Here is a 538,403-nt window from a genome sequence, read left to right as displayed (position 1 = left end):
GAAATGAAAGAAATAGAAAGAATGTACATAGAAAGTACCTTTTCCGACTCTCAAGTACTGGTATACACTTTTACATATATATACATACACGCATACAGGATATGGAGGCTGTACCCCGCACGTACGAGTAGCAATTAAAACTTGAGTAAATCCTATTTCACTCTCCCCTCTAGCCCCCCATGCGTTTTAATGCCACCTCTAAAAGGTTATATTCGCTTCTCCTAGCTTGAGTTGTGACTACCTTAGATGAAAATATTATCACCCTATCAAGGCCACAAACTTAACGATAAGCGGAAATAAATAAATATTTATAATGCAAGTTATCATACTTTTTAAACACCCTGTATTATTAAATAATAATAAAACAATAATTAGTGTTACTATATATAAGTTAAGTTTGTGTCGTTGATAGTAAAACATACTTTATTAAAATTTCATCGCACTTAATAAATTGTCCAAGCTTCTGTTATTGAATGCATAAATGAAATAAAAGTTTATGATTTATTCACAGAATTTGGAATTTATATTCATAGTTATAATTTAAATTTATAACATGATTTCTCTTTGATGTTTAAATACCAATTGGGATTTTGACGCCAATAATGGTAATTTCAATCATATTTAACAGTTTCACATTTATACATTTTTAGAATGAAATGTATATATAACACGTGACGTTTGATTTATATTCAAGGTAAAAAAAATTAATACCTAATTAGAAATAAATCAGAAGTAGAAGCCAATATTGGGTCAGATTTTTCAAACATTAAATTCTCTCAGTAGTAAAAGTAAATATTTAGTCAGACATTATATAATTTGTAATTTTACGTCAGCTATACAAGTCAATATTGTTTAAGCAATATTGTTAAAAAAATTTGAAATATAATTCTATTTTTCAAATAAATTTATCTTTTTGAATTCGTTTTATGTGAGAAAACAATTCCTAAACATCTCTCTTCCTTTTCTGGTAATATCTTATTCAAATCCCCTGGACAATCTGTTACATAATTTATGAGATGGAGAAAATTGAATTTTTTTAATATTCAACAGTGGTAAATTATGATTGTATCAAATTATTTTTTTTGACATAACAGAGAAGAAATCAAAGTGAAAATTTGTCATAAATTGTTTTTTTTTAACAAACTATTATATACGAAACAATATTTGCAGTCTGTGAATGCACTCGAAATAATAAATTCCCCTTTGTGAAAAGAGATTTAGAGAATAGACCATCATCCCCTTTTTCACCTATATATGCCGTTTTGGAAAACAACTATATAGAGGGGAGAGGGGGGCTAAAATGTGCAATCGAACTTGACTTGATATATGGCTATGCTTCAAAGCCGCATCGTAACGTTGAAAATCCATTTAAATATATCCATGACGTCACAAAATTCACAATTCACACACACATACGTATATATATACACTCACTTCCATCAAAAAGATAAAAATTAATGATTTTCTGAATTCGTCAAAAAAATGACAATTATTGTAAAAAAAAGGTTCTACAATTTATACTGTTACATTCGATTAGGTTATTGATTTTAGAGCCATTGGTAAATTGCGTGTATGAGAGATTTTTTTTATGTTGACCACAACATTCACTCACATATATATATATCTGACCTCGTTGCCATTTATTTTGTATATAATAATTAAATAACGGACCTAATAGCAGGGAACGATTATTAGTGGGCTATTGATCGATACAAATATTATAGTATATAGGGTTATTATACTCTATATATATATACGTTGGCTGCATCGATGCTGATGATTCTCTTTGACGATCGTGTGTATATGCGCGCACATGTACATGCGTTACGCGATAACGAATTGAGAGAGAGAGAGAGAGAGAGAGAGAGAGAGAGAGAGAGAGAGAGAGAGAGAGAGAGAGAGAGAGAGAGTATAAATCAATGTATGAGAGATTATTGTTAATAACGAATTTATGCGACATCTATCCGTTAATGAGTCTTTGTGAATTTAACCCAATTTTTCTTTTCTGATAAAAAAAATCCCCTTACTTTTTTATTCATCAACTATCACAAAACAAATACATATATTAAAAAAAAAAAAAATTTTTTCATTTTTTTACGCACTCCAATAATTGGAAAGTTGAAAATCTACATTACCCTGAGTTAAACAATCGAGAAATTCCCTCCTGCATGCTATTTAAAAAAATTAATTATTAAAAAAAAAATGATTTTCAAAATAGTTGTGTTAAAAAATATTTGCTATAGGTAGTTTAGATAGAGTTGTTCTTGTTTTTTTTAAAGCAAAGAATTAAAAATGTTTTTCATAACATCAAAGTGATATTTTTGCACAATATTTAATGCTATATATTGTGCGGTGAATGCGAAATAACTCACGCAAAAAAGTGCCGAAAGGCAAAACTAAATTGATTTTCACAAATGAAATATTGACGATTGACTTGATAAAAGACAAAAAAAAAATTAAATAATTTACGAAATACACTGGAACCTCCAACCATTGCATCTCTGACCATTGTTTGTTTGTTTGTTTGTTTTGTTTAAATGGCCTCTTGTATAGACAAATAGCCAGTACTAAAAGTCACTTCCAGTAATAAAAGTTAATGAATGTCACTAATAATGATTAATTATTTGAGATTTTGGTATACAGTTAATTTTCACGAACACTGTTTTAACGATAGTATTTATGGATAATCCAAGGCATTAAACCAGTCCAGGATTTTAAGTATAGGTAAAGTGCAGTTCACTGCAATGTATTATTGTCCACGTAGCAAGGCAGTCAAGTTGTGACTGTACCATTAGCCTCTATATCGTGTGAGGCGATTATTGTCCATTCCAATATACGAATTCAGTAAAGGTTAGATGTATATGCGGCGTTTAATAGTTACATATTACTGCTTAAGGGAAAAGGATTTGAGGGAAATTCACAATAATATCTCAATAAATAAGCTTAGATTGAAGTTTTGAGAAGACTATAAAATTATACCACTATCCTTAAAGAATTTGCCAATTTCAATAACGGAATTTAAAGTTGGCTTAAAAATTAAACTGTCCAGATTAAAATTGTCCGGATCAAAATTCAAAATTTTAGAGGACAAATAAGAGAAAAATGCAGGCCTAGAAGGAGATAATAAAGGACAATAACTTAATAAATGACGGAGGCTTTTAAACTCCTCGCCACACTGACAATTCAGAGGAAGAGTCCAATTCATTCTAGAGAAATGCTCTCCCGTACATATGTGACCAGATCTCAATCTTGTAATTAAATTAATATATCTTCTTGGCACATCAATGCCGCCAAACCAGGGTCTTACAGATTTGAAATTAACTTTTTCAAAATAGGGATTACGGGATATATTAGAACCAAAATAGGGCCATAATTTATTTGTCCACGATATTAGATCAGATCTCAACAATGAATAAAAGTCTCTCATTGGAGCACCCGCAAAATTACCTATAGGTAGATTGTAGGACTCTTTAGCCAACTTGTCAGCTTTTACATTGCCTACAATACCCTTATGTGATGGGACCCACATAAATTGGATAAGACGACCCTCGTTAATCAACTCTAGTGTAATTTTAACTATTTTAAGTATAATGGGATGCGGCTTAAGAAGTGAAAACCTATTTCCAATGTCACTCAGTGAAGTTCTCGAGTCAGATACTATAATAATCTTATTTAATTGAGTAGATCTTATGAATTTCAACGCAGAAAATATACCGTATAATTCACAGGATTCAGCAGACATGACTCCACTGAGTTTGACTGAGAAATCAAGATTCATAGAGGGAACATGATAGCTTGCTCCAGAAAGACTCCTAGTTGGGTTATGTGAACCATCAGTAAAGATGTGCACATAATCCTTAAAAGAGGAGTTCATAAAAAAATCAAAAGTTTCACATGGATTGACACTAGATTTAACTTCCAAACCGGAGTCCACATCAATCGAAATATCAAATGTAAGCTCACGCCAAGAAAAATCAAAAAAATTAGGTTTTTTTGTTCTGCCACATTTATTGAGCATAACCCCAACATCTATATATGCTTCAAGTAAAGAAAACTTTGTCCTTCGTAAGATTTTTTCATCCGGAGAACCCGTTCTTCCAAATAATACTTCATCCAGTAATTGTAATTTGGGAAATAGGGGGTTGCGAGACCAAGAGATATTTCTAACTATGTGTCTTCTACAGAGCATGGCTCTTCTGAGATGTAAAGGGGGCTCATCAGATTCAGATAATAAAATTGAAGTGGGAGTAGATCGCATGCATCCAAGTACTGATCTTAAGGCAGAAAATTGTATACGGTCTAAAATAGCTAAATTAGATTTAGCAGCTAAAGAAAATAGTTGACATCCCCACTCCAAATGAGCCCTAACAAAACCACGATAAACATTAAGTAATGTAGTTGGATTAGCACCCCAAGAAACCTTAGATAAGGCCCTGATAACACTAATTGCTCTTGTGGCTTTAGCAGCAATATTTTTAATGTGGGGAAGCCATGATAATCTTCTATCTAGAATCACTCCGAGATATTCCATTGGACCACCAACATTAATTCTACATCCATCCAATTCGATGTATAATTGATTCAAATCTTGATTTGTTCTAGAAAATGCAATTAGTTGTGATTTGGGAATTGAAATTGCCAAACCCAAATCGACCAACCATTGAGAGACTAATTTGACCGCTTCCTCTAGTCTTTTTATTCCTAACGTTGGATCACTTGTCCTGATATATAGAATCAAGTCATCAGCAAACATAAGCCATTTAACATCATGTGGAATACAAGAATCAATATTGCCAAGAGCAAGATTAAACAAAAGAGGCGACAAAACGCCACCCTGAGGAACTCCAACACCCGAGAGCCTATACTCATCAGTATCAGCGGAAAAGAACAGTCTCCTTGAACTCGTGAGAAAAGACACAAAGTTGATGATTCTAGAAGGAGCACCTAATTCTGTCAGTCGATTATAGACAGATTGAGGAGTGATATTATTAAAAGCTCCTTTAATATCAATTGCCAGGGCAATTGTATGTTCCCTCCTAGCAAAACCAATATGTATATCAGTGGTCAAGGTAGAGACGCAATCCATCGATGAAAGTCCCCTACGAAAACCAAATTGGAATCTAGGGATAGCATTGACGGATTCAACATAGTGTTCCAATCTTCTATGGACCATCTTCTCAAAAAGTTTACAGATGTTAGATGTCAATGAAATTGGTCTAAAACCCACTCCACCAGGTTTGGGAATAAATATAACCCTGGCATTTTTCCAAGTATCTGGAAACACAGATTTTGTGAAAAAGTCATTAAAAAGCCGGAGTAAAAGTCTCCTACTAGAGGTGGGCAATTTTTGAAGAATTTCATTTGAAATAGAGTCAAGGCCAGGAGATGAATTTTTCTTACATTGAGAAATAGCAGAATGAAATTCCAAATAAGAAAAAGGTTCATTTAATACATTGGGAACTATTGGATCAGGAATTAAAGGTAGATTAATAACAGGAATATTTTCCTGAACCAATTCTTCCTGAAGTTTTTTAAAAACATCAGAGTTAGGGTCATTACAAATTCCTGTCCGAAATGGTTGAGATGCGCTGGAAAATGCCTTGACCTTTCCCCATATTTCTTTAATTCCCATTGAGGGCTTTATATTGTCACAAAACTTAACAAAAGAAGTTTTTTTCTTCTGTCGAAGAAACCACTTAACTTCATTATCAATAGAATTAAATTTTGATAAGAGATCACAATTCTGACAAGCTAAAAGATCCCTTCTAGCCGATCTTCTCCTCTCCAGAGCATCATCACATTCAGAGTCCCACCAAAGTGGTTTGACCTTTCTCTTGCCTGGCAAATTTGATGGGGCATAAGCACCACAATCATATAATTCATCCTTAACTTGTAAAGCAAATTTATTGTAAACATCCCTAACATCTGCACCATCATCTAGATCATTTAAAAGAGTTGTAGATTTATTATCAATGCTAACCGAAAATTTAGACCAGTCTACATTCTTGGTATTAAGTTTATTAGTAGTTGATTTAACAAGTTTAGGTGTAATATTGGATTCAGCAATCACAAGAAGATGATCTGAAGTAAAAGAATCTGCAGTAACCTCAACCGATGAAACCTGGACAAGAGAAGATGACACAAATATCAGATCAAGATTACTCCTGACTCCATCTGATCTTATAAAAGTTGGAATACAATCATTTAAAGGAATCAAATCAAAATCTTCAACTGCTTCAGCTAAACAGGAGCCACGACGATCATTATGATTCGCACCCCAAAGCCAAGCATGAGCATTAAAATCTCCGCATAAAATTATTTTTTCATTTAAATTACAGCTCTGGATGAGTTCAGACCAAATTGATGATATTACCTGTACTCCAGGTGAGGCGTAAACTGACAAAAATTGCAGTGGACCAAACTCTGTACTAATCGAGACACCCACAACATCAATTTGCGATAAAACTTTCTTATTAATATGTAATGGTGTAATCAACAATGTATTTTTAATTAGCAATAAGGAGCCACCACCAGCTTGTCGATCACCACGATCTTTCCTATAAGTATAATAACCAGGAATCTGCCATACCTGAACTCGTGGTGAAAGCCAAGTTTCAGAGATGGCTAAAACATCTAAATCATATAAGCTGAGGATTGATTCAATTTCAGCCTTTTTATTTACTACACTACGAGCATTCCAAGTTCCATACTTAAAAACGCTCATTTTAACAAAAAGAAAAAAAAACAAAAAAAAAACACCATCAACAACAATAAAAAACAAAAAATAAAAAAACAATTTAAACAAGTGAATAAATAGCAGAATAGAGAAAGAAAATTATCTCTCTTCTCTTTCCTCTAAACCAAATAACAATGGAGAAGCTCCAATAGAATACCAACGAAAATTAAATTTCAACAAGTTTAATAAGCGTTCAGGGAACAATTAAAGTTTTAATTTGAAAGAGAAAGAGAAAGAAAAAAAAAAAAAAAAAAAAAAAAAAAAAAAAAAAAAAAAAAAAAAAAAAAAAAAAAATAAATAAATAAATAAACAAATAAATAAATATATATATAAAATAAAGAAAAATAAAAATAATAGAGATAAACTTCAACTCATCAAATCTATAGGATATATTTTATAGAGGTTCATTTCAGTCCAATAATGGACTTAAAACACTCATTTTAACAAAAAATAAAACAATATCTGGAACACAAAAAAAAAAAAAAAAAAAAAAAAAAAAAAAAAAAAAAAATAATAATAATAATAATAATAATAATAATAACAATAACAATGATGATAAAAAAAAAATAAAATAAACCAATAAACAGGTAAATAAATAAGCAAGTAAATAAATAGATGATTGAATAAATATATTTCTTCTCCTTTTCCTGCTTAAATGAATATAAAAAAATAAAATAAGTAAAAAGAAAAAACAAAGTTAAACAGATCAATAAAACAGTATGTAAATAATAAATATTTCATTCTCATTCTCCCCTTCAAAGAAAATAATGGAAATATACCATTAGAGATTCAAAAAAAAAAAAAAAAAAAAAAAAAAAAAAAAAAAAATAAAATAAATAAATAAAATTTAAACAAGTTTAGTAAACGCTAAATGAATAATCAACGAACATATAGAAAAATGCAAGAAAGTTAAAAAGACAAATTTTTCCGCATCGAATCTATAAGGTCCAACTTAGACTGACTCAAATTTGACAGTTCATCAACAGCAGTCAATTTGTTCGTCAGATTATCATCACCAAGAGACTCAGCGACCTCGAGCAGGGAAAAGGGTTTCCTGAAATTCTGATTCCCTTCAACATTTGATCCAACAAAATCGCGTACCGGTGTTGAAGATGCAGGGTTATTATTAGATTCAGTGTGATCTCCCTCAACAAGTGTAGCAATATCATTATTAAAGGAGTCAATAAGGGAGTCGTCATCCCTCGGAAGGACCTCACTAAATAAATCAGGATTTTCCGAAGAGACCATCAATCTCGCCTCATCTCTAGAGCAACCAAGGGTAGTTCTAAGTTTAAGAATACTAAATTCGAACTCGAAAATCGGGCACTCACTTGATGAAGCAATATGAGGACCTTTACAATTCTTACAACAAGGTCTTGCATTCTTTCTTGGACAAAATTTTGTAAGGTGTCTCCCTGCGCAAAATTCGCATGAAGGGAATGTAGATCGACACTGATTGAGGGTATGGCAAAATCTTTGGCATTTAAAACATCTTCTTGGTCTCGGTATGACCGGAATTAGTTGTAAATCATAGCCACTCATAGAAATACAGCTTGGGACAGCCCTAGTACAAAAAGTAAATTCCACCCGGTCAGTCGGAGTTTGACCATTAAAGATTCTCTTTATAGAAATTATGTTGCTTAATGTGGGACTATCAAAAAAAGAGACTATTTCTGGAATAGTTCTACTTATAGGAAATAGAGTAGTGAAACCTTTCTTTCCCAAAAAAGAATCTGGTATAAAACATCTAAAACCTGCCAGAGAAAGTTCTCTCTTATCAATAAGGTTGTTAGCACTCAACCAGTTATCGCATGTAATTTTCAATTGGTTAATTCCGCTTCTTGTAATTGACTTCTCTCCGTTTATAAAGGGGTTCAATAAATTGAGAACACAAACTGGATCCAACTTTCCCACATTACGACCTGAGACGGTACTCTCCATAAGAACAACAAATGGGGGGGAGCTGAATGAGCTATATCTCTTAGAAATATCACCAAATTTATCATTAAACCAGAAAGAGTCTTGATTTAATTGATTAGAAAGAATCCTATCATCATTTCGACCATCCTGTCCAATATTGGAGGAAGTCAAAGGTCTTACGTTAGAGCCAGAGGGAGCAGAAAGACCAGTAGACAATCCCCTCAATACAGTACCAGAAGAAGCTGAAGGGCCATTATCGATTTTAAATTCTGAAGAAATTGGAGTTTTTTTGCCAACAGGCCTATTGCAATCATTTGAGGTAGAAGAGTTAGTGGAATTAGAGTCTCGTGAATGACTGGTATCACGAGGTCTCTTTTTACCAATATCTCCAGAAGCAGAAAAAGGAGGAAGGGTATCAAAATGTTTTAGAAAAAAACTTTCATAATTAGATATAACTTTATCTGGCTTGGCGGCATTAGCGGCATCTGCCAACATCAACAAGGATGATGATGACTGAGGTATTTGTGTAGTGACTACACTTGGAGATTCTACATTAAAATTAATAAGTGACGTAGGAGAGTCACTCAAATCCACATTCATGGACTCCTCCTCCTGCACCCCCTTCAAGTCCGCCATTTCTCTTAAAAAAAAAAAAAAAAATAAATAAATAAATAAATAAATAAGTAAATAAATAAAAGGTTAAATTAACAAAATATTTGAATTGAAATTTGATTTATAATTTGTGTGAAAAATTAAATAATAAAATTAATAAAAGAGAAAAAAAAAAAAAAAAAAAAAAAAAAAAAAAAAAAATTAATATTGGCAAAAATTATAAGAAAAATTAAATTAAAAATTAAGAGTAATCCAAAAAAATTTTAATTTTAAATTTAAAGTTTGAAATTTAATTGAAAAAGATGAATGCTTAACTCAAAACTAAAATCTTTACAATATATTTAATAAAATTTGAAAGAAAGGAAAAAAGGTTAAATTTGAGAAGCAGACCAAATCGTGCGAAATCTGGAAGGAAAAGCAAGCAGCCAAACAGCAGTCCTCATGACAGAAATGAAAAAATCCATGTATCAATCCAATTTTATTTATGTCCAATAATCCTCATAATGCAGCAAGATATAAAATGATGTAATCCAGATGCAGAAGAGAAAAGCATCAGTAAAACCCTAAATAGACAGCATACAGTGTTCCTTAATTGACTCCAAAAATTTTGAGGTTAACCAAGAGGCCCTTTAAGGTTATGTAACCACGTGCACAAAAGTCTTGCAAAATTGCAAAATAAGCAAAGAACAAGAGAAAAATTATTCCCTGAACGCTTAAAAATTTATTATTAAAAACGATTCATATTTAATCTGTTAAATACAGATGGATTTAAAATTGATCACTGTTCTATGACGCTTCAAAGAAATGAGGCAAATTAAAGCAAAAGCACTTCAAAAAAACACTCCAAAAAAAAACACTCCAAAAACAAAAATTATCTTAAAAGCATCTAGAGGGACATTCCCTCAAAAATAACATAAAAAAAATGCAAAAACAAAAAAAACAAAAAGTTTAAACAAAATCAAAAAAAACAGACAAAATGTCCGATCTGAACAGCACAACGTCCAGAATCGGAATCACCATTGTAATTGTTTACCAAAACTTGCTGGGCAGCGGCAAGAAGAGTCAGAGGGGAAAAAATTGCGTCAGTCAAGAAAAATCAGTAACGTCACAGTTACGTTTTCTTTTAGACCCAGTTTCTTTTTCCTTTTTTCTAATTTAAACAATTGATCGGAGTTATCGATATTATAATCTGCATTATTATAATTTAAATGTACGTAATTATTTTTATATTTTTCTACTTTATAAAGAATTAAATTAATCTCAATTTTTATTCGAACATATATCCCATACATAAGTATATAATATGAACGGCCCTGAGTGTTTCCACTTTTTGACATAACCTTGACGTCAAGGGTAACCTCCATCCATTGCACATAAGCCTCGCGCGTTGCAATGGTTGGAGGTTCCAGTGTATAATCAGAAAATTATATTGACTTTTTTTTATTTAATTTTTGAGAAAATTTGCAAAATTTTACATAAATTTTCAAAAGTGTGAAAAAAAACATGAAGTCTGACTTAAATCAATTCACACTACTGATAAAATTGTAAAAAGGTAGAAAATTGAAATTTTATTATCAAAATATCAATGAAATATTATTCCTCAGGTTTATAATAATGGAATGGAGTGATTTGTCAAGATTACACTTTCTTCTAAATGAAGGGGTTTTCTTTCAGAGCTTTATTTAGATGGGGAATGTGACTTGTCGACATTGTGCGCACGTGCTTTACTTCCGGAACATTTTCAACGTTGGATTAGCGACGTGAATTAGCTGGCCTTTGGCTCCCCTGAAGAAAAGGGGAATGGGCAAGCCATAAATCTTGTGAACCTCGTCTTGATCCTTAGTATATATATATATATATATGATGATGCGAATAGTGAATTGAGAACAGCTTCGGATTTTGGAATGAGGTGAGCTAGGTCGAAGATCGTACTCTTGTAGTTGCATTTACAGAACACGGAAATAACGACCTAGCTGCTTAATTTACCGGATAATTTCTACATGAATTCTCTCTCTCTCTCTCTCTCATACTTTTCTTTCTTATACAAAAGTGAGAGACATCAAAGATATTCATTGAAATACACCTCAATTATAATCTTCAGCTGTTATGCTAAATTTTTCAATAATTCTGATTTGATTATAATTTTTTAAAAAAATTTAATATCTTATGATTTAATATTTTTTTAAGGGAATATAATAAAGAAAAAGTCGATGCGTCTAATTTTTTAAAGTGAATGATCGTTAATTTCAATTATGTTATGCACGCCTCTCACGTAGAAAGCAAGCTGACAGGGATGAGTCTCAGGAATAGAATATTCTTCCTTGGCTATATACCCTACCATCAGTAAACCAAGAAGGAGTGAATTTCCTTGAGTTTGCCACGAGTGGGGACCGTCTCAGTGAATTCCAAGAGGCAGTAATCTTAGTTATGTTTACGCTCTTTGCACACACTCTACACAGTAAAAATCTAAGAAGATCTTGAGACTTGCAAAAGACTGCTCACATACACACACATTTTAGTACATGTTTATAAAAAAACTCATTTTTTCTTACCTTTTCAGAAAATATATTATTCAAATAATTAAAAATAAAATTTTCTTTTTTTCAATGACAGAATATGATGTATTTATTAGCAGACATTGCTTTGCAAAATTGATTTATAAGAGTTTGTGTAAAAAATGTAATGAAATTCAGAGACATTTAATACACGAGGAAGCCGACCACACCATTTCATCCCCTTAATGTTGGAAGCTTCTAAGCCTTGAAGCCATTGTAATCACTTGATCACGTAGTCCGTATTAAGCAATATCACGCACGTATATTTCTCCCCTCAAATGAAAGTTATATTCAATTGAAAATGATAAAATCAATTCTTATTATAATACAGATTATATTTTAAATACTATTAAAATCTCTTTAATTTTTTTTCTATATGTGAGATTTATTTCAAATAAAAACTTTATATATGTAAATAATATTATATATATATATAGAGGAAGCAAGGGACATCAGAAACTATATGGAGTTAATTACAGAGTATTTGTGTATATACTGTTATAGTGCAAGGAGCACTGAATTCTATGTCTGTTCAGTTGCACACCACGCATATACACTTGCATCCATTGTTTTCCATGAGAGAGCCTTCATATACACTGAATTGGGCCACGTACCTCTACGGAAATTACATTTAGCTATGTACAACGCATGCAATTTTATCCTTTTGAAAAAAAATTCCTTAAACATGCACCACACCACTTGTGTGTTAAATTTTTTTTACTCCTACAGACAACCGTTTATTACGATGAAACGTTTTTATAAAAAGACAATGCAGATAAAAAAGTACCAACAAGAAATTAAAAAATTTATTTCAGTGAAAATTGTAGCTTTTTTGCTAAAAAAAATATCCTTTGTTTATTTTGGAACTATATTTAAAAAGATGATTCCTTTTTTCAAAGATTTATTTAAAGATTTTTAAAATCTGTACATTTCAGAAACAAGTCTTTATCTACAACAATTCGTGGATTTACGATGCAGAAACGTGGAATGGAATATATATCGAGAGCTTATTCAGTCCACTATATATCGATGACTCTGAGTCAATTTGAAATATTGAGAAACTTTGGCTGTATTTCAGCATGAAAAGAAGTCCAGTTACTGTACATGTCATGCCAGGTCAGCTGTGTGCTCGAGTATTGGAAAGTGAACTTTCCAGAGAGCTGTATTGGCCTCCATCCTACTTCTATTACCACTACTGCTGCTGCTACTGCTACTAGTGTCAGGTTTGTAATGCTCCAGGGATATTCTCTCTCATGCTTATTACATACGTTTTTCAAAGTAGATATATAAACATCCATTATAGTTGAAAATTCACCACAATTGTGTCAGTAAACTTTTTCCAAGTTTCCCCCGCAGATGCCACCAAAAAAAAATTGCATCTAAATAAATAACTTAAACTTTACAAGCGAGACAAGACATTTGGGATTTTAATAAAGATATTGAATAAAAATTTCCCTCAAACGTTTATTTTGATAAATTTTCATCAATTTTTAAAATTGAAATTAAATCAAGGGTAATATTTTACAAGTTTTACTAAACATTTACTTGTACTACTGTTAATTACATTACAGGACTTTATGTTTAGACTAAAAATAATTTTTACTATTTAAAATTATAACAATGTAAAGGGTTTAATATATATTTACCTGTACTACTGATAAAATTAGAAAAACTTAGATTAAACACTTTTACTAGTGGTAAAATTAGAAAAAAAATTAAATATTTATTTTTACCACTAGTCACCTTATAAAAAGAAAAAAACAAATTGAAGATCAACTAACTTTAAAATTAGAAAAAGGCAGATATATTTAAATTCCAATATAATGCAAATCCGAAGAGAAACAAATCAAAGAATTTCAAGTAAATTGAAATTTTCATTTGAATAGCTGAGTCTCTTTTTTTCTCTTTTTTTATTTGTCACCTAATAATCGATTTACAAGACACTTTCTAACTCATTCGACATTGTCTATGTAGACAATTGTAGATAACCCCTTTCCCTCTCCTTTCGAACATAACGGGAATGCCAGAAACGTTCGAGATTCAGAAACGTGACAAAATGACATTGCTTAACGAACTGTAAAGCTAACCAATCCACGAATCTCGTAGTCTATTTCCTAGAATTTCTCTCAAGAATTTATTTCTCTCTCTCTCTCTATATATATATAAAGGAAAATTTTTTACTCATATCATTTCAATTTTTTTCCCTCTTCTTGATTTTCTTCTCACAAATTTTCATGAATTGTCACCATGAATTTTTTTTTTCCTCAAGAGAACAATATTCAAAGAATCTATCTCCAACATAGGCAAAAAACGAGTCGAAAAAGTACATTTTTCTTTGTGACTAAATTTGAAAGCTATTTCATAAAAAAAACAAGCACAGAGAAAACTACTTTTGTCTTCTCTGCGGAATGGAAAGTTTTGCTATCAGCTTTTCCAATTTTCAAAGAAAACTTTCTACAAAATCCTGTTTTAGATCGCTCAACTTGTATATATATATATATATTTATTATAGAAAAATCACATTATAGAATTATATAGGAAAAAAAAGTTTTACTCGCCAGAAGAACTTTTTTCTTCTAATGCAAAAAAAAACAGTGTAATATAGTTTTGAGAATATTGTTGTTTCTCTACAGTGTTAATTTGTGAATATTGCCTCGGATGGTTAAATCAGAATGAATCGCATATTAGCTTTTTTGCAGCAGCGCGAATATGATCTCAAGAGAGAATGGAATTTCCTCTAGATGTAAAAGTGAGTTCACCTGAAGAAAATCTTTACACAGCTCAGAATATCTCAATTCAAATGAAACACACATACACATACACACATAATTTCATTTTATTTTTTCCCCTCAACAGAATTTTTCTTTTTTTATCGCAACTTATTTCCGGCCTTTATATTTTTTTTCAAAGGGTTTAAAAAAAGAACATTTTAATTTTTTCAATTTATTTATATATTTACAAAAAACACAAAAATTATGACTGGCTGCATTATGATTGTTATTTAATTTTTTTTATTCCCTTTGAATTTTTTTCCCTCGCTGAGAAATATTGTTCCAATTTAAAAGGTTAGATTGCAAAAAAAAGAATGAATAGAGTTGATTCGTGATATTAACTATATAACAATTCTGTTTTTTCTTTTTTTTTTGGGAAAATTGAAGAGATTTCCAAAAACATTGGAGTAGACTGATTGGATTTCTTCTTCGTATTCGTGACACGACATAAAAAAGAGGTATAAAAAAAGAAGGAAAAAAAAGAAATACGCAGGTGCTGAAGAAAAATTGGAATTCCCTGGTCAGCAGAATAAAGAGTATCAAACTGATCGAGGAAGATGAAAAAGAGTAGTTGGAACAATTTTCATTGATCCACACCGTAGGGTTCCAATCGCGATATATCTCGTGAAGGGAAAAACGTGTTAAAGTGATGTCGCCCGTGTGTGACGCTCGTATAAAGTTTCATTTCCAGGAATTCAATAATCGCTTACACCGCAATAACTATAGGATTCGATTTTATTATTGTTCGATGATAAGTTTCACGGTGGTTATCGTTAATCATACACAAGATTCCACTTTGTTCCGTATTTTTTTTGTTTTGGAAAAATAGTTTTTAGAAAATTTATTTCTAAATAAATAAAATAATAGATAAATATTTATTAAATTTTCTCCTTTATTTATTATTAATATTATTTATTTATTAAAAATAAATATTTTAAAAGAGAAAATTAGTATAAGTTTAAAAATAAAATACGGACATGAAGGGCAAAAAAAGAGTAACAAGACTTTTTTTGAGAAAAAAGTCAATAACGTAATTTAAGTAATAACTTTTTTTTCGTGCTAATGACAAGTTTTATTAGTTTGAAATTTATGTGTTAGGAAACTTTTAATGATCGCATCGGTTTTTATAAGCTCCATGCGATTACCTGAACGTTTAATGATGAAACGAACTAAAAAAAAATTATATTGCCTACTTATTAAATGTTAATTAATTTTAAATAAGATTATATTTTGCTGAATACTGAGAAAAATATTGCTATTGAATCAACAGCATTTTCGACAAAAGTATAAAAAAATATCATTTCCTATATATGATTTTTAATCGATCATTTTTATGTCTTTGATGAAAATTCTTTAATAGCATTTTTTTAGGTGTGCTGTGTATAAAATTAATATTGTTTTTATTGGTCCAGTTTTTCTTTAGAAATTATGTGAAAAGATGCTGAGATATTAGTTGTAATTAGACACTCACCATAAACTAACGTACAGGACCCTCTTGTGCATCAGATTTATTCGTATCTAATCGATATTTGATATCTTGACACAAGATAGCCAATTGAATTGTATTCAATACTGAATATTGTATGAGATATATATGAAATACGATGCCGATATCTCAATTTGTGAACGGAATTTATGATCTCTTCTCTCTGAGTAATTTTTGTTTTTTGTTTTTTTTAATAAATAAATTGCTTTTGCAATAATAATAATTATAATAATAATAACTTAACGATGGGTTTTTGGAATCTAAGCAAAATGATGTGCCAAAATGTTTTCCAAGTGTATATATATATAATATATACATCTAAAGAAAGTGTAGTGACGAAGTAAATATACAGTTGAGAAGGATTATTACGTACTGGAGTTATTATTTGCATAGTAACATGGTAGTAATACAGACTCCTTAGATCTTCAACTTTGGCAAACTTTGCCATGCGAGAAAAGCCCCAGGCATGTTCGACACGTTGATGAAACTTATCGAGACGAGAGCCTTCCGAATATTCCTCAATAGTAAAAAAAAATAAAGAGAATGCACCCAGAATTTCCAATTAGGAGGAAATTCTGCACAAAAAAAATTGTGCGATTTATTAGATTAAATTTATTTTTTTTCTTCATTGTATACTTTCTAAGTTTTACAATATAATTTTCTCCATCAATTTCCCCTTGATATTAAAATATTATTTTATAGGTATAAAATTTGCCTAAGAATAATTAAAAATTTTAACGTCCGAGTAAAGTTTTGATTTTTCTTTACAATAATCCTTACTACGAATGAATAATAAAAGAGGATTTTGATTACATTTGTGCAATCTTCTTTTACATTCGGTTGAAATTTATTTAAATCTCTACAACCTGCGCAGATTCTTAATATATATATATATATATATATATGTATAGAACATCCAACGAAAATAGAAGCGTTGCGCGATTTTCTCAAAGGTAGTAGGCTAAAAGCCCGATTAATCAAATCCCCTTTAAAAGGAAAGACGAGTGCTAGTAGGAAAGACGAGACGATTGTTCCTTTGATATACTCGAAAGGGCAGAGAGACGGATATTTGAAGACGTTCAACAAAATAAGAAAGACAAAAAAATCTGAGAATCAAAGAAAAAATAATGAATGCAATTGTACACATTTCTTCTTGTCACATTTTAACATTCTCACTATACCTTATAGTGTCAATTAATTTTTATTTTTATCAGTAGTAAAAGTAAATATTCGATCAGACTTTAAAATTTTTGTAATTTAATTAGTAGAACAAATAGATTTTAGTCAGACATGATAATTAAATTAGAAAGTCAGTAGTAAAGGTTAATATTTAGTAAGACATTAAATTTTTTTTAATTTATCAGTAGTAGAAGTAAATATATAGTCAGACTTTATATTTTTTGTAATTTTTCCATCTGTACAATTAAATAATTAGTCAGATGTTCATCATTTTTTTAATTGTATATCAATAGTATAATTTTGTTTTAGCCGGACATAATGTAATGAACAATATTTAAATTGTTTTAAACATCGTGTTCATTATTTCATAAGATTTTGATTAAGCTTGTGTGTATATGTGTGTGGATTTATGTAATTAAGCTTTTGTATAACAGTGTTATAATGTTTATACAATGTATTTGTGTAACTCTAGGTTTGTTTAAGCATAACTAATGATAAACACACACATATATATTTAGTTAAATAATTCACGGGGACTGTATTATACTTGAACAAAATTACTATCAGTCTCTGTTCGATTATCGTAATAATTTTTTTTAATCAAATTTTTATTTTTCATTCCATTCTCATATATATTTTTTTTGAAAAATTTTATTACATATATCCTTACACATATACCATACACAGCAGCAAGAAAACCACACGGAAAAATTAATAAATGTTATAGAGTCGCATTAGCGAACTAAATGTCTTTTACGAGCTTATATATTTCCATTAACGAGCTCTGAAAGCCACTGATTCGTAATTTTACTTGTTTCATAAGAGTAGGTCACACGCTATTTCACACACACACACAATTTTTATTATAACAAAATTTGTACCTAAAAAAAAAGAGTTTTGAATCAAATGTTCAATAATAGATTTTCTTTTTTTTAGTCTATTTTTTTAGGGTTCAATTTAAAAAGAATAAATGGCTTTGTTTTCAAAGACGATTTTGTCAGCGAAAGTTAGCATTAAATGTAAGTTTATAGCTAGCGCAAAAAAAGACAAGAGATAGAGAGAGAGAGAGTTAATTAAAATCGATTTTTGCTTGAATGGTCTCGTAAGAAGATGGAACTATTCAAGTATGAAATCCAACCACTTTCGAAAACGCACTCAAGGAAATCGAATTTTTCCTTCCAAACAAATCCCTTCTTTAGTAGTGATCGAATAACTCGAGAAAAATTTCCAAGACATAGATTTTTCTGATTTTACATCCAATTTCATCTATTAACTTTTAGATAAAGAATTATTTTTCCTTTTTTTGACATAGAAAATATATATTTTCGTAATTTTTAATGTTTTTCTACTTTAATGATTTTTCGAATTTCTTAAAAAAATGCTTTTTTTCAAAAAAGCATTAAAAAATCAATTACAGGAAAATGGAATGTAATATGTCGTCTATAAAACGCAAATATCCGACTTTATATAAACGACATACATATCAGAAAGTAAAGTCACTTGTGGAAACAGCAATAAAAATTGAACGATTGACTTTGGAACGAAGAATTGAAGAGGAAGAAAAGATCATAAGCGTCAGAAACGTGACATGATGAATCGACATAGTTTTCTAAAGAGAAAAATTGGAAATAAGTGGATTATCTTCTTTATATATATATATATATATATATATACAAACGAGAGCAATGATAATAATAATCGTGATAAATTGTTTTTCACTAGCTTCTTGTTAAATTCATTATTATAAAATTGCGCCAAATAAAATAAATTAAGAAATAAAATTTAATAATGTAGAATTAAAAGAAAAAATATGAAAAAGGAAAAGTTGTTTCGAAATTTATCGCTTAATTTCAAGAGACGAAAATGTATTTTGCAACAGATCGTAAAAAAAATTCCATATAGAAAGGAAAAATAGAGAAAATATTTGGAACCAATAGAATTTATGCAGACATGTTGGTATTTTGTGAATTTGCAATAATGTCTTTAACGTTGAATATCATATATCAGAGAGAGAGAGAGAGAGAGAGAGAGAGAGAGAGAGAGAGAGAGAGAGAGAGAGAGAGAGAGGGGGGGGGAGACTTTCTCTACACTCACATCAAATACCGGACTAACAACAAAATGTCGTTTTAACCCATAGCAGTGGTTTATATGCAAATTTAATTTTTTTTCATTAAGTCAAGAAAAAACATATGCTTGCACCATATAATGTATATGCATACAAGTATAGATATACAAAGAGAATTTCAAACATCTTGTGCATGGAATTTTTGTGCAAAATTCCCCCTGCTTTAAATATTTTTTACCCCAAAAAAAATTGTCTCTTAATTCAACAACTTCAAAGAAAAATGTAAGATGAAGGAGAATGTTATGCAAAATAAAAAGTAAAAATACATATTAATAGAAAATGGAACTAAATATTAAAAAAATGTAATTTTATCCAAAAAAAAGGAAAACCTAACAAAAATAGAAAAAAAAACGAAAACAAATTTTGCTCTAGGTATGTCAAAAAAAAGACAAACTATATATAACGAAATCAGTCTGTTTAGATTATGATATAATCGAATTTGAATACTCAAGGTTGATCGAGTGTAAAAGAGTGACAGTTTTCACTTTGCTTTAGTGTGGGGCGTTTTCCGTCATTTTCTAGGGGGCCTTTTGATATTAAAATCCCGACGAGCTTGTGTGTCACTCTCGTAAAAACTCTGACAACTAAAAGTCGACGATTAAAAGAAAAAACCTACCGCCCCTCAAAATAAAAAAAGAACTGATATAGCATCCGGTAATTTTCATATAAAACGTAGTCATCTCTCTCATCCGAATTGCACTCTCTCGTTGCATTTTACTTTCATACACAGGCACCACTTTGAATTGAACCTTTTTTATGTACAAGAAACTTTTTTCAAATTTTATGTGTTTTTTGTTTTCTTTTTTTTAACGTTATTGCGAAAAGTTATTAACGTAAGAGTACTCACATTTTAGAAATAATTTTTTTTCAAATTATTAATATCTAATAATTATAATAAAAATAAGCAATCGAAAAAAATAAAAATTAAAATCTATTTTTATCAACACACGAAATAAATAATAATATTAATTATCCAGGTGAAAAAATTATACATTATTTTTAGGTTTGACTGAAAACGATTTATACTACTGATAAAATGACAGAACTTATATAAAGTCTGACTAAATATTTATTTTTACTACTGATTTTTTAATTTAGTCAATATGTCTGACAAAAACCGTCTTTTACTATTAATAAAATTATGTAGGTAAAAAATATAGAATCATTTTCTTTATTCTCCTCATTTCAATGTAATTGTAAATTACATAAGAATAAGATTTTTAAGAGCAATAACCTCGAACTTATAGAAAGTATAATAGCTGCAATTTAGTATTGCTTGCGGCAATGTCCTCGAGACTCGAAAGTCTCTTTTCTTTTCAGTTTTCTTTGAAAAGAAAAAAAAAACTTTTTTTTGAAGAGATTGTTGTTTGCGTGACTGAGTGGCTTTACGCTCTTGGCCATTTTTTATTATATTACACATTGTGAAAAATGAAATAAGTTTGTATACATTCTTTTCCTTTAAAGATAATTCAAATATTTTAAATAAATGAAAACTAAATGTTTTTAATTTTAAAAATGTTTCCTTTATGCATTCATAATTTTATAAATTATATAAATTTATGAATGTAATTCATATAAAAAAAAATAAAAAACAAATAAATATAAATAAAGGCCGTCTTTAATATATACAATTCTTTATTAGTTTTCTTAATTTTAGTATAGTTGCGTGAGTGAAAAATTAAAAAAAAATAATTTCTCTTCAATTTATATCAATTGAGAGAAGAATTTATTTATACAATTTTTATCCCCTTTTTTGCAAACGCATCGCTATTTGAAAGCAACAGAGCAATGCCCGAAATATTTTTCTCTTCTATTTTTTGAAAATAAATTGTGGCTTTGATATGCGGAATGTACAGAAAGAATAGAAGAGTATTACTCGGTATTTTTCATTCGAATAACATGCATTGAAAAAGAGAGATAATTTTTGTTGTTTTGATCAAAACGTGTTTGTTTGTTTTACAAAAAATATTTATACCATTAAATTTACAATATACATATATTTTTTCAGTATGAAATAAATGTTTTTTTTGACAAACAATTTAAAAATTCAACTCAACTATCATCAGATCATTATTTTCGAAATTGGTACAAAATAAAATAGTCTCTAATGACTCTGGTGTGTACTTTTTCAATTTATAGAATCTGTTTAATTCAATATCGATTTTTTTTTACTTAGAATTTGAATACTTGAAGAAGACAAAAAATTTTCCATTTTTATTTCGTATAGGTGTTTTCTAAAATAGTCAGTTACACAGCTGAAAGGGTTTTTGATTTCATTCATTGGATATACCTTTTTACATCGCAACAGAGGGAGAGACGAAAAAGGAAACGTGCGAATTCCGGCGTGAAATTATTCATACATGTGTATGTATGAGGTCGCTATCGGATTATTTCTTCGCGTCCCCTGAAACGATCTGGTTTCTCTGGTGTTGCCTTCAGGCTTTTACACACGAAAGTATGAGAGCTATTTTCCACTTTTTTGAAGAAGAAAAAAAAAAGTTCCTAGACGGTTATGTACAGGAGTCATATAACCCATGGGTGTTGGGGGGGAAAATATTCCTGAATGCCACAACTGTAAAGGCATTTCGTGGCGAAAAATAAGACGTAGTAAAAGGCAAAAGAAAGAGAGAGAGAAGTTTCCATATGCCCTACGTGTCTATTTTACCCTTGCATGAATATTCTGCAGAAGGGATTTTCAAAGATGAGATATAATAGATTATAAAAAAAAACCAAAAAGATAATGATACACAATACTGTGAAATTTATTAATAACACCGTTGCCACTGATAGTGAGTAGTCGAAGTTAATAGAGTTTATACATAATGCAAAAGTATATGATTTTGAGCAAATTTTTTTTCATACTAGGATTTTTATTTTTTAATGTTCATGGAAAAATTCTTACTGAAGGGAAAAATATTTAATTTGATTTAATAAAAGTTGTAATCTTTAGAAAAAAAAAATTGCAGTCGACAATGGCGTGAAGATATAAACCCTTTTGTTTGTTAGTTAAAAGTAGCTCGCCGTTTAAGTCTGCATTTGGACCACACTGGCAAGGCTAATGAACACTACACTTTGCAAAAGCTGTACATATATAGCTTTATTCCGTGCTTCGCATCTGAAGTGTAGTTTGGGGAGTGGCAACTTGGATTTCATTTCAAGATAAGAGTATGCTCGCTCCAGCTGCAGTTTACTTTTCACTCCCACCACTACTATTATTATACTATCCTTAACTCTCAAAAAGTTAGTTCATTGTGCCAGACAGGAGAAAATAATCCAAGAAAATCGCTTGTAAGACGAATTCAACTTGAAGTATTTCTTGTGGCGGTAAAGACATGAATCTCTTACTGACAGACAAGAAGAGGAGAAAAAAGCAAGCGAAATTTCTGCATTCTTTTTCTTTTTTTCACCTCACCAAGGTAAAATTAGTTTTCAACAACTCTTGAGAATTTCAAAAAAAAAAAAAAAAAAAAACAGGTAGTTTCAAATAATTCATATCATTCAATTATTCCGCTTGAAGTAATTGAAAATAATCAAGTGAGTGAATATAAAAAATAAAAAAATTGCCATTACTGAAAAATATCGAGAAGTGGAGTTGTTTTTCCTATCAGCATAGGCATGTACATAAAAAAATGGATATATGACTGCGAGTATAACGCTAGAGTAATTCAAGCGCGATTTATTATAGTTAAAAGACTTGTCGGAGTGGTGAAGAGGGAGAGATATAGAATAAAAAAAATAGATGCTAGGCGGATATAAATGAAAGCTGCAAATGAAAAATGAAACATCTGAAATAAATTCACCAAAGATACATGAGAGAGAAAGAGAGAATACACACAGGACGAGAGATATCCAACATGACGCACGATGCTGGCGCGAAAAACCATGTCCAAAACCTGACAAAACGAGCTTTATACCAAGAGCACGTGCGCGTAAAAAAAACCTTCTGAGAAAAAAATATTCCACTGCATTGCGCCAACTTAGTAAGCGCATGAAATTTTGATTTCTTTATATATTGCAAACTAGGATAAATTCTTTTTTTTGTTCATTAAACATTTATGCATATAAATGAGATTCACAGTGGTTACGCAAAAAATTGGATTTGTAAAAAACTGTATTTGAAAATTTGATGTAAACGAGAAGTAGTTGGATAAATTTAGGAATTTGTATATATATACTTGAATCAAATACCTCGAATCTCTTGATTGAAGCATTACTTTCTCTCTCTCTCTCTCTCTCCCTCTCTGTCTCTGTGCAATGGAATAAATTTCGATATGAAAATTTCTCATGGATATCCACGCGTCCTGAACATCACCTAAGATATTGGTTTCGTCCTCTCTCTCTAAGATATTTGAATTCCAGATTTCCACACAAGATAGATTTTCTTCCATAACATTCCTTTTTTTAAATTTATCTAACTGTAATTAGCATCTAATAAAAAACCTCTTATAATTTGGAACTTTTAAATTTGAAATTCGAATATTTCAAAAAAAAGAATTATATTTAAAGAACAAAAGGTTTAGGAGCGTGAAAGAAATGATAATGAAAAATTTAATTAACAAAGAAATGAAAGAGCAAGAGTAAAATAAAATGTGCAATAGAAGATTTATGTAACATGCTTTATATATGTATATGTGTGAAAGAGCACAAAGAGCGTTTATTTGTGGTGCATACGACATATACGGATTATATTGATTGAGCATTTGCGATTAATTGAACTTCTACTTGGTGTGTATATATTGCTCAAAAGGTATTTTGAATATTTTATATTACATCATCATTGTTCCCTATATGCAAAATGCAAGCCGAATAAATTAAATTACAGTGCAAAAAATAAATTAATTACATGGAATAATTTTATAAAAGATAAATAATTGTTTGATGAATGGTATTATAACAGTAAATAAAGACCTTTGAACTTTTCACATGATTAAAAAATAATCAAAAAAATTAATTAGGCATATTTTTTAACATACGTACCTTGAAAAAAATGTTGTTTTTAATCAAATAACAATTTTTGGTTTAAATAAATATTTATTTTTAATAATAGCGTTTATTGGTATCAAATAATATTTTTTTTATATATTATATGTTGAAAATTTACAAATTGTTTACGAGATTCGTTGACTTTAAAAAATATTAAGCTATTTTTTATTTTCCTCGCAAAAAAAGGAAAAAATACGCCGGTTCCATGGAATGAGCAAGTGAAATATCCTACAGGACAATGAAAATGAAGTACTGTAGGAAGAAAAAAAATAGTGCGGGAACAAAGACTAGAGAATCCGTGCCCACGAGAGAATTACGAGCACAGAACACACCACGAGGCGTGACTAGCCTAACCTAATTTGTTCTCATCTCTATACGTCTCTCTCTCTCTCTTTCAGTGTGTGTTGGGATCGGAAAACGAAATTACATTTCAACTATTGGCGAGACTTGCGTCCAAAAGGGTCTTCACACAATTACACCTTATTTAGGGATAGAAACGATGCCGGCACGTACTTTGGAAATTTCTTTTCGTTAGCTCAAACCCTCTGGGATAAAGTGCCTTTGAATATATATATATACAGGGCGGCGAGACTCAGCGCGAGTAATTGAATCCGATCGAGGCGATAAATTATATGTGCCTCGCAGATCTATTTATTTCTAACCTATAAAGAAAAACACAAACTTAAACAGTAATAAAATAACCTGTTCATTGACTTTTATTTTAAGGCTTAACTTTCCTTAATAAGCAATAAAACATTTTATAAAAATATTTTTTCTAGAATTTGATTTGTAAACCAAATAATTTTTACTTGATTCAAAAAAAGTACTTTTAAAGGAAAAAAGGGTGTGAACTTTTTTCGAATTTCTTAAACTGTGACTGAAATGTTTATATATATATATATATATATATATTTATATAAAAGAGAGATAGAGCGACATTGTGAGAATTTAATCGCCTTCCTTTTCCGATTTTAGCAGGCATAAATCACGAGGTAACATAAATAACATTTCCACCGTTGAAAATGGTTTACTTCGAGGGTTAACGTAAAGGAAGATTGGAGGCACTAGAATTCAGTTTCTCTTCGTCTTTAATGAACCATGAATTTCTCACCAAAAAAAAAATGCCGCAGTCAACAAATAAATTCTGATTTTAATTATATACAACCATTAATAGAAAAATTTTCTTTTTTTTAATCGTGAATTTTTTTCTAAATGAATTTTTTCCTCCTTTTTTTATATGAAACGTAAAAAAAGAAAAGATTTTTCCTCTCTTATATATGGCGAATAGCGATAATAACATTTGAAATCAATTTGTTTTCAACTTTGGGTCGCAAATCGAATTGCTGTTGATATCAACGTCGCAACAATTTTTCTCCTTACTTGTCTCTTTCCAATATCCGTACATATATATATGTATGTAGCTCGTTTGAATGCATGGCGAAACCCATAGGATAAGCTTAGCATTTGCAAAAGCAACACGTAAGGATTTTAGAACACAAATCTATTTTCCGTGTATATGTCTCGAGACATATTTTTCAAGCTATATGTATTATTTTAAAAAGCTATTTTAACAAATTCTCCCTTTTGTACAAAGTTCTATAATATTAATAATTAATTATAATACATATATTAATTGTATTATAATCGTCGATATCGCCATTTTGACTTCAAGAGGGCGTCTTACCCAAACAGTTGATAGCTAAAATATGAAGTTGGTTTTTTTATAAAGAAGTAAAAATAAAAAATTCTTTTTTTTAATTTTCCATAGATTGACTAAACGAAACTGGAAAAAAAATTAAGAATTGTAGTAAAAATTGATGTGCGGAGAAATAAATGACACTTTAAGTGATGTGAGAACATTAGGAAAACGTTTTTTTCTATTTTTTATTGAAGATATAAAATTGAAAGGGACAGACACTAAGGCAGCAGGACTTTTGACGAGTGACATAAAAGAAAATAGGATCTCAAAGGTTAGAAAGCTTTTCGAAGTGAACAAGTCAACGTGCATGAAATCGTAAGTCACGTAAAAGAGTCATTTTGAAACGAAGTCTATCACCGGAGGGAAATAGACGAACGTATTTCCCAGCTTGTTGGTAGGATTATGAAATCCTTTTTTTTACAACTCACATATATAGGAAATTGGTTGGTTATGCATGCAGAATCTCTTTATTTTCTTTTCTAAACTAACTCTCAATCAAATCCTCAGGTTCTTTTTTTTAATTTTTTTTTATCTTCTTTATATATTTCTTTTGAAAATGAATTTTATTCAAATTTTTTTTGACAAAAGAATCGTAAATTGAATTTATTTCCAATTAAATTTCAACATCTCGATATCAATTGAATTTGTTTTATTGAAATTGAAGATAATAATTTGTGGAAAAAAGACTTTGGAGGAGGGAAAAATGAAAATTTTTTTGAGCAAAGCAGGGAAAATTTAATCGTTTCCCCAGGAGCTATCTGTTAATGAGTTCTTGCCATGGTGATTCCAATGGCACTAAACTCGTTAATCTTATAATGCATACCATGAAAACTGAAACCATCTCTGAGTGATTAACGTGGTTGCTATACGCTTCTCTATCACTTTCATCTTTTACTATACCCTTGTCCCAAATGCATTATTAAATGTCCCTTTTCTCTTTTACGACAATATGCCACATTCGCTCTCTTACAGCCGCAAACGTGAATCAAATTTGTTTTACAAATTGCATCACACTATCCAAAAAAGTGAGGTTACATTTTTTAATTTTATTTGAAATATTAAAAAAAAACTATTTCTCCTATATTGAAAATTTCAAAAAACTTGTTTTAATAATTTTATCGAGGAAATTGACAGCTATAAAAAAATTTATATATCAATAAAAGTATTACTCTAAATAGAAAAAGGATCAACATTTTTCATCATATATGATAAATTAAATTAGTCTTTTTTTACAAAAAATTTAAAACGTTTCAATGTCAGTTTTGGTTTTTTAAATTTCGTCATATCCATAATTCTATTGCATTTAATTTCACTTTTCGCATAGTGTTTGCACTTTAAAAAGGCACTCGAAGAGCAGTATAGTGCATATATAAATTTGACGAAATTATTTTTTTTCCTTTCATAAAATGAACAACTCAAAATGGCTATTGATGTTCCGCGTATATATATGTATATAAATTCTATGAAGTCAAATTTAACGAGATGATAAAAAGAACTGACCATTTTATATCTCGGTTTTACTATATAAAAACCGAGCTGAATTTAACACACACGAAAGGATATAAATGCGGTAAAATAGGTTCGAATCTAAAAGTGCCTACTTTTAATTAAATGGAATAATTCAATATTCTTCTAGCGAATATTTCCTATATAATTTTTATGAATTTGTTTTTTTTCAATCGTTTTATTTCCATGAACGTTGAAATAAAAACACTAAAAAGCAAAAGAGAATACAATTCATATATTGTCAATTGTAAAATGGTTTTTGTTTTGCACAAAAGAAAATCAGACAGGAAAAAAAACCACTGAGATGTCCACGGTTTAGTAGACGTGACTAAATATAGCTTTCGTAAAAAAAATATACAAAGAGAGGATTTGACAAAAAATCCAGGAAATCCTTCGGGCGCTTTTGGTTCGAAATATCCATGTGTCTCTGGAAAATTTCGTTTACCTTGTGTACACAAAATGAGACGCGATATGCAACGGTTTTACGTTGATATGAATCCCCTCCCCTACCCTATTTTGAATCCGAAACACCGCGAGAGGTCGAGATTCATGGATTTCTCGATTAACCATATACAATACCCAAAGAGATAAGTTTTATATTTCATTCATTATATATGTATAGGAATAAATCGAAAAAGATTACATTTTTTTTAAAATGCAAAAAAAGGTTTCAAATTTTATCGAAAGCAAAAATGTGAAAATAATTTGTTCTTCTACTTTTTTTGTTATCATTTTCCCAATGTTTTTACATTAACGTCAAAGAGAAATTACGATTCCATCTTTCTTAAACTCTTTCTATTATCATCAGACGATCTTAAAACGATCCTTAATCTCTTCTAGACTCATCTATCAAAAACCTCGCCGCCGCTCTAAAGAAGATACATCTACGAAATCGAAAAATCCCATTCTAAAGATTCCTTTTTAATGGAACAAGCTTCTACTCATTAAAAACGTAGGAAAAGAAAAGTTATTTTATATCATTTTTTTATTAATTAAAAGTTATATATATATATATATACATATATATTTTCTTAACACTTTTTTTTGTAGTGATTCTGAATTATGTTTTTAACATAAAAAGTCTATAATATATTTCCCAATGCGGTTTTTGATACGGGCATTAACTGAAAATAAAATTAAAAATTTTTTTTTTTGAAACTTTTCCAAATGTGTCTTATCTTTCTTTGTCAAGAAACAGAGAGAATAATAATAATAATAATAATCTGTTTTGTGATATTTCTTGGCAAAATACAAGTCTTATCGTAGATTCAAAATAATGGCCGCTTGAATTGTCCGCATACCAAGGAAAAGTTTAAATAGTGAATCAGAATGGAGGTGGCTTTGTGCTTGCTTTACAGTTGAACGTTAGTCGAAGGAAGGAACGGACAATTAACCATCAGAAAGGACAAAGTCGTCGAGACAGGTAATTATTAGCCAGAATGCCTGTCAAAGAGATTTAAAACTTTAATCTTAAATATCATTTATTATATCATCTCTTTTATAAAAAAAAGTTAAACTAATTATAAATTTATTATGTTTAAAAACCTTCTTTAAAGAAAGTTATTCAACTTTCACACTCTTTTAATTATTTTTTATATTATCTCAACAAAAAAAAATTATTCTTCAATTTACTTTTATCAAATTTTTTCCTCTTTTAAAGTTGAAATTTAGTTTTAAAATAACGTACAAAAAAGATTCTGTCTGACTATAAACTGACTCTTACTACTTTGACTAGAGGGAATAAAATCTCTAAATGTCTGATTACAAACTGATTCTTACTACTGAGATAACAAATTGACAAATTTACGTCTGACAAAAAGAAGGAATTCACTATTTTTATTGAAGAATAAATAAATTTCAAATTCTCCTATTGAAACCAAAAATGCCCGCAAAAAACTACCTTAAAGAATTAAAATTATCATTCAAAAAAGAAATTTTATAATTTTGAATAATAAGTAAACTAAACAAATGTATATAGTATGAAATTTTCCATAAAAACCTACAGTAGGTGTATAAAAAAACCGACTGGAAAGTTCGTTGGTTAATTAACGAGACATTGACAGAACTTTAATTAAGGGCTCCATAATTATTTTTATATTCATCTCTCTATATTTTTTTTCGATTCTCCTTTTTTACGCCTTTTAAAAATTTATAAAATGTCAATATACTGAATGAAATCTGCCTGCAAACGTTAATTAAATTTTTTTCACATCATCTAAAGAATATTTAAATAAATAAACTTCAATTGAAAAAGGGATGATGTTTTCTAGATGCTCGTAGAATTAAATATATGTATACTCAATTATGCTGGGATTATAATTATTATTAATTTATGAAAAAAAATTTGAAAATAAAAAATCATTATTGGACAAGACAAAAAATCTTTCTTTGTATCAAAATAATGAGAGAGGAGGTGTCAAAGTATAACCTACATCAGTCATTTATTTATTTATATAGTTCACAGCACGTTTTTAGTTTTCCAGCGGCCATGAGTTTTTGCTTTTCGTTTTCAAAATGTCGTTCAGCCAGTGAAGCGTATTATATTATCGAGTACAGCGAAAATTGAAACACATTCAGGAAATTGACTCTGGACACATCCTGTCGCCTGGACCAGGCCATTTCACGAGAGAGTTTCATTGCTTGCAAAATGTGAAAAACTAACTCATATCAAGTTCCTTTTTTCTTTTTTTTTGAGAAACACTTCAGATCTATAATTACATGAATGTCATTAAATCACTTCTCTTCTCGAAAGAAAATTTTCTAAAATTCTTTTAACCTACCAGTGAATTTTTTTATTTATTAACAATTAGAGCATAATTTTCTTTTTTTACAATTTAAAATAATAATAATTACTTTAAAAGATACTGCAATAAATTTGAAACTAAAAACTGTAGTTTTGTTGAAAGAAAAAAAAGTGCAATAACGTTCATGAAATGAATGATACACGAAAAAGAGAAGCAGTACTGTGGATAATAATAACAATAATTGAATATCAGGTTCATTCGCGTAAAGTAATCGCATTCGTTATATTTCTAAGTTTTCAATTCAATTAACAAGCATTTATATAATAATAACAATCATAATAATAATAAAAAAATCATATATGTTAATAAGAATTTGCTTTAAAATTTTTAATTACTAATAAAATAATTTTAAATTGCTAATCAAGTGACAGAAAAAATTTTTACACGAGATAAATAAAACAAAGGAGTCTTAATATAATAGCATATCTCATAAATATAAATTGAATTCGACCAAGTGAAAGATTATGCGCGTAAACCTAGCGAAAAACATTTGTTTTCCCCTTTTTTTAAGCCAAGGCATACTTTTTTTAACAATTCATTTTCCAGTACTGCCAGCATAATTTTTCTAAAAATCTCAAAAGTATCTCATATAGATGTATATAGACGTGCTTAAGTTGCAAGTGCTGCAACTAAAAACCACTACATCGTTATTTCTCGAGAATTTTTTAGTTACGAAAAAATACTGCGCGAAAAATCCATCAAAGTAAAAGACTTTATGTAAACTCGTTCAAGCAGAAAAAAAAGCGAGAAAAATAAATTCACCTCTCATTGAAGCGATTTATACTTGGAAAAAGTTATTTGGAAAAACGAAGTGCCTTTTTTTTATTATTTGACTTTTCAGCACTCTTGAATTTGAAAATAGCGAGCTTCGTTGGATTTTTTCTGCTTTGTTTTGTTTAACAATGACTATTAGCGGAACTTTTTTTTAGCCTATTTCAAAGTACTGTCTTTCACGTTTTATGATCTTAATTGGAATTTTATTTCTCAGTTATAACTGAAAACGATGAAAAAGTGTCACGGAGTGAAAAATAAAATACGCCTTTTAAAAAATTTATTTCGTTTTCTAAAATAGTTTATGACTTTGATTAATAGCATTTTTTTCCTGACGATGACAGGCAAAAAAAAAATGTTTTCTAGCGCAAAAGCACTTTTCGAGAGGGAGAATTATATTTAATTTATACGTCTTCTTAAACCAAACCGATTACCAAGAATATAGGTTGCAATATAGTGCAGCCGGCGCCGATCGGAAAGCAATTACAGCACATGGGTCAGAGTAACGAAATGACTCGTGGCTTAAGCTAAATAAATACCGTCTAGAAAAAGATTTTCCGAATCCAGCTAATTTCCTTCCATAAATCTTGAATTGCAAAAAAAAATAAATAAAGAAAGAAAAACCTTAATATTAAAATTTATCTCAAAGTTTTAAGGAATTTTATTTAATAAGACTAATTAAAAAAAGAAGAATCAATTAATCTTGAAAAAAATAAAAGAATTATTGGTTACAAAGAAAAATTGTTTTTTTGTTTTGCTTGCGACACTATTTTTACTTTTGAAATGTTGTCCAATCTAATTACTTAAAAACTTGCCAGAGGACCTGAAAAATTGCTTTCACTAAGTTAATTCCTATAAAAAAAGAGGATGCACGACCATTTATCTTCGTCTACAATTTTTTTTTGTTTCCCTCTGCTGTCCGGTGTAATTTTTCAAGTGTGTATATATTTGGAAATTTTAGGAATATTTCTGTCTTGAATTTTTATTTATACTCTTAAAAATTTATTTCAATTTTAAGAAATTAAATAAGCTTAAATAAAAAAATAAAAATGTGGTAAATTTCTTTTCATCGAAAGAAAACTTAATGGCTTATAATCGAAACGAGAATTCTGTATAATAAATACCAATGTTAATTAGCGAATATTACTTTTGCAGGAGAACTTGTACAAGGGGAAACTTGTTGGGCGCAGAAAATGAAAAGAGGATAGAAGAAGAACCACGAGAAAGTTCGCGGATGCGCAATATGCATATGCATTGCTGCTTACACAAAATAGTATGCAAACGATGTGTAGCAAAAGTAACTGCCTGTCGAGACGACCTTCCACTCTTGGTTTCGAGTACGAAGAGAGAATAGAGGAAAAGAGGCGGAATACGGAATTTTATTCCTATACACTTCTCTCTTTCTCTCCGCCCTCGTTCAACTTCCGTTGTGTCCGTCGCCTTTGTAATTAGCGAACTTCTCCTCTCCTCTCACTTCTTTTTGTGTCCATCTCTTTTTCTCTCTTTTGTTTTTTTTTCCTAATGCCCTCTTCAACTCCTCTTTGTCGCTTTACTCCCCTTTCCCTAGATTCTCATTCCATCTTTTAAAAAAAAGCAAACCCCTCTCTTTCTCTCTCTCTCTTTGTTCATTCTATTCTCGCGACTTTTATTTCTTTGTCGACTTTATTTTCCGGTATTAAGTTCTCTTTCTCTCTCTCGTCTTAGTTTCTCTCTACCACACGGAATTTGCATCAAGCATTCAAGTGTGTCCGACGCGACGAGCCGGGAATCAGCTTACTTCTCACGACGACCTGCTTTTTGTGTGAAGATAGTGTTTCCGGGGTTTAGTTTCTTGGTTGAACTTTCTTAGATATATATATATAAATAAAGGGAGACTCTGGGTAATCTAGTGGAGATGATAAATTCCCGACAATGAATGAGATCATTCGCTTGTTTTTTAGATTTGTGGGATTTACAGTCTATTTAAGATATTGTCCAAAATGGAGTTACTGATTTACTTCCAAATTTATTCCGTTTATTAATAATTAAAATAATTATTATTATTTAAATTTTCATCATTAACAAAATTAGTAATTCTATATATTCGAAAATATGAATATAATAATATAGTGAAAATTTGAAAACTATTTTTCTCTTTGTTACCTAAGGAAACTTTTTAAAATGTTATTTATTGAATTTTCAACTTGAAAAGTGCTTGGCTTTTATAACCTAGACCTAGAGGGAGAGAGTGAGGAACCGAGTTTAAAATATCGAAATTTTATCAAGAGAAACGCCTCTATATATTGAAATTCAATATCAAATAATTCTGTTCATACAAGAAATGTAAAAATTGTTTAAAAATAGATCCGACTATATTAATAAGATAATTTTCTACCAAGTGTGAAATAACATATTATTAATACATTCTTTTATGGTAAAAAAGAATTTTTTTGATTTTTTTTTTATAAGGAATTTGAAGTATTGGCACATGCCCAAATCACCATATATGCAGATTGACCTAACAAGAATCGTTGCTCCCAATTAGATGTCAAGCATCAATACTCGAGATATATATGTATACAGCAACGCTAAGCGATATTAACGCATAATCGATATGAGTCGCGACAGCAAACATTATGCGACATATATCGATTGCAATGAAACCAATATGGCATTAAACGCAAGCAAACTATATACATAGCTCGCGATGTAGATGTCAGAATGCACGCATGTATTTAACACAGCGAACACCAACCGTTTATTTCCTCGTTATCAAATATTAGCCGCACAAGCATACCAACCTCTCATCATCATATTTTGTCTCTTGATAAATTTATAATTTCAATTTTTTTTAAAATAACAAAATTAATGGTAAAATTCTTGAAATTTATTCTGGGGCGCTGCTTTACAGAATATCAAGAGAAAAAGCCTATTCATATAATGAAACATTATAATATTATCATGCAAATACACAATGTAAATAATGTCCACTTTTTGTTTTTAAAGGGGAAATTTTATATTAAAAAAACCTTGATTTTGATGGTATTATTATTATTTTTTTTTTTTTTAATATTTCGCAATCTTGTTCCAAGGCACTGAAATTATTATTTATTTTTTATTATGTGAAAAAAAATGTAACAAGCTAGAACCTGTGAGGTAAACATGAAAAATGAGAAAATTCCGCACATAGTTTTCCGAGACATGGCATTTCAAAACTGTTCATACCGTTAAAGCTAGCGTGAAGCGCTTTCACTCACAACGTTATGTAAACATCGTTAAAATCAACAAAAATCTAAACAAATAAAGTTTACTATAAAGGTCTGCCTCTGGACAGTAATTTATTTAAAATTTCATCATCGTATTCTCTCTTTTTCCTTTTCTTTACAATAAATAAGTTTATTAATATGTGAAATAAAATTATTATTATAATAATGAATAAATAATTATTCAAAAGTTCTACATTATTATCAGAATTAAAAACAAGTAATATGAAATGAAATTAATGTGAAATTAATAATTTAAAAAGAAAAAAGAGAAAAAATGTTTTAAAAATGAGCAATATTAAGCTGGTATTTCAATAAAGAAATTTAACAAAGTTAACATTGCTGTCAAAAGATGGAAAGTAGATTCTTTATATATTGGAGATGACAATATAATTCGCCTAGATTTCCCTCGACGGGAAACGGGGTATTACTAGACTGAAGGCAAAGGCAAGACTGTACTTTAGTATAAAACCGGATAAAAGACCGGATAAGAGTCTGGCTCATATGCTTCCCTCAAAACTTATTTGCACATGGAACTACTTTCTTCCATGGGAATATATATATATAAAAACTGTGACTTTTTCCTCAGCAATATGTACATGCGCACTAAAGGAATAATTTCCCCATAATCCTGGAATTTAGTTTACAGACTTGAAAAAAAAGAAAAAAAACAAAAAGTATTATCACACAAATTTTTATTCCTTAATAAAACTTACAAATTAAACTATTTTCCTTTAATATATAAAAAAATATTTCTTTTTTATTATTTTTTTATTTTTTAACCAATTTTGTGAATATTAAAGAAATTTTTTTAATCAATAAATAAATTGTGTGTTCGTGTATAAACAGAGGGAGGGAAATACATATAATTTTGCCGGAAATTCTACCAGAATCGGAATCGCACAAAACGAGAGGAAAATCGTGTTTAGGAGTAGAGGATGACAAAAAGGAGAGAAAGAGAGGAGTAGGGGGGAAGGATATATCCCTGGAGGTGGATTCGGATAGTAATTTCCGTAATTCTACTGGCACGTGATCGAATTTCAGGTCGTCTAATCGGTTAACTTCACCCAGTCGGGTCGCCTTCTACTTCGTTTCCGGCTTTGAACTAAATCTTCGACGAAGATCATCTTTATGAAATTAAGTGTCACGTTCAAATCATAATTAATTTATTTCTATTGCAAAAATTATTTTCCCATAAAATTATATTTTATTAGAATTTTTTATTCAATTTATTATTCTTTAATATTTATTTTAAATTATAAAGAGTTGATATATGAACGCTAAAAATAAAATTTCAAACCAATTTTTCGATATGGTTTTCACTTTTCAGTGACCGCTTTCTACTTACTCTCTTTTTCTGTGAATAGAGTGTATAAGATAAAGTCAACGATGAGAAAGACTAAAAGCAATGTTAAGATTACTGCTACAGTGATCTTTTTTTCATTTTTTTCTTTTCTTGTATCTCTCTTTCATTGCTACTGAGCGTTATCAGCATCCATTTCCATATTGTGTTTTAGTTTGAAAGCAACGTTTTTAGTTGCTGTAACTTGAATCGCGAGTAATGGATTAAATTCGTAATAAATATCAATGAATTGTCTATTGAGAAAAGTCATTTTTTTCTTGATGTGACAAAAAAAATTCATTAGTTTCTCTTCTTTTTTAATTTAAGATATTTTTTTTATTTATCTTGATGTCCCCTTTTGTCGAGTGCGCTTCCTCAAATCAATGAAAATCCCTCAAGGGAAATCAGTTCGATTCTTTTCAAAGAGCTTTATATTGTGCCCGATAAAAGATAAATAACTTTAAATATGGTAAAATATCTAACGACTATTACAATAAAGGAAAAAAAAGGAAAATTTTTCCCCCACTCCTTCAATGAGCCACTCGGCCTGTTTTAATTAGCAACAAAGGTGGTCCTTTCCAAGATTAAAAATGCCTTCATTTTCTTTTAATTTTCCTTTCTTAAAAAAAATCGCAATTTTTATTCAAATTGCTGAAGAAATTTGTCACGACTCTTGAAAAATTGCTTTTACTAATTTGAATCCACGACGTTAAAAATAGAAACAGATATTTATCTTTGTCTCTCATTTTTGGGTCATTAGTTTTTCCGCAACAATATTTTGTTTTTTTCAATGTATTTAAATTTTAAATTAAAATATTAGTGATAGAAAAATTGAAAGTTTTTAGGGCTTTTTTGAAATCTTGAATAAAATTGATATTACACGCGAAACAGAGTTACATTTCCGATACATTTCTCATTCTCTGAGCGCAATAGCGCCAAACAGATTTCCAGTCTGTTGACTTCGATGACAACTGTCATTTCAATCAACGATATCACCACTCTGCAGTCGTACACTTCCTGCTTGTTGTATTACCATTATATCTACCTCTGTAAATGAAAATTATATATGTATAACAGTAACATTTAAAAATTTAACACACCACAAACTTCTCATGTTGTAATACCTGTTTTATAAAAAAATATTTTTTTTTTCTTTTCGACGTATTTTAATTTATTCCTACATTATTTATTTTAATTTTTTTTTTAACACAAGGCATAGAAATTAAAAAACATTTTTAAGAATATGGACAGGAATTTCGATATTAAAAAGAAGTTTTGCGATTTTCTTTTGGGGAAAAAAAGTTTGTTACTGGCAAATATTACAATATGACGTGGGTTAACTCATGCCAACAATGTCAGTGACTCCTGGAAGTCTGCCATTATGCGTAACCCACCGAACTTGTCCAACATTAATTATTCAGCCAGAGGCAACGTTTTATCTCCTCGTTGACTCCCCCCCCCCTCTCTCTCTCTCTCTCTCTCTCTCTCTCTCTCTCTCTCTCTCTCTCTCTCTCTCTCTCTCTCTCTCTCTCTATATATATATATATATATATATACAGGGTGATTCAAAAAAAGTATAACACCTAGAAAGTACGTATAGTGGGGAAAATTCTAAGATAGCCTTTTTTTGAGATTTTTGAAAAAAGTGAAATAATTTTAAATGAAATGTAATTGAAATTACAATAATTTTAACCAATAAGAGAGCCGCCATTTCGCGGCAGGAAGTTTATTATTTTAACAATTAACGAGCCAACTTCGCATTAGAAACGCAACAGGTTTCAAAACATTCAAGTACAGAATAATTAAAAAGTTTTAAAATATAGTGCGAAAATTATTAACATTAATAAATTGAAAAGAAAAAGTGCGTTAATGTTAAGTGATAAACTAATAAGGGAAAAAGAAATTCTATACGTTGTGTTATTCCAAGAAAAAGGTAAGTGGAAAATTAATAAAATTCTTGTAATAATTTAGGTTAAAAAAATGTAAACAAAACATTTGTACATGAATAATTAAAGTGTTTAAAATGAAACTTCACTATAATTAAAATTATTAATATAATTTTCTTAAAATTAAGTTACTCTTAAGCGGAGTCACAACCTTTATTTTGACCCACTTACATTTAAATTATTAAACGAGGTTATATTTTTTTTCTTGCATCATTTGGGTCCTGAAAACATATAAGGTTGTCAAAAAAATAAAATTTTAATTTTTGACCATTTTAGAATTTTTATTTTTTGAAAAAATTAATATTTTTGAAAATCCATGCGAGAGATTTTAAAAAGTCATTAAAAAAGCGTGGAAAAAAATTGGCGATGAAAAATAGTCAAAATTGAGGAAGATGATAGATATTTAAAATATCTATTTTTTTAAGAAATTAATTTCTAAAATGGTCAATAATTAAAATTTTTTTTTGACCATCCTGTATGTTTTTAGAACCCAAAAGATGCAAGAAAAAAAATATATCCCCCTACGATCATTAAAATGTAAAGGATTCAAAATGAAGGTTGTGACTCCCCTTAAATTTAGTTAGAATTTATTTTATGGAAAAATTTTCGAAATTATATATTTAAAATTTGTCCATCAGCTTATCGAATCATAGAACGCTTTATACGTTTTCAAAGGTTATAATCTTTTATTTATATTTCTTTATTGTAATATGAAAATAATTAAATTTTATAAAAGAAAAATAAAAAAGTTCAATTAAATAAAATTAGTAAATTCAATTATTTAATGAACAAATTGTGTTGAAAAATTAATTTACTTATGACTAAATATTTTTTTACTGGTCCGTCTTTGGCTGCCATTTCACAGCACTGTTTAACATTACTAACTAATTTTTTAATTTTGATTAATAAACATCTTTTCTTTAAATAATTACTTTACATGAATAAAAAAAATTTCATCTGCTTTGAATTCCAGTCTACTAATAAATAAAAAAAATGATCCTGAAGTCAATCCTCCCATTGATTTTAGGATCAAATTTTTTTTGAATGTCAAAATTAAATTTAGATTTGTAAGTTGAAAGCGCGTGTTCAACTCCCGGTTGATGAATTTTTTTTACTCATATGAATTGAATCAATTAAATTAAAAATGTTTAAATATTTTTTTACAAAAAGAAAATAAGAAAAAATTAATTAAATTAGGATATTCCATCATTTTTTCCACAAATTGTGTTTATAACTGATTTGAAAAAGACTACATATTAAAAATAATTTTTTTAATAGTTCGCCATGAGCTGCCATCTAACGAAACTGTTTATCATAACAAAACAATTTTTAACAACCAATAATTTGCTACAACCTATCACATGACGGGAAAAGTTTGTTTTAATATCTTCAAAAGTTTGATTCATTCGTTTCGTAGAAATCATCTCAATTACAAAATACACGAGCAGATTAACGATTAATTTTAGGACCATTTTCAGTGTAATATTTTAGATTAAGGAGACCTTCTGGTTAAAGACTGCAAAGAGACACATTTTAAAATTTTTATTCTAAGAAAAGTATTAAAGAAATTGCGAAAATTTAAAATAAATATTGTTGCACATTACGTAAAAAATTTTTTTAAAAAAATTAATTTTAAAAAGTTTTTGGGACAATTTTTCCCCTGTATAAAGAATATAGCAGGGCGTAGAAATACAAAATTTCAATGGTGTATTTTCTAGTGATTTAAATAAGGAATCGAATAAATTATTTTTAAAACGGTTCTGTAGATTTCGAGACAAGTCGTCCACAAGTTTGAAAAATGTGTTTTCAAGAAAAACGCGATTATTTTTTTTTAACATAAAACATTGAGCCAGGACTATAAAATAATTTTTCATTACAACTTTGGTATATTACATATTTTTCAAAAAACGTTTTAGGACAGTACTTTTGTAATACCAAGGAACATTTTCAAAATATGGTTAAGTATAAACTTTAAAACGAAAATGCGAACTTGGTTGAAGATAATCTTTAAAAAATATAGTGACAACATGATTGAGGGCTAAATTTAAAATAAAAATGAGGACTTAATTAAGGATTAACTTGAGAACTAACTTGAGAAAGAAAATGAAGACTAAAATGAGGACGAAATTGAGCCTTAACCTGAAACGAAAATGAGGACGAACATGAGGACTAACTCAAAAACGAAAATAAGGACAAAGTTTTGGACTAACTTGAAACGAAAATGAGGACGAAGTTGAGGACTAACTTGATACGAAAATGAGGACTAACTGAAAAACGAAAATGAGGACGAACATGAGGACTAATTCAAAAACGAAAATAAGGACGAAGTTTTGGACTAAGTTGAAAACGAAAACGAGGACTAATTTGAAAAAGAAATGAGGACGAAGTTGAGGACTAACTCAAAAACGAAAATAAGAACGAAGTTTTGGACTAACTTGAAACGAAAATAAGGACAAAGTTGAGGACTAACATGATACGAAAATGAGGACTAACTGAAGAACGAAAATAAGGACGAAGTTGAGGACTAACTCAAAACGAAAATAAGGACAAAGTTGAGGACGAAGTTGAGAAAAAAAATGAGGACGAATTTGAGGACAAAGATAAGAACTAACTTGATACGAAAATGAGGACTAACTTAAAAACGAAAATGAGGACGAAAATGAGGACTAACTCAAAAACGAAAAAGAGGACGAACATGAGGACTAATTCAAAAACGAAAATAAGGACGAAGTTTTGGAATAACTTGAAACGAAAATGAGGACGAATTTGAGGACAAACTTGATACGTAAATGAGGACTAACTGAAATACGAAAATGACGAAGAACATGAGGACTAACTCAAAAACGAAAATGAGGACGAAGTTGAGGACGAACTCAAAACGAAAATGAGGACGAAGTTGAGGACGAAGTTGAAAAAAAAATGAGAACGAATTTGAGGACAAATATGAGAACTAACTTGAAAAAGAAAAATAAGGACGAAGTTGAGGACTAACTTGAAAACGAAAAGGAGGACTAATTTGAAAAAAAATGAGGACGAAGTTAAGGACTAACTTGATACGAAAATGAGGACTAACTCTAAAACGAAAATGAGGACGAACATGAGTACCAACTCAAAATCGAAAATAAGGACGAAGTTGAGGACTAACTCAAAACGAAAATGAGGACAGATTTGAGAAAAAAATGAGGACGAATTTGAGGACAAAGATGAGAACTAACTTGATACGAAAATGAGGACTAACTCAAAACGAAAATGAGGACGAAGTTGAGGACGAAGTTGAGGACGAAGTTGAGAAAAAAAATGAGGACAAGTATGAGAACTAACTTGAAAAAGAAAAATAAGGACGAAGTTGAGGACTAACTTGAAAGCGAAAACGAGGACTAATTTGAAAAAAAATGAGGACGAACATGAGGACTAGTTCAAAAACGAAAATAAGGACGAAGTTGAGGACTAACTCAAAACGAAAATGAGGACGAAGTTGAGGACGAAGTTGAGAAAAAAATGAGGACGAATTTGAGGACAAATATGAGAACTAACTTGAAAAAGAAAAATAAGGACGAAGTTGAGGACTAACTTGAAAACGAAAAGGAGGACTAATTTGAAAAAAAATGAGGACGAAGTTGAGGACTAACTTGATACGAAAATGAGGACTAACTCTAAAACGAAAATGAGGACGAACATGAGGACCAACTCAAAATCGAAAATAAGGACGAAGTTGAGAACTAACTTGAAAAAGAAAAATGAGGACGAAGTTGAGGACTAACTCAAAACGAAAATGAGGACAGATTTGACAAAAAAATGAGGACGAATTTGAGGACAAAGATGAGAAAAAAAATGAGGACGAATTTGAGGACAAATATGAGAACTAACTTGACAAAGAAAAATGAGGACGAAGTTGAGGACTAACTTGATACGAAAATGAGGACTAACTCTAAAACGAAAATGAGGACGAACATGAGGACCAACTCAAAATCGAAAATAAGGACGAAGTTGAGGACTAACTCAAAACGAAAATGAGGACAGATTTGAGAAAAAAATGAGGACGAATTTGAGGACAAATATGAGAACTAACTTGAAAATGAAAAATGAGGACGATGTTGAGGACTAACTCAAAACGAAAATGAGGACAGATTTGAGAAAAAAATGAGGACGAATTTGAGGACAAAGATGAGAAAAAAATGAGGACGAATTTGAGGACAAATATGAGAACTAACTTGAAAAAGAAAAATGAGGACGAAGTTGAGGACTAACTCAAAAACGAAAATGAGGACAGATTTGAGAAAAAAATGAGGACGAATTTGAGGACAAAGATGAGAAAAAAAATGAGGACGAATTTGAGGACAAATATGAGAACTAACTTGAAAAAGAAAAATGAGGACGAAGTTGAGGACTAACTCAAAACGAAAATGAGGACAGATTTGACAAAAAAATGAGGACGAATTTGAGGACAAAGATGAGAAAAAAAATGAGGACGAATTTGAGGACAAATATGAGAACTAACTTGACAAAGAAAAATGAGGACGAAGTTGAGGACTAACTTGATACGAAAATGAGGACTAACTCTAAAACGAAAATGAGGACGAACATGAGGACCAACTCAAAATCGAAAATAAGGACGAAGTTGAGGACTAACTCAAAACGAAAATGAGGACAGATTTGAGAAAAAAATGAGGACGAATTTGAGGACAAATATGAGAACTAACTTGAAAATGAAAAATGAGGACGAAGTTGAGGACTAACTTGATACGAAAATGAGGACTAACTCTAAAACGAAAATGAGGACGAACATAAGGACCAACTCAAAATCGAAAATAAGGACGAAGTTTTGGACTAACTTGAAACGAAAATGAAGACGAATTTGAGGACTAACTTGATACGAAACTGAGGACTAAAAGGAAAACAAAAATGAGGACGAACATGAGGACTAACTCAAAAACGAAAATGAGGACGAAGTTGAGGACTAACTTGATACGAAAATGAGGACTAACTGAAAAACGAAAATGAGGACGAACATGAGGATTAATTCAAAAACGAAAATAAGGACGAAGTTGAGGACTAACTCAAAACGAAAATGAGGACGAAGTTGAGGACGAAGTTGAGAAAAAAAATGAGGACGAATTTGAGGACAAATATGAGAACTAACTTGAAAAAGAAAAATGAGGACGAAGTTGAGGACTAACTCAAAAACGAAAATGAGGACGAAGTTGAGGACTAACTTGAAAACGAAAAGGAGGACTAATTTGAAAAAAAATGAGGACGAAGTTGAGGACTAACTTGATACGAAAATGAGGACTAACTCTAAAACGAAAATGAGGACGAACATAAGGACCAACTCAAAATCGAAAATAAGGACGAAGTTTTGGACTAACTTGAAACGAAAATGAAGACGAATTTGAGGACTAACTTGATACGAAACTGAGGACTAAAAGGAAAACAAAAATGAGGACGAACATGAGGACTAACTCAAAAACGAAAATGAGGACGAAGTTGAGGACTAACTTGATACGAAAATGAGGACTAACTGAAAAACGAAAATGAGGACGAACATGAGGACTAATTCAAAAACGAAAATAAGGACGAAGTTGAGGACGAAGTTGAGAAAAAAAATGAGGACGAATTTGAGGACAAATATGAGAACTAACTTGAAAAAGAAAAATAAGGACGAAGTTGAGGACTAACTTGAAAACGAAAAGGAGGACTAATTTGAAAAAAAAATGAGGACGAAGTTGAGGACTAACTTGATACGAAAATGAGGACTAACTCTAAAACGAAAATGAGGACGAACATGAGGACCAACTCAAAATCGAAAATAAGGACGAAGTTGAGGACTAACTTGATACGAAAATGAGGACTAACTCTAAAACGAAAATGAGGACGAACATGAGGACCAACTCAAAAACGAAAATAAGGACGAAGTTGAGGACTAACTCAAAACGAAAATGAGGACGAAGTTGAGGACGAAGTTGAGAAAAAAAATGAAGACTAACTGAAAAACGAAAATAAGGACGAAGTTGAGGACTAACTTGATACGAAAATGAGGACTAAATGAAAAACGAAAATGAGGACGAACATGAGGACTAATTCAAAAACGAAAATAAGGACGAAGTTGAGGACTAACTCAAAACGAAAATGAAGACGAAGTTGAGGACGAAGTTGAGAAAAAAAATGAGGACTAACTGAAAAACGAAAATAAGAACGAAGTTGAGGACTAACTTGATACGAAAATGAGGACCAACTCAAAATCGAAAATAAGGACGAAGTTTTGGACTAACTTGAAACGAAAATGAGGACGAATTTGAGGACTAACTTGATACGAAAATGAGGATTAAATAAAAAAAGAAAATGAGGACGAACATGAGGACTAACTCAAAAACGAAAATGAGGACGAAGTTGAGGACTAACTTGATACGAAAATGAGGACTAAATGAAAAACGAAAATGAGGACGAACATGAGGACTAACTCAAAAACGAAAATGAGGACGAAGTTGAGGACTAACTTGATACGAAAATGAGGACTAACTGAAGAACGAAAATGAGGACGAACATGAGGACTAATTCAAAAACGAAAATAAGGACGAAGTTGAGGACTAACTTAAGAACGAAAAGGAGGATAAAGTTGAGCCGTAACTTGAAACGAAAATAAGCGAAAATGAGGACAAAGTTAAGGACCAACTTAAAAACGAAAATGAGGACGAAAATGAGGACAATCTTGAAAACGAAAATGAGGACTAACATGAGGACTAACTCAAAAACGAAAATAAGGACGAAGTTTTGGACTAACTCAAAACGAAAATGAGGACGAAGTTGAGGACGAAGTTGAGAAAAAAAATGAGGACGAAGTTGATGACTAACTTGAAAACGAAAAGGAGGACTAATTTGAAAAAAAATGAGGACGAAGTTGAGGACTAACTTGATACGAAAATGAGGACTAACTCTAAAACGAAAATGAGGACGAACATGAGGACCAACTCAAAATCGAAAATAAGGACGAAGTTGAGGACTAACTCAAAACGAAAATGAGGACAGATTTGTGAAAAAAATGAGGACGAATTTGAGGACAAAGATGAGAAAAAAAATGAGGACGAATTTGAGGACAAATATGAGAACTAACTTGAAAAAGAAAAATGAGGACGAAGTTGAGGACTAACTCAAAACGAAAATGAGGACAGATTTGAGAAAAAAATGAGGACGAATTTGAGGACAAAGATGAGAAAAAAAATGAGGACGAATTTGAGGAAAATATGAGAACTAACTTGAAAAAGAAAAATGAGGACGAAGTTGAGGACTAACTCAAAAACGAAAATAAGGACAAAGTTTTGGACTAACTTGAAACGAAAATTAGGACGAAGTTGAGGACTAACTTGATACGAAAATGAGGACTAACTGAAAAACGAAAATGAGGACGAACATGAGGACTAACTCAAAAACGAAAATATGGACGAAGTTGAGGACTAACTCAAAACGAAAATGAGGACGAAGTTGAGGACGAAGTTGAGAAAAAAAATGAGGACGAAGTTGATGACTAACTTGAAAACGAAAAGGAGGACTAATTTGAAAAAAAAAGAGGACGAAGTTGAGGACTAACTTGATACGAAAATGAGGACTAACTCTAAAACGAAAATGAGGTCGAACATGAGGACCAACTCAAAATCGAAAATAAGGACGAAGTTGAGGACTAACTCAAAACGAAAATGAGGACAGATTTGTGAAAAAAATGTGGACGAATTTGAGGACAAAGATGAGAAAAAAAATGAGGACGAATTTGAGGACAAATATGAGAACTAACTTGAAAATGAAAAATGAGGACGAAGTTGAGGACTAACTCAAAACGAAAATGAGGACAGATTTGAGAAAAAAATGAGGACGAATTTGAGGACAAAGATGAGAAAAAAAATGAGGACGAATTTGAGGAAAATATGAGAACTAACTTGAAAAAAAAAATGAGGACGAAGTTGAGGACTAACTTGATACGAAAATGAGGATTAACTCTAAAACGAAAATGAGGACGAACATGAGGACCAACTCAAAATCGAAAATAAGGACGAAGTTTTGGACTAACTTGAAACGAAAATGAAGACGAATTTGAGGACTAACTTGATACGAAACTGAGGACTAAAAGGAAAACAAAAATGAGGACGAACATGAGGACTAACTCAAAAACGAAAATGAGGACGAAGTTGAGGACTAACTTGATACGAAAATGAGGACTAACTGAAAAACGAAAATGAGGACGAACATGAGGACTAATTCAAAAACGAAAATAAGGACGAAGTTGAGGACTAACTCAAAACGAAAATGAAGACGAAGTTGAGGACGAAGTTGAGAAAAAAAATGAGGACTAACTGAAAAACGAAAATAAGGACGAAGTTGAGGACTAACTTGATACGAAAATGAGGACTAAATGAAAAACGAAAATGAGGACGAACATGAGGACTAATTCAAAAACGAAAATAAGGACGAAGTTGAGGACGAAGTTGAGAAAAAAAATGAGGACTAACTGAAAAACGAAAATAAGAACGAAGTTGAGGACTAACTTGATACGAAAATGAGGACCAACTCAAAATCGAAAATAAGGACGAAGTTTTGGACTAACTTGAAACGAAAATGAGGACGAATTTGAGGACTAACTTGATACGAAAATGAGGATTAAATAAAAAACGAAAATGAGGACGAACATGAGGACTAACTCAAAAACGAAAATGAGGACGAAGTTGAGGACTAACTTGATACGAAAATGAGGACTAATTGAAAAACAAAAATGAGGACGAACATGAGGACTAATTCAAAAACGAAAATAAGGACGAAGTTGAGGATTAACTCAAAACGAAAATGAGGACGAAGTTGAGGACGAAGTTGTAAAAAAAATGAGGACTAACTGAAAAACGAAAATAAGGACGAAGTTGAGGACTAACTTGATATGAAAATGAGGACTAACTGAAAAACGAAAATGAGGACGAAGTTGAGGACTAACTTGATATGAAAATGAGGACTAAATGAAAAACGAAAATGAGGACGAACATGAGGACTAACTCAAAAACGAAAATGAGGACGAAGTTGAGGACTAACTTGATACGAAAACGAGTACTAACTCAAAAACGAAAATGAGGACGAACATGAGGACTAATTCAAAAACGAAAATAAGGACGAAGTTGATGACTAACTCAAAACGAAAATGAGGACAGATTTGAGAAAAAAATGAGGACGAATTTGAGGACAAAGATGAGAACTAACTTGATACGAAAATGAGGACTAACTCAAAAACGAAAATGAGGACTAACTCAAAAACGAAAATGAGGACGAAGTTGAAGACTAACTTGAAACAAAAATGAGGACGAATTTGAGGACTAACTTGATACGAAAATGAGGACTAACTGAAAAACGAAAATGAGGACGAACATGAGGACTATTTCAAAAACGAAAATAAGGACGAAGTTGAGGACTAATTTAAAAACGAAAACGAGAACTAATTTGAAAAAAAATGAGGACGAAGTTGAGGACTAACTTGATACGAAAACGAGGACTAACTGAAAAACGAAAATGAGGACGAACATGAGGACTAATTCAAAAACGAAAATAAGGACGAAGTTTTGGACTAACTTGAAACGAAAATGAGGACGAAGTTGAGGACTAACTTAAAACGAAAATGAGGACGAATTTGAGGACTAACTTGATACGAAAATGAGGACTAACTTGAAACGAAAATGAGGACGAAGTTGAGGACTAACTTGATACGAAAATGAGGACTAACTGAAAAACGAAAATGAGGACGAACATGAGGACTAACTCAAAAACGAAAATAAGGACGAAGTTGAGGACTAACTCAAAACGAAAATGAGGACGAAGTTGAGGACTAATTTAAAAACGAAAACGAGAACTAATTTGAATAAAAATGAGGACGAAGTTGATGACTAACTTGATACGAAGACGAGGACTAACTGAAAAACGAAAATGAGGACGAACATGAGGACTAATTCAAAAACGAAAATATGGACGAAGTTTTGGACTAACTTGAAACGAAAATCAGGACGAAGTTGAGGACTAACTTGATACGAAAATGAGGACGAACATGAGGACTAACTCAAAAACGAAAATGAGGACGAAGTTGAGGACTAACTTGATATGAAAATAAGGACTAACTCAAAAACGAAAATGAGGACGAACATGAGGAATAATTTAAAAACGGAAATAAGGACGAAGTTGAGGACCTTAATGAGGATTTAAGGACAATCTTCGAAATGAAAAGGAGGATTTTCTGAGAATTTTAATTTGAAGAGAATTGTGACTTTTTTGACTACTTTCTGTATAACGAAAATGTGGATCTGTTTGAGGTCTATCTTTATAACGAGAATGAGGTTATGTTTCAGGACTATCTTTAAAAAATATGTGAGGACTTGATTTTTAACTAACTTTAGAATGAATAAGAGAACTGTTTTTAGAAAAAAAATGAGGACTAACTGAAAAACGAAAATAAGAACGAAGTTGAGGACTAACTTGATACGAAAATGAGGACCAACTCAAAATCGAAAATAAGGACGAAGTTTTGGACTAACTTGAAACGAAAATGAGGACGAATTTGAGGACTAACTTGATACGAAAATGAGGATTAAATAAAAAACGAAAATGAGGACGAACATGAGGACTAACTCAAAAACGAAAATGAGGACGAAGTTGAGGACTAACTTGATACGAAAATGAGGACTAATTGAAAAACAAAAATGAGGACGAACATGAGGACTAATTCAAAAACGAAAATAAGGACGAAGTTGAGGATTAACTCAAAACGAAAATGAGGACGAAGTTGAGGACGAAGTTGTAAAAAAAATGAGGACTAACTGAAAAACGAAAATAAGGACGAAGTTGAGGACTAACTTGATATGAAAATGAGGACTAACTGAAAAACGAAAATGAGGACGAAGTTGAGGACTAACTTGATATGAAAATGAGGACTAAATGAAAAACGAAAATGAGGACGAACATGAGGACTAACTCAAAAACGAAAATGAGGACGAAGTTGAGGACTAACTTGATACGAAAACGAGTACTAACTCAAAAACGAAAATGAGGACGAACATGAGGACTAATTCAAAAACGAAAATAAGGACGAAGTTGATGACTAACTCAAAACGAAAATGAGGACAGATTTGAGAAAAAAATGAGGACGAATTTGAGGACAAAGATGAGAACTAACTTGATACGAAAATGAGGACTAACTCAAAAACGAAAATGAGGACTAACTCAAAAACGAAAATGAGGACGAAGTTGAAGACTAACTTGAAACAAAAATGAGGACGAATTTGAGGACTAACTTGATACGAAAATGAGGACTAACTGAAAAACGAAAATGAGGACGAACATGAGGACTATTTCAAAAACGAAAATAAGGACGAAGTTGAGGACTAATTTAAAAACGAAAACGAGAACTAATTTGAAAAAAAATGAGGACGAAGTTGAGGACTAACTTGATACGAAAACGAGGACTAACTGAAAAACGAAAATGAGGACGAACATGAGGACTAATTCAAAAACGAAAATAAGGACGAAGTTTTGGACTAACTTGAAACGAAAATGAGGACGAAGTTGAGGACTAACTTAAAACGAAAATGAGGACGAATTTGAGGACTAACTTGATACGAAAATGAGGACTAACTTGAAACGAAAATGAGGACGAAGTTGAGGACTAACTTGATACGAAAATGAGGACTAACTGAAAAACGAAAATGAGGACGAACATGAGGACTAACTCAAAAACGAAAATAAGGACGAAGTTGAGGACTAACTCAAAACGAAAATGAGGACGAAGTTGAGGACTAATTTAAAAACGAAAACGAGAACTAATTTGAATAAAAATGAGGACGAAGTTGATGACTAACTTGATACGAAGACGAGGACTAACTGAAAAACGAAAATGAGGACGAACATGAGGACTAATTCAAAAACGAAAATATGGACGAAGTTTTGGACTAACTTGAAACGAAAATCAGGACGAAGTTGAGGACTAACTTGATACGAAAATGAGGACGAACATGAGGACTAACTCAAAAACGAAAATGAGGACGAAGTTGAGGACTAACTTGATATGAAAATAAGGACTAACTCAAAAACGAAAATGAGGACGAACATGAGGAATAATTTAAAAACGGAAATAAGGACGAAGTTGAGGACCTTAATGAGGATTTAAGGACAATCTTCGAAATGAAAAGGAGGATTTTCTGAGAATTTTAATTTGAAGAGAATTGTGACTTTTTTGACTACTTTCTGTATAACGAAAATGTGGATCTGTTTGAGGTCTATCTTTATAACGAGAATGAGGTTATGTTTCAGGACTATCTTTAAAAAATATGTGAGGACTTGATTTTTAACTAACTTTAGAATGAATAAGAGAACTGTTTTTAGAAAAAAAATGATGACGAATTTCATAACCATCTTTAAAATAAAAATGAGGACATGTTTGAGGACTTTCTTTAGAACCGAAATGAGGATTAACTTTAGATCGAGATTGAGGATATGTTTGAGGACTATTGTTAGAAAGAAGAATGAGGACTTAATAAGTATAACATATTTTTCAGCATTTATTTACGATATTTTTTTTAAAAGTAATTGTTAATTTATTATTAATAAGCTGAGAATTTTACATTTTATTAAAAAATAAAGTGTGGGGCAAAACGGGTTAGCAAACGGTGGGGAAAACCGTTTATACTCAAATACATTTCACTTTGCATATTTAAATTGTACATCAAAAGAATCGACATGTATGTCTTGTGATCGATGTTTAAGTTTGATAAGTAAATTGTTTACCATGTCGATGAATAAACGATAAAAAATTTGATAGAAATTTCAAAAATTTCATTTTATTAGTTCTAACTGCTGTTATTCATCATATTATAAAATGATTTCGCCGCTGTATCCAGCCCAAATGCGAAATCCAAACGGCCCAATACTGGCCCAGTATTGGCACCGATCCTTGGCAGACAATATTGGGCCGATTCTTGTGGTGTTAATTGCGGATAAATGTCGGCAGCCAAGTTTTAGACGCTATTACTGGGCCAATCTTAGCTGCCATTAGTGGCCCAGTATTATCAAAGTTGTGACAGAGTCCGGCTCAATTATGGCAAATCAAAATTACCAAGTACTGGTGCCAATATTGGCCCAGTAGTGTGACAGAGTTCGGCCCAATAATGGCAAATTAGAGTAACCGAGAACCGGTGCCAATATTGGCCCAATAATGGGACGAATTTATCGCCAGTACTGGTCTAGTAACGTTTGCCGTACTTCGGCAGACATTACTGGGCCAATGTTCGGCTGTATTGACAGTGTTGGTATTTCGCACAAGGTAGTATGGTTCATTCCATGTCAAGTATATCAAAGCCCTGTTTTTGTCAAGGTTAGCTTAGGTTAGGTTACATTAGAAATGGGTCATTCCACATAAAGTATAACCAACCATTGTACTATCCATGTCAAAAAAATGGGTTGGTTACACTTGATATAGAATTACCCATATATACCTATATTAGTATTTTAGTTCTAATTTTAACCTCAAAGACACAAGAAAATTGAAGTGGAACGACCAATATGTCTACTTATATTAATATTAAAACGAACATAACCTCAAAATTGAGAAATAATTTCGATAATTTTAATATATGCAAGCCTTTAAAAAATTTATTTTTGAAGTGGAAAATAAGAAGAATTTTCAACGAGACTTGAACTAATTTACTTAATAGATTCTTTGTAAACCGAGAATTACATAAGGTTACCCGGTTTTCACTAACCCTCCCCTATAAATATTAAAAAAAAATTTTCTTGCTAAAAATAATAAAATAAAACGTCTTTTTTAAAAATTGCAATTAATTTTTTTATATTATTTATTACTTTTGCCATTAATTTAATAAATTTCATTTTTAAAATTTCTTGGCGTCCTTGTCCTGGTTATAATCATATTCTTCATCTGAATCATGCATTTTTCTTTTGTATTTAGGTTCCAATTGATTAAATTTTTTCCTCAAGTTTGACAATCTTTGCTTCTTTTTAGCTTCCTCTGACAATTCCTAAAATGCAGGAATTTTAATTATTATTATTATTATTATTATTATTACTGTTACTTTTTTGATACTGTTACTATTTTTCTGTTTTGTTACTTTTTTGTTACTGTTATTTTTCTCTGTTACTGTTACTTTTTTTGTTACTGTTTTTCTGTTACTGTTACTTCTTTCCTGTTACGGTTTTTCTGTTTCTGTTCCTGTTTTTCTGTGACTGTTACTTTTTTTCTGTTGCTGGTACTTTTTTCCTGTTACTGTTATTTTTTTCTGTTCCTGTTACTGTTTTTCTGTTACTGTTACTTTTTTGTTACTGTTTTTCTGTTTTTGTTACTGTTTTTCAGTTACTGTTACTCATTTCTTTCTGCTGTTACTTTTTTCCTGTTACTGTTTTTCTGATACTGTTATTTTTTTCTGTTACTGTTACTTTTTTCCTGTTACTGTTTTTCTGTTTCTGTTCCTGTTTTTCTGTTACTGTTACTTTTTTTCTGTTGCTGGTACTTTTTTCCTGTTACTGTTATTTTTTCTGTTACTGTTACTTTTCTGTTACTGTTACTTTTTTATTACTGTTATTTTTTTCTGTTACTGTTACTTTTTTGTTACTGTTTTTCTGTTTTTGTTACTGTTTTTCTGTTACTGTTACTCATTTCTGTTGCTGTTACTTTTTTCCTGTTACTGTTTTTCTGTTACTGTTATTTTTTTCTGTAACTGTTATTTTTTACTGTTACTGTTACTTTTTTGTTACTATTGCTTTTTTCCTGTTTTTGTTTTTCTGTTTCTGTTCCTGTTTTTCTGTTACTGTTACTTTTTTTCTGTTGCTGGTACTTTTTTCCTGTTACTGTTACTTTTTTGTTATTGTTTTTCTGTTACTGTTACTTTTTTTAGTGTTATTTTTTTCTGTTACTGCTACTTTTTTGTTACTGTTTTTCTGTTTCTGTTGCTGTTACTTTTTTCTGTTACTGTTATTTTTTCTGTTACTGTTACTTTTTTGTTACTGTTATTTTTTTCTGTTACTGCTACTTTTTTGTTACTGTTTTTCTGTTACTTTTTTTCTGTTACTGTTACTTTTTTCCTGTTACTGTTTTTCTGTTACTGTTTTTCTGTTACTGTTATTTTTTTCTGTTACTGTTACTTTTTTATTACTGGTATTTTTTTCTGTTACTGTTACTTTTTTCCTGTTACTGTTTTTCTGTTTCTGTTCCTGTTTTTCTGTTACTGTTACTTTTTTTCTGTTGCTGGTACTTTTTTCCTGTTACTGTTATTTTTTCTGTTACTGTTACTTTTCTGTTACTGTTATTTTTTTATTACTGTTATTTTTTTCTGTTACTGTTACTTTTTTGTTACTGTTTTTCTGTTTTTGTTACTGTTTTTCTGTTACTGTTACTTTTTTTCTGTTACTGTTACTTTTTTGTTACTGTTTTTCTGTTACTGTTACTTTTTTTTAGTGTTACTTTTTTCTGTTACTGCTACTTTTTTGTTACTGTTTTTCTGTTTCTGTTACTTTTTTTCTGTTGCTGTTACTTTTTTCTGTTACTGTTTTTCTGTTACTGTTACTTTTTTCCTGTTACTGTTTTTCTGTTTCTGTTCCTGTTTTTCTGTTACTGTTACTTTTTTCTGTTGCTGGTACTTTTTTCCTGTTACTGTTATTTTTTCTGTTACTGTTACTTTTCTGTTACTGTTACTTTTTTGTTACTGTTATTTTTTTCTGTTACTGCTACTTTTTTGTTACTGTTTTTCTGTTTCTGTTTTTCTGTTACTTTTTTTCTGTTGCTGTTACTTTTTTCCTGTTACTGTTTTTCTGTTACTGTTATTTTTTTCTGTAACTGTTATTTTTTACTGTTACTGTTACTTTTTTGTTACTATTGCTTTTTTCCTGTTTTTGTTTTTCTGTTTCTGTTCCTGTTTTTCTGTTACTGTTACTTTTTTTCTGTTGCTGGTACTTTTTTCCTGTTACTGTTACTTTTTTGTTATTGTTTTTCTGTTACTGTTACTTTTTTTAGTGTTATTTTTTTCTGTTACTGCTACTTTTTTGTTACTGTTTTTCTGTTTCTGTTGCTGTTACTTTTTTCTGTTACTGTTATTTTTTCTGTTACTGTTACTTTTTTGTTACTGTTATTTTTTTCTGTTACTGCTACTTTTTTGTTACTGTTTTTCTGTTACTTTTTTTCTGTTACTGTTACTTTTTTCCTGTTACTGTTTTTCTGTTACTGTTACTGTTTTTCTGTTACTGTTATTTTTTTCTGTTACTGTTACTTTTTTATTACTGGTATTTTTTTCTGTTACTGTTACTTTTTTCCTGTTACTGTTTTTCTGTTTCTGTTCCTGTTTTTCTGTTACTGTTACTTTTTTTCTGTTGCTGGTACTTTTTTCCTGTTACTGTTATTTTTTCTGTTACTGTTACTTTTCTGTTACTGTTATTTTTTTATTACTGTTATTTTTTTCTGTTACTGTTACTTTTTTGTTACTGTTTTTCTGTTTTTGTTACTGTTTTTCTGTTACTGTTACTTTTTTTCTGTTACTGTTACTTTTTTGTTACTGTTTTTCTGTTACTGTTACTTTTTTTTAGTGTTACTTTTTTCTGTTACTGCTACTTTTTTGTTACTGTTTTTCTGTTTCTGTTACTTTTTTTCTGTTGCTGTTACTTTTTTCCTGTTACTGTTTTTCTGTTACTGTTACTTTTTTCCTGTTACTGTTTTTCTGTTTCTGTTCCTGTTTTTCTGTTACTGTTACTTTTTTCTGTTGCTGGTACTTTTTTCCTGTTACTGTTATTTTTTCTGTTACTGTTACTTTTCTGTTACTGTTACTTTTTTGTTACTGTTATTTTTTTCTGTTACTGCTACTTTTTTGTTACTGTTTTTCTGTTTCTGTTTTTCTGTTTCTGTTTTTCTGTTACTTTTTTTCTGTTGCTGTTACTTTTTTCCTGTTACTGTTTTTCTGTTACTGTTATTTTTTTCTGTTACTGTTACTTTATTGTTACTTTTATTTTTTACTGTTACTGTTACTTTTTTGTTACTGTTACTATTTTTCTGTCATTGTTTTTCTGTTACTGTTATTAATATTAATACTTACATTTTCTTTATCGCTTTCATGTTCCTCACTTGTGTTGCCGTTATTTTCTTGCGCACTAAAAGGAAAACGCACTCTCTTTCGAGACATTCTATTTCTGGCACTGGAAGCAGCTAAAAATTAAAATTAAATTTTTTTTTTTTGATTTTATAAAATATTAATTTTTTATTACATAAGCTTTGTTGTTTATATTCTTAAATTTTTTTTTTAAAAGCAAATTAGTCTAAATTTAATACATCATTTTTCTCAGTGTAAAAATTTAATAAAACATAACGAAGAAAAAAATAATTGCAGACACATTTCATCTGGATGTATTTTTCAGATAACAAATAAATACAAAAAAATTTTAAAACGGGATAAAAATCTGACAATTTTTTACTAATATTAAAATTTTTATTCTTAAGAAAGCAAATAGGCAAAACAAATATACTTACTTTCTTCTATAAATGCAATTAAAGCATTACACCATTTATCTTTGTCTCTACGGCATTTGACTTGATAAATCTTTTTTGAATCAAATTCTTTATTTTCAATTGAAACATCCTTCAATGGCACTACAATTGGCCTTCTATGATTGTGAGTTTTGCACTCATTAATATATTTAATGCAAGCCCACGACATTTTTAACCATAAAAAATTGTTGACGTTTGTAAATTGAGAGACTCGATGATTTTCTTTTGTTTTTTATAGTAATTTTATAGACAGTGACGTTCAATAAATTTTGCCTACCCTATCCCCGATTAACAAAAATATTTTTTTATTTGCATACTGCAAAAAGGACTAAAATTCATAAAGATTTTTTTTCTTTATATAATCGTATGTTCAGAAATAATGAATTTTACTAATGTTGCGATGAATTTTGTATTTGTTTAAAAAATTAATTATTGTTATTGATTTAACAATTTATAAACTTTTTTGTCTTTACTTAGTATTAAATCAATAATTAAAGTGAAATATATAGTAAAAATAATTAAAACTATTATTAAAATTACTATTATTTAATACTTATAATTTATGCATTTTAATAAAACTTAAATTAAATATTATTTATATAAATATGAAAAAACAAATAAAATACAAATTCGTAGGGTTAGTTGGGTTAATGGGGACAGTTTCTTTCTTTAAAAGGTAATATTTGTGGGTTTATTCTTTTTAAGTTGTTATTTATATTGTCAGGATTAATTTTATTTAGCAGAAAAAAATTTAGATAAGCTTTAAATGCATGAGACTGACTGTCCCCATTTACCCCAAAATTTGGGCTAAATGGGGACATCATAGTTATTTTAAAAAAGATTTAAGAAAAAAGCCTCCTTAAATATTTTACTGTATTAAGGGATGAAAAAACTTGAAAAAAAATTTGTATTAGATATATGATAGTTGAACCAATTAAAATTTTTTCAGTTTTTTTATTTCAGTATTTTGTCTCGCATTTGAAAAATCGTACAAAATTTTTTTCTTATTCCTTATGATTTTTATAACAGAAATTCATTTGAATTTTGGATTTTTGTTATTATTAACTAAATTGACAAAAATAAAAAATTGAAGTGAATTTCTGTTATGGAAGTCATAAGGAATAAATAAAAAATAAACATTTACTTTAAAAAAATGTGAAAAGAATATCGAATTAAAAAAGGAAGAATAGGAGGAAGAGAAAAAAATTAGAAAAAAATAAATAGAACAGAGAAACGAATAAAAAACTTATGGGAAAAGTCCACTTTATTCAAAAGAATTTTCTTTTTCGAAAAAAAACTTAATTAAAACAACTACTTATCATGTTTTTTAAATTATTTCTATAATATACACACAAACATGCGAAAAAATGAATAAATTTTAAGCCCTTTAGATAAAATTTTCTTCGTTTTTGGGAGAAAATTCATGATTTTTTCTATTATTATCAGTTCTTTCCTGACAGCACCAGGACCATCAACTCTAATCGTCTTCGCTATATTTTTTTTGTAATCTACACGTAAAAATACGTAAAAATATATAAATTTAAATTAATTTAGATAAAATTTTCTTAGTTTTTGGTCGCAAAATACATTTCTTTTCCTAAAATTATCATTTTTCTTTAAAAATTTGATAAAAATTAATCATTAACTCCAATCGTGCTCACATCTTTTTCCCTGTAATTTTCACGCAAAAATACATTTATATACCAAATCTGAACTGTCTGGGTTGAATATTGTTTGCGCTAGGGGGATAAAACCGTTTTTTTCGACATTTTTTATTTTTCCTTGACAACGGTATATAAATCAATCCCAATCAAGTTCGCTATATTTTTCCTGTAATTTTCACGTAAAAATACATAAGTGTACCAAATTTGAGCTCTCTATGTCAAAAGATGTGGCTGTTAGGGGGGGGGGTACATAGTCATTTTTAGGCATTTTTCTTAAAAATTCATGGTTTTTCCTTGACAACTCTATGATAATCAACTCCAATCAAGTTCGCTATATTTTTCCTGTAATCTACACGCAAAAATACATATGTGTACTAAATTTTAGCCCTCCAGATAAATTTGTGTGGCCGCTAGGGGGGGTACACGATTTCAAAAAAACCGATATTAATAGGGTTATTAACTGATACCGTTTCTCTTTGATTTTCAAATTATTATGCATTGAACGATATCTTGAATTATCTTGCTACCAATTGTCAAGATAAAAGCTTGTCAATACTCAGAACCTCTTGTAGGTGATCTGAGGTTAAAATATTGACGTTGAACCTCATTTTAAAACTATAAATAAACTCCAAAACCTCTTGTCCCCATTTACTCCAACTGACCCTAATTATTAACAATAATATTAACTATTTAATGATGCCTAATATTGAAACATTTTAATTAATAATTTTCCCTGATAGGTACAAAATTTTTTGTTGAATTTCAAGAAATTATTACCATGTCTTTTAAATTGTTACTTAAAATTCCACCGTCAATCGAAACCCATAAATATTGAATTTCATGATTTTTGACATACTTTAAAAAACAGAGTGACTACTTAAAAAAAAAATTCCCAGTCATTTTCCTGTCATAAATTATTTCTTCGGTCATATAAAAAGAGGTTAAACGTTTAGATAAATTTTTTTTAAATAATAATTTTTAAACAATTTGTTTGTAATTTTTAAACATGTTAACCCTCTTTTTGAAATTATTCTTATTTTATTTGTTCGAAAAATATTTTATTTTTTATTAACGCAATCAAGAGTTCTCTACTTTACCATTTCAGTCTCATCTCTTTTGAATGATAAAGCGGGTCTAATTGTCTTTTTTTTACCAACCGAGTATAATTTTAAAAAAATCTGATCGTCTTTTTTTTAACATATGTTTTAGTATAAACGAAACCTTCTTTCGTGTCGTTTTCACTTTCTTGCGTGCATTTATATTTTTTAATTTAATTGTTTGTTGTTGTTTATTGTTGTCGAATTTTATATTTATTTTTTATGGTTTTTTAATTGGACATACATATTTTTTTAACATGGCGGTGTACGAGGCAGGGGAGTATGCCGAAATGATTTTATTATATGGCCGAAACAATTTTAATGCTGCTGCCGCAGTAAGGGAATACGAGGAACGTCATCCTGATTGGAATCAACCGTCAAGAAACGTTATTCTTGCAGCAGTAAGGCGGTTGCAAGAAACTGGCAACAGTATGCCAAATCACCATGCAGCAGGACGACCGAGGGTAGCGCGGGATCCTGAAAATGTAGAGCGAGTTCTGCAACTCGCGGAAGAAAATCCGGAAGCTGGTATCCGTGGCATGGCCAGAGTTCTTGACCTGACGTACTCTACAGTACAAAGGATTTTAAAAACATCAAAATGGCATGCCTACCATTATACACGGGTCCAGAAATTACATCCCGGTGATCCAGCACATCGTCTGCGATTTTGTCAGTGGATTGTCGCGCAGAACAACCGAGATCCCCAATTTCTAAGGAACATATTGTTCACAGATGAATCCTCATTTGGAAACGATGGCCCGTGGAATTACCACAACTTCCACTTTTGGTCGCCCGTCAATCCAAATCTAACGTCAGTTAGAAATCACCAGTACCGATTTTCAATCAACCTTTTTGCTGGAATGATTGGTGATCGCTTGGTAAGCAAATATCTATTTATAAAATATTGAAAATTTTGCTCTTTATTTGATTAAAAATGTCATTATTGTTAATTATTCACTAACATTTTCTCACACTTATTAAATCTGAATTCATCACTTTTTACTAATTCAACAGCATCGATTTGACTATTAAATGAATTAGTAACAGTACCGATTAAATTTTAGTCAAAAATCACTAATTCATTACCCTTCTAGAAAAAATCGATTGAAAACGATTGAAATCAATAGGAAAGAAATTTCTATTGTCCCCAATCGTGTTCTTACAATTGAGGACGATTGACTTTCTTATTATATTCAATCGTTTTCAATCGTGTTCTATAGATTGTATTCCATGCACTATTGTTTGGCGAGAGTTTTTGAAAATTTTAAAATGTGCAACTAATTAAACAGTCTAGAAAAATATCATTGATTCAAAGATTATTTTGCGAACTAAAAAATTTAAATAATTATCAATGTATTTGTCACCCACAGAAGAAAATCAAATATTTGAGCAAAAATTAATCAAAAGTTATTTTTAATTTATCTTTAAATGAAGCTACACAAGACGAAATGTTCATAATTTATCCAAAAACTGTTTAAAAAATAATTTTTGACAAATAAATCAAGTATTGTTTTCAATTGAAATTTTTATTAATTGATGAATTTTTTTTAAATAATCGAATATTGGAAGATCTACAATAATTATAAGATTCATAAACATAATTAAATTTCCGGTGATTTGAAATTGAAAATATTTTAATGAATGAAAAACTTTATACAAATGTAGCAGGTTTCACATCCGTTTCTAGCACTAAATAAGTTTGTAAAGAACTTTAATTTGAAATTTTTAGAAAAAATTGATATTTTGAAGAGTTGCAATCAATGTTTTTAATAAAAAATAAATTTTTTTTTAAATTTATGATGAAATGTGCAAAAAGTTTTAGTTAGCATTTTTTATAAATAAAATAATTACAGAATTTTATAGAAATAATTCAATTTTGGAAGAGTTAGAATTGAAAGTTTTGACTTATTAATTTTAAATAATTGAAATTTTGTAAAATTTAATTGAAAAATTTGAATACAATTGAACTTTTTAATGAATTTGATTACAATTTTTAAAAATATTTAATCGAAAAATCCCCCACAGCACCGAAACTTTCCTAAAGATTTTCTAAAGGTTTATTTGAAATGTTCGGAATATTTCATTGCAATTTTTAGTGAAAATTGTGTAAAGATTTAAATGTCCGGATTAAATAAATGTTTAGTGTGAAACTTTCCTGAACATTTATTCAAGTGGGACATTTAAATCTTTACACAGTTTTCACTAAACATTGCAATTAAATATTCCGAACATTTCAAATAAATCTTTAGGAAAGTTTCGGTGCTGTAAGGGATGATGGTTTTTTGTTGTCACATGGAGTTCAGGTGAACTTCGAACAAAATTTATGCTGAAATTTTTTTTTGAAATTGCTGGACACCTAATGTTTAGAAAAACTAAAAATTTTGTTTTAAAAAAATGAAAATCTGAAATTATTTTAAAATGTAAGAAATAGAACTTTTTCTTATATTTATTTTTATGTGTACCTAATTATTTATTTAATTTCTGTTTATATGTATTTTTTTACGTACCTATTGATTTATTTTTATATTTTTGAGGTTATGTCCCACACAGCACATGATATTTCCTAAATATTTCATTGAAATTTTGAAATATTTCAATGCAAAGTCCTTGAAATATTGCTGAAATTAGGGAAATGTCCGCCTATTGCCGTGTAATTTTTCTGAAATGTTTCATTAAAATATTCTGGAAAATTTCCAACTTAAATGATGCGCAGTGGTCGATCTCAGTTTCTATGGCCTGTACAGCTGCGCAGTAGTTTTTAACTTTCTAGGATCCTAAGGTGTTGAACATGTTAGAAAATAACGATTGATTTCATATTTTAAAAAAGTTTCTAACTTTCTTTGAAATATTTCCTAAATATTGCAGAGTCTTCATGTGTAATATTGCAGGAGTCTTAAAGTGTAATATTTCAGCAAAATTGCACGGCAATGTTTCTTATAGGCGGACATTTTCCTGTTTTCATCAACATTTCATGAACCTTGCATTGAAATATTTCAAATCTTTCAATGAAATATTCATGAAATGTTTAGGAAATATAATGTGCTGTGTGGGGTATTAACAATTCAAAGGTTGTCATACTTGATTTGTTCATATAGGTATAGGATAAGTAAACATATTGACATTATTCATATCACTAGAAATTTTACTTCATATTTTATATATTTGACACATACGCACGAACAGAACAAACTATATATTACAAAACACTTAAAAGAAAAACATCTTTCTGTTTTATTAAAAACTTTTCTTATTCTTATTATTAACTATTTGCGTATGTGCGTTTATCGTTCTCCCGATAGCACCCGATTAAAAACAATTGAAAAAGTATAACTTATTTTGCATGATTAAAAACAATTCGAATCAATTGAAAAAATATATACTCCAATTGGAAACAATTCAAAACAATTAAGAAATTTTTGTGCTCAATCGTTCTGAATCGTGTTCAATTGATTTTTTCTAGAAGGGTAGTTAACCTTATTTTTAGGTTATGTTATATGACTAAAAAATGGATTATGACTCAAGGCTTGATCAAGGCTCAAAGATAAATTCTGACTCTGAATCATGGTTTCAGGATTGATCATGGTTAGAGTCAACATTCAGAGTTTGCATCATGGATCAAGACTTAATCATGTATCATGGATTGATTCTGAATCGTGGATCTAGGATTGACCATGGCTCGAGTAAAATTCCAATTTTTGATCATGTGACAAGACTGGATCATGGCTCAACTCATAAACATGACTCACGGCTTGATCGTGGCTCAAGGATTGATTCTGACTCTCAATAATGATTTCAGGATTGATCATGGTTCGAGTCAACATTCAGAGTTTGCATCATGGATCAAGACTTAATCATGTATCATGGATTGATTGTGACTCTAAATCATGGCTCCAGGATTGATCATGACTCGAGTCTAGATTCCAACTCTTGTTCATGTAACAAAACTGGATCATGATTCAAGTCATAAACATGACTAACGGATTAATCATGGCTTAAGGAATGAATCTGACTCTGAATCATGGCTACAGGATTGATCATATCACGAGTCCAGAATCAGACTTTGGTTCAGGGATCAAGACTTAAACAAGTTTCTAGGCTTGATTGTGACTCTGAATCATGGCTGCAGCATTGATCATGACTGGAGTCTGGATTCCATCTCTTGCTCATTGTACAAGAGTGGATCATAGCTAAAGTCATAAACATGACTCAAGGCTTTATCATGTATCAAGGATTAATTGTGATTCTGAATCAAGGCATCCGGATCGATCATGGTTCTAGTCTAGATTCCAATTCTTCATCATGTCACAAATCTTAATCATGACTCACGGCTTGATCGTGGCCCAAGGATTGATTCTGACTCTCAATAATGATTTCAGGATTGATCATGGTTTGAGTCAACATTCAGAGTTTGCATCATTGATCAAGACTTAATCATAACTCAAGGCTTGATTGTGACTCTAAGTCATGGCTCCAGGATTGATCATGACTGGAGTCTAGATTCCAATTCTTCATCATGTCACAAATCTTAATCATGACTCACGGCTTGATCGTGGCTCAAGGATTGATTCTGACTCTCAATAATGATTTCAGGATTGATCATGGTTCGAGTCAACATTCAGAGTTTGCATCATTGATCTAGACTTAATCATAACTCAAGGCTTGATTGTGACTCTAAATCATGGCTCCAGGATTGATCATGACTGGAGCCTAGATTCCAACTCTTGCTCATGTCACATAGCTTTAGGATTGATAATGGTTCGAGTCTAGATTCAGACTTTGCATCATGGCTCTAGTCTCAAACATGACTCAAGCCATGATCAATTTTTGAGCTATATACAAGCCTTAAGTCATCATCAAGCCTGGATCCACAATCAAGTTTTTTAATGTCTTAATTCTAAAAATTATTTTAATATCATTTTTAAAACAGTATTAAATATTTTTTTTCAGATTGGTCCTTTTAGAATTCGTGGCAATATGAATGCTCTCCGTTACAATCAAGTTCTGCGGAGAGTCAAGCGATGGTTAAGGGCAGCAGGCCTTACACGTGCCGAAATACGGGGCACATGGATGCAGCATGACAATGCTCCTTATCATACTGCCCGCATCAATCAGGTTCTAATGCAGGAGTTATTTCCCAATCGATATATTGGACGTGGAGGAGTAGTCAGTTGGCCTGCTAGATCTCCTGACTTGAACCCCCTAGACTATTTCTTCTGGGGTTTCATTAAGGAACACGTATACAGGTCGGAGGTAAGAGATCAGCAGGAACTGATCAATTGTATACTGGAGGCAGTACAGCTAGTCACCCCGGAGATGATACGCGACAGCATTGACAATCTCGTGAGAAGGGCGGAATGCTGCATCGAAGTGGAAGGTGGACATTTCGAGCAATTGCTCTAATCTTTATGATTGTGACATTATTAATATAGCATTATCATCAGCAATTATTACTATTATTATTATTACTTTTATTATTATGACTATTATTATTATTATTATTACATTATTATAAAATCCATAATTAAATACAACATCTACTACTTCTAGTATTACTCCATCTTTTAACGAAATATTTTATATTTTTAAAATAAAAAAAGTAATTTACGACAGCAAATTTTTACTCAAAACGTCATGTTCAAAAATCTTTTTTATTATTTAAAAAAATTAAGAAAATAAGGAGAAAAAAGCAATTCAGTGTCCTTTTTAATTTAACTTCCCAAAAATTAAAATTTACAATCATCTGTGTGCCAGTAGGTCGGTATGACTGAATGTATATTTGTCCGTAAGTCTACATGTCCGTAAGTCTGTTTGTCTGTATGACTGTCAATACGTCTGTGTGATTACATGTCCGTAGGTCTGTATGTATGTCCGTGTATACGTCTGTATGTTTGTTTCACTGTATACCCGTATGTCTGTATGTCCGAATGTCCGTATGTCTGTATGTATGACCATGCATACGTCTGTATGTCTGTTTCACTGTATACCAGTATGTCAGTATGTCTGTATGTATGACCGTGTATACGTCTGTATACCCGTATGTATGTATGTCTATACGTCTGTGTGTTTGTATGTCCGTATGTTGTATGTACGCATGTCTGTATGTCTGTATGTAAATCCGTGTATAGTCTGTATGTCTGTTTGTCTGTATACCTGTATGTCTGTATGTCGGTATGTCTGTTTGTCTGCATAGTCTGTGTGTTTATGTCCGTATGTCTGTATGTATGTCCGTGTATACGTCTGTATGTCTCTGTCTGTATAGCCGTATGTCTACATGTCTGTATCTCCGTATGACTGTCTATACGACTGTGTGTTTGTATGTCCGTATGTATGTTGTTCCGTGTGTCGGTATGTCTAAATTTCTGTTTGTCCGTTTGTCTACATGTCCGTATGTCTGTATGCCTGTATATACGTATTTCTGTATGTCGGTTTATCTGTATGTCAGTATGTCTATATGTAAGTATGTCTGTATGTCTAAATTTCCGTATGTCGGAATGTCTAAATTTCTGTTTGTCCGTATGTCTGTTTATCTGTATGTCTATACGTCTGTGTGTTTGTATGTCCGAATGTCTGTATGTATACCGTGTATACGTCTGTATGTCTGTTTGACTGTATGCCCGTATGTCTGTATGTCCGTATGTCTCTATGTCTGTTTGTCTGTGTGTCTGTTTGACAATTTGTTTGTATGTGTGTTTGTCTGTATGTCTGTTTGTCTGTATGTTTATACGACTGTGTTGTTTTATGTCCGTATGTCTGTATGTATGTCCGTGTATACGTCTGTATGTCTGTTTGTCTGTATACCCGTATGTCTGTATGTCCGTATGTATGTTTGTCTGTATGTCCGAATGTCAAAACGAAAAAGAAACTTCGATAAAACTTTTTTATTTCTACAGAAAACTGAAAATGAAAACTGTATTTTTGGTTATATTTTCTTGGAGACTTTTTTGCATCTCGAATTTGGTTTATGTTAGTCTTCGTACCACCCGTTGAAATATCAATTTTGTGAAATAATTATTTTAAACATTATATTATTATTTATTATATGGCTGCGAACTTCAATAAATCCTATAAATTTAAGTGTTTTAAATAATTTTTAAGTAAAATTTGCAATGGAAATCAGATTTAAAATTTAATTATAAAATAATATAAAGTTTAAAAAAATTATTATACTAATTTATAGTTAGCTAAAATGTTAAGGGGGTAGTCTGGTGTTTAGGCCTTTTTTTGGGAGCTTATTTCGAGATTTATTTTTCATTATAAAATAAAATATAATCACACCAAATCTTTTTACGTCGTTTTATTCTCATTATGAAGTGTTGAAAAAAATTATAATCCATTAATTTACAAAAATCTATCAGACTGATTGCTCCAATTTTTTTACAGCTTATTCTACACAAGCATGGCTCTGGCCCGTACTAGAATAAAACATTTTTGTTAATAAATAACAAAATGGCGGACTTATAAGCAAAAAGATTAAAAAATTGTCTCTTTTTTTATTGGCAAAAAGTTAAAAATAAAAAAAAATTATCATAAAAATTGCGTAATTCTAGTACGGGCCAGATCCATGTTTGTGTAGAATAAGCTGTAAAAAAATTGGAGCAATCAGTCTGATAGATTTCTGTAAATTGCCTGCGCCAGCATTTTTTTTGTTATAAACATTAATATTAAATATAAATAACAAAATCTAGTAAAAAATTATCGATTATAATTTTTTTCAACACTTTATAATGAGAATAGAACGATGTAAAAAAATTTGGTGTGATTATATTTTATTTTATAATGAAAAATAAATCCTGAAATAAGCTCCCAAAAAGAGGCCTAAACACCAGACTACCCCCTTAAGAAATTTAAAATCTTTATTTGTGAAATTTTAATATTTTGAAGTTAGTTTAAAACAAATGAATTGAAATATTGTTTTGAAAACAGTTGTTTGATATTTATGTATTGTGTTTTGACACTTCAATATGCATTACTTAGTACATTGGGTGACCCAAAAAACTTTTAGTGTTGTAGAGGAAAACGAAATTTTAAAAAAAAATCAGGATCATGCTATTGTTAAATGGGGAAACAAAACATATAAAGCAAAAATTGTGGCGATTCATGGTTAGTATTATTTAACTTAAAATTTAATATTTCTTACCTAATTATCTTTAAAGTTGTAGGAGAAAAATTTATTCTTATGAATGTAGTAATTTTATATTCTATTTGCAACTTTTATTAATTAGAAGGTTTCGTATGAATAAAAACGATAATATTCGGGCTTTTATTCAATTTTACGAAATTTATTAACACAAACAATTACCATTTTTTTAAAACATACTTAATCTGTCCTCTTACATTTAATTTGTAAATGCATCATCTACCTCTTTTTTATGTTATGTAAAATTATTTAATTATTTTTTGTAGATGACAAAGAATGGCTACAAAGTCTTATTGTCAATAAACATGGAATTATTGTAGAAAATACCTATAAATCGAGTGCCACGGGTAAATATTTTAAAACTACTTTTTATCCACGAAAAATGCACAAAAATGGCGCATTTATATAGTCAAAAGGAGGGTCTTTTCATTCTATTAGATATCAACAATAAATGTTTCAATTTAGTAAAATTTATTTGGTTATAATTTTCTTTACAGATGCATCGACCTCAACAGATACATTTCAGGAATTAACATTTTCAGATTTGGAAACAGATTTATCAAATTTAACGATTGTTCAAGAAAAAGAAAACGGTATAAAAGCAGGTGAAATTTCTTTAAACAAAGAGGAGAGAGAAAAATTAAATAAATTCAAAAATAATGCGAGGAAAATGACGACAACTCTTTTGATATTTATATTTGGCAAGGAAAGATTAAAAAAAATGTCACGATCTGGGAAAGGAGATTACGAAGAAATACCAGTCGAAACAATAGTAGCTGTTGAGAGTATTAGATTTAAAATATTTATATGTCCGTATTTCTGTATGTCCGTTTGTATGTATGTCTGCATGTCCGTATGTCAAAATGTCTGTATGTCTTCATTTCGGCATTTTGGTATGTCAGTATGTCCGCATGTCTGTTTGTCCGTATGTCTGTCTATACGCCTGTATGTCCGTATGTCTGTTTGTGTATACGTCGGCGTGTCGGTATGTCGGAATGTCTGTATGTCCGTAAGTCTGTTTGTATGTATGCCTGTATGTGTATTCGTCTGTATGTCCGAATCTCTATTTGTCTGAATGTCTGTTTGTCTGTCTATACGTCTGCATGTCCGCATGATTGTGTGTCTGTATGCTTGTTTATACGTCTGCATGTTGGAATGTCTGTATATCTGCATGTTTGTTTGTCCGTATGTCTGTTTGTATGTATGTCCGAATGTCCGTATATCTATTTGTCTGTGTGTCTGTCTATACGTCTACATGTCCGTATGTTTGTGTGCCTGTATATCTGTCTATACGTCTGCATGTCGGTATGTCGGAATGTCTGTATGTCTGCTTGTCGGTAAGTCAGTATGTCAGTATGTCTGCATGTCCGCGTGTCTGTTTGTTCGTATGTCTGTCTATACGCCTGTATGTCCGTATGTCCGTATGTATGTCGGAATGTCTGTATGTCCGAATGTCGGTATGTCTATTTGTCTGTATGTCTGTCTATACGTCTGCATGTCTGTATGTCTGTATGTCCGAATGTCCGTATATCTGTTTGTCTGTATGTCCGCATGTCTGTCTATACGTTTGCATGTCGGTATGTCAGAATGTCCTCATGTCTGTATGTCCGTCTTTTCGCCTGTATGTACGTATTTCTGTATGTCGGTATATCTGTATGTCAGTATGTCTAAATGTCTGTGTGTTCGTATTCCCGTATGTCTGTTTGTCTGTATGTGTATTTAAGATTTGTGAATTAATATTATTTATTACTTTAGAATATGTGTCCATCAATTGTACAGAAAAAATAACAAGAGATGAAATGTATAGATGTATTACAAAATTCTGTAATAACCTGAGAAGAAAATGAATATTTCAGATGAATTTACACATTGACGTATTTAGTTCAGAAGAGTTAATTAATTATTTATATAAATCGTTCTCAGAAATCAACTTATTAGAAAGAAAAAGTATTACTTTATGATATTTTAATAAAATTTTTATTTTATAATTGAATAATGAATTTTCACCTGCTCTTTCGAATAGTGCAAATTTTTTTTAAATTCTAAATCTATCCCTTTTTTGAAAAACAAAAATATAAATTTTTTTAATTTTGTCATAACTAGTGTTGTCTCCAGCTAAGATTTTTGCATAGTAAATTTATAAAATTTGACATATCGATATCATCATTTGCAACTATGGACTTACAAAGTTGAGGATTCGAGGACGCAATATTTTGGTTTACCGTTACCATCTCATTTTATTTTCCATCTCAAAATATTGATTAAACAAAAAAAGTTTCGGAAAAATCTTGTTTTTTTGCAAAAGAATTGTTATAAATTTTTTTATTTAATTATGAAAAAAAGTCTAGCTTTAGAATCGATAAGAGCGATAAATTTTACATTATAAATGATGCTTGATAAATTAAAAGAAAATTTTTCTTGATATAAAACAAGAGCCGCAAATTCAATGTTGTGTCCTGATGGTCGTTAATAGGTTAAAAAGAAGCTGTCCTTTATAATAGAAATACTATCCGTTTAATGAACATTTAATAAATAAGTGTTAATTTATTTTCTTTTTTAATTAGTTGATTGAACAATTTTTCTAGATAATAAATAAAAGAAATATTATCACTGTAGACTTATTGTACATCTTATTTGTTAAAAGAAAAAACACTGCAAATTGGATAATAAAAATATGACTTAATTACTTTCAGAAGCATTTTATTCTAAATAATTTAGAAAAATATTTAATTACATTAAAAGTAAAAGTGTAATGAATTTTTATATTATTGCTTTTGTAGGTTAAACATGAGTTAAACTATTTGTAATATTTTAAATTTTAGAAATAGTCGATTTTACACTCAAAATTATTCAATACAATATTTCTTTTAGTGTGAATTTTCTTTTTTCTCCATAGAGTAATACGCAATCTTAAGCAATACGGGTCTTAATTATGTCTTTCATTGACTTATGCCGTGTTCTCTTCAATCTTCAAGTCTACTACTACATTTTTGACTCCTCTTCTACTTTCGGTCCACTCATTTTTCTTAAATCTTCTCTCATAACCACAATGCGATATAACAGATAATTTTTATTTTTCAAATATAAATTTTTTTAATATAATAAACTATTATTTCAGATTTTGTATTAAAAAAATTTCAACAAAGTATAAAAAATGTATTACAATGTTTATAAATAATTTGAGAATTAATTAAATTTTTTATTAGATATTTAATACATATACATTTTTTAATAAAAATGATCAATGAAAACATAATTAATAAATTAAATTAAAAATAAATCAAATTTAGATTAACACAGATTAAATTTTTTTTATTTATTTGTAGTAATAGTTTTTTAAAAAATGGATGTTTACGAAAAAAAATTAAAAATTAGTTGGTAATGATAAACAGTGCAAATATTTTGTTTATGTTTTTTAACCTAAATTATTACAAAAATTTTATTAATTTTCTACTTACCTTTTTTTAATGGAATTTAATTTAATTTAATCGTATAAAATTTCTTTTTTAGTGTTTAATTTAAAATAATCGTACATTTTCTTTTCGATTTCTTAATGTTAATAATTTTCTTACTATTTTAAAACTTTTTAATTATCCTGTACTTGAATGTTTTGAAACCTGTTGCGTTTCTAATGCGAAGTTGGCTCGTTAATTGTTAAAATAATAAACTTCCTGCCGCGAAATGGCGGCTATCTTATTGGTTAAAATTATTGTAATTTCAATTACATTTCATTTAAAATTATTTCACTTTTTTCAAAAATCTCAAAAAAAGGCTATCTTAGAATTTTCCCCACTATACGTACTTTCTAGGTGTTATACTTTTTTTGAATCACCCTGTATATATATATATATATATATATATAGTATGTACTGTCTATATCATCCACTGCTCTATACTCAATTACTGTTCTCCCGTGCGAAAGCCACGCTCATTAAAATTTTTCACCCCCCCCCCCTCCCACTCCTTTTTAAAGGCTCTAATATTCATTAATATGGAAATTCATTTAATTATTACATCAGTTATCATACAGTTATACTATCATTTTAATTATAGAACTCGAAATATATATCTTAATAATCTTAAAAAAATATTTAAAATTTCTTTTTTTTAACTTTTTAAACAAAAATTGCTCTACAATAACCCAAACATTTGGTTGAATCAACCGAAAGTTTATATTTGGTTCAATTAAATTCTTTCATGAATCGAAAAATTTATTAAAATATACCAAATTTTTATTCAGATCAAATAACTATTTATTTGAATTAAATAAATATTTTTTTTAATCAAACAAATTTTGTTTGAAATAACCAAAAAATTGTGTTAATAGAAAAAATGGTATATTTAGTTGAAACAAAACTTTTCACTGAGTGCATAATTGAAAGAAAGGGAAAATCGTGTTGAAATACTTTTGTTTTAATATTCCAACAGTATAAAGTTGGGGGAGATTAACTTTCCCATAAAATTTTATGATTAATTATTCCCCGCAGCACGCAAAGTGTAGCGCACTTGAAAAAAAAAGAAAGAAATTTGTTCACATGAATTGAGATAAAAGCGAAGTACTCTCTATATGACAGAGTTCGCATTAACCGGAGAGAGAGAAAGAGAGAGATTCGATTATCTCGGATGAAGCAAGTAATATTAAATGTCACACCATAAGATCAAAGGCTTTCCAATAGGATTACGTTGGTTCACAAGAGATTCAAGTTATTCACCATTGTGATGTTATATTGGTTCTTGGACATGGTCTCGCCAGGGATTTATTGCCAAGTCGAATTCAAGACGTTTTCGTTTTCCTTCAGTATATACATATAGGAAACTGTCTCGCAAAAGAAATCTTGGCCGTGACTCAAATTTTAAACTTACAGCTCCTCTCTCTCTCTCTCTGTCTCTGGACCAAGTATGTATGTCAATTCTGCAAAAGGTATACGATTATCGGTCTCACAGAAATGTCGAGTTGTTATTTTTCATTGGAATTTTGCCAACTATTACAATATCTGCTATATGCCGAAGAGAGAGAGAGAAAGAGACTTGAAAATATCGATCCGCTATTGGCTGATTTTTATATTACCTATTTAATTTTTTTTTACATTTTGAGTATTTAGAGGGCATTCCAATTCAATGAATGAACAAAAGCGTAATCACACTCCAATTATTTACAAACGATATTTAATATTAATTTTCTAGTTTTTTTATATCTTTGGATATTTATTATTCTTTCTTTTTTTTGTCTTTGTAAATGTCTAATTAAATAAAAAATTTTTAATTTTCTAACGCTTTTATATTATATAATAAATAATAAACTAATAATTTTCTTTATAGTTTGAAATAATATGTCTGGCTCGTTTATTTTTTCATTTTTCTTTTTTTATTAAAAATTGTATGAAATAATTTGTCTTGCATGGAACATCAAAGTTGAAACGGAAATTCCAATTTGTCATTCTAGAGTAAAGTATTTGCCGGGTGTGTGTACTTAGCTATGTGTATAAAGGTCTTTTGTAATTCTGAACTGCAGAGACCTCACACATTTCATTTGAATTGGCTCATACATTTGCAAGGGGGACAGTAACGATACGGTTCTATCGTTCGCCGGATATTTGGCCACAATTTGCGAGAAGTTAAGGTATCGATGGCTTTCACATGCGGTTGATTGCTTCTATTAGATGACCCCTTTATAGCAGCAAAAATATATATATAGATACATGTATAAATTATTATAAACAAATAATATATACAAAACGTAACATGTTCAAAAAATGATAATTAATAATTATTCATAATTTATTATTTTATAATATAGTCAATTTAAATTGATTATATCCGGTGGGGTACATATTTAAATAACTTTCAAGTTAAAACAAAACATAAACGAAAAATCTATTATTAAAAGCTAGAATAAAGCTGAAAATATTTTGCAAGTTTCGAAAAATAATTTAAATTGAATCATTTACTTTCATTTTGTGTCATATTTCAATCGAGAACTTTTATGTAAGACGAAGACAAAGTTTTTTTCGGAAAAAAACTTTTTGTTTGTTTGCAGTAGATCTTTATCACGCCTTTTATCGACTACAAAAGTACAAGTTTGAAAATAGTAAAAAAAGAAAAAAAACGGATTCTTAAGAAGTAAAAGTCTGCGGGAATAACAAACATCAAACTGGAATCAAAGAAACTTTATTGAAACTGTCTATATATATACGATTGAAACTGAAATAAACAGCAATCAAAAGTTACATTTATTTATTTACTGTAGTTTCTTTTTTAAAATTTATTGACAATATTCTTAAGACTTGACTTGTCTTTCTGTCTATTAAATTCTTACAAAAAACATTTTATCTTTCTTACATCGTATCTTTTATTCAAGAGTTTTTGGTCGCTTTCTTTCTTTCTTTTTTTTGATAAATTTTTCAAAAAACTTTGTCTCCACTGCAATGACACTTGAATGATTTTGTGTTAAAGGGAAAAAATCTCTCAATTATGTGATATAGTAGAAACGCTTGTCAAAAATGTACGGAGGATTGCTATTAAATGGGATATACAAAGAGCACTTTCTATTATTAATTGGTGCAATATCGAAAAATTGCGTCGAGATCCAAATGATATAAGAGTTAATTCTCTAGAGTGCGCGATACCAACCACATTCATAATATACATTTAATACTTTACTTTTAACTTTCTGATACAACTTTTTCAAACTATATTCATCTTCTTTCTTTAATAATAAAAATATTATTTTATTTTTAAATTTTGTCAGTAGTACAAATCGATTTTAGTCAGACTTAATAAATAATAATCATTGTCTATTCATCGGAATTGTGAATTATTTTTCAGTAAAATTGAAAAAATAATGTTGAAAAATTTGAATTTTTAATTATTAAAACATAATTATATTACGTCGATAAATTCACAATTTTATATATGTTATTTCAAACTTCATTACTCTCGTAGTTTGTTTAATTTTTCTTTTTTTAATAAAAATTATACAATCATGAAATTGAATTTACGATAGAAATGTTTTTGTAATATATAAACGTAGTTTTATAGAATTGTAATTATTCCTTTATTAAATCGTTATTCATTTTAATATCTTTTGTGGATATTAAAATATTTTAAAGCATGTTAAAAATCTAAATTATGATAACGTTTCGAAAAGAATTGCATTTAAAAAAAATTACACTATAAAAACGTAAACGAAATTTTGTACAATATTTCTTTTATTATCATTTCTATAATGTAATTTAATTTTGTTTAAACAATTTCAGGAAAAATATACAGGAAATTTGAGACTTTAATGAATTATTATTGTCAAAATGAATTTCGAGTATAATTAAAGATAAACATATTATTATTAGACGAGAAATCCTTTGTCTAATTTGGATTTTGGAAATGTTTACAGTAATAATTAATGAGCGAATCGGAGGGTTGAGAATTTATCGTCTTTCTTTCCTTTTTTTGTGGGCACTAAAAAGAGAACTTAGGTCACCATCTTGAGATGGAGTTCAAATTACCTGAGAGAAGACTGTCACATATAAGACAAGTTAGTGGCTGGTGAGAGTAAGAAAGGCTACTCCTTGTTATTTTACACCAAGGACTCAGTTGACAACAGAGTTATACACACTACATTAGCAGAATTACAGAGTAAAATGTAATAATGTCGTTAAAGCCTACGAGCTTTGTTGAGCGCTTAATTAGTTTGTGAAATTCGTTTCGTAAATTTATACTCGCACACACATTTAAAGAGAGGAACACTATATGTTCTCGGATTAAAGTATCACGAGATTATACCAAATTATATTTTTAAAAAACTTATTTCTCTCAAAAAATAACATATTTTTTTATTTTAATGAGAAAATATTTACAAAAATAAAATTTTGCAAAATTCATGGATTCAACTTCTTTCTTTTTTTTGTGAATGTTGAGAGGTTCTCTCTTAAAGGAAGGAAGATGGATAAAGAGATGAAGAGAATGTAGATCTCGACACCGTTATGGGTCGTCTTGCAATTTTGCAATGAGGCCATCGTCAAGTGTTACGAGCACGTAGCAGTACTCAGGCATGCACCCGCGGTAGATAATTGCTTTGAGTCCAACTTCCGGTGGATCCTCACCTCCGGCCAATACAAATACATAGAGGCACGTGCGTTACGACGCTTTTGCGCTGGTAATGTCCCTTTTCTATATATATGTGTGTGAACGTGCTCGTTCGATTATTCCTCGGGAACCTTCCAGAATTATTCCATACAACCAATATGAGAAGCACAAATTCCATTTTGTGCAAAATTTACGAGACCAAATATCTCAGGGTATGAAATGTCGTACAACAAAGTGCCTCTTGTATTGCCCTGCTCATGAAAGATGTCTATACTATACTAACTTGCATATAGTGATGGGGGAAATAATTCAAATATGCTTGAACCAATATCTTTTTAGAAAGAAGAGAATGTTTCTTTGTTGAAAAATTTTTGGTAATAGAAAGTAATATTTTTTTACTTTTAAAATTTTTCTTAATTCTATCAGTAGATTAAATTTTGTTTTGTCCCACTTTATAGAAAAATGGATTCATCTTAATTTTTTTGGGGAAGAATTTATTGCCTTAGAAAAGCATTGTCTAGATTCTATAACACTTTTTTTCTCTATCTCTTTGTTTGCACCTTGGTTGTTCTTTTTTTTTGCTGCTGCTGCTACTGCACAAGAGAAAAGAAAACATTGTCCCATATAGTGTATTGATTTATTTTTGTTACTTTTGTTTCTTTTCAAACCAAGTGGAAAGTTTATTTGCCCAAAGAGAACTAGAACTGTTGTATAAAGAAATCTGAGAAAATTCTGCATATTTACAAGTTTTTGTATTTTTGAGACAATAGAATGAAAAAAAGTGAAATTTATACATTTATTTTGCTACCAATTATTTATATAATATAATAATTAGGAAAGGAGAATTTGGATTCGAGGTATTACATATTGGAACTTAATCGACAATATTATCAGGAAAATGATCATTAATATCCGAAATACAATAATTACAATACTCGATCCTTTGTATGTTGGAGAATTCCATACCGCATTATAACGAGCCATTTACACGCAGCTAAGCATTCTGATTTCGACGGCCAGTTGGATATACCCCAGAGGGTTCGGAGATGGTAGTATAGGCACAAATTTGAGTAATAATCGCACGAACGAGCTCAGTCTGAATCAATATAGTCCTCTCTCGGAAACCTCGCCAGACCCATTATTGGTTTCATCATATGTGAATATGAAGAGTGAGTGAGAGAGATAGTATCAATACGTTTCGAGATTCTTTCAAAGAGCCAGCCCCTATATGCGAAATTACACTTTTTTCATTACAGTTATATAGACATTTATACTCATTAAAGCAGAAAATTGTTGGCAAATAGTTTTTGCTACTGAACGTAATGAGTTTATTCAAGTATGCAAAAATGCATTTCAAATTTATAATTTCATTATATAATATTAATATTATTCAAAATAGTTGTAGTTTCCCCATCTAGTAATAATAATGAAATCGTTCTAAAAAATAAATCCAAAAAGAAAATTCAATCACTATTATGTAAAGTTTAATAATCTTCAATTACATCAAAAAAATATACTCTCATAAAAGAAAAATTCTAAGGCTAAGAAAATTGAGATCATAAAAAAATAATACCTTTTTCACAAAAGTATCAGGCCTCTTGGAAATGAAAAAGTTTCAAAAAAAAGAAAAAAAAAACTTAGTGTAAGAAGTCTGTTAGTATAGTGATGGAAAAAGTCCTATGATCATCATCATCATCGAACGAGTCGAAGAGTCCTGGGGGCAATATAACTTCCGTAATTGTGTGATTCCCGTGGCGCTGCTCCTTCAAAGGAGAGAGAGAGAGAGAGAGAGAGAGAGAGAGAGAGAGAGAGAGAGAGAGAAAAGACACTTTTTTAGATTCTAGATTCCTAACCTTCAAGAAACGATGTATCACCAGAAGAAGTAGACAGCGGATATCCCGTCGTTTCTGACCTCACTTCCTGGTTATCACCCCTCTCTTCCAAACCTATTTTTTATCTTTTTCTTTTGCGAATATAGCCAAACTCTCGAAAAAAGCGCCAGCAGGAAAATATTCCAGAGCTGCCAAAAGTTAGGAAAATAAAATAAACTTTATGACACGAGACTGCATTGAAAGAACTCGAGTCTCTCATGTTCATACACATATATATTATAGACGAAAGGGAAGTCAAAAGTCATCATCTAGACGTCTATTTTTCGATATATATATATAGAGTATATGTTGACACGTCGAACAACAAAGGCGATATTGTGAGCGTGTTGTTGACGCGCGTTAAATCCTTGTTCACTCTATGGAGACAGGCGTCTACGTAATTTCTCTCCTGTAACCTAATTATTATTATTATTATTATTATTATTATTATTATTATTATTATTATTATTATTATTATTACTATTAAAAATAAATCACCATAAAACTCTTGTTGTAGAAAAACTTTGTTTAGTAATTTTCTTAGTAGATTAAATGGATTTTAGTCAGACATACATAATTGTTAGATTAAGAAATCAGTAGTACAAGTAAATATTTAGTCAGACTTTCTGTATACATGTTTGTTATTTTATCAGTAGTATAAATCGATTTTAGTCATACATAATATCGTGTGTAATGTGTAAAAAAAATAGTAGTACAAGTAAATGTTTAGTAAGATCAATGTAAAGAAAGATTGTTTATTATTTTTTTCTGATTCAAATTATGAATTAATATAAAAATTTAAAAATATATAATTATTATTATCTATATATATTTTTTTTCTTATATATTCAATAACTTTTAACAAAGAAAAAAATCTAGTTTTCTTTAGTTTAGTTTTATTTTTTTTTTGCTTAATCATAGAGAAAGCTTTTTTTTATTTTATTTCTTCAGTAAAAATATAATCGGATAACTGTATTGTAAGCCATTAATCGTAAAAATTGAAGAAAAGAAAAGAAAGAAGATATATACCTATATATAAATATATACTTGAAAAGTGATGTTAGAAGAAGCTTATGTAAGTAAAATGTTACGGATAACTTTTCGAAACGAACAAAGTTTTAACTTTAATGCAGATGCGCAAAAAAGTTGTACATAATTGTGAATAAAAAATGCCACAGATAAATTAAATGAAAAGAAGAAAAAATTCATTATATATATTAAAAAAAATGATAAAGAATAATGTTGAAGCATTTATAAAAGTTAAAAAATTAAAAAAATATAATATTCTCAAATTATCGATTTTATGATACATATAGGTAGACATTTAGATTAGTTTTTTAATTTCTGACCTGCTTCACTGATCACTTCAGTGATCAATTATTGGATCAAACTAGCTATCTATTTGATCAGATTCTCCAAAATTATATACACTAAAGAGCAATATAACGAAGCAGGTCACAATTCAAAAATTGTAATCTATATATTGTTCATCAATATTTCTTCCATATATTTTTATACTTTTTGATTTTTTTGTGAATTTAAAAGAAAATCATTGAAATTATTTCTTTGATATAGAATGAAGAATATATATCCTTTTTCTCGCAGTATAAATTTTCTTTTGGGCCGAGTGTCTTTAATATTTTTTTTACTAATAAATGTCAAAAAAAAGAAGAGTAGGTAAGGTGACTTGAGAGAAGTCTGGTCCGTTTGATCTCTTTCTCTTTATATGAAAGAAAAAGTTCTCTAAAACAAGACTACTCAGGATCGAAAAGTAAGAGGTTTCTTTATTCTAATAAGAAATGGAGTCTGGTTTTGATGTCAGAAAATCTGAAAAGACACCAAAGCCATCCGTGAAATTGATTTTCTTTCTGAAAATCATTGACAAAAGAAAACGAGAAATTATCTGCTTTCATTTTTTTTTAATCATAATTACTAAATTTTACCAATTCGTTCTAATTACAAAAAGAAAACAAAATTCCAGTGTCTTATAATATTTTATAGAAAATAAATTATTTTTATAAATAATAAAAAAAAATAATAATAATAATAATAATGTTATTTGTTGAAACCAGAAAGAGAAAAATTTTCCTTTGGGATCTCGATTGATGAGAAGGAATGTAAATGCAGTGATGAAGAATAGATTGAGTCTAAGTAGCACAAGGGGAAAATAGTCAGACGTGAATATAGAAATTCAATGAGCATTGAGATTATTACGAAGGATGCGGAATTTATCTTGGCCTAGATACCATTTTTCAGGGAGTGAGTTTTATGTTTTTTTATTAATTTTTTTTACTACTACTATAGTTGAGGCAGAGCTTATTTACGTTATGCTTTACGAGATCGTTAACGCTTCCCTCGTCTTGTACGAAGGGGCAATGACAAGCCAGGAAATAACTACGCTAGAAAAGACATTGATGTTGACTATCGATTATGCGGAATTTTTACGATTTTCTAATAAAAAAAATATATATTTTTTTTTATTTCCTATTATTTTATACATTCGCTATATATCCTGATTTATTTACGCCACTCAACTGATAATATTTATTATCCCCTTTTTTATTTATCAAAAACATTTTAAAACCCGTTTAAAAAAAATTTTTATATTTTTTTAAAATTTAAATTCATTATTTATTAGGTATTATTACTATTATTATTAAATTTGAATTGATCAAATAGAAAAATTATTCGTTTAAATAAAGTTTTTTTGTTAAAAAAAATAATTTAAACGTGAAAAAATAATTATTTCGAGGTAGATAATCATATACAGAACTTGGTTATATTTGTATATGTGTATAACAAATTTACAGCTTGTCTTTTCGAACAGCTTCTGTTGCTGCACGTCTCTAAGAATTAAAAACGCGTTTTTAATTCGCACTCTCATTTCACGAATTCAACTTCTTTTATCCTCGCTGCATTTTATATACTTAGAATCGTTTCTTTCTTTTTACGCGTATATTTCAGGTTTCTCTCTGTGAAATATCTCGTTATTTGCACACTCCAGCCGGGTGCATGCCTTATTTTATTATATATATATATATTTATCTAATGCTTGAGCTTACATGGAGCTTTCGTTCACATATATATATATATATTTTACGTAAAATTAAAGTCCTCAAACAGTAATAAAGTACAAAACTCGCCAAACATTCTTTACATTTTTTTTGTTTCTTCATCCCTTAAAGTTATATGTACTTAGAATATATAGTCTCATTATACAAAAAAGAGTGGAATATTCTTTCAATTTAAATTTCGGTTTTCAATAAGTTTTATTAAAGACATAATAATATTTCTAAGTGTATCTGATAAATAACATATAATCACATAAATCTATATATGGACAAAATTTTTTTTTTTTTAATGTAGCAAAAATTCGAACAAAGAAAAAAGCACATGCTCGATGAAGCATGAGAAACCAATCACGAGCGAGTGATTTTACAAGAAACTACTATTGGAACCGAACCAAAATTGTAGACGACACATTGCATACATGTCGATAAACAAGATTCTGTTAAATTGACTGAAAATTTAAAATAATAATGATAGAAGAATTTTTTAGATATTCTATTATAGAAAAAGAAATGAAAAATCAAACAAGTTTTCTATGAAACTTTGAATTTACGGAAGAAATAAATTTAATGTTAATTACCACTGGTTTTTTTAACAGATAAAAAACTTTTTTTGTTTCAGTATGTACTTCTCGCCTTATATCTTTTTCATAAAACTGTTTTGATATTACTGTCAAGTTTTGAACATCTATAAACACTGAATTTGAATCCAATGGAGATTTTAATATATATTGCCCATGAGAAATTGTCTGAACGAACGAGATTTGCATTAATATGGGTTTTCAGAAAGGTATATGAACTCAAGAGTAGAGAGGCACGTCTTTCACAAAACCAGAGGAGGAAGAAGATATTTCGAAACTCATGGAGCATATCTAATTTATAAACTTGACGCCAGTTTCATTTGGAATTTAATTTTAATTAATTCTATAACAAAAAATATACATATATAGAAGAAAAAAAGTCAATTAAGATTTACAAACAAATAGAGTTTAATTCTATCAAATATTTAGAACAGAATTGAGAAGATTGTTCCGCATGAAACTTGTACTTTGGCTTGAAGAAAAAAGTTTTATCGTCGAAGAATCGACGTTGCACAATAAATTTTCTTCTATCTCTTTTACTCCTGGGCAAGCAGCCTGCGAATAAGAGGTTGCAGGTCCTTCGAAAATGCCTTGTAAGCGAGTCGTAATAAAAAAGAAAAAAAGATCTAGATTTACTCTCAAGTTTCATCTCTCAAACAAATAATTGAATCACACTAACGAACCTCCTAATTTTACGAAACTTTAAATTGAATTTGTCCCGCAGCAATACACACCAAATAATGAAGACAAAAGAAACTTAATATCAATTAGCATTCCATTACAAGAAAATATTCCTAACTAGAAATTTTAATTTTTTTCCATTTCCAAAGATTAAAAAAAAAATTCAATAATACATTAAAGTCTCCGAAAAAGACAGAACTACTCTGTCGCAGCAGAAGAAACTCTTTTTTCACTGAAAACTAATCGACAAAGTTTCAGGACAAAATTTCTCACATTAGTAAAGATTCTCTTATAATGGAATTCCAAAGTGAATTTCGCATTATATCGCTAAAGTTTCCTAACAAAGTCTTCAAAAATATATCTTCAATTTATCATTAATTTTTTTTATTTAAATCTTTTTAAAGTTTCATGAAAAATTAAATTCATAATTTGAGATCAATTATTTGTAAAGTAGAATCAAAAGTTTACATTTGAAAAACTTTTTTCACTATAACTAATTCGACAATTTTTTGCGGTTTCAACTTCAACTTATATACATATATATATATATAAAAACGAAGCAAATAGTCATGTAAAAGTTGAAACGCGTTTAAAGTTCTCGAAAGTTTTGTTCAGAAAAAAATCCATTAACTAAACGCGTGGAAAGTTTCACTATATTTTTTTGTATGTTTATTTTGAAAATCGATAACAGTGTGTACAAAAAAAGACACAACACATATGTCGATTACTCGTAAAATATAGGTGATTTCATTTTTTTTTAACATCAAAAACATTTTACTAAAAAAGAATATGAATAAAAATCGGGATTTGGTCATGTATCCTAGTTAAAATGTGTATATAGAAGGGGTCACGTTTCCATATATATATGTAGAGAACGTCGTTTCGTCAAATTTTATAGACTCTGTGCAAAAGCGCGATATCGTCATATAACAGTTTTATGACAAAGTAAAATTCGCTAGTTTATGGTGTAGTTCGACAGATTTTGCGAATCACCTCGCTTTTCTTTAGATTTTGATGTCGCGGTTTATTTTTCAAATTAATTTCCAATATTTTTTCTATATATATATCATACTGGTGACAAAATAAAAAATTTTGGAGAATATTAAAAAAATTCATTTTATTTTTCATATGACATGGTGACAGCGGTGGGATTTCAGATGACTAATTATTTAGATCTCTTTTGTTTTTATTTAGCTGTTTAGCTGTTTTCTCTCTCGTTTTTTCGTTGTTTTAAATTTACGGTCTAAACCCGGAAGAAACGAACAAAAAATTTATCGCATACTTTTTGACCAACAGGTTTAAGCTATACACAAATAAAGTTCGGATTTTCAATTTTTCAATAGGATTTAAAAATTTGAGGAAAAATTCTCTTATATTCAATAATTTTTTAACTTTTGTTTACAATGCAACAGTGTAATTTAGAATCCTTCTCTCTATTTTTGTTATAGTTGGAGAAAAATAATGTGATTCAACTCTGAAGAGGAAATTGCAAAGCATCAAATGGAAATTCCAATCTTTGTAATCCAAATGCAGAATAAACTCTCAATATAATCTCATCTGTTATTTCCAATTTGAAGGTATGGACTAAATTACAGCCTCTCGATTGAACAGCACTTTAACATTTAATTGGTTCTGCTTCATAAACTCTCGAAATATCAATAATCCTATTTCAACAATTCTCTCTCTCTCCCGAAATGTTATATATTGTTTCGCATCACCTAAAAGCATGCTTATAATTTCTAATATTTTCCCTATACATATTAAACTTTCTAATAAATAATATATTTACGATCCATAATATTAGTATTTTCATATTTAGCATAATTAGAAATTTCCAGCTAGTTAAAAATTTTATCAAGAAGAAAATTAATGATCTTGATTCTAAAATTCTTGGGAATATTAATTCTAAAGTTAAAATTTATAATACAATCTATAATATTAGTATTTATCGCAGTTAGAAATTTTGGAGCTAGTTGAAAATTTTCTCGACGTGAAAAATAAATATCTGAATTTTTAAAATTGTGTTTGAATATATTTTGATGGGAAACATTAATTATTGGGTTAATTATTGAAACACATGTTTCATTGATTACAACATGATATACCATTGAGTGTATGATTTTGATCTATTCTCGAGACTATATAGGAGGGGGATATTAAGCCTACTAGTTTGGATACATATATCGTATAGGGTGAAATCCCGTTGTTATCGCGTTGGAGAACTGACTTGACCTGATTCTGTGTCATGTCGTCAATTAAACAGCCTACCTCAGGATTACACCGAAACAGAAGCCATGTCAAGTACTGAAGGGGAATTGTACGACACGATGGAGGTCATTATTTTGTGTAATATAATTTTAGAGGAAATTTTTATCTTGTTCATCAAGTACAGTTTTATACCAGTACCTACAAAATACCAAAATTCACACTAATACGCACATATATTTCAATCTCAATCTTCATTCAAGTTTAATCTTATTCGAATGCAACTACTTCGATTCCTTCCATCAAATCTCATACCAAAACTCCTTCCTCAACTCCGCTATGCTAATCATGAACAAACAAACGTCGAGTCGAGAATAGAAGCGTTGTAATTGAAATTGAAGTATTTTAATGAATTCCTATTCCACTCACATCTTAATGAATGCAATGTGTATATACTGTTTTAATGGTCTTCTCGTGACGATTTGCCAAAAGTTTATTTTGTCAAACCAAGAGAGTAACATCTAAATTTATATGTGTGTTTTAATTTGAAATTGCGCATATAAAACGCATGAATTGAAAACTACTGCCTAATTAATATATTCTGTTTTTATCTCGATCAAAGTAATTTCACTTTTATTTTCATTTTAATTTTTCACTGAAAAATATTTAAACAAGTGGTTATAGTTATTTTGTTGATTCAACTAAAAAAAAATTATTTTTTTTTAAATTTTTTCTGACAAAAATTTAGACTTCTTTTCTTTCTAAATTTCTTTTTATTTGCAATCAGTTTTAATTAAATTCTCCCCGACTTTTTGGTCTCTTTTATAAATAGAGAGAAAAGTTACACACCTGTGCGAAACAAAGTTTTAGTTTTTCTTTCCTTTTTTATTTTTATTCACCCGCCGAGAGAAAAATAATGAATTTTTCTTATTTGAAATGAGAAGTTTGAAAAATAAAATCTGTAAATTTACTTAAAGATCCAGTAGAATAATTCTTTTTTTGATTGAAAATCATTGACCCGTAAATAAAAAATTAACAATTATTCGAATGTCATTTTTTCTGGCATTAATAGAAAAAATTATAAATTAATAATATACAATAATAATTTCTTGATTCCGAGGTGAAAAACATAAAACAATAAAAAATAATTTATCATCTTTTAATAAATAATAAAGAATGTTTTTTTATTGACAAATGATTTTTTTTAATGGTAAATAAGTCGATATGAAATTTTAATAAAAAGGAAAAATTTAGTGTTATTTAAGAATTTAAAGGGAAGTGGAAATCTCCCCAGAGAGAGTGAAGACAGCAAAAAGGGTATTTTATTTCCACTCCATTTGTCATACCTCGACATATATTATCTACTAAGTTTTCCCAGCTCGATTCTCAGCATACGGTGGCGAAAAGTTCTTTCCCTATTTTTTTTCATCCAGTATCTATAAGAACTATCTTCTTAACAGTCGTATATTTTTTATTTTCAAATAATGACAATATTATTTTATATTTTATTTATGTATCATTAAATCTATCAATAAATAAATAAAAATAATTGAGATACATGAAAATTATAAAGTTATATCAATATTTTATAATATATAATTGTAAAAATAATAAGAATTTGCATACTTTGAATTATTTCGTTATGGAAAACATACATCAAACTTCATTCTTTACATAACTGACTAAATTAATTAACTCATTTGAGTTTCAAACAGTTCCAACCATATTTAATTGGACTTCGTTCCCAGGAGAATTCATAACTAAACTCTAATGAAATACCAATGACACTTAATTACCATTATTATATAGGTAACTTCAAAACTATTGTTATATATTCCAGATATTTCATTTCATTAAAAAAAGGCATTTTTTTCATTTTCAAAAAATATTGAACATTTTTTCAAAATTGTCGCAAAATAATTTAAAAAACTTTTGTAATTAAATCAGAAATATATAATTATTACAATTTATAATTTTATTTTACATAAATAAAATAAAATTGTATATTTATAAATTTATATTTATTTTATAATAAAATTTTAATTTTTAATACACAAAATATGTGAATTGAAAAAAATAGTGAAATCAATAATCCAAATGAAAGATATATATATATATATCCAAAGTAAACAGTTTTTATGACAACAAATTATTGCGATAAAAGTCAATTTTGTACAAAGAAATATCAGATTTATATGTGATTTTTCTAATTTATCGAAAAATTGCTATAGGGAAGATAAAAATAATAAAAAAATAGATAAGGTGGATCATAACTTTTATGGTTTTTTATAACACCACGTTTTAAAGATTTCCTTCTCTCTGTGACACACACGACGTTTCATATCAAAAAGCTGCTTTTACGATACTCGTGCGGCCTCATTACAACTGATTCGATCGTTAACTGAAGAACTGGTATAACGTTCAATGATCACTTAACCTTTACGAAATCCATACCCTTTTCCTCCCCCACTCTCTCCCCCTAACCCATCACTCATTCCACGAATCAAATTTCCACTAAAGATAAGCTTTTTCCTTGCTAAAAAAAAATTTCTCCCTCATTCAAGTCCAACGAGCTTTTGATTACGAGTTCATCATTTTTTTACATAATCTTTAAAAAAAATGCCTACTACGATATTCATGTAGAGGATATATAATTTCTCTAAAAAATCTTAATGGTCCGAATTTTTTTACATTAAAAAAAATTCTTTTACTTTTTTATTTATTTATTATATATAAATATTGTAAAATATTTATTTAGACAAAATCTTTATACACATTTTTTTTCTCCTTTTAATTAATATAAAGCTGAATCTGAGAAATAATATATAGACAAAAAAAGAGCAATAGGAAAGGCTTAAAAGAAGAAATTTAAAACGTAATTGAACTTTAAAATCTTTTTAATATTCAGGTGTCTACTTATAAAACTTATTATTGAATAGGTACATTCGATTTAAGATCAATTAAGTTTTAATGGTTACTAAATGACACGAGACTTTGTATAATGCAAATTACGATGCATTAAAACTAAAATAGTTTAAAGCATTAAATTACAGAATTTTGAAGAAAAAAAACAGTTATACATTTTCTCGTTAAAAAAAATTCTTTTTCAGAATATAAGCTTTTCTCAACTTTTGTATACAAATTCACATTTTTTTATCAATAATAATAATTTTTTTTATTTACAATAAAAATGAAAATTTTAAAACTTTTAGTTAATTTGAAATAAAAATTGAATTTTTAATAATCAATGAAAAAAAAGAATTTTTATTTATTTAAATAGACTTGGAAAATTCTTTCAGCTGCCCAGTCCTGGCATTTCAATTTAGAGTTTTGATGTTTCTTGCGCTAAAAAGCTTGATTAATTACCTTTCCAACCAAACATAAAAATATTATAAAAAAAAGTAAAAAAAAGAAGTACAATAATCAAAAAATTAAATATCCTAATTTAGCAGCTAAAAAGTTTTTTATACTGATGTATATAAAAATGAAAACGAAGAAACGCAACTGTAAACAATTTTTGTTTGAAAAAGACTATTTTTAATATGAAACTTTTCAATCGGATGACATTGTTATACTTTAAAAGCATAAAGCGAGAAACTGGAACGTTTGATAAAAGCTGTCATGGTTGAAAGAGTTTACAAAATGGATACTACATTTTAGCTATATACACACACATCTATTCTTGTTCAATATTTCTTGATTATTACTGCAAACAATTAAAAGCAAAAATACATTTTTTTCTATCTGGCTAATAAAAAAAATCCAGACTTTGGTTATGGCACCTCCATTTTTACCTCCGACACCTTTTGTTTTATCTTGCGAATGGTAAAGACGAGAAAATAACGGGAGGAAAAGAAATCAAGACTAAGATATAGATATAGACTATCAGAGCAATCAGCATATTATAGAGTGAAAAAGATTTTCCTCAGAGAACAAACAGTAGAACTGGTATAATTCATCGGTGGCTCAACCCTATACTTAATTGAATTCAAGCTCTCCCCCTTCTCTTTTAGGAGAGAAGTCACGCAAGATTTCTTGCTCATCACTAATTAAACGAGTGTGTCAAGCATTGCTCTCTTTCTCATTCATTCAGAAATTTTTTTTCCAAAAACCAGCCTCTTGAGAGTCGGACGGAATTTTCACCTTTTTTCAATTCTTATTTATCTACATTACCTTGTGATATCGTATTTTCCACTCAGGTTTTTACATCAATATTTTTTTTTTATACAAATTTACTTCACACATTCACTTTTACTTATTTTGACATGAAAGCATTTTCACTTTAAATATACACTTGGAATATTTCATACATTTCGAATACTTTTCAAATAATATTTCTCAGTAAATTAATAATCAAAATTGTCATTATTTTTATAACACTTTATGATTTTTGTATTTATTATTAGCTCACAATATGAATTATTTATAAATTATTATTGTTTTATTATAACTATTATTCATATTATGTTTTCACACTTTTCTCTATGATTAATTTTGTTTTTTTTTAATATTATTTCACTTAAAATTATTATAAATATAAATTTCTGTATGCTAAAATATCACTGTGAAAACCTAACAACACTTTTTTTTATTAAGAGTATTTAATATTTTTATTTATTTTTTTTTCACACAGAAAAGTCAAGTTTGTGAGCAATTTTTGTGATTGAAAATCTCTAGGGGGGGATTTTGTTATTTTTTTTTATGAAAGAAAATTAGGGGTATGATATTCTTATATATATATATGATCGTTGTGGCGCGCGGCAAGCCACTGACTCCTTTTGCCAATTCTGATCCCCGTACCAACCCTGTAGTGTCCTCTGCGACCTCAGGCGCAAACGCTGAAGGACCGCCGCACCCATCCCCCTTTACCGGGGCCACGCGTCGAACCGCTTTCTGCATCGACTGAGCAACGGTAATTGTTTCGAGTTCACGCCATTCGCTTCTTTTTTTTTTTTTTTGTTTTTTTTCGTAACCGTGACACTATACGTCAAATCGTACTGACAACACCACTGACTCGCAATGATCATATGCATTTTTATAATAATATTTTTTTCCAAAACTAATAAATTTAACATTTTATAAATATTCAATATAATTTTAAACAAAAATTAATGTTCTTTTGATTTGTACTTATTTTTGGTCATTGATTTTTGTTCTGCCCGTATTTGCAATGGCCAGGGAAACGAAAAGTAAATCTTTCTATATATATATATACGTATGCGAGGAGGATAAAAATGGTGGAATTTCTCTTTTGGAAAAAGATTCAATTTTGGTCTGTTCATGAGATTGAAATTTAAAAATTAGAGTAGCTCTGTTTCTTCAGCCCTTAAGTCTACTACTACAACCGTAATACTACTGCAATCCTGAAATTTCAATCTCCATTTTTCCTCCCTTCACCCCTCTCAAAAAAGAAGTTTTTCCTGATCCATCCACTTTTGCGTATAGTGAAAAAAAATTACTCTAATTGGATGCAAATTGACTATGCAAGGAAATATTTTATAATAATTATAATATAGTAATTAATTTTTCAGTAATTGGGAATTATTTACTGATTATGTTATAATTAATCAATATATTTTTAATATTTACAATACCTACGTTTGTAAATGTTGAACATCAAAATTGAACTCACCTGCAACAAACAAAAAAAATTTCGTTAATATTAACGCAATATTTATTAATAAAATGTTCGGAATTTAAATTATTTTTTAAAACAATTTTTTTCTTTTAATATAAAAAATTAAGAGAAAAATTTGGACAATTATAGCCGGAAAAAATAAATTCTGTAATGGTTTGTTCATTTCAGTTTTCTCGTTGCTACAATTTTCTCCCTTAAATATATAAGAAACAAAGGCCGAATATAATTACTTTGCTGCAGTTTACTTCACATTTATATCATATTAACAATTATTTTATACGTCGTTGCACGCATTGTAATATGAATCCCCAAGCAAATTATTATTATTATTATAAAAAAAAATATATATATATAATTTTTTGAGAAACCTGCTCGTCAAAAATTTGGAAAATTGAGAGAATGAGAAATTTTCCTCTCCCCATAAGAGATCATATGGATGTTACAGAAAGAAAGAGAGAAAGAGGAAAGGGCGCCACTCGCTAAGTGCTGCGATTTATTTTATTACTGAACGTCTCCATTCGACTTACGACCCCTGTCGCGCGTGGACAGTGTTTAAGCGCAAAACGAACACTGCGCCAAGGGACATAATTCACGCGTCATCCTCCGAATTCACTAGAACCACCAAAATACACTGATGTTTTGTATGAAACTTCGCCTCTCTTTCTTCTTATTTCTTCTTCCTTAATATTATATGTCGTCGCCAAGATTCGCGCGTTGGAAAATGTCTGCCGCATATAACGACATCTCACCCATGAAACTAAATATAAATGAAATTTCACGGAAGGACAATTATGTAAACGACGAAAAAAAATGAAGGAATATTTATAAAAAGAAAAAATTTAGAATATTCTTTTTTGCAATAATTTTAATTGAATTATTATAATTATACTCTGATTAAATTGATAAAGAATTTTTTAATTATTAAATTATGTATATATTGAAAATACAATATTCCAAGCATGCTATTATAAATTGGTACGCTAATACAACAGTAATTACTTAAATTACAAATTAAAAATTGTAATTTTAACGTATGAAAAATGAATAATTATTAAAAGAAAATACAATGTTTTTTAAATTAAAATTAGGTATAATAATTTTTTTTTTATAAAAAATATTTTTTTTTTCTCAAAATTTGTAAACATTCGGTTAGCTGAAAGTAAAATTTGTTCATTCTTGTCTTTCCGTTTTTTTTTATCAAGATTATATTGTACAGCATTTCTTATATAAATGACGTCTGAATATGTATCTCCACAAAACATGACTCCTAACAGCGAGAAACAGGGGAGCTTGGTTCAAAAGGATTTTCTTTTTTACGATTGGTCGTAGAAAACGTTCGAGAGAGAGAAGATCGGTTGCCAGTATTGTAAAATGCATTCGAGTTGTGTTTTATCCATGTATACGTGTATGTGTGTGACAAACAGGAATGAATACCAAAATGGAGAGAAACAAAAGACGGGATACAACACTCGAATCTTAATGCAACTCGACCTGGAAAATTTAACTTTGAATTACTCGCGAAGAATGTAATTTAAATAATATATATATATATATATATATATATATTTAATTGTTAAATCAATTCTGACTGGAACAGAAAAAAATTTATTTAAATAAAAAAAACATTGTACATGAAAATTTTCTCTTTATAGAAAAAAAGAATAGAGGAGTAGAAAATAAATGTAAAACTTGCAAATTCTAAATTGAACAAAATCAATAATTCAAACAATTGATCTCCACGATATCCTCATATATACTTCAACATCGTGGCGTAATTTAAGAATAACTTACAGAGGAATCTCAAGAATTCTCCTGACCGATCTTAAATCGGAATTTCCAGCTCTAATTTCTTCATGTAATAGAGAAGAAAAATTGTAATTTTTAAATTTCTTTTTACAATCCAAAAAGTAGAAAATTGATTTTGTAATGTGCAAGAATTCAAGAAATATATTTTCTGACTGAAACTGACTTAGTCTACTGATAAGATTGTCTGGTTAAACTAAAAAGAAGGAGTGTTTGGCCTGACTGTGACTGTTTTACTGTTGAGTCTGACAATAACTGTCTTTTACTAATAAAATTCATTTTGTCTGACAATATCAGGCTTTTACTACTATTATTATTTTATACCAACTTTCCTGTCCAACTTTTTCTCGTTAAAAAAACAACTTATTTAAAACATTTAAAAAAAATAGTAGTGGATTCTAAGTCAACAAACAAATATACATATGAGAAAATTTACTGACTAACTGTTTAGTTTGCAGTATTAAAGTTGAACCACTGGCTGCTTTATACAGTATACACATGGTATAGAAGTAAAGACGAGACGTTGGTCGGTTCTGGTGTGATGCTGGAGGCAGCATCAGTACTTGCAATAATGATACCTCTAGCCGAGACGTAGACATTACCAACGGGCAATACTTTGACCACACAAACACACACACATATACATTGCAACTAAACTAACCCAGAGGTCGAGCCAGTGTCCATTGTGAGACCTTGTGGAGTTTATATGAAACCCCCCGGGCAACTCTCGACCTCTTAGCGCTCGCACTGTACACTCTAAGAATTTCTTTTTCCATTGCTTCCATCTATGGCATCCAATCCTACTTTTTCCCCTTACTCTTCTTAAAATCCTCCAACATCAACGACATTTCGTCTCAACTTTTGTTGCAACCAAGACTGTTATTTCTCTCAGCGTCTCATGACCGGAACCAAAGTTTTCTCGAACACATCTTCTGTCGGACCACATTAACTATCTTCTAGCAAAAGAAAATAAAAGTAACAGACAAAAAATACAAACCCTACTCGCATTTATTACTATTTTCTGTGAAAACTTTTTGTTTCCTGAGATTTCTTTTCTCTCTCTCTCTAACTCTCTCTGTTTCTAATTCTATATATTTAACAAGATAATATAACAGATTTTTTTTAAATGTAGTTTCAGATGTTCATAAAAAATCCTGTTTTTATTATGGTTTTGTTTTAGATTTGTCATAAAATCTAGTTTTTCTTCAAAGAAACAAAATAATGAAGAATTGAAGTAATATTTTTATGAGACATTATTTTGTAATAGGTGGCTTTAGATGATATACATATATTGTGTTATCCTATGATTTTTTTATTAAGAATTTGAAAATGTTTTGTCTGACAATAACTATCTTTTACTACTGAGACTCGTTTTATAAATTTTTACAAATAATAAGCCGACCACTCATACGAAGATACAATAATTATCCATTTTTAGTCTGGCTATATGCAGTTAGGTAGAAAAAAGACAATTGAAATATATACAAAAGAAATTAATATATAATTAAATGTATGTAATGTAATAAATTACAGAAATAATTATACTATATTTGAATATTTTAAAGTCAGCAAATCATGAAAGATACGATTTCCAATTCCACTTATATAAGTACGAACTAACTTAACGTACAAAAAATAGAAAAAAGATACCATTGCGACGAATGAGCATTTCACCCACGAAAATGTAAATTTTATTTCAAATGAAATTTTCAAACGTCAAAGTCAGATGTTTCGCTTACATTCAAATATATATAAAAAAAAGAACTAAAAAGAAATTTCCCATATACGAGAAATAAACTAAAATTTAAAATTAAAAAAAAATTGTCCTTCTAGCGCAATTAATATTTTTCATGCATATGAGAGAAAAACCTTGAAAAATAAATATATTTGCAATAAAAAGTAGATTTTGAAGAATGTAATTTTAATTAAAATTTGATGTTGAATTTTCTCATACCATCATATATTATAATTTTTGATTTTTACTTTCTTCGTTTAAAAAATATTGAATATTTCTTTGTTACCTCTATTTTGTCGAAATCATCAAATATAATTATAGATTTACTAAAAGCAAGCCTCTCTTCGTTGGCTTGTTTGTCGGCTCAACGCGAAGACTAGTTAACTATAGTAACTAATATTGGATTTCCGAAAGGCCAAAGTTACTTATCAAACTTATACATTGGTTTCGATAGGTCGAAGTCAAATCATGTTTTTAAAACATACGTAATTTTTAATTCCATTTTAAAATGGTTTATAATATTTTCTACCCGCGTGAAAAACGAACTATGGGAAAAAGCTATCAAAAGCTGGCAAAAGATGGGAGAAGATTTTCGCCATTGTTTTTAAGTTTTATCCCATACTTCAAAGAATTGCAAAAAGCTCACAAACCATTGCTTATGAGCCTTTCCCATACTTTTTTTTAATATCATATAACATTGCTAAAATCTTGCCAAAGTATTGCAAAAATATGGGAATAAAATAAAGTCAATTTTTTCTAACTTACTTCTTATTTTTCTCATTTTTTTTCTGAAAATCATTGCAAAACAATGGGAAAAAGATTAAGAAAGAAAAAATTTATTTTTCTCATTTTTTCATCTTTAAAAATTAGATTTTTAAAGTATTGCTAAAACCTGGCAAAAATATACGAACAAAATTAATCAATTTTTCTCGTTATTTTAGCTTTAAAAATCTGATTTTTGAAGTATTGCAAAAATATGGGAATAAGATTTTGAAAGAAAAAATAAATTTTCCTCTATTTTTCAACTTTAAAAATTTGATTTTTAAAGTATTGCAAAAATATGGGAAAAAGATTTTGAAAGAAAAAATCAATTTTCCTCTATTTTTCAACTTTAAAAATTTGATTTTTAAAGTATTGCAAAAATATGGGAAAAAGATTGGTAGTGAAAAAATCAATTTTCCTTATTTTTTAAACTTTAAAACTTTGTTTTTTAAAGTATTGCGAAATCATTGGAAAAAGATTGGAAAGAAAAAATCAATCTTTCTCGATTTTTCAGCTTTAAAATTTTGATTTTTAAAGTATTGCAAAAATATGGGAAAAAGATTTTGAAAGAAAAAATAAATTTCCTCTAATTTTCAACTTTAAAAATTTGATTTTTAAAGTATTGCAAAAATATGGGAAAAAGATTGGAAAGAAAAAATCAATTTTCCTCTAATTTAAAATTATAAAAATTTGATTTTTAAAGTATTTTCCTCTATTTTTCAATTTTAAAAATTTAAGTTTTAAAGTATTGCAAAAATATGGGAAAAAGATTTTGAAAGAAAAAATCAATTTTCCTCTATTTTTCAACTTTAAAAATTTGATTTTTAAAGTATTGCAAAAATATGGGAAAAAGATTTTGAAAGGAAAAATCAATTTTCCTCTATTTTTCAACTTTAAAAATTTGATTTTTAAAGTATTGCAAAAATATGGGAAAAAGATTTTGAAAGGAAAAATCAATTTTCCTCTATTTTTCAACTTTAAAAATTAAATTTTTAATTATTGCAAAAATATGGGAAAAAGATTTTGAAAGGAAAAATCAATTTTCCCATATTTTTGCAATACTTTAAAACTCAAATTTTTAAAATTGAAAAATAGAGGAAAATACTTTAACAATCAAATTTTTAAAGTTGAAAAATAGAGGAAAATTGATTTTTTCTTTCAAAATCTTTTTCCCATATTTTTGCAATACTTTAAAACTTAAATTTTTAAAATTGAAAAATAGAGGAAAATACTTTAAAAATCAAATTTTTATAATTGTAAATTAGAGGAAAATTGATTTTTTCTTTCCAATCTTTTTCCCATATTTTTGCAATACTTTAAAAATCAAATTTTTAAAGTTGAAAATTAGAGGAAATTTATTTTTTCTTTCAAAATCTTTTTCCCATATTTTTGCAATACTTTAAAAATCAAAATTTTAAAGCTGAAAAATCGAGAAAGATTAATTTTTTCTTTCCAATCTTTTTCCAATGATTTCGCAATACTTTAAAAAACAAAGTTTTAAAGTTTAAAAAATAAGGAAAATTGATTTTTTCACTACCAATCTTTTTCCCATATTTTTGCAATACTTTAAAAATCAAATTTTTAAAGTTGAAAAATAGAGGAAAATTTATTTTTTCTTTCAAAATCTTATTCCCATATTTTTGCAATACTTCAAAAATCAGTTTTTTAAAGCTAAAATAACGAGAAAAATTGATTAATTTTGTTCGTATATTTTTGCCAGGTTTTAGCAATACTTTAAAAATCTAATTTTTAAAGATGAAAAAATGAGAAAAATAAATTTTTTCTTTCTTAATCTTTTTCCCATTGTTTTGCAATGATTTTCAGAAAAAAAATGAGAAAAATAAGAAGTAAGTTAGAAAAAATTGACTTTATTTTATTCCCATATTTTTGCAATACTTTGGCAAGATTTTAGCAATGTTATATGATATTAAAAAAAAGTATGGGAAAGGCTCATAAGCAATGGTTTGTGAGCTTTTTGCAATTCTTTGAAGTATGGGATAAAACTTAAAAACAATGGCGAAAATCTTCTCCCATCTTTTGCCAGCTTTTGATAGCTTTTTCCCATAGTTCGTTTTTCACGCGGGTATTTACCTCTTTTTCTTTTTTATTTTTGTCTTTTAATATATATATATATGTATAAAACAGTTTGAAAAATAGAATAAGAAAAAATACGCCATTGTGGCACTTTTAAATAATGTCTGACTCGACGTGAATGCGACACGTGATATTTTTCACAGGACTTGAGTTCGACCACAGTTGCAAAAGTGATACACCTCCGCATTGTATTGTGAAATTCGTTTGGCGAAGTATACCTTCAAATCTATTTAGCGAAAAATAGCGTTACATTCTTCAAGACATGTGAAATCTATATATTAAATTTTTCACAACTTCTGCAACTTTAATTTTCGAAAAACATATACTAGTAAAATTAAGAATTAAAAATATTTTGTCTGTCTAAAACTCACTTTTACTACTGTGATATTGAAAGTTAAATTTTATAAAAAATAAAAAGATAAAAACGCATGCAAATGATTGAGTCCCCGCGTAGAAATGGTCAACCCAGGGAAGACCCTGGGAGAAGGTTCGAAGTAAGATGTAAAAAACCTTGGCGAAACCATAGGCTAGGGCAAATACATTCCCTGGGAGAACCCTTGCTTATGATCGTTTCCCATGGTCTGGGAAATGCCTGGCTGAAGAGCAGAAATACATTTCTTTGATTGTAATGAAATTAATGCACTTTAACCCTTGTAGAAATATGGATCAAGACAAAACAGTTTTTACCCTGGATGAACCATGGGAAAACATTTTTTGTCTTTTTTATTGAATTTTTGTCACTGTCTTTAACCCTTGGCGAACCATGGATTGAGACAAAAATGTTTTTACACTGGATGAACCATGGCAAAACATTTTATGTCTTTTTTATTGAATTTTTCTTACTTTAACCCTTGGCGAACCATGGATCAAGACAAAACAGTTTTTACCCTGGATGAACCATGGCAAAACATTTTTTGTCTTTTTTATTGAATTTTTCTTACTTTAACCCTTGGCAAACCATGGATCAAGACAAAACAGTTTTTTCCCTGGGTTAACCATGGCAAAACATTTTTTTCCTTTTTAATGGATTTTTGTCACTGTCTTTAACCCTTGGCGAACCATGGATTGAGACAAAAATGTTTTTACACTGGATGAACCATGGCAAAACATTTTATGTCTTTTTTATTGAATTTTTCTTACTTTAACCCTTGGCGAACCATGGATCAAGACAAAACAGTTTTTACCCTGGATGAACCATGGCAAAACATTTTTTGTCCTTTTTATAGGATTTTTGTCACTGTCTTTAACCCTTGGCGAACCATGGATCAAGACAAAACAGTTTTTTCCCTGGGTTAACCATGGCAAAACATTTTTTGTCCTTTTTAATGGATTTTTGTCACTGTCTTTAACCCTTGGCGAACCATGGATCGAGACAAAAATGTTTTTACACTGGATGAACCATGGCAAAACATTTTTTGTCTTTTTTATTGAATTTTTGTCACTGTCTTTAACCCTTGGCGAACCATGGATTGAGACAAAAATGTTTTTACCCTGGATGAACCATGGCAAAACATTTTTTGTCTTTTTTATTGAATTTTTCTTACTTTAACCCTTGCGAACTATGGATCAAGACAAAACAGTTTTTACCCTGGATGAACCATGGCAAAACATTTTTTGTCTTTTTTATTGAATTTTTCTTACTTTAACCCTTGGCAAACCATGGATCAAGACAAAACAGTTTTTTCCCTGGGTTAACCATGGCAAAACATTTTTTTCCTTTTTAATGGATTTTTGTCACTGTCTTTAACCCTTGGCGAACCATGGATTGAGACAAAAATGTTTTTACACTGGATGAACCATGGCAAAACATTTTTTGTCTTTTTTATTGAATTTTTCTTACTTTTGTCACTGTCTTTAACCCTTAGCGAACCATGGATCAAGACAAAACAGTTTTTTCCCTGGGTTAACCATGGCAAAACATTTTTTGTCCTTTTTAATGGATTTTTGTCACTGTCTTTAACCCTTGGCGAACCATGGATCGAGACAAAAATGTTTTTACACTGGATGAACCATGGCAAATCATTTTTTGTCTTTTTTATTGAATTTTTGTCACTTTCTTTAACCCTTGGCGAACCATGGATTGAGACAAAAATGTTTTTACACTGGATGAACCATGGCAAAACATTTTATGTCTTTTTTAAAGAATTTTTCTTACTTTAACCCTTGGCGAACCATGGATCAAGACAAAACAGTTTTTACCCTGGATGAACCATGGCAAAACATTTTTTGTCCTTTTTATAGGATTTTTGTCACTGTCTTTAACCCTTGGCGAACCATGGATCAAGACAAAACAGTTTTTTCCCTGGGTTAACCATGGCAAAACATTTTTTGTCCTTTTTAATGGATTTTTGTCACTGTCTTTAACCCTTGGCGAACCATGGATCGAGACAAAAATGTTTTTACACTGGATGAACCATGGCAAAACATTTTATGTCTTTTTTATTGAATTTTTCTTACTCTAACCCTTGGCGAACCATGGATCAAGACAAAACAGTTTTTACCCTGGATGAACCATGGCAAAAGATTTTTTGTCTTTTTTAATGGATTTTTGTCACTGTCTTTAACCCTTGGCGAACCATGGATCAAGACAAAACAGTTTTTACCCTGGATGAACCATGGCAAATCATTTTTTGTCTTTTTTATTGAATTTTTGTCACTTTCTTTAACCCTTGGCGAACCATGGATTGAGACAAAAATGTTTTTACCCTGGGTTAACCATGGCAAAACATTTTTTGTCTTTTTTATTGAATTTTTCTTACTTTTGTCACTGTCTTTAACCCTTGGCGAACCATGGATCAAGACAAAACAGTTTTTTCCCTGGGTTAACCATGGCAAAACATTTTTTGTCTTTTTTATTGAATTTTTGTCACTTTCTTTAACCCTTGGCGAACCATGGATTTAGACAAAAATGTTTTTACCCTGGGTTAACCATGGCAAAACATTTTTTGTCTTTTTTATTGAATTATTGTCACTGTCTTCTACCCTTGGCGAACCATGGATTGAGACAAAAATGTTTTTACCCTGGGTTAACCATGGCAAAACATTTTTTGTCTTTTTTATTGAATTTTTGTCACTGTCTTTATCCCTTGGCGAACCATGGATCAAGACAAAACAGTTTTTACCCTGGATGAACCATGGCAAAACATTTTTTGTCTTTTTTATTGAATTTTTGTCACTGTCTTTAACCCTTGGCGAACCATGGATTGAGACAAAAATGTTTTTACTCTGGATGAACCACGGAAAAACATTTTTTGCCTTTTTTCTTGATTTCCTTAGAAAATCACGGTTCGATACAAAGGTGTTTTTACTTTGGGTGAACCATGGTAATTTTTTTTTGTTTAATTGAATTTTGTTCTTTCTAACCCTTGGTGAACCACGGGTCGAGAGAAAAGCGCTTTTACCCTGGACAAACCACGAAAAATCGTTATTTTTCTTTTTTTGAATTTACTCTTTCTAACCCTTGGAAAATGATGGATTGAGACAATGATGTTTTAACCTTGGATGAACCATGGTATAAAATTTTTATACTTAATTTGTAATTACATAGTTTTATTTAAAATTTAATATTGTCAATATAGGTTGAGTATATAAATTGAACAGATTTAATATGTTTGTTATATGTCAAATATTAAATGCGTATATTATTGAGTCGTTGTTTAAAAAAAATGAAAGTCATTTTAGTACTTTGAACATAAAAAAAATAGAACAACATAATTTTTTTAAATATAATTTTTTTTCAATATGATAATTCACCCTTACATTCGGCACATTGCAACAGATGTACTATGATATTTAACAATTAATTTACATTTGCTTGTATAGAATTATAATATTGCATCCTATTATTACACATGTTTAAAGATACTTTGAATTCTTAAAAAGTTCTATAAATAGATATTTTCTCTGTTTTGCAATGCAAACTTGCAGGAAGTTTCCGTCGCAAACTTAAAGTTAAAACTTCTGCGCAAAAGTTTTCTATGCTAGATAGGGCTGTGCAATAAGTTTTTATGACCAGAAAATTGAAATTTTTTGTCTTGGAGTAAATGAAAGGTGAACCAAGTAAAATTTAGGCTTAAAAATATTGATAATATTTATGATGAGTTTGTTTATAGTAAAGAGTGTGCTCCTGATGGAATAATATTTCATTTTATTACACAGGTGTTGTCGATTTATGATTTTTATGCTTGACTCTTAAGTTTTACACTTAAATCTTAATTCTTATATTTGAGTCTTACGACTTAAGGCTTAAGAACTGCGGACGAACGCCCAAGTCTCGTAATATGGGTTTTTGTGTGCGGCCATGAAACCCTAAAAACTAACGATACTCATAGATAAGAGTTCAAAAAAGAAAACCTGAAACAAACATTGCATTTCAGTATAATATTGATGTAAAATCCGAAATCTTAAACTCCTATTTTATATATCTAAAACCCAGAACTAAAAAAAACAAAATATTGAAAAGCTGTAGAATCGAGAAATTACTTATTTTAATTCATTTAAATATTCTTACTTCAAAGTATCGAAATCAATATAAATTATTAATTGATTATATTATATAAATGCCTGAAGATCTGGATGTAGAAATATATTACTAAAGTAAAATTCATTCTTTTTCTAAAGTATTCACAGGTTCTGCCAGAAAAGTTTCATTCTCATTATTAATTAAAAAACATACTGTCTGCAAAGATTCGACGTCAATAATTTTAAATTCATTATGCAAATATTCAATTTTGTGTATAAAATGCACTCTTACGCGTGGTATAACAAAAGTAGGAAATGCTATTTCGGAATTACAAGGAATAATAACCGCGTAATGACTTGAATTTGGACAATTACACACTCTTCTACAGTCACAATTCGTAATTCTTACAAAAAATTTTATTTTGCCGAAGTGTGGTCTACCTCTTAAATGATATTTTACGTGTCTAGAATCAGTTAATTTTGACCGAGTATAAATTTCAGAGGAATATATGAGTTTGTTTTTCAATAACTTCTTAAATATTGTGAATTTTCTGCCTCGAATTCCATTAACTAAAATGACTTCCATAATATTATGGGGAATAATTTGCTTACATAGTGCGCCAATTATAAAGATATAGTCTCCTATTTGTTGTATTTTCATTTGCTTCGTCGGGGACAACAATTTTTTACAAAATGAATGGGGCTTGGTATTCGGTATTAGTAATTCCTGACTTAGTGTAAATGTATTAATAAATAAAGATGTACCAAAGTATACTTGTAATTGAGCACCTTTACTTCCATGTACTAATGTTTTTAATTTTCCATTTATATCTTCAAAATCAAAACATGAATATGCCCATAATGGACCTAAGGTGAGGACACTTGAAGGAAAATGGCGCAAAGAATGAATATTGCATGACATGTATCTAAGACCATATAAAATTTCAAACCGTGAAACAAATTTATTAAGTGCACGTGAAGCATTATTGATCATTTGCCTAGAAATACTGGGTTGACAAAGAAGAAATACTCCTGTTACAAATAATTTAAAATGATCAATGTACTCAACTTTTTCAGCACTTTCAAAGGTTTCTGATAAAATCGGTATTGAGTAATAAAATAAAAAATTTTTCAGTTCGGAAGCCTTCCAATATTTTAGATGTTCTTTTATAGATCTAGGTCGCCTTTGTACAAATTCAGGAGGCAACATATTTTTTAGCCTCTTGTCTATGCTATCTACCGATCCTGAAATAGAGAAAGGACAACGACTATATTCTGGGTTAAACCACAAATTTAATAGTGTTTTCATAACTCCAACAAAAATACAATGCATTGGATCCAAAGCCGTAGTTGTAATCCATTTATAAGCTAAAACTGAGATAATTGTGGGACCCTTTACACCACAAATTGGAGTTCGATTTACCCGTTGAGCATGAAGCGTCGTTTCTTCTTCTGTTCTTAAACGTAAATTTCGTTTGTATGGATATACCTGTACATTATTTATTCTTTCACCAGGTTGCTTACATTTATGACAGCCAAACTTTCCGTTGTACTGTTTCATATTTAGAAATAAAGCCTTTGCCGGCAGATCACAAGTACCACATATAATGATACCTCTAACTATAATTGGATTCGGAATATCAGGTGTGTTTATTTCAATGCCATTTCGTAATTCCATGACTTCATCATGAATTGGAAAAAGATACATGTTTGGTACTGGCTTCTGTTCTCCAAACCACAGTCCAACGAGAATAATATTTTCTTTCTTGAATCTTTCTTCGTAAGGTAATTCGTTTATAACAAAGTAAACTGGCCACATTGAAAATTTTGATGATTTAAAAATAGGAATTCCATCTGTGTACCAGGTGAATGATATATTGTTAGGATTATGGAGTAGGTGACCTGCAGAACTTAATTCTTGATAAATACTCCCATCATAAATATCCTCAATATTTTCTTGCACTTTTTTCGCTCGATTAAACCGATAACTTAGTTTTTGGAGAAAACCATGTCGTTTGTAAAGAGCTCGAAGCTGTTCTTTAATTGACATTGTCATAAAATATTTCGCATCTGTTGAGGCTAAACAATTAGGACATTGTTCATTTTCATTTTCTAATCCATGGAAACAATTGCTACAGTAAAAATGTCGTTTTAAAGGAGTTTGCAAATTTTCGAAGTATCTTTTAAACATGTATAATGATGTTGGGCAATTATTTGGTACAGGACAATGCAATTCTATCAAAGTTAAAATGTTTACCAAAAGTACACCTGTTAAAGAAAACCGCAAAACCAGTGCAAGAATTGACAACATACTTTCCGCGTGAGTTATTCGTGCTCCTTCATATAAAGGACCATTTTGATTTTCATCTGGATCTTCAGGATCTTCTGGATCTTCTGGATCATCAAAATCTTCGGAGCTTTCGGAGTCTTCTGAATCTTCTGAGTCTTCTACATCTTGATTAAAAACAATATTATTAGCTTTATTTTCTTCCATTCTATCATCAGAATCACCATCATTACTAATTGACATATTTTCATTCGCCTCGAAGTAAATATCAGAATCATCTGCGAATTAATAATCAATTAATTCTATGACAATCCAGTTTTACAATTTTATTTGTAATTAAATTAGAATGCTTCATTAATGTTAAGGAGGAGGGGGGTAGGCAGAAATTTATTACTTTCGTTTATAACAACGGTCGGCAAAACTTCTCAAAACGTATTTTAAACGGCATAGAATAAACTCTTTGGCTAAACACTGGGACATGGTTGGCCAGAACTTTGGCAAAGTTTCTCGAAACGTATTTAAACGGAATAGAATAAACTCTCCGGCTAAACTCTGGGCCGTGGTTGGACCAACGTTCGGCAAAACTTCACGAAACGTATTTTAAACGGCATAGAATAAACTCTTCGGCTAAACTCTGGGCCATGTTTAGCCCAAAGTTTGGCAAAACTTCTTGAAACATATTTTAAACTACTTGAAATAAATTGTCTGGCTAAACTCTGGGCCATGGTTGGCCCGACGTTTGGCAAAACTTCTTAAAACGTATTTTAAACGACTTGAAATAAATTGGGTGACTAAACTCTGGGCCATGGTTGGCCCGACGTTTGGCAAAACTTTTTGAAACGTATTTTAAACGACTTGATATAAATTGGGTGACTAAACTCTGGGCCATGGTTGGCCCGATGTTTGAAAAAACTTCTTAAAACGTATTTGAAACGGCATAGAATAAACTCTTCGGCTAACACTGGGCCATGGTTGGCCCGATATTTGACAAAACTTCACGAAACATATTTTAAACGGCATAGAATAAATTGGTTGGCTAAACTCTGGGCCATGGTTGGCCCGACGTTTGGCAATGTTAAAGACTTCTTAATAGAGGGAACTTTTGATATCTCAGAGATATCCCAGAGAGATCTAAGGGATCGTTCACATATTACGTCACACGCTTAGTGGGGGGAGGGGTCTGTTGAATGTGTGACGACCTGTAGAAAAAATGGCGCTAATGTATAGAATAGTGTGTGATGTGGGGGAGGGGGGGTTAAAAAATAATGAAAAATAGCGTGACGTAATATGTGAACGATCCCTAATATATACAGTGGACATATCTGCGGGATATATATGATTTTTTCGATATATCCGAGGGATATCTATTTGCTGTACTGGCGACCTTGAAATCCTCGAGTGACAAATTTTAAATGAATCAGATAATTTTTTAAAAACTTTTTCGCCATTTTGATCCCTTAATTTGAATTTTCCATAACGGATTACATTTTTAGAATCAGCAACAGCGAGATATTAAATCCTACATTTAAAATTTAAAAAAATGATTTTTAGATTCGTATTCTGCGACTCAAAAACCCCTGTGTGACAACTTTTAAGCAAATTTGTTTAATTTTTAATTTCATCTTTAGCCATACTGGATCCGACATTTTGAATTTGCTTATCTGGTTTCAGATTCGTAATTAAAAAGAAAGTCTTATTTTAAGACAGAAAAGGTGTCTAATTTAAGACGCAACATTTTTAAAACAGCCCTTTCTAAATCTAAGCAATTTAAAATTTTTAAAAATACCCATGATTATATGTTAATAATTGAATTGTATTACAATAAAGTTTAACCTGAAATGATGCGTTGCCGTATATATATTTGTTAATAATAAAAAAATAATATACATTAATTTGTTACAAAACTCCTAAATTTTAATTATGGAAACATAAAAATGAAAAATATATAATTGTTTAAATTTTTGCTTTAAGTTATTTTGATAAAAATTGATGGCATAAAAGGTAGTCGATATATCGACCACTGGAACTGAAAGGGTTAACTAGACATCAAAGCACAAATACAAAAAAAATTATAAGAAAGATACTGTAAAATAATTTGGAAAAGATATATGAAGGAAACAAAGAAATGTGTTGTAAGATTTTAAATCAAAAAAAGTTTAAATAAAATATTTCATATTGCACCATTATTTGAATAGAGCCGCGTATTTCTAACCAGCGAGCATTACTAACCAAAGGGGTTAAAGAGGAAAATATGCATGAAATTAAACAATTTAAAAAATACAGTTATTATAAAGTATAATTAATTACTTTTTACCAAAATGTCTCTTACTCACTGTAAAAAGATTTGCAAAATATGTATATTTTTTCCATGCTCTAAGATGGCCTAACCCCTTTATCGATTTTAAAAATGATTGAAAAAATTATTCTATCCCGAATTGGCCGCAAAATTTGTTTAGAATTATTTCTTATCCAAGAAAAGTTTTCTATTATTTTTTAATCATAAGCTTTGAAGAAGATTCTTTCTCAATTATATGAATATTGTAACTATAAGTATTGAATATTAAATTATTTTTCAAATAAAAAAATTAGTAAATTATCGAAAAATATTTCACCATCATTAGACTGATCATCATATTCGTCATCTTCTGTATCAATGTAATCATTATTATCTGAATCTCTATAATCACTGTCAATCTGATTTTCTTCGTCCAAAAAGTTTATTTTTTCTTCTTCCAAAGATTGCATATCTTCTTCATCGTCATTATTAGACTCCTATTACATAGTTTATTTTATTATTACAAGAATATATCCCACATTAATTCTTAACTTAAAAAATCAGAGAGATTTTTAATTTATAGTCATACTTTTCTTTTTTTCGTCCTAGTACAAAAATAGCAATAATTAACGTAAAGTTTATTTAACACTAAGTAGCTGAAAACAATAAAAAACCAATAATTAACATTTGGTTTTATTCTTTATTAAACAAAGTTATGTAATTTAAGATTCCCTACCTATTTTCCTAATCTGTTTTTCCTAATTTTTTATTTTCCTAAAGTACTGTTTCCGAAAAAGCAAATTCCTAATACTTTTTTCCTAATCTAAATTTCCTAATGCTATTAATTTTTTCCTAAAGCTATTAATTTTTTCTAAGTTCCAAATTATTTAAATTCCAAATGAAAGTGAGCAAAGTTCTGAAATGCTGCTTTATTGTTTCGGTTATTAGTAATGAAATTTAGATAACAATAGTGTGAGCCAAAGTTTCGAGATATTTGAAAATTCTATTTTCCTCCTTATAAGTTTCGTAATTGTCAACAATATTGTTGTTGATTTTAACTATTAATTTTGATAAACTTTTAACTTTTATAATTTAATTTTGAGTTTCGATAAACTTTGAACACATATAATTTGTCAGGTTGGTTTAAATGACACGAAATTTGTTGACTAAAAAACAATCAAATGTTTTAATGGACTACATTCATTACACTAGACAAAATTATATTGTTCCAAATTCTGTTAGGAAATATATACTTTAGGAAAATATTATTAGGAAAATTGAATTAGGAAAATGACATTAGGAAAATTGTTTTAGGAAAAAGGTTATATTAGGAAAAACAGTTGTTAGGAATATATCATTAGGAAAAATGGATTAGGAAAAACGTCGGGGAACGGTAATTTAAAGCTCATAAAATTTGTGAAATGCTATCAGTTATTTGATAATTATTTGCTAATTAATTAAATTTAAAAAAAATAAAATACGTAAGAAAAAAAATTTTATCAAAAATAAAAATTTTTACATAAATTATATATATATTTTTTTAAACAATTTAACACGTATATTATACACTTGTGAAAAATTGGTAATAAATATCAAATTAACTAACTGAATCAGTTGACATAAATAAATTATTTTCTTCATTATGTTGAAGAGCTTGTAAAATCCTTCTCTGTGTGGAAAGAGAATAATTTTCAAAATCCTTGTATTGACTCATTTCACAATATTATCAATAAAAAATTTTATTTACAATTTTTTTTAAATTAATTTATTTTCATATTTTATATTTGAAATAATATTCAAATTTTCTTTTTTTATTTTGAATTGAATAAAACAAACTTGTATGAAAATAACATTCAAATGACACAAATTGAAATTTCAGTTTTGATATATTAAGCATACTAAAAACTTTAACTTCCAATTGCAAAAAACAAGCGATAAAAAAACAAATTTTAGAATCAAATATTTTAATTTATGTGTATTTAATATAATTTATGTATATTAATGTTTTTAAACTAAACCTTTTTCTTAGTAGTTAAATTACAAATTTTTTTAATTAAACAAAATTATTTAAAAAATATGATTTCATGTAAATAAATTCGAAGTATTTAAAATATTTTTTTATAATAATTTTTATAACAATTGTTTTATGTGACAAAATTCAGATTATTGATGTGTCAATTTAGAGTTAAAGTTGATCGTAGTCATTGCACAACAAAAATGTCGACCAAAAAGAATATTTATTGTTTAGTATTCTGGAAAGAAGAAAAATCATTTAGTGTAATCGAAGAACAAAAAGAATTAGTAAATATTGGTGAAGGAAAGGAAACCGACCTTGTTGTAAAAGGAACGTCATATAAAATTATACTATTAGCAAGAAGTGGTAACTGTTTTTTCTTCACAAACAATAAACATATAACGTATAAACTTTTTTCTAATTTTTTTAAACTAATTTCAATAAGTTTTAATTTGAAGAAAATGAAATTTTTTGATTATTTGAAAAAGAAAATTAATAGAATCATTAAAAATTTTGAAAAATATTTTAAATAATGTAAATAAAATAAATATTAAGGATTAATTAAATTATTAATTAAATATTAATTTATTAATTATTATTAATTAATTAAATTATTAATAAATATTAATATTATTTTTTAAATAATTTACATAATATTGATTTTTAAAAAATATTTTGCTTCTAACCTCTGCTTTCATTAATTATTAATTTTTAATTATTATGAATTAATTAATTTAATTATCAATAAATATTAATATTATTTTTTTTTAAATATATATTTGAAAAAATATTTTACTTCTAACCCCTGCTTTTAATATGAAGGATGAATTTTTATACCTCTAATTTTATAATTATAATGAATATAGAAAATAAAAACCAACTGAAGAAGATGGAAGTTTCTAGAGAGGGGAAAATATTGAACAAGGAAAGTTTATCAAGAAATGTTTCCAAACGAAATGTCAACTCAGATGAGACAAATAAAAAGAAGCGACGAAACGCTGTTGAAAATGAAATGAACAATAAAATTTTTCAATTAGGTTCATTTGCTGATGTGGTAGATGCAACCAAAAGCTCTAAGGAAAAGAGTAATATTTATGTCAATTTTATATTCTTTTAAAACTATACTTCACGTAACTTTTTCCCTTATTCTCTTTTCAATTTCTAACCTCTACACCTTGGATTTATTTATTACATTCCTTCTTTTTATCATTTTTTTCTCTCTAACTCTTCTTATTATCTCTTTGTTACTCAATCTCTTCTGAATATTTTTGCTCTTTCTGATTTAATTTCTTTCCTCAATTTCCTCTTTTACATATTTATTTTCTTATGCCCTTCCTTTTTTTAATTTACCCTCCCTCCCTCACTCTTATCTCTTCTGCTATCTTTTTTATATTTACTTTTTTACCCACTTATTTTCTAATATATTATTTTACTTTAATTTATGTTTTCTCTTTTTCTCCTTCTTAGGTTCTCTTCTCTCCCTTGATTTTCTGGTCCTCTTTTTCCTTTTTTAAGTCACTTTCTTACACATTTACTCTTTCTTTTTTTTCTTTCATTAATTACATTTTTTTACTCATTTCTTCTTTATTATTTTTCGTTACCACTAATACAAACATGCAAAACGTTCGCCGAACAAAAAAAATTAAAAAAAAAACTTTTAGAAAATATTTAGACTGGTGCCAAACTACAATATTAATAATAAAAAATTGACATTTTTAAAAAATAGGGTAAAAACAACTCCCATTATGATTAAATACATAAAAATTAAGAATTTGACAATTTTTTTGTTCTTTTTTTCTAAAAAAATATCAAAAAATTTTCTTTTTTACCCCCTACCAAAATTCATATTCAGTATAACTCGCTTGAACCCCTAAAACTACCCTTAACACATATATCGCTTACGAGGCCATATATTGGTCAATTTGACGACTTTTCCGTTTGACATTTTTTTTTAAAAAATATCCAAAAATTCTCTTTTATTATACCCTACCAAAATCCGTATTCTTATAGGCTATCCCCATAACGTCCGTAGAATATTCTTAATATCTGGGTATGAAGGGATTTTACTTTTAAACGACATATTTTTATCCCACTATTTTCTCATTCATCCTTGTTTCATGTAAAATAATCTAATTTTATATTTAAAGACGATATGTCAAAAAAAACTGGAATAGGACAACTGGATAATAAAAAGGAATATATTATACCACAAAATTTCGGCAGCGAAAATTCAGAAGATCAACAAATTACGTCAATCCTGGATAAACGAGTGTCAAAAGTTTCCCAGCCTAAAATACCGAAAAGTAACTATTTTATCCTTAGAAACAAATTTTTCTTTTTTTTATTCTATTTTATAATTTCTTGTTCACTTTTACCTTTTTATATCTCTCTTAATCATTGTTTATTTTATTTTTATTTTACTAGTAAAATTAACGAAAAAAGATCTTTAATAAAGCAAAAAAAAATTATTTTAAATCGTCTTTCATGACAGTTAAGTTTGAATAACTGTTACCGCAAAAGGAAGTATTTTAAAGTTCACTCTAGTCACTTTTAATAATATTAAATAAACTTTCGTATCTATCTTAAATCTTTAATAACTTTATTTATTACATTTTGAAAGTGACTACAAGTTTATCTTTTAATAAGATACCTACTATTTGGAGTAGGCACTAAATCTTAACATATTAAGAAAAAATAATATTAATATTACAATTATCTTCAAAGACAATAAGTCAAAAAGGGAAGATAAAAAACTTTTAAACACCATCCCACACGATTCTTACATGGAAGATTCACATGCGAAGACAGTCCTGGCCAAAGAGAGACGCTTGCCTGAACAATCCAAACCTAAATTTCTAAATGGTAACTGTTTGAAGTTTGAACAAAAAAATCAGACAATTTATTTATTCCTTGCTCTTTCCTGCAGACATTCATTTTCTATTCTATTCATTATCTTTGATTCTCCTTCTTTCTTTTTTCATACTTTATCATTTTTAAACTATTCTTTACCTCATTTTTTCTTTTCATCACTCTTTATATTCCATTCCTCTTTCTGATCCCATTTCTTTCTTTTACCTTTTACTTGCTGTCTTTATCTCTTTCCCTGGACTTTCATCATCTTTATCTTTAATATCGTATATCGCACACTTTTCCTTTGCATCTTTCCTTCTATCATTTCTCTATTCTCCCTCTCTCATCACCACCTTTATTTTTTCTTTTGTCCTATCTCTACTTCTCTCTTTTATTTATTTCATTCTCCTTTCCTTTTTTCTTTTATTGTTTCCCTCTCTCTCTTGACTCTTTCTGATACTTCCCAGTCTTTTATTGCAGTTTTCTTACTTAATGTCTTACACTTTTTTTCGATCTTGTCTTATTTTATTAATTGTCTCAATCATTATTTTTTCATATTAATAATATAATTTAAGTAATAAAATAATAATAATTTCTATTTAAAGACGATAAGTCCAAAAAAACTGAAAAAGGAGTATTAAACAGTAAAAAAAATTACGATTGCGCAAAGAAAGAACAACGAACTGATTTAACCCTGGATAAACGAGTGACTAAAGTTTCCCATCCTAAAATATTGAAAGGTAACTATTTTGTGCTAATGAACAAATTGACTGCACTCTTTTCATATTTTAACTTTCTTATACTCCCAATTCCGCCCCTTTTTTGTTATTTACGTTTTTACTTTATCATCTAAAATAATGCAAAGTCTTTATTCAAAGAAGGTAAGCCAAAAATTACTGAGATGATAACTTTAGCCCCAGATAAACGAGTTCATAAAAATTTCCAACATCAAATAGCAAAAGGTAACAATTTCAACCCTACAAATGTCTAGACTCTCATGCATTCTGAAAAGGTAATATGTTAATTCCATTAAAAGGTATTAAGTCAATGGGAGATGAAAACGCAACATCCAATAACGATTTGGATCCACACGATTCTGACAAAGAAGTTTCAGGTGATGAGACAATCCTGGCCAAAGAGAAACGCTTGCCTGAACGATCCAAACCTGAAATCCTGAATAATAACGGTTTCAACAATTAAAAACAATTTATCTATTTCTTGGTCTCTCCTTCAGATACTCATTTTCTATTCAATTCATTCATTATCTTTCATTGGTTCATTCTTCTTCTTACTTTTTTCCTACACTTTTTTCTTTCTAAATTATTTTTCACCTCATTTTTTCTTTTCATCACTCTTCTTATTTCATCCCTCATTGTGATTCCATCCATCTCTCTTTCTTTCTTACTTTCTGAAAAAGTAATATAACAATTATATAAAAGGTATAAAGTCAAAGAGAGATGAAAACGAATCTTCTGAAAGTAATAACGATTTGGACTTATCACATGATTCTGACGACGAAGTTACGGATAATGAGTCAATCTTATCCGAAGAGGAACGCTTCCCTCAACATGTCAATCCTCAAATCCTCACTGGTAACTGTTTTAACAATAAAATCCACCGTTTCTCTATATCTTTCTGTTTTCTGCATGCCCTCATCTATTCTATTCATTTACTATTTATGTAAATTCTTACTCATATTTTATCTCAATTTTTTCTAAATTATAAAAAAAAATTTATAAGAAACATAAAAAGATTTTAAAAATTTTCTTTCTTGGTAGTGTAAATTATATGACTTTGTTCTCATTTATTTATGAAAAATAATATTTATAATCTATTTTTAAGGAGATAAATTAAAGAGAAATGACAAAAAAAATTTAAATACTGACAACGTTAGCGAGATTTCACAAGATTCTGAAGGGGAAAATTCAGAGCAAGAATCAATAATTAATGAAGATAAACGTACGCCTAATGTTTTCAAACCTCAAATGCCGAAAGGTACAATAATTTTAACCTAACAAATTAATGGAACAACATTTTTAGAAAATGACGCTATCTCAAATTTATTATTTTTTTCGGTATTTTAAATAAAGACATTATTTCTTCTTTAGTAACTCCGCAAGTTGTTACCTTTCTTCGTGAATGGTTGGCCTATGCAGAAGGAGAATTAAGTGAAAATACGTCTACTGAAAATCAAGTTCGTTATCCTTTAAAATATATATTGAATGGTTTGAGGATTCAAATACATACATTTCTACTTATTCATACTGACAAATACTGTAAATACAGTATAATATCTTTATTCTAATTACTATGAAATTTAACCTAATCGCATTTATCTTTATCTCTAAAATATAATAATATACTCATCAGTGCCTGAGCTTCCGAATCTTTGATACAAAAAACGGAACTCCCATCTTAAATCTCTTCAACCAATAAAAGTTCCAAGTTTTCCTCTCCAAACCTACATCATTACACAATCTTTTTTCTCTTCCCATCCAATATACCTAATTTTCTCTTTTTCTGAATCTCACCATCTATTGCTACTTTCTCTTTTTTCATATTTCTTAAATACCTAGACTCTTTTACCTTCTCCTACCTACTCGGTTGTGTGGACTCCTCCCTAAATTCACATATTTTTTTCTCCTTAAAATACTTTTAACTATCTTACGAATTTCCCGGTCATTAAACTTTCAGTCTTTATTCTATCATGAAATTGTTTCTGTTTAATCTACGTTTTACTTCATCCACTTTTTTCAGTCATATCCATCATTTAATAATGTAACTTATTATTTTTCAATATATTTACAATATATATAGTAATATGTTATTTATTTCAATACAGCATGCAAACATAGCAGCTAGCAAACATTTAGCATCGACATCAAAAAAAGTTTTCATAATAAATGACGAGTTAGTTATTAATAAAGCGAGAGAAATTGAATTTACCCGATTTAAAAGAAAACCAAAAGAACTGGTTCGACGTCTGATGCTCGAATTAGTAGGTAAAGAAGAGCTTAAAACTATGACCGCCCTTGGACAAACAAAATCTGGAAAGATAAGAAAGTCAATTCCAGATGGAATTAGAGTTGCTGTATATAGTGTGTATCAATATTTCTCATTACCTTTTGAATCTGAATCAGTACCGTAACAGCTCTTGCAACCGAAATATCGTAATTTATAAATTTTGAAGAAAAATCTTTTATTGTTTTAAATAATTTAATTTATTCTACAGAGTTTCACACATAGCTTACATAAGATTTTACTAAATATTTTCCACTTGTATTGTTGTAATTAATTTTTTAATTACAATAAGATTTTTAAAAACTTACGTAAGAATGGGGAGAGGGAGTATGAAAAATCATGTGTCCTTACTTGGAGCAGGAGAGGGGTCAAAATTAGCCAAAATCGTCTACTTAATTAATGAATGGGCTCTTATAACTGGTTCAAATTCAAAAGATTATAAATTTAATAATTTACTAACTTTTCGACAAATTATTTTAGATTATATTGAAAGTAAAACGAAAGGACTATCGCATAAAAAATATGTTGAGACTTTAAATAATCAATGTTGCACTTTAAGGAACCCGAAAAAAAGTAACACAATTGCAGTAGAAAGAAACGATGAGACTGAAAGAAATAAAGACAAAAATGTTGATAAAGAATCTGCAAATGATGAGTTAATTTTTAGGTAATTAAATGAAATGTTTAAGAAATGTTGAACACTGAAAAAAAAATTTTTCGTTTAAGAGAGATGTTCAATATATTCGACAGTCGAGTTTTTTTCTTATTCTTCATTCCTGATTTTTTATACACTTTTTTCATGATTCTCAACAATCAATCGTATTGATTTTAAGAAAATTCAATTTTTTCGAAAAATAAAATTTCTGAAAAAATTTTTTCTACAATCTTTATTATTTTTATGTGTAATTTTTTTGTAGGCTTTTTTCATGATTCTGAACAATCAAACGTACGGATTTTTAAAAATGTTAATAATTTCAAAAAATAATATTTATAAAATGGTCAAAACAATTTTTTTTAAATTTTGATAATTCACAATACTTTTAGATCCCAAATAATGTCAGAAAAAGAATTGACACCCTTTAACAACATTAATTCCAAAAAGTTGAAATCATCGGTCCCTCCCCTTAAAACAAGAATAATCCTCTAAAACAAAGAATAGATTTTTTAAATAATAAAATATAATGTCATGTAAAGACTCATACAATTTCTCCCTAAACAGTGGGGAACCTTCAGCAACTGATAACCAATCAAAGGCTAAAAAACGAAAAGTAATGAGCCCAAGCGAAAATTAATAATCTTTGAAGAAACAACTTTTTCCTTTCTCAACAGAAGTGCAAGAGATCAAGAACCGATAAATAACGAAAAAAACTGTTTCATTTATATTTATTTATTGATTACTCTTATTATTCTTCGTAATATTCTTATTAATTAATTAATATTAATTAATTCTTCGTCTTATTCATAATATTCATTCATACTACTCACTATATACTTACTAATGCTTATATCACTTACTTTACATCCTTTTTAAATTCGAAAGGTTTCTATTAAAAACTAATTAAAAAAAGTTTAAACAAATAAAATATTTATAAAATATAATATACAATGTCTGGAAATCATTTTAAACGCACGCATAATTTATAATTATAAGGACAGGTATTTCAAATAATTCGATACGATTTTTAAAATCATCTGAATGAAAATCGTTATTGTATAAGTTACCGTGTATTAAAGAATCTGAAAATTGTTTTCCCATGACTAAACTATTGTGAAAACGTTTGTAACTCTTGACTTGGTTTTTCGCCTGTAGAAAGCTTTAATTGAATCAAAAATTCAAAAAATTTGTTTTGCCATGGTTCAGCCAGTTTGTAAACGTTTGTGTCTCTTTCGTTGGTTAACCGCTTGCTAAAAGCTTTAATTGCATTAAAAATTGGAAAAATTGTTTTGCCATGGTTTACTACGGTTATATGTGTATTTAGTCCATTACAGAAACTAAAAATTGTTTTGCCAAGGTTCATCTAGTGTAAAAATGTTTGCGTCTCTTGCCATGATTTGCCGTAGGTTAAAAGCTTTAATTGTATTAAGAAGTCGAAAAAATATTTTGCCATGGTTAAGCCTGGGATAAAACAGGTTTGCCTTGATCCATGGTTCGCCAAGGGTTAAATGATCAAAATTCAATAAAAAAGAAAACAAATGTTTTGCCATGGTTCATCCAGGGTAAAAACATTTTTGTCTCAATCCATGGTTTGCCAAGGGTTAAAGACAGTGACAAAAATTCAATAAAAAAGACAAAAAATGTTTTGCCATGGTTAACCCAGGGTAAAAACTGTTTTGTTTTAATCCATGGTTCACCAAGGGTCAAAATGACAAAAATTCAATAAAAGAGAAAACAAATGTTTTGCCATGGTTCATCCAGGGTAAAAACATTTTTGTCTCAATCCATGGTTCGCCAAGGGTTAAAGACAGTGACAAAAATTCAATAAAAAAGACAAAAAATGTTTTGCCATGGTTAACCCAGGGTAAAAACTGTTTTGTCTTAATCCATGGTTCACCAAGGGTCAAAATGACAAAAATTCAATAAAAGAGAAAACAAATGTTTTGCCATGGTTCATCCAGGGTAAAAACATTTTTGTCTCAATCCATGGTTCGCCAAGGGTTAAAGACAGTGACAAAAATTCAATAAAAAAGACAAAAAATGTTTTGCCATGGTTAACCCAGGGTAAAAACTGTTTTGTCTTGATCCATGGTTCGCCAAGGGTTAAAGTAAGAAAAATTCAATAAAAAAGACAAAAAATGTTTTGCCATGGTTCATCCAGGGTAAAAACATTTTTGTCTCAATCCATGGTTCGCCGAGGGTTAAAGACAGTGACAAAAGTTCAATAAAAAAGACAAAAAATGTTTTGCCATGATTCATCCAGGGTAAAAACTGTTTTGTCTTGGTCCATGGTTCTACAAGGGTTAAAGTGCATTAATTTCATTACAATCAAAGAAATGTATTTCTGCTCTTCAGCCAGGCATTTCCCAGACCATGGGAAACGATCATAAGCAAGGGTTCTCCCAGGGAATGTATTTGCCCTAGCCTATGGTTTCGCCAAGGTTTTTTACATCTTACTTCGAACCTTCTCCCAGGGTCTTCCCTGGGTTGACCATTTCTACGCGGGTCTTTTTAAATGAGAAATGATTAAAATCCAATTTGCAGGTCTATTTACTCTTCCCTCATTGCATTCTTGATTGGAATATAGCAATCAATATGTGTCGAGACAGGTATTCCTCTTACCCAACGATGCTTTCTCAAGCGAAACGCAATAAGACACTTGTATGTAGCTTGGTATCTTGTTCAACAGATAGCTAAGAACAAGACAGCTACAATATCTCAAAGTAGAGTGAGAATGCACTACTCTTCAGATCCGTAGACAGCATCTTCTGTTCTTGCCACACAATAGTGACACAAGAAATCTATAGTACTCACCTGAAACAAAAAAAAAATATCGAATTAAAATTTTCAATTTCAAATATACGAATAATGATTAATTTCCTTTATCATAATAATTGAATACAAAACTAGGTTAATAAATTTTTTTTTAATGTTTAATTAAGAAAAATTTTTTGTTTACTGCTGTTACAAATAGAGTTTTGGCCCATGGGGTAAAATAAACTTTAATTGAAAACTATTTCAACGAATTTGCATTGCAGTACCGCTATGGGGATATACAATAGTTACGTATGTATATGGCTACATATATATGTATATAACAATGTAACTTCATAAATGGACTCATAGAGAGTAATCAACAATGAAACGCGTGACAAAACTTGAACAATTATGCTTTACCGCATCTATCATTATACAGAATGCATAATTGAGCAATGTTACGTGTATCTATTAATTTATTGAAAGGTAATCAACGGCATAACTTCCTGTTTACTTTGACAACGACTTTAAAAGAAAAATATATTCAAACTACTATTTTTTCCAAATTTTTCTAACAATCTGACAAATTAAATAAATAATAATAATCATTTTCTTTTGATGAAATGTACCAATTTCGAAGAAAAGTTTGGCCTGGAAAATGGGAATCGTTAAAATGTTACAGTTCATTTTTTTTATTTGTAAAAAATGCGAGTTGCTACGTGGATGCAGCTACTTACAAGGATGGTTGATCGTAAAAAGCATAGCCATGAGTTTCTAGAATCTAGACTTGTGTATATAGTATATACTATAAAGTACGAGAGAGAGAGAAAGAAAGAAGCCCGAAGAGCTTCATCTAACGCAACAAATTGAGTAGCTAAGTGTTGAACGATCCTTACAGCTTTGAACGGAAAGTACAACTGAATTTTGTATCTCACCAAACACAATAATTTACCAGATCCATCTACTCCAATTTTCATTTTTAAAAAAACGATATTTTTGACACCTTTTTTACATATCTTCTTTATTTCGAAATTAACGAGAGAAAAATAAGAATTTGGATTTGTTTTTTAAAATATTTAAAATATTTTATCTCACTAGAACAACTAAAATTTGCTGTGAAAGATTTTAAACGTTATGCCTGACATAGAATTGATCTAAACTCCTGATAGTGTTTCATATTGAGTTTTCGCCTGACTTTAAATGCCACTTACTACTGAGATATATTTACAAGAATTTAAAACTTTGTTTGCTTTTACTATTGAGAACTTTTAACAAAAATTGAAAAGTATGTCTGACTAAAATTGACTTTCACTACTGATTCTAAAATACAAGAATTCTTACTACTACTCTTGTCTGACTATATCGGGCTTTTGCTTTTCAGAAATGGTGTTTTTGGCTGACTGTCTAACTTTTACCACTATAAAATTGCGTTCGTTTGATCACAACTGTCGCTAACTACTGAGACTACCTTTCAACGAGAATTAAAAACTATGTCTGACTAAAATTCACTTTTACTACTGATACTTAACTACAAGAATTCAAACGTATTTTTGTTTTGTATCAGGCAGTGAAAATTAATGTTCACTTTAAAAAAATACTGATCACTGGTTTTTCTTATCCCGAAAAAATGTATATAGCGATTTTTTCATAAATATATATCTATATATAAATATGAAAGGTTGAGAGGAATTTCTCGTTGTCTTTTGTTAAGCGATGATAAAGTACAGTGGTTACTAATGACTCTCATAACTTTCCATTTACGGAAACGCCAACGTTTTCAGTACTATCTGCCTGCGATATTAATTGTCAAACATTAAGAGTTAAGCTAAACTCGTTTAGTTAAGTAGATCCAACCTTTTGTATTTGAAGAATCATTATTACGGAATCAGTAATACATAAATTTTTTTAAAATTAATAATAATAAATATTAAATAATATCAGTTATTTTTTCTAAATTCTCATGAATCTTTTTTGAAAATATATTAACGTGTTAAAGAATGACTATAAAAATGTGGTTTTACAATCACCTCACGTAGAAAATCACTGCCCCTGACTTTAAGGGGTTCATTATTTATTCGATTAGTCAGTGGGCAATTCCGATTAAACTGATGTAATTTCCTCCAAACTGGTCCTTGTCCGATTCAAGATAAGCCACGGATGTTCTCTGACACCGCAGACACGAGTTGCTATCTGAGAAATTCCGTTTCGAAATCGATCTCACGCTTCTATTCGCCCAAGTAATCGGTGCTAGTGACGTATTGACCAAAGAGAGAGAAAGAGAGAGAGAGAGAGGTTCTCCTCTCCAAGTTGTTCACGATCAACTTTTGACAATTTGGTTCGGTAAACCTCAGTTAGATTTAACTAACTTTAGAGAATCATCATTCTCATCCATTATTTACAACAAGTTTTGTATTCCTATGTTAATTAAATTTAAGTACGAAAATTCTAAAAAGTTCTTTTAAATTAAGAGACAATATTTTTTTACTGATTGATCTGGACTTTTGTGAAGATGTTAGAGGGATAATTTTTCAAAAAATGTCATCAAGTTCAAATGGAATAAAAAAAGTCAATTTTCCCATAATTCCAACGACTTGATTTCGTTATTCTCTCCTTCCCTTAACTTTTCTAGACGACGACGACGACCTTACAAGATGTATGCAGTGCATTACAAGAAGCAATATTTTAGAGTTTCCCGCCTTTGGGGAGAAGCATACTACCTATAAAGTACCGTTTACGACTTGCAATTTTAACTTTTCTCAAAAACGCAATGGCCCATGCTTGCTACCTCTAAACAGAAACTACGATTCATATACATACATACACAAGTGATGCAACATTCTCACGAAATCTCAACTTTATATTGTATTTAGTATCGTTAAAAAAATTTTGTCATCTCTATATTGAGATTATTATCTTTTTTAACAACAATATATTATCTCATAATAACTCTACAATAATTATGTTCGAGATGATAAAAAGGAAGAAATTGACAAATAAAATCAACTTTTAATGAAAGACGGTATAAAAATCTTTTTGATTATGTGAAGAAAAACGGATTTTTTTTTATTTTAAGACCCTGAGCCAAAGTCCTCTCTTTTTATGAGGAGAAATGAAATTACTAACGGGAAGTAAATTAAATTTTTTCCCTTCCTGCCTGTGGCATTTATATTTGTCAAATTGTTGAGCTTTTCTTTTAAAATTAATAATATTAACATTTTTGCAAAAAAAAAATAAAAATAGAAATTAACAATAATAATAATAATTTGCTAGTAAATATAAATTATGTTTGGAATGTGTTAAAAAAATAAATTATTTTCAACTTCGTTTTGTATAAGTAAAAGTTTAAAATTTCAAAAGGATTACCTAAGAAAATTTCAAAGCACTTGCTTGTTTCTTTCGTCCCATATAGTTTCACTTTAACTTTTGTTTTCTCGCTTCTATATATTGTATAGTGCAAAGAGAAAAGAAAACACGAATTGGTCTTAAGTTTACTGAAATGAGGTTAAATGTATATTTTTCTTTCTCTTTTCTAAAAAAGGAAAAAAAAGTATCCGCGATAAACGTAAAATTATCTCACTCATGTAAAGATATATGTATTTATCTCGAATAGAATGCGTGCTCAAGTGCAAAAGACCATGAGCGTGTACAAAAGAAGAAAATTCATATATACCTAAAATGAAAAATTATTTTATACCTATACTATAAATAAATAAAATAATTTATTTTTTATTTTCTCTATCATTCGATTGAAAAATAATGCTAAGGAAAAACAAATGGTTAATTGAAATTATATTTCCAGGCGCATACAATTGAAAAAAAAGATATGAAAAGAACTTTATAAAATGCTCAAAACTCATTTATTTTTAAAATGATAGCGAGAAATGCGTATATATAATATGTACTGAATGAATACTGCAATCGGAGACGATCGATTGGAGGGAAAATACCTGAAACCAATTGAGGCCATGGTACCATCCTTGCATTGGATTCGAGTCTCGAATACATGACATTCCATAGAAACCCCCTCTCAGAAGAGAGTCGGATCATTCTTCAACTATATAACGTTGATATGAAAGGACAAAAAAAGCTTTGTCAAAATTGAATGCAGCACGAGTGCAAACTTTCATTTATCTCCATATCTAAGAATTTTCGTCGCAAAAAAGAAGAGCGAAAATATACTTTTTCACAAGAAAATTTTTATACAACTTTAGAAAAAACTTTTTTTTTTTAAGAAAAATATACAAAATATTTCAATTTTTGTTAATAAAATTTTTTTAATAAATTTTATAAAATAGAATTTTCTTTTTTAAAATAAGATTAATGAGAGGAATTACATGGAATTTTACCTTTTATTATATATATATAAAATCGAGACTTTTGGAATTTTTAATGTTGAGAGAGAATAAAATAATACTTTAAAAAAATAAAAAGAGAGAACAATTTTTCCATAATCCAGACAAAGTAGACATTTTCCATTGATAAATAGATTCAGATAAAAATATATCTCGATATATTTAGACTATGTGTAGCATTGAAAGAAGGGATCAGACTTCAAAAGCCTCGTGCGTCCGCATTTCGATGTCCCTTTTTTTCCTTTTTTTTTATAGTAGTGAGAAAAGCATCAAAGAAGATTTCTTCATAGATCACATCTCTCTCAGACGTGGAAATTTTCTAAAAGATTGTCGTTTTAAGCTGAATTCATTGAAATCTGAATTTAAACCTTTTCGCTATCCTCAAAAGAAATTTCTTTTTTGAAAACTTTTTTTTCAAGAGTAAAATATATTAAATTTTATCTGTCTCAAAAAAAAAAATTTAACTTTCATTTTTTTCAATTTAATTAACAAAATTTTATTCCCTTTTTTGCAATTTAATGGAAAAAAATTTATAATACAATTCTAAATATTGGGAGAAAATTTAATTTTTACAATTCGATGTATTAATAAAAGGAATCATGAAATTATTAATTTGGTTTAATGGATTTTTTTTTATTATTAGAGTTTACACAGGACCGGATATAGTTTGTTTCAAAATTAGCTTTTAGCTGTGGATAAAACATGAAACTCAGCAAGTTTATGTTGTTATTGATCCCTGGAGAGTCAGGCAAGGGAAAAATAAAAATGAGATGGGACAAGTCACATTTTTTATCATATCACAAGAGAATAATAAATTTTCAAGTTGCTCTATGTTCGATGCATTTGATAAATAACTTGTTTAAAATCATATACAACTAATAAAATTCCCAATCTCAAAATAACATAATTAAGGAAATATACAATAAAAAAAAGTTTATCTTTATTTCGAAATACAAAAAAAGTCAAAGAAAAAAATGAATTGTCAAAAAATTGTATTTTTTTATACACAAATATTTAAAACAAATATTTTAATTATTTCTTTTTCTATAAACAAATTTTCGTTCAGTTATATATTAATGCACATCAATTTTATATTTATCCTTTAATGTAATATAAAAAAAGCCCTGAATAAATCCCATCACATCGAGACATGAAATTTACAAATTATTCCCTGGATACTATAGGATAATGGCAGTTTTTTTTATTGTGGAATCAAAATGCAATCATTTTATTTCCAATAAAGAATATATTTTTGTAGGTATCAAATTTTTATTTTTAAATTTGCAATGGAGAGAAATTTTTTTTATTTTGTTCTTTCAAAAATAATAAATAATTAAAAACAACCCAAAAATGCTTTCACATTTATAACGAAATTAATTATTTATTTATTGGTATAACATAAAAAAATCAATTTCTTTTTTTAAGCACATGTATTATTTAAATTAAAGAAATAAATTTTTGCAATCTAACATTTAGGGGGCACATATTTTTCAGAGAAGTAATAAAATTGTTATAAAAGTTTCATTGAGTATGATTAAACAGGCTACAACCATGATGAAAAATTAAAAGAACTGCTAGACTCGAGAGTACTTAAGAGCTTTAGGACTTAAAAGCTCGTCTTACAATATTCATATTTTCCAGAAGCAATGAGGAAATGCACTTTCAAGTTTGAATTTCTTTTCTTACAAAAAAATGGTATTTTTAGAGAAAAATATGTTTTTATTTAAAACAATACTTGACATATAAAATACATAGCCTAATTATCTGTCTGACAAGTCGACAAAAGAAAAAGAAAAAATTTTCACTCAACTATTTACAGACAAACAAAAAATAAAATAAAAAAGTCTCTCTCTCTCTCTCTCACTCTGTGTGATAGACGTTTTTTCAAAGGTTAAGTCGAACTCGTAGATTTGGTATTCGAGACGTGATCAGCATCAAATTCAGAGAGAAGAAGATAAGAAGTAATAGAAGCTGACTTCAGACTTCTGAAATAAGATAACTTTTCTCGGCTAGTATTTTTCTTGCCTTTCTGTACTCGAAAAAAAAGAAAAAAAAATACATGTCGAATGTGATTTTAACAGAGCCACTTGTCCAGCTTTCGTAATACTTCGTTTTCAATTGAAATAAAAAAAGAAATTGTCAAATAATTTTGACAAGTACAGATGAAAAATTCAACTTGAATTATATGTCAAGATGAATAAGGATGTGGAACTTTTTAAACATTCAACGAGCACATAAAATCAATCAATTTAAATTTATACAGGTTTTTATATTATTTGAATGTTAAATTAATTTTTTTTCACAAATCCACAATTAGGTTATTTAAATTATTTCATTTTTTCAGACAAGCCAAAGTACGAGACATAAATCTGAGAAGGACGCGTTAAATTCAAAATACGCGAAATCAATTCGCGATTTTTTGCGTAAAGTCACATTGGCCTTGGATTTGAAATCAAAGGAAGTCGAGGAATTATTTTCTGCGGCGACAAAAAAAATTGACGACTCAATAAAGGCGAATAATCATTTGCTAAATAAGGAAATTGAACAAGCAAAGCAATCAATTTTGGAGATAGCGCAAATTTCCAAACTTCAATTAGAAGCAAACAAAACGTGTTTCAATCAATATACACAATTAATTGAGAACATTAAAAAACAATTTAACAACAAAATTCGCAATTGTAGTGAACAAACTGTTATTCAACTTGAAAATGTACGAAGTAAATATGAAAATAATTTAGATGATGTTCGTGATTTAAAAAAATTAACAACACGCGCACTTAAGGAATGTTTAAATAAAAAAGATAACATTAAATTATGCGTAGAAACTGAAAATAAAACAGCGCACGAGAAATATCGAAATCTTTTGGAAAAATTAAAAAATTCGTCAAATAATTCAATTGAAACTATTGATCAAGTTTTAAAATCAGCGAATCTCTGCTTAAAAAATGCACAAATTGAAGTTACAAAAACTCTTCCTGAAATTATCGAGAAAACCACCAATTGCATTAAATATTCAAATGTCAGTTTTTCTTCTACCTATATTTATATTATAATTAAAAAAAAAATTCATAAAAATATTGAATTAAAAAAAAGTATAATTAAATGAATATGAAATGGAAATTTAAAAAAAACTTTTTTGCAGGAAAGAGATAAAAAATCTCAGAAAATTGAAAATAATTTTCAAAAAAAAAATAAAGAAAATTCATTGAATACGATTACAATTTCAATAGAATTGCCAAATGAAGAAAATAATACAATAATTCGTGATGAAAAATTGGAATGTCTTCGTGAAGCACAAAAAGATGCTCTAAATATAGTAAATTTAGTTTTACATGAAATTACAACATCGGAAAAATTTACACAAACTTTAAAAAAGTCCAATAAAGAAGATCGACATTTACAAGAATTATTTCAAGAGGCAAAACGAGTTATAGAAAAATGCAGTGAAAATGATTTTAATAAAAATAACGAAGGTAACAATTTGTTTTTAGAAAAATATTTTTATAATTTATTTATTATATAGAAAATAGAAATAGATAAATAAAAAAATTAAACAAAAATAGATGACTCATGACAAAAGATAATTATAGAAAAAACAGTTAATATCAAACAATGTTTCGATAAAAAAAAATTTTAAAAAAGTAAAAACGTTCGTTCGAGAATTAAATTATTCTTGTCTTCAATTTAGTCGATATTCTCAAGTGTCTCAGTGATATCTTTGATTCCATAAAATCCAGCAAGTTGGAGATGATAAAAAAAATTCAATCTTTAAATTTAAAAAATGATAAAAAAAAATCAAACGTTGAAATTGATAAGGCCTTAGAGTGGATATCGTCAGCTGAAGAAAAATTACAAAAGCTTAAAGAAATATTCAAAGACTGTACAAAATCAGAAAAGAAATAAAAAAAACTCGGTTCGTTAACAATTACTCATTTATTATTCTATGCTAATTCTACTGGCAACAGACTTTTAATATCAAACAATTCCCTTTTCTTGATTAAAGTTTTAATTGGAAAATTGTAGTTTTAAAATGTCCCGTTTTTAAATAACGAATTTTAATATTATTAACAATTTATGAAAATAAAGAAATTCCAACAAAAACTATGTGTAAAAACAATGGGTTTTCTTCTTAAAAAAAAAAAAAAAATCGTTTATATTTCTTATAAAAATTGAAGTTTGACGTGATTCAAAAGTAGAACAATTATAATATCTTCTCAAATGATGAGAATGTAAAGAATACAAATGTTATCAAATACTCATTTTCAAAGCGTTTTTTTTTTTTTTTTTTAATAAAAAACGAGAAAAATGTACAATGACTCGTAAAAACTAGTTTCAATGAGTATTACAAAAGAAATGGTATATAATTCAGAATAGAGAGGGAGAGAGAAAGAGAGGGGCTTGGAATAAAAATAAAAAATGCAATTAATGAAAAAACGGAAAATACAAAAATCAAAAGGAAAAAAAAGATAAAAAAATATGCACGAGATAATTAAAATTTTTTCCAACAAAGCCTTAATTGAGAGGAAAAAAAGTAAAGTTATTTAATAAATTTTGTTAAAAATTAAACTAATATGTTTATATTAATTTATTATCAACATTTTAGATCTCATTTAATTAATGAGCCATCTAATTAATATGGACGTTAAGCATTTTTAATAATAATAATCTACTTAAAAAAAATGAATAAAATAATTTTATTTTTTTTTTCGAAAATGTAAATATTTTAAGTCATTTTTTCAAATTAATAATATATAAAATATAAATTTGTTAGTGAGATTATAACTATGAGGGTTGTTGAGGGTTAAAAGCCTGGGGATGCCAAATCTCCAGTATTTTATGAAACCAGAGGGACAAGATCGTGAGACAGAAAAGGAGGATGAAGAAAAAGGGGGGAGAAAAGCGAAGAGTTGAGATATCCAAGTGGAAAAAGAAAAGGGTTTGCTGATAAACTGTGGTATAATCATTATCATCAGCCTCGAGGTTAGTAATTTAAATAAAATTCAATTTCACCTTCTAATATTAATTCCACTCTCAAAATTGAATTGATAACTAACCATATTAGGTATATGTTTTAACTGTTTTATAAAGAAAAAAATCTGTTATTAATTAATAATATTTTATATATTTTAAATAATATATATCTGTATAAATAATTTAATTCATAAAAAATATATGAAAGATAAATTGGTTCATTTGAAAGAGAATTTAGTTGATATATAACCCAAGATGATAATTTAATATAAGGTAAGAATAGATTTTAATTGAAATATAAATCGTTTTTAATTATAAATTAGTTATTCAGGAGACGATAGTGAGAAATGTACAGGTTCTCTCTAGCACACTGAGATATTTAATTGATTCAAGTACCGGAGGACTTTCCCATAGGAGTCCGAGAATGCGACCGCGTGATAGAATTCCCGGAGCACCAACAGGATCACTGTGGTCACTCGAATCACTCCAAGATACCGCTGAACCAATACTTCTCTAATTTTGGTTTCATCTTCCTCATTCCCAAGTATTTTCAAAAAATATTTATTTATAGAAATCACTGAATTATATAATTAAATTACCATTTTCTCCCAAAACAAATATAATATAGGACCTTTCACTTTAGATTTTAAATCACAATTGAAAATTTTTTCTCATTGACAAATTCTTTAAAAAAAATTAAAAATATAAATATTTATTATATTTATGTAAGTAATTAATAAATGAAATAATAAATTATTCAAATTGTTATTGTTTTTCTAAATATTGAAAATTAATGAAAGTTAATAACATAATAATAATATCAATAAAACTGTATTATAATATTATGGAAATTAAAAAGCAAGAGATAAAATGAGCAATTATTAAATTATTCTAAAAATAATTTCGAAGAAATTTAATTTAGTACTGAATTACAAAGAAGCTTTTGCAAATTACTAAATTTCTAACGACGTTTATAATTAATTAATACTTACTATCAGGAATGTTATACCTGAGATGTAAGTAGTTATAAATATTTGATAAGGCATAATATGAAAATACCTACTACAAATATTTAAAAGAAAATTAACAAATTCCCCTCATATTTTTATCAAGTTATTTTAATGTTACAAAACAATTGAAAAAGTTGTAAACAATTTTACCTTCCATTTTTAATATTAACATTTTTTTATTATATTAATTATTTATTAAAAAAAAAAGTTTTGTTTTATAAATTTTTTTAAAAATTTTATTTCACTTTATACTCACATAAACACTTTTTAAATTGTTTTCATTTTTTTATGTTTGCGTGTCGCGAAAAAAATTCTAGAAAAACGAAATCATTTTTGAACTTCTAGTAATGAAGGCAATTAGGAAAACATAAGTACCATTAACAAACACGTAATTACGTGTAATAATAATTATACGCATTACTTTTTTTTAAGGAAGGAAAAAAGGTTGTGGTTGCAGCTAATTTGTGTCATTAATACATATAACGTAAATTTTATTTGAGAAAATAAAAATAATATGTATAATGAATGAAATATAATTCAACATTTTGCAAATAAACTAGTATTTTATATATAGTTAAACCAGAAAACCTTAGATTACTTAATGCTATATAGAGAGTTGTAAAGTTGTTAAAAGCATCTAGACCACCGAGTAAACTTTGAAATCGATAATTGAATCGGTTGTTGCGGGAAACAGGATGGGCTTTTTTATTAAAAAACTGCTACTTTTCATTTAAACTTGATGAGAATCTTGAAATTTGTTCATAAAAAAAATAAATAAAATTACCATATTTGTCTCTCATTACTAAAGAAAATAGTTTCAAAAATTGTTTGAAAAAATATAACTTAAAAAATTGTTATGAAACTTAATAATTCAAAAAATCTAATTATTTCATTATTTAAAAAAATTGTTTATGAAAATTAATTTGTAATATATAATAATTTACTATATTTAATTTTCAAATAAAAAAAATAATTTTGAAAAAAAATTGTAAAACGTTTATATAAATCTAGTATAGTTATTTTATTATGTTGGCTATTTATTTCCTCGAGTCAAGTAAATTTGCATTTCGTGAAAATCCAGGAAATAAATGGCACTGCATTGTAATTTAGTCGCAAAAATTATGTATGGAAAAACGATTTACGGCATAGAATATTTCTTAAATGTGGTTCTTATTCAAATCAAACATAAATATGAAAGAGTTGCTGAAAAAATACTTTTTTTCTTTATATTAAAATCACAAATTCTTGCAATAAAACAAAATGAAATTCTATTTGGAATGTTAATTGAAAATTTGAAATCGTATTCGTTTTTCTAATTTTTCATTAAAGCTCATATAGAAGCTTCATTTTGCACCCGGAAATGGTCGTTGGGATTCTGCTCTCAAATCTCAGATTACAAATAATACATTGAATGTGTGCGTCTCTCTTTCAAAATTGGACTTTGATACAATTTCCCAGTTTGTGCTCTCTGAATATATATATAGTCGAAATTCAGAGGTCCATAATTTCAGTTTACGGCTTTTCCTCGCCTGAGACAATGCTTCATATAAGTTTCATGACCCTACACCAAACAACCATTAACGCATTTAAGGCGCGCACAACCATGCACGGAAATGAAAACCATTAAATAATTTATATTTTCATACTCTTTCCCTTTGCATATGATAAAATTCATTATACAGTGAAAACAAAATTTATTTGATTCAAATAATCGGTTACTTGACTAAAATCAAATAAAATATACTCATTCTCTTTAATAAATAATAATTATTATAAATACTTAATAGTTAATTAATTATCAATGAAAAAGTTATTTTAAAATTGAATTTTAGAAATGTACTCGAAAAGTGGGACAAAAGGTTGTTAACATTTTTTTGTTGTTGTTATCAAATTGAGTAGAGAAATGGAAGAGAATAGAAATTTGAAAATCGATCGCGTGAATATATATATGACCCTTTTCATGAGTTCGATTCACCATTTGTCGTTCACTATATATATGTATAGTTACCGGTTTCGTGCCAATTGGCCGCATAATCTGTAATTGCCACCGATACACGACCACAACCATCCCTTATGGATACGAATTCCGTGACGTGAACAGCTTATGTCAAGGTCTACTGAAAATGGAATTTACCGAGCTTGAAATCAGAGCATCCTTTCCTCCAATTTACCCAGGAATTTATTTTCAAAATAAATAAAAAAATAAATACATATGTCTATAATTATTTCTAACCAACGCTTATGTTAAATCGAGTTTATTTCGTGTTCGTCAGTGTCAAATGGAAAGAAATAAGAAAAAAAAGAAATTAATAGTGATACCAACTTTTTAAAAATCTGAAAAGGCAGAAAAGAAACAGTTCCCAAGAGGAAAATCTGAACTTTATTAATATCCGACAAGTTTCCACATTCACGAAAGATAGAGAAGAAAAATATGCACGAAAATCTTTTTTATCTATATATTAATTTATAATAAACAAAATCCCTTCAGCATGCTTTCATCTTCTGAATCTTTTTTCAAAAATATTGTTTTTAATATTTATTTACAATATTTAATATTTAATTTACAATTCTATTTTACATTGTCAAAAAAATCAAATTTTTTTTAATCGAATTTTTCTTGAATATATAATGATTTATTCGCGAGAGAATCTTGATTAAAATATTACACGTTTTAATTGCATTATTTGAAGTAAACTCATTTCTTTTGTTATGAATCAACGGGCGTCTAAAGTTATATATATATATATACTTTTGTCGAGTGGACCATTACATAAATCAATTTTGTTAGATAATCAGTTAAAATTAATTTGTGTTTTCTGCTTTCATTTAGAGGCAAAACGAGAGAAAAGTCGAGAGAGAGAGGGGGGGGGAGGAAAGTGAGAAACTGGAGTGAGAAGCTCGCTAATTAGCAGGAACTTAAGCCACCCGTTAATTATCAGAACTTTTAACACACCAGACTGGAAAGACACTAGACGTCATTTTTAAACAAGAATTTTCCAAAAATTTTACAATTTTTTTGTCTCCACACAAAAAAATACTCTGACTTTTTTTATAATAAACTAAAAATTTAACAATATATTGCAAAATACAAAGGGAGAATATTAATTATTAGCTAAATAATAAAGTTCGTTTTTCATTTAAATGCGAAATTAAAATAATTTCACTCTGATAAGAGAAATCAATATTATGTATGTTATTTTGTGAACGGTTAAATTGGATTCATCAATCAAGTTGCGCGGAGGATTGATGAAAATCGAAGATGATGAATTATGATTAGAAAGTTAGTTTGGAATTTCAGTGATACGAAATAGACTTGACGTTCTTCGAATACTGAAATTACATGAAGGATAAATATCAAGCGAGATGCTCTGAAATTGCGATGAGAGAAAGAGGGAGGGGACCTTATCCTTTTCCATCTCTCATCTCTTTCCAGTGAGAGATAATATCCATTCTGGCCAGAACGTTATCTCACGAAAAATTATGTTAAGACGAGTAAACCGACATAGTGATGATCCCATATAGAAGAAAACGTGATCAGCGTTACTTAGTGAAATATTTCACATCGTAAATATTTCCCATTCACCCCATTCACCTTTGGCAACATAATTTTTAAAAAACTATAATTAAAATCTTAAGGATAGATTTAAATTACTTTTTCAAAAAAAAGAAACATTCAAATTGTAGAGAAAAAAAAATTAAGTTCTTTTTCCTAACGAAAAAAAGTCTCGGGGCAGTGCGCAATTTATAGAAAAGTTAACAAGTACGAAAGTAAACTAAGTGGAAAAAGAAAATAAATTCTAAAAAAGAAACTTTTCTCTCTCTTTGTTCTCTGTTAACCTCTTTTATCTCGTCACGATTATTCAAATTTATATTACATTATGCAAAAACAATAAAAAAAGGTTTATTATAGAATTAAAAGCTGCTACTATTGCTAAATACAGAAAACTTTTTATTACATTATTTATACAATATTTGAATATCAAAGAGCGAACTTGTTGAAATTTGAGAATTCAACCATTTCTCTTTTATGAAAAAAAACCTATTCTCTTATTTATTAATTACTTATTTAATCACTATGTACTGGCTTATAATTTATTTTAAAAAAATGCCCTTTTATACAAAAGCACTGAATTTGAAAAAAAGCCGAAAAGGGAAACTAGTTATTTGTTAAAAATTATAAAACCATAAAATAAAAAAAATGAAGTTATAAATTTAGAATCCTACTCTGCGTGTTGGGTTATACAATATGAAATATATTATTTTGCCGATAATATTATCAAGCAGGGAAAACGCTGATATTGCTCAAAGCAACGTCCTACGAATTACATCATCCAAAACGGAATCACAGAGATGATAGCGACAAACCCTATGGACTTCGTTCAGCTGTCAGACTTCTACGTGATGCAGTAATTGCAATACGTGTGCAGAAACACGAAACTATCGTATGTACGGATGATGCATATTTCTTGCCAAAATCAATTTTGCATTTTTTACATAAAATTTTATAATAATAATAATAATAAAAATAATTTCTATAATAATGTAACAACAAAAAATGTATTTCCAATAACTGTTAAAAAACATATTTTCTTGAAGGAATATTTGTTTCGGAATATTTTTGTTTTTTTTCTACTTCAGAGTTAAAATTAATTACAGAAACGGGGTAAAATAGTCTAGTAAGGGGTAAAGTTACCCATGATAGGGGTAAAAAGGACTACTTTGTTATTTTCTCTAAAAAAGTGTGTGACGAAATTATCCAAAAAATACGATTTCGAAGACTATATAGAGGAAGCTGGTTACACTAGTAAAAAGATTAGGAATAAAAAGATGAGGGGGTGTGTACATATATTTTTAAGAGAAGAACGTTTGTTCTAGTCTTCAACTATAATATATACAACACTAAAATCAATAACCATTTCTCTAACCTCCTTTTCTTTGAAAATCCCGTTTCCTTCCACTTTATATACATATATTACCGACACTTTTTTAAATTCAAAAAGTTTTAAGATTTTCACGCAAAAATTCTCATAGTTTAAATCAGTTAAAATTTACTTGTATTTATTTTATTTTGTTTCTTAAAAATTGAAAAATTTAGGTTCATATTGTAGAAAAATGCACGCCTATGGATGATAAAATCTCTTGGCGATAGACATAATAAATGGATTGCGGATATCATTGCAGATTGAATGGAATTCATTGATTTGAGGAACAAACAAGGAATTGAAACTAGAAAAGGAGAGGTGTGGATATGGCGAGAGAGAGAGGGAAAGAGAGAAAAAGAAAAGAAATGTAGGAAAAAGTCAATTGTAAGAAAAAGGTAGGAACAATGCACTTGAAAAGCATAATGGCTGACAAAGAATGGCTCAGCATAGAAGAAAAGTCCTGCGACCGAAGGAAAGCTCGTCTTTCGAAGAAACCAATTATCATATAAATTGCACCATCACACTCTCTTCACTTCCCCTCACAAAAGATATCGTTCATTTCTCGCAAAGAACAGCCGGAATTTGAAACAAAAAAAAAATCAAAATTACGCTACCTTAATTTGCTCATCGAGATTTTACCAATAAAAAAGTTAATGAATCAATTTAAAAAAATAACAAATTACGCTAAAATACACCAATAAGAGATGAAGAAAAAATTCAAAAGTCAGACGAAGAAAATAGATAAATTTAGTTACAAAAAAAGACTAACAGAATATAAAAAAAAACAAATGAAAATAATATAAGTCTATACATGTTTTTAATACAGATGCGCAACTTTTATAATTTTCCCATTTTTCTTTTGAAAAAATAAAAAGACATTAAAAAGTAAATGAAAAATATATACAGCCGAGTGAAAAAGTACAGAACTTTTTTTTTTATTTTTTTTTATTGGAAGATAATTGTGCGGACTCATAAAAGAATTTCTAGTGCGGTAAAAACTTTTCCATTGCATATACTGTATAATATGCGTCGATGAGAATCTGATAGAAGCTTTTAACATTTCGATTTTTTCCATTGACTGCAATTGACTGAATTTCATTCTATATTAGCAATGAATATATTAACAGTAAATACTCAAAAAAATAATATTAAAACAATAAATACAATGATGAAAAATTTACACCAAAAAAAATGAAAGAATTTTCATAAATTTAATCAGACATATTATATGTCTGATTGAAATTCTATTTTTATTAATTATTAAAATAATTACAGAAAAAATTTAAAGGGTTCTATCTGACTAAAACTTACTTATGCTACTCATGTAATAATTACAAAACAATTCAAATAAGTTCTGTCTGACTAATACTGTTTTTGATTACTGATACTGAACGTAAATGAATTAAAAACTATTTGTCTGACTATAGCTTATTTCACTACTGTTAATTAGATAGAGGTCGAAATGTCCATATTTTTGATTAAAAAATATAAAAACATCTATTTATTTTTAATTTTCCTAATGTTTTTTCAAAAAGTGTATGTATTTTATATTTTATAAAAATGTTTTTCATCTAGTAAGTATATATAAATAGATGTGCAATAGGAACATATTTCTTAAATGTGCAGTTAACTTTCTACATTGACAGTTGAAAAGGAAAAGGTCATTTCAAAGAAATTGAGATCTGTGAAAAGTATTGACAAATCTTTGGAACGGAAAAATTTTTATTTTTCTCCTACATTTCAAATATATCCAAGACGGAATAACGATAATGGAATTGGACAATAAAAGATAAGGGGATATTGAAAATTTACAATTTGGCAATGACGTAAATTATTTTTTGTTGTTAATTTCTTTTTTCTAAATAATTACTTTATTAAAGGATATAAAAAAAATGTTCTAAGAAAATACAATAAAATACTTGCGTTACTTTGTATACAGTTTTGACAAATTAAAATTTGCTGAATCATCGTATACATATTGACAATGTGAAATGAAAAAAAAAATTTACAAGTGGTTTTCGACTTTTTTACAATATTGGATGGCAAAGTGCACTTTCTAAATTGGATGCACTCTAGCAGTCACATTCCAATTGGTCGAGAAGAGCTTTTAGAATTCACGTAAACCGGTAAACAATAATTTCAGGAAGACAAAAAAAAACTAATATAATAGCTAAAAATTCAATTACATTTACATGCAGCAACATACTTTTTATTTTATTCTTTGTAAAAATTTCTTTTTGTACACGAAAAAAAATATTTTTTTTACTTGTATTTGATTCAAACTATTGCAAATAAAATTAATTGACATTCTGGAAAAAAATAACAATTCCATTTAGTCTGATAGATAAAATCCATTTACCAAATTAATAAAGATAAATATTTTTTTATACAATAGAACTTTGTTGATAATTTATTAAATTAATTGTTTTATTTTAATAAAATATACCACCACTGAAATCCAAAAGTGATGTTTGAACTTGGCAGTGGTTTTTAATTATTTTCTACTATAATGGAATAATTATTCAAAGAATTCTTCGAGTAAAACTAAAAATAGGAAAAAAATAGGGGAAAGGAGAGGAAAAATGCAGCTCATTGAGTTTGATGAATCAATGTGATCGCGTTAGCGATATGATTGATGAAGAAGTCTGCTACATTGCTAGCTAGATCAAGAATTTAGCTGAATAGACCAATGATCGATGTCTGAACTTTTGAAAGTCAAAACTCATTTTCTTAGAAAATAATTTTACCATTACAATGAGAAAATTTTTATTACCACTAAAAAAAATCAACATTTTATCACATTTTTCTTCTTAAAATATTTTTTAATAATTAATAATCGAGAAAAAAAATATAAATAATTCCTTCATATGGTAGAAATAAATTAAAATAACAAAAATTACTGCGTTTGAAAAAATTGTTCCAAACTTTTTGCTATAAAAAAAATGTTTTTAAAAAATTGGATAATTTTTAATATAAAAAATATAAATACCTATTTTTGATGATTTTCTATTTATCTATTTAGAATAAATAAAATATTGTTACCATCAAAAGAAACATTGATAAAATATATTAAAATTACAGGCATCTGCTTTACCTTCAAATAGTTTGAATTGTAATGGGCGCAGCGATGAGCTTGCAAGCTCGTCCTAGAGAAGATAACACCGAAGCTTTTGATGGTAAGGTAGGTAAAAAGAAATTTCCATTATCGACCAATTGTAAGCGAGGTTTGCGCAGAGTTTATATGTCATCCACTGTTGATAATTTGATCAATTGTTAACATGAAAGTTCAAAAATTTGATACTGTTTTTTATTATTAATCTTTTTTTTATTATTAAATGGAAGATAATATTTTTTGAAATTTAGAATTTTTTTGCAATTACATTCTTGAAATTCGATAAATAAATTTGTTGACAAACTTCCAATTTTATTAAAATTTAAAAAAATTTATTTTCATGATTTTTTAAAAATGATTTGAATTTACTTTTTTTTAAAGCACAAAAAGTTTTGTTATTTAATTTTGCAATTAAAAATGTTATATTTTCAAATATTAAAAATTTTACAGTTTTGTATACTTTGAAATTTATTATATTTTAATATTTTATTGTTTATTACTAATTTTGTTCTATTTCATTCTTTTATGGTATTTAAATTTACATTCTTTCTATTTTTGCTATTAAAGTTTTTTTTTTATTATTATCTCACTGTAATAATATAATTATTTGCATCTGAATTAAATTCGTTTAATATTTTTTTTCAAAAGCACTTTTGTCTTTGTGTATATTTCAATGAAAAGAGATTTTTTTTACCGTTTATGAATTAATGTTGGCATTATTATAAATTTTCCTGAAAGTATAGTTAAAATTTAAAAAAAAGGTATACATATAATATACGAATACCTTTTTCTAGAGAAGAGAACCATTTGCTTTATGAAGCAGAAAATGTCTGTGAAGAGTCGCATTAAAGTGTCTCTATAGTACCATTCATGAATGATAGAATTAATCATACTGTAGTATATATATATATATATATATATATATATTGTTAAAAAGCAACAATTTTCGTACAGAATTACTCAGTTTAGAGGACTTCTTTACCTCTTTTGATTCTTTTTTTTTTTGTTCGGCGACTTGAAATATTTTTATCTATTATTGTTAAATCAATATTAAATTTTCAACAATATTGGTAGCTGTAATCGTAATATTTAAATATTTTGACACTGTAATAATGTTTAATCAACCATTTGTTAGAAAGGAAATTTTAGTACTGAGAAAATAGACATTGATCAAAATCATATTTTCAAATCGATAAAAAGGAGGAAATATAATTGAATTATGAGCAGAAAATGTCAGAAACAAAATAACAATTTCCTCTTTCGTCACATGAAAAAATCAATTTGAAAATGAAACCCAATCATTTACATAATAAGACATAATATATATCTTCAAATCGCTAACAATAGCAGAAGAAAATTGTCCCTCGAATAATAATGAAGGTCTATAAGCCAGAAGACGGTTTTGTTATAGTTATAGGAATCTTTACTTTACTTGGAATGTGGCCTGCTTCAATTAAACTTCCAACATTAAGGTTATATTATTAATATATTTTTTCAAAAAATTTTATTTAAATAAAAAAAAATTTCAGATCAATCTACACAATTTTTGGATGCTGCTTTCATATATTATACAACATAGCTCTTTTATTGCCACAAATTATAAATATGTATTTGACTCGTAATAATTTACACAAATTAATTGATAGTTCATTTTTTACATTCACTTTTTTCATTTATAATGTTAAATTAATTAATATTTTTGCAAAACGAAAAAAAATAGAACAACTTTTTGAAAAATTGAAAAATCCAATTTTTATGACAAATTGTTATCAACATTTGACAATAATGAAAAAATGTGCATATATTGCAAAATTAAATTCTATAATTTTTATTACAATGTGTTGGTGTTGCATTGGCTTATGGACTTTAATTCCAATGGTTGATGTCAAACAGGTGAGAAAAATAAAAAAAAAAAAAGTGATTTCGTCTTTTCGATTTCCTTTTCTTTATTTATTTTGCCTTATATAGATCGAGAAGTATATATATTTTTATTAAAAAGATCCAAGATATATTTTCCTTGTCAAGGAGGCAGAATTTATTGCACTCTTTGAATTATATAAAAAAACAAGATCAAAACATGTCTCTCTCTTTCTCGATGAAAAAGGACATATTTTTTTTAGGAAAATATCTTCATGTTTGAGGCATGGTATCCTTTCAATGCTACAATAAAACCATATTACGCCTACACATATGCTTTTCAATCTGGTACAATATTTTTAACAGCCAGTGTCAATACAATGATAGATTCGTTAGTGACTTCTTTTTATATTACTATGATGGGACAAATAGATATGTTGAAAATAGATTTTCGCGAATTAGCTGATATTATCAGTACAAATTTCACTCAAGAGGAAGGCAAATATTTGCAAAAAATATCAACAAATCATTACAATGAGAAATTATTATTAAATGATTCATTTTCCAGTGATAAATGTTGTGCTATTAAAATTTACAAGAAAAGAATAGTTAATTATGTCAATCGTCATAGGGCAATATTGACGTACGTTTTGATATCTAAAAAAAACTAAAATTCCATTTTCTCCAAAATCTTTATTGGATTTAACATTACTTCCATTTTTTTTTATTTATTTATTTTTAGTTTCATTCAAGACGTGACAGAAATTTTTCAAACAAGCATAATGGCACAACTTTTTGGAAGCTGCATCGTAATATGTTTAACGAATTTCGAATTATCTATGGCAAGATGTTATTAATTAATAATTAATTAAATGTTTTCTTTATATTTTAGCATTAATTAAAGTAACATTTCAGATGCATCCGACTACAATAAAATTCTATGTTATTGTACAATATCAATTGTGTATGTTATTTCAAATATTTATTTACACATTCCGAGGAAATGGTATTACAGTAAAGGTATCTTTGTTATATTAATTATAATTAAAAAATTGTAATATTTGTTATATTAAAAATTTTTCATAAATTAAGTAGACCTCTGAACTTTTAAACACAGTTTATGAATGTTCATGGGCTTCGGTACCAGATAAAGGATTTAGACAAATATTATGCATACTTATGACACGATTACAAAAACCAGTCACAATACGAATTTGGAATTTTTTTGTATTGTCAATCCATACTTTTATCAGCGTAAGTTAATTTTTATGTATATGTTTTCATCATTTTAATTTTTTGTATTTTTATGAATTCAATACTTATCACACTATAATGGAAAAAAAATATTGAAATTCTCAGGTTTTGAAATCGTCCTACTCTTTTTATGTTCTTCTTAAGCAATTTCAAACAAAACTATCAAATAATTCATGATACTTACATGAAAAAAGAAATTGGATAAAAGCAGAAAAATGGAAACTCACCTGCAACAGGCAAAAAGAAATAAAAATTAATACAATTTTTTATACAATTTATAATTTTTTAGTTTTGTAAATTTTAGATAAATAGTATTTATTAAAACAATAAAGTAGAATAATATAATTTATATTTTTACTTATTATTACTTATTTGTATTAAATATTTTATAAAATTTATTGTTTTATTCAATTTTCTCTAAATATTGCAGTGTAATTTTTTTTTTAAATTTGAAAATTATTTTTATAAGTTTCAAGTCAAGAAAATGAAACAACTACAATAGTTATATATAGTATATAATCGATCGAAATCTTTCTTTTGACGATCAATAAAAAGGAGGAAACCTTGGAAAATTACTGATGACTATTCTGAGAAACTGAAATGTCTCTAATGGCAAGGGCGTTACTATAATTTTCATTATTCTGTAACATAATGACAATGTAAAGAAAACCATTTCCTGTGTCTTCACATTCACAATCAATTTTGAAATAGTCCCATCATGAATATAACGACGGAGGAAGAAACTCAATAACCATATATACAATAAGTCGATAAAACAATTTACTCAAAAACAATGGAAGGTATTTATAATCCAGAAGATGCGTTTGTAATGACTCTAGGAACATTCACTTTATTTGGCCTTTGGCCTTCAGCTGTGAGACATCCCTTATTAAGGTTATTCAAAATTCAATTAAACAAAATATCGATTTTTTAAAATAATGTTTTTTCCTTTTTTTGTAATTTATATATTATATACATACCATAAAATTTTTAAAAATAAAAACTGTTAATATTGTACACTAGAGAGTTGTGACACAGACATTTTTTTCTAAATAAATAGTAGCAAATATGTTATGGATTAAAGGGTACAAGAAAAAAAGTAGGTATTTTCATTTTCTAAATAACTTTGCAGTATTTTGTATAAAATTTATGGATTTGTTTATCAGTCATTGTACATTATGGCATTGCTACCGTCGCAATTGATCAATATTTATTTAATGCGTGGAAATTTACGAAACTTGGTAGAAAGTTCTTTTTTCACATTAACATGCGCTGGTTATACCACAAAATTATTTTTATTTCTCTTCCGTCGCAAGAAGATAGAAGAATTTTTAAAAAGATTGCACAATCCTATTTTTGTGCCTCAACGAAAAGAACATTTTCATGTACTGAGAATTTGGTCCAATATTGCCAGAGATAATTCATTAGTTTATCTTGCATTATGTTTGTTCACATGTGTATGGTGGATAATGTATCCTTTTGTTGACAAAACACAGGTGATATCATGTATTCATAAATTTTAATTTCAAAATTAATTTAAAATTAATCTTAAGAAATCCTAAGAAAACGTTTAGTTTTTGTTTTAAACAGAATGTTTTCTTTTTTAGGAAGAGAGAGTATTACTTTTTGCAGCATGGTATCCTTTTGATACATCGAAAAATTCAATTTACATATACACATACATTTTTCAAACATTATTATTATTGACAACAGCTTCTATGGCGTCAATGATGGATATGTTGGTCACAAATTTTTATGTATTAATGGTGGGACAAATTGAAATTCTCAAACAGGAGTTTAAATTATTGATCGAGGAAACTGATTCTTTTTGTCAATATTCTCCAAATAACGCTATAAAAACAGTCGTTAATAAGGAACAAATATGTGAAACTAAAAATTTTACTCATCAAGAACAAAAGACATACATTGGAAGTTCTGTTTCAAAAAATGATTTTGATCAGAAAATTTTAAATTACCGTCTCATTCGTTGTATGAAACATTATGATGCAATTGTCAAGTATAGTCAATATTTTCATTTTACACTTTTTAGGATTTGTTTTAACAATTTTCTAATGTTTCATTATTTTTCAGTCTCGTTAATGATGTGACAAATTTATTTCAAATTGGAATTGCGGTACAAATTTGTGCAAGTAGTATTGTCATATGTGTAACATGCTACGAATTGACATCAGTAAGAATTTTAAAAATCAAGTAAAATATATAAACTTTATCGGACTCTATTTTTCTATTTTTTTTTTTTTTTGCAGTTATCACCAAATACATTGCAGTTTTATGTTATTTTACAATATCAAGTGTGTATGTTGATACAAATTTTCATTTACACCTGGCGAGGCAATGATATTACAGTAAAGGTAAGTTTTACATTTTTGAAATTTTTTTTAACGAAAAAAGAAAGTTATTAGTAAAAAAAAATTAATTTTAATAGACCTCTGAGCTAAAAGATGCAGTCTACGAATGTTCATGGACATTAATAACAGATAAAAAATTTCGAAAATCTTTATGCATCATCATGACACGATTACAAAAAGCCATTAAACTACGAATTGGAAATTTCATTCTACTATCGGTTGATACATTTTTTAATGTTTGTTTAACAGTTTATAATTTTCTAAAATCACAAACACAATTTCTGAAAGAAGAAAATTGAATAATTTTTATTTTCCAGATTATACGATCTTCATATTCATTTTTTATTCTTTTGAAACAAATTCATGTCACGGAATGAAAACTAAAAAAGGAAAAAATTTCACAAAATACATAAATAAATAAAATATTTGTTTAAAAAAACAAACTATATTTTATACAATTTTTACATAGTTTTTTAGATGTATAAATTTTTATAATTATAATAAATTTTTAAAACAAAATATTTTGATTGTACTTTTTTTTTAATATGGAAATTCAAAAATATTTTTACTCAAAAGCTACACAAAAACTGCTTTTCTGTTGTAGAATTAATTATGAAAAAAAATTGATAAAAAAACGCATAGCATTGTGTTTGATGTGGTTTTTATATTATTTTACAAAGCCCATTCCAAAAGATTTACCCCAGTAATCTGCAAAATGAAAGTGAACAATGCCGATGGTCTTTCTGCAAGGAGAAAGAGAGAGAGGGACTGTAAACACGTTTCCTCATCAGGGTGCACTTTTCATTCAAATTTCTGTCTAAAAGCCAGAAAAGCTCTGCCTCTTTAAATCAGAAAAGAAAAGCGTACAAGAACAAGAGAGAAAAAAGAAATAGATCCCAAGAAAACGGATAAAAGAACGAAAAAGAAAAATTTATTCTTGTAGCAAGACAAACAAGAATGAAATTTTTTTGTAAATGGCAGACATTATTTATAGTAAATTTTATACAAGTATAACAATAAATTAAAGAAATGTACAAAGAAAAAGAATAGAAAATTTCAAAAATATTTAAAACAAACCTTCTTGAAATTAAACAATTATTTTTATTAATCTTATACTTATTATTCTATTTTTTTCATTTGTTTTCAATTTTTTATTTTCCAATTATTTTTATATATTTTTTTTGTTATCAATTTTTTATTTTAAAATAATTTTCAAAATGTTTTGAATATGACAGAGAAGGAAAATAAGACACTAATGAGATCAAAATCAATATTTTTCAATCAATAAAAAAGGAGGAGGAAACGTGATTGAATTATTTAGACGAAATCGACGACAACATGTATGGGCGTAACAAAATGAATTCATTACTTTGTAATGTAACCACATGGTAGAATAAACAATTTCCATTTTCTCATTGCAATATGGAAAATCAATTTGAAATTCAACCCAATCATTTATATACATAAGATATACCTTTAAGTTGCAACCATAATCGAAGAAGAAAATTGTTTCTATACAATAATGGACATTTATAACCCAGAAGATGGATTTGTTATAGCTATAGGGATTTTTACATTTTTTGGTATGTGGCCTTCTTCAATCAAACTTCCAACATTAAGGTTATATATATTTTCATATTCTACATATAGATTTGATAGAAAAAAAAATTTGTTCAAAAAAAAAATTTTTTCGCAGGCTATTTTACAATATCTTTAGTTATTGTTTCCATGTGACATATAATATTGCCCTTTTACCAACACAAATAATAAATATGTATTTTCATCGAAATGATTTATATAATTTAATTGATAATTCCTTTTTTACAATTACATGCTTTGTGTTTTTAATAAAAATGCTAATTATGTTTCTGAAACAAAAGAAAATTGAACAACTTTTAAAAAGATTGAAGAATCCAATTTTCATTCCAAGTCGACGTGAACATTTTGCAATAGTGAAAAAAAGTGCTAATTATGCAAAATTAAATTCTGCAGTATTTCTCACTATGTGTTTGTTGACTTGTGTATGGTGGATTATATTTCCTCTTGTCGATGTTAATCAGGTAGCAACGAAAAATTTAATTATAGAACTTTTGTGTTATTTAATAAAAAAAATATTTTTTTGTTATCCTTTTCTAGGAAAAGGTTTTACTCTATGGTGCTTGGTATCCTTTTAATGTTACATCAGATCCTTATTATACATATGCGTATATATTTCAATGTAGTATGGTTTTATTAACTGCTAATCTGAATTCAATGATGGATATGATTGTAATTTCATTTTTTATCACAATGATGGGACAAATAGAAATGCTTAAAATTGATTTCAATAAATTAACCGACATTATTGACAATAATAACTTAAAGAAAAGTGGAAATCGAACAATTTCGTTATATTCAGAAAGGGATAATTCTTCTTATTTTTATCATGAAAATATAATTAAAATTTATGAACAAAGAATCATTGATTATGTTAAACGATACAAAGCAATACTAACGTAAATATTTTTTGTTAAGTTTTAATTAATTATAATTATTAAAAAATTAAATTAAATTATTAAAATATTATTTAGATATGTTCGAGATGTAGTTGAAACATTCGAAACGAGCATTTTGGTCCAATTTTGTGGCAGTTCTGTTGCACTATGTTTAAGTTGTTTCTTACTGACATTGGTAAGTTCATTTAAATTAGTATTCGTATTAGTATTAATTAAATTGAATTGAATTTCAGATGAATCCAACTACAATTCAATTTTACGTTATTTTACAATACCAACTATGCATGTTATTTCAAATGTATATCTACACGACAAGAGGAAATGATCTCACTATAAAGGTAATTTATTTAAATAAAAATTAAAAGTTTTCTAAAACATTTTCACTTTTTAACTAATTTTAACATTTCTCAATTCTACACTGAGAAAAAGAATTATTTGTTTCAAATATAAAGATCAGTTTAAAAGTTTTTGTTTAACCCAACACAGTTTTTATGCTTAATTTTAATATATAGAAAATATTTTCTACTTTGGCTTAAAATTATTATTTGTTTGAATAATTATGTTTGATTCAAACATATTTTCTGTTTGGCTTAAACTGAAAATATGTTTAAAATTTTTATGTTTGATTTAAACTTAAAAATTTATTATGAATAAATTGAAATTAACCATAATTTATGTTTAAATTAAATATATTTTCACATTGAACCAACCAGAGAATATATTTAATTTAGACATAAATATGTTTGACTGTATAACAAAGCTATTTTAAGTTTGGGTTAAACATATTATGTTTGAATCAAACATATCGTTTTCTCAGTGTATACTTTTTTAGACTTCTGAATTAATGGACGCAATTTACCAATGTTCATGGGCTACAGTGCCAAACAGAGGATTTCGAAAATTATTATGCATAATTATGTTACGATTACAAGTTCCACTTCAAATACGAATTTGGAATTTTATTCTATTGTCGCTCAACACTTTTTTGAGCGTAAGTTAAAAACAAAAATTGTTCACCTTGTTAAAATTTATTAAACTGAACCTTGATTATTATGAAAAAAATATAATTGTAAAATTTTTTAGGCCGTAAAGACATCATATTCTTTCTACGTTCTTCTGAGACAATTTCAAAAAAATCATATTCAACATATGCAAAAAAATTATTCTTAATTTTAGAGTACGTATTTTTTCGTGAGGGTAAAGAAAAGCGGTACATCATAATTTTGTGATGTAACAACATAATCATAATATATAACAACATAATGTCCCTTTCATATACCACAACTGTAGTTCAACGTTGTAATCAATTTAAACTTCTTCTACCCAGCTATCCAATAAGGTATCATAGAGGGTCGTTCCTGAACATATATATACATCATCATAAGAAGGAAATTATTGACGGTAAAATGGAAAATTCTTTTATAGACATTGAATAAGCTTTCTTATTATTTTTACCATGTATGAATTCTTTACACATTGAATGTAATAAATGTGATCATTTTATAATAATAATAATAATAATAATTACAATTACATCGAGTAGTAATAAATTAACTGCATATTTTTAATGATTCTTTTTATAAATTTTCATACTAATTTTTTACACAGTGCTTTTGATAAAAAATTTTTCAATTTTTTATTGAAAAAAAAATTAAGAAACTTGTGCAACAGGTGTACAACATATGGTTTCTGGAATGGTATTTAATTACATAAATATAATATCAATGTACTATCATAATATCATAAAAGTATAACGTAAAGTTAGTATTTACTTTAAGCTTTTTTTTTTTAAAAAGTAACTCACGCTTTTATGACACTTTGAAAGTTCGGGCTCAATTTTCTTGAGACGTAGTTCCTCTAACTTCTTTTAAAAGTTGCCTCGAATGTCAACTTACGAGGTTCGTCAGAGGCTTAAAATGTCGGGAATTCATCCAGGTACATGCCACGAAATGAAATTCATTCCTCTAAAAGTGAGATATTTTATGCTATTTTCGTATTATATAAAAATTTTAATATTCCAATCTTAACTTCTGTTTTAGGGACACAAATTAGAAGTATAATTTGTTCCTTTAGAAATATAAAATATTCTTAAAATAATAAAAATTTATATTCCTAAATTTAGAATATATTTGTCTTTAATTATTTGCTGTCTCTGTGCGATATATTCTATTTAAAAAAAGTGACACAAAATTCTAAAAAGCTAACAAAATAATGACACATCCCTCGTTAAAGATAAGAGAAAAATTCTCAACTTTAATATGGAAATGAAAAGCTTTCCAGGTCACGTCTTAAAGCTTTGATTAGTTCATATTTTCTCACGAGTCGAAGTCTTTATCCTTCTTTCAACTACCTATATCTTTTTTTTCCTCCACTTCTTTTTACTGTAATTTCTTCTTTAGAATTTTCGTCTCCCATTTGACTATATATATACATAACTTTTTTACACTCTTATTCTCATTCTTAATTTTTCCTTCGCAATTATTTTTATCATTCTCGTTTCGATTTATATATTTAAATTATAAAAGGTAAAATAAAGATTCCCCCAACATTTTTTTGGAGTAAGTACAAAATTTTTCGATTGAATAAAGTTAGAATTGAAAAATCGTTATCCTTAGTGAATCGAAAATTAGAAATCAATCTGATGTCACTCACGCTTGTCTTTTGCAAAACAAGATGCATTGTGACAAGATCCATTGTTATCTCAATGGCTCGAAGCCAAATAGGAAATAGAATTTTTTTTACCGACACATTATATGTGTCATTTATTTTCAATTGACATTATTTAAAAAACGAATATAATACTTTTTTGTAAATTATTATTTATTAATTTATTATGAATCATAGAAAAAACGCTGGATAAATTTTGTTGCTGGTAATTTTTATACCGATTGCGGAGTGAAAGATGTACTTTTTTTCGTGCGTATTAATTTATTGTTAGTTAACAGTTTTTGCTATTAAGGGTCTATTTTCCTTTTTTTCAAATAAGTGGATTTTTATTCTTCAGTGATTTTTTGTAATTTAGAAATCAACATAGAATCAACATAAAACTGTTGTGTAAACTTAATAATCATTCAGCCATTATCAGTTTGAAGTTGAATATACTGTATCAGGATTTTCCTTAAAGGAAATAGAGGTATGTTCGCTCAGCGTAAATCCTTGATTAAATACGGTTTCCTTCATTGGAAATTCACTTAACTAGCATCTCATGCTGAGTGCTAGATGTACTACTATATACATCAGCGTTAAATATTCCAGTACTTTAATTAATTATCCCTATTTTAACTTTCATAATTACACACTAATTAACCGTCAATAAAAACGAAATTTCTATTTCAATCTAATAATTATTTATCCAAGTAAGGTCGGTTTCACAATAATCGTTTTGAAGACGATTTTCAGGACGAAAACGACGAACGATATGTGAACTCTCTATTATTAGATATTTTAAAAGTATTTCTTTTTAATGAAAGCTAATAAAACGTTATAACATTTGTACTTCCTGTAGGAAATATCAGTTTCAAATAGAAAAAGATAAAAAAATTTTGTAAAAATCATTTTCTGTTCGTTGTGTTCTTTTTTTTCTCTAAGAAAGAAAAATAGTTTCGTTATCTGTTTATTACATGGAAATTGCTTTCTTTAAATTTTTTATTTTTTGAAAAATATCTTTCTCTCTATTTTTAGTAAACGTTATAAAAATATTGTGAGCCACGAAAAAAACTGTGGTGAGATTCTAATTGAAAAACTCGTTATTGAATATAACCAATAAAAATTTGATGTTAGCAGTAAAAAGGGCGATATAAATAATTGTACCTTTATGTAATTTTCATGAAATTTTATGTAATTCACGAAAAAAAATGATTTATTACTAGAATAGAAAAATTATAATTATTTCAGTTAAATCTTTCACTATTCTAGTAACTGTATGTAGTTACTGTGTTTCTCAAAAACACGGCAGATATGATGAAAAATGGTGACGATGAAATATACTTAAGAATGTGTGAGCATTTTAGAGTAAAGACCTTAGACAGCTTCCATCTCTTTTATGTTATATAGTTTTCATTGGCCTTTTGGTCGTCTCTCTTAACCCATTCAAGATAAATTATGCGGCTGAGCTCTTAGGCTACATCTTCACGTTCAGAGCCTCCAGGAATGTAATTATCGTCGAGGACACCTATGGCTGTAAAGCTTCTCTCTCTCTCTCTCTCTTGGGATATCATCCTCCTCATTTTGCCTCCATCCGTTTATGTCCCCTCATCGTTCGTTCTTACTCCTTCAACCGGGACACTAACTCCCTATTAATGTCCCACCAATTCTGTCGTTAGATAATGGCTTATCCAATGCGATAAAGCTTCTCTGTCTCTACCTAACCCCGCACTCATAAAATCAATCACTGTTGTTGTCATTATATCATCTTCCCCGTGTGGAAAAATTTCGGTATACCAATACTGTCTAAAATCTTTATAATAGATTCTGTCTACGAAACCTATTCTTAATAACATAGAAATAAGTAGTAAAGGTAAATATTTAGTCAGACTATCTAAACGTTTTTAAATAGCACAATTCGTATTGTAAATTTCTCAATCAAAATGGTAACATAAAAAGCCTCAAATTTTCCTTTTGATTCGTACATATTTCTTTGAAAATCTTTTTTTTTAAAGTAGAAATAGATTCTTTTTGTGTAAAGATAGTTCCGAAACTTATGGTTACAGGAAAGTAGGACGTATATATATTATATGTATATGGCATAGACTTCCGTCTCAGGAGGCTCCTTGAAACTTAGCACCTTCAGTGAGATACCCAGAGGTATCACAAAGACTTATCTAGTTAATTAGTTTGAGAGCTATCGACGGTTAATTCTGTCTGTGACAACTTGTCCCATTAGTAAAACTATAAGAGCTGTTAAATATTAATGAGTTAAATTTCCTCGAGTTTCACCTTATATACTATTATCGTCTGGAGGATCATGGAATTTCATTTCGACTACTTCCAAATTGTTAAACCACTTTGCACAATATTAATAAAATAAAATAATAATAATTCTATTTTTTTTATAGAAAATAATTCCTTTTTTATTGTCTTTTTTCTGTTTTCTTGAAATATGTCGACGATAAATAATGAACAAGTTGAATTCGGATACAATAAATTAGGAGAAAAAATTTATAATGTGAATTGTAACTTTCGTCCTTGAAATCCCAATGGATTCTATTCGATGGGCCCTGAGGTTGAAATCGATGGAGGAGCCAACTTGAGAGAGAAGAGGGGAGTGGAAAAGAGGAGGAAATGCGGTCACGTCAACGTGAAATAAACGTGGTAACGTTTAACTTCTAGTCCCCATGTCAGAGGTTAGCGAACCTTTGGATACGAAATTCAAGAGATATAATCACAACGAAACCTTCAAAGATTCGATGAAAATATTCATCCTCTCCCAAAAATGTACTTTTCATCTTTCTATAATTTTATCAAACGAAATTCGTAATAAATTTTATAAATTCAACATAAATAATTCATTTTCTTTTTTACATTATTGAGCAAAAGTTTTTCTGATGAAACAAAAAGGAAAAATGTGTTTAGAAAATGAAAGATTTTTTTTCTATTTTAAAGTTAAATGTTGTGAATATCAGTGGAAAATGGAAAATGCCAAAAATTAGGAAGGATTAAGTGAGAGAGACTTTAATTCCACTTGAAAGTATTTTAAAGGCAAATGGCTTATTATCGTTGTTTCGCAGAGACCTATCAAGGGATCAAAAACGGTTATGGTAATGTGTAATCTGCCTTGAATGAAATTACACACACACACACACACATTTTTGTAACTGTTTTATCAGTATCGATTGAATACAATTTTGATAGCAGTTCCATAACATAAATGTTTAAATTTTAAACAGTAAAATAAACTGATTGAATTGAAATTGTTATCCTCAGAAGAATAATAATAATTTCAATTTAATTAAACTGTAAATTTAAATCATAAATGTTTTTTCTCAATGATAAAACATTTTTATAAATATACCTATATGTTTTTATAAAAGTGATATACTCATGATATAACATTTTTTACTAAGACTTTTGAAAGTAGGTTAAAGAAGTTAAATTTCCAAAAAGCTGAAATATACTTTTTTTAATTCAGAGTGTTAGTTACAAATGCCTAAAACTATATATAAGACCCTGCGCATTTACTGCGGCTCAAAGTATAGCAAACCTTCTGAAGTTAAAGTTTCAACGATAAACAACAGTCGTGAACACTTGCGCGCCAACGTAATTCTCTCTCTCTCTCTTTTTCTTTCTTTTTTTTGATGAACGAGAAAAAAAATGTAAACTTACTTTATGGTTCATACACAAGACGCGATTCGCTAGGTGAAGTTTTCAAGAAAATATAAATATAATATGCTTACAAAAAAAATCGTAGCATTTTTATAGACCGATAAATTATCTAGTTTTCTTGAATAAATTTAAATTTATTTATTATTATAAATTTATTCAATTATTCAACTGAATTCAGTTCCACTGTGAAAAAAAGGTAGTAAATAAATAAGAAAATAAGACCATCTATGAAACATAGCAATGTAAGGACTAAAATGTCTACTTTCAGCCCTAGAGAATTAAAACCTCTCGATTATGAATATAATGATCACAATGAAGTATTTAAAGCGTTCTATTTTGACCCTATTAAAATAATCTAGAGAAGGGATAATAAATCAGAGGGTCGATTATGTAATTCACGATTCCATTTCCGCTTTTGCCCTTACTCTTCTACTTTCACTTCTATAAGTGAAAGGATGGGAGTGGAATGGTGAAAGTGAAAGCGAAAGGGTAAAAGTGGAAGTGGAAATGGTATTACATAATCGACCCCCGGGAAAGATAGATTAAAAATTTCTCAATGAAATAAAAATGATTTTACTTATAAATTTTCTGAATGTAATCAAAATATCAGCTTCACGACAACAAGACAAGGTGATGAATCCACGATGTAAACGGAACCCTTGTATGCAGAATACTGTGTACATAGAAATGTATATACGCATACGTACATATACAGTGCACAACAAATATTGTACCAATTTGGCATAGGATTTCCATCGTCTTCCCTTACCCCCACCCTCAAGTTCCATGCCAATTTTGAAGTCAGCATTAGCACTGTTTTTTCTCTTTCTCTCTATCTCTTCAATTCCCTCTTGCAGAATTCCAAATCGTCTTTTTTCTATATATTTTCATCCTGAATGGCGTACATTGCCTGAAGGAATAAATATGTATGTGAATATTATTTTCCAAAGCTATATGATTTTAATTTAACATAATTGTGGATTATCATATTTCTATGATTATATAATGACACCTCTATGCTAATGTTACCATTCTGATGCATTCGAAATATTATTAAATTTATACGTATATATATATATTCATTTGCTCTAAATAAAATTAATTCAGTTTAAATAAAAATTTTATTTGCGCTAAATAAAATTTAATTTGTTGAGACAAATATATTTTTATTTGATTCAAATAAAACTTAATTGAAACCCAAATTTTTGTTTTTTAGTAACCAAAAAGTATGCGGATAATGAATAATTTGAATGCAACTTTAATCTTGAATATCTTTTTCATATATACATAAATAGGTTACATCCGCATAGAGTAGGATAGATTAATTTTTTTCCCGACCCAGAAACTGGAAGCACCTGCTTCATTATCTTTCATTACACAGCGATCACATATTTTCTCTCTCTCTCTCTTCTATCATCATCTTGCTATATTCGTTGATATTTGGGTCATCACGGTATTTGTTCCCGGCAAGATAGATTCCTTCAGTTTATTCAATCTAAGAGAGAAAGAGAGAGAGCACTGACATGTAATTAATTTTAGAGTTCACTATTTTAATTTGTTCTAAAATAATTAGTAGGTCACTCTTTAAAGGTCAATATATATGCCAAGAATAGTCCATTTAGTGCAAATGTGTATTATTAACTTTGACTTTAAAATTTTTTTGCAATAGAAAAAAAAATTTTACTATAAATATAAATTCGTTTTTTAACGAACTGAAACTTTTTCCTTATTTATTATAGTAAAATATAATAGTTATCATCAGCAGAAAGAAATTTAATGATTCTCTTATGCGAGACAAATGACGACTAGAAAGTAGCAACAGGCAGAAACAAACCGAAGTCACCTTTGTCAATCGATGAAAATTGACTAAATTTAATCAATTGACAAAAGGTATATAACTTCGATCTCTTTAAAAGCATAAGGTAGTCATTATAACTTACTTCCTGATGTTTGCAGAGTATACACTATGCAATTATAAATACTAAGCTAAAGCTAACAGATAATTTTCTTAAGGACAAGAATAGTCATCTAAATGAATATGAGGGTGAAATATGATCGAAGCTGAAATTTTAGATACGTTGATGATAGTTTGAAAATGTCATACGGAAACCTTTGTGTAACAAGTGGAAAACTGTAATTATAATAAAACAGTTCTGGGTATTTGCACTATATATGATTATATCTAGAGACTCCTTTCATCGGCATTATTTTACACAACAATTAATACTCCAACTTTCTTCGATTTTCAATATTTCCCGAAAATATTAACAGTGTTTTGCAACATGCTTGTCTATAGACCCGAGGATGCATTTGGAATGAATCTTGTAATTTTCAAATTCTTCGGATTATGGCCGTCAGTTATCAAAAATCGTACATTAAGGTTAGAAAAAAAATTTCTTTTTCATATTTTTAGACTGATTATCGAGATGTGTAAACTCTGCATTAAATATTTTAATTCTAGATTCTTTTATACAATATACGGTTATAGTGTACAATTATTCTATGTGTTGGGAATTTTACCAACACAATTCATCAATATCTATCTTATGAGAAATGATTTGGAAAAATTAATCGATAGCTTTTTTTTCACATTAACATGTGTTGGTTATATTACAAAACTCATTGTTTTTCTATTGCGTCGTAAAGAAATTGATAATTTTTTCACAAGATTACATCAACCAATTTTCGCACCAAAACGAAAAGAAGATCTGACAGTTTTGAAAGATTTTATTCTTTCTGCACGAGTATCTACACTGATATACGTGAGCTTGACAGTTTTAACAGTTGGAAGCTGGATTTTATTTCCGTTAATAGAAGGCAAAGAGGTAATATTTGGGAAATTATATAGGAAAAAAATTATTTGATACAAATAATCGATTACTTGACTATTATCAAATAAATATTTCCTTCAACTAAATATGTATATTTAACTAAAAATTATTAGTTAAAATAAAATTTTTGTAAAACTAAATTATTTTCGAAAAACTATTTTTCTCAGTTAATTATAATGATGTTTATTTTGTAGGATAAAGTATTACTATTTGCAGCATGGTATCCATATAATGCGACAGTTGAGCCAGCTTATGGCTACACATATGCTTTACAAACAATTTTATTATTGACAACAGCATCAATGAATTCTCAAATAGATATGTTGACTGCCAATTTATATGTGCTCATGGTGGCACAATTAGAATTATTGAAACAAGATTTTAGAGAACTAGCAACAATAGTTCAGAAAAATAATAATATTGATCAAAATTATCAATTCTCTCAAATTACTAAATTTATTAATGAAGATGTACATTTCGACAAACAGGAAATAATGGAAAATACTGAAATTTATAATGATGAAAAAATAGAAAAATTTCAAACAAAATCAATTAAAGATTCCAATTATTCTGATGAAGAGAAATTAGATAAAATATTAAACGATCGAGTTATAAAATGCACTCAACGTTATCAAGCAATAGTCAAGTAAGAATAATTGTTCATTTGTTTAAGTGTCATAGAACAATTGAATAAAATTTTATATTATTTCTGTTAAATTTTTTTGTACAAGTAAAAATTATTTTTCTATTTTGTCATTATTGGATTGAAAGTGATTGTTTTGAAATTTAGATTTGTTAATGACGTAACAGATTTATTTCAAATTGGAGTTGTGGCACAAATTTGCGCCAGTAGCATTATCATTTGTGCCACAAGTTACGAAATGACGTCTGTAAGTTGTAATTTTTTTTCTGAAATGTCGATTCTAATTTCGAATCAAATAAAATAACTTTTAAATTTCTAGATTTCGCCAACTACTTTACAATTTTACGTTGTTCTTCAATATCAACTATGTATGTTATTTCAAATATTCATCTATTTATATCGAGGAAATGACATAACAGTAAAGGTGAAAAATCTAATATTAAGAAACAAATATATTACTATTATTTGGTATAAATTTGGTATAATTTGGTATAAATTTTTTGGTATACAGTACCATCAGAAATTGTACCGACAATTTCCGACGGTACTGTAAATTTTTTCATTTTCGAAAAATAACAGACTACCGAGTTGAAGGATGCAGTTTACGAATGTGCATGGATGTCAATTCCAAATTCAAAATTTAGAAAGTCACTTTGCATTATTATGTCACCATTACAAGTACCAATGAAATTAAGTGTTGGTAAATTTTTTGTTCTATCAGTCGATACTTTTTTTGGTGTGAGTATAGTTGGGGAAAAAAATATAATAATTTTACATTATTAGGAAACATTCAAAAACAATAGTTTATTCATTTTTCAGATTATAAAATTAGCATATTCTTTCTTTGTACTTCTAAAACAGATTAATTCCAGAAAAAAGGGAAATTAAAATATGAATTAAAATAATAAGATTGTTCAATTATTTACTATCACAAATATTCAACACTGAAAGTTGAATGTCAGTGTTAAAATAAATAAATAGTGTTTGAATAAACGAAAAATTCAAAAATTGCTTTTCTTATCTTTTTTATCGAATATCAAAATTACCATTTAGCCATCATAATAGTGTTAATAATAATAATTCATATTCCACTGTCTTAAAAGGAATATTTAGGTACAGAGAATTTTAGAATTGGTTTTATAAAACAGTCTTATAATATTCATAAAGGATTTCATATTCAAAGTGAGCATATATGTATATATATATATATTTATAATGACAATAGAAATGACTTTCAGTGCGACAATATAATAGAGAAAATACTGAAATACGACAAAGCTGTAGTTTCCTAATCGATTTCAATGGTTGTTAAATTATAGAGTAAGTTTCAGGAAACTGAATTCAACAACAGAAGGGTGTATGTTTCTTCAACTTGCTATTATTTTACGAGAGAGTAACAAGCTTATATTGAAACATATCAATCATTTCTCAAACTACCTTCTACTTTTTACATAAAATAAATTTAATGCAAATTTTCATGTGTACAAATTTTTTATAGAGAGAAAAAAGAAAATTCTTTACATTAATATGGAAGTCTATAGACCGGAAGCAGCATTTGATATGAATCTTTTGACATTCAAATTATTTGGTGTTTGGCCTTCCTCAATAAAACATCCCCTGTTAAGGTTTTATTATTTCAATCCTTTATAAATTTTTCCCAAACACAAAAAAAGTACGATTCTCAAATTGAAATATTTTTTCCCCCCTATTTTTCAGATTAATTTACAAATTTTACGGCTATTTAATGCATTTTTATTATATCGTTGGACATTTGTCGACACAATTTATGAGTTTATATATAATGAGAGGTGATTTAAAAGAACTTGTGGATAATTCTTTTTTCACAATGACTTGCATTGGATATGCATCGAAACTTATTGTGTTTATATTGCGACGTAACAAAATTGAAGAATTTTTCGATAGATTAAGACAACCAATTTTTTATCCAAAAGGAAAGAAACATTTTGATGTGTTGAATGAATATACAATTGCAGCTAGAACAAATACTATGATTTATATTTCTCTAGTATTAGCAACTTGTGTTACTTGGATTATTTTTCCCTTGGTTGATATGAAACAGGTATTACAATTTATTCTACTCAAAATGATTTAAAAAAAATAATTGCTGATAATAACAATACAATACAAATTAAAATGTAAAAGACAATACAATAGTACAATGAAAACAAAAAATTTGATTCAAATAATCGTTTACTTGATGAATTTACTTGACTGAAATAAAAATTATTTGGTTCAAGGAAATATTTATTTGATAATAGTCAAGTAACCAATTTATTTGAATGAAGTAATTTTTTTTTATTTTTTAGTGTAACGCCTTTTTTTGCAATCGCAGGAAAAAACGTTACTATTCCCAGCATGGTATCCGTACAATGCAACAGTAAATCCAGCTTATGAATACACATACGTTTGTCAAACACTTCTTTTACTAACGACAGCGACTATGAATTCCATGATAGATATGCTGACGTTGAATTTTTACGTTATTATGGTGGGACATATGGAAACTCTTAAACTCGATTTCAAAGAATTGACAGATTTTTTCACAGGAAATGATATCAAAAATGTTGATATTAACTTTGAAAATGGAGTAGTCAATAATGAAAATCTAACTCACATTGATTTATCAAATTTTGTTAATCTCAAAGGAACAATATCTTACGATATATATTTAAAGGCGACCAATTCAAGGGATGATGTTTTCGATTATATCAATTCATTGGAAAAAATTTTAAATAATCGAATCATTAAATGTACATTAAGATATCAGGCAATTTATAAGTAAGTGAGATTCAAAAAAATTATTAATCATTTAAGAATATTGGGTGTAAAGATATAAAGTTCAAAATTGAATGTTAAAACAATGTTTTATTATATTTAGATTTGTTAATGATATAACCGATTTTTTTCAAATTGGAATTATAGTACAAGTTTGTACAAGTAGTATTATTATTTGTACTACAACTTACGAAATGACATCAGTAAGTTATGTTTATTGAAATTTTTTTTACAAAGTTTCATTTTTTCATTCTTTAGTATTTGTTCTACAATTTTTTTTGTAAACTTAACTTTGTTTATTATTCAGATATCTCCTACTACATTGCAGTTTTATATGTTTCTACAATATCAAATTTGCATCATGTATCAAATATTTCTTTACACCTGGAGGGGAAATAATATTACCTTAAAGGTAATTTATCAAAATATAAAAATTATAAATAAAATAAATATAAATTAATAAAATCTCTAAAAAAAATTATCTGTTTCTTTTTGCCAGACAATTGAATTGAGAGATGCAATTTATGAATGTGGATGGATAACAGTGCCAAATATTAAATTTAGAAGATCACTTTATATTGTAATGTCCCGACTGCAGGTGCCTTTGACATTGTGTGTTGGAAAATTCTTTTTTTTATCAGTCGACACATTTTTTAAAGTAAGAATTATTATTATTTATTAAAATAAAGAAAAGATAAATATACATTCATATTTTCATATAGAATTTTGTAAAAATAATTCTTTAAAATTTTCTTAAAAGATATTTTTTCTTTTTAGATTATAAAAATTGCCTACTCATTTTACATTCTTTTGAAGCAAGTTAACGTCAAAAAAAATCCAACAAATTGAATAAAATGAAAAGGAAAAAAAATTACAACATTTTTTCCAAAAAACTAAATGTTTTTACAAAGAATGATTACGGTTTTTTTTGTGTCTTCAAATTTTATTCGTTGTTTGAAAAATATTTAAAATCGTTTTACATACCTTCACTTACTTTTTAAAAATATTTCAATTTTGTCAAAATATATATCAATTTATATTTTTCAGTCTATTTTATATTTTCAAATAAAATTTGAAAAATCTACACAACGAATATAAATTATTATAGTTATAGTATTTATTATTTTTCCACAATTTCTAATAATATTTGTATTTTTACATTAACATGTGGATACTTTTTCAAATCTAAAAAATCCGTTAATTGTAAATAATATCATCTTTTGAAAATTAGAAAAAATTTTATTATTAACTGTTTATTTTTATTATCTTTATAATAAATTATTATTATAATCATTATTTTCCAAATTTTTATAATCATTATCATTACAATTATTCTTCAATAAAAATTCTTTCTTTTCTTTCAAAAGAATCTTAAATTCAAAACAATTTCACATTTATAAATGTGGATTACAGCAACATATGTACAAAATAATAATGATAATAATAGTATCAGTAATAGAGAAGAATACTAAAATATTACAAAACGATGTTTTGCAATTGATTTCGAAACCTTGTTAAATTATAGACTTAGTTTCAGGAAAGTGGAGGAAACATTTCTCATTATTTCACGATACGGACATATATGGATCCACCCCCTTCCCCTTACATGAACGCGATATGCCAATCATTTCAAATAATCCCTTCCGATTATTTCCAACTAACAATTTTAATGCAACTAACTATTCGACTAAAATACAACCCTCTTTGTGGAAAATTGCTTCGAAGAAATGAAACTCTATAGACCGGAAAACGCATTTGGTATGAATTTACGGACATTTAAAATATTCGGTGTCTGGCCATCCTCAGTAAAACATCCAGTTTTAAGGTTTTTTTAAAAAATTATTACACTCGATAATCAAGTCTTAAAATAAATTATATTATATTTTTAATCTTAAAATTTTGCATACATTTTTTTCATAATATAAAAAATTTAGAATCTAACATTTTTATTCAACTGAATAATTTTTTGTTGTTTGCAGATTTTTTCACAATCTTTATGGTTATGCTATACATTTTTTTTATATTGCCATTCTATTACCGGCACAATTTATGAGTATATATATTATGCGAAATAATGTACAAGAACTTGTGGATAGTTCTTTTTTCACATTGAGTTGTATTGCATATGCATCGAAATTTATTGTTTTTATATCTCGACGTAAAACAGTGGAAGAATTTTTTCAACGATTACACGATCCAATTTTTATTCCACGACGAAAGGAGCATTTTGATTTATTAGAAGAATCAGCAGATACAGCAAGAACAACTTCTATGACATTACTCTCAATAGCAATGACAACATGTATTACCTGGATTATTTTTCCATTGGTCGAAAATAAAGAGGTATGGACTTTAATTTTTTTGTTTCTTTATAAAATTTTTTAATTTAATTTTCCAGGAGAAAACATTATTGTTTGTCGCATGGTATCCTTATAATACAACAATAAATCCAGCTTATGGTTACACTTATTTGTCACAAACACTTCTTTTATTAACAACAGCTGCTATGGATACAATGATTGACATGATGACGACAAATTTTTTTATTCTTATGGTGGGGCAAATTGAAATTCTTAAACTTGATTTTCGTGAATTAACTGATTTTGTTGTTATCAATCATTCGGAAATTACAACAAATGGATGGTCTAATGAAAATTCAGTCAAGTGTGAAAAATTTCATTCAAACAGAAAAGAATTAACTCATGAATTTAATACAAAAATACCATACGATTTGTATTTAAAATCGGTCAGCTCTGTTAAAAATGTTTTTTATGACAATGACAATTCATTAGACATAATACTAAATAATCGGATTATCAATTGTACTTTACGATACGAGGCAATTATCAAGTAGGTTTGATATAATTTTTTATTAATAACAAAATGTCTATTTCTTTAAATTTTCAACGTTTTTGTGAATTATCTTAATTTTCAATGTCAAAAAAAAGTTTGATTCAATTTTAAAGAGTGAGATGATTTTACTACATTTAGATTTGTTAATGACGTAACAAATTTTTTTCAAATTGGAATTGTGGTACAAGTTTGCGTGACTAGCATTATATTTTGTACTACAACTTATGAAATGACATCGGTAAGTCACTGGGAAAAAATTTGTTTGTTTGTAATGCGAATATATTTCTAGAGAAAGAAGATTTTTTTTCTTACTTTTTATACTTTTTGCACATATATTTTATTTTACACATTTTATTTAAATTTACCTATTTTTATTTTTTTTTTAAATTTAACCAAATTTGTTCTTGTTTATTTAGATCTCGCCAACTACATTACAATTTTACATGCTCCTACAATATCAATTATGCATCTTGTATCAAATATTCATTTTTGCTTGGCGCGGAAATACTATTACCATAAAGGTAACTTAATTTTAACAAAGAATCAAATATTAATAACGCCTTTAAAGTTAACTTTGAAAATTAAGAAAAAATTAATTTCACATTGATAAGATTTATTTTCTAATAGTCGCGAACTTTATTCTCTCGAAACAAAGATATTCTCCTTTAAGCCAAATTTTATTCTCATTTTTGAAATTGTGAGGATCTGAAGAGAAGATAAATTTTATCTTCATCAATATGTTACAAACATTATTTGACAATTGGTGTAGAAAAAATGATCCCCTTTTTTGAAATCCTTCTTTAATAGGACACATTCATCCTCTTAAATGAAAAGGAAATTCTCTCAATAGAAAAGAACCTTTTTAACCGGAAATGAAAGAAAAAGTTGCATCAAAATGAGAAATTTGCATAAAATGGAAAATTCCCTTATTTTTTGGTGAATGATTAACTTTTTAAAAAAAGTCCATTGTCATAATTTTTTTTAAACAATAACTTTCTACTAATAAGGCAAATAATTTGATTATTTTAAGAATTAATAATTTAAAAAAGTGAATATAATTTATTTGCTCTAAGACTGCAGAGCTGAGGGATGCAATTTATGAATGTGGATGGATATCCGTACCAAATGTAAAATTCAGAAGATCACTTTGCATTATAATGTCACAATTGCAAGTTCCATTAACACTGCGTGTTGGAAAATTCTTTTTATTATCAGTCGACACTTACTTGAAAGTAAGTTATTTTTCACTATTGATATACAAATAATATTTTATTAATTCTAATTCTTTTTTTAATTGAAATATTTATTTTCATATTTTTAAAAATTTACAATCTTATATTAACAAAAATGTATATAAACAAATTTTTTAATTAAAATTTTTAATTTTCAATAGTAAATAATCCAACTATAATGTTAAATTAATAAAATATAATAATAATTATCTAATTAAGATAATAATTAATTAATAAAAAGAATTTGAAAAAATCCACTAATAAATTCTGTAATTTTTACTTTTGTCGTAATAAATTTTATTAATTTTTCTTTTTGCGATAAAAAAAATCATTCTTTGACAGATAATAAAATTAGCCTACACGTTTTACGTTCTTCTAAAACAAGTTAACATCAAAAAGGAATTGCAGCAAAAATGAAACATACTTTAATATAATGTTCAAAACATTTCATCGCTGAAGTGAAAATTTCATTTTATATTAGGTATTTAGATAATATATGTATAATTAATTATTTTCATGTAAAATATCAAACGCAAAAACCATATGACCTCTATATTCTTATATTATGGTTATATACAAGTTACTTCGAAAATTTCTATATATGTATTTTTGAAATATTTGACAAATTGTCAAAGTTTTACGTTAATTTTGTTCTACCTTTGGTTTTTTTTAAATTTTATTACGTTAAAACAAATTTCTTGAATAAGATAATAAAATAATAATTAAACTATATATATGGTGTCCTTTTATTTTTCTTTTTGCAAATATAAATATTTTCCTCTTACCATTTAATTGAAGAAAACAAATTAAATTCAAGAATTTTTTTTTATAAAAAAAGTCTCTTTAGTTAATAATTGCTGACAGTAATTTCATCAGCTGAAAACTTGGAAACTTTAAAGCCTATACATGGATTTTATAATTTAATTCCAATGTAGCGATAAAGACATCTCCTGTATTGTTCAGTACAGAAATATTTCGTCAAAATTTTTTTTAAAAATCGATTCATGGGTTGGCTAAATTATAGAGTTAGTTTCAGGAAACTTTAGCTCACAATAATAAGGGGGCGTTTCTATTATTTTGCGATACTGCAAAACAAGATATAGATCCACATTTCGCATATATCGTAACATGCCAATCATTTCCAGCAACTTTGAATTACTTGCATATTAAAGGTAGTAAATATATTGCAACCCTGTGACACAAGTACATCCTCTCTTAGAGAGGAAAATTTCCCCACCAAGAAATGGAAGTCTATAGACCGGAAGATGCATTTGCTATAAATCTTCGAACATTCAAATTGTTTGGCGTTTGGCCTTCCTCAATAAAACATCCCATGTTAAGGTTGGCCATTAATGTTTTGCAAATATAATAAAACTTATATTTAATAAAATTATTTTTTTTTCATTTTTAATCATAAATTTTCATACAATTACAAAAATGTTTCATTTCATACAGAACATTTTTTTTCTGTGGTTTTACAGATTTATTTACAAACTCTATGGGTTTGCAATCCACATGTATTATATAATAGGAGTTTTTCCGCCACTATTCATGAACCTGTATATGAAGCATGATAACTTAGAAGAAGTTATAAATAATTGTGTTCACATATGTTCATGTGTTGCATATGCAACAAAATTTTTTATATTTCTTTTGCGGCGTAAAAAAATAGAAGAATTTCTCCAAAGATTAAACGGTCCAATTTTCCTTCCAAGACAAAAGGATCATTTGAATATATTAAAAAAATCTACAACTATAGCACAAGTAACTTCAATTACATTTCTGTCATTGGCATTTCTCACTTGGACATTTTGGATCAGTTTACCATTATTTAAATATAGAAAGGTATAGGTATATCAAAAACTGATTATTTATATAACGTTGAATTACTCTAAATGTAGGTGGTGACACTCCTTGAAGTAAATTGAAATTTTTAGGAAAAGACATTACCATACATTTCATGGTATCCATACAATGTAACAATGAATCCCGCTTACGTATACACATATATTACTCAAACAATTCATTTTTTAACAACATGTGCTATGGCTTCTATGCTTGACATAATGGCGACTAATTTTTATGTTATTATGGTGGGACAAATGGATATTCTCAAACAAGAGTTCAGTGAATTAGCAGATTTTAGTGCTGTAAATGATTCAAAGGAAGCGATTATTAAATTTTCAAATAAAAATTCAGTTGTTTTTGAAAGCATTGATTATAATGGAAAAAAATTAGTAACACATTTTTCAAATTTTCATAATATAAACAAAGCAATGCTAAAAAATTTGTATATAAAATCAACTCATTCTGTCAGGAATGTAATTTATAACAATGAAAAAGAATTAGTGAAAATATTAAATGACCGAATTATCCACTGCCTATTGCGATATGAAGCAATTATGAAGTAAGTGAAAAATAATTACTGATATCTTTTTCATATGATTATTTTTAAGATCCATTAATCCCTTAAGGGATAAAATATTGTTACAAAATTAATTGAAAGAATTATATATTTTATTTCATTTAGATTCGTTAGTGACGTGACAAATTTGTTTCAAATTGGAATTGTGGTACAAGTCTGCGTTAGTAGTGTTGTCATTTGCACAACAAGTTACGTAATAACAACTGTAAGTTATCTTTACAATAAATCTACTAAATCGACAATGAATTCTGTTCCATAATTATTAAACACTTTTTTATCTCAGATTTCACCAGCTACATTCCAGTTTTATAAGTACATGCTGTATCAAGGATGCATGTTATTTGAAATTTTTATTTATACATGGCGATGTAATGACGTTACTATAAAAGTAAATAATTATGTCAGATCAAATATTTAAGGATTTATGCAATTTTTTTATGTTAACCATTATAACTTACAATATAAACGTTTAACAGCACTTTTAATTAAATAATTAAATTTTAATTAAAATTTAATTGGTACAAAAATGTATTATTACAAAATACTTGTTATTAAATAAATACGAATTATATATTACAGACCACAGAACTAAAGGATGCTGTTTATAATTGCAAGTGGATGTCAGTACCAAGTTCAAAATTCAGAAAATCCCTCTGCACTATAATGTCACATCTACAAGTTCCTTTAACAATATGTGTAGGAAAATTCTTTCTGTTATCTGTCGATACTTTCTTGAAAGTAAGTTTATTTTCCTACATTGTTAATATTAATAAATAATGTAAGTAATTTAAAACAAAAATTAAAAGAGATCAAAAGTTTTAAAAAATTAATTATATTTCAGTGCTGTAAAATTTCTTTTCAGATTATGAAAATGTCTTATTCCTTATTCGTTCTTTTGAAACAAGTCAACGATCAAAATAAATGAAGTAAATTACTGAAGTACACATTAATTTTCGATGTCTAATTTTTTAGTACAAATTGAAAAAAACATGTATTTTAATTACGCAAATATAATTATGCACCAAGTGTTATATCTCAAAATGTTTCATATATTCATGTTTTTCCCAAAAATATTCTCCCAATCAGTTAGGTAATTGAAGATAAAGAATAAAAGGATTGACAGTATATAATACAATTTAATTTAATTCCAATGTAGCGATAAAGACATCTCCTGTATTGTTCAGTACGCAAAAATATTTCGTAACAATGTTTTTAAAAATCGATTCATGGGTTGGCTAAATTATAGAGTTAGTTTCAGGAAACTTTAGCTCACAATAATAAGGGGGCGTTTCTATTATTTTGCGATACTGCAAAACAAGATATAGATCCACATTTCGCATATATCGTAACATGCCAATCATTTCCAGCAACTTTGAATTACTTGCATATTAAAGGTAGTAAATATATTGCAACCCTGTGACACAAGTACATCCTCTCTTAGAGAGGAAAATTTCCCCACCAAGAAATGGAAGTCTATAGACCGGAAGATGCATTTGCTATAAATCTTCGAACATTCAAATTGTTTGGCGTTTGGCCTTCCTCAATAAAACATCCCCTCTTAAGGTTTTCCTCTTTTGCATTCGTATAACAAAATTAATGTTTAAAAATTTATGTTCAAACAAAATGAAATAAAATGTCATTTTGTTTAAACATACATATTTTTGTACAATTGTCAAAATTTTTGATTCCATATACAGAGGTAAACGAAACCTTATGGAGTAAAATTTTTATTCTACTTTAATCAAAATGAAATTTTCTCTGCTAATTGTCATTTTACAGCTTTATTTACAAACTTTATGGTTATGCTATCCATTTTTATTATATTGGAGGACTTTTACCGTCACAATTTACAAGCATGTATATTATGCGAACTGATTTAAAAGAACTTGTTGATAGTTCATTTTTCACATTGACTTGTGTTGGTTATGCATCGAAACTTGTTGTTTTTTTATTTCGACGCAAAAAAATTGAACAATTCTTTCAAAGATTGCACGATCCAATTTTTGTTCCAAGAAGAATTGAACATTTGAATATAATGAAAAAATCGGCAATTACAGGACGAGCAAGTTCCATTACATTTCTCTCTTTATCACTCGGCACTTGTGTATTATGGATAGTTTTTCCCTTAGTTGAAAACAGAGAGGTATAAATATAATAATAATAATTTATAACAACAAATTAGAAATAGATCAAATACAGAATTGCAACCAACTAATTCGCTATTGGATTTATTCTCAATATATTTAGACATACTTGATATGATTTGAATTAAAAATTAATTTGAAAGAAAATTTTTTTTTGAAATTCAAAATCACAATTTTTAGGTAAAGACATTACTTTACGCTGCATGGTATCCATACAATGCAACAGTAAATCCCGCTTATGCATTCACATACATTTCGCAAACAATTCTTTTGCTAACGACAGCAGCTATGAATTCAATGATTGATATAATGACGACCAATTTTTATGTTGTTATGGTGGGACAAATGGAAATTCTCAAACAAGATTTTCGTGAATTAACAGATTTTGTTGCAGTAAGCTCAAATAAAAATAAAAATTTAGTCGTTGATAAATCCTTAAGATCGTCCCATTCTTTAGAGAATGTTTTTTATTATAATGAAAAAGTATTAGACAATATATTAAATGACCGAATAATTCAATGCTTGTTACGATACCAAGCAATTATCAAGTAAGTTAATGGTAGTAAGTGAACATTTTTTTTATTCTTTTCTATGAATATTAGAAATTTTATTTATTTTGAGTAAACAATTAAATACTTTAATATTTATAAATACTTGTTAATGTAGATAATACATTATTTTAATCCACTTAGATTTGTCAATGATGTAACAAATTTTTTTGAAATTGGAATTGTGGTACAAGTCTGCGTCAGTAGCTTTATTATTTGTGCAACAACTTTCGAAATAACATTAGTAAGTCATTAAATACAAAACGAATTAGTAATTAATCACAACTAAGTAGGATTTTTAGTTTCTGTACTATTTATTCTAAATTTAGTTTCTTTTCATAGATTTCGCCAACTACGGTGCAATTTTATATGTATTTTCTGTATCAATTGTGCATGTTGTATCAAATATTTATTTATACTTGGCGTGGTAATGACATCACCATAAAGGTAATTAATTTTTTTAAATTAAACATTAACATTTTAAGAAGCTTTCATTAATTAATTAACGGAAAACTTAATGTAACAAATTAAGAACAAAATTTGGTGAAAAGAAAATTTAGGAATTATTTTTTACAGACAGCAGAACTAAAAAATACAGTTTACGAATGCGGATGGATGTCAATACCAAATAAAAAATTCAGAAAATCCATTTGCATTATAATGTCACACCTTCAAGTGCCTTTAACAATATGTGTCGGAAAATTTTTTTTATTGTCTGTCGACACTTTCTTCAAGGTAAATTTACTTATCAATATATGTTAAAAATTTACAAAATCTACAAAAAAAATCTACAAAAATAAGATTTTCTTTTCAGATTATAAAAATGTCTTATACCTTTTATATTCTTTTAAAACAAGTCCACTTCTGAAAAAAATAAATATATAAATTGCCAGTGTAGTTTAACTATAATTTTAAAAAAATCATTGTAAAGTTAACAGAAAATACAATCATTTTTCATTGTTAACTTATTGATAAAATTCTCCCAAATAAAATTTTGTTCACCTTTGTTACAAATTTTTAATTTTTTTTTTTATTCGAAAGAAGAATTTTATTTTAACATAGTTATAATGATCTTTGATAAACAATAAAGAAAATTCAATTTTCCTAAAAAGTCCCAATGAGATTTAAAAAAAAAATTCGGATATTCGAATATTTTAACAGAGAGAACATAACGAATCTGACTAGGAATAAAATATTTATATGAAAATAATAGTTCTCGGAGAATATAGAGGAGAATAACTATGGACTTTGGTTGTAAGGATAAATAGGGGGGTTGTGAAATATGTCGAAATTAGATTTTCAGGTCGACTAAACGTTGGATAAATTATAGAGGAAGCTCAACGAAACTAGAGTCTTTGATGAAAAGGGACGTCACCACAAGGTTCGTAACATATTTTACGATAAACATAGACAATATAATATGAATATGTCTTCGCATGCCAATCATTTTAAATTCCTTTCGATTACTTGCATATATACTAAAAAGATAGCCTTATAATGCATCCTCGTGGCTAAACTCCCCTCACATTCATAAGAAATGGATATCCATAAACCGGAAGACGCATTTTCTTTGTGTATTCGTACACTAAAATTATTCGGTGCCTGGCCTTACGCAGTAAATCATCCTTTTCTCAGGTTCATCAAAAATTAATTAACACAAAAATTACTTGAAAAAAAAATCATTTTTATAAAATTCTTGCGCACTGAAAGAAAATAATTTATCCAATTTACTATGTATAATTATTATATATAATTATCAATTTACTTTTTTAAAATTGTTTTCCTTCAATGTTTTATTTCAATGTTTTCATTTTATAGATTCATTTATAATTTATATGGCTATTGTCTTCAAATATTTTACATCTCGGTACTTTTGCCGCAATTAATAAATTTGTATGTTGTTCGCTCTAATTTGGAGAATCTTATTGATTCATCATTTGTAACATTGACTTGTATGGCATATCTACCAAAAATTATTTTAATTATTTCGAGGGGTAAAAAAATTAAGGAATTTTTGAAAAAACTACGTAATCCAATATTTTCTCCACAAACAAAGGAACAATTTATCGTACTTGAAAAATACAAAAACCTGGCGAGGCAAACAAGTTTTGTATTTATATTAATGTGTTCAATTACTGCCACTATTTGGGCTATTACTCCACTAGTGCAAAGCAATAAGGTAAAATAATTTTTTTGACACTTGAAAAAAAGTTTTTTTTTGAGAAGAAATTGAAAAAAATAATTTATGATATGTATATGTATAGAAGAAAGAATTATTACTTGCATCATGGTATCCCTACAATACATCAGTAAATCCCATGTTTGCCTATACTTATTCTTCACAAGCATTTTTGCTAATAAATACAGCATGCGTGAACTCAATGATGGATACAATGATAACAAATTTTTATATTCTCATGGTGGGTCAAATAGAAATTCTTAAAATGGATTTCAAACAAGTGGCGGATATTGCTGACAAGAGTGGTGAATTATTTTTGAAAAAAGTGGAAACAAAACAGTTATCTAATTCAAAAGAAACAATGTCATGTCAAAATTATTTGCAAACATTTAACAATCAGGAATCACTGGACAGACTTTTAAATAAACGAATTATCAAATGCACCGAACACTATAGAGAAATAATCAAGTAATTTTTACACAGATATTTAACAATAATTAAAAATTATAATGAATTTATTATATTATTTTCAATTTAATTATAATATATTTTATTTAAATTTAATTAATAATATTAATAATAATTAAATTTCTTTAAATTTAAATTTTCTTTTTATTGATGCAAGATCTGCGCGCGCAATATACAAGAAGTGGGGATAGCGTTCAAAAACCAATCACGACGCTTTATTTCCACCAATGTTGCGCGCGCATTTTTCTGAGAAAAAATAAGCTACTCTCATTATAATGATAAAAACTAAATATTTAATTAAGGATTAATTAAACCATATACAAAAAAAGGTTCAAAATAAAAGAAGAATAAAAATCGCGTTTTTTTCAAAAAACCTTCATTAAATTAAATTTAGATACGTTAATGACGTTACAAATTTCTTTGAAATTGGAATTGTAAGCCAAATGTGTGCAAGTAGTATTGTCATTTGTACTGCAACTTATGAAATGACATTGGTAAGTAATTTTTTTTTAGAAAAATAGTTAACTAATCTTTTTTTAAAAAAAATTTAATTTACAGATTTCACTATCATCTATAGAATTTTATGTTATTATGCAATATCAAATATGTATGTTAGTTGAAATATTTCTCTATTGTTATCGAGGGCATGATTTTACAATAAAGGTTAAGTATCTGTTTGTTTTAGATGAAAATAATAATTTTAGTTAATAAACAATTTATAGTTTAATGAGAATGCAAAAGTATGAATTATTCTTTAATTACTTTTATAAATTAAATTAAAAAAATTATATTGTATATATATATATATTACGAATATTTTTGCATTTAATACAGGCTGCCGAGCTGAAAGATGCTGTTTACGAAAGTGCATGGATGTCCGTACCAAACATGAAATTCAGAAAGTCGCTTTGCATAATTATGTCTCCCTTACACATTCCTGTCAGGCTTGTTGTTGGCAAGTTTTTTGTCTTGTCACTGGATACATTTTTCAAAGTATATAAATACATTATTAAATATTTCTTCTTTATTAGGGTATTTATAAATAGAAAATTCAAATCCAAATTTTGTTTTCAATATTCATTTCCAGATAATAAAAATGGCATACAGTTTCTACATACTTTTGAAACAATTTAACAATCCGAAGAAATAGTTCCAAATCATAATTGCTCTAAAGAATAATGTTATGAAATTTTTAATAAACGAACATTTTGTTTAACAGAAAAAAATATGATTTTTGTATTCCCAAGTGCAATAACTTTTATACGACTATTTTTAGAAAAACCTGTTTACCTACAAGGAAAAAAAAAATTTCCCAAAAATTAGACAAATATTAACATTTTTAAAGCAAACAAAAATTTCTTTTCGCATTCAAAGTCAAATGTTTCTTTTTTGAATCCATTCAAATATTTGTCAACAAAGAGTTTGCACGCGATAACAGAGCAAAATTTCAATCAATTTCCCTATTATTGATTAAATTGACATAAATTCCTCCATGTACTGGTATAGGAAAACAATTCCAGGAATTTATGACTTGAAAATGCAGAATATGAGATCCCTTTTACTAAACGGAGGATATGTATACCAATTACTGTATTTGAAAAACAGTTGTTACTGATGCAACACAATAGGGTATAACCAAAAGAGGGATATATTTGAAAACATTTTCAAATCGATTTCTATTAGGGAGTGATGATAAATTATATAGAAGAGTTCCTGGAAGCTGAAGGTTTCTTCTATACAATATGACAAAAGGGGAGGGGCGGTCTTTAAAATACAACTTCCTATTATTCAATACAACGTGACCTATAATATAAATTTCACCGCAACTATCAATCATTTGAAATTCTCCTTTGCAATAATAAGATATATAGACATCGACAAAACTACAACCCTCTGTGGAAGAAAATTGTTTCATCAGAAATGGAAATCTACAGACCCGAAGACGCGTTTAGTATGAATCTACAGACATTCAAGTTATTTGGCGTTTGGCCTTCAGCAGCGAAACATCCAGTGCTAAGGTTGTCCGCAACAGACAGTATTACTTTTTAAAAGCAACTATTTTTCCAAAATCCATTCATCATCAAAAATAACATTTTTTTCCTTAAATATTCAAAAAAAAAAACGTGGAAAATTAAAAAAAATCCCTTACAGGTTATTGTACAATGTGTACGGTTATAGTTTTCAATTGTTTTATATTGTTGTATTGTTACCAACGCAATTTATCAACATTTATCTAACACGCAATGATGTACAAAAAATAGTGGATAGTTCATTTTTCACATTGACATGCGTTGGTTATGTTGCAAAACTCGTAGTATTTATTTCGAGACGCAATAAAGTAGAGGAATTTTTTCAAAGACTACATCATCCTCTATTTACACCTAAACGAAAAGAACATTTTGAAGTGTTAAAAGATTATACAAATGTCGCTAAAGCAAGTTCCATGACATTTATGGTCTTATCAATGATCACTTGTGCAAGTTGGATTCTTTTTCCTCTGGTTGACAGCAGTCAGGTAAAAAAAAATCACAAAATCCAAAGTGGTTAAACTTTCAATTTTGAATTTTTACAAATTTTTTTTTCTCAGTTTCAATAAAAAAAATTCTATTTTAGTCCTTACCAAAATTTAATACTAAAATGTATATCCAAAGAAATTAAATTTTACAGAATAAAGTATTACTGTTTGCAGCATGGTATCCATTTAATGTGACGGAAAATCCAACTTATGGATATATTTATGCATCACAAATTCTTTTACTATTGACAACAGCATCAATGGATTCAATGATCGATATGATGACGACAAATTTTTTTGTAATGTTAGTGGCACAATTAGAAATTTTGAGGCGAGATTTCAAACATTTGACGGACATTGTTGATGTCCAGGATAATAATAATAATAATAGAAATAATTTATCAGATTTAAGTTGTGAATTTCCCAACGGGACGGTAACATCTGATAAGAAATTACCTTCTAACCATGAGAGTGGGATTTCAAATCTGACACTTATACGACGCAGTTATTTGCAAGCCACAAATTCACCCGAGGATACTTTCAGTAGCAACCAAGATTACTTGGAGAAAACTTTAAACGAACGTATCGCCAAATGCACCCTGCATTACGAAGCAATCCTCGAGTAAGTGAAAAAAGCTTTTATGTCAAACTGTCAGTTTAGAGAGAGAGAGAGATATAGAGAGAGAGAGTCACGAAATATTCAACTATTGGAAATTTAAAATACATTTTATGTGTGCATAGTTTTTTCCGCTTACAAATCTCTTAAAGTTGAAAAAAACATTTTTCAAATTAGAGAGATTTTTTTTATCGAAAAGTGTTTTTTTTTTTTGAGATAAAAAAATATTCACTCCAAAAAAAAGGAAACAGTTTCTGTTGTCCATTATAGTTTTTTTGATTTCAGAGTATTACTTGTTTGTATATTTAAAAAAGTTTTTATTTTTTTTTCATATTTAAAATTTTTTTCCAAGTACTTAAAAAAATTTATTTGATTCAAATAATCCATGTAATTATTAGAAGCTATTCAATTTTTTTCCTCCGTGTAATAATATTAAATTAAATTTCATTATATATTACTACCAAATTTTTTTTATTAGTTTTGTTAATGATGTAAGGGATTTGTTTCAATTTGGAATCGTCATACAATTATGCGCAAGTAGCATTATCATTTGTGTAACATGTTTCGAAATGACAGTTGTAAGTATAATTTCCAAATTTTTTTTCTAAATTATAAAAACGAATTTATTCTAACACAATAAAAAAATTTTGATTACAGTAATTAATTTTATTTTATTTTTGTATTTTGCAAATAGAAAGATCTGGTTACAATTTGTATTTGTAAATAGTACAATCCATTTTGTAACAAATAATTTTTTATATTTCTCCACAATTTTATTGTTCTATTTACTTTATATAGATTTCTCCAAATACGATGCAATTTTATGTTATGATACAATACTGTATGTGTATGACTTTTCAAATATTTATCTACACATGGAGGGCAAATGACATTACAATGAAGGTACTAAAATTTTCTATAAATTTAAGTATAATGTGAAATTAAAACTGTTGCCAACTGGTTAGTTTAAGCAAGAAAAAAAATAAAACAAAAATTTGACAGAAAGCAAATATTAAAAAAATATAGACTTCAATTGTTTGCACTATTCGAAATCGACATTCTTGCATTCTCCGGTGCGTGACTCAATAAAAAAAAAAACAGAAAAATTGTTTTATGTTTCAGACTGACGAACTAAGGGAAGCAGTTTATGAATGTGCATGGCCTTCAATTTCAAGTAAAAAATTTAGAAAATCCCTTTGTATTATTATGTCACGAATGCAGATTCCAGTTCGACTTTATGTTGGATATTTCTTTCTCTTATCTGTCGACACCTTTTTTAAAGTGAGTATGTCCGTTTTTTAAAAATAAATAAAATAAAAATGTTAAATCTCATAAAAATCACAGAAAAGGGAAATTGGTAATTTAATAGAAAAGAAATACTAATTAAAAAGAGAAAATAAAGATTCTTAACCAGATTTATATTATAATGAAAAACGTTCTTTGGAATATGAATTAAAAAATGAGGGGAAAGAAGGGTGTTTGTAATCGTGTTTGCACCTAAAATAAAGCCACGCTATGCCAAGACAATACACAACGACTCTATGGGAATGGTAATTAATGGCTCTTCGTCTCTACGCATGAAACAAAAGTTAACGTTCCTAAGGCCACTATTATATAGTTTACTTTATGCGAAAGCACACGACGATAAAATTTCACGCTGCCCGAGTCATTAACACTTTGCTATTTTCTCTATAGAATTGTTAAAATATTCATGAGTTGCAAAAATAATCGCGTTCACAACCCTTCGAGAGTAGTGACACTTTCAAATGAAAAAAGGGAATATGAAACATTTCACGAAGATTGCGCCCTAAAAAAATTCTGAAATGTAATAAAATTTTCTATATGAATGCCCATTTGTATATTGTATATACAATAGCGTCAATAAGTCATATAATGCATTCAATATTTTTTTTTTTTTTATTCAATATATAAGTGAAATTTTGTTCATGTCAGAGTGCTTGACAGTTGACGATTCAATCAATTCTGAAAAGTCGGAACACTATTCATCAACACAAATCCAATAATCTAACGCGGCGTGAAAGTATCAGGAATGCATTTTTTAAAATCGAATTGTAGAGACCCGCGCGCGCGGTTTCAAATATGTCCCGCTTGACGAATCAATTCCATATTTCATATATGTTTTTTAAAACGAAAGATTGCAATAAAATTATGATATGCACATAATTATTACAATAAAACTCCATGTTTTTTTATTTTCAGATTATAAAATTGGCCTACTCTTTTTTCATAATTTTAAAACAAGTACAAGTGAAAAAAGAAGAATGAATTATGAAAAAAACAATAATTTTGTGCAACAAAGTATGAAATAAAATATAAATGAGATATTTGAAAAATTAATATAATATGTTTAAATTTAAAAATGATATAACATGTTAATTATAACTATATTTATGAAGGGAGACTTTTTCGAAAAAGAATTCTTTTCATATCTGTGGTGTGGACTAAATTAAAAATAGTTTTTTAATTTTTGACAGATTATGTACGATTTTGCCAAATATACGTGTTTTTCATACTGGAACGTTCCATGAGAAAAAAAAATAGTATATGTGCAGTGGTTCGGCCGGATGAAGTCGCAATTTTCTGCCCCAGTGCCTCGCAATGCGCCTGCGGCCAAATAAAAGCTACTCCTTGGCGGATTCATCACCAACAAAAAAGTAAAGTGTGGCACTGGAAATGGGGGAGTGAAAGAGAGGGGGGATGGTGAAATGATAGAGGAAACGCAAAAGAAAACATAGAAGAGGAAATCCAGAATCGAGGTGGAAAACAAGAGAGAGAGAGAGAAACTTCAAATTTGTAAGATCGCGACAGTTCATATATATATATATATATATACATTGTTCTCTCTTTTGCTTCTCATATAGTAGAGCCATCGGTGCGGCCAAATCGAGAAAAACTTTCAAGATTGCACTGTAAAAGGTCAGAGAAATTTATTAAACCTGACATAACTTATATTGGGTTCAAATTCTTTTTAAGAACGTATCTCTTTTATAAATAAAAAGAAGATATCTCTCAAGATTAGACAGTTTCCTCGTTTCGTTGGCATAACAACAAATTTTCAAAGAAAAAAAACAATTTAGAAACATTTTTTAAAAAATTAAGAATTTCCAAGAATTTTGATAATTTCTATTTGCTATTAAGACTTTAATAATAAAAAATATGTACGCGTTGATACTCTCTTTTTCTTATTCTTTTGCCTTGGTTTTCATTACAAAGTTCATGAAAGCAACTCACAGAGAAAAGTAAAAGGTTCCTTCACATAGGGTTTGAATTAGTGATATCGAGACGATGTTTCTTATATTCCATGAATAGAACCAAGTTCTCTTTCTCTCTCGGCATACAAATGAGTTTAGTTTATTTATGAAACTGGCCCATATTTCTTAAACAATCTTTTCGAAAAATAAATCAAATTTTTGTTTTTAAATCAATTTCTAATTAAAAATTTAATTTCAAAAAATTTTTAATATTCAGTATTTTTATAAAATCAAAAATTTAAAACAAAAAATTATTTTCAAAATAGAAGGGGGGAAGGTTTTTTTTCTTAATATCTAGATGTTAAACGAAAATATTTCATGAGCTGAGAAAATTAATTTTTCATTCTCTGGACGCTTTTTATAAATTATGGAAAACACCAAAGGGAAATATGTTCATGCTGATAAATTATTTACGTTTTAATCCTCCCCGTGAATGTTACCATAAAATGAAAAATATTACAAAAGTATATGAAAGCTAACCCGTAATTTGTGAATATGTAAAAAATTTCATAATTTGATCTTGTTTAGAGAGAGACTTTGTAGAATTTACATTTTTCCCTGGTTTTTACTAAAGCAACAATAATAATAATAATAACAATAAATAATTAATTAATTGATCATTTTGTGATTCAAAAAAATAATTATTATTTATTAACTTATTTGAATTATTATCATGTAGGTATAGTAATTTATTTAGACGATGTAATATTATGTGAGAATATGTGAGAAAGTAATGTTATTCAAAAAAATGAAAGCAATCCTTTTTTTGAAGTAAAATATGTATAGGTCTGATGTGCATTCGTGACATAAATTACAAGCCTATTGAGATTTGCTTTTTTTAAATCGAATCATAGCGTATATAATTTATACCCGAGGATAATGTCAAAATGAACACAGGGAATGAAGAGAGAGAGAGGGAGAGAGATAACACAGGACAAAACGTTGCCAGCAGCTAAAACGTGAAACAAAAGGTATGAGAAACCTTTCATCTCCTGAGCTTTATAACATCGAAAATGACAAATTACTCTTCTCACAAAATAGAATATAGTTGCTTTATTAAATTATATATATACAGGATGTTCAAAAAGAATGGAAGGCATCTTCGTGATTATTCACGAAAAATGCGTACTTTTCAAGATATTTACAAGTTTCCATACTTTTTAAACACCCTGCATATAAATAATTTAATAAATATTTATAATATTAAAAAAAACATATTTCACTTTACAATTATTTTCAATTTTCCAAAAAAATTATTTGTTCATTAATAAGGGACTTTAACATAAGAATTGAAAATGAAATGAAAACCCCAATTTTTTGTTTTTTTGTCCTCTCTTGAAAAAATCTTGAACAAAAAGCTTTTATCTTGATTCTATTCTTTAACCAACTAAAATGTACGGCTTTCCCACAGGTCGAAATTCGATTTCATGTGAACTTTTCTATATATATATATATATATGTGTGTGTAGAAAGAATCCAGCGCATCTACGTCAGTTGAAAATTTACGAGAAACAACCCAGCCCAGAAAGTGGGCAAGAGAGTATAGTAGCTATATCCGAAACTACTCTCCACCAGTAGGCACTTTCTCTTGGATAACTTTCATTTCCTTTTTCTCCATGAGAATTGAGATCAGAGACAGAAAGAAGATTGGGATGTCGAGAACTTGCAGCAACTTGAACTTGGATATAGTTTCTTTTTTAGGCCATGGCAATTTTTAATTTCTTCACGAATTTATTTTTAGTCGAATTTTAATTACTATTAAAATTCTAAATAATTAACTTTAGAGCTAATTCATGCGTGTCAAAGAAAATTCTGTTATGCATGATATTAATAGTTTATTATATTTCAATATGTAAATGAAGAAATAAAAATAGTCTGGTAAAATAAACAACATATTGATGCAAGCTTGTATATAACTCACGGATTTCACATAACGACTCGACGGTATTTCTCGTGTATGTTTGCCATGTAATCTTACCACTATTGTTCAGCAGCAGAGTAGAATAGAAGCGGTTATCGGTTCGCAACACAGAGCTGAAATGTACCTTCTAATAACAAACAATGAAGCACTAATCTTAGTTCTGAAAGCATAACGCGAATCATTGAGAGAAAACCAACAGAAACGTTAAATTGTGGAATGTTTGCCAAACATACACCTTCAGTATCAACATTACTTACAAGATGAATTAAAAAAGAAAATAAATTCTCATTTAGAGAATTCTAATTCGCTTTTATTCAATTTTACGAGTCCAAATTTACAATCCTAACAACATACAAGAATAAAAGCGACAAAATCTATTGTGCAAAGATGTATAACAAACGATAACTAAAATTGGTTGCGAGAAAGGCAAATCTAAAAAAATCTCTTAAAGATCAAACGATTTCATTTACATCACTCCAGGAGCGTTTCAATTTCATCGCTTTTGTTAGTTATACATGTCGAATCCTTGTTTTAAATGCAATTCGAGTAGAGACTTGAATTACAATCGTTTATTTCTGAATGAAAGTCAACTGCGAAAAGAACTCAATTGTGTGATCAAAGAAAGGGGGTGGTGGGAGGAAACGAATCGCTTTTTGAAAAATAGAAAAGAACTAAAAAAATATTTTAAATTGCATGTATCACGCAGAATAATCATAGTTAAATAATTAGTATATTCGTTTGAAACTTTAAAATAATCCTATCCTATATAATAATTAATTTTATAATGCAAACATACCTAATAACGCCTGGAAGAGTCTGCTCTTAAAAATTCTGATAACACGTTCAATTGCCAATCGCAGCTGTTTGTCCTGTGGTCTTGTTAATTTTGCATGATAGTCTTCCAGCAATTCCAATGCTCGGTGAGCTTCTGCAAAATAAAACGAAAAAAATTTGTTAAAAAAAAATTAGGTATTCAAATTTTCTTTTTAGTATTTTTTAATTTATTTTGTGTTATTATTAATGTGAATAAACATTTTTCAAAAAACAAAAGAAATTTTATATAAAAACAGCAAATGTGTATTGATTTTTTGAGAAAATAAAATTAAACAAATCTAGTATATCCCTTTATATACGTATAACACATCAGCTTGTGTACCGTTCCTTTAACGAAGAGATCGCCATGACGCCGTTGAACCTTTATTAAATTTACCTCCAATAAACAGGTTACGAGCGACCCCGTTGCACCAAAGCAATATGGCGGCCGAGGTATGCAATTTAGAGATATAATCTGGTGCGATGGTACATATATATATATATACAACGGTTGAGTGGGGAGAAGATAGAAATTGAAAATAGCACCGTTCATAAAAGATCGGATTGCGTATATGAATAAAGAGAGTTTAATCTGGGGAACCTGCAGAAAGGAGAAATAGAAGCGGGAGGATGAGATTGCAAAGCACAGTTAATAAACAAAGCAAGAAAATGGTTCTGTTCTCATCTGTGTGTATGTCTGTGTCGTGATTGAGTATAAAAAAAGAAAAAAAAAGAAAACAAAAATAATTCAACTTGCTTTGGATAATCATTTTTTTTTTAAAGAAATACAAAATGTTTATTCAAGAGAAAGGATTATAAAAAAATGATTTTTTAAAAATTAATTTTAAAAGAAACGTACAAAATAAGTTATGACATAGTGAAAATTATTAGAGAGAAAAATTTTCTGTCAGTGAAGGAAAACTCGTTATACAGTTGAAATTTTACCTAATTTCACTTATTCTCTCTTTTATTCAAATTTTAAATATATATGAGAAAAGAAAATAAAGTTCAAGGAGAAAAGGAGAGGAAAATTAGGAACAAGTATGGCTTGAGGGGTAAAAAGTTGGAAAGAAGGGAAGAGAAAAACCCAACCGGATTTGGACGTTAGCGTATATAATGAATTTGCGGGATGGGGTTTTGGCCAACGAATCGGCAAATTATTTACAAACTACGGGTCTTAACGAGCTCTATTCCCTCGACTGTGCAAAGTGAATTAGAATTCAGGGTCGTTAATAACTTGATATACGTAACGTGCATAAAAAAAAATCAGACAACACTTGCAAACCTTGGAATGTTTAAGACAATCCTCATGTTAAATCTTAAAGGAGAATGCCATTTTACCCGCATAAAAAAACCTCGGGACTATATATACATATATTAGAGAGAAACCCTCCAAGCACTTGTTGATTTGTCCCAAAAGTGGTTTACTACAATATATTTATAGAGCAAATTGTCATCATAACTTTTGCAAAAAAAAAATGTTCTTTACATTTTCTAATTTTCAAATTCTAAATTTTCAAGATTAAAAAATTATCATACTCTTCGAATTACTTATTTTGTAACATTTTCGAAAGCTAATTATTTTTTTTTATTAGAACTTAGAAACATTTTATGACCATTTCCATTCGAAAAAATATTTCTTCAAAAATCGTTAAACGTTGTGAACATCACCATCATATATGAAGTCGTGTATTTTATTCAAAAATATACTATAATTTTTTTAAAACAAAAAATTCCAGTCCTGAATATAAATGTTTAAAAAAAAAAATAAAAAATAGGTTAATGGTCACGTTGCTGAATTTTTTTCAATATAAATTGTTCGAGTGTGAAACCGCAACAAAAGTGAATTCAAAATTGGTACACGGAAATGTTTTTTTCATCATTTTTGAACATGTAGACGTCGAATTGCATTCGTAATAAAGGGGGATTTTTCTCTGCGTATATATATATAAGAGAGAGAGAGAGAAAATGCCTAACGGCTAGCAGCCAGTTGGCAAGAAAATCTCTTCTGGATTCGTTTAGCAATAGCCTTCGACGGCTGCCAGTCTTTTAGACTACATCTGTTATTTACAACAAAAAGAAAAAAAGAATATTTTAAAAACATAATTACAGCTAAACATGTAAAAAAAGCACAAAAGGAAATAATATAAATATTCTGTACACGCTTATAAAATGAAGAGAGCAAAGTATTGTTATTATCATTTTTTTTCTTCTTCTATAAATTTTTTTTCAAAGCGTTGCTCCGTTATACAGAGTGATGAAAGCAAAACAGAAAAAAGAAAAGAGAGAGAAAGAGGGTGGGGGGAAATAAAGAGAAAAGAAAAAAGCGAATCACGATCGTTTACCGCGACCTCTTAGAAGATCAAAGTGCTTTGCGTAGCCCATAAATTTCCTAGAGCTACAAGAGATGTATATACATGACCTCGACCTGACGTTGAGAAAGATCGTTTTTAGGAAATGTTCTTTAAGAAACGAGTTTTCCATCCCAGTTATTTGGAACTACCCTTCATTTATATAGAGCCTTTTCGTCCTATTTTATTATAATTTTGAAATATTTTCGATTTTCTCGAAAATAAATTCATTCATACCGTTTTTAAAAATTGAGTAGAAAAAGAAGAAAAAGACACTAAACGTCAGAAAAAAGACTTGCAAAATCTTTAAATTCATCTATCAGTAGCGAAAGTCAATTTGTCAGACTTTATTCTTTCTGTAATCTCAATTTAGATTAAGTAGAAAAAGACATTTACAGCCAGACAATGAAACATTTTCTAATTTTTGTAGTTTAGCATAAGTAGTAAGCGTAAGTTCAAGTTATAGTCAGTATTGTTTTTATAACAATATCTCAGATTAAGTAGTAAAGGCATTTATAGTCAGACAAAATCAGAGAATTCATGTAATTTAATACAAGTAGTGAAAATGAATTTCAATCAAAGTCAAAGATAATGTTTTTATTTCTTCCAATACATGTCTTAGTAGTAAAAGACAATTATACTCAGACACAAAACAAATTTTTTCGTATCCATGACATTAACTTTGATTGCAAAGAGTAAGAGTCATTTTACGAGGAAATAATAGAGTATGGCGGGTGTGTCTGAGATTTTAGGTCGAGCATTAAGACCCAAGTCGACATTACAGATAGGTTGACGGGTAAAATATATAGTTTGTGAGAAATGCTGTAAACTTGGAATAAATGTCATTACTTGGCATAGTTATACCTCATTGACGTCTCTCAGCACATATGTTTCTCTATCAAAGCAAATTCGCCCAGGCTACATATTTTCCACGATATACTTTTACTAATAGAAATTAAACGTTTATAATATATGTCATAGATATTATAATACATATTATATATAATTTATAATATATCTAGCACAAATGTTTAAAAAAAATTTTTTTTGTTAGTATATAAGTTTTAAATTTTTATTTAAGAAATACTCTCAGTAGTACAAGCAACTTATAGTCAGACAAATCTTGTAATTTATTATTTAAGTGGTAAAAGTTTCAGTAAGGCAGAACGATTTAAATTCTTGTCATTTTATTTTCAATAGTAAAACAGTTTTAGTCTGTTGAATTATTTTTTTTATGGTCAACTTTTGTTGTCAATAATTCCAAATAACAAAAAATAAGAGAAACTTAAATTCTTATCTCGGAAAATGCTAATACCTTTGAATGAACTTGGAAACTTCTTAAAGTGTATTATCGAAGAATTTCTCTCTGAGATTATTCTGAAAACGACAGTTAGCCTCTTGGGTCAAATCTGTACATCCAAATACGAGGAGATGATATTAGTTATTGGAAATATTCTGAACATCTAAGAGAGTAAGTGCTTGAGGAATATTGGCAATAAGATAACTATATTCCCCGTCATTTTGAATGGTCACATAGCCCGAGCTCTTGTCCCGGAAATAATCGATCCAGAATTCGAATGCCAAGTAGCCAAAACTAGAATTTCTTGGCTCGAGTGCAACCCCTCTAGAAAGTGATAGAGAAATTCCTGTAGGTTACTCTTACATTGTAAAATGAAAGAATGAGAAAATGACAAGAGATAAAAAGGAAAAGAAAGATTTAGATCTACGTGAGTAGACTCTATAACATTGTTCTAACTAGACTGTTCTAAGATAACAAGATAATGATGCCTGAGTTACAACTCTCTCATGATCAACAATCAGAACACCGACAGATGATAAATAATTATCTAAATATAGATTATATTATTTCTCAATTTGACTAAACATGTGTTTTATAATTTAATTATTTTTATATAAACTTCTTGTAAACAATAAATTTTGCAGAATAAAATTTAGTTACCTATATATATTAGGATTGGCTTTAAAGTTTAACATCCCTTTACTATACTGAAACAGTTAAACCACTACATCAACAAAAAGGGATATTATCGAAATAATGCGGAATCTGTCTGCTAGAAACTACTTGGTAGGGTGTTATTGCACAATAGTGGAGTTCGAATAAAATGTTAAAAATCTATATAAAAAATATTCATTATTAATATATCAAATAGAGAATCAAGCTTCATTTTAATCAGAAAGTATATCATATTATATACAGTGGCAAAATGGAAAAAAAATATTTTCTTTAGCCCTTTGATTTTAGAAAAAAGGCATTCTTTCGAAATATACAACCGCATGATTAAAGAGGGGAAATAGAGAAATGAACGCTGCGACTGTTGATGTCGAACTTCCGTGTTTTTATTTTTCTGACCCTATAATTTTCACTATCTCTTCCGTTTGACATTCCCGTTTTACAATTTGCATTCCAATTCTGCGTTATTTTGTATGTGTGTGTACGTGTGCTCTAGATACGTGTAATTTACATAGGTAGCAAAAAAGTATATATATGTATATTAATTATACATTTTTTTATTACTGTTATAACATTATAATTACTCTATAATCACTTGCTTGACTATTATCAAATAAATATTTCCTTGTACCAAATAATTTTTATTTGAATCAATAAAAAATAATTATCACATGAAAAATAAAAGTAGTATTTAAAATTGTTTTAAAAGAAAAAATTTCAGAAAAAATTAAATTGTTTATATATTTAATAATGCAAACAAATGATTTGACTATATTGTGTTTGGGTAAATCTAAGGCCACGCGGCCTTCCTAGTAGACGAAATTAGTTGGCATTGAGCCTTAGATGTGCGGCGGTCCTTGCCCTGGCCACGCACTATTTTATAATATATCGCAATTTGACGACGATACGATGAAAGTATATAATTATGACTGACCTTACTTCATGTTTTATCTATTTTTCATTTTTCAACAAATGTAGCGTAAACAAAAATATAACCATATTACTGTTTATATATCTAATATTTATACAACTTTTTTATATTTAAATTTTTATAAATATTATACCTATATACGAAATAAAATAAAAAATCAAAATAAAACAATTACTATGGAAAAATTTTTTTATTATTTTTTGACAATTTTTCTTTAAACAAAATTTTTTAACACTAAACATTCTAATAATATGAATCTTTCAATTTTCTATGTAAATTTTCACACATAATTAAGTTTCTTTTCGCATCATTTATTTTGTCAAAATGAGTATCGAAGTATATTGATCTTAAAGAATTCGCCACAATAAAGTAGCGCAATTTGTTTTTAATCGCTCTCTCTCTCTCTCTCTCTCTTCATCTCTCTATGTATTATAGTAGAAAAGGCAGTCAAACGTGATGCGAGAGATAAAATGTGCAAGCTTTAATTAAGGCAATTACGTCGTGCGACAACATGCAAACATCACCCTCTGTGAAAGGCTGCCCTTAATTATAAAGAAAAGAGCAGAGAGAGAGCCAACCAGCATTCTCTCTAGATTCATGAAAATACTTCCATTCACACTTAAATATTCAGTATAATAAAACTTTTCCAGATACAACAAGACTCTTTCAAATTTTCATAACAAATTTATTTTTTAACGAAAAAAAAAATTAAGGGGAGTTTTCAATTATTATAAATAATGAAAGAAACAAAAATTACCAAAAAGAATCATGTCTCATAAGGAAACTTTATAATTTATATATTCATGTCAGTGAGACATTCAATGAATGTGAAACTAGATTTTCTCTCTCTTGGTTTCTTGACGACCTTATATATATAAATGAAGCTTAGTGTGCACTTGTTCAATGTTAATTTTCGGAAACGACAATTTCAAGGGTTCTTGTGGGAGATCGTAAGTAATTTTGGGGGCGCGCAAAGATATATAATTAAGGATCTGCTGTTGGAAGAATTTCCTAATGAAGAACCCGTAACCTACTTGCGGAATTGAAATATAAGGCTTCAATGAGCGTGTAGAAGTTGAGAATTCCCTTGAATAAGTATTATATATTAAGTCTCTGGTTGTCTTATGTTAACATTCTATTCGTTGCCTTATCTACAAGTTGAGAAGTAGAACAATTATTATTTTAACACTATGAAGAGGTAAATTCTCACAAAGGTTTCTAATTTGAGGAAAGCAAGAATATATATATATATAAATTTATGTAGATAAACTCGAAATATAATTTCATTTGGAGAAACATGAAACAACAGTTGGGAAAAATTATAATCAAGGGCTGATGTTTTATACTGATTTGGGAATGTATAATTGAAATCCTCGTGACAATATATTTCTTAGAGGAAATATTGTTTGAATCGTTGTTTAATGAAATGTAGTTTTTCTTCTTTTTTATCTCTTCAATTCTCATAAGTTATTTTTTTCCTCAACTTTATCAATTTATCTATCATTACTTTTTTCTATATTCTCCTGTTTTTTCCAATTCCTCTTTACCTTTTATTTTCACTTTGTTTTTTTCTCAACTTCTTTTTTCCTCTTTTTATTTTTTGTCAGTATAATTTAAATTATTATTATTTATGCTTTAAGTAAAAAAAAATTCTAAGATTTGAATTTGTAATGTTTTGTATTCATCGAGGAGAAAAAAAGAGTAAAAAATGATTTACTTTTATTTATCAAGTGAAATTTATTGTTCGGTTTAAATTTACGACTCATTAAAAGACTTGACAATATTGAAACATTCTATTTGGACGGTTTTGTTTACGTCCTGACGCATAGGGATGTTACTGGGAAAGCAAGTAGTTACGGTGACGTTGTACTGTTGTGCACTTGGACCACTTTCAACGTAATATGAACCGCGCAACATAAAACCTGAACAGACAGTGTCATAAAGCACTTGAGACTATCGTGCAGACGTACATAGTTTAAACATTTTTTTTGCCATTATCGTTCAGAAAGTAGAAAAAAAACACTCAGAACATTCGTGAAATTCTTGGCTATAAAATAATGTTACTAAATAAACTAAACTATAGAAATATAAATTGACTAAAATTTATTTAAACAAATTTTTAATTAAAGATTTTTTAATTGATTTTGATTTTCAAAAAGAGATTTTGAAGAAAAAATGTCAACAGGGGATAAGGAAAAAATTCAGGTGAACACATTATGCTCATGACATTTATGAAACTAATATCTATATGTTCAGAAAGACAAATGAAATGTCCTACGTTTTTCCAAGAATGTATGAAAAATGTTTCAAAAAACGTCACTTGTTCCTGACCGATGATGTTTCTTTTCCAAACCGGATAAAATACAAAATAATCCTCGGACCTACGATCGCCCAAAAATTTTTGAAAAAAAACCTATCGGAAATACCACAAAAGGTAAAAGGTACAAAAAGGATATTTTTATTATAGGATTAAAAATTAAAAACCTTTTTGATTATATCGCAATACGATAATAACGAGGTAAATTTCCGTATTCTAAAATTAATTTTACCTATACTAATTGTGTGTACGCATAAACTAATGTTCCAATTGTGCGTGGTTAATAATAATTATATTCCGAAGACTTGTTAATACCATACTAATTAATAACCAAACATGTATGGATGGGTGTTTAATTTAATATTCGGAATTGAATAATAAATTGAACTAAAATAAAAACCTTAAAATAGAAAACAATTTATATACATACTCAAAAACCTAGTTTTATCGAAAAATTTCAATATTGGAAAATAAAAAAAAAGATTAAATAGAAGGATCATGTGTCATGAATTTTGGATTTAAATCGAGAGAGAGAGACGATATTTTGAATGTATACAAATCGTAAATGAATGTGTTAGATGTCGAGTCAACAAACTTGAGTTCTCTCGATTTTTGCTTGGTGACAAAAAATGACGATAGATAATTACCTCTCAAATACACACACACGCAAACTCGAAAATGTACTAAAATCTACTCTTGCACGCCATGGTTTTGTTTGATCAATGGAGAACCGCAAATACTAATCAAACTTGTGGTATGCAGAAGCACGTGTTTGTTTATTTTCGTCTGAAAATTATTTCATAACAATTGTTTTATATTATTATTATAACTTTTTTTTAAATTAATGAAATAAAATTTATCTGCATTTGACGTTGACAAAAATATTAATAAGGCAATTTTTTTAAAAGAAGTAAAAAATCAATTTAATTTAAAAATAATTATTTTATTACACGTTTTAATAATAAAAAATTGTTTAACTTTATAAGAAAAAATTTAGCAAATGAAAAATCATATTTGCTCCTATATATATGAAAATTATTCAAAGCTTTAGTTACAATGTAATTTAGAAATGCTATGAGGTCGACGGAACGTGTTTAACTGTTCTAAAAGGGGCATTATTCCACAATTTAGAAGAGCATATTGATAGAAGGCGATAATCAGGTTTACGAAGAGACACATTTCTCGATTAACCTATCTCTGATTATGTATATAGAGATCAAATAACTGACACAAAAATATTTTTTATTATTTTTCTATAACAAAAATAATTTTAATTATCCCATTTTTCAAACTCAAAAAAATTCATTGCGTGAAAGTATAAAACATTTTTGAAAATGAAATGCAAAAAATATCTCGAGTCTTTTCATGAATAATAAATTATATACACAAGATATTATTTATTATTTTTTTGCAAAAGGGGAGCTTTTCTTTTACGTTAAAACATTATTTCAGTTTTCCTCACAAAAAAAAGAAAACACAAAGCTTGACCTAACGCCAAAGAAGATATAAATCATTTTAGAATCTGTTAAGAAATATTTATCTCTCTTCGTGCATCCTATAACGATTTTATTACAACGAAATATGTACATCATGAAAAGATGAGAAAAACAGTAAAGTTTCATGATGAAATTTTCGTTTCATTGTTTTAATTCCATTGAGGCTCTTAGAAAATTATATAATATTAAAAATTAACTTAATTTTTTTTAAATTTTAAAATAGTTTAATATTAATTTGCGAAATTAATATTTAAAAAAAACGACGCTGAAAATATTTATTATATTTATTACCTATATTTGTCTCAAAAAATAATTAAATTGAATTCTATTTTATGAAAATTTTTTGCGATTAAAATAAAATAAAAAAAAATTCCCCTATTCAAACAGATTTTTCATTCAGTACGATATGAGTATTACAGAAAATAATGGAAGAGCATACATAAACTTAATGTATAACCCTATATAAAGAAGGTAAATATTAATTTTCCATTCAAACGGAAATTATATCTCTCATCGTAGAGAATGAAAAAAAAAACATTTAAAAAAAATTATATATATATATATGTAAATGTAAAAATCGTCGTTTCGGTCATTCGCCGAAAATTTGTGGATAATCCTCGCAATGTACATTGTATATGTGTCAACGGCAGAAAGTCCTCCATATATATATATACAACTATAGGAATGAGCATTGCACGTTGTGCACCAACGTTATTACATTCAACTCTCTATGACGTTGTTTTGGGAAAAGCCATCTGCAAAGACAAATGACCAACTACACCCAACTTGTGGTTGTACTCTATACATAGTCCACGATTTTGTAACATACACACACACCCATATGCAAAAAAAGAAGTGAAGAAATCTTTTGTTTAAAAGAACAGGTCAACCGATATCCTATATAAAATTTTGTATATCCTTTCAATTCTAAACTATATTTTTTTTTCAAACAACTTCCGAGACACAATTTCCATATACGAATTTCCTTCTTTTCTTTTCATAACAATTCCTTTGATACTGTGTGATACTTTTATGAGATATATGGAAGCCAAAAAAAAGTATCTTCCATTTTTACCATTAATTTTTTTTTCATTTTTTCATTTATTTTTTTTCAAAAAGTGTATACCTATATTTAACAATATTTTTAATACAGTTTTTGAATAGTTTTAATATTTATAGATATTTCTCATAAAGAATAAAAAAAAGAAATAATCAAATATTTTAAAGTTGAAAAATTTCGGATGTCATGAAAATAAAAATCATGACTTTTTTTCAATGAAATGTCCTTCGGATAGTTTTTATACTGTTTTTTATTTTTATTTGCCATATGAAACCCCCCAAAGTGATATCGACTGGTTATTCAGTCACAACTAAAATATTTAAGAAAGTGTAAAAGCTTTTTGGTGCAAAATTGAATTAGTTAAAAGTACCCACACACGGCCTTTGGCTCTATAGAACAAAAAAAGGAAGAAGAGAACAAGGAAAGAAAAGTTTACTTCCACTTGTTCGAAATAGAAACTATTTTCGAATCTGTGCAAGAAAACGATTAGAAGACTTTTGGTTTGAGAAAAGAGTAATCGATATACGTCCTTTTCTCCTTAGCAAAATCTTCTTGTTTTGCAGTAGTAAAAGTTTATATATGGTCAGACGGCGAGGAATGGTCGCTCTTTCTTAATTGTTAATTCAAGTATTAACACCTTTTTTTACACCTTTTACAAAATTACCTACGTCTAAAAAATTATTTCTATTATTTTTTCTTCTCTCATACAAAATTATATAACATCAGCGAGACAATTTTTATGAATTTTGTTCAACAATTTCCGCAATGAAAATTATCATCGATGAATCTTTGTATTTTATCTACTTTCAGAATAGTGAATAACTGACAATAATTTGATAAAGTAAAATCACATTATTTGATCACAAGAGAGCAAGAAATACTGAAAACTCTAACAAAGAGAAATTTTTGCAAGAAACGTGTGAAGGTGCGCTTAAAAAGTTTAAATAAGTGTGCGAGAAACTTTTGCCATCTTAGAAGTCGTCTGCTTTTATTCCGTTAATAAAAGCCATTTTAGGACACGAATCCAGGTATACTATATAGTGTCATTATAAACTTCCAACAAAAAACATTCATGAAAAATAAGGACAAATCGTGACTAAAAGAAAGTAAAATTTTTCTAAAAAAAATATTTTTAACTAATTCAAATTGAGAGAGTACACAAGAAATAATAATGTTTATGAAATCTTTCGTTTTAATTTTTTTAACAGAGAGAGATGGGAGACTGTTATAAATCATGAACTTTCCTTGAATTAACAAGTTTTTTCACGTCTCACAAGTCTGATGTATTTGACGTACGACTTGCAGAAAGGCAAGAGAGCGCTATAATTATCCCACTAGAGAGTCAAAGCAGGTTCCGTTTGCGTGAATGCTAGTTCGGTAAAGCCTTCTATAAGCGAGAGCTTGTAAGTTTATCCTTCATTTATTTTATTAACGATGAGTTGTAAATCTCCACCCTTTATTTCTTATTCAAGTTTTACAAATTTCTAATGGTATTACGGACTTTTTTTCCAAAAATATTGAATTTCAAATTTATATTTCAAAAATTTAATTTTCCATTTTAATCTCCATTTTAAATTGTTAATTAAAATTTGTATGTAACCCCTTAAATCCACTTACGAAATCTTTCCAAATAAAGAACAGTCGGCAAGTAGCAACACATGCCATTATCGCCATGAACATGTGCATACATATTTGATGATAATTAACAGATGTCAATGTTTTCAAAGATAAATCCTCTATATCTCGATTGAGCTGTTCCTTCCGATTGGAGTGCTGCTGACGTCGCACTTTCACTGAGGTGACCATTCGATTATATTGACTTCCGATCAAATCGATCTGCACACACTCGAAGCTGCTGATTTTCCAACCACCGTCACTCACGCGTACCAACATCAACAAATTGCGACCAATCGCAACAATCTGCCACAAACTTCAATAAGAATGGTTTTGGCACCACTTATTTTCAAATCACACAAATGTCAAAGATAGAAAAAGAAGATGAGCAATAAACGAGAAAAATCCAATTCTTTTCAAAAATCTTTAAAAGAAATAACACTTTAGAATAAATATTGCTATTTCACTGCGTATATAAAAAAATCCATACATCACTTATTTATTTATTCGTAATCCGTTTATTGAGCAGATTTCCGATAACCGAATTCAAAGCCATCTCTCTTCACGCTAAATTTGTTATTTAAAGTACGTTTTATTTCAATGTTGTCCATATGTGTGTGTCAATTTCGCTTCTCTAATATCCCCCCCAAACGATAGAGTTTCACGATTACTTTCAAATTCTTTTTTTTCTTTTTTTTTGTTTCACTATTCGTTCATCGAACAACAATTTCATTGAAATCACTCTTGGACATGTCATTTATCCAAAAATTCCATGATTATCAAAAATTATTGTATATACCTGCACTTGGAAAAATTCATTATTTACTCAATCGGTTGCAATTAAAAAAAAATTGCCTTCTTTTTTACCAACAAAAAGTATTGTCACTTTAAATAAAGGCACATTGTCATTTAAAAAAAGGGATCTCTATTTAAAAAACGGCATTTATCAAAAGAAAAGAATTTCTATTTTTGAAAAAAAAGTGATTCTCGGAAAATCACTCATTAAAAAATCCATTACAAAATTTGATGCCGATAATTTTTAGTGAATTTAATTGATTATCGAAAACTAATTCTTCGACTTTTAGTAGACTGAGATTGGAGGGGAGATAATTGAAAAAAGCAATTAAAATGAAATTACATTAAAAATCCATACCAGTTGAAAAAATGATTGATAACAAATTTTTGATAATAATTTTCTAATGTAGAGAAAAATTTCTTCTAACGAAAAATATATGATTATGAAAAACGAAACAGTAATTAAAAGTGAGAAAAATTAATCCAGTAATGGAGGTGTTAATTATCATATCATCGTCAATATTTCGTTTAGATCTATTTTCTCTTCGATCCTACGAATCACAAAAATATTTGTAGCACAAAGAACTGTCGCGCACTATTATCACACTTTAAAATTCAACACACGTGACCAAAAAGATAATTTGCGAAAGAATTAAAACAAAAAATTAAAGACATAATTAATCAAATTGGAAATATTTAAAAAAATATATTTTGGAAAAAATATTTTTGCACTTTTTTTCTAGGTGGGAAAAAATAGTTATAACTTGTGAAATTAATGTGAAGGTGAAGGAAAACGTAGCACACCCGTTCAGGGTGGCTGAAACTCGCTCACTGCCGGCATCGCCCCTTTTCCACCCTTGCGAGAGCTACAGCATCCCTGACCCCGCATCAGCAGCATCCGATCCCTCCCCCTTCAGCTACCCTCTTCCTATTCGAAATCCTCCTCCCCCACTATACCACCTTCGCTACCGCAGCCATCTCCACATCGTCCGCACCTCGTTCTTCTTAAATACAGATATCTCTTTCTCTCTCGCAATGAGATGCGGGTCGGAAGTTACAGGATATAGTTAAAGTGGAATGACCATATCACGAGAGGGTTCTGGTTCCTTATATAAGTGGACCATTCTATACCGAGAGATGAATTGACACATTTCGCTGAATAGACAGATATTAGCGTCTACATTTCGACTTAAGATATCTGCAATTTGCAACTGGAGAGTCTCTATTATAGTTCCTCCAAACGTATATAAAAATTTTAAACTAAAATGATAAATATATTAATAATAATAATAATATTAATTACAGAAAAAGAATTCGTTTGATGAAATTCTTTTTTTCTAATTAAAAAAACGTACTTATCAGAGTTCCATCGAAATTTGAATTAAAACTAGCGCAAAACAAATAAAGCATTCCGAAAATTTGCATAGATCTAACTATTCTGAAAGTTATATTTTTTTTGTCTTATACAGTGCGACACTAACTTTTCAGAAAAGTTGAAATTTGTTTCCACACTTCTTTCAATTCAATTATTTTAGTTTCATTATAAAAAAGAAGTATGCTTCTTTTCATTCTTCTTGTCGCAGTAGCAGCAGCGCCAAACACTAAGTGCTAGTTAAGTATCGAGACATTTCACGATCGATAATTTAGATATTTACATAAAAATAGAAAATCTTTTAACGATCGGTAATTCAGAAATTTAAGAAATCTCTCCACAAATGTTATTATGGTCAGCAGAAGAAATTGCGCTAATGTATGCAATAGAGCCTTACATGGGGGAGGGGGGGGGTTGAAATCTCAAAAAAGCATTACGCATTTTTTGAACAACCCCTTAAAATATTTAAATAATTTATTATATAAAATGTATTGTGTATTGCTTTTGAAAATTGCATTATCATATACTCTTTTTAAACAAAAACAAAAAATTGACTTCCATCATAAATTCCTGTTTCCATCAACTTTTAAAGTTTTACAAATACGAACTAAAAATACACTCTTGGAGTCACGTCCTCGGGGAATGATATACGCCTCCTTGAAAGCCCTTATTTAAATTTCAAGCGGAACATGATCCACGAATCGTATCGAAATTTCTCAAAAAAAAATAATAATAAACATCACATTGAACTTACATTTGTTTCTCAAAAAAGAAAAAAAAATATATATAAAGCAAATATAAAATTTAATAATGGAGCAATATTATGAGTCTGGCACGATAAAAAAAAGCAAGAATCGGTAATTTCTCAATATCGCAAACTAGAAGCCAAAGTCACCCAACTTCTCTAGAACGAGTTTTCAAGTTGCACTCGAGACTTGGTGCCCCACGAGAGAAAACGGAAAAGGCTTCTCTACACCAGCTACAGGCGTCGCACTGTCGTAAATATCTCTTCAGATTCTTCAAGACAAAAAGAAACCTAATCATTCAAGCTACTAAGTTTCAAGAAACGATGAAAAAATAAAAACAACAAATTTTTTTCCTACGAGTAAAAAATCTAAAATGAATATTTTTTTTATTGAAAATAATTTTCAAAATTTTTTTTAATAAAAATAATGCTACTTTTCATTCGAATTGAAAAAATGTTTTTTCTTCCTGAACTTACAGTTTAAAAGAAAACTATAAAATTATATATAGGTATATATATGTACATATAATATGAGTCTCGATATCTCAAGCGAGATAAGTAATGATGCTGACGCAATCACAGGTAAATATCAAGAATGTGAAGTAGTTAAGCTCACCTAAATAATAGACACTTTATAAAGAAATTATCTATGTACAATTATATGTGTTTCATAAAGAACCAAAAATTGAAGTTTTTTTTGATAATGCTAATTAGCGATAATTATCTAAAAGAAACTGATATATAAAGTAATTTCTGTATATACTATTTCATACTGTGACTAAAAATAAATATCTATAAAATGTTGAAATCTATTTTTAAATCAGTTACTTAATAATTTCTGAGAAGAGCGATAAAATTGACTTATAACTATATTTATAAATTTGTTCATATAAGAGAATGTAGTACCTGCATCGATCAAATCTCTTATTGTATATATGTTACCGGTAAAACCCGAAATGCCTATGAATCGCCAGGAAATTCGAATAATACCTGAAAACCTTAGGCAATTCGAGAATTGCCTAGGTATTTCGGGTTTTGCCGGTAACATATATAGTTTTTGTCTTACTTTAAATGTCAAAATTATTAATTACTTTAGTAACTATATATCTATGTTTTGTTTCTTAAAATTTACCTTGAATATTGTAATTCTTCATTTTGTAACACTCACTTGAGATTCATAACAATATCGAACTGAAAGCTCACCTGTAACAGAAATATACATTTATATAAAATAACAGCAAATAATTATCAAATAAATTAAAGAGTAAAAACTTATTATGAAATTGTCTCATGTACAGAACATTTTTATGTGCCTCACACACTTGTTTTAATAAAAAGATTGTTAAGAATGTAAAATACAATAGAAAGCCCAAACTCTCTGAAATAATATGAAATTTTTTGCGCATACATATTTATTTTTCTATAGTAATATATTTATTCTACTAGAAAATTTGACAGACTACATTCTGACCTATATATATATGAGAGGGGGGAAGCAAATATTCTTTTTCCGTTTTGGCGTAAGAATTTACGACAGCTGCGGCTTTTTCAAAACGCTAAATAAATACGCACTAAAATAACGTCATAAAAAAAAGAAACTCACAATAGCTTTATAGAAATAGTGCAAGATTTTTTTTTGCTTTTTATACATTGAGACAATAAAAAATGTCATTAAATATTTTAATGAATTGTTTTTGAACTAGTTTAATGATTATTCGATTTCCTTTGAATGTGTGGTGTTTAAACAAGAAATTCTGATCCATTTTCAAAGTTCAATATTTGATCAAGTCTTGCTTATAGGTATATTGAGCTTTTGAGGAAACATCCTTGCTTGCGCCTTAGTTTCAATATAATTAAGTGCTTGTTGGCACGTTTAATTGAATTCAATTGGTGAGCTTGTCATATTAGAAACTAATTATATAAATATATATTTACTAATGCGAAAAAAATATATAAACATACTTTTAAAAAAATACATATATACTTTTTTTATAAAGTATATATAATACAAATTATAATTAGATGTTTAAAAATAAAACTTGGATATAATTTTTAGTAACTGATAATTTTTTTTCCCGCAAGTGTAACACTTTTTGGTTTTATTATATTGTCTAATATAAAAAGATAATAATTCTAAGTGTACTTAAGAAACTAAAAATTAGAGCGATGTTATTAATCATCATAATACATAAGGAGCCAATAAAATTTGTTAAAAAAAAATATTCATAAAATTAAAGAAAAATAACTTTTAAAATATAATAGAAAATTTTTTTTTAAAGATTTGATTAACTAAAGGGATATATAATAGGAAAGTGGAATACTTGGAATATATATTATAAACAAAAAACAATTTTTACACGTGTTTGTCTCGTAGGAATCGTAAAAGGTGAGAGACGCAAACGCGAGTCTTTGCAGATGATGTCTCTTTCATCTCTCAAAGATATATTTTCCTTTACGATAAGTTTTATTTTACAGTTTGCCTGCGGGACACTCAATGTTGGTGAGAGTGTGAAATTATATTCTCGTCTTTAGAACTACTTACGAAATCATTAATCTTTCCGACAAAATCCCGAATTTTACTTCACGTCTCTTTTTTTCTTCTCAAGTTCAAAAATTCCTTTTTTCAAGAAAAAACGACTTTTAAATATTTTAATGATAATAATGATAATTCTTCTCTATTAAGAGAATAGTCGAATTTTCCGATTTGTTATTCCGTTAATATAGGTAGAAAAATCTTAAAATCATTTCGAGCCTGTTTTGCTACAAATTGGCAAGACTATAATTACTATAATTCAAAGGTCAATTTCGCTACATATATAATAAACGAATATAGTAACTGACAATATTGATAAAGGTGATTTATTATAATTATTGTCAATTAATTACTATTGATTAATTAGTATTGATACAGGTGATTTATAATTATTGTCAATTAATTACTATTGGTTATTTAAATTATTAGTACAAATTCTCTGATGTACAATTAGAATCAATTATGCTAATAATTAGTCAATGGACATAATGTATATTATGTATATTTGTTAAATTTAAAAAAATGAGAGTTTTAATATTCTTTTAATATTCTTAATAAGAATTTTTGCAGTAATTATAATATAATATTTTTTTTTGAAAAAAAAATACTGGAAATATTTTTGCCGAGAAAATTCTTATAATATAACAATAAAATGCGACATTTGCAAAAAGAGCGAGAAAATTTCAATTCTTTCAGAGTGTAATGTAGATACAACAACTTCGCAAACTTTTAATAATGAATTTTTAAATTTCAATGCCTTAAAAATCACAATTTTCAACTTGGAATTGAGTTTTATAGAAAAAAGAAAAGTTTTATTTTCATATATCACGAAATATTTTAATTTCAAAAAGTATTTTTTTTTATAAAATATTAATTTATTTGTTCTATATTTATTATCAATTTATTTATTAGTTTTTTTTCTGTGGAAATATTTTTCTAGAATTTGAAATTTTTTCTATTCCGTTATAATTAATTTCCTAAAATCTTTGCAAAAGACTTTTAAGACATATTAAATAAATATGACTCTGTAATCATATATTGTTGACATTGCCATATATAAGTTTAAACAGATAAATCTTTAGCTCTGTCATGCAGTATATATAAGAAATATTATGAAATAACAAATCAAACTCATGAATGATCGCGAGAATCAGTTCATAAACCTGTAAAAATTGTTAAAGGCAATATTTTTTTTTTATAAGGTGTAATAAAAATTTCCTTTTTTTACATTACAATATGTAAATTTAGAAAAAGAAAAGAAGTATTGAAAGAAAAATATGAGGGGTGTGGAAAAATTAATCGATAAAGTCTGAAATGCAGCAATAGGATGAACATTATTATAATGTGAGGTGTAAAACGAACTTTCTTCGTCTTTAAAGATATGTTCGTAAGTTCGATAAATACGTGTCTTTGCATTGTGTGTGAATGTGATAGATGTTCTTGAACACTTTGGAAATCCTCCTCGTTGTCGTTTTATTCCCGAACGAATGGGCACCTTCAAAAAACGATTATCCACACGAATGCGATTTCATGTTCTCTTTATATATACTAAAACCTGACACTAACACCTTTCTACCAAAATGCTTTTCTTATTTCTTTTCCTGATGTCCACCTGAATGACGAGTACCATAAAAAATGTCTTAAAGGTGCTCGTTTTCACACATTAGCTCTCTAAATGATTTTGCAGTTTCAAAATAAGCAAAAAAAAAAAAAGATTTCTTTTCAGTACATGAGATAATTGTGTGTGAAGAACAAAAATAAGAAATCTATATACGGAAATAAGAGACGGACGTGAAAAAAAAATATTTCAAAAACAGCAAGTTGTCGTAAACAATGAAGTAAGAGAAATTATGCACATCGGGATATAAAATATGTGATGCAATAGGAGGTTCATTAGAAAATTCATTACCACGCTTATCTTATCGTCCCCGAAACTTTTTTTTGTTAATATGAAATAGAGATCATTTTACTTAATGTCTACAGTTTCTCAGTGATCGTTTCCAAAGACGTTTGCCTTGCATTGACCGAAACAGAAGTAGAGGAAATAAAATTGACCTGTCAAAAAAAATGTTGCGAGGAATTGAAAATATCTTAACGAAACACACAAAATTACCATATTGGATTGCTGCTATTGAAGGTGAGTGAAAAGAAAAGTTATTATTTTAATTTTCTTCTATTTTCATAATTTAAAAATTTAATAATTCAAATTAAGTTAAAAAAAAGTTCAATATTTAAACAATTTTTTCAATGGTTGGTTAATCTGCTTTTTTGGCAGTTTCATTAATAAAAAATAAAATGTGAAAACAATTATATTAATTAACAAATTTTACCTTTAAATTTTATTTGAAAATTTTCCATTTCTGCTTTTGTCAGTTTTTATATTATTCGATTTTATTTTTTGAAGTTATATCAAGAATATGTATTGTTTTATATTAATTAATTTACTCATTGTGCAAGTGATATACTTCTCTCAACAGAGATGATTAAAGAAAAGTTGAAAAATAACCGATGGCAAATTTTTTTGTATGAAAATAAAATTGTTTTCTCTTTTCTAAATAATTTGTAATATTTTTCCCGCTGAATTATAAAATACTATATCATAATGAAAAAAGTGAAAATAAAAATTCTATTCGCAGTCGGACTATTATCGTTGGGAATTGGTTTGATAAGTGGATGGACATCACCATATGTGGCACAATTGAGCCAAGAAGGTTTACCATTTTCGGCGAGTCTCGACGAATGTTCATGGATAGTTTCTCTTTTAAGTTTGGGACGAATTTTCGGTGCAATTTTAGGTGCAATTGGCGTCGCTACTTTAGGAAGTAAAAAAACTGCTTTTCTCGCTGGCATTCCACAACTTATCGGATGGCTATTATTGACAGTTGCAAAATCAGTTTCTTGGATTTATTTATCACGATTTTTATCGGGAATTTCTTTTGGATTTTTTTTTGTATGCTTTCCCCTTTATGTTGGTGAGGTGTCAGATCCAAAAATTCGTGGTGCACTAGTTGCATTTATTATGAATTGTCAACCAATAGGAACACTTATTGGCAATACAATGGGCGCTTATTTACCAATGTGGCAATCTGCTGTTATTTCCATGTTACCGACATTAATATTTCTTGGGAGTTTTTTTTTACTACCAGAATCACCTCACTATTTAGCTAAAAAGGGAAATTATGATGAGGCAAAAAATTCCATTAAATGGTATCACAGAAAAGTTGATCCAATTTTAGAATTAGAGGATATTAAACAATTTGTGAATACAAAAATTCCCCTCAGCTTTAAATATATAATTGATGAATTTAGTAAACCAAAAAATAGAAAAGCATTGATAATAGCCAATTTATTATTTGCGTTTATGCAAATTAGTGGACTTTATACTATTACGTTCTACATGGAAGTTATTTTACGTGAGGCACAAGTTAACATTATGGAACCGAAAACAATTGTAATTATGGTAAACTGCATTGGAATTGTTGCCGGATGGTTTGGAATGTACGCTATTGATAAATGTGGAAGAAGAATTTTATTAGGTGTCTCGAGTGGTGGTATTTGTTTATCTTTAATAATACTTTCAGTTGATTGTGCTCTAATACATTATGGATTTGAACCAAAATCAATTCAATGGTTACCAATTATTTCTCTCTTTATTTTTCAATCATTTATTTGTATTGGCATTATATCAGTGCCATGTACAATTATCAGTGAAATATTTTCACCCGATATTAAAGGATATGCTTCATCAATTACTAGTGTCACTTCAGGAATATTTTCATTTATCTCAAGTAAAACATATCAGGATTTTTTGAATGTTGTACCTGCGGAATATGTCTATGGATTTTATGCTCTTACTATGTTTTTGCAAGTGACTTATTGTTTCTTCATTCCCGAAACAAAAGGTAAAACACTACAAGAAGTTCAAGAACTATTAGAGAAAAGATGAAGATAATTAATTTTGAATTTTCGCGAAAATAACAGATTTTTGAAAGATTTAAAAAACAAGTCTTTTAATGATAATTAACTAATTTTTTTTTAATTTAAAATTCTATGGATGTAAGTTTTAAATTTAGACTATAATATTATGAAAACAACAAAATTAAAAAAGTAATCTTAGTCTAGAATGTAATTAATTTAAAAATTCAAAAATTAGTATTAAAATTGACAATTTTTTTTATATATTTGCGTGTTTGATGAACAAACATCTGCATTTAATTTTTTGTATGTAACAAAGCAAAAAAAAAAATGAACATGGCGCGTGATGATTAATACAACTTGTTTGTGTGTGTGTATATATATATATATATATGTTGCAAACAAGATTGACGTCTTATCATCGTTATTTTCATGTTTTTTAAATAATAATAGACATTTCACCATCAACTGATAAATCATTATACAACTGCTGTATCATTTCTGAAACATTAATATAATAATCCACAAAGAGTTCGGAAGTAGCGAGACATTTTAAGCTTTCTAATTAACATTAAGCTTAGTGATAATTCATTTAATTGAAAACAATTTATAATCACATTTTTTTAATTAGATGATAATTTAGATAGGTTTTACATATAAGAAATTTTAAATTTATTTCAATAAATAAAATGAAAAAATATGTCATTTCTTGACTATCATAACAAAATGTATATACATATAAGAAATTTTATGACCGAAAATAATTTGAAAATAACAGAATTTTGAAGTGAATCACTGACGTGAATGAACATGTAAACGGATGACCTAAATTTTCAAGGAGTAAGTTTCCGTATAAAACGCAATGGCGTCGAGGGGGATCGATGATGCATGCAGTTTTCGCATTGCAACCATCTTCTACTTCCGATTGATTCGAAACTTGATTCACCAAGTAACGTCCATTATATAAAATGTGTTTTTTAAACAACAGAAAATAGTATTCAAAGAATATATAATGAAACTTAATATTACTGAAAAAAAATATTTTCCATTCAAATAATCGGTTATTATACTTGGCCATAATCAAATTAATATTTATTTAGATCAAATAATTTTTATATAAATCAAATTATTATTTTTGCTTCCTCGTGGAGGAAGCTATGTAGTCCTTTCGTTTATAAACTTTTTAAAACTGGTGAAAACAAATTTTCCTCTATATAGAAACATGTTATATGAGATCCTGATCAATTGTCCGGATGTATGTATGTGTGTGTGTATGTGTGTGTGTGTGTGTGTGTGTATGTGTGTGTGGATCGTTTTTGTGAACACGATATCTTTAACAGGTTTTAATGGATTTGGATAAAATTTGGTAGGCTTATTTAACACATTAATCTCTCAAAAATGACGAGAGGATTTTTAAAAATACCCCAAAAAAAAAATTTTATCGTCTTTTTTCCAAAAATTTTTTTTTAATTGAAAAAATTTTTAAATCGAAAAATTTAAGGTAATATATAATATAATCGTCTTCTTTATGTCAAGATGAATCGATTGATATATATATAGTATAGATTTGATTGAAATTTAAAGAATTAAAGAAAGTTAAAAAATCAAAAATTCTCATTTTAGCTAAAAAATGATGTGTTTATTTAAATTCATGTTTATATATGAAATAATTTTATTCCCTGCATTGAAACGAATTGGTTGGTATATATAAAGTATAGATTTGATTGAAAATTTGAGAATTAATAAAAATTGAAAAATCGAAAATTCATATTTTAGCTAAAAAAATTTGTGTTTTTTTAAAATTCAAGTTGATGAATAAAATAATTGTACTCCTTGCATTAAAACGAATCGATTCGTATATATACAGTTTATGTTACACTCAAAATTAATTAAAATTTTCTTTATTTTTCAAAAAATTTAATTAATTTAAAACATTTTTAACTCGAAATTTTTTAAATCAATCAATTGAATTGGACAAATTCATTGCTTCCTTCACGAGGAAGCGAATTTTTTGCTTCACACAATGAGGAAGCATAATGTTTATGAAATAAACATAAAGGACCCCCTCCTTGTTTTAAATATTTTAGATATGAATTTTATAAGTTTTCAAAAAAAGAATCCTAAATCATAGAAACTTGCGGTTGGTGCTCAAAAGAACATCGAAATCATAAATATTCGAAGACATCATAAACATAAATAATAACACTCGGAAAAATTCAACACATTATTTATATGATTCAAAAACTTTTTTTTCTAAAATATATTATAAAACAGCAATCACGGAGAGACCATAAACCTTTTCTTTTAAAAAAAGAGTAAAAAAGTAAATAACAAAAGAGAAGAAATAATATGCACATTCGTTTGAATTTTATGATTTTTTTTGTGGAGCATTTTTACATTCTTTATACTTGCATAGTTGGAAAAAAAGACAATAATATATATGATAACAAGCAATGATGAGTCTAAGTGAAATTTTCCTCTATAAAGAAGATAATAATAATAATAATTATTATTATTATTATTTATATCGAAAAAATTAAATTTATCTATTCCAGAGAATTAATTGCGGTTAAAGCAAAAAGAAATTTTTTTCGAGAGATCCTAATTTGTCTTCGTACGATTTTCTCATCACGAAATGAAATGAGTGCAAGTCATTGTTTTCAATATCGTATTATTTACAATACACAACTTTATAAAATGAATTATTTGCTAATACTGCGTTCAATATCTCGACTTGATAACGATTACATATATATACGTTATCTTCAGTATGAAATTTCCTAAAACTTCTTGCAAAAGCCCACCGAAAACTCGAATACACTATTCACGTCGGCAGCAGCACAAACTGTGAATTCATATTCATATCCGTAAGTCAAATAAATGGCCTGTACATGTAGTGCATGTCCCTTATATTTTCGATGCTTCCTTTAGCTTTATATATATAAAATATCTAAAAAAAATATTTTAAAAAAATATAAATTTCTTTAATTACTAAATAATTTTAATAATTATTTTATATTCCAATAAAATTTTTTAAAAATATACCGAACAATATAATTTATATTAGCAATACTTTGAAGATTGGTGTTTAAATTTTGACATCGCATTTTTTATGTATAAAATATGGACATTAAATTAAAAAATTAAAATGAGTTTAATCTGATTTTTTAAAAGAAATTTCCTCATCTTTGAAAATATAAATTAATTAATATCCTTGGGGCAATTTTTGCAATGAGAATGCAACAAAATATTATTTTAAAAATTGATTCATCTCACGTACAAGTTTCCTTTAAGAGAAACTGTGCTTTTCATGACTTAACGTCTTGAGTTCAATTCGATCCTCAATAGACAAGTAAGTCCCTTTCATCTCGGAATACATAGAGCGATAAAATAAAGGAAAATGTTAAAAACTAGGTCGATTAATCTTGCAACCTTTACAAAACCTGAATTAAGAAGAACATTTCCTCTCTTTTTTTTAAAGATAACTTATTTTGTTTAATTGATTTTTGAAAAATAATTATATTATTTTTATGTGAAAAATTGAAATTTTTTTATTGGAATTTTTATACGAATATTCGAAAGGTGAAAAGAAATAACAATAAAGTGTTTTGAAAATAACTGAATTGAAATAAAATAATTTGGAATTAATTTAAAAAAAGAAGAGTGCGAAAAGAAATTTCAAACGCAAAGAGTAATTTCACGAAATTAAATAAGAAGAGAGGACATTTTCCATTTACATTCTTCGAAGGAGTCAAGTGGAAAATGTAACTTGATTCACTTTATTTTATTTCTCCAAACAAAAAGTCGTATCTCTTTCAAAACTCGATTTCTAAAAACTATGACTTTTCTTTTTTTCTTTCTTTTTTTTCTGAAATCTCAGTGGTTCTTTCCAAGTTAAGAGATTACTGTTAAAACGTATTTTCTTTTCTAATATAAATGTTCACTTTCTAGACAAAAAAAAATTGAAGATAAAAATTATTTTCATATATAAGGAAAATAATTTTACCCAAATTTCAATAACGGAAACTATATTTATTTAAAGAAGAAGATTATCGTCTAGACGATCTGGTAGAGGAAAGAAGTTGGCCTTTGGGGATTTTGGGAATACAGGGGAGCCGAATATCAATATACTGTGAAAACCCCATTTCTCGCCAATTTATGAGTCGCGTAACTGTATACTAATTTGAGAGGGGGAGGGGGATTTTTTTTCATTGAAATCAAATTATTACTGGAAAAAATATTTTTTGAAAAATTATTTAGAAAAAAATGATAACGAGTCCGGTAAAATAGAAGAAATTTAAATACCCATTATTTTATTTATTTTTAGGCGCGAAATTCAAATAGAATAAAATGAAAAAAGAATTTTTCTACTTTTTTTAGTAAAACATTTCTGTTTTTTTTTTTAAATAAATATTCTAACGAAATATAAATTTCGAGAAATAATTAATAAAGTAAAATTTAAATAAAATGTAAAAAAATGTTATAGAATATAATTCGATCTATAGGGATGAGAGCCGTCTATCCCTTAGGGGGGAATGGCATCAAAATTCACGGATATATATAATGGTGTAGGCTATAGTATCATCGTGAGGCAAAGTATCCGATCTTACTTTACTTACTTTCAATCTTGAGAGTAAGCCGCCTTCTCACCCTCTTATTTCTAGCTTTATCCCTTCCCCTCTCTTCATCCCTTTTTTTAGCGCGCCAACTTCCTCGACACTACTTTTTTTTAACACGTCTCTCTTCACTCTCTTAGCTTTTCCAACGCGAGTGGCAGTAAGAAACGAAACTTTTCCAGAAAGTGTGCGTGAAAACTTGAAAAAAAAGAAAAAATGGAATGGGACATACAACTTGAACTGACGGCATCGTAGGTAAACATTTCCTACTCGTAGAAAAGTGAGTTGGTGCTTTTGCACCTGCGATTTTGACTCGCTCACAAAGAAAAGACGCTCTTTATTCTTATTCTTCGTCTGATTTTGCAAACTTCAACACGACGACATTTATTTATGATAATAGTGTTACTAAGAACGATTCAAAACTTTCTTGTTGTACGAATTGTATAGAAATTATAAAAAGTATATGTTTTTCCTTATAAGGAGAAAAACGTTAGAAATTCACAAGGAAAATTTTATCCAAATGAGCAAGGGAATTAAAATTTTTTTTCAAAAAGCTTGTCTGAAAAAGGTATTTTTTTGAATTTTAAAAGGAAAGAATGCAATTTAAAAAAAAAATGACAATATTTGTAAAAAAAAAATTATGTAGGTTTAAAGAAAATTCTAATTCACAATAAATTATTTTTTTAAAAACCACGAGAATAAACTTGAAGAAAATAGATTCTCTCTAAGAATATGGGAAAAATGATAAAAGATCTTTGGAGAAAAACTTTCCAACAAGTTCTCTAACTGCAAGAAACATATATATATCTCATTCCTAAAAAGGAAAAAAAAACAAAAGAAACTAGCGACAAAAAATATCGGATTACCGTAATGTTTCAAGAGGGATATTGTCACAACTTTCATAATTTACAAGACAAAAATAATCAAATATAAAATATAATAGGAAGAAAATTGTATAATTTTTTGTTGAACAAAAAAAATAAATAATAAATATAAGTGACTTTAACTCTATAAAAAGGAAAATAAAATGAAACTTAAAAACGACACATTTGGTATATAAAAGGAAGCATAAGCTCCAACTGTCGAATGCACCAGGGCACGTCCACGAGAAAAGATTCATAGCCGATATTATTCACAAACGATTTGGCGCTAGAATAATGAATACTGGTAATTTATGCAAGTGCATACGTCTGCGTCAATATAATTCTACAACCTAGAAATTACTACTCGAAAATTCACGCATCGTTATTTTTTTTTAAACGAAAAATTCCCTTTCAAAAAAACTTATTCTTTATTTTTATCACATGAGAAATTCATTATAAGAATATTAACTTATTAATATATATAAAAATGCTTTCTCTAATATGCAAGAACTAAAAAAGAATCTTTGAAAATGAATTTAAAACCTCTTTTGGTAGTTTCAAGAATTTTATTGAAATTACAATACGAAAGTACGGAAGAGGATACGAAGAGCTAAAGAAAATCGAATCACATCATATGCATTAAACACGTTCTCCGCACGTTTTCCCGACAGGCATCTCTCTCTCTCTCTTTCTCTCTCTCTTTACAGTTTCACAGTAAGCACTTACAAGTTTGGCGCCTTCTATAAACTTTCTACCCTTTTGAGAGTCGACTGATTCCTCCTTCTTTTATTTTTAACTTCGGTTCTACTGATAGGGAAACATCCCAGAGAGAAAAATAACTCTCGATAAAAAAACGTGATATGCTTCTTAAAAGAGAAAAATTGAAATTCTACTTCAAGTATAATTTTCAAATCAAAAAAATCAAAAATCGGTGATTTTTTAATATACATAGTAAAAAAGAAAATCTTATTTTAAGAGCAGATATTCTTTTTTTCCTTAAAACAAGATTTTCTTTTTATTATGTGTAAAGGGAAAAAAATCGATTTTGAGACTTTTGAAGAGAAATTTTTGTTAAGATATTTTCTATATTTGATGTGTGAATTATGAGATTTTCATGTTGTAATCAATACATTCCATTTCCGCGAGGGAGATTGTCGTCTTTCAATGCACCTTCGTGGTCGTTCTCTCTCTCTCTCTCTCTCTCTCTCTCTCTCTCTCTCTCTCTCTCTCTCTCTCTGATAAACGTGGAGAAGTTCACCAATAAATTCGACTCCCACGTGAACGCTCTCTAACGACCCGAGTGTTAAGCCAGAGAACGAGAATATAAATTCGTTGAAGCGAATTTTGTGCCAAGCTTCTTCGAGATCGATAAGACGATACTAGCATGGTGATTGTAACGATACGCTCTCTCTCTAAACCTTCCTATATATATATATATATAGGAAACCAACTGCAGTTAGCCAAGGGGAATAGAACCAGTTATCCTCCAGAAGCTGGATAAGTCTTCCAGGACATTTCTGCTGGAGAGAGAGAGAGAGAGAGATGAAGTTCATGACATGCCGAGAGAAACGTTCTCGAAATTTCGTTATGGTCTCTTGCTACTGAATATAAAATCATTTGTGTTAGTGACATTGATAAAAACATCTTTGCAAAATATCCTTAAAGCTTCACAATAAACATTTTTCTTGTGTAAGTATTTTTTTTAAGTAATTTAAAATTAAAATTATTTAATATTTTTCACTAAAACTTCAGTAAAAGAAAAATATTACTAAATCAAATATAGTAATATTCTGCTAAAGCTATACAAATTTTAATTAATTCAAATTCAAAGAGTAATAAATAAACTTATTTTATACATCTCGAAACAAATTTGAAAAAAATGTTCTCAAAAATTGACAAATAAAGAAATGATATAACAAAAAAGAAATTTTTTTTTAATCTTGCGAATATTTTGCATCGCGGTAATTAGAGACTTGAAATTAAAATGAAAAGGTATCGCCATGTGTGCTTTCATATAAATCCTGGACTTTTGTAATCCAAACTGATTGCGAGAGTGATACATCTACGGATTTGACTTTCTGTTCTGATATGATCAATATCGGTCCAAATCTCTCTTTGCTTGATTTATGAATTTTCAACATATTAGGGAAATTATTCTTTATATAAACTCGATAATTTAATTATAAAATTCCGCATTTTATTATATGAACCCAAATATAACTAAAAATTAATTTTATTTTAAATTTATATATATATATAATCTTGTTATTGTTTAGCGTGAAGGACAAATTGCGTAAGAATAAAAATGTAGTGCTTTATGAGAAATTGTAGAATAAACTTTTTTTCTCGTTTATCGCAAATTACTTTTTGTCAAACTAAGTTTATGGAGAGAGAAAGAGGAAGCAAAAAAAAAGAAGCAGATTACCTCATGACTTAAGAAGCATGACACAAACGACGCGACGAACTTGCCCGCGCTGACATTGACTTATTCGCGTTTCCTTGGCTCTGCCACCGAAACTAAATTGTTTCGCGGACAAACGATCCAAGAAGTGCAACATAGATAAAATTTCAACAAGTCAACAATATAGCAATTAACATGCAATTAACTTTTTTTTTAATACAAAGCTTTCTTTTTTTTCTCTCAAGATTAATGATTTTTATATATACGAATAATATATATATATATATATATGTTAAAATTCTGGGTGTATATAATTATTGACTTTTAAATTTCAGTGATAATATTGCATATTTCCTTCATATACAACATATTACAGATTTTTTTAACAGTGTAGGAAAAGAATATATTTTTTTTTGAAATTTATTCGGTTAGACTTGATTTTTTTGTTTGGATTTTCTCTACGGCGGTGGAATAGACCTTGGACGTGAAATATATATAGGGAATAATTTATGGGCTATCCCGTTGGTGCCATTTACACTCTCTTGACGACTAATCTGGTGCATGTGAACTGGGGTGCAGTGCCGGTTTGCCGCACCCAGGGAACCATCACTATATGTGCAATTGCACTATATACAAGAAGGAGGAGGATAGATTCGTAACGCACCCCCGAGCACTTTGCGTCGCGTCGCCTACTCGCGTGCTTTATGAGCACACATTGTCATCAGACGTTCTAGTGCTGGCAAATGACCATATAGGTACTCCACGTCTACCAACTCTCTATGAGATTTCGAAAATTAATTCCATTTTAGGTGTCTCGAAATTTTTTTTTTTTTTAAACATAAATTAATAAAATTTCTAAAGAAAAATATATCTAATTTAATCAAAAAAAAGTTACGAATTTCGCGCCATTATTTCTTTACCAAAGAAACTCTTTGTCTTGTTTTAAAAATTATATCTACTATCTCAAAAGATAATTTGACATTGAAAATTTTGAATTTTTTTTTACCGCTCTCAACACAAAAAAAAATTGATTGAATTAATTGGAAGTTCATCTCATACTTATTCATTTCTCGTCTGTCACCTCTCGCTATACTTTTTTTCATATAAAATAAAGCTTTCATAAATTGAGATTTTTCTTTTTCTATACTCAGAGAGGAAAAAATTTAAAATCCATTACGAAAAGGAAAAGTAAACACACCAAGTTCATTATAGGTAATAACGTTTCTTATATGAATTTACTTTTTTATCATTATAAACATTTCCAAATTTCAACTGATGGAAATTTTGCATAGTATTTAATTTCTAAGCATTTTTAGAGTCTGTATATTTTTATCATTATCTTAATATTTCTTTTTTTATCTTTTAGTCGTCTCTTTTTCTCCATCCTGGATTTTCTTTCTTTCGTTATCTTTCATTTGTGTGGTCTCGAGTTTTTTTTTCATTTTTTTTATGCTTCTGGCTAGTTTGTACTCGTCATGTGGTTCCACTATACTATCAGTGGAGAGCCAGGGGAGACGTCCCTCTTGTCTCGCTTAAATAATTGTCTCATTAGTCCACGCATGATGCACTAGGGAGTATATAGCGGTGGGAGACTTGGACTAATTTTCAAGCGCGAAATGCTGTTTTTTTATCGACTTCACTAATAGAGTTGGAAAATTCATGAAACTGTGAAAATTACAACAACGTTTACCAAAAACAACGAACCACTTTTTTCCTCATACAAAACATAAATTTTATGGAGAATTTTTTTTACAGAAGAAAATTATTTAAAATATATTTAAGTTTAGTATAAAAATTTGAAAATTTCAAAAATTCCTATGTTTACTTTATTGGCGGAAGATAGTTTAAAAAATTAAAAATCTTTGCATTTCCTTCTTAAAATCACAGAAAATTAAAATACGCTGCAACGCTTATTATTTTAATCCAATTTTGCTTATTTTAATACCAAAATGGATGAAAATAATAAGCGTTGCAGCTTATTTTAATGCCTTTTAATTTTCTGTGATTGTAAAAAAAAAATTTTCAAAAATACTCGGTTAAAAATTATCCTCATTCATAGGATAAATCATTTTTTTCCAGATTCGGCAATCGAGTGAAAATAAGTTTCTCGTTATTTGACATGAATCGAGATAAATGTTCAAGCGAACAATAGTTTTCCCACTATCTTAGAGGCCATTTGTCACCTTTCGAAGAAAGATCTTTTTCCTGCCTGCCTGCCATTTACTCTATCGCATGTCGAATAAATCGATTATTGCGAGATTTATCCGATCCTGAATAACATATTTAAGTACCTCTCAGTACTTTTTATGAGTTTGATATTCGCCGAGTTCAAATGGAGCAATATTTTTTTTTATCTAATGACGTTTATCTCTATATATATTCTTTCAGGATATATGAAATTTTGTCATTTCATTTTTTATATAAACCTTTGACATGAACAAAACTTTTGTATTTTTTAAATCCAAGAGATATTTTCGATAAATTTTTTTTATAAATATTTCGTCAAAAGTTTATATGAAATAATTTTTATGAAATAAATTTAATATCCCTACTATGCCATCCGTACAAGCAATATGTATCCTACCATTCATTTTATATGAGAGTACTTTGAAAAATATCAAGAGAGTAGCCAATATGCTTACTATAAAAGTCAAAGCTTCCTGAATGAAATAAAATTTCGAATTACCTGCACCGCCCTCAAGAGATCCAAGGTGCAATGCTACTCTCTCTCTTATCTGTATAAAAGCCTTACCGCTAACAGAATATTTTCCGGTGAATCAGACAAGAGGAAAAGAGGAATAGAAAATTACTAAGTACTTTCTGAAAGAAATTACTTATTCAAGTTAAGCGAATCTTTGGATTTTCTTTATTCTTCATTTTTTAACCCTCCTCGAATTGATTATTTGTCTATTATTTATTTTTCAAATATAAATTAGTATTTTTTATTCTCTAAATATTCTAAATTTAAGAGTAAATTGTATCAAAAAAATAATCTAGAAAAGTATATTTTTTACCTGTATTCCAATTACGTCTTTTCGACTGTTGGACATTTTCCTCCCATAAGCTTTTTTCAATCTGCTCCAAAAGAAAGTGACACTCACCTATAACAAAGAAAAAAAAAGGAATCCGTTATTAATTACGCAATCAAATTACACCGAGTTTGTGTTGTACATAAAAAAAAATTTAAACCCTATTTTAGTATAATTAACCAGAGAGCGTAATTTTTTTTTTTTTTCTATAAGCGCCTCTGTCTCTCTCCCTCGCTCTCGTAAACAGTAGTTACCGTATCTTCAAGTACAAGGCAATTCAACGCTTTTTCCTAGCTCAGCAAAAATGAAATAAAAATTGCAACATGAAACTATGGTGAGAAAACTTTCTGACCCTGTTACAAAATTTCATTAAACCGTATATGAGCACTTGTTACTTCTAACTTTTATATCCTAGACACTATTTTTTCTTTTTCTTCTTTTTATAAAATAAAATAATTAAATCTAAAATATTTTTTAAATTAAACACATTTTGTTTAAATTTAGAAAATTAATTTTAAAAAATATAGTAGAAAAATAAATTATATAGGGAAAAAATGTATTTGACTTGATTCTATATATTGTTACTGAACATATAAACTATTTGCCACTGCATATCCATCTTATAATACACTCACGTTATATACATCGGCCAGCCCTGCAAAGTTACATCAAAGTAATTAGTGGTTTTACCACTTTCGGAGTAATATAAGCACTTCGCGTCCTTTCTCCAGTAATATATTTAACTTTACTTTTTGTCCAGTTATGTTACCAGGTTAAGATAATTGAACCCTTCCTGGTCAATTAATATACCATATTCCCAATACGTATATGCCATATAATATATAACAATTAAACAAATCTTTACTATTTATTTCATATAATATATATTTATTTTTCGTGTAAAAATATAATGTTCAAACAAATAAATAAAATAAAAATATATTCAAATTATTGTCCAAAGAAAGTAATAGAACTATTTTCATATTGACCCACATCTTCAAGTTAGTCTTCCTTTCTCTCTAAGCTATGGCGTCACGTAAAGCAGTCATATCCGGAAAAAGGAGAGAGGGTTAATCAGCCCTCTCTTCGCTAGGACTTAATAAATCGGAAATGAAAGAAAGCGAAGGGAGAATGAGAAAATGGCCAAAGAAAAAGCGACCCTCAAGTAATAGTCACGATGAAGATCAAAATAGAAATCAAATTTCTGTGTTTTATTAATGTTCCCTTAAGATTCTTAATATTGAAAGAGAAATCATATCTCGAATATTTTTTAAACATCAAATTTGTTTTATATTACCGATTTATTTTATTAATGTTTATAAAATAAAAGTTTCGTATTATTGACAAAAAAAGTTGCAGGGAAAATGTTTAATTAAAACTAGAAATTTTAAAGTAGAATTCGTTATTTGTCGCACTATCCCCACTACTTCGAGTGTTAATATAACACTCAAGTAAAAAAATATATATATATAAAATTATATGTATATAATTTCAAGGACCTTATATTTTTAATTTAAAAAATTTTACCCGCTTTTTCTATTATTTCTCATATAAAGTTATATTACTATATATATTATCTTCAACTGACGATGAAAATGCAGTCGAGTGGTTAGAGATTTTTTTTATGATATAAAAGAAAGCGCACTCAGCATCAGACATTTGTGGTCGACGATAACCAAGAACTTGAGAGTCTCTTTATCTATTTAAAACAGGCAACGACTACTATTCTGATGAATGACATTTCCATTCACACAAAAAACAACCGTGTGGAAAAAAATGTATCATAATTTATTTCTTTGAAAGTAAAAAAATTTTTGATATTTTTGAAATTTATCTGCTTTTTTTTAAAAAAAAGCCAGAAATTAACAAATTAGTTGTACATTTGCCAAGCTGTAGAATTCACTAACGAGATCTCGAAATAATACATAGCAAAAAGTACATTATATATTTATGATATTTAATTAAATATTCACACGAGAAAACTCATTTCCATCTCTTATATTCATTTTATATTTATAATGTTTGTAATAACTAAGCATGTTTTTTCATACAAGGAAAACAAATACCAAAAAGGTATTTTTCAATAAATCCAATAATTAAATTGAATTTTCTTTTTTTCGATAAGGAATTTGTCCCTGACTTTGAATTATTCTCACTTTTTTTATTCGACACTGCATTGCAGTAAATGGATGACGTAATAATTTTTTTTTTTCATCAGAGAAATGAAATTTATTAAAAAAAAAAAAATAATAATAATAAAAGAAAAATATATGCAGTGGAAAATACTGCCGAGAGAAACAATATATATAGGAAATTAAATGCAAATAGAAATCGTATGGTCGCGTCTGGGTTAAATTTTGGCATCTTATCGTTTATTTCTGAGCTTCTATCTACGTCATCGCATGACCGGAATAGCAAGGCACTACGTCACATTTATATAGGTGTCCCCGTAAGGAACCGAGACAGAGTCAGCTGTTCGATTGCACCGTCTCAAGGATACTTCATCACCACTACCACCACGTGAAAGTTAGACATTTCATGAATTTACATTTCACATTTACAAATTGACCTTTGAAAAATATATATTTCACCCTTATTTTATAAATATATAATTTATAATAATATTTTAACAATATTTAATATTTTTATTTTCTATTTGTTAAATGTGTCTATAAAACAATAGATTTAAAACGGAAAACTACTTTGTACTTTTCCAAAGAAAAGTTAGGTATTTTATGGTTTCGTCTGACAATATCGCGACTTTTATCACTGAAATACTTTGATAATTCAAGATACATTCCCTCTATTTAAGAAAAATTCATTTACAAAAAAATTATTATTTTCAATGAAAATTTGGCTAAATGTAGAAATTCTGTTAAACAGACTTCAATTTTAAATAAATATCCTTTGATATTGTTTTAATAATGCGAAGCTTACAAGAACATGACGCGGCATAAAATACAAGAGTTTTGTATCAAATCTTGAAAAATACACACAGAAAATTTTCTACTTTCATCCCCAGCAACTTTATTCTAGAAATTGTTTGAGAAAAAGAAGGGGAACGAGAATTAATAAAAGAATTTCCGGTTAGAATGACCTTTTTTCCAAACTTAAACAGGAGCAAGAAATTCAATCACCGTTTCTAAGATGGCGCGCGTGGAAAACTCGGCTCGAGAAATTTCATTTTTTTTCATTTTTTTCTCCGTTATTCCTTCTTCGATCTTTTTCCCACAAATTTTTCTTCTCTCACTTTTTTTCATTCAGCCTCTTTCGAAGCGAGCGGACGTCTATATAATGGCAGCTATACCAACTATTTTCTTGCTCTCCCCCCCTCACTCTCTCTCATTCGTATTCGCCTCGTTATTACATTGAAAGTTCGCCGACTTCAGCATCCAGGGTTATGCAAGATTATCCGATTAACCGAGAACTTGCCTACTTGCTTAAACTTATCGTGTCAATATTCTTTTATTCTAATTCTATTACAGCACATATTTTCCTATACTGATTTATATAATGTTGTAAAAATGAATCTTAATAAAATTTTAGGTAACAAATAAGAAAAATAAGAAGTAGTAACTGACCCTATTAATTTTTACAAAATGCAAATGGCAATAAAAATAATAATACAAAATATAACAAAAAAAAAGAAAAAACCATTTATGTAACTTTGGAGGTAACTGGAAAAGTAAAAGAGATTTTCAATTCCGTTTATTAATATTATATATACATATATGTATAATAGGTGAATATGTGAATTTTAATTCTGTTTATTTCGAAGCGAAAACTTTTACTAAAAACAACTATCGTATAGTTATATTTCAATTAATTTAAATTTCACGAGAGTGTTATGAATATCGAAGTGAAAATGAATATTATTATTTGAATAAAAGTTCACTCCCGAGCTATTCATGAAAGTTGTTTTTAACTAGGGGAAAAATTATTATTGAGAGAGTGAATGAGAGACGAGAATATTCAAGTGTTCACTGTACCTGAAAAATGGGTTGTAAAACGAATACATCAGTGCATATATATATATGGTATGTTTTACCCCACGTTTCACACTGCCCTTCAATATTCGCTATTTAAAGTTATTTTTCCTCTACTTCGAAAGAGTGTACGTATATGCCTCTTCGTTAACACGACGCAGGGTTTGAACCACTGCCAAACTCTAATTTATGTAACGCCTTTTCTTTTTTTTATACTACACCGTAAAAGGATGTTTTCCAAGTATAACACTGCAAAAATTACTCGATAAAAGTAGATAAAATACGTCCCTTAACTTGTCAAAGCAAATTCAATTTTTGAGAGAATATTCCATTTAAACAACACGAAGGGTGTACAAAAGTAAAACTGGATTTGAAAAGAAAAATATAAAAAAGAAAAAAAATATATATATAATAACAAAGAGTGTGGATATACAAATTTTTTTCTTCAATTTCTAAATTTTATTTCTCGAATTTTGGAAATGTGTAACTGAAATTTGATTTATATATATGTACACAAAGAATTTCATTTTCAGTTACATTCGAAATCAATTTCTCGAGATAAAAAAAGCTTTTAGTAGCAATATATATGAAATGTACAAAATAGAAATTTGCTCTATATGTGTTTTTATGTTGTATGACTTTCAACTCGAAACATGAGCCAAAAGTTTTGAACGTTCATATGAACGAAATTCTTTTTTGCAACTTCTTTAAGTACGAATTTTACTACAAAATGTTGTTTTAAATATCTAAAAAGAAGTTATTTAATTTAATAATTGTTTAATTTACTGTTTTATTTTACATTGACCATCATAATTTTTAATAATTTATGGATTGAAAAAAATATTTCGTTCATTTGAACGTTCAAAACTTTTGGCTCATCTCGAAACATGTTACTCGTATATAGTAAAATCTGTTCTGCAAATTATATTGGAAATTTTGAGAAAAAAAAGTACACTGAAAAAAAAATTTATTTGATTCAAATAATCGGTTACTTGACTATTATTAAATAAATATTTACTTGAATCAAATAATTTTTATTTGAATTAAATAAACTGTATTTGAACCAATAATTTTTGTATTTGAAACAAATACCATTTAATTGATTCAAATAAAAATTATTTGATAGAAATAAATATTTATTTGATAATAGTTAAGTAACCGAATATTTGAATAATAATTTTTCTTTTTCAGATGGAACTTTCTAAAACGAAACATTTATGTGAATTAAAAAAAACCAGTGTATATATAAGCTCTTGTGAATTAATGGATTGAAAAAGTATATATAAATATAATATATATTCAGGAGAATTTATAACGTGAATGATTTACTCAGTGGAATAACGGAAACCATGCGTATAATAATATGTGCAACAACAATACATTCAGTTATATATATGTATGTGATAACATCGTGCAATGTTTAGGTCAGAGTCGAGGTTTCGCAGATTTGTCGGTCACTCGGTCGAACGATCGTTAATTACGATTGCACATTCTGTTGTCGAACGATCAATGGTTAAAGGAATGCATGTCGAGCGACAAACTTGCATAAATTTATATATGTCAACTGTGAATAGCGTCTGGACCTATGAGATTTCGATTTATCGCTAAATTCACCCCATTAGGATATATTAATATATGATATATAACTTTAATTGTTTCTGGTTTTAATAATAAATATTTTATTATAATTAATTATAATAATAATCTCTTAATAATTTTCTATTTTTTAATTGGTAAAAAAGAGAAAAAAATAAATATCAGAGATGCGATCTGTGAGAGTAAGATAAAAAATAATTTTTAAAAACCTGACTTTTTTATATATATTTTAAAATCCGTATGTTGTTTTTCATTTTCGGCTTTCGTGCGCATGACAAAACATTTTTAGTTCGATGAATTTCATATATATTATTAATACGCATTCATCTGATTTTTTGTGTAAAAAAAATACTCGCATGATGTGACATAAAAAATTGTTAAAATATTCTTTTTTTCTAATATTTACCGTTTTTCTATTTTATTTATATAAAAAAAATTCGGCAATGACTAACTAAATGCTTAAATATAAATATTAACAAAAAATTTGCAAATATTTCTGTAATTTTTTTTATTTATCAAATATATATATATATGGTCCTCACATTTTTTCATGTTACGAGCCAATTGTTTTTGAGTTTCGAATATAGAGAAGTGGAAGGGAGACATGTTCATAAATATGGCAATTTGCCAATATCCGCTGTATTTATTTATCAGTGCCACGTGATACTTGTTGACACGTGTCAATTAACTTTAGCTTCACACTTGAAAATTTTTAAACATTATTTTTATATGCAATAATTTTTTAATTTCCGATGAAATTGGTATTTTGAATTTTATGGGATAAAAAATACGATTATAAGGGGAACAATTTTTTTCTAATATTTGTGTTTTCGTGAAAAGTCTATATTTTATCTTTAATTAAATTTAACATATATAAAGTGAATCAAAATAAATCAAGAAATCATATAATATAACAATAAAATTTTATGTTCTATATTAATATCCTCTATTATTATTTACTTTACCAAATGATTTATAGATCGACCTGAATTTTTTAACTATATTTATAAAAAAAAAAAAGTTAAATATTTTCGTTTTATATACTCTTTTTAAAAAATACAGAATACTAAACAGTTTTGGACGCATACTATAAATTTACATAGAATTAAATTACGTTTATATAATCACTATGGTAATATGAAGCTCACGAATAATTCTATCGAGTCTCTCAACGATGTTACGATATTAATCGGTATGTACCTTCCCGGAAGCTTGTACGCAGTTGTTCATTAATGTTCCGGTGAGGGCGATCAAATCAATTAAGTCCGATACATATTCCATCAACGTATTCCTTCATCAACTGCGGGGATTTCACTCAAAACTCTTATTCAATTTATTTTATATATAGCAACCTCAAAAACGTTTTTGAAACCCTATTTTTATTTTAATATTTGAAAATTTTCCCACACAAAATTTGTCAGTCACAAATCAAAAGATTTTTAATATTATTTTTATATCAATTTTAAAAAGATTTATGTAAACCACATAATTAAAAAATATTAATTATTTAAAAACTGTTTTTTAAAACAAAACGGAATTGGAGACGTAAAATCAAGCAATTTTATCTAAAGTACTATTCCTACCGATACCACAAAAAATTTGTGTATGACATTTCAAAATTGCTCGACTAGTCAGGGCATATATTTTTTGGTTTATGTTCCCATTTTTTTTTTTTCTTTTTTTTGTACACAACTAGTTGAACACTAATGCTATTTGTTTTTTTTTTCTATTCAAAAAGAAAATTGAGAGAACAAGATTTGCAGTCATGACAAATATTAAACGTGTATATCGATTTTATATAAAGAAAAAAAGACCATATAAATACAACATAGAAATGGAAGGCGAGCAAAGTTACTAAAAGTGGAAGTTTTTTCTTTTCACACACAAATTTTCTTTCACTAAAAATTTAGTTTTTTAAACTAAAAAGGTTGTATATTCTAAATTTCAAAAAATTTTAAATTCAAAAACTCTCTAAACAAATAGAATTGAGAAATTTATAAATATAAAAATAAATACAATGTGAAGAGATTAAATTTGATATTGGGGCACAAAATGAGGGATGTGAATGTGATTAAAATTTCATGTCACGCTATTTGAATTAATTTTAATAGATCATAAAATAATATATTCTGATATCATTGAAGATGTTCGCAGATTGTATATATGCACAATCGAAACATTGAATGAACGTGTGACAGAAATCTATTTGCACATAATGCCACCCTCAACTCTCTCGGCAACTATATAATATTCACGTGTGCTCTACTTAACATTCATTGTTCTCATTATCAGTCTCTCTCCATCTCTATCCCTATATATATATATCTGCAGTAAGAAAAGCTTCACACTAGTCATAGGAAAAGCCATACTTTTTCCACCCACCCAAATCATTTTTTTCTCCTCAATTATCATCAATTAATAAAACTATTTCCTTTTCTTCTAAAATAAAATTTGTTTCCCTTTGCCTGATCGAATTTCAATATTCAAAATAGCGGATCCAATATGGTAAAAAAAAATGTTTTTCCTATTAAAATTAATAAAATCGCATTTAAAAAAATTGATATTTAACGTTGCAATTTATTTTTGCAAAAAAGAAAAATAATATAATTCGACCTCGTGACCGTGAGTCGTTTCTGCTATAACTTCGGTAAAAGCATTCGCCAATGCCGAAATTATTGCGTTTTCTTGGCAGTCAACCAAACGCCGGTAGTTCTATCCGATGGATTATTGCAACACTTACATGGCCTACATTAATAAAAATTCTTTACACGCCTTGGTGCGAAACCACTCAAAATTAAACCCCATCCCCCCATCCAGCACACTAAACTTTGTTTCTTCTTTTTCTCAAAAGAAAGACAAAAAATTTCCTCAGAAAATTTTAATCGTATTTAAAAAATTATACTTCAAAATTTCAGAAAAATAAGAAAACTTATAAAAATTTCATTGATTTGAACGCACCTAAGTTCTAAAATAAGGAAAGGTCAAGTTTAAGAGTTACAAAATTATTGCGAACAAAATTACTTCCTTATTTAAGTTTCCTATCACTTTTTTCTCAGTTAAAAGCAATTTTCAGTTCGCAATTTGTCGAGCAATGAAGTTTCTTTTAATTCAATAATATATCGCAGTTTAATTACACTTTCATCTAAAATTAACGGTATATATTTATAAAACAAACTTTTGCGTCATTCTACAAGAAATAAAAGTAAAAATAAAAATAGAATTTCAAATCTTTTAACCTTCTAAATAAAATAATGAAAAGTCAATAATTATTGGCAGATAGTCAATAGTCTCAATTTTGTGTTCAAAGCAAACTATAATAATTTCCCAGTGACCTGGAAATACTTCCTATTGACAATAGACCAAGAAGAATGTGTTTATTATTGTTCCAAAAGTTATTTAAATCCATATGAACGTTTGAAATAAATTTATTTAATTTATCTTTTACATGTTAAATAATTTATTTTTAGTTATAAATTTAATTACTATACAAAAAAAAGTTCGATCATATTCAATCAGAATAAGAATAATTTTAATAAAAAAATATATATAAAAATATTTACAAATATTTAAAATTCAATGAACGAATACATAAAAATAAAAAATTGTTCAAATATTTTGGTCAGTATTTTTAAAAAATTTTTTAATATATTCAGCAAGTTTTGCAATTTTATATTAACATGAATTATTCAAACATCACGTGAAAAATAAATAGTGAACAAAATTTAATGAAATTTCTCTTGAGAATTTTCAACATCCCTTTAAACTGCGTCATTCCCTTTAAAAATCAATTTTAACCTCAACCAAAACAATAATCAAAAAGACTGAATTCTCTAATAGTATGTATATATTGATTTGAACAATTATAAAATTTTCTAATAATCATTTTTCACTTGTTATAAACCCCTTTTGCTTCCTGAACTAAAAATAACAATGGTCTCATTAAAAAAATATCAAAAATAAATTCAGAATTCTTTTTTTAACCCCATATAATAAAATTAGATCACTAATTTAAAATATTCATCCTATATGAATGAAGTCTATATTTACGAAAAATTTAAAAGCAAAATTGATTTGCATAAAATAATAAAATTATTTTTCATATAAATAAGAATTAAAATCTGATAAAATTTTATTTGTAACACGAGTTGGGGAAAAAAATAAATATAAATACAGGAAGGGGGTTGCGATTGACAGGTCTCAATGACAGCTGACCAAGTGACCCGAAAGCACTCCACCTTTGTTTCCCTCAGCGAATTAAACTCCAGAATTGTGCAAATCAATAAAAATATATGTATTGAAAAATTGTACAATAAAAATTGGCTTACCACCTTGTTTTCGGACGGGCATTTTTCTAAATCCACTAAGTCTCCAAATTGTTGATTTAAATATCAGAGGGGTTGATTGAAAATTCCAAATCACAGAGGAAAAGAAAACACTGTATATTATCACTTCACGAATTTTAAAAACGCGACACGCACACGATTATCACTGTTACCGAATATGCCCACGATGACGACTTTTTATCACGGAACACGCACGATTTTTTGTCACTCACGATAAACAAACCGGTGAATTGAAAAAACGTGCTAAACGAAACCAATATAAACACAACCCGCCACGATAAGGGCAATATGGCGTCACCCGAGTTTAGCAGCCGAAAAACTGACAGGCGACGGCTGGTCTGATTGGTCGATGGCGTCGCCACATGAGCTTCGCCAACCACCCTTCCTTTTCGTCGCAAAAGAATTTTGCCTCAAATAATTCGCATCATCCACTGATGATGACGGAGATTTCTCTCTTTTTATTTCTCAGCACAAAAAACTACCGCACATGACATCTATCTGCATTTTCAGAGACCCTCTTTTCTTTAAAAATTATAATTTATTATTATTCCCTATATTTATTACTTCCCTTGCAATAATTGCCGTCTTCAAAATTAAATCACGGGGTTATGTATTTCGATATAAAGAATGTTAAATTATTAAAATCACATTCACTGAATTTAATGGAATTCGCACTGATTCTAGATATACACTGAACAAACTGAAACTTTATAGATTAATAAATAAATTTTGTATTACTTAAAAGAAAAGAACTACTCATTTTTACGGACGAGACATTTTTTTAAAATACGTTAGATTTGAAATATATTTTCAATACGCATGCGCATTGTATACTTTCACCAGGGATGAGAAAGTAAAGTAGCAAACTATTATTTGGTATTTTTAGTGCGCATGCGCGAAACTCCATTCTGTCAGGGTTGGGTATTAAGAACTGTTGAAAAAACTTAATATACCTACCCACTCCTGTAATAGCAGACGACAAAATAAAATTTACATGATCTAAAAATCTAAACGTGTAATTTATAAATAAAATGCTTTAGTAAATAAAAAAAAAGACTGTATTAAATAATGTCTTTACAAAAAGCAGATTTGCATCGTACAAATATTCCAAAAAATGCAGTGCTATTAACTGAGTCAGAGGCTGTTGAATATCAATGGAATAAAATAAACAACTGGCCGGCACAATTGGAAGTGTAAGTTAATATTTAAAGAATTATATTTTTTTTATTTAATAACTTTAATTCTTGCATTTAACATCGAAGATTAATAAAAATTCTTTAAAGGAACTTCTATGAAAGTAGAATACCAATTTTGATTATTTAATTATTTTCAACTTCGATAACATAAAGTTATAAAAAATACACTCATATTTTATTTCTAGATGGGCTTTTAAATATGGCATGGGCAGTTTAGGAACAATAGCTGGTTTTACAGCTTTATACATTGGCAGACATCATAGAAGAAAATTAAAATTATTTGGATATGGATATATATCGACATTTCTCAGTACAGTTGCTTCTACATCCTTAGTAACATTGTATTTTCATTCAAAGGTATTTTTTTTTATTACAAGATGACATCTATTTTATTTTCAATTATAATTTTAGTGCAGTATTTTAAAAATTCAATAAGAATACTTAAATATTTTAAAAATATTATCTAAGTTATAAGGAATGAAAATAACTAAAAATCTTTTGATATGTACATATAAAAACATTTTTCAGTTTATCACATCAAATCTTCTTGTTCATAAAACTCCATGTTCTGTTTGTTTGCAAACGAGGGCAATGTTATTACAAACCTGTACAGGGGTAATATATCCTCTAATAGTGTCTCCCATAATTTGTTCTCTGGTGAGAATATTTCAAAAAAGTTTTATATTCTTGATCAATAAATTTTTTTAATTAATAAAAACTATATTTTCTCATATTTAGGTAGCGATAAAAGTTGGAATTAGAATTCCCTATTACACAGAATGGCAAGAACTTTATAAAATGTGGTCGGTTATTAATAAACCACTTATTAGGCCGCTCCTTATATTATTTTCTTTTCAAACTATACTGGCTGCTGGTGTCACATATTATGAAGCTCAACAATTGTACAATATACAGGAAAAATATTTATCTTATGAAAAAAACCATTCAAAAAAACTTGATGGTATGTATAATTGTAATTAATAAAATTACTTTTATTTACATTCAAAATATTTAATTATTCCTGAAAAGAAAATAATTTTTCTTTTTAAATTAATTTTATTTTGTTTGATAACTTTTTAAAAGAAAAGTAAAAGATTTTTAGTTATTTATAGAGTATAATATTAAAAATATAAAAAAATAAATTAAAAAAAGAGATTGAAAAGAAATCTTGAAAATTTCTGAAATATTTAAATAGGATTTTATTGATATATAAGTAATCTCAATTGCAATATAAACATCACTTTTATTCCTCAATTCCCGCAATATTATACAAATTGATGATATTTATCAATTTTAATATAAGTTTTATGCCAAACTTGGTAAATTTCAATAGTTAATGTAATTGAAATCACGTTTGCAGGCACTATTTGTTCGATTAAACATTTTTCTTCCAGGCAGAGAAACATATCTAACTTCAACATATATAAATACATACCTAAAATTTCTATTGACTTCATAAATATTTTGTCATTAAATCAATATTTTTGAAGTTATAAACTGCTGTAAAGCCAATAATAATTTGAAGAAAACAAAAATCAATTTTTTTTTCAAAATATACAAAAGCTTCCGATTAACACTACACAATCACAAGACTATTTATAAACATATAGCATATTTTGGAAAAAATTTGCGAAGTCTGAGATCAATAACATTATATATACTATATATGTTTTTTTTGCTAGAACATCTAGATTATTAAATAAAATAATCTTAAGAATATTCTTATAGCCGATTAAGTCTATCAATATGATAAAGACATAATTTATCCAAGCATGTATCTATATTTTCAAAAAAAGAACATTTCATTTAATCTTAATTATTAAACTGTAATATTAAAAAAAACTTTCATTAATTAAAATTTAAATCCTTAATTTTTCACCCCATTTTTTTTTTGTCTAAACATATGAACATTAGAATAATGAGTGTAAACAATTTTTTATATATATGTATAAACAAAAATACAATAATTGTTGATCATAAGAAGCACAAGATACAATAATGGATAAATTGGCAGTGAATTAAATCAATTGTTTTACAGGGAATTTGAAAAAGGAGATTATATCCCTTTTTTAAATCAAATAACTTTGTGACAATATCATCTAATACGAAGTACACATTTGCATCTTATCGAACATGAATTTAACAAGAGGTTTTGTTTTTATGGGATATCAGAAAAAATTTGAATTTGAAACAACAATCGACGGATATTAAGTGTTTTTAATCATAGTGTACAACAATCCAGTGATTTAAGACAAGGGCTTTCTTTGTTCCCTAAATTCGCAAAAATGGGATCTAAATTTTTTTTAAATTAAATTAATAACTAAATTAGTTAATTACTATTATTTAATTATAATTAATTTTTATCAATTTAATTTATAGTTCAATTTGAGGAGTTAAAAAAATGTTTACATACATTTTGTTTTTGGAAAAATAAAGAAAAATTCTCTTTCTACCTTGTCTTAAATCATTTTAGCCTATTTATATAAATATTTGCACTTTGAGCAACAATTTTTAAATGCTAGGTACTGTCTTTTCTTTTTTTTTTTTACAAAACTCAAAAGAAACTGGACTGAAGTGCAACTATGTTCAGTTAATGTTACTTCGATGTAGCAATGGTAAAAAGCAAATTTTTAGAAAATGTATACTTTCTATTTACAATATTTTCATACAGACACAATTTTTTTTTCACGAGTCAATTAACTCTAGAATGGAGATGAAGATATGAGGGTCCTGGACGATCCCACAAAAAAGGAGAGTATTCCGATGTGGGCAAAGGAAGTGGTTGGATAAAAGATGTATAATTCGGTGGTATCATAACGAGATTATTATGATGATAATGAATATTGGTATGAAAACAACACAATTGTGTGTTGCATTGAACAATAATTGAGGATTAATTAAAACATAATTATTGTAATGAACTATGCGAATGATGCATATACTCTTGATAACTCACTGAAACTCTTTCACTTTGATAACGTGTCACTTTGGCATTTTTTCTCATTTGCTGCGTTACAGAACCTTTAAAGCCTCCTTTATGAAACAGGAAATCTATTGTCTGAGTCTGGTCCCATCCTAATCATAAAAAATAAAAAAATTTGCTTTAATTTTAGTTATTGAATTATTTTTTAATTTAAAAAATTAAAACCTACCATGTTCTTTAGCAACATCAGGTAAAAATGTAGCAGTTCTTTTACTTCCTCTCTCATCATGAAATTCGATACGAATCCCATGAACACCAACTTCCCAATCTAAATAATCCATAGCATCTTCGAAATGATGAAGTATTGAAATGGTTACATGCAAGCTGGGTAATTCATCTCGAGAAATAGGATTAAATCGAGGATCCTTGAAAGCGCTATGAAAAAAATATAATGTGAATTATTATACGACAAATTTATATTGATAAATTAAGAGAATCTTTTTAATTACCTAATCGCCGCATATTCTCGTAGACCAGCATGCAATTGCATTGCATTAAATGTTCCTAAGCAACCTCTAAGTTGATTGTCTTTTCCAATTTTCCATGTTACAAATAAAGGGCTGAAAATTTGAGAATGTTAGAGGGAGACAAAATTATCATGTACTAAATTGAGATTGTGGTGGTAAGAGTTAGAAAACAATATATACATAAGAATTGGTGGGGTTAATATATACTTACAATGCATCATTGCGAAATTTGGGTGATTTTGGTGGATCGAGCTGGTGCAGCTGGCAGTAGAGTACGTCGAAGCAGAAGAAGCCCATTTCTGGATGAACAATGAGAGATTTTCGTATAGTTCCATTTTGTATCACAGCTGATCCATCACATTGAATGCCAGAGGAATTGTTCAGCTTTTGCTTCTTCGTTCCACTAAAACCAGCAGCCATATTTTCTGTGCCTCACGTCACCTGGCGTCACCCGCGAATGTACGCGAATACCCCACCAGCAACGACCTTCAACCCGCGAATCTGACATACAACAACATTGGAATAGGAAACTTTTAGCGAAGGGGAATCATAACAATTGATGTATGAGTTCCATTTTGAAGCAAAAAATATTTCTGAAATTCACCACATCAATGTGAAGCGCTACAGTCGGATTCAGGTTTTACTTTTATTTACATTCAAAATATTAAATTATTCCTGAAAAAAAAATTTTTTTCTTTAAATTAATTTTATTTTGTTTGATAATTTTTTAAAAGAAAAGCAAAAGATTTTTAGTTATTTATAGAGTATAATATTAAAAATATAAAAAAATTAATTAAAAAAAGAGATTTAAAAGAAATCTTGAAAATTTCTGAAATATTTAAATAGGATTTTATTGATATATAAGTAATCTCAAATGCAATATAAACTTCACTTTTATTCTTCAATTCCCGCAATATTATACAAATTGATGATTTTTATCAATTTTAATATAAGTTTTATGCCAAACTTTGTGAATTTCAACAGTTTATCTAATTGAAATCACGTTATAAAATGCTATAAAGACAATAATAACTTGAATAAAACAAAAATCTATTTTTTCTTTTTGTAAAATATGCAAAAGCTTCCGATTAACACTACACAATCACAAGACTATTTATAAACATGTAGCATATTTTGGAAAAAATTTGCGAAGTCTGAGATCAATAACATTATATATACTATATATGTTTTTTTTTGCTAGAACATCTAGATTATTAAATAAAATAATCTTAAGAATATTCTTCTAAGCCGATTAAGTCTATCAATATGATAAAGACATAATTTATCCAAGCTTGTATCTATATTTCCCAAAAAAAGAAGATTTCATTTAATCATAATTATTAAACTATAATATTAAAGAAAACTTACTTTAATTAAAATTTAAATCCTTAATTTTTTACCTCATTTTTTTCTTGTCTAATTCACACATGAACACTAGAATAACGAGTGTAAACAATTTTTTATATATATGTATAAGTAATAATACAATAATTGTTGATCATAAGAAGCTCAAGATACAATAATGGATAAATTGGCAGTGAATTAAATCAATTGTTCTACAGGGAATTTGAAAAAGGAGATTATATCCCTTTTTTAAATCAAATAACTTTGTGACAATATCATCTAATACGAAGTACACATTTGCATCTTATCGAACATGAATTTAACAAGAGGTTTTGTTTTTATGGGATATCAGAAAAAATTTGAATTTGAAACAACAATCGACGGATATTAAGTGTTTTTAATCATAGTGTACAACAATCCAGTGATATAAGACGAGGGCTTTCTTTGTTCCCTAAATTCGCAAAAATGTGAAGCTTATTGAGACTAATTTTAGAAAGCATTTTGATTTTGAATAAAATTTCTATTTTAGGAAATTTTTTTCACACTTCTTTCGAAAATTTCAAATACTTTCATGATTTTCGTGTTATTCAAAATAAATTGAGATTAAAAATAAAAAGAGCTTTTATCAATTCTCTTTAAATCTTTTCGATAGAAATATTCCTATATATTATTTACACATTTAATGGACACGCCAAATAATTTTTATCTCTCGATATAATGTGAATTCATTGTGAACAACCAGTAGGGTATTTGTTCGCTATTATATACAAATAATGTAAGTGACAGTGAAAATACTAATAAAAGTGCTTTTAACTAGTGGACTATATTTATATATATACCAAAAAAATATGGACTGATATCCCGTAACTGTTATTAAATGAGTCGTAAACCAATTATATGATGCAATCATTTCAAATTCAAGAAGCTAAATCTAACTAAATTATTTGTTTTTTAAGGAAAATGATGAAGACTGAAAAACATACATATAAAATAAAGTAGCAACCACTTTGAACTGTGTAAAGTAGCATTAAAGATCCGTCTCCAGTGTCATTTTAATTTGCGCACCTCACGTTCAGTCGTATCCAGATTCACGAGTCGATTAACTCGAGAATGGAGGTGAAGATATGAGGGTCCTGGACGATCCCACAAAAAAGGAGAATATTCCGATGTGGGCAAAGGAAGTGGTTGGATAAAAGATGTATAATTCGGTGGTATCATAACGAGATTATTATGATGATAATGAATATTAGTATGAAAACATCACGATTGTGTGTTGCATTGAACAATAATTGAGGATTGATTGAAACATAATTATTGTAATGAACTTTGACAATGATGCATATACTCTTGATAACTCACTGAAACACTTTCACTTTGATAACGTGTTACTTTGGCATTTCTTCTCATGTCCTGCGTTACAGAACCTTTAAAGCCTCCTTTATGAAATAGGGAATCTATTGTGTGTGTGTGGTCCCATCCTAATCATAATAAATAAATAAAAATTTGTCTTAAATTTAGTAATTGAAGTATTTTCTAATTTAAAAAATTAAAACCTACCTTGTTCTTTAGCAACTTCAGGTAAAAATGTGGCAGTTCTTTTACTTCCTCTCTCATCATGAAATTCGATACGAATCCCATGAACTCCAACTTCCCAATCTAAATAATCCATAGCATGTTCAAAATGATGAAGTACTGAAATGGTTACATGCAAGCTGGGTAATTCATCTCGAGAAATAGGATTAAATCGAGGATCCTTGAAAGCGCTATGAAAAAAATAGAATATGAGTTATTATAAATTTATATTGATAAATTAAGAGAATCTTTTTAATTACCTAATTTCAGCATATTCTCGTAGACCAGCATGCAATTGCATTGCATTGAATGTTCCTACGCAACCTCTAAGTTGATTGTCTTTTCCGATTTCCCATGTCACAAATAAAGGGCTGAAAATTTGAAAACATCAAAAAGTTAAAGGAAAATTAATTTGTTACGAAATTAAAATTTTACTGTTAAATTAAAAAAAAAAATATATCAATTTACATAAAATAGTGGATGAAAGAAAATGATAATGAGAAGAATGACAATCAAGAGCTATGTATTATTACATAAAAAAATGTTTTATAAAAGAAAGCACTGACTGACAGTTCCTTTGTCTCCAAAGGATAACAAAGAAATCTATTGATTTACCTGCAAAAAAATTACAAAAATATACTATCACAACTGTAATTAATTTAATAATATGTCAACTTTAAAACATACATATACATATATGTTCTGTATTTCTATAAAAAAACTAATCTATATATTTATCACCAGGGTTGCGTACGTAATATACTTGACGTAAATTACATGGTTTTTTACATGTATATTACGTATGTAATTTACGTGCTTAGTTTTTTACGTAATTTACTTTTTCAAAATGGCCGCTTAAACTCCGTGATCCTGAAAATAAAATTGAGTGGCACAATTGCAAATTGCGATGAAGTTGTATCCTTGCAGATATTTCTTGAATTAAATAATAATTTTTTTTAGAATAACTTTTAAATCGTTTCCAATTGTAAGGTATACAGGTATACCTTATTTTTATATACTTATATACTTAATCATAAAATTGAGATAATCCGAGCAAAAACTAATAAACTATATATTAATTTTTAATTTTTCCAAAAATTATAAAAATCTGAATAAAGAAAAAAATGTATAGCTTTTTTATATTACACATTCATATTAATATATAGCCTTTAAGACGCACTGTAAATAAAAAGAATGTATTTAAACATTTAATATAATAATTAAAATAAATATGATTAATAACAATAGTTTTGTTAATCAAAAGAATTTCATATATTTTAAATATAGTAAAATAATATATGAAATAAGTATACTTTATTTAAATTATAGGTTATGTAATTTTTGCATGGATTTAATCATATTCAAGTTGTTGATTGTCAGCAACTAAATTTTTTTTGATGAAACATATAATCTAAAAATGATTGTTAATAATAAAGTTTACATACCTATGGCCTAAAAGACGATCATAACCAGTGTTTTGCACTATTTTGTCGCATAATAAACATTTCGCATTGGTTACTCCTTTTTCATCAGTTTTCAAGCGTGAAAATTTTAAACTTTGCCAAGGAATTGCTTGGCGTTTTCGATTTTGTGGATTCATATCCATATACTTATTTTTTAAAAGTTTTAAAATAATTAATTTGTTGCTTTTCTGTGATACTAATATTTGTTTACATATTTTTTATTGATCGCCAGACCGCCGCCATATTTTTTTACATTTATTACAGGTTTTTTACGTATATTACATTTTTTACGTAATATACGTCAAAAACCTCGAGTGACGCGTCACTGTGCAACCCTGTTTATCACGTATCTAAATAGTTTCGTAAAAAATAAAAACAATGGTTACAGTTTTCGCAAAAAACAAAAATTGGAACATAATTTACAACTTTAAAAAAGCGTATTTTTTCCAGAAGCATGGTTTTCTTCTTTTATAAATAAAGAGAAAAAACAAATAGAATACAATCAAAGTGGTGAGAGTTTTTAATGGAACTTGTAAGAGGGAGACAAGAACACCATGTACTAAATTGAGATAGTGGTGGTAAGAGAAAGAAAACAATATATACATAAGAATTGGTGGGGATAATATACTTACAATGCATCATTGCAAAATTTGGGTGATTTTGGTGGATCGAGCTGGTGCAGCTGGCAGTAGAGTACGTCGAAGCAGAAGAAGCCCATTTCTGGATGAACAATGAGAGATTTTCGTATAATTCCATTTTGTATCACAGCTGATCCATCACATTGAATGCCAGAGGAATTGTTCAGCTTTTGCTTCTTCGTTCCACTATAACCAGCAGCCATATTTTCTGTGCCTCACGTCACCTGGCGTCACCCGCGAATGTACGCGAATACCCCACCACATGATCCAATGCCCCACCAGCAACGACCTTCAACCCGCGAATCTGACATATAACAACATTGGAATTGGAAACTTTTAGCGAAGGGGACTTATAACAATTGATGTATGAGTTCCATTTTGAAGCGAAAAATATTTCTGAAATTGACCACATCAATGTGAAGCTCTACAGTCGGATTCAGGTTTTACTTTTTCTGTTGCCAACTTCCTTCATTCAAATATGAAAACACCCTAAATTGAGACACTGGAAATATGAAAAAGGCTTAATTTATTCTGTAGAAAGCTATCCAACCCTGATCAATTGTCACAGCCCCCACTACTATGTTCTTAACAATATTATTGTGTTTCACAACCATCTTTACCACGTTTTGCTGAAATAAAGTAATTGTTTGTAATTTACAAAATTAATTTACTTGTTTAAGTTGATTTATAAAAAAAATAATGGATTTACCTAACATATCTGGCCAATTCAGTGATGCCGATGAGGATGATGTTAAGTATGTTTTTAATCTTTTAATTTTATAACTTTATTGTCCACAATAATTATTTTATATAATTCTTTCATGATATATTTAATTACATAATATAATAGTATATTATGTGGCAAGCACGTAAAGTAGTACTTTTTAGGTGAGGATGTAATTTTCAGTACGAGCTGTCGTTAGTGCGACGTAGGTGAGACGAAGGCGAGCTGTAGGTGAGATGAAGACGAGCCGAAGGCGAGTCGAGTCGAGCCGAAAGCGAGCCGAGTCGAACCGAAGTCGCACAGACAGCGAGTATTGAAATCATCCGAACCTAAAAATTACTACGTGCGAGCCACATACGCTATTTTTTTCGCCATTGTTATGAAAAAGTGAAACAATTTTAAAGAAAAAAAATAATAAAAATTGATAAATAAAATAAAAGCAAAAAAAAAAATTATGCAAAAATTAACAACTGCCTAAAAAAGACTTTATAGGGCAGTTTACTGCCTAAAAAAGACTTTATACGGCAGTTTGCTGCCTAAAAAAGTCTTTTTTAGGCAGTTGGCCCAAACTGCCTTAAAAAGTGCTACTTTATCTGCCCAAAACAGGCACAAAAAAGACACTTTTTCATGTCAATGGCGAAAAAAATATCATATACGTATATTTAATAACATTAATTGGTAAATATTTTGTCTTATTTTATTGTCAAATGATGTTTTATTTTCCAAGTTTATAAAATAGTCAATTTCACATTATTTCCTTTTTCCATAATTAATAATCTAAATTTATTCTATTTTCCTTAGCAATGAAAATAAGCACAATGGAACTCCAGCATTTAAAGAAAATACTCTCGAGAAATTGGAGAATTTGGATATAATAGATTCTGATGAAGATGAAGTGAGTTATGATGACAGTGATTGTGATTGGGATTATATTCAAAATTATTCTGGTCAATCAATTCGATTAAAAAATAATCGTCAACAAAGTGCTAATTCTCAAGTTGAATCCAAAAAAATGTCGAATTTTCAACCCACTGATAAACTGTTTCATCGTTATGCTAATAAAATTAATTTAGAGAAATATGAGGGTCCATCTTTACCGAATCATGCAACTAATAGTTTAATTGAAAAAAATCGACGTGTTGATAAAGATCGTATTCGAATAAAAGATAAACATGATCGTGCTACTGTTGAACAAGTTATGGATCCAAGGACACGTAAAATTCTTTTTAAAATGCTTACACAAGGAATTATAAGTGTAATGAACGGTTGTATTTCGACTGGGAAGGAGGCAAATGTTTATCATGCAACATCAAAAACAGGTGTTGATTTTGCTATTAAAATTTATAAAACATCAATTTTAAATTTTAAGGATCGTGATAAATATGTAACTGGAGAATTTCGTTTTCGTCATGGTTATTGTAAAAGTAATCCACGTAAAATGGTTCAAACGTGGGCAGAAAAAGAAATGCGTAATCTCTTACGTTTACAACAAGCTGGTGTTAATTCACCTAAACCAATTATGTTACGCAAACATGTTTTATTAATGGATTTTATTGGTCAAGAAGGATGGCCTGCACCAAAATTAAAGGATGTTGATCTTTGTACATCCAAATTACGATCGTTATATCGAGAATGCATTGAAATTATGTGGAAACTTTATAATAAATGTAAATTAGTTCACGCTGATTTGAGTGAATATAATTTACTCTATTGTGATTCGAGTATAGTTGTAATTGATGTTTCTCAATCCGTTGAACATGATCATCCTATGGCTTTTGAGTTTTTAAGGAAAGATTGTACAAATATTACTGGTGGGTAATAAATAAATTAAATTAATTGTCATTAATATCTAATCAAATATCTAGTTTCTCAAAATATAATTATTTATTAATTAATTCAATGATAAAAGAAAGGTTTGATTTTCGTCCAAAATTATTAAAATTGAATATATAATTCTTTTTACAGAATTCTTTAAAAAAAGAGATGTTGCTGTAATGTCATTGAAAGCACTTTTTAATTTCATTACTGATCCAACTGTATCCGAAGAAAATATGGAAGAATATTTGGATTTAGCATCGGAGAAAATGACACAAAATTTACAATCATTAAATCCTGAAGAGCAGGTGGAAGAAGAAGTGTTTAAACAAGCTTATATTCCTCAACGACTTGATGAGGTATTGTAAATATTTTACTAAAATTTTATTGACAATTTTAATTCCAATACTTTTTTTAAAAGAAATTTTATCTTTAAAATAATAATAATAATAAAAAATTATAGGTGATCGATGTTGAAAGAGACATAAATTTAGCCAAATCAGGGAAAGAAGAATTAATTTATAAAACTTTAATTGGTATGAAATCAGATCTATCAAAACCAGTAGAAATTCCAGAAATTATTGCCACTAAAGATGGTAATTTAAATGATGATATTTCTTCGAGTAATAGTGATGTAGATTCTGATTCGGAAAATTCTGATAACGAGATGAATAATGAAGATGAAAAGAATTCTAAATTTATAAATGCAGCTAGGCCACGAAATGAAAGTTTAGAGAGTAAAAAGGTATATATGAATCTTTTAAAATAGTATTAATCATTTTTAAAGATGAAATTAATTTGTTTTTTTTCCTTATTACATAATTCATGATTATTTATTTTAGGCACGGAAAAAGGCAGTAAAAGAAGAACAGTCAGAAAAAAGAAAAAACAAAATTAAAAAACATGTCAAAAAAAGAAAAGAGAAATTGGCCAAAAAGAAGTAAATAATTTATGATATCTAGGTAAGAATCCCAAAAAATGAAATTGTTATTTTGTATTATAATAATAAAAAAAAGAATCCAAAAAGAAAACTTTCTTAAACATTATTTAAATTATTTTAAAATTCCTTCCCCTTTCAATTTTTTTGTTTCAAGCTCTTCATATATATTTGAAAAGATGCCGAAATTCCCGCCAAAGTTATATCTTTCTCCTTTTCTATCTCAATACTTTAAATTCACAAATGTTGCCTCTCATGTGTGATGGCCCCTTAATAGATTGCAGTTTGATCATCTATATCTTTTGTATTTCATTTTTCTTGTTCCTTGAAAGAAACTGCGGCAAACACAGAGAAACATACAGAAAAGGGATAGCTTTTGATTCTCAACTGTTAAAGGTCAAGATAATTGAAGAGACATTATTTTTCAATAATTCTTTGGCACATTTTACGCGCAGGTCGCGACTCACACAGTTTTTCATCTCACTTATTCCATTACTTTTAGCAGAGAAATGTAAGTGTCTTTAAATTATCATTCGGAATTATTATATTTGCATTACCGGCTTCAATATCGATTTTCCATTGCCTGTTGCCTTGTGCGAAACAAGAAGAGAAAAAAAATTCTATCTCCCAAAAAAGTAACCGATATTTTTTGTAATTAAGGATAATAATATTTTCATAAGAATTATTACATTTTCAGTTAATTAAAATTCTATCAGGTATCAATTTGTTTTGTGAAAATACATATATATATATTATCAAGAGAGTGATTGTTTTATTAATTTTTCCAGTCGTGAAACGGTTTTTTTGAAATCGAGAACCCCCTTCTCCAATATAAGTACAATAGTCTCTTTCGAAGTTACTCGTGTTATCTCAATTATTTTTCCTAATTTTTTTAATTTATACAAATCAACTTTTGTTGATAAGCAATTTTTATAGTTATAATTGTTTTAATTAAAAGTAATATATGATATAATAAATAGTTCTTCAAAATCCTTAGGATAATTAAATTAACTGAAATATTTATTTTAATCACTGTTTATGTTTTTCAGCCAAAATGCCAGCTAGAGAACCTGATACATCAGACCGAATGGCCAAATTTAAATTCAACAACAAACATGACGTAAGTCATAATTTTTCTGTTTTTACAGAAATTACAAAATAACACAAAAATTTGTAATTCGATTTTTTTTTCTTTTTTGAACTTGTATAATTACATACGCGCGTATTAGTTACAACATTGAAGATAAATTGACAAATAAAATTTATCTTTTTTGTGATATTGAAAATTGTTATTAAAAATAACTTGAAATATTTCTTTTTCTCTTATTGATAAAAATTAATTGCAAAAATATATGGGTTTGTTTACAATTTTGAACCATTGTGCAATTTTTATGTGAAATAAAATTTTGTATATTGCTTTTTTTTAAAAAAAGAACAGATTATAATTTTTATTGATGAAATGGTATTAAAAAATAATATAAATAAATAGGAGGCACGTCGGAGAAGAAATGAAGTGAGCGTGGAATTGCGTAAAGCCCGAAAGGATGATCAAATGCTAAAACGTCGTAATCTCACTGAAGACGATGATGCACAAAGTCCACCTGGTGTAATGAAATCTCCAGCACTTTCTGTAGACGAAGTGATTGTTGGTATGAATTCTCAGGATGAGGCAAATGTTCTTTTAGCTACGCAAACATGTAGAAAAATGTTAAGCCGCGAGAAAAATCCACCAATTGATGTTATGATATCCAAAGGAATTGTACCACGTTGCATCGAATTTCTCGGCTATCATCATAAGTGCGTAAAATAATTCAATAGATTTTGTTTATAAATAATTACAAAGAAATGATGTTTTGAATGATTTTTTTGTTCCGCAGTGCGTCTCTTCAATTTGAAGCAGCATGGGCATTGACTAACGTTGCGTCTGGCACTTCAGACCAAACTAACGTTGTTATTGAACATGGTGCCATTCCAAAGTTGATTGATCTTCTTGAATCACCTCATCCAAATGTGGCTGAACAAGCAGTATGGGCATTGGGCAATATTGCCGGTGATGGGCCAGCGGCTCGTGATCAAGTTCTCTCTCAAGGTGCCATGCAGCTTTTAATCGGTCTTATTAAACCTACTATAAATGTGAGTACTACAAAAAAATATGAGAAAACTTTTTTTCGAGAATGACAAAAATAATATCATTTCAGGTTACTTTTGCACGTAATATTGTTTGGACGATATCGAATCTTTGTCGCAATAAAAATCCAGCACCGCCTTTCGAGAGTGTCAAAGTCGCTCTGCCAATGTTAAAAAATCTCCTGACCAACACTGATAAAGATATTCTTGGTAATTTGCTATTTTTCTCTTCATATAATCATTTTTACATTTATTGATTTGTATTTTTAATTAAATATTTGATAACAGCTGATGCATGTTGGGCACTTTCTTATTTGACTGATGGTCCAAATGAGAAAATTCAAGCAGTTTTGGATTGTGGTCTTGTACCGCATTTGGTTGCCTTACTTGGATCACAGGAAGTTAGTGTATTAACACCAGCATTGCGATCAGTGGGAAATATTGTCACAGGAAATGATATTCAAACTGATGCGATAATTAATGCTGAAGCTATTAAATATTTATGCAGTCTTCTACAGCATCAACGTGGTAATATTGTTAAGGAAGCTGCCTGGACCATTAGCAATATCACAGCTGGTAATCCAGAGCAAATACAAAAAGTCATTGATGCCGGTGTTTTGCCACCATTAATAAATGTTCTTCAATCTGTAAGTTTCAACATATATATTTATATTTATTTATCAATTAAATTTTTTTTACCATTATTTAAATAATTAAAATAAATTTTTTAATTTGTTGTTGTTATAATAGGGTGACTTTAAGTCACAAAAAGAAGCAGCATGGGCAATAACAAATATGACATCGGGTGGAACAGTTCAACAGCTTGCAATTCTCGTTCAAATGGGAGTACTTGCGCCATTCTGTAATCTTCTCGATGCAAAAGATTATAAATCGGTTGTTGTTGTACTTGATGGTTTGACGAATATTTTATCGGCTGCGGAGAAAATGGGAGAAGTCGAACGCATTGCCATTATGATTGAAGAAGTTGGAGGTCTTGATAAACTTGAAAATTTGCAACATCATGAAAATGAACAAGTCTATCAAAAGTCCATGGCAATAATTGATAGTTTCTTCGCTGAACCCGTACGTCTTAGAATCAATAAATACTTTTTTAATATAAAAAATAATAATTAATAATTATTAAATTAAATTTAATTTCATTGTTTAGGAGGCGGAAGATCAAAACTTGGCACCAGCGGCTGTTGATGGTCAACTGAATTTTCAAAGTGGAACTACACCGAAAGGTGGATTTAATTTTTGAAAATTATCCGAGGATAACATTATCTTTCACTTTGTAAATAATTCAAAATAAGCTTCAAAAGAAAAAACTATTGAATGTTTAATTTTTCAAATAATTCACACTTCAAAAGTAACATTTTCTTTTATCATAATAATATATTATAAAGTTTTTTTTCAAAAAAAAAAAAAGAAGTTTCAAGTTTTTAAAAAAAGATGAAACATTGTCATTAGATTACGCAATTGTTTTTTTTCGCCCGCGCAGTTATGCATAATCTAATTAAGACGCGAATTTTTTTTTCTTTCTAACTTGACAAATTAGTATTACTATTAAAAACAATTATATCATCGATTTAATTTTTACGCTACAATACATATATATATACGAATTATTTAAATTTAGAAAAAACTCCTCATATACTGGGTTTTAAAAAGGATAGTGATGTCTTAAAAAAAAATTTCTTTTGAGACACTAGCTTTAAGCAGTATTCTCATTATTTTTTTTTTACAATAAAAATATAATTTTTTCTATTCTTTTTATAAATGAGAAAACAAAAAAAAAAATATTGGCGTCGCTTTGTCCAAAAACTGTGTTGAAAAATGATTAAAAGTCAAATATTTTCTATTTTTATTACTGTCCAAATAAAGTTTTTGATACAAAAACCACAGAAATTTACTTTCTTTCCTTAGTTACATGTTCATTTTTCTTCAAGTAGGCAATTTTTTTTGGTTATAGCTGATACAAATTCGATAATTTTTGCGCTACAAGATTACAAGAATTATAGGATTTTTATTTTGTTTAGAAATGCTTGCAATTTTATTAAAAATAAAAAGCGAAGAAAAACAAATTATTCTACCTACATCTATGATATTTTGATATAATGGCATTTAATAAATAAAAACATATATATATTTGCATATAAATATACGTAAATAACAAAGAATATAATTTACAATTGAAAAAAAATTATTTATCAAAATAGTAATCAAATTGACATTTCATAAAAAATCAAAATTGAATAAAAGAAATTAACGACATTCAATTGATAAACGAGAGATTAATATTAATTAAATAAAAACTTAAATGACAAGATAGGCTTTTTACTAACAGTAAAATTAATACGCAATATAGTATTAAAATTCTAGCAAACATGCAAATTATAATTTGTATATTTAAAAATAAAGGATAATAAAACAATAGAATATATTCCTGAAAATTATTATTTTCACAATTATTCATATATAAAAAACATCAATTATTTTGCATAGATTCAATCAATTTATAGAATAAAAAAATATATTGTCCATTTTTTTTTAGAAACATTTAAATATTCTTTTGTTCTATTATCCTTATTATTATAATATTTTTTCATACGTTCCTGTGAATAGAAATTAGTTGTCACAATTTCACGAAACTTTTTTTTCTTACATATAAAACTATAAAAATATTTTTATTTCCTAAAGAATTAAGCGAAAATTATTGGCTGAGCATTACAACATCTACTTATAACAAATATATATACATATACAATAAAAAAAGAAAGAACATTGCACTAAAATTTTCAAATCTCTAAACTTGACCAGAAATTGTTCTCTGCAAAAAAAGGAATAAATTAAGAAAATATAGAATGAGATTCACTAATAATGGAATACTTTTTAAATCAAACAATATTTTCTCATTTCTTTTTTTAAAGACTTTAAACAAAATAGGATCATTTTTTTCCCCTTATTACTTTTATACTTTCAAGACAATTACTTTCTTTTGCTTTCCGTTTTTTTTCTTCAATAAAATTAAAATTTCTTTGGTTGCAGTAACAAATTTAGATAAAATTTTCAATTTTAACAATGTGAGAAATGCAAATGTAAATTGTAAACAAAATTGTGGTATTTAATTTTCTAATAATATAGATAATTCAATTTTTCACTCAACTGCCAGTAAAAAAAAGTAAAATAAGATATTTTTGATAATAAACTTAATTTGAAATTCAAAAATATTATAAATAGAAATCTGCAACCAAAAATAACAAAGTTTGACAAAAAAAATCATTTTTTTATCTCCTTGTGACTAAGTTTTGCCATTTTCTGTACTTAGATGTTTCATTCTACAATGAGATCAAGTAAAATATTTTAATGAAATTTAATTTATCAAGGCCTATGTTTTTTTCTTCGCAAATTGATATTTAACATTTTACAAATATTTTTGAGATTAAAAATTGTAAAGTATGATATACGGCCTTAACGAAGTACAAATTGTAAGATAATATTCAAAATTCTTACCTAAGTACTGGCAATTGATAAAAAGTTGCTAAATATTCCATTCAATTATTGCTTTTTTTAAAATATAATTACACTATTACGTATATAATCTAATATTCGAAAGTTTATCAATTATTTCTGATTACTATCGTCCAAGAAAATCACTTTGATCCGTTACTAAAAAGTGAAAAACAAATGCCGCCTTTTTTCGGTCAAACGTTGCTTGAGTTACTCTATTTCTTAACTGAGAATCATCTCGACTTCTGGGGGGATCTCGTAAAAATATTGATCCAAAGAGGGTCGCTGCAAAAAGGTAACGAAATTTAAATTTTATCTTAAATTATATATAATTTTTTTATTTAAACACGAAAACTTATTTTTATTTTGCCCTTTAAATGTAAATTTACTCCACTTTGAAAGCAAAAACAATCTATAAATTATATTTATATTAAAATTTAAAATGTTACCTAAAGTTTTCGCATCCAAACCATTATCCTGAGTGTGGCTTAAAAGCTCCTTCAAAAATGCACAAATATAAAGGAAAACTGTCCTCCTAATTTCTGGCAATTGCATGACAATCTGTATTTAATATTTATTAATTGATAAACAAAATTTAAAAAAATTTAAATATGATACATTTTTTTATTTTTTTCAAAGATATTAAATGAAAATTTTCTTATTTAATACCTCCTTGCACTTCCAGTAATTAGTTGCAGTAGAAAAGCAAACATTATGATGATTGTATGGAATTATTGGCTCAGCAGTTGAGTCTAATAGAAGAAGTAAAGCTTCGGCTACGGAATGTACATTACCAGCTATTTTAAATTATCGCTAAGGAAATAGAATTAAAAAATATGATAAAATACATATTTAAAAATAGAGAATAAAATATTATTGAATCTGGAAATTTTATTTTTAAATATATTTTTTTTCAAGGATACGCATTGGATCTTGACTGCCAATGTCCAGCCAATCTCTAATAGCTATAATTTCATTAGGAGCACCTCGCTTTTCAAAAAGTCCTGGTGTTTTAATTCCATGACGATACAATCGATCAACAAGTAGCCAAATTTCTTTAGGGACAGCATAAGGTTCTTGTGAGGGATTTTTATTATTTTCCTGCCAAAAAAAGAGATTCAGAAAAGAATTTGAAAAATAAATTTATAACTATTTTCATAATGACATTTTATAATATTCTTCTCACCAATTCCATTATTCTTCCAATAGGAACTTCTCTAATAGGAACTGGAATATGTACTAAAGCTTCCATTGACGATCCAAAGCAACTTCTTTCATAAGTACCTGAGAATACAAAACAAATCTCAAAAAATAAAAAATATATAAAAAATCATTATAACTAAATAAAAGTTTTAAAAAAGAAAAGCAATTTTTTTAAACATTCTTTCAAAAAGTGTTTCTAATTACCTGTTACTGTAACAAAAATATCTTTTCCACCCTCTAAATGTAAGACTAGAATATCATAAAGTTTATCCTCTCCGGAATTTAGTTTACAGGCCGATCTTTTATCAACAAGAACTTTCAGTTTAACATCACATTTTTCCCCTAATTTACAATAAACATATTTTATCAAATATATGCCATGTGAAAATATTTTCAAAATATATTAGTGACAAAACTCATTCTTACCGGGTTCTATAAAACCAAAATAAGGTTTTATTTTTAACCAATCTTTACAATAACTGGTGTCGTCTAATTTTTTAATAAACTCAAATTTCACTGGTACCTAAAGTGAAAATTGATTTCAAAATTTAATTTTTCTTGATAAATTATTCAAATTATAATATCTATATTAATATTTGTTATATCAATTTACTCGAACGCTATAAAAATTTATAATTAATTAAAATAATACTGAATATTATTCATCTAACCTGTCCAGTGTTTGCAATAATTAAATCTTTGCTGTGTGGTTCAAGAAATCTTAAAGTATCAAATATAATTTCTGTAGCATCAACCATTACTTGGGGCAAGAATTCATTTTCGAGTTTATCTAATTTTTTCATTACTTCCTCGTGTGTTTTACGATATTTAACTCTATCTATTACGCTAATCTGAAATTATTGTTATTTTATTAATATTTTTTTATATTAATATAAATATTAATGAAAAATACTTACCTGAGAATCAAAAATGGCACTGACTGGTTTATGGTCCGATAATTTTAATTTAGAATGACTTCTATATTCAACAGAGGCAATAGCTTCTCCTTTCCATAAAACGCGATCACACCAAGCGGGCGCTCTTCCTTTTTCACTATTATTATATTATTTATAATTAGAAAATAAATCACGTAAATGGATGTAGCACAATTTTTTTTTATTTTTAAATTTAAATAACACTAATTACCTGGAATCCCAATTATCAGTGCCTGGATCATATTTATATGTTGGTTTAAAATTAATTTCAGCTTCTTGAAAATCAGCAAGAACTTTGCCAAGTTTGCGCTGCTGCATTAATTGATCAAGTTGCAAAACAGGTGTAAATTGTCCGGAATTTATATATTCCTTAGCAGTAGCTGCGTCCATTTCTGTTATTCGATAATTTAAATCACCCAGCCAATAGATTTGACTAGAAAAAAGATTTGAAGGAAAAATTAATTTCTTTAAAAATAAGAAATATTCTTTTCACTTCTTTTTTTTTACTGATTAACCAAAAATTAATATATACTTGTGATCTCTGAATCCTTTGGGTATAAATGGTATCGTATTGTCAATACATCGAGAAAAGGAGAGTCTAGAACATATATCCATATAATCTTGATTGCGCCTCTCATATTCCTCGCAATGAGCCGCCAAATGTGCATTTACGAAGCAAACAGTCGTATTATGAAATGAAAGACTAACTGCCACGCCTCCTTTATTTCCCTGTTTAGTATTAAAAATTCAAAGTACTAATAGTAATAACATTTGTCGTTTGGTGCTTTTAAAGTGTTTCATAGATAAATCGTATCATGTTGCACATCGAGTTTAAGAAAAATAAAAATATTTTTTAAAAAAGAATTTTTTTTTACCATTTTGCCCATAATTCCAGTACCGACAGTATCGATAGAAACATTTTTAATAAAAGGTATATGACCATCTTGCGCAAAGACAATCAACATCATTCCAACGAGTCTAACTAACGCCACTTGTCCGTAAGTTGCTTTTGGATGAAGAGATTTAGTAACGACTAGTCTGTAAAAAAATGTTTCATTTTTATTAAGGTTTTAAAATAATTTTTTTAAAAATGTAAATTACTAATTTACATAAAAATTTACCTCCATTCCTCTTCTCTTGGAGTGTCATTGAAAAGAAAAGCCTCTTTACTTAAATCAAGTTCCTGAAAGCCAATTGCATATAAATCAGGCGCTACTGAATCGCTGCTTAACCATTCTTCCAAAGTGATTCCATTTGCTGATTGACCATTCACATTCCATGTACCAACGAAAATTCTATAAAAATTATTATAATTTTATCAAATTCAAATAAAATTAACAATTTTAAAACACTTGGCTAGAATTTAAATAATTTTCTAAATAATTAAATCAATAAAAAATATTACCTGAAAACTTCCGTGTAAGTGTAATCGTTTGACTTGCGTTGCATATGCATTTGCACCAACGAATCTCGATTGGCAACGGGAGTTTTACCAGTGGCAATATTATGTCTCGACTCAACTAAATCTTGACACTCAAGCTCCACTAACTGTCAAAAAATGATTTTTTAAAAATAATTACCATTAAATAAATTACAAAAAAAAAAAAATTTCTGAAACTAACTGTATCAACATCTTGCGCTTCATCTTTAGTCCCATCTAAACTCCTCGTAGATGCAGTCAATTTGTTGGTCCACGTGTATTCGGATGTGGAATATTTTTCCTTCTGATACACTAGAAAGTCATTTTAATAAATAATTTAAAATTTAAATCATAATTATTAAAGTAATTTTATAATAATTTTTTGATATTTACTTTCTACGGCACGAAATATTTCAGAAACAAGAGTACTAGTTTCAGTTCCAGGTCGCATTTCAAAAGTTATTTCAATATTTTTTGATGAAACACTGAGATAAACGTCTGTTCCATCTTGCTGTTTTCCATCAGCGTCTATAATATTCATTATATTTATTTTAATAAAATGCAAGAACTAATAATAAATAATAATAAGTAACAAGGGGAAAAAACGACATGAAACAAATTTTACCTATTACACATTTAAAATCCTCATGTATGGGAAGAACTTTTTCTATTGTAAGATCACTATACACTTGAGGTGGAGTTCGAGATGTTATTAAAATAACTAAAGCATACGTAGGTCCTTTATTCACAACCGATAAAATTCGAGCAGCTTTCACCCATCCTTGCATCAATGATGCTTCCGTTGCCTTTATTTTAATTAATATTAATGTAAGGATATTACAATTTAATAATAATTATTATTCTAAATAAATTAAATTAATATATTAATCGCTTCTTTTTCTACGGAAAAAAATGTGTTTAATACTTTATCTATACTTTTTTATGTAGATGTATAAAAATTATAAGGATACAGTCACCACGGTTTCGCCGGAGGTGAATTTGCTTTTCACTATTGATAGTTTTTCAGACAGAGGCATTGTAATATCTTATCTGAAAAACACTTTAAAAAGAAATTAATTTATGTTAATTATTACATACATATATATTAATATATAAGATAAAATCTAAGTTAAGAAATCAGAAAAAAAACTTTTTAACAATTAGATATTATTTTGTTCTGGAAAACAATTAAAACTACCTTCATAATAATAGCTTAAAAAAAATAAAGATAATTAATTGAAATTGATTTTCTTCTTTCATTATACGTATATTAGAATTAAACTAAATTAAATCATATCAGGTCTTACCAGTTACTTATATATTTTAACTTTTAAGAAAAGGACAATTGTTTTCAAAAGACTAATGTCAAAATCAGTTAAATAAATTACATGAAAAATGTAATTTTTTTAACACTAAAAAATCTTTTAAATTCTACAATTCATGACACGTTTTAATCAATAATAATTAATCAACGTAAAGAAAGTGTTTAATATGTTCATACGTTTAAACAAATTCTAAAGATTTGACACTACATTTCAAAAAAAGAAAAACATAAATTGTATTAGACGCAAACACATTCCTAACCTATTAATTAGATCAGTCAATAAATTAATGACGTTTATGACGTCAAAAATTTAATGGTGGCTTTTATTGCACAATCTAGTGATGGGCAGGTAATGTGATACTATATAAAGGTGCTTCTACAATAAGTGAAACGTTCCAAATATTGCGTATTCTTTGTCCAAAAGTTTCACATTTCAGACGTTTTATCATTAAACAAGTTTTTGAGCTACCATGTAGATATCTAGTAATCATATCTATGGTATAAGAGCAGTATTGTTTATAACGTTTATAATTCAATTAATTTTATTTTAAAAAAATAAATAAATTAGTTTTGAGCTTCTGTCATTTGTTTATTGAATATTTCAGGTAGGAAATTTATCTTTTTTTCTTAAAATTTGATTTCATATGAATCTATTAATTGAGCGATAACATAACCTAACTTTTAGAATGTCAGTAATTCAAAATAATATTGAAAGTGAAATGGAGGAAGATGATGAAGAAGAAGAAGAAGACGATGATGAAGATGATGAGGAATTATTCGCTTTAAGAGAAATGAAAAATCAACTTCTCACAGAAGTTTGTGAATTGAAAGAAAAATTGATTGCTGAAGAGAGACGACGTGAACTCGAGTACAAATTATTGAATTAATATTTTAAATATTAATATGTAGATATACATATTGTGTAGAATTAAATCTTTTAATTTTCATATTTCATATTTAGAGCCAATGCTAATTTTATTGGTATACAATTGAAAAATGGCGAAGTCCCAAAAACTAACAATAAGAGAAAAGAAATTGAATTCACCGAACGAATACTTGGTTTTCATTTTGATGATGTCAGTAAAACTTTTCTTCAAGATGATGTTTATCAATATAAAGCTACTGTCACTAAAGGAGATTTGAGAATGATTGTCGAACTGACAACTAGAATGAAGGTAATTGAAAGAAAATTAACATTGAATTTTCTTATCATACGCTAATAATTTATTTATTCACAGAACAAGGAAAGCAGTGAAATTCTCAAGATTGATACCCATTTTCCTGATACTGAATTAGATGAATGTTACCGCAAAGAGATAGAACCTTGGATAAACATGTTAACAGAAATGAAAGATTTTTCATCTTTAATCTTAGGTAAAAAATAAAATTAATTTAATTCTAAATAATATAATAATATCTATAATTTATTTTCAAGCTTTTACTAATTACGTCGATCAAAGTTATGTACGAGGTAAAATATTAAAACGATTGGAGAAGCGTAAATATGTAACACAAAAATCAAATTCAAATGAAGAAGGTGGACTTATTGTTAATGTGTATTCCCCTAAAAATGTAGATGATATCCAATTCACTTTACAATGGGCTACTCGATTTTTAAAGAAAACTTGGCAAATTGAACATTTCTTTATTATGGAATCCAATGATGATGGTAAGAAACAAGTAATTAAGAATTTACATTTAAAAAACTGGGTTTTTAATAATATTTTTTTAAAAATAAATTTAGAATCTTCATTTGTCAATAAACATTCTAAAATATTGAAACAATTTAGTCGAAGTACATTGACGAAAACTGATATAGAAGAAATTTGGAATGATATAATAAATGCAATTGAAAACGAGGAGCAAATATCTGAATAAATTGGCATAAAGGTAAAAAATAGTTATTAACTGCATATAATTAATGTATAGTTTTTATAAACTTTTTGAATAAAAAAATATGAGATTTTCTTTAAAAAAAGGATTGTTAATAAAATTATTATTCAATCATCATTTTCAAATACGAATATAATTATCCACATTTTCTGGACAATTTTGTCTTTAATTACGCGGAAATAGAGATTTGAATTTCCCACATTGTGAATATACATATATTGATCAGCTGTTTTTCACGTGCTTTTTTTGTAGGTTATGTTTCTCTTGTCACGCAAAGTAAACGTTACAAATATAAACGATATAGTGATAATAAAAAAGAGTTTCATTAATAAAAATTTCGAAAAAAATGTCGTCCGATCAAGGTGAGAATATAAAAAAATCAATGAAACGTAAGAAAAAAAGATCACATAATCAAATAATGAAAAAAATGGCTCGTAGTCGAAGTTATGCTGGTGAATTGGAATCTGATGCCTATCAATATATGTTACGCGTTTGGGAAATAATAAGAAATGAATTTTCAACAATAGATGATAAATTAATATTTACAAATAATGTTTACGAGCAAACAATAAATCATGAAGTTGATTATGCGAGAAATCAAATTGGATCCCGTGTACTTGAGAGTCTCATGGATTATGCAAATTTAGAGACAATTAAAAGAATGATATTAGCTTTTCAAAATGATTTAAGACCAATGTGCAGTGATAGATTTGCGAGTCACGTTTTACAAAAATTAATTTGTGTTTGTACCGATCGTGGAAATAGAACATTGGAAAAATCGACAAATAATTTTTTAATAGAAATAAAAGAAGACGAGAAGCAAAAATATAATGAAATGTCTTTAAAATTATGTAAATACGTCATAAATAATATGGAAGAATTCGCCTGGGATACATATGCAAATCATGTATTAAGAACTGTTTTTCAATGTTTAAGAGGAGTAGTTGACAAATCTGGTGATCAAAGTAAGAAAAAATCTCCACCATGTTTAGAATCAGTGCTTAAAGTTGATCAAAGTTTTTTGGATTTACTTGTTGACAGTAGTAGAAGAATGCACAAGTAAGAATAATTTTCCATTATAAAAAAAAAAGAAAAAACAACATATTTTTTAAAATTTCTAATTTATTTTCCATATTTACAGTTGGCCACAATTTTTGGAATTTGGACATCATGAACTTACTTCAGGACTTTTACAAACTGTTTTATATTCATTGAAAGATGTCGATTCTGATTTATGTTCAACAATTGTGAAAAAAATAATTCTCGAATCTTTCACAGCTGATGATTTAACTGGATTTTTGGAAAATGAATCATCATCGAGATTAATTGAAGTTTGTCTTGCCGTTGCAAATGTAAAAACATTCAAGAAAATTTATAAACGTTTTTTCATCAATAAATTGGGACAATTGAGCGTAATGAGAAAGGCAAATTTTTGTGTGCAAAGATTGATTGACAATTGCAATACAAAAGAAATTTTTGAAGAGATTTTCGATGAGATTACAATTCACTTTGAATCTATTTTACAAAGAGGATTCACTGGTGTTCTATTTAGTGTTGCTGACGCTTGTTCAAGATTACATTCAAAACAGGGACCATTCATTAATTGTTTAATGAAAATTTTACATTGTGAGGATGATTCAATGAAACAAGTACAAATTGCACGACTTACCGCGAGTCTTGTAACATTTGAAAAATTAGAACAAGCAAAAAAAGAAAAACAAATTGTTCCTCTACAATTACATGGAAGTTTAATTGTTCAATTAATGTTAAATTTCAATAAACCTATAAAAATTGTTAATTCATTATTAGCAGCTGATTCTGAGGAACTTGTTTTTATTTTCAACGATATGCAGGGAAGTCGTATTATTGATTGTTTCATGAGTAGTCAATATATTGGCGAGAAAAGTCGTGAAAAATTGGCAAAAAAATTGCAAGGTTATTGGGTTCAATTGGCTTGTAATACACATGGTTCAAGAAGTTTGGAGAGAATTTGGGAAAAAGCAAAAGAAAATCAGAGAATTATAATTATGGAAGAATTAACAAGAGCTGGTGAATCACTTCGATCGAGTAAAACTGGTAGGATTATTTCAACAAAATTCAATGTTCCATTATTTGCGAGGAGTAAAAAAGAATGGTTAGAATCACAAGGAAAGGATGAAAAAACGAAAGCTTTGTTCGCTGATATCATCAATCCGGATGAAAAAGATAAATAAATTCATATTCATGATTATTTTAATTCATTATTTCGAAAACAATGTTAAAATGTTTTCCACATTTTGGTATTTGTTCCTTATTTAAAATAACAAAGAAATTGTATAGAAATGTTGAATTCAGTTTTGCTCTATTATGTATGTAGATGATCAAAAGAAATGTTTATTTCTTAATCTTTTTTTTACACAAACTTCGTAAACTTTAATGTATTATTATAAACTTAAACATGGAATTTAAAGAAAAGAACTTTTCCATTATGTAAATTTAAAAAATAAATCGAGTTATTAAATCATACAAATATAATTTAAAAATTCCATAAAACTAAAATCCTTACTTTTTAAAAAATAATTACTGTAACAGAAGGAAAAAATATTTATTCATTAAAACAAATTAAATATAAAAACAATTAATAATATTAATTAACTACCTTTTTACCTTCTGTACAATTTTAATTTATTTATTGTTATTTTTTTGAATCATATTTAAAAAACAGGAAGTTAAATAATTATCCATAGATAATGATAAAATAGAACTTTTCTACGGTTGGTAACACTTTTAAACTCGTGAAACGTTCGCGCCGTTCGCGCCATGTTCAATTGGACGCCATTTTTTTTTTCATATGTCAGTGGTTACTGGACGTGAGAAGTCTTCTCTTGTTAAAGTTAACAATTATAAAGTTTTCCAGTTTAAATAAAACAAAATCAACATTCCTTGGACGTGTTTTGAGTACTTCAGTTATGTCTCTATAGTGAAATTGAATTAATTTATACAGGTATGTGGAAATTTTGTGTAAAAAATCTATTTTACATTTCTAACTTGCACAGGTTAGATTTGATTTTTCCTTGTCGTTTCATTGTTTCATTTTGTTGATATTTGTGAAAGAATGAACTATTTATTCAATTGTTGAGTAAGTACATGAAATTCAGTATATTTTTATTGTTATAATGTTCATGAATTATTTGTGTTCCATTGGAAATTATAATTTTATTTGCGTTTGGCGCTTGTAATAATTGTCTTTGTATTTTTGGCAATGCGAATATTTTTCACATAAAAACATCATTCTTTTTGAGAAATGTAAATGTTTTAATTGAAAATTAAGTTTTTTGAGAAAAAAAAGGTTTTTTCTCTTAATAATTTATATTTGTTGGCTAAAAATGTAATTAATTTTATGGTTTAAGTCAATTTATTCGATAAAATTTGATTCGTGAAATCAGTTGCATGCTTTAAAATTCTGTTTTTTTTTACTATAAAAAAATAAAATAGAAGGTAAGTTATCGACCAACTTTTCTACGGTTGGTAACACTTTTGAACTCGTGAATAGTTCGCGCCTTTTTCAATTGGACGCCATCTTTTTTTCATATTTCGGCTACTGCTGGACGTGAGAAGTCTTCACTTGATAAAGTTAATAATTATAAAGTTTTACAGTTTAAATAAAACAAAATCAACATTCCTTGGACGTGTTTTGAGTACTTCAGTTATGTCTCTATAGTGAAATTGAATTAATTTATACAGGTATGTGGAAATTTTGTGTAAAAAAAGTATTTTACATTTCTATTTGTACAGGTTAGATTTGATTTTTCCTTGTTTCATTGTTTCATTTTATTGACATTTGCAAAAGAATTCACTATTTATTTAATTGTTGAGTAATTACATGAAATTAAGTATATTTTTATTTTTATATTGTTCATGAATTTATTTGTGTTCTGTTGGAAATTATTATGTTATTTGCGGTTGGCGCTTGTAATAATTGTCTCTGTTCTTTTTGTCAATGTGAATATACTTTTCACAGAAAAACTTAGTTCTATTTGTGAAATGGAAATGTTTTAATTGAAAATTAAGTTTTTTGGAGAAAAGGTGATTTTTCCACTTAATAATTTATATTTGTTGGTTAAAAACGTAATTAATTTTATGTTTTAAATCAATTCATTCGATAAAAGTTGATTCATAAAAATCAGTAACATGGTTAAAAATCCTGTATTTTTTTATTGAAAACTAAAATTTTCTATGATTTTAATTTAAAATTAAACATTTTGGCTAAGGAAAGTATATTATACATATACTTGATATATTTCTATCTAGTTTGACAGACTTAAATTAAATTCTTTATACAAAAATATTTTTATTTGCACAATATGACTAAAATATTTGTCAGAAGTATAATAAGCTGATTTTCTCTTGACTTAAATTAATACACTTGGTACAATTAATTTTTTAATTTGACAAAGAAATTCTTGATTAATTATTTATTAGTAAATAATCGACAAACACCTCCGGGGTTAATTAGCGCGTTTTAGCCGGGGTGTATTGACCCGGTTAACTAAACCTACTATATCGATAGAGTGTTGTGGGATTCCGTGTGCTTCAGTGGTTCTGCGGCTACTTGTTATCATTTAATTCACCAAACATAATAGAAAATTATCAACATAGTTTAAGTGTTAAAATTTTATTTTATAAAAAGTAAACACATCTCATATATCAGTGATGAGAAATTACAAAAGAAAGACTGAGAGAGTGCCAGTGTCGTCAGACACTATTTTAAGAGCTGTAAAAGAAGTCAAAATAAATGGAAAACCCATTCGCGAAACAGCGAAAAATTTTAATATAGCACAAACAACTTTACGAAGATTTTGCAACAAAGTAAAGGACACACAATTCAAGGAATCGGATGAAAGTCCTCAAATAAAAATTAATATTAGGAAACCAGGCCAGGTAGAATATAAGTTTATTTTAATTATTTTTAGATAACCTAAAAAATGTGTTCCATTTATCTACATATTCGTTTAAGTCTAAATCAATAGTTTTTATTAATTCTTTATAAATAATCTTTGTTGTTATTTTCACGATTTGAAACAGATTTTTGATTTTTATTTATTTAATATTTTATTAGTAATTTTTTACATTATTTTAAAATAATGATCTATAAACTTTATTGTTGATAACAGGAACAGTTTTTTTTGTTACATTTATTCTTATTAATTTTCTATTTATACACTGACTTATTTTTTTATTTATTTAACAATTTTTATTTATTTTCAGATTTTCAGTGATGAGCAGGAACAGTTACTCGAAGAATATTTGTTACAAGCAAGTAATATTTATCATGGATTGTCACCAAAAGAAGTTAGAACCTTTGCTTATGAGTATGCTGTTTATTTGAAAATAAAATTCCCAGCTAATTGGACAGACAATAAAATGGCGGGTGAGGATTGGTTCTCATCATTTATGAAACGTCACAGTAAATTGTCAATTCGAACTCCGGAGGCAAATAATTTAGCTCGGGCATTAAAAAAATACATGAACTCAGCTTGTGATACTTGGATAACAAAAAATTCTGATAAAACATTGTCAATTCAAGACATTCCAAAATTAATTGCAACTGCACTACCATCAGCTATAACTCATGCAAATATAACTGCTGGTTTTCGAGTTGCAGGAATATCGCCATTTAATAAAGATATTTTTTCTGACAAAGAATTTTTGCCTTCATTATTACCAATGGATGGAGTTGAAAATGTTGCAATTGAAAGCAATTTAGTGACAGTTGAGAGTAATAATTGTAAAGAAATTATTCCAGGCCCTTCACATATTGACATTGAAAATGATGTAGAAGTGATACCTATAAATCTTGCAGACAGATCTTTAGAAAAAAATTTTGAAAATGGAAATAAAACAACTGAAAGTTCTAAAAAACGCCATCATTCAACTGATTCTCCAGCTATTGAAGCTTTAGAAGAGGAACAAATGTGTAAAAAAAGAAAAAATTAAAATAAACAACACCGTAAAAATATAAGATAGTTAGAAAAAAGAGACCTATTTACCAAAGAAAAAAAGCCAAAAGTGACAAAAAAAAGCCTTAATGCCCAAGGCATTTCTAGGCAATTAGGAAAATATATTCAAAGTGTCAATCTTTAATTCTTTTTTGCTAAAAAATTAAAGGTATATAATAACAGAATATATTTATAGTTAATTAATATTATTTAAATCTGTCCTGATTTTTCAATTATTTTTTCTTATGATTTATATATAAATAATTTTATGTAATTAAAATTATTGTAATTGATTATAATTATTAGCAAATATTAAATAAAGAAATAGAAAATTTATTACAATTTTTCTTGAATTTCTTGAAAGTTGTTGTTATTTTCAAATTATATAGCTATTTTACCAAACGAAAAGAATTGTCTTGATTGTATTTTGATTGAATTTAAGGAGCTCGTCGTAAGATGACTCCTCGTGTTCGAAAATCCACGCACATATATTTGCTGTTTTATATTCAGCTATATCCATTTACGAGAATGGAATTCCTGTATAGCTTCCAACAATTCTATCAAAAGATCTCAATCTTGATAATAATCTGGAAGATCCTGACGTTAATCCCTTTTATGTTAAAGAAAAGGGGGATATCGATCATAGTTCACTTTTTCACATTCTTATTTCATCAAGTCGGGATTTTCATTCAAATATAAGAATAAACTTTAATATCTGTTAATATTTCTCAAGCAAAGCTGTTGATATAAATTGATGTCTTTCGCTTTTCAACTTCATTAGTAGCCATTCGACTCTATATAAATTTCTTTTTGTATTTTTAAACATCTATCTATAAGTACACAATTTTCCATGTATATAATATTGTCGAGCAATAAATTTTTGATTTGTACTAAAAATTTAATTTTATTATTTAGAAAATATTTATTTGGCTCTGAGACAAATACATCTTTGAATTAAAAAAGCTTCTTGAAATCAAAACAATTAATATTAGAATTTTTGTTTTGATTCAAAAGAAGAAAATGTTTTTAATTTTTCTTCAAATAATTATATTAACATGTAAATATAAATTGACAAGAATGCAGGCATATAATGAAGTTGAAAAGATGAAAAAAAGAATAAATTCGGTGAGTTCCAGAAATCATTTTAGGTGTGAAGATCGACGTGTTGATTTTTCTTTGAATTCCATCACGCTAAAAGTGGTTTCCCGAAGGTCGTGGTAGTGCGTGCGGCACTCCAGCAGAGGCAATAATATCAAGTTGTTCTTTGCTAAGGCATGCAACACACCACAAATGCAACGCATTCATAAGCCATAAATGACACCTATCTCATATATATAAAATATACCGGAGAAGCAATTAGTGATTAATTCGAGCGACAGAGCAATTATTCTCAACCAATTCTTGAAATAATTAATCCCGACGTATATCATTATATATTATACAGTGAAGAAAAAAAAATTTCTTTGAATCAAAGAAATAAATTTTGATTTTCTTGTGGGTTGATTTTCTTATCAAATTTGTTTAATTATTTATTTTCTGTTTTCAGTGTATTCAAATAATTGCTACCAACGAAAAATAGATGATCGCATTCGAGAATAAATGCGGGATAAATGAGACGATCGATGCGCGTATATATAGTGGGAATGGAATCGGATGCAGATCGAAGATAGACGCCTTGAAAGTTATCGAGTTCTTCGATATATACATATTTCACTGGAAACTGGATCACGAGGTCGACCGTAGGCGGTCCTTGGATATTCAGGATGACTAAACCCGATCGGTCGTGTCCTAGGTATGTGTGTGTTTATATACAGGTAAGGTACACTTCCTAACCCCGCGGGATTCTCGTGAATCGCGAACGTCCTTATCCCTTCGTGAGATCAACTCGACCCTAGGATGTTCCGATTGAAACAGCGAACACAGCTTAGGACGTCTTTGTTAAGATTCAACGGTTGTAAATCAATTATGCACTCTGATCAAATAATTCGAATATCGCAATTATTATATATCGAAAGCTAAAGTGTTTATTATATTTTGCGTTCTTTTTTTATTTAATATATGTATAAATAATTCCTTTATAGAAAGGAGTGATATTTTTAGAATTTTGAATCAAAAAACAATTTTTCTAAAAAGAAACTGGTTTATAGATCAATGGATCTATATTTGATCTTTGGATCAATATAAACTGTGGTGTAATATCTATTAAGGATCTAAGGTTGTATTGATCAACATTTATGATTTATATATCAAGCAAATAGAGCTAGGATCAATAGTTGGATCCATAAATCATTGATTTATAGATCGATAGAGTTCATATATAGATTTACAGATATTTGGATCATACATCACGGATTCCGCAAAATTACGCCCAATATTCTCAATTTTATCTCAATTTCTTTCTTTTTAGGAATTTTAATATTCCAATGATATTTAGTTTAAATGTTGTAATAAATTTTTAAGATTATTTGTATCTTTCTTGTCATCGAGAGTAACTTTGCAAGAAAAATATTTTGAAAATTCCTTAATTTTGTTTGTTATTTCGTCACCGTGCTTCATGTTTATTTCCAAGATTAATTACACCTCAAATGATATTGGAGATCGTCAGCTTCTTATCTTCTATATATATATATATAGTTGAAACCGTTGACATGAACCAGAATTTGAGAACCAGTTCTTTGAAGTTTCGACATCGATATTTTGCTGGAGGAGAAAGCCTCTAATTATCGAGATAACGCGTGTACCTGTTGTCAGTATTACTTTTATACTTATATATTGACAGGAACCAGGTTGATCTTCTTTCCCCAGGGGAGACGTTTTATACAGATCATCGACATTTGCCCGATTCGGAATCGATCTCATTCCCTTCTTCGGAAAAATGCACAATTTCTAGGATTTCACTTGAGAATTTTCGTTAACATCTTTGTGTGTGTGTGTGTGTGTGAGCAACACTCCTAAGTAATTTATACCCCCGGGTAGTTAAACACTCGTTTACGGAATCTTATTACAAATAAGGAATGTCGAACTGAACGTTTGATGCCACGCAGGTAATCGAGTGACAAATAGCCGTGTGGAAATTCATCGATCGAAACAAACTGCATGCATTCTATTTGTATATATATATATATATATACCTTTTGCCCATCAAGTGAAATCTGTGACAATTTGTCGTTCCTTTTTTTTCACTTCTTTAACTCGTTTCCTGATCCAAGGGGAATTTTTATGTGCGACCATACCATAAGATCGTCGAGTTATCGAGATGTACTAGATTCTTTTAGTTTGGTAATCGATGATGTTTCGACAGAATTAAAATTGCATTTCCTCATATCAAAAAAAGATTGAGGGCATTTTGTGCCATCAAATTCTTTAATCAGGGAATTTGGAAAATTCATTTTTGTGTCAACTCTTATTGATATAAATCGATTGCGAGAGTATATAATCAGGTTGAGAATTGTTTATTAGACGTAATTTGCCAAGTGACGCAATAACAGTTTTCTAAAGTTCGTTATATAAACGCTGATAAAAAAAATAATTTGTAATTCACCTTATTTTCAGACATTATAATTGTTATTTTGTCAGTTCAATTAAAATTTTTTTTTAAATTGTAAAAAATGTTTTCTTGTGAAAAATCATTCTTGAGCAAAATATATAGGTGAACGAACTTGGCTTAGAGTACAATAAAAGCAAAAAACCTAATCGTTGATAAAAATCACTATGTTTTTAGGAGTGCAAAATGACGACTCTATAATTGGAAGGCTTTTTTTAGTTGAGGGACAATTACCCCTTTGGGATATAAGAGCCATTGGCATCAGGAGATGAAGTCAGGAGTGATAGAACTTTATAGTGTTGCTTTTTCGTGCAATCGTAACCGTCTTCTGATTATATGAATTCCGCAATGATTTCTGATGAAGTTGGCCCCGATTTGAGAAAAGTTGAAATAATACAGTGTATACGTCGCCATCTAGCTGGGGACCTCTTGATATTTTGGAGCCGGTTCGTGGCGCGAGACACCCTGTCATTATGTTGGTCTCATCATCCCCACCAGTATCCAATTTTCGGTTCCTTCTCTCTTTCTCTCTCGGTTCATGTTCTTGCTACTTTCTGATTCTGTAACGAAAAAACACCCTTCCTTGGCTCTTCTGTGGCAAAATCCAATACCGCAAAAAAGAACGCAAAGACTTATCATCATCTGACTGGATTCGATTTCGATTCTTTGATCATCATCGTATGTAGAATCTGGTGGTATATATATCAAGGTCTTATATGTATATAAATTTATCGGAGCGAGAAATCTCGACAGTATTACCCCGAAGAAAAATCATTTGCCCCGGGTACGTCTTATATACGCGGGGGGGCTTTAAACACACGCGAGTATCATCTTTGAACGGATCACGAAACTCGATACACCATTGGCTTGTAACGAGGCTTTTATTTTCAATTTTCGCACCGAGAAATATTTTTCTTCTTGCGATCTCTCTTTCATTGCCAGTGAGTAACTCCGCAGCGAGCAACTTTAAGGCCGACCGCTGATTAATCCTGTTTAATAAAGGAACAAGAAAAACTAGGTATAGGTAAAAAAGTTTATAACATGATTCGCGCAAGAAGGGAGAAATTCAATATGGAAGGTCGTTTAGGGGTTTTTATAGAATTTTCAGCTGATGATAATTTCGCGCGGGTGGGCTATAAATAAATTTTGGTAAAAGAAATTTTTTCTTACCATCGTTTAATGACTGGTGAGAGAAATTCTTTGAAATTGTTAAAACTGTAAATTTAATGTTACAAACAAAATTGCTCTTAAGGATTTTATACCTGTGTTATATTCTCTCGAAAAACTCGAATCTAATCTAAAAGTACCTTTTTGAAGATATAATGGTTAAAGTATTTGCCAATAACAAGTTCTAAAACTCTAAATACCAAACTAAGCCAAAATTTTACATCCTTTAACAGCGATTATTATAAGACGATTATTTGCAAAGGGATAAGAAGCTGAGAGAAAAATTTATCTCATCCGCAGCTTCACAGTCTATACCTGCGACGAATATAATAGCCTCGGTGCTCATTGCAGTCACTTTCCTTTCTTCGAACAAAGTGAAACTGCGATGGAGGAACCACAAAGTATACTAGGGCCTCTGGCATTCGATATCTTTCTTTTCCTGGGCGCAAGAAGGGAATTACTATATTTTTTAGCAATCAGCGTCGAGGTGAGTTTTTTTTCTCTGAAAGGGATCGGCGGTCTGAAATAAAAGAAAGGTCGCCGGAAGCCAATCGACGAAACCTCACTTCGAGGTTCCTGGAAAGTGGAAGGATTCCTTCCCCGCAAAAGGTTTCCATGATCTGTATAAGCTTGAAATAGTGTAGGTGGTCTCAGCGAATGACAATCATTTTGTTTAATGACAAGAACGGAATTGGTCACTGGCCGCAGATTTGCCTTTAGAGGTATATAATAATTCTTCGGTCAGACAAACAAACTCTGATTTTTCGAAACCACTTTAGTATTTTGTAATTAATGCTAAATGGATGAAAGGGTAAAATTCTTCAATTATATGTTCTAATTTAATGTAAAATTTTCGAACTTTCAAAATCAGTGGAATCTATACTTAGTTATTGTATAGGGAAAAAGAATCCCTTATTGACTTAGGGAAGTTTACTTTTGTGCTCAGTTCAAACATTTCTTTTACATTCTCGAGTTGAAGGGGAAAAAAAAAAATTTTTTTCCACTGCCCTTTTGCTACTGCGAAGCTTGATAACAACTTGTTTCAAATTCTCGTTTCAAACTGTGATTATTGTTTTCTATAGGTTGGTTATGAGCGATAGGAGAATTCTCAGAGAATATTGAAAAAGGTTGTGAATATTCTCAGATATAAAGGAAACGAAAATCTTTTGCTTTGTGATTAGGGTTTCCGGTCAACAGAAAGAGAGAGAAAGAAACATTGAGGTACTGATTCTACGGAGGATGATGATTTTAAACGTTTCGTTGTACTTTTGTTATTGCCAAGAATGAGGCTATAGGCACTGGAAGCAAAGCTGGAAGGTCACTTCGTATAATAACTGGACAAAAACGAAAATACGAGCAAGACTTGAGACGCCTCGAGGCCAGGGACGAAAGTCCTAAAACAAAAACAATCTGCTTCAGTGGATATTGTTTCTTGCGGTCAAGCCTTGGGTCAAGACTGCGTTGCGGTTTTCCCTTCTCTATCGCTATATGTAATAACAATACACCCCCGCACAATTATCAGGCTTATAAAGGAGAATAATTAAATAAAAGAGAGTTCAGAATAATTGCCCAGTGGAGGTCTCGCTATCGTTTTTGGATAAAATTAAATCTTGAATAAAATGTTCTTTGAATTTTTGTATTTTTATACTCGACAAAAATCATTTGATTTATTATGAAGGTCACATTTAGGGGGCAAAAAAGTAATTAATTATGTGATTAAAGAAAGAAAATTTCATGGGAAAGAAATCTGCTGTAAAAGAAATTACAAAGAAATTAAAAATTTTTAAAAACTTGCGCTTTTTTAAAGGTTGAAAATTATTTTGTTTTCTTTAAAATTATTTATAGCTTTCTATTTTACCGATCGGTTAAAGATTTAACTACATGTTAGTACAGCGCTGACAGTATTTTAATTTTTCTTTTTGCAGATTCTATCCTCGATGGCTTGTGGTGTCACGTACTCCAAAGATAAGGGCAAAAGTAAAAAAGGATATCTGAAAGGACACCGAATTCTTCATATTCGGACTTTTTAGAACTCGGTCTATTTTTACGGTTATTTTTCACATTTTCTGAATGGAAATTTAACTTGAAAGTAGGGATCTCCGAGGGCTATTTAGTTTGAAAGAATCTCCTTGAAGCTGAAACACAGAAAGGATGTTGGAGGATGCAGAAAAATGACTTCGATTTCAATCTTCGTGAAAGTGCAACAAAGCAGAGTTAAACAAGGAGCAGAGATTTTCCGAGAGTCTCTGGGAATCATTTCTTCGACGTGGGTTTTCATCAATCGGTGAGTCGCTTTTATTATTTGTTGTCATATAGATCTTTAAGGAAAATATTCCGTCCAATATAGTTACGGATTAAAATTATTTTTGTAAGATTAGTTAAAATTTACTGATTACAAATTGACAATGATTATTATTTATGACAATATTTTTGTTCCTTTATAATTTTGTCCACTTACAAAGAGTATACTTAATTATTCATAAGAGATTCTTGTGTTGAAATTGAGCTCGAGAGTTTTATATATATAGTCATGAGAAGAGATGAAAAAGTGCCAAGTGCCAAGTGACGAGCGAATCGGATTATCCGATGTCCTTGGGTCAATATCGTATATAACTGCTTCTTGAATTAAAGCGAACTTGTTCGTCGATGAGTAATGAAAGAAGCTTTTTTAACTTATTTGGAAATAATTATTTCATTTCTCATGTATTTATTAAGTTCTTTTTCTTGAATACTATTATCAATTCATTTCGAACATTATCCCGATCGAGGGCGACTCCTTTCTCACAGAAATCATTTTTATTTCGGCTCTTTTACATTTTTAACTCTGCTGAGTCTCTCATTTACTTTTTTTTTGAAAAATTTATAGAATTAAATGTAATTTATATTTTTTTTGAAAGAATTTTTCTTATTTCCCTCTTTTAATTAATTGTTATAAAAATAAGTTAATGGCATTAATTATTTTTGAATTGATATATGAATACGGGCAAATAATTGTAGACTAGGGAAAAGCAATAAATTTTAATGATGTTGATAATTGCATTTAATTATATATATGTTGATTCAAGAAAGATGGGGAAAATTAATTTGACTATTGTTGAGAAAGGATAATAATAATTAACTTTAACCACTGAAATTGATTTGATGAAAATGCTAATGAGAGTAGTCTTATTCCTTAAGTGTGCCAGTATAATAGGTCATATTCCCTCCTGAGGTGACAAATTAACATTCACCTGCGTTAATCCTAACCCGCTGAGAGATATTTCCATAAATTTGCTTTGTTCATTTATTATATTTCCGGCTCTTGTGTTTAAGTGGAAAAGTATAGTAGGGCTTCCTGTTAGTTTTGTATTAGTTCTTAAATACAAACTATTTTTTGGTTTATTTGCCCCCCCCTTTACTTTTTTCCATGAATGATTTTGATTTATTTTGAGACTTGATCATGATGAAAAGAATATTCGAAAATTATTTATACGAATGATTTTAAAAAGAATGTTTTGAAAATAAAATAAGGCTGCTGAATAATAATTGCTACTATGGTTTGAATCTAATACGTTGTAGAATTCTTTTTTGGTTATATATAGCACCTGCAATATTAGAAGGTCCAGGTTGGACGACTGATGCTTCGGCAAACAATACTGGGGATGATGTACGGTTCAAGTATATATATTGTCTGTGCGTCGAGTATATAGTGGTAGGCGGGAGATTTATCTTTCTACTTTTATAGATGTTGTCAGATAGAATGAGAGCGAAAGAGAGAAAATTCCGGGTCCTCGACCCTCCAGAATCTTGAGAGATATACGATGCGGTTTCTGGCAAGTTTCTAAATTTTCAAATATAGTCAAAAAACAACAAAATACCCTCTAAATTTTCCTCATACCATTATATATGCTAAAAGCTAATTTATTTTGGTTCAGATTTGATGAGTGAGATCTTACATGAATCTGCTATCAAAGTTTTACGACACTTTTCTCTGTTCCTTTAAAAATGCGTCCAATGGTATTTCGTGCGACTGAAATTTCTTACGGTAAATTTTTATGGATTTCAATATATCACTTTGTCAAGACGATTTTTCCCAAATACTCGTAAAAAAAGACGGATGCTGTGAATAATCTTTTCCTCTGTCGAGATTGAAAATTAAGAAGAGGATTCTAATGATGTTAGAATTAGATAAAAATTCCTGAGATATATTATATAAAATATAGGTTTTCACTAAGTGAAATGGTGTTTTTAATAGTCAAAATTAAATTGAATTAAAATAATTGTTCTGAGATTATTTTCCTTTAATTGAAAATTGAATTTTTAAACTTTTAAATTGGCGAGATTGTTTTTTTTAATATTTGAGAAATCATATAAAAGATAGGAATTTAGATGATTTGATTTATTGAATTTTTATTGGACTTTTTTTCTACATCGGATTGTTTGTAAATTACCGAGCTCTCGCAATTGTTTTCGGAGAAGAGATTTATTGTCCTTGAAAATATCAATCTTTTGGTGAGAAAGATGTTTTATGGTTTCATATTAGCACTATCATCTGAGACCTTTATAATATAAAGAAGAACTTTACCTGGAAATGGTGTCATCGACTTAATACGTGAACATACCTGTCAATGACCTGAATCCTTTTTACACGTTTTCATTAGAAATTGTTCTCATTTTCCAGGAATGTTATTTAATTGAACAATTTGTTTAGTATATCACTTTTAAAAAACATATAAATTAAATTTGTTATTCACCAAAACATTTTATTAATAATTTTTTGTGAAGATTAATAATTTAATTTAGTTTTTACTGTGATAAATTTTCATAGTTAGTGAATATTTTGTTTATTAGATTTAATAAAAATGTAAATCAGTTTAGGAATTAGTATATATTTCATAATAAATAGAATATTTTCGATTTTAATTTTTTCACATTTTTTGCTATCTCTCTCTGAAGTATTTATTTCTGGTAGTCCAGAGAAATCGTAAAATTGTTTTATGTGTTTCACTTTAAGGAGATAAATTCTTGTCAATTCTTTCAGAACATTGTTCAACATGAAAGTTATACATTCGGACTAACTATTAAAAGAATCCATTTTTTTTTATTGCGCATAATAGAATATCGCTAGAAATTTCGACAGAGGCAAATTTTTATGGGCACGAATATTTTGTCATTTTATATATCAATATAGGATTTTCATTGACAATTTTCTTGATAATTTCTAATTGGTTAATTTTAATAAAATTCAAGGTAAAAAATTTTATCTTCATGTTTTCCAAATATTAGTTTATTTCCATTCAAATATTTCTGCTCTCTAAAATCTGTTTTATGATGGTCGCACACATCTTTTAGGTTAATACTTGTTTACCCTTGAAATAGTTTCAAATATTTCTTCGAAATAAAACGGACACTTATTTTTCTGATATATATAAATTTTTATTATTTTTTTTAATCGTTTCCTTTGAACAAACAATTGGTTTCTTTTTTAAAAACTTATTTACGAATGTTAAACATTTTTGAGAAATAATTAAATGCAATTTTTTTTAAAAGTTCATTAATTAATTATTGTAAAGTGAATTAGCAAATTCATCTTATCATGCTTAAAGATTTAAACTTGTTTATCTCTGGTCAGATGCCATCATTTTTAACACATATAGAAATACTTTATTGCAATTATTGTCATTTTTTCTATGCTTCTACCCTTTTTGCCAACTCACGATTATTATTATGTCGTATATCTCTTATTGTTTTTGAATATAATAAAATGAGGAAGAATGATGTGTAGTAGTATTAAAAATTTTAATCACATATTCAAATTTTAAACAATTGCTATTAAGCTGAATATTCTTTGAATTACTAATTAATAAAAAATATAGTTTATTTATGCAATATTGTAGCCATTTTCTGTACTATTTGGGAGTATTTATCTAAACATGATCCCAAATTATTTTCTGCCTTCATCTCAGAATGATTTCATCTGCATAACATTGCTGTTTTGTTTAATTAGGTATATTAGAGTTTGTTCCACATATAAGCTTATTTTTTAGAGGAAATTCAACTAACAACAACAATGGGGGAAAAAAGCGGCCCTACTTAGGTTTTCTATGAATAAAAGAAAAATTGCGTGCGATAAATTGAAAAGTTTCTGGGCATGAAGTTCCATAGAAGTAAAGGGAGTGTCGGCGGTAAGTCAGTTCTTCGCATACCTTACTCTCAGGTAGGTAGGTAGGTTGGTAGGTAGGCAAGCAGGCACTTTGGTATAGTGTACTCTAGCGGAGAGTCGAGTCGAATGTCGAGGTTCGTGAGCGAGTGAGCCAGCGAGCAAACGGACCCAACGATCCCCTCTCCAAGATGGCCGCTGTTGGGTCCAGCGGTTACCCTGATCGAGCCGAGCAAAAGCAACTCGCCTAACTAAAGTTAGCAGGGGAAGGGAAGACCTTGCAGGTGCCGCCATGTCAGTGCATGCCTAACCTCGAAGCCGCGCGGAACAGACGCTGGGCCTTACGTCGCGTTAATCTCCTCGTGTACTGTTACTCGACAAAAAGAAGAAAAAAACTAGCCAAGTTCCGAAAATAATATCATTGGTCCTCCTTCTATTACGGTGTGAATAGTTGGTATATCGCGCAAATCAATTTGGATTAAAGTGAATGATCTACAATTTGGTATTTGGGCCTTAAGGTGCAGTGTTCTGCGATACGGCGAGGCACCGGCTAGCGCGGGTTTATTGCGTTAGGTGATGTGAGATTCCGTCGATACTGTTCAGGTTTTTCATCCCTGTTGTGCTCGCTTGCTGGATCGCGTCTAAAGAGAAGGCCAAGATCTTCTTGGAGAAGACCAGTGTCTTCCTTCTCTTTCTGTCTCGCGTTTTCTTTTTTTTCTCTCTGTCTCTCTCTTTCTTCTTTGCCTTATTTTTCAAGAGGAAAATTGAAATTATTCCAACATAAAATACATGTTGTTTTGGTCACACTTGGCAAGAAGTCACGTGAGTTGAAGGCTGACTCAAACTGCAGGCATCGAGAGGTCATCGCACGTCTTCTCTCGCTGGAATGATCACGATGAGCTGAGTATTACACTCACTATGATCAGACACCACGTGCGGATACTTACGAATACAGACATATTCAAAAGAGTAGCATCTCTTTTCTTCCTTTATGTTTGTCATACAATTTTTTAAATAAAATCTGGATTACGAACAAAAATTGATTCTTTTGGAAGTGACTGATTTATAAATAGGTTTGTTTTTTTGTGATGTGGTGGTGATTGTGGGTGTATGGTGATGATAGAAAAAAGAGTTTGTTGAAACAGTGATTTTACGTGGATTTTTCCATCAGATATGAAAAGATCAAGATAGTATTTGTGAGAAAAGTGGCGGGAGGAGGAGGGAGTGACCCAGGATGCGGGTCTTGCTGCTGATTTTCGTCCTGGGAGTGGCGCAATTCCCGGGTACGAAATCCGAACTCGTTCGGTATCTCGAGGTTTCGGAAAATGCAGCACCGGGAACAAGAGTTGGCTACATTGATGCTGACAGTCCACCTTATTTAATAGTCCCTGTGCCTGGATCAGCAGTTGATGCTGATTTAATAGTAGACCATGCGACCGGCGAGATAAAAACAAGAGTGCCTCTGGATCGTGAGACTAGACCATCATATAGTCTCGTTGCTCTACCACAGAATGTTCGGGTGGTCATCAAAGTACTTGATGAAAATGATAACGCACCAACGTTTCCTGCCGAACATGTGGATGTTGAATTTCCAGAAAATTCACCACGCGATGCAAAACGTGCCCTACCACCAGCTAAGGATCCTGACTTGGGACAATATTCGACTCAACGATATGAAATTGTCTCGGGAAATTACGGAGATATGTTTCGACTTTCGCAACATCGGGGACGTGACGGTGTTTTGTATTTGGATTTACAGAATTCTGGCTCTCTTGATAGGGAGGCACGTTCTTGGTATCATCTTGTGATAGAAGCACTGGATGGCGGTGCACCACCTCTAAGGTCTCGACTCCATGTCAATGTCACAGTGCAAGATGTCAATGACAATCCGCCGATCTTCAATCAGACACGGTACACGGCAAGTGTACCGGAGAATGCCACCGTCGGCACACCAATACTCATGGTGAACGCTACTGACTTGGATGCCGGTGACAATTGTAGAATCGAGTATTCCATCAATCGTCGTCAATCCGACCGCGAGGAGATGTTTCGAGTGGATCCGGAAACGGGCATGGTTTATGTGAACAAGCCATTGGACTTTGAGTCAAAGGAGCGACACGAACTGGTAATCGTCGCAAGGGATCGCGGTGCACAGCCGCTTGAGGCAAGTACCTTCGTGTCAGTCCATGTCACCGATGTGAATGACAATCAGCCGGCGATCACGGTTATTTTCCTGTCGGACGACGCTACGCCCAAGATCAGTGAGAGTGCACAACCTGGTGAATTCGTTGCAAGGATATCGGTCAGCGATCCTGATTCAAGAACGGAATACTCCAATGCAACCGTCACACTATCAGGTGGCGACGGACACTTTGGACTGACGACACGTGACAACATTATCTATCTTGTTGTCGTTGAACGACCACTTGATCGTGAAGAAAAGCCGGTTTATGATCTTTTGGTGGAAGCCACGGATGCAGGAACACCTCCGTTGAGAGCAGTAAGGACATTTAGGCTTTTAGTGACAGACGTGAATGATAATGCTCCAAAATTTCTTCAGGAAAGATATGATGCACATTTATTGGAGGCATCGGAACCGGGAACATCTGTTTTGCGTGTTAGTGCTACGGATTTGGATGAGGGGGCAAATTCTGTCATTAAATATAGTTTATTGAATACAACGTGGTTTGCAATTGATGTGAATTCGGGTTTGATCAGTACCGTGACTCACGTGGACTGTGAGGCTGATCCGGCGCCAATTCTTGTTGTTGTTGCTACCGACTCGGGTCGTCCACCTCTTAGTAGTAGTGCTACCGTTCGTGTGACAGTGCATGATCTTAATGACAACGAACCCATCTTCGAGAAGCCATTGTACAACGCCACGGTGCCTGAGGATCTACCGGTTGGACGCTGCTTTCTCAAGGTAAACGACTCTCGTAACGTATATATACTATTACGCGAATTCTTTGTTTATGTATTAGGCTTTGGAAAAAGTTTGTCGAGTTCTGGAATTTGCAATTATTTTCTTAGTGATATTAGTCCCAAACCACTTGCATTAACAATAGTTTCTGTTATTAATAACATAAATAAGTTTGTCAATTATATTGGTTCATCAGTTTTTTCCTATCTCTGTTCTGTAAGAGTTGTTCTTATCTGCAACAACATTAATTATTATAATTTATTTCACAATTGTAAATTAAAAGGGTTAACAAATATTTACGAATTTAATGCGATCGAATAATTTATTTGAGGACTTTTTTTGCTTTATATTGTTTTTTTTTTACAAAAAACATTTGTGAGGTACAATTTCTGATTTTATATTTATTTTAACGTTTTGTGTGCGGCCTAACAGTCAATGAAAATTGAATTTAATAGAAGAAATAACAGTTGTTTAATGACTTATTATTTCTCGTGGAATTGAAAATAACTGCTTTTAGAATTATAATAGCAAAAAAAATGAAAATAAAAATGATAATTAAATTATTTTAAAAGTGCAATGGCAAAATTCCGGAATATCTTATAATCGTCATATACGCTATTTTAATAAACACTTTAATTTAAATTCTAAAGTATTAATATATGCGCCAAGAGGAAATTACAAGCTTATGCATATTTCAAATTGCTTTACATATTTCAATTATTATAGAATAGATTTATTTTGATGAAAATATAATATAAATTTATTAGTTCTTTGCGGTTTTGTTAATATGTTAATATTAATTTCTTCGATTAATTTCATATATGCGCGCGTTCGAAAATTCCATTCATTCAATGTTTCATTATTCAAATGTGTAGACAGAATTCTTTGGAAGATTCGCTATAATTTTACTCGTATTTCTTGTTAATACAAATAGAAAACAAAAATGAACTGTCAAAAGTACAGAATTTCTGTTTAGACTTTTTTTTGGGAAAATATTACACCATTTTCTAGAAATAAAATTATTTTTTATATTTGAGGACAATAAATAAAAATAGAAATTGATAATAATTTAGGTGCGGTCTTTAAAATTTCCAATTAAATTATAGTTTTCGTTGAAAATTTTCAGATCGTGAAATTTATTTAATTCTAAAAATATAAGTCGAACTAATTAATAGAGATATTTAATATCTATGTATGTGAAATTTTACTTTTCCGCTTCATGAAATGTATATATATTTCAGTTCACTTGGAATTCTCTTAATAGACATTTCATTAATTCCGCTATAAGAACGACATAATCATTAATAACAAATAACTAGGTTTCAAGATGTTCAACTCAAGAATTTTATGCTTAAGGATTACGTTAATAAAAGACATTCTTTTTTCCGGTTGATGATATTCCACTCGATGCAAGGAAGTTATATTTTATGAATAAATTTTTTATTTAGGATCTTGAGAGGAAAACATATTTTATGAATAGTTACTTTAAAAATCCCTTTGGTATTAATTTAGTATAGTTTTTCAATAATTTATGTAGCTTGGAATAGAATTTATTATAAATATATTATATAATTATTTAATTAGGATATTATTTTTTTTTATTTAAAAAAAAATCAGTTTTGAATTTGTCTTCGGTGTTATAAATTTAAAATCCCATTTGTACCTTATAGGACACTAATCGGTGACTCATATGTCAAGGAGTGTCAAAATATTTGAATATTTGAAACTCATTCACGAATCTTGTAAAAAAAATAATCTTGAATCATCACAATACAATTTGGTTTTGAATATTTAAAAAATAGATATTTTGTTTAACATTTTGAAGATGGAAAGAATTAGTTGGCTCATCGTGTTGTGGCGGGAATGAGAATTGAATGAAAATGAATTCTGTTGAGTGATTTCTCGAAGTTAACATGTATCGTTGATACTTGATGCATGTTATATAGGTATATATAGAAAGAGAATGTTCAGGTCGAAAGTCTCTATACGTATAGGTTCCTCCGTTGAAGTGACAAGATAGCACGAATCCAAAGTCAAAGAGCGGGTTCACAGATAGTGGAGTCCGGTCGCGGGATTCGAGATCCAAGAAGTCGATAGGCCTTTCTTGGAGAGGAGGATGGCACCGTAGTAAAAAGCTCATCCCTGCCATTATCGTTGACGTTGACAGGTCTTCGTTAAACTTGGATTGCTCTCTCATTTTCTCTCTTTCTTCATTTCACTTTGTTTTCAATCTTTAGGTATACTTCTCTCACTCTCACAAGGTTTTCTTTCTATCATCCTTTCTCCAGATTTCGTTTATGTTTGCAAAAGAAGAAATCGAACTTGTTTTTGCATTATTTTTGGTTTTATAAACTTTTCTCCAATTCGATCCCCTCTGGAATTTATACTTAATCGTAAATTTTTTCATTGTTAGTTATGGAATGAGAATCAGAAATCCTCACCTTAGGCAAGTTAACTTCGTTTTTGCGAGAGAGAGAAAGAGATTATCCAATCGGTTATTGAGATTTCGGAAGCTGATTGGTTACAGAGAGAGATGAATTTTAAGCTGATGGTATTGGCGCTTGAAATGTTTAACAGTGGCTAAAGAGGATTGATCGTATGAGAAATATGAAGAGAAGGAGAGACAGGTTCTTTTGCAGTTGCGGTGTTTTTTTTCCCTATATCTTGAGCTTTAACCCTCTTGTGCGAACATTGCTTTTGCAAAGGCAGATGGACACTTGGAGAATAAATGAGTGCATTTTTCAAGGCGCGCACATTCATTTCTTTTCAAATTTGAATGTATAGAATGGAATGTTAATAGGACGTAATATTTTATAGGGTTTGTTAAATTCAATAATTATAATTATTTCTATCTGTTATTATCATAATTATAGGTTTTTTTGTTACACCCACAAATCTCGTAAAAAATTTCCCATTTTGGAGTTTGGTCGCTCCACCCCTTGATTTCCTGGTTATTTCTTCGTGAATCTATTTTTATTCCTATATTTCTTTTCTTTTGTCCAGTTTTGTTTTTTCCATGAAGCTTATTTACGTTTACATTTTTTTTAATTATTTTCTTTTTTTGAATGTTATTTTTTTTATTTTCTTTTTTGTCTTTTTCTTGTCCTTTTTTTATTCTCCGGCATCTTTTTTTTCGTTCTTCTTCTGTATTATTTTTCTGATTCTTTTTTTTTGTCTTCCTTTCCCTCTCTTTTGCTCGGTTACTTCTTGGCCTCGACCTCCTCATCCTCTCACAAGTCAAATCTACGGCCACGTCTCGCCTGTGGAAACGGGTTCTGAAAGTTGGACTCTGCATGAAATCTGTATTACTCCTTCTTTGAAAATCGCTTCTTGGAGAGGTGTGCGCCGGATGAGGTTCCTCACCCAATGGAATGACGTTTGAAAAATCGCTCGGCTTTAAAAAGGGTAATTATTGTTGCTCAGATGTGTGTTGTAATTCAGGCGCAATAAGTGAAGTGCGTCAGGAATTCAGGAGCCTGTTTAAGAGAAATCAACTTTTTGATAAATAACAATCGCAATCGATTCCTAAAAATAGTAATGGAAAATCGATTTTTTTAAATACATTTTTGCTTTATATGGAAGAGGTTTTTTTTTTTTTTTTTTTTGAAAAATGCGATTTAGAAGCTTCGAAGGAAAATTTATGCATGCTATTAAAAATAATTTATCTACGAGAGTTTAGAAACTGGGGGTATAGGAAAAAGTAAAATTTTCTTCTCGTAAAAGTATGAAGAGGTAAAAAGCAGTGGAGGTTTTTTTTCGTAAATAGTATACTACCACTCTTGTATTTTTCTTCTGCATAAATGAACGGTCGTTTGTATTTTTTTTCTTCTTCACGAATAGGGTTAGTTCTCTTTTGCGGTTCATGTTCCAGATGAGCAGGTGAGGTCGACAGGATATGTATGTTGAGAAAATTGACACGAAGCTTTTGCATAGAAATGGCACTAAATTGGTAACAAAATTGGCACCCATTGGTATAGCCAGAGGATAGAAGGAAAATGGTATCGAGAATCGCCGTACAAAGTGGCGATGATCATAATATAACCATCGTCTGACATATGTGGCATTAGACACTATTTCGAGTGGCAACGCCCGCAACAATTGTTGCCGTTTACGATTGCCTTTATATATATATATATACTCTCCTGTTTTGAATCCTACGCACCAGGCCACATTCCCGAGTGCAACATGAATACGACGTGTGCATTCACGTGCATCGCGGTCGTGCCGTCCCTGGTCGTTCGGAGATCGAGCAAAACCAACAACGAGTTGTTGTACGTGACGCGGATCGTGCCCTGCGATTCTGGAAATGTTTACGCGATTCCTCTTTTCTACTTTCCCACACCAACCTTGGGGGCTATATACTTTAAAGAGAGCACCAATTTCTTGAAATCATAAACACTTTTCTTCGTGGAAGTCTTCTCTCGAATGAAATAACCTTGTGCATTAGAACTTGTGTAACATGTCGAACAATATGGCATTGTGCATTAACATGTACATGCAGCATATGTGAAACAATGTGCTATTGTACATTACAATGTATGTGCCATTGGAACTATATGGTATTTTGCAATAAAATGTATATGTATCGGTAATAGAAAACAATAAGGAATTACACCCTAAAATGTGAGCACCTTAAAATTTATTCACCATTGATATTATACACCCTCCAAAAATGGATATTTGTCATTGAAATAAAATCGTGTACTTAGAATGTGAATAGGTATTTCTTATGCAAGAATTTACTTTTTATGCGAATTTTATTTTTCACTATTAAAAATAATCGGATTAAATTTGAATTAGTTATATAGCGTTTAGCAATGACTCATTTTGAACAGAAACTAATTCAGATTATTCAGATTTGGAGAGTATATAATTACTTAATATAATTAATTTCTGATTTTTTGCTCCTCTTTGCGTTTGCGCTTTCTTATAATCTCGTGGTTTTATATCGAGTGAAATTGCGCATTCGTTGCAAACTTTCCATAGACGAAGATATAATATACAGAAGAAAACCGCGTGTATTTCCCTCTATGTATATGTATATACAAAACCCACGTGACATGACGTACCGTGCGAACGAGAGAACACCAAGACAGTCCCACACGTAACATTGCGTTTACTATCCCATTTCAGGATCTTATACATATAGACATCCCCTTGCCCCTTCTCTTTCAAATGTCCCTCACTATATATATAACACATTGCCCCATAATAGATTCACAAAAGCCATCGTATATAATAGTGCACCTCTATTCCGCATCACTGCAAAATAAACATGAAATTCCATGCTACAAACATATCAATCCTAGTCCATACCCTTTCTAGCACCGTTACCTTTTCTTATTATATACCATCGGAGAGAAATAATGTCTTACCTATAATCATTTATATATAAAAGTAGATTATTCGTTTGGAAATTTTTGCTATTTTTTTCAGACTGGAATTTGATTTCACTGCAAAAACTGTCTTATTTTTCTGAAATTTAGGAAACTTGCATAGAAAAATTGGTAGAAAATGTATAGAAAAAAATCAATCTTAAAAAAAAATAGCCTTTTTCTTTTATTAATGTGAATGTTAATTAATAAACGACAGAGATTGTGTTGCGAGGAGATTATATATTTTGATAAAACTTGATACCAGTAATTTTGCAAGAGGAGTAGCGCCTTTCATTAGTTATTAGCAACGCGCCATTCTTAAACGACTCATGGTATTATTACACATTTCTTAGTTGGTGCTTTGATGTCTTCTAATATTATAAAAATGATAATGATTCTTTGGATAATAAATGGCAAACTATTTTCTTGGAAGGTGTCCTCTCGCCTAACCACATATAATTTAGCCTATCGCGCGTATCTCATCTCTCGCAGTTGCACATTGCTGGCGAGCTCCCGCGTCCTCGTTTTCCTTCTATATATATATATATATATATACATATATATGTATATTGTTCGGTACGGCGGTCGATCTTCCGCGAGCGTCGGACAAGAAACCGTGGAAAAATGTCCATACCTTTGCGCCCCTCGTTACGGCAGTAAGGGACGAGGTGTACCATGCGGGAACGCAAGAAGATATATATATATAAAAGAACGAACGGCTCACATCTATTCCAAAGGCCTCGGAGTTCACGATGCATAACGCCGTTGTTGAAGAATCGCTCGTAAAATCCTGCCAAGCATAAGTAGACGAGTCACAGGGGGGGAAAATCACGTCTCTTTCCCTCGATTTTCTGCTCCTTGAAGTCTTGATGATTATGTGCCGGTAAAATTACAAGCCTTTTTCCATTCAATTATTACATTTCTTTCACTGAAGTTTATAGTCACATAGAAAGTTCTATTTCAGCCCGATTAGTCTATTGAAACTGAGTCCCGACCAGCGCCTGTTTTGGCCCCGGCAGGGCCCACGTCAGGAAGTTCCAAATCCTCATGAAACATTAAATCCGGTCCCTGGAACAGGGATTTAATTTTTTTGAGTCTAGTTCTTTTTTGAGTCATTATAGACGGATTGAAAAATGATAAAAAAGAGAGTTGGGAGAAATTTTATTAGCATTCGAGGTTCATCATCGGGAAGAGCAATGCTTGCCAGGGCAAAGTTTAACGCACGCTTCCATGCCTCATTGCGAAAACTTTCGGGTTTCTCTCTCTACTCTCTCAGAGCGACGACTTCGACGACGACGACCACGTTCTTAATCGTCCAAGTGGACGTGGGTTAACCGCGTGTAATTTTGTGAAAAATTGATTTTTCGCCTCACTTCCTTGCTTGCAAATACGAGTTCCCTATCACACTTTGGTGAAAGTTGCCCTGAACGACTAAAATTTCAAATATCTTGCGAGACCTAATAATAATGCAGGTGCGACTGCTTTTGTATCCTGCCAGTGATTTTAATATATATTACTGTTTAGTATATGTTCGATAAACATATTGAGAATAAATGAATTGAGATAAGATTCTACGCAGTGTTATTCCGCTAAAAGATTATAATAGTCTATATAGTAGACAATATCTACAATTAAACGATCATGAGGCTTTTATGTTTCGCCTATTTCCTTGTGTCTTCATTTTCATTCTGTTATATTCTCACCATAATTTTCCCTCTATATATTAGCCTCGATTTACCGGCGAATTAAAGAAATGTAAATTTATCGGTTAATTAAAATAAAATCAAAATTTATTGAGCAATTAAAAACGTTTACAAGCTAATTAAATGGAGTGAAATTTATTAGATGAGAACAAAAAAAGAAGATGGGTTTTATAGTTTTTTGACAGAAGTAAAAATTGTCAAATTTTTACAATTTTCACCTAGAAAAAAGATTTCTTTGAAACATTGAAATTGTTTTTTTAAAATCACTTTTTGAATCAAAGATGAAATTTGTTTGGATTAAAAAAAGTTTTCTTTGCTTTTGCGAACTTTCTCCGTATGGCGATTCATCAGACTTAATTACAAGTGCGACTTTTTTTTCTTCTTTTCGTCTCACGGGAACTGTGACATCTGATAGGCTTAACAAAGTGAACTCCATTGTTCTAATTAAAGAATTTTCTCTGTTTTCTATTTTCCCATGCGAATGTGGGTCGTAGTCGACATTAATGCCTCCATAGCTTATAAGTCGCTTTTCAAGCTCCATAAGTCTGTAATTTGCAAAATGTTGTTTCCGGGAGATGCTCAATTCTGGTGACTTAATGAAGTTAGTTTGATGTTGAGGTGTGTGTATGTGTGTGTGAATTGTTCATATATAAATGCATTGACTCGAGGCGTCGAGAGAAAGCGGTTCTTGTATATTGGTGTCGGCTAGTCAGGTTCTTTCTGACCAATACATGAGAAAATGGGTGACGAGACAAACGTGCGTGTGAGAGAACCGACTTTCCAATACATACATGACTGCGTCGTATTGGGAAAGTGCTATAGCAAAGTGCAGTCTATTGCCCTGCAGCGAGTTGTCGTGCATGTGGTTATATACCTTTAGATAACCCCAACCAAACAGTTTCACTTAAATCTTAACCTAAAACGATAATCTCTCTCTCTTTCTATCCGATTAGAGAACGATCAGACTAAGATCTATGCCAACGAAGATTCTCCATTCCCCAATAAATTCAATCCAGTGAGACATTAATCCTTCGAAAGGTTTTTCCCTGACATTCGAGTCGATTTTTCGAATATTTAATTGGATCTTTAATTTAGAAAGAGGAAAAAAACATTTTTGAAACCTAACCTAAAACTTCAGTATCCGGTAATGAAGAAATAATTTTGAACGATGGAATATTTATCTTGTGTTTCTATTTTGGAATATATTTCAATACGCAAAGGAATCGCTATTTTCTGGCATATATGTATGTATACCGAGTGAAGAATGTTTGAACAAAAACCAACTGGCTGACGCAGCAAGAATGGCAAGTTAAAATAGAGACGGCAATAACGAATGGAATAAGTCTTTTTGTAGCGACGCCATAATTGATTTGCTACCGTAGCGAAATCTATAAGAGATCCCTTTTTTCTCCAATTACTTTTCAAGTCCACCATACAGTTTGTTGTTTTTTAGGGAAGAAAATGACCTCCAAAGTTATATATTTAAATGGTAAAATATATATACATTTTATATTAAGAAAGAACAATCCGTGTCAATTTGTTCCACTATTAATCATTAGTTGCGGAAATTTTTAACTATATTGAAAATGCTTTTCAAATTGGCGAATTTTAACGTTAGGAAAGAATAAAAGTTAATGTAGAGTTCGCGAATGATGTAATATACGCGTTTGGCTAATGGATTCTTTGCCCTGAGGCCGATTCGTTTTTCGTCGCGTCATCCTCTATATGTGGAATTTGATTAATTACGAGCGTACAAAACGGGGACGGTAATTACTATCCAATAGGGATTTGAGGTTCGAAAATTCTAACTTTATAGATGAATCTGAGAAACTACGGATTATATATTTTTAGCTACTTTTTTATAACTAAAAATGCAGTATATTTAATTGGAGGACTCACCCATACAGAGTCATCGCTGGTTTAATTGATATTTTTCATGTTTCGGGGGGGAATATCGAGCCACTCCTCTCGCTATACTAATCAAGTATAACGAAATACTAGAGCTAGAATTCCCCATATTGAGGATTTATTAGATTTTACTAATAATCCGTAGTATATTGGGTTCGCGCAGGTAAAGGAAACGAGTTAGTGAAAAATTTAGAAATAAAATCAGAATAGTTTTTATCTCGTCGTTTAGACACGCTGCTCTTGTGACCATTTTGAGATAGTAGAGAAAAACCAATCTCATTTGCACAATTACAACAGAATTCTACGAATTACTGTTAGATACGTTTGAGAATCAAAGTTTCTCTTTCGAATTATTATTGACAATAAATGGCTTTATATTTTAGTTGTTTTTAGAAAATAGGAAGAATAAGAATGTTTTCTTCTTTGTACTTCCTATCGCCTATTTCTGACATGTCTCGCTCCTTCACTAATGGGAGTTTATAATTATCGGAATCGAGTAATTCCAGTATTTTCCAGTAATTAACGATGTGTATATAAGGATTCCAATTTTGTGTGTTGTTGAGATTTATTGTAGAGAGAGAACGAGGGATTGCAAACAAGAATTTTCATTAATAATATACGAATTCATCAAAAAGTGATATCTATACGTTACTTTATCTGTATGGCGAAAACAATCCAACGTTACGGCTGTAACAAAATCATCAATCGAGATCAATGGAATTTATTTATTTAATTTTGATTAGTCAGAATTACATCCGTAAGGAAAAATTTCTTTCAGTGCATTTTGTGGTGATACAAATAAACAAATGTTTTATAATATTTGCACCCTCCCCCCTCCTCTCCCCTTATCGGTAAATCGGACTAATCTTGAAACAGGTGGTGCAGTGACCTTTACACAGGACGTCCTAGTGTTTCTGAACTTGCATAACTTCATCTGTCGGGCCAGAAACGGTGCGATGCTGTAATACTTTTGAATGCTGAAAGAAAGAGAGAGAGAGACGAGACGCCGAACGGGTATTGGGCTAACACAGCAGGTGGTTGGTTGGGTCAAATGCCTTCCCTGGAATATGTTTGTTGCACGTCATAGTGGCTGTCGTAGGCGCGGTTCACGCATTGGCTTGAATCAAATGTGTGCGTTTGTCCTTATGATATTATTATGTCGTGTGAAGACGTGTATATATGCTCGTGTATCGCTAATACGATACGTTGGTGTACTTTTATATATATAACATACCAATACCCTTCACTTGACTCACGTGCTTTCCTCTTCTTTCGCTGATTGCCTTTTTTGGACCAAACGTTTTCATTGATGGCTCACTGACAGTCTCGTCCATGATTAATCTGGTTATAACCCTTCAGAAGATCACGTATAATATCTTTAGATATGTCATTTCAGTGCTCAACGAACATCATTATTATTTTGATTTCTATAATGGAATCCAAATCGTTATAAGAATTGCCAATTATTCGATAATAATTGATTTTTTATAAGTTATTTTTTGGTTATTTTTACTGTTGGTTTTGTGGGACGGAAATTTCAAATGAAGTGAAACATTTCTAAGGATTTGTTTGTGTTTCTCGTTAACTTCTTACCTTGTTGTTACATCCTTTGTTCGCCAGACCTAACGATGAAACCTTTTCGCAAGGTGATGGAAGGAGAGAGAAAGAGAGAAAAGGTGTTGACAAAGGGCAAGGGAGAAGAGCAGATAGTTTACGACCTAAAGCTAACTCGAGAGAGAGAGACTTCAGCCACCTGTCGCTTGGTGTCTTGTATCCTGAGATATCGTAACCCTGATTCTAGATCTAAACATTTAAGAATTATTACTGATTTAAATGGTAAAATCTGCATTGTCATTAGTCGGTAAAACTGTTTCAATCACTATAGATTCCGTCTTAGAAGTTATTTTGCTTTTCCAATTAGAATTTTTTGAAAAATAAATCTAAATGTTAAAAATGGCAATGATTTTCAGCCTCAGAAGCTGTTTTCTGTTGTCTCATTTCTTGTTGGGCAATATAATAAACTTCAAGACGGACAAAAGAATGTGATTAAAGGACTCTCGTGGGCATAAAAACATTTGTATTGAATTGTCAGTGTGTGGGTAAATATATATTATAATAAAGAGAATTTCGCTAGAATATATTTATGCACTGAAAAAGATTGAATCAAGAGTATACTCTGCATAATGTAAATGAGTAGAGTACACAATGCATGAAGGGGGGTTTTTATTGAAGATTGCACTCGAATGTCGTGATAGGCCGTGAATGAATCAATGTATATTTATGTATATACAAAGTCCCTCGAACTTGATGTGCAATCGTTGAGCGAATGAATCCCACGTGTTATGTTTATATACAGTATAACATGCAGAGTCGTGTATAACGTCAAAGCATGGATTCGTTATTGTGCGTGTATACGCGAGAGCGAGCTCGCGGGCACGTTCCGACTCTACCTACCATTCTGTAAAGTGTAACCGATGGTCTTCGAATGGAATGCGTGTTCTCCTCTGGCACGTGCTGACCAACAGAAAATATATTGCGCCTGCAATTTTGTCCTTCCGAGGTGTTACTGCCTCGCGCGCGACCTCAATCATTCTCAATCTCCTACTTCTTTAAGCCCCAAATTCCATTTCAAATTTATTTCCCCATCCTTATGGTTTGGGTGTTAACAAACGCTTTAAGAAGCTGAGCTTTTATGTTTTGTTATAGACATATTCATTCTTTGTACAATCAAATGTGCTGGATCTAACCTCACTATTAAGGTTATGCTAGATCTTAATTTTTTCCATTGTACTCCCATTCATAGATGTGCGACATAGAGCGAAAAAATGTGCTCTCGTTTTTCTCTTAAAAACATATTTTCAAAATTAATTTATCTAAAATATCTTGTTTAAGTGTTATATGAAACTGCAATTTTATTACATTATTGTAATCAGTTATTTTTTTGTTTGTTAATTGTTTAGAAAAGTAGTGTAAATTGTATGTATATAAATGTTTGTACGTATAGTAACGAGCTTGTTGCGCGGTTTTTTTTTCAACCCGTATTCATTTTACACATCGAGGAATTGACTGCAAATGCCCAGATTTTTTTTCAATTTGAGCTTAAAAATCTCAACCATGGAAAGAATTTAAATTAACAATGTTCTTTCTCTCTCTTTCACTTATTTATGATACTTTCGTTTAGATCCTTTCTTCAAGGTCCTCACTATTCTAATTTTTTTGCCCCCTTTTGTGACAATTTTCCTTCGTTTTATTTTGTGAAGGTTTCTTTTTTTTACGACACGTCCCTTCAAGAAAATTCCTTCTTCACTATTTAAAAAAAAAATGTTCATCTATTCTCGAAAGGGATTTTCTTTTCTTGTTAGAATTTTTTTTATAACAATTTACCTTTTTTGTTAAGTGTTCTCTTTTGAAAAATTTCCAAAATTACTTTCCAGTTATTGAAAGTTATTTCTAGTTATTGATCCTTCTTTTGAATCTTTTAAAAGTAAATTGTAAATTTATTTACAAGGTGTGTCACAACTATTTTATTTCTTTTAGCTAAATTTTGCATTTTTACATCTATATTATATGTTTTATAGTTTTGTTTATATTCAGATTTTTTTTCCTATAAGCTTTTAAATTGATGATATTAAATGTAATTTTCAACGCAGAAAGGTAATATTATTGTTTTAAAGGAAATAGTATATAATAAAAAGGAAATTCCGTTGAAAAGAACGATTCAGTGATTGAGATGAGATAGAAAGAATTTCAAAGAATCTGTTTATCGTTTATCCCTGTGCAATCTGTTATAAAAGTTGTTTTTGAATTCCACTATAGAATAGTCCCTTTTCTAGGAAAGCTGTGAAAACAGTTGAACAAAACGACAGGTTGCCTCTTGTCTCCCACGAGTCATTTGGTCGAAAATTACTCTACCATCAGCTCTTCCTTCCCGTGAGGTTTCTTGGAAAGAGATTTTTTCTTAATATTTTTTTTTCTTTATTTAATATTTTTTTTCCTTCTTTTCATCGAATAGTTTTTGAGAAACTGATTGCACAAAATTTTAGCTTACAAAAATAATAATAATGAGAGCCTTGATTTCTTGTGTGTGGGAAATAAAGCAAGTTAATGAAGTTCAAGCTCATTCCTTTATTATATACTCCACAATTAGATCCTATCATTTGTTGTTATATGAACGTCGTCATTATAACGAGAAGTGGAATGGGATTTGAAAAATAAAAAAGAATCTTGACCACAATTCTCATTAGAATCAATTCACTAATTAAATGTATAGAAAAAATTATTATTTTTTTATGAAATAGTTTATGAAATATAGTATATTGGAGACAAAAGGCGATACGTGAAACGTATGTCATGCTTTGGAACGTGGAAATGATACGCTTGACTACACTTCTGTCAGGTGCGACCGACTTTATTAGACAACCTTCCTCGACACTGAAAAAAAAATATCAGCCATAAAACCTCCCAGGCTGAAACATGATATAAAAACGGGTTCGATATTCCAGTTTGTGCTTTTCCTTTGTTAGTTTATTACTAGATGTTGTCCAATATAAGGTTATTATCAGATTGTTTCTCGTTATTGCTTAGGATCATTGAACAAAGAAACATTGACATTCATAACATTGAAATTTCCATCATTGTGTGAAGGTATTGTTTCCTGTGTATATGTGATGAACATAATCAATAATTCTACTTTGACGTGAGAAGGTTATTGACTCTTTCCCCTTGTTAATTACCATTCTTTTCTTTTCAACGAATTACTCTCCAGTCATCGAATGATTGATGTTATAATTAACAATTATGTTCATCGTGTGGAATTTAGGAAAAGTCGAGGAAAAAGTTCGTTAAAGCTAATTTAATTATTTTTTAAATTGGAAAAAATTTATTATAGCTGATTTAATTTTTTAAAATTAAATTAAAGTAAGTTTTTTGTTTAATCTAACATATTTTCTTGAAAAATTTGGTGTAGTTGTGATAACGACTCTTCTATTTGCTTTTTTTAAAAATACATATAAAGTTTGGGATTTCTTTTTTTCATCGGCATTACACGAGTGGAATATAAAATATAGGAGGGAGTGAAACACACGGAGTAGTACAAAAGCATAGCGGCAGGTATAACATTTATCGGGCAAACAATGGTGAACAATGCTGGTCGCGAGTGTTTTGAGGCTCGTTGTCAAAAGAGAGGTACCATATTCTTTGGAACGATCACTTGAGGCGCTTCAATTTCTCTCTCTCTCTCTCTCTCTCTTTGGAACTCGAGCGAAACTAGTCGAGTCGAAACTCAGGATTTAGGTTTCCTAGGGGCCCTCTTTTTCAACCTGCGAAGTAGGAGGGGGGGGGGCAAGGAAACTGGTCAGTGGCACGAGAAGGAGAGTTAAGGGGGGAAAAAGAAGAGAGTGAAGAAGAAGGCCCAAAGAGTGAGACGACCGGCATTCCATGAGACCCTGTATTAATTATACCCAGAGAGACTCGTGATGCTGCACGAGAAAGAAAGAAAGAGTTTATTTTCGTCCCTCTCTTTCTCATCATCATCATCATCATCATCATCTTCTTCTTCTTCTATTCTTGTTTTTAACCTCCTCTCTTATCCTTTTTATTTCTGCTATGCAAAAGTCATAGGCGGGTGCGGAATGATATACCGAGCAAGATAGGGAATGAGGGAAATTAATTTGAATCAGGATAAACGTATAGATAGCGATATACCAAATGTTTTTTTCTCTGTCATGTTTATGTGTGTCGCTCACCTTCTGTTTATGTATCATTTTTTTAGATGATCCAATCTTGATTTTTGAAAAATGTTTTAGAAAAAAAAAAATTTTGTAATTTGATATTAATTTTTTTGTGGCTTTTTTATGTAACGGAATTTTAATAACAAAGTAGTAACTTTTTAAATTTGTGACCTCTTGAAGACATGTAGTGTTTTATAATAATTGTCCATTGCAATAAAAAAGCCCATGAAAAATTTCATAAAATAAATTGCCAGAAGAGAAGACTCATTACTCTCACTTATTATCATACTTATAGCAGTCATTATTATTCTCAAGTTCCTCATAACAAATTTCAATAATAAACTTTTACAACCTCCGAGAGCAATTTTTGTCATTTGATAAGAAATGTTTCATTTTTTTTCCTTTTTGATTTTTAGTGATGGAATTGCATTTTTTTTCACTGGTGGCGAGTAACAGTGGCAAAATATTTTTCAGAGGGTGATAATTTATTTGTTTCGTTCTCGTAATGAAGTTAGTAGTCGATTTAGATAAAATCGGCTTTCGATTTGTACTCATATATACTATATATGTTAGTGGAGGTTCGATTCTGGTTTGAACTCCCGACGTTCTGGAGCCGACCGTAAAACCCTCTCTTTCTCTTCACTACATCTCGTGAATGAAGATTCCTCTCGTTCGCACATACCGGGTGTCACTTTTCATTCTCGCACCGAGCCATCTTTCTCTCTCTTTCTCTTGAACTTTTCACTTTTTTTTCTCACACCCTTCTCGCGTGTATTTAAAGACTCTCGACATTTTTAAATTGAGAGGTAAAGCTTGAAAAATTAGAAAATTATGAAAATTAAGTCGATTGTTAGTGCGCTTTTTAAAACAGGTTCTGATTTTTGGTTATTTTTTTGTTTAATAAAGGAGCGCACCAACTTTATTCCAGATTTCTAATTTATGGACTGTAAAGCACGCGGTTTAAAACAAACATTTTTAACAACTTTCATCTACCCTTCGTCATCGTGTTTCTTCTCTTCATGGCTTATTTGCTTAATTATTTTTTTTCGACATTAAGAGTTATTAAAAATTCTTGTTTATATTAGGGTTATGCTTCTTTTTTTAATTTTTGCTTGATATTAATTATTTGGGTTTTTAATAATGATTATGGGAAAATTAATTTTTTTCAAGTAAACGTTAAAGTTTGATTGGAGATAATTATAAGTAAACTTAAATAAGTAATTTTTTTGTAAACATAATTTCAAAGAATAATTTTGTAAACAAATGACACTTTCTTTTTTGACAAAGTATAAAGTCAGTTTTTATTTTGCGACTCAGGGGCATGACGATCTTTTAAGGTAGATATAGCATGGAGCCAGGGGAAAGGTGGAGTGGAAAAAAAGACGACTCTAAGAGTAAATTATTTTAGTGGTGCAATTTGGTTTACACGAACGCTGGCAAGATGTTGCTAAGATCAAAACCAGTACCGATTTTCGTGACACGACACGGTCTCGTTGTTGTATGTTGAAGGAATTTTAAATGCAAAAAAGGGAAGAAAGAGAGAGAGAGAGAGGGCTGCAAGATAAAGAAGGATGAGTGCTCTTTTGGCCGTGACATGACGGAGCTTTAGTGGTGCAATTCCACTAGACTACCGTCTCTCGGCAGTTCGCTCACATTCTGCGTGTCTCGAGTGTCTGGAAGTTGGACTCGCTATATACTCATCCTACACGAATCTCTCTCTCTCTCTTTCTTTCTCTTTCATCCCAAACCAAAGTCCTAGAGGTAATTTTCTCTCTCTCTTCTTCTGTTTCTATACTCCAACTCCTTGCCGCCGATTCATAACGATCTCAGGCCAACTTGCTTATTTTTATCTTCTGTATACCTTAATTGTTTTTAACTTCAATTTTTATCTTGCTCAACTTGTAATTTAATTTTACAATGTTGAACTTTTTTTATTCGATTAAATTTGTGTTTTGCTCTATCCATAACAAACTCTCTAAATTTGAATCAAGAGAGATTTCACTGATGAAATAGTTGGAATTTAGACATTGAGATACATTTATTCTGTCTAAAAATGCTAATTAAATAATGAATATGGTAAGGGAATAATGAAGACGTTAAGGAAAGATTATTGCTGAAGATTTAGAGCAACTTGGATGGTTTTTTATTATCTGCTTTGATCTTTATATATACTATTTTGTACCAGTCATTGCCTCATTTTTCCAAATTAAGATTTTCCCCCATGATTATAGGACTGTAGTATTAAAGGCAGGAAACAAAACGCCTCTTTCTTTTTGGATGACCTTTTCCCTTTATGAAAATGCGCTTGCCATTTGTTGCGCGAGCATTGTATATATAAGCTGCACATTTTGTAATAGTCATTTCCCTTTTCTACCAAATTACACCTTTTTTCAAAATTATACAGGACCTGTTCGTTAAAAACAGGAAACTCATTTTTTTCCCTTGAAAGAATTTTTCTTTTCTAAATGTCATTTTTTTGACGAGAATTTTTCTTTTGTATTTTTCTTTCTAAATAACAGTAAAGTGAAAATTTGTTAATAATTTTTAATTAAAATAGCGACAACCACCACATAGTTTGTTTCTTTATCTTTCTAATTACGACGGTGTAAGTCCCGGAATACTCATTTACATGAAGGTCCCGCATCTGCATAGGTAGGTCTCTTTCTCGCAAATGGCTTTCAATAACAGAGAGAGAGAGAGAGAGAACGAAGCTCATGTTCGCGCTCGCGACAACGTCGTGTCTTATTCTTGCTGAGGATGTCACGACCTTTTGTTTCGAGACTTAGAGGACCACCTAAGTAGGAAACGTCAACAAAAAGATAATACTTCTTCCTAATTGTGTCGAAATTAAAGTATATACGTGATGTGTTTTTACTGTCTGACACATTTTTTGTGAATGATATAAAACTTGAAATATATATTCAAGAAATTTTATTTTGTTCCTGTTTTTTTCGTTCCAAATTCGTTTCAATTTGCGACTGGAATTATGGCAGTGAAAGTGGAATTACATAATCGACCCCGGGAATAAAATAATAGAATTTAAAAGGATTAAAATTTTTTTGGTTGACGTTGCAGTAATATACATGTGTTTTGGGGTAACACTTGTTGATTTTGCACTCATGGTATATATACATATAGTGTTGCGTGCGCGGGTTGAAGAAGAAAATACGCTTGATACTTGTGAGTAGCCACGCGAGCGCTTCGGGCTAGTTTCGTTTTCTTTCGTTGCTCGCTTATATAGCTCTCGTTGCCTTTATACCTATACTTTTATTCTACACTTCTAGACCGTCTGCACATCTATACAAGTCTATATTACTATACAGCATTTATAGTTCTCTCACTCCCTCGCTCCATAAATGACCTTGCTCTTATCCCCCTATATGCGAGGCACATTCTTGCTCGCGCAGCTTCAAGCTCATTTCTAAACATGCCACATTCCAGTCAATGTCTAATTACACTCCAACAACTTTTGACACTATAATCACTGTTATTATAATAGTCATCTATGTTATTTTTTAGGCTTTACGAAATTGTTTGTCAATTGCCATTTTAGGAATTCTTTTATGTATATCGTTTTCTCCAATCATCTTGAACGAAATTTTACTTTTTTTTTGCAAAAACTTAAGAATTTGAATATTATGTTTAAAATTGTTAAGTGCTTCAAGAGTGATTAGTGAATATTCGAAAAGTAGCATTCTCATGTTTTTCATAAATCTTTTATTTAAATGAGGTTTCGAACCATGACAGAATTCCGATTTCCTCATATTCGACTAATCGTGAAAATAATACTTGAAAATTCCAGAAGAGAGAAAAAGAGTGAAAGAAAAAAGAAAGAAAGAGAAAGAGTGTGTATAGTATGAAAGACGCTTAAAAGAGAAGATGCAAAGAGAACCTTACATATCCTTTTGTGAGAAATCGAAAAACAAATTAGGCCGTGGAGCTACGCCAGTCATGACGGGACGATTTATCAAAAATTAATTATCCATTAGGCCCGGGATCTGTTAGAAAAGTGCAGCTTTGTTGCGGCACAATGAACGTGCTAGTGCATCGTCCCAGGTATATAGGAAGGAGGAAAAAAAATAAAAGAGAGAGAGGGTGCACGAAAAGAGGATCCCTATATATAGGGAGCAAAAAATCTTCCACGCCTCCGAACATCCTACAGACGCACAGGAATCACCGACAGGATCCTTTTTCTCATATCCTTCACATCCTCTATTTCTTCGACGTCTCCTCTTCTTATATCCCTTTTTCTCATTGTCAGCCGTTGGCAATCGTATATCCATAAATTGTAATTCAGTAGCTGAAATCCTCCGTTAATGGGATCATCCGAAAATCTTTTTTTCCACTTTCAAAATTTTAGTATACAAAATCTTTGATCTAACAATTCTTTAAATTAATCTATTACGTTCTTTCTTTAAATTTTTTCTTTATAATTTCAATAGGTCGTCAAATATGTATAATACATTCAAGACAGCTCATTTGTCCAATCCCTCTCACATTTTTCAAATTTTTCTTGAAATGAAAACTATTCTCATTCTTTGTTGACAGAATTTTTCATTTTATTTTCAGTAAAATTATTTCTTATTTTTTGTGACACTTTTTGGGAAAAAAAATTTCCAAACGATTTGATGGGTCAGTGTATATATTAAAATTTATTCTCGAGGAATGAAGAGAAATATATAAATATATAAAATTGTTATACACGAGAATATATATTTGAAGAAGTGTGCTGTGAACCTGTCTTTAGTTATAAATAAGGCTCGGAGGTCAGGGTGAGAGTCAGGTTTATGATATAAATACCGTAAGTTATGCTAAGAGGAGGGGGGCTAATTCTACGATTTAACGTGATCTGCTAAAGTGTCCCCAAACGCCTCACGAGTGTCAAAAAGGTCGCAGTTTGAAAAAAAAGTATTCAGACGTTTCTATATATACATATACATATACTTTCGACATGCGAATGTGCGAGCAACTCTTGCTGGGATTTTTTAACCTTAACCTCGAGGTCGTCGGGCAACCGATCACTCCCCAGACACGAGGGTGGGAACATTCGAGATTCAAACTTCATAGCAAAAAGATCAAGTTTTATTCGCATATAGCACTAAAACCATCATCTTGAATTTTTGATTGATGGACTCAATATCTTTTTTTTGGAAATTTTATTTTTTGTTGTTTATGTTTTTATAATCTTGTTCCTCTTTTTATTATGTGTTTTCTATATTGGTGTGTAGTAATCTCGGATTTATATATTAGGATATTGACTTAATGATATTGATTTACTTTATGACTTTCAATAAATCGTGAATGGGATTTTTATTGGAAATAATTCGAGTATTACATGGATCGTAACATTGTGTATATATTGTAAATTACAAATGAATACATAGGTTATAGATGTTTTTACGACAATTTAACCGTCAAATATAAAGTCTTGTGGAGTTTACAAAGGCTATATCAGTTTCACACTTGTATGTTTATAATATATAAAATAATATAAAAGCGAGAAAACTTGACACTATCTTATCGAGATTATTAAATTGTGATGTGCATCATATTTGATGGTCCAGGTCTCATTTTCTTCCGCATTGCCAAGCACTACACCTACTTATGCAAATTAATAGGTCACTAAACACTGTCAAAGTGATTTGCAAATACTAATCCCATAGATGTATTATAAAACTTTACGACTCGATATCGAAATTACGGAAAATTTTTCAAAAAGTGATAGTTTCGAGATAGATTGAATATTTATAATTTTTTTTACATTGTAAAAAAGGTTTCTTTCGTTTTTTATTTTGATGGAAAATTTTTTTTGTTATTTTTTGACGCAGTAGGAATTTCTATCTTTTGATAATTTTTTTTGGAATCCCTGCAAAAAAAGGGAGAAAAAAAAATTGTGAAATTTCTCTGTTGTACAGGAAACTAAGTCTCGTAAATTACTCATTAACTCTTGAGTGAGAGAATTTTTATGATTCCCCCTGGAAGTAAAAGGAGAAAAGAAAAGCGCAGATGAGCGACGAGAGACAGAGGATGAGAAGATTCTGATGGTCTTAGCTTCTTGTGCGAAAGAGTTGGTACCTTCTTCTTCGTCTTCTTTTTTCTTCTTTTTTTTCTGTTGTACGAAAATTTAATTAGACTCGCGAAAGGGGCTTAGCTGAAATTACTTCTACGAGAGGCTTTTTTTTGCGGTACACTGTAATTAAGAGTCTCCAAGGCTTGGATAATGTGAGGCATGTAATAATATTATAATTATAATATAATTATTAAAATATTAATATTATATTTAACATTAATAATAATATAAAATATAATATATTACATAACATATGTTATAAAATTATAATATTGGAAGAAAATAAAGTTTAGAACACACTTTCCAACAAGTTCGCTTTTTAATGTTATACGGGAATACAAGTAGATATCTTAATTACCAATAGGTTGGGATATTTTTTTGCGAATTATAAATTTATAGACTCGTTTATTAACGGATAGAGGTAGGCCTAAAGTGCGTGATTATATTGTATATAGACGATGTACATATTAAACGATCCTAGTCCTTGCTCTGATCTCTTGCTGAGAAGGACTTAGAGTTTATAAATATATTTGGTTGGCCTCCCGTTAAGCTTTCAACTGAGGCACGGCCGGAATAGCGAGAAATAGCTGCAGTGTAACGATAAGGTGATAAAAGGGTATATTAACCTTGGAGGAAAAACTATCTTCTAGAATTGCTTTCCGTTACACGCTCAACATTATTCTCTGCTATTCTATATATTTTCCTGGTTAAGAAATTATATATATATATATATATATATTCTCCTTTTTTCTATGGACAAATCATTACAGTTAGATACATATATTTTTTTCTTGAGGTAGTCAATATATACATATGTAAGTGAAGTATGCGGATAACTGATGCAAGTACTTCAAATTTATGTAGCTGATAAGGAAATGGATAAAATGTTTTTTTTTGAAGTTAGGTACTTTTATACTGCTCTTAGAATAGTATTTTTATTATTATTATTTAATTCGTCAATTAATAATATTTAGTAAAAGTGGTATTTTTAATTTAGAAATAATTTAAATTACCAATAGTTGTGTGCGACCTTGGTATTATCTGAACATTGCCCAGCGGTGTGTTTATATTCGGGTGGAAACAGAGGGCGGGCGGTCGTCGTCTTGTACATTTATTCCAAACTTGTGAGTTGCAATTTGAAATTCGACCCGTGAACACGTGGCTCTTTTATCTTTGAACAAATTTAATTCGAAAGTTTACGTCTTTTTTTTTTTAGTACACAAGTGTAAAATAATTTTCTAAAATTCATTGAAAGATTTTAAAAATCGCGATCGGTTATTTTGTAATATATTATTTTTCGGGAGTGTTTTTTTTTAAATTGTGCGTGATCCCAGGCAACCATTGGTCATCACCAGCACCATGAGGGAGAAATTGAAAACGAGCTGGATATTTCAAGGTTTTTCTTAATTTTTATTTTATTTATTTTTATTTTTTTATTTTTAATTAATTTAATTCTTATTTTATTATACTATATTCTTATTTGATAATTGTAATCAACATTGTCGTGAATTAATATTTATTATCTTTTCAATAACGAAACGTAAATAATCGATCGGCAATGGAATTTTCCTCAAAGACAGTAAATATTGACTAATTGTAGTTCGTACCTTTAGCGCCTCTGATATTTTAATTATATTTTGACCCCCATAAAATTTCATGCAGTTAAATTGACACACACACACATATATATATAGAAATTTATTTAAAATAGTTAGAATCTTTGTAGTTATTACTCTATAGTTAAAATATGCATATTTACTGCTCATACATGCCCATTAATTGTATAACGTATATTGTATGGAATATTCTTCGGTAACTGAAAAATATTTAATTTAAATATCTAAATATCGAAATTCATATATTGTAGTTGCTTTACAACGTTTTTTTAAAAAGAAATGTCGTTTTTATGAGATCGCTTTCTTATTTAAGAATTTGTATACACATATATTTTTTAAGGCACTTCCTTATTGGTCGCATGGTCACTTTAATACTCGTAAAGAGGAAAATGTAGCAAACGAAGATTTTTGATTCGATAAAGTAATCGTTGTTTGATGGTAATTCTATATAAAAATATTTTTTTTCTTTTTTTTGAGGCATGGAATCTCAATTGGGCAGACTTTTACAATCCGTCCTGTAATTTAAAGTTAATAAGAGTTGCCATATTTTAAATTAAATATCGATTATTGAACGATTTTTATATACATTTTGGATGATATTCTTCTTTTTGAGGGTAAAAAAGAGAATATGGTCTTAATTTTTTTTCCCTCTTTACTTTTTTTTCTCTTTATATATATATATATATATATATATATATATATATATGTATAATGGAAACATACGCGCAAGTTTGGCAAATACGTTTGTAGACATTATTTATTTTCGTGATGTGGGCATTCCTCGTTTTTTTATCGAAGGCGAAGGTGATATTTTCAGAGAGTCTTAAACGTGCCGGTTAACGAAGAGCCCTTTAGAGATCGGCAAGAATTTTAAGTTGGAAATCTTGTCGCGCCTCCTCCTTTACCGCTTCAGGAATACCGATGACGGTGTCACGTCGTTTTGATAGTAGCGAATCTAATTCGATTTCAAAGAGATTCGGTATGAGATGGCCTTGGCAAAAAACAACTTTAGTATATATGTTCTTTCGTTAAAGAAAAGGGAAAAAATATATTTTTTAATTTGATTTTTATTCGTAAAAATTGTAATCATATTTATTCTCTGTATCTAAATTAGTTAAAAGTTAGGAAAATTTTAGCCGAATTTTTGCTTTAGCAATTAGTAAAGACATTATTGGATTAGTATTTTTTATTTTCTACACAAATTGCATACATACTGATTTTATTCGAATCAATAAAAAAAGAGAAAAAATTCGATTAAATTAAATAATGCAATAATCGTAAATTTAAAGGAGACCAATGTAGTTATTAAAGCCATTGATTAAATTGCTTTACAGTGTGATTGATATATAACAGTAATAAAATACATCCGGAATGAAATAATGTTACTATATAAAGGTGTAAAATATATTTTTTCGACAAGTAAATTTTTATCAAGTTCCGACGAGCGAACTTGTTTTAACGGTATGAAATAAAGATTATATGAGGTGGAACGTCGATTGGCAATAAGGATCATTTTACTGATCCTGTGAGAATTTCTAACGGTTATAAATATATATATATATATATATATATTGCAAACAATAAATAGTTTACAGAGACTTGTATAAGAATCAATGCTTTTGGTAAGAATAGTGCATCATCTATATGTACGATCCAGTATTTTCTGATAAAGGCGCCATCATTGCTCTTTTATGCTATCAACCGCACTGTGAATAATACACGCCTACGTATCGATAATCCCTATTCGATCACTACGAATCCCCGTGTGGATATTCCAGTCATTAAATATTTTCTCTATATTTAGATAAAGGGATAGTCGATATAAGAACCAGTATTTTTGATATAGATAGACAATAAATCATTTTTTTGGGAGGGGGGGTCTGAAAGTTAATTTTAGGGGCCCATGATTATCCCATAAAAATTATTAGTTAGAATTTTCATTTTTAATTTTATTTATAATTATTTTTTATACGAATGTTTCATTTTTCGAATTTGACAGATTTTTTTAAAACTTTATGGAATTTTTAGCTACCGAATTTGAATTTTAAAATGAAAAATTCTAACTAAATTTTGTATATTATTTTTCGTGAATTTTAGGCGCTTTTTGAACAATTTGACTTGAACAAATGTAAAAAAAGTATCGAGGGCTGAATACCACTGAAACAACTCTATAAAGTTAAGGCTGAGTGAATAGTGAAAAATTGGAGAATCGTTAATTTGCTAAATACTGATGATGCTGAATCCAAGTCGGTTTAAGGTTAGCTTGAAGAGTCGTAGCATTAAAGAGTTGAAAAAAAACGTGAATGCGATCTATAATGCTGGTACCTACATGGTTATACTGTAAATCGAGTCACCTACTCTTGGCTCTTGAGACTGTAAATATCATTTAACCAAGCACAGATACACACATATATATGATCATTTACTGTCAGCAATTATTGCTCCAAGGGATTATTTGCTGAAAGATTGATTGCTGATAAATTTTTATCACTTGAATAAATACGAAGGGAGAAAGAGTCCTTTTCTATATTTGAAAGAAAATTGAAGCGCGCGGGGAATAAATTGAAATTTTTCTTTTCTTTTTTTTTCTTTTTTTCTTTTTTTTAGAAAAAAATTCCCTGTGACCGGGAAAAAGCAGTCAATTGACGTATAAAACACTGTGCATTTTGCAAATTGCTACAAAACACGAGAGTCGCTCGTAAAGTAACTTCGTAATGTTGAGGTTGTGTAATATTACATGGAACCCACCCGCATCTCCGTATAGTGATTAAGATTACTTCCTCTACATAAACTTTCATGAATAATAGTAATTCATAGTGTATAATCTCGTAAAAAATATCTTCTTGAGCTATTATTAACTATTCACTATATATGTATATAACTATCTCGACATTAGTGAGAAGATTCACTCGACAAAAATTGCTATGGACTTGTTAATCACTTTGTTAATTAGTGACATAAAGAACAAACACTTGCTAAATATTAGTTTAGGTATTTTATTTTTTCTGGGAAGAATATGTAAAATATAACAAAATTTCGATATTTTTGTTTCATATAACTGTTATTTGTTACATTATATATGTAACTGTTAGATAATAACTGACATGCAGTAAAGTAATAGTTATTTCACGCAATAAAATTTTGTTATTTCAAACGGAATTATGTCAACCGTTATAAATTTTACTTTATAATAAAAATTTACGGCATAATTAAATAATTTTTAGTATTTTAAAAAAAATTTTTTATTTTGTTGTTTCTTCATTAAACTATTATTGTTATTAATTATTTTCCATCTCAAATATTTTATATTCAGATTATTTAGAACTAATTTATTAACAGATTTTTTGCGGTAAATGAAGCAGGTTTTTAAATATGTAAAATAATTTATTTGACTGAAAAAATATATTCATCATTATAATAATATACATTATATTATAAGAATGTTCATTTTATTATTATAATATTATGCATTATATTATAATAATGTGTATTATATTACAAGTAAATTCATAAAATTATGGAAAGTAAAATTTTTCTGTTAAATATTAAACTTGATGTAAAGAGAAATTATTTTCTTTTTTTGCAAATTTAATAAAGATTGTAGGAAGGGGGGGAAATGAAAAAAAATTTGCACATTGCACAAATTGAAAGGATTGTCACTACTGCATGAAGATAAGTTAATTATGTAAATTGAACTACAAGTAGAGTTGGGATTTTGTGAGTTTAAAAAATATATACTCTTAAGCGAGACTAAATAAGTTTTTAGCTATCTGATGCCAAACTAGTTTGTGTAGGTTCATATAATAAGCAAAGTTCATACTCTGTTGCCAAGTTGAGTTTTATTTTATCTTCATTTAATGAAAACAAGGCTAACCTTACACTCACGAATGTGACAGTGAATGCAACCTTGTACCAAAGACTACTGCCCACAATATGAGTCCGTTGATCCCTGTCGTTCCACATTAGCCAGGCTTATCTCAGAAGACGCATACTCACCTTTTATATATGTATATGTTTATATATATCCTCAACTCATGATCTTTCCCTCGCGCTCAGAGAAAGCTGCTTGTTTTCTGATAAAAATGATTTTTATGATAAAAAATATAATTTTTTACATTTTCAAAATGTTATTCAATATAATCATGTCGTTTTGTTGCTTATCCTGTTATTCACGCACTTCTACTTGTATGATAGGTTTATACAATCATGATGCTTGTCCAAAGATATAGTAGCATTTCGTTCCGGGAGATTTAGGTCGATAGATTTGTATTAAAGTTGCAAAGCAATGAAAAAATCAAATTGTGGAATGTCTCTCTAAAGATGTGTATATATATATATGTAAAAGGACTGTGTCCGCCTACGTAAAATTGCCTTTTGCAATGTTGACGGTACCATATGTCTCCCTTGGAGGAAAATAAATTGCATGCATGCACTTATATTTTTATCACTTTCTGTAATCAAAATTGGATTATATAATTATAATTGATTTGTCTGTGTATGTTTATAAAAAAAGTATGTTTATATTTTTAAAAAATATTATCAATGACTTTAAACTTTTTAAAATGGAACAAAAAAATGAGTGAAATCATGTAAAAGAATGTAATTAAATAAATAAGTAATTTAACGTTTTATAAAGATTGTAAAATAATTGACTGAAATTTTGATTGGCGTGCGGAATGATTTAACGATTAGAGATTATTATTTTTTTTTGTTCCATTTTTTGTCAATTATAAGTTTTCGTTGACTTGAGAAACGTTGACAACTGCACTTACCTGTTCCCTCTATGGATTTAATAAATCTTTAACACTGATTTTCTTCTTGTTTCAGGTAAGTCGACTAGATATTAACAGAAACCTGTTGTGTTTTGCTTCCAACTTGAGTGTAACATTTGCACTGATTATCTACCATATATCATAGATGACAGGATATCTTTTCCAAAAAAGAGGTAATTTTTTAATTTGAAATACAAAATAAAATTTTAAAGCAATCCAAACAAAGCAGAATTTCATTTTTTTTTTTTTTTAATTCAGTGAGATATTTTCGCATAGAACGTTATTGGTTGAGCGCGAAATGCGAGAAATGCGGGAAGGTTTAATGTGAGATCGATGGTTAGTTGGGAGAGAGAGAGAGAGGATGAAAAAGAAGATGAGAGTGGTTCGTCATGCTCTTGGACCTTATGGTGGGTTATTTTGCTGCTCGTGTATATACCAATACTGAGATAAATTCACATAAATTGATATCGTGACAGTGTTGGTGTGCACTCGCTTGACGATTGCACGCATACGCGTGACCGCATAAAAATCTAGGCACCTATCGGATATCCCTTCCTTCTTTTCTCTTTCTCCCGCACATTCTCGACCTTGAGGGTTTGTAACAAGTTGTAACAGACCGCTGTGAAGACCATGCAAGAGAGAGAACGGCATCTTATATGTGTGCTGCCTCTTCGATTGTAACTCTATAAAAGCTTAATTGTTTCTCATTTTACGGTTCAATCTCGACATCTCTCTCTCCTTACATATTTTACTCTATCTCTTTTTCTGTCTCTTATTTCTTTCTCTCTCCCTCTCTCTTTTTCTCTCGTGGCTCTTTTTCTATATCTTCACTCTTCTTCTATTCCGCCAACGTGAAATCAATGTGCTGCCTTTTCCTTTCCATGCATTCAACTCACCATCAGCTACTCGTTTCTCGTATTTTTTTTTAAATATAGATGATGCTGTACTTTTTTTCTAGTCGGTCTAACATGGCGAACAAAAAATATTTGGAAAAGGAAATTCGTTTTTAATTTTCTTGTCGGTTTTATATTTCGGAAATATTTAGAAAGGGTTACCACAGTAACTGTTTGTAATTAAAATTAATATTAAACCCTTTAATGGAGGCGCTGCCTCTCTGACTGATTTTTTTTTGTTTATTAGAACCGACTTTTAGAATAAGATAAAAACACATAGAGGTATATAATGAAAAGATAAATATGTGAAGTATGTCTGAAATGTGATTCATAAACTGCGCGTGATGTCTTGAGTTATAGGAACGACGGGAGTTTTATTAAATTAAGTATCAACATTTCCATAAGACATATATATATATTTATATATGTGTTTGTGTATATTGATGTGTAGGTGTTAATAACGATTGATGACTCAACATCAAATAACTATTGCATATTAATAGCTTTATCGTGAATTATTAGATTTTGTTGTACAACTTGTAAATTTTAGGATGAGTTGCGGAGATTAGCAAAAAATATATAAAATATATAAAATTCGACAAGTCAAAATAAAAACGACTCTCTGCGGCCAATATTGAAATAAATGGGGGTTAAGCCTTTTTGCATGTACCTTGATAATTTCCTCGTTAGGATATTTTGGTAAACGATAAATCGACTTTCTCTGTTTGTAAAAATAAAAAAAAAACATGTCTTTTTCTCACGAAACATGTGTAGGACGTGCTGTGTCAATTTTAAGAGCCATTAAAATCTCATTTTGCAATCACACTTTGTTGATGATTTGTCCATTTAATTTTTTTCAAAGTGTTTTATCTTTTTTCAAAAAACTCTCTTTAGAGTTCCTTTTTTTGAAATAGGATTCTTTTTTTTAATGAGTTTAGGTAGGTTTATGGTACAATAGAGAAAAAGGGGTAAAAGAAATGAAAGGATTATTTGGAAAATGATAATATGTGAATAGCGAAGGTCGTGAATATTGCGAGGGTCGACAAACTCTTCATATATATATATTATTCTTCCTGGATTTTGACCGTAGGCACACGCGCGCGCGCGCCTCATCTACATTTCTTTATATGCGAAAGGTTTTATCTCTGGTTTATTTTGAGTGCTCGTAAATAATCAACGAAATATAATGGATGGTATTTCTAAAAGGGTTTCTCGCTGATTATTCGTTTGACCTTCCTATATAGGCGATATTTTTTCGAGATCCTAGAATTCTTCTTCATACCGTATATGTGTGTGTATTATAGGTTACAAAATTATGGATCGTTAAGAGATTTTATGAGTTTGTTCTGTTAGAAGAATTCGATTCTTCCTGATTTTTATTTTTATCGATTGTGCCTGCATTGTAAGTGCTTTTTTGCAAACGTTTTTCTATCTTGTTTCTTGTTGTTGTTTGTATTTTTAATTCTCGAATTTTTTATTGTTGGTTACATAGAAAAGAATGAATTAAAAAAAAATTTTGTTTAGTATCCAATTAGTAAAATTTAACTAATTCAAAAGCAAAAAGTGATTCACTAAATTGAAATTAGAATTTTTACTTATTCAGAGAGCAACGAAAAAGGAAGAAAAATCTATGCATGTAATTTGAATTTGAATGTTTGAAATGATTTCTTTTTTGTGGATGATGCGAATATAAGAAAGCGACGACGGCTTATCGTACTGTCGGTTTTGATGCCATGGCAAGATCATCGTAAAACTTCTACCTACTTACGAGTCGTCGATACGGGTCTTGTTTGAATGTGATTTTTTCCCCTTCTCACTCATCTTACCTTTCTCTTTGCTTTCTTTATTTTTAGGATGCCGCTATTTTTTGAGTATATATAATCTTTAGGATCAATTGGTGCAATGAAAAGTCGCAGCCCCGTAGGAAAAAGGAGATTGAGATTGGTAAATAGGTATTAAGTTCCGCGACAAGTCACCTGACACCCAACCAGACTGAATAAAGCGGAAACTTGCTCGAAAACGTGTTATGTAGAATTGCATTAGTAAAGTATGGAATATCACAATATGATGAATGATATAAATAGAAGATATTTGCATAATATTACTTTGGTACTTGGTTACATTCAAATTGTGACATATTATGGCTGTTTTGTAATTCTTCTTTTTCTTCTTCTTCTTCAAACAAGTGATACACATTGGCATGATAGAAATATGATTTATAGTGTAAAATTTATAAAATTTTGAGATTCTGCAAAGTTGATCTTGTGTTGATCATTGTTGCTCATCATTTTTCGTCATCATCGCACTCTTCATCGGTTCTCCTTCTTCTCGGAAGCGATCCCGTGCCGGTATAAGGTAATTGCTGTGATTATATGCTTTGCGCCCCTCGTCGCCTTCATCTGAAACGTAGCGTGTCTTTCTCAAATTCAAAAACTCATTTCGTCCCGTAAACTGACCGAGTGCAACCGATCTTCCTCTTTTTTTCATCATCATCATCATCATCATCATCATCTTCTTTTTCTTCTTTCCCATTCCCAAGTTCGACTTTGCCCCATTTTTCTTACAGTTTATATTTCTCCCCAAGAACTGGTAATGATTTTTTTATTGCATCGAACAGATGGAATGAAATCATTGTGCAAAAGTGCGAAACATGCAATGGGAATTTAGCCCAAGATGAAATACGAAAGATATGAATTTTTTTACTTTCTGATGCTATCTAATTGATCCGATTTATTCTGTTGTTTGATATCTATTTTGATTCTGGTTTAGAAGAAAGGTTTTTTAGTTTTGATATTTTGTAGGAAAAAAAGGAAACGAATTTGAATGAGTGTGTGTTACTTCCGACAAGGTATTTTTACTTTTCACACCTGACTTTTTTCATGTCCGACAGTCATTTTTGCAGACGTTGCATTTTGAAATGATATCTGTGAAAGGTGTTTCTGTTTCGTTTCTGATTTAATAAAGCATCTGCCAGAGGTGGAGGGAAAAAAATTGAAAGGCACACATATCTTTAGTTTTAGGCGATCGCCTACGTTGCAAAAATGTGTTTCACGCAGGACTTTTTAACGAGCAGCCAAGCAAATTGAATCTGGTCCTGAATCAGGGATCCTTCTGCTGCTGACACGATGCTCCCGCTTGATTTCGTGAGGGTGGCGGCTTGCGATCAGCGCGGCAATGCGAAGGCGTGTGTAACGTATATACACATATTATATGTGCGTATATATATATATGGGAGAAAAGAAAGCCACGCGAGATCAGCACTCGTAAGCCCCGCAGTGTATCCGTCAGTCCGGCTATATATCACGTGTAAACAACTCGGATATTAGCATATCTGTATCTGTCCAGTGGTTGTCCTGCCAACTCCTCTCTACCGGGGTGAACGCCTCCACCTTTTATATATCCCTCTCGAAAAGTTGTTGGTCCTTCTTTTATGCCCTCTCTCTCTCTTCTCTCCACTTTTCTTTTAGCCTTTTGCACTCGTCGCTCTTTTACCTCCCATTACTTTTCTCATTCTTTCCTACGTGGTCCATCTCTGATTCCTGTCCGCGAGGCAAGATGGACCGGGGAGATTTGCGAAACGAACGACGAGGAATATACCAAATGCGCACGATGACAAACAGAGTCAAGGGAGAACAATTCGCTTAACTCACTCTTTGTTTCTTCGAAGTGACTGAAAATGTTTGCTCTCTTTGATTTTTTGACAATTTCTGTTGTATTCTGTTGTATTTCAAAATTTTTAATTTAAAAAAGGAAGGGGTTTTAAATAGTATTTGTTACAAAGTTACCAGAGATAAACTTTTTTAGTGAATTTCTGAGAAATCTCTTGCAAACATTTGTCTGTAAGCGGGTAGAAGAAAATTTGAAGGCTTCATGATGATGATGATATTGAACTTTTCACTTTGTTGGAAGTTCCACGAAGTCGCGATTGATTTTGGCTGTAACAAAGAAGGAGAAGGAAAGGAAGAAGAGAGTAGAGTCGAAATTATGATTGGTGTTGAGAGAGAAAGAAAGGGTCCATCGTAATAGCGGTCGAATCATTTTGCCGGGTATTTTTCAAAATGACTGGGCTTCGTGGTGCAATGGAATGCCATGCTTGCAATTCAGCAGAGAGAAAGCAACGCGGCAGCAACTCGCTCCGAATTGCCTGCAGATGCAATGGAAGAGGAGAGATGAGAATGATGCACAAAACATGCTTTGGAAGGGGTACAGTGGATGCAAAAGGGAAGTGGTAGAGAAGAAGCGATTCTCTCGTGTCGTATATATAAAACAGTAAGAGAATACGCGTATTGCGGCAGTGGAAAATAGAAGAGACAAACAGTAAAAATAAGATAAAACCAAATTTTTGGGAAATGATGAAAGAAAATCTATCATTCTTAGGATTACAATAGTTTTCAATTTAGAAATAATCTGGTGCAGAGAATTTACGTTTTAATAATCCTCGAGTTTATGTAATTGATTAAATCATAAACTGCTTTGCATTTATAATAATTGATTCATAAAAGCAGTAGTAGTAGATGAAGAATTTTATTATCGCTGATTCTGTATGGCTTTTTAATTTTTCTTTTATTTGTATTTTGTTTTTTTAATGATTGCCTCCCCTCCCTCGGGTTTATTCCCCAAAATGGCTTTTTCACATGTTATCATCGAATCGACAATTTTTCATCCATATGTCCGAGTGGCACGCAAATTCAAAACTCTTTTGATTTTCATACGTCAAGTTTCGGTTATATCCCTCTCATTTGCGTTAAAAGTGATGAGCCTCGGGCAAACTGGACTCGTCGATTTGCGAAACGCGCACTAAAGCGTTCCTCTCACACATCGTAATCAGACATTGCTTTGGCAATACTCTACACACATATCATAAAAACCTACAAAACATCCGCGTAACTTTAAATTCATCAGTTTTTAATATAACCGAAATTGTTTTTTGTGGCAAAAAGAGGAATAAAAATAATGAAAAATTATAATGAAGTTGAGAACCTACACCGAAGGAGTGGGGATAGCGTGTTACTACTTGCATAAGGTTCTCAACTATTTTCATAGATTGCTATAAAGGACAGATGCAAAATAATTTTTTTTTTTTTTTTTTTTTTGAGAAGTGCAAGAACAAAGGTAATAAACTAGCGCAATAAAATGAAAGTCGGACCCAAGAATATAACGAAATTGGGTATATCGCCTAAAGGATGATATTTCCTTTGTCCTGAGCACCTACACCACGATTATCTATTCTCGAGTCCGCAGCGACCTATGTAATTTTCGACCGTGTCATTTTGCAAAAAAAAGGGAAACAATTCGAGTACCGGCCTCTACTTCAAAATCTATCCTTCACTATATATCCCTTTTTCTGCTTCTCTTTTAAGTCCGTACTTTTTTTCGTTTGAGGTTTATTATAGGGAAGCACACACAAAACTCTTTCGTGTCTCTCGAATCCGAAAGAGACGGCCCCAGTGATTTGGGGGAATATTCGGAGCATTGCATTGCTACGCGGAGAGAGAGAGAGATCTTATTTCCTCGGGCTAGACGCCTTTCTGATAATTCTCCAGTTTATTCTTTTCTTCTTCTTCTTCTTCTTCAAGAACCAATGGATATTTCTTTTGGCTCTCTTTAACAGTGCCAGAAGTAGAAACACTAATGCCAATAGGGGCACTTAACACATATCTAGGAACGTGGGCGTTTGCATTCAACGCCGCATAGCCACGCTATTTGGTAATTGTAGAGAGAGTCACTAAAAAAACATGCAACGACATTTCCAAGCACGCAATCTAGATCGTCTATATTGCTAAAAGTCTGTTTTTTCGACTCCGTTGATTTCCATAAATTTCGAAATTTTTTTTCGCCATCTTTTGTTAGACATGTATATCAATTAATGAAATCCTGACTAGCGTCGTGTTTTTAGAACGCATATTTTAGTTTCAGAACAGTGTGTTTTTGATAAATATATAGAAGAAAAATGCTTATTGTCATCTTTACTGATTTTTGTAGTTTTAAGTAACAAATTTTGACTGCAAAAATCAGTTTGCAAATTCATTTCTTTTCGTGTAGATTTTAAAATATTTTTAATTAAAAAGCATCCATAAAAATTGTATTAATAGCAAAAAGCTTTTAACTGAAAGGGAAATTATTTGAATACTAATGTTCTTCATGAATAACGAAAGTTAATTTGCCTAACAAGATTTCAAAAGATGATGTCAACAAAAAGAATAAGAAAATGGCAAAAATTTGAATTTTTAACAAGCGCGTCATCCTTAATGAGTTGGGTTCGTAACATGGACGCTTATATATATATATATAGATTTACATATTTAGGTATATATATAGTAAAAAAAAGAAGTCGAATAATGGAACGCTTGTGGTAGACATTGACACCGTTTCAAACTTGTCTTTTTAACGATTATTAAAAATGACGGAAATATTTTCGATGGATATTATGCATAATAGGGGTCCGAAACGTCACAACATCGATCGAGCGAAAGAACAACCGGGTACATTGACCATAGTAGTGACGTATTCGAACGTTATAGCCTTCATAGAACGATGCGAGGCGCGAATGTAAATCACAACGTGTTATATGCCGAAACCATCATTTGCCATCTTTACGCACACTGAATAAACTGACCCAATCAATGTGGACCCATTTTTTCTTTCTATTTCTTTGTTCTTCAATTCATTTTTTTCTATTTATTTCCCATTACTTTTCTCGCAATTTCTGAATCTGGTTTTCGAAATTTTCTTTTCTTTTTTATTAACAGTTATTGGTGATCTAGTTTTCTTCATTAAAATTCTTTTATAAAAATTATATAGTTGTAATTTTATTACATTTTTTAACTGTTTCTAATAATTTATTTTAAAAAAATCTCATCAACGAGTCATTCAACCCATTTTTTTTACAATAGCGTTGAAATTTCCTAGTCGCACCTGCGACTCGAATTATGATTAATTGAAATATTCTCTTGTACAACACCTCCGCATTTAAACTTTCATCTCACAGGTATATCGAGGTCATTTAACTCTTTACTTTTTTTTAAACATAAATCTTCATCTGTCTATATTTTGACCAAAAAAAAGAAAAGAATTCGTATGTTACTTATCTTTTTTCTTTTTTGCAAGTATTTGAAATTTCTGGCAAAAGTCGTTTTTAAGGCGCGCGTGTGCCTTGAATGCATGAGTGCATGTATGGTTTGCAGTGTGCAGGCGACTTAGCGCCAGTGACACCGAGTGCTGTGTACAAACAAACTACGCTTATTTGTTTGCGAGAATAAACGAGACCTGACAAACTCTTCCTCGTTCTTTTTCACCTTTTCTTTCTTTTTTTCACGTGAAATTCTTTTTTTTACGCTGATTCTGTTTCTTGTTTCGCATATTCCGCTGTTCCTTTCTGTCAGCGAAGTAAAACGCGAAGCAATGAGAAAGAGGTATATAAGTCCCACAAGTGTAAGAAAGAAACGAATGACACGATGGATTCAGGAACATATATATATATATACATACACATACACTCCCTCGACGAAGAGAAATATGTTCGTGCAATTCTTTGCCCCCTTTGGAATTCACTTATTCGCCGAATGCATAATTAAGAGTCCGCTTGAAGCAATTCGTACAATGTGTACAAAGTGCATATATATATATACACAATCTTCCAAAGTTCAAAGTCGGTTTCACAAAGGAAATTTTGGCCTCACCAATATAATTCTCGAAATTTTCCTAATTTTTGGGTTTGTAAATTCCGGCTTTAAACAAAATAGCACCCGCGGCTGTCCAGAATTTTTTTTATATTTCTTAATACAAAAAAGGTATTTTCTATTTTTTTTAAGTTAAATCTGTCTCGTTTTGAGTTTTGATGTTCAAAATAATCTTTGGGAAAAAAAAGGTATGGAATTGCGTTTTCTTATCTCTAGAGAGCGCTGACGTCTAGGAGTTTAACGCAAAGCCCTTAATCAATTGTTCTCTGACACGGTTTGTTAACTTCTGCGAGGGAAAAAAAGGATGATTTTACTATTATACTTTGAAGATAAATAGTATAGGAAGGTTAGATTTTTTTCTTTGCCAGTGTATGACTATATAGAGGCGTTTAACGAGAGCTCGGGAATGTTGGACAAAATTTTCCAAGTGTTATGATTATTATATCCTGTAACGAGGCGCAACTCTTTCTTTCTTCTGTTTAACTATATATATATATACGTGCTACAGCATATAAACGACGCGTTTATCTTCTTCTTGTGCCTTAAGGGAAAACACTTCACCAGGTGACCTATAGTCGAATTTGAAGATTCATATTTGCAAATATTCATCCCTTTTTTGCTAAATTCTTTCCAATTTGTTTTTTTTTTTTTTAATCGAAAATTACTAATTCACACTGGAAAAAAATTTACTTGATTCAAATAATCGGTTACTTGACTATTTGAAATAAATACTTATTTGTATCAAATAGTTTTTATTTGCATTTTAATACTATTCACAATTTTCTCTGTTCATGTAGATTTTATATATTTGTTGCTTTATCATTATACAAAAAGACATTTTCTGTGGGTAGAAATTAATGATTGCTTGAAAGTTATTCCATCGATCTGTCGTCATATCCTGTAAGGTATGTAGGATTTTTATAAAAAATCAACTTCTATAATCTTGAACTAAGCTAAAAATCTTGAAATAATTTCAGGTGTTTTTAAAGAAAATTATTTTCAAAAAAAATAATTATTAACAAATATTTTTTTTTAATCTTTTTTTTACTGCTAATTATTTTCTTTTTATTGAGTGTGTTATTTTGGCAAGTGCATACGCTTATAGAAAGTGAACTTATAATGGCGAGTATAGGGCTGGTATATAAATGGCAATGTCCGATCGAAAAATAGTACAAACGAAAGCATGAGACGCGTAGTCTGTAGTTATCTGCATTCCGGTTTACCCAGAACCCTATGCACCTGAGGTGCATAACTCTTCTCGAGCACGGGAGAAAGAGAGAATAAGCTAAATACTATGATATGTGAATGAAAAAGAGAGAAAGAGATGAAGACAGGAGGCTAACTTAAGAGCACGTTAAGGACCATTTTCAGCCTTTGGGGACGTTGCACATTCTGTGACTAGAAGCTCTTTGAGCCATTCGCCAAAGTGCGATATCTAACACACCCGGTAATTTTTTTTCTTTGGCATTTATTTTCCTACATTTATCGTTATTTATTGGAAAATTATTCGACAATTTTATTTTACTTTGACATATTTTTTTAGACTTCCAAAGTATACTTTTTGGAAACTTGTAAATTGGCTAAAAAAATTTTATTTTGAATATTGAAAAAAGCAAAAAGAAACTGAATTTTTAAAAAATTGGAAATAAATCAAAAATCCAAGTAGGGAAGGCGATGACTAGTAAAGCTGTTTGGCAACATCTTTAGAAATTGTGCGCAGCCTCAACCATTGCATTACAGAACGAGATAGTGATGTACTCGATAGCTTGCGTTAGCTGTCAGTCTTTCGCGATGAATAATTTATTATCTTCCACTCAATGAGTATATTTGTCTTTTCCTGACATTTATTGTTTTTTACTGCGTGAATAGGGCTCTCTTGTTCCTTATTCTTTTTTCTTGTCTCTTATATACCAATCATTTGTTGATTATTTTTGAAAATTAGAGAAAATATTTTCAATTCTAGGTTCTAGAGCAAATTTTTTTCTCCTGTTATAATAAAATTATTTTTTTTTTGATTTTGAAATTTTTAACTTCCTGATAATGATGATTGTCGTCTTCTTGGGGGAAAAAAATACAGATTGTATAATAATCTGAGTGCCATTCTGGTTGGGCCGCCTGCGACGTCTGGTCGCAATTATCGATACGATCGCGTCGCGTTGTGCAGTCTCTCGTCCTTTATAAGCGACGACAGAGAGGATGGCCGATATCGTCCCCTGAAAATCACTATATATACACTCAATGTCTCTAACTCTCAAGAGAGTATATATAACGTTGAAACTTTCGGTCCAATCCGAGGTCCAATCCAATTTGAAATACGCGAATGAAACGTCCTTTTTTTCCTCCTTTTTGTCATCCTATTCTTTTGCAACAAGCTCCGAAAAGTAAATCTGATTCTAATGTCATTCGTATTCGTTTGGCGTTTACAGCGTTGATTTGCTGGTCCCCATACGAAAATAAATGGGTTTCCGGTCAAAATAAAATTCTCTCCGCCCGCGCGAGAAATGTCTTTTTTCCGGACCGGTTTTTTTTTCTCTCCGAAAATAGAGAGATTGAGAGAGAGAGAGAGAGAGAGAGAGAGGGGGGGAATTGCTTACATGTGTGGTTTGTTTATCGAGAAGCAATGCACTAGGGGTCATGGTTCTCCAAGGACTTCTCTCGCCTGTCAAGACGTTAAGATGGATGGTAGAAACGAGTCATTATCGCACTCCTAATGGCTACCCCCTCTCTCCATTGGTTTCTTTAACGCCTCTGACGTAACTAGTATTTGGAATTTGTTTTTTTTTTTTTTTTAAACTGCCATCAGATAATTACTAATGGTTTTTGATAATAATTCCAAACTGTTTAGTATGCATAGAAAAAGTGTGATCGTTTTGAATATGTTGAAAAAGGAATTTTTGGAAAGAGAGCCCTACTAAATCTTTAAAACTGACAAAATTGAGAGAGAAAAAAAAGTGCCATATATCAATGAGAAAGTATGTTGACATTCGACATGCAAACGACATTCGAGTTGAAATTTATTGTACATAAATATGTACAAAGAACGTTGTCGCCGACGAAATGGAATAACTTTGGGTTACTTAATTTATTAATATGTATCTTAGATGATTACTAATTTATCATTCTAAATAATGGTTATCTACAAAAGTCCCTGGGTAATTATTTCTTCATTGAATCGAATGATGATTATTATTAGTGAAGAATAAAATTTTGTAAATTTTTTTTGTCAGTAATCGTTGTAGTCAGAAGTGTAGTTTGACATGGCAAACGAGTATGCTGATGCAATTAGTAGGGCTTGCATCTATCTTGTCCGAATGCAATCTATAGCAGAGTGAGAGAGAAGCCAAGAAGAGTGGGGAACGTGTGTTGTTTATTAATGTGTGCCAACCAAGCGTGTCTGTCATGTTCTAGGTAGGTTGCAGTTCATATATATAAGTTGCAACTAGTCGCTGTGCAAGGTGGTAGCGAATGTTGGGTCGATTTGTTTGCCTCTTTCTCTCTAGTGTAAGGACTATGTTTTGATTTGTTTTAATTAGAGCAAGTTCGTGTTTACACAAAGCCCAGCTTGCAAAGCGAGAAAAATTAGTGCAATTACAATCAACCTGCTCTTGAAAGATTTCATTCCATCTTTTATCAATATGTTTAGTTTGTGCTAATTTATCAAAGAACAGTTAGATAAAAATAATTTAATTTATATGTAAAAAAAATATAGTGCTTTATAATTTCATTTATATAGAAAAATATTTCTGTTTATGAAAGTCGTGGCAAGAAATTCGAGGCGAGTTCCTAAAAGTCATCGTTGAGTCGACGCGTTTTTAACAACACGTTCCAAGGATATTTTGTCGCCTCACCCCCGAAATATCTTCGTTCCGCTCATTCGTAATCGTTATATATATATATATATATATATATATACCGGTTGCACCGCCAGAATATATATATATATAGTGGCAAGTTTATTTTGTTGCGTCATTTTAACAATTTTAATTACTAAATTATGTATTTGTCTTATCGCAAGATTTTGTTTCGAATAATTTCGAATATTTATTTAGGAAAGTTTTTTTTGTCTCGGGGAGCAAATTTTCTATATTCGTTCCTGGCAATAATGGCCGCCGTCTTTTAGATCAGCTGATTATTAATTTACATATGCAAAAGTTTAATTGCGAATATTTTTTGCCTAGAATATAATTGCTTCGTTTTCATGGATTTATTTCGATGATTAACAAAAAATTATCTACCTTTTATTGGTAAAAAAGAAAAAAAAATTGGTAAATTAATTTGTTGCTTGAAAATTGAGAAAATATTTTACTTTCTGTGACTGGCGAATGATGAAAAATGAGAATTCTTGGAATCAGTTGGACTTCATGGATATTGCCGTTAACTTGCGAATATATCCGTGTCTTGGCGCTGAAAGCAAATTGCATGCGCACGAGGAGATATACGTGCGAGGGCCTTTTACAGGGAAAACTGAATGTTAGACAATCTATCAATCGTGTCTCTCTTCTTCACTACTCTCTTTCTTTCACATTTCTCTTTCTAGGCGTTACAAGTTATTACTTGAGAAAAATGCATGTAACCGCGATAGCTTCACACCGCGGGGGGTCACCAAAGACCCCCAGTTGTTCATTCTCTCCTCCCGTATATCCGTTATTTCTTCTTTATTCGTCCTTGCATAGATCTGTGCAAATCTTTGTTTTGTTAGCTCCTTTTTTATTCCACTAAAATTGATATTTTATTAAAAATATTTTCATCGATTTTACGTTACTATAAATATCAGAAAGAGTATAATAAGTTGAAAGTGCGGTTAGCCAAATGATGAGAAGCAGAGTAAACCACACATGAAATGTTAAAAGTGATACAGCGTGATTTATTGGTTGGTCGCAATTTTTTTGGAACTTAAAAAGTTTGCGTAGAGGTTATACGAGTGAAAGTGGTAATATACTTAAGGTACGATGATGGCATGTACCTAAAGTACGCAACTTTACCGCAACAAGATGTTTGCTGTAACCAAAAGTTATTGTATAAAAGTTGAAGAAAAATATTCCATTCCAAATGTTATAATCTATTTTTTTTTTTAAAGAACTTTTCTAAGAAACTGGTGAAAATTTTCTTTGTGTACAAAATTGCTTTATTGTTTCTTGAAAGATGCATATATAAATTGGATGGGGGTGCATCTCATCCTTTCTGTCATCGAGCACAGCATGATATTACGCGCAGACAGAAGCAAAAACCTTTGGCGGCGGCGTTGAGCTCCGATTCAATTAATATTCAAGATAAAATGCGACGCTTGAAATTTACAGCAATTATATATATATATATATATACGTGTGAGGGAGAGAGAAAAAGAGAGAGCATATGCCAAAGGGGCTGTGGATACGAATGCGGCGCAAGAAAAGACTTAGAGAAAGAAAGAGGAGGGAAGTGCGAGAGAACGCGCCTGAGACAACGATAAATCCTCTTTTAACGACGAATAAATGTCGCAGGTATCAAACCAAGAAAAATATAGTCACAAACGCAAGCAGTCTAATAGCTTTAAATATTTGCCTCGCAAATGAAAATTAAAGAAGAAAATGCTTACGATTCTTTTAAATATTTCTTTGATTTTGTTTGATGGATATGTATATGGAAAAAAAAGAAAGGTGGAAAATCTTGAGAAGCTGCTAAACGTAAACTCATTGTTGGCGGCGAGAAACAATCCTTCGCTTGAGGGAGCCACTTAGAATCGCATAACGTAATCGCGCTAAATTGTCCGTACAAGAGTCTTGCGCCTCCAGCTTTTAAAAGCTTTCTCTCTCTCTCTCTCTCTCTCTCTCTCTCTCTCTCTCTCTCTCTCTCTCTCTCTCTCTCTCTCTCTCTCTCTCTCTCTCTCTCTCTCTCTCTCTCTCTCTCTCTCTCTCTCTCTCTCTCTCTCTCTTTCTGTCTTTCTTTTGCCGGTTAGTCTATTTGAAAGTTGACTAAGATTTGATTTCATGATTGTTTAAAAGAAAATTGTTGATAAATTTTTCAAAAAAATGGTTCCATTACTGATTTTCTACTATTTTAGTAAAGAACTATGCAAAAAAGTGCTTTATGGTACTGACGACAGAGCGCGTGCAAAATAGTAGAAAGCCCTGGTATCTTTCTCGGTGTAAAGAACCGTGTACATCATCTGTAATTGCATCTTTGGTAGCCACAGGATACCTATATAACGAATAGAATCGACTATTTGTGCTTTATTTTTAAAACACTAATCTTTAAAAGTTAGGAGGGCGGAATAATTCCAATTCTCGGAGAAACATATAATGCATAATATAATAGACGGAGTTGACTCTGCAGTGACTTTGCAATCTTCCCAACATGGTAGAGGCGTATATTAGGATAAGAATGTTTAGTGTATAAATTAATTCTATGACTTTCTAAAATGGTTATTTGAAAGAAAAAATAGTTTAATTTCAGTGTTTTGCAAAATCGATACACAATCTCTTTTGCATGTTGTTTATGGCGAGTTCTTGGAGTGGCCTAATAAAGAAGATTGTCGATTGTATCATTATTGGGGAGACGTAGTGGACTGACAATTTCACTGTATGGCCCAGCAGAGTTCATGTAATGAACTGCCAAAGATTCAAGGTTCGATACTGTATATACGTTTTGGTAAATGCGAGTCTGGTTAATCTGGCACAACAAAGTCCTTGGTGTCTCGTTATCCAAAGATGAAGACGACGACGACGACGAGGACGCATCTGTTCAGCCGAAATCTCAACTTCGAATAGATCCCGTTAGCGTTACCTCCACAGTTTGTGATACGATCGGTCGTCCTTTTTTTCTCCAAGTTGTTTTCTTGAACGTTTTGCATTCAAAGGAGATTTTGAATTATTATAAAGGAATCATTTTTGTAGGAAAAGATATGACGGACTTTTTGCCGTCGGCAATATTCAGATGTAAACGCAGTAAATAGGCAATAATACGCTCGTGCGCCAGTAGGTGTATAGAAGAAATGCATTCCTGTATAAAACATATTCTATGGGTTCTCAGATAATTATCTCTGCGTTCGCGAGCTCTTTCTCTATTCGTAAGACTGTAAATTCAACGTTTGCTGTAAACGAGTGAGTCTTTTGCTAAATATCTTTGTTAATAAAAAATGTACACCTTGTTTTTATTTATCTCAACCGCGCCTCTATTCAAATTTCTTCGAGTCAATTTTCTTTGAATGTTATATAGAGATAGGAGAATTAAATTTGCAACACTCGTTTTCTATTGACACCTGAGGTTGTCGAGAATAACATGAGGCGAAAACGACTCTGGTGATCGTGTGGGTAGTGTACTGTAATAAGACTATAAAATGTCTTATTGCACATGGAAAAAAAGTCTCATATGGCGCAGTCACTAGAATAGTAAAAGATATAAAAAAAAAAACAATTTTTGAGGCACACGCTCTAGGAACTTTGATGGCAATTCGGGTGGTCTTTCTCTTGCGTAGAGAAAAAGAGGGAGAGAGAGAGAGATATTTCTTTTTTTCCCCTGGTGCGCTCGTGTCGTGTCCTTCGCTATCCTGAACCACTGCACGTTAAGGGCAGGTCAATATTCGGCAGAGACATCGCAATCAGAACTAAATTATTGGAAATCCTGTAACCATCATTACGTAAAATGTAATGAGTAAAATGCTATTTTCTTCTCGGGAATTTGATTATTTATTAAAAAACCACAAGACCAAACTTTTTTGGGTTATAATTATTAAAAAAATTGAGTAATGAAAAATTAAATATGAGCAGTTTTTCTGTAACTGCTCATTCATTGCATCCTACCTGTAACCATATTTTCTTGGAAACAAAAATAAAGAATTGTGTTTCCATTTGGGAATCGAAATATATTTATAAAATAAAGCATACGATCTCATGAATGACATAAAACACAATAAAAACTTTATTTTTCTACCATCACATTAGCACTGTTTTTGTAGCAGAAAATGACTAAATATGACAGTTTTGCCATATACTTTACGTGACTGGATGTTTTGCGATAGTGCGTAGAGATGGCGCTGCCTATGTTTTAATAATGAAGGAACAGAAATTATAAAAATTTATTACTCTAAATTTTAAAACATTCTTTTTGTGAAAACTAAAAGAAATAATATTATGTATTTTTGTGAAATTGATTGTTTTAGACAAAAATTCATATAATAAGTTTATTGTAATTAGAATTATTTCAGTATATTTAGTGTCGGTAAATTACACATACACATCTTTGATACTGACAATGTATATCAGAAACAGTAACCATTTTTTCAGAGAAATGACATAAAAGAATGTTTTTTCCATTTGGAAAAGTAAATATTAATAAAAAATAAAGCTTATGGCCTCATTAGAGGCACGGAAATTGAAAAAAACTTTATTTTAGTAAAATACGCATAAGTAGTCCACGTTGCCGAATGTGATAACTGAGCGTTACTATGACAGTGTCCAGAAACTGTAACCACTTTTTCAGAGAAACTACATAAAAGAATGCTTTTTCCATTTGGAAAAGTAAATATTTATAAAAAATAAACCTTATGGCCTCATTAGAGACACAGAAATAAAAAAAAAACTTTATTTTAGCAAAATACATCAATAGTAGTCCACGTTGCTGAATGTGACAGCTGAGCGTTACTATGGCAACGCAAACGATATATATGTACATATATCGATATATCGATAGCAAAGATCGATTCACTATAGTTGTAAAGAATAAACACAAAGGCTGTTTCCGAATTGGGATTTTTGTCGCACTTTTGATAAAGTGTATACTCAGGAAGTATGCAGTGTCCTTTTTTTCGCACGGAGAAACAAGTACACTTCATACTTCCCGAGTATACACTTTATCAAAAGTGCGCCAAAAATCCCAATTCGGAAACGGCCAAACTTTGAAAATTAATTATTATTATTCTTCCAATAAACTAGTAGAAACAATTAAAATTGTAATATAATTCAATTTAAACTGGTAATTGAACATAAATAAATTAAATTATTATTATTGGGCTAACGCACAATAGTTTCGCCAAAGTCAGTCGCGAACGAGTTGCATGTGTTAAAAAAGGACAGACATATGTTTTGTCTTTTTCTACCTCATAAACCGCGTTCGCGAACGACTTTCGCCAAAATATATTGTGCGTTGGCCCTTAGGCCTTATATACAGGTCCCGAAACGTATAAAAGTGAGAGAAATAAGAACATTCTTTGTCTCTCTCACTCTAATACGTTACCATGACGATTCTACTTATATAGCAAAACTGTGGCTGTACCCTGAGTATACGGTTCAAATGCAAGAACATGTCTCTAACCTCTAAATGATCGTGATTAATTAGTAAAAAAAATGATATCGCTTGTTTTCGTTTCAATAATATGGTTTTCAGTTGTTGGTTTATTAAAATGCGGTTGCTTCAAATTTTGCTATCAATTTTATTGCGACTAGACCTTCGCGCCAACAACCATAGCTAGGTGAAAAGAATGTTCTTAGCAACCGTTGCTTGGCAAAAACTGTCATCAGCAAACGTTACTAAGCAAAAAAATGTCCTTACAACCGTTACTAGGCATATTATATATAAATATTTATTTATATATATGTATATATATATATATTTATTTATTTATTTATAAAATATATTATAATGATATATTATATTTTATGTCAATATTATAATATGATATTTGACTAATTGACATTTATCTTTTTTACGAAAAAGAGTTACGCGCAACGTTTTGGTATGACATTTTTATAATAGGAACAACTTTAATTGACAAAAGAAAAAGAAGAAAATGAAGAAGAACGAAAAGTCAAGAGAAGAAAAAAAGACAAATACAATGACAGTGATTTGGAATATTTTAATAATTATTTTAATAATTCCAGCGATGATTCTAATGATAATTTCACCTCTGATGAAAATGATGACTCAATAAATATAAAAATTCAACATTGAAATTCATGGAAATATATTCCTCTTCCTTTTTACGATGTGATTTTTAGGAAACACTATTTGATTTGTTTCCCAATTTAAAAACTATTATTGTGCATCAAAAATTTTCAAAACAATTTCTACATCCAAATTTATGTAGGAAAAAGGCGGGTATGTTCGTCCAAAAAATGTTTCGAGTAAAAAGAAATACTTAATTTCAGTATTTGAGTATAAAAACTCTTCCATAGTACAAAGTCAACCTTTAATTATTTATAGCAAACCGATTGCAATAAAACTTTGTACATTAAATCGTTACCATACAATACTTTATTCTTAAAAACAGTTTTAAGTAATATTTAATTCCTCTCTGTTTATATTTAAAGAAATTATTAAGAAAAACGAACTTACCCTCCTTTCCCTTACAAAATGTAGAAATAAAGAAAAAAACACTTATATTTCAAACGAAAACATTTAATTATATGGATTATTATCAGGATAAACTATTTAATTTCAAATATAATAATTGCGGTTTCAATTATTAAAAACAGACACAAGTTTGTTTTTTGTTTTTAATTTTGAATCAAAAATATATGGAAAATAAGAAAAAATGTTAGGTATATCCAAAAACAGATTTTCTTTTCTTAAAAAATATTTGTTTGAATTTTTGACTTGCAAAGTATTTATTTCTATTTTGAAAAAGGGAGAATTTATTTTTAAATTGCATTTCCTGAGTAAAAAATTTTTTTTAAGAGTTAAAAATAAGAAATGTTTTTAAATCAAAAACAATATTTTGTTAAAAAGAAAAGATAAAATTTATGAAAAAATCTGTTTTAGAGAATAAAAGAAAAATTTTGATTTTTATATTATTTATTTAAATATTATTATGAGTCAAATAGATAGAATAACTTTCATTCAAATTACAAATTTTTCTTCCTCATGGAGATTTTATTTATTTATGAAGCATACATTTAATTACGATATCAAGATACAGGTATAAAACAATTTTTGAAAATTATGTCGCAGGGCTTCCCAAATGGCGTTCAATGGAACTCCATTTGAAACGCCCCGCCAGTGAAGTGTTAAATTAAAGAATAAATAAAGCTTGACTTTAAATCAAAACTTTTTGAATTTTATTTATAAAATAAGTTTGTGATTTTTTAAAAAATTTTGAATTTTAAGGGACAACGAACGAGCATGTGGTGGTAAAACGGGCGGACGAGTTTCCCGAACTTATTTAGGGAAGAAGCGACTAAAAAGCGAACATTTCGTAAATGCTATATTAATATTTATTGGTTATGTTATTATACATTATACAGGTTCTTGTACATATTCTTATACAGGTTCGTGTACAAGTACTTATAAATAAAACCATTCATGTTCTTATACAAGTACATTTGAAAAATTTTTAGATTTTAGTAACTTCTCAAATAGCATAACTGATTGCTGTAATTTTGCAGCAAGTTTGCAATTCCAATTTTCAAGTTTGCACGGTAAATTTGCTGCAAAATTGTGGCAAATAGCGATATGTGCACCCTTTTTAAACTTTGCATTGCAAGTTTGCAGCAAACTTTTATAGCAGACATGAAGAAATTTTTTTTTTACAACTTGCAGCAAATTAATTTGCAATGCTAATTATTCGCACTTTGGGCTACGCAATAGATTTTAATAGTCTTTTATTCTCCAGGTGGGAAATCAAGTAGCAAAATATTAACATATTAAAAAATTTTTTTTTTTAATTTTTCTAAAACATTTGCTACAAGTTTTCTTTATGTTTACTTAAAAAATTTTTTCAAGTTTGCTATAAAAGTTTGCTGCAAACTTGCAATGTAATGTTCAAAAAGGGTGGACATATCGCTATTTGTTACAATCTTGCAGCAAATTTATCATGCAAACTTGCTGCAAAACTATAGAAAACAGTTTTGCTATCCAGGTTATAATCATTAAAACTTTTCACTTATGTATCCTAAAAATTATTTCGCAGCATAATAGAGGCTTTTCCTCAGTCGCTTTCATAACCGTAGCAAAATGATTAACCCAAATCATAAATACGTCCTTATTAATCCATCCATTTTTTGTATATTCAATAATAGACCCATATATGTTTTTCGCGTGAGAGTATCCATAGGAATTAACCATGATTAACATGCGATTTTCCTATGAACATCATAGGACAATTGCATATTAGTCCAGTCAAGTTAGCATTTTTAGATGTTTTAACTCAGAACCTCAGTTTTTTTGCTTAAACCATTCATTTCGGGGTAAAATAAAGTAACTAAATTTGGTACATCGAAATTCTACCGGAACTTAAAATTTTTTTATGAAATATGTTAATAAAATATTAAATATTTTAAGAAATCAGTTTTTTTCAAATTGCCCCCTTCCATGACATTTTAGCATGAAAATAGTTATTATGAAAAAGATAGTGTATAAAATTAGGAATAATTTGATTAAAAAATGAACCCTGCAGCTCAAAAATTGACCGAGATATAGCTTCCGCAAAAAAACAATTTTTTCGAGTTTTTAAGGGGCCATTCATTAATTACGTACGGACGATTTTGGCTAATTTTGACCCCCCTACCCCTATGTAAGGATACATAAGATTTTTCGGATCCCCCCTCCTCCTTCTTACGTAAGTTTTTAACAATGTTAATGTATATTTAAAAAATTAATTACAACTATACAATCGAAAAATACTTGGCAAAATCTTACGTTAGAGTAGCTTCTGCCCCTACACCCAAGTTGACCCTTCTAAGATTTTATATACATACATAACTTTGAGAAACTGTATCTCGGAAATTATAAGAGCTGTTACATTGTTATTTTTTGCAAATTGGCAAAAATTTTGTCAGCTTTAACTTTCCTGTTGGTAATTTTTTCAAAAAATCATTTGTTTCAAATCAATATTGGAAAAACTGAAAATACCGGATTTTGGCTAAAAATTCGAAAAAATGGGTTTTTTGCGGAAGATATATCTCGGTCAATTTTTGAGCTACAGGGTTCATTTTTTAATCAAATTATTCCTAATTTTATACACTTTCTTTTTCATAATAACTATTTTCATGGTAAAATGTCATGAAAAGGGGCAATTTGAAAAAAACTGATTAATTGCATATATTTCTTGAAAAAATTTTAGGTTCCGGTAGGAGTTCGAAGTACCACATTTAGTTACTTTATTTTTACCTCAAAATGAAGGGTTTAAGCAAAAAAAATTGAGGTCCTGAGTTAAAACATATGATATGCCTTGTTTATCGACTGATTTGACTGGACTATATTTATCGTAGTTCAATCTCATGGATATTCTTACGTGAAAAATGTATAAATTCATCATATTATTCCATGAATCTCATGCCTATATAGCGTGGAAAATTCCACCCGTTTAAATAAAGATTTTTCATGGCATAAATCCGTGATTTTTCTCTCCTTGAGCAAGAATGTTTTCTGGTCTCTGTAAAATTACAATATTTCGATTATTTACTATAAATTTAAATTATATAAATATAATTTAGTGTAAATAAATAAATTTAATAGGAATTTAATCATTAATTATAACTGTAATAACATAGGGAGTGTACTCGTTTTTTCAGTAATGAACGATAAATATATTAATATATACTGTTTAAAAGTACAACAAATAAGGTACCCTTTGGCCATAAAAAATTTTAATTTTTAAACAAACATTTTTTTAAAGAATATTTTCAAATTGTAGTAAATTTTGAATTGAAAAAAGGTGGCCCCAAGATAAACATCTTCATAGAATGCATTGAAAAATGGGTAAAATAGGATTTAAAGATCATGTGAAAATTTTTAAGTCAGTTTGTTTTTTATCATATTTTTTTTTAATTTTAAACAATGTTTATTGTTAAAAAATAAAATTTTTTTGAAAAATTAATTTTAACGTCTATATAAAAAAAGACAAATAACCATAAAAAATGTTAGTAACTAGATTGACACATCAATTCTCTGTTGATAACTTCACAAATTTCGAAGAAGGAAAGTAAAAAATTTTAAACATATGGTCCAGAGCATTATGATGAAGCTATAGAATTGGAAATAAATTAAATAAAGAAATGTAGATGTGATGTTCATCTTAAGGCTACCAGACTGTCATTCTTCCCAATCATCACGAAAACTTGCAGCAAACTTGCCGCACTAGTTGTGCAAGTTAGGTGCCAGCAACAAAATGTCCTCTTACGGCAAGCTTTTAGGGCAACCTTGGCGTAAGCTTGCTGCAAGTTTGCAAAACTTAACATGATGCGCAGTTATAAACGGAAGCTGCTACAGCTGCGCAATACATTTTTTAACCTCCAAAGCAGGGTGCTCTTTATGTTTATTTAGAAACAAATTGTTTCTACAAAAATTTGCTGTTTAATATTATACAAGCTTGCAGCAAACTTGCAGCGCCAAAGTTGTTCTGCAAGCTGGCCGTAGGAGGACATTTTGTTGCTTGCACCAAACTTGCTACATGTTTGTCTGCAATCTTGCGCGGCAAGTTTTCGTGCTAATTAGGTTAGGACCAATAATACCATTTTTTGGAAGCCAATAAAAATTATTTATTGACACAGTATGCACTGAATCATTTCAGAATATATATATTCTACAATAAATAAATAAGTTTATTACAATATGAACCTATTCGTAATAAAAAATTTACTTGATTTTACTGACTGAAATAAAAACTGTTACTGGAGAGAAGTTATACTTCTCTAACATAATCTCTCAATTAGAAAAAAAATTGTCTTACTTCTTCTTTATTAAATCCTTTAATTCGGTTAATACTTGTATCTTCAGGTTTTATAAGACTGACGTTAGCATTTCTTTTTAAAAATTTGTTTGGCCAATCTTTCCTAGCAACTTTTTTCGTTTTATTAAAATTGTTTTTAATTTTTGCAGACAGCTCGATGCAACTTTTAAAAACTAAATGGACGACGAACCATAAAACGTATTATTTAATTTTATTTAATAATCTGCCAAAAATTTTTCTTGATCTTTTGTAAAATAACTTTTTTTACACTGGCGATGAGGAACTCTTTTTTCATTTAATCTTCTTTAGATTGTATTTTTCTGTATATTAAATAATTTTGCTGTCATACGAATTTCACAACCTTCATCTAATTCTGACATAGCAGCGGCTACATCTTCCATTGTCCATTTCCCGATTTGTGTTTTTCATTCATATACGCCCCTCTACAATAGAAAAAATTCAAATTTATATAATTTTTTGGAAAATGTTACAGTGAAAATTATAAATTTTTAATTCATAACAAAATTTCAGAACGATTAGTTGTACCTACCCATACAGCACAATATCTTGTTGTAAGCTTCCCTTGAGTTTAAACCTAAGATTCGTTAGCTTACAGCGTAAACTTCAGGTGAGGTTAAGGTGAACTGCAAATGTCCTCTCTACCGTAAGTTGCAGTGTAAGATTGTGGGCATCTTAAGTTAAGCTTACTGTAAGCTTCGCGTACGCTTACATTCCCGGTAAGAAGGAGTGGATTAAAATGGATAAAATTGAATTCAAATTGTTATGAAATTGAATACACTTTAATCCAAACGAATGTCGTTTTTGTCTAGTTTCATTTCAATTTATTTTCTGGTAAAATGACTGTTTTCAATTCTATTCAATTTAATTCTTTGAAAATTTAGTCTAGAAAACGTCTACAGTTGAATTGTTATCCTAACAGCGTAAACTGAAATCAGTTTAAAACCGTTGAATTCTGAAAAATTACTACAAAAGTTGAAATCATTTTAATTCTTGTGGTCAGAATACGAATTGTAGCAAATAAATCTAATTTAATATTGAAATCAATTTTATTACATTCCTGCAATAAAAAATATAATCAATTTAATCGCATTAAAATTGAGTTTGTTTTAATTCCTTTAAGAGAAATAAGATAGAAGAAAAACTAATCCTGTTAAATTCCGTTGTCAGTTCAATGCAATTCAAAAAATAGAAAATCAGCTTGTCATTTCAAAGATGAATTGCAGTAATCAGTATCACTTGTGTTGCGCGTCGTAGGGATATGGCGTGTTGTGTTTATTGCTTAATTGTCAAATTAAAACATTAAATCTCGAAGAATTGTTCTCAAAAATAAACAAATCGTGCTTTCATTACGTAAATGTTTTTAGTAAAAGAATATTTTAAGTGTACACGGTTTAAAGTCATTTCATGAAACTTAACTTAAATTAGATAGAAGCGTTTCTATTCTTTTCAATCCACTCCTTCTTACCGGTTTATTATTAATAAATTTTAATAAATTAATTAAACAATTGTTTATGCGCAGTAGTTTATTATAGCTTTTACGGATGCGCATTAGATTTTAATCAACTGTTCCTGTTAGGGTTGTATATCCTACATCACAATATATATATATATATATATTGTATTCAATGTAGGATATACAACCTTAACGGGAATAAATAAATCTGGTGTGAAAAAAGAGTTAAATATTAATAAATAATATTTATTAATATTAATTAACAATAGTGTAAGCTTAAAGGAAGCTTACATGAGGCTTTTACAGTAATCTTACATGGAAGCTTACATTAAAACTACACTAAGCTTACAGTAAGTTTGCGGGAAGCTTGCAGTAAATTATAGTAAGCTTAACTTAAGTTGACTACAATCTTACACTGCAGATTACAGTGGGCAATCTGAAAAATGTTATAGGAAAATTAAAATCTGTTTATCATACTATAAATTTTTTTTAAATTGTAAATTTTATTCTTTTAAGTGTTATTTAATATGAAAAATTATTTAATTAGTTGTTTCAGCAGATTACTTACGTTTTATAATTTCTATTTTGCAGAATTCAAACGACATTTATCCGTCTCAAAACCATTGGAAAAAATGTATCTCATTTATTTTTGAAATCCGTACTCCTTATTGAACAACGCTCTCCTGGTAGGTCTTTAAGCTGATTCTGAATGCAATGTACCACTCATTTAAATTTAGTTCACATATCAAATACAATGAATCCTTACTCAAATGAAAAGGTACATTGCACCATGTACTTCTTCTTCAATTTAAAATGTTAATCTGTTTTGATAATGCAATATAATATCTTATGTAATTAAATATATATTTAAAAAAAGTATATCGACTCTTATTGATAATTGCGATACACAAATTTGTGAATCTTACTCATACACATGCAAGTATGAATTTCTTTAACTTTACAAAAGTTAAAAATGGAAAAGAACTTTTAGCAATGTTCATTTTCAGCAATTATCATGGTAGTAAGTATTGAACATCCATGCAAATACGTTTCAATACTAACATTCGTGATTTTTATTTGCAAATATGCGAATGATTGTTATACACGTGCAAGTATAAATATTGCAATTACCTTAAAATTAAAATAGATTTGAATGTACACTTATTGATAATTGCGATTCACAAATTTGTGGATCATTCTCATACACATGCAAGTATGAATTTCTGTAACTTTACAAAAGTTAAAAATGAAAAAGAACTTTTAGCAATGTTCATTTTCTGCAATTATCATGGTAGTAAGTATTAAACATCCATACAAATACGTTTCAATACTATCATTCATTATTTTCATTTGCAAATATGCGAATGACTGTTATACATGTGCAAGTATAAATGTGGCGATTAACTTAAAATGAAAAGAGAATTGAATGTACTTTTTTTATAATTGTGATTCACAACTTTGTGAATCTTTCTCATACACATGCAAGTATGAATTTCTTTAACTTTACAAAAGTAAAAAATGGAAAAGAACTATGAGCAATGTTCATTTTCAGCAATTATCATCGTAGTATGTATTAAACATCCATACAAATACGTTTCAATACTGACATTTGTCATTTTTGGTTGCAAATATGCGAATGATTGTTATAAACGTGTATTTACGTTTCTTTAAATTAAGTTAAAAGATATAGCATAGGGGTGTTAATTTTTTTGTGGAAACCGTTGTACTTGCCTTGAATTCAAAATCTTAGTATAGTGCTCTCTCATAACTTGAGCATTTTCTGAAAAATTTTCTTTTGTCATGTCTAGGCCTAATAATACACTAACTGCCGCAGCTGAAGCGTAGACACCACAACTAGTACCATCTGGCTGCATGCAAGTCAAAATTTGAGTTATATCACTTTGCTTAATATTTGGATAACGTTTGGAGAAATACGTTAGCTCTTCTTTTGACAATTTTATACCAGATAAACTATCGTAAATGAATAATTTTTTTTTTTTTTTACTGTAATGACATGTTCTCCAGTGATCAATACAGTTACCACCAATTATTTGAACGTCTTCATCATTTTGACATTCTCTTACTGAATTTAGAATAGACATGTTCAAGACACTTAAAAATTCAAAATTTTTGTACTTTTCTCCCAACAAAGCCAGAAAAGTATCCAGATCTTGATCGTCTAACTTAACTTTAACGTTTAAAACATTTTTCTTGATGTTTTCAATGTTACCGGAAGGGTTTGCTAATAACATGTTAAGACCTATTTGCTGCGTTTGTGGAGCAGTATCATTGTTGGGCAAAATGATAATTTCATCGTCCTCAGGAACAAACGTCTTTGTTTTGGCAATCGTCTTTATTTTTTTCGTCTCAACATTATTTTCAATATTACTATCAATCTCCATTTCTTTTATTATTTTTCTTTTTGCCGCTTCTCTTTTTTTAGCGACAGTTTTAGTGAGAATATTGGCCTCAGGATCTATTTCTACTTCCTTTTCAACTATTTCCTCTTCTGATGATATTTTGTGATAGTCAAGAAAGCATTTGGGTTCTCTAATCTTCCTACTTCGTTTAACTCGACTGTCTACAATTTCAGGAAGCAAACATTCATTGTAGAAGCTAATTAATTTCGGTTCTATTTTCGTTTTCCAGAAATGATCATCTCTAAAAACTGGACTAATTTTAACATCTTTATCCGTCCAAAGCATAAGGATAGCGCTTCTTCTTTCGGTATGATGCATTTGTCCTTGTATTTGATAGTAGTAATGATGATTTTTATTTAGCAAATTCGGGTGCTGTGGATCATAAATTTTTTTTAAGTCTTTGCACTGAGTCAGTAAGTCATCAATCAACAAGCCTTTTCCTCGTACTGGACATTTGATTTCAACACAACAGCCTTTTTCAACTCTATATATTAAAGGGGGCCTTTTAATTTTAGCAAGTCCCAGTGTTGAACTCATTTTCAGATCCTCCAAATTTGCGTCAATCAATCCATCTGGAGATGCTCCTAAAAACTCGTGAACAGGATCAATCCAAAGACCCGTACGTTTCACTTCAAAACCGACTAATTTCTGTAAGGTCATTCTAGCTTCATCTTCGTGTTGAAGACCATAATTCATATTAGCATTAGGCTTCTTTCCACTGTTATACAGCATGTCACAAACAACACGACTGCGGCTAGTTCTGTCTAGCATTCGACAAATCTCTCCATATATACTGCTTGTAATCATTTTCAGACGAGTAATAAGCCAATTGTTACATTTATATTGATCAACAGTATTTTCAACAATTTGCAGTCTATTTTCTTGATTTTCTTTTAACATGTTCAGTACTACTTTCTTATGAATACTTAATTCAGGATCCTTCATATCAGGTTTTTTTGCTTTTAAGCCATAGTCCTTGTCAGTAGCTATATTGTGCCTCGTGAATCTTCGTTTTTTGGATTTATATGATTTATTTCTTTCTACTTTTGCTATTCTCTCATTTTCAACTTTGGTGACCGTTGCAGGTACTGTCTTCTCCATATGCTGAATCACGTTTGATTGAACACGTTTAGTAAGACATTTTAATGCTGCAGCATGAACTCGGCCAGTAAATGACCCAGAAAAGCAGCACAGAATCCTTTTTCCTGCAATGTATTTACAAATGAGAGAATTAAAGTTCTCTGCTAAATTTGTACTAGTTTTCAGGTACAAGCTTTTTGCATTTAAAGTGAGATTTCTATGCAAGTCAAAAAGTTCACTCATAACTCCATATTTTTCTAAATACGGTACATAATTTATTTCATCTTTGGCTTCAATACCAGCACACGGCCATCCACCAAGTTTTGCACAATTTTTATGATCACCAAACACGTGAGATGGTACATTTAGAATCTCGTCTCTCAGTAATTCTAAATCCTCGTCTAGACACAAATTTTCGCCTTGACTTCTAATTCTATCTATGACCTCCATAATCACAAAATGTATTTTCAAGCCAAAAGTACTGACAAAATTGTACCATTTTTTCTCAATTTTAGAAAGTCCTTGTTTTTTTTCTAAAGACTTGATCGCGTAATAATGGTTCTTACACTTATGATTAATATCCTCAAACTTTTCTACCACAATTCCAAATTGGTTATATGGATTATCTGTGAGGACACCATTATAAACGCTGCTATCTCCATCACCAATGAGATACTTATAAACCAATTTGTGTTTTTCCCAGGATTCGTGGAAAGCTTCAACAATGCCCTCCGTCTCCATTAACGATGAGCTTTTATTTAAAGGAAAGTTTTTATAGCAGACATGATCATCGATGTATTCTTTTCTTGAATTACATTTTGCACATGTTTTGCATTTCACTTTTACACATAAAGGTTTCTTTGTATACTTTCCTATTACCACCACACTACCTGCAAGTGAATCAAACGCACCTTTAGCATACGTTCTTTGCATCCATGCACCGTCACAAATGACCGTTGTAAAAATTACTTCAGTCGTTGTTCCGTCTGCAGTTACGTAATATACTACGTTGCCCAATTCTTTGCACAGACGTTTTTCGTTTTCAATATTTTCACGTAAAGCTTCTTCACTTGTTTCAATTATTGACATAACAATTTTTCGTTGAATTGACATGTACGTTGTTGATGACATGGTTGGAATGCCTGCAGGTGCCAATAATTCTTGCATATTTGAAAACCCAGAACCAGCAGTTAGGCATCCAAGGACAATAGCCTCATTAATGTTCATCTGATTCGAATCTTCTGGTTGAGACATGTGCTTTATGGTTACCTTGCAGGTCACGCACTGCAAAAAAACGTCTACTATAAAACCTCTTTGTCTTATTTTTGACAATTCCCATTTATTATAGGTGCATGATGGTTTGTGTAAACTGACATCGGTAGCTTTGCTGAGCAAATCTTGGATGACATGCTCATAGTGAACAATGCGGCAACCATTCATTATATCCCACATTTTTTTTTCATTAGGAACTTGATTCTGAAGATTCTCGGTCTGTGGTTCTTCATTATGGCTTTGAGAAAAATCAAGATCCTCTTTGATGTTCGACGACGAAACTTCTTCCGAATGTGCAATCATAATATTTGATTTGCATTCGGAATTCTCATCACCTACTATGGCGATTTCATTAATTTCATTTTTTGTAGGTAACTCAATGGCTTCTTCAAAAAATTTACTATTTGAATCGTCACCATCGATGGAAGAAGCATTTTCGGAATCCATTACAACATATTCAATTGTCTCTTCAATGATGTCAGCGTCAGAATAGTCAACTTCTGAACATTCGGATGATTTAATTTTATTTTCCTCCTTACATTTCTCATCATTTTCCACATCTTCCTCTGGAATCTGTGCGTCTGCATCAGCAAAAATGTACTCGGGAAAGTCAAATATTAATGCATCGCTATTAGAATCCAAGCATTGTTCAGTTTTATTGGAAGCAATGATCATTTTATGGTTACTAACCAATGCTTCGTTTTGCATGGCAGAAGAATATTGTTTTGCCAATATTTCTTCTTCTTCCTTTCTTTCCTTCGCTTTACGCCTGTAGGGTTAAGCATTAATAATTAATGAAGACTAACACTAAGAATTTGTGGTTAAATAAGATAAAGAATTATTAAATTTCAAGTGAATAGTGAGAAGCAATTTATATAGTAAAAAAAGTCTTTTTGTGCAACACCTGCAAGAAAACTGCTACTTTACTTTAACCTAAATGCAGCACAAAGTTGTTGATTTCTGCATCCTGATAAAGTGTGCAGCAAAGTATACTTTGCTGCACACTTTCAGGCATATTAGATTAGCAACTCAAGCGGAAAGTAGCATTTTCCAAAAGAGATTGATTGCTGCTCTCGCTTCGCTCGAGCATCAAATTACAATCTTGTAGGAAAACAGCTTCCTTTTGCTCTCGTTGAACAATGTACTATTTCTGAATATTTAGATACTTAAAACTTGTTACTCAGAGGTTCTTGTGGTCACTAAGTTGAATTTGTGCTCGGTAGTTGTGTAAAAATGTAACGTAAATTCATTAACATATGAGTAAGATTTCCTAAAGCTGCATCCTTGTTTATCGTCAAGCTAAAGAAAATTAAGGAACCCTTTATGCTTTGGTAGACTATAATGATACTATAAAGAACAGCAAACAATTTCTTAAAATTTTTGGTACCGTAGAGGGCGAAAAAGTTGTTTATCAATTCGAAGAACTTTTTAAAAAATCGGACAAAGGTCCTCACTATTATTTTTTTGAAATCTTTCTTAAAGTTTTTTTTCTCACTACTCGCATGAAATGAAACAATTTTTTATAAATAATATAAGTTAAAAGAATGCGAAATGTACAATGTTTAGTAGAATATATGTCAAACATTTTTAATTCATTATAATTTAAAATAAAATGTCTATTAAAAATCATTAACCTTCGCGCTACCGAAGTTTTTTTGTATACGCGGACTACCAGGGGCCACCCGTAGTGACCCGAACGTTTTTTTATTTTTATGTTGCACACAAGACATAAATTCATCAAGATTTTTAGATATAATAGGGGTAAGGGGTCGTCCATATACCACGTGGACAGTTTTGGGGGGAGGGGGGTTCGTCAAAAGTCCACGATTGTCTACGAGGGGGAGGGGGGTCAAAGCAAATGTCCACGTGGACCCAGTAAAAATTAAATTTTATTTATTATGTTTTCAGATATTCCTGGCATAAATATTTAAATTCTACCATATATTGTATTTAGCTATAGTGATCGATAATTTAAGATTTGTTGCCAAAATATTTATGTATTTTTAGTTTGTAGAGTAATTTAAAATATTTTTGACAAAAATATCTTGACGCTACTTAAAAATAATGGTATTTAGTTGGTAAACGTTATTCTAAGATGTGTTACCAATGTGATTGTTATGTGATTCAACCAAAATGTTTTTTTGCTAGTAAACTTGAAAATTATTTTTGTAATTAAAAGAAACAGTGACTAAATGTTTTCTAATAACTATACCTTCGCCAGACTGGAGATTTTTTATATACGACGGTGACGGGAACCCACCCAGGGTGGCTCAAATGTTTTCTTGTTTGTGCATTGAAATAAAAACTTGGAATCATTCAGTTTTTTTCTGAAATTGGTATATGTTACCAAATAATATATTTTATTAATGTTTTGTTGATTTTTGATTTGTTTAAACAATTTATTATTAATAATTTATTAAGGGGGGAACACCAGTTGTAACTCAAAAAATAATGCTTTTTTCAAGAATATTTTCCAAAAGAACAATGAATCTTTTTAAAGAATACTATTTATTAGTTAAAAGTACATGTAAAAAGCTGTAATTTAAAAGAAAAAAAAAATTTTTTTAACAAAAACTTTTGGAGATATGAGCCATTGAAGTGGCGTCTTAAGAAAAAAGGCGAATTGCGGTGACCAGCATTCTGCAAGTATACTTCGTCTGAAATACAAAAATGAAATTGATTTACATTTATTATAAGATTATCTAGTTCGTGATCGAAGGATTTAAAAAAAAAAAAAAATTTGACAAAATGGCGACCTGTCAAAGTCAAAAGTATGATTTTCGTTAAAAAAATACGGTCGATTTTCAGCTATATAAAAAAAAGTTTTGATTAAAAAAAAAAATCCTTCGATCACGAACTAGACTTATATGTGTAAATGAAGCACACTAAATTTTAAATAAATCGGTTTAATGGTATTCGAGTAATCGTGGTCACCGACTTGGAAAATGTCATTTTGAGAAAAACGCATTAAAAGTTTCAACTTACTTTTTTTTGTTCAGAAGAAATTTTGTTTCTAAGTTACAAAGAGTCATCGATTCCTGGACCATATAATAACTCTTCCGCAGTGGTTGCCGTTTCTAAATCATAGGAAAAGGCCATCTGTCGTTAGGGTCAGGTATGGCTGGCCACCTTGTATGAAGCCACGGGACGCGCCGCTGCAGTGTTCTGTATATCTCATTTATTTTTCACCGGATCAACTTTGAAATTTACAGACACATTTCTAAATATGTATACTTTAAGAAAATGCACCAAAAAAAAAATCGATTTTTCGAAAGTTACAACTGGTGTTCCCCCCTTAATGTATCTCAAATGTACATAGATAGTAGCAAAATTTTATAAATTTCTTACCTTTTCTTCCAAGTTATTAATTTAAAGATTATAAATATAATAAAATATATAATTAAATTTGCAATAACTATTATTATAAATTGTTTAAACAATTTATTGTTGTTATTTATTAACTTTTTTTGTTTTGCACCTAGAAAGATGCCGTTTTTTTAATTTTGCAATTTATCAAACCGAATATAATAAATGATAAATTTGATGTGAAATTATTAATTCAACAATTGTTTAAACAATTTATTGTTGTTATTTACTAACTTTTTTTATTGCACCTAGAAAAATGCCGTTTCTTTACCTTTTATGATATTTAGCTTATTAGATTGCAAAACTTGAAAAAGACTGTATCTTTCTAGATCAGATGAAAAAATGTTAATAAATAACAACAATAAATTGTTTAAACAATTGTCGAATTAATAATTTTACATCAAATTTATCTTTCATTATATTCGGTTTGATAAATTGCAAAATAAAAAAGGCATCTTCTTAGGTACAATACAAAAAAATTTAATAAATAACAACAATAAATTGTTTAAATAATTGTTGAATTAATAATTTCACATCAAATCTATTATCTATTATATTCGGCTTGATAAATTGCAAAATTAAAAAAAGTGCATCTTTCTAGGTTCAGAAGAAAAAAAGTTAATAAATAACAACAATAAATTGTTTAAACAAATAAAGAATGCATATTTTTATATCCATTATTTGACAATATAAAACTCTTACAGTGAAAAGTCTGGATGATTTAAAGTCTCTTTGTAAAATATAATTAAAAAAATAAATTTTTAAAATCTCCGTACATACATTGATAAAAGTTATAAATAATCAAGAAGAAATGTTTTTAAAAAATTTATGTTTTTACATTTTTTGAAAGTTCTTTAGATTTTGTTCAGTGACTTAAAATGGCAATTCATTTTAGGCAAAACTTTAGAAGTTATGACAATTTCAATTCGGTCTGACCCACCCTGACAAATCCGGCTACAAAATTCAAGGAGATTTCATGGTTTTCAAGGTAAAAAAATTAAGGATAATTCAAGGTTTTCAAGGTCGCTGGACCTAATTTTAGTAATTGATGCAAATCTCGAGTAGATTTTAAACATTCTTTATCGCTGGGTAACCCCGGGTGGCCCCGGTAGCGCGAAGGTTAAATTACTAAAAATGCAAAATTAAATAAAAAATAAATTCTGTACAGGGTTGCTTCGCTTTCAAAAAACCTGGAAATGTCAGCGAATTTTATTTGGTATTGAAAAATCAGATAAAAAGTATAATGCACGTGGATAAAAAATAAAATCATCCAAATTCATTACAAATTACGTCAAAACGTTGTAAAATTCAATTATTTTTTAATTATTATACACTGAAATAAAAATTTATTTGATTCAAATACTCGATTACTATTAACTAATATCAAATAAATATTTATTTGAACTAATAATTTCTATATTTGGAACAAATACCATTTAATTGACTCAAATAATAATTATTTGATACAAATAAATATTTATTTGATAATAGTCAAGTAATCGAGTATTTGAATCAAATAAATTTTTTTTTCAGTATATCTGAACTCTCAAGTATTTCTAAAAAAAAGTAAAACAAATAAAATCCACGAAATTAAAAAATTTGTGTGCTTATATTTCTATAAGTTTCGAAAATGCATTTTAAAGGTTACATTTTAGTAATTAAAGTGTGAAGAGAAAAAAAATAAGACTGTTATGCAATTAAGAGAAAAGAAAGACCGATTAATATAAGAGATAAACATACCCAATTATACAAAAATTTAGAAATAATATAAATAATAAAAAATCCAACAAATCAAAATCTTTCTCAGTGTGATGAAAATTTAAAAAACAAGTAAATTTTTTATTTCCAAGAATTTAATTAATTTTATATTTCTTCTAAAATAATAACAACAGTATGTATTTTTAAAAAATTGTAATTATTAAAACAATTGGATATCCCACATTAATTTAATTAAATTATTCTTCCCTATAATAAATCCCTGTACAAGAAAATGTACTTGTTCAGCAGCTGAAAATGTACCTGTTCTGGTGACAACATGTACAAGATTTTTTACAATTACGGCACCAGAATTTGGAAGAAGTTCTTGTACCAGAACTTGTACAAGATCTTGCACAAGTTTTTGAACAAGTAAATCTATTTAATAATTGTATACAAAAAAATGTACATGTTCTTGTACAGGTTCATTTATGTCTTCGTTTAGTAAAAATTAAAGACTTTAAAGGCTTCAATGAACTTGTACAAGAACATGAACGGTTTCATGTGTTTTGTGGTAGTCACGATATCGTATGACAGCTTTATCCAAAATCAAAGAAGCAAATATTTTCTGTTAGTAGGTAAGTATAGCTCGTAATTGAATGATAGATTTTTAAAAATATTAAAATTTGAATTTTTGGCAGTGTTTTGTGTCAAAAATTACGTTTTTTTGGACCATTTACATCATGTAAAATCCGTTGTAATCAACAGAAAAAAAATCCTTCGTTCAAGCACTAGACAATACTATCTAGAAGAGGTGTGCTAAATTTCAGAAAAATCGGTTCATTATAATTTTTGAAAAAATCGTGACTACCGGCTTTAAAATTGGAGTTTCGAGGAAACAGCGTTCAAAGTTAAATGATATAAACATCGGATTTTCTTTTTTATTTCATCGAATTCGTTTAAAAATATTTACTCTGGACTAAATAATTAAAAGTTGTAAATTCAGATGTTCATTACATGAATATTTTGCTTCCTCTTTACGATCAGCCAAAAAATTTGCTTCCTCGTGGAGAAAGCATTAACATTGAAATAAACATAAATAAATAATATAATAATATAAACATTTGAGAATATAAAATTTTTCAGCTAAAATATGAATTTTTGATTTTTTAACTTTCATTAATTCTTTAAATTTAAATCAAATGTATACTTCATATATATCAATCGATTCGATTTAATACAAGGAATTAAAATATTTCATGTATACACTTGAATTTAAAAAAAAACAAAGTTTTATAGCTAAAATAAGAATTTTTGATTTTTTAAATTTAAATCAAATCTATACGGAAAGAAGACGAAAAAAATTTTTATGGGGTATTTTTGAAAATCCTTTGGTCAATTTTGAGATATTAATGTGATAAATAAGCCTACCAAATTTTACTCAAATCCATTAAAACCTGTTAAAGTTATCGTGTTCACAAAAAGGGGTCCACACACACACACATACATCCGGACAATTGATCAGGATCTCATATAACATGTTTCTATATAGAGAAAAATTTGTTTTAGCCATTTTGAAAATTTTTATAAACGAAAGGACTACAAAGGAAAGGACTAGTTCAAATCAATTGAACTATCACGGAGAAAATCTGAAAGCACTGATGTGAGTATTTTTTCTTACAAAACTGGCTACTGAGTAAACCAAAAAATTAAATTTCAGAGTTCTAAAAGTCCTCCACACAGCACTGAATGCTCTGCAGAAAATAATCACAACTTTTTTTGGCAGTAATCAGAGTTTCGTTTCATATTAGTTGACAACAGATTATTCAGAGCTACGAATGTAGCAATAAATTCTTTGCTCGAAGTCGTGACTGCTGTTCTCACAGCTGTGAGAACTGTGTAGAATTATTTTTTTGAATTTAGAAAACAAAGGAACGTTTAACGTCAATTAATAAGAAGATAGCCATAGTTATTTTTTCTTGTCAAATATTAATTTTAATTGACATGTTTATAAACAGTTAATGAATAACAAAAATGAAGACTTTAAAAAGTCTTTTTAAAAACTATCGCTTTTTTAAAAATTTTTCAATTATATAGCAAATAAAGTTATTATATAATAATGAAATAATAAATAATTATTTTTAAAGTAGATTATTATTGGTAAATTTTAAATATTTATTTCTATTTCACAAGTTTTTATATTTTAAGATTTCTTAGCTATTATCAAATTACAACCTAATCTAAATTTATAGATAATTATGATTAAAAAATAATAAGTTTTAACATTATTATTTTAAATATTTATTTCGTGAATTAAAAAAAGAAATTATTATTTCTTACGTTTATTAATAAAAAGTAATTTGTTTAATATTATTAAAGTTTATTACTTATTATTTAATTAAATATAAATAATTTTAGTCAAATAATTTGTTTCTCATAAAAATATTAGAAAACATCTAAAATTGATTAAAATTGTCTTGAGGGCTTGTTTAAAATTGTTATCTATTTTTTATTAAAGGTTAAATATTCTTTTATTTTTTTAATTCAAAAAAATAATTCTACACAGTTCTCACAGCTGTGAGAACAGCAGTCACGACTTCGAGCAAAGAATTTATTGCTATATTCGTAGCTTTGAAAACTCTGTTGTCCAATAATATGAACCGAAATTCTGATTACTGTAAAAAGAATAGTGATTATTTTCTGCAGAGCATTGAGTGCTGTGCAGAGAACATTCAGAGCTCTGGAATTTAATTTTTTGGTTCCCACAGTAGCCGGTGCTGTGAGAAAAAATACTCAATGCTTTCAGATTTTCTCAGTATAGATGCCGATCGAAATAAAAAGCGTTTTCGAAAATTATTTCTTTTTCCTAAAGTTTTAAAACTAACTTCTTAGAACTTTGTGAAATTATTCTTTACATGTTATACTATCAAATAAAAAAAACGATTTTTTTCCATGTAACCCCTTAACCACAAAAAATTGAAATAATCTTAAAATTTTAAATAATTTAATAAATAAAAAAAAGGATAAGAAAAACATATACCTATAATATACAGAATATAAACTTTCAATACAAATTAATGTAAGTGATACGAAGACGAACAATTTAAAAAAAGTTACTAGTAATTTATATATTTTTCATAAATGTGTTTTATACATAAGGTCACATTGATTACGAAAACCCATGATTTCAGGGCAATGAACACTCTCACTTGTATGTTTTTATTTAATCAAAAATTTTGTTTAAAAAATAAATCTATAAAATTCAATTTTATTCTCATTTGCAATATCTTTATGGTATTTTAATCGTAAAAATACACCTGTATAATTAATATTATCGTTCGAGATCAAAAATTCTAAAACATCTTTCCAAAATTATCATTTTTCGAAAAGGACTCAATTCAAACTATTTCCAATTTTGTGTTTTAGTATTTTTATATAACACTTATGTGAAAATACTAAAGATTGTTTACTAAAAATTGTTGTATTTTCACATAAAGAATATAGCAAACATGATAGAATGTTATTTTAATTGAGCTATTTTCGAAAAATAAAAAAATTTGAAAGATGTTTTACAATTTTTGATCTCGAACGATTATGTTCAGTATTTAGGTGTATTTTTACGATTAAAATCCAGTAAAAATATTAAAAGTCGGAACAAAGTCAAGTTTCATCAAAATGTTTGCGAAAAATGAAATTTTCATAATAACAATTTTAAACAATAATTTTCAAAATTATTTGTCTAAAAAGGTAAAATACAACAATCTTCAGTATTTTCACTAAATCTAGAGAAAAGATGTATTTGTCTCAGCACCAACTAGACTTTTTATTTGTTTAAAATTAATTTTATTTGGTTTGAATAAAATTTTATTTGGCTCAAAAATATGTTTTATTTATGTTGAATAAAATTTTTATTTAAAACTAATAAAAAGTCTCGTTGATGCTGAGACAAATATACGTTTATTTAACTCAAATAAAATATACTTGGTTTAAACATAATATTTCTCTGGGTGTACAGATAATGAATTATGAAAATTTCTGGAATAAATAGTTCCTTGTAAGAAATCTCATTTTTCGAAAAAAATAGATGTAACTCGATTATGTTCATACTTGTAATATTTTTATTGTATTATAATCGTAAAAATACATGTGAACACTGAAATTCATCCTTGGAAAGTAACAACCTGTTTTAAAAAACGAGAAAACATCGTTTCATTCAAAAATTTTCATTTCTCAATACAAGTTCAATTACAGTAATTTCCTATAATGTTTTCGTTTTTTAATGTAACCCTTCAGTGAAAAAACTACAGATCGTTTACTAAAAATTGTATTTTCACAAAAAATCACATAAAATATAGCAAACATGATAGGAAACTATTTAATTGACTTTGCATCGGAAACTGAAAATTTTTGAAAGAAGTTTTCTAATTTTTTATCGTGAACGGTAATATTCAATATTTAGGTGTACTTTGAGTATTAAAATGCAATAAAAATATTACGAGTCGGAACATAATTCAGTTTTATTAATATTTTTTCGAAGAATGGACTTTTTCCATAAAAACGATTTTAACTAACAATTTTCACAATTCATTGACTAAAAAATAAAATACAACAATCTTTAGTAAAATAAAAATATTATTGTGAATTACAGGAAAATATAATATTAACATTTATAACTTGGATTTTTAAATAATTGAATAAAGAAAAACATGAATAAGAAATATAAGCTTTGTATGTTAAATATTGTAAATGATGAGAGAAACAATTTTAAAAATTTTCTTGAAGCTTATAATTTTTATAAATGTGCTGTTTTTAAATGTTATTAAACAACTTTACTTATCTTTACCTTACAAATAAAAACTTACTTCTCAACAAATTTTTTTTTTCTTGAATGTGGTCTTGAACCACCTTTGCGTATAGGAGGGCGAGGTTTGGAAGTGCCCATTTTTTAAGTAAATGTACTCCTTTTATAGTTATATTTATAATATAACAATTATAATCCTTTAATTTATAAGATTTAAAAACTTTTATATTATTTTTGTACGTTAAATATTTTGTTTTATTATATGAATAATAATACCATTCACTAAAACCATAGAGTATAAAACATAATATGTACTTAATCGATATGAATTTCTATATCTCCATAATTTTTTACTACCATTGACATTAATTGTAGAATGAGGAAACTAACATGTCAGTCACAGCCAGTGAGTGTGAGAAAGACAAACTTATGCGAATTACACACTTTCCTATGACTCACATGGCGCTAACCTTTGCGTAAAACTTTTCTATAGGCTAAAAAACTTTGATGCAAATATACAGCCAATCACAAAGGTTCATTAATTAGAAATTATTCAAACTGCAAATGACAAATAGTACTGATTGATTACGTAACGAAAAACGACATATACATAATATGTAAGCAAATCAAATTTTAAAAAGTACCTCAACTATTATCAAAAGCAAAGTAAAAGTGAATATGTAGTACTGTACAATAATAGTCTAGATTTAGCAGTATATTGTCGAATATTTAATACAACCTACAGTAATTTATACCGCCACTATAAATCCCAAAGTGTAAAATTGCAAAAATATTTCTCCATTTTATAATTTTTAAAAATATTTAATATTAGCGGAACATTATATACGGACTTCCCAGAGAAAAAATTTAACACCTATAACGACAGAATGTTAGCCAAAGTGGGGAAGTACGAGAGTCTTTGATGACGTGTCAATGTACAAATGACCCACTCAGCTACAGGCCTAACCACAACTTAGTCGGGTGCATAATTCGGATACGGGATACGTATGTTTTCTAAACCAACTTTATTATACGTTGAAAAAACGGTTGCGAAAAACTTTGACGAACAATCACAACCGTTTCTTCAACGCACGATAAAGTCGGTTGCGAGAATGAATATTTCTTGTATCCGACTTAAGGCCTAAGCACAGCTGAGTCGGGTACGCAAGTCGGATATAAGATATGCAAGTTCCCGCAACTGTCTTTCATTGTGCGTTGAAAAAACGGTTGCAATTGTTCGCTAAAGTTTCCCGTGACCGTTTTTCAACGCATAATTAAGTTGCGTCTACAATAAGCGCGTCGGACGTGTACGCGAACATGTACCTAAAGTCGGTTCTACAATAGGCACGTTTGTATGTGAACGTGTACGTTCCGTGCTGACGTCACCCATTTGCAAAACATTATGACGTCAGCACGTACACGTTTGCTTATAAACGTGCCTATTGGAGAACCCACTTGATGAGAGAGAGGCGTATAGATGTATAACTCCGTACCCCTCTTTCTTATTAAGTGGGTTCTACAATGGGCACATTTGTACGCGAACGTGTACGTGGTGAAGTCACAATGTTATGTAATGTTGACTCTACATTGGCTGCGCAAACGTGAACATGTGACGTCACAATGTTATTCAAATGGGTGACGTCACACGTTCACGTAAATGTTTGCGTAGCCAATGTAGAGTCACCATAAATGAGTGATGTCAGTACGGAACGTACACGTTTACGTACAAACGTGCTTATTGGAGAACCAACTTTAGGTACACGATCGCGTTAACGTTCGCTGCTCTTATTGTAGTGATGCAAAATTCTTTAAAAACATTGTTAAAAAAGTTACGAAACCCGGTTAATGTAAAATATTCAAATATTCTAGCATCGACGGAAAAAAACCATGAGAGTGACAGAGACATAGATGTCTTTTCATCTCTTTTACTCACATGGATTTCGCCTTCCCTCGACGTCTTATTGCTTACATGGGATGATACTGGTGGGGCATTTATCCAGTGTCTAATTTGAGAAGTAAGGGTCAACATATAATAATTCGCGCATATGAACCATGAGTTAGTAAAAGACAAAACATAAAGAGGCGTCAAAGTTTAAAACTAGACCATGAATGTCAAAGAAACAAACGTGTTTTTACTTCTTTTATGCTCATGGTCTATTTGTCCAACTGTAATGAATGAGAGTATCCCCACCGCGAGTCACACCGGACGTAAGCAAGATGCGTCTAATTTTGACTCTATCTATATCTCAAATTTATCACTATATATTTTTTGTTGTTAAACAATGTTTTTGAAAAATGTGGATTTTATAAATGAATTAAATATATTTTATTTATCTAATTATTAATTGGATGGAGTACAGGTTGTTGTATTTGATTTGTTGTACTTAACCTTAAAATTATCACATGGTGTTTACAAATTACTTCCATATGATTTTCCCCTTATGCGCAGAATTTTTTAGAATTCTTGCGCATACACATGAATAAACACACACATGTGTAAAAGGAAAACAGTAGAAGTACTAAGTAAAAAGTGGGAAGTTCATTACTTTTGTCCCTTCCGGTCCCGACTCGTTTGTTATTATGGAGCCCGACTGTATATTGTCATTTAATGTCACTAAAGGGCGCGTCATATGTAAGCATAGAGGCCAACGTAGAATAGAAACGTAACCGGAATAATGAGTTAGAAAAGGACAAACAATATGTCTATCCTTCTCTAACTTATTCTCCGGTTGCGATTACGCTTCCAGTTACGTTTATATTCAGCTCAGTCCTTAAAAGCGTTGGGAAAAGCGTAAACCATGAGAGTGAAAGAGAGAGTGGTATGTGTTTATCTCTCTCACTCACATTATTTACGCTTTCCGACGCTTTCCATCGACATGGGATGACACCTCTGTGTTGAATCCTCACTTACCAAGTCGCTCCGCGTTTCCGTGACACTTTGCATGAAACAGAAAAAGATAGATACTATCTTTGTCTTTTTCTGTATCACAGAAAGCGCCACGTAAAAGCGGGCGACTCGGTAAATGTAGAATCAGTAATACTCTTACATGGGACTGCACAGTGCCTGTCACACTTCGGATACTAAGCAGAATATGTTCCCAGCCTTGCATCAGATTTGGTTATGTCAAGTTCAGAATGTGTGAACAAACTTTTTTTATATCTATATATTCATTTCTTCATTGATAAGAAAGCCATTGTGAAAGGTATGTTTAAAAATTTTAATCCTTTTTAATCTTCGTATATAATATAAAAAATTTGTTATTTACTTAAATAGATATTGTTTACTTAAATGAATTATTATTTTTATTTATTAAACCGGTATTTTTATTTTAAAGCAAAAGTATGAGGAAGAAAGGAAAACATCTATCCACAAAAATGAACAAAAATGGATGTAAAGGTAATGAACTAATTTATTTTACATAATAAGTAGTATATATGTGAAAAATTGTACAGTATTTTTTTAGAAAATACATGGATTTTAACTTTTAAATTTCGTTTTATAACAAACATTTTCAAATTAAATAAAAGCTGAAACTGCTTTTCCTTTTACGTCAAAGTTTAAAAGAAAGAAGAAGATCAAATTTAAATATTTATATAAAAATTAGAATTTTTTCACAAAGGAGATATTTGTATTAAAAGTCACCGAAAATTTCCAAATCTTCAACATTATAGGTAAATTTTTTAAATGACTACGTAATGAAATAATAAGTTAGAACATAATGTGAAATAAAATTGAAAATACTTGATATTAAGTGATAGATAATTATAAATTATTTACAACCTTCTTAGAAAAATATAATTAAATTTGTATATTTTGGAATTTAACAGGAAAGTTACAAAATAAATTTCACTTAATATTTTAGACTTTTTCATATAATAATCCATTAATATGAGTAAATTAGTAAATAATAGTAAATTACTACTTTTTATTTACTTTTTTATAGCTGTCAAGATAAAATTTTCCAACTTAACTCAAGTTTAAAATTGAATTTAGCTGTAAATACAAAAAATTATATTAAATAATTACAAAAAAAATGTTCTACGATTATAAAAAATCCTTAATTAATATGAGTAAATTAGTATTTTTTTATTCATTTTTCATAGCTGTCAAGCTAAAATTTATCAAATTTTATTTAAAAATTTTCCGCAGCTTTTATGTAAAATATAATAAATTGATCCAAATATTTTTGATTTTCAAAAATATTTGAATCAATTTTGAATTTTTCAAAATTCATTAATTCATTGATTGATAAGTATGAACAACAATTTTCATTATTGTTTAAGGTATGCAGACGAGGAGTTCATTAGAGAAAAAAGAGCTTCCTGACACCAATACCAATCCTCAGAAAAATGCAGCTACCAGAAATGCTGCAAATAACGAGGAAAATGCAGCAGGCACCAGCACTGGTATTATTCCCCAGGAAAATTCAGCTCGAATAAACGGTGCGAATAATCAGGCGATTGCAGCTGGCATCAGCACTAAAAATAATATCCAGGGAAATCCTGCCATAAACGCTGCGAATAACAACGTAAATGCAGGAGGCCCCAGCACTGGTATTATTCCCCAGGAAAATTCAGCTCGAATAAACGGTGCGAATAATCAGGCGATTGCAGCTGGCATCAGCACTAAAAATAATATCCAGGGAAATCCTGCCACAAACGCTGCGAATAACAACGTAAATGCAGGAGGCCCCAGCACTGGTATTAATACCAAGGAAACTTCAGCTTCAATAAACGGAGAAAATAACCAAAGAATTGACATTATCACTGCTAATCTCCAGGGAAATCCAGCTGGCGAAAATTTAGCTGGCGCAAACCAAACTGCTACTGAACATGATGATCAGGAAAATTTTGGGGAGGATGTCATTGTTCAGGAGCAAATTCAGTTCGCTCGACAGCAACGAATCAAACCAGCCGGTCAATTTGATTTTTCACCGTCAGAGAAAACCGAATTTGCAGGTCCTAAAGCAGCCCCAAATCAGAATAACATATCTTCATATGCTTCTGGAAGTTTTGGAGTACCATACGGTATGCAGGGACCGTATGTCCCTCAACCAAATTTTCAGACGCCAATGAACATGGCTGTTCCCCCTGGATATGGTACAGGTTATTTTTTACCAATGTATCCCCCTTATCAAATGTTTCCTGGGTATCGTATGCAGACACCATTCTTTCCCCCACAATGGGGAATTGGTTCCCAACAGCAGCAATTGCAAATGGGACACAATATGGATCCACTTGTATCCATTCTAGCATTGCAGCAAGCATCAATGCTATCGAAAATGCAAGAAAATATGTTGAATATATCCACCTGGCAATCTGGGACATCCAACTTGCAGGCACAAGCTTCCAGTTTCCAGTCTGGAGAATCCACCTCGCAGGTTGAAACATCAAGCTCGCAGCGTGAATCATCCTCAACATCTCTAAGTGGAACCACTAAGGTGAAAAGTAAGGCTGAGCCTGATCCGAATCAACAAAAAGACAAGGAAGTAAATTTCAAAGTAAGAACCACATTTTAATATGAAAGAATATTTTTATCAACGTAGTCAATTTTTTCAATTTTTCTATTTCTAAAATTTTCTCTTTCATCAAGTTTTCGATTCTCACATCATTATCTACAATTTTCGGTTTTAAACAAGATTTTTTCACTTAATTTGCACCAAATAAAATTAAAAAATGCAAAACATTAATTATTTAATAATACTGAACATTAATATAGTATAGTATAATATAATAATGTCTTTCTTGCACGTCTGTTCTTTGTATTTAAGCTTGCTTATGATTTGCAGCAAAAGTTAAAAATCTATCTTTTATTAAATGAGAATTTTTAAAAATAAAAATTAGTCATAATTAAAGTTTTGTGTAATAAAAACTTTTTTAATTAAGAATTTTGTAAAATATAAATTTTTTTAAATAATAATGAATATTATGTTCAGTAAAAATTCGGATAAATAGAAATTCAATAAAATAACAAGTCTGTTAAATAAAAATCATTTTTCCTGAAATTTTTAGACACAAATTCCGTTAAAATAAAAAGTAATTCCATTAAATCAGATTTTGGTTAAATATAAATTCTTCGATATGAAAATTTTGCTTATTATAAAATCTACAATTAAAAAATTTTGTTAATATAAATTTAATTACTTAAGATTCGACTCCGCGAAAAAAACAGCCAAAATTTTAAATGTAAAATCTTTTATCTTTTTAAACCAAGGTATCTGTATACAGATTTCCCAATAGTCCCTAAGCAAAAAAAAGAAAGACTAGACAATACAATTTAACACAGTTTATATTTTTTTTAAATTTGCATAGAACCGACTTTTAATTTAACTGTTTTTTTCCTTACTCACAGAAAATTGAAAAAGATATGAACAAAATGATGTACCGTGTCTTACAAAATCACGGCATCGTTAAAAAAAAGAATAACCGTGGTGGCGGAGGTGGTAACGGAGGTAGTGGCAGAGGTGGTACCGGGAGACGTGATGACTACTCTAATAACAGACGTGGAGGAAGAGGAGGACAAGGACTGTCATATTAATTTCAGAGGAACAGTTCCGGATTCTGCTTGTTAATAAAAGAAAATTTAATTTTAGATAACTTTTATTTTAAAAAATATTTTATTCAAACATAATTTTTTTCACCTCTTTTATCATTTTGTAAGAAAATTGCATCTTTTATTAAACCTTCTAGAAGTGTCTGAGCACACTAAACGTATATATTTGATTTATTCAGTAAAGTCAAATTTCTAAAGTTTTGCTGAAAAAATGTATTTTCCTTAATACTTTTTCGATTTAGTATTTTTAGTATTATTATTATTTATTTTATCGTTTGTATTTTTCAAAACTTCTTTCTGTTTTAAATACGGTGTGAATAAATCCAAAAAATGACTTGCTCCTATAATCGATTCTCTGTTACCTCTAACACAATCGAAATATTAAGTATAAAATTTCATAAATAAAATAATACTTGATACTAGCAAAATAATCTACGTAGGAGATTCACACTATACTTGAAAATATTGTTATATCTTTCTAATTATTAATGTTCACTAAAATTATATATTTTTCGAATAATAAAAAATGAAAACCCAAGAAATTTTTTTAAATTATTTAACTTAACAGTTTTTTAACATTAGGCAAATTCTTGACAATTTTAACTCAAAAATTTTATTCAAATTTGGATAAAAATAATTTTCATTAAAGCAGACTCAAAAGATTAAAAATAACTAGACAATTTTTTTCAATAAAATCTAAAAATTGTCTTCTCAATTTAATTCTACAATATATTTTTTCTATATATAAAAATGTTAACTACAATAATAATTAGAAATAATAAAAATAAAAAATTTACAGTCACTTTGTGAAAAAGCTGCCAAAGGTCAATTCATAGAAAATCATTTGGTCAAATAATTAAAAAACTTTGAAATTGTGCATATTTTCAAAATAGAAAGCTTATGAAATTTTTTTAAAAATACTCAAGAATATAAATTTTAAAAAATTACTCAAAATTTAATTGTTATTAATTTGTACTTGTTTAGGACTTTAAAGTGTATTATTTAATTCATTAGTTAAATATATATACAAATTTTAAATTGTACACTTTTTTCGATACGTAAAGTCTATTGTCAATGTTGATGGCGTTTCGAGTTCTAAATTTTTGTTTACTTAGTGAATTTTGTATATAACATTTAACCCTAAAATGAAAAACTGGAGTGGTTAGACACTCTAGGGTAAGTCATAAAATGTCAAATTTGAGAAATTTTTTTTTATTTCGTTTTTACAATTTTTTTCACATTTCTTTTCACTTTTTTAAAAAATGAATAATACCATAGTCTTCCTTATTAAAAAACGAAAAAAACTCACTATTCGAATTGATTATTTCATTTTTTAAAATTATTTATCCAAGAAAAAAATAAATGCAAAAGCATAAATCTTGTTAGCCTTCGTATACTTAAATTATTGATCTTAATATTACAAAATTAAAAGAAATTTTTATTTAACATAATTTCCATTCAACAAATTTTATGTTTAGAAAAACTTCAATCAAAGAGAACAATAATTTGACAAAATTGTTCTGTAATAAAAATTATACTGAACCAAATATTCAATATTTCTTTGATAAAATTTTGATTTAATTGATATTAGTATATAATAAAAAATATTCACATTTAGTAAAATTTCTACTTTGTCAAAGTTGTATGTAACAAAATTTCCATTTCATTTCTTTATTTGTACAAAAATTAAAAATTCTTATAAGCTCAGTGAATAAAAATTTTGAAAAGAAAGGAAAATTGAAGAAAAAAAAGTAATATTTTTTTTAATTTACCCTGAAAATTCAAATATAAAAACTGTTTTATTCATTTGAAGTTTCCAACAAAAACTAAAAAATCAACTCTAAACTTCAACAACTATTACAGTACATAGGTTTCAATTTAAAAAATAAAACTAATGTCAGATATTTTCTCTGTCAAGGAGTTATTTATTTAGGAAAAATGTTCGATTTTAAAACTAAGTAAAAGTTATTTACTTTTTTTGTGTTGAATTATGTACTTCAAGTATCTTTAAATGCATCTTGAATTTATTTTGTTCAAAGTATTTTATCACTCTGAAGTAAAATCAACATAATCGAATACCAATATGGAAACAAAAAAATAAACTCCTTTTACGATGATGCTGATTAATGAATCATTTTAGTGTTTTCATCAATGACAGAGTGTTTCGCAAGTTCAACTAAAACGTGATATTGACAGTTTCTGAGTTTTATCGGTTTTGTGTTTGATCCTGTTTTATACTTTTGCGAATGAAGCAGGAAAGCAAATTATTCAAGGTAACAAATTTATTGAAATAAAAATAAGATTGGTTTTATCTGGCCTTCCTTCGATTAAAAGTAAATTAAATTCTGTTGTGCTTTTCTTAACATAACCTCAAAATGTTATATGAATTTTATTATGTATATTTCAATTAAACTACATGCTTAGGTAAGTTTAAAAAATAAAAATGAATTCCCATATTATAATAAATTAGGAAACTTTTTAAATAATAATTATTTGATTTTAGATTATCAAAAACATTGGAAAATCAAAGATTTTTTCTTTTCTTTTTAATAAGTTTATTTTTTCAGATATTTAGAAAAGGGCAATAAGGAAGAGCCATACGTATTAAATTTTTTGTAACGGATATTCGAATTTACAAGGTAATAATTGTATTTTAATTTCTAGCAATTTAAAAATATATTGTTTTTTTAGTGAAGAAGTGAAGTTGCTATTAATTATTGTGGATTAAATTTCTGAAAAGTATTTTAAACATTGTAAGAAAAGGGTTTCAAATACACTACTATTAATACATTAGAATTCAAGTAAAAAATTTTTACATTTACCTGAGTAATTTAAAAAATCATTTTTATAAAATTTCATTACATATTCCTAAATACCAAAGTTATTAATACATTAGAATTCAAGTAAAATTTTTTTACATTTACCTGAGTAATTTAAAAAATCATTTTTATAAAATTTCATTACATATTCCTAAATACCAAAGCAGGAGTGTAAATTAACCTTTAACTAATTTTTTTATGGTAAAAAAAGATACAATATAAGTGGAACTTATTATATTTATTTCATTTCAGGTTAAAACAAAAAAATGCAAATGAAAAATCGAAGAAAAAATGTTGAAACATAGGAAAAAGTTGTTTTCGGCTAAGGTAGTGAAGAATGCACTGGATACAATTTACTCTGTAATAGGTAAGGTAAGTGAAAACCAGCATGTGTTAATTTTTAATTTCAAATTTTTTTTATTTATTTAGTTGCAAAAATAATATTAATTTATTAATAACCTAATTTTGTTTGCATATTTTTTTCCATTTTTATCAATGCTGCGGTCTAAGTTAGAAATAAAAAAAAGTATAATTCTTGCAACACTACTAGGATTTTTTATTCAATTCATAACAGCATGAATATGAGTTGAATCAACTTCTCTGTAAGATATACGAGATAAAAAGCTGCTGTAATTTTTGTCACGCAAATAGATTCAATTTATGCAATTGCATGTGCATAAATTGAATTTCTATTGTAAGACGTGTTCAACTTTGATGGAAAATCTTGTTATTTTTATAGAATTTTTTATTCAATTCATAATTGCATGAATATGAGTTGAATCAACTGCTCTATAAGACATACGAGGTGAAAAAAGGCTGTAATTTTTGTCACGCCAATAGATTCAATTTATGCAAGTGCATGTGCATAAATTGAATTTCTATTGTAAGACGTGTTCAAATTTGCCGGAAAATCTTGTCCTTTTTATAGAATTTTTTATTCAATTCATAATTGCATGAATATGAGTTGAATCAACTGCTCTATAAGACATACGAGGTGAAAAAAGGCTGTAATTTTTGTCACGCCAATAGATTCAATTTATGCAATTGCATGAGCACAAATTGAATTTCTATTGTAAGACGTGTTCAACTTTACTGGAAAATCTTGTCATTTTTATAGAATTTTTTATTCAATTCATAATTGCATGAATATGAGTTGAATCAACTGCTCTATAAGACATACGAGATGAAAAACGGCTGTAATTTTTGTCACGCCAATAGATTCAATTTATGCAATTGCATGAGCACAAATTGAATTTCTATTGTAAGACGTGTTCAACTTTACTGGAAAATCTTGTCATTTTTATAGAATTTTTTATTCAATTCATAATTGCATGAATATGAGTTGAATCAACTGCTCTATAAGACATACGAGATAAAAAACGGCTGTAATTTTCGTCACGCAAATAGATTCAATTTATGCAATTGCATGTGCATAAATTGAATTTCTATTGTAAGACGTGTTCAACTTTGCTGGGAAATCTTGACATTTTTATAGAATTTTTTATTCAATTCATAATTGCATGAATATGAGTTGAATCAACTGCTCTATAAGACATACGAGGTGAAAAAAGGCTGTAATTTTTGTCACGCCAATAGATTCAATTTATGCAATTGAATGTGCACAAATTGAATTTCTATTGTAAGACTTGTTCAACTTTGCTGGAAAATCTTATCTTTGTTTAAAACAAAATTGTTTTAACAGAAAAAAATAAATTCTGCATTTATTTATAAGTAGTTGTTAATATCAAATAAATTGTCTAGAAATTACTCGATTTTTTATATACTTTTCCTGTAATAGTAATTATATTGACAAAATTTTGTTTTGTCACTTACAAAACTTTAAATAGTTTTAACAATATATACCTGAAAGAAAGAAATGTTTTTTTACAAGTACGTGTATATTTCAATTATATATGTAGAGAAACATTTAATTTTCTTATATATTAAAATAAACATTATTTTTATCAAGAATAATCGTTGAGAGATAAATAAAAATTGTATTGCTGATGTTTCTTGTGCGAAAAGTCTATTTCTGTAAGAAAAGAAATAAACTAAAAAAAATGTAAAATACAAGAAATATATTTTTGACAGCTGAGGTTATGTTGAACGTCGCTAATGAAAACAATAATTATAAAATTATTTCAAACATCACTTTCACAAAAAAGAGTTGATAATATTGCACTCTTCACTTTCATTTCGTAAACACTCAAATATTTTGTTTTGATATTGCACATAAAACAAAATTATATTTGACAGATTACGAACTGCAGTTCTCTATGTATCTAAAACACAAGTCCCCGCGCGTGATTGTAAGTATGGTGACAAAAACGCTGAGATGAGCTTGTCTCCGAATTCAATCAAAATTCACAAGAATGACTTGCGTGGCGCCATCTTCTGGCGCTTGCCAAAGCTCAAGACTAAAGTCTCAGGTACTTTGTTACCCGTCAGTTTAGTCTCAATTAAAAAATTTTTTTAATAATTTTTTATAACTTTTGGCTATAAAAACTTAATCCTATCTATTCTTTTAACCTTTCCTACCAGTCCGCTCACTTTCCCATTTCAATTTTGAAAAAAAATTTCAATACAGGAACTGGTTTCCTATCGCCATACGACTGTGACCTGCCCTTAAAACCCATCTTCCCCTTACTACCGTATCAGCGGCGACTCGATGCTCTCGCCGCGTAGCTCGTTTAATGTCAAAAACATTGCGATTTTATCACCCCTTTCAATTAACTTAACAATATGCCGCAGATACACAACAAGAGATAGTCAATAGTTTCACATTCAATAGCTGTTGCTCCACATGGCAGTCTAATGAATCCACGGGAGAAAGTTTTGTCCTTTCGAAACAAATATTGGAATGACAACGCGTTCCTCTGCGTCATTGAAATAACTCCCAATTTTAATGTCACATTTCTCAATTCTATTTTCATGATAATCAAAATGATAGTCGAGAGATCATAATCGAAATGATAAGGCAGATGATAACAAGGACAGGAAATTAAATCTAATAACAAACAATTCGAAATTTTGCTAATTTATTGACATGTGAGAATATTTATAAAGTAGCAATGGTTTAATTGGCTCGATTGTGATCGAACACATCAAAATCTGATGAGTTTTTGTGTGTTGATTGCGTAAAGATGATGAATGCGATAGTGCGTTAGGAGTGCAGATATATACGTATGCGTGAATCAAGTCATGAAGAAGTGTATAACATTACCTGGAGTTAATAAACCCAGGGGTCGAGCCCTGGACCGCGTCCCTTCTCTTCTTCATCCTCTTCTTTATCTCCTCTGCCGCACTACGTACTCTCATCGACTTCGACCACAGACCTCATCTCTCTCTTTTTTTTCTCTCTGTCCTTCTTCCACCAAACCGCAGACAACGCTGGACCGGACACCCGCAAATTATTTTCTCTCATCCCGCAGGGCTGCCACCCTTTCCGTATTTCCCTCCTCTCCTTTTTCTTCATCATGATTTCTTCTCTTTTTCTTCTTGATCCCCTCCTTCTCGCTATACGCAGGAAAAGATGATTTAACATCTCATCTTGATTTGAAGATGGCATTTTTCAAAATCGGAAAAAAATATATTGAGGGTCAGTTGTTAATGAAACATTTCCTGTTTTCCAATGACCTTTTATTCATCAACAGTGATTACTCATATATGAGCACACAATTCCATTGCATTGATTCCTTAACGAATGTCAGTCATTCTAATACCGTTTTAATTAAAGCATTTTGTCGGAATGCTGTTAAGCAGCTATTATAATTTCAAATGAGCTTTTAGAATTTTGACCCAAAACTTATTATAATTTATGCAATTTTTAAAGCATTTAATAATTATTATATTATCGTGTGTGAGTTAGGAAAAAATCTATATGAATATACATAGGCGTCACCATTAATTTGCATACATTGTAGGATTGCGTTTATTACTGCGTACACCTGTTGGTTATGCGCACGTTTATGCAATACATCCATTGACACTTTCATCTTTGCAATTGCTTTTTGTTGCAAAGAAGGAATCTCGTAAATCAGTTAATGAAGTATGTAGATTTTTAAATCTAATATCCGAATTGTCAATAAAATTTTTTTTACCGTGATTAGAAACGCATTTAATCTAAAGTTAACCTTATCCTTGTGGAACTAAAACGCCATGTTTTGTCGAGGGAAACGAGTTTTGAAAGTTTTTACTGGACACATACCAAACACTGACGTGTGTACGCAACAATATTTTATATCCCGTGTGTTGAAATTGGCATAAACTCTTCTCGCCTTGGTGGACATGAAACATTTACTCAATTGTAACCTGACACGTTTAATGAAGCTCACGTTATATATCTAATCTTATTTTACTATTATAGAACATGAAAAAAAAGATTTCAATGCAAAATTACATGCAATAAGCTACTGCTTCGAAATGAATTATTATCACGGAGAAAAAGGATTGTTACACTGACAATCGAATTGTTAATTTAGAACTAACAAATCTGGTTTAAATTGTTATTGCAACAACATACTTTGTTTGTCTAAAATTATTGTGATAAGGAATTTTGCTGTTACGAACTTGCAGCAAAGACTCCAAAAATCACTTTGCATAATTCAACTCTTTCGTGTAAAGAAACAAAAAATTCAAGATAAGATTTGTTAGTTCAGTCACCAATCCGGTTATTACATTTAATCTTTTTCTCCATTATTCCTGATACAATAAAATTTTGATTTGTCATAAGTTTTATTTTAATTTCCTTTTAAAACATGTCTTTTTTCTACAAGTTTAAAATTGTCATTCTTATTTTTTGGTTATAAATTCTTTCTTTATTGAAACTAATATCGCGTCTATCCTCATGAACAGTAGGCGTATATAATAATAGATTTTGGTTTTTGATATATACAATGTTCTTTTTTTTACACAAGCCACATATTCGGACTTGCTATAAATCAGGATAATGACTTATTTATAGTCAGTATTCTGCATTCTATTTCATACACTTGTTCGTCCAACTAGCTTTTATACGCACATTATTACTATTCACTGAAATTTAATTTAAGACCGGCATATTTTCTCTCGAGGTGTCTCTAATCTTGATATAATCCACCGAGTCAAAATTCTATTCTGAAAATATAAAAAAAAGTTGGTAGCACTTTACATTAAATTAATTCAAGATGAATTTTACCTTTTTTCACTGTAGAAATTATTTGTTGAAGGGGTAGACACTTAAATTGAATTAATCTGAAATATCTCGAAGTAGATAAATTATCTGATTTTGGTTATTTATAAAAATTAAGCTAATTAAAGGAAATATTTTATTTGACCGCAGTAGGTAGTCTGAATTTGTAAAGGTTGATAAACAAGAATACAAAGCCCTTGTGACTTGGAGTGAATCTTCTTACGAGATGTGCAAATTCTTTCGAGAGTCACCTCGGTCAAGTAATTTGCCAAGAGTATGAGCACTTACATGCAGACTTCTTCTATGACCTGAGCTGAGGTTAGCCGCATTGTTCACGCATATAAACCGCACGCCTCAAGGAGGTATAATGTAAATCTTAAGTATATAGAGAAGGTAGAAAATATTTAAATTCAATTAACCTTCAGATAATTCTCATTTCATATATTTTTTAAATTTTGGTTATTTTTTTGGAAAATAATACTTGTTTGAATGTTAATGTGCAAAATTTTTGATTTTGAAATCTGTTAAACGGTTTTGTAAGATATTTTTCAACATTCTCTCGACAATATGACTTTTCATTATTTTTCTCTTATCCCTAATTTGAGACACTTATGTGTGAAATTCCTTATGGGTTCAGTAAAAATCTATGCGGAACAAGGTTTTAGAAGACTCCACCCTGCCCTCTTAACATTCCACACATAATCGGCGTACTGCAGTGAAAACATTGTTAAGATGAGTCTCTGAACCACCGTGGAAGGTGTATAACCATATGATGGAGAGTTCAGAAGAAAGGAACCTTACGCAGCCTCCTGCGAAGTAATATGCTCTCCCTGCATGAGGTCTTCTCCTTTCTTTTTTTCACTACTAGCCTCTCTCCCTCGGCTTCTTCTTCTTCTCCTTCTTCTTTTTTTACACATCGCGCTCAGTATTCTCTACGCTTATCGAACTTTCGACCCAACCCGAAATTTCACTTCCATTCTGCGCAGGCTATGATTAAGGGGAATTTTAATTTCTGTTAATATGTTGAAGACACTTATCCAAGGGAGATAGATAGATACAGAGAGAAAGGGGGTAATGCGAGAGATGAGGTCATTCAACTTATGTTTGATAGGCACTTTGAGTACGTCGATCTTTCTTCATTATAACTACAGGCACACAGTTGGCTTGTAATGCTTATATTCTCGATGCTTTCAAGTTTCGAACATATCTGAATTGGTATCTATTCCCTTGGAGCAGTTGAACCGAGGATATATACAGTTGTATTATTATTAGGTCTTGCTTTAGTTTTACAATTGATATTAACGGAAATTAGTCAAGCACAAAGAATCAGAGGATAGTAAATTTTTGCATATATTAAAATTGTATAGTTCGAGTTGTAGTTAATAGATTTTGAATAAAGTATCGATAAATATACTGCGTGGAACAATAAATTTTACTTTACTACATGTAATCATGTAAAACAGAATGTAACAGTTATGTGTAACAATTAGAACAGCTAACAACTTTGAAAATAGTATTTTTTATGCAGACGAGAAATCAGAAATCGGCGAAAATATATAAATATAGTAAAGTGGTTTATGAATATATTAAAACAGTATTGTTTCTTCTTTTTTTGACTGACTTCACACCGTTACTGCAAGATTTGAAGATACGCGAAATTACTATGTAACCAATAATTTATGAAACTCAAGTAAAGCGACGTAGGATAGGCATGTAACTGCAATCGCACGTTACCTAACCTACCCACCAAGTTTGTTCACTATAGAGAAATAAAAAAAAATAACGCTACAGGACGACGATGCTGGGAGGAGTGTATGAAATAGTATCTGTCAGTTGTGTAGGCCAAAGTTGATGGCATATTGTCGTATTATGTTGGGGAATAATTTGTCAGCTTGAAAAACACCCACACAAAAAAAAGAAAATTCTTTTTTTATGTCCCGAAAAAAAGGTATTTTGTTTTGCAGTTTTTTCCTCTAGGACCTCTTTGAAATAAGTATCAAAGTGGTACGAAAATTATCAAAGTATCAAATTCATACTGAAAGTATCAAATTGTATAAAGTGAATTTAATACTTTGAAATTAACTGTTAGGATTTGTTTCCTCCGTTTAACGGAAGAAAAAATAGTTGCGGAATGAAGGTATTAATAATAATTTCGATGATAAGCGGCTGTTTGAAGTATCCAGTCGTCCCGTAGAGAGAGATGAACATTGTCGTACCAAGACCTCCTAGTATGCGCAGCATCTTTTAGAAGTCATCTATCATTACCTGGAAGCTATTTAAACATTTGCGATGAATCCTATATGGACTATTGACGCTGGATACATGCGTGCCAACACCTATTCTAGGAAGATGTATACAAAATTTCCTTAATATTATTTACTTGTTCATATATATATATAGATGCTAGTTCATAAATCGTTGGATATATAAATTCCATTAAATGGCGCGCGATTATTATTCAATTAAATGCCTGAATATTTCATAAAATAGGCGTTATTTAATTATCGTTACTAATCAGCATTCCACACTCGTGGTTATATACACTTGAATTTTCCGCGAGTTATTTATATATGAAACTTTCTCTCCTGTATGTGCATTGACAGTTTTATGTATTTTGTATAAGTTATTACTTAAGGAGGGTTAGCTATTTGAATTGTAGAATTAAGCTGTGATTAATTTTCAAATTGTGAAAGGTAGCAAAAAAGATTCCTTTCATATTTTTACTATACGGAAAATAAAAATTGATAATACTAATTGTAATTATATCTTTTTTTGTTGCAGGTATGTTCATTGGATTTATACAATATTTGGCTGGCTGTTAAGTACAGAACAAATTTTGTGAGTACAAAAAATTTCTTTTAAAAATTTGATTTTGATACGAAGCTGCTTCAGGAGAAATGATTTTAAGCTCATGAACTGTTTTGAACCTAGAGCTGAAAACGCGTTTTACATTCCCGGTTTGTTTTCATTTTGTAATAAGTATTCACACCACGATGTTGAACGTGATACACACGCTCTTCAAGTTGAATGTATAGAATATATACAGAGTGGATAATGCGTACCAGGGAGCGACCCCCCTGTCAGCAATCGATGCGTAAATGCTGCTAAACAATCCCGGTAAGTGGCCTCGCCTCACCACAAGAACACCTTTCCTATAGTTGGTAATAAGCTTCGGGCCAATATGTCTAAAGAGAGAAAGAGAAAGATAGAGGTTATGGCATATCGGAAAGTGAGGGGGAGGTAGAACGTGTCAGCGATGCTGTTGTCATTTCTCATGTCGCAAGTTATGCCGGTGAGCATATTTAATATTGTCATAACCCTGTTTCTTGATATACTGTCATTCTAGGAAAGTCTTTTCATATTTTGTACAAAATTGATTTTCAACGTTTTTATTACGTCTGACTTATATCCAAGTTGGTATTAACAATTAATATAGCAATTGCCACACGCACTTTTTTTTAATTAGAATTCGTTTTCTTTTTTTCAAGTTTCATTGAAAAGGATTAAGTTTGAATCATTAAAAAATTTTGTTCGCGAATATATCCGCCCACAAATGTTTATATTACCCGTTTGGAGCAACATTTTTCGTCTTGTATATATCTCTTTTTTATATTTATTTCTCATTTGTGCGAAGCAGTGTAGGATTAGCGGGTTTTTACTTAAGTTCCCCTGGAGTCGCGAGCCCTTTTATTTACTTTAGCACAACTCGAGATGGTATAATGTCGATAAGCCAACGCGTGAATGCTATAAAGGAAATCAGTTTTTTTTATCGTGTGTTCTTTTTTTTGCAAATTAAATTCACATATAAATGCCGAGTGTAACGACTCTCAATTGAACAATTTCAATTCTTTATTTTTGGGTTTTATATCCACACTGTGATTTGTGTAATAATTTGAAAATAAGAGCAGTGCACATAAAAGTTGGTGCTGCGCCAATTGTCAACTCTGAAATTTTTCTTTAGAATCGAATGGGGCAAAAGGGTACAATATTTTCAACTTATTTATCAGATATGAGAAATTGAAACGTAATTTTTGTAACTTGATTCCGTAAATTATATAACAGGTAAAGTAAATTTGTGAGCGCCTTGTTATTTATAATTAAAGTCACATTTATGTGTGTTCAGTTGCTTATCGTCAGAGATCCTTATGCATATGTATGATTTTGAGTGCATTGGTGTGTAAGAAAGCAGAACGCGGATGTGGGTATACATATATATATATATATATTCGTTCAATTTCGCGGACCTTTGCGAATGGAGAGGCGCGCAGAATTTTCGGGCACTTCTCTCTCTCTCTCTCTCTCTCTCTCTCTCTCGTATCTGATTATTTACCGGGACGGCCGATCTTGATATTTGCTCACTGCGAAAACTAAATGCAAAGAGGAATGATACATTGTTTACCGATAGGGCAGTGCCATGGCCACGTGATACAATGCCACTAAGACTCGTTATTTATTCCCTGCAGCGAACTTCTTTACTGGCGCATATTTTTCAAAAGCTACTTTTTTTTTAGTTATATTTATTCTTTTATAAAGATTTTGAAAAGATTTTATCCTTCACGGATATTTCAGGATATGCTATGGATTTGAATCAGTGAGATTTTACTGAAAATTAGTAGAATTCTTTACTGACTAAAAAAATCAAATCTGTTTTACCGACAAATGATAAAGCAGATTTGACTGTTTAAATCATTAATAATTCTACTGATTTTCAGTGAGATGTGAAAGAATAGGCAATGAAATTGGAATTAGAGATAGAAAGAGAAGGGACGCATGGATCGACGCCTTGATGATGGACGGTTTTGTGAATTGGGAGCGTTGAGTTGAGCTTGCGCTTGTCATCGAAGTCAGGTCAAATCGAATTGAAGTCTCGCGGCGAATATCGAAGGGGAAACCCCTCTCGAATCGAGATGGAACGCGTTGGCGCGGCAAAATGCCCGCGGTGCGGTCGAGAATGTTAAAGACGAAGCATGAACGGTTGCAACCTGATACCTGATAAATTCGATATCAACGGCCGCCCGCGCCTTGGCCCGCATTTAGGTCGTGCCTGGTCCTTTCTTCTTCTTTTTTTTTTTTGATCAACCCCACCATAGCTTCCTTCTACTACTGCTTCTTCTTCTTCTTCCTTATGCCTTTCTTTTTTTTACCACTGCACCAACGCTCCTGTCCTTACCATCTTTATCTCACGTTGCAAGCGGGTGGACGTCTTTTTTGCAGCGAGAGCTGAAATTTCAGCATCAGACGATCCTCAACTGTTGTCTCTTTCATCACGTAACTTATTCTCCCTTTCATTTGCTGTGGACTAAATCATCACACCTTTTGCTTACAATTCATTGGATCTCTAGATGCGACAGTATGTTGTCCACATTCTTTAGTTTTTTTTTGGGTTCATTACGTCGAAATTGACGGTAACAGTTATTAAAAGAGTAAAAAAAAGAGTAAACTATAAATTTAAAGCGTGAAAGATCGTGTCTTTTGCGAGATCTTGAATTACATTTGATGAAAAATTACAAAATGCTCGTATTGTCGATTACTTCTGGCCATTAGGTAGTCGTGAATCGTGAGCCTTGAAGGGTTGAGAAGGTCGAGCAGCTAGACAGATGTTGATTAGGTGATGCCTCTGGTAACTTTTCTCCTCTGACTTTTTTTGTCTTTGTCGTTTTTTTTCATGACTTTCCAGGTCTCTCTTTTTGTTTCTTCTGTCTCTCTTTCGCCTCTGGCCTTTTTGAGGCGAACCTCTTGCGCCAGTGTGTTCGCCGTTAGCCTTGCTGAGTCGCTTCTGTTTTCAGACTCGGAGCACGCGATCCTCGTTCGCATGCACCCAACATCCACTCCTGCAACCACACCAACTCATAACTGTATCACCGTATGAACACTGTATGTCGGCATCGTGACCAATTTTGCTCGACGCACGAAATTATTTTCTTCGTTGCGCGCCACCCATTTGGCTCTATCTCTCTCTCTCTCTCCCGCTCCTGACAAGACGACGGATTTCCAACGCCAAAGGCCACACATTAAAGTCTGAAAATTAAAGCACAAAACTTTAATTTGCAAAGTGTTTTTGAAACTCGTTCAGCTGCGTTATTTCTTTTCTTATGCATATATACCAACCAAGCATATTAGAGGTGTAAAGAAAGTTCACAAGTCAGTTTTTTTTTAAAGGAAGTAATTACAATTGAAAAAAGGGTGAAAATAGTCTTATTAAAATATACTTATTATTGACATAATAAGGTCATTATTGTAATTTTGTTTTCAAAATCTTTGATCTACTCTATTTCGTTTCGTGAGTTGCGGAGATAAAGTTGTCTGTTAAAATTTAAACTCGAATTGAGATAATGTCGAAAAGTATATGATAATATTATTATATGTCGTTTCAAAAGAGCGAAATTGCCAATCGGATTTTTGAAATGAGTATATCTAAATCTGGATTTCAGAGATGAAAGGATTACTCCACTTAAAGTAATTAGTATACATATATATATTTGCAGATTATCAGTAGTCATTAATTCAGATTGTATCAGAAATTCTATGATTCTGAAAATTCCTGAGAAAGCGAGACTTAAGTAATGTTTGGTGTTTTTGGAGTTCAGAAGCTTTTGAAAGGGGGGGTTTTTATTCTTATGGTGTAATAATGAGCGCGATTCATCGACGATAACTACGGCGTCCAATTTCTTCGACGGACTCGTTAACGGTCTTAAATTGCAATTTTCAGGATGGTTGAGTTTAATTTTGTTTTCTTTTTTTTTTCGTTTATACATTAAAGCGGAGGGCCTTTTTACGACGAGGGTTTTTACGAGGAGTGAAAGAACCGCGCGTCATGAGGAACGTTTTAGATATCATATCATCTCGTATGACGAAAGGCTCCTCCTATATACCTCCAAAAACGAGAATCCTTTCTTTTACGAGCAAACTCCATACGAGGAATTAGAATGCACTCATATATGTATATATTTTTTTTATTTTTTTTTTGAGTTTGAAGAAGAAATGAAGCGATTTGTATGCACCCAAAGACACAAATTTACCAAACGTGAGTGTTTCATTCTATAATTGAAAATAGTTTTTTAACAGACTTTTCATGTGAATAAAAATAATTTTGTTTTTTTTAATCGTGTGGGAAATGACAGTAAGAAAACCTGTTTTATTATGATAAGCTCACTTACTATATTGTGGTAAGATTTTTTTTAATTGGTCAATGTGATTAAAAGTCCTTAAACGAGCTATAAAACGCTATATAAGTACGAAACACTTAAGTACATAAATACCTAAATCTGTAGAAACTTAAAAAATTTTTAATTAACCATCACTCTAGTAAGAAAAAAAAGAAAAGAAAAATAATCAAGGTTGGAAGTTCCATTTAAATACGTTAAATTCCTTTTAAATTAGGCGTTGAGATTTAATAACGGCTTTTTTTTGCTTGGAGGCAATTTGAATTTCGCGCCATAGTGACGTTTTACATTCGTTTCTTTAAGGGTCTTTTTTATAATGAGTAAATGACTAAGGCTTTGTGTTTTATTTTTGTTTTCTAGGGAATTTAATTCATTTTTTACATCGAGGAATTTAGTATTTTTATTTGTCATGTTAAATTTTGGAAAGAATTGATTTTCAAAATGTAAATTTGAAAATTTTGTATAGCGGAAGTGGGGAGTAGTATATAAAAGATAATTATGGCAGGAACGAATCTTTAATAACTTGCAATAAATTATTGTCTCTAAAAAAAGAGGCGCATATTGTCAGACATTTCAAAACAGATGATGCCTTCCGATGATGAAATTACTGAGACACTATTTTTATAACATTTTCTATATACTTTTCTCATTTTTAATCGCTTTTTGCCGCCTTTTTATTATAGAAAGACCCTTAAGAAATTAATGGTTTCAAATTCCGATTCTTAGAAAGAAAAAATAAATTGAAACTTTAAAGGGAAAAATATGTAGAATTGTGTCTTTGGGTTTTGTTTCGAATGATAATGTTTCATAAATGATCTTCATTTCGCTTGAAATTATGTGGAAAGTTCAAATAAAACGATTTTGTGGGTGAAAGGCAATCTTTGCAATTCAAGTGTTTATATGATTATAACCTATATATTTCGCAATAGTTTCTAAAATGGAATCAATTGCAAAATACTTGTTGATTTATTCAGTAGAATAATTTTTAATGATTCTCGGAAAATTTTGTTACAAATTTTTTTCTATTTTTTTTTAGAATTGTATAAAATTGTATTTATTTGTAAATATATGAAAATTTTCAGAATTCACTATTTTTTGAAAATTTTTTTATTAAAGCATAATATATACAATTTTTGTTTGCTTTTTTTATGATGATGATGATGAAAAAAAGGGGACGGTTTACCGCTTTGAAAGTGTGCGAATAGTAATAAAATAAATTGAAGTTTATTTGCGTGATCAGTAAGTATGTGCAATAAATACGCAACATGTTTTGAAAACTGGTAAAATTAATCAGGGATTTTTTTTTGTTTATATACATAAGCTAAGAATTCATTTGCAATTGCACGCGAAGCTGTTTTAACAAGGTGAAAAAAGTGCGCGCGAAACTGAGAGACAGGAAGATCGTTAAGTAGAGGAAATTGTATCGAATGTTGGAGCCTTCACATTCCCTTTTGTATATGTACTTATATAGTTGCCCGGTCCATTGGATTTCTATTAGCAATAAAATTGGCGGTAACTTTTTTCTTTACCGCTTTAACAATCTTGAAATCGAATTAAATTTTAAATGTCATTTTGTTCTCTTCTTTTTAAATTAATATTTATAATTACTATTATAAATTATATTATTTCGATTAATATACGTGCTACATTTTTATTGGTACAATATTGTCGCAACAAAAAAAACAGAAACTATACAGAAACTATAGAAAAAATAAGTAAAAAATATTTAAATATTTACTTAAAATTAATATTGGTCAAGTATAAGCGATTATTATTTGAATGAAATAAATTTTTTCATCAGCGTAAAAAGAAATCATTATTGAAAATGGAGTTGAATAAACTTCTTTTCGAGTTTGTGAAAAATCGAGAAGAAGACTTGATCCGGCAACACTGTTCGGAATCACTTCTTCTGTTTCCTCTTCCCATCTCGTCTTTTTTTTTTGTTCTTTTTCTTCTTATATCGAGGCAAAAGCGAGAAAGGTAGCTTTGGTTTAGTGCGGTAGTGAAACGACGGTGATGCTCTTTTGCTAGTCTTTCGCCCCTTCGTCTTCGTCGTCGTCTTTTCCTTGTCGTTGGCGATGCGTACACGCACTCGTGCAATTCCACGTGTGTCCTGTGCGGACTCGATCGAGTCTCTGTGATGGTGATATTTACGGTCCGATAGAATCAGCTCCGTACGACGTCGAAGAAGCCAAAGGGAGCAGAAGAAGCAAAAGGAGAGAGGGAGAGAGAGAGAGAGGGGACCGGCTTCACAGGTCCGAACCGTGTGTGTGCTCTGCGCTTTTTTTGCGACTTCAATTTGAATTGAAAAAGGCTGTGGACACGAGGACAATAGGTTGTGCCGCCGCCACCGCTTCTCTCCTTTTCCCTCTCTTTTGAAGCTGTTCCCTTTCCCTCCAAAAAAGACAACCAACACTTTTCACCTTCCTTTTAGTTAAATTCAAGTAGATGTATATTAATTTTTATACAAAACTAATTAGAAAAATTGTTTTTGCTTCGAATTAAATCAAATTTTTAATTTGTTTTTTTAAAAACAATTGCAAAGAATGACGACAAAAAATTGTGGAAAAATTCGATTCTAGACTTTTTTGTTGTATTTTCGATCCTCTATTTTTCACAATGCCTGGAGTTAAAAAAATAAATAAAAGAGAATAAGTTAAGACGAGCTGAGGGTACAATCGTACCTTTAGCTCTTTTCGGATGTAGAATCAGATATTACGTATGCATGGTTTCAGAGGGGACCCTTTCTTTCGTTTCTTCTTTGGACCCCGTTTCTCTATCGCACACCACTCAAGATATATACAGAGCGATTTTTTTTATAAGAATTCCACAGTTCCAATTTTTTTTTTAAACAAGTTTTGAGATCAGCAAATGGAAAAATATTTTCGAAAAGTAGGATTTAGTTTTCAAATATAAACTGAATTCGACAATTGACACCTCGTTAATGTCATTCGATACAGATGTGCTGGTCAGAATAATTGAAGTGATAAATTCTTTTGCGATATGTTTTCTCTGATAATTCCATTGAAATCGCTTATTAAAGTGTTCCAGGTAGTATTATCGTGTGCAAACGATAATGAGTTCAGTCAAGTAATTAAGCGTAACACATTTTGATTCAATCGAAACAAGTTTGCTTCTTTGGTTTCATCATGCCATTTAAATCTTATTCGTTTTCTTATCCCACCTACAATATGCGCTTTTTTCAATATAATTGTTATTCCGCGATTATATTTTCGAAATCTTTTCTTTCTTACAGTGGAGAAAAAAAATGAGAGTGCGAATATAATTTTTTTCTGAAATGCCGCCCTCTTTACCGATTTCTTATATCACCAAAGCACACTACTATATATCTACGATCAAGATATCGTTGGTTCATAAATTATTCCTTCTCGTTTCCTTCGTGACTAATTAACCTTACATTGAATGTGCTACACTTGCGTTATCTCACTTTCAAATCGTCCTAAAGTTTATATATATACTTTCATCCTTGAATTTTTTAACGCATAAAAGTCAAGAAAATTGGAATTCTGTTATTGAATTGTAATTCAAAAAAAAAAAAAATGAAGAAAAATGATATAAGAGTAATGCGCACCTGTTGCGGTTAAGTAATTTCTGTTATAGTACATAGTGTCTGTTACTTTGTCAGTGAGTAAATTATGGTTTTAATTACAAGCTTCTAGAGAAGTTTCTGATCTGACACAGTTTTCCGGCCTGATCTTTTTTAATTAAAAAAGCAGCTGCATTTATGTGCGCCAACCCTTTTCGTGTTTGAATATATTGCGACAAATGATGAATCAAGTGTATTACTTGTTTCTCAAAATATTGGTTTCAATTTCAAATGGATTTAAAACTGATTTAATTAATGGTATTAATTGAATGATTTTCACGCAAAGAAAAAGTGCCAGCAATTATTGATTTTTTTGTTTTTTGTATACGTCACAACTAAACTTTTTCAGTTGCTCTAGCAAATATTTTAGTTGCTGTAGTAGATTTTACATAATTTCTTTATAATTCTGTATAGTTTCTGTATAGTTTTTACATAGTTTCTGTATAATTTTGTATAGTTTTGTATAATTATAAATAGTTTTATATATTTTCTGTATAATTCTGTATTTTTTAGCAGATCTAGCAAATATTTTAGGTAGCAAATTTTTTCTTCAAAAATATTCGTTAGCATATGTATTCACTCTTTTTCGTTTTTTTTTAAGTGAAAAAAGTACATTTTGATTGACAAAAATATATTTCAAGTGTCGCTAAGAGAAATAACCCTAATTGGAAAGGTTTCGGTTATAAGAGTTCGATTCTTCTTCAATCATTTGGATTTCAGTTAACGGCAATAGGGGATTCGAAGGGTGGCGATAGAAGCGCGATACGAACGTTGAATGTATTCATACGAAAAGCTTTCGTATGGTGCAAATGAGAAAGCACAAGAAACCATTATTTTTGGGTAAAGTTTGGATCGCGGCGGCGACGACGAAGACGACAGTAAATACTTTAAGGCGGTGCCGCGACGAGATTTCTTGGTTTCATCGAGACAGATACTCTGTGATGCGGTATATAAGGAGGAAGAAGAAGAAGAAGAAGAAAGAAGAAGCGGGAGAGGCGAAGAAAAGAGAAAAATAGGTTCAAAAAAAACTTTGCCGTTTTGCATTTGTTTTAGCGATCTTCTCCGCGTCGCGTTCCAGGTTCGCCCTTTGAGCTGTCTTCTCTCCAACCCTCTTTCTCTTTTCGGTTTTTGGGATAAGCCCCCCCCCCTCAAGTTTTCAAACAGTTCCAATGTGAACAGCCGCCGGTCCCTAAATTACCGCATGTCCGGGGGAGGGGAAGGAGACCCTTTCTCTACTTGGCGGAACAGTCCAGAGACGAAGAGTAATGCATTCGGGCTTCCGTGTGCTCTCGTTAATTGATAAGTGATATCTTGAATCTCGGGGACAGTTCGTTGGCTTTTGCTAACAGAAGCGTTTGGCAGAATCAACTCTGACGAGTGCTCCTTTTCTCTTTCTCTCTCTTCTCTCTTTGTTTCCTTCGCCAAAAGCCAACCAATGCTCAGTGAGGAAACAAGGGACCGATTCGACTGTCCTGTGGACTCGTTTTTTTGTCGTCTTCTTCTATCTTTCTTGCTTTCCTTCTACTTTTTGGATCTTTGCGATTTTTTCTCTCTTTTTTTTGTTGCGATCTCGCCGAGCAACAGACTTATAAGGCAATTCCTTGCGTTCCATGTGAAAAAAATCCCTTTTTACGCAGCAGCAAAAGGGTCACTCACATAGGAACCAATGGTATTTGCCTCTTCTCTATAGACTTTTAATACTGTGGACAAGATTTTTAGTCATTAAAAAATTGCACATGACGGTGAGGAAACAAATAGAAAAAGAGAAATTCTTCTTTTGAGGGGAAAAAAATTTGAGATTTTTTGTTGTGGATTTTTTTTTTCAAAAGAAATATATTGGAAGAAGGATTTGTAGTTTTTAAAACAAAGATTATGAATTCATAATTAGCAGGGAGGGTATGTCAAAAAATTTTCTTGAATGAGAAATCCTCGACTGAAATTTGCATGTGTACACGAGAATAATATTTGTTAGAATAACTTAAGAGAAACGTCAAACAGTACATATACGCATGTTCTTCTATATTTTATCTACATTCATTGAAATTAAGGCCTTTTTTTGTCTCTATATGGATTAGAATGGGTTACAAATAAAACAAGCGAAAGTCAATTTTATGTTTAAGACAGTCAACTTTGTGACTCAATGGTATTTTAGTATATAATATAGCTTTTTAGTTAATTTAATATACGGAATATCTGATGTTGACCATTGGAACAAAACATTCGTGTTTTAGAAGACGTTTACGTTTTAGAATAAACTATTTCTCTAGTTTTAGATTGGCTTTTAGAGTTTCTGTATAGTTTTTGTATAGTTCTGTATAGTCTGTGTATAGTCTGTGTATAGTCTGTGTATAGTTCTGTGTAGTTTTGTATAGTTTCTGTATAGTTTTTGTAAGTTTTGTCTAGTTCTGCATAGTTTCTGCAAAACGATAAACTCTTCATCCAAATTGTTATCGTAATATAAATATTATACACATCAAACTTTTTGTGACACACAAGTGGCTTCTTAATGCCAAGCACCATCTCTTGTCTCCGGTAAATTTACCTTGTCAGGAAGTGGAAATTTACGACTCGATTATTTTTTGCACAAAAACTGCCTCAGAAGGTAGTTCTATACTGAAATCATCTAAAATCATAAAGTTCAGAAGTTTTTACCTCACGTCAATTATTTTTCACATCTGGAGTTTTTTTTGTCAAATACTTCATATCTTTATAATAGGAAAATAAATAAATTCCTTACCTGTTTTAGTATGTTAAAGTAACATCTCTTTATTTTTTATTGATTTCAAAATTCGATTTTGATAAATTATTTTTTACAAATTCACTATTTGAAAAAGGTGGTTCATTTGTCCAGGTCATGACGAAATGTATATCTCTAGCTTGTATTAGAATCCCATGAGAAGAGAGAGACAGAGAGAGATAGGGCGCGTATCCCATTTCAAGATGGAGATAGCAGTCTCTCGAGAGAACTCTAGAACCTCTTCTCACCGGGAAGAAGAAGGGTTCACCCAAAGTTGACGCGTACATTTATCACTCTCTATTGTTGTACGGTCAAACATCCGGCCTCAGGGCACGCTTGGGTCCTCTTCGAAAGAATTGAGATTCGCGGGAGCCACTATTTTAAACTCGTGCTTCCTTCATATATGAGTGGGGGCAAAACCTATATTCATTTTCTGATCAAGGATTCAGTAAAGAAGAATCGAGTTTTGTGTCCTTGGAAGAAATTCACAAATTCCATTTGGGAGAGTTACTCTTTTTTTTTTGTTTAGGAAGGGGTGACCGCCTAATGCTCCTGAACAAATTTTTTGATTCCTATCTATTCTAAAAGATTCTTCTCCCCTTTTGTTGATCTCTCATTCTTTCCATTTTTACCCCATTCAGAGGCTACCAGTTTTCAGTTTGTTTTAAATTTGCATTCTTTATTTTATTATTACAGAAAAGAGGTATATTACAATGAAATACAGCGCTATTAATTTAATTTGCTAATTTTGTTATTATTTTTGATTATCATGTAAAAACGAAATAAACAGTAATCTGATTTTTTGTAGCGAATACGGTAAATCGAATCTTTGATATCGCAATGATATTTATTTGATAGTCTTTGAAATCGGGTCTCTCGAGATAGTGATCTATCGCTCTATGTTTTATAATTTATCAAGAGAAATCGGATCTAGTTCTCTATACAGCGGAAAATTTAAAATTACATTTAAACTAGGTGCGGACCATTTAGATTATTATCAAATTTTAATGAGCATTTATTATTTTTTTTTCGTCTACGTTTTCCACCTGTTAATATTCTATAAAAAAATTACTGACACTAATTCACCCATATATATACATTTGTATTATAAATATTTTCTGAAATGTTTTCAATATATATAGTGTTGTTGGGATGATTGCGATAAGTTTAATAACAGTTTTGGAAGAATTCCTAGTCTCTTTTATATGATTACTGTAATTTGTGAACTGACTTGATCCTTGCGTGTTGGGAGTATGTCGGTTTCCTCGAGTGCACCTGTAGGTTATTTCCAAAAGGGAAAAAGATCTAACATGGAGTGTATACCCAAACATTTAATATGAACTTGAAGAGTTTTGCTCGAATAGTTTTCTTAGTTATTTTTTTCTTCTTCTTTCTCTCTATCATCATCGATAAAAACGATGCAAATACACCGTTATAGACGAGCCCACTTTTGACACGATCTCACACATATTTATAGTTTTTCTAGGTTATGGTACAATAAACCGTAGCAAAATGTTATTACAATTATTTCGATTTTTTTATGTTCATTATTTACTTAAATCTAACACAGTTTCCTAAAAAAAATCCTTTCGTATACTTAAGTACTAGTGTAAATGGTAATGAGACCATTTAAAATTTTAATTTTCATGTCTTTTGAATGAGTATATAGTGTGAAAATAACCATTAGGCCAATTCAATATTTGGAAATGTTTCAAAATTTAATCTGTCGTGGAATTACTACTGTGATTTTAGTTTGATTTTTTATTAGCTCTTTTATACGAATTCCGTCGCAGCAGGCGGGCCGATTAATATGGGCCTTGATGACTTACTATATAGAGACTATTTCGCTACCGCTTCGTTTATAAATTCAGAAGAAAAAAATACGGATGCTAATTGTGAAATATTTCAAATTTTCACACATTTAATTCTTTTTCAGTTTGACAATTTTTATATTTACTAAGAGAAACTATACAGAATCTCTGTAAAAACCAAGACTGGTAAAAACAATACGGAAACTATACAGAACTATATAAAAACTGTGTAAAAACTATACAGAAATTATTCAAAATTTGATAGTCACAGCAAAGTTATAATTTGTAATTTTTTAATTCCTTCCGTTGTTTCGAAATCGAATTAGGGATTTAATTATTAGGAATGTGGTTATGCAAAAATTAGCTATAATTTGATTGGAGTAAGATTTTTCCATATGAGGCGAGAGTATACACGAGGTCGAAGGGACAACGACTTCTTCTCTGTCTCCTTCGTTTTACAATGGGAAAAGATCTCTTGCACGACTGCAGGATAATTACCAGGATGAGGTCACGGGCATTGCATTAATTTGGTATTCGTAACAACGCGACTCGTGGTCAAGACAGAACGAGAGAGAGAGAGAGGAAGGAGAGTGACTGAGAGAAAAAAAGAGAGTTAAGGCAGTAGCGTCAGAATGACAGAGATGAAGAAGGACAACAAGAGCATTGGTATTAATTACATAGCCCACTCTCTCTCTCTCTTCGTTGTCTCGCTAGGCCACCTACGGTTATTCGTTTTGCATAATATATATATATACACACTTATAAACGTTAGGGTGGGTTAAAGAAAAGATCTCAAGAGTCTCTCGAGGAAAGAATGAGAATCATGTCTTGAAGAAACAGGAACGAGTTCCATTGCCACTCACAGAGGAACCGGAATCTTCATGGCAAAGAGATGCCTTCTATGTATTTCTTTTTACTTCCCCCCTCTTTCTTTTTTTTCAAACTTTCCATTTTTTCCTCCTCTTCCTCTGTGTCTTATTTCCCAGTTCATTTTTGAGCTTTTTTCTCTCTTTTTCTCCCCCCACTCTCTCTCTCTCTCTCTGTTTCTGGCGGGCAAGAAAGCCTGATTATTTAGGCAGAGAATGTTTAATCGAAGCATTGTATCGGCAGGCCCTGAGCTGCGCCTCTTTCTTTCTCTCTCGTCCTTGCTGTGTTTGTCGGAGGAGACACTCTCCACCTCCAACTTTATCCTCCTTCGCCTCGTCTTTATATTTATTCGTTTATTTGCTGGTGGCTGATACCTCATTACCGCGACAGATTCACCGATAAGCGCACCGTTCTCGGAAACACACAATGCGCCCCTCCTTTGGAACGCGCACCAGAGCAAGTTGCAAGCGCAGCCGCGCATCCGCCCTTGTATCTTCTCTCTCTCTTTCTTTCTGTCCGGCTTTTTGTTTTTTGTCTTTTGCCACGTCGTTCACTTCCCTTTGGTTCTTCCAAAAGTATTCCAACTTTCTCTTCTTCTTCTTCTTTTTCTTCAACTTTCGATGGTTAATCTAATTTGCAATCTTCAGTGAAAGTTGGAAACAAAATTAGTTAATGCAAGGTTAAACTAGGTTTAATGTAGAGCCAGTAGGTCCAATGTAGTAGTCGAAACTTAAGAAATCATATTTTATTTTGAAGAAACTTAAAAACTTTTCAAATTAGTTATTATTTTTTCCTTTTTCTAAATTCTTCTTTTCGAAAGATAGAATTGAATTTCCATTTATTAATGGTCCTCCTGGTATTTATATATATAGTCCTGCACCGGCTTCTTTTATCATTATTCTCGTTGCAGATCGGTAAGGAAAGATAAGTGCTACTTGTAGCTATTAACCATTCTTCATTGGTTCGAGTAGTGTATGTATATGAGTAGATGGATAGGCGGATAGACATAGCGTTTATTGGCACACGCATATTAAATACATGTTAAGTTTCTTTACGATCGAGACACGCATTTTGCTACACACAATTTTCGTTTTGTACGCAATAACACTTTGAAAATCCACTTCTAAGTCGACACATTGCCAAGGATGAATGCAGGAAACGATCTAAATACAGTTTATTAAATATGAAAAATGATAAACGGCTATTATATTAACGAGGAGAGAAATAATACGAGTCTTATATAATAATAATAATGTGATAATGACTGTAATGAAGATCGAGTGAAAACATTACATTAAATTTTCTACAAATTATAACTTTTCTTCTACCTATTTCTTTCGTTAGTAAAAACATTATTTTTTTTTATTTCACTTTTTGGATTTATAGGAAAATGAGATAATTTTTGTGTCATATTCCTTTTCCGTTTCGAGGGAAGGAAGTTATCGGAGTGGAGAAGAAGGCAGAGAGAGAGCCCACCGGTGACACTAATTAAAGAACTCACAGGACACGGGGGTTTCCGCGTATAAATCTCACAGTGCGAAAACTGTTGTAATTGGGGCCCCAAACACGGTATGCTTTGGGTATATATCCTTGGGCATTATTATTGGCTGGTTTTTTCTTTTCGTCGCCGCTCATGGTGTATATAGCCGTGGGATATTAGCTTCGAAAGTCGCGCCAGTAGTAAATAAGCGCTCAAACGCTCCTCCATTATATCTTCCGCACCTGCGTCGTTATCATGACCAATAGAGAGAGAAGAGAGAAGGGGTAGGCCAAGATAACATCACATTTTGTTTACTTATCCTTTTCTTCAAAAAAAAAAACAAAATCCTATTTTTCGAAAAATAATTTATCACATTTTTGAAATTTATTATTTATTTTTGCAAAATTCTATTGTTTTTTGTATTTCTTTCTACTGGGAAAAAAGTTTAGTGAATTCGTAAAAGTTGAGTTAATTAGGAGAAGAAGAGTGGATAATTTAGTTTTGAAGATTAAGATCGGTAAAAATTGAGAAGCAAAAGAGGCCTTGGGAAAAGTGTATGTATATATATGTAGTTGATTTCAATGTATTGTTACGAATCGAAGTCAGGTAAGGGACTGGTTTCTTGGACATGTGGACGAGTCACGGTAGTACCGAAGGACTAATTAAATATATCCGGGAGCGGCTTCTCGTTGCGACCATAACCGTCACGGTGCCATACCAATGCCGTTTAAAAAGTCGCGTCGTTGAGTCCAAGCGTCCGAGGCCAGGCGAAAGGTCAGCGAGAGAAAGAGAGACAGAGTGAGAGAGAGACTCCATCTGATTTTTTTCTCTCCCTCGTCTTCTTTTGGGGGTTCCCCTTCGACACCATCCTCGGTTGCATAGTGGTAACGCCCTTTCCCAACCTTTCTTTTCTTAAATCTTTTTCTCAGTCAAATAGTTCATCAGACTTTCTCATTTACTTAATTATATACTAACCAAAAATTTATCTACATCACACATATATATATATATATATATATATTCCTATGAGAAAAAGCTCTCTATGGAATGGATTTTTCAAAATGGAAACTTATTTTTGAATCAATAAAAGTCACGGTTTTAATAAAAATTTATTTTTAGATTGACTTTAGGGTTAATTAGTTAAAAATAAAATGCGTTTATCATTTAATGCGCAAATAAACAGCAATCGCTTAATCTGAAGATTTTCTCTCTCACGAAGATATTTTAAAGTTTATGAGTCTAGGAGAATTGCGCTGTATGGGACATTATTGTTGAAATAAAAGAGAAGAGCTTCTTGTCTTGTCGAGACTCGTAAACGCACGCAGCGCAACAAGATATGTAAATGCATCGTGAGCAATTTGTCCCCACGTTCATGATTCCCAAGTCAGAGAGGGTTAAATAAAAGCTATATTATAAAATTTTCCATTTGCAAAACTAAACTTTCGTGAAGAAGCATTTCCGTGACACTATTTAGTGCCTCTGGCTCTTTTCGCCATTGCCAGTGACAGAAATTGTATGCTAATTAGGGTGTGTAGAGAGAAGTGGCTGGAGATCTGCTATATGTGCACATCGCTTCTGCCTTGTATCTCTTTGTCTTCTTCTCTTCTTTCCCCATGTTTCCTCCTCCTCCTCCTCTCTTTATAGATACAAATCCTTTCGTAACTCATTATCTCAAAAGAATAGAATTTAAATATATTTTCCTCTTACCTTTTTGTTTTCTGTTATATTTTTATCGTTGATCTTTGAAATGCACAAAAGTAGCGCGTTATACATTGCTAGAAACATATTGAAATTCATTTCTATTTCCTGATTTACGAATTTTGAATTGGCCCATGTTGGGGAGCGTCAAATTTGCTTGAAACACTAAATTTGGTTTGGCAAAACAAAAAGCCCTGTTAGCCAGATTAAAACTGGGCTTCGACTAGGGCCTGGTGTGTCACTGGTTAGGTTCCTTATTTCATACAGATGGGGCCCCGCTCAGTTTCCTTATTTTACCCAGGTTAGAATCAGATTGGCGAATTTTTTTCGATTTGAAATCATTTAAATTTTTTAGTTTGGATATTTATTATTTCTTCATGGGGGAGATTCTGATAGATTTTCGTGTACGTGGAAATTTCAGGTAAAGGAAGCACGTCAATTATATTGGAGTAGTTCACGCCCGTGTTATAAGTTAAGGTCGGAGTTTATGTAGCAGATAGGCGAAGAAAGAAGAGTCTCAAGGACGTTTCTGGGCGTGGAAGAATCGAGATCCACACAGAAAACATGGATGATGCACATGCATCTCATGCACCAACTGGTTGAGTCTGTTTTGGTCGTGTCTTCTTCTTCTTCTTCTTCTTCCTTCTTATAATACTTTCCCTTTTGGTATCTCCGCGCTGGTGTATATATATATATATATATATATAGAAAGGGTTTTTGGCTTGGCTCTTCGGGCCATTTATTTTTTCCGCCGAACCACCTTTGGGGCTATCCAAATGACGGCCTGACGGGCGTGGAGGTACTGCCTATTGTTTTAACAGGTTCGCTTAAATTGAAGCCCCAAGCCATTTCAGGAGAGAACGCTAAGCGCAAAGTCGTAAGCAGTTACTTCAAGTTCTTTTAAATTCAACTTTAAAACCCCCCCCTCCCTCCCCTTTTCTTTCTCTTGTTGTTCAAAGATTTATATGTGTTTTCCGAAGACCCTTATCTCTTTTTTACGACACTTGCGTATTGGCGGTAACGAATGTAAAGTCGCACAGGAAACGCGATGCTAACGAAGCGAAAACACACAGTAAGAGAGATGGATGTGGAAATTATATAAGATAATGAATCTTACTTGAAATTGTCAAATAGAATGATGTTTTGAGAAAATCTGAAAATCGCCCCGATCTAGACGAAACAGGGAAACCTGACTAAGATCACATTTGGCCCTGGTCAGACCCCGGTTTTGATCTGGCTGAAATGGGGCGACCGAATTGTTATTGCTCCCTTTTTATATTTCAGGTTATTAAAGAATGGGCGTCTCTGTAGGAAGGATATTTATTTTTTTGGGACAATTTTCTTTTTTTGCATAATGTAAAATGAATCGAGAGCGATAAGTTTTTTTTGTTCATACACTATTAAACTTGATTAGCTCGTATAGGTCTAATGAATTTTATATTGATATAGAGATGTGGAGCTTTCTGCAAGATATGAATCAATCATACAAACACCCTAGGAATAAAGAGAGGGAAGATAGAATAAAAATGGATGAGAAATAATTTTTGTCTGCAGATCCGCCTACATAGTGAAGATTCGGACGCAGGTAAAGGTTCGCTTCTAACCTTTGAAAGGAGGATGACGGTGCATGACTCTTTTGGTCTTCTCCTGATATCCTCTGCGCCTCTCCCACTGTTTTCTGATGCTGTGTGTGTGTGTGTGTGTTGCTTCTTGGGTTCCTTCTCAAGGACCCTCTAAGGATAATTACATAGTAGCTTGGTTAGATGCAAGAAAGAGAGAGAGAGAGAGAGAGGCAAAGAATATAAACGGTCCACGAGATGGCTCCAAGGAAAGTAATGGCTAATCGGTTGGTCCAACTGGCGACATACTGCCGCGGTCATTACATTATAGTCACCCTTCGAAATTGTGGTTTTATAACGTCCTGACGCCGTTACGATTCATCTAGATATAAATAAATATAATCTAGATGCTATATATCTAGATTCTCTTTTCGCAGTTGAGATCTCTCTGATGATGTGTTATTATATAGAATCATAGAAATTATTTCCCCTCCTTTCGCATATATGTATTTTTTCCTCTATATGACGTAAGAGAGCGTCTTGAAATGGGGATCTTTCGCTAATTCGATCGGTAGGATATATAACCGTCGCTAACAAGTATAGAGGATTCAATGTAGCGAGTACGTGACACGGCTGCAAAAACGCGAATCAATATGTATTCTCTTCATCAATTTACGAAAAAACATTCTATAATTCCAAAATTGAGTTTCAGTAATCTTTTTTTATTATTTTTTTTTCCAAAACTGATGATGCAATCGAAAAATGTTGCTGACAAATTTCAAAATAGAGACTAATCTGCATAGTGACTGGTACCATAGTGACGATTAATATTGTAAATAATACCATACTACCTGGTACCTTACTAACGATTATTATAGTAATTGGTATCATAGTAACTGGTACCACACTAACTGGTATCACTTTAAAGTCTAACTGGTACCATATGCGAATTAGTAAAATGTAACTAATTCAAAAGCAAAAAGTTAAAAAATTTTCATAGAAAAAACAAATTTGTTGGTTCTGTGTTAACAATCCGGTTATTAACCTTTTTTTCGTATGGTATATAAATTATATTCTTTACAGCGTAGCGATAGTATACCAGTTTTGATATTCGGCGTTGATAAAATAATGGAAAACGATGTGTAAATTTGGCATATTCAAGTTATAAATACAGCGGAAAAAGAGTGTAAAAGTAAAGGATAAAAAGAGAAAAGAGCACACCCCCTGTTGCGCACACATATCCTTTATATTAAAGGATATAGGATATGTAGTGAATACTTGCGGGTTCATATCGTATTATATAGTTGGGAGAGTATAAAATGCATTTGTGCGAATCCCTCGCGCACACGAGTCTATAATCTATATGCGCAAGAAAGTGCGTTCGCAAAGCACAACATCAGGCATACATAATTAATATTTAAACGATGAACATCGAAGGAAGCATTTCGCTAACTATATATATATATATATATATATATATATATGCGAAAAAGGAGGGAATGTTCTGGAAAGAAGGTACAAAATGGTGGCGGCATAGTAGATGTATATATAAACGAGCAAAACCGAAACGAAATGAAATGGGTACGAGTCGTTTGCAATGAGGGTGAAACTCGTGTGCTCGTTTACAAAAGATAATTAGGAGTCGAGTAACCACCGTAAAGAACCAGTCACGACGCATTAAAGGATCCCGCGAAGACTTTTTCTTTTCATATCTCCTTCTCTTCTCGCGGCTACTGCACCTGGATATGACGTGACAGAAAATGCATCTGGAATTTCATTGGAATTGTATATAGATTTCATATGTGAATCTAATTATCTTTGGAATTGTTAGTGCGTGAAACGCGTAGGAATTCTCTCTCTCTCACGAAGTACTGCCGTTCAAAGTGACATTTTTTGCAAAATTAAGTTTTTGGATATCATTGAATTCATGAAAAAAGAATTAAATGAAATATAGTTAAACGATACGTAAAGTACTTTACGGGTTTGTATATTTGTAATTGGCACTACATACTGCTAACAAAAAGATACATAAAGTCACTTACGTATATTTTTACTTTGGACGGCAGTGCACAACTTGAAAGAGAACAAGAAATTATGAACGAAAAAGTTTGGAGGGAGAATTTGGGAGTCTAATTGTGAAACGGCGGGTCCCTATTATAGCTTCCAAAATTACAGGCCCGGGAAGCCCGACCGGCAATAGATTTCTTTTTTTTTTTTGTTTTGGGAGGATATATCCTTTTTGTGGACACTAGTATATGTTCTTAGAATGATCATCTTTTTGAAGATTATCTGCATTGAGTTGTGTTTTTTCGGGTGCATCTAATCCTCATCTTGCTACTGCTATTCACATTCGAGGATATCATGTCACCTATATATATATTTTTTTTTGTGCGTCTAATTCTCATAAATGGAAACAATTTTCGTACACCTATTATCGTCCGTTATACTCAGACCAGTGACCACGACTCAAATTACTTCCGCCGTAATTTTGCTGAGGCTGCGTCAAGATTTTCTCAGAAAATGTTCACGTTTGCAAAAGCTTTTCTTTCCATATATACTATAAGGGTCAAAAGAAACCGACACGGCACTTCTCTCTCTGTTGTTATTCACATTAGGCACAATAGATATTTACGTTCTTTTGATTTTCTTTTGTATGGAAATTTTCTCAAAGAAAAAAAAGGACGAAAATGGGAATATTTTTTTAATTATTTTAATAATCGGAATATATTTCTTTTGCATATGAAATTTTTATAAAAATGACAAATTGGATAAAAGAATAAAGAAACTAGCAAGTGTTTTTGAAGCGGAAGAATAAACTGTGATCCGGAAAGGATTGCGCGTCGCACATTAGTCAAGATCGAGGTGTGTGAGTGGGACTAATGCGTTAAGCGAGCGTCAGAGCGAAACGAAATTGCCACCGTAGCCGTAAATCATTGCAAACGAACGACGTATAGACTTTCCAGTGATCATTCGCACAAATTCAAAACACTAATTAATTTCCCGTTATAAAAAAAAATTTTTATCTGAAAAATGAAAATCCCAAACAGAAAGTTTGATAAAAATCAAAAAGCGGAAATTAAGTAAGCATTCGCTACCTCAGATACCCTCACATTCAGTTCTGAATATATATTTTTGATAAGAAAATAGTATAAAGGGGATGAATAAAAAAATATTTTGTTGGACTTTTATTAAATTAACATCGAATGAATTTGGAATAGTTTGCTATGGTGTGTATGTGTGTGTGTCTCTCTCTCTCTCACGTAAGGTGAGTGTGAACTTGGAATTTTTGCCGCCTGTCCCCGAAGCATTCTCGATCTGTCATCGAGCCCGACCCCACCACTCGGAGGACTATTAATCAGACCGACCGGTCGGTGGTCCCTTTAAACGGATTTAAAGGACGACACCGACAAAGAGCACTTTTTCGAGTAGGGGCTCACTCAGCGAGCCTCGCCTTCGTCCTGCGCGCCTCCATCCAAAAAGTTCGCGGTATCCAATGGGCATTCCTCTTTTTTCAATAACGGATGGTATGGACGCACTTTGCGAATATTATATACTTGTGTCCCCTAGTATTCCCCAATGATACGCTCGATTTTTCATTCGTTTATATACTGATATATATATATATATATATGTGTGTGTATCTGTAAGAACGTATGTTATGGCTTCATTGAGATATTTGTGGTAAATTATTATTATTATTACCCTTACAGCAAAGAATATTTTAATACAGTTCTGGGAATGTTGTTGTTTGAACCAGCTTTTAATCGAGTTTGAGCTAATTTTGATTCTACTTTGAGCCAACGTTGACCCTAGATTAAACATACTTTGACCCTATTTTGAGCCAGCAGTAAACCAACTTTGACCCCATATTGAACCTACATTGAGCCTACATTGAACCTACTTTGAGCCAATATTAACCCAACTTTGATCCAATATTAATTATAGGTTCAATATAGGGTCAAAGTTGTGTTATTGTTGGCTTAAAGAGGTTTATAATATAGGATCAAACTTGTTTTAATGTTGGTTTAAAGTAGGTTAAATATTGGCTTAAAATTAGTTCAATGTAGGGTCAAAGTTGGTTTCATCTTGGCTTACAGTAGGTTAAATTAAGATTCCTATATAATTCATTCTGAATAGCGATAGTAACACAAAACTTACCCCAAGAAGGGAAATCAAGAAAGAAATATTATGTCCGAGAATGAAATGGACGGAGACCGATGTGAGTTTTAACACTGGACTCACGCGGGAGTAATGGGGTAGGGGGGGGGGAATGGGTAGGTAGGATTGGGTGCAGGTAGCACGTACTTGCATCCTTCGTAAAACATTAAGGAAGGAGTGACCCCAGATGGATATCGGTTAATAGCTTTTTCGGACCAAAAGAAGAGTGAGTAAGAGAGAGAGAGAGCCAGCCCTAACTGGTTGATTTTTGTCACGGCCCAAATTGCAATTGCAATTCCTTGACTTGTTATCTGGATTCAGAAGACTTTCAATGAAAAATAAGACATACGCTATACACCCGAATTATTAATTGACTTTAAAAAGAGAAGTCATTAATTATATAGAGGCAACAAATGTTCATTCCGATGATGTTACTGAATGATTAGACATAATTTACAGCATTCGAGTTATCAAAATTTCATATCTTATTATCGTTCATACTGTATGATATGAGTTTTGTCTTTAAATAATAGAAAAACTAACAGAATTCGAATAGAAAAAATAGTAGAAATCACTGATTTATGTTGGTGCGTAAGTACTAATTAAACGTTTAATGTATAGTTTAAAGCTAAAGTGGATTTTAATATTCACCGAATTTTGAACTGAATCCGAGAATGTTTAGCCGGTGGCAATAGAGGCTCAAACTGTTTTTTTTCTTTCCTCTTTTTTTTGACAAAGAAACGCATTGTGTCGTACAATGGAGTTGAGATCGAGTTTGAAAAAGAACCCTATATGATTCCATCGTGTCAACAGAGCATTGTGGTTTTGCGAATGCCGCCAGCGATGGACCGATAGAAATGAGAAACCAAGTCGCGTCATTCGATCCCCGAAGGTACGTTATTGTCCTTTTATCTCGAAATTAGCCAGAAGTACACTTCCGACGTTTACATTCCAGTACAAAAAAGTCATTACTCAAAGACCGGATTCCACATTCAAATTATTCATCTTCGTGTGCTTTTTAAAGGTTTTTTTAGCAGCACAAGACAGAAATGTTTAAAATTATTATTAAATACTATTGAAATAGTATTATTAAACCTAGAAAGCAGAATGGAATTGTTTTTTTAAATTAAATTTGTAGTGTAATTAATTATTATAATAATATAAATCATACCTCGCAATATATTTTGAAAAAAAAATTGCTAATTGCTATAATACCAATCAACGATAATTGCATTTAGAGATCCGTCACTCCTTTCATTAGAAAATTTATTAGAAATCGCAGAAGTAATTAACGATTACTCGAGTAGCTTATTAGTCTTTGCATTGGATATGAAATTAGTCACTTCTAATGACGATCAAAGTATTGAAATATTTTCAATTTATTCTGTAATTTCTACAAATAATACATACTCAATATTAGAAATTGAAAATATTCCAGTCTCTAGTAGAGTTTTTGCTTTTTATTCGTGATGAACTGAAGGAAAAATTTAAGGGGGGAACACCAGTTGTAACTTTCGAAAAATCGATTTTTTTTTTGGTGCATTTTCTTAAAGTATACATATTTAGAAATGTGTCTGTAAATTTCAAAGTTGATCCGGTGAAAAATAAATGAGATATACAGAACACTGCAGCGGCGCGTCCCGTGGCTTCATACAAGGTGGCCAGCCATACCTGACCCTAACGACAGATGGCCTTTTCCTATGATTTAGAAACGGCAACCACTGCGGAAGAGTTATTATATGGTCCAGGAATCGATGACTCTTTGTAACTTAGAAACAAAATTTCTTCTGAACAAAAAAAAGTAAGTTGAAACTTTTAATGCGTTTTTCTCAAAATGACATTTTCCAAGTCGGTGACCATGATTAGTCGAATACCATTAAACCGATTTATTTAAAATTTAGTGTGCTTCATTTACACATATAAGTCTAGTTCGTGATCGAAGGATTTTTTTTTTTAATCAAAACTTTTTTTTATATAGCTGAAAATCGACCGTATTTTTTTAACGAAAATCATACTTTTGACTTTGACAGGTCGCCATTTTGTCAAATTTTTTTTTTTTTTTAAATCCTTCGATCACGAACTAGATAATCTTATAATAAATGTAAATCAATTTCATTTTTGTATTTCAGACGAAGTATACTTGCAGAATGCTGGTCACCGCAATTCGCCTTTTTTCTTAAGACGCCACTTCAATGGCTCATATCTCCAAAAGTTTTTGTTAAAAAAATTTTTTTTTTCTTTTAAATTACAGCTTTTTACATGTACTTTTAACTAATAAATAGTATTCTTTAAAAAGATTCATTGTTCTTTTGGAAAATATTCTTGAAAAAAGCATTATTTTTTGAGTTACAACTGGTGTTCCCCCCTTAATGTCGAAAATTATCTACACCCGTAGGCCCGAGCATGTTTAATGACTCGTTTAGTGCTTGACCTGTCCGCTATAAGGCGCCACAATATTTCCTTGACTGATCTCCTTCTTTCTCTCTAGTACCCCTCCACCAAAAAAGAAGAGGATAATAAAATAACGAAAAAGGCCTTGGCGGTTTAATGAGCGCCTAATTTTCAAGAGAAAAATGCGGTTTTATGTATACCCTCGGCAATTTCTTTCCTCTCTCCTTCCTTTCGCTATATATATATATATATATATATATATATATATATTGGTCTTCCCTTTCTTCAGTGCCTCGTGCTAGAACTTTCCATCTTTCTCACTCTCTAACGGGTTTTGGGATTTTTCAAAGGTGGGTTTATATATATTTGAGACAAGACGCGCTTGTGAGAGCCTTTTAAAAAAATCTGCCTAAATAGCGACAAACAACCCTTTCCACATTGATGCGGGCCCTTCAACTCTCATCTCAACTCATTATCGACAATCGTTTCGATATAAAGTGGACATTGGTTTTTAACAACTGTAATTTTAAACTATATCTAAATTTCCAAGATGAGAGTTTGTTGCGTTTATGAGGAATTATCCATTACTTTCTTAATATATTTTCACAAAAATCCATCAGGTTTTTTTTTGGAAATACGGTAAAATTTACGGTTACACTGCGATGCAATTTGATGATGGATGATTTTTGAAAAAAATTGGCAAAATATATACGGAATAAGGTGCGGACGAGATGATTGACTTGAAAAATAAATTATGATCGATTTGTAAACGTTTTACACATCATTTTTTTCGAAAAGTCCTTTAAATATATTTATATATAAATGTGACACAAGTGATGTCATCGGTTGCAAGTTTTGTCGATAAAAGAGTAGGCGTAGGTAACTTGTCCATGTGCTCACAAATATATGGAAAAACTTATACATATCCCATAGAGAGAAAACCGGATATTGTGTGTGTATACGAAAAAAAATGCTCAATTGCTTCGATCGAACTCTTCATGGATTCCCATTCTACCGTTTTTCACCGCTCGTTTAGATTTTATCAGTGTTTCTCAAACATCGCTGTTGGGGCTTCCAAAGTGCAAAATTCCATGCAAAAATTCATCAATAAAATCTTTAACCTTTTAGATCTAAAGACAATTTGTTAATACGTAAACAAGAAGCAACACAGAAAATTAAAAGGCATTAAAATAATCTGCAACGCTTCTTATTTTAATCCAATTTTGCTTATTTTAATACCAAAATGGATTAAAATAAGCAAAATTGGATTAAAATAAGAAGCGTTGCAGATTATTTTAATGCCTTTTAATTTTCTGTGAATGTTTCTTAAATATTGCCAGGCTATATTTACGCAGGACGAATATAATTAATGTTGCAGCAATATTGCCGTGAATACTGGAATTTGGATTGAATAAGAATATACCTATGAAAATTTGAATTAAAGAATAAACAGAAAAAGCAAAAAGTTCATATACATATATTAAATTAGTGTGAATCTCGATAAAATAAACGGATGCGAAATGCAGTTAAAATTTCTAAAAGGATGTAGTTAATAATTATTATGAATTTCCTGTTTAATAGTTCGTCATGTTTGTTAAAGAAGGTCTAATTGGTAATGCGTAACTAGTAGCATGAATTATGGACATGTCCTTAAGGCAAATGACCAGCCAAGTTCATTCATTCATATATATGTATAGAGTTTTACTGTCTTTCTACTAACATAAGAATATGTCTACACAAAAAGAAATTTATGCCTTCTAAAAGAAAACAAAAGAAAAAAAATTCTCTTGAAGTATTTTGCTACTCAAATGATGATGCTTTGCTAATAATAATCCTTAGTAGCCATTATATTAAGAAAGAGGAACAATCTCAAGAGGCAATATTTCACTTTATATGAATCATTGTTGTAGAAAACATTTTTTTATGTTTCTAAAAACAAATATCAGTATTTCGCCAAGAGGCGATTATGAAAATAAAAATTGTTAAATTTCCATTGATTAAGGACTCGATTTGAGAGAATTAATTTCTAATTACCAGAAAATTGGTGGAATGGAAAGTGGGTTACTTTGAAAACAAAGGCTTAATTTAATTGAACGTGGGAGGATTTGCTGACGTCCAAGCTTACGAGATAAGTTTACGCGGATGTAATTAAAATAACGTCCTATACAAAAAGGGATTCACATAAACTTTCTAATGTGACCTTTTCATATAGGGGAAAGGGAATTTTTTTTCTTAACCATTCTGGATGACAATTAATAAATAAATTATCAATAAAAACGAGTCTTATTATCGATTGATGTATTTTATATTTATAAATATGATCTTGAAGGGAGAGACTCCTGAAAATGAAATTTGAATTTTTTTTTCCACTCGAGACTAAATAAATTTTGAAAAAAAGAGAAATTATTCGTATAAACTATTATAGATTTATGTATTTATAAATATGATGAAAAGAGAGAATTCTGTAACTTGAATTTTATGATCAAAAAATATATATAGTTATTCACTTGTGAAGTGGCGAAGCAAATACATAATTTTTACATATAGAGATAGAGAATTTAAACACAGATTTTACCTTTATGCGCATCGAATCAAGTTTCTATAGGAACAATTCTAGCCTTTCTAGTTATTGTTTCCTTTGACTATATAAATAAGCTCTTATTGTGTCTTTTCAAAAGCTCTAAAGTGTAAATTCCATTTTAGTATTGTTATAAATACGTTGTAAAAAAAAGAGAAATTTCACCTAAGTGAAAAAAATGTAATTATTTTACTTATTTATCCTTGACGAAAGTTTCGGATTGATGTTCAATCAGTTTTTTGGTATTATTCCGAGGCATTATGAAATTTCTTTTTCCGAGTCAATCAGTTTCGATCCGAATCTAAATTTCTACAAAAAATTTCTTTCCTGATTATTTTGAATCAATCCGTTTAATTCTGAAGTTGAATTTTAAATGAATTCTGTTTTTTTCGAATTAATTTGTTTCATTCTGAAATTTTATTCCGAATCTGAAATTTTTGACAGGGATTTACAAAATTATAAACCTGATACAACAATTTTTTTCTTCTCTTAAAAATTGTATAATGGATGCAATATGGATTCTAGTATACTCAATCGCTGAACCTTTCACCTTCTTTCATATATATACATGTATATATAAAAGCTGGCAGTGATAATAAATGTCTATACAGGTTACGTGCGAATATCTATTGCGCCATATACACACTAGGTTATAAAATAGAAAAGTCACAAAAATTTTCCAAGTGTGTATGATATATATAAAACATTAAAAACTTGTGTCATGTTTTATATCCAACTGGCGGTGTATAATAACCTCATTTTTTAAAATCGCAATAAATTTTAAAATTGCATTTTCGATTCATGAGAAAAAAATTCTTTACAACTGACAAGACATCTTTCATCAATGAAATGTAAACATTCATTTTTTCTCAACTTTCTTAAAATGGCATTTTTTTTGCTCATGACAATTAAATGCCGGTTACAAATGTTTAGATCGTTAAGCAACATTGAGGTATTTCTTCCTTATGGGTTATGTAAGAGGACATTATTTATCTATGCTAATCTATTATGCACTATTCGATAACTATTTTTTTTTTGTTTTTTTACACGTGTAAAATCGATTTTCACGCCATACTGTTTTGTGAGGTTATTGGCAATTTAACAGTAAGAAATTCCGACACTTTTCTCACGCGCGACGTAATATAACGCGTTTAACATGCCCGTTCTCTCGCACTGTTCTTAATGGGGTAACGGGAAAAGAAAATGATGCGCGAAAAGAAAATGGACTGAAATAAAGAAGCTCTTTTTCTCTCTTTCTCTTCTCTATATGTGTTCTTGTATTTTCTGCCATACACTTTCAATTTAATCGATTTTTACATTTTGTTGTCCTTCATAATCGATCCACTGCAAAAAAACAAATGTTTTTTTAAAGACACTTTTGTCATTATTTTTAAGACAAGAAAAATAAAAAAATCCAGTCTTACAATTCATCAAATCATAGTGATCGTTGGAAGAAGATGTTTCAGTTATCTTAAAGTTCGATCAATCAATTTATATAATTTTTTTCATTATCGTTTATTTTATTTATTAAATTATTAATGAAATCATTATAATATATTAGAATCACTATAATTGAGGCATTATAATTTTATAATTATAATTTTAGTTTTTCTAGATTAGAATAACACAAGTTATTTTCCTTGTAAATTAAAATTTGTTATATACTATCAATCAACAATTTCAAGCGATATATGTGTAAATATAGAGAGTCTCTCTTTGAATTATGCTCAGCGTGAAATAATCACAGGAAGGTTTCGATGATTAAAATATCTCTTGACTTTACGTTATAATTATTGCAAGATCCTTGCAACTTGAGAGATTTCTTCTTATATATATATATATGTATATATGTTCGACATGGAATTAGCCATTTTCTCGGTGGATAGGAAAGGAGAATGATGATGAAAGAGGAAAACATAAGGACGAGGAAAAAAGAAGGGTGTAGGGAGGGGGAAAGGGGAGTTTGAGAGGATGCTACTTAGATTCTCGTATATATAGTCCTGCATCCCAAGAGCATCGGCTCATTAATCTCTTGCAGTAATTGCGACCATATTCCAAGGGAGCGTGGTAAGATTCTTACTTGCTACTTTATCCACTTTTTCATTCTCATTCTCTGCTTCTCTCTATCTTTCATATACTCTCTTGTCTTCTTCTCCTTTTTCTTTACTTCCTTCCTCTCCTCGTGTTTCTTATCTTTCCTCTTTTTTTCATCTTCTCATTTCAATTTTTCACTTTTTCTTTTCTTTATTATTGCTCTGCGCACCAATTCTTCAGGTTATTTTGATTTTTCATTACTGTGTATGGTTTTTGTTTTTTTACTATTTTTTTTACATACGTATGTAGAGGAGAAAAATATTCTTCATTTGAGAGGAAGATTCGTTTTAATATCCCTTTTTGCTATAACTTTCAAACTTTGAGTTTATTTTACTATTTTAAAAGAATACTTTACAATTTTTAAGTTTATGTTACAACGTTAAAGTTTATAGAGAATTTCTCAGTTTGATATTCGATTTGGTGTTTTATTTTTATTTTCCCTTTGAGATATATAGAGGAAACGATTAAGAAAACGCCATGTGGAAAGAATATTTTGCGGATATCAATTCCTTGTTTACGGTGCCGACGACGATTTCTCAGAAATCAATATAACCAATGCCTATATATCGTTTGAGGTATATGTAATGAAGCAACAAGTCCAACCATCTCGTCAACGAGACGATCCATGGAAATTAAAGTCGACCCTTATTGACATCTTGTGTCAGATCTCTTGCAGACATGAGTCTGCATTTTCAAATCATTCTCTGATAGCATCCAGTTAACAGTATCATATACGCAGCTATATAGCGAATGGTTAGAACAGTTATTATATATACCTGACCTACAATAATATTATTTTCTCTCAATATTTTGTTTTATTTTTTATTTCCAAATAAATAAATAAAAGTTTTTTTTTCTTTTGCATTATATGGAATTAATTTTTGTTTTATAATTAGTGTTTGGATAATTCTTGACTTTTTGCAGACTTTATGGTGACTTTTTTATCATTGATCTTGAGGGGCGGTGGGGGGCGAAAAAAATTATTATAGGGCTTTGCTGTGTTTGAAATAACGGTACATATATATATATATATATATATATATATATATACATCTTTGATGGCGAGGTGGAGAAATAATAAGAGGTTATGTTTACATGAGGTAACTGCGAGCAATGTCTTGTTCATCCAAGGTCGATCAGCTGATCACTCGCTGACTCCGACGCGACCCCATTCGCCCGGGGGCGGAATCGTGATTACCTAACCTACTCCCGTGTAGAAAAATCTTCTGGGGCAGGCCTGATTCTGGCCAGAGAGTCTAGATTCCAGTCTAGTGGCTGGCTAGAAACTCTAGCCAGCGGCTGGCCAAAAGTGTAACGCTGAAAGCGACCAGACGCTAGCCAGCCGAGCTAGTCAGACGGTCTAATCAGACGCTATTTAGCCGCTAGTCAGAAATTAATTGATTGCTAGAAAGAAACTAGCAGGCTTCTGACTATCCATTAGCAAAAAAAAAACAATAAATATCACACGAATCAGATGAAAAAATCTAAGTAACATTTAGTATTTTTTAACAAAAATCTGATACCGATTTTCAATAAATATAACGCGAGCGATAAGGAATATTATTTAAATTCAAATTTAGTACATTTGGTATTAATTTTATTACAATTTAAAATTCTTTAAAAATAAACATATTCTTGATAATTTTAATACAACATTTGTTAGAACAATATTAACAAAAGTTTTTTAAATATTTAAATGATAAAATATTTAACATATTTTAATTTAAAATTTATAAATATTCAAACGAAACGGTAAGATACGTAAATTCTGAATGTTACTCCTCTTTCTAAGTGTTACCAACACTTTTTTTTTGTTTCCTGAAAGCACGGAATCCGTCCCAATCCACTGCGTTGGAAATCGTACTTCCAAGCTCCTTGTAAAATTTTTGCTCATCAATTTGTATGTTTGTCGCGGAATTATATTTCGCAAACAAAACAGCTGAAATAAAATTAGAAAATTGTAATAATGATAACAATAATAATTTCTTTGGAAATATAGGATCTTACCTTTTAACACTTTGCAAAATTCTGTACTTTTGAATATGGCTTTATTTTCTACTTGTTTTTGAGCTGTGTAATTGATGATTACATCTCGGGAGATGAATTGTTTTAAAACATTTCTCAAACTTCTCGACAAAACATTATCTTTGTTCAGTAAAACTAACACTGAAGACTTCTAAAAAAATTAGAAAATTATTTATTTATTGTTTTTTATTTATTAATTTATTAATTATCAAAATTCTAATTCTATAGAATTTTAGTGATTCAAATTGTTTAATGTCAGAATTTTTAATTTATCGAATCTCCATTTGTTCGAATTTTTATTTACACGAATTGTTATTTGATAGAATTCCTACAACACCGAATTATCATTTGATAGAAATTACAAATTGACTGAACAAACAAACGTCAGAAAGTTTTCAACGCAGTTTTTAAAATAGATGAATCACAATTTTCTTAATAATTTCTTATTGATCAATTTTAAAAACTGCGCCGAAATCTTTCTGACTTTTATTTGTTCGGACATTTGTAATTTTTATCCAATGATAATTCAGTGTTTTAGAAATTCTATCAAATAACAATTCGTGTAAATAAAAATTCAAACAAATGGAGATTCGATAAATTAAAAATTCTAACATTAAACAATTTAAATAACTAAAATTCTGTTGAATTAAAATTTTGATAAATTAAAATTGCTTTAAATTATAATGCTTTAAAACACAAAGTTGGAATTTCGTTTACAAAGAAGATAACTCAAATGCTAATTCGAAAAATGAAAATTCGTCTACAAGAAAATTCTGTCAAATGAAATTCATACGAATGAAAATTCTAGCTAATGATTTTTATGAGATTTTCATGCGCCCCCCTATTATTTATATTTATGAGAATATATTATATTAAGAGCAAATTTTTTACTTACAAATTCTTTCCGAAATGGTTTCTCGAGAAGAATCAACTGGTTTAATTTCTCAAATTCTTCCATAGTTTTGACTGGTATATACAAACAATATTTTTCCTCCAATAGTTCGGGTAATGATTTTTGTAAAGGTTGGTTAGCATTTACAGGAGTTAAGTCAATAATCAGCCTTTTGAGCTCGTTTTGTTCAAGGTACAATAAATGAATGGCTTTTACAATTCGTTCAAAAAGTAATATAGGATTATCTGAAACAAATTGAATAATAATTACAATGTAATTAAAAAAAATTATATTAATATTTATAAAACAAAAATTAAATATTTAAAGCACATACCCCGTTCCTCTTCGGTTGTCTCCGGATTAAAAGCGAACGCGTTCAAATTTACAGTACTTTTCTTTGCAAAAGCATCATCATTTTTTTTTTGAGTATTATTTGAACCTAATTTATCTTCATTTTCGTCATTTTGTAACGTTGAATGTATGTTTTTCTCTAAAAGACTATCTCTTTCATCAACTGACATTAGAGAATCATTAGATACTGAAAAATTAAATTTAAATAAACACCTTAATTTTTACATAGATAAATATTTTTTTTACTTTTTTAATATAAATATTAAAATTCACGAAATGAAAAAAAAAATTTATAAATATTATGATTAATCTTACCACTATGTTCAATCGATATCGACATGTCCTGAAAATTTAAACTATCATCAACATTTAATTCTTTTGACAAATGAAGCGACGATTGATTTTCATTTATGTCTTTACTCAAAAGTTCCTTCTGATTATTTAATGTAGGTGCTGATCTTAGTAATTTTTCCTGAGTATCAGAATCAGTTTTACTTCTCTTATATTTCATTTTTTTCTTTGTTAATTCATCTGCTATCGTTTCTGCAGTTTTTTCTATGTCTGTGGTGTATGCGTATTCTTTAGTGGTTTTTAAAAATTCCATTCTTTTTAATGCTTCTGAGTATACATCTATACAGAAAAAAAATTATTAAAAAATATGTACCTACAAAAACTGAATTGAAAAATAAAAAAAAATCATAAATATAATAACATACCAGCACCTCCTCTTAATTCTACAGCATATTCTGGCCAAATTTCTAACGGTTGTGAGCAATTTTTAACCATTTTATGAAAGTCGCGAAGATTAACCTCAGTATATGGAGGTGGAAGAAATCGAGTTACTAAACAATTTCTAGCTTTATTAAATTTAACCCAAATTCCAGGAACAATATCAATCGACTTTTTGCTTTTACTGAACTCATTGTCTTGTTCAACAAACAAAATAATGTCGTAAGTATATTCTTTTTCGACATGGACTTTTTTAGCAGCCTTCGAATTACCTAAATGGCAAAAATTTAATATGAAAATATTGTTTTAATTAAAATGCTTTAAAAAGTTGTAACCTTAAATTTTTACCAATTAATTTTCTTTAAGACTGAATTTATACAAATTTGAAAATTAAAAATAGATAAGTTCACTCATTAAATTAATTTAAAATACACGACTTTTACACGATAATAGATTCTTTTAAACGTTTGCCTCATTCAAAAATTTTATATTTCCTAACATAACCTAAAACTGCAGTATCGTTAGAAAAGTTATTATAAAGTTTTAAAGACATGTTTTGCTTCTTATAAAATAAACAAAATAAAAAAAAGTACATATATCGTCAATTTATATAAAATAGAATCGTAAAAAATTTTTTATATTTGAAGATGACCACGTGAGGAATAAATTTATACATATCGGGATAAAACCTTGTCAAGATAAAATAATGGAAGGCTTAACCGATTTAAAAAAATCACTGTTAAAAATAATGTAAAATGCACAAGTGTTACATATTCATAAATTAAATTCAAACGCTTTTTTAGTTAGTTTTTCTCAACATAACCTAAAACTGCAGTATCGTTAGAAAAGTTATTATAAAGTTTTAAACACATGTTTTGCTTCTTATAAAAAAAAACAATATAAAAAAAAGTATATCGTCAATTTATATAAAAGAGAATATTAAAATTATTTAATATTCATTTTATTTAATTTTATATTTCCACGTGGGGAATGAATTTATACCTATCGACATTAAATAGAAGACATTACCTATTTTAAAAAAACTGTTAAAAATAATGTATTTCCTAACATAACCTAGAACTGCATTATCGTTAAAAAAGTCATTATAAAATATTTAAAGGAAATATAAAAATTACCTGCTTTCTTATTTTTTTTTGTCGACATTTTTATTCGCGTTCTAAATCGATGTATTCACTTTATATTATATTCACACCACTGCAAACACGGCAATCACTGTTGGATCATGGCGATCATGGTTTCACTGTTCCTCAACATGCGTTAGTCACGTGACTTCCATCACGTGATATTCTCTCATTGGATGATTCCGTTGCCTCAAACCAATAAGATATTAGCATTTCTGTTATGACCGTTAATTGAGGAATTATATTTATTTTTAAAAATGTACATAAACAATTTAAAAAATTTTTAATTTTGAAACTATAAAATAAAATTTTCTTCATAAATTCATCAAAAGAAACCTCTCAGAACAAGTGAAGGTTAGATATTGGACTCAAGTTTTGAAATATTTGCTTACGTTGCTTACTTACAAGCACGCATGCGTTTCCCTGCTTTTCGTGTTATTCTGTGACTGTAGCATAAAGTATACTATAGTAACTTATGTGAGTTGTATGTTTGTTAAAATTGAAAAATATTGTTTAGAGAATTTTACTATAAGTAGACGTTTATTAATAACATGTGAAAAGTTTTTGCTTAACGATACATGAAAAGAAGGCAAGTAAAAATTGAATTAAATTTGTAATTATTTCTGTACAAAAACAAACAATAAAACATCTAACGTCAGAACCGATTTCAGCCACTATAAGAAGCGTCGAGTAACAAGTTTAAAGTGATTTTGACCAACTTTGAAAATTTTCAATTGTCTCGACACTCCTGGTGCAAAATAATGGGTGATTCGGAACATAGAAAACGAAGGTTAACTGCCCTGAGAGTTCGAAAATTTCGAGCTCATAAGCGATTTTGTCAATCTCACTCAACAAAACCGCTGAGTTCTAGTACATCCGATGAGTCTTTACCACAAAACAATGAAGGTAAAAACAATTCTTAACTTTTAAGTAATATTATATATATATTCTTTAATTTTTTAAGTTTACAGAATTTTATAAATAAAATTGACTTTCATTACTTAGTAAAAAATTTTTTAATAGCGAACCAAATACAAATTGAATCTGATCCTGATACCTTCAATAGAAGTAATTCTAATGTGAGTAATCACACTAATACTTCCGAATTGGATAACGATGCAAATATTGTTTCCAGTAACGATGACATAAATGTTGTCCAGGCAAATGATGACAACATAAATATCGTTCATGATAGAAGTAAGAATACAAATTTATCTATAATAATATCTCTCAAATTTAAATTAGTACAATTTTAACTTATTTTTTTTATTTTACGGACCTAATTAATTCTTATTTAATAAGTAGTTGAGAATTTGACCAATATATTATTCATTTAATGTAAAATTGTATGTGAATATTTTTTTAAATTGGAATTTAAATAAAAAAGTAACTTTAATAAATGGACCAAAATATTCTCAATACGCAATAATATTTTAAAATGCAAAACAACTTCTTAAAAATATAAATAATATTTAATATTAAATAATTATACATTTTTATACAAAAAGGTATTAATTTATTATTGTAAAATTTATTAATTGAAGTAATAATTTTTTATTATTATTATTAGTTTCTTAGTAAAACAGATTTAGATAGTTACACACTACAATAAAACTCATTTTTTAAAAATTATTTATAGTGATGATTTGACAGGTGATTTTTCCTCATCAAATGAAATTGGCGCTCAGGAAGAATTGTCATTAACATCAGTTTCGGAATGGAGTGCTTCGACTAATGACAGTGAAATCTCTGATGATGTTGCTGTCAGGAGGGAATTTGAAGAACTACGTGAATGGGCACTTGAGTCAAATATTCAGCAAAATCATTTGGACAAGTTGTTGCTTATTTTGCGACAAAGATTACTTCCCGAACTTCCAAAATCATCGAAGACATTTTTGAAAACTTCAAGTGCTAAGTACACAATAACAGCTATGAGCGACAGTCATGGCGGTACAGGTGAATTTGTTCATTTTGGACTGAAACCCGGTTTAGAAAGATGTATTAATGTTTATCTGCACTCGAATAATCTTATTGAATTAATCATCGATGTGGATGGGTTACCGGTGTCGAAATCTGGTATAAAGCAGATGTGGGTAAACGCCTGCAAAATTCACTCAACTTCTGATGTTTATAAGCCTTTTCCAGTAGGAATTTATTATGGAAATGGAAAACCGGCTGACGTTGATGAATATATGGAAGAATTTATTACCGATCTCAATAACATTTTACAAAATGGATTAGAAGTATCTGGAAGAATCATGAATGTATCTTTGAAATGTTTTTCTTGCGATACACCAGCGAGGGCATTTTTAAAATGTACAATTGGTCATACAGGAAGGTATGCATGCGAAAGATGCACGGTGATGGGTTCAAAAGTCAACGTTCCAAGCACTGTTTATCCATCTGTTCGATCAGCTGAAAGAACAGATGCATCTTTTAGAAATATGGAACAACAAGATCATCATCATGGACCATCCCCATTAACACGAATAGCCCCACCAATCGATATGATTTTCGCTTTTGTACTGGACATGATGCATTTGTGCTTTTTGGGAGTAATGAAAAAATTGTTAGAATGGTGGTTATCAGTTGGATCAACTGCACGTCTTCAATTTGTTTTGCGCCAGGAATTGTCGAAACGAATGGAACTTTTGAAAAGCTGTGTGCCTGCAGAATTTCAAAGGAAAACGCGGTCGACAAAATATTTCCTAAAATGGAAAGCAACTGAATTTCGTTTTTTCTTGTTATATTGCGGTCCAGTTGTATTAAAGTATATTTTACAAAGACGAACATATCAGCACTTTTTGTTGCTTCACGTTGCTTGCCGGATTTTATGTTGCGACATTTTTTGCTTAAAATACACTAGCAAAGCAAAACAATACCTTAGGATTTTTTTTGTAGCCTTGCCGAGCTTTTACGGAAAAAAATCCCAAGTTTTGAACTTTCATCATCTGATTCACTTAGCGGATGATGTTCAAAAAATGGGTTGCAGTTTAAGCCATGTTATGGCGTTCCCATTTGAAAATCTTTTAGGTAAAATTAAAAGAAAACTGCGTACATACAATCGGCCACTTGCGCAATTATGTAGGAGATTGCACGAAGAGTATATGATAAAAACAACAAAACCGGAAATACCATCTGAAATAGAAATATTGGAATCCGAAGGGGAAAACCATTTGAAAGTGAAATGCAAAGGAAAAATTCTATCACCCAAATTTCCTGATAATGTGATTCTTTTAAATAATAAGAAAATATTTAAAATTGAAAAAATTTCTGGATTTCTTCGCTCTGTGACTCTTACGGGTAGAATTTGGAAACCAAAACAACCCATTTTTGATTATCCATTTCCGTCTAGTGAAATTAATATGTGGGAGTTACAAAAAACGCCTTTAGAGAGTGTCATTCAAATACCGATAAATGTAATTATACAAAAATTTGTTCAACTTCGCCTTCAAATGCGACAAAATGAAAATGAGCGAATTTTTGTTATACCTCTTCTTCATGTATAATTTAAATATGAACACTGCAAAAAGAAGAATCTCAATATAAGATGTTTTGGTAGTCATTTTTTAGTTATCAGAAATATCTTAGTTTAAAATGTTTATATTAGCTTTACCAAAGTGTTTCACATATTTTTGATCAAAAAAATTTTTAGGTTAACTATTTTAAGATGAAAGAAATATTTTAATTATTGTTAAAATTATTATAAGATACTTTACAAAATATCTTTTTCTAAGATGGAAAATACTATTTTTCCATATTAATTACATCATATTTTTGTAGTAAAGATCTAGATTTCAGTTATGTATTTGTTATAATTATATTTCTCTTTACGAAGATAAAAATAAATTAATCATCACATAGAATTTTCAATGTTTAAAATTTTTATTTATATATCCTTGATATTTATGAATTTTAAAAATTTATAAAAAAGAACGAAAAAAATTTTTAATGATTATAAACTTTTTAATCATAATTTTAGAAATAATTAAAACTTTGAATTTTAATTAAGTAAAATAAAATGGTAAAGTTTCAAAATAACATGATAAAGATACTTAGCTCTAGAAAGCTGCCAAGGTCCAGAAACCAAAAAATTTTAATTATCTATTACTTCTAGCCAGCACCAAAGCTGGGTCTGGCTAGACCTTTCAGTTCAGCATCGCAAGACACAGTCTAGAAAATATAACATAAAAATTTTTAGTCATCTAGACCTTCTGTCTAGCACCAGAGCTGGGTCTGTCTAGACCTTTTAGTCTAGCATCGCTAGACACAGTCTAGAAATTATAAAATAAAATTTTTTAGTTATCTAGACCTTCTGTCTAGCACCAGAGCTGGGTCTGGCAAGACTTTCCAGACCAGCAACGCTATTCAGAGTCTGACTAGTGGCTGAGTAGTACCAGAACTGGACCAAGCCAGACCTTCCAGACTAGCGATGCTAGACGCTTTCAAGATTGCGCCAGACTTGACTCTAGGCGTTCCAGAAGATTTTTCTACACGGGTTTGCGGTCCCTTTATTTTATATATATATATGCCAACATTTATATACATATATATGTGTATATAAAGAATGTTTTTAATACAAAAGTTTTTTTTATGAATGTGGTATGTACATTTGAAATTCGTTGAACACAAGGAATATAATCGTGAGTCGAGGAAGACGCGTTGTTTGGGCCCCCTTGCTGTTTTCGGAAAGAGGGTGGGAGGGAGGGGAGGCTGGGCGCTCGCATAAATCCCAGCTCACTCATAAATTGCGATACGGTAGCATTAAAGTGAAAATAATGTATGAAATTTGCCTTTTGATCATTTTGTCGGCCGGGGGCGCACAGCTTCCGATCTTGCATTTCTTCACGGCCCCTGGGTCTCTTGTAAAGCAACGCGAGAGTAGGAGTTCGCCTAACGTACTCGTTTACGTACCTTATGAATGTGATTTTTTTTTATTCGATGACCCTTCAAAAAAAATCCAATTCTATTTTGTTTTGTGTTTTTGTCTTTATTAATATTGAGCATTTTTTTTTTCAATTTTGTTCATGAAAAAAAAAAAATAAATAAATTCCCCCCTTCTCTCGTCACTTGTAATCTTGTATCGCACCCTCCAGCATTTAGCATATTATATACACTGCTCTTGTTTTTTTTCTGAAATAACTTTTTTTATCATTTAATTATTGAGTGAGTAAATTTCAACAATAATTTTTATTGCCATGTGAAGATATGTAGGAAAAAAAATGTGTGTTCAAATAAAAAAAAGGGATTCGTTGGGAAAACAGAGCAGGTAGAAAAATGGAGGATAATAAATGTTCTGGCGGTATCGACCGGTTTTCATAATATCTTCAAACTAACAGCTTTTCAGGCCTATGAATATATGGTTTCGAGTATCTCTCTCTCTTTTTTCTTTGAAAGAGTGAATAAAAAATTTCACCGATGCGCGACTAATGTGTAACACAATTTTAAAAAATCGTTTTCACAAAATGTGCACACGTCAGGATTAATAATTAGACTACATTTGTAATAATATCAAAGGTTTTTTTGTTGAGATTTTTTTCCTGGAAATTAATATTTTTTTATATATTTAAAATAATTAATAAATTAATAAAAAGTTATTAAACTGAAAAAAAATTTGAAATGTTTTTTTTCAGTTATAAAAATAATAAATTTTTTTAAACTTCTTATTTGTCGATGGAAAATATGTGGTTTGAAATTGAATACGCCGCTTCCTTCAAATATTCCTTTTTCATCATCTATTAATTTTTAATTAATACAACCATTCATCGCATCAATGACGGCTTATTATACAGGTAGAAAGGTCCGCTATCGAGACCGGAATGTCGAGTGATCGAAAGAAGAGAATATCTGCGAATTCCTGAGCTCTAAATCCTTGGGTTTATTATCATGCCCGACAGAATATCGTTGCAGTGGCCTCGCCCGATCATCAAAGATTAAATCCCTCAAGAAAAACGCACAAGTTGCTTGACCCCTAGGAGAAAAATATAATCACAAACAAACACGCGCAAAATTTATTCAACATTTTGTGCTCCCATGTTTCTGATTATTAATCCCATTGTCACTATAATCTCTCTAAAAAAACAGATTCATTTTTCAGACTTCTTCTTTTGGACCCAATACATTATTATATAGGTACACGATGAACATAATTTTATCACATTTTATGGAATTCTTAATTCCATTTATCCGACATTAATGCAGTAATCACTTAAAAGATTCCACTCGACCCGTTCACGTTCTTTTTTATTGTCTCCTGAAAAAAATAATCTCTTGAATAATGTTGTCATAAAAGGGAAAATAAAAACAAAACATAATAAGAATTCTAGATTTATTTAATATTTAGAAAAATAAAAACTTCTCGTTTCACAAGAAACAAAAAAAAATTGGGTATAGGTGTGGATATTGAAATTTTACAATTCGAGTTCATCGCTGTAAATTAATTTGATTAAATCTCGTGGACAGATCGTTAATCAGTGAACCATGTAATTTATTCAAAGGCGTCCTTGTAATTAGAAGACATCAAATTTTACGAGCGAAGAAATTTCTCCAACAAACGTTAGATAATCGACTGTCTCAGTAATAAAAAAAAAACATATTAAAGTTAAAAAACTATATATACGTAAACATTTCTCATTGACAATTATCCGCATCTTTACTTTGGTTAAAGTGTTCTTTTCAGTTTTAATAATTATATACTTAAAAAATTTAATTATTATAAAGAAAATTCTCAATTTTTAAATTGTTTTTAATTAAAATTAAAAACTAATGTTTGTCATTTGATTTGTTGAATTATGTAAATTATAAAGAAGAGGTTGCTTATAAATAGTTTATACTTTGATGTTGTGTGCTGCGTGTTAATAATTTATCTGTTATTTAAATATATTTATTATAATAATTTTGCAGTATTTATGTTTGAAACGCATCTGTATCTTGCACGAGAATGTCAGGTGTATAACTAACATTCATGATTAACATGACACACACTATATCTCCAGTTAGAAAAACGATCCAGTAAAATGATTATATAACTTTTGAAATTTATATTCTCAATATCGTGCAGCAATCTAATTTCTCGAGAATCCAATGGCGAAAGGAAAAATGTTACCGATGAGGCAAAAAAACGTCCAAAAATGGATAAAACGCGAGCTCATTAGCATCTGATAAATTATGTAAGCACATGTCTTGCTCCGAACTACTATTTATCCATCTGGCAACATTTACACTCGGAATTGTCTATATATTTTTTAAAATATATATAATATATATTTATTTAATTATTTTTTCATTTATTTATTCACTTATGTATTAAATATATCGAATCTAGAAATGAGACAATATTTTCGCCAAACCATACATTAAACATGTTTACAGTAATAATTATCCGTACCAATACGGATGTAATTTGACTTGTTTTTTTGCATCAGTAGTAAACGTATGTTTTAGTCAGACTTTCTACATTCTTGAAGGTTTTTTTTATCTCAGTAGTAAAAGCCAGTTTTAGTCAGACGGAAAATCTTTTATATTAAATTTTTATATATAATATAGTAATAATGGTGAGTTAGGGTCAGACTTGTGAAAATTTTCGTTAAATTTTGTTATCAGTGGAACAAGTAAATTTCAGCCAGACATACCATTTTAAATACCAAATTAGTAGTAAAAATGTAATAATAAGTAGTAAAACCCAGTTTAAGTCAGACTTGTGAAAATTTTGCCGTAATATTTTTATCAGTAGAACAAGTCAATTCTAGTCAGACGCTGAATTTTAAATTCTCCTGACAATAGTTTCAATAATAATAATTTTTTTCAAATGAAAAATGTTTAATTAATTAAGAAAGTGAAAAAAAGGAATGTTTCAAATGAGAGGCGGAAGGATACATGGAAAGAGAGAGAAGAATGAAGAATGTCACTGGTTCCGTTGAACGTGATACACTGCGAATGCGTGACAAATAAGTGCCCGCCCGCGGCGTACTAAACGGGAATTTGCATTTGTACGCAATACTATGATATTCCTTCTCCTCTTTTCCCTCCCCTCTATTTATCCTTTGTAAAACCCATGTATTTATCTACACACGACCTTTTATATTTTTTATGTCTCTTTTTTTCTTAACATGTTAAATCCAACCAAACGTTAATATAACATACTCATAATGCTTCTAATTAATGATTTATCACAAAATATAATTTATATTAATCATACAGAAATTTTGGTCCAAGATCTATTTATCCAATAGAAAATAATTTTTCTGTTTCAGGTAAATGTCCGATATCTACACAAAAAAACAACCGATTTGTTCTCGTAAAAAATGTGAGTTTTTAACCTTTTATATTTATTTTTTTTCTGACAAAAATGACTCGAGTTCTAAAAATAAATATATACTCTTATCGCCACGTGGATTCCGACCTCTAATAAAATAATCCATGGATCGAATCACCAAGCGACCCGTGTAGAAAAATCTTCTGGAACGCCTAGAGTCAAGTCTGGCGCAATCTTGAAAGCGTCTAGCATCGCTAGTCTGGAAGGTCTGGCTTGGTCCAGTTCTGGTACTACTCAGCCACTAGTCAGACTCTGAATAGCGTTGCTGGTCTGGAAAGTCTTGCCAGACCCAGCTCTGGTGCTAGACAGAAGGTCTAGATAACTAAAAAATTTTATTTTATAATTTCTAGACTGTGTCTAGCGATGCTAGACTAAAAGGTCTAGACAGACCCAGCTCTGGTGCTAGACAGAAGGTCTAGATGACTAAAAATTTTTATGTTATATTTTCTAGACTGTGTCTTGCGATGCTGAACTGAAAGGTCTAGCCAGACCCAGCTTTGGTGCTGGCTAGAAGTAATAGATAATTAAAATTTTTTGGTTTCTGGACCTTGGCAGCTTTCTAGAGCTAAGTATCTTTATCATGTTATTTTGAAACTTTACCATTTTATTTTACTTAATTAAAATTCAAAGTTTTAATTATTTCTAAAATTATGATTAAAAAGTTTATAATCATTAAAAATTTTTTTCGTTCTTTTTTATAAATTTTTAAAATTCATAAATATCAAGGATATATAAATAAAAATTTTAAACATTGAAAATTCTATGTGATGATTAATTTATTTTTATCTTCGTAAAGAGAAATATAATTATAACAAATACATAACTGAAATCTAGATCTTTACTACAAAAATATGATGTAATTAATATGGAAAAATAGTATTTTCCATCTTAGAAAAAGATATTTTGTAAAGTATCTTATAATAATTTTAACAATAATTAAAATATTTCTTTCATCTTAAAATAGTTAACCTAAAAATTTTTTTGATCAAAAATATGTGAAACACTTTGGTAAAGCTAATATAAACATTTTAAACTAAGATATTTCTGATAACTAAAAAATGACTACCAAAACATCTTATATTGAGATTCTTCTTTTTGCAGTGTTCATATTTAAATTATACATGAAGAAGAGGTATAACAAAAATTCGCTCATTTTCATTTTGTCGCATTTGAAGGCGAAGTTGAACAAATTTTTGTATAATTACATTTATCGGTATTTGAATGACACTCTCTAAAGGCGTTTTTTGTAACTCCCACATATTAATTTCACTAGACGGAAATGGATAATCAAAAATGGGTTGTTTTGGTTTCCAAATTCTACCCGTAAGAGTCACAGAGCGAAGAAATCCAGAAATTTTTTCAATTTTAAATATTTTCTTATTATTTAAAAGAATCACATTATCAGGAAATTTGGGTGATAGAATTTTTCCTTTGCATTTCACTTTCAAATGGTTTTCCCCTTCGGATTCCAATATTTCTATTTCAGATGGTATTTCCGGTTTTGTTGTTTTTATCATATACTCTTCGTGCAATCTCCTACATAATTGCGCAAGTGGCCGATTGTATGTACGCAGTTTTCTTTTAATTTTACCTAAAAGATTTTCAAATGGGAACGCCATAACATGGCTTAAACTGCAACCCATTTTTTGAACATCATCCGCTAAGTGAATCAGATGATGAAAGTTCAAAACTTGGGATTTTTTTCCGTAAAAGCTCGGCAAGGCTACAAAAAAAATCCTAAGGTATTGTTTTGCTTTGCTAGTGTATTTTAAGCAAAAAATGTCGCAACATAAAATCCGGCAAGCAACGTGAAGCAACAAAAAGTGCTGATATGTTCGTCTTTGTAAAATATACTTTAATACAACTGGACCGCAATATAACAAGAAAAAACGAAATTCAGTTGCTTTCCATTTTAGGAAATATTTTGTCGACCGCGTTTTCCTTTGAAATTCTGCAGGCACACAGCTTTTCAAAAGTTCCATTCGTTTCGACAATTCCTGGCGCAAAACAAATTGAAGACGTGCAGTTGATCCAACTGATAACCACCATTCTAACAATTTTTTCATTACTCCCAAAAAGCACAAATGCATCATGTCCAGTACAAAAGCGAAAATCATATCGATTGGTGGGGCTATTCGTGTTAATGGGGATGGTCCATGATGATGATCTTGTTGTTCCATATTTCTAAAAGATGCATCTGTTCTTTCAGCTGATCGAACAGATGGATAAACAGTGCTTGGAACGTTGACTTTTGAACCCATCACCGTGCATCTTTCGCATGCATACCTTCCTGTATGACCAATTGTACATTTTAAAAATGCCCTCGCTGGTGTATCGCAAGAAAAACATTTCAAAGATACATTCATGATTCTTCCAGATACTTCTAATCCATTTTGTAAAATGTTATTGAGATCGGTAATAAATTCTTCCATATATTCATCAACGTCAGCCGGTTTTCCATTTCCATAATAAATTCCTACTGGAAAAGGCTTATAAACATCAGAAGTTGAGTGAATTTTGCAGGCGTTTACCCACATCTGCTTTATACCAGATTTCGACACCGGTAACCCATCCACATCGATGATTAATTCAATAAGATTATTCGAGTGCAGATAAACATTAATACATCTTTCTAAACCGGGTTTCAGTCCAAAATGAACAAATTCACCTGTACCGCCATGACTGTCGCTCATAGCTGTTATTGTGTACTTAGCACTTGAAGTTTTCAAAAATGTCTTCGATGATTTTGGAAGTTCGGGAAGTAATCTTTGTCGCAAAATAAGCAACAACTTGTCCAAATGATTTTGCTGAATATTTGACTCAAGTGCCCATTCACGTAGTTCTTCAAATTCCCTCCTGACAGCAACATCATCAGAGATTTCACTGTCATTAGTCGAAGCACTCCATTCCGAAACTGATGTTAATGACAATTCTTCCTGAGCGCCAATTTCATTTGATGAGGAAAAATCACCTGTCAAATCATCACTATAAATAATTTTTAAAAAATGAGTTTTATTGTAGTGTGTAACTATCTAAATCTGTTTTACTAAGAAACTAATAATAATAATAAAAAATTATTACTTCAATTAATAAATTTTACAATAATAAATTAATACCTTTTTGTATAAAAATGTATAATTATTTAATATTAAATATTATTTATATTTTTAAGAAGTTGTTTTGCATTTTAAAATATTATTGCGTATTGAGAATATTTTGGTCCATTTATTAAAGTTACTTTTTTATTTAAATTCCAATTTAAAAAAATATTCACATACAATTTTACATTAAATGAATAATATATTGGTCAAATTCTCAACTACTTATTAAATAAGAATTAATTAGGTCCGTAAAATAAAAAAAATAAGTTAAAATTGTACTAATTTAAATTTGAGAGATATTATTATAGATAAATTTGTATTCTTACTTCTATCATGAACGATATTTATGTTGTCATCATTTGCCTGGACAACATTTATGTCATCGTTACTGGAAACAATATTTGCATCGTTATCCAATTCGGAAGTATTAGTGTGATTACTCACATTAGAATTACTTCTATTGAAGGTATCAGGATCAGATTCAATTTGTATTTGGTTCGCTATTAAAAAATTTTTTACTAAGTAATGAAAGTCAATTTTATTTATAAAATTCTGTAAACTTAAAAAATTAAAGAATATATATATAATATTACTTAAAAGTTAAGAATTGTTTTTACCTTCATTGTTTTGTGGTAAAGACTCATCGGATGTACTAGAACTCAGCGGTTTTGTTGAGTGAGATTGACAAAATCGCTTATGAGCTCGAAATTTTCGAACTCTCAGGGCAGTTAACCTTCGTTTTCTATGTTCCGAATCACCCATTATTTTGCACCAGGAGTGTCGAGACAATTGAAAATTTTCAAAGTTGGTCAAAATCACTTTAAACTTGTTACTCGACGCTTCTTATAGTGGCTGAAATCGGTTCTGACGTTAGATGTTTTATTGTTTGTTTTTGTACAGAAATAATTACAAATTTAATTCAATTTTTACTTGCCTTCTTTTCATGTATCGTTAAGCAAAAACTTTTCACATGTTATTAATAAACGTCTACTTATAGTAAAATTCTCTAAACAATATTTTTCAATTTTAACAAACATACAACTCACATAAGTTACTATAGTATACTTTATGCTACAGTCACAGAATAACACGAAAAGCAGGGAAACGCATGCGTGCTTGTAAGTAAGCAACGTAAGCAAATATTTCAAAACTTGAGTCCAATATCTAACCTTCACTTGTTCTGAGAGGTTTCTTTTGATGAATTTATGAAGAAAATTTTATTTTATAGTTTCAAAATTAAAAATTTTTTAAATTGTTTATGTACATTTTTAAAAATAAATATAATTCCTCAATTAACGGTCATAACAGAAATGCTAATATCTTATTGGTTTGAGGCAACGGAATCATCCAATGAGAGAATATCACGTGATGGAAGTCACGTGACTAACGCATGTTGAGGAACAGTGAAACCATGATCGCCATGATCCAACAGTGATTGCCGTGTTTGCAGTGGTGTGAATATAATATAAAGTGAATACATCGATTTAGAACGCGAATAAAAATGTCGACAAAAAAAAATAAGAAAGCAGGTAATTTTTATATTTCCTTTAAATATTTTATAATGACTTTTTTAACGATAATGCAGTTCTAGGTTATGTTAGGAAATACATTATTTTTAACAGTTTTTTTAAAATAGGTAATGTCTTCTATTTAATGTCGATAGGTATAAATTCATTCCCCACGTGGAAATATAAAATTAAATAAAATGAATATTAAATAATTTTAATATTCTCTTTTATATAAATTGACGATATACTTTTTTTTATATTGTTTTTTTTTATAAGAAGCAAAACATGTGTTTAAAACTTTATAATAACTTTTCTAACGATACTGCAGTTTTAGGTTATGTTGAGAAAAACTAACTAAAAAAGCGTTTGAATTTAATTTATGAATATGTAACACTTGTGCATTTTACATTATTTTTAACAGTGATTTTTTTAAATCGGTTAAGCCTTCCATTATTTTATCTTGACAAGGTTTTATCCCGATATGTATAAATTTATTCCTCACGTGGTCATCTTCAAATATAAAAAATTTTTTACGATTCTATTTTATATAAATTGACGATATATGTACTTTTTTTTATTTTGTTTATTTTATAAGAAGCAAAACATGTCTTTAAAACTTTATAATAACTTTTCTAACGATACTGCAGTTTTAGGTTATGTTAGGAAATATAAAATTTTTGAATGAGGCAAACGTTTAAAAGAATCTATTATCGTGTAAAAGTCGTGTATTTTAAATTAATTTAATGAGTGAACTTATCTATTTTTAATTTTCAAATTTGTATAAATTCAGTCTTAAAGAAAATTAATTGGTAAAAATTTAAGGTTACAACTTTTTAAAGCATTTTAATTAAAACAATATTTTCATATTAAATTTTTGCCATTTAGGTAATTCGAAGGCTGCTAAAAAAGTCCATGTCGAAAAAGAATATACTTACGACATTATTTTGTTTGTTGAACAAGACAATGAGTTCAGTAAAAGCAAAAAGTCGATTGATATTGTTCCTGGAATTTGGGTTAAATTTAATAAAGCTAGAAATTGTTTAGTAACTCGATTTCTTCCACCTCCATATACTGAGGTTAATCTTCGCGACTTTCATAAAATGGTTAAAAATTGCTCACAACCGTTAGAAATTTGGCCAGAATATGCTGTAGAATTAAGAGGAGGTGCTGGTATGTTATTATATTTATGATTTTTTTTTATTTTTCAATTCAGTTTTTGTAGGTACATATTTTTTAATAATTTTTTTTCTGTATAGATGTATACTCAGAAGCATTAAAAAGAATGGAATTTTTAAAAACCACTAAAGAATACGCATACACCACAGACATAGAAAAAACTGCAGAAACGATAGCAGATGAATTAACAAAGAAAAAAATGAAATATAAGAGAAGTAAAACTGATTCTGATACTCAGGAAAAATTACTAAGATCAGCACCTACATTAAATAATCAGAAGGAACTTTTGAGTAAAGACATAAATGAAAATCAATCGTCGCTTCATTTGTCAAAAGAATTAAATGTTGATGATAGTTTAAATTTTCAGGACATGTCGATATCGATTGAACATAGTGGTAAGATTAATCATAATATTTATAAATTTTTTTTTTCATTTCGTGAATTTTAATATTTATATTAAAAAAGTAAAAAAAATATTTATCTATGTAAAAATTAAGGTGTTTATTTAAATTTAATTTTTCAGTATCTAATGATTCTCTAATGTCAGTTGATGAAAGAGATAGTCTTTTAGAGAAAAACATACATTCAACGTTACAAAATGACGAAAATGAAGATAAATTAGGTTCAAATAATACTCAAAAAAAAAATGATGATGCTTTTGCAAAGAAAAGTACTGTAAATTTGAACGCGTTCGCTTTTAATCCGGAGACAACCGAAGAGGAACGGGGTATGTGCTTTAAATATTTAATTTTTGTTTTATAAATATTAATATAATTTTTTTTAATTACATTGTAATTATTATTCAATTTGTTTCAGATAATCCTATATTACTTTTTGAACGAATTGTAAAAGCCATTCATTTATTGTACCTTGAACAAAACGAGCTCAAAAGGCTGATTATTGACTTAACTCCTGTAAATGCTAACCAACCTTTACAAAAATCATTACCCGAACTATTGGAGGAAAAATATTGTTTGTATATACCAGTCAAAACTATGGAAGAATTTGAGAAATTAAACCAGTTGATTCTTCTCGAGAAACCATTTCGGAAAGAATTTGTAAGTAAAAAATTTGCTCTTAATATAATATATTCTCATAAATATAAATAATAGGGGGGCGCATGAAAATCTCATAAAAATCATTAGCTAGAATTTTCATTCGTATGAATTTCATTTGACAGAATTTTCTTGTAGACGAATTTTCATTTTTCGAATTAGCATTTGAGTTATCTTCTTTGTAAACGAAATTCCAACTTTGTGTTTTAAAGCATTATAATTTAAAGCAATTTTAATTTATCAAAATTTTAATTCAACAGAATTTTAGTTATTTAAATTGTTTAATGTTAGAATTTTTAATTTATCGAATCTCCATTTGTTTGAATTTTTATTTACACGAATTGTTATTTGATAGAATTTCTAAAACACTGAATTATCATTGGATAAAAATTACAAATGTCCGAACAAATAAAAGTCAGAAAGATTTCGGCGCAGTTTTTAAAATTGATCAATAAGAAATTATTAAGAAAATTGTGATTCATCTATTTTAAAAACTGCGTTGAAAACTTTCTGACGTTTGTTTGTTCAGTCAATTTGTAATTTCTATCAAATGATAATTCGGTGTTGTAGGAATTCTATCAAATAACAATTCGTGTAAATAAAAATTCGAACAAATGGAGATTCGATAAATTAAAAATTCTGACATTAAACAATTTGAATCACTAAAATTCTATAGAATTAGAATTTTGATAATTAATAAATTAATAAATAAAAAACAATAAATAAATAATTTTCTAATTTTTTTAGAAGTCTTCAGTGTTAGTTTTACTGAACAAAGATAATGTTTTGTCGAGAAGTTTGAGAAATGTTTTAAAACAATTCATCTCCCGAGATGTAATCATCAATTACACAGCTCAAAAACAAGTAGAAAATAAAGCCATATTCAAAAGTACAGAATTTTGCAAAGTGTTAAAAGGTAAGATCCTATATTTCCAAAGAAATTATTATTGTTATCATTATTACAATTTTCTAATTTTATTTCAGCTGTTTTGTTTGCGAAATATAATTCCGCGACAAACATACAAATTGATGAGCAAAAATTTTACAAGGAGCTTGGAAGTACGATTTCCAACGCAGTGGATTGGGACGGATTCCGTGCTTTCAGGAAACAAAAAAAAAGTGTTGGTAACACTTAGAAAGAGGAGTAACATTCAGAATTTACGTATCTTACCGTTTCGTTTGAATATTTATAAATTTTAAATTAAAATATGTTAAATATTTTATCATTTAAATATTTAAAAAACTTTTGTTAATATTGTTCTAACAAATGTTGTATTAAAATTATCAAGAATATGTTTATTTTTAAAGAATTTTAAATTGTAATAAAATTAATACCAAATGTACTAAATTTGAATTTAAATAATATTCCTTATCGCTCGCGTTATATTTATTGAAAATCGGTATCAGATTTTTGTTAAAAAATACTAAATGTTACTTAGATTTTTTCATCTGATTCGTGTGATATTTATTGTTTTTTTTTTGCTAATGGATAGTCAGAAGCCTGCTAGTTTCTTTCTAGCAATCAATTAATTTCTGACTAGCGGCTAAATAGCGTCTGATTAGACCGTCTGACTAGCTCGGCTGGCTAGCGTCTGGTCGCTTTCAGCGTTACACTTTTGGCCAGCCGCTGGCTAGAGTTTCTAGCCAGCCACTAGACTGGAATCTAGACTCTCTGGCCAGAATCAGGCCTGCCCCAGAAGATTTTTCTACACGGGGAGTCATAAATCGGCCGCGTCTCGTTTATTACGTCTTTAAAAATCTCGAAGACAGTTCACGAATTCGCAGAAAAGATTTTAAATTATCCGAAAGTACGAAGATAACCGCGTTGAGAGATTGCGCCCAAAAATTAAGTCCTCTCTTTGTCGATGACAAAAAAAAGAGTCGATAAAATTTAACTAGCTCAATGTGAGATTTTTTTTTGCAAATCATTTAAAAAATGCTTGTTGACAAGAAAAAAGTGAGTGGAGAAAATTTATTCGATATAGAAATGTCACTATATGATACTATAATTCTCTCAATTTTGGTTCTTTTTTTTGCGGAGAGCAAATTTAATTGTTTTTGTTTCACGCTAATATTATTTTATCTGGTCCATTTTTGGTAAAAAGTAGTATAGTTTTAGTACGGACTCGAATTTTTTTCCTTGTTTTGTAAGCTTTAATTATTATTAAAGTTCTTTAATAATAATTGCATAATTCCAAAAGTAAAACTATAGCTCTAGTGTGCCATTTAGCACCTGGAATTCCTGAGATAAAGTCAAAGTGCCAAGAGAATATTTCAATTCCTTTACTTATCCCTCACAGGTCGCTGGTTTAACGACTATCAGTCCATCCTATCAGCTTCTGGATGCTTTCGCAGAAATCGACGCTTCTGAATAAATCAATTCTATCTATACTTCCACTTTATTTTTTTTCATATATGAAAAATTCGACTGAAAGTGAGCCCTAGAAAATTTCAGAAAAAAAAAATTCTGTCCTATAATCTCGATCTTGTATGTTTTTTTGAAGTTTCCCGCTAAAATGCAATAAAAAAAACAGACAATAACCGTTTTCAATTTCAAGGGTTCTTTTTTTCTAAAGGTGTAGTTTTCATTTCTTCGTGTGTGGGAGGTCGTAAAAACGAAAGAATTCTTCATTTTAGTATGGATTCAAAAAGTCAAGGGCCCACCAAAAAAAAGGGGACTTATCGAAACTCGTAAAACGATTTTTATGACACGAAACATTGTTACAAATCTTTGCTTTTAACTAATGCTAATCAGGTTGTAAAAAGCGATCGATCCAGAAAACGTTTTTATACAGTGCTTTCTACTTAGCTTCATTAGGGTTTTATTATTATTATTATTTTTTTTGAGCATTCCACTTTAAATGGAAAAAGTCAGTTGTTTCCCCCCAAAAAACATATATTTTTTCAAGTAAAGAAGATGAAAGCAGCGGTCTTAAATAATAGCGTCAATCCTGAGAATCGATCACGAAGAGTAAAGATTGTTTTATCCGAGTCTGTTGTCCTAACCTAAATAAGTACTCGACTGGTATGTTTATTGAAGCTTCAGTGAGGCCAAAGGCAATGTCAATTGATGATTGTTGGAAAAGGTAGTCCGGACGTGGTCACGTCTGAAAGGCGGTCTCACTGACCTCAGGTAGACGGAATAGACAAGCACTCACGTATATAGGGACATCGACAAGACGTCGCCTTGGAAAGAATAAGAAACTTTGTTTACCGAATTCGTACAAATATTTGCGCTTTTAGCAGTTCATTTTTTTTCAGTCACATCTCCTAAAAAATTCCTAAAAATACTTAATTTTTATATGTATACTTTTCCTTTATATATTTTTCTATAAAAAAAAAAATTTAAGCCGACCGAGTAGTGTTACACCTACAGAGCACTCAGTTGGTAACAATTTTAAGTTCAGGTTTACGAAAAAACGAATATAAAGCAAAAATGCTGAGATCATTTTTATTCATTAAGACCTTCAGATTCGTTAGTAAAAAAAAAGTGTTATTCGATAATCCTTGCGCTCGCTCCTAAGGAAATATTTCGCGAAACATTTCATCGTGCACTTTCTTCTTTTGAAAAGAAATAACGCTCCCGTCTGTAATTATACAACATGAATAGAAACGGGCGTCCATTAAAAAAACGAGGATCTCTCGATTGCCAAAACCAAATTGAATGACCGAACAATAACTTTAATTCCACGTACAACTAATTATAGTACAGGTACCGATTATACCGATTTGTCAGTGACGAAACTGGCTATTATCGCTCGGGTATATATATATATATATATATATGTGTGTGTATAGTGGACCGATGGGTTTTCGAGAGAGGAAACGTGAAATTGTACTTTGAAAGATAGAAAGAGAGCAATTCCAATTCTCTATATCTTTTTTGAGAATTAATCCCAATTTATCTTTTGAATCTTTATTTATTTTTTTTAGGATAGAAACAATAGAAATAAAAAAAACATTCACCGTTACGATAAATACCACAAAATATCGATGTTATACACGTATATGCATACCAATAATTTTTTTTTCTCCTCACCATCATCTTTTCGGCTTTTTTTGTACCAGTCTTTTTTATTCTCTCTCTCTCTCTCTCTCTCTCTCTCTCTCTCTCTCTCTCTCTCTCTCTCTCTCTCTCTCTCTCTCTCTCTCTCTCTCTCTCTCTCTCTCTCTCTCTCTCTCTCTCTCTCTTTATATATATATATATTGCGTATATCGTCGTTCTTCTGCGGTTACTCTGTGCTTCCATCATTCCCTCCCAAGAATGACGAGGAGCCACGCCTGCCCCTCCCGCGATCCTATCTGGTCCCCTCCTGTTTTCCCCTCACTTCGTTGATTGGTAGCAAGGAATTTCACGTCGGGTAATTTTGATCCCTTCTCGCCGCCCTCGGGTGCCCCCTTTTCCCTCCTACGGTACTGTGCAATATACCCGCTTATAAGCACCTCAGTATGTATAATAATACTTAAATTCGTTTTTACTCTTTGCAAAAAAAAAATCGCTTTAGATTATATTTTCTTGTATTAATATGTTTTATATTTGGTGAATATTTTTTTATATTTTATTTAACCCTGACAGCATCCAGATATCCTTATTCTTCATCCCTAATCTTGCGATAATCTTATTGTGCAATCTTGCAGTAACCTTACACTGCAATCTTTCGGTAAGCTTACCATACAAGCTTGGGTCAGGTGGGACATTTGAAACTTGCAGTAAGCTTGCAGCAAGTTGGCCATGCAAGGTTGGCAATATTGCGCGGCAAGCTTGCCGCAAGGTTGCTGGAAGCTTACGTACTATCTGCGCTCAAAGCAATTTTCCAATTCAAAATCATCTGCTTACAATTGTTATTTTTCTCAAAAGAGATGCATCTCAAAGGATCAATATTATATTACCAGCATATAAATTCATGCATGACGATCTTATTCGATATGGTTATTATCAATAGTAATCCAACTGTACCACGCATTACTTTGCCGATACTTTTTTTTTACAGCACCCATAACTCTCCAATTTCTTAATTAAGATTAAATTCTTATTACACGAAAGACTTCTTTCCGCTCTATTTTATAGTCTTATCTTGAGAAGGATATATACCTCATGCCATTAATTCGGAAAAAGTACCAAGATAGTGGAATACACATATACACACAGGAAATGTAGAGGGCGAGGCCGAGATCATCAATTAAAGTTAACTTCATAAGTTCGCTAGTTAATGAAGAGGCGATATAATAATTAATAATACAGTCTCGCTAGAGAGCAAAGTATCGAATAGATATCTTGAGGAAGTTAGAACAGGCCTCATCTTCATGAGATGGATATATTCTGATCATTCTATAAATATAATGATCGTCAGATCGCATTGCAAACAAATCGACATATTTGCTATTTCGCAGATAATTACTGCCTTCTAGATCTTCTTTTTTTTGTAATCAAAATAATATACTTTTTTGCTCTTGGAATTTGTTTTAGGAAAAATCTATTTCATCACTAAAAAAGAGAAAAAAAAACAGTCGTTCAAAAAGTTGAAGAAATAATTTTTAATTTCCAAAATTTAATCACAATGAAAAATCGGTTTTTCATTTTTTTCAAGAGGTGAGAGCGACGGGTTAAAAGAGAAGCAAAGAGAATAACTGGTAGTTGGTTTCGCGAGGAAGATTGCGGAGAGGAGAGAAAGAGAGATGCTTATAGATCCAATCAAGTATGGTCGCTCATAATTCTCTGTTGTAATTATTGCATTCTCGAAGGGCGCGCAGGCGATCGTTTTATTTTATTATTGATTAAAATGCTATTACCTATATATATATATATATATATATATATATATTTTTATATTACCAATATATTCTTGCGATGAAAGTTTAGTAAAAATGTATCAAGAGCAACAGGAGATTTTTATCCTTTTTTAATCCTTAATTTTCATTACAAATATTTGATTAGTTGGTTTGATATCTAGTTTGAATAGATTTGTGTATTTTCAAAGCAAGAGGATTCTCTCTCTTTCTTGTTTGTATCAGTTTCACGTTTCCTTGTTCCCTTCTCCAAGACAAATCGTCCTAGTAACAAGTTGTTGGTAAAAAGCGAATGGCAGCGTCTCTTGGACGCCAATGAAATCGCTCCGGCAGCGATATTTGCGGTCGCGAAACGATCTCCAACCTGTCCACCATTGGGACATCCGTTGACGCCTACCATGACAGACTTCATGAAAAGTATCCATCTCCAATGACATATAAGTTATCTTCAAGAAGACCTTTCCTATAATTTAAATTAAATACTAAAAAAACAATTTTTGAAGAGTTTATTAAAACCTCAGAAGATTAATAATTCTAGTATAGAAATTTATTCATATATATAGTTTCTCAAACTATTGGAAGTTTATTTCTTTTTTACCAGACGGAACTTTGCGTGTTATCTTATCTTTCAAGATGAAAGATTACGTCGCATAATACACCCTTCTCAGTTACTATTTCTCGAGCAGGAAAACACTCGCGATCATTTTACACTTTTTCTCACATTCATTAATGCCAATGTTTTAGAAAAGAAAGAAATTGAATAGATGTATAACAGGAAATTAGTGAATGACTTAGAATTTGAAATCATGATCATCATCATCATCATCACCTTGGGAAAAATTTTTGCGAGAATTGACGCATTTTCTCAATGTTTCTTATCCGTACGATAATGACACGGGGCGGTGCTGAAGTCATAAACTATCGCGAGGCGAATTTATGGGGTTATCTTTCTTTTTCTCCTCTCATCGTTATTTCTCTCCCTATACCACACCTATTGCATCTATTATACAAACGCATCTCTCTACATGTCTAAATGTGTTTCAATGTTAGAGATACTTTGCTCGAGACATGGCAAACCTATTTTTTAGATACAAACAAAAAATATTTGATCTAATTAAATATTTTTCAAACAATTTTAAATTTTACGATTCGATTACTCATTAAATTACTAATTGCAATTAGAGAGAAAGATTATCATAATATTGACCCAATAATTACAAAATTGAAAATATTCTTCTTCCCTTATAAAGTTGATAATAGTGATTCGATTATGATGATTAATTCCAATAATTATAATTATAATGGCAATAATAACGAAAGTAATATTTTCCAAATGGCTCAATATGTCGTCCACACCTGCATATTGCAACTGATATAGAGCTAAATCTCAAAAGCGCCTCTCCAATTACAGTTGGATATTAGCAGGATTAATTGCCAAATTTAATTACTACGGGCGGTAATTTAATGGAAAATGAGCACGAGAAATGACTTCTTAAGTTTTAACGGACCCACCGCATGGACCTTACCCCCCCCCCTCCCATTACATATACGTATACAATAAATTTTATCGGGATGGAGAAGTTTGAGGCGGAAAGGTAGGCGTTTTACGAGGTAGTATCCACTCTTATATGCCATAGATAGAGCACCTGTAGCTTGTTTCATGGTACGTGCATATACCCACCTACAGATAAATACATATGGTCCATGATGGGAAGTAAAAAGATCAAATGTTGAAGCAATTTTTTTGCCAAAAGCCATATACGGTTATTTAAAACCCTTAAATCTCATATTTAAGACTACCTAATTTTTTTACTCAACAATGAATCATGGAATAAAATTTGCTTTTTTAATCTAATTGAAAGAGATCAAATAGAAATATTCCCCTCAGGGGAATATTTTGTAAATAATATTGATTCGTCAAAAAGATATTGAACAATCTTTTAATTTAAAAATAAGTTAAAATTTTGTCTGACGTTTTTTTGTGATTAAATAAAGTTTTAAGGGAATTGGTTATTGTTGTTGTTTTTTTTTGGGGGGGGGGTACAAGTACCTTCCTGTAATATGAACGTGGGACACAGAGGATACATTATTACTTTCAGGGAAGAATTTACCCACGTTCGGCAACTAAATGACGAAGACGATAAGGCGGCGAATAACGGCAGCCGATTGCTCCACATAATAAGCTTGATATGGCCTTTGCCGTATATTGGAAGATGAAACGACTTTCGGAGTTTTATATATACGCGTGCACTGGCCAAAGAGATAGAGAGAGAGAGAGAAAGAGAGAAGCAAGCCATGGTGTCCTGCATGTGCGCCGATGGAAGGTCCAAGTTAATCAGACAGACATAATTGATCTCACTTGTGATCTTGAGATTCGAAAGATCGCGAACGGACGAGAGGCTCGAACCAATAATTATTGTTAATACCAGCCCCTTCGAGTCTTCGTCTCCCTTCTTTTACTACTACTAATACTACTACTAATACTACTACTAATACTATTACTAATACTACTACTACTACTACTACTAATAATAATAATAATAATACAAATACTACTAATACTAATATTAATAAATAATAATAAATAATAAATAAATAATAGTAGTAATACTACTACTAATACTATCACTAATACTACTACTAGTACTGTACTACAACTAACACTACTACAAATGCTTGAGTCCATATGCGAAGAGTACGTGCGCGATTCCTGCACTGCCTACTATACTATATATTGTCAGTAAATCCAAAGGTCCATCAGCAGCCTATCATCCTTGTGGTATGGAAGCACTCGTTCCTCTCTTTTTCTGTCCGGGGCTTTTATTTATATTAATTTCACCTTCTTTTTTGCTTTTTCGTGGTTTCTCGAGCGAGCGAAGAAAATATGAAATAGTAATGATAATAATGAGCCATTTTGCGCGTAATAATATGGTGGGAGCCAAGATACGCCATGGAAGCCGCGATCCAATCCAGCTAATAACGTTGGACGGTTGCGGTCCTTCATGGCATTTCTCCTTCGCGAACATTCCTCTTCTTTTTCTCGTGATTTTTCAAGACCACTTTTCAGTCACTAAAAGTCCCATTGCGACCTTTATCATCAAAACTTCCAATTTCCATTATAATAGCGGTCGCTCATAATTATTTTTTTGTTCTTCCTTTTTGAATTTGTAAATGCTGATGTGTTCATATATACGGAGAAAAATATTTTCTAACAGAAACCCTACATTTATTTTCCAATCCGTTGTATTATATTTATATGATTCTTCACTATTTCTAAGGAACCGTGCCAATAAAGTGCTTTGTGGTACCAAAAACTAACGGTAGAGTGCGTTTTAAAATAAACATTTTCGAACAACTTTGTACTTGTTAGTATCAGTTCCAAATAAGTTTGTACTTGTTCATAGCAGTTTCAAACAAGTTTATATTTGTCCATAACAGTCCCAAATAAGTTTGTACTTGTAAATATAAGTTCCAAACAATTTTGCACTTATCCATAACTATTCCAAACAAGATTTTGCTTGTTCAAAATAGTTCCAAATAAAATATTACACTACAAATTTTTTTTTCCTCAACATCTTAATGATTTTGCGCTTAAGAATCTGGTTTTATCAATTTTTTCTAATTCTAATTCAAAATGAACTCTTATTTTCTTTGCGCGCATACTCTTGATACTTGTCACATTATCCTAGACTGTAATTTTCTTGATTAATATACTCGACTATCAGTATGGATATATATATATACTGTATAATATTAAGTCCTTGTTAGATCATGCTCTCTACTGAATTGTAGCATCACATGATTGCTATGGAGAAATATCATGTTCGGTGCGTGGATCCTTTTATAAGAAATTCTATAGACGCGCCATGTGAACATACTATACCAGGAAGAGGGCACTTCACCTTGATCAAAGTTTGATGAACCGAATCTTTTTGTTTGTTATTAAATAATTATTATTCTATAATGGCAAAAGAGTAAATTACTTCTCTATATATTTGAGGAAGTAATGAGCGCAGCAAAAGAGCTATCATTTTATTAATTGAAAATTTATTTTATGTTCAAGAAAATTTTACTGCTTTAAAGTGATTTTGATGAATATGGAAAAAAGATAATTTTAATTTCGAAGTAAGAAATGAATATTTTTTTCAAATTCTTTTCGGGATCGTGACAAAATTGATTTTCGAATAGTGGGTTAGTGTTGCAAAAGCGTATGTTAAATGAGAACGACAGAAACGGTTGATAAATTATCAGTAGAATATACACCAACTTGAGTCGTGGGGCAATGAGGGGGAGGCCTCCGTGGATTTTATGGCGAGGAATGGGATTTGGGTACACTTAGCAGCCATAAAGCGGTCGAGGTGCAAAGAGCTATCGTGGTACCCCTTATTCCCTCCTCGTCCAATGTTGGCTTGTTGGTCCAAGTCGTCGGCACCTTTTATCCTTGAGGATCCACGAGAAAATTCTGCTTTATAATCCCTCCGTCGCATCACACCGGCATTGGTATATACAACTTGTCTTCCAACGGCAGTCGTTTTCCTCTTTTTTTTTTATTATTATTATTTTTATTTTCTCCGTCTCGCTAATGTGAAATTGTATTTTTTTCGCGTTCTTAGCATCTCTGTCTGGTGAACGAAAATAACTTCGCACGAGTCCATTGGTGATGTTGCAATTTCTAAAATGTATTTTATGACCATGATATTCAGCTAAATTTTCGCTGTTCTTCAATTATGTGGACGTTGGCCAACTAACGAGTCTGGTACATTGTATAGAATCTTTGTGTATAAAGGTGGGATTTATTTATATGTTTATTAGGGTGTTAGCAGAGATATGTTTTTTATAAAGATTTTTGTTTTCGTGCTTTATTATAAGGGAATATCTCAACTATTTTTTGTTTTTTTATTATTAAAAAGCTCTTTCTCTGAAATATAATCACATAGATGCGATTTTCGTATTTCTTTATATGACAGTTTAAAACATGTTTGAATTTGTTTACAAACAGTTTTAAATGCGTTTTTACTTGTTCATAACAGTTCTAAATAAGTTTGTACTTGTTCATAACAGTTTCAAACAAGTTTGTACTTGTTCATAGTAGTTCAAAACAAGCTTGTACTTGTTTCTAACAGTTCAAAATTAAAAAATATTTTATTCTATCACCGGAATGCTTAAGTAAAGAAATGATATCGAAAATTTAAAATCGAGATCGATAAAATTGTCGATGAACGAAAAGATAATGAGAGAAGAATTTTGTCGAAGGTTATAGTTCTTGTTCTTAACGTTTGGACGTTGAGGGTTAGAATAAGGAACGTTGGGTGCGAGAGACTGCCTTGTACCTCGCACCCAATCAACTTAGATCCAAGGTGCCAGATAAAGTTTCTCCATCGTAGCGAGAGAGCGCAACGAGAAGATTCCTTTGGAGTATAGAGCGCGGGGGCGGCGAATACTGAATTCTTATGTGGTTGCAAAAGCCACCCGGGATCTTCTCTCGTGCAGGCGTGCACCCGGGTAATGAGCTTTCATTAGCGAATGCTGTAGGCTAATGAGCCATGTTAGGCTCCTTTCCTTTCTCGACTTCAAGGTTTTATTTGTACACGGAACTATTTAGAGAGAGAGAAAGAAATCCTATCTCATACCAAAGAAAAAAAATATACTTATTCTCAGATTTTCAATTAAAAAAAAAAAATTTAATTTCCAAGTCACTTGAACAATTCCACTGCTGTCAATTTTTTCTCCTATGTGATGTTTTTAACAAGCAATGAATCTATTAGATCTCTAATACTAGCAAAAAAGGATCGATCAATTGAAGTAAATGGTAATTGGACTAATTACCGATTCTATAGAATAAGAAAAGGCGGAAATTTTTCGTGGCCACTGTAAATAGAAATCTTAGACTTGTGCTGTTTTTTTTAATTTTTTTGCTAATGGTAAGTTCGAATGCGGATATCGTAGTTGGAGGGATGACCTGAAGGTGGAGAAATCAAGAAACAAGCGAGCGATTAGCTTGGAATCGAGAGATAAGAAGAAATCTTAGGTAAAGATCTCTTTCTCTCTCTTTCTCTCTTTTGGCTTATGGGGCAGCGCGCGATTCGAAGTAGCAATTCTTGCCAAGGAAGCGATGGTATTTATGTTAATTACTGTCAACGTTAATTAGAACCAGTGCCTGGGAGAATTTTGCTGGTGAGAAAGAGATAGAGAGCCCGGTAAGTTTCTAGCGAAGACCACTCCATTGTTCGTGTGGCGATTTCGATTTTCGCGTTTCGAGCATTGATAACTGCTGCAAATACATATACACGTGCTTAATGAGACGTTTTCATATATTGCTAACTCGTGACCTAACTATTCCATACGTATAAAATCGTTTGTAATTTCGAAATTAATTTACAAAAAAATATTAATCCACTTTTCCATAAATTTCAAAATTTATAGAAAGTTTAATTTTTATTTCAAAAAAATTTAGAATTAATTTTTCATGTTAAACACGCTCATATAGAAGATACTGTTTGCAAATTTTTCAATTCCATTATATAGGGAAATTCATTATGAAACGGGAGAAATAAATTGTAAACCTGTTAATTAGAAGTATATAGCCTAGAACAGGTAATTGATATATCGCGTAAGAGTTGATATTTTGCAATGCAACCATTGCGATGCTGTCTTGTCAGTTTTTTGTTGCACAATGCTAAATTGTATCGCACACAGCTCAAGTGCGTGTGAAAACTTTAATCTAATACTCAGGGAAAACTTGATGGGCAATATACATATATAATATTAAAAATAATATGTCAGAACAATTTTTATATAAAATCCATATATATAGAAACATTGCAGAAATTTCTCACATTCTGACACAATAATAATCCAAGACTAAATAAATGAAAATATTAATTGATTCATTTTTAAACTTGTTAATAAATGTTTCAAACATGTTTCAATCTGCTTACAAATGTTCATAGTAGTTCCAAACAAGTTTGTTCTTGTCCAGAACAATTTCAAATAAGTTTGTACTTGATTATAATAGTTCCAAACATGGTTGAATGTTTCTAAACAAGTTTGTAATTGTTCTTAACAGTTCCAAACATGTTTGGGCTTGTTAAAAAATAGTTTAAAATCTTTCAATTTGCTTACAATCATTTTACGAATAAATTTTTATTTATTTATAGTAGTTTGAAACAAGATTTATTTTGTTTAAATAACAGTTTTAAATAAGTTCGCATATGTTTATAATCGTTTTTAAATAAGTTTTTATGTGTTTATAACGGTTCTTAAACAAGTTGTATGACTTTTTAATGACAAGTTACAAGAAAGTTGCAAACATCTCGTGCGTGGACGTTCGTAAGAGTAGTAAACTCACGTGGTGAGCTTGTCGCGACGAGTTTTCTCCTGATAGCGACTGTCGCATTCTATATGTTGTGCACAATCGTACCGAACATATGAACATATATATATATATACAAAACTCGCTTCATGGAAACGAAGCGGGTTGAACAGGGGATAAGGGGCAGAGTTTATGATTCAAGTTTTGAATACACAATCTTGCTTTCGTTCACTCCCTGTTTCTCGATTGTAGATATCTCTCTAGAGGATTTTCATAGTTTGTCTCTATCTTGACAGTGGACCAGGTATATATAAGCAGTAGCAGAAGGAGGAGAGCTTTATGCTTGTTCCATAGCCTACTATGGTACGCGATAGAGATTGCCGACGACAGGTTGAATCGTCATAGAAAGGTCGTTTATCATTTTCTTTTCGTTGAAGGAGGGATTCTCTATATGCTTCATGGAATTCTCGAAGACGTGCAGACATACCGCGTCAAAGAGAATAACAACGTTTCTTAACCAAGTTTTGCAGTTAAGTAGCTACTTACAAAGAAGAATCCGTGTAAAACATTTATATGAGAATATACTTTGTTCAAATTGAAGAATTTAATTTCTTTCATTGAAGACATTAAATGATGTCATTTAATTTAACGATTCAGTTTTTTTTCATATATAGGTCTTGGTATGAAAACACAAATTCTTCATTGATATACCTTATTTAGTCTACGAATGTGATAATCGTGTAACTTTTTATTAATTAATCACTTTCTATAAAATGTAAATTTAAAAATTGTTAACGAATTGAAAAAAATTATGTGAAGACTTGTGAATTCCGGTCAATTAATTATCCAAAAAGGAACCGAGTTGTTTCACTAAAAGAAACATGGCGAGTATCCGATTACCATTGGTGTGTGCGGGATAAATTTGTTGTTTTGTTTCCAAGGACATGGAATAAAATTTATTTTTGTCGAAATTGAGAGAGAGAGAGGAGGTGCATTTTTTTTGTTCAACTGTATTAAAAAATTATTTGTGAAATTTTCTAGTTGTTAAATTTTGTCAATATTAAAATTGTTTGTAAAATAAATTCGTCAGAAAAATGATAAATTAGGAGATATAAAAAAAGAATAATGTATAAAGAATTTTCTATAGGAACAAAAGTTATTTTTCGCTCGTAAATAAACGCCCACGTGCTGCCACAGGAGGCATACTGGACGTTCGACACTTTCCTGAGACTCTCAATGCCATTATTTCATTAATTAGTGTCATTCGCACTTATTCAGAAGTGCATAAAACCATGAGATATTGATTTGTTTATTTTTGTACGTGTGTAAAAATATTTTTATTATCCTTTCAATATCTATATCTGTAGATATATTTTTCTTTTTTTTGGGAAGATAATCATTCTTCTTGGATTTTTGATCTCCTCTATTATTTTCTTTCTATATAGACATGATCTTTGATCAGATCTCGAGGATGATTCTTAGAAACGCATAATTTCAAATGAAAGTGTGATGATATATTTGAAGAGGCTTTAATTTACTTCAAAAACTTCTTTTTTTTAATTCAAAGAAATATTTATTTAATAAATGATTGATTATGGATAAATAATTATTTGTGAATTAAGGAAAATTTGTTTCTTTGAATCTATAATAAAGAGGCGGGGAGAAATATTGGAAAAATTTTCTTTGCTACGATGAAAATAAAGCGTTCAAAGACGCGCACAGTCAATTGAAAAGTTAGCATTTTAAATAGAATTGTGGGAACGTTTTATTTGAATTCAGGGTGTTCTACTTGGGAAAATGGAATTCCAAATAAAGAAAAAATTGTTCTTCATGCGGTGGTGCGGATTTATTGCTTACAGTGAACATAAATCGGGTCGCGTTTCAATGTTCACTACTCTCATGCCGATTAAGTTTCTCATTGCGATTGTTGTTATATTTGCATGTGTCGCTATATGTTGTCGTCGCCTTTAAAATAAATTCCGATTATATAAAAGAATTGAAATTGCTCATTGAAATGCCTCGGAAACAAGTTTCTCTTCTCATAAAGTATATATATATATATGCTTGTTTTAAAAATATTACATTTTTTCAAACACTCAACAAATAAATAATGAATCCTTTATATTATATCTCTGCAACTATATCCATACAATAGTTCATTTAAAAAATTTTATTTTACACTTTTTGTCCCATCTTTATTTTTGAGAATAATATTTGAAAAATTAAAATGAATGTTCAGAATTACTCTAGATGAGTTTGTACTAGTTTCAAACATATCTAAACAAGTTTGAACGTGTTTAAAATGATTAAAGCAAGCTATAACTTTTTTTAGAATAGTTTAAGCAAGTTTAAACCTTTTTAAAGTTGTTCAGAACAGTTGAAAACTAGTTTATACTTATTCACAAATATCTGCAAACAATTTTGTACCTGTTTGGAATAGATCACAACAAGTCCGAACTTGTTTAAAATGGTTGTGAACAAGTATGTACTTGTTTAGAATAGTTCACAACAAGTTTGATTTTTTAAAAATTGTTCTAATAAGTCTGAATTTGTTCAGAACCATTTCAAACAAATTTGTACTTATTTAAAACAACGTTAAACAAGTAAATTATAAATGTTGAAGATTTTTTGTGTTTTATTATATGAAAGAAATGTTAATTGAAAGGCAGTGGTTTGAAATTATAACAAACTACTTTTTTACGATTATTTTGATTACTTCCTGTGTCGAATCTGAATATACTGTATATGTATAACCAATACAAATATTCAGACGATGTAATAACCAAGTCGACAGTGAGATCGATTTCTGCTTATTATGGGACGTCAGCTCTTGCATATCATTATTATTGGCCACGACCTATGCGCGCGTGGGGTTTTACGATTATCGGTTAGAAAAAGACTCGTTGTGGGTGCTGGTAATTTTCTTCTTGCGGTGAAACGACAAAGAGGAATCTCTCTCAGTGAAGGGTTCTTGACGACTATATCATTCGCTAATAATATTGTCAGACTTTATTGTATTTTTGTATATATACAACTTAAAATTGAAAAAAAATGTATATTATGTCAAATAGAACATAAATTAATAAATTATATTCAAATATGAGTAATGATAAATTTGAAAAAATAATCTTAATTGTAAATTTTTGCTTAGTTATACTTATTGATTTTAATGGGTATAATAAGTTATCAACTTTTACATAGAAAAAATATATTACGCTAAGTGTAATAATATGTTAATAAGTGAAGTATATATCACCTTATGGTGGCATTTTAATTAAATTCTTTGACACAATGAGGGTTGTATTCGTTTCTCACATTTCGAATTCAATTGCATCGAGTTTAATTAACCAATTTGACTACTTTGATAAATGGACTTCTATTCTGAAAGTTTGCACACAGAGAATGAATTTTATGTTTCTTTTTTCTTCAATTCTTTTTTATGCTTTAACGCTGTCGACAAACGAGAAACAGTATATACGTGTAGAAAATTAATGATCTTGTTTTCCAAGCGCTAATTGGTAACCGCGTGCAAATTCTCCACTGCGACACGTTCCCCACGAAAACTATGTTTTACATATTCAATACATACATCGTATGACAACACATTTTTAAAAATTTAGCAATTATAGTTTAAAAAGTGCAATTCAAGAATTAGAAGGTTTTGAATAGATATGAGTTTAATACCTTAGATACCCAAATATCCGGAGGCAGGGCACGTTGTGCATAAACAACACACATTATAATATACATATATATAACTGTTCCGACGAAATAATAATTGTATGGATTGGATTTTCTTTTTTGGACGACTCCAGTCATTATATGCAATAACAATCATAATGTCAAGCTTCGTTAATTCAGAGGATTTAAGAATTTAATTACCCATTGGGACACAACCGGACCGAGACTTTTTTCAATACGCCCGCATCTCGTCTCTATTTCTTATGCACGTGTCTGCGACCTCAATGAAAAAAAAGAAACAAATGTTTTGTTTACAAAAAATGAACAAGTTTGTACGTGTTCATAATTGTTTCAAATAAGTTTGGAATTGTTCATAATAGTTTCTAACCACTGTACTTGTTCAAAGTTGTTTCAAACAAGTTTGTACTTTTTCATAATCATGACAATTTTGAAGAGTTGAACATGTTTATAGTAGTTGCAAATAAGTTTCTACTTGTCCTCCAACAGTTCCAAACAAGTTTTTACTTGTTCGTAATAGTTTCAAATAAGTTTGAATGCATTTACAAATGTTCTAAACCAATTCGTATTTGTTCATAATAGTTCCAGGCAGGTTTGGATGTGTCTAACGGTTCTAAACAAGTTTGTACGTGTTCATAACTGTTCCAAACAAGTTTGGAATTGTTCATAACAGATTCATTCATTGAAATGAACATTTTTAAATAATTCAAGAAATATGAAAATTTAGTCAAATGTTGTGGAAGGAAGGGGAAGAAATTGTGAGATGCAAAAGAAAGTTTGGGTCCAAAAGAAAAGAACATATACCAGTTGGCGACTAATTAATGAACGTTGCTTGGATCAATTTACATTTACGAAGGCCTGCATCATGGCATCTACCTGCATAGGTGTAGAGAGCCATATGTACCTTTGCCAATCCGAAGGAACAACAACAACAACAACAACAGCACGATGGCCTTCGTGGCCCTTCAAAGGGGTGTGTGTGTGTGTTACCTTCGTTAGCGCCTGTGAGAGACGACTCTTTGCATGGAGATCTTGGAGCACGACCTCCGTGGCCAAAGCAGTGTCGCCAACTACGGTATACATTACCGATACCACGTTGAGATCCACGTGAAAAAAAACAGAAAATTACCCGCGCGCTACGAAATTCCATTGGTACATACACATATAGGTATCATGTACTCCACCACGTTGTTTCGTGCTTTTATTTAATTATGCGGCCAAATTCAAAAGAAAAAGATTCTTTTGGATTAAATATATTTTCTCTTTCTTAAATTGCATCTCGTCTCGACGAAAAATTTTCTCTCTAATAATCCAAAAGAGATTCTTAAATTCAAAATTGGAAAAAGAAAAAATTCACTTTTTTTAAAAAAAGTTAATTTAGTATTTAAATTATGTTCACTTAATAAGATATAATTAGGTATTATGAGACTTTATCTTAACACATCTTCATAAGATGAATAATTCAATTTTGTTAAAGAGTCACTAATTGCCGAAGAATGACTGTTATTTTCTAATAGTTAGAGAGCATATTCCCATCATTGGTTTTTTTTTATTTCTGTAAAAATTTATTTAAAAAAGAAAATACAAATCCTTGATGAAGTATGAATATATAATTATAGACTGTAGAACAGATGGTGAATTATTTGTTTTTTTTTATTCAATAACAAACCGGTTTTTAAATCATTTTTATTGTCACAACTAATGATACAGTCTATTTATTACCCTTTTTTTTCGAAAATTTAATTTAATTTTAATTCAGCAATTATTTTCAAATTTAATTCACTTTTTTGATGTTTTGTTTGTCGAGTAATGTTTCACTTCTTTTGATGTCAATTCTAAAGAAATTCAAAGTCGTAAGTGCTGTTTTTTTTGTTTAGTTTGCAAATTCACTTTTCAAGATGATATCGCGAGTTTAATGAGCGCGGGAGAATTATGATACGAATGGAAAAACCGCTTTTATTATTTTGTTAATTATATTATAAGAACAGTAAAATGGACAGTAAAATTTTCAACATTAAAACGTCGCTGAGCATATAGGAATTGCAATTTGAACTTGATTAAGACCTTGGTGTTGGTGGCAAGTGGAATGGACTCTCTCTTGGGAGTAGAAAATGACTCTTTTTTCCAACACACACACACATACGAGAGTTAAGAGCTGGCACTTCACCTTGACACCTCAGAAGAACCTTAGGTCCTTAACAAAGACAGTAGGTTGTAATAGAGAGGTAAGGAGCATCACGTCGCGGCACAAGAACAACGTCGAGTAAATTGCGTCGTTCGTCGCAAGGAGTGCCTTTCGCTGCATATATGACTAGCAGTAAATTAAATAAGCGAATGAGACTATAGCCTCGTAAATGCCTCTTACCTCTTACCAAATACACTTATCTTTCTAAATAATTCCTGATAATTATAGTTCGCTCAACATCTCTTCTTTTTATATAATATTCACAATCTCTAATGTTCACAGTAGTCAATAATTACTCCTCAATCATTTTTTTTATTTACCAAAAAAAAAATTACATGCACATTTATTAGAATCAACGTGATTGACTATAATAATGACATTCTCGAAACATGTTCGAATATATCTATAACACTTTCAAATAAGTTCATATTACTTACAAACAAGTTTGAATGTGTCCACAACAGTATCAAATAAGTTTGTACTTGTTCATCATAGTTCCAAACAATTTTGAATGCGTTTACGAATGTTCTAAACCAATTCGTATTTGTTTATAATGATTTCAAACAGGTTTGAATGTGTCTATAACGGTTTTAAACAAACCTGTACTTGTTCAGAACAGTTCCAAACAAGTTTGTACTGGTTCATAATAGTTCCAAATAAGTTTGGATGCGTTTACGAATGTTCTAAACCAATTCGTACTTGTTCATAATAATTCCAGACAGGTTTGAATGCGTGTATAACAATTTTAAACAAACTTGTACTTGTTCAAAACAGTTCCAAACAAGTTTGTACTTGTTCATAACAGCCAGTAAATATACGAGCTACATTTAATTTAAAAAAATAAAAGAATTACGTATTGCGAGTGGATTAACAATGTTGATATTATCGAAAGTTTATTTGGACAAAGGAGCAATTTAAATTCAAATTCGAAGATGGATTCTGAAGAGGTTATTTGTAGATGCGGGTTGATGGATGTCGATTTAGTTAAGGTAAAATACCAGGGTGTCAGCGTCATCGTTTCGTTTCATTCAGCGTCACAGTTGATTCGGTCATCGTCCTTGTCGTTCATCAGATTGCATCTACGGTCGGACGTAAAACAATCAACCTACCAATTTTTTTTTTTTTTTGGTCGCGTCGTTATCTTATTTCGCGGCAGCAAATGAGAGGGATAAGAGAGAGAGAGACAACGGAAGGGTTGAAAGAAATGCATAAGAGAAGAAGGTAAAATGAAAGAAAGAGAGAGGAGAGCTTTTACGGTTGGAGTGCGATTAAAGTTTTTATAATGTTCCGAGTAGAAGGTTGTACTGGAAGAGGGTAATAAAGGGAACAGACGAACGAAAGAACAAATCGAAGGTTAATCACGCTATGGAGTCCTCTTTGTCCTTTATATGTATATAGATATAAAATCTTCTATTAAATTAACTTTTTAATTGTTTCTAACATATTTTCAGTAAATAATAAATATTTTTTTTTCTGTTACAGGTAAGACCCATGAAAAATTCTCTAGTCATCATTTATGTATTTCGAGTAAGTTTTTGAAGAAAATTTAATTTTAAGAAATTTGTAATGTGATGAAAAATGTGAATAAATTTAGAATCCCTGATAATCCTGTTTTATTACCAAGTTGTGTGTATTAATTTCATATTATTTGATTCTTATTTTATTTTCTATTTCATATATATATACTATTATTATGACTCGTTAATGGCCTCATTGACGAAATACGAATCTGAATTTCATTTCAGGCGTATGCATTGTTCTCAACTTATATTTCAAAAATATAAATCTTAAAAGTGTTCACGAAAGTGAAAATAAGAGATTTTTTTAAAATTTGTGGTCGTTTACGAGTTATTTTTTTGTGATTTGTTACTCGAATTTGATATTATTTTGTCTAGAAGCGTCGACACCACTTTTGATTCTTATATTAGCTTACAATATGAACGCTTATTCTATTTTTGTAAAAAAAAATTTTATTCCCACTGTTTAGGTTCATTTAACGTCCAATGTTGACGATTTCATCACTATTTGCTTTTGTCTGCACGAACTCAACAACTGATCGTGTTCTCTTTCATGCCGGTAATGTTTATATATTCACAAGCCCCCTATATACATATACAATAGTGCAATAATGTTGACCCGATCACTCGTATATTGCCATTGTCAGTGGTTGATTTCGATTTCAAAATCATTTACATCTATTATTTTCATTGTTCTTTTTCATTCAGAAGAAATTTTTTTTTATCACTTATGTAGATCACGACAGTCGCTCTGGGTGACAAAAATTAAAAAATTTTAAAATCATTTACAAATTATTATCTCAAAAGATTAAAAATGCAATTTTTATTTTAAAGAAAATTTTGTGAATATTTTGTTAGCCTTTATTAGCTTTGATGAAGGTATTAGATAACAATGTTTGTAATGGAGAAAAAGGTCCATACACACAATGAAATAAGGTAGGTAGTTTTTTTTTTGCTCTTGACGTTTAATTGCAATACTTGGAAAGAACAATTACATTGATGGTGAAAACTGGAAGTATTATCGTTTGTGAGACTAGACAGCTTCTTGTTTAAAACTGGATTCAAGATCGTTGTTAAGTCGCAATCTCGCAAATGCTTAACACAATTAATGACGACTTATTATCTCAATTAATCGCAACACCTCGAAACAGAGAGAAATGGTACTCGATATTCTTGCGATTAGTACTGCTGTAAATCTTGTTTTTAACGCTCATTAGTGTAACTCATTGACTTTGCTCTTCATTCAAAAAAAAGAAGAAGAAAAAACATGATAATCACATAAATTCGCATTCATTTTTCAAGGATTGAATAAAATCAATTGTATGTGATTCGCGTTAGGATGGATCAGAGATTAAAGTGTTGGACTGAGTCGAGGCATGAACGGCACGTGTGACAACCGGATAGCCCGTCACATCGATGCCAGGTCGAAACGATCGCAATGCGAACGCACACGCGGGAACACTCGAAACTATGCGCACTGTCATTGCTTTCTTGGAGCGTAATCATTTTTTATACATACAAAAATTAAATGTGAAGATTGTTTTAATGGAAATAATATTATTTTGAACATTTGTTTTAATGAAAAATTTCGATCGTTTTTATTTTTAGATACCATATAGTAACCATTGCCATAGCAACCGCTGCTAAGTAACCGTTACCATAGCAATGGTTACTATACTAACTGTTATCGTAGCTGCGGTTGCTACACAGTAGTAAAATAAATAAAACAAGTGTATATTATAAAATTCATTTATTATTAATTTCATTAATATAAATTAGATTATAATTTAGTCGCAACTGAATAATAAAATTGAAAGTAAAAAAAAACCTAAATGACAGGGCGACGAGCATATTAAACTAAAATTATCGGTTAGTTTTCACGGTAATTTATCATGCAAATGTACTTGCATAATTTTCTCAACTAAATCAGATTTGCAGTAATATATATTATGTTAATATATTCCCGTTGCGACTAGACAGAAAAAAAGGAGACTTGCTCTCTCATGCGGTAGCAAATGTTTTCTGAAGGGGGTTGTTGCGGTTAAGAAAAATCTAAAATCAGATCAATGTGGTGGAGATCCGACGTGGGATGGACGTGTACACGACTAAGTTTAGACTGATATCAAAGCAACGAAAGATACACGATTCGTCATCTACCACATCTTTTATATGTATGATGCCTTTGCAAATAAATACGCGGTGTCTTCTTTCACTTGTAACTTATTTCCCTTTACTGATAAAAACTTATTTTTATTTTTCAACTTATTCCCCGTGAAAAATTAAAAACGAAAATATAAAACAAATTCCATAAACCTAGATCAAGAAAAGAAAACATACGTTATGTTAAATTATTTTTACTTAATTTTGGCGCCTTGCGAATATATGACGCCCGTGGCGACTATCCTGAATTATGCATGAAAAATTGTAAAGTAAACCGAATAACTAAAAATGTCGAACATATCGGTTAATTTTATTTCTTTGCATTTTTCTTTTTTTTTCTTTTGAATGATGCAAAAATATTTATTACTGGTTTTCAAGTCGTTTATCTTGGGAGAAGAGAAGGGAGGGGGGTAAAAATGTATACACTTCAAAGGGTTAATCACGCATACAAAGTCTTGCCCACCCTCTCGATTTTTCAAAGTATATATATGTATACCTAGACATTTCTGTATTGAGAACTTTTTTCTACAAGTTAAAATTTATGTAATTTTTTTTCTTATTTTAAATACTAATTAACGCACACGCTCGAGTTTATGCGCAACTCTGGTCACGCGATAATCACTGCCATGCAAAACTAGTCGATTAGTCATTCCAGAATGCTATAAATCTTTGCTTTACACCTGTTTTGCGTCGACACGGCCCATTTCTAAATTCCATGTTCCACCTAATTTAAATCCACTGTTTCACCTTACAACGATTAGTAATATATATATATATATATACATATATATAGTTAGTATATCGATTCTTGCGATCGACGAAGGTCGAATTTACATCATGAAAAAACAACAAAACACTTGACATCACGAAATGCAAAAATTTACAACATCACCAAAAACCATTAAAACATTTTAAAGAAATAAAATTTCTCTCTATGTATAAATATATTTTTGTTTGATGATAGTACACATTTTGCTGTGATGATGTACGTTTAACTGGTTTTCTTCTTCTTGTTCTTCTTCTTTTTTTTTTAATGGATTGTAGCCTTTGCGACTTGATGAATTGCTGGAAATTTATTGAGGATAGTTCAGTGATGAGGCATTTATTCAGATGGGTCCAGAAACATATTCTTTGTAATTTATATATGCTCTCGGTGATTATTATTATTTCGCAAGGCAATACACCAATCCTCCACGAGTTAATTTCTTTCGAGTTTTAATTCACAGATTTTTTTTTATTTCAACATCGATACATTTCACTTTTTATGTTAAACTGTAATTTATTTTATTCTATTCTATTGAGAAAAAAATTAGAAACAATTTTGTGAATAAAACAAGTTTAAATGTGTCTATAACAGCTCCAAATAAGTTCAAAATAAGTTCAAATAAGTTTAAACTCATTCATGGTACTTACAAACAAGTTTCGATGTGTTTATAACAACTCTAAACAAGTTTGTACTTATTCATAATAGTTTCAAACAAGTTTGAACTTATTCATAAAAGTTTTAAATAAGTTTGAATGTTTTTAAAAATGTTCTAAACCATTTTGTACTTGTTCATAATAGTTCCAGGCAGGTTTGAATGTGTCCATAGCGGTTCCAAACAAATTTATTCTTGTTGGTAGCAGAAGTTCATAACAGAAGAGAAAGCAATCTAAGAGAGTTTGAAGTAATTAGGGTAGAATGTAACGCTGAAGAAATGTTAAAAATATTTGATAGCAATATGACGATGACTGTAAGCGTTCTGTCGGTACGATTTTGATAATACATGTTTCCTATACTTATAAGAGTAAATTAAATACGATATTAAGTTTCTGTATCTCGCCTCTGTGAGAGAGAAGATTTTTTTCGTTGTTCCCCTTCTTTTTCGCCCCCTTGTGTCTATCCAGCCGTCCGTTATTAACTTTACACTATCTTCCATTACCATCTTTACGGTGCCGGATCAAGGTGAGGTACACATCTTCCAAGTTCTTGGTCTGAGCGATGCGATGTTACTTGTACATACATAGTTGTGAGCATATGTGTACGTTGATACTGACAAAACTTACACGACCAACTGGCTTAACTCTCCCTCTCTCTTGAAGAAGTGTCTGCCATATTTTTACCCACATTACTTCATTTTTTTAATTCCCTCTCGCTTCTTGCCTCGTTGATTTCATATTCGCCATTGTGAATTCTTTTATTTTTTGTTAAATTTTCACATTAGAGCCAATAATGGTATGGGAAAATTTTTTCGAATAATTTAAACTGTTATTAACAAAGATAATTCATTGCCATTCAAGGTATTGATAAATTAGACAAAAAGTTATGTACCTCTACTTCTTTCGATTAGAATTATAAAAAAAATTTCAAAAATGTTAAAAATCTACTTTACCGACATAATACATTTTGGCAAATTGTGAGTTAATTTTTTTTTTTTTTAATGTTAGCATTACATTTTTCGGGTAATTGTGAAATATTTCAAAAACTTAATTTTTTAAAAGAAACACAAATTGTGGAACCACAATTTTAAACTAATAATAACCAACGCAAATGAAGAACAAGCAACATTGTAAGTAATTGTGCACGACTGGTGGCAAAAAGGAAAATGAGAAGGCGTTGCAGATGATAATGAGATCACGCACAATCGAAAATTGTTGCCAGTTCGATTTCATCGGTTGGATCGTTGGTAATCACGTTCTACGAAAAAAGGTATATAGTAGCTTTATGGTGGAAGTCAGATGGTAGGCAGAGGTGAGCAAGAGAGAGAGAGAGAGAGAAGCAAATGTAGCGTGAATTTCTTTCTGGCAGTTTAAATAACTGAGTCTCTCTCGATTATATTTACCGCCTTTGATAACACTTCACATGTAAAATATAATGACTTCACTTGAAATATTGTTTCAAAAGAAGGTGTCAAATTAATATTTCACACATTTTTGGAAAAAAAACATTTTTTTTCAAACAAAAACTAATTTTACTTCCACCAAAACAAAAATATTTTTATATTTTTTAATTTTTAATAAAAATTTTAAAATCAAATTGGAGAAATTCTATTGGGAAGTGTTTCTTATGAAAATGTATATATGCTAAAAAGAGTTGGAGTTAATGGAATGTTGAGCTGCAAGAAATGAAGATTGGGCTACATTGTAAGTAATTATGTAGCAGGAGCAGTGGCAAAAAACTAAAGGCTTCAATTGTAATAATGGGAAATGCACAAATTGTTACCTCCGAGTTCAATTTATTCATTTGATTTCGATTTATAATCATGAGATTTTTAATGAAAGGCTTTTACTGGAATCAATCTTTCAGGAATATCATCAGTAAATTACAAAGTAATCCCAACGCTGTCACCGTTTATATTTTTATTCATGACCTTTGAGAAAAATAATGGAATGAATCCTTTAATTTTTTAATTAACTCTTTCAATAATTAATTAACTCTTTTTCTATTTATATTGAGTGCCGAAATTAAGTTTACGTGATTGATTCAAAAATGAAAATTATTTTTCAATGCAGTGTTTTTGTTAAAGCACAGGTGGTCTCATTTTGTCCTATTGAATTAATTTCTACTACAGTGAGCATTTTTTACAGTTGAAATTGCAGATGAAACTTCATCCGTAGTTTCGCCTTTTAAAGGCTCTCTCCTCTCTCTCTCTCTTCTTTATCAGGTTTTCGCACCGCAGGAGCGAGAATTATGGTTGCCACAGTGAATACTTTGTAGCATTTTTATCATGGCACGTCGCTTCTTTCCAGGCTTTTGACCACCGCAAAAGATACGTGATGCCATAAGATAAAATAAAGAATGCAAGTGGTCTTAATAGCCTTGGGTGCATTCGTGCATGGCGTAATTGTTTCGAAACATATTATCAAAACAGTCTTGATTTTATTTTCTTAACACTGAAAAAAACAAAAAATTAAGATTCACCGTTTACTCAGTTTTTTGATTTTTTTTCTCTCGTTCACCTTTGATTGTCAGAGGATTAAATAGAATTGCCATCTGATGAAAAAACTGTGAAATTAAAATCAAGTAATTGATAAACAATAAAAAATAATTAGTAAAGTTAAATAATATTTTTAAATATTATAAATTATGATTATTATAATTTTCGTGTCAAAGGAATTTTGAAAATTATTTTCATACCTGCGAGGCGAGCTGTTTACATTGAGGTACAAAAGGTCGCGCTTGACCCAAAGGTCATAAACAATGGGGCTGGAAAATCCTAAAGATAATTAAATTATGTAGTTGCAATTCGTGCATTGACCTGTTAAGACGTGCTCAACGGGAATGTAAATTTCGTAAAATCGAAATAATTTTACTTTTTTTAGAACTGTTTTTTGTATAAGTAAATCTTTTTTGTTTCGGGAGTGTGCGAAATTCTTAAAACCGCGATCGCTTAATTAAATTTAAAATTTTGTTTCTTAATATTTAAACGTATTTTTGGGAGTGTTAACAAATTTTTTTATATCGAGTGTGTTTACAACGGCAGATATTATCATCCGCAATATCATCGTCGGCAAAATAAGGTTAGAAATACTATTTTTTTATAAATAATAATTATCTGTTTTTCAACTAAAAAAATATTATAAAATTAAATATTTTTTTTACAAAATTTAATATAAAAAATATTTGATTTTACAAAAAGAAAATTACTTAAAACCATTAATTATACACTTTATATTTATATAAAACAAATTTACGTTCATTGTTAATTTATTTATTTTTTATATAAAAATTTTTTTTTAAAACTTTATGATGGTTGGAATTCCATATAAATTGACTATTATTTCTTTTCTTTTTTTGTTGAAATTTATTATTTTTGTAATATTCGTTTAAGTTTGAAGTATATTTGAATTTCTTGTGAAATTTGCGACATGGTTTTTAAAGCGTGCTAATACAAGTTTGCACTAAAGTGTTTAATTAATTGGTTAATTACTTGGAAAATGAGTATTATATTCTACGTTTACCGTTCGTTATCTATACCGTCTTCCTTTTTCGTATATATTGCGATGCAATAAATACTATAGGGATTACACATTACGGATATATGCACTGCAACTCATAATTTCCTTTTATAACTGGCATCCATGGCAATTTATATTTTACAGATTTACTTCTCATATCTTGCCACACAAATTAATTCGTGCTTTGAATAAATTAAATAAATTCAAGGAATTGCGTCAGTTTTTAAAAAATCGAGTGCGCATAATGCTAAAAGTTATATATACTGAATAAAGCGATAGAGAAAATAGAATTCTAAGTTCCCTTCTTTTGAGTTAAAAAACATTAGGTTAAAAAAAATTGATTTTGTTTGAAGCCAATTTTAATTTGATATACTTATTTGAAGTTCGAAGTTACTTTTAGATTCTTTGGATAAGTTTAAATTTTGTTTGCGAATTCCAATTAGAAATTTTTACGTAATTTTTATTGGTGGATCGACAAATTTTTGTAATTCTCGTAAAAGTTTCTAAACTAAAGTTTGTGAATTTTTTAAATGTAAAAAATAAAAAAAAAGTTTGAAAGTTGTTGAATTGAGATTCTTAAATCATTGTAATGGTCTCGAGTTATCTTTATAACCATACTAAATCTAAATCTTATCATGGCACTTATACAACCGAAATCATTTAATGTTTTTATGGAATAACGTGAAGCAAACGAACCATTAGTTAAAGTAATTTCTCAAGTTTATGCAATTTTTTCTTGTATCTCTTTTTTTAAATACACATTTAATTGCAATTTTTATTTTTAAAAGTATTTATCAAAATTTTCGTTATAATATTCTAATTATTATGATAATAATTTTCCCTAATCTAGATCTAATGGACTTTCTTCTTATGTTTAGAAATTTTAATTTTACAACAAGAATAATTTATGAGTATTAATTTTCTAATTTATGACCAATTCATCGAGCAATAATTTTCTTATTCAAAAAGTAACTCACCAAAATATTTACACAGATATATTTAATTCGCAAATATATTAGATTCATTTGACAGATAATTTACATACTTGTTAATTATAGTTTTTATTGTAATTTAATAATGTATTTTTTGAAAAAAACAATTGTATATAAAAAGGAGAAAAACTAGTTTATTAAAACCGGCTTTGACTTGAGTGCCCAGAATGTCTAGATTTAAATCCGTTACGAGCTGAGAATCTAATGAAAATACGGAATATATATAGATGTGTGTGTAGTAAAAGGATTCTGGGATCAAGAAAAGGTGAAACCTTGCCAGTTTCTGGAGTTTAATCTATTTCTTACATTTTCCAAGATAAGTCCCTTGATGAAGTATATATTCCTGAGATAGACTATATATATAAGATTACATCTCTAAAGCGTAACTTGAAACAAAATTCTCTTTAATTAAAATAACATATAAACTCTTGAGGAAAATTGAAGCAGAATTTTATATTATAATGGAAATTCTCCTAAAAGTGAATAGTACAGTTTCTAATTTTAAATTTTTTTTGTATAAAATGATAATAATTCCAAGTAAAATAGTTTTCTCTCTACATTTGAATGAGATTTTCGTGATGAAATACTTAAAAATTTAGCAACTGAATCACTTCAGTAAGATTTTCATTGAAATTCAGTCACATTGCACTGAAAATCTGTAGAATTATTACTGATTGAAATGGTTCAGTGAAAAATGTTACTAAAGTAATTTAGTTGCTAAATAACAGTTATTTTATCAGTAAAATCTCACTGATTCAAATTTTAGCCTGTTCAGACATTCCACAGACTTTCATCGGTCTGCAGAAAGTTTGTATAAAATCTAATGGTTCAAATATAAAAATCTTTGTGTTTGAAACACTAGACTTTGCAGATACCAGGTCCCGAAAAGTAAAGACTTAAGTACAAATGTATTTGATAAAGTTTTAGTTTTCAATTGCCTTGATGCATTTGATTGTGTGACCTTGAACTTGTGAGGAGAATTTTTATCTTACATTGTATATACATATATATATCGAGCTCCGTTAGTGCCCTGGGGAAAATTTCTGAAGGATAATGGAGTGACGCAAGGTTAGATAAGCGGACAGGAGCGACAGGGTGGAAGGTTGAAAAAAGAGAGCGAGAGAGAAACGAGTTTGGGAGGCACATGGTACTTGAAGTGTATAGCGTAACGCAATGTCGGGACCACGTAACTCGCGGGTATAACAACACAAGAGAAATAAATATATATATATATATAACGTGGTTGCGAATATATTTCTTGGTATAGGATGGTATATAAAACATAGGAGCGCCGTGCGCCGAAGGAGGTAGGAGGCCAGTGGCTGCGCTCTGCCAAGCCGTACCATATTATTAAGGCGGCCAACCGGTGTGACGCTTCGTGAACCAGGAGCCAATGGGACCTCGTCTCATTGCACCAGGAATGCGTTCATTCCCTCTCCTTTCCTTCCCCCCCTTTTTCAATATACACAAACGTAAAACCCTTTGGGTTTCCGGTACAATCGACGTTCGTCGAATTCGTGTCCCTTGCCCTCCGGTTGTCCAAATGTAAGTCTTAATTTTTTACTGAAACTTTACTCGTAAAATATTAATTGAATCTAAAATTTTTGCGAGATGTCAAAAATATGAGAAACGTCTGTTGTGTGCGGAAATTAAGTTAAAATACTTAATTTACCAAAGTACAAGTATTAAAGAGATTCCTCAATTTCCTACCTAGAAAAAAAATTACCGATTAAAAACGATAACGAGCTCTACAAATGTCTAAAATTTTATACAATTTTTCTCTTTTATAAGAAGAAAAAAAGGATGCCATTTGCTGGCAGTTATAACCGAGAGATTTAACTGATTTTCTCACTGGATGATACAGTGAGAGGAAGAGAAAAAAAATATGTTGTAATTGATACAGGGTTCTGAGGACGAGAAGTAGTAACGGCAAAATTTATGGAGCCAGAATGGGTCATAAATGTGATTGAAGCTAAAATATGATTATAGAGTTAGGCCATGAGTCTCGTGGTGTTCGTTTCTTTTTTTTTTTAATGGAGGATTCGGGGACCAGTCCCCCTTAAAGCCCGGACCTCGTCATCTGTAATCGCACTTTTGACAAGAAGCCGCTAATTCTTCGGTTGGTTACACGCGCTAATCACTACGACGTTAATTGCCACTTCAGAAAAGAAACTTTCAAGTGGCTCTTCTCAACTTACTCACGCATACTAAAAACCAAGATTATCCTTTTATTTCATGTGAACTTAATGGGATCTTTATGTATGTCGCATCCTTTACAAATCTTTCAACGTATTTTTTAATTTAAACTATATTGTCCATAGCTATCAAATCAATAAATTTTTTTCCATTTTAACTAGTATTTACAGTAATTTCATTTCTTTTAGAATAAATTATCTTTAGTGTAATATCAAAATAAATTTTGGGATGTATAGCGCCCTTCTTGATTGGTCCAGCGGATGCTGAGCTAGGTGGTAATCTCATTTACGTCAAGTAGAATGATGAGATAATTTGAAAAAGGAGAAATATTTACAAGATTTTTATTATTTTCGATATGTATGTATAAAACTAGAAAGGTGAGGATCCGACATTACATGAATCTAGTGTCAAGATGACCTCACCCTATCTAAACGGGGGAGAATGTCCCCTCGGACATCTTATACAAGTTCAACCGCCCATTTAACCGGTTAACGATGAAACGAGCAGCATAACGTAGTGAAATAATCATAAAAATAACGCTGGTAGCAATTCGTGATCTCCCGCAGTGTTCTTAGTTGCGTTATATAGCGCCACCGTTATTATGTCTCCACTCTTATGCAATCTTTTTCGATTTTTTTTCTACTACTTTGTCCCTGTCATTGAACCCACATCAAAAATAAAGTTTCGTAATTTACAAAATACGTTAATTGTTATTTTTAATTTGAAAACATTATTTTAAATTCTTTTCGGAAACAAATGTCACTGAAGAAAGGTATACCTACAAAGATTCCAATGAGCGTCAACAAACGCAACTGCGCTTGCGCTACTATAACTCTCATTGGTAGAAAAAGGCGCACTTATTTAAAATGCTTTAATATAAAGAGAGCGCCTTTTTCAACCAATGAGAGAGTTACATTAACGCAAGCGCAATTGCGTTTGGTGACGGTCGTTGGCATCTTTAGGTACCTAAGAAGCAAAAAATTGTAGGTTATGTTTTGAAATAAAAATACACAGAGGATCAATAATTTATTAATTTTTAAATCTTCATTAGATTCAAAATGTTCTGTAAAAACTGATTTTGATTTCACATAAATAAAAAGAAACTTTTAATCAATTCCTTTTTCTTCTTACAAGAATTTTTTTTCAGTGCGCGTCACAAATTGATTTTCGCGAAAAAATCCAATTTTTATCTGTGGGAAGTATAAACTCTCGCGCGTTTTATATGTATCTCTCTCTTTCTCTCTCAGTCGTCACGAGAAGGTTTAGATTCAATTCTACAGAATTTATATAATTATATACAGTCGTGCTTCGTTGAAGCATACATTATTTATTCGCGAGATATCGAGTTTATTCCACGTGAATTTTATATACAGTAACCGAATGAATGTATTTTTGTAGATAGAAATTTTTTTTTCTTCTCACTGGATCAATTACATTTTCTCCGTTTAGAAGTTTGATTCCGGAAAATGAAAGTGAATTGCATTTGTTTTTTTATTATTTAAAGTTGATGCGGCTAAAGGGATGGCAATCATCACACCCAGAGAAGGTAACGAGAGGCCAGTATGTATATCTATCTTGCCAAATTCGCACGCGAGACTCCAAAAGATCGAGGAAGTGACTAAAGTGAGCTCTCCCTCGACCGTATGTTCCCCCTGCAGCGTGCTGTTTCTCATACACATACACCTTTTCTCGTTGCACTGTTCCCCCGGGAACTTTATGGCTCATGAATGAAACATGGGCCTAACCGTATGTCCGCAAGCAGACTTACGTGTTGCAACGGTGGCTTAATGTATGCCGCGATCGCGAAAAATGGCGAGCCGATAAATGGAATTAAGGCGGTGGCCCTCGTTTTCTTCGTCCCATGACACTTGCTGTTAACATAAACTTTTTCTGCAACATTTCCTATATATCAGACATTAGTAGATTAATTTCCAGAATTTGGCGACAAAATAAGATTTTCTGAAATATCCGTTACAGTGAGGGATGTAAATATCCAAAACTAGAGCAGGAATTATTTTCCAAATATTCAATTAATATTATTCATTCAAGAGAAGTTGGATATTTTTCCTACAGTGAGAAATTGAGATGACGATCTTACCAATGGAGTCTTCTCCCATTAATCTCCACATGAATGTGTGGTTCCCTCCTTTGGGTTAATTAGATTCATAACGGAACAAGCATTTTTTTCTATCTGCTGATTTTCCTTAGAACTCGAGATCGCAACTGATGTTGGGATTGACATCAAGACTGTTACATCATGAGGATAGATCGAGTAGATGAGCTTTTCTTGTGGTAGCAATGGTTAACTGGTTGCAGGTTGTCTCATTTGCATGTATACACAGGATCTCGAGCACGTTTTCTTAGAGCAAGCGAGAGAGAGAAAGAGAGAAGTTGGGAAATCATTCTTTACCAAATACACATTCATTTACGTTCTAAGGGCTTGATTCTCTTTACTATATACCAAATCAAGTGTGTCTTCTTTTGTCCTCGATTCTCACGACTCTGCTTTCTTCCATGAGAAATTATTCCCTTCTTCCTCATTCTTAGATTCTATTATCTCTCATTCTTTTACTTTCATCTCTTTTCTCTTTTGTACAATTCTTCGAATTCTTGTAGTTTTCCAACTAAAAGTTTTGTTTCCCGCCGATTATCCAATAATAATTTTGTATTTCCTTTTTCAAAAACTGTATTCTGGAGTTGTTGTGGTTTATATGGGACTTGTCAAGAATGCATGGCAAAAAGAATGAGAATAGCTAAATTCAAGGAACGTCTTAGATTCGCGCAAACATCACGGTTTACCAGGAAGGAATTCAGTACGAATAGCCCCGTGTAACTCGAAACTGCAACGAACCCGGAGCTGCCCATAGGTTAATCTTCTCTAGATGTTCCGTTATCCAGAGAGAAAGAGAGAGAAAAACGATGGGGACGACGACGACAACAACAACGACAACGTTGGTAGCGGCAGATGCAAAATAGCACTGCGGCATCAACACAAGTCGTACTATCGAACCCATGCTCAACTACTTGGAATTATTCACCTCCTACGCGCTTTGAGAACATTGCTAAAGAACCGTTTAATTAACATAAATTATTCTTTCGGTCCAGAATTCTATGCAAGTGTCCAATTATAAAACTCCTTCCATTTCTCTCAAGAAACATGGTCACAAGTATCGAAAGGAGTAGACTGAAAGCTGTTTTCAAAAGAGAATTATATTAAATCCTTGGATGTATTTTATTTGCGCCAGGTTATTAAATAACAAATTTTTTCCATTGATAAGCAAAAGTATCAAAGAAAGTGGGATTAAGGAATGATTGTCCAAAGGGGGAAGGGAAATCCGCAAAGCTTTTCTCTCACGAAACTCGATCCAATCTACGTCAAGGAATCTATGTAGAACGTGCACCTCATTTGTCTACCGCTTTTACGGTTGCATTTCGCAAAGCTCCACACAACTCGTAGCTTCTGAATATTTCGCCTTGGAAACTTGAACTACAAGATGCCAAAGGCAAACCGGATTCATCCTTCGGGATACAAATGTATATCTAAAAAAACCTGCAAATAGTGACGAGAACTTGATTACAATCAATTTATAGAAAGATGGAACAATCAGTTGTACAAAAAATGTTATATCAGATGTAACCAAAAAAGGGAGAAATGTTTCTACTAGACTATTGTTGGAGTATCAGTACGTCTTATCTGGAAGGAAGGAAAAAAATGACGACACGACCAAGATGTAGTATTATGTAATTATGGCTAATGATAGGTCACAAGCGACCTTTCGAATTTCGTTGTGTCTAATAATACTAATGAGCAGAGAAGTTCCTTCGTTAATTAGATATTATTTTCTACAATCTAAGACACATCCAAACATGATTATATCTGATTGTTATAATTCCACAAAAAAGAGTAAATTTTGAATACCTAAAAAAAAATGTCATTAAAGGATACACTAGTTCACCTCTATTGTTTTGTTCCTTTATCCAATTAAAATCAATTCTCACGATACGGCTTTCTCTCCATGCTGGGAGTATAGTTTTTGCACCTTTTAAACGTTTTCCAATATTAATTTATTGCCATGTTTCTCTCAATGTTTCGGAAGTGATCGATCGTACATTCCTTATCGTATGTTTCTCTACTTTCATCTCCCTAAGAAGGTATCGCTATGCCAACCTGGTATCGCCGATAGCCTTTCTTATATTTGCGCATTTATAATGTAATTACAAAAATAGAAAATAATAAATTTTGAAATATTAAACTTTTTTTCTGGAAAAGAATTGTTCCATGTTTTAAAAAGTGTTCGAACCTGTTTCTAAAACTAAACCGAAAGCTGATCGTTAAAACAATAAAGCCAGGAGAATTTCTTTTACAACGTATTGTTTGAAAGGATGGAGAGTTGAATAGGATTCAAGGATCTGTTGAATATCTTCCATTCGCTTAGCCTGCGGGTGCCAACAATGACATGCTGGTAATCGCGAGGCTATGTAACTTTACTGGGACCTCTCGTTTGGAGGCTATATTTTTTTTGCCACCCGCAATTATTCGCTTTAAATTACCAGGCCAGGTCCTGCGGAAAACGGTTAATGGCACACACACACTCCAGGCAATAAGTGGGGAATACAAAAAAAGACAAAGAAACATGCTATAAAAACGATTGAAGGAATTTCGACATTGGGCTAGACGAAACTAGATAACCACCGTGGAGAAATTATTCTGGAATTCGTTTCGATTTTGAATACTCATTTTACATCAAACCAGTATCAGGAAAATAAGATTTGACTTAAAAACTACAAGTCGGCAATTATCAGAACGTGTTTTGTTTATTCTCTCTGTACTACAGTATAAACGAAGCTAAAGAAATTCTTACGGCCAACACGGAGGGTCTGCGTATCTGTCTCTTGTCTTGAGACCTCGTGCCATGCGAACGCGTTCCTATCTTGCTAATCTTTTGAAACGCCATGGGAAGGAGGAAGAACTATTAAATGCACGATACAGAAAAGTTTTACATCTGCTGCAAAATATAACTAAAAATTAACGCGATTTACTGTCTAGATATAATGTGAGTCTGAAATTATTCTTAATTTGCCATTGTTCCAATAATTTCACTGTGCTAATAACTGTGTTCCGAAACGTTGTATATAGGTATAGAAGAAGATGATAATTTATTTATCACACTTTTTTTAACGTTACTTCAGAAAAAATTCTAGGCTAAAATAGAGATTCTATAAATTTTTGATATTAATGACAAAATTAGTGGACTGTAGAAGGAGAACTTTGTCTTGAGAGTTTGACTTCAGTTCAGTTTCAGTATTCAAAATTTCTTCTTGTAGTTTACGAGACAAGGAAATTAGTTAAAAGTGTAATAACACACAGCAGGAGGTGCTCGGTTCTTTTTTTCTCTGAACGTCTCATGCCATCATTTCTCCACACCAGATTTATAATCCGATTTTTACCCTCTACTCTCATTGTTGACCTTTTGTGTATGTGTCTTTTCACTTCTTGCTCTTGTCATGAATTTATTTTACTTGTAATAAGGCCATTTCCTAATTGTATTTCAAAAGTTGATTCCAGTTGACTTGAAACGTAAAACATAAAAATTTACGATTTTGACAAAGTGTCAAAATGTGATCTGCTAACTCTGTCTAAAATTTTAATTAATATCCTTCGGGTAGCGATATTTATTATACTAAAAATGGGAGCGTCTTAAGTTTTAATAATTGGACTATTTTATACAACTTTTTTGTTTTATAGAATACTTGTTAAAAGATTGATGAAATTTGATTGGGAAATTGGCAGCTGCTGACTAAATATTAGCTTCTATCTTGAGAGTGACTTGAAAAGTGTAAAGCTCGAGATATTCGCATACGGGTATATAATCTCCTGAAGCGTAATCCAGCTTTAGTCGTACACGATATTTATCGTGGAGCGTAATTGAAACGTTCGTGCAACGCGCGATATCCGATCTAACCCGACGTTTTCTTTCTGTTACAGGTAAGCTGGGATATCTCCTCTTCCAGTCCTCTTTCTCTATCTCTCTCTCACTCGTGTGTCTCTCGACGGCACGGCAGACTTATCTTTGAATGTGAGTACATACGAGCCACTGTCATCGTGGCAGCTGGATTGCTCTTCGCGAGCCATCCCATTTCCAACTACCCACATATCTCGAATAGAACCTCTTGCATTAAATTAGAATTATTAGCTGTCACCAACACTTTTATTTCGCGTCATCATTAAAACAGCTTATTTATTCATTCATCCTGAGAACAGTTTTAGAATTAATTTCCTTATCTTTACATCAAAATTAATTTTTTTTTAAATTAACCAACTTTTCTTTCTTATATCAAATCCTAGGAAGATTAAAAATAAATCAAATTTTATAAATAAAGGCAACAAAATCAAAATAACAACTCGAAACTGGTTTAAAAAAAAGAATTGTGTGATCATTAAAAAAAGCTTCTAAAATTCAATAAAACAATTCTTATACTCCATAAAACGGGATTTTTTATCTGCTTCATAAAAGATGATAAGATACTCTTTAAAAATACTTTAAATCTAATCTACACGAGCGTCTCGACACTAATCTATATTGCAGGGAATAAAAATATTTTTTCGTTGCTGAATTTTGCAAACCACTCATAAATAAGAGCTAATATCCTTGATCCTTGACTCCATATCTGAACAATAACACACCACACAAGCTTATAAACTTAAAACTGTTCCCAGGGCAATAACACTGAATGGTGATTTAATTGCAAATAAGAAAAACATTGTACAATAACCAAGAGGAAATTTATTATACTAAAAAAGTAGTTGAATTGAAAAAAAAAATATATATATATATAAGGATGTATAGAAAGTTTTGAATATGTTATCTGAAACTGATGCTAATGACAATTTGGTGAGCAGATAGAAAAACAGGTTTTCTGATGTCCTTTTATCGGTGGGGTCTTACCAAAATTTACTTTATCTCATCGACAAAGTTTGCACAATTAACATAATTACGTCTCACTTAAGTATTTTCTGGTGTTCGCTTACATATATATATATATATATATATATACTTTCAAAAAAAATTCTTTTTGGAGAATTTCTTTTTGAAGGTTTACTAGCACATAATTTTTTATGCAATAATGGTCAATTAAAGAAATATAACGCTACATTAATACTTTCGACTATCGCTACCCTGAGTGATTTAACTCGCGTAGTTTGCATATTATTATTCCTAAGAGTAACGAAACATTTTTATTTGAATTTTTTGTTTGATCTCAAGGGACAGGTCTCATTAAAACGTAGCTAATGTTCTAAGAAAAATGCTTTAATTGAATTTTAAATATTAATAAATCATTTGACAGAAAATCTTTCTGGACCATGATTCAACAATGTACAAACAGGAAGGTCGCATGTAGACTCTGTTAAAATGACGTAGTCCACACTTCGCGACCTCTCTTTAAACTCACGACTTTCAAGCTCTTTACGTATAAACGTCATAACTCTTAAATACAATTTTATTATATATGAGTATTTTTATTGCTGCTATTACACGGCGTAGGATGCGCAAAAGTCAAGCCGTTATGGCGATATTTATATATACATCCACACAGAATGTAACGGGCGAAAAATCTGCCGGTCTTTCACAACCAAACTCCAGATTCATGACGCACAACCATTACTCATAAAGAGAGAACTCTTGAGGTGTTACCTTTAGCAAGATAAGTCATCCATCATAACACCCCTCTTTTTTTTATTCATTCGTTATTTTAAAGAGTAACGCAATTATCTGCTTCATCAATACGAACCCTAAGTAGACGCATTAATTTTCATATAAGAAATTGTTGCCTGCGAAATATTGTTTAACGAAATTGTTTAAGTAATGAAGTAGGCGACTTGAAAAGGAATAATTTTTTTTTATAAACGTCCCTGGGATTACTTAACATAAATATTGGCCAAAATTTCCTCAAAGTGTCCCCTCGGGGTGATTTCCTGCTGACACGACGTTAATTGAAAGCTGGACTCCACTGCAAGAGGCACTCTAACAAGAAGGACAGAAAGCAAATAAGAAAAATGTTTACTAAATTGTAACAAGAAAGTTGTAGGAAGAAAAAGTATTTGGGAAAACCTCTTTTGCTATTTTTCAAAAGTTTCTTTGTTTTTTCCTTGGAGAAATAACTTCTTTATGGTGATTCGAAAGAATGACTCTGTTTCTGTGATAGAAATCTCTTTCTTGAGCTATTCACGATCAGTATTGACACGAGGAGATAGAAAAGCCGCAGATGGACCATAAGAATATTGAGAAGGACGAGAGAAAAGTGGTAGATGGTCAACAGAGGCAGAATAACAACCTCACGGCTTCACGGTGGTTATTCTCGGTCTCTCTTTTCTCGGCAGGTTTACGACGAGCCAATGCAAACACGACTGCACACCGCTACCAACTGACCACCTAGCTACTGAGACCTGGGTCATAAGAATCTTCTGGTACTTCTGATCATATTCCTTATTCTATACATTCGGATGACAGTCATCAATCTAGATCCAATTCTAAAATTGTATTTGGTTTTGATTAAAAATCTATAATCTTCTACATGCCAAAAATATATGCATATAGAAAAATAAGTTCTGAAGCAATTACCAAACGATTGTTGTAAACGAGGTATTTTCCGCAAGATTGTTTCCTTGGAGAATATTGTTATCAGGAAGGCGCGTTAAAGTGGATTGCGAATAGCTTAAAACGGTATTTCACGCAAACTATGGAGAATAAAATCCATGTTTGAAAAGGGAAGAAGCTAAGCGGAAGAACAAGCCAGAGTATATAGGCAACGAACAATGGGAAAAAAAGCAATACTGAAACTACCTAACATTACAATCCTGTTATAATCTTTTATAGAACTTGTAATTTACGTATATTTTAAAAAACATATTTTTTTATTTTTTGTCCCCTAATTAAGTTTTTTCTCAATGGGATCTATTTTAGAAAAGTACGTTTAAAATTTCAATTATAAAGGCAATATTTATCATTAAAATTTGATTGTAAAAAGACATCAGGTCAGGGTTTTTATCATTTTTGCAGTTTATGTCACAGATTATTATTCATCTCCTTATGGTGGGAGCGACATAATTCAGGGACATCAGCGTTTCGTGATTACGAGTCATTAAGGCTGCGACTCGGTCGCAAAAGCAGCAGAAAGAACCTTTGTGTATAAGACCCATGGTACATTCTGCGAGCACCTTTTACGCGTGTCAAGTAAACACGATGCTCGAGCGTTCACAATGAGAGTACAACTTGGTATCCTCAATTGAAAGTGTGCACGAGAAAAAAGAGGGGAATCTCTTTACTTTCGACTATAAGCACCTGAACATCTACGCACTCTCTAATTCATTTTGTATTTTTTGTTTCATCTTCTTTTTTATTTTATCACGATTTGATCCTTAGTTGTCTTAGACTTCATAATGAAAATTTGTCTCCAGTTCGCATAGCTTATTGTGACTTGTTTAATTTGTTAAAAGTCTCTATTGTCCTTTGTAAATTTGTCAATAGAATAATCTATATTTTAGCCTAAACTTATCTGACAAAGGTCGTGGGACGTAAAAAACGTGGGCAGTAAAAGTATGTATTAACCAGGACTAGGTATAAATATTCAGTAATTCCGGCGGTGGGGTTTCTTAGTTGAGAAAGAGGGCTTGAGGAGATCAGACAAGGGGCGTATGATAATGTTACATCCATATGGCGCTTGTGCGCATATATGCAATGCATGCATGTGCTCCTGGTGACAGGGTATTGGTATCCGTTATGCGCTGAATGAACCGACTTACAACGCGACAAGTCACTCTCAACGGGGAGATTATCACGAGAACCGGACATTTGTAAACTGATACTACCTTTTACTTAAACTTTCATTGATAAACACACATTAACACTTTCATTAGATGTACTTCACTCATTCAACATCGTAATTCGGTGTAATGTCTGTATCATTTTAATTCCAATATGTCTTGATTCCAATAATGATGGTCGATTAAATTCTAAATGTTTTTTCACAGTTGAAAGACGTTGATTATGGGAAAACATTATTGCAATCATAAACTTAATTGGAATATTTTGAAATTAGATTTCTGACCGGAAATTGATGGTCGATTAAGGAAGGAAATTTTGGCCAATAAAACGGTTCACCGATTCGAGTATATACTAATTATCTTTGAATATTATAGTCGGTTGGAGTATAATGGATTATTGAAGTACCGGGTTTGATCAATTAGAGGCATGTTTCTTTTGTGTTGTAATACATTTTACAGTCTTTTTTCCGATTGGCCAAAATTTTCTTTTTGCAACTAAAAGTACATACACTTTCGAGGGCAATTAAATTGATGAAAAATTTCAAGGAAGATAGGTACAGTGGAGAAAATTTATTAAAAGTCCGCAGGCAACCGACCTTGAACTTGTAAAGGCAAGGTCGATATTTAATGCTAACTCTCGATGAATACGTATCCACCTACCTCCGAGTCTGTTAACTTCTTATGAACCGACGCACACATGTATACATGAAGCATGTAAGCAGTAATCGGTTAATCTATGACCAAGTGCCTCGGCGTAACCAACTTGGTCCCAATGTAGACAAGAAATTGCATCGAGTTCTACGCTCGCGACACACAAGAAACACAAGTCGTAATGTCGTTGCCATAGGAACGACTAATGTTCGCCTCGCATGAGAACGCACGACAATGTCCAGGGGATTCGTTAGGAGTTCCCTGTAGGAATCGTTTCTACACTCTACGATCTCTAGAAATGGTTTCATATTGCTTTTTATTCTCCCGCACCCCCTTTGAATCCTGCTGCGCGATTATTAGTCCAAGTCCAGAGAGCAGCCGATCGCTGTCAACTTTCTTACCAAAGTGCGTTTGCATCTATCCTCCTATCTACCATGGAATTCTACACTAAGACTGTCTTGAACAAAAAAAATACAACTTCCAAGGCTACTTGGAATGAGAGACGCAAAAACAAAAGACACTGGCTAGTTTGATAACTGGTTTCTATTGATTATTACCAATACCAATTAGAGGCAGAAGATGACAGAACATTTTTCAACAAAAAAAAGTCCCTGACAAGGAATTCTGATCAAATAATCAAGTATAAACCACATTGAAAAACAATAATTTAATATTAACGGTGAGAATTTAACAACAATTATTAGCTGCAATGTAATTATCACATTGTAAAGATTCACGTCTTTTTACAGCTTCACCAAAATTCCATTGAAATTAATTATTAAATTATTTTAATCTCTTGTTGTGACGTGACGAAAGGGATTACAAATTGAAAACATTTTGACAAAATAATTCATATCCTTTTAGATATTCTGATTGATGAACATTTTTCTGTAACCATTTTATTATAATTCTATAATGAAACATGATTTAGATCTCATCTTTGTAGTAATCTTTTTTCTAGTAATCCAGGAAATTGGTACAAAGTAGGAAAAATTATGTAACTTTTTTTGGACAGGTAATCTTAGGTGAGGGAGATACAAAGTATAGATATTCTCAAGTAGTGAAACATTGTTTGAATGTATCTGTCGGGTGTCGGATATCAAGTGAACAGAAACAAGATCCGACGAATCGAAGCGCAAACCGAATAGAAGAATAAAAATCTTGACTTTCTTAAGTCGTGTATGTGTCGAGTTTTATTTCAATCATTTGAATTTATCCAAATTGAATTTTTTCCTGATTATTTTATTTATTAATTCACTTTGTAAAGAGGGAGAGAGAGTTGTTTGGTAGGATGTGAAACTTATTTTTTATTTAAAACAAAATTAAGGGGAAAAAATTTAAAAGAAGATAACAAAAATGTTGAGAGACCAATTCCCTATGCTATTGATGTAAAAGACAATTTACTATTACACAAATAATTCTTCTCTTTACGGATATTACCATCAGTAGCTCGAAGCGGTCACTTCAAGACCTTGATCGAGTATTCAATAGCTGCCGGTAATCGATTGTAAATTGCCGATGTAATTAAATGTTATTGAAGTCTTCACTTCAATTGATGATTTGAAATGGAAGAGTGATGACTGGCAAATTATTGTCATTGAAACCTCATCTTTTTTTTTGACAAAGTTAGAAAAATTATACAATGTCATTCTTTGTCTATAGGATTGACAAAAATTTGGCAATGTTATCGGTTTTGCTTTACTCGATTATCAAGAGTTGTCACTTGTCTAATTTGTTAATAGACATCACTTATCTTTTAGGTTTGATAATAGAATTTTAACAGCATTGTTTTCCTCTCACAAAGAGTTGTCACTTGTCTTTTACCTGCAGAGTTATTACTTGTCCTCGCACATTGCACGAACTATTACCAAGTATCGGAAAGTTGTCAGTTGTCTTTTAGGCTTTATGATAAAATTAGAATCAAGAGTTATCACTTGTCCAATTTTTTAAGAGTCATCACTTGTCTTTTGGACTTTGTAGTAAATTTTGACATTTAATAGAAAGAATATGAGACGTTAATTATTTTTAGAAAAGATTATTTCATTTTTTAAATGTGATTTCTTTTCAAAAGGTGATTTCTTTATAAAAGAGGATTGACCCTTTTAATTTCTAGAACTCTTTTCTCTTGACGTTTCCCTCTGTCTTGTCCTGTGGAAGAGGCAGAGCATGCAACATGTCGTTTTCAGCTTTTCTCTTTCTCTTGAAGAGAACGCGCGGTCCCGATCTTAATCAGCCGTGCGAGGAATTCGAGAACGTTGCGCCTCTTGCGCGCTTACGTCTTGCCTCTTTCTACCGGGATATTCGTTCCACCCAAGTTGTTGCCAGAACACTGTCACAGCCACAACGCCACTGACGAAATACCATTATACATGTCGTATTGCTTTAATTTTCTTCATTCTCCTGTCACTGTGCTGTCCATCGTGTAACCAGAAATGTAGTCCTTCATGTTCTCGTATATATACATAGCTTTTTATTTTTTTTATATATGAAACAAATTTATGTCCTTTTTTGTGAATATTGACACAAGTTTATAATCTTTTTTCTTATGTTTTATAGACTTTTTATTTGTTAGCGAAGGTGGCGCCTCTCGTGTGAAATATGTTGCAACTGAGGTGAGAGAAAATGTCCGTAAATTTGCTTAGTTACCATTTATGAATAATAGAAAGAAGTAGAAAAATATTGTTTTCTCTAAAGAAATTTTTTTCGTTTTCGTTAAGAATTGGTTTAATGAGTCTTTGATAAGAGATGAAGGTTTGTGTTTTCTAGAGAATTTCAGGCTGATGCTCTCAGGTGGGAATTTACGAGGTATGAAACTGAGAAGGCGAGGCGATCTTATCATCGATCCCGTGTGTCGCCTCGAGACCGACCTGCCCCTTATTCTTTGACAACGTATTAATTACCCGGATTTCAATTAAATGTCATTCCATCCCATCGAGATCTTTGTCTATAGTTGCAAGGTGGGCTAAAATACTGAATCTAATCACAATCTAAATCGTAAATTTTGCCACAGGTGCATGTGCAGCTGACTTTACTTGCAAAATAGATATAAAAACAATTATTTCCATTTTTTATTATCATATTGATAACTAATTATACAAACTTTGTAAATGATATGGTTTCCCTTCTAGGATTTTGAATATTTGTAACAATTGTTCCCATTTTCTCAAATATATCCTGGGAAGTATAGGAATGTTTCATATTTAGCCAGGTGCAGTAAAGTATTACAAATTTCCGGTTGTGTATTAGTGAACAGGTGTGAGCATCGGACCAACATCATCTAGCGTTTATGGTTCTACATTGCAGAAATCATGTGATGATAGATGTGGAAGATTTTCTCTTTAGCGGAGAACGGTAAAACTACAAATATGGATACGGTTGTAAATCTTAAAACGCTGACCTGAATAACGTAAATGGCAAAAGACCTTGAAAATAATAAAAAAAAATGTATCTGATGATTCTAATTTTGTTGATAGTCATAATAATCCAACTACAGTTAACGATGGTGCTATAATAGTGTAGTAATGTTAAAAAGTCATTAGCAAGAAATAATGATTAAAACTGATGTAATTCAATCTTTCTCAAGTAAGATGCTGTGCACTTTCATATACAAAATGAAAATAAAAAAAGTGTATAATCAAGCCTTAAAATCAAAAGATTTTTCGAAGGCACACGTAATGTCTCGATGGGCTCGCTCGTAATTAACGTACGAACCGACACTACCGTTAATTCGATCAAGCGAGAGGGAAATCTTTGCACTTGAGATGGTGAGATAACAAATAAGAAAGGAGAGAGGACCAATGGACCACTGCGAGAATGAGAAAACATAAGATGGAGAGCACGAGCTTGATATCGATCCTGTCAATCTTGGAAGGTGATCGTCCGCGAAAGTGCCGCGTATACGCTAATTATGTGGATTTACATGGCTACTCGCGACCCAAGTTCTTGGGATCGTGACGACAACGCGTAAATTCCAATATAAATATATCCACAAGTATTTCTACGAAAAACAAATAAATTTTTCTTTCCCTAAAGTTCCGTCACTTAATGATAAATTTAAAAAAGTTGAATTCAAGTTTCATGAAATTCATCATTTGATATAAAGAAAGTAAAAGCAAACGAAATACGCTTGCATACCACATATATGAATGTGGTGGCTGAGGCTTTTACACTGCACGAGGGATTTATCGTAGGAAAGAACGTGTTTGCCGGTGTAGGAGCAGCGTCATGAAGGGGACTGTGATCTGACTACATCTCTTATGCGCGCTATATATCAAGTGTGCCGGCAGGCAGGCCAGGAAGGCGGTTCTTACCAAGCTGTGCGACGTTCCACCTTCGTTACAGCATTCAACGACGTCGACGACTACGACAACAGCGAAAACGCCTTTCGTGAATACGACCTCGCCGCCACGAGGCAAGGGTTTATTCATGACCCGAAAAGAGATTTTTCGTATTATTTCGAGGAATTCTTCTGACTATCGGTTCATGATATCACGTCTCGGTTCTCCTTTATCTTTTGCACTTCTTCTTTTTCTGAAAACAGAGCACTCGCTCAAAATTACCATCCTCGAGGTCAAATCTGTCAAGATGACACCGGTTTGTGAATAAGATACGCTCTACTTCTAAAAAAAAACAAGATTCACTGAGATTCCTCATCCTTGGTTGGGGGCTATGAAAATTCTTCTCAGAATGATACTTAGAGTCTTGTTGAAAAACGAGATTTATCAGTCAAAAAATGTCTTATAAATTATGTAAAAACTTTTTCCATAGTTTGATGCGTGAAAACGTTTCTGTTTTACCATTCCATAAAAAACAATGACTGCTTGCAATATTGAAATATTTTTTCCCAATGTAACCGGATGCAAAGGGACCTTTCCGTTGGACTCTTGTCGTAAACCCAAGCTTAATTACCAATTAGATGCAATGTCGTGACACGCTTTCGACCGGTAAATCGATTTAGTATCATGAAACACGTCGACTTCGTTACTAGAAATTGTCGACTCCTTTTATGCAAATGATGTCCCCTCATATCCCTTAGCGCCAATTCCTTCAACTTTTACATTAGCTTAACGTCATCAATGGACAATTTTTTAATTTTCTTTATTTTCCCGGACTAAAAGATGATCTTAGAACGTCTGTAGGACATCCTGAATTTCCAGTTGCTGTTAGAGAAAAGCTTCTATGGCGTCACTTCAGATGGCGTCATCAATCAAAATAGCAGATGCTTCTATGGCGTCCCTATAGATGGCGGAATCTTCATCCACTGAACGATGTAGCTGTTGTTACTGATGATGAGAATATTCTTCTAAAAATTATTTGAATAACAACGCTATGAATGTAATTCCTGTTACTGATACCAATTGGTATTTGGGAATAGAAAATGCATTTAAAAATGATGCCCTTGGTTACTTTTTTATTGATCGTGAAATAAATAACTTGCAAAGTACCTATTTTACAGCTGATCGTAATGGCAATTAGTGGATTGTATCTAAGGCGTCGACACAGATGCTTTATGACAACGAGTAATTAGCAGTGTTCGCAATCGTTGATCATGCGTACGTTCCTTCAGTGCGCGGGCTAAAATTTCAAGGTGCATTGTTTAATTTATTATTGCTGGACCGACGTTATTTTTCTTTTCATGTTCCATACCAAGGTCCATTTGGACGATATTCCTCTTGTATATATGTATCCGCCTCTGCATGTAGCATCAATTATAATTTCACGTCATGATTAAGCACACAACCCAAGTCACAAGCGAATACTTATATACATATATATAAATAAATCAACAGTTACAGTTATTGACAATTAGTTACATTTTTATTACTCTTGACATTGTATACAATTTTTGACATTTAGGGTCTTTTGTTTAGAAAAGTATAGTTATTACAATAATGAATAGTTAAGTAAAAAAATAAAACAACAAGATTTAAAATTGAATTCAGAAGAAAAGAGAACGGTAGAATGAAAGAGATTTCGACAATTGTCGAATGAATTTGAATATTTTCTGGTCCGTAAAAAATCCTAAGCACTTGAATAAACGATTTACAATGCAATTCTTGAATGCGCGCACAGAAAGAGAGTTTGCCTTTTTAGAGTCGATGTTTGGGACGCTGTTACACAGAATTTCAAAGCCGGTATTAATTTATGCGATGCAACATTGTCGGAACGTAGAAGCCAGGGTCCATGCAATACGATGAGTGTATATACCGTCGACGAAAGTGCCTTGTAAAGCCCGTGTTGTGGAGGTCAACGATAATTCAGACAGGCATACCAAAGTCCACGCTATAAGGGAGCCGCGACCAAAAAGGGTTCGCTGAAAATTATACCCGTTCGATTCAAGGGCGTTTCTTCTCTTCCTCCCAATCATCCATCTCCCTGCATTCTTACTTTCTTTCCTTCATTATATTTTGTTTCCGCGACTGCGAAAATTGAATTTAACCTCGCGCTAAATATATCATATTATAAATTTATATTTGTATTTTTATTAATTTTTAAAAAAGTTACTAATTATATGATTTTAATAATTTATTTTCTTTTTGTTACAGGTAAGCTGCTTCTCATTTTTCCAAATACGAGTAAGTTGATTTAAAAATTCGAATCTTCGAGTAAAGAGGGTGACATATGTCGACGAACCGGATTCCGTACGATCAACGAGGCAAAACACACATACTCAACTTTCTTTTTCCGCTTTTTTCCACAAGTGATCTTAAAGATCAAAATTGTATAAGTTTTGAGGGTAAAATTTGTTTTAATATCGAGTCTATTGATAAAAAAAGATTGATAAGATTGAGGGGGAAATATTTAAGAAAGGCAGAGGAGATAAAGGAGACAGGGCAAGGATTTTGTGACTTGGGATCTGTATTTATAAACAAAGACGCCGCCTGGCAAAGAGCGCGGAAACGATTACATAAATTAGTTACTCGACAAAGAAGGGCAACTGCGGGATGACTGGATGGGATCCATAGAGGGTAATCCCTGTTGAATTCCTCTTAATTATGCACGCTTTATCTTCATTGCTACCACATAGGCAGGAACTTGAATCAAAAACTGCATTTCTTTTGCATCGAAAGTGAATGCTTTTGATAAATCTACTTTCATCTTCTTTTTTTATAGCTCCCCCTTTTATTAAAAAGTAACAACTTTTGTTTATCTAAAAAAAGAGGAATGTGGCTAAACCGCTTTACTTACAAATTCAATAAGTGTACATCAAAATTTAATGTAAGCCTCTGAACTATATGGACCTTCTGACGGGGATAGCCCTTTCACAAAAGTATATTCCTTTCTCAGGTCCGGTTTTATATTTATCCCCATTACATCTTTCCGGAAGCCTCTTACCATTCTTTTCGCGAAATTGAGATTTTCGACATAACTTACGAGGACCACACAAAACTCAATGGCTCTAAACGTCAACAAAAAACCATAAACTGCATCAACGGGAATTTCTCCACGATGAAAGAAACGAGATAATCAAAATGAAGCCGTATTTTTCCTTATTTAGGACATCTTCTGAAATTAGATTTTAGATTCTTATTTTTTCCCTTGATGTTGTATTAACTTTTTTGACGATAATAATCTTCCATCATCACTTCTGGATTTCAGTTTTGATAATGTAGGCATTTTTTTTCTATGCTGAAAATCCTCAAACTCGATATATATACGTGCCGATCGATTGTTGTTCTCATCGTTAAAACCGCGGAGGATCACTATTATAAATCAACTTGGTCGGTCGCTGCGAACCATGAAATTACGTTATTATCGCATTACATTCGCCATGATTATTGGTACCTTCGAGTACCAATATGATATTATGAAATATACTTAATACTTATTGTATATTATTATTTACCTTAATATCTAACTGGTACAATCTGCTTCTCACGATGCGCGCTAAGTTGTTTAAGGTGAGGCGCAATCGCTTCTTTTCTTCCACTTTGGCATTTCTCAAATTTTTATTTCCACTTTCTCCTATATAATATATATCTAAAACCAAAAATGTTGGCATAATTTGTTCATTTCAAGATTTGAATCATCACTCTTGTGATAGTCTATGTAATAGCTTTCAATATCTCTCTCTATTAGGCGACTTAAACTGCCCCATGATTGATAGATGATCAAGATAATGTCACTCACTTATCAAACTTTATGGCTCAATTAATTTTTATCTAGATACATTCAATGGATCTCAAATTAAGCTAATGATGATAGGAAATAAAAAATCTAATTTTAGAAAGAATAATTGTCGACTAATGTGTGGCAAGAAGACAATGAATCGATCAGTTGCCCTTTCACCTTGTTTCTTAAACCAAAGAAGATACACTCAGCAAAGAGAAAACAGACTGCCGATCGATTCATCTCTCGTGCCTTTCGGCTTACGGCCACTATATATGCCACAGCGATTAGTCGGTCGATAAGGCGCAAAAACCAATAATCGTACCGACTACTCTGTCGGTCGACCAATCTCCAGAGGGCCGTGACTGTGCCGTAAAAACTTGAATTATTTGACATCGATCGAATCGCGATCCGTTGGAAATCAAGGAAGCATAGAATCAAGTACACGTGCCATGCGTGTGCCTTCTTACGAATCAACATTTATCCTCGCGTGAATCTTTCATTTCTTTGCTATATATATATATTTAAAGCACGAGACATTTTTCACACTTTCATTAATTTTTTTAAGAGAATAAATAGGATTTTTTTCTATATAACAGTTTTGTAGGCAATCACTTTTTTCAGAAGAAGTCATATCAGATTACATTACACTTAGAATACATTATGTTCTGTACTATATTTTATCTTGTCATATCGCGAAGCAAAATATTTTCAACCTGTAATGTAAAACTCTTGTTACTTTATTTGCCACTACCTGCTAGGAATTGCAGTATCATTTTCCAAACAGTGTCTTATTATATCAAGTAAATCTATTTCTTGTATCTAAAGAGTTCATAGGTAAAAAAAAGTGTAAATGCACTGTAAATAAATGAATAAACAATGAACCAATTGTATCCGTCTTATACATGAAGGGTAGTAAAAAATTTCCACTTTTTTTTTAAAGACAAAAAAAAATTTTCATTAAAGATTGATAGAAACGTCAGTTTTCAAAAACGGAGTTTTAAATTATAGGTGATGAAATTGATATTGAGTTGCTTAAAAGTCGCTTTTTTGATTTATGTACCAATAACAAGAATTTTATATTCTTAAATTGATAGATCATAATAGTGAATGAATGAGCGACACTGCTTTCAATAAGCCATGAACACGGTAGAAAAATAACAAGTCATGGAGACTTGGAATGATTCTTCAAAATCCATTTGAGCTGATGGATTTCATACAATAAGTTTTTGTACCCTATCATTGTCGAAATTACCCCCTCGAGTTTTTTTTCCAAAAGAATCTATTTTAGCGAAAAAATAGTTATATGTCTTGTCTTATTGTCATATGATATGGATAGAAAATGTCCCTTGATGATTCTGCGACATCAATACAGATGGCGTTATCAATCAAAATAACAAAAGCTTCCACGGCGTCACTACAGGTGGCGTCATCAATCAAAATAGCAAAAGCTTCTATAGCGTCTTTATAGATGGCGAAAAAAAGGAAATTTATAAATAGTACGATTGATGAAATTAATTAAAACTAAATCAAGAAAGGGATTTTTAGTAGACATCGGTTAAATCGAGCTACTCTTTTTTATGCGTGCAGTATACAGTGATGTGAAACAAGCGTATGATTAAACGTTGAGTTTAAAAAATAAGAAAGAAAAATTACATGAAAGGATGCAATATGGGGGCTACATTGCGCTTGATCCAATGAGTTAGAATCTGCGGTTCTCGCCTCATCCTCTGTCCAAGTCTAGCCTTGGTTAATTGGAATTTACTGATCGTAAGTCGTGTGTGCTACGCAACGATTCGACGTACACGGTGGCCAGTTACAAATTGCAATTTCCAGACGAGATATCTCTACACCATCCACCTCTTAGAATTTCTCACTTCTTCTTCCCGCGGACATGGCAACTTCTGTAACTAGTATATAGTAATCTTGTCTCTTCACTTGAGATATACTTTAAGTATAGGCTTTGAAGAAAATTTGCATTTTTCATAGTTGCAAGAAGTGTATATATATACGCAGAATCAGTTTGACGTTGATAGTAATTTAGAGGAGTTAGATAAACTGTTCGACCGCACTGTGATGGGTTGGGAAGTACAAAAAGTTGACCAAAAAAGAAACATTAAATCCTGCTGTTTTTCTTGCTTCTCTAAATTCGAATTAGTGTGAATTTCCAAATAGTTGGAATTTATCAACATTTTCACAATGATAATTTAAATAATCTTCCGAGTGATAGAATTTCTTTTCCCCTTTCTCTGTTAATAAATAATTATGAATTATCGAATATAATGGAAAATGTGATAGGAATTATGTCTTTAGTTTCGATTTTTTTATCCTCCTCATTACTAAATGTCGACTATACATATTCTTCATGTACAAGTATGAAGCTGCTGGAGAACGCAGCAGAAATCGATGTCGATTCCACGAGTCACGCATTCACACATATGCATATTAAAAAAAAGAAATATACAACGAATATTCGCGTCTCTCTTCTCGATAGCAATCTACATTCTTATTAATTTCGTAAAACTCTCAGGATCGTAAAAAAGGGGATAAGAGACAAATAAATGATAAATGCAGTAAAATGATAAGCAGAAAAATAAATCAGGAAAAAATAATAAAATAAAATGAGTATAATCGAAGGCTTACACCCACTGGTGTATGGGGAGGATTTTTTTGTTCGATTTTTTTTTGATTGTCCATTTAACTATGTACGAATGTAAGAAACCTTTTCGATCGTATAAAAAAAATGTAGTTTGCACTGGGAACACAGGTTGTATGAACTTGAGGCCGAGTGAAAGGTTCTGCGATATATCTCGTTGAGAGATGTTTGCATTAGCCCGTGTTGTAGGTATAGTTGGATTGGCATAACCACCTACCAATTTCACATCGCGCATGTCCACGTAATAATGTACGGCTTTGCCGATAATTTAATGACTTTATCGCCGATCGTTTAAACCTGTTTCCACGGTTTGTGCGCGGCGGCCACCTTAAGGCGAAATTGCTTTTTGTGCACCTCATGAGACGTTTTTTTATGTGTGCATACACACATTTATATATATATATATATATATATATATATATATGCGAACCGCTACTTGAATTTTTCTCTCTTAGGTTTTGTACACACTATACGGAAACGTTCACATTTTAAGTCAGCTACTCTAACTGGAAGATCACGTACGACAACACGTGTACTCTTCCAACTGCAGGATGGGAATCATTCCTGCGTCTTACTCCGAGAGATGATTTTGCGATAAGCAAAAAGAAAAAGTTAAATCAAGAAAGAGATAAGCATGAGATGGCTAGCTGAGATTCTTTATTAGTATGTGGGACGCGGTCACTCTGTGCTTTGCACACCGAAAAAGAGACATAAATCGTTATATTATTATCCTTAAGATAAAAGGGGGGCATCATATATGTAAATTTAAGAAATTTTCAGTTGACTTTTACTTTTTTCTTTGAATTTCTGACGAAATGCGACCTGAATTTTTAATATTGTGCAACAAATTTTTGAGAAAACTTTGTGAAAAGTATTTTTGTAGATTTTAGAACGAGATTATAAAATAAAAGAGTATGTATTGATAATAATGCAAATGCAACTCATGGGGTGAAGTGGATAGTCCAGTTATATTATCTTGATAGTTAATAGTAATAATATGATAGTCAGTCATAATATCTTGACAGGTTTTCCTATATCTAGATTACAAAGTTTGCACTCCTTTAGAGGAAGTGGTTTTTTTGATCCCGCACTATTTTTCGATAATTTCTAATTCTGATTTTGTTGAACTATGGAAAATTTTGAAATGCTTGTTTACCCAGGTGTTACTATTCTCTACCTTCACTTAAAATGGATACGAATTTTGTAACATGTGTAAGTTTCTTGCATGTACCAAAAGGCATTGCATAGATGTCTTGGTAAAGAAACTTGACTCTTGAAAAACTAGAGCTGACATGTTAACTGCCAACAAGAAGTCGACTTTATTGGCCGTAAACGCGGCAATCTCTAAGCCGGTCTTATCCTAGTCGGGTAAATGCACTTCACTTGCCACTCTTTTCCTCTTCCTCTTACCTCTTCATCGTAAGAGCTTCCTCTCTTTTCCCCTCTGATTCAAACTGATTTCGATAAAATTCCTAAAACCTTTTTTGCAAAATACTTAAATATTTAAATTGCTCAGAAAATGGGGGCAATAATTTTAGCATTTAATTGTTTTTCCGCAATGTTTGAAATTGTACGATTTTTAAATTGAATAATAATAATATTTGCAGCTAACTTTATTAATATGAAGATTAGTCCTTAAATTATGGGTTACTATCAATATTTATTTTCCAATGTTTTGCGTTTTATATTTTCATCGGGCGTTTTTTATGACATTTATATATACAATAAAATTAAAATTTTACTTTGGTAAAATTAGAAAAGAAGTGATATTGAGGAAGAGATGAAAAATATTTATTTAAACAATGACTTCGTGATTATTAACAGAGAGGTACTTTGCTTGAGGCCGCTTGACCTTTGAATAAACATGCGGATGAGAATTTATTGTAAAATGAAAAATTAATTTGCAGAGTTCAACAGGCATTTATGTCTTAGTAACAATTATGAACATAGAAGAATTAGAAAGAATCTATCGACATGGAGGCATAATATATAAATTACAAATTGTAGGAAGCGCCTTTCGCTCATAAACTATAAGTCTATAAATTCTTGCTTAAACAGCTTTTGATATGATTGTAATATAGCAACAGTCTCGACGCACCTGTTTCAAAAAATAGTTTTTCGATCTTGGAACAATTTTTAAAAAAATTTTCTCTATTTTACAATTTTCTATTTTACAATAGAAAATTAATGATTTAGAAAGTAAAAGTTTAGAGGACCAAATGACAAGCGAAAAAGATAGTGGCACTTTACGCCACCACTTAATTAAGCCTGAAATCCATCGACAGGACTCTATCTATACCGATAAAAGCAGAATCGCACGATCGAATCCTGTTCCTCTGGCAACAGGTATTCGTATCCTGATATACTTTGTTTCAACTTTGCAAAATTTTTTTTTCAAATATTATCTCATGTATTTATTGGACCAATAAATAAGATTTATTGAAGCATCGAATTTTGATTTAAAAAAAAAACCCGACAAGTTAATGTTTATGAGAAAGAAATATTAATTTAAATATTCACAGCGATGATGATACATTTTATAAGAATTCCAGTAAGAATGGAAAAAATGGGCAAGATGTTGATAAAATTCTAAAAGTATATATAATATATAATGACGATAAATTAAAAGAAAAGTAAGAAATAAATTGAGGTCTAACAATTCATCATTTCAGAACGATATTAATGTGACTAACTCTCATGTAGGCATTGGATGTTGTGGTCCAACGAGACGCCCCAAATCATGTCCCTCAATGTTTTTCGAGATGTATCAAGATATATTTTATTGATGATGAAATTTGCAATCGGTATATGATCTACGATACAACAGCCATGGACCTTCAATTATAAATAAATAATTAATCCAAACTTGCCTTGGATATGATGCTCCAATTATATACCCAGAAATGTATTACGATATATATTTATTCTATCAACTTGAAATCCCCTCTGGAACTTCTGAATTTCAGTAAAATCATAAAGATTCCCTGACACACAAAAAGCAGTATCTGATGATAAAAAAGCTTATAAAAATTTTCGGTCTTTGCTTCCTTGTCGAATTCCATTCAGGTCAATGCAACTTACCATGGAAGAATTGCAGAGAAGAAGAAGAAGAAGAAAAAAAAGAAGAAGAAGAAGAAAAAAAAGAAAGGCTCGACCAGCCCCTCCTAAGGTAACGAGGGTTCGGGAATTCGGCTCAGCACCCACCTTATGGTGCACTACGAAGATGGAGGAGCTTCAAGATACCTTATTTGTTATTTCAGTCCCCCTGCAAAGCACAAAATCGGCAAAAATTTGTAAAATCTCAATAAATTCTTCTAATCGAAGAATTTAATGTTTAATTTTGCATTATAACAAAAAAATAATTTTCATCTAACATCTTTGAAAAATAATGATACCAGTTCTTTATTTTTGTAACGTCTATAATTGATGATTCGCACCAAAACGTCATATATTTATGGGCGTTTGGACAGGAAACCACGCCTAAAATAGGCGGGTTGAGAAAAAATTTATTTTCCAAATAGGTGAGACATCATAACATCATTCTAGGATCCTTAATAATAAACAAGATACTTTAAACATTTTGAAAAGGAACGCCTACGACATATGAGGCATCAAGAAATTACTCTTTTTTTAGTTAAAATCAATCTTAAATCTGTTTAATGATTAATAAACCCCGCCCTTTTGATTAGATGACATACCCGAGTAGGCGGGATATCAAGAAGACACTCCCCTTGATCGATTGAAAAACCACGCCTACATTTGATGCTGTATCAAGAAATGCTATTTCTCTAATAAGGTTGGACTTGCAAAATCCCCTCCAATTTTGTCGGATAAGCCACGCCTAAATTGGATTGATAACAACTAACGTTCTGAATTCTACCTTAATTACAATACATTTTGAATTAGAGTCTTTTATTAGGCGGATCTTTAACAAACCACACCTCAAATAGGGTGGGATTGGAAAAATCCCCGCCTCCTTTGGCTAAGCCACACCTAGATTAGATTGATAACAACTAACGTTCTGAATAATTCTACCAGCTGTACTTAATTACAATCCATTTTAAAATTGAGTATTTTAATAGGCAAATCTTTAATAAACCACACCTCAAATAAGGCGTGTTTTAAAAAATCCCTGCCTTCTTTAACTAAGCCACACCTATACTCCGTCCATCGAGAGTTTGCCCTCGGAAAAAGACGAGTTTTAGTCATTTTCGCGCAGAACATCATAAAAATGAAAGAGTTGGCGGAGTTTTGAAATAAGGACCGCCTTTTTTGAAAAAAAATGTTAATTTTAGGCTTGGTTCAAACATATGGTTTAAATTGTCACTTCTAATCCCCAGTCGTCCGTGCGTTCACAAGTCCCAAATTTATGAGGGTCCTAATAAACTGCACGTTGAAGTGCAATAAAAAATTTAAAAAATTTAAGTTTTACAGATAATTAATTTTAAACAATATATTCGGAATCTGCAAATTCTCACGATTCTAATGATATGCAATAGTTTTGCTTTTGCATGAAAATGAAAAATGCTAAGTATATATGTACATATATATATATGTATTGTGTATAATTATATTATATTATATTATATTATATTATATTATATTATATTATATTATATTATATTATATTATATTATATTATATTATATTATATTATATTATATTATATTATATTATATTATATTATATTATATTATATTATATTATATTATATTATATTATATTATATTATATTATATTATATTATATTATATTATATTATATTATATTATATTATATTATATTATATTATACTGTAATTAGAAAGTGAAAACTTCAATAAAATAAGAAAGTTAAGGGTATGGATTTTTCTCTGTTCTTAGACAAAAATAAAGAGATAATCTTTAAAATTATGATGTACAATTGCCTGCAATTTTCCTTATAAATTCTCGAAGTATCTTTTGTCTGTAAAATCAGGTAAAGACATGGCTTGCTCATCGACACAGTTTTAAGGAAATTTTACGTTGCGTTCGTCAGTCTCTTGCTGACATCGGTAGTAGATACTGTTTAAACTTATATACAGTTTTAGCTTGTTCAATAATTATTATTTTTAAATTTTTTATTGATTATTACTTGATAAAAATGGAGGAAGGTGCGAATCAACTTTCACCAGTTTCAAGAAATAAAAGAGGCCAGGTAATAAATTTTATCTTATTATATGTTTTTGAATATTTAAACAAAATATATATCTCCAGAAATTGAATTTTTCATGAATGATTTTAAACATAATTTTCAGCTCATTGGGAGTCGTATAAAAACAATTGCAATAAACATTTTCAAAAATTTGAAGGAAGTTAATCCTAACATTTTGAAAAAAGATGCAATTTTGCACATAAGTAAGGAAACTGCAATTGGAGAGAGAACGATCAAAAAAATTCTTTTAGAATATGAGCAGACCGGTACTGTTATTTCTCCAAATAGAACTAAGTCTCGACCAAAAATCATTCAAAAATTGGATGAATTACAGAAGACCCTTATAAGAAGAAAAGTTCATGCTTTTTATGTCAACAAGGAATTGCCAACGTTAGATAAATTAAAAGCAGTTTTAGATGATGAAGAAGAATTTCCGAAGCTTTGTCGTTCTTCCATACATTCTGTATTAAAGGAATTGAAATTTACATACCAAAAGCGAAAAAGGAATAGTGTATTATTGGAAAGGAATGATTTAGTTTTATAGCGAAGGGAATATTTAGAAAAAATTCGTAAATATCGCGAAGAAGGAAAAACTATTTATTTTTTGGACGAAACCTGGATAAATGTAGGCGATGTTTCAAGCAGAGCTTGGTATGATGAAACAATCGTTTCTGGAAGACAAGCATTCCTCCGAGGTTTAACAACAGGACCACCAAATCCGACTGGAAAAGGAAAACGAATAATAGTTCTCCACATCGGGAGTGATAAGGGTTTTGTGGAAGAAGGGTTATTATTTTTCGAGTCGAAAAAAAATTCCATGGATTTCCATGACGAGATGAATGGAGAAAATTTTAAGGAATGGTTCGAAAATATAATAACAAAATTAGAAGACGATTGTGTGATTGTGATGGACAATGCTCCATATCATTCAGTGAAAGTGGAAAAAGTGCCAATTTCAACGTGGAAAAAAGTTGATATACAAAACTGGTTGAAAGAAAAGGGACTTAATTATGATGAAACAATGATTAAAGCTCAGTTGTTAAATATAGTAAAAGGTGTAAAAAAACAATATAATTCATATGTAATAGACGAAATAGCGAAAAAAAACAATAAGATTATATTAAGATTGCCTCCATATCATTGCGAATTAAATCCAATTGAAATGGTGTGGTCAATGGTAAAAGGTTATGTTAAGTCTAACAATTTTACATTTAAACTAGAAGATGTAAAAAAGTTATTATTAGACGGGATAAATCGCGTCACATCAGAAAATTGGCAAAGTTGTGTCAGGCACGTTATCCGTGAAGAAGAGAAATTTTGGAATATTGATCATCGTATTGACGAGTTAGTAGACAGAATTCCTGCAATTGTTATTAATGTTTCAGTTGATTCTAGTTCAGAAAGTGAATAAAGAAAAAGATTTGTGTATATTGTATGTTAAACAAATTATATGTTTTGTTGTGGGGGTGTTTACTCGCGTATTAGTGTACAATTATCTTGTAATAGTCGTAATACTTCGTAATAAGTGTAATAATAACATCATGAGTGTAAACTCAAGATGCACTATTATTTAAATAATAAAAATTTTAATTACAGTGAATGACTTAATTGTTATTATGTATATCAATTAATTAATCATAATTAACAATAATTAAAAATACAACCTTACATTAATAATTAAGTTAAATTAAAAGTTTATAATAAATTCTAAAAGCTATGTGTACATACAAACATTTCATTAATCACTGAATTTGTGAATTATTTAAATTTTAATGTATTATAGTCAAACAACATACTGTTGAAATCACAATAAAATGAGGATTTCAAAAATAACATTTTTAATTTTGTAAGAACAAAATTAAAAAACTTTGTATTCTTTATTAAGTCATTACCATTTGAATGTCCCTTTTAGGTATAAAGGTCATAAATTACCCTTTGACTCGTGAGGGCCTAAGACCGTGTGGAAAGGTAGGAGACCAAAACGATTGTCATTGGCTATTTTTCCGATGAAAAAAATTACGGAAACGCCATTTTTAAGTTTTTCAACGCCCTCAGAGAAAAAAACTGCGCGACCGAGGGCAAACTCTCGATGGACAGAGTATAGATTAGATTGATAACAACCAACGTTCTGAATATTTGTAATAGTAGTTCTTAATTACAATCAATTTTCAAATTAACTGAATCATTAGCACCGCCTGCGATGAAATAATTATCAAAAAAGCCATGAAATAATGGTATAAACAAACCACGCCTACAACTAAGAATCATCAAGTAACTACACCTATGACAAATCTTTTGTTCATCAAATGTAACAAACCAGATAATTTATAAAAGATAACTTTAAAAATAAGAGTTTTTTTTTAATTTACATCTCTAAAGATGTGTTATAGATAAAATCCACCCAAATGGGCGGTCATAAGGTAAAACCACGCCCATTTTTGGGCGTAACCAACGTACGAAAAATATGTTCTCCAAAGGCTTGGGATCATAAATCGATTTAGGTTATGCCATTATTGTTCTATAACTATTTCACAGTAATAAATTATAATACAAAAAAATAAAATTGAACATCTGATATAGACAAATTTTGTCTTTTTTGTTAATAATTGTGAATGCAATTTACAATAAATAAAAAGAATGTGTTCTTAAAGACGATCTCTGGTAGACGCCTCTATATATATATATATATATATATATATATATATATACATTCTGATACAAATTGAGTCGCCCCAAAGCTGGACCCTATACATAAAGAGTAACTAATTATTCAGATAGCAAAGCGGCGCGTCCTGATACTGAAACGACCGATTTCTTGCACTTTCGCACCTCTTTCTTTTTATTATTATTTATATATACTTTTAACATCGTAATCTTATTTTGAGAAAAAATTGTTGTGGGATAAATAGTTCTTCATAAAAAGATATCACCAGAATAATTATGAAAAAAAAATTACGTCCTTACGGCAATATCACATTTCTCTGATCTTACGAAATAAAAAAAAATAAATTGCTATTTTATTCTGCTATTCGTATCCAAGAGAAACTTTCAATTAAAATTCTAATCTTTCGTGGAAATTTGATAAATGTGTGAATAATTGAAAATTGACATTGACAAAGTATCAATTTCATTTATTAAGAGTGGCAACCAATTAGCATTCATGTCCATCAAAAAATGAAATAAAAATTCAACCAACTGTGCGAGGAGAGCAAAACTATATTCAGATTTATGAATCTTTAGTCTAGACAACACGTGTCAGGTTTTTAACTTGACGTTTGTACTCAATTTTACACGATCTCAAAACAGCTTCAGTATCAGTAGTACCTTGAGAATAATTGCATCATTCCTCTTAAGTATAGAGAAAATGAAGAAAGGAAAGTCATTTTTCGTTAAAATGAATATTAATAAAACGTTTATGTCAATAATTAGAAAGATATAAAATTACTACATTCTATCGCCGATTTTTCCTTTAGTTTTACAATATTTGTGAATTTCAATGTTACAATCATAAATAAACACTTTCTTAAATATAAGCGTGGGAACTGAAAAATTCCTCTTTGAAAAAGTTCTTTGGACCCTTATATTTACAAAGTATGTATTAACATGATTGGTAGAATTCAAAGTTGGAGTTCGAAAGAGAAGATGTCAGATTTTCGAACATCAAAAATTCATCATAAATGAAGATGAGTTCCCCCAGGGTGGGTGAAGATTATTTGCATCATGGTGAAAAGAACTTTTTTTGGCTTGGGGTAATGTTTGCAGCTGACAGTATATATATATATATGTATATAGAAAATACTACAGTGTATATATCGACGTTGGGCGAAGATTGGTTGCTAATTATTTCACTCCTCGCTGCAATCTGTATCAGCCTACGCTGAAAAGGAAAACATAGAGAAGGACAGATAGAAAGAGAAGGGTTTCTCTGCAGGTAGATGCCCTAAGATCTGAGGTTTTCTTCGAAGTTATAGAGGAGGCTTTTTAGACGTGTGGTGATTGATCGGCTCCAATATAATGAGGGCCGATAATGACCCAAACACTCGACAAGGTTCCAATTCGAAAAAAGTAAAGGGTTTTAGTCGATTTGGCGGACCTAACAGAGAACAAGTGGTTGGTATCCCCTTGGACCCAAAATATACATAATCTGCATCATCAGAGGAATATTATTAATCGATTTCGACTCTTTCTTTTAGGAGAGGTTTGATGTAAATTTTTTTTTACTTACAGCAAAAATAGTTTTTGATTTTTTTACGCACTTACCGACTGTTGATAAAGATCCTCAAGATGGCGCTGCTTCAATGATGACTCAATGACAAGTAGCGCAGCTATTTCTTCAATAATTAAATTTAGAATTGAGAAAGAAGAGGAAAAAAGAGGTTCGAGTGATGATGGAAATGGTGTGAAAAATCTTTTTTTTCTCAAGTGGATTGTGGACCATTAGGGACTATCGAAGAAGCGAAGAACCGGGGCATAAACTTGCTTGACACCTCGCCACCTCGCGGTAATGCGTTCGTAACTCCTGGAGACTTTTTCTTCTTCTTTCATTTCATTTTTTTTCGTCTTTTTTGCCTTTCTATATCCACGATCTTCTCTTTCGTGAGTTCGATACCATTCGTCGTTGTATGGAGACTTGTACTGCGGAATCGGCGTCTCTCTTTTTCGTTTCTCTTCGATGACGTGGGTCGTCCCTAACATACATCGCGAGTTTTCTCCCTTGTAACGAAAGACGAGACTCGAATTGCATTTGGAGGGTCCTGTGTGCATGTGTGTGTTGAGGCGTCGACAACAGCATTATGGACCTTTTATATATACAGTCCATCTCTGAGCGTATCCCCTTCGATCCATCCACTGTGAATTCTTTCTTTTGATGACGCAAGCTGCATTTCTCTTTTGTTGTTGTCCATCTTTAAATCCAATCTCACATTTTCAACACACCGTTAACTCTTCTTCTTGAAGTATATATCCCACTTTTGTGCAAACTTTATAAATTTCCTCAAAAATAACTAAAGTTGTCGATTTTTGAAAATTTAGAAACGAAAAATAAGTTTGCATTTTATGCATCATTTAAGAAATTCACATTTGGAATTTTTTTTGTCGAATCTGGATAAAATGAAGGAAGATATTGTGCTTGAAAACTGCGATACTGGGAATCGTGTTTAAAAACAGGTTAAGAAACGAGAGCGAAGCGAAGGTATAGGAAAACGAAGAAGGACATTGAGACGTAAGGGATTTTTTTTCTTCTTTTTTGAGAGGACTAATAGCGGCATTAGTCATTTCACTCGGCGTTACTGATATACAAATGGAGGCATCAATAACAAAACAAGAAATACTCGAAAGTAGGGTCGCACGCAGCTCTCTCAAATAATGAGCCAGTCAATGCTTTTTGGTTCAATAAACGTGAAGAAGAGGAGAAAGCATTTTTTGGCGTTTAGAGACGTGGATAAGATTAAAAGTCCCATCTCGCTACCTTGACTTGATATTCCTCCATCATGTTATTAAAGAGCCTCAACACATAAGGAGATAAATGGTTAAAGAAAAGGAATTTTATTCTTTTGCTCCTTTTACATCTCATATAACGCTCTTCTTTTATCGCTTATAAATCATAAAACGATATTCTGACTCCTCTACATTGGCTTAGACAGCATGAATAAAATCATCTCATTCGAATGAAACCTTCTTTTGTATTCCATTCCTTCCGGGTTTGAAATTCTCACATCAGAAATTTGAATTTAATATTCCTCATTTTATTGATTTAAATGTTGAATTGATTGAAAATATTTTGTTGGTAATTGTTTCTGAATTTCAAAATCCCACCGCTGTCACCTAAATAATTTGTAAACTATTACGAAGGTAAAATCGATTTGTTAATATCAATATAGACAATACAGCTTGGGAAATAATAATAAAAAGAGAATTCTCGAAATTGATTGGATGATGGAAGATTAATGTGTTGGAAAAATAAAAAATAAAAGAAAATTATAACCAAGAGTACTAACGAGAAATTTTAATGAATATAACAGGAATGTTTGTGGGGGTAATGATTTAAAGACAAGTTTTCATTTCGAAACTATCGTAATTTTATGAGAAATAAAAAGAAGAAAAAAGAATCAGGACTCGCGAGATTAGGTTCAAAGCAGGTTCGTCCTGATGATCTAAAAAGGCGTTCTTGTACGTGCTTACTATCAACTAGCATGTTAGAAATTACGATCACGAGGTGCGAAGGCAGCACGCGTGAAAGAGAGCTTAATGGCGAGCCAAACATTTATAAGGAAGATAAGAAGGGGAGCAAATTGACGCGGGAGGAGTGCAATACACTACTGACATGTATATATGGCAATATAATCACCGCGCTTACTTGCCTTCATGGATAATAGTTAATCGAGGACAAAAAATTTTAATGAGTAAATTCAAAACATATTTGTGATTGCAAACGAAACAACATTTATGAAAAGAAAAATACTATCCTCTAATTCTCCACTACTTCTTGTTGTAATTTTTACTTTTATTTTTCAATGAAAAATTTTAGTCAAAGTGGAAGAGGAAGCATTTTTTGAGAAATCATTTAGGAAAAAAGTGTTAAACAAATTTATACACTTGCTCATTTTTTTATTTTTTGTGGATGCATTAAAGTTCGAGGTCAAATTGAACCTGAGACATCTCATGGATGTAATGCAAGACGGCAAATCGTGACCCGCCAGGCGAGACGAATCGAAAGGGAGAATTTGAGGAGACTGAAAGGATTGAATTTAATTTTTAACACACATCTTTCTTTCTATCTTCTTTACTCGCTAAGAAATATGCAAACTGTTTTATATTATTCTAATTTTTTTTTCTAACATTATAATTTCTAAATACTTTTTTCTTCTTCTATCTCTTTTTTTTCTTTTTCTTACATTATTTTAATTACTCAAAAATAGGTATACAATTTTGTTTAGCACGTCAGTATATAAAAGTGTTTTTGATTATTTTTCGCAAGATTTTTTGGAACAATTTGTTGGTGCGCAAAATATGGTGTCGAAGGTAAAAGGAGGGTAAAGGAATGACGGGGAGGGAGGGGGCCACTTATGCTAATTTTCTTCGGCGCACGATATTCCCTTTTATTTTTTCTGCGAACGGATCTTCAGTGAGAGCACTTAGTCCAGGTGTCCACTCTGTACATATATGTATGTATTTATGGTCCTCACAGGAAGAATCCTGACTCTTGGGTGTCGAATGTCCAATATTTGCCTCATAAATTAATCAGAATAATATAACACTTTCACTTTAAACAAATGTCTCGAGAGGCTACAATTTGACGAAATAATTATGATGTTTTTATATAGAAATTATATAAGAGAGTGAAGTATGAAAAAAAAATGATTTATGAGTCCTGGCGCCAAGTGTAATTAGACAAAATCGAGTATGTATATATATATATATGTATACATATAAGGATTCTATCGAGATGGACTCTTTGGTTATATGTGAAGAAGGTGGAAAAATGAGTGAGACAAAGAGAAAAAAAATAAAGTAAAAGGAAAGAGTATATAAGGTGAGGACGAGTAACGACGTGTCTCTGACACCTCGAAGAGATAGCACCGCGCCAGGATACATAAAATTTATTGGCGGAATTTGATTAATGCTTCTCGTAAGTTGGGTATATACATTGATATGTATTCACCTTCATTTCTCCCTTCTCTTTAGTCGTTTGACGTTTTCTTTTCTCTTCTTTCTGTATCACTTCTTCAATACACACATATACCTTCTCACGCTCTACCAATGATAATGTCATTAAAGTGTTGCATTTCATTCTTTGAAAGTGTTCTTAATTTTACAATCTTAAAATTTTTAAACATTATTTATTTGTTAAACGAATATTATTTGTCTTATCAACGATAGAATTTGTTAAATTTGTCATATAAGAATAGGCATCAATAATAATATATTTCATGTGAGCAATTAGAAATTCAAAATCCCACCGCTGCCACCATTGAGGATTTATTTCCAAATATAGAAAATCTATATTAAATATATAATATAGACAATTTAAATAAATATTTTTAAATTTTCTCGACGATTGAATTACAATTTAATGAAATCTTCTTTTTTTGTTGCAGGTAAGCTCGAGTACACATCACATCGTATATATGATTCCTGAAGGAAAAAAAAATTGAAAGGCCTTGATAAGTAGCTATGGCATGATCGCGGGTAAAGAATTCAGAATAATACTTGTCGGAATTATTTATTGTCTGACTCAATGACAATTGAAAATTACACGAAATTATATTTATACGAAACTTGAAGAACGTATATATGTAACGATAAATAACTCTTTACAATGTTGTATTTTATGATAATTTCTCGTTGATCAGAAGACAGTTTAATCTCATATTGTATATATAGATTGTGAACAAGTGTTGGGCAAAACATGGGAGGATATAAGCATGGGAGCAAAAGGCACACACGGCATTAGTGTAGGGTAGAGAAACCTTTTACAAAACAGTAGCTGCGGCCTCAGGCGTCACCAGGAAGGGCATCTCATTATTTATCGCGATATCATCCTATATTTCACACACACACACATAAGAAAACCGACCTACCACAAATATACATTTACTTTTCATTCCAGCATTGTTTTTTCTCTTCAATACAAAAAAATTCATCTCCTTGTTTTAACAATTCCTCAATATTGTTTATATACTCAAAGAATCTTTTTTTTTAATTTTATAATAGATATATAACTATTATAATTATAGAATAATAATCTAAATATAATTTTTTTTTCTAATATTGTGGTTACTTCAAGTTAGGATAAATTATGTTGGGTTAGAGTTGGTTAAATTAAGTTAGAATTACTTTAGATTAGGTTAGTTTAAAATACAGATTTAAAGGAAATTCTTAAATTAAATTCTAAATTTGGGTATAATGAAAAAGAAATGAAATATGTATTGAATTTGTAGAATAAACTTGGCACACCTGAAAGTCATGTAACTTCCCTTTGCCTTCTTCTTTTCTGTTCGTTCCTTGGTTATATAGCCTATGTATGTATGAATGACCGCCTCTTCCAATGTATTACGATGTATGTATTAGCATAATTATTGGTTGTTCGCTATCAGTGCCGGCGGGCCAGAGTTTACCAATTTATGATTTCATCGGCAAGTACGCATGCATGCGCGCCAAACTCTTCAATAGAATTTTAAGTCCCACAATCAAAGTAATGCTTCTTCTTCTTCTTTCTCTTCTTCTAATTTTAAAAAATTTATTTCTTTACATGTAAAGTAAAATTTGTCCCAAAAAAAAAAATCCATACTCGCATTTCGAATTTTTGCACTCTTAATGTTTTAGATTTTAAAGTCAGGATTTTGACATTTGTATCATTCTATTTTGGATTTCTAATGTATATATATATAACATACCTGCGTATTTATCAGGCTAGATCATCCAGACGGTGAGATAGCTCGAGTCGAGTTTCGATCGATTCTCTTATCGTGGTCACTAATAACATCCTACCGGTTCCCTATGCTCGGGTCTTTCGTTAAACTTCAAGAATTTCTTGAACATCAAGATTCTTTTGCGGTTGAAGACGCGCCAACGGATATAATATTTTTACATTGTAGATATCACTTTAATTTTATATTGATGAAATTCCCGATATGAAAATTGAATCCCAATTTTTGCAATATTTAAAAAATAAATAAATAACATCAAAAGATACTGTCTTTTGCAGAAGAAGAAAATTAAGTCAAATTAATTATAATAATGAACTTAAAAATCTTATCTAAAAGTAAATTAAGATTTGAAGAATCAATTAATATTTATTTATTAACGAAAATTTCTCTTATGCATATCAAATTATTGCACAAAACAGGAAAAAAAATTGCGATATTTAATTAAGAAAATATTGTTGCCATTCGATGTAGTAGTAGAATAAGGCAAGTCACACAGGAATGAATTTGAAAATCTATTAAGATAAGTCGAAAGTTGAACACAAGTTTGAAGATACTTCTTATTACGACGCGTTAATCTGTTTCTTTCACATCGTCTGATGTGTTTCAACCAGATTGTCATTTGGTCTGTCGCGAAATTTTAGGCGATAACGAAATTCCATTCCACTTGTAAAATTATAGTTTGCATAATGTTATCGAGTTTAGGAGATACAACAAAATTCTTCTTTTACAGCTTACGTCTGTAGCTTGCCAAGGACAGTTAATTTTTTTATTCAGTGACAAATGTCACTTTCATTTCTTTATAATACTTTTTTTAAAATACTCTATATAATCAAATAAATCTATTACATTTTTTAATATTAAAAAGTATATTACAATCGGAGTTCACTTTAGTTAAAAATTTATATTGTTTACTTACACTGATTTTTCTCCTTTTTTTGTGAGAGCTTTAATGATTATTATATTGAAACTGATGCTAACTTCCAGCAGCCGAAAGAGTAGATATAACGAGCAGTTGTAAACAGAAGGATGTGAAAAATGCCTCTCCTGCCATTTGTCAAAAATCCAGTTATTATCTCTCTTTTAAAATTTTAATTTTACCCAATTAGGGCAAAAAAAATTACACCCTTGAAATTTAATGATCACTGATTTTTGTTGGTCATTTTCAGACATAGGTATTTATATTTTTCGTTGAATTTAAATGGATTCAGCTGAAAGTATAAAGCGGAAACATCGAAATTTTTTTTTCGAAAGTTACATAACCGTGAATTGAAGTTTAAAAACAAAAAACTCCCGTCTGTGTCAAGAATCAATCACGAGAGAGAAGTACAGCGGAAGTGATTCTCGTGTGAACACGGGACTCTTTATTTTGCTGTCTTGAGATTTATCGCGCGCGCTCGCAGTTTTCGAACTCTGAAAAAGAAACTCCAAAGATTTCGATAAGCATTTTTGGTTAGTTTTCTCAACTGTCTATTAAATGAGGCGCATAAGTGACACAAGAATTCAAAATAAATTTCGAAAGTATTTCAAACGAGTGTATGTACAAATATGGTAAAAACTGATTTGCAATATCCTTCTTTGAAGAACAATTTTTATTTCGTTTTAAATTGAACAAAAATTTCTTTTAAATTATTATTAAATACTTGAGTATATTTATTGATAAAATTATTGTCAAATGCTGAGATTTTGTCAATCCCACTGCTGTCACCCTGAAAAAATTGTAAAATACTTGAGACTTGGTCAATCCCACCGCTGTCACCTGAAAATGAAAAAGTTGGTTTTTTTCTCATTCGTATGAGATTTATCATAAATATATATCGATAACAAATTCACCTTATTAGCGAACAAGGTTTGCATGTGGAAATTTTTCAAACACGCACGCACACCCACTTGCAAATATCCAGCGATGCGTCATTCGTGTACCTACTCGATCACTTGGAGTGCCTACGAATCCGGGAGATATGTGAACCTTCGCGACGTTCCAGCCTCCGTAATAAATTCATCTCGCTATATTAGGTGTCTGGGTGTAGGGCAGGGTCGTTTTCCCCAAGCGGAAAAAAATCGTTATTCGGAGACGCGATTATTAATCGTGGCAATCAATATCGTCGCAATGGGATACGGAGATTGCGTGCGCTGGACCAATAATCGCGAGCGAACTTCGTAAAGGTGCATATGATGATCGTATGTCTTATTGCGAAGATAGGCGTAACGCTTAATTCTCTCATTGCCTCTCTCTCTCTCTCTTTTTCCAAACTGTTCATCCATTCCGTGACCTCCAACACCATAACAAAAAATACCAATGAATATAACCTGTCTTCTCTCCACTTATGATGATCCTAAATCATATCTTTTTGTATTAAAACGTAATTAGTTTGGAGGAAACAATACTGTTCTAAAATGGTATCTTTCTATATGTTGATATATGTAAATCGGAATTACAGATGGTAGGATGGCTATCTCAATCAGGTGACCTCTATCTCAAGAAGACTTGAGTGCCGATGGCGCTGGGTCGGTCACGTTGCACTTCAAGTTTCCTTTTTGAAGAACGCGGGACCTCCCCTGACCCTTTTCACTTTACCCCACTTCACCAAATGTCCCCATATCGACGACGTAGCCAACAATTTAGAACACGAGTATAGATCGATCTGCGCGTGTGGGCGGTTGCCGAATAATAATAAACTTGAACTTCCCTCAGGCCCAACTAAATCTTTCTCTCTTCTGCCATTTTTTTTGCTCCTTTGCTAATGCTATGTTTCCAAATCAGCTGTTCCTCCAAAACACCATCATCCCCGAATTATTTCGGAAGCTCTTGTTGATCATCCCCTCGGGGAAGAAAACAGTTAAAAGGGTATTTGATTGGGATTGCAATTGAAGTTCTTTTTTTTCAATAAACCTTTCACACCTCTTATAAAAGAAAAAAAGAGCCGCAAACTTTTACCGGTCCCTTCGAAGTCGGTGACAACGAGACAAACCGTCGCCATTAGGTGGATGCCGAATTCAGGAAAAATAAAGCGGCACGCCAACAGTTGAGCAAGGCGCAAACAAATGGCAGCACATACATTGCACGGCGATAGCTTGACAAATATATATTAAACTATTTTAATGAGAAGTGGTCGCAATATTTCATCGCAATTACCGGGCACCGACCCGCTGGCTGATTCCCGTGGCGGCAATCTTAAGAGTGGGCTTTCTTTGGATCGTCTATATATCCCCTTTGCGACTGCTTGCTGATGCGCGGCAAAAACATACGCTCTGAAGAGCAAAGGTTAAAGGAAGCGTACAGGTCGCTTCATGAGTAATTATGCGCTCAGTACATAAGTCTGACATTGCGCGCGACATTTTTGTAATTTAGTTTTAAGAAATACCTTTCTTAAAAAACTTTAGCAATAATGATATTCTTAGTTACATTCAGTGTAGAAGGAATATTATCTATAATGGTATATGAAAAAAGAGAAAGAACATCTCCGGTGGTAGATCGTGAACGACTGTCAAGCAATGAGGCGACAAGACGGGAATGTTGGTGATGGCGGCATGGCTACTCGGTTTACTCGGCGCGACAGACAGACAGACAGCTCTATCTGAGTGGTTCACTGGGCAAAAAACCGCAGAGACGCATGGTAGCACGCGCGACGTTCGAAAAGTAATGACTACGCGGGGGTTTTGAAAATAAAAACACTTATACTTTCCCCTCATGTTCGATATATAAAAGAGTATAAGCATTCAAAGCATCTTTTGTCAATAGAGAGATACCGAAATTCTACCTTATGATCTTCATCTCCGATGTTTACAAATTAAATTATTGATTAATTAATTTGCTAAGAGAAATTGGAATTAAGAGAAATGTTTTTCGAATACATTCCGAACTGATGGATTCAAGACTGATGAACCTTGAACTGATAATTTAGTATTGATGGACTCCGAATTGATGAATTCCGAACTGATGAATTAAGAACAAATTCCCATTATTGAGGGAAATTGTTCCTTAAATTCACTATACCGCCTTGAGAGCAACTATCGGAGAGTATTTTTGATCCAAATGTACATAGTTTATGTGATTATTTATTTATAAAGAGATGATAATTACAACTAGAAGATATTGTCGAATAGAGAACATACCTAATGCATTACATAATGTGTGCATGCTTTTATGCTTACTTAATACCGCGTGGTGTAACGAGTGACCGCAAAGGGAAAGGGGAAATTGTGTACAAAGCCCAGCAAACCCAACGAACTCTATAGAACTGTCAGTCACGGTAGCTTCGAGAGTCCCTCCGTAAAGTTATCATATACTTTTTGCCATCCTTCCTTTATCCTTCTTACACACATTGATTCTCCATCTAATACCGAACTTGTTCTTCTTGATTTTCTATAGCTTTATATACCTGAAATATTTCATCATTATGATTCTCATATATAGAAGCTTGGAAATTCAGAAAGACGACTTTAATTATGATACATTTTATAACACCCACACTAGGTGCTAGAAATGTAATTTTAAATCTTATAATACTGAAATTAGTATGCAATTAGTGTGATCTTGAATAAGAATATCTGAATGAGAGTACGGTATCCTGGCAGGGAATCCCGTATATAGGGAAACTAGGAAGTTATATGAGATCTTTCTTCAAAGCATTTATTCTGTTGCATGTTCCGCAATGTTTTCTGTCTCCGCTCTTTTTTGTTTCTATGTCTGTATTGTGAGTAGGCCTGAGATTCAAATGCTCATTAGACTAGAAAAAGGTTCACATCTTAATGATAATTTTATATATAATCCTTATTTACATCACTTATGAGAACATAATCATTTTTCTCAATTGAAATTCCTAATTTCGTGGAACTAAATATCTTTTTACTGTTAGCGGAAGTAACATACGTGGGTGTCATTGTCACAAAGATTGAAATGCAAAACAAGTTATTCCTAACAATGTATAAAACAATAGACACACACACACACACATTGTACCCGATGACAATTAGCTGTATCTGTATTTAGTTTGAACAAGTGTATACCATTGTGCGTGCACGGGAGGAGCAATTCATGTACGCAAACTTCTGTGTGGATAATCGGACTCAAGGAGAAAGAGAGACGATAGAAAAAAAAAATGTTTCGTGACAAAGCATTAAGTCCTCTGTTAAAGTGACGCAAGTTCCCTTGGCAACTTATTCTTATCTGCGAGACTAGCCTCTATATGAAATAATCAACTCAACGTCGTATAAAATTGCTCTAGGCTAAGAGACTAATGACTGTAAAGTGTCTATCATACACCTGATACAGTACCCTTAAAAAGCAAATTGCTCATTAAGAATCCAGAAGCTCAATCTGTTCATGACAAATGATTAAAGCGTCAAAAAATTTAGAATATATGTCGGTACTCCACATAGAAACTAATATCCGTCAATAGATGGCGCATGTAGTAAATTCCATAGGGAATTTTTGATGCGTACAGAAATATTATGTTCTGAAATTTTTCTTAAATTGTTTGAAAATCAATTTAACATAAATCTGTTCGATAAAGATGGCTCTGCCTAATAGATAATTATGACAACGATGAAAAATAGAGGGAATAATGTTTTTTTTAATGCACTACTGTCATTGAGACCAACTTCTTCTTACTTGTGCGGCTATAATGCATAAAAGTCAACATACCAGATGTGTTGCGCTACGTCATCCACGATTTACTGCGATAACTTTTGCGCCCAGACAATTTGTACCTGTTGCATTTGCGCTCAACGGCATTGGCCATTTCACTATACGTAAAGAAGACGAAGAGTAACGAAATGGAGAAGAGAGCTTTTGCGCATCCTTTAAAGACGCTAGCATGCTGAGAACCATCCTCGACATTGCACTTTATAACCCATGAGGACAGCCACCGTTAAATGTGTCTTTTGTAATACCGGAAATTCTCTTACTTTTTTACCTCCCAAAAAAAAGAAAACTTTATTCTAATGTAATTTTTTATTTAGACTATTTTCTTTAATGATATTGGTCTATCCTACATAGGATTATTTCATCATTAATAATTTTTCCAACTAATTCCAACCATGAATTAGGTATTCATGACATTATCACGCGAATAAAACATTACTTAATTGTCATTCCGTTGTTTTTTATGGAAAATTTCCTTTCATTGTTTATAAAACTAAACTATTTATTCCTTACCATTTTGCCAGTATAGAGAAATACCAGCAATAATTCTTTGAATTCTTTGCATAGAATTCGTATCTCTTTATTTTCTAAAGGATTACTTGGTAATAGCAATCTACGAAATAATAACATTTAAGTGCACATCTAGTGGAACTAATTGAAAGATGAAAAATGATTTAAAAAATAATAACAAAAACAACAAATGAAGAAATTGAACTGGAAGAACTTGTTCATTGTTCTCTAAATGAAGTCTGGGAATGGGAAAAAAAATTGATTTACCATAAATATATCGCGAGGTATGGAGAAAAATAGAACGAATAGAGAATCCAAGGTGACCTTCAATGCGGGGAAGAAGAGAAACCTTGCTCTCGTACATAATCTCGCGAGCAGATGTTAGTCGGACCCTTTCGTTGAGGAGGGGGATCCGCATTGGATTGTATTCCGTATATACTCCGATTGAAATCGATATTCCGCCCAAGGTCACATAAAACGAAACCAGAGGAACAATGGCGTCTCATGGTATATCTTTGGTGTACACTCTAAGAAAGTAAGAAGACTACTCTCCACGTTCTTTTGCTTCATCTTCTTTTCTTTTAAAGTTATATAAAGCTTTAGATATCCTGTGAGGGGAAAAAAAATTTCTCATTCCATTGATTACACTCCACTTGCTCCATTTGTATTATCAAGCTAGATTACAAAAGAATTTATTAGAAATGTTGCGATGATCGCGTCGTTAGAACCATTAGACCGGAACAGAACATTGGCATTCCATTCTAAAGGAAAGAACAAGGAAGGAAAATTCTTGAAAAACCGTTTAGGAGACAATGAAGAATTTAACCAAAATTAAATGTTTCTTTCCAGAATTAATTTTTGGAACACTAAAGCAGTAAATTTTTAGTCTTGTTCTTTTGGAGAGCCTAATAAAAACAAGATTTATTGAGCAAGCCGTTTGCTAAAACTTAAAAAAATGGTACTTGTAGGCAGAAACAAATAGTTTTGTAAAATATTACATTTGTGCTGTCAGTGCAATACTGTACATATGATCTTGTAGATAAATCTTCTACTTTTTAACTAAATATCAACAGTTGGTAAAGCAGATCACTTTTACCTATAAGATCACATGTACAGTATTGCACTGAAAGCACAAAAATACTATTTTATAAAACTAGGCATTTCTGACAAGTACTTTTATACTATATTTAGAGGAAACTGAACTAAATCGAAAGATTAATTGAAAGATGTGTAGATGGAAGGGAAAAAAGTATAACATATATTGAAGGGGAAAGGAGAATATAACCTAAGGGAATTTGAATTAGCTGAGCAGATCAGCACCGATAGTTGCAGTCGTTGCAGTAATTCATTTGCATGATTGTTTGGTTGAGGGCGTCTTTTCTCTCTTCCTAAATCTGTTATAAACATACCACAAGGTTTTTTTTTGTTTTCTTTAATTTTACTTACATATTGGAGTAGATTAAAAAAAAAACCTTCAACCAACAAAAGATATACTGGAAAGTAATAAACAAATCGAGGATTAAAAAAAGGGTTTATATCAAGGGAATCATTGTACTACACCCCATAAATAACCACAGTTGGGAGTCCATCCGTCTGCTGTTTGGTACGTCCAAGAAAAAAAAAATAGGCCCACCACGGAAATTAGTCATCGCGTGCATTATGAATGGAGGGCCTCTCTTTCTTTCCGTTTCGCAATATCCCGTTTCAGAAACATTAAGCAAAAAAAAAATTAAACAAAGCTGTTTCTTTCGTTGAGAAATTATTTTTCTCTCTTTAATAAATTTTTGTTAAAATTTTTGATAATCAATTTTCTTCATTTGTTTACAGGTACAAGCTACGGATCCTGATTGTGGTGTGAATTCCATGGTCAACTATACTTTGGCGGCGAGTAAAATAGCCAGTGAACAGCTTCTCGTTCGGAGTGACACTGGAGAAATCTGTGTCAAGTCGCCACTCGACAGGGAGTCTGCATCGTATTTGGAATTGCCGGTCATTGCCACCGATAGAGGTCAGTATTTAAATATTTCAATTTTATATTAACAATATAAAATTTTTTCGATTCGAGAAAGAAATAAAGGATTTTATATCTTTTGAATATTTTTTAATTTAAAATAGAAAAAAAGGGTAGCGGAAGTATCGAGAGTCGAGAAGATAAAGAAGAAGAAAACCCTGTGTGTGAAGACTTGAGAAAAAGTGGCTATCGCCAAGATATGATCTATAGTAGCTCTATAATAGGCTGTATGATTTATGTTACAAGTGTTCTCTGCGCCTATATTTTCAAGGATTGTGCACTCTGCCCATATGGGTAGGACAATGACTGAAGTCCATTGATCTGTTGCGTATACGCCAATTACAAAACTTTTTCACATGCTTCAAAAAATTCTTCTTTGAAGTTCTCTTTGAAAAAAAACTGTAACTGAAATTCAAAAATTCTATTTTTGGTTTCTTTTTGTTTTCGTTTCATATAAGAATCATGAATTCATAATATAGCCTGAGACATCATATTATGCATATGAGCTTAGTCGTTTCAACGCTATGTTTATGTTCTTGAAACGACTTTCTGGTTTGGGTAGTGCATACTAAGTTGTATTACTTATAGCCCCGTGTATGGTAGGAATAGAAAATTTGCATCTTTAAAAACAAAATTCTAATTTTTTACTAGAATTGAAGATTATAGAAAAAAAGTAGAAAATGATTATGGATTTATATTTGGATAATTGTGCGTAATAGATAGAAAAGTAGAAACAGTATTATTCGCACGACGATGTGGCGTCAGCGGCGTATTAGTGATATTTATGGTTAGTATTTTCCCTCTGGCGGTCGCTATACAAAACATATAACGCTAAGCAGTATAACGACAACTGAACAGTATAAATCATATGAAAATGTTTTTGTCCCCACATTTAGTGCTCATGTCATAGCGCCGATTGTAATAATCCTATTGTAATGTTGTACGGGAATCGATAACAGTTTCGGACAATTGTATGCACTATCCATATAACGAGTAACAATTACCGATTGTACAACAATAGCTACTTTGAATATCCGTTAAAAAATTCTAGTTTGATTTTGTTGGTTAACGATGCTAGCGCCAGGGCGGACATTAGACTCCTAAAAACCTATCGCTTTTTTGGGGAGTGATTGAGGGTCTTTGGCGAATATTCGTAAATCCTACTTTACGGAAGAATTTAAGATTCTTGAACTACCGTTTATAAGACTGCTTTAAGGATAAGGCTTAACGCAAGTGTTAATATTAAAGACAGTATGTAAAACGGGTAATCCGATGTTTAAACGGTTTACATCCGTAATTCATAGTAATGTATGGACTCGACTGGCGGAGCTCGGAGCGTAAAATGATTTACAGGTACGTGCGAGTGTCATTGGAGTCATGCGTCAGAGACCAAACCTGACCAGCCAACAGCCCTCGGCCCACAGGATCGTCCCTCTTATTTTATATTTTCTTTTTTTATCAAGATAACATAGGGTGCACGTTTCAAAAAGATTTCTTACCGCAATATTACTCGCGAAAAATGTTTCCAAAAAGATCCAGCAGATCAAAAGGATAAAAAATATTGTTACTTGGGAGTAATATATTTTTATCAAAAATTGCTCACGTGTCAAAAATTCAAATGATGAGTCTTGAAGAAGAAATTCGTGAGTTACAGCTAAAAGGTCCTCCTTACCATAAATCTTGTAGAAACGAACTCTAGGGAATCTTGATCTACTTCTAATGTACTGTTACGCCTTAATCTTTCATTGCAAGAAGAAGAAGCAGATGCTGCGATAGTGGTCGACGAAATGTTTTTACACTTGAAATATTGCGCCCCGGAATATTAACTTTGCAAATAAGAGAGGGATGGACCTTTTGCTGCCGCGCACACGTTAGCTGTAAAGAAAGATAACCGAAAGTCAGTAGGAGTGAGAGGAAATGAGAGAAGGTTGATTGGCTTTGAAAACAAAAAGTTCTGGTGATTTATGTTCACCAGCTCCAGGCGACCTTGTCGATTTACTTTTTTTTTGCTACTAATACTTTCAAACTATTTCACACTTTAATTTCTATATAATATTTGATTTCAGGTGGATTGAGTACAACAGCAATAGTACGTGTTGAAATCACTGATGTCAATGACAATAGACCAATATTTAATCCGAGAAATTATAATGTGACCTTGAAGAATACAGAGCCAATTAGTGGTGCAATATTGAGGGTAATGGCAACCGATCAAGATGCTGGTCTTTTTGGTCAAGTTGACTTCCGAATATCAGGTGGCAATGAAGCTGGTATCTTTCGAATAGACAGAAGCACTGGTGAGATTCATGTGGCACGACCAAGTCTTCTGGCGAGGTCGTCGGTGCATCAGTTGAACGTGACTGCAACAGATGCTGCAGGTCTGAAGAGTTCAATGGACGCTGAAGTTAGAATCACGGCGTCATCTGCTGTTCACAGATTAGCAATTTGTGAAAGGCCACGATATACATTTATCGTTAAGGAAAATGTCGCGCAAAATTCTGTTGTTGGTACAATTAAGGACACTGGATCTTCATCTGGTAAGTTTTTCAATAATTAGAAGGATTTCAATTTACACTGAAGAAAGTATAGCATTGATTTCAGAAAACCCCGTAAATCCACTAATTTTCTTAATTCAAAAGAAAAATTTCTTAAATTAAGAAAAATATACTGATTCAATACTATTTTCTCCAGTGTAGGTGTTTTGTAAAATGTTATTCATAATCGTGTAACTAAGAATTCTAATTCGATGAATTCATTTTCTGAAAACCAGATCTACAATTTCATGTTATCTGCGATCGCCTCTATGCAACTTTGCATTAAAACTCAATTAATATCTTAGACATGTAAATTTGCAAGAGATCGTTATACATCATTGACGTTAATGTCCTGAATGGGAATAGAGTAAAATAGAGAACTTGGGAGTGATTAATAGATTTCTAAAAACTTGATTGCTATATCAAAAAATCGCAGATAAAAAAAATGAAAATGAATTTTTTTTTAAATTCTCCAAATGTCTTGTAGAAATAAAGATTTATTCACTTCCTATTTATTGGGAAGAGGTAATTTGACCACCAGTGAAGAACAAATGCAGGATCGATGACTCGATGATTACACGTAGGCGAGGGATAGAGGGAATCAGACACGTAGGAGGCGAATCTTCTTTTTTTTTTTTGCTTTAGGTTAACGTTAAGGGACTAGTGTTTATGTACAGTTATAAACCTAAAGGAATAAAATATTAAAAGATATTGGACGATTATATATTGGATATGAAAGACAAAAATTCAAATCTAAATCTGCAAAATTAGAATACTTAACGGAAAAATTGTCAATGGATTTATAAATTTTAATTTTTTCCACATGTTTAACAATTTTTTTTTTTGAGGATTACAATTTCAAATTACAAACGCAGAGGATTAGAAATAGAGAGTTTCAGAAATATTTTACAGGGATTTATTTTCACATCTCTATTTACATTTTCAAGTATACCAAACTTGTTGGAAAATTATTCCACGCGACGCTTTTGTTTTAGCATAGTCGTGTCACGAACGAGTATATATAAACGATGCCAAGAATACATTTTATCGATCAAAAAAACATTTGTGTATATTTAATTCTATCGCGTCTATATTATACCTTTTGAGCTTGGGATAAAAAAATTCACTCTTGTCACACGCCGGGAAAATTTCTCCCTTTTAGGACATCAATGTCGGTACTGAACCAATTGAGCAGTTTATAGAATCTATTACCTCCGTCAATAGATGGCGTTTCTGTGAATTTCTTAAGAAATTTTTTTCCTGCGTGCAAGTCAATTGTTAATGTAGATTGAGCTAATTTCATAATCCAATTAGAATAAAACTCTTTTCATTTGTTAAAGAAGTTGAGCACGATAGAAAGAAGCAAATTGCTTAAGAGAGCAAGAGAGAATAAAGGCGAAGAATATAAAGTCACGAGCTGACTTTAAAAGGGAGAAGAGAGAAGTGTCGTCGCCTTGCTCTGGTGAAATCGCGTGTATAAGTAAGAAACGTACATTGATATGCGACGAATTTGCATATGCGGGCCAACAGCAAACAATACGACCACCAGTATGGCACCAACGGCTTAAAGTACCGTCAATAGTGGAATCTATAACGTTGTTCATGGTTGGTGGATATACATTTGAACGTACTTTACTGGGTGCATCAGTTATAGCGCATTGAGCGCGCAGGTCGTGACGCGGCCTATCTTGCATCGGATGTACCTCCAGTGTGGAAACACGGATACGTATACCTCCCATTCCCCCCTCTTTCCTTTGGAACCCTTCTCTCATCGTCTTTTCTTTTCTTCATCTTCTTTCCTTTACAATACAACAGTACCATCCTGATACTGACTTCAATATTCCCTTTATTTCTTAAACCACCTGTTTACGATCATTCTCTTTTGTCTCAACATCAACGACACATAAATTTGTAAAGAGATTAATGTTTTGTTTCTTTGCGTATTTCCACGATTACTGACAAAACAAAAAGAAGAAGAAGAAGAAGCCAAATCAGAAATCGATTTCATTGGGTAAATAATCAGATATCTTCTTCATTTTATGAACTGTCACCGAAGATTTCAGAAATATTTCCTGATATTCCAAAGTGATTAAGTGAATTTTCGCGAAAAAAAGAAGATGAGATAAAAAGTATATACGAGAAAGAGAGAGAGAAAAAATATTTCTGAGAATGGAGTTACGCAAATCAGAATGCAAAAGGCAGGGAAGGTTGCAGTATCGCATGAATCTTTTAAGCGTGGTTTAAGCTTATATACCTTCAGTTGAGATGCAGAGACAAATCCGTGTGCCACACGAAATTTGAAAGTCCAGTGAAAGCACGACTATAAAGTGAATAGCTAGAGAATGAAAGAAGATGAAGATCGTCAAGAAAGATATGAGAAGAATTTTTCAGTTCGCGGGTAAAATATAATCTCCCTCTCTCTCTATATATACACCGGAAAAAAACCTTAATTTAGCGTACGCTACTTACGGATCAAAAATGAAACTGAGCTAAAATGTATCAAGATTCAATTTGAAAATAAGAAAAAGGGGAAAGTATTGTTAAATATATAATTTTACACAAATGAATAAAATGATGATTATCAAACGTAAATAATAGTGAAACTACTTCCAAGTCCACTAAATTTGAAAACATGAAATTAAAATAATATGATTCTTTTCAATAATTCTTCAATTCTGAATTTAAAAATAATAAATTACCAATTAAATTGGCAGAAGGGTGTTTCTCATGTTTTAAAAAGATCGGTAAGATATCTTGAGGTTTGTTTTTTTTTCCTCAACAACATCAACGCCCTGGGATAAAATTCAAGAGGAACGCGAGGGATTTCGCGAAGAATTGCCAACTGATTTTTGGTTCTCGCGTGTCTTTCTTTTCTCTTTTATTCATACTTGTACCGCTTCAACATTCTTGTCCCTCCGATTTCTCTCATCTTCTATATAAGTTACTCCACCTTTTCGTCTTCTTTTCCTCTGATCCTTATACCTTCCTCACCTTTTATATATGTATATATATATATTTATATGTGTGTGCTGTTTGTCTCAAAGTCAAGCAAAGCGGCGATATTTAAAGCGTATGCAAAGAGTACAGCAGAGAGGGTGGATGGTGAGGAACGACGAGAGGGAAATGGGATGAAGTGAAAGAGAAACAAAAAAAAAATCTGGACAATGGCGGCTTGCGTTCGGCTGCCCGGAATCCGACTCACTATACGATTTATGTGACCTCGACAACGACGGTCCTCATCGTTTCTTCTCTCGTTCTATCTCTTTCACTCCTTCTGTGTTCGATTCCTTTGAGAAGAATCTTCGAGAAATGACTCCAAGATTTTCCTTAAACGTGTCAAAACCAAAAAAAAAGAATGCGCATCGATTTTCATTTTGAATGTAAAAAAGAAGAAATCTATTTATTATTGAAACAGTCGTGTTCTTTGGAGAAATAAATATATAAGTCTTTATCGAATTTCTTTATCGAACAGAGAAACTCAAGACTAGTTTTCTCTATTCGGTGTAATCAAGATACGAACATTTGATGACCTTTCATTGCATAAAATACTCATTGCAATCAAAAATGTTTATTTCAAACTGAGTTTAGAATTCATATAAGCTTAATCTACCTTTGTAATCTGTGGGAACTTTGACTTTTTGAGTGTTTAATGTAAACTAATAGAAACGCTTTATCGACAATTTAGATCCGTTGTCAATGTTTGCGACCATAAATATTGTAAAACGACACCAGAAGCGAGCTATAATTTAAGTTTTCTAAATACAGTATACAAACTTAAATATCTCACCTTTAAAATGCCTCTAATATGTAAATTTTTAATAATTGATTTTATCCGATAAATAATATTTTTTTAAAAATACGAATTTTTTTTAATAAAATAGATTTTTAATTATTGATTTAAAAAAATGTCCTTTTTTTCATATATGTGACGTTCCATGAGGAAAGGGACCTTAGCTGCAAAAAAATGAAAATTGAGTTTTTGATATCAGTCGATAGATCTTGAGTTGCTCTTTCAGATACAAAAGTTAAAAATTGTACTTTTCTATTTAGTTTTTTTGTTATAAAGCATTAATCATGACCATGTTAATCGCGTTCCAGCACGGACTACAGAAACCATCCCCACCACTTCTACACTAGTATACTTGTCGTAAGCGTGAGCTGTAGGAACGATGTAGTAGTAAGGTGGTGGGGCTGATTTTCGATGGAGGGTCTCAACCAATCAGGGACGCTCTACTTTAAATATCTTTTCTGGAAAATGCGTCTATTGCAGCTAAGGTCCCTTTCCTCATGGAACGTCACATATGGGTATTGTTAATTTTTTTTTGTTCGCTTGTTACTTTTGCAACAAAGAGGAAAGACCGAATAAGTTTTGTACCCACGCTAAATGGTCGACAGACGACGCGCCGACTAAAGTTCCATGTGGTGGTGATGGTGGTATAAAACGCCAAGGTAGAAAACGACAAGACAATGGCCGGCGACAATAAGGCCGGATCTCGGTGAAAAAATAATTTTAAAAAATTATGCTTCAAGTTGCGAAGAAGCAAGAGCTTCTCTCCATAGACACAAACCTAAAGGTCTGGATTCTTCGCACAGTATACACGATGTGTAAATACCGCAAGACTACAATACCATATACAACCTTCAGTATATATTAATTTTTTTTTATAAATATATAAATCAAAAAATAAATTTTCTACAAAAAGAATTAATATGAAAAAAAACTTCTTATATGGTGAGAATGGAAAAATATGGAGAAATATAAATGTTTTTTAGTCAATTCTATTACACACCCCATTCTTATCCACATTATAGGCAACAGAATGCGTGCAGCTTCTGAACAGAAAGATATATACATTTCCTTGTATTCATATGTCATGTTCACCAAGAGACATGTACTCCGATTTAACTGGGAGGATCGTTAGTTGGCAAAAGTCTCGAAATGACATTCATAGCGAATATAATAAACTACTCTACATCACTTTTTAGATCTTTTGGAATCCTATCCTTTAAATAATAGGAAAAAAAAGAAAGAAAATTGTCAACTTTTATGCTATTTGAATGGAAATTTTTATTTTGAAGAAAACTGTCAATTCTGTATATCTAGCTGATCTAATATTTATTTAACGAATCCTCTTTGAAGAAAAGTAAAGAAAAACCTACTAACGCCATCTACTGACTACTAACGGATTCTATAAACCTGTATTGGTTGAATACCGACATTTGTCCTGTAGATGTCCCAGTTGTATGTGACAACTTTCTTGAGATTATTACTATACGAAATTTACAGATTTAGACTGAAGAAAAGGGATCAGAGTAAAAAAAAAGAAACAATCTGTCGTTCTAGAATTGCGAAGACATTATCTGCATTAAATCGACTGTTAATGTCCTGAAAGCAAAGGATATGTCACGACACGTCAATATAGCATTAAACAGAGTGATTGAAGATCCAAACGAGAGAAATAGAAATAAAGGTAGAAAATAAAAGATAAATATAAGAAAAAATATGAAGAAATAGAAAAAGAGAATCGAAGAAATAGAATAAGGAAAAAAAAGAGGGTAGAATACAAGTGGAATAAGGAAAAAGGGAAGAAAGATGGAAATAGCAGAAAGAGAATGAAGGTAGAGGAACAAGCAAAGACCCCCGTCAACGACAGCGTGCCTTTCCCGCGGTATCGCTTCTTCATCGCATTCGTCGCGTCGTTCGACCTGCGGCTAATCATCATTATTTAATTACGAGATTGTTTTTATTCCAATGGTATATATAGTGTGTCGCCTTTCTCGTTCAACCGCACTACTCGCTTACATATATATATATATATATATATATATATATATATATACGAAAACCCGATCTTCGATTTACGTATTCGAATTAATTCGTAATTCTTTAATTAAAACTGCCGAATTCTTAATTGAATATCATTAAAGAGCGAAATATCAACGAATACACTTTCAATTATCATTTGGCATCGTTAAAATTGTTTTAGTAGAATACATATTGTATTTTGAAATCAATTTCAGAAAAAAATTGAAGAAAAATCAGTAAAAAAAATAGGAATCTACTAGGGAAAAAAGTGTTCCTGCTCCATTCAGATAGAAATTACAGATTTAGACTACTACATTTTAGGTTGTAGAAACTACATATTTATACTGTAAAAATCCATATATTTTACTGAGTTGTTATTAGCTTCAGGGTAAATTTATTATTTTTTGCGTGTAATTAGATTTTTGCAGCTAGGAGAAGAAGTATAATTGACTATAATTCCTTGACTTTTTTGCAAGAAAAATACCGTTACTAATTTTTACAAACTGGAGAAAAAATGTTTTCACTAACTGTCAAGGATAAGGGAACATTAGAAGTATTAGATTTGTATTTTCCACAACAATGTGGGTGCGTACTTAATATTTATATATGTTACTATCGAACAGATATCGTAATCGCATATTGCCGCCCCAATGTAACCTTACCCGTTTGGTCCGTTACGAGTTAATTAGTAAAATAAGAAAAACTATCTTGAATGGTAAAATTAACTCCCTACAATCGTGTTCGTTGTTTTTCCACATTGGTGTGAGATGCTCTTTTTTTATTTCTAAAAAAAAATTCTTGAAATCGATATAGAGATTTGCATGCACTTCAAGATTCAGATCAGTATAAATAATTACATATCGACCTGTTTTTCTATTAGTTCTCAATATTCTAATGGCGTTTATTTTATCTCAAGTTTTATAGAATGAAAAATAAAATTTTCTTTATAAGAAAAAAAGAGAAATATATATATTTTCTTTTCTTATAGCAATTCGATTCGAAACATTGATAGTTTTCATTCGTTGCTAATATCTCTGCATATCCAGACTTAAAGTTTCAATTAAATTGCTGTGTGGATAGTATTGGAAGAGAAGAACCAGTTTAGAAACCAGCATCTCCACTTTTCTCATCAAATACCAGTAGCTATATATTGATGAGAGACAAACTCTTGGTTTGTGATTCTGTTTGCTAAAATAAATATCAGAAAAGTAGTTTTTGATTATGTGAAGTTGGATAGACACTTAGAGACGAATTGCACAACTGATTAGAAGTCAAGGTATATATAAATAGCAAATGAGATAACAAAACTTCTCACGGGAAAGAGAGAGGGAGATTTGCAGTAAGTGCACTTAATGAACTCATACTGAAGTCGATTTTTTCTTATTTATATAGAGCTAAATATATTGATTTTGCTATATCGATGAAAAATTGAATTTAGTTTGTCATCGAGGTTTTTTTTAAATTATAATTTTTATCATGATAATACACTGGCGGGTGGTGCTTGTAGGAAAAACGATAAGGAAGGGAGGAGGTAACAAAAAAAGAAGAAAGACATCAGGGATCGGGATGCTGCGAATGTAGTCTGAACGGTGGGAGCGCAAGTGAGTCGTGCCCATGAAGGGATCGGGTAGGGAGGTAAAGTCAAGAGGGAAGAAGACCACGCACGGGAGTCAAGGAACTAGAAATGAATTCCACCTGTGTGATAGAGAAAGACAGTTATACAGCGAGATAGAAAGAACTGACGATATATATATATAGGAGAAGAGGATGAAGTTAGAACGAGCGTTTCAAATCGAAAGAGGAAGGCAAAAAGATCTCAATATTTCCAATGCCAGGAACTTGCAGAATTGTTTCACAATAAAAAAAAGAAACTTAGAGAAAATCAAAATATCTACAAAGAAGTTTGTTCTAAACTTAGAAATAGCTGAATACCACTATTATAATGATAATCGACTAATCTAATTCAATTGATTGAATTTTAAAATAAAAATTCATAACTTTTTTTCTAGTAATAATTATTACTTATACATAATGAGGGAAACGAGTTTTAAGAACTCGCGCAAAGGAATTAAATTCCGATAAATCGAATGGTTTTTCAAAAAGTATTTCTTGATCGGAATTCCTACTTGCGTCGAGTATCTCTATCGAAGAGCAGAAGCAGCAGCAGCATTTGAATCGATTATTCTCTCTTCGCTGAAGCCGCTTCCTGCAAAACAGAGATTGGTTTTTAGTCTAGAAGGGGAATCGAAGCAACCACAAGAGTCTTCTATACGTTCGTCGCGAAAGGAAACGTATAGCGTATTTTGCTTGGTTAAGGTGTACAAGGACGAAAGGGTGCTCATTACTAATTCTCACTATATCTCATTGGCTCACTCACTTTCTGTTGCTCTCTTTCTCGGATTCCCATCCAGTAAAAAGTTGCTCTTAATTCGCCTCACGGGTGCTGCTGCAAAACGTTCGTCTGGTCACTATATATATATATATATATATTTGTAAGAGGACCCTGAAACGAATTCTCCGGAGGAGCGCGGACGAAACGTATATAGAAAAGAGAAGAGGAGAACGAGGTAGAAACCGTGCAAAACAAGAAAAGAGTACGAGGACAATTTTTCGAATTAATCGAATTTGCAAGCGATTTGTCTTCGTTACACCCACCAGGTAACCCACAGCGGGATCCTGCTGAATGACGAGTCGCGGCTCTTTCGCACGTGTATATACACGACACGCATGTCATCAGCAACCAGAAGAAATTTCTAACCTTTAAATTCTTATTTAAAATAGTCTCTTCAAAGAAAAATTGATTGAAAAATTGTTTCTTTATCTTCTCAAGTGACTACAAATTTTTCAATTGGTATCAGCTGATCAAAAATCAGCCGCCATTTTAGCGCATGCGCTAGAAAAAAAGAAATTCTCTTCTGTGAATGATTAATTTCTCTATTATTATCATTATATAAAAGCACAAAATTAATTTTCCTGAAAATGAATTCTGACCCCATAAAAAAAAGAAAGAATATTCTCACAAGCTTTATGATCTGTTCCTCACGAGTTGTCTCTGTAATGCATCGCGATTGTAATTTATTTGCTCGATAAATACTCAGCGACCCTTTCTCGCGAGACTGGTAATTCCTCGAGTAATGAGTTGTGACCAGAGTGCTTATGAAGGAGCAACCGACCGTTTGATATAAATGGAATCCATTGAAATTTACATCCATAAAATTCTAAACACTCTTCTTCTTTTTTTTGCAAGAAATCAAATCTCTGTATTTATTTTATATCTTACAGGGGATTAATTCCAGTTCTTTTTTTTCAAAAACAAGTTAGGAAATTATGAAAAATTTTGTCACTTTGGAATAATTTCAAGTCGAAGGAAATTTTAGCAAAGTTTATTTTTTTCTGCATGGAAAAATAATTTTCTATACGAGGAGGATAAAATCTGATATAGCAAACCTTCATGTCTAGATTCAACGTTAGTGGTAGCGATATACATATCATATATACGTGAGTTAAAGTACGTGAGGTGCCTGAACTCGTACCCGTGTACTCTTGTACGAAGCCGCATTTATACACTTAGAATGGCATATAAACTTACTGCTGGTCGGTATGCATGGGTGTAGAAATAGAGGTTTATAAATTATGCTATCCACGTATCCAGTACCATCTTTAACTCTGCCGATGTCACTCGATGAACACTGACAACCCCTCGAATCAAGAGCATTTCTCTAAATCAAAAAAAAAAAAATATATATATATATATATATATCCAAATCGTTAATTTAATTTTGATTTTAAATATTTGAATCCATATTTCTGAATTGAAATCGCATGTAAATTGAATTGGGATTGCAGAAATTCAGGTTTCTCCTAAATATAGATTATGAAACCTTGAAGTTGTAAATCAAGTCGAGAATATTCCGATCCTGAAGGAGAACTTACAAATTAGTCTCTTCGCATCTAATTAGTCGAATTAACGCGATTCTGGTTTTGAATGTTTTCTTTTTTTTTCACTGCCTAAGAATTCCTCGTGAGACTCATGTCAATGAAAATGGATTCATTAGTCTTACTAAATCTCATATATAAAAATAAAATTTCTTTCTGAAGATTAATGGTTTGAAAATTTATTAAATTGTGAATTTTTCTTTTCTTATTTTGCAGGAAGTGAAAGATCGATAAGATTTTATCTAGTCACAGAGGAAATGGATTTCACCATTGATCCAAACTCGGGAATCGTGAGGACAAGACAACTTCTGGATAGAGAGTCTCGAGATAAATATATCCTGAGTATTGAAGCACGAGATGGACTCTCGGTTGGATACTGTCAGGTGAGTTAATACTTGACAATAACAACTAACGATTATCGCACCATGAATATATTTTACATCCTTATATAGGTACGAATAAATGTCCGTCCTTCTAGTTTTGCAACCGCCACCTAAATTTTCTTTTACTTCTTTGATTTTCTATACAACATTAAGTCGTAAGAAACCTATTTATGAAAATATTTTTTTCCCTTATTGATTCTGATAATTTATTAACATTAGGAGTCATAGAGGCTCATTAAATTCAAAAACCTGTTAAATAAACAGAATTCTTGATGGGAACTTGGTCATAAAGTAAATGCAAAATAGAAAAAAGTTTAATTAAAAATTATTGACTAATAGTTGGTCATTATCTCATGAGAATATTTTTTAGTCGAAGAGACAGTAGTCGGTATTCTCTTTGATGTGTATAAATTCACAAGACATTCAATAGAATCTGTGATAGCCAAAAGAAAATTATTTTCTCCACATTCAGAAATTGTCATTTGAGATGAAAATTCACAATACAACTTCCAACAGATTTTTCTGAAGAACTTAATTTTAATTAATAAATCCATTTAAATGATAATTTTCCAGATTGAGCTGACAGTAGAGGACGTGAACGATAATCCACCATCGTTTCCAACAAACTCGGTACGAATATCCGTTCCGGAATCTCATCCATTACATACGCCGTTGTACGTAGCGCATGCATGGGATCCAGATTTGACACCATCGTCGCCAATTCGTTACATCTTGGCGCAAAACAGCAACGATCTCTTTGGAATCGATGCTCGACTCGGTGAATTGTATCTTGCACGTAGATTGGATTACGAGACTCAGCAGAGGCACAGCCTCTTGATAAGTGCTCTGGATGGCGCAGGTCTCTCGGCGAACTTGAGTCTCAGCGTTGAGGTACAGGACGTGAATGACAACCCCCCAGTGTTCGAGAGGAACGAGTATCACGTAGAAGTTCCCGAAGGCGCCAGACTCGATTCCCAGGTGAGAAAAATCTTCATTACACGCCCGTCACAGAAAAACATTTGTTTATCAGAGTCACGGCTCACATCACGTAAAGGTTGTTTTATTGGGTATGATGGGATTAGACTCGGAAGTAAGTATAAAAATAGAGAGACTTTCTATAAGCTGCTATTGAATCAGATCATATTCTAGATCTCGAAAGGAAACCAAGAATTTCACTACCAAGGGGATTTTCGTTTTCCGCCTTGTCATGTCATGTAGAAGAAAAAAAAACCAATTACTCCTGATCAATAAATCCGAAAAAACGAACTTACTCCATAAAATTACCGATTCAATTTCCGATTGCAAAAAAGAATAAGCAAAAAAGAAACTTAAATTATAAACGTAACCCTTCACCCGTAATGGTGTACAGTTAAGCACATGATTGCCATCTTCCACGTCACATTGCCTCTCATTGTCGGCCTCTGGATTTCTCACCTCCTTCCACCTTCTCTTCTTCAATCTCCATCAATCATCCTTGACTCCTGCGAATGAACTCAATGAGGACAATACCGAGATCACGTACTTTCATCCCTTTGTCTTCTCCTCTCGTGCTTTTTTTTCAGTTAACATAATGAAATTTTCCATTAATTATAAAAATAATCAAATTGCATAATTGTATAAGGGTAGAGAATCATTATTTCACATAAATAGAGTTAAAATTCATTAATATGGAGACGATTCCCTTGGATGTAAAATTCTAATTTTCTAATGTTGAAAAAGCGATTATGTTTGTACATCAAATGTCGGTAAAGCAGTTTTTTAAATTATCAAGGATTCAAACAGCGGGAATATTTAATAATTGATAAATATCAATTCTATCAGATATATTATTAATTTATAATTGAAAATTATGAAATGATGAAAAAAAGTCAAAAATAAAATGTCTCCTTCCTTCTTGCTTTAGATTTTGCAAGTGACTGCAGTTGATCTTGACACGGGAAACAATGCAAGATTGAGTTATCGTCTTCAGGGTTCAACGGCATTTCGTATTAGTTCAAATATGGGATGGATTTTTCTAGCTCAAAATCTTGATCGTGAAACAACAGATCGTTATGCTCTCACTGTTCTTGCAATTGACAACGGTTCACCAGCAGCAACTGCAAGTGCATCGGTTTTAATTACAATTTTAGATGACAATGATAATGAACCAAAATTTGAAAAGGAATTTTATAGTTTTGAACTATTGGAGAATTTACCATCTGGTACATTAGTAGGTTCGGTGACTGCTTCGGATCCTGATCTTGGTAAAAATGCTCTTTTGAGATATGCAGTGGTCCAAGCAAACAGCAGTTTCTCCATTGATCCCGATACTGGTAAGTTTAATAAAATCTTTTTTTAAAAATGTAAGTACCGATTTGTAAGGACTGATAAAATTCCCATTTTACAGTAAAACAAACACTTTAGTTGAGTTAAAACGGTAGTTTTTCCACTTGGTTAGCATTATTCTCAAGATAAGAAATGATAGAGTGTCATTTCCTTTTTCGTTTACGTGTCGAGGCGAATTATTGGCTTGAAAGAAACGTCAAACACGAACATCTTTAAAGAGGGTCTTGTGAGAGTTGCAATACTCTTAAATATATTCTTTACATATATAGGATACCAATGATTGACATGCAGCACAAAAGTTGTGCTCTTGAAAACCTCATATTTCTTTTGTTGTGATTATTTCAAGTTGTGTTTCAAAGTGAGCAATTGAAATGAAAGCTTCTTTTATAATAATAATGATAATAATTTTTATATTGATACTTCATTCTTCAAAGATAAAGATTTTCAAATATTAGAGTTGAGTTACATGAGAAATGCATTAGCTTCACTTGCTAATGCTATTTCGTTTATTTTACAATATTCTCTACTTTTATGGAAAGTATTGAAAATTAAATTAGAATAGCTCAGTAGAAGTGTTTTTTTTATTCTTGGAATACCTCTGTAATTGCATCAGCAATGGGAAAATAGTTAAGTGGATGAAAAGTAAAAACTAGGATAAAACAAAAATACAAGTGACACGCAACTTTGTTCGAAAGGATATATTTAACGGTATTTGAAAGATCTTTGTAATCATTGAAGAGATGAAAAATTTTTCTTTCATTTTTTTCTCTCTCTGGAAACGTTAATTATCTGTTAATGAGATAACTGCTTTGCACCGGTGCAAAAGAAAGGAGACACGCTGTGCTTTCTTTCTCCTATCGATCTCGTAATTACAAGAGGCTCGTTTCACGGCCGTGTTCACATAACACTTGAGACATGATTACAATATCCATGTAACGAGGTGCAGTTTCATTAGAATAAGAAGAATTAGATGACTAGTCACATCATAAGGAACCTAGTGCCGCAAAATTCCTAACATTTTTTTTTCTCTCCGGAATCTTTTGAAACAAAGATTGCCTTCTTTGAATCTTTTTAAAGCTAGGATTCATTTCTTTGATAAGCTTTTTGAAAACAAAAAAAAATGTTTACATCAATAGGTGAAGTAACAACTCGTGAGCCACTGGATCGGGAATCGAAAGGAATTCACGAATTGGTTTTGGAAGCACGTGATCAGGGTACTCCATCGAGAGCAGCACGAGTACCTTTAAAAGTCACTGTTCTCGATGTGAACGACAATTCTCCAGAGATTGTTGATCCTCAAGGTGATGTTGTGAGCGTACGAGAAGAGCAACCATCCGGAACTGAGGTAGCAAGGATTCGAGCACTGGATTCCGATCTTGGAGAAAATGCCTCAGTCACTTATACTATTCTTAAAGGTACTATTTATGTTTTTTTTTCTTTATCAATACTAAGTTTACTTTATCGCATTTGTAATCATCTTCTTTTGTCGAAAGCTAAAATTAGAATTTTGTTTTAAATAATTTGCAGATCGCGACTCTGATGGTTACAATGTCTTCACCATTGATCCTATCACTGGAATGATCAGAACGAAAGTAGTTCTCGATCATGAGGAACGTAATGTCTATCGATTGTCAGTGAGAGCAAGCGACGCTGGGCGTCCACCTCGTCACAGTGTTCGTGCTCTTCGAGTTGAAGTTCTAGCCTTGGCGGATAATCGACCGACATTTACGAGCAGCAGTCTCACCTTTAACGTGAGTAAAATGGCAAAATTTAATTGCACACAATAAATTAACTGCTTAATTAATTGATTTACCAAATAAACGATGACACTAAATGTTTCGTAAACTTTCCATTGAAGAAAAAAGAAATGAGTTGAGTTGTTAAAGTAATGAACTTATTTGTAATTAAAAAAGTAAAAGAACGGATCCAATTAAGACTGGAGACACGAATTCGAATAAAGTTGTTTAGGGAAAGGGGTGAGAAAAATGAATTATTTTTAGCCTAATTAATCCCCTCGAGGACTCGTAAACCTGATATGGTATGAGAAATGTAAATTACTCGAAATTAAGATAATAGGGGACGATGCAAAAATACAAGGTTCTTGGTGTTATAAAACGATTTCATCTGGACACCCAAAGAGTATGAGTTGTAAAGGGAAGTTGGGTCGTTAGGGTCTACTTTGTAGTTTAGGAATAAACAACTCTATAATAAACCAATAATTACAGGATGTTGTAAAGATCTAGTTTGAAAAACATAATTTCAGGTAAAGGAGGACGCAACTATTGGTAGTGCTGTTGGCTCCGTTTCAGGAGCAGGACCAGCGGGTCGAGTGGCATACAATCTTAATTCTTTAACTCCAATCACTGATTATCCGGCATTTGACGTTGATCGTAGTTCCGGTCAATTAGTCGTAGCTCATTCTCTTGATAGGGAAAATACAAGTGAATATCATTTGGAAATTCGTGCATTGGATACGACTTCAATTGGTAATCCGCAGAGTATTGCGGTTTCGGTGAAGATTATTATTGAAGATGCCAATGATAATTCACCACGTTGGCCACAGGATCCAATCATAGTGAGAGTCTCAGAACGTACAATGATTGGCTTGACGATTTATAATCTTACTGCCACTGATTTGGACAGCAGTCCCAATGGTGATTTAAGGTATGGTCTTGTTGCTGAATTTCCTCCAAGTGGAAGTTTTGCCGTGGACTCATTGACCGGAGCACTAACTCTCGCTAAACCTTTGGATCGTGAAGAAAGAGCTGAATATACATTAATTATTGAAGCTGTTGATCGAGCACCACCTGGTGAACAACTTTCTTCAACTGTCACTGCCAGAATTATCGTTCTTGATCAAAATGACAACGATCCCGTTTTTGTTGCACCGGAAACGACAAGAATTGCCGTCACTCCTGATCTTCTGCCTGGTAAGTTTAATCTTTGTAGATGATAAATTATTTCTATAGCAATCTCTAATCAATTTTTAATATTTTTTTCTAGGCGCCGTTCTTACTCGCGTTGTCGCAGTTGACAAAGATGTTGATGACAATGGTCGAGTATCATATGTAATCACTTCGGGTAATGAAGAAGGACGATTTTCTGTAGGTTATGATTCGGGTTTGGTGACTTTATTGAAACCAATGATACGACCTCTTGAGCTTGAAATCACTGCCAATGATCATGGTTCTCCACCTCGAAAAGCCACAATGAAGTTGTCGTTAAATCTTGCTTTTGGCCAGACGAGTGGACCACCAAGGCTTTTACTATCAAATCCAATTGCAAGAGTTTCCGAGCTGTTGCCAATTGGTTCTGCTGTTTTGAATGTCGCTGGTTCTGCAATTGCTGATCAAGGTAAAATTATGTCCTAATATTGAATAGAATATTTTTATTTAAAAAAACAGACAATCTCATCTCGAAATCTTGTAATTAAAAATCTACACAAATTGTATGATTAAAAATTTCACACATAAGATGTAAATAATGTTTAAAATGAACGGATTTTATATGCAAAAATCTCGCTACTACATTTCCGTTTAATCTAATGATTCATAAACAATAATCAAATGTAAAATTATAAGATGTTCTTGCGACGACTCAAGTCATTTGTTGAGCTTATGTTTTTACTAATGAGGCTGGTAGCAATTCTCATAATCCGATAATGACTCGCGTTTCCATATATTTTGCAACTCGACCAGAAATCTTGAGTTATACCGTCAAAATTTATTGATCATGAAGAAGATTATTCAGATTCTTATATTTGTAACCCAGTGTCTATAAAGTCGTTTACAAAATGGAAGGACGAGGGGGGGGGGAATCACTTGAAACAGTCTTGTAGAACAAGATTCTAAAGTTTAAAATTCGACGTCTTCCTTTTTTGTTTCCAAGTTTGCACTCTCTTCGTAAATGTAATGATGGCATCTTGAATTGTTGGAAAAAAGAATCAACGAGTTTGCCTTTTACAAAAGATTTGAAACGAGTGTACGTGGGCACAGCATGGGTTAATAGGAAAGAATTGCTATGAAAATACCTCGAATAATTGCCTTGAATCCTGCCGTGCGAGCATTACAGTAAATTGAGCCAAATGACTCACGCTTGTCTCCTACTTCTTACTAGACTTGAAAGAATTCTACAAGAAATGGCAACAACGTTTTTTTCTTTTTCTGCGGATAATCTCTGCGGAAACTTGAAAAAGAAAAGTGAGCTATCCTAAAATAGAAACTGTATCTGTTATCTAAACTGAACTTGTTGAATAATTTTATATAGAAAACAATGAAAAGACAATTTTTTAAAATAATTTTTGTAATGCTCATATGCGGGACCGGAAAGTCATGACATTGTACGATACCAGTTATTTAGAGATTCACAAATCTAAATCTTCATTCCGGTTTATCGTAAAAGACCACCTTGGAAGATATCATTAATATAAGTCACAAATGGGAATAAATTGAGTGAGTCGCTAGAAAGTAAATGAGATGTGTACATTGTACTTCCTCAATTCTCCCTGACCGGATGTTCAAAGTGCAAATGACTATTTCAATTGCTTCGTAAATTGTTATTACTTTTAGTGAATTCTTTTTCTTCTTAGTCTTAGTTTTAGACTTTGATGATCAGTATAGTTTAGCGTTTTCTATAACTGATGGGAAAGTTTTCAATGAACGTTTACGTTTTGACCATTGGTATCTTTTCTGATGTAATTAAGAATTTTGTAACTGAGAGACAGTAGTAGCTGTAGCAAAATTGTTATGTCGGGAACAATAAGGCGCGGGAGTATGTAAGTAGCATTTCTAACCGGATGATGAATCTTTGGGATGAGAGGCCTCTAAGAAAAAGATGGTGAGGTTGGAGGAAGAGGAAGAAAAGGTGGAGAAGACAAACAATGGTCACGTATATCATCGTGCCGCCGTTCTGCCGCGGTACGCATAGGCAAATCACCGCTTCACCACCATACTTACATATACTAGCGTTGGAACATGTTTAAGTATCATTGTGGACCGTCATCACAGATCTATACTAACGCACGATTGAAATAGTATTCAATATACCAATGTGAAATCAAGTTTGTGTGAGTAACGCTTTGTTCTAAACCCGCTAAAAAAGCAGCGTCAGGCTAAACACGCCGGTCTTGTGGAATTTGAGAATCGTATATGCATTAAAAGACAAGAAAACCGTGGAACGAGAATGAGCAAGCAAGAGAGGCGCTATCCTCTCTTGTTTGCCTTCGAGCGTTACATCCTTGCACCAGTAGGCGCTATTATACACAGTTAGTTATACGCTCTAAGCCTTTTCCATTTGCAGTACATTCCACTTTACAAACATTTATTGCAGACTAGATTCATTTTTTTATGATTCTTTTTTTCAATTTTATTGACTATTATATACAAACTTTAGAGTTTGTATCTTAAGTCCAAGCTAGCAATTACTTCAGATCTAGAAAGATTGTTGTAATTTCGATCAGTAACATGAAATTTATTTACTCAAAGAATTAGTTAAGGCATAACTTTTTTCTTCCTTTTGGACTGTAAAATGGTACTGATTGTCTGATCCCTCCTGACTTCCTCGACGAGACCTGGTTACATCTGATGAGATTTATAATTATGATTTTACATTTGATGATTTATTTAATGTTTCCTAAATGAAATGAAAAGAATAATTAAACAATAATGTAAACTATTTTATTTTCAGGAAACGTTACATTTAGCATACCAAAAGGTGTGGCTTCTGATAAGTTCATCATTTCGTCAAGTGGAGTTGTAACTCTTCGCTCTCCTCTCGATCGAGAAGATATTTCCCATTATTCAGTTCCAGTACTTGCAAGATCAACTAAATTGCTTGATCTCACAACATTAGAGGTCGAAGTTCTAGACGAGAATGACAATAATCCTGAGTTCAAATCAGGATCTTGCTACAGATTGGAAGTACCCGAGAATCAAGAAACTGCTGCTATTCACACCATTGCAGCCGTTGACATAGATGAGGGAAAAAATGGTGAAATTTTCTATAGTATTGTTGGTAAGTATCGCAATGTTTTTCTTAATTCCAAATTAGATAATTGATGGAAATCTAATTGAATTACTGTTAAACTTTCTTTAGGAGGCAACATTGGATCGAAATTTAGACTCGACTCAACGACAGGTGTTCTTTCAATGTCCAGTCTTGATAGGGAGACCGTTCCAAAATATATATTGACAATATCTGCCAAAGACAAAGGTCGACCAAGTCTTGAGAGACGTTGTAATTTAACTGTAATTGTTCTAGATGTTAATGACAATGCGCCATCTTTTTTGCAAAATCAATACAGTGATTCACGTTCACGACAAACAAATCAGGAATATGGAAATTTTGGTTCATCATTTGTATCTGCAGCATATCATCCAGGAAGATATTTTACAACAATTTCCGAAGATATTTCCCCTGAATCGAGTGTCATGCAAATTAAGGCTTTTGATCCTGATCAGGGAGATAATGGAAAGGTTACTTACGCTATCGCTGAGGAGACAACGTGGCTGTTTAAGATTGATAACTTGACTGGCGTCATCTCTACCTCTGGGTAAGTTGAATTAAACAAGAAATTTTTTAACTGAAAAAACTATGGATAAAATTCATTTTTTTTATAAGATGATTATCGTTATACTTCTCGCATTCCATTCTAATGAATGACTAACATACTGGATATTCATTCATTTCCGTCGGTACATACGACTGTTCCTCTTTGCTTTTTCTTATCCCATTGGCTCATTTCATCTTGGCGTTAATTACCACCACCTTTATTGCCCACCCGATTAGGATCACGAGAATATAATGTTCATATATATAGAAGATCGTAAAAAGCAAAGGAAAGACGATAAAATGAACGAACAAGAGTGGGGAGTAAGGACGCGCGCGTGGTAGGAACGTCATAAAATTATAAAGTCAACCCGTACGATGCATCAGGGCCGATTAGACAATTCCTTATGCATTACCCGTATGAACGGGATTCCGCGTAGAGGAAATTGTCTTTTTCTCCTCCTGCCGGCGAATATTAACCGAGAAATTTACATTTTCTTCCGCTTCCGGAATTTTACTTCTTATGAAAAAAAAGTCAAAATTTCACTTTAGGAGAATTAAAACAGAAACAGTTGTCCATTCAGCAGATAGAAATGAAGAGATGGAATTTGTGAATCTTTGTTTATTAATCTCCATTTCGCTGTATATGTGATTCGTTTTCGTTTCGCTCGAGAGAAATAATGCCGCCTTAGGGAAGAGGAACGATGTCGATGATAGTAAAAGAGGTGGCGGTAAAGAAGGAACGAGGAGGTGGAGGATTCGCTGGTGAGGGGAACTTTTGCGGCGCGACAGCCGTGTGTCATTTCAGCGAGACACCATGTGGCATTTCAATGCATTATTTTAGCCGGCAAAAAGCCTGATATGCAAAACCAGCCACGGCTCCTTCGTTCCTTTACTTCTTCTTCTTTCTCTCCTCTCCTCTCCTTGGATCTTCGTGATTCGCAAACAGAAGTCGGCTTCGTGTTGTCGTTACTTTTAGAATCCTTGTTGCCGCTACTTGCCCACGAGATATTAACCAGCCTTCCCAGAATCTCACTTCATTCGAGCAATAACATCATGAAACTAAATCGAGAATTTTCGAATAATCATATCTTGCGAGATCATTTGGGAAATTCAGATCATTATATTTTTGAAATTTAGAAATAACAGCAAAGCAATTTATCATCTGTTGCGAGTAATTAAATACCTCGTAATTAATTTAAAATAAGTGGTATCATTAATTTTTGTTTATTTTACAGACCGCTGGATCGAGAGCGCCAGAGCAGCTATAATTTCCTAGTGGTTGCGACCGACGGTGGAAAGAATGACGCTAAACGAACATTGATCCCTGTTGAAATAAATATTGCAGACATTAATGATAATGCGCCTATTTTTGATGAATATCCATTTGAAGCAAGAGTGCCAATAAATACACAACCTGGACAAAATATTCTTAGAGTGAAAGCATCAGACGCTGATCATGGTGCAAATGGTGAAATTGTTTACACATTCCTTCGAGAGCATGAGAAACCAAAATTTAGAATTCATCCTAGTACTGGAGTTGTTACTGCAACTTCATCACTTGCACAAGAAAATGGAAAAGCTTATCATTTGGAAGTAATTGCCAGAGATAAGGGAAATCCTCCTCTCAGTGCAAGGGGTTTAATTAAAATTCGTGTTGGTGATCTTGCTGAATTGACGCCTATGCTTAAATTTCAAAACGACACCTATGAAGTTATTGTGCAAGAAAATTCACCTAAAGGAACTGAAATTCTTCAAGTCACTGCCGTACGTTCTGATGGAAGAAGACAACGAATTTCCTATTCAATAGGAACGGGAAATGATTTTCGCAGTTTTTACATTGATGAAGAATCGGGAATGGTGCGTATCAATGATCCAGCGAGATTGGATGCCGAACTTTGGAATGATCTTAGCGTTATTGGAACGAATTCTGAAATCAGTAATGAAAGATCAACTAATTCTTGGGGTAGATCATTCGATAGTCAAACAACAAAAGAAACCCCTAGAGAAAGTTCGAGACATGTTTTGACATTGGTCGCTAGAACAACAGGACCAGAACCTTTGGAAGCTTACGCGAAACTTATTGTAAGAGTTTCTGATGTCAATGATAATCCACCAATTTTCACACAAAATCAATATTCCGCAACGGTTCTTGAAGGCAACAGTAAAGGCGATTTTGTAGTGAAGGTAAAATATTATTTTTAAAACTTGAGAAGAAGAAAAAATTGCTACAATCAAAATGGTAATTTTATTAGAAGGATATAATGATTATTAATTAGTTAATCTTTTTCTCATTGCAGCTTACAGTAAGTGATGCCGATCAGGGTTTAAATAGTAGAATTTTGTATCATATTGTCGATGGAAATCCAGACAATGCTTTTACAATTAATCCACCTAATAGCGGAGAAGTGCGGACCAACATTGTTCTAGATCGTGAAATTCGGGAACAATATCGATTAACTATAATTGCCACTGATCAAGGAAATCCTCAATTAACTGGTACAACTGCTCTCAGCGTTCGAGTTATTGATATCAATGACAATCAACCCACATTTCCGTCAACACCTCAAAGCGTCATTTTCGTCTCAGAAGGTAATTTTTTTCATGATATTTTTTAGAAAATATAATTACCTTTGAGTTATTTTCAATATGTTATTAGCTTGTTCAATTAAATGTAATTAGTCAGGGTTAGTATTAAGAATAAGATTCACATTAAATGAAAATGATCCATAAGATTGAGAATAAGACTCCAGTCTGCTCATGGAATATGTGAAAGGCAAAAGTTGATTTATTGCTGTGCGCGTAAAAATCGTGCCCCTGTGTTCTCGTGATAAATAGTTCAGCAGCTGCACATTAAAAATATTATCTTCGAAAGGTCAACCTTTCTCCGGGAAAATTGAGAAACAGAAATCTTTTTGTGCGCAATTGAACTGAGATTAATTAATTAAACCAACCATCTGATTTGTTTGATATACATTTACATCAGAAGTCCTATTATTATTTCAGTTACAATTTGTATTTAAAATAAAAAGAAATCTTAAATTGCTTTTCGAGATTCAGTTAAAACATAGCCACTGTTCTCAAAGTTCCATTGAATCGTATCTGTCAATGATGAACAATATGGGGGGCTCTCAGTGGTAAGAAAACAAAAAGAAGAATGAGTGAGACGAAGAAGCACCGCAGCAGCCAGTACTCACCTAAGTTATGCAGATTGTTCCGAACAGTTGGACTTTAATGCTGGCATAAATCCTTTACCACTTAACTTTATACTTGGAGAGCGCCCCCTACTCCTTCTTCTTCTTCTTTCCTTCTCTTCTTTTTTTCAGTCAGATGCATTTCGTCTCTCTCGGACCACTTTCTTCCACTTAGGGTCACAGGACATTAAGTTTTGGTGCAATACTTATTCTGCGTGGGCGACCACATAAAGCAAAATACCTGCTAGCATCCAGTTGTTCGGTTCAAGCTTCAACTTTTTGACCCGAAACTCACAAACTCGATAGCTCATCTTCTCTTATTGCACGCGCTTATATACTTTGTGTTCAAAGACTTATAAAAAATGAGTCGTGAATCTCAAGAATGCAATTTTTTTCAGTTATGAAACTTTCGGAACATTAAACTGAAATTGATTAAAGGAAGATTCATTCTTGAAATTAGTTCCATGTTTAATTTGAAAGCTGATTTATCTTTACTGACGAATTTTGTAGACTTTCGATCAACTTCAAAGGTCATTTTGAAAAAGGAAATGAGTTAGTAGAAATTTTTAAATTAAATTTTTCCCAAGAAAAAGTTATCGGATCGTCATGAATTTTAATGGGGAAATCTTGTTTAGCGTGAATAGAGTATATATAGGATTTTTATTGCATTGTAGGAAAAAACAAATACACTGGAAACAGGATATTACCTGTTGGACATGTGTCATTCCGCAAGTACTTCCTGATTTTGATCTGAGCAATTCCTGGGTCTCATTTTAGTTTAACGTGCACATGTACCTGGTACAAGGACAAGGACGAGGTCGCTCTCGAAACCGATTTACACGACGTTAACGGTCTGACTAAATTTACGAGCAAGCTACGTCACTACATACAGTCCCCTTCATTCTTTCTATGGCTTACTTCATAACTCCATGATGTCCCTGAGAATGTTTATTCTTTTTTTTCTTTTTACATAGGTACAACTACTAGATCAATATCTGATAGTATTCTCGATTTTCAAACTAATGCTACTGCAGATTTATAATGTCAAAATTAGAACAAAACAAAATCCCACCGCTGTCACCATTTTCCCCCTTTTTCGCTAGTACAAAAATAATTGATCTTCTCTAGTTAAAAACTAATTTTTTTTACACTGACTCAAATTTCAACTGATCTTTAACATGAAGTGAAGGGATATACAATGTAAGAGAGAGTGTCAAGATAACTTAGTCATAATTCAGAAGTTCATTTCTTACGCGAGACGTGAAATTTGATAGCGGATGGAGACTGATGTTCGTATAAATTTTTTTTTCCAGGTACTCCAATTGGATCAGTGATTACGGAGATCACCGCCAACGATGTCGACAGTTCACCAGTTTTGACTTATCGTTTTGGTAACACTTCAGATCCGGGACCCTTCAGCATAGATCGATACAGCGGTCGCGTTGTCTTAAAAAATTTTCTTGATGCCGAAACTCGTTCCGAATATGTTCTGCAAGTTATTGCCAGTGATAGTATCCATGAAGCAACAACTGTCTTGACAGTTCGAGTGACGGATCTTAATGACAACGCTCCTCAATTTTTGCAAGCGACCTACGTCGCTACACTCTCCGGTAAGTTTCTAAAAAATATTTATATATTTTGTAACGATAATAATCATAATTTGCATTCTGTAAATTAAAAATTTCTATTTATTTAAAAATATTTAAATCTCCCGAGTCACAACAGTGTACATATACTAGAATGATAAAATCAAGAGAGAATATTTTCCCAATGATAAGACGTTTCACATTTCGACCATGTCAAAACGGTCTACATATACTGAGGAGAGAGGCAGGAGGCAATCGCGAAATAAACATGCATTTAAAAACTGGTTTTTAGTAGACACATGTTGTCCTGTTGGCCGTCTTCCAAACTCGAATTGACACCACTCCAAGATAAACCGCGAGAGGGAGAAAAATTTAAGTATGGAGAGAAAGAGAGAGAGAAAGAGAAGTAAAGGAAAAAGAATCGGGAGGATGAGGAAGATTGAAAAAAGGGAAAAGAGAAATTGAGAGTGAAAGGAAGGGAGATGGGGGAGGGTACGAACGCCTCGAACATAAATAAATGTGAGGACAACGTTTGCCAGACAGCCAAAAGCCGCCTCCTTGTGGATCGCTGCTCCTTTCGAGGGCTCTCGAAACTTATTAAAAATACATAGCCGCGCGCCTAATGGTGCATTCGCGGGTGGCCAGGGGACGAGGACAACGAGCTTGCGAATTTGCATCTTCCCTCGCTTACATAAGTATCACGATTCCCAATACTTTGTTCTTCATGGAAAAGGGCAACAATCCACTAGAGTATTGAAATTGGATGAGAGAGAGAGAGAGAGAGAGAGAGACAGACAGACAGACTCGAAAAAGTCTTTTCTTTATGTTTCAAAAATTCCCAAAATATTTCACTTTCTTTCTTTCTTTCTTCATCAGAAAAAAATTATTTCAAAATAAATTTTAAAGTTCAAAGCGATGAAAAAGTACGATTCGAAGAAAGGAGGATTAAAGAAAAAGGGACAAGAGAGTTTGGAATGATGTGCACGATACTTGTAATAAAAATTCATTTTGGCGAGATGTCGAGATGCTTAAATGTATATTCACAAGAGACGATCATACGCACCTCGCAATTATACAACATCTCTTCTGAAAAAAAAAGTTTATTTCAAACTCTTGGATGAAACATTCTGGCACATTAATGCCAAGTTATCTTGCGATTTGAAACGCATCGGTGCCATTTTTATTTCTTGTATCTCATTCAAACTTCTCTTTCGATTTATATATTTGGTCATTTATTTTATACTTTCAACTTAATGTTGAATATTGTTTTTTTTCAAATAATTTTTAATCTGTTAAGTTCAATTTTCATGACAATTCATGGATTTTTTTTCTGTTACAGAAGAACACACTGAGTTGCAAGAGATTTTGGCTGTGAATGCAACAGACGACGATCTCACTGAAGATAATTCACGAATCCGTTACCGACTCATGCATCTGAAGAAAGGATTCACGGTGCATCCGATAAGTGGTGGAATTACTGTGAACAGAACAGCGATACCAAAACCCCTGCCCAAGGAAGTGGAACTTATTGTCGTCGCTGAAGATTCTGGAAAACCAACTCTGATGGGTGTTTGTTCAGTGGTTGTGAGATTGGGAAGTTTGAAGAGAGCCTTACCTGGTAGAGATTATAAGTTGACAATTAAGGAAAATGCATCAAGAGGCACTGCTCTAATGACATTAGCGGAAGTTGATTTATTGGACGGTGATATAATTGCAGGTGATGAAAATGGAATGTTTGAAATATCAAGAGGTACATTGGTGTTGGCGAAAAATTTAGATCGAGAGAGAAAAGAAAGATATGTTCTGCGATTGGGACCAAAGGATGAGAATTCAACAACTGGATCACTTGTTGGTGATGATCCAGTTACAGTGGTGATAACAGTTGAAGACATCAATGATAATTATCCAAGATTTTTAGAAGAACTCCATCAGGTTTCAATAAGAGAGGACACAATTATTGGCACGATAATTGCGACTCTAAAAGCCAAAGATGACGATCTTGTTGGAAGTCCCGCGGCAACTCTTGTCTATAATATTACTTCTGGAAATGATTTAGGTCTTTTCAGAATTGATAATAGTTCAGGATCGTTGCAAGTAAACAATACATTGGATTGCGATTTGGCTTCGGAATTTCATAATCTTGTTGTGATGGCATGTGACAGTGATTTAATTACTCCACTTTGCGCATTGGCTCGTATTAGAATTCATCTTGAGGATGTCAATGATAATTCTCCGAAATTTCCTGTATCGGAGTATCTTGAGTTTGTCGGTGAAAATGAACCAATTGGTACAACTGTATTTTCAGCGCGAGCCTCAGACTTGGATCGTGGAATTTTTGGAACTTTAAATTATTCCATTATGTCAGCAGCAGCCACTGGATTTTCGGACATTGATGATAGTTGGAGACTTTTTTCGGTTGATGCAAAATCGGGAGCGGTTACAACAAGAGCTGTTTTTGATTATGAGCAACGAAATCGTTATGCTTTTGCTTTGAGAGCCACTGATGCTGGAGGTAGAATCGCAACTGTTCGCGTTCGTGTTGAAATTGATTCTAGAGATGAATTTTATCCTCAATTTACCGAGAGAATGTATAGATTTGGAATTAGGAGCGGAGCGCAAATTTTGCCTGGTACTGTTATTGGATATGTGACGGCAACTGACAGAGATAAGGGACCTGACGGACGTGTTGTTTATCAACTGACATCGCAACATCCTTACTTTAAATTGAATCGAACAACTGGAGCACTAATTGTTAAGCAGAAACTGATACATTCGAATATAGAAGTTGAAGGATCTTCTAGATTGGTCGTCAGTGCCAGTTCTGGTAGACAGGGATCATTATCAAACATGACTGTTGTGGAAGTCACTGTTGTAGATAATGACGATTTTATTCTATCGCGTGGAGCAACGTCGCTAAGCACTCCTTCGAATATTAGTACCAATATGGCTGTAGCAACATCTAATGGATTGGCCGACTGGGCATTAGGACTCTTGATCGCTTTGTTATTGCTTGTTCTTGCTTTTGGATCCATATTCCTTTATCTTCATATCAGAAATCGCCGACACAAAAAGCCTGGCACGAAACCTGGATTAAATGGAGACAGTAATGCAGCCGCTTCAAATAGTTATGTTGATCCTAGTGCTTTTGACACAATTCCAATTAGAAGTGTCGCCGGAGTTGGAAATTCGGGTAATTCCTGTTCGGTCACAGATGGAGTTAGGGGAGAAAGAACATCTTGTCAGTTCGCTCCTCCTAAATATGATGAAATTCCATCTTATGGTACGTCTGGACAATCAGGTCAACAACAGGCAACGTCAGAACTCTCGGGAAGTGATCAGTCAGGGTCTTCTGGGCGGGGATCCGCCGAAGACGATGGAGAAGACGAGGAAATTCGAATGATTAACGAAGGACAAACACATGGTGATTCTGCCAGTGATTTATCAGTTCATAACACTCAGGAATATCTGGCTAGATTGGGAATAGTGGACCCTCCAACTGGAACACCAAGAAGACCTCCAGAAGCACTTCCTTTAGATAGTTTACATCTTTTTGAGGATGAAACAGCCACTGAAGCAGATATTGCTACCTTAATCTATGGGAAAATTGGCGATCCAAGTCGACCAACTTCGGGCCTGGAAGTACCGGGCAGTGGACCATCAATGAATGGATCGTTAAGCTCAATAGTTCACAGCGAAGAGGAACTAACGGGCTCTTATAACTGGGACTACCTGCTGGATTGGGGTCCTCAGTATCAACCGCTTGCTCATGTTTTTAGTGAAATTGCAAGACTGAAAGATGACGCTGCGAGTGTTCAAAGTGGCAATTCTAGCAATAGTGGAAAAGCGAAATCTGTACATAAAGCCCCACCGCCACCTCTACTTACGTCCGTTGCTCCGCGATCACTTGCAGCTCCTGCTTTAGCGAGAGGAATCTTACCAAGATCGCCCATTAGTCACGATGCATCAACATTTCCCTCGGCAGCGTTGAGTCCTAGTTTCTCGCCCTCCTTGTCACCATTGGCGACAAGGAGTCCCAGCATCAGTCCTCTAGTGCCACCCACGACGCAAAGAAATAGTCAAGGTCATCCCAGGGGGATTCCAGTCACTGATGCGGAGCTTAGAATCTAATAGGTTATCTAATTTCTTGCTTTCTTAATCGAGTGACTGAATCCTTCGCGCAGAGCTGGCTAAAAAAATTATAATGCCAAATTAACTAACTATAGGGTTAAACATTTTTCATAACTTTGTACCTACTGCGAAAAAAGTAGAAAATACTATGAAAAAAACTTAAATTTCAACAATTAATTTTTGTTCTTAAAACCAAGTATGGAACCACGTGATTGATACTGCCAGCTTTGCTTTACGACTCATTTTGTAGAGAGGTAAATTTTAAGTAAATTAATATGTGATAAATTGTTTTTAGCTAGAGGGAGAGAGAATGAGAGACCTCAAGTATACACATCATAATAAAGAGAGTATAAAATTCTCTTTCATGAAAAATTTGTAAATTAGAAGGAATATGTAGATTTTTGTTTAGATTAAAATTGAGACGCGCTAATTGCCAAGTGATAGAATAAGCGTTTCAGGAAATTTATAGAAATTATTTGTTTTATCCTCAGGAGACTGGACTATTAAAAAAATTTCTTTTGTAAAATATGAAAAAATATAGAAGTATTAAATAAGGCGTATTGCTGTAAATAATAAATTAAAGATTCGCTTTAAACAATGTTTTAGGATTAAGTAGATTTTGTAAATAAAATGAAAGGTAAATTTCTAATAATCAAAACCTAGACCATTGTGAAGGATGAGACGATTTTTCATTGTGAACAAGTTTAGCTGTTGTTTGTACAGTATCGTAATTAATGTAATTAAAAATTAAGACGGCTGAGTAATTAATCGTTCTTGTTTGAACATTTTAAAATCGTCTTATCACAAACAAAAACCATGAGAGAACTGATTAATTAGATCGTGGTTTATTTAAATTAAACATTTCAAGACCGTTATAACTGTAAAATTACATATTTTTTTCTAATTTCAATGTTTAAGGGCAATTTAGTTTTTTCCTTGATATGAAAAACTAGTTTTTATCTTTTCTTAATTAGCCTAAAATAAAAACAATTTGCATATTCCGTAAAAAAAACTTGTTAAAGATTTAATTTTTTCTAAATTTCTTTAAAACAATTATTGAAATGTTTCTACTTTAACAGAAGTAACAACGTTTCGTGTATAGAATGTCTTTATATATTGTATTAAAGAAATTAGGCGCAAAAAATTATTTATTTAGCGTTGACTTACTTCTGTTGACAATGTATGAAATATTAACAAAATGCCTATTTTCAAATTGCATTTAAAATGTTATATGCCACAATCTCATATTTATATGTATATGCGCATAGGTATATATAATAGATGATACTTAGATTTCATTTTGTATAAATTGTTTTGCTCTGTACAAATCCTATAATTGCGCTTCACTCGAAGTATTTAAATAAATGAATTTTTTTAGCAAATTGTTTCTTACTTTTTTATTTTTAAAAAACATATCATTAAATTTCCACATTAATTGAATATCAAATAAAAATAAAAAAGTTCTTCAAACCGGTAAAATAATATTTTTTAAATTAAAAATTTCCAAACAGTTTAAATAGAACGAATAAATTATTTAAAGTACAATTTTAAAATTAGTTTATACCTGCATCCCTTGTTCATTGGAATATAAAATGAACCCTTCTGCTGAAGGACATAAACAATGTAAACAGAAAATACCAATTAAAATTCAATTAGTTGCAATCCGTGTATTGACCTGTTTAAACGTGCTCTCGGTAGTGTAATTTCTATATTTTTAAAAATAAACAAAATGAAAATTCTATTCCAATACTCGATTTTTATATAATAAAATCAAATCAAAAATAAAAAGTTAAGAGAGTATATTTTTTCATAAGTGATAAAAATGTTAAACTCGACAAGGTTATATTCTTAAAAAAATTATTGTTTCATAATTTAAACAAAATTAAAAAATTTTTAAAAACACATATTTATCCAAAAAATTATAAAGTCAGGAACATTTGATAAACAAGAAACAAACCTATGTTAAGAGAAAAAACACAAACTTCATTTTGAACTAGCTCAGCATCCGTTGGACCATTCAAAAAGTAAGCCATACATTTTTTGTTCAGAACTTTCTTGTAAATACTTTCGCGGTATTCCCGAACAATTATCTCGCGAATTTTATTTTTCGAAAATTTTTCCAAAATATTTTTGAGTGTAGATCAGCATCCGCTGGACCAATCAAAAAGTAAGCCATACATTTTTTGTTCAGAACTTTCTTGTAAATACTTTCGCGGTATTCCCGAACAATTATCTCGCGAATTTTATTTTTCGAAAATTTTTCCAAAATATTTTTAAATGTAGATCAGCATCCGCTGGACCAATCAAAAAGTGCGCCATACATTTTTTGTTCGGTACTTTTTACTAAAAACTTTGGCGGTATTCCCGAACGATTATCTCGCAAATTTAATTTTTCGAAAATTTTTCCAAAATATTTTTGAGTGTAGATCAGCATCCGCTGGACCAATCAAAAAGTGCGCCATACATTTTTTGTTCAGAACTTTCTCCTAATCACTTTGGCGGTATTCCCGAACGATTATCCTGCAAATTTAATTTTTTGAACATTTTTCCAAATTATTTTTGAGTGTAGCTCAGCATCCGCTGGACCAATCAAAAAGTGCGCCATACATTTTCTGTTCGCTACTTTTTGCTAACGACTTTGGCGGTATTCCCGAACGATTATCTCGCAAATTTAATTTTTCTAAATATTTTCCAAATTTGATTTATGGCGTAGCTCAGCATCCGCTGGACCAATCAAAAAGTGCTCTATACATTTTTTGTTCGCTACTTTTTGCTAAAGACTTTGGCGGTATTCCCGAACGATTATCTCGCAAATTTAATTTCTCTAAATATTTTCCAAATTTGTTTCATGGCGTAGCTCAGCATCCGCTGGACCAATCAAAAAGTGCGCCATACATTTTTTGTTCAGAACTTTCTTCTAATCACTATAGCCGTATTTCCAAAAGATTATCTAGCGAATTTAATTTTTTTTAAATTTTTCCAAATTATTTTTGAGTGTAGCACAGCATCCGCTGGACCAATCAAAAAGTGCGCCATACATTTTTTGTTCGAAACTTTTTCCCTATTTTATTGGTGGTATTCCGGAGCGATTATCTTGCAAATTTAATTTTTCTAAATTTTTTCCAAATTTGTTTTCTAGTGTAGCTCAGCATCCGCTGGACCAATCAAAAAGTGCGACATACATTTTCTGTTCGCTACTTTTTGCTAAAGACTTTGGCGGTATTCCCGAACGATTATCTCTCAAATTTAATTTTTGGAAAATTTTTCCAAAATATTTTTGAGTGTAGCTCAGCATCCGCTGGACCAATCAAAAAGGGCGCCATACATTTTTTGTTCAGAACTTTCTTCTAATCACTATGGCGGTATTCCCGAACGATTATCTCGCAAATTTAAATTTTCTAAATATTTTCCAAATTTGTTTTATGGCGTAGCTCAGCATCCGCTGGACCAATCAAAAAGTGCTCTATACATTTTTTGTTCGCTACTTTTTGCTAAAGACTTTGGCGGTATTCCCGAACGATTATCTCGCAAATTTAATTTTTCGAAAATTTTTCCAAATTTGTTTCATGGCGTAGCTCAGCATCCGCTGGACCAATCAAAAAGTGCGCCATACATTTTTTGTTCGAAACTTTTTCCCTATTTTATTGGTGGTATTCCGGAGCGATTATCTTGCAAATTTAATTTTTCTAAATTTTTTCCAAATTTGTTTTCTAGTGTAGCTCAGCATCCGCTGGACCAATCAAAAAGTGCGACATACATTTTCTGTTCGCTACTTTTTGCTAAAGACTTTGGCGGTATTCCCGAACGATTATCTCTCAAATTTAATTTTTGGAAAATTTTTCCAAAATATTTTTGAGTGTAGCTCAGCATCCGCTGGACCAATCAAAAAGGGCGCCATACATTTTTTGTTCAGAACTTTCTTCTAATCACTATGGCGGTATTCCCGAACGATTATCTCGCAAATTTAATTTTTCTAAATATTTTCCAAATTTGTTTTATGGCGTAGCTCAGCATCCGCTGGACCAATCAAAAAGTGCTCTATACATTTTTTGTTCGCTACTTTTTGCTAAAGACTTTGGCGGTATTCCTGAACGATTATCTCGCAAATTTAATTTTTCGAAAATTTTTCCAAATTTGTTTCATGGCGTAGCTCAGCATCCGCTGGACCAATCAAAAAGTGCGCCATACATTTTTTGTTCAGAACTTTCTTCTAATCACTATGGCGGTATTCCCGAACGATTATCTCGCAAATTTAATTTTTCTAAATATTTTCCAAATTTGTTTTATGGCGTAGCTCAGCATCCGCTGAACCAATCAAAAAGTGCTCTATACATTTTTTGTTCGCTACTTTTTGCTAAAGACTTTGGCGGTATTCCCGAACGATTATCTCGCAAATTTAATTTTTCGAAAATTTTTCCAAATTTGTTTCATGGCGTAGCTCAGCATCCGCTGGACCAATCAAAAAGTGCGCCATACATTTTTTGTTCGAAACTTTTTCCCTATTTTATTGGTGGTATTCCGGAGCGATTATCTTGCAAATTTAATTTTTCTAAATTTTTTCCAAATTTGTTTTCTAGTGTAGCTCAGCATCCGCTGGACCAATCAAAAAGTGCGACATACATTTTCTGTTCGCTACTTTTTGCTAAAGACTTTGGCGGTATTCCCGAACGATTATCTCTCAAATTTAATTTTTGGAAAATTTTTCCAAAATATTTTTGAGTGTAGCTCAGCATCCGCTGGACCAATCAAAATGGGCGCCATACATTTTTTGTTCAGAACTTTCTTCTAATCACTATGGCGGTATTCCCGAACGATTATCTCGCAAATTTAATTTTTCTAAATATTTTCCAAATTTGTTTTATGGCGTAGCTCAGCATCCGCTGGACCAATCAAAAAGTGCTCTATACATTTTTTGTTCGCTACTTTTTGCTAAAGACTTTGGCGGTATTCCTGAACGATTATCTCGCAAATTTAATTTTTCGAAAATTTTTCCAAATTTGTTTCATGGCGTAGCTCAGCATCCGCTGGACCAATCAAAAAGTGCGCCATACATTTTTTGTTCAGAACTTTCTTCTAATCACTATGGCGGTATTCCCGAACGATTATCTCGCAAATTTAATTTTTCTAAATATTTTCCAAATTTGTTTTATGGCGTAGCTCAGCATCCGCTGGACCAATCAAAAAGTGCTCTATACATTTTTTGTTCGCTACTTTTTGCTAAAGACTTTGGCGGTATTCCCGAACGATTATCTCGCAAATTTAGTTTTTCGAAAATTTTTCCAAATTTGTTTCATGGCGTAGCTCAGCATCCGCTGGACCAATCAAAAAGTGCGCCATACATTTTTTGTTCAGAACTTTCTTCTAATCACTATAGCCGTATTTCCAAAAGATTATCTAGCGAATTTAATTTTTTTAAAATTTTTCCAAATTATTTTTGAGTGTAGCACAGCATCCGCTGGACCAATCAAAAAGTGCGCCATACATTTTTTGTTCGAAACTTTTTCCCTATTTTATTGGTGGTATTCCGGAGCGATTATCTTGCAAATTTAATTTTTCTAAATTTTTTCCAAATTTGTTTTCTAGTGTAGCTCAGCATCCGCTGGACCAATCAAAAAGTGCGACATACATTTTCTGTTCGCTACTTTTTGCTAAAGACTTTGGCGGTATTCCCGAACGATTATCTCTCAAATTTAATTTTTGGAAAATTTTTCCAAAATATTTTTGAGTGTAGCTCAGCATCCGCTGGACCAATCAAAAAGTGCTCTATACATTTTTTGTTCGCTACTTTTTGCTAAAGACTTTGGCGGTATTCCCGAACGATTATCTCTCAAATTTAATTTTTGGAAAATTTTTCCAAAATATTTTTGAGTGTAGCTCAGCATCCGCTGGACCAATCAAAAAGGGCGCCATACATTTTTTGTTCAGAACTTTCTTCTAATCACTATGGCGGTATTCCCGAACGATTATCTCGCAAATTTAATTTTTCTAAATATTTTCCAAATTTGATTTATGGCGTAGCTCAGCATCCACTGGACCAATCAAAAAGTGCTCTATACATTTTTTGTTCGCTACTTTTTGCTAAAGACTTTGGCGGTATTCCCGAACGATTATCTCGCAAATTTAATTTTTCTAAATATTTTCCAAATTTGTTTTATGGCGTAGCTCAGCATCCGCTGGACCAATCAAAAAGTGCTCTATACATTTTTTGTTCGCTACTTTTTGCTAAAGACTTTGGCGGTATTCCCGAACGATTATCTCGCAAATTTAATTTTTCGAAAATTTTTCCAAATTTGTTTCATGGCGTAGCTCAGCATCCGCTGGACCAATCAAAAAGTGCGCCATACATTTTTTGTTCGAAACTTTTTCCCTATTTTATTGGTGGTATTCCGGAGCGATTATCTTGCAAATTTAATTTTTCTAAATTTTTTCCAAATTTGTTTTCTAGTGTAGCTCAGCATCCGCTGGACCAATCAAAAAGTGCGACATACATTTTCTGTTCGCTACTTTTTGCTAAAGACTTTGGCGGTATTCCCGAAGGATTATCTCTCAAATTTAATTTTTGGAAAATTTTTCCAAAATATTTTTGAGTGTAGCTCAGCATCCGCTGGACCAATCAAAAAGGGCGCCATACATTTTTTGTTCAGAACTTTCTTCTAATCACTATGGCGGTATTCCCGAACGATTATCTCGCAAATTTAATTTTTCTAAATATTTTCCAAATTTGTTTTATGGCGTAGCTCAGCATCCGCTGGACCAATCAAAAAGTGCTCTATACATTTTTTGTTCGCTACTTTTTGCTAAAGACTTTGGCGGTATTCCTGAACGATTATCTCGCAAATTTAATTTTTCGAAAATTTTTCCAAATTTGTTTCATGGCGTAGCTCAGCATCCGCTGGACCAATCAAAAAGTGCGCCATACATTTTTTGTTCAGAACTTTCTTCTAATCACTATGGCGGTATTCCCGAACGATTATCTCGCAAATTTAATTTTTCTAAATATTTTCCAAATTTGTTTTATGGCGTAGCTCAGCATCCGCTGGACCAATCAAAAAGTGCTCTATACATTTTTTGTTCGCTACTTTTTGCTAAAGACTTTGGCGGTATTCCCGAACGATTATCTCGCAAATTTAATTTTTCGAAAATTTTTCCAAATTTGTTTCATGGCGTAGCTCAGCATCCGCTGGACCAATCAAAAAGTGCGCCATACATTTTTTGTTCGAAACTTTTTCCCTATTTTATTGGTGGTATTCCGGAGCGATTATCTTGCAAATTTAATTTTTCTAAATTTTTTCCAAATTTGTTTTCTAGTGTAGCTCAGCATCCGCTGGACCAATCAAAAAGTGCGACATACATTTTCTGTTCGCTACTTTTTGCTAAAGACTTTGGCGGTATTCCCGAACGATTATCTCTCAAATTTAATTTTTGGAAAATTTTTCCAAAATATTTTTGAGTGTAGCTCAGCATCCGCTGGACCAATCAAAAAGGGCGCCATACATTTTTTGTTCAGAACTTTCTTCTAATCACTATGGCGGTATTCCCGAACGATTATCTCGCAAATTTAATTTTTCTAAATATTTTCCAAATTTGTTTTATGGCGTAGCTCAGCATCCGCTGGACCAATCAAAAAGTGCTCTATACATTTTTTGTTCGCTACTTTTTGCTAAAGACTTTGGCGGTATTTCTGAACGATTATCTTGCAAATTTAATTTTTCGAAAATTTTTCCAAATTTGTTTCATGGCGTAGCTCAGCATCCGCTGGACCAATCAAAAAGTGCGCCATACATTTTTTGTTCAGAACTTTCTTCTAATCACTATGGCGGTATTCCCGAACAATTATCTCGCAAATTTAATTTTTCTAAATATTTTCCAAATTTGTTTTATGGCGTAGCTCAGCATCCGCTGGACCAATCAAAAAGTGCTCTATACATTTTTTGTTCGCTACTTTTTGCTAAAGACTTTGGCGGTATTCCCGAACGATTATCTCTCAAATTTAATTTTTGGAAAATTTTTCCAAAATATTTTTGATTGTAGCTCAGCATCCGCTGGACCAATAAAAAAGGGCGCCATACATTTTTTGTTCAGAACTTTCTTCTAATCACTATGGCGGTATTCCCGAACGATTATCTCGCAAATTTAATTTTTCTAAATATTTTCCAAATTTGATTTATGGCGTAGCTCAGCATCCACTGGACCAATCAAAAAGTGCTCTATACATTTTTTGTTCGCTACTTTTTGCTAAAGACTTTGGCGGTATTCCCGAACGATTATCTCGCAAATTTAATTTTTCTAAATATTTTCCAAATTTGTTTTATGGCGTAGCTCAGCATCCGCTGGACCAATCAAAAAGTGCTCTATACATTTTTTGTTCGCTACTTTTTGCTAAAGACTTTGGCGGTATTCCCGAACGATTATCTCGCAAATTTAATTTTTCGAAAATTTTTCCAAATTTGTTTCATGGCGTAGCTCAGCATCCGCTGGACCAATCAAAAAGTGCGCCATACATTTTTTGTTCAGAACTTTCTTCTAATCACTATAGCCGTATTTCCAAAAGATTATCTAGCGAATTTAATTTTTTTAAAATTTTTCCAAATTATTTTTGAGTGTAGCTCAGCATCCGCTGGACCAATCAAAAAGTGCGCCATACATTTTTTGTTCGAAACTTTTTCCCTATTTTATTGGTGGTATTCCGGAGCGATTATCTTGCAAATTTAATTTTTCTAAATTTTTTCCAAATTTGTTTTCTAGTGTAGCTCAGCATCCGCTGGACCAATCAAAAAGTGCGACATACATTTTCTGTTCGCTACTTTTTGCTAAAGACTTTGGCGGTATTCCCGAACGATTATCTCTCAAATTTAATTTTTGGAAAATTTTTCCAAAATATTTTTGAGTGTAGCTCAGCATCCGCTGGACCAATCAAAAAGGGCGCCATACATTTTTTGTTCAGAACTTTCTTCTAATCACTATGGCGGTATTCCCGAACGATTATCTCGCAAATTTAATTTTTCTAAATATTTTCCAAATTTGATTTATGGCGTAGCTCAGCATCCGCTGGACCAATCAAAAAGTGCTCTATACATTTTTTGTTCGCTACTTTTTCTAAAGACTTTGGCGGTATTCCCGAACGATTATCTCGCAAATTTAATTTTTCTAAATATTTTCCAAATTTGTTTTATGGCGTAGCTCAGCATCCGCTGGACCAATCAAAAAGTGCGCCATACATTTTTTGTTCAGAACTTTTTCCCTATTTTATTGGTGGTATTCCGGAGCGATTATCTTGCAAATTTAATTTTTCTAAATTTTTTCCAAATTTGTTTTCTAGTGTAGCTCAGCATCCGCTGGACCAATCAAAAAGTGCGACATACATTTTCTGTTCGCTACTTTTTGCTAAAGACTTTGGCGGTATTCCCGAACGATTATCTCTCAAATTTAATTTTTGGAAAATTTTTCCAAAATATTTTTGAGTGTAGCTCAGCATCCGCTGGACCAATCAAAAAGGGCGCCATACATTTTTTGTTCAGAACTTTCTTCTAATCACTATGGCGGTATTCCCGAACGATTATCTCGCAAATTTAATTTTTCTAAATATTTTCCAAATTTGTTTTATGGCGTAGCTCAGCATCCGCTGGACCAATCAAAAAGTGCTCTATACATTTTTTGTTCGCTACTTTTTGCTAAAGACTTTGGCGGTATTCCCGAACGATTATCTCGCAAATTTAATTTTTCTAAATATTTTCCAAATTTGTTTTATGGCGTAGCTCAGCATCCGCTGGACCAATCAAAAAGTGCTCTATACATTTTTTGTTCGCTAATTTTTGCTAAAGACTTTGGCGGTATTCCCGAACGATTATCTCGCAAATTTAGTTTTTCGAAAATTTTTCCAAATTTGTTTCATGGCGTAGCTCAGCATCCGCTGGACCAATCAAAAAGTGCGCCATACATTTTTTGTTCAGAACTTTCTTCTTATCACTATAGCCGTATTTCCAAAAGATTATCTAGCGAATTTAATTTTTTTTAAATTTTTCCAAATTATTTTTGAGTGTAGCACAGCATCCGCTGGACCAATCAAAAAGTGCGCCATACATTTTTTGTTCGAAACTTTTTCCCTATTTTATTGGTGGTATTCCGGAGCGATTATCTTGCAAATTTAATTTTTCTAAATTTTTTCCAAATTTGTTTTCTAGTGTAGCTCAGCATCCGCTGGACCAATTAAAAAGTGCGACATACATTTTCTGTTCGCTACTTTTTGCTAAAGACTTTGGCGGTATTCCCGAACGATTATCTCTCAAATTTAATTTTTGGAAAATTTTTCCAAAATATTTTTGAGTGTAGCTCAGCATCCACTGGACCAATCAAAAAGGGCGCCATACATTTTTTGTTCAGAACTTTCTTCTAATCACTATGGCGGTATTCCCGAACGATTATCTCGCAAATTTAATTTTTCTAAATATTTTCCAAATTTGTTTTATGGCGTAGCTCAGCATCCGCTGGACCAATCAAAAAGTGCTCTATACATTTTTTGTTCGCTACTTTTTGCTAAAGACTTTGGCGGTATTCCTGAACGATTATCTTGCAAATTTAATTTTTCGAAAATTTTTCCAAATTTGTTTCATGGCGTAGCTCAGCATCCGCTGGACCAATCAAAAAGTGCGCCATACATTTTTTGTTCAGAACTTTCTTCTAATCACTATGGCGGTATTCCCGAACAATTATCTCGCAAATTTAATTTTTCTAAATATTTTCCAAATTTGTTTTATGGCGTAGCTCAGCATCCGCTGGACCAATCAAAAAGTGCTCTATACATTTTTTGTTCGCTACTTTTTGCTAAAGACTTTGGCGGTATTCCCGAACGATTATCTCTCAAATTTAATTTTTGGAAAATTTTTCCAAAATATTTTTGATTGTAGCTCAGCATCCGCTGGACCAATAAAAAAGGGCGCCATACATTTTTTGTTCAGAACTTTCTTCTAATCACTATGGCGGTATTCCCGAACGATTATCTCGCAAATTTAATTTTTCTAAATATTTTCCAAATTTGATTTATGGCGTAGCTCAGCATCCACTGGACCAATCAAAAAGTGCTCTATACATTTTTTGTTCGCTACTTTTTGCTAAAGACTTTGGCGGTATTCCCGAACGATTATCTCGCAAATTTAATTTTTCTAAATATTTTCCAAATTTGTTTTATGGCGTAGCTCAGCATCCGCTGGACCAATCAAAAAGTGCTCTATACATTTTTTGTTCGCTACTTTTTGCTAAAGACTTTGGCGGTATTCCCGAACGATTATCTCGCAAATTTAATTTTTCGAAAATTTTTCCAAATTTGTTTCATGGCGTAGCTCAGCATCCGCTGGACCAATCAAAAAGTGCGCCATACATTTTTTGTTCAGAACTTTCTTCTAATCACTATAGCCGTATTTCCAAAAGATTATCTAGCGAATTTAATTTTTTTAAAATTTTTCCAAATTATTTTTGAGTGTAGCTCAGCATCCGCTGGACCAATCAAAAAGTGCGCCATACATTTTTTGTTCGAAACTTTTTCCCTATTTTATTGGTGGTATTCCGGAGCGATTATCTTGCAAATTTAATTTTTCTAAATTTTTTCCAAATTTGTTTTCTAGTGTAGCTCAGCATCCGCTGGACCAATCAAAAAGTGCGACATACATTTTCTGTTCGCTACTTTTTGCTAAAGACTTTGGCGGTATTCCCGAACGATTATCTCTCAAATTTAATTTTTGGAAAATTTTTCCAAAATATTTTTGAGTGTAGCTCAGCATCCGCTGGACCAATCAAAAAGGGCGCCATACATTTTTTGTTCAGAACTTTCTTCTAATCACTATGGCGGTATTCCCGAACGATTATCTCGCAAATTTAATTTTTCTAAATATTTTCCAAATTTGATTTATGGCGTAGCTCAGCATCCGCTGGACCAATCAAAAAGTGCTCTATACATTTTTTGTTCGCTACTTTTTCTAAAGACTTTGGCGGTATTCCCGAACGATTATCTCGCAAATTTAATTTTTCTAAATATTTTCCAAATTTGTTTTATGGCGTAGCTCAGCATCCGCTGGACCAATCAAAAAGTGCGCCATACATTTTTTGTTCAGAACTTTCTTCTAATCACTATAGCCGTATTTCCAAAAGATTATCTAGCGAATTTAATTTTTTTAAAATTTTTCCAAATTATTTTTGAGTGTAAATCAGCATCCGCTGGACCAATCAAAAAGTGCGCCATACATTTTTTGTTCGAAACTTTTTCCCTATTTTATTGGTGGTATTCCGGAGCGATTATCTTGCAAATTTAATTTTTCTAAATTTTTTCCAAATTTGTTTTCTAGTGTAGCTCAGCATCCGCTGGACCAATCAAAAAGTGCGACATACATTTTCTGTTCGCTACTTTTTGCTAAAGACTTTGGCGGTATTCCCGAACGATTATCTCTCAAATTTAATTTTTGGAAAATTTTTCCAAAATATTTTTGAGTGTAGCTCAGCATCCGCTGGACCAATCAAAAAGGGCGCCATACATTTTTTGTTCAGAACTTTCTTCTAATCACTATGGCGGTATTCCCGAACGATTATCTCGCAAATTTAATTTTTCTAAATATTTTCCAAATTTGATTTATGGCGTAGCTCAGCATCCGCTGGACCAATCAAAAAGTGCTCTATACATTTTTTGTTCGCTACTTTTTGCTAAAGACTTTGGCGGTATTCCCGAACGATTATCTCGCAAATTTAATTTTTCTAAATATTTTCCAAATTTGTTTTATGGCGTAGCTCAGCATCCGCTGGACCAATCAAAAAGTGCGCCATACATTTTTTGTTCAGAACTTTCTTCTAATCACTATGGCGGTATTCCTGAACGATTATCTTGCAAATTTAATTTTTTGAACATTTTTCCAAATTATTTTTGAGTGTAGATCAGCATCCGCTGGACCAATCAAAAAGTGCGCCATACATTTTTTGTTCGAAACTTTTTCCCTATTTTATTGGTGTTATTCCGGAGCGATTATCTCGCGAATTTAATTTCTCTAAATATTTTCCAAATTTGTTTCATGGCGTAGCTCAGCATCCGCTGGACCAATCAAAAAGTGCGCCATACATTTTTTGTTCGCTACTTTTTGCTAAAGACTTTGGCGGTATGCCCGAACGATTATCTCGCAAATTTAATTTTTCTAAATATTTTCCAAATTTGTTTTATGGCGTAGCTCAGCATCCGCTGGACCAATCAAAAAGTGCTCTATACATTTTTTGTTCGCTACTTTTTGCTAAAGACTTTGGCGGTATTCCCGAACGATTATCTCGCAAATTTAATTTTTCGAAAATTTTTCCAAATTTGTTTCATGGCGTAGCTCAGCATCCGCTGGACCAATCAAAAAGTGCGCCATACATTTTTTGTTCAGAACTTTCTTCTAATCACTATAGCCGTATTTCCAAAAGATTATCTAGCGAATTTAATTTTTTTAAAATTTTTCCAAATTATTTTTGAGTGTAGCACAGCATCCGCTGGACCAATCAAAAAGTGCGCCATACATTTTTTGTTCGAAACTTTTTCCCTATTTTATTGGTGGTATTCCGGAACGATTATCTTGCAAATTTAATTTTTCTAAATTTTTTCCAAATTTGTTTTCTAGTGTAGCTCAGCATCCACTGGACCAATCAAAAAGTGCGACATACATTTTCTGTTCGCTACTTTTTGCTAAAGACTTTGGCGGTATTCCCGAACGATTATCTCTCAAATTTAATTTTTGGAAAATTTTTCCAAAATATTTTTGAGTGTAGCTCAGCATCCGCTGGACCAATCAAAAAGGGCGCCATACAATTTTTGTTCAGAACTTTCTTCTAATCACTATGGCGGTATTCCTGAACGATTATCTTGCAAATTTAATTTTTTGAACATTTTTCCAAATTATTTTTGAGTGTAGATCAGCATCCGCTGGACCAATCAAAAAGTGCGCCATACATTTTTTGTTCGAAACTTTTTCCCTATTTTATTGGTGGTATTCCGGAGCGATTATCTCGCAAATTTAATTTCTCTAAATATTTTCCAAATTTGTTTCATGGCGTAGCTCAGCATCCGCTGGACCAATCAAAAGGTGCGACATACATTTTCTGTTCGCTACTTTTTGCTAAAGACTTTGGCGGTATTCCCGAACGATTATCTCTCAAATTTAATTTTTGGAAAATTTTTCCAAAATATTTTTGAGTGTAGCTCAGCATCCGCTGGACCAATCAAAAAGGGCGCCATACAATTTTTGTTCAAAACTTTCTTCTAATCACTATGGCGGTATTCCTGAACGATTATCTTGCAAATTTAATTTTTTGAACATTTTTCCAAATTATTTTTGAGTGTAGATCAGCATCCGCTGGACCAATCAAAAAGTGCGCCATACATTTTTTGTTCGAAACTTTTTCCCTATTTTATTGGTGTTATTCCGGAATGATTATCTCGCAAATTTAATTTCTCTAAATATTTTCCAAATTTGTTTCATGGCGTAGCTCAGCATCCGCTGGACCAATCAAAAAGTGCGCCATACATTTTTTGTTCAGAACTTTCTTCTAATCACTATAGCCGTATTTCCAAAAGATTATCTAGCGAATTTAATTTTTTTAAAATTTTTCCAAATTATTTTTGAGTGTAGATCAGCATCCGCTGGACCAATCAAAAAGTGCGCCATACATTTTTTGTTCGAAACTTTTTCCCTATTTTATTGGTGGTATTCCGGAGCGATTATCTTGCAAATTTAATTTTTCTAAATTTTTTCCAAATTTGTTTTCTAGTGTAGCTCAGCATCCGCTGGACCAATCAAAAAGTGCGACATACATTTTCTGTTCGCTACTTTTTGCTAAAGACTTTGGCGGTATTCCCGAACGATTATCTCTCAAATTTAATTTTTGGAAAATTTTTCCAAAATATTTTTGAGTGTAGCTCAGCATCCGCTGGACCAATCAAAAAGGGCGCCATACAATTTTTGTTCAGAACTTTCTTCTAATCACTATGGCGGTATTCCTGAACGATTATCTTGCAAATTTAATTTTTTGAACATTTTTCCAAATTATTTTTGAGTGTAGATCAGCATCCGCTGGACCAATCAAAAAGTGCGCCATACATTTTTTGTTCGAAACTTTTTCCCTATTTTATTGGTGGTATTCCGGAGCGATTATCTTGCAAATTTAATTTTTCTAAATTTTTTCCAAATTTGTTTTCTAGTGTAGCTCAGCATCCGCTGGACCAATCAAAAAGGGCGCCATACATTTTTTGTTCAGAACTTTCTTCTAATCACTATGGCGGTATTCCCGAACGATTATCTCGCAAATTTAATTTTTCTAAATATTTTCCAAATTTGATTTATGGCGTAGCTCAGCATCCGCTGGACCAATCAAAAAGTGCTCTATACATTTTTTGTTCGCTACTTTTTGCTAAAGACTTTGGCGGTATTCCCGAACGATTATCTCGCAAATTTAATTTTTCTAAATATTTTCCAAATTTGTTTTATGGCGTAGCTCAGCATCCGCTGGACCAATCAAAAAGTGCGGCATACATTTTTTGTTCAGAACTTTCTTCTAATCACTATAGCCGTATTTCCAAAAGATTATCTAGCGAATTTAATTTTTTTTAAATTTTTCCAAATTATTTTTGAGTGTAGCACAGCATCCGCTGGACCAATCAAAAAGTGCGCCATACATTTTTTGTTCGAAACTTTTTCCCTATTTTATTGGTGGTATTCCGGAGCGATTATCTCGCAAATTTAATTTCTCTAAATATTTTCCAAATTTGTTTCATGGCGTAGCTCAGCATCCGCTGGACCAATCAAAAAGTGCGCCATAAATTTTTTGTTCAGAACTTTCTTCTAATCACTATAGCCGTATTTCCAAAAGATTATCTAGCGAATTTAATTTTTTTAAAATTTTTCCAAATTATTTTTGAGTGTAGATCAGCATCCGCTAGACCAATCAAAAAGTGCGCCATACATTTTTTGTTCGAAACTTTTTCCCTATTTTATTGGTGGTATTCCGGAGCGATTATCTTGCAAATTTAATTTTTCTAAATTTTTTCCAAATTTGTTTTCTAGTGTAGCTCAGCATCCGCTGGACCAATCAAAAAGTGCGACATACATTTTCTGTTCGCTACTTTTTGCTAAAGACTTTGGCGGTATTCCCGAACGATTATCTCTCAAATTTAATTTTTGGAAAATTTTTCCAAAATATTTTTGAGTGTAGCTCAGCATCCGCTGGACCAATCAAAAAGGGCGCCATACAATTTTTGTTCAGAACTTTCTTCTAATCACTATGGCGGTATTCCTGAACGATTATCTTGCAAATTTAATTTTTTGAACATTTTTCCAAATTATTTTTGAGTGTAGAACAGCATCCGCTGGACCAATCAAAAAGTTCGCCATACATTTTTTGTTCGAAACTTTTTCCCTATTTTATTGGTGGTATTCCGGAGCGATTATCTCGCGAATTTAATTTCTCTAAATATTTTCCAAATTTGTTTCATGGCGTAGCTCAGCATCCGCTGGACCAATCAAAAAGTGCGCCATACATTTTTTGTTCAGTACTTTCTTCTAATCACTATAGCCGTATTTCCAAAAGATTATCTAGCGAATTTAATTTTTTTAAAATTTTTCCAAATTATTTTTGAGTGTAGCACAGCATCCGCTGGACCAATCAAAAAGTGCGCCATACATTTTTTGTTCGAAACTTTTTCCCTATTTTATTGGTGGTATTCCGGAACGATTATCTTGCAAATTTAATTTTTCTAAATTTTTTCCAAATTTGTTTTCTAGTGTAGCTCAGCATCCGCTGGACCAATCAAAAAGTGCTCTATACATTTTTTGTTCGCTACTTTTTGCTAAAGACTTTGGCGGTATTCCCGAACGATTATCTAGCGAATTTAATTTTTTTAAAATTTTTCCAAATTATTTTTGAGTGTAGCTCAGCATCCGCTGGACCAATCAAAAAGTGCGCCATACATTTTTTGTTCGAAACTTTTTCCCTATTTTATTGGTGGTATTCCGGAGCGATTATCTTGCAAATTTAATTTTTCTAAATTTTTTCCAAATTTGTTTTCTAGTGTAGCTCAGCATCCGCTGGACCAATCAAAAAGTGCGACATACATTTTCTGTTCGCTACTTTTTGCTAAAGACTTTGGCGGTATTCCCGAACGATTATCTCTCAAATTTAATTTTTGGAAAATTTTTCCAAAATATTTTTGAGTGTAGCTCAGCATCCGCTGGACCAATCAAAAAGGGCGCCATACATTTTTTGTTCAGAACTTTCTTCTAATCACTATGGCGGTATTCCCGAACGATTATCTCGCAAATTTAATTTTTCTAAATATTTTCCAAATTTGATTTATGGCGTAGCTCAGCATCCGCTGGACCAATCAAAAAGTGCTCTATACATTTTTTGTTCGCTACTTTTTCTAAAGACTTTGGCGGTATTCCCGAACGATTATCTCGCAAATTTAATTTTTCTAAATATTTTCCAAATTTGTTTTATGGCGTAGCTCAGCATCCGCTGGACCAATCAAAAAGTGCGCCATACATTTTTTGTTCAGAACTTTCTTCTAATCACTATAGCCGTATTTCCAAAAGATTATCTAGCGAATTTAATTTTTTTAAAATTTTTCCAAATTATTTTTGAGTGTAAATCAGCATCCGCTGGACCAATCAAAAAGTGCGCCATACATTTTTTGTTCGAAACTTTTTCCCTATTTTATTGGTGGTATTCCGGAGCGATTATCTTGCAAATATAATTTTTCTAAATTTTTTCCAAATTTGTTTTCTAGTGTAGCTCAGCATCCGCTGGACCAATCAAAAAGTGCAACATACATTTTCTGTTCACTACTTTTTGCTAAAGACTTTGGCGGTATTCCCGAACGATTATCTCTCAAATTTAATTTTTGGAAAATTTTTCCAAAATATTTTTGAGTGTAGCTCAGCATCCGCTGGACCAATCAAAAAGGGCGCCATACATTTTTTGTTCAGAACTTTCTTCTAATCACTATGGCGGTATTCCCGAACGATTATCTCGCAAATTTAATTTTTCTAAATATTTTCCAAATTTGATTTATGGCGTAGCTCAGCATCCGCTGGACCAATCAAAAAGTGCTCTATACATTTTTTGTTCGCTACTTTTTGCTAAAGACTTTGGCGGTATTCCCGAACGATTATCTCGCAAATTTAATTTTTCTAAATATTTTCCAAATTTGTTTTATGGCGTAGCTCAGCATCCGCTGGACCAATCAAAAAGTGCGCCATACATTTTTTGTTCAGAACTTTCTTCTAATCACTATGGCGGTATTCCTGAACGATTATCTTGCAAATTTAATTTTTTGAACATTTTTCCAAATTATTTTTGAGTGTAGATCAGCATCCGCTGGACCAATCAAAAAGTGCGCCATACATTTTTTGTTCGAAACTTTTTCCCTATTTTATTGGTGTTATTCCGGAGCGATTATCTCGCGAATTTAATTTCTCTAAATATTTTCCAAATTTGTTTCATGGCGTAGCTCAGCATCCGCTGGACCAATCAAAAAGTGCGCCATACATTTTTTGTTCGCTACTTTTTGCTAAAGACTTTGGCGGTATGCCCGAACGATTATCTCGCAAATTTAATTTTTCTAAATATTTTCCAAATTTGTTTTATGGCGTAGCTCAGCATCCGCTGGACCAATCAAAAAGTGCTCTATACATTTTTTGTTCGCTACTTTTTGCTAAAGACTTTGGCGGTATTCCCGAACGATTGTCTCGCAAATTTAATTTTTCGAAAATTTTTCCAAATTTGTTTCATGGCGTAGCTCAGCATCCGCTGGACCAATCAAAAAGTGCGCCATACATTTTTTGTTCAGAACTTTCTTCTAATCACTATAGCCGTATTTCCAAAAGATTATCTAGCGAATTTAATTTTTTTAAAATTTTTCCAAATTATTTTTGAGTGTAGCACAGCATCCGCTGGACCAATCAAAAAGTGCGCCATACATTTTTTGTTCGAAACTTTTTCCCTATTTTATTGGTGGTATTCCGGAACGATTATCTTGCAAATTTAATTTTTCTAAATTTTTTCCAAATTTGTTTTCTAGTGTAGCTCAGCATCCACTGGACCAATCAAAAAGTGCGACATACATTTTCTGTTCGCTACTTTTTGCTAAAGACTTTGGCGGTATTCCCGAACGATTATCTCTCAAATTTAATTTTTGGAAAATTTTTCCAAAATATTTTTGAGTGTAGCTCAGCATCCGCTGGACCAATCAAAAAGGGCGCCATACAATTTTTGTTCAGAACTTTCTTCTAATCACTATGGCGGTATTCCTGAACGATTATCTTGCAAATTTAATTTTTTGAACATTTTTCCAAATTATTTTTGAGTGTAGATCAGCATCCGCTGGACCAATCAAAAAGTGCGCCATACATTTTTTGTTCGAAACTTTTTCCCTATTTTATTGGTGGTATTCCGGAGCGATTATCTCGCAAATTTAATTTCTCTAAATATTTTCCAAATTTGTTTCATGGCGTAGCTCAGCATCCGCTGGACCAATCAAAAGGTGCGACATACATTTTCTGTTCGCTACTTTTTGCTAAAGACTTTGGCGGTATTCCCGAACGATTATCTCTCAAATTTAATTTTTGGAAAATTTTTCCAAAATATTTTTGAGTGTAGCTCAGCATCCGCTGGACCAATCAAAAAGGGCGCCATACAATTTTTGTTCAGAACTTTCTTCTAATCACTATGGCGGTATTCCTGAACGATTATCTTGCAAATTTAATTTTTTGAACATTTTTCCAAATTATTTTTGAGTGTAGATCAGCATCCGCTGGACCAATCAAAAAGTGCGCCATACATTTTTTGTTCGAAACTTTTTCCCTATTTTATTGGTGTTATTCCGGAATGATTATCTCGCAAATTTAATTTCTCTAAAAATTTTCCAAATTTGTTTCATGGCGTAGCTCAGCATCCGCTGGACCAATCAAAAAGTGCGCCATACATTTTTTGTTCAGAACTTTCTTCTAATCACTATAGCCGTATTTCCAAAAGATTATCTAGCGAATTTAATTTTTTTAAAATTTTTCCAAATTATTTTTGAGTGTAGATCAGCATCCGCTGGACCAATCAAAAAGGGCGTCATACAATTTTTGTTCAGAACTTTCTTCTAATCACTATGGCGGTATTCCGGTAGATCAGCATCCGCTGGACCAATCAAAAAGTGCGCCATACATTTTTTGTTCGAAACTTTTTCCCTATTTTATTGGTGGTATTCCGGAGCGATTATCTTGCAAATTTAATTTTTCTAAATTTTTTCCAAATTTGTTTTCTAGTGTAGCTCAGCATCCGCTGGACCAATCAAAAAGGGCGCCATACATTTTTTGTTCAGAACTTTCTTCTAATCACTATGGCGGTATTCCCGAACGATTATCTCGCAAATTTAATTTTTCTAAATATTTTCCAAATTTGATTTATGGCGTAGCTCAGCATCCGCTGGACCAATCAAAAAGTGCTCTATACATTTTTTGTTCGCTACTTTTTGCTAAAGACTTTGGCGGTATTCCCGAACGATTATCTCGCAAATTTAATTTTTCTAAATATTTTCCAAATTTGTTTTATGGCGTAGCTCAGCATCCGCTGGACCAATCAAAAAGTGCGGCATACATTTTTTGTTCAGAACTTTCTTCTAATCACTATAGCCGTATTTCCAAAAGATTATCTAGCGAATTTAATTTTTTTTAAATTTTTCCAAATTATTTTTGAGTGTAGCACAGCATCCGCTGGACCAATCAAAAAGTGCGCCATACATTTTTTGTTCGAAACTTTTTCCCTATTTTATTGGTGGTATTCCGGAGCGATTATCTCGCAAATTTAATTTCTCTAAATATTTTCCAAATTTGTTTCATGGCGTAGCTCAGCATCCGCTGGACCAATCAAAAAGTGCGCCATAAATTTTTTGTTCAGAACTTTCTTCTAATCACTATAGCCGTATTTCCAAAAGATTATCTAGCGAATTTAATTTTTTTAAAATTTTTCCAAATTATTTTTGAGTGTAGATCAGCATCCGCTAGACCAATCAAAAAGTGCGCCATACATTTTTTGTTCGAAACTTTTTCCCTATTTTATTGGTGGTATTCCGGAGCGATTATCTTGCAAATTTAATTTTTCTAAATTTTTTCCAAATTTGTTTTCTAGTGTAGCTCAGCATCCGCTGGACCAATCAAAAAGTGCGACATACATTTTCTGTTCGCTACTTTTTGCTAAAGACTTTGGCGGTATTCCCGAACGATTATCTCTCAAATTTAATTTTTGGAAAATTTTTCCAAAATATTTTTGAGTGTAGCTCAGCATCCGCTGGACCAATCAAAAAGGGCGCCATACAATTTTTGTTCAGAACTTTCTTCTAATCACTATGGCGGTATTCCTGAACGATTATCTTGCAAATTTAATTTTTTGAACATTTTTCCAAATTATTTTTGAGTGTAGATCAGCATCCGCTGGACCAATCAAAAAGTTCGCCATACATTTTTTGTTCGAAACTTTTTCCCTATTTTATTGGTGGTATTCCGGAGCGATTATCTCGCGAATTTAATTTCTCTAAATATTTTCCAAATTTGTTTCATGGCGTAGCTCAGCATCCGCTGGACCAATCAAAAAGTGCGCCATACATTTTTTGTTCAGTACTTTCTTCTAATCACTATAGCCGTATTTCCAAAAGATTATCTAGCGAATTTAATTTTTTTAAAATTTTTCCAAATTATTTTTGAGTGTAGCACAGCATCCGCTGGACCAATCAAAAAGTGCGCCATACATTTTTTGTTCGAAACTTTTTCCCTATTTTATTGGTGGTATTCCGGAACGATTATCTTGCAAATTTAATTTTTCTAAATTTTTTCCAAATTTGTTTTCTAGTGTAGCTCAGCATCCGCTGGACCAATCAAAAAGTGCGCCATACATTTTTTGTTCAGAACTTTCTTCTAATCACTATAGCCGTATTTCCAAAAGATTATCTAGCGAATTTAATTTTTGGAAAATTTTTCCAAAATATTTTTGAGTGTAGCTCAGCATCCGCTGGACCAATCAAAAAGGGCGCCATACATTTTTTGTTCAGAACTTTCTTCTAATCACTATGGCGGTATTCCCGAACGATTATCTCGCAAATTTAATTTTTCTAAATATTTTCCAAATTTGATTTATGGCGTAGCTCAGCATCCGCTGGACCAATCAAAAAGTGCTCTATACATTTTTTGTTCGCTACTTTTTGCTAAAGACTTTGGCGGTATTCCCGAACGATTATCTCGCAAATTTAATTTTTCTAAATATTTTCCAAATTTGTTTTATGGCGTAGCTCAGCATCCGCTGGACCAATCAAAAAGTGCGCCATACATTTTTTGTTCGAAACTTTTTCCCTATTTTATTGGTGGTATTCCGGAGCGATTATCTCGCAAATTTAATTTCTCTAAATATTTTCCAAATTTGTTTCATGGCGTAGCTCAGCATCCGCTGGACCAATCAAAAAGTGCGCCATACATTTTTTGTTCAGAACTTTCTTCTAATCACTATAGCCGTATTTCCAAAAGATTATCTAGCGAATTTAATTTTTTTAAAATTTTTCCAAATTATTTTTGAGTGTAGATCAGCATCCGCTGGACCAATCAAAAAGTGCGCCATACATTTTTTGTTCGAAACTTTTTCCCTATTTTATTGGTGGTATTCCGGAGCGATTATCTTGCAAATTTAATTTTTCTAAATTTTTTCCAAATTTGTTTTCTAGTGTAGCTCAGCATCCGCTGGACCAATCAAAAAGTGCGACATACATTTTCTGTTCGCTACTTTTTGCTAAAGACTTTGGCGGTATTCCCGAACGATTATCTCTCAAATTTAATTTTTGGAAAATTTTTCCAAAATATTTTTGAGTGTAGCTCAGCATCCGCTGGACCAATCAAAAAGGGCGCCATACATTTTTTGTTCAGAACTTTCTTCTAATCACTATGGCGGTATTCCCGAACGATTATCTCGCAAATTTAATTTTTCTAAATATTTTCCAAATTTTATTTATGGCGTAGCTCAGCATCCGCTGGACCAATCAAAAAGTGCTCTATACTTTTTTTGTTCAGAACTTTCTTCTAATCACTATAGCCGTATTTCCAAAAGATTATCTAGCGCATTTAATTTTTTTTAAATTTTTCCAAATTATTTTTGAGTGTAGCACAGCATCCGCTGGACCAATCAAAAAGTGCGCCATACATTTTTTGTTCGAAACTTTTTCCCTATTTTATTGGTGGTATTCCGGAGCGATTATCTTGCAAATTTAATTTTTCTAAATTTTTTCCAAATTTGTTTTCTAGTGTAGCTCAGCATCCGCTGGACCAATCAAAAAGTGCGACATACATTTTCTGTTCGCTACTTTTTGCTAAAGACTTTGGCGGTATTCCCGAACGATTATCTCTCAAATTTAATTTTTGGAAAATTTTTCCAAAATATTTTTGAGTGTAGCTCAGCATCCGCTGGACCAATCAAAAAGGGCGCCATACAATTTTGGTTCAGAACTTTCTTCTAATCACTATGGCGGTATTCCCGAACGATTATCTCGCAAATTTAATTTTTCTAAATATTTTCCAAATTTTATTTATGGCGTAGCTCAGCATCCGCTGGACCAATCAAAAAGTGCTCTATACTTTTTTTGTTCGCTACTTTTTGCTTAAGACTTTGTCGGTATTCCCGAACGATTATCTCGCAAATTTAATTTTTCTAAATATTTTCCAAATTTGGTTTTATGGCGTAGCTCAGCATCCGCTGGACCAATCAAAAAGTGCGCCATACATTTTTTGTTCGCTACTTTTTGCTAAAGACTTTGGCGGTATTCCCGAACGATTATCTCGCAAATTTAATTTTTCTAAATATTTTCCAAATTTGTTTTATGGCGTAGCTCAGCATCCGCTGGACCAATCAAAAAGTGCTCTATACATTTTTTGTTCGCTACTTTTTGCTAAAGACTTTGGCGGTATTCCCGACCAATTATCTCGCAAAATTATTTTTTCGAAATTTTTAAAAAAATTTATCTGAGTGTGGCTCAGCATCCGCTGGACCAATCAAAAAGTGCGCCATACATTTTTTGTTCGAGACTCCCGGGTTAAGACTTTGGCGGTATTCCCGATCAATTATCTCCCAAATTTAATTTTTCGAAATTTTTTAAAAAATTTATCTGAGTGTAGCTAAGCATCCGCTGGACCAATCAAAAAGTGCGCTATACATTTTTTGTTCGAGACTCCCGGGTTAAGACTTTGGCGGTATTCCCGATCAATTATCTCCCAAATTTTATTTTTCGAAATTTTTTAAAAAATTTATCTGAGTGTGGCTCAGCATCCGCTGGACCAATCAAAAAGTGCGCCATACATTTTTTGTTTGAGACTCCCGGGTTAAAACTTTGGCGGTATTCCCGACCAATTATCTCGCAAAATTATTTTTTCGAAATTTTTAAAAAAATTTATCTGAGTGTGGCTCAGCATCCGCTGGACCAATCAAAAAGTGCGCCATACATTTTTTGTTCGAGACTCCCGGGTTAAGACTTTGGCGGTATTCCCGATCAATTATCTCCCAAATTTAATTTTTCGAAATTTTTTAAAAAATTTATCTGAGTGTAGCTAAGCATCCGCTGGACCAATCAAAAAGTGCGCCATACATTTTTTGTTCGAGACTCCCGGGTTAAGACTTTGGCGGTATTCCCGATCAATTATCTCGCAAATTTATTTTTTCGAAATTTTTTAAAAAATTTATCTGAGTGTGGCTCAGCATCCGCTGGACCAATCAATAAGTGCGCCATACATTTTTTGTTCGAGACTCCCGGGTTAAGACTTTGGTGGTATTCCCGATCAATTATCTCCCAAATTTTATTTTTCGAAATTTTTAAAAAAATTTATCTGAGTGTAGCTCAGCATCCGCTGGACCAATCAAAAAGTGCGCCATACATTTTTTGTTCGAAATTTTGTCCCTATTTTATTGGAGGTATCCCGGAGCAATTATCTCGCAAATTTAATTTTTCTTAATATTTTCCAAATTTGTTTCATGGCGTAGCTCAGCATCCGCTGGACCAATCAAAAAGTGCGCCATACATTTTCTGTTCGCTAATTTTGCTAAAGACTTTGGCGGTATTCCCGAACGATTATCTCTCAAATTTAATTTTTGGAAAATTTTTCCAAAATATTTTTGAGTGTAGCTCAGCATCCGCTGGACCAATCAAAAAGTGCGCCATACATTTTTTGTTCAGAACTTTCTTCTAATTACTATAGCGGTATTCCCGAACGATTATCTCGCAAATTTAATTTTTCTAAATTTTTTCCAAATTTGTTTTCTAGTGTAGCTCAGCATCAGCTGGACCAATCAAAAAGTGTGCCATACATTTTTTGTTCAGAACTTTCTTCTAATTACTATAGCGGTATTCCCGAACGATTATCTCGCAAATTTAATTTTTCGAAAATTTTTCCAAAATATTTTTGAGTGTAGCTCAGCATCCGCTTGACCAATCCAAAAGTGCGCCATTCATTTTTTGTTCGAGACTTTTTGCTCAATTTTTTGGCATTATTCCCGAGTTATTATATAGCAAATTTTCTTTTTCGAAAATTTTTTCCCAGTTTTAGTGAGTGTAGCTCAGCATCCGCTGGACCAATCAAAAAGTGCTTTATACATTTTTTGTTTCAGACTCCCGGGTTAACACTTTAAAATTATTCCCGAGCGATTTTCTCTGAGTTTTAAAAAATCCCAAAATTATTTTTAGTGTAGCTTAGCAACCGCTGTACCAATTAAAAAGTGCCTCATACATTTTTTGTTCAGAACTTTCTTCTGACTACTTTGGTGGTATTCTTGAACAATTATCGTAGGTTTGAAATACGGTCTTTTCAATAAAATTAAATAGTATTTTGTATTTGTTTGTATATTACAGTTCCACCAACAATTATATTACATCTATATTTTATTTATTCTAATTTTAGTAAAGTAATTTCATTCTAAATTCAAAATTGAACAAAAATTTTTTTTTGCTTTTTTTAAAAATATTTGAACATGTTAATAACAAATTTTTAGATTGTATCACGTTGCAATCACAAAAACTATTTTGAGTATTACAATATAAAGTTTTATTTATAGATAATTTATTTTTTTAAAATGTAATTTATATTTAGTTTGAAATTCTTCTTAAATTACTATTGAGATACATTATTTTGTTTAATTTTTTATTTTGTAACTCTTGGTCCTTGTAGAGTCAATAAATTTTGAGTCACAAATATTTGAAAATAAATTAGAAAAATAATTTGCTTAAAATATAATGAAAAAATAATTTTTTGTACTAGAAATACAATATATATTAGTAATTTCGTTATATGTAGATTATATATTGAGTTAATTGTATCCTTTCAATTATTTTTTGAATATTACTATTTATATTAATAAATATTTAAATTAGTATTTTCAGAAATGCCAAATGTTGTGTAATGTATAAGATTTGATCGTGCAATTTTAGTTTTTAACATATATTTGTAATCGTTATATAAGTAATTGTACCTTAAAACAATAATTCATGCATTTTTCGTTGATTTGCGATTTTTTGGAACAAAATGAATTATATATTGTATAAATTCATCCAATATATCTGATAAATATGAGTAATTAAAAGTAGGAAAATTAGAAAAATTCGATGTCGTTGCAATTGAAAGTGTTTTGTATGATGCATGTTTATGATTTCATTTATCAAACATACAATAATATTTCTTTTTAAATTAAATAATACAGTTATACTTTGTGAAGCTTCAATTCCTTTAAACAAACTATTTTCAATAAAAAAAATTGCTCAAGCCATCTTATCAGTCTTCAGGATGCAATAAACTTTTAAAAATTGCATTAAAATATTTAACATTTTTTAATAACGAGTGACATAACGGTCGTTAAATATTTTTTCCATATAATTATGTTTCAAGATTATTTATTTATTGATTAATAAACTTTTTTAAAATAATTATTCATTGCTCTAAATCTGAATTAGTAAAAATTTGAATTAGTGACTCACTTTTTCTTTTGAATTTGTAAAATGGAACTAATTTAAGAGCAAAAGTTGGATCAATAATTCAAATTTGTTAAAACTTTTACTTATTCAAATTTATATAGTGATTAATTTGTATTTAATTAATATGTTTGTTGTTCAATAGTATGTATGCAATTATTTTTCAATGTAAATTTATTGAATGAATAAATCTGTATTGAATAGTGAACTATTATCCAAATATTTTAAATAGATATGAAATAATTTCAATTTAACACAGTTGGATGTAAATAAATTTTCTTTGAGTAGAATATAGAAAGTCGAATATTTTAAGAATTGTGTAAAGGTTTTTGGTTTAGATACGTATATATGATATTGAGGTGAAGATATTGGTTCTTTATAGATAAATATGTCGTAAATTTTTTTCCTCAAGACTACAATATAGAACATCATTATCGATAGTTCAGTCTTTTTTCTTGATGTTTAGCATTTTTTTGAATTGAAATTTTATAATACAAAATATCGTATAAGCGAGACACGAACTGGTACAATATTGGTATTGTACATTGTGCCTATTATAAAGTAAACTAGATTTATTAAAATTGAGTGCCAGTAGATGGTATTACAATCAGCTGACAATTTGCAACCTTTTGTCATCAATTCATTTGTATATATATATATATGTAGAGGTAGAAATTGAAAATAATGTATAGCGTTATAAGTTACCGCGAACTTGACTTTTAAGTAACAGCTATGAATTAAATTTTTAATTTCAAAAATTGAGTTGATACTCTTAAATTAGTAAGCTGGACTCGTAACTGTTGAGACAGGTTTCGAAGATGGATGCTGGCCTTGTGCACAAGCTCCACTTCTAACTCCATTGAATTTCATCCAAGCATCATAGATATAAGCTGCAGTAGCGCAAAAACCGAAAAACTAAAAAAATTTGGAGAATTAAATGTTAGGTACTTTATAATAACTAATTCAAGAAAATATCTCAGATTTCGCACATAACAGACGTTTTAAATAATTTATATCTTACCGCTCCAGCTCCATAGCTTGGATCAATGCTAACATTAGTAGCAGCAACACAAGCGGCCGCAAAGTAAAAAATACTCAAAGCACCGCAAAAGTACATTTCCTGTAGACAAAAAAATAAATAAAATTTTTCTAAAAAAAAAAAACTATTCAATATTATGAAAAAATGCGAAAAAAATACTAACAATTTTAAGCCAGGGAATTATGTTGAATTTTTCAACCACGTGAAATAGATAAAGGGCCAATAATGTGACAGTAATCCAAAATCCAATCATTGCTACTGTATTAAAATAATTTCCACTACTACTGTAACTCCCGGCTGCCACCGAAATGCAAATGAATCCCAATAGGTTTAAAATCTGCGAAAATTAAATTTTTATTCTAGTAAAAGAAGATTTCATGAATTTATATACATATAAAAACATTTCAATTACCGCTTGTGCGGCTTTTAGCATTCCTGGCAATGTTCTTAAATATGATTTATCAAAGCGAATGCTTGTTGGAGATGAAGTTGTTGTTACTGTTGTCGATGTTGTATGCTGTCCTGGAAATTCTTGCTCCATTTTGTCTCAATATACTAAAAATTAAAAAATTTTAATAGTGGCATAAAAAATTTTCAAAATTAAAATTTTTTTTAAACATTTAATTGTTTTAAATTTTTATGATTGTAAAGAGTATGTATATATAAATGTTTTTCTTTAAAGAGTTGATAATTTCTCAGAAATTTGAAATATTAAACATAGTGTGTTCTTGATTCTTATTATGTCACTCAGATTTAGTAATCATAACGCACAAGAGATCCGTGGGACGACTCCCACTGCGTTCGATTTATCTGACTAGCCAGTAACTTTAGAAGCTGGATGTACCTATTTATATATAAACATTGTGCAAACTCAAAATACCGAAAATTCTGTAAATCGTAAAAGAAACAACTATGTCAAAAAAAAGTTAATGTATAAAGAATACTCAATTTTTAATATACTTTTATAATAAAACTTTTGTTTTCATTTTAAAATTGCATTATAAAAAAATTAAATTTTAGCTTAAACTGTATAATTAAACATTTTATCTTTAATTTTTTATATAAATACATTTAAAAAATTTATGATATGATAAAATAAAAATAAATATTCGATATAAAAAAATTAATTAAATTAAATGTTTATTTTTTATGGACAAATATTTTTAATTAAATGTTTTAAATGTACATTTTTATTCATTAAATTTTGTAGTCAAAAGTTATAGAGATTACAGAGAACTGATTAGATTTATAAAGGAGGCGTGTTGTAGGTTATACATAATTTTAATAATTAAATTTTTTTAATAAAAAACAGTTACCCTAATAGGCACTGCTTGAAAAATTGTTTTAATTACTAATTTCATTAAGACAATAATTTTAATAGCTTTTCTTGTTTCGTTTTATTAAAAACTTTCAGATTCCCGCCCTTTTTTCGATGTGAACGCGCATGCGCGATTATAAAATTTATTCTTTATTTTTTAAAATACATTTTTTCAAAATTCATTAAAAAAAATTTTAATATATTTTAATTGAAAATAAAAACATTTTCTTATTTCATTATAGTACTCAATTTATGTTTAACGTAAAATGCATTTGTGGCGTCTCTATGCTTATACATATATTATAATCTCAATACATACACGTGTAAATGTGAACTTGTGTGTGTATTAGGAAACCTCTTACAATGATTTTTCAGTCCAATAAGTATTTTATTTTATATGGAAATTGTTATTGAAATTAATTAATAAATCATATAGCTTACTGAATTTTTGCATTTTTTAAAAATAATTATAACAATTTTTGAAAACAAACAAAGTAATTAAAAACGATATATACTTTTATTACTTACTTATTTCCTGGTAGAAAAATATTTTGTAGATTTTTTTAATTTGTTGCACAGATGTTACAAAGAATATGTGTATGTATATATATATATATATATATATATATATCGAAAAATTTACACATATATGTGAAATAATTTCAATTATTTTGAAATTTTAAACATATAAAATTTTTTATCACATATGAAGACAAAAATTTAATTTCACAGAGCCCAATATACGTTGTTGGGTGTGTTTTATTGAATTTACTTTTAAATGCTTGAAAAGTGCATTGAGAGCAGTGGCAATTGTATGCCATACATTGAAAATGAGTAACGGTACTGAAAATGAAAACCACTGAAAAGTTTGCAAGTCCTCGCCAGACAAACAATAGTGAGAGATTTGAGAATTATTATGCCGCTTGGGTTTGAAAAAGGGTCGGCTAGTATGAATTCTGTGTTTTGAAACTGCGCGCTAGAAATAAAATATTGATTACAAACTTATCCCAAATGAAACTAGAAGGCAGCACATTTAAGAATGTGGAGAACTTTTTGAATTATTCCTCTCCTTGTCCTTTTTTTTATTCGATCCTTTCTTAAAAAAGACAGTGCATGCTGCATGCAAAGCACATGAAAATGTATCGAAATATCTCGATACATGTATTTAAACTTGTTAAACGTTATAATTAATCTATTAAATAGATTTCCTTATTCTATAAATATTGTACTTTTGTTATGTCACTGATGTTCATAAATTTTTTAGCGTGCAAGACAAAATAACGCGCGCTTTATTAAAATAATGAAATTTATTAAATTATAATAAAATAATTATAATAAATTAAATTTTGAAATATTTAATAAAATAATTGTAATAAATTATGAAACATAAATTGAATGGACAAAGAATAGATAGTAAATAATAAAATTACGAGCGAGACCTCAAAATATTAAAGTATGAAAAAATTGTATTGAGAATCTGAAATAAAAAAAAGAAGTTATGTAATTGTCTCAGTCAAAAATAATATGTATATATATATATATATATATATAAAAGTACTTAAATTATATTATAATTTTTTACGTACAGTACACAAAATATCGAATGATAAAACAGAAGTTTTGCCAATTTTTATATTACATTGTTTCATACTTCGACACATCATTAAAAATATTGGTAATTTTATATTTTTTGAAAATTTATACCATGGAAATGCTTCATAACTAAAAAATACAAAAAATTTACTATACCTGTATAAAATAATAGAGGAAAGAAAACCTAATCGTAATATATTACACACATATAATTAACCAAATTAGAAGATTGTGTTTGTACTAATTGTCCGCTCATACAATTGAAAAATAGATGTATAATTTGAGCAATGAAAGCAAATCCACCTCGAACAAGAAAGTTTATATCATCCAAATGGTAAGCAATCTATAAATTTTTGTGAATTAAAAAATTCTGAAATATTTAACTTGCAGTTAACAATATGTGATTGTTAGAAAAAGTTTAACTTTACTCTTAAAATATTGAATTTAATGTGAAATTTTGTGAAAAAGTCTAAAATATGAGGAACGTTTGTTATGTGCTAAACTTGAGATATTTATTATATTATTTATAATAATTAATTAAACAAAATATCTATGTATATCTTAGTTTTCGCACATAACAGACATTTCTCATCATATTTTTGACTTTTCCTCAAAATCTCAGATCTATATACATTCAATATTTTAAGAGTAAGTTTCCCAACAAAATTAACTTAGCAATCACTTACTGTTAAGATATATATTATTTTTATATAATGCTTACCAATGCACAGTAACAGCTTATTATACTAACTGTTATAAGAACCATCATAAATAAATAAAAAGAGAAACATGAATTAATTTTGTCGATAAACCTTAAAGGAAAAAAACAACATTTCATTATTAAAATACATTTTTAACGTTCATTATTTATATAATTTTTTCAGACAAACTTTAATAATCTGTAGTGCAGTTTTATGCAAGAAATAATCGCTTCATATTCGTTTGATTCATCAACTGTATTTGTATGTGTCTCTTCATTGATATTAATTTGCTGTAATTTGTATCTGCAAATGTTTAGGGCGGTTTCATCTCAAAAGATAAAGTAAGTAAGCACACAGTAAGCTTACAAAGTAAAGCTAAGGTAAACTTACACAGTCAGCTTCCTATAAGGTTACTGTAAACATAGAATGTTATTAATAAATCAATTGTATTAATATTTATGTGCAGTATCAGTAACTCTATGTTTACAGTAACATTACAGCAACCTCACCATGTAAATTTACCATGACCTTACTGTGAGGCGGAACATTTAAGATGATCTCATGTTTACTGCAGACTTATATGGTAATATTACAAGTCCTACAAATATCCTTACAGTAACGTAACAGCAGTAATAATGTATAGGTATTACTAATTTAAATTTACCGTAAAATTTGAATTAATGCGTTAGCGTGTTGACAGAAGTAAAAAATCAATACATCTGAGCATAAAACCATCAAAACAATGATAAAACCAAAAACACCTATATGGATACTAGCAAATAAATTATAATCAGCTCTATTAAAAAAATAATAGTCCGCTTCTACTGGATTACTTATTTTACGTGATTCATTTAATGGCTTAATTATATCTAAAATTGGTCCTAAAGATCCTGATGCAAAAAATCCCATTGATGAAAAGGATGCATAACCTAAGAAATTTTATTTATGATGGCAGGGAGTCAATTGAACGTTCTACCCTTCAATGACTGACCCTACAAAAAACGGATTGTTAAAGTAATAAAGATTTATTACTTTAACAATCCGTTTTTTTGTACAGTTGGTTGTGTAGAATCGGGTAATTGTAGGTCATCTTAAAAATTCAGTCTCACAGTAAGCTTACTCAGTAAAGTCATTGTAACTTTACCTAGTAAGGTTGTGATTATCTTACACGGTAAGGTTGCTGTAAAGTTACTGTAAACACAGAATGTTATTAATATTTATGAGCTGTAGTTTTCTATGGCACATACGGCTGCGCAGTGCAGAATTTCATTTAACAAACCCTATTGGAGTGCATGTAGTACTTTACCAAATATACAATTTTCTATAAAAAAATTTATAAATATTTTCATATTACTTTATGCTTACAGTAATTTTAAAGTAACCATCCTACAACATTACCATGTAAGCCTACTGTGAGGTGGAACTTTTAAGATGACCTCAAGTTTACTGTAGGCTTACACGGTAACTTCACAAGTCCTACAGATATCCTCTCTCTAAATCTGAATAAGTGAAATTTCACTTAATATGTGTCAAAAGTCTTCCACGTAGAAAAATAAGTGTATATGCACTTTTAAATAAGTGGTTTTCACTCAAAAATAAGTGAAGTTTCACTTATTTTTAAGTGCATACACACTTATTTTTCTACGTGGAAGACTTTTGACACATTTTAAGTGAAATTTCACTTATTCAGATTTAGAGAGCTCACAGCAAGAAGCCGTGCTATGTAACAAAAATATAATCATTATAACAATATTTTTTGTTTACCTAAATAAAACTGACAAATTAGTTGTGAAACTTTTGTACAATCCTTTAATATTTTGTATTCTTCACTATTATTATAGAAATTGTCAAAATCTTGTGACATATTATTAAATATATCTTGTACCTATAAAGATTTAAAAAAAATTGTACATAAATATAATAGAAACATTTGAAACTTTATGCTGAAATTTTGTCGCGATTAAAATTCACCTTCTCTTTAGTAACAATCATGTTATAAAATGCAAACCATGACATTACAATAAATCCTGGATAGGCACCAAACTCACATAAAGCATCAATATCCTTTAATGTGTAGGCTAGAAAATACGTCTTTACAAAAAAGTAATAATTAAATGTCATGAAAAATATATTTCTCGTTCCTCAAAGATTTTCGTATCTATAGGTACTTTATTTACATTTTTAAATGTAAAGAATTTAATAATTTTTGTATGTATATATATTTACCACGGGTACAGTCCAAGAGAAATAACCAATACCAAAAAAAATGCGTTGAAGTAATAAAATTCTAGAATTAATAAAGGGCCAATATCCACATAAGATTAGGAAGAATTTTAAAATTTTCGTATGTGCAATTAATAATGGAGAAAGCATAATTTCAAGTCAAATGATAAATTTATTTGGAAAAAAATGTATACTCTGTACTATGTTAGAACTCATATAAAAATTTGTAACCTTATCCAAACACAGTACTAAAAAAAATATATTATATAATTTTTTAAAATCGTCAATATCCATTTCATCATTCACATAAATTATTCTTATATTATAATTGCATGTCGAATAGAGTTTCACACACCTATTTCTAACAAGTTTTTTTATAATCAAATTGCTGTATTAATATTAAAAGGATGAACGTTATCGCCAGCTGTTAGATATACATTTTTTATGTATGATATCGCGTGTTAAATTGACAATTTTTCTATCCACGAAGTAATTTTCTATAATTATAATTATGCTCGATGAGAATTTCACACCTGCTGTAATAATAAATTTTAACACTAGAATTACATTAAATTTCTCTATATATTGATGTCATATATTCAGATGATAAACGAAAATTGTTTTATAAGTATACATTTTTTACATATCAAATTTTTTGTAGGAAATAGTCTACAACAGCATGCGATTGTTTTGTAAGTATCTGCAAATATTTTCAAGAATTTTTTTTTTAAATAAAATTTATTAAAGTCTCTTCAAAACATTTACATATTATCTCACATATATTGAAGGAAATAAACTTTTTTTAAATATACGGCAACAAAATGACGGTCGAAAGGGAAACTGAATAACGCTGAAGAAATATTCACAATTTGCATATTGCAGACACAAACAGTAGGGTTTACACACTGAAAAAAAAATTTATTTGATTCAAATACCGGTGTATTTGGTTATTATCAAATACACAGGTATTTGAATCAAATAAATTTTTTTTCAGTGCAGCGATTGAACATTTTCGTGCGCGCGCGTTCCAATCAGCCAATAAGAGTATACTTTGAAAATCGCGCATATTTTGAAAAGTCAGTATGGATCAATTATTTTTATGATATTGAAATTATTAAATTAAAAATACCTTCAATGCATCTCTGAATGAAATTAAATTGCATTGAATGAAAATTTATTGACATAAATTGACTTAAAAATGCATAGATTTTCAGGCACTTTTTAACAATGATGTACTAATGTTCTTATTCTTGAGGTGGGACTTTCATTTTTTTCCTCAGGTGTACCAATACAATGTCGTAGATAAAAAGTATTGTTGTCCCGTACGAAAAGAGCTGAAAAATAATAATTAAGTCTAAAAAATTACACTTGGTTAAATATTACTTGTATAAATGTAAATTACACTTACCGCCGCTACAATAAACTTAACGTCCCAATGATAGTTAAATTTGTTTAATTCTATACAGACAAGAGTTGCCAAAGAAGCGCAAGCAAAACTCAAGAGAGCACAAGTTATAGACACAATATATTCCTGTATATTATTAATTAAATAATTAAAATTATTGAATAATAAATTAATTAAATATACTTACAATCGTGTACCATGGTATTGTATTATATCTCTCAACAATATGAAACAAATATGACCACATCAAAATATTCACACTACAACCTAATGCATAAGGTGCCATTCTGTAAAAAACATACCCAATGGTCATAACTAATTGTATTTCCTTATTAAAATATATTTCATGAGAATATGAATGGCCATAGTTATAATAAACTGTAGAAGAGAAGAAAAATGAGCCCGCAGCAATTGCAGTGAATATCTAAAAAAAAATAAAAATGCTTAACGAAAAATAATAATAAAATAGAGAGTGTTTTATAATTAACACTCATTTCTTTTAGAGAAAATTTTTAAATTTAATTATTTAATCATTTACCAATTCGAACAGTTTTAATAATCCACGTGTTGTAGCAAGGTAAGAACAGTCAAGTCGAATTATTGGACGACTGACAATTGTATCCTCGGGAGTATAAATTGGTGGTGGCAAATAACTCGTCATATTAGTTCTGAGAAATAATTTTTTTTTCTTAATTTTAATTTACAAAAATTACGACTAAATTTTAAAATTTTAACTTTATAAGTTTTATTATTAAATTGTGAAAATGGTATTTTTATCTTATTTTTATCATCGATAATTTAGATAAACCAAAAATTATATAGTCCATATCTATTTATATAATGTACTCTTTATTCTTTCTCGAATATATAAAAGTATATATGTGCGCATTGTATTCTCTCAGATAAGCGTAAAAATAACGTACAAATACATACATTTTTGATTCACATCAGGAAAGTAATGGAATTTTCTTGACGATATTAATATCATTGATGTTAAATTGAAAAACGATTAATATTTAAATAGTACATTTTTTCTTCCATGTATATAATTTTTTTACTTTTTATTAAAAATAAAAAATTTTAATACAATATAATTGTCACCGATTTTGAGAGGTATATAACGTGTATGTTATAAAGGAAACTTCACAATGTACTGTTTAAGTTGTTTTAAGACAAAAGCTCCAAGACAAGTAATGCAAATAGCATTGGTGATATGAATGTCCAAACGACACTCATAGATTTCTATTTAACAGTTTTCAAAATCATATCAAAATTTAGTAGACAAAAATTACAAATAATTTAAATATCAATTTTATTTTTAATAAACAAAAAATATTAAAAAAGTTCAATTTTTGTTGAAGTAACATAAATTTTTTTTAAAGAATAATTTAATATTATTAACTACTAGAATATATAGAGATATTAGAATTATTTTGAAAATATTTATCTAAAACCTAAAGTTGTTTTTCATTATTCTTATAAATTAATATATCATTAGAAATTATGTAAAAAAATTAGTTTTAAAATATGCAGAAACATGTTTTTTTCAATTTAATCCTCATGTGACGATTTTTGATTGATAAACAAATTTGAATAAGAAACTTCACATCCTGGATTTAAAATATGAGCTGCTTCTTTGTCCAAATCATTTAAGGCTGAGTCTATTTTTAATAAAGATTCCACTAAATCATTCATTTCTAAAACAATGTCATTTTTAATCTGCAAAAATTGATCAGTTGTCTCTTTTTTTCTTTCCGTTTCATTCACTAAATTTACATTTCGCATTTCCGATTCAAAATTATTTCTTATTGAAAAAGTACTTGTTGTCGAATTATTTAATATTTCATCCAGATTTGAATAAATGTCACCATTATCATTATCATTAGAGCAAGAAGATTCATCAAAATTATTAACAGAAAACATTGTTTTAATTTGACACTTTTGAGATGTTGAAGGAACAATTGTCTCATCAGTTGATGAATAAAATGAAAATGTCAAATCAGGAGGGACTGATAGATTTTTTTTTATCACTTCTGTTGATGTGTGTGATAGATGAGAAATATCATTAGTTTGCTTTGAGGGCAAAACTTTTGATGCTTTATATAAAAATTGCAATTGCTTTTTATTAAACGTTGATGATGTTTTAATTGAATTATTTTCGTTTTTCAGAGAAAACGAATTTTTCAAATCACCACTATTGAAATAGTGAGCTGCTTCAATATCGAGATTCGTAAGTCCTGATTCAAGTATCCTTAATGAATTTGATAATTCTTT

The 538,403-nt window shown here is 30.5% G+C and overlaps 25 protein-coding genes and 1 long non-coding RNA gene across 32 annotated transcripts; 18 read left to right on the top strand and 8 right to left on the bottom strand.

Moving 5' to 3' along the window:
- The first annotated feature begins 105,878 nt into the window (after positions 1-105,878).
- On the top strand, positions 105,879-106,804 carry LOC127278290 (uncharacterized). Its single transcript, XM_051299934.1, has 2 exons — positions 105,879-106,046; positions 106,547-106,804. Exons 1-2 carry the CDS (start codon positions 105,884-105,886, stop codon positions 106,795-106,797), a joined length of 414 nt encoding a protein of 137 aa, XP_051155891.1. The 5' UTR covers positions 105,879-105,883; the 3' UTR covers positions 106,798-106,804.
- Positions 106,805-107,832: 1,028 nt separating this feature from the next.
- On the top strand, positions 107,833-109,821 carry LOC127278456 (uncharacterized). Its single transcript, XM_051300190.1, has 5 exons — positions 107,833-107,983; positions 108,405-108,542; positions 109,136-109,270; positions 109,409-109,492; positions 109,567-109,821. Exons 1-5 carry the CDS (start codon positions 107,833-107,835, stop codon positions 109,728-109,730), a joined length of 672 nt encoding a protein of 223 aa, XP_051156147.1. The 3' UTR covers positions 109,731-109,821.
- Positions 109,822-110,001: 180 nt separating this feature from the next.
- LOC127278288 (uncharacterized) lies at positions 110,002-112,903 on the top strand. Its single transcript, XM_051299932.1, has 6 exons — positions 110,002-110,122; positions 110,373-110,525; positions 110,639-110,724; positions 111,373-111,628; positions 112,032-112,218; positions 112,771-112,903. Exons 2-6 carry the CDS (start codon positions 110,516-110,518, stop codon positions 112,841-112,843), a joined length of 612 nt encoding a protein of 203 aa, XP_051155889.1. The 5' UTR covers positions 110,002-110,122; positions 110,373-110,515; the 3' UTR covers positions 112,844-112,903.
- An 8,315-nt stretch (positions 112,904-121,218) lies between these two features.
- On the top strand, positions 121,219-123,219 carry LOC127278277 (desmoplakin-like). The gene is made up of 4 exons (XM_051299918.1): positions 121,219-121,578; positions 121,660-122,334; positions 122,458-122,788; positions 123,004-123,219. Exons 1-4 carry the CDS (start codon positions 121,519-121,521, stop codon positions 123,216-123,218), a joined length of 1,281 nt encoding a protein of 426 aa, XP_051155875.1. The 5' UTR covers positions 121,219-121,518; the 3' UTR covers position 123,219.
- Positions 123,220-134,663: 11,444 nt separating this feature from the next.
- On the top strand, positions 134,664-139,215 carry LOC127278455 (uncharacterized). Its single transcript, XM_051300189.1, has 13 exons — positions 134,664-134,802; positions 134,860-135,223; positions 135,451-135,830; positions 135,930-136,036; positions 136,103-136,207; positions 136,305-136,445; positions 137,209-137,335; positions 137,574-137,937; positions 138,049-138,458; positions 138,533-138,632; positions 138,709-138,813; positions 138,888-139,046; positions 139,128-139,215. The coding sequence occupies exons 1-13, from the start codon at positions 134,705-134,707 to the stop codon at positions 139,185-139,187; spliced, it is 2,520 nt and encodes an 839-aa protein (XP_051156146.1). The 5' UTR covers positions 134,664-134,704; the 3' UTR covers positions 139,188-139,215.
- A 10,367-nt stretch (positions 139,216-149,582) lies between these two features.
- LOC127278454 (uncharacterized) lies at positions 149,583-171,947 on the top strand. Its single transcript, XM_051300188.1, has 20 exons — positions 149,583-150,006; positions 150,088-150,451; positions 150,652-151,103; positions 151,248-151,347; positions 151,420-151,524; positions 151,680-151,838; positions 153,454-153,899; positions 155,876-156,239; positions 156,295-156,560; positions 160,512-160,611; positions 162,731-162,943; positions 165,363-165,745; positions 167,572-167,763; positions 167,897-168,260; positions 168,413-168,882; positions 169,355-169,454; positions 169,675-169,779; positions 169,999-170,157; positions 171,097-171,195; positions 171,372-171,947. Exons 1-19 carry the CDS (start codon positions 149,909-149,911, stop codon positions 171,160-171,162), a joined length of 4,506 nt encoding a protein of 1,501 aa, XP_051156145.1. The 5' UTR covers positions 149,583-149,908; the 3' UTR covers positions 171,163-171,195; positions 171,372-171,947.
- Positions 155,282-158,542, top strand: LOC127278276 (odorant receptor Or1-like). Its single transcript, XM_051299916.1, has 7 exons — positions 155,282-155,721; positions 155,876-156,239; positions 156,295-156,746; positions 156,888-156,987; positions 157,166-157,270; positions 157,823-157,981; positions 158,324-158,542. Exons 1-7 carry the CDS (start codon positions 155,624-155,626, stop codon positions 158,396-158,398), a joined length of 1,353 nt encoding a protein of 450 aa, XP_051155873.1. The 5' UTR covers positions 155,282-155,623; the 3' UTR covers positions 158,399-158,542.
- LOC127278279 (odorant receptor Or2-like) lies at positions 161,603-163,991 on the top strand. The gene is made up of 7 exons (XM_051299920.1): positions 161,603-161,969; positions 162,186-162,549; positions 162,731-163,098; positions 163,243-163,342; positions 163,441-163,545; positions 163,675-163,833; positions 163,913-163,991. The coding sequence occupies exons 1-7, from the start codon at positions 161,872-161,874 to the stop codon at positions 163,964-163,966; spliced, it is 1,248 nt and encodes a 415-aa protein (XP_051155877.1). The 5' UTR covers positions 161,603-161,871; the 3' UTR covers positions 163,967-163,991.
- A 21,278-nt stretch (positions 171,948-193,225) lies between the features above and the next one.
- On the top strand, positions 193,226-212,098 carry LOC127278275 (facilitated trehalose transporter Tret1-like). 2 transcript variants are annotated; one of them, XM_051299915.1, is made up of 3 exons: positions 193,226-194,205; positions 194,705-195,970; positions 212,070-212,098. In XM_051299915.1, exons 1-3 carry the CDS (start codon positions 194,136-194,138, stop codon positions 212,081-212,083), a joined length of 1,350 nt encoding a protein of 449 aa, XP_051155872.1. In that variant the 5' UTR covers positions 193,226-194,135; the 3' UTR covers positions 212,084-212,098. The 2 variants fall into 2 exon arrangements, with proteins under 2 accessions (XP_051155872.1, XP_051155871.1); XM_051299914.1 differs by lacking the exon at positions 212,070-212,098 and having other exon boundaries at positions 194,705-196,245.
- A 5,668-nt stretch (positions 212,099-217,766) lies between these two features.
- Positions 217,767-219,014, top strand: LOC127278287 (uncharacterized). The gene is made up of 4 exons (XM_051299931.1): positions 217,767-218,010; positions 218,199-218,370; positions 218,542-218,670; positions 218,752-219,014. The coding sequence occupies exons 1-4, from the start codon at positions 217,886-217,888 to the stop codon at positions 218,992-218,994; spliced, it is 669 nt and encodes a 222-aa protein (XP_051155888.1). The 5' UTR covers positions 217,767-217,885; the 3' UTR covers positions 218,995-219,014.
- A 222-nt stretch (positions 219,015-219,236) lies between these two features.
- Positions 219,237-222,004, bottom strand: LOC127278285 (nuclear protein AMMECR1-like). Its single transcript, XM_051299927.1, has 4 exons — positions 221,675-222,004; positions 221,446-221,556; positions 221,166-221,371; positions 219,237-221,088 (listed from the first exon to the last, which is right to left on the bottom strand). Exons 1-4 carry the CDS (start codon positions 221,881-221,883, stop codon positions 220,922-220,924), a joined length of 693 nt encoding a protein of 230 aa, XP_051155884.1. The 5' UTR covers positions 221,884-222,004; the 3' UTR covers positions 219,237-220,921.
- Positions 222,005-222,338: 334 nt separating this feature from the next.
- Positions 222,339-226,683, bottom strand: LOC127278286 (nuclear protein AMMECR1-like). Of its 2 annotated transcripts, none has more exons than XM_051299929.1 (4): positions 226,475-226,683; positions 224,640-224,750; positions 224,365-224,570; positions 222,339-224,285 (listed from the first exon to the last, which is right to left on the bottom strand). In XM_051299929.1, the coding sequence occupies exons 1-4, from the start codon at positions 226,681-226,683 to the stop codon at positions 224,119-224,121; spliced, it is 693 nt and encodes a 230-aa protein (XP_051155886.1). In that variant the 3' UTR covers positions 222,339-224,118. The 2 variants fall into 2 exon arrangements, with proteins under 2 accessions (XP_051155886.1, XP_051155887.1); XM_051299930.1 differs by lacking the exon at positions 226,475-226,683 and adding an exon at positions 225,825-226,440.
- A 356-nt stretch (positions 226,684-227,039) lies between these two features.
- On the top strand, positions 227,040-230,050 carry LOC127278273 (serine/threonine-protein kinase RIO1). The gene is made up of 5 exons (XM_051299910.1): positions 227,040-227,235; positions 228,006-229,015; positions 229,170-229,378; positions 229,483-229,764; positions 229,862-230,050. Exons 1-5 carry the CDS (start codon positions 227,180-227,182, stop codon positions 229,961-229,963), a joined length of 1,659 nt encoding a protein of 552 aa, XP_051155867.1. The 5' UTR covers positions 227,040-227,179; the 3' UTR covers positions 229,964-230,050.
- A 134-nt stretch (positions 230,051-230,184) lies between these two features.
- On the top strand, positions 230,185-233,414 carry LOC127278271 (importin subunit alpha). The gene is made up of 8 exons (XM_051299907.1): positions 230,185-230,467; positions 231,006-231,076; positions 231,446-231,753; positions 231,834-232,089; positions 232,155-232,293; positions 232,372-232,730; positions 232,834-233,166; positions 233,252-233,414. The coding sequence occupies exons 1-8, from the start codon at positions 230,200-230,202 to the stop codon at positions 233,342-233,344; spliced, it is 1,827 nt and encodes a 608-aa protein (XP_051155864.1). The 5' UTR covers positions 230,185-230,199; the 3' UTR covers positions 233,345-233,414.
- Positions 233,415-233,502: 88 nt separating this feature from the next.
- LOC127278268 (inositol polyphosphate 5-phosphatase OCRL) lies at positions 233,503-240,729 on the bottom strand. Of its 2 annotated transcripts, XR_007842469.1 has the most exons (20): positions 240,459-240,729; positions 240,123-240,211; positions 239,777-239,957; positions 239,545-239,679; positions 239,354-239,463; positions 239,137-239,279; positions 238,853-239,026; positions 238,607-238,769; positions 238,264-238,460; positions 237,943-238,164; positions 237,714-237,849; positions 237,468-237,647; positions 237,223-237,319; positions 237,001-237,138; positions 236,780-236,877; positions 236,517-236,694; positions 236,263-236,390; positions 236,043-236,154; positions 235,597-235,878; positions 233,503-234,913 (listed from the first exon to the last, which is right to left on the bottom strand). XR_007842469.1 is itself a non-coding variant. In XM_051299905.1 (19 exons), the coding sequence occupies exons 2-19, from the start codon at positions 240,186-240,188 to the stop codon at positions 235,721-235,723; spliced, it is 2,616 nt and encodes an 871-aa protein (XP_051155862.1). In that variant the 5' UTR covers positions 240,189-240,211; positions 240,459-240,729; the 3' UTR covers positions 233,503-235,720. The 2 variants fall into 2 exon arrangements, 1 of the variants encoding a protein (XP_051155862.1); XM_051299905.1 differs by having other exon boundaries at positions 233,503-235,878.
- A 193-nt stretch (positions 240,730-240,922) lies between these two features.
- On the top strand, positions 240,923-242,453 carry LOC127278283 (uncharacterized). The gene is made up of 6 exons (XM_051299925.1): positions 240,923-241,080; positions 241,161-241,343; positions 241,437-241,650; positions 241,714-241,849; positions 241,911-242,144; positions 242,220-242,453. The coding sequence occupies exons 2-6, from the start codon at positions 241,162-241,164 to the stop codon at positions 242,351-242,353; spliced, it is 900 nt and encodes a 299-aa protein (XP_051155882.1). The 5' UTR covers positions 240,923-241,080; position 241,161; the 3' UTR covers positions 242,354-242,453.
- LOC127278272 (nucleolar protein 9) lies at positions 242,227-244,876 on the top strand. The gene is made up of 3 exons (XM_051299909.1): positions 242,227-242,365; positions 242,621-243,427; positions 243,510-244,876. Exons 2-3 carry the CDS (start codon positions 242,715-242,717, stop codon positions 244,579-244,581), a joined length of 1,785 nt encoding a protein of 594 aa, XP_051155866.1. The 5' UTR covers positions 242,227-242,365; positions 242,621-242,714; the 3' UTR covers positions 244,582-244,876.
- A 2,038-nt stretch (positions 244,877-246,914) lies between these two features.
- Positions 246,915-248,682, top strand: LOC127278262 (uncharacterized). Its single transcript, XM_051299880.1, has 2 exons — positions 246,915-247,288; positions 247,616-248,682. The coding sequence occupies exons 1-2, from the start codon at positions 247,061-247,063 to the stop codon at positions 248,342-248,344; spliced, it is 957 nt and encodes a 318-aa protein (XP_051155837.1). The 5' UTR covers positions 246,915-247,060; the 3' UTR covers positions 248,345-248,682.
- A 10,271-nt stretch (positions 248,683-258,953) lies between these two features.
- Positions 258,954-502,198, top strand: LOC127278257 (protein dachsous). Of its 2 annotated transcripts, none has more exons than XM_051299871.1 (16): positions 258,954-262,119; positions 470,195-470,375; positions 472,445-472,915; positions 482,871-483,037; positions 483,611-484,015; positions 484,941-485,349; positions 486,499-486,777; positions 486,890-487,113; positions 487,626-488,292; positions 488,366-488,716; positions 491,048-491,374; positions 491,456-491,912; positions 493,147-494,095; positions 494,209-494,500; positions 496,416-496,712; positions 498,028-502,198. In XM_051299871.1, exons 1-16 carry the CDS (start codon positions 260,431-260,433, stop codon positions 500,814-500,816), a joined length of 9,954 nt encoding a protein of 3,317 aa, XP_051155828.1. In that variant the 5' UTR covers positions 258,954-260,430; the 3' UTR covers positions 500,817-502,198. The 2 variants fall into 2 exon arrangements, with proteins under 2 accessions (XP_051155828.1, XP_051155830.1); XM_051299873.1 differs by lacking the exon at positions 258,954-262,119 and adding an exon at positions 283,981-284,297.
- Positions 321,238-322,040, bottom strand: LOC127278263 (uncharacterized). Its single transcript, XR_007842468.1, has 2 exons — positions 321,734-322,040; positions 321,238-321,405 (listed from the first exon to the last, which is right to left on the bottom strand). It is a non-coding gene; the product is annotated as an uncharacterized LOC127278263 (long non-coding RNA).
- LOC127278261 (uncharacterized) lies at positions 376,871-380,563 on the bottom strand. 2 transcript variants are annotated; one of them, XM_051299878.1, is made up of 7 exons: positions 380,429-380,563; positions 379,280-379,564; positions 378,879-379,193; positions 378,547-378,750; positions 378,216-378,457; positions 377,303-377,471; positions 376,871-377,234 (listed from the first exon to the last, which is right to left on the bottom strand). In XM_051299878.1, exons 1-7 carry the CDS (start codon positions 380,454-380,456, stop codon positions 377,083-377,085), a joined length of 1,395 nt encoding a protein of 464 aa, XP_051155835.1. In that variant the 5' UTR covers positions 380,457-380,563; the 3' UTR covers positions 376,871-377,082. The 2 variants fall into 2 exon arrangements, with proteins under 2 accessions (XP_051155835.1, XP_051155836.1); XM_051299879.1 differs by having other exon boundaries at positions 379,286-379,564.
- LOC127278258 (uncharacterized) lies at positions 381,196-384,083 on the top strand. Its single transcript, XM_051299874.1, has 3 exons — positions 381,196-381,340; positions 381,458-381,631; positions 382,088-384,083. Exons 1-3 carry the CDS (start codon positions 381,196-381,198, stop codon positions 383,941-383,943), a joined length of 2,175 nt encoding a protein of 724 aa, XP_051155831.1. The 3' UTR covers positions 383,944-384,083.
- Positions 389,719-392,611, bottom strand: LOC127278259 (uncharacterized). Its single transcript, XM_051299875.1, has 3 exons — positions 392,467-392,611; positions 392,176-392,349; positions 389,719-391,719 (listed from the first exon to the last, which is right to left on the bottom strand). The coding sequence occupies exons 1-3, from the start codon at positions 392,609-392,611 to the stop codon at positions 389,864-389,866; spliced, it is 2,175 nt and encodes a 724-aa protein (XP_051155832.1). The 3' UTR covers positions 389,719-389,863.
- LOC127278260 (uncharacterized) lies at positions 393,244-396,936 on the top strand. 2 transcript variants are annotated; one of them, XM_051299877.1, is made up of 7 exons: positions 393,244-393,378; positions 394,243-394,521; positions 394,614-394,928; positions 395,057-395,260; positions 395,350-395,591; positions 396,336-396,504; positions 396,573-396,936. In XM_051299877.1, exons 1-7 carry the CDS (start codon positions 393,351-393,353, stop codon positions 396,722-396,724), a joined length of 1,389 nt encoding a protein of 462 aa, XP_051155834.1. In that variant the 5' UTR covers positions 393,244-393,350; the 3' UTR covers positions 396,725-396,936. The 2 variants fall into 2 exon arrangements, with proteins under 2 accessions (XP_051155834.1, XP_051155833.1); XM_051299876.1 differs by having other exon boundaries at positions 394,243-394,527.
- Positions 502,199-527,302: 25,104 nt separating the features above from the next.
- Positions 527,303-531,106, bottom strand: LOC127278335 (CKLF-like MARVEL transmembrane domain-containing protein 8). Its single transcript, XM_051300019.1, has 5 exons — positions 530,736-531,106; positions 529,302-529,444; positions 529,053-529,226; positions 528,872-528,970; positions 527,303-528,765 (listed from the first exon to the last, which is right to left on the bottom strand). The coding sequence occupies exons 2-5, from the start codon at positions 529,428-529,430 to the stop codon at positions 528,628-528,630; spliced, it is 540 nt and encodes a 179-aa protein (XP_051155976.1). The 5' UTR covers positions 529,431-529,444; positions 530,736-531,106; the 3' UTR covers positions 527,303-528,627.
- Positions 531,107-531,775: 669 nt separating this feature from the next.
- On the bottom strand, positions 531,776-534,294 carry LOC127278453 (uncharacterized). Its single transcript, XM_051300187.1, has 5 exons — positions 534,266-534,294; positions 532,691-532,804; positions 532,522-532,612; positions 532,007-532,143; positions 531,776-531,929 (listed from the first exon to the last, which is right to left on the bottom strand). The coding sequence occupies exons 3-5, from the start codon at positions 532,567-532,569 to the stop codon at positions 531,776-531,778; spliced, it is 339 nt and encodes a 112-aa protein (XP_051156144.1). The 5' UTR covers positions 532,570-532,612; positions 532,691-532,804; positions 534,266-534,294.
- Between the last annotated feature and the right edge of the window lie 4,109 nt (positions 534,295-538,403).

The sequence above is a fragment of the Leptopilina boulardi genome, unplaced genomic scaffold (assembly GCF_019393585.1).
Source record: "Leptopilina boulardi isolate dan_hultmark-lab unplaced genomic scaffold, ZJU_Lbou_2.1 LbouV2_202, whole genome shotgun sequence".
NCBI classification, from domain to species: Eukaryota; Metazoa; Arthropoda; class Insecta; order Hymenoptera; family Figitidae; genus Leptopilina; species Leptopilina boulardi.
Note: the sequence above shows the minus strand (reverse complement) of the source record. Positions and strands in the feature narration are given on the sequence as shown.

Bases quoted from the DNA above. Each gene is read 5' to 3' on its own strand.
- LOC127278453 (XM_051300187.1), bottom strand. From the start codon at position 532,569: ATGATGGTTCTTATAACAGTTAGTATAATAAGCTGTTACTGTGCATTG. The intron at 532,144-532,521 runs GTAAGCATTATA...AAAAATTTATAG, and splicing joins TAAGCTGTTACTGTGCATTG to ATTGCTTACCATTTGGATGA. The intron at 531,930-532,006 runs GTGTGTAATATA...TGTATTTTTTAG, and splicing joins TCTAATTTGGTTAATTATAT to TTATGAAGCATTTCCATGGT.
- LOC127278271 (XM_051299907.1), top strand. From the start codon at position 230,200: ATGTTGCCTCTCATGTGTGATGGCCCCTTAATAGATTGCAGTTTGATC. The intron at 230,468-231,005 runs GTAAGTGTCTTT...TATGTTTTTCAG, and splicing joins ATTACTTTTAGCAGAGAAAT to CCAAAATGCCAGCTAGAGAA. The intron at 232,294-232,371 runs GTAATTTGCTAT...ATTTGATAACAG, and splicing joins CACTGATAAAGATATTCTTG to CTGATGCATGTTGGGCACTT.
- LOC127278277 (XM_051299918.1), top strand. From the start codon at position 121,519: ATGTGGAACTTTTTAAACATTCAACGAGCACATAAAATCAATCAATTT. The intron at 122,335-122,457 runs GTCAGTTTTTCT...ACTTTTTTGCAG, and splicing joins ATTGCATTAAATATTCAAAT to GAAAGAGATAAAAAATCTCA. The intron at 122,789-123,003 runs GTAACAATTTGT...TCTTCAATTTAG, and splicing joins TTTTAATAAAAATAACGAAG to TCGATATTCTCAAGTGTCTC.
- LOC127278285 (XM_051299927.1), bottom strand. From the start codon at position 221,883: ATGGCTGCTGGTTTTAGTGGAACGAAGAAGCAAAAGCTGAACAATTCC. The intron at 221,557-221,674 runs GTAAGTATATAT...TCAAATTTTCAG, and splicing joins AAATTTCGCAATGATGCATT to CCCTTTATTTGTAACATGGA. The intron at 221,089-221,165 runs GTAGGTTTTAAT...TTTTATGATTAG, and splicing joins TGATGTTGCTAAAGAACATG to GATGGGACCAGACTCAGACA.
- LOC127278279 (XM_051299920.1), top strand. From the start codon at position 161,872: ATGGAAGTCTATAGACCGGAAGATGCATTTGCTATAAATCTTCGAACA. The intron at 162,550-162,730 runs GTATAAATATAA...CACAATTTTTAG, and splicing joins CCTTAGTTGAAAACAGAGAG to GTAAAGACATTACTTTACGC. The intron at 163,343-163,440 runs GTAAGTCATTAA...TTCTTTTCATAG, and splicing joins CAACTTTCGAAATAACATTA to ATTTCGCCAACTACGGTGCA.
- LOC127278290 (XM_051299934.1), top strand. From the start codon at position 105,884: ATGTCGACCAAAAAGAATATTTATTGTTTAGTATTCTGGAAAGAAGAA. The intron at 106,047-106,546 runs GTAACTGTTTTT...TAATGAATATAG, and splicing joins TATACTATTAGCAAGAAGTG to AAAATAAAAACCAACTGAAG.
- LOC127278262 (XM_051299880.1), top strand. From the start codon at position 247,061: ATGAGAAATTACAAAAGAAAGACTGAGAGAGTGCCAGTGTCGTCAGAC. The intron at 247,289-247,615 runs GTAGAATATAAG...ATTTATTTTCAG, and splicing joins ATATTAGGAAACCAGGCCAG to ATTTTCAGTGATGAGCAGGA.
- LOC127278259 (XM_051299875.1), bottom strand. From the start codon at position 392,611: ATGGGTGATTCGGAACATAGAAAACGAAGGTTAACTGCCCTGAGAGTT. The intron at 392,350-392,466 runs GTAAAAACAATT...ATTTTTTAATAG, and splicing joins TTTACCACAAAACAATGAAG to CGAACCAAATACAAATTGAA. The intron at 391,720-392,175 runs GTAAGAATACAA...ATGATTTGACAG, and splicing joins AAATATCGTTCATGATAGAA to GTGATTTTTCCTCATCAAAT.
- LOC127278260 (XM_051299876.1), top strand. From the start codon at position 393,351: ATGTCGACAAAAAAAAATAAGAAAGCAG. The intron at 394,528-394,613 runs GTATGTTATTAT...TTTTCTGTATAG, and splicing joins AGAATTAAGAGGAGGTGCTG to ATGTATACTCAGAAGCATTA. The intron at 396,505-396,572 runs GTAAGATCCTAT...ATTTTATTTCAG, and splicing joins ATTTTGCAAAGTGTTAAAAG to CTGTTTTGTTTGCGAAATAT.
- LOC127278273 (XM_051299910.1), top strand. From the start codon at position 227,180: ATGGATTTACCTAACATATCTGGCCAATTCAGTGATGCCGATGAGGAT. The intron at 229,379-229,482 runs GTATTGTAAATA...AAAAAATTATAG, and splicing joins TTCCTCAACGACTTGATGAG to GTGATCGATGTTGAAAGAGA. The intron at 229,765-229,861 runs GTATATATGAAT...TATTTATTTTAG, and splicing joins AAAGTTTAGAGAGTAAAAAG to GCACGGAAAAAGGCAGTAAA.
- LOC127278283 (XM_051299925.1), top strand. From the start codon at position 241,162: ATGTCAGTAATTCAAAATAATATTGAAAGTGAAATGGAGGAAGATGAT. The intron at 241,344-241,436 runs GTACAAATTATT...TTTCATATTTAG, and splicing joins GAGAGACGACGTGAACTCGA to AGCCAATGCTAATTTTATTG. The intron at 241,850-241,910 runs GTAAAAAATAAA...TTTATTTTCAAG, and splicing joins TTTTTCATCTTTAATCTTAG to CTTTTACTAATTACGTCGAT.
- LOC127278455 (XM_051300189.1), top strand. From the start codon at position 134,705: ATGAAGGTCTATAAGCCAGAAGACGGTTTTGTTATAGTTATAGGAATC. The intron at 138,633-138,708 runs GTAAGAATTTTA...TTTTTTTTGCAG, and splicing joins CATGCTACGAATTGACATCA to TTATCACCAAATACATTGCA. The intron at 138,814-138,887 runs GTAAGTTTTACA...TAATTTTAATAG, and splicing joins GCAATGATATTACAGTAAAG to ACCTCTGAGCTAAAAGATGC.
- LOC127278276 (XM_051299916.1), top strand. From the start codon at position 155,624: ATGAAACTCTATAGACCGGAAAACGCATTTGGTATGAATTTACGGACA. The intron at 155,722-155,875 runs GTTTTTTTAAAA...TGTTGTTTGCAG, and splicing joins GTAAAACATCCAGTTTTAAG to ATTTTTTCACAATCTTTATG. The intron at 156,747-156,887 runs GTAGGTTTGATA...TACTACATTTAG, and splicing joins CGATACGAGGCAATTATCAA to ATTTGTTAATGACGTAACAA.
- LOC127278454 (XM_051300188.1), top strand. From the start codon at position 149,909: ATGCTTGTCTATAGACCCGAGGATGCATTTGGAATGAATCTTGTAATT. The intron at 153,900-155,875 runs GTAAGTGAGATT...TGTTGTTTGCAG, and splicing joins AGATATCAGGCAATTTATAA to ATTTTTTCACAATCTTTATG. The intron at 160,612-162,730 runs GTAAGTTATCTT...CACAATTTTTAG, and splicing joins CAAGTTACGTAATAACAACT to GTAAAGACATTACTTTACGC.
- LOC127278257 (XM_051299871.1), top strand. From the start codon at position 260,431: ATGCGGGTCTTGCTGCTGATTTTCGTCCTGGGAGTGGCGCAATTCCCG. The intron at 470,376-472,444 runs GTCAGTATTTAA...ATTTGATTTCAG, and splicing joins GGTCATTGCCACCGATAGAG to GTGGATTGAGTACAACAGCA. The intron at 487,114-487,625 runs GTGAGTAAAATG...ACATAATTTCAG, and splicing joins GCAGCAGTCTCACCTTTAAC to GTAAAGGAGGACGCAACTAT.
- LOC127278335 (XM_051300019.1), bottom strand. From the start codon at position 529,430: ATGGAGCAAGAATTTCCAGGACAGCATACAACATCGACAACAGTAACA. The intron at 529,227-529,301 runs GTAATTGAAATG...TAATTTTCGCAG, and splicing joins TGCTAAAAGCCGCACAAGCG to ATTTTAAACCTATTGGGATT. The intron at 528,766-528,871 runs GTAAGATATAAA...AAATTTTTTTAG, and splicing joins CAAGCTATGGAGCTGGAGCG to TTTTTCGGTTTTTGCGCTAC.
- LOC127278268 (XM_051299905.1), bottom strand. From the start codon at position 240,188: ATGCCTCTGTCTGAAAAACTATCAATAGTGAAAAGCAAATTCACCTCC. The intron at 239,280-239,353 runs GTTAGTTTCAGA...ATTTTTTGACAG, and splicing joins AAGCGCAAGATGTTGATACA to TTAGTGGAGCTTGAGTGTCA. The intron at 236,391-236,516 runs GTATCCTTGAAA...AATTTAAAATAG, and splicing joins TGGCAGTCAAGATCCAATGC to CTGGTAATGTACATTCCGTA.
- LOC127278286 (XM_051299929.1), bottom strand. From the start codon at position 226,683: ATGGCTGCTGGTTATAGTGGAACGAAGAAGCAAAAGCTGAACAATTCC. The intron at 224,751-226,474 runs GTAAGTATATTA...TCAAATTTTCAG, and splicing joins AAATTTTGCAATGATGCATT to CCCTTTATTTGTGACATGGG. The intron at 224,571-224,639 runs GTAATTAAAAAG...TTTTTTTCATAG, and splicing joins CGAGAATATGCTGAAATTAG to CGCTTTCAAGGATCCTCGAT.
- LOC127278272 (XM_051299909.1), top strand. From the start codon at position 242,715: ATGTCGTCCGATCAAGGTGAGAATATAAAAAAATCAATGAAACGTAAG. The intron at 243,428-243,509 runs GTAAGAATAATT...CCATATTTACAG, and splicing joins AGTAGTAGAAGAATGCACAA to TTGGCCACAATTTTTGGAAT.
- LOC127278258 (XM_051299874.1), top strand. From the start codon at position 381,196: ATGGGTGATTCGGAACATAGAAAACGAAGGTTAACTGCCCTGAGAGTT. The intron at 381,341-381,457 runs GTAAAAACAATT...ATTTTTTAATAG, and splicing joins TTTACCACAAAACAATGAAG to CGAACCAAATACAAATTGAA. The intron at 381,632-382,087 runs GTAAGAATACAA...ATGATTTGACAG, and splicing joins AAATATCGTTCATGATAGAA to GTGATTTTTCCTCATCAAAT.
- LOC127278287 (XM_051299931.1), top strand. From the start codon at position 217,886: ATGTCTTTACAAAAAGCAGATTTGCATCGTACAAATATTCCAAAAAAT. The intron at 218,371-218,541 runs GTATTTTTTTTT...AACATTTTTCAG, and splicing joins CATTGTATTTTCATTCAAAG to TTTATCACATCAAATCTTCT. The intron at 218,671-218,751 runs GTGAGAATATTT...TCTCATATTTAG, and splicing joins CTCCCATAATTTGTTCTCTG to GTAGCGATAAAAGTTGGAAT.
- LOC127278456 (XM_051300190.1), top strand. From the start codon at position 107,833: ATGTCAAAAAAAACTGGAATAGGACAACTGGATAATAAAAAGGAATAT. The intron at 107,984-108,404 runs GTAACTATTTTA...TTATCTTCAAAG, and splicing joins CCAGCCTAAAATACCGAAAA to ACAATAAGTCAAAAAGGGAA. The intron at 109,271-109,408 runs GTAACTATTTTG...CTTTATTCAAAG, and splicing joins CCATCCTAAAATATTGAAAG to AAGGTAAGCCAAAAATTACT.
- LOC127278275 (XM_051299914.1), top strand. From the start codon at position 194,136: ATGTTGCGAGGAATTGAAAATATCTTAACGAAACACACAAAATTACCA. The intron at 194,206-194,704 runs GTGAGTGAAAAG...TTCTATTCGCAG, and splicing joins TTGGATTGCTGCTATTGAAG to TCGGACTATTATCGTTGGGA.
- LOC127278288 (XM_051299932.1), top strand. The intron at 110,725-111,372 runs GTTCGTTATCCT...ATTTCAATACAG, and splicing joins ATACGTCTACTGAAAATCAA to CATGCAAACATAGCAGCTAG. The intron at 112,219-112,770 runs GTAATTAAATGA...CTCCCTAAACAG, and splicing joins AATGATGAGTTAATTTTTAG to TGGGGAACCTTCAGCAACTG.
- LOC127278261 (XM_051299878.1), bottom strand. From the start codon at position 380,456: ATGTCGACAAAAAAAAATAAGAAAGCAG. The intron at 378,458-378,546 runs GTATGTGCTTTA...AATTTGTTTCAG, and splicing joins GACAACCGAAGAGGAACGGG to ATAATCCTATATTACTTTTT. The intron at 377,472-378,215 runs GTAAGTAAAAAA...TAATTTTTTTAG, and splicing joins AACCATTTCGGAAAGAATTT to AAGTCTTCAGTGTTAGTTTT.